The following is a 422,688-nucleotide window of genomic DNA, read 5'->3' on the forward strand; positions in this document are numbered from 1 at the left end:
TATTATTATTATTTTTTTACACAAGCATCTGTACTCCTCCTTAAGTACAGTGTGTGAGGACTCGCCACCTCTGCATATCATGCTATACTGTAAATCAAGAGCCTTAGACTCATTTTTGTTGTTGGCAACATCAGTTTGCTTGGAGGGCGGTTATTGACGGTGAACTCATATAAACCCATATGATCGCCTCATATTATTACATGACGAGTGACTAGTTTTGAAATTAGAAGCCAGTAAAAAATAGTTTCAACATTATTTTAAAAGTGCAGACAATTTGCAATGTCGGTATTTTAGGAAGAAACATCGCGATTTACTTTCGCGGGCCACATAAAGTGATTTGACGGGCCGGATATGGCCCCCGGGCCCGGAGTTTGACACACCGCCGTAACGTCATGACTTCATGACGTTCCGTCGTCGCGCGCTGACTGGGCGTGCCGGGTGGGGACACGCCCAGCTGGGCGGTGTCAAGGCCGGGGAGGGGCGGGGCGTCCGGTGCGCAGGCCCTGCAGTGTCAGACGGCGGGCAGCAGCTGCGGCGAGAGGAGCGCGCACCGTTACTCCCCGTTTCCCGAACACAGCGACGCATTTGTCGGCTTTAGACGCCAGCACGCTCAACATCCGACATGGTGGACCGCGAGCAACTGGTGCAGAAGGCCAGGCTGGCCGAGCAGGCTGAGCGATATGACGACATGGCAGCCGCCATGAAGTCGGTAAGTAATGACCTTTTCTCCTGTTTTGTAGCGAACGACCCCCCCCCCCCATCCTACATGTGCGCCCGAGTGACCGAACGCACGGCCTTTCCGCTGCAGGGCAGCAGCGCAAGGTGCCGTCACCGCGTACACGATGTTCCCGATCAGCTGAAATTCGTGCACGAAAGTTCAAGGATGGAAAGATCTCCATCGTAATGGGAAGAAGAAAAAAAAAATCCTTTTGGATTCCCACTCGGGCGACGTGATTGACACGTGAGCCGCACGCGCACGACATGTTCAGGGGGAACCTTTGGCTCGTTTGGGCTCCGATCGTCCATTTGGAGTATTAATAGTGCGGTGGTGAGAATGCGGAGCGCTTGCTCTTGGGGCGGTGCCCTTCGGCCGGGCTCCCTTTTTACGGTCCGTGCGCGTGCTCGTGTAGGCAGCAGGCCCCCCCACGCCCACGCGCGCGCGCCCACCCACACGCACTCCAACTCACACCATCCCCACCCACTAGGCACGATTGACCATGTCAACATCTCATAGGATGCTTCGCAATGGCTCCTCGTGGAATTCCGTCCAGGGTGCAAGTGGCAGTGTTCTATAGGCGACCTGTGCGGATGCTTCGGGTTTGCGCGGTGCTCAATTAGCGTCGATGCAATATGATGTTGCACTTTTTTTCCTGCACACACTCTTTGACGCATTGGGAAGAACAATATTGGCTCTCGGTTGATCGCGATCGATTTTGGCGCAGATGCTGCGCGCAAGATACGCCTATCTCCGTCTTTTTCCCTTGTTTCCCCCCCCCCCCCCCCCCCCCTTCCCCTTTCTTTGACGTGGGTGTTGGTGGACGCGCAGCTCTTAATTGTCATATTGCAGCAAAACGGAAGGCGCGGCTGCATGGATCGACGCCTTGTGCGGCATCCGTGCGGCCTCGGCCCGGCAGGTCCGCAGCATCTGCCGAAACGCCGCACAGCATTTTTGCTCGGCTGCTCCTTCCTTTAAATGCGCCAACCTTTTGACGTAAGGGGCCTCTGTCTTCTCGATAGGCGCGCTTCATCAATCGGGACTCGTCCATGAGCAGAATATCTAATTGTCATTGCACATGCCCTGAGAAATTGAAGAAATCCTCCTTCAAGCAACTACTGTATTATGATACATGTGCACATACAATGCCACGTTTGCATGTATTGCGTTCTTCTTCCAGAAGCCAGCATGTAAGTAAAGGTGTTAATCTGTTTGGTTGTGCACAATGTTACAGGGACATGGCTCCACCCTGTCCCATTTACGCAGAGTCAGGCAAAGCGGTGCGCCCCCCAGCCCCCACCCACCACCCCCCACTCTCCTCTGCAGCACCGGGCAGACGGGGTGCGTCTGCGGCCTCGCCCATCATTTGGAGCGGGGAATCCCTCGCCACCGCGCACGTGGCGACTGGCTGACTGAAAACAAGAGCAGACGTTCATCCATTCGAATACTTACGCTAAGTAAGGTCATACGTTGCCATGCGTTCCGACATGTACGCATTTGCGCCGTGCGAACAGAACTTCTGAAGCGAGATCGTTTTTTGACTGATCGTTTTCTCAGTCAGGACGTTACGAGGATTGGCTAAGAAGATTGGCCACAATCTGATTCGGAGCTGTCAGCTTTGCGCTTCAACTGGACGATTATCTTTTAGTCTAGTTTACATTCTTTGTCTTAGTCTATTCCTAATAGCTGGAAATGATAAATGACGATATTTTCATTCATATTGTCGCCATATTGTTCCGAGCAGCCAGGAAAGAGATCATTGCACCGCTTTTGTAGTTTTGCCACTGGGGTCGTTCAAAACGTGCTTTTGTGCAACTTGAGAGCAATCTTGTTGTGGCATGTCGGCCATCAGAAGAATTCAATATCTTTTTCCATTCAACAAAAAAAAAAACACGTGTCCAGATAAAAGGGCACAGACAATCGCGTAGATTTCGTACGCATCCATAATGGCATCTATTCTTTCGTAGACGTGCTCTACTTTGTGATTATGGCCGAACCTAAGGCGCATGTACCGCTCGCTTCCTGCTCAGTTCCACGCACGGTGATTGGTTCAGCGTTTGCTCATGAGCCAGGCGTGACCCCCAAGGAGGTCAATGAGCAAATATTCGGCTCACGCTGTATTCAATGGTAGAATTAGACGACCGATCATGTCGTAGTTGTCCGTGCTGACGATGAAATGACAGGAAACTGGATTTAGTGGCGCACGTTTGTCTTTGTGCAAAATGTTTCTTTGCGTTCAAGTTTAAATTGCACACAAAAAAAGTGCAAGCGTCGTAAGTGATCAACAGAAATACTGTGAAAGACGCAGACACATTTCTCATTTTAAAATGTGTTTTTCATGGGCGGATAGAAAAGGTTGCGAGTCATAGCATAAAACCAGTAATCCTTTTCGAGCAGCCCCTCATTAAAAACAAAATGCACTCACTCAACACTCAAAAGTCCAAAGCATTGGGTCCATTTTCATTTCTTAAGGTGACGAGTGTTCCTCGAAGAACATTTCAATGTGCGCGGCATGTGTTTCCTTTACGCTTTTCATATCCCAAACTGAAATCTTAGCTTGTGAGACACTTGAGGCTCGTAAAACAAAGAACAAGTATTTGATGCATTATTCTAATTCTCGTCCACGATCGACTTGACAACTGCTTTGGCGACAGCATTTCTAGTGTACGTTGTCAACTGTTGCTCTACATTAATACAATATACCCAAATAATAAGATGAGAGCAGATCAAATACCCCGCAATGTTTCGTTTTTTTGGGGTCTTAAGTCACTTAAACAGTTTTTTTGGGGGGAAAAGTGTAATGAAAAGGTTATGGAAAGTGTGAGTTACTCCTCTACTGACTGGCATTGAGGTTGCCCTTCGGAGCACTCCCGATTGGTCAATCTGCTCCTGAGCTCACAAACGTCCCCGAGCCAGACGATCGCAAGTTGGTTCAAGCAAACTGAATAAACAAACCAATGCAATCGTTATGCAACTTGGACCGGATTTCTAATGTGGAATAACTTCGAAAACAATAAGCTGTCCCAGGAAATTGGGTTGTTGCCCCAGAAATGCCGCTAATCTCTGTTACAATTTGCCAGTTGCTCGCGTTATCTCGTTTTGTTCAAGGGGACACAGGAAGCAAACTTTTTTTTTTGTTTTTTTTTTCCCAACAATATACACCAAGACCTAAGATGAATATGATAAAGGCCTCAAGCGAGTCTCAAAGAACAGTAAGATAAAGCAATTGGCCACCTCCACATCAGTTGACATCACTGTAAGAACATTTACAATTTCACCGAAACTGAACTGCACTGCACTGCACTTCCAAACTATTCTTCGCCCGTTATGCATACTCTCTTGTACTAACATGACACGGCACGACACGCACACAACAATTCAGTAGCGGATAGCAGAGAGGCAGGTGGGCAAGTAACAAAAAGACATGGGCCGCTTTCGGGCAGACAAGAGCTGCAGTCAGCACAAAAGATTGCTTGGACCGAGGAGGAGGCGCTAGGCTGACGAGACCATATCAAATCAGGAAATCAGAGGGTCACATTGAGACTGCGAGCACAACGCAGACACACAAAGGGATCATAAAGAAACAATCAATCCAGCGAGCCAAACCTCAAAACAAATTCGAAAGTCCACAAGGGATCGATAGCAGCATTCGTATCTTCAAGCTCTTTGTCCTCTTATTTGATTTCGCTTATTAAACACAAACACATCTTAACACAAACAAGAACCTCAACCCCGTAGTGGTTAGCGGGCCTGCCTCACAGTTGAGAGGTTCTGGGTTCAAATGTCAACTCGGGCCTTCCTGCGTGGAGTTTGCATGTGCGGGTTTTCTCTGACTTCCTCGCACAGCTTCCTCTTTCTTTGGACTGTAAGCAGTAAAAAGATACTGGCTTATTTCTTGGAAATGTGTGACTCCCATGACAGGAGATTTGTGTGATGCCAGTATCGTGAGTTCCCTTCCATTTTATTCTCGCAGACTTCCTTTCCGCCGCACGACACGCATCGCTTTTGAAAATGACGAAGCCGTCATATTTACGTTTTGTACACGGCAACAAAAGCGGCACTCGAAGCACCATCCGAACTACACAGTGCACGCTGCTCCTCCTCCCCCCCCCCTCTTATTGGCTCTTTGTGGCTAAAGCAACAATCCCTATTCACCCCACCGGTGACGTCAGGTAGTCCACTGCGCCTTTGTGCTCTGCTGCCCGAAAAGAGGGTCAGCGGGGGGCTTGTCACATCAGCTTAGGAGAGCCTTCAGACTTGGAGCAAAATGAGCAAGGGAGGCCAGAGAGCAAGCGTGGAGCGGGGAGGGAAAAAAGCGGGGAGCGGTGAGACTTTTATACGCCTTTGGTGTTTGCATCAAAACCTCAGTCAATGAAACGTGAGACAGTGGCTTGAACGCTAACTTCACACACACACACACTTCCATTTTTTTTTAGTTTCCTGTGTATGTTAATGAGCAAAGAGAGCTGTTCAAGTGGGAGTTATTGATTGTCCCCAGTTGTTTGGAGGTTCGGGCGGCGTGTGTAAGAATGAGTCACGAGCACGATGCACCATTGTCACACTGGCGCCACGGCTTGCGTCGGGGCTTTCTGCTCACCCGGCAGCCGAGGCCGCAGAGCGAGCCATGTCGGTTTTCTGACCCACGTGTCGCTGCTGTTCCGGTAACATTCTACGTCGGTCGGAATTGCAATTGAATGGAAATGATGCGTCGTCGAACCCCAGTCACGGATGTGCTTCGACAATGAGCTGCGGGGGTTGGGCGACTTTCCTCTGTGCTCGCAAGCGAGCTCATTATGCAACTGAGGTCGTTTGATTGTTTTCTTGCCTTTATACTCCTCCAGTACAGAGGTCATTTTATTTGTCAGCGCTGTAAATTGTAAATTGTATATTGTGTTGAAAGACGAGATAAGTGTCGAAGTTGTACTTTCAAAAACAGTGTTACGTTTCATTACAATAGGCTTTGCAAAAATATTCTACTAGCTTTATGTAACCGCCATGTCTAAGTGAACAATAGCTGACTTATTATTTATGCAGTTACTGGATGAAATTGCCTCTCAAGTAAATGTTTAACAAAAAAGGAAGTCAACCTGAATGGCTTTTTTGATATGCTAAACGTGTTTTGGTATTGTTGAGCTAGTCTGACGTCTTCCTTTTTGGCATTTTGGGTAAATATTGATAGGCCATTGGGCTAAAATGCAATCAAAATTCTATTTCGTAGGAGCATACAATAACGTCACATCAACGTATGATTTGATTCGATTTCGGTCGGTTGTTCATGACCATGTTTTTGCTTCGAGGTCTTTCGAAGGAGTTGCGTGTGAACGCCTAAAACGTGAATATGACAAGTCGCCAGTGCGTGAGTGGGCTGAAAGGTATGAGCTGGGAATGGGTTTATTTGCAAGGATTCCCACCCACACTGCTGCGGCTTTGTCCATGTCAGCATCCTTTCCACTGGAGATTAGAACTCTGATAAGGTTTTGCAGTTGCTATGGAAACAGGAGCTTGTACCATTGGGTTACCTTTCCTTCCAGCTTTTACTCTGTTGCAGGTTACCTCACTGTGAAGCACAGCTCCATCAGTTCGAAACAACCCCCTTCCACTTTTAGCGCAGATTTGATCCTTTTTTTCACTTCCATGCTGTGGTCAGAATGATGCAGCCGAATGCTGATGTTGACTGTGGTACGCGTTCTGCTTTCTGTCCAACAATGAGATGCTGAAACTCGTGTCGATCACGCTCGACTATTGCTACATTTTCACATGGACGGAAAGAACGAGAAAATCCCACTCGTCATCTCTGGAATCAAGTGCACTACGCGACTGTCAACCAGCAGAGGCGCTGTTGAGTCAGTCGCAACGGTTTTGCAGTTAACGTGACCTCCGCGACGGGAGGTCGTTCCCAGTACGACGCTGGCATCAGACCATGTGCTCAGAACATCCGCTCAGAGATTCTCACAGTTTTGATTTTTCCAAACAATGAATACAATTGAATTGTTAGGCCTGTCTATGAAATAAAATGAAGGCTTAAATGTGGGTACAGCCACTCGTGGTCTTCAGATGATGAAGCTTACCCACTAACCCGTATTCTCAGTGAAATGTGACATTGACTACGCAGTTAAAGATCCTCATGCTTCCCACCAGATGCGTGTTAACAACGAACTTGAAAACAGAGTCATTTCATTTTCCATAGACATACAATATCAGTAAAACCACTCATCTGTTTTGGGCGACAGATTGTAGCCTCTAGCACGACATAGTAAAGGGGGAATGTTCGCCACCCCCTCTGGTTTGCTCATGGAACAGAATTTGGTCCTGAAAAAAGAAAGTAACAACAGGCTTTACGCTCTGAAAAGGTCTGTAAAGACTCCTCTGTCGCGCAGTCCCAGTGGGGTATAAAGGATTAAATCCCTTAGACAGACACAGGCCTGTCAAAACAAGCTTTGAGCGATGACGACAGCCAATCGGCATTCACCGCCGAGGATGATGTCATTGTGCTGGAGGTGTGGCTCACGCTTTCCGGATGGCAAACCGTGTGCGTTCACGGGCTGAGCCGAAGTTGTTACAGTGTCAGTAGAATGCAACCAGTTTAAAAAAAAATACAAATCTGGAAATTGGATATGTATCCATATCAGTTTGAAGACTCATTTGGAAGTCAAATCATTCTTTAGAAGCTATAAGACATCCTAATTGTGGTCAATTGCGTTTCTCTCTCAGGTCACGGAGCTGAATGAGGCACTTTCCAATGAGGAGAGGAACCTGCTCTCTGTAGCCTACAAGAACGTGGTCGGCGCGAGGCGTTCATCCTGGCGCGTCATCTCCAGCATTGAGCAGAAGACGTCGGCCGACGGTAACGAAAAGAAGATTGAAATGGTTCGGGCTTACCGGGAAAAAATCGAGAAGGAGCTGGAGACAGTTTGCCAGGACGTGCTCAACCTCCTCGACAACTTCCTGATCAAGAACTGCAACGAAACGCAGCACGAGAGCAAGGTGTTCTACCTGAAGATGAAGGGCGACTATTACCGCTACCTGGCCGAGGTGGCCACCGGCGAGAAGCGCGCCGCCGTCGTCGAGTCCTCCGAGAAGTCCTACAGCGAGGCCCACGAGATCAGCAAGGAGCACATGCAGCCCACTCACCCCATCCGCCTGGGCTTGGCTCTCAACTACTCCGTCTTCTACTACGAGATCCAGAACGCCCCGGAGCAGGCGTGCCACCTGGCCAAGACCGCCTTCGACGACGCCATCGCCGAGCTGGACACCCTCAACGAGGACTCCTACAAAGACTCCACTCTCATCATGCAGCTGCTACGAGACAACTTGACGCTGTGGACGAGCGACCAGCAGGACGACGAGGGAGGCGAGGGCAACAACTAAGAAGAGTCCGCAACCTCATTCTGCCGAAACACCACGACGGTCGCGCTCACAAATGACAAAATCAAATCATACTGAAAAAGTTAGAAATTAAGATCAACAGCGGGTGGGAGGTAAGAGGAGCAGCCAATGGTACTAACACAGCTGCTGTCCTTTATTTTTCCACAAACTAAAAGTGAAATAAGTAGGAGAAAAGAAGACCTTAGCCTGAGGTATAAACTACAGTTATTCAACAAAAAAAAAGAAAAGAAAAGAAAAACATCCAAACCAAGAATGAATGGCCCTTGTTTGGTAGCCTCTGCAGCATTTGCTTGAATAGCACTTAGAAGCGAGAGGTGTGTCTTTGGCGCCAGCGTCGAGACGCATCTCACTGGCTGGTGGAGAACGGTGTCATTATGCAAATGAAGCGGAGGTGTCTTATTGCATCGACTGACGGGGGGAGCATCCGCAAATCCAGTTTGATGAGTGCGCAAGTGGGAAAATTGGAGCAAGCTTGAATGTCAAGGCCTTGCTTTTCACGAGAGGGCAAGCAGACAGATGACAAATGCGGCTTATAGGGGCGTCGACATACACGCGTATTGACGTGACATCTTTAGTTGCAGCACACTCGCTTTGGGTCGTTGGGTGAAAAGCAGCTTGTCTCTGTTATTGAGGAGAACGTGGAGAAGAGCGAGAGAGAGAAAAAAAAAGTCTTCTTTTGTTTTGCTTTGTGTCGGGTGTGTGTCCAGCTAAGTCACACAGTCATACTGTAACTAAATATAGAACTTCATGAAGTAAACTTAGTGAGTGCAGCTTGTCCTTATCATGTGCTGATGTGCTTTATTGAATAAATTAACTGTTTTTGGACACCTAATCCTAAGTGTCAGTATTGTCGTCACTATAATAACCTCCATTGGCTCCTGCTGTTTGGAGTGAAGGATTATATTCCCAAAAGTCACATAGCAAACTGAGCAAAGTGGCGTTTGGTAGTGGAGAATGATCACAAGGGCAAGAAATGGGTCCACCCTTCCTCTCAAATGGCTTCTGGAACCACAAGGCCGAAGCGTTCGCGCACGGCGGCCGGAGCCACAAGGCTCGATTTGCCCTTGCTTTTGCCGATGACGGTATTTGCTTTCTTCATTGTAAGATGAGAACTGCTGTAGTATTCTCCATATTGCAGTATTGTGCATGCCGGTGATGTATTTATAGTATAGAGTAGCTTCAATTTATTCACTTACGCTGTAGATGTTATGTATTCATAGGATATTGGAAAATACTAGACCTTATTTCAGATGATTTTCTATTTATTTCTTTTTATCGCAATTGTTCGCTAGACTTTATTTTCAAATGTGTTTTCTTTACTCCGTTTGCTGAAGTACGCTATACCAAAACAGTCATTGTTACCAATAAATTGATCTGTTACAGACATTACTATGGTGACATGCAATTCTTGGCTGGGACAATAAGGTGCTAGTTAGCGATCGTTTGTGAACCTTTGACCCGATGCCGGTCTCATGAAAGCAAACACCTGGAACTAATAAAACCCTACAAGCTTAGGGGCAAATAACATACTCCCAATATTGGCACAGTTGACTAGGTTTGCATGGTCAGCACCTGACCTCCCTGACTATTAATCTCCTCCATAATAAAACGGTATTTCGCATTGGTGGTTTGGCGATTACAGAACGATCGTATTGCAATTACAAAGCATAGTAGAAATATGAATCACGCCTGCTTCGGGTGGATACAGCGTGTCAGTCCCTACGTATGCTCAAAACGGGTTCTTTTTTTGCAACCATCTGTCATATAAAATCTCTTTGAAACCACAATTCGAGACCCAAATAGAAAAATGCAGTATTTTTGGGAAATGTTATTTTACTTTACAGATGCACTCGTATCATCAGCAGATTATGCAAAAACGTAATTTCATTGTATAGTTAATTACTGGGGGGAAGGAACATGCGGACTGCATACATACAGTATGTACTTATTTTTTTCTCTGTCTGACATGAAATCGGGCTAAACCTGTTTTATCCTTTCGCTAAATCGCAGAATTTTTATTTAAACACGTTTTCATTACTTTGTCAGAAGTCAGAGGTTTACATAGAGTAAGACTACGATGCCACATGATGATGGGATGTCTTTGGAAGCTTCTGAATTCTAAATTCCAGAGTCGCCTGTGAATGTACAGTATTTGAATGCACGCCTGAAACACACTGCTTCTTTATGTAACATCATGGGAAAGTCACAAGAAATCAGCCGAGATATCAGGAAGAGAATTGCGGACTTACTCCAGTCTGGTTCATCCTTGGGTGCAATTTCCAGATGCCTGGATCTTTTCTTGTGTTTAGCAAATAGAAATAATTTTGGTACTCCTAACTGACCTATAGCAGGAAAGGTTTGGTTTGATTTCATGTCAGACAGTGAGGGGGGGGAAAAAAACATCTTTTTATTTTGTGTATGTAAACTTCTGGTTTTAACTGTATCTCTTTTAAATGACGATAAGCAGTTAAAAAAAATGTAAATCTTATGCTCACCTATCGACTCAATCTGAAGTTATGAACCAAGTAATAGGTAACCGTAACCTTTATACTGGACCAAGAGCAGATGGAGGTAATAATCAACCACCAATGTGATCTTCTTTTCATATTTCTTCAGTTCTACACAGGTGAGTAATTTAAAAAAAGGCACCTTTGTCCATTAGGCTCCTGCTCTTGAATGAATCAAAAACAAACAAGGAAAACACTGTAAGTGTTTTCAGCTTCTTCCTGAAATTGATTTGCAATAGAGGAGTTTGAAACATAGCTGTTGAAAGCTAATTGGTCAGTAGCTAATCACCATTCGAGGCCTCTCGTTAGATGACCTCTGCCTCGCAGGTGCCCATATTCGCCTAGCCGCCTAATTTGTTGCGAGGCAAATTGAGACAGCCAATTCTAGACTTGAAGTCGATTGCTTTGTGGAATTCAAGCACAGAAGATGAGATGAAATATTGCGGCAGCTTGACCGGAGTTCCGTTGGAATGTTCCTGGATTTTTCAACTGAACTTTTTCCATTTCACAACATGCGCTTGATAGAGTCTCATGAATTGTCAACAATTCATCAATCGGACGAGATCAAATAGCAGTAAACGTTATTACTGGTGCTTAAAAAAAAGAATAATCATAACGATAGCTCGGATTGACATGATTTCTTCTGCGGCGACCTTTATTCAACATGCCTCATAAACAAAGACTGCACACCACTTTTACAAAATCAACAGCAGCTTTTAGCCTGGCTTCCTTCTCACTTGTCCTTACGACCTTTTGCACGTGGACATTTTTTATCATTATTATAACAACTTCAATTGGAGGAGGAAAGCTGATGATTTTCGAAAAGTGCGAATCATCACCACCGGGCGTCCCCACCATTGGCTTCCCTCTGGAGAAGTAGCAGTCCTGTGCGTAGCGCCCACGACTGAGCAACATTTATTGTATGTGTCAATACAGTCACAATAGGACATTCAGAGAACGTACAGCGAAGAAACGTGCTAAAGTCATTCTTCTTCATTGTGTCATGCGTGCAGAGAGGAAGGAATGCGGAGGTTTTAGAAGGACCTGGTCATTGCTTCTTCACTGGAGGCACTTCCCTGGTTTCAGGGCCTCAGAGCCACTGGTTGGATGGGAACTCGCGTGAATCATTTATGCCTGCATTTAAGTGGAAGGAAGGGGTGACTCAGAGGAAGAGAGCAAATGTTGAAATGCTAAGTGCTTTGGAGACAGCAGGCCATTTCACCACACGAGCGCTGGGTTGTTCTTCCTCAAAACAATTCCTTCTGACTCAAATGTTCTGGTGCTAAAATGGCGGACAGAGTTCAGAGTTCCATATCGACTGCACTCAAATACTGCTTACTCTCAAATATATATTGTTTTCATCCTGGGAATGACTTTTTGCAATTGGGCTCAACATTTCCATGATGCTCAGTAGCAAAACTTGCATTTGAATAGTTCCTTTTTTTGTTTCTGTCCAATACTTGCTGTTCCAGGCCTACTAGAAATGGACAGTAGTACACAGAGGCCTCCATTAAATTTGTTATTTTAGCAATGATGACTCAAAGGTCTCACACAGAAATGAAAGATTCTTTGCCCCCAAATCATTTTTTTGGTTTGTTTTTGTTTCAGTAAAAGTTTTTTTTTTTTGCTGAAATAGGGAACTTTTTTCAAGTGTGTTAGAGGTTTTTGTTGTGTTGGAATTTTTGGGTGTGTGCAGGGGTGCAGCCAGAAAAGTTGGGAGGGGGGGTGGCCACGGTGACACCTGGCCACCACGTAGCTACGCCCCTGGCAGAGAGACTATTTTGGTATATGTGAGAGTTTTGGGTTAAATATGAGGTTTTTTTGAGCCTGAGAGATTTTTGTTGCGTGTGTGAGTGGTAAGTGTTATTTTTGGCTTTTATGACATTTAATAAATAAACACTCATTGGACAGAAAATCTTGTTTAAAAACTGACAAAATAATAAGTCATATACCATTCCATATGGACTATACACTATGCACATCTCACTAAACAAAATACCAGGATAGTGTTAGCAGCCTTTCGCCTACTGTCCTATAAATCCAGAGCCTTAATAAAACTCAAATATAGTGGAGAAGCAGTGATTCATGTGTGTTATCTACCCTGTGTAACTATACAACATGCTGGAGGCTGAGTGCATAGCAGAGAGCTCTAAAAATAGCGCTGGCCTGCAGCTTCGGAGTCAAGAGCGGGGTTAGTATGTGCATTAGCGGGCTGGCACGCAACTTGAACGCAGTCAGAGAGGAGGAAGAGGAAGCGTGCACGGTGCGACTCCATCGCCAGTTGCGCCGGTGCATCTTTCATTGGATCCGGCTCTGACAGGTGATTCGTCTGCACTGGATGACCTTCAACTGTTCACAATGAGTCCTCCAAACGTGCTTCGCTTACGCGTTCTACTGCATGTACGCTAAGGTCTTTAGAAATGAGCACGTGCTCGCGCCGCACTTCACAGACGTTATGGAAGTGAAGTGGAAGTTCATCATTCATATTTTCCATCCATTGATTTTCTATAGCCCTTGTCCTGACTTTGGGCAACGCATTCAGACCTATGGACAGTTTCGGGAAGGGATGGGCAACTTGCACCCCGCACTCCCTCTCTGAGTGGCCCCTCAATTAATCACCCCATCCACCCAAATAAATAAATAAATAAATAAATTGGGGGCAAGGTAATTATAAATGTTTCCTCTACTATACCTAACGATTTTGACCACTAGATGGCAGACATCGCTTACTAGCGCTTCCACCGGGCCTTCTCCAGCAGGAATATCATCAAGAGTAGGAAGCAGTTTATATGTTCAACAAATTTAAAGGCAAGCCTATGTACCTAGTTTGCTTTGGGACATTGTCAGCCGTGATTGTTTCGTGGCTCTTTTACCTCAGGCAAGGAGGCTTTGTGCACACTAGCATTTCATAGATTGGTAAGACACCAGGCGCCCCTTCGCTCATCTTAGCTTGCATACGACTGAGCTGACCTTGAGGCTCCTTTGTCGCACACAACCCGCAGTCAGGGTTTCATGCCAATGCGAACAAAAAGCGCAACATACATGTTCATCGACACACATTCAACGAACAACAAATACATTATGCAATGTAGAACGCAACAAACCATTTCTATGTATTTATGTATTTGCATTTCATGCATGTTCTGTTATCAGTTTATTATTTGTGTCAAGAACACATGTGGATGTGGTTAATTCCAAAAGCATGACCTATGGTGCATTTGCTTAATAAATCATCGAAAATGAAAAATCAATTTGCATTAACACTCTATATATTGCGCACAGGCCGTGACCTTGAGAAGTGTGGGTAGAAAAAGAAAAAAAAACAATGTTCAAAACGACAAGCACGATCAATTGTGTGTGACTACTGATGTGGAGGTGCGCTTGGCGGACTTCAGTGCAGACAGTGTGGGTTCGCTTCCTGCTGAGAAATGCTGGAATGGGAGCGCGTGCCTGTTTCAAAAACAAACACATGATTGAGTCTTTTCTCATACGAATGCAATATATTTGTGATTATTAAAGTGGCACATTATTTGGCTACAAAGCCAAAATGTATGTTGCTGGAAAAAAAAAGGCTAGTTCTAGATGAGCATATAAACAACTCAAAAGTGTATGAATTGGAACTAATATCACTGAAAAAATCCGAGAATGGCCATGGAAGACATCTTCTTTTCTCCAGCAGCTTGCAAGCCTCCGGGTTGCCGTTGCAGTCAATCCACCATTTAAATGTATTTCGCGGTGGCCCGCAGGTCTGGCGACATCACAGCTCTGTTTCCATGGCGACCTGACACGTGAGCATGCGCGTACATCTGTGAGCTACATACAGTATGTGCGGAGAATGATTCGATGCCATTGAATGGGATTCATTTTGAAATCAACTCATCTTAAAACGCATATATTAACGGGAATTGTGAGCACACAATTTATCAGAGTATAGGCCATGTCTTTACCACAAGCACTTTCGATTATTATTTGTCATCAATAAAATACACTTATTATATTTATATCCTGTGCAACGCTGTTTAGTTTATTGAGCCAAAAATCTCGCGGCACACCAACAAACAACATGTATAAGGATTGTTGATCGTAAATATTGAACAGGTTGAATATTTACGAATGTCTGCGCCAAAGGTTTTTCTGAGAAGATAGAGGATGAAAATCTGCGAATAATCACTCAGGATGATCTTTTAGAGACAGCCAAGAAAAAGACTTGTGGGTGGGGGATGCTCAAAGTTGTGCCGATTATCGGTATGTGTGTACCCCGATTCACTTGAATGAATGCTTGCCAATGGTTTGTTGCTTTGTTTGATAGCAGGATTACACCGAAACTATCTAACCAATGTGCCGAGCAAGAAATCTCCTTTTGGCGGCGCGTGTGAAATATTGTCTTAATTAGGCAACTCGCAGTCGGTGAGCAAGCGGCTGGAGTGGCACCGCCACGGCCTTGCGTGTCACAAAGTTCCGATCAAAGATGTCAGAAGCAAATGCTTAACCTTCACGTCAAATTTGACCCATTGTGACATTTTAACAGCAATGAAAAAACAACAACAACCTGAAATGATGACGTTTCCTATAGCGACCCAAAATACACAAACATGACCATATTTACAAATGTCATTCTTTTAGACACTGCCTGTGTCACCACCACATTTGCACAGGTACCCTGCAAAAACACCTTTTGACCTTTGACGGGTCGTGGGGGAATCTCGAAACGCTGAAAGAGTAGAACTGCATAACAATGATGGGAAGTCATACAGCGCTAAGGCAAGACATGCAGAGATGTTCACCTGCAATGTAGCAAATGAAAATACACTTTAACATGAAGGATGAAGGATTTCATTCATTCCTAAAAGACAGGCTATTCACAATTTTTGAAAAGGTCTGCAGTTCATAATTTGACGTGGGCAACTGTTTTGAGGGTATTTAAGGTCGTGGTCAAACTGGACCCGGAAACATTCTTCTGGTGACGTGTGCATGGAAATGGAACAGTATCATAACAATAAAGTCGTACAACAGAGAGAGCCCTCGTATGCCATTTCATCTTTATTCTCCGTTGACATCTCGAGATCAACTGAGGATGAAAACAGTCGAGTTGCAGACTTCTAACAGGCGTTGTTCTGCTTTTTAGGGTGGCGGAGTGCACGCTGCTGGAGATTTTTTTTCCTCCAGTGTGATGTAACAGCCAGCGCCAAGGAAGATGTGCTCAGCAGACGTGAGGAAGAGAGAACAAAGAACGTGAGCTACCGCAGACTAAAAGCAGGAGAACAAATACAGCGGCCAAGAGAAGACACACACACACACACACACACACACGCCGCCTGGCTTAGCTCGGTACAGATGCAAAGGTCTCCGTGTCGCCTACGTCAGCTCTGAAAGCTTGTGGGAACGCGTGTTTGCGCGCGAGCCTCCTATTTCTTCGCCACACCGCTTTTGCCGTCCACAGCGACGGGTATTGCGGTGCCCGCGGCCTCGACGGCCGGCTTGGCGAGCGGGGCCTCCACCGTCAACACGCCGTCGGGAGACAGCGAGGACGTGACCGTTTCCACGTTGGCGCTGGAGGGGAGGCTGGAGGAAGCAGGGAAACATTATTCAAATGTGGTCCATTTGGAAAAAAAACTCTTAACCAGCATCACTGAAAAGAAATTTCAACTAATCCATGCTCAAAATGCAAAAACAGGCGCTTGTTGTGGAAACGATAGTTACCGAGGGGATTTTTCTTGTCCCTCCCTCTTACTCATCAAGTAGAACAGATCAAAAAGAGTTCAAATTAGCTCATTAGGGTAGGATTTTGTTTATTCTTCCTTATGTTTAAAACATTTTGGTTTCATCACAGACACATTTTATAGGCGTAATGATGCTCTGAAGTTGCCCTTCAAGCGACTTGCAGGGTGCAACCTGTTACAAAAAATCCTTTTAGACATCTAGAGGAAAACGGTTTATTAGCCTTCCTGTTGTTGTTGAGAAAACAACAAAAACATGTAAATGTTGAGTTTTTTTAAATCCTAGAACGATATGTCTATCGTCTGTTTAAGAACAGATCAGTTGTCAGTGTGGCCTCTGGGTGGCAGCAAAGCCAAAGCTAAAATGAGCGCTCGAGCAGACGTTGTGGACTGAGCAAGGGTTCGCAAACCTTTCACTCCAGGACCCCTTACACGAAAGACATTTTGATTATTATTATTTTTAAACATAACTACTAAAAATGTTGTCCACTTTTGGAAAAAAAAATTGTTGTAATGTTTTATATATATATATATATATAGTTTTTTTTTTGTACAGATTTTAAGAAGAATCATGGAAGGTGAATGCAAATGATTTTCTTTCGCCGGCCACATAAAATGATGTGGCGGGCCAGATGTTGCCCCCGGGCTGCGAGTTTGACATTGCTGGTTTCGAGGGAAGAAATACATTTTAAGACATTTTGAAGTGAATTAAAAACACACTATTCTCGTAATATTACAGCTTTTATTTGGGAAAAGACGCTTTTATTCTCTCAAAAAGAAAATAAGAGTACTGTATATTCTTGGGGGGGGGGGAGCACTTTATATGTTTTTTATCTGTTTTTATGTATGCTTTTATTTGTGTTCTTTATTCTCATATATTCCTTTTGTCACTGAAATTAGAAAGTTGCCTATTTTTGACAGAAAAATATAATAAGGAATTCTTTTTTTAAAATATTATATTATATTAATATTTTTTAATATTTAAAAAAAAAAAATAATGGTATGGTTCTAGGTCAGTATTGTAGCGTTCCATGGCGTTTGTAATGACAAGCTAGGTGATTTTCTTCCAAATAATTTGAGCAAGTTTATTATTTGAGAAGCGCCTATCAAACTGGTAGCCCGGCATTAAAGGTCCCATATTTTGGGTCTTTAGACCTCCCTAGAGTGACTCTCTAACATAGATTTAGTATAAAAGTATCCATTTCATTTAAAAAAAGAAAACTTAGTTTTGTCATAATAGTTTCCAGAAAAGGCTCCTCTGACATCTACTTCTGTTTGACCCAGTTTTGCATCTGCTTTGTCCTTATTTGGCTAAGATCCCCCTTTCCTCAGATTGGCTGCCTCCGTGTAGAAGACCCAACCCTCACACGTGTTTGTTACGTTGACAGCGATGGCTCGGGAGCGCAAAGGTTGGCGGAGATGTTCGCCAGTGATGTAGATAAGCTCGAGAACTTCGAATGACCTGATTTCAGGCCTCTCGGCAGAGAAGCGTCTGGAACTCAGGACTCCGTGGACGATTTAAATTCATATTTCACATGTTTACTTACCATAGAGACAATATTGCATCCCAAATACTAGAAAAAGCTGGTTTGGTCCGATAGGACTCCTTTAATCAACACCCCAGGAAGTAGCTGTGAGTTTCAAAATGGGTTGGATGCAAGAACTACTTACGTGTATTTCCTTGTGAAACATCTGGACACAAAACCATGTTCATCTTTACGCTCTTCGTGCTTTCCTATGAGCACAAAGAATAAAAATAGAATAAATACATACAGTATACATTCGGACGGGAAATGCTCAAACATTTCCTGCAAATTTGCATGAATGCTCTACTTTTGACATAATTACAATGAACAAATTGTTGAACAAATGAGCTCATGTACCACTTAAAACCTTTGCCTGAAAAATCAAAAATGGGTTCCTAATAAACAGAAGAGCATCTTTGTTATCGCCATGACGACCCCAGATGACCCATCCGTTGGACCAGCCAGGACACCTCTCGTGCTTTTACAAAGAACGTTAAGAACGTTGGGCAGCACGGTTGCACTGCAGTTGCTTGGCGACCAGTCTAGTGTGTACCCCTCCTTTCTCACAATGTCAGCGGCTGAGATCGGCCGGTTTCATGACCGGCGGATTTTGCAAGCGTGGGCCAGAGGCGTGTTAGATCAGCAGATCTGATCGCGCGGCGGGAGTGTTTAAAGCCGACTTCAGTCGCCGCCAGTCAAAGCGGCTCCTCTCATTCCCTTTAAATGGGACGCAATGACAGTCTCCACACAAATATCACTGTGCAGAAGAGGACGTTGTGTAATCACAGCGATCCCTGCGTGAGTGAAGCCTTGTCACGGCTCGGGTCGAGCAAGATCTACTGTGTCTACTGCCTGTGCCCTGAGCAAATTCACCAAAATCACGTTAGACCGGCGGTTTACCTCGGGCCAGGTGTTAGACGTGGTCTGAGCAGGCACCAAGCATAATAATAGTCTGTAAGCGTCTCATAGGGGCCCGGTTTAGTGCATTATGTTTGTTGTGGCAACAGGGAGGTTAAGGTTGCTTTGCTCTGTGGCGTGTTCAACAAGCGGTGGTCCGACATTGCTACTGGCAGCGCGTGCCCAGTGGGCACTTACCCTCACGTTTTAAGAAGGACCAACTGCTGGGTTGTCCAAGTGAGCTGTCGCATTTTGATATATATGCTGATGGTTAACACCGAAGCAGATCATCTTTGTTTGACCTCACATAAGAGAACAGGAGGCTGCAAATTCCACTGTGGCTTTGTTTATCTTTGGTGCCCTGACTATGTGCCGCGCGTCAGCTGGCGGCGGTAAAAGCCTGGACGAGATCCAACTGTCCTTTTAAAGCAAATCCAACACTGATGAGTCACAGCACACCCGAAGAGCATGATGCTTTGCGGATTACATTAAAACACGTGGAAACGCTTTCTCAGTGTTTAGCGATAGGGAAGTCATATTCTCCAACACGCTCAATTGTTTTTGTAGCAGCAGGCTTTAATCCAAAAAGCCCACACCCACTAGCACACTGGAAAACAGCGCTGCATTGTTCCAAGTTATTATGTAACTGCAAGTTTCCAGAACAGTTAAGCTGCTATTATACTATTACGTACACCTGTACAATCTAATAAGATCCAACACAGGGAACATTCTGTATTTACAAAGATAGTAGAACCGCCAAGAAGTATACATAGAGGTTCATCTCAGTAAATTCGAATATCGTTTATTTGTGTCAGTAGATCAATCATTCTTGAAGTAGACGACATCAAACCGTTCGTATAGTGCATGTACTTTGTTACTTCTCACCGCTGCATATTGTTAATCACAAGTAAGTGCTATGACATTTTACTTTTGCATCAGACCTCGTTATATACTGCAGGGGGGGGGTCAAACTCATTTTTGTTTGCGGGCCACATTGTAGTTATGGTTACTGTCAGACGGCTTTTATGAGTGTGTAACCATATAGACGTATAATCGCCTCATCATATCATTACATACACAGTGGAACCTCGGTTTTCGTATGATTCGGGTTTTTTTTTTTTTTTTGCCACATTTTTGTCCCAGTTTTCGTACATCCGCTTGGTTTTCATACAGTTGAAAATGCTCCAAACGCCAAATGCATCCGTCTGCCCGTGTCACGCCTAACTTTTCGATTTTAAAATGCTTGCCTTTTCTCTCAACGTTATTAACCGCGAAGACAAGTTGCAATTTTATTCCAGATCAACATGAAGTAGACGCACTTTGATTCACCTACGCGGGCCACACGAACCGATACGGTGGGCCAGATCTGGCCCCCGGGCCTCGAGTTTGATATTCCATTTAAAGCGAATGTTGTCAGCGAGGTCTCACCAGTGATTTCCACCACGCCGTCCTTGGTCTTGACCAGCAGCTCTTCCGGTGAGAAGTGGTTCACGTCCAGTGACACCTTCCAGTTGTCTAGGGTTTGTTTGATCTCCGACATTCCCGTGCTCATCTGGCGGGACAAGGCGCGAGCCTGCTGGGCCATCACGGCTCCCGGGTACATCACGGAGGGCATCTCGGGCCGCATGTAGCCGGGCCAGCGGGCGCAGGGGTACGCAGCGAAGTCATCCGACGGGGCGGGCATGCCGAAGGTCTGGTCGAAGATGCGGCTGGTGGGGTGCCAGTCGCGGAAGGGGTCCCAGCTCGGGGTGCGGAGCAGGGTGAAAGGAATATGTCTCTCTGCCATGATGAAGGAGAGCTGCTGCTACACTTTGGCCTCTGTGACAAAGTTCCCCCCAAATGCTGGCCACCTCGTATTTATACGACCACTGACACCGCCCCTCCTCTTTCCACTCGCTCCTGGAAGTTACGAGAACATCTATTTGTGGCAGACGTAGCACTGCAATGGAATCCAACAGGAAGGCCCTCCCAAAATGACAGCTGACCATTGCACTATTGAACCTCCCTCTCTCCCTCCCAAATACTGACATCCAGTCCTCCCCTCAGTGGACGGCTCAAAGAGACAGAACAATCCAGAAGTCAGACAGGCATTGGATTACGTTTCATAGCATCATTAAAGAGGTGCCATTATAAACACGTACCACTTAAAGGGGACATATTATGGAAATTTGACTTTTGAATGGCTTGTATAGTGTGAAAATGAAACAACCAAATAAATGTTTGGTTATCTGCCTGCTGTGAAGCACGGCTCATCCTTCGCATCTCCGCCATGTGGCAGAGGTTAAAGGCATCGTTTTAAAGTTTTGTTGTTGTTGTTTTTTTACAGTTTACTCAGGATTTAGTTACGCACCTTCAGCGTTAAACCACGTTAGACAACGACATGTCGGGCAGCGCTGAGCTGTACTGGATGCAGATGTAGTGCAATTAACAGTGAGGAAAAGATGCAGAGAAGGTCCCCTACTAAGCTATAGTAATGGTCGTCTCACAGAGCAGACACTACATGAATATTTGCAGCTGAGTCATGCTGGATGCGCTGTATGTGTTGCTGCCCTGTGTTAAAGTAGCGGTTGCTGGAAGGCACAGACACACACACACACACACACATTGAAAACTATATGCTTACAGGAAAAAATACCCAGACATAATTTGTTTTGCCCATTTGTCTCAATTTATTGTCAGGAATATTAACCTGTACACTACAAAGAAGGATCAATGGACCAAAGGGGCGGTGCTATATTTAGAATCAATTAAGGGCAGGCTTTACTATTCAGGTGTTGGACATGGAATGCAACAAAGTGCAAATTAAATAAGATGTGATAAAGCGGTAGGAAGACTTTCTGGTGGACTGTTTGTATCTGCAAATGAACACAGCTGAGGCAGGACAGATCCTGATATTGTCTCTGCTCAGCTCGGCCCCATTTTACGTTTTCTAGACAGAGGTATTGGGACACTTTGCCTCAACTGGAAGTGACATTTATAGAAAAAAAAAAAAAATATATATATATATATATATATATATATATATATAATGGAATAGCTGCTTCCACCCTTGATAGAGAGAAAAAAAAATAATTTCCAATGTGTTTGATAGGCTAGACGTCAGGGGATTTTGGACCTTGCCTTGCACAGTGGGGCACAAAAACTACCTTCCTCAAAGTTTGCCCCTGGCGTTGGAAGCATAGGATTGTCCAAAATGTCTTGGCAAGATGTGGCATTGAGATTCAGGAACTTTGTCAAAGTCCCATTTGATTAACTCCTTCTTTCATTAAGAGGTCTGTCTCAATGTTTTTTTTTTGTTTTTTTTTTTGCATACAGGGTGGAGTTGAATGACACCTTGTTACTCTTGTATTGAACCACTAAGACCCCATGAAATAATGAAAGTCGTGGGGATCCGTTCCATTGGTTATGAGCTAATCTCCAACATGATGCATGTCCAGCCAGAGCGCTTATCGGCAAGGCGTTCGACCAATCAACATGCGATGGTCACATGGGAATACATCTGTTGCAATGTTCTCTTCCCAACATGATTTGACCTCCTCTGAAGACCATGGCCTCGTGCTAAAAACAGGTTCAATAACTTCAAATCATAAATAGTTCAATAAATAAATCAATATGTAAATAAATAAATAAATACAATAAATAGTAGATTCACAAAAAACAATGTGCATGGAAAGTTTTGCAGTACGTTTTCCTGTATAGTGCGAGGGCAGCCTCAGTCATAATGACACGGAAAGCGGGGCACACGCATACTGATAGTAAGTCAGATTGTGATTATCCTGTGGTGTGGGGTGTCTTTGGAGTGATTGTTCACTCGACAGTTGGAAATGTTGAACCTCACCCTTACAGATAGTTCGGCCGAGCCACGGACTCCGTGATTGTCATATGGAATTTGCGTGCGCTGTTGCCGCACCAAAATAGTGGCGAAAAGAGGATAAAGAGGACAGACAACCTTTCCCCACGACACCCTATCTCTCATTTCTCACTTCAAAAATCGGATTCAAATGTGAAAAATCAGTATGCGTGTACCTCGCTTTACACACGCACCCATAAATACATGAAGGATAAGCAGAATCAGTATACGCATCAGAGTCAGTGAGCTAGGGCAGACGAAAAGTAATAAATAATACAGATTAATAGAAATTTGCTCGTGACTGTCTGGCATACCATGAGAGGAGCGTCCCCGAAGCTTATTTCGGGCCACTTTCTTTCCAATTCGCCATGCTATAATGGAATATACAGTGCATAGTTTACAAAGCCAGAAGATTAGAGATCTATACAGACGAACCTATACAATTTTAGGAATAAAAAAATGATTTTCTCCTCTTTTGTTCTTACTTCCATTGATCTTGCTGCTCTCGGGGAGTGAACATCTTTGGGGCGGCGAGGAAAAGAAATTCGGACTTTTCCCTATGATGTGTCATTTACTCTGCATCCATTTTTAATGTTTACATCCAACTTCGTGGAAGAAGTAAAAGAATATGCCAACAAAGGGCAAGACTTGTTCCAAGGGCTCGACCAAATCAATGTTTAACGTGTTTCTTTGGGAATGTATTTTTAGGAATTTGCCTTTAAACACCACAACAATGGATTTGAAATGGGAATAACTTTAGTGTAGACTTTCATCTTAAATTGAAACAAAATCATATTATTTCCTCAAAGTGATGATACAGTATATACACAAACACATATATATTGAAATGATAGTTTCTCATTTCTTGCTGAGGAATACTTTATAAGGGTTTAGGGTTGTTTGTATGAGTTTAAAATGAGTGAGAGAAGTAAAACTATCATGGTCTCTTAATGGCAGATTTTCATTATCACGAGTGCGTTGCAGACATTTACAAGTCAGCTGGTAATTCTGAAATAGCAAAAAAACGTGAACTGAACGCTGCCCTTCCGTTACCGACATGCCATTTGGTTTATTTCAAATCCATTGTGGTGTCGTGTAAAGGCAAATCCTAATGACTGTCACTGGCCAAATACCAATTGCAGAGTGCTGTTTTATCAAATGAAAAAAAAACAGACTCTGTAGTAGTGAGGTAATAGTCTAGAGGGTAAAAGGGATTTGGCCCCTGGACCGGAATCTATCGGTACCCCAATTGCAGTACCCTCCCTCGCGTTCTGGGTTGCTCTCAGAAGCCGGGGCTGTCGTAGCTGCTGTGGCTGGAGTAACCGCGGCGACTGTGAGAGCGACTCCTGCTGCGACTCCAGCTCTGACTGCGGCTCCAGCTGCGACTGCGACTTCGACTCCCGCTCCTGCTCCTGCTGCGGCTCCTGCTGCGACTGCGACTGCGACTGTAGCTGCTGTAGCTGCGACTGGAGCGTGAGGGGCTGCTGTCGTAGCTCGACGACGACGGGCTCGGGCGGTAGTACGGGATCGGACGTTTCCGAGCGCTGGGGAGGGGAACGATGAAGTGGACGTCAACATCATCTTTTTAAAGCGATTCATCTGATGATATTTGGTAGAACAAATCATTGTTAGCACGCAGATGGTTGTGATCATGACAGGAGCTATAAGTGGGTTAAAAAAAACAAAAACAGTCCAAGCTGTGCACACACGGTTGCATACACTTATATTAGAGAAAAGCAAGTTGTTAGCTTCATAGCCACTGTGGAAGTGCTTCCGATAAGTAATTAGCACCCAAAAGAACTTGACGTTGGAGGCAAACACCAGTAGACATCAACAGTCAACAACAGTGTGGTTAGTACAGCGGTGACCCGTCACGACCTAAACTCTAATATCAGTTCCGTCAAGTTGTAATCATTTAATCACCACAGCCTATTCTGCTCATTCTCCCTTGTTTCCCTTGCTCGATTCTTTTTGTCAAACTAATCCGCCCAGGGCCTTCATAGTCAGTAGTTGATTTTTATTTATTCATTTAACCTTTAATGAACCAAGTCGGTCAATTGAGAACCAGTTCTCATTTACAATGACGACTTAGTGCTGGCTGATGTAACTTCAACTATATTAGCAATGGGACTTCTTCTTTAGCAGGTCCGATTTTAAATTCGCCTCACAGTGCCCCAGTAGCTCGCCCACGATCGGTTTTCCTCTGATTTCTTGGTCAGGGGAAAACTATTACAGCCAATTTTGAAAAACACATATGGAGAGATCTGCACATATTAATACATATAATAATCTGCATCGCTGGTGTCATTTTAGTAGATAAATATTGATTCTGATCTGCTCCAGAGTATGTCCATGACACAGCTGTGTGCTGTTATATTGCGTTTTCGTACATTATTGATTAGGGATGGGCGAGTACCGATATCGGGCCAATACCAGCCTTATAGCAAGGTAGTGGGCTACCGTTACCAGCAACCGACAACTAAGGCAAAAAAAATACAAAATCGGACTCAAGTTAAGTCCTTCTCCAGTAGTTGGCGCTACACTGCGGCGGTTTGACACGTCGGCCAATCGTCATGTGCGTGAGAAAGAAAGAAAGGTCTTTGTTCACAATGACTGGATCTGTCATTTTGTAAATTGAAATTTGATGTATCCAAAGTACTAGTGGTATCGTTATTGGTGAGTACTCATACGGGTATCTGTCTGAAAAAAAGTGGCATCGAAAATCCCTATTATTAATGGTTTCCATAATTGTGATGTGGTCGTGTGGTGTTAAGAGGTGGATTAAGTTGGGTGTGTGCCCACTGAAAGCCCAGGTACCAAATACACAGCCCGCCACTGGGTTAGTAGAACGCTATCAAGGTATTGCTGCTATTACAAGTTGGAAAAAGGTGTGCGTTGATGCTCTCGGGCCAATCTGTCGTGGCAACGCACAGGCAAGTGTGAGTGGAAAAAGAACCTTGATTGCGTTTGTAATTGCGTTACATTAGTGAGCGGGCAGCTTTAGAGTTGCTGTGAATTTCACAAAGGATGTGGAGGAGGAGAGAGAGAAAAAAAAAACAGGAGAAAGCCACGTTTACTCTGGGGTTGTTTAACTGCTCAGTCAAGCTTCGGGAGTCAGACTGCACGGCAACAGTTACCACGGTAACTGGCCCTTGCAGCTCAGGCGCATCTTGTTGTCTTGGCATCGGAACCTTTAAGGGCTGGAGTGAAAGATGACAGCACAATTCACTTTTTTACATTCATTGATATCGGGCCACTTGCATCAAGGGGTGACACAGTGTTGACGTCACACTCAGCAAACTTATGGGTAAAGTGCATTTAACCCTGTACACACAGTATATATATATATATATATATATATATATAAAACCACGATTATTATGATTATTATTTTTAATTGATTTCATTTTGTATTGAATTTATTTAGGCTAAATAAAACAACAACATATATTTAGGTGATATAATATATTGATTTAAGTCATCCATTTTCTTCCGCTTATCCGAGGTCAGGTCGCGGGGGCAGCAGCTTTAGCAGGGAAGCCCAGACTTCCCTCTCCCCAGCCACTTCGTCCAGGTCTTCTGAGGGGATCCCGAGGCGTTCCCGGGCCGGCCGAGAGACGTAGTCTCTCCAGCGTGTCCTGGGTCGAGGCTCTACTCTGAGCTCCTCCCGGAAGACCGAGCTTCTCGCCCGTTCTCTAAGGGAGAGCCCGGACACCGTGCGGAGGAAACTCAGTTCGGCCGCTCGTATCCGGGCCACAGCTCGTGACCATAGGTGAGGGTAGGAACGTAGATCGACCGGTAAATCGAGAGCTTCGTCTTTCGGCTTAGGTCCTTCTTCCCCACATAAAGTCGATAAAGTTTATGAACAGAATCGGTGACAAAGGGCAACCTTGGCGCAGTTCTACCCTCACCGGATAACGAGTCCGACTTACTGCAAGTAATACGGACCAAACTCTGACACCGGTCGTACAGGGACCAAACAGCCCGTATCAGGGGGTTCGGCACCCCGTACTCCCGAAGCACCCCGCACAGGACTCCACCAGGGACACGGTCAAACGCCTTCTCCATGTCCACAAAACACAACTCCCATCCACCCTCAAGGAGCTGCTCCACTGTTCCAAGGCCAGGACGAAAACCACACTGCTCCTCCTGGATCTGAGATTCGACTTCCCGACGGACCCTCTTCTCCAGCAGCTCTGAATAGACCTTACCAGGAAGGCTGAGGAGTGTGATCCCCCTGTAGTTGGAACACACCCTCCGGTCCCCCCTTTTAAAAATGGGGACCACCACCCCAGTCTGCCAATCCCCGATGTCCACGCGATGTTGCAGAGGCGTGTCAACCAGGACAGCCCCACAACATCCAGAGCCTTTAGGAACTCCGGGCGAATCTCATCCACCCCTGGGGCCTTGCCACCGAGGAGCTTTTTAACCACCTTGGTGACCTCAACCCCAGAGATAGAAGATCCTGCCTCAGAGAACCCAGACTCTGCTTCATCGTGGGAAGGCGTGTCGGTGGAATTGCCCACGTGAGCATTGAAATCCCCCAGCAGAACGATGGAGTCCCCAGCGGGAGCGCTCTCCAGCACCCCCTCCGAGGACTCCAAAAAGGGTGGGTACTCTGAACTGCTGTTTGGTGCATAGGCACATTTTCACTCTTTGTTATATTGCAGCCATTTGCTAAAATCATTCAAATTGCTTTTTTTGCTCATTAATGTACACACAGCACCCCAAATTGACAGAAAAATGGAATTGTTTAAATCTTTGCAGATTTATTAACAAAGAAAAACTGAAATATCACACAACCGTAAGTATTCAGACCCTTTGCTGTGACGCTCATATATTTAACTCAGGTGCTGTCCATTTCTTCTGATCATCCTTGAGATGGTTCTACAACTTCATTGGAGTCCAGCTGTGCTTGATTATACTGATGAGACTCGATTAGGAAAGCCACACTCCTGTCTATAGACTACAGGGATATCATGGACGACAACCTTCTCCAGAGTGCTCAGGACCTCAGACTGGTTCACCTTCAAAAAAGACAATGACTCTAAGCACACGGCTAAAATACCGAAGGAGTGGCTTCAGAACAACTCCGTGACTGTTCTTGAATGGCCCAGCCAGAGCCCTGACTTAAACCCAATTGAGCATCTCTGGATAGACCTGAAAATTGTGTCCACCAACGTTCACCATCCAACCTGACAGAACTGGAGAGGATCTGCAAGGAGGAATGGCAGAGGATCCCCAAATCCAGGTGTGAAAAACTTGCATCATCATTCCCAAAAAGACTCATGGCTGTCTTAGCTCAAAAGGGTGCTTGTGCTAAATACTCAGCAAAGGGTCTGAATTCTTATGGCTGTGTGATAGGTCAATTTTTCTTTTATAATAAATCTGCAAAAATTTCAATAATTCTGTTTTTTTTCCTGTCAATATGGGGTGCTGTGTGTACATTACTGAGGGGAAAATGAACTTAAATGATTTTAACATATGGTTGCAATATAACAAAGAGTGACACATTTAAATGGGTCTGAATACTTTCCGTACCCACTGTATCAACACAATCAAATAGTTGTTTCTACAGATTCTATAAATTACTGCAATCTTTACTTGCAATCAATTTATTCTTTTTTTTTTGTTCATTATCATTATCGATTCAATTTCCACTAGTCAGTTGAGGAGAATTAGTTTATTATACCGCTTATCCTGTTGAGGCTCGCGGGGAGCTAGTGCCCATCCCAGCTGACTCTGGGCGAAAGGTGGACAACACCCTGGACTGCTTGTCAGTCGCAGTGCTCATATGGAGACAGTCGACCATCACGCTCAAATTCACATTGAGTGGGAACCGAACCCCCACTGCCTGCACCGAAGTTAGGAACATGGAAAACGACACCGTCAGGGACTGAACCGACCAAACTGTCAAATATTGACCCAGCGTTTCCAGAAGGCTTTTGTTACCTGGTAATCCTGCGAGCCTCCATGAAACTGGGTGAATCTCTTCTCCGCTTGCGAATGGGCGAGTAACTGCGGGAGCGGCGACGGGCCCGGCTGTCGGCATCGCTATCGCAGCGGCTGGGGCTGTCCCTCTCTCTGCATAACACACAGAACCCGGTCAGCCCGACAAGGGGCCCCAAACAGTGAATGAATTGTGAGCGTGCGCTCACCTGGATGTGTTCTGCCTGTTGTGAGGAGACTTGGCCTTGCTGAGGCCTCGGTCCCTGTGGGCACACGAGGACTGTTCGCTGCTCCACGAGCTGCTGCGACGCCTCAGGTTCTGCTTGCTCCGCGACACCTCTTTCTTTCTGCTCGACGTGTGCGAGTGTCGCCCCGGCGAGGCTGATGGGCTGCGGTTGTGTGCCTGACCTCGACTGGAGCGGTGGTGACGCTTGGAGGAATGGCTGCTTTTTGTCCTGAGGAAGGAAAGCAAAAACTATCACACGCAGCATGTTTGCATTCTCTGTGTATGTGAATGTATGTTTACGTTTTGAGACAGAAAGCCGAATCCAATGAAGTTGGGACATGGTTTAGAATGTCAATAAAAAGATTTTCAAATCCTTTTCGACCTATCTTCAACCGAATACACTACAAATACATTTATTGTTGAAACTGATAAAACGTATTGTTTTCTTGCAAATATTGACTCATTTTGAATGCAACACATTCCAAAAAAGCTGGGACGGGGGCCCGTTTAATCACCTTTCCTGTTAACATCACTCGATAAGCCTTTGGGAAGTGACGACATTAATTGTTGAAGCTTCGTAGGTGGAATTCTTCCTAATCCTTGCTTGATGTATGACTCCAGTTGCTCAACAGTCTGGCGTCTCCGTTGTCGTATTTTCTGCTTCATAACGCGCCACACATTTTCAATGGGAGACAAGTGTGGACTGCCATATCTATGTGCGCATGCGCAACAGGCTGGCCATCTTTGACAGCTAGCTACGGCAACACGAGTAGGACGAAGAGGACAAAATACAAAAGTGCTGACGCGATACCTTAGGCAAACAAAAAAACCCCCCAAAAAATTGGGGCAAGAGTTCGGATTAAAGTTAAAGTTTGGATAAGTGTGACGGTTGGGATTAGGGTTAGGGATAGGTACTACCTACATATTTTGCTCTAGTGTTGTTGTTGCGCACTGCAGATCATTCAGGCACTGCAAATAGTGTCTTCACAGACACAAAACGGGGGAATATAAATCCTGACTCTCAAGACAATGTCTTTGACAGACCAAAGGTAAATGTTTGTTGCTTTCACCTACGTAACTATCGATGTTCATCATTCGGTTGCTCACGTTTCGATATTTGAATGTTAGCTTCAGTAAGTCATACGCTTCCCAATATTTTGAAAATGTTTATTTGAAGACATCTCGCCTGTTCTTTAGACTGAAGGAGAGCTACAAGTCGCATTTGTGAATAGACAGCTGCTTATATTATGTGTATGTGAATGGACACAGAGAGATATTTGCATTCTGTGGGAAAGGAGCTGAAAGACGGATGCTGTTGTGTGCGTGTGAATGGGCCATACGGATATTAGAATTTGATGATATTGTGATTTTGATGCAGGGCGTAACCCGCTTCACGCACTTTCCAGCTTCCCTGTGACCTTGGAACAGGACAGGCAGTAAGGAAACTAGACGGATGCATGTGGTCCAACAGGATATGAAAGTCTTCCTTCTTACTTTCTCTGATGACGGCTGCTCCTCCCTCTGCGAGCGCGGTTGCGGCGGGAACGTGCCGAGTCGCTGCTGTGAGCGGGGGAATGGGAGCTCTTATTCCGTCCTCGCTGGCTCGCTCTCCTCCCTGCCGCGTTCACGCTGTCCGCACTTCCAGCTTCACTTGTGGTGCACATGTGCGCCGCCTGACTCCTGCTGGGGGCGCTATGGTGCTTCTGCTCTTTCAGCAGAGCAGACTGGATGCTTGCAGAGCCAGCGGCCAGTAGGCGCAGCTTCTGCAAAGAAATGATGACCAACAAAAAGAACAAAAAGAGGAAAAAAGGACAAAGGAGCATTAGAATGTTTTCATTTTCTCACTTTACTGAGTGCTACGGTGTACCAAAAGAAGGTAACATCAGAAAGAAAAAGATCTAAGTTTTCTCAACATGGCTCATAGATAGATAGTCCTCTATGGTGCAGCGCATGCAATACTTGGCATGCAAAACCATCATGAGTTGAAGAAATCATAACCGCAAAAACAAAAACAAAACTAGGAGAAGGAAGAGAGGGAGAAATATCAAAAGTGTACCAAATAATAGAGCAGAGGCAGAAAGTGAAGAGCTACAGATAGTGTAGAGAGAGAAAAAAGAGGACTTCTTTATATTTTAAAGTCATGATTTCAAAGAAATGAAACAACAGAAAGAGAAGACAACTCGACAGAACATCACAGAAATGGAGGGAACAAAATAAACATCACAATTATTCAGTCGAATCAGAAACAAAAATCGTTTGCTACTCAATTTTCTCTTTCTGGATTTTTTTCCCCCTGAAGACAAGTGCTGACATGTGAACAGCGACCCCTTTTCTTTGTGGTTTTTTTTAAAAATGGTTATTCTCGTTTAACTCCCTCTGGTTAACATCCACTTACCAATAAAGTGGCATTCCCTCCTTTAGTAGGTAAGGTATGAAGAAAAGGGAAAAGTGGGGCAACATAAGTGCATCATTAGATTCACAAAATGCAAGAGCAAAAGACACAAAACCCTTCCCTGTCAGTGACTCATGAGACAGTGCATGGAAATCAATGGAAAAGATGTGAAAGCAAAGCGGAAAACCATGATGTGCAAGGGATCCCTCACACATGGAGTACTTCCTCTCGGCCAGCCACCTCCAGGAACATCAGCCTTTACCTTCAGCCTTAGACGTTCACACGGACACAGCTTTTGAGTTTTGGAATTCTTCTTCTCTAATGGCCTTCTTTATAGAACTATTTGGAAGTGGAAACATTTGGTTTGAAGTGTCTCTCTCTCTGTGGGGAGCTCCTGTTATAGCAAACACTTCTGACTGAAATAGCCTAGACCAGGTTTTGTTATTACAAATACTATTTCATATCATTTTAGATATTTACTGTCTGAACACATGCTTTTTTTTTGGGATGATTGAAAATACAGCTACCTACTTAAGCAACAAATGGGATGAGATCAGGTTATAAGTGAAATGGTCAGATTACCTGCAGATGGATTACTTAAATTCTTTACGGTCTGCACTTTCCAGGACCATCTCTAACTTCGAGGCCAAAGAAAAATCTCAAGACCAAAGCAAACAATTGATCATAGAGTGTACGTAGACCCACTGGACACTTTATTAGGTACACCTGCACAGATGAGATCTAACACAAGAGCGCCATCCAACATACTGCTCATGCAAAGATGAACAAGAATCTGCCAGGGTGGCAAACTCCACAATGGGGTTGCTTGTCTATCGAATCAAATAATTTCAGAATATGTTCAGTCATAGAAGTCTCTATCAATATGACATATTTGTATTTGCCCCCGGTATGGATACGGGGTGCCAATTATTAGTAACATTTCATTTATCGCTACGACTGTGTAATAACCTCACTAAATGTACGGCATTGCAATTGCATAAATTAATATTCATGTTTCAAAGAATAAATCCATTACAAATATATATATATTTAGCCCTGACATTCCAACAATGCACACTTAGGCCTCGGCGATATGGGAAAAAATAATCCTATCACAATAATTCTTTTCACATTAGTCTCCAGCGATATACTGTATATCAAGATATAAGACAAATCCATTTTTTTTCCAATCTTAAATGTTGCCTCCTACTCTTCACCTTTTGATTTAAATGTTGATTTTCTGTCAAACGTTGAACATGATATGGAACATTATACAACTATGTAAGACTAAAGATGTATATATTCATAAACGTGTAATCTGACCATGCAAAATCTTTCAAGTTTTCCAATTCTAATTTAGTTGGTAACAGGGGTCTATCACTTTAATCAGCCACTTGAATGACACTGTTTCTTGTCAGATATTAGAAAAGCAAAATAAGGTCCACACTGCTGAACTTTTCAGGCCTTGCTTGTCAACGATGTCGTCCGTTGAGCCTTGGCCTGTGTCTCCCATCACCTCTTCCAAGGGAACACTCATGTGCTTTTCTTTGAAAGTTCCGTGCCACTGCTCAGGCACACGACTGCAGCAGCAGGCTACAAGCATTAGCGCCCGATGCGTCTCGCTGCTAAAGTGCTAACTTCGCGTTGTTCTACTGACGCCACATGATTGGTTCGGTGTGGAGCAAATTGCATTATTATCGGCTATTGCTATTGGATAAAACATGGACGAATGCAGTTTATTGACTATTGTCTATTGACTGCGTCAAAGGAAAAGTTATTTTGAGATATGTATCTTTATCCTTTGATTATTGTATTATATACAGAATACAATGATTACCTTTTCAAACTATAATATAAGATATTTAGTGTTCAAACTGATGAACTTTATTGCTTTTTGGGAAATATTCCTTCATTTGGAATTTGATGCCTGTAAACACGTTCCAAAAAAGCTAGAACATGAGCAAACAACAAAAGACTTGGAATGTTCAAGAATGCTAAAAAAAAAACTAAACAAAAAAAAAAAAACTGTTTGGAACATTCCACAAGTCAACAGGTAAATTGGAAAAAGGTGAGTGTCATGATGGAGTATAAAAGGAGCATTGCCAAAAGGGTCAGTTCCTCACAAGCAAGAAGGGGGTGAGGTTCACAACTGCGTGAGCAAATAGGTCAACAGTTGAAGAACAACGTTTCTCAACGTACAATTGCAAGGAATTTCGGGATTGCATCATCTACGGTTCATAATATTATCAAAAGATTCAGAGAATCTGGAGAAATCAATGCCCGTGACCTTCGATCCCTCAGGCGGCACTGAAAAACCGGCATCATTTTGGAAAGTACATCGTCACGTGGGCTCAGGAACACTTTAAGAAAGCCATTGTGAGTTAACACAGTTGGTCACTACATCTGCAAATTCAAGTTAAAACGCTACCATGCAAATTGAAAGCCATATATCAACAAAACCCAGAAACCCCGCAGGCTGGCTTCACTGGGCCTGAGCTCATCTGGAGATGGACTGACGCAAAGTGGAAAAGTGTGCCGTGGTGTCTTGAGTCCTCATTTCAAAATGTTATTCGAAATCATCGACGTCATGTCCGCCGGGTCAAAGAGGAAAAGAACCATCCGGACTGTTATGGACGCAAAGTTCAAAAGCCAGCATCTGTGATTGTATGGGAGTGTGTTCGTGCCAATGGCATGGCTAACTTATACATCTGTGAAGGCACCATTAATGCTGAAAGGTACATACCGGTACAGGTTTTAGAGCAACATGCATCATCCAAGCAACATCTTTTTCAGGGATGGCCTTGCTTATTTCAGGAAGACAATGCAACGCTACATTCTGTACGTGTTACAACTGCATGGCTTCATAAAATTCAAAATGAGTGAATATTTGCAAAAAGCAAAGTTGAACAGTTTTTAACCCACTTTCTGTGGGTCAGAAAGAAAGAGCTTTGTTCACAATTATCTGTCATTGTGTGAATTGAATTGTTATATATCAAAAGTACTAGTCGTATTGGTGAGTACTTTGGAGTGGGTCCCCGCGGCCCCCGCTGGCCGGCCGGTTGTCGGGCGCCTCGGTGGGGCCTGCGGACCGCCCACGGGTCCCCGGTGTGGGACGTGTCCCGTCCGCCGGGCTGCTCTCGGGCGGACCCCTGGGCCCGATCCCGCCCCTCGATTGATCGGGTGGGGTCCTCAGCCGGCCACAGCAATTACAGGACACTTCTTTGTGCATGTAAAACGCTATCAATTCACTTGCACGTGTCCGCAGGCACACAACCCTAGGACTCTTTCACTGGCTGTGGGGTCACGGACTTACTGCGACAAATAACTCATGAATATGCAAATCGCTTGTGTATCCCCTCACTTATACTCTCGTCCTGTACACTTTTATAATTTACATAATTAATGCCACCACACTTCAGTTGTACAGCCGGGTTCACGACCCTGGTCCTGCTTGCTTCTTCTCCTGTCCTTGTCCTGTTCTATCTTGTCCTGTCCTTCCCTCGTAGGGTGTAGCACTGCACAGCACTGTAGCATTGTTCGGGATCGAACAATGTGTCCAAAAATAGTTTCCATTTGTCACTTAAACTGCTGTTGACAAAGTCTGTAGTTTTCAGAATCGGTCGCTGTTGTTTACTGGCGCTGTGGCGCTATAGAGGCAGAGAATGCGACATACGTATTTCCGGGTCACAGATATACAATATGACTAGATCCAACGATAAGACGTGCTTCAAACTAGTGGGCTGAGCAACCCTTTCAGGAGTTTAGCAGCTTAATTGAAATATGGACCTCAATGGAACGCTTGTAGCCTATAGTTTGTTGTTGGCCAACAGGAAAATCGATGTACGTGTTGGCTTCTGAAACGTGGCCGGTTTAAAAGTGAAACGAAGAGAATGGACCGTACCTTTTCGATCGTATATTCACTGGAAGATTTAATCAATTTGGATAACATTTACAAAGAAAGCTGCGCGCTGTCAAAGTCATCCCTACTGCCGGTGAGGCTAATGGAGGAACTAGCTAGCATAGTCCTACTGCCGTAGCTGTTTGTAAGTAGATATTGTATCTCCCTATCCCGTCACCGATCACCCACTGCTTTACTTATTTGAACCCTGTCCTGTATTACCAATATCAGCTGCTAAACTTGTCACCGGGAATTAAAAAAAAAAAAAAAGAGTCCGCGGTCATGACATCACATATACCTAGTCATGTGGAAAGGGTTTGAAACTTTGTTATAAAGCTACTAAATCTAATTTTCCTCATGGGATGAATAATGTATCCATCCAACTATCCATCCACGACTTCCGCTAAAGAAAAAATGAGAAAATCTGCAAAACACACTCAGCATATCATATATATGTATATATATATATATATATATATATGTATATCATATCAATAAATGTCCTGGGAAGGAAGCAGAGAGTTTCACCATTTATATTATAGCATATCGTCAAATTATCTTTATCGTAAATTTGAAAAAAAAAAACATACGTGGCGACATTCCAACAAATTGACACGGTGGCCATGTTGAATGTGGCAAATTTCCAGGCATTGTATTGACATAGCGGCCATGGTGGCAGGAGTTCTATCTATTTTCTTTTTTTTTTTCTGCAAGAGATGTCTCTGCAGCCTGGAACATGCTATTTGTTGTACAGTAACTTTTTTTTTTTTTTGTCAAGTCGTTTGTTGAGGTCATCTAATCATTACTAATTGTTCGTGGCTCATGAAAGCAACCTGCCCGACTTGCCACAAGTCACTATGACAACAAGCACACCAGCATGGTAAGTTTGGATAAAATCTAAAACAGCTTTTTCATATTTATTTACAATAACTTTGTACTGTACTTGGCATTTTAGGGCACAAAAAAAATACAAATGAATGTGAATTAATTTCATAAAACTCTGAGTGTGACAACTTTGGAAACATTGATTTCTGGTCATGTTCTTTGTATGCTCAAGCAATTTGGTGACTTACCAGACATATGTAAATTAGGTGACTTTTTCTGTTAAGAAAAAGACCCCAACTGATCTTATGTGAGTCATGGCTGCCACGTTAAAATCACATAGCCAATAAAGCTAACTGTATCAGAGACTGACATGTTAAAAAAAAAAAATCTATGATGCAATAAATCCGCAATAAGTGAACCACAATATAGCGAGGGTTTACTGTATTGATGAATACATAGTTTATAATAAAAAAAAATCTGTGCATGGCTGAAAGCATTTATGGTTGTTTTTTTTTCTGAGCTCTTGTAAAATGTAATGGGTTCTTGCTTTGCGCATGTGCCAGCCTCCACAAAGGTGAATGGAAAGTGGTTGTGTAGTTTTTGACGTCGGACAGTACGGTGCTATTTTACTTTATCGAAACACAAAAAAATAATTAAAGAAATATACATTAAAAAATAAACCCATGAGTCAAGGTACCACTGTACTAACTAATTACCAAAAGGCAATCTAAACAGAACCTTACGCTTGGTGCTCTGTTTTGATTGACACTGTCACCCTCTCCCTGACAAGGTCAAGCCAAACCTGAGCAGTATTATTGTCTTGGTAAATTCATTTTATTTTTATACAGCCCTTGTATTGGATCTCATTGGATTGTGCAAGTGGAGATAATGTTGTGGCCGGTCAGTGCTCTGAACTGCCTCATAATCTGACATGATGCTTCTGTTAAAAAGATCCTCTGTTCTCCAGACAGAAGACAACAATGTCGTAGACTGTAATAAGTAAACTTGCGCCCACTGGTGCTTCCGACAACTGTTTAAAAGAATTGTGGAAATCCTAAGACGGATATACTAACTCACATACAAACAAGAAATTGATTCTGCAAAAACAAAAACAACAAAATGTTGAGAGATAATGGACCAGGAAGACCAGAAGAAAAGAAAAAAACGAGTGTGTGTAGTAAGTAATAAAATCTTCAAGGTTGAAATCATAATCGATGCCGCAAATTAAGTTTTTTTAAAGACCACTTTTTAAGAACAGAGGGAAAGAGAGAGAAACATTGACGTCACTCAGGCTAGGGTGCTTGTCACATTCTCATCTGCATAAAGATCACGTGCGTAGGCAAAGCGTTACCTACCTTCCATTTCAATCAGTGACACGTATGCAATATCAACAAAACAAGGAAAGAAAGAAAAAAAAGATAGGAAAAGGGAATTTTCTCCGCAGCGATATGGGAAAAAGACAATGACCTCTTTTAGTATCAAAGCTACATTTTTGTCCAGAGACTAACGATAAATAAACAAACCAAAAAGTCAAAAGAAAAGGAAGAGAAATAAAATCCAGATGGAAAATTAGGATGATTCTAGAAACTACATGATTTTTGCTTTGTCTTTTTCGCTTGTACAAATGCAGCCATATTTGTATCCAAACATGGAGGGGGGGTTGGGGGGTTAGTGGGAGGGGTGGGGGGCTTACGTGGATATACAGTAGTTTATGATCATATTAGTGGAAGGAAGAAGGGAGGTAAGGTAAGGTAAGGTAAGGTGTGCATGCAGAGCTGGCAAATGTGACAAATATGTGGGAAAGAAAAAAATGCAACAACAACAAGAGTCAGCTGTGAGTCACATGACACAAATGAGGAGCTCGGAGAAGAGAGGAAGAGTGTTACCGCTGAAATGAACTGGAGAGAGTGAGTACATTTGAAAGGGACCCCAGTCATATTTTGGCTTGGCTCTTCTTTACATCTAATATCTTCTACTGTGCCATTACTACTAATAATACCACTTCAACTATTACTACAACTACTAATACTACCACCACCACCGCTACTACCGTTTTGATGTCAGTTCCTCTTTGTTGCTTTTTTAAGCTTTTTGTTTTTACTGAAACAGTGAAAGGCACAATAAAGTTGGGTTTAGAATCATTCTCTATCCACTACTTCCCTGTAATAGTCACTTTGCCATTTTAGAGTGGTATTCGAATGTATGTATGTATGTATGTATGAATCCCACAGTACATTGAAAAGTAGCGATTGGACACTAGAAAAGCACTATAGTATATCTGAGAGAGAAAATAATAGCCACCAATGAAGAGCTGTGGTGTGAAAATATCTTGAATGAAAGTAGATCTTTTGGACATGAAAGCAATTTGCTTATGTATTTGTTGAATATTTATTATGGAAAGTCCACCAGCTGACATTGATCTAGTCCACTGTAATTATGCGACAGCAACGACGTCGTTAAAAGCATGCCCGACTAGTGTCCAAAAACTCTTTTTCATTTGAGTGATCAGTGAACCCTATATGGTCTACTACAGTATATAGAAATCCCTGTATAATAATTAGGGAGTAGGGAATGAGTGAATGATTCCGAACATTGTTTAAGTGTGTGACCCTATGGTTTCAACTGTCCTATGTGACAAAGAAACATGTTTAAAATGGCTTGGGTCCCTTTAAAATACTAAAGCAATGTTAATAGAAGTGGGAGTTGTCCCACATTATCAGCAGGGCCCGCGTTCTTGACTTTACATGTCTAGCCCAGTTTGACACTGTCTCTCATGCCCATCCTGGATGCTTCCCCCCTGGATGTGCGCTGCTTTTGTCCGAGCTGTGACCGTTAACCGTGACACCCACGAGCAAACAACATAGATTTGGCTGTCTTTCTTTTTGAAAAAAAAAAAAAAACTCAAACAAAACAAAAAACATCGCACTGACCAATTTATTATTTCAGCATTTATTCTTTTGCAGGATTGTAAACCAGAAGAGGGTATTTTCAATACCCTCTTCAGTTCCAATAAAAAGTTGAAATCATCAACTGTGTACAAGTCACCTTGGACATTTTTTAAATGTCATTTGAACAGGTTTGGTGTAGATAATTACAGTATATCAACTTTATGTTGGTCTGTGTGTCGATAGTGCCGCCACGTTGCCCAGCTGCCTGAATGGATTCATCACGTGCATGGTAAAAACGTGTGCCTGTCATGCCTCAGTGGTCATATTGATCGCGAGTATTTCTGGGTCAGCAAAAATAGGCCGGTTTATTAAAAAAAAAAGATTTTTGTACACATTACAACGTACGACAAAGACGATGACATTCAAACAATTTTTGCCCATTTTCCTCAGTTGTAAAGTTAAACAAATTAAAGGACAAAGTATCGTAAAACAGTCGAGTGTTCTGCCTGTAATTAATATCTTTATTTTTGTAAGTCTTAAGAGACCAAAAAATGAAGTTATTTAATTCATTATATATATTTTTTAATTATTTGTCCGATTAATCGGTTATGAGAATTTTATTCCGCCAAATATCGGAATCGGCATCAGCCTTAAAAAAAAAAATCCATCGGTCGCACCCTAAAAATGTGTTAGATTACACAATACATTTTGTACAGATAATGTCTTTGACCACCATTCCCGGCTGGAGGAAATATTTGTTTTACAATTTTTTTGCGTGGGAACTTCATTAATGAGTTGCCGCTGTGCATCAGATTAATTTCCCCATCACTGATTAAGCAGACACCGCACCCCTAACACCTTTGGGAAGCATCCTGGAATGTCTTTGGATGAGACAGACCCAAACGCAGGTCAGGGGTAAAAAAATCACAAACTGTAACTGTATATAGATTAAAATGAAAAACAAACAAAACAAAAACAGAGCATTTGCAAAACCACACAGCTGCAGCAATCAAATCAAAGTTCATTTCATTCAGGAACCTTCACACAATGTCCTCGCTGTTAACAACAGCTAACAATGGTAGTACGTAAGATGTTGTTTGAAATATTCAAAGGCGCTCAAAATATGTGGCTTCACTACGTCCGAAAGGTACATGGTCTAAAAAAGCTTTGCTTGCCATTCTCCACCCGTAAGATCAGCGTAGAGACAATAGTCAGACACAGAAGATACTGCCACCTAGAGGCAACATGCAAACTGACATGGAAAGAAGCCTAGTCAATGAACTCCTGCTGTTGTGCCCCTGAGGAGAGGAGAATCTATGACTGAGCAGAGCTTGTGTTTGACAGAAAGACAACTGGATTGATAAGAAGAAACGATTCCACATACCCAGTTTAACCTACTTGGTCCAGCTCCAAAGCATTTGAGTGCTTTTTATATAAACAAGAGAGACATTGGGGCATTTATTCATTGTTAAATACCATTTAAATTGATCAAGGGGTAAGAAAAGAAAGAAGAATGAATGGGAGAAGCAGACAAAGATCAGATGAGGCCTCAGAAGACACATGCAAGAATACAAAACAGAAGGCAGCAGTGTGACATCGCCTCTCCCGAGTGAGTCTTGAAGGACTCAGCAGAAGATTCACTTAAATATAGCAGCTGTCTTTCTTGTTTAGCTCAGGATGCATTTATCAAAAACGAGTTTCCTGTCTATTGGACAGTGTTATTAAAGACACGTGTTATTATAGCATCATGGTTACAATGAGGGCACATTATTATTATTATTTTTTTTTAACTAACACATAAATATGTCACTTTCCACTTATTTCCGTGTATTCAAATCCAAGAACAATATATCCAGATCAGGCTCTATACTGCATGCATATTATGACAAAACATGCTGTTTGTTAAAGGAAGGAATAATAGCAGAATTTGCCGGGATATTACTATTCGATGGATAATTGGATTATTCAGTGATTAGCATTTCAGATGGCTTTAAGTATCATGTGCCTCATCAGCGTCTGTATCATTGAAGAGTTGATCAAAAATGTTGCTTTGAACTTGAAATGTTCTGGAAGACGTGTTTTAGTTCATTACGCGGACCTTTTTTTATTTATTTGCAGCAGTCATATCTGCTAACAACTAGGTCAACCTTTTTATTATATTCATATGCCCCAGTGAGCAAACACATGAAGGGAAACACACCTTGTTTTGCTCATTGTTCTGGAATCAGAGATGGACGTGAAGAAAATATGCTAATTCTGTACTTAGATCTATCTGGAACACACACACGCACGTGTGCGCGCGCGCGCGCGCACACACACACAAAGAACCTACGTCTGTGTTGCCTCCACACAACAATAACAATGAACAAGATGGCAGAGGAGTCAAAAGAAAGCCAGAAACAAAGCAGCAGGTCTTCTACACATCACATTCATGTACAGTCATAGAGTATGTGCCTTGTAACCTATGAATTACTGATGAAAAGAATAAATAAAGTCATATGTTAGAGACTGTGGGCAGGTTGGGGAGGGAGAGATTTAAAGGAGTAGAAAAGAGGAGATGACATACATCTTGCACCTTATTGCCGTCAGTGTGGTTGAGTCTGCTGCCGGCTTTGTGGCAATTGTGACTGCGCTGGGTGTGGTCGCCATTGTGCCAAGCAGTGGGACTGTTCTGGCCCGGGGATAGTGAAGCGCAGCGAGCCTTCTTTCCATCCTTCTTGTGCTTGGAGTTCAGTCTGGAAGAACAGAGCCACGAAGTGATACGCTTTTTTTGATACACAGTCCAGTACATAGGAAATAAAACTGCTTGTGATGTTATAAAGAGTGGCAGTGACGCACCAGGAGAGGCAAAGAAGAAGCAAACATTTGTTAATGTATTAAGTCAGTATTAAATCAAACCTCTGATGGACCAGCAGTAGGTTAGCATTCAAAAGAAGAAACATACGTATGGTCATAATCTAATAAGAATGATTATTTTGGAGTTGGAATGTGTGATTTGACAGCATTGGTTGCTGCAAAGATCAACGAAAACCAAAATTCAACACACACAAAAGGACAACGTAAAATGTTACATGGGTTTCACACAAGAGATGAAGTTGTTTTTTTAAATTTTATTTATTTATTTCTTTTTTTAAAGAATAAAAGCCAAATAGGCAGCCGGTCAATGTGGCGTGCACATGCCAACCGGCTGAGCCCTGCCAAGAACAGTTCGGCTTTGCAGCCCGCTGGTTAAAAAAAAAAAAAAAAAAAGTCATTTCAAACATTTCCAAATTTGTCTTTAATATTTTGGATTAAAGGCTGCAATATACTGGTACACAGAATACATTTGAAGAACTGATGTCAAGTTGTTGCTGCATTGAGTAAGGTGGTGACTCAGTTCCCAAGAAAGCAGCGAGGTCATCCATTTTCATGACCAACATCCACTTTTTTTTTTTTGAAATGGTAAATGACTGCCCTTATATAGCGCGTGATCTACAATATCGCAGTGCCCTAAGCGCTTTACACCCATTCATGCACCATGCAAGGCGCTGCCAGGCCCACTGGGAGCAAATTAGGGTTCAGTGTCTTGCCCAAGGACACTTCCACATGCGGATAGTAGGAGCCAGCATTTCAACCAGTGACCATTTAAATTAAAACGGTTTGCTTTCTCCATGTAAAATACAACTCCCCAACAAAACATACACTGCACCCAAAACATGACAATCATAGATGCACTTCATTCACCGAGCTACCAATGCTAATGGCCAACAACTAAATGTTCAGCCCTTCAATGGTTTATCTTATGTACGGTACATGTGATGCGATAAACATCTTCAGCATTAAAGTGGGGAAACTATGCAAAAAAAAAAAAAAAAAAACAAGAATTTGAGAAGGGAGCCAATAGTTTTTCACGGCACTGTAAATGACAATATAGACTGCCCCTCACGCCTTCAAACAGTTACATGTATTATGATTTAGATTGAACACCAGGAAATAGCAACTGCGTGTGGCTGTTTTTGAAAATAGAACTGTCTAACAGTGTGACAAGCAATTAGTATCACAATATGAGAGCAGAATGAATCTCAACCATTTAACGGGGGTCATTAAAAGATTCGTCGAGGAGGCCCGTTTTTATCCTAATCCTCCCCTCAAGACGGAAAATAAATGAAGGATAAGTGCTAGTGACAAAGTAGAGTGATGCCGCTGTGTCAGAAAATCATGCACACGTGTGTGTGATTTGTGGAATCTACCTGCCGGGAGACTTGGAGGTGCTCCCAGTGGATGACAGCGAGGCGCTGCGGCTGCTGCAACAGCTGCCTTGACGCTGTACGCTCCTTCTGGGGGTCTCAGCGGGGGATCTAAATGGACGCCACAAAGGGACAAACACATTAGCGCCAATACGAAGGAATTTGTGCGTTTGTGTACACCACAGCGACACACATGCAGTAAGCGAACTCAGTCATCCATCTGATTGCGTGTAAAGCAGGGCAGGCACAGCTGAAAACTTTCCGATCGAGCCAAGGGGGGAGTGCAAAGCTGAAAAAAAAAAAATCAATTGGTGCTTCACACTCTTTCACATTCTGTGTCAAGCTGAATCTGACATAAAAGACTCCAAAATACCAATACAAATGTATGACTGACCCGCTACTCACAACGGAGTAATTCTGGAAAAGAAAAGTCATTCTGACAGTTTCACATGTAAACAATATAAGATTTTTTTCCTGGGGTCGATGTGTGTCTCACCTCTTTTTCTGTTTGTTCTTGTTTTTGTGTTTGTCCTTTGGGCTGCCCGACCTGAAACAGAAGTGAGAGACTGGTGAAGAAAGATTTTACATTTAACAGGTTATCATTCCCTTGACTATGCTATGGTTTGACTTTTAATCAGACCACAAAAGAAGATTTGCATTTTGGTGCTATGTTCAAAGCTAGACCACAGGTGTCAGACTCATGGCCCGGGCGGGGGCCAGATCCGGCCCGCCACGACACTTTATGTGGCTCGCAAAAGCTAATCATGTACGTCCACTTCAAAACTGCATTGAAATATTGTAAGCATTTCTTTGGAACCAATTCCACTTGGTTCGAAAATAAAATCGAATTATAGTTGAACTAACATTTTTTTTTACTGGCCTCTGATGTCAAAACTAGTTATCCATTAATTTGTTGTGTATATGAAATATGATTAGGCGATTATACATAGCTGGGATAGGCTCCAGCACGCCAGCGAGCCTAGTGAGGAGAAGCGGTAAAGGAAATGGCTGGATGGATGGATGGATGGATACTTTTGTTTTCAGACCGACACCAGTAAAAGTATTTATTCTTGAGTACTCATGATACCGATAGCACTAGTACTTTTGATACATACAATTTCAATTAACACAATGACAGACAATTGTGAAAAAAGACATTTCTTTCTTTCTGACGTACATGAGGATTTACCAATGTGTCAAATGTGTCGCGGCGCCAACTACTGGGGAGGAGGACTTACTCCATGTCACATTTTTTCGGTGGTCAGTGTCGGCAGCCTCCACGAGTACCCTAACCCTTGAAATAAGGCCGGTATCGGCCCGATAGCGATACCCGCTATCGGTATTCGCTCGTCCCAATTCAGTCGCTACGATGTGGCCCGTGACAAAAATGAGTTTGACACCCCTGACTATAACAACTTTGAGCATGAAATATGTTGTAGATACACTCACTGGACACTGGATAATTTGATCCAAAACAAGGGCTGCATTTGGGGCAAAATATTAGAAACATATTTTTTAGAGATTGGAGAGCATCATGGAATTTTCGTCCCCATCAAGCTTTTGAATTATAGGGGGGTTAGTACTCTGATTAAAGTTGACAAAGACATATTAAACATGTTCCACACATCGTATAACCATACAAATAATAGCATAATGAACTCTGTAAATAGGTACTGTATAGGAGACAGTAAGAATGAATGGTGATGCAGTATAATGCGCAATTAAATTGTGTACAGTTGGACATTGTGAAACCAATGTCTAAATATGGATTGGAAACAAGGCTATCACTATGATGCAAAAACGTCAGTTGCAAAATACAACGGTTTTAAAACGAAAGTGAACATTATTATCTTAAGGTCAATTTATTATTTTTTTTTTACATTCAGTTGGATCTCATTAAATTCGATTTTATATTTGTACACAATATAATCACCAATACTGTATGGGATCGCTTCTAATTGTCTTCTCTTTTTACCTGTACCTCCTCTTTTTGCTGGAGCCTGATGCCGACCTACAAAAGTAAACATGGTTATTATTAGACAGCTTCTGAAACTGAATTCTTCATATGTGCACTAGAAAACAGATATTTTTAACCAGAAAATGTCTTTTACATTATTCTGTGATGGTGACTGACCTTCAAAATAATGGGTGCAAAGACAGGAGAGTGTCACCTAACACCTGATGCGGTGTCAGAATTTTAGTTTGTTCAGTTTAGTGGGAACGCGTTGAACTTGTTAGCCAAACACTTGCATGTCTTTACATACGGGTATGTGCAAAGAAAGGGAACTCTTATTATTAAGATCCAACTTCCTGGTTTCTGCGGGATGTCCAATATATCACCCTTGTTTATTGACCCAGGCGTTCAATGACAGATCCCTGTAACACGCAGTCATCCGTCCATGTCACCTCATTGCGGTTTGCATGGGGATGAGTGAAAGTCGGTGGGAGATGTTGTTATTTTGCAGCGGTTCCCCTGTCGGTTCGCACACCAAGAGTGCGCGGCAGAGTGACATCGCTAGAAAGGTGAAAGTGGGGTAATAAAACTGTCACAGGTGTGATGTATAAATTATTGTAGCTACCCGCTTTTCCCCCCCCCCCCCCCCCCCATTGGAGGCAGCCCACTGGGAACGAGTGGATATGAGGTGTTGCTCTGGAGAATTCATTGTTCTGTTATTGAACAAAGGTGCACAACTAGCCTGCCACGACAGAGAAAGTACGTGCCCCCGTTACACAAATCCCAACTGTTTTTATAACATGCAAGAAGCTTTGTGAATTCCACGACATAATGATAACCAAGTACTGTGCTGCACCGTCCTCGTGCAACTTAAAAGGGCAAATTTCAATCTCTGGGGTGGAACCCTTTATGCTCTTCCCATGTGCCTCAAACCATACATTATTCAAGCATCAACAGCATGTGCACTGCAGAGCGGCTGTCGTGTGACACTCAGGTGATAGAAGAGGGGGACAAAGGGGACTCGGGCAGAAGGGGGTGGCTGAGAAATGGGGAACATGGGCGTTGTAGTGTTTGGTAAACTGAGAAGAGGCTCATTTTTCGTCGGAGGTCCTCTCCTCCTCCATATACGAAGGCTGTGTCGTTAGAGCCCTGCATTTGGCCCCACTTCTGAGAACTGGTGAATTTGAGGAACACAATTCTATAATTGATATATATCTGATAATTTACGGATATTAAGTGTGCATGAATGGACAGAGTTGTTGACATCATGTCCATGTTGCGAATGAAGAGACACGTATTTTATATATGCGTATGTCCCTGACAGGATAAACATTTGAATGAGTCCGAAAGGCCAAACGTTCTCTTATAAAAGTCGACATTTTAGTTAGGTAGTGAGTTAGTCTTAGTTCGCTCCACGTTTTAACTGTCAGCCTAACATGGTCAAAAAAACATGGTCCAGCTGTAGTGATAAGAAGGAACGATGACCACCTTACGTCGACTCGAGTAAAAACCATTTCGTTCTTCACATCCACAAAGCCTCCTTCCATCATATATTTCCCTGCTTACCTTCTATTATTTATTTCTCTCCTCTTTGCTTCTCTTCTTTTGTCTTACTTCCTCACCCTTCCTATCTTCCTGCACCTTACTGTCTTTCCTCTTTTTCATCTTCCCTTTTCTTCCTTTTCTTTCCTTCCTTCCTTCCTTAGCATCTTTCTCTTCTCTTGGTCTTTCTCTTCTCTGCCAAGGCAAATGGAAGCAACATATGATAAATGCATGCAAGGCCACTGTAGTAAATGAGACGGTTGGACTTTATCCCTGAACATTAGTAGCTTAAATGACGACTCTCACACACTTTATACATTGTTTATACATACACACACCTGTCACGTTTGTGTTTCTTGCTACTCTTTTTCTTCTTCTCTCTGCGAGAGGGTGATGAGCTGCCAAACCTATCATCGGAGAGAAGGAAACACATGTGACCAGCCTTGCAATGTTGAGAGACTCGGAATTTTGAATTTGAAATTGTGAATTTCTCACATTTTCCCGTCGACTTAAGCATTTGTATTCTTACGCATTAGAGGCTATAGCGAGTCAATTGCCCCGGGGACATCATATTGCACTTGAAGTTGGGATGCAGTTTAATATGAATTTACAATTTGAATTTATGAATGGCCCGCGACCCTTGTGAGGAGAAGCGGCTCAGAAAATGGCTGGTTGAATTTAGAAATGGTTTAATCGGTAGAAGGTCCAGATTTGGACTTAACCGATCATTCGCGGTAAAGCTCAGTGATGATGTCACGGTATCTGTCTCATGCACGTCTGGTCACGGAGCTCCCAGCCAGCGCCGAGCTGCTTCGAAGACCAGTGCGTCCACGTGCATCACGCTGCTCAGAAGGGAATATGGAAATGCTCACTTGTGGCTAGCTAGCGCCGAACACTGTCCTGAACATTTCTTAATGTATTGTTATCCCTGAAGGAGGACAAGACGTAATTAATGGAAGAACGAAGGACGCATCATCACCTCGTTTTCATGGCGACTTAGCACATTATGCAAGTTTGTTGCCAGCTAATGGCAAGCAAAGATATGCAATATGTTTTTTTTTTTTCTGTCAACACGGGGTGCTCTGTGTACATTACCGAGGAAAAAAATGAACTTAAATGATTTTTTTGCAAATGGCTGCAATATAAAAAAGAGTGAAAAATTTAGGGGTCTCTGAAAACTTTCCGTACGCACTTGTATGTACCTTATATATCAAGGTTATTGACTATTTTAATATATCACTACGTAATTCTTCGGTAATTTCATCAACCACTCCGAGCAGCATATTTCCACTCACCGACTTTTTCGGCGGCTAGATTTCTTCTTCTTTCTTTTCTTTGGACGAGGGGATGGAGAGCTGCTTGATTTCCTCTCTCCTCTGGAATATCCACAAAAAGACGAGTGAGTGGCTCTTACTGAAAACATCTAACAAGGGACACAGTGAGAATACAGTGGAACTTCTACAGTATTTTCTCGTGCCACTGAAATCGGGTAAATTCGGAATTCAACTGACATTTTCAGGAAAAATGGCAACTGCATGTGTTTAGTGGCTTTATATAGCGTATTCAGAAAGAACCAGCCACGACACATGATGAGGCATCTCAATACACATTAGCATTTTAAGATACTCAAATTTAAGGTAGGGTCTTGAAATGTTGAAATGTTTTTTTTTTTTTTCCATTTAACGATGGCGGGAGGCTTAGTTCAGTCAATCGCACAAATTGAAATACACACATTCACACTCATATTTGCACCCGTGTTATATCCATTGAAGTGAAGATAATACATAGATGATTGAATTAATCACGTGAGTATTAGCAGCGGGTCAACAAGTGAACATTATACAGTGCGTCAAGTGCGTGACTGACCTGTTATCACTGTGATAATCATCGGTGTAGTCGCCATCTTCATCGCCAACCAATTCAGCATCATCCTCAGGGTAGTAGTGCATGTGGTTGACCCTGAAAGAGGGCAGCGGATGGTTAGGAATTTGGAGAGTGGTTGTAGAAAGTAAACTAGTTCATACAAAAAGTGAAATCTGCTGTTAGACTTGAGGAGACTGTCAAGCACAGGACAGACAGTGAATGTTAAGGCTAATTGAATTAGAGCAATGCTGGTTGATCTGTTTTGCTTGCAAGAATCCTCCAATTGAGTGGACTGAGTAAAGAAAGGAAAAGGAAAAAGGGATTCATCTATGAAAGCAAACACACGTGGGACCCACTGTCAAGGCAATTTCATTTGTTCTTGGATTTCATTAAGTGCAAGAGCAGACCAATGATGAAAGGATATTATTGAGTATCAAGAAGAAGAGCTTATATATTATATATAATTGGTGTTGTCAGAATTTGGCCCTTAGCTGACAGTATTTTGTGTCGTTTTTCCAAATATATTTGTGCATTTTGAAACGCGAGCACTGCCAAACAAGAGCAATTAACAACAATTGAAACTCTTTATCATGCCAGATCATGATTGAAAAATCAACACATTTTCCATATTGTCTTCCAAAAATGTCAAAACCATCCATCCATGCCGTGTCGTGCAAATGAACACCGATGGTCCTTAGCTGAGCTCGCAGCCACGCTTTCGACACCTCGAAAACGTAGGTAAGTACACTGACATTTACACCCACACGATCATTTGAAATGTCGCAAGAAAGATTCTGGATTTACAAAGGTACTTCTAATAATGCACATTGTCAATTGATGCTACTAAACAAATTTCTTGACAAAAAAATGTTGTGTGTGTGTATATATGTACATACATCCAGAGAGACACATTTTGAGTGAGCTTTGACTTTTGAATTCTATTTTTCCAGCCAGTTTTGTTGTGTAAAACCCACGTCTTTAAACATGAGAAGCCTTCGCTCTTGTCTGTGTTCCCATCCCGCCTGCCAGAAATCTATTGTGCTTACCGGCAAACAAAATTACGTGCTGGCACGTCCATGTTTGCTGCGGGCTGTTTTTGTGTACGTGTATTAAGCTGCCACTGAGGGGCTTCGACTGTCAATAGATTGTGTGTAAATTATGGGAGTAGAATAAGACCTCCAACGGTAAGGAGATTGAAACACACGGAGGCGGGCAATAGAGCTGAGGCCATGATGGAGTCTCATCACAGTCGACAAATCGGCATAAATCTATCTGTAATTATAGGATTAAGTGTCTTGGTTGAAACTGGAATAAAAAGTGGAACAGACATCAATTAGGATTTGTAGGAAACAACCCCGGATGTATGATTGAGTTACTTTTATAAGGTTTATAAATAAGCATTTGTTGATTAAGGTGTGGATTGTACTGGGATATGTCTGTTCAAGTTTGCATGGCTGTAGGACAATGTTGGCCCGTATTGAATTTTTCATGTATTTTATTAATGCAGCGAACCAAGAAATATCTTGATGTTATCATGCGCTACCGAATGAGGTGGCGCAGAATTTGAGGGGGGGGGAAACTGAGCATGCTTTCTCGTGCCGCATGACGACATTATCTTACGCCGATGTGCAAACTAGTTCATTGCAAGCCATTCGTAACCTCGAAACCCTCGAAATGTCGGGACCGTTGCATCCAGGAACATTTCAAATGTGATATTCCGGGATTTCTTCGAGAACGAAAATTTCAATTTACACGAGTGGTTATAGTTTTCATTGAAAGTAATGAAACCAAGCCTCCCTAATGTCACATATTTAGACGCTTCCATTTGTCCGGGCAGAGGAACATCCATTACGTGGAGCTATAATGTGTTGTGCAGGCCTCAAGTGAGTGCTGAGGCTTGGAAAAGTGCAGGGGACAACAACCTTGTAAATTACAAACTTCTCAATTTTCCACATCGATGCTTTCATGGAGAAGTTGCACTCAATCAGGGCCTGAAATCCCCAAATGGACTCCGAAGGACCCAAATGGGAAAAGCTACAAAATGCTTCCTCATTCCTCCCAGCTCTGTCCTTTTTATCAATCCCCCTCTATGCGCATCTACTTGCTGCATAACTTCTCTGCAGCAAGCCTCCGCATTTCAGCGTGCTCTGCTTAAATGTCAGCAGATACCAGCTGAGGTGCAGAGGCGGGACAATCGTTCATCTAGTTTGTAAGAGGGAAGCAAGGCGCCATTAGCGGTCGTTACTTTACAGACTGTGAGGTCACGTCACCACCGCGATACCGCCATTCTCCATCAATAACTAACTCCATCAGTAGCACTAACAGTTTGAAGGACAGTCTCAGAAGGGCTATAACAGCCACTTTCTGCCGGCGTTTTCAAGTGGTAAAAGTAGAGTATAGTGAACCGAGTGGTTTGCATGTCTGCCGCACACCTTCGCGAGGTTCTGGGTTGAAATCCTGGCTCGAGCCTTCCTGTGTGGAGTTTGCGAGTGGGTTTTCTCACAGTATTCTGGCGTTGTTAATCGAAGACTACATAGTTTTCAATTTGAGTGCGTATGTTTGTTTTTCAATATGTGACCTGCGATTGATGGGCGATGGCCCAGGGTATCACCCGTGACCCGAATGAGGACAAATGCTATAGAAAATGGATGGAGCGATGGACAACGGCTCGCCACTGGGGTGTTACCCTCAACAATGCTGATCTTATACGCTTGACACTTTAGTGGAAAAGGGACAGAAGAAATTGGACAAGAGTACATTTGTGGACCACAATTTCTGACAGTGTAGGAAAAACCAGAAAGAAACCAATGTATCAAATGATTTTTTTTCCCCCCACAAATGATCTAAATTATGTGTATGCCTCAGTTAGATCATTACTGGTTTCAAACGCCATTCTCTTTTTAAAATAGCAAGAACGTGAGGGTGGAGGAGGAAACAAAACGACATGAACTTACACTGGTTGCGAGCCATCTCTGGTGATGACCCCCTCTTTGTCCATCAGCATTTGTCTGAACGTGCTCACTTTCTGTCGAATCTCCTCCTCTGTGTACCTGAGCAGGGACAAGAAGACAACAACAACAAGTCAGAAATGAGGGCTGCAGCTGTGCTGGCCTGTCTTAGCGAACAAGGGTGAAGACATCTGGAGAAGGCTGCATGCATGTCAATGAATTGGTGCGAATTCAAGCAGCAGCATGTCAGTTGTCATCAGTGCCACATTCTTCGCTTAACAATGTCAAAACAATTGACCAGCATTTTATATCCTCCAAACTTCACTTGAATGAGTTATGTCTTATACCTGACATGTTTCTTACTCAGGTCATAGCTGAATGCGCTTATATTAAACCAGAAAGTCCAACTTGATATGTCCAGAGGAGGAATCCATAGAGAGAAGGTGAATTTAATGTGACCCATCAATAATTGGCCTTTTTAGTTGCAAAACTGTCAGTAGATGGATAAAGACAAATAAATCAAACTCTCTTAAAATGCTCTTAAAACAAGAGAGGTATCTCTGCAAGGTGAACAATCACTCGTTCCGCCTCACTGAACAAGCGCGACTGCAGCAGTTGCATTACGTCCGTACAGATTGTCAAAAGATAGACGTGCAGGTCAGCGCACGTCAGAACAGGGCACTGCACACCGAACAGATATGCTGGTGGAGTCACACGCGTCAGATCTTCCTCCCCACATTCTACCCTTGTAGCTGCAGTAATGAGCTCTAATGAGCGAGAGGGAGAGAAAGCTGTAAAAATGTGGCCACAAGCCAGATATTACACAATTACTTGGGACTGGGGGGGGGGGGGGGGGGGGGGGGATGGCTGATCGCTATCGGCTTTATTAAGCGTGAACTCCTCTGTAGCGCCTTTTCATGTGATCAGCTCTCACGTGACACATGGGAGGGAATGTGGAGGCGGAATAAAGCTAAACTTTGGAAGTATTTGGAATAGAAAAACAAAGCAGGACAGTGGAGTTCTGTGAAAAGTGTCAAGCCACCATGTTAGTTATGTAGATTTGTAAAGTTCATTTGTTAAGCACACATCGGATTGCTTTCAATAACAGTTGTAATGGTAACGGTATTCAATCAGCATTTACATTATTTTGAATGTTGCTGGTTTTAGATTCCTAATCTGGATGCAGATTGTCTGCCGTCAAGGATGATCAGCAATGGGAATTCGGATTGAGTCTGTCTGGACGTCTTGCTTGGGGTTCCCCTTCTCTCAATCGGGTCACAATAAAGTCAGGCAAACAAGAATTGTATTTTTCTGGCTCACGTTGGCAGATGAATAAATTACCTGTCTTTTCCAAACTTTATCAAAGGACACACACGTATGTTATAATTAGGTAAAATGCTGGGAAAACATGATCTGACTTAGTGAAGACACTTAGTGAAGACAAGGAACATGAGCACCGACTGCTCGTCCTCGCGGGCAACACTTGATTTCAATTCCCTTCATCAGCGTATACTGTACGTGATTTGTTAATTAAGAGGGTCAGTAATGCCACGTTGCTATGCTATCAGATATATCAAAAACGCATGTAAATAGGCATTCGGAAATAACCTAAAATAAGCATTAAATAGGAATTGCGCACTGAGACCTGCCGTGCGACTCCAACAATCTAAGTGCAGCAGGACCAGCTTTGAGATGTCTTATGAATTAACCAGTGGTTCCTTTCAGGGTAGAAAAAGAATGTTTACTTTTTCAGGGATTTAAAAAGAAATGCTGCAGCCATCAGCAGATTGACAGTGTGGAGAATGCGATTAGTACGAGTGTGATGGAGAGTTGCAATAGCTGGACGATGGCCCGGCAGTTCTGACGGGACCATCGGGTCTCGCTGTTGGCCAATTTTTCAACCCAGCAGCTGACACCCCAGCACAATAGAAACCCTAGACCCGTAACTTTCTATTCATGGCTTCCACGCGCAACACACGAGACATTACCATGTGTTAGGTGCTTCTTGACATTTTACAACAGCCTTGGCACGCTTTCTGCTTAAAGCTGAGGTGATTGAAGAAGGGAGCGTTTTTGTGAAAGACTCAAAAAGGAGAACGGAGACAAAAGATGCATTTTCTCCAAGATGACAGCCTGCAGAGTTTTCTACTTGACATTGTCAGGATCACAGCGGCGTTAGCATCTCTTTTGCTTGTAGGAAGGGAAGGTTCCTCCTCATTTATTTGACCAATAAAAGGTAACAATTGTATTTATCTGTAATATTTGACATTTCCTGGATAAAGAAATGTAGTTATTGAGTGGGCTTTTGTGGGCATTTGACAAAAATGTCTTGACTTATTAAGGAAAATGAACCTTCTAACTGCTTGCATCCAAATAATGGAGTCTCTGGAGGGCCTGCCCACCCATCAAGTGCCATTTTAAATTAAACTACAGTGGTACCTTGAAGGACCTGCATTGAGTTTTCTTTTTGAATGTTCAAATTAGTGTTTGCGAACAGCGCTAGCTTCCGATAAGCGGCACATACCTGATTTTTCAGTGACGTTACCGACATGGTGGTGGGAGTGGGGGATATTTGTGTTTGGCAATGTGTTCGCTTCATGTGCCACAGCCGCGGATCCGTGCGCTAATCAACTACTTGGGGATGAAGTGTTGACGTCACGAGTCCTGTCATAATGAGGTCGACGTGGATGTCGCCTACAGCAGCTTCCCGTAGCTTCGTCATGTTCTCCTTCTGACGACAAACGAGTGGAGACTGAATCAGTAGTACCGCTGCTAAGTACTGCTTAACCATTTCCCCTCAATGATGTCATGTCAGTATTAATCAACAAGTCCACCCACAATCAACCACATTTTAAATGATTACTAAATGCATTCAACAATTATTATGCTCATTACTTTTTCATAGAAAGACTATTGGCAAAAACGCATCTTGTGAAGTTGGCTATGAAATGGAGTGAAATGTTTTCTTTTATGTTATTTTCTAAATCTGTGGCTCTAAAAAGAAACACTGTAGTTAGTGCTGGAGGCCTAATTTGATTATTAGCATTTTGTTGTTTTGGCATTGTTTCTTTGCTGAAAGCCATTAATATATTACGGTTTGACTTCAGAATTGAATTTTTGAAGCTGTTATGTGATGCCAACATAATATCATTGGAGGAGGTCAAACTAATTTAAGAAGACGAGAAACTAAAGCTCTTGTCGACATCAACAGCAAAACATCCTTCACCTCTTCCCACGGGTGTCTATCCTCTAATTTGGGCCAGCCTCCCACTGCATTACTGCATTTGGGGGTCTAGTGGAGCTTAAAGCATTCTCAAAAACAAATCAGACTTTCACCAACTAGTCTGAGAGTGCCTGCACTTTGACAAAAAAAGTCTGGAGTCAAGAATCTTCAATGGACTTTATAAGTTGGTGGCCAATGGTCAAGTTTACACCCAGATAGATCATCTTTGAGTCTGAAGACAAAATGACCGCCATCTTTGTAATGACCGCCAAATGTTCAAGCTAAAAGACAAAAAAATATCTGCTTAATTGATTTGTTTAAATGGCCACATACTGTCTTTTTCTCAGAAATGTATTTGTATATGTATGTAATACTTCTTGAAGCCGTGCGGGTAGCAGGGTACCTTTCAGCAAATAAGATAGTATAGAGGAGGATGGTTTGTACTTTTTTTAACATACGTCTAACTGATTGCGGCATGTTATTTTGCATGTGTATGTCTGTGCAAGTTCAGGGTTTAGGTTAGCAGGCAACATTAAAACATCCTCTTGGTGATTTGAGCGGGCAGCAAGACAAGAGACACTGATTAGAGTGTGGCGCTCGCTGTCAAGCTCGCCATAACAAATCCATCCATCCATTTTCTGAGCCGCTTATCCTCACAAGGGTCGCGGGAGCGCCGGAGCCTATCCCGCCTATCATCGGGCAGGAGGCGGGGTACACCCCGAATTAAAGAATGTGATTGCAGTAATTTGACATCACTAAGCAATAGTAGATTATCTCTGCGAACGCACAATCCTGTAAAATGAAGAGGAAATGCGGCCCTCAGACTGTGTTCACGCCATTAGCCTTCCATTAAGTATGTGTTCTCGTGCATGTGTTATCTGTGTGTTTGATGCCTGAAAATGCTGCTTCCACAAGTTGAGCCCAGGGACTGCTGCGCAGTGCATCCATTAAATAGCGTGGCCATCAATTCTGCCGCAGTATGTTTAGTGAGATTGAAAGACAGAAGGACAACGTGAACACCCCCACATTTCTATTTCAGGGTCCGGAATAAAACAAGCCACAGAACCATTAAACTACTGTTCAATGGTTGAATTCTCAAATGCAGAGTTTCCGGATGCTTTCATTTGAAAGAATTTTTTCTGCTTCTGTTTGAATTCAGCACTGAACACACATCCTATTTGCTGTTACGCACATACTGATATTAACACAAATATCACTGTTTGGTTCAGGCTCGTATCTGTTTCTATTAGCTTTACCACAAGGTGTGTTGGAAAAGTTCCTGGGCTGGAGTTACAAAAGATACAATTCAAATCCAAATTACAAACTATGAGTTTTTCCCTTCAATGTAGGTCAGATGATCAACCATCTCGCGGTGATTGCTTTGGTCTGTGCATGAGAAGTGGCAAGAGTTGGCTGCTTCACCATGACAACGTGTCTGCTCACAAAGAACATCGTCGTGCTGCCGCAACCTCACTACTCACCTGTGAAATGTTTTTCTTCTTTCCCAAGCGCAATCAAGGTCATCAAGGAGAACCATTTTAAATACAAAGACGAGATCAAGATGGTCGTGACGACGAAGCTGCAGAGGATCCCGGAAGAAAACCTCCAGGAGTTCATGAAGGCATGGCCGACAAGGCTGGGAAAGTGTGTTACACTCCAGGGGGATTACGTGAAGTTCGTAGTTTGGATTTGACTTTTTTTTTTTTTTTTTTGGTGACACCAGTCCTCAAACTTTTTTTTACACACCTTGCCTTGAAAGCAGAGGTCGGACCAAGTCATTGCTTTGAAAGTCAAAAATTCATGGCTCAAGCCCGACTCCAGTCTAAGTCATGTGACACGAGTCCACATAGATCTGATAGAAAGTATTTCTTCTCAGATCTAGTAAGTTTAAAATTTTCTATGGGGATTCATGGTAATGACGATATTTTTATTGTAACATACAGTATGCAAATATACTGTACATAAAAAAAGCAGACATGTACGCAAAGTAATGCAGGGGAACCTCGTTCCGGACAACTGACAAACAATTTGGGTTATGTACAAAATTTACTGCTAGAATGCGGTCTTGTGGCCGACTGGTTAGAGCGTCAGCCTCACAGTTCTGAGGACCCGGGTTCAATCCCTGGCCCTGCCTGTGTGGATTTTGCATGTTCTCCCCATACCTGCGTGGGTTTTTTTCCGGGCACTCCGGTTTCCTCCCACATCCCATAAACATGCATTAATTGGAGACTCTAAATTGCCCATAGTTGTGACTGTGAGTGCAAATGGTTGTTTGTTTGTATGTGCCCTGCGATTGGCTGGCAACCGGTTCAGGGTGTACCCCGCCTCCTGCCCGATGACAGCTGAGATAGGCCCCAGCACGGCCGCGACCCTAGTGAGGAGAAGCGGCTCAGAAAATGGATGGATGGATGGATGCGGTCTTGTTATGGACGAACGGATGGATCTGTGCTGTGCTTCTACTTGCACACAAAATCAAAATAGCTCTCGGCAGAGGTGTTCGCTCGATGGAAGTTCCGCCGATAAGCACTTGACACTGGACGCAAAGTGAACTTTCGCCTCTGGGGGGGGAGGGGGTCGGCGTAATAAAATAGTGCGCACCAAGCAGCTGTTCAATGTGGACGCGCCGGTATGTCAGATGCTGGATTTATATATTTTTTTTAAATATCCGGAACAATCCGTATTTTATTTTTAAAACTCATCAATGAGACAATTAAATGTAAAGGTTAAGATTTGTTTCAATGAATCTCTGAAAGCATGAGCGTATTAAGCAAGTTTTTAAAATCTCATATAAAAAAGGTAAGCCAACATTACAACATACATACAACATAAGCCACTGAGAGTGTGTGTTTTCAGAAAAAGCCAGATATTACAACGTGTGGCTTATTGCATTGAATATGTTTATACTGTAAATATACAAGCATAATGAATTGTACTGAAATGAATGCTTGTACGACAAAAAAATGCATTTCCATTATATGGTGAATAAAGAATATGCTTGGCTCGTAGAAAATGTGCTCGGCAAACGTTTTCTTTCTTTGGTTCTGTTTAATGTGGGCAAAAGGAGCTTTGTGAAAACATACAGTATGTAAGGTTCATGCGTCTCAAGTGCAAGGTGCTGTGAGTAGCGCTCATTAGCGAGCTGGATAACGACTTATTGCAGCTGCGGCCCAATGGTTAAGATCAACGCCTGCCACCGTGGGGGGACCGAGGTTCAAAACCCCGACCGGACCATCTGCCAACATCCCACGGACTCACGGCTGTGGTGTCCTTGAGCAAGACAGTGATACCCTTAACTGCTCCAGTGTGTTCCACTAACAAGTGTGTGTGTGTGTGTGTGTGTTCACTGTGATGGGTAAAATGAATACTGAATACCTTAATGTACATCCTCCCTTAATTGCTGAGGCTCTCTATAGGTTCCTTTCTTGTGACCACCATTCTTGACATCCCACCCCCAGCCTAATAGTCCATGGAGGCCTCAGTCAACACAATGACTCAGACATGCCAATCAGGCGCCAGCCATCCTCTTAATTGTGTCCCGAGCCTGGCATGTCTCCACTTGTCTATCCTAATCCTGTACTCGCACTCTTACAAGGGCACATTAGAATATCTTGGGAGGAGGTGGTCTGAGGACAGATTTCAATGTTTACAGCCAAACAAGATGGCCTGAGTTAGTCCAGAGCGTTAATGCTGAGGTGAGTGGTTGCTGTCCTTCAAAGTGACTGTTCGCCTGGGGCCGAATCTTCGCATTTTTCCTCTCTTCCGATCAAAGTCTGCAAAGGCCTGATTGTCAAATGTGATGGCCCAAGTATTGTGTGCTGTGTGGTGTGACAAGAGTGATATTTTTCAAAACGGTCAGGTCAGTCGTAAATAGTAGTTCCAATTGCAAATCTGTCTATGTGTAGAAACGGCGAGGCAATGTAGTTTCCGGAAAAACTAACCGTTAGCCTCGAATCTATTTTTTTCTACTGCTTTTACTTGGACTTATCGAACAGGCAGGCTTATTATTTAAGATTGTCGGCCCATCTGTTTACTAAGCAGATTGGGGAGGGAAAATCATGAACACATCCGACACCACTAGACTATCGCTCATAATAATCTAAGACATTTTTCTTGACTTTTATTGGGAGGGAAAATGCTCAAATTTGGTGCTAGCCATTTTTTTTCGCCCTTGTCATGTGTGGGGTTTCTTACATCTTAAAATTTTTTTTAAAAAACACTATTTGTCTCCCATGGCATTTGTACAAGACCGCTTTAAAAAAAAAAACTGAACTGGTGATGGCACACAATTATCTAACGACTGGTAAGCCAACCATACCGTATGTCTTCGCCATTCTGTTTCAAATGCCGCAAGCATAGAAATACGCAATCAGCCATTCATTTATTCAGTAAAGTGCAAACGTGTAGTGTGAAACGCTCAAACTTACCCTTGCTCTTCCATCATCTCTTGGAGCTCCATACATTTCAGTTCTACCCTCCTCTTCCTGTCGTGGTCCAATATCTCCCTTTGCGGCTTTTTCACTAAGACCGGCTCTGATTTCGACGCTCCCTCATCTCCACCTGGTTGTCCTTCCTCGGTTTTGGCTTGTAGGGCCGTCGTTGGTGTCAGGCCCCCTCCTCCCGTTGTTGCCCCCATCTCTGTTCCCGCCCTGGGGACTAGTGGCTTGGTCAGCCCGTTTGCAGCATCCTTGGGAGAAGGCACCCTTGCTGCATCGTACATGATGACTGTAGTCTGTGGGGACACAGAGGACGAGGACAAATTGTTAACTCAGCACTTGGCAGTCAAAATTCATTTGTGTGTTTTCTTATTATTTATGAGGATACGAGTTGAGTTCTGAGCGATTTACTCCCAAACAATTGCATGATAATAATAATGGAGAAAAACAGAGCAGCGCAGACATGTGCCAAGGCTAATACATTTAAAAGCATAATCAATGCCAGAATGGCTACAATCCAGAAGCTCCAAGAGGGTAAAGTTTCATAGAAATCCACAATCTCATCCGGATACAAGGGATCAAAATGTATTAAGAGCTTAGAAAAGAACAACAAATTACAACTCGATCTGCTAAGGTTTTACCGAGATAGAAGTTTATATAAGATAAGCAATATAAGATTCTGAGCATGTTAAACAGGATTTTGTGTGGAAAATCTTCATTGCAGATCCATATAGTATTGGTTATTTAATAAAGCCAAGTTAAAGTCTCTTCAACATATCCTTGGTCTTAATTTAGATTGGATTCAGTAATTCATTTATTTAGATTCAATATTCAAATTTAGGACAAACTTTCCAGTCTAATTCTATGAAGGTTTGGGAGCCTGAATTACACACAAACAAACCTACACATACACTGCAGCATAAGAAAATGGAACCTTGGCAGAGTCCCAGAGTCATACTGCATGAATGACACTTCAAATACCAATGAATTGAAAATGCAGCCTCAGGTGCACATCCGCAATGGTTTTAGCCCACCAGTGAGCCAGAAAAAAATGTAAATACCACACGACACACCAGAAGCGGATCCTCTTGTGATTTGATGTGAATATCTCACGACAAGCTGCGGGATTTCTGTCTGAACTGAGCAGCGCATCGGAATGATCTGTAGACACATCAAACACGTTGACATACATGACTCATAACAGCGCTGGCAGCGGACATGCTCTTTTAGGCAGCAGCCCACCAAACTACGCAATAACATACATTGATGTGCGTTGTGCAAAGTGTGTCTTTGCCTATAGAAGAATTCAGCCACATTTCTACCGCATGTCTGAAGGCAAACATGTTTGTTGGAATCATTTATTTCCTCTATTTGTCATTTAAGTTGTAATGGAAGCGGTCCTTCACCGCAGAATCATAAATGGTACATTCTTGTAATTTGACATGATGCGTTGTATAACATACATTAGGATTTTTAATATTGATGTTTTTTTTCCGGCTTGCTCTTTGTGTTGATTTCTCTAGTATAAATAGCCTGATTTTATGTTGCACCAGGAGTACTGTAACTGGCTGCTATCAGAACAGAGATCTGTGTGGCTTCACAATAAAGGCCATTCGTTGCCATCTAGTGCTTTGTTCTGATCAGACTGCACGATGCAGTTGCATAAATTGCTTCCCGCTACAACATGGTCAGAGAAATAAATAAATCAAAATACTTTTTTTCCCCACTTGTGTTATAGTTTAAGAGCTGCACTCTTCTGAGTTCTTTTCTAACTTTTGAAACTCATAGTTGCTTTGCTGATTAGAGTAAGAGGTTGTTATTTTTATTGTATTTGTTTTTACCAGGGATACAAATTCATCCGTTACAAGTGGCAGAGGGACATTCCGATCAAGATGAATTGTCCTATTAAGTCCAGCGTGGAAGATGCAGAAGAGGAGAAAAGTCTCCCTTCTCTCCCACTGCAAATCTAATGGCTTCATTTTTCGTTGAAGAGCCACCGATGAGAAGCTGAGTCACTTAATCATTGTCGCAGAGGGTTGAAGACACCAGGCAGGGAGGGTAAGACCAGGCGGCCACGTTATTATCTTAGCTCAAGTTTTGTGCGTGAGCAGTTTATGTTGTGTCTGCATGTGGAAGTCTGACTAGTTAAGAGCGATGCTGCTGTCTGCAAAGGCGCCTTTGGCTCTGGGTGGAGTGACTCAGGCTTCAGCTGACAGAACAGGTGGCAGGACAGCAGCATGTATTACACCATAAATTAGCACTTGCTATTGTGTGACAATGTTTTCTCATATGCACATGATCATCACAAACATTCTTCTGGTGAAATATCATTTGTGAATTCAGGATACAACTCATCAGAGCTTGAAGACTTTGGAAGGATGTATTATTACAATTTTATTTTATTCTCATTTTGTTTTAATTTGGCATATACTCCACAGTAGAAGAAGCAGCTCTTATAGTTGCTTGCCCAGGTGGTCAACGTTGGTGGACGCTTAGAGCCGGACTTCTTAAGTTGGCCTCTTTCAGTCAGAGGATAGGAGCGTGGTTAATCACATTTGTGCAAGACAACATGTGTGGTCGCCGAGTTACTCCATATAATTGGCACAAAACCAACCGTTATCAACACGTGCACACATGCTAACATGACAGAAAAGAAACCCCCCTCTGAACATGGTCAGATATGAAACCATAAAGCTAAAGTTAAATCACTAGAGGTGTCTCGTTATACCAATGGAACTGCTATGAGTCGTGGTGAGACAAATTGACAAAAATTGTCTCTTTTCTTGCATTGTGTAACAAATAAGATAAGAAAGGGAGCTGAGTGAGCTGATAGCAACGTACACACGTATATGAGTCCTCTACAGGGACTGAAGGTTATCTGCAGTGCTGCATTAATGGAGGCTTCAACATCTTTTCTGATAGCATTACAAGGACCTCTGCGACCAGTTCAGGGTGTACCCCGCCTCTCGCCCGAAGACAGCGAGGATAGGCTCCAGCACGCCCGCGACCCTAGTGTGGATAAGCGGAATGGAAGATGAATGAATGAATGAATGAATTACAAGGACCTGTAAAACTGTCACGTTTTAAAACATACTGTTTCCAATTAGTCACAATGAGGGTGACTTGTATGGGGAGACATTTGTTTGTATGGATGTTTTGTCGTTTGCTGTTAAGCGTGTTGTGTCCCGTCGGTCGGGCTGCTCTCGAGTGGACCCCCGGGCCCGATCCCGTCCCTCGATTGATCGGGCGGGGTCCTCAGCCGGCCGCAGCAATTACAGGACACTTCTGTCAGTCTTTGCGCATGTAAAACGCTATCAATTCACTTGCATGTATCCGCAGGCACACACCCCTTTCTGCAACAAATAACTCATGAATATGCAAATCGCGTGTGTATCCCCTCACTTATACTCTCGTCCTGTACACTTTTATAATTTACATAATGAATCCCACCACACTTCAGTTGTACAGCCGGGTTCACGACCCTGGTCCTGCACGCTTCTTCTCCTGTCCTTGTCCTGTTCTAGCTTGTCCTGTCCTTTCCTCACAGGGTGGAGCACGACAGCCCCATGCAATACTCATATTTAACGTTTCATTGTTGTAGATAATGTAATGATTTACTTCACTCATCCTGTTTACAATTAGTGCTTTGTCTTTTGTCTTTGTTTTTTTCTCCCTTCTAGAAACTTTGTTCCGTTCGACTGATCAAGTCTGATTCTCAATGAACCTCAATTAAAAACTCCACTGTGACACAGTAAAACTGTTTCAGCATAAAAGGGATACAAATTTTCCATTCTGCTTGACCTAACAGCCCAACAGGACAAAAACAAAACAAAAACAACAACAACAAAACATGATGACAGATGGCTCACTCCACAATACAGCTTTTTATATAAAATTGTGTTTCAATTCTCAATATGTGCATACTTCAAATCCATAGTAGTATAGTACTGTATACATTAAAGTATAGAATGTATCACTGTTGTGGCGACATAAATGAAGGAAGGTGAGAGAGTAAAGGTTAAACAGATGCCATGTAGCAACACATTTCACATAATATAGCAAATAATTGCCTGGTGTGTGCTTTTTTTGTTGTTGTTGTATTTTTTTGTATTTTTTCCAATTTGAATCATGCACAGGCTTCAGCTGACAGAACAGGTGGCAGGACAGCAGCATGTATTACACCATAAATTAGCACTTGCTATTGTGTGACAATGTTTTCTCATATGCACATGATCATCACAAACATTCTTCTGGTGAAATATCATTTGTGAATTCAGGATACAACTCATCAGAGCTTGAAGACTTTGGAAGGATGTATTATTACAATTTTATTTTATTCTCATTTTGTTTTAATTTGGCATATACTCCACAGTAGAAGAAGCAGCTCTTATAGTTGCTTGCCCAGGTGGTCAACGTTGGTGGACGCTTAGAGCCGGACTTCTTAAGTTGGCCTCTTTCAGTCAGAGGATAGGAGCGTGGTTAATCACATTTGTGCAAGACAACATGTGTGGTCGCCGAGTTACTCCATATAATTGGCACAAAACCAACCGTTATCAACACGTGCACACATGCTAACATGACAGAAAAGAAACCCCCCTCTGAACATGGTCAGATATGAAACCATAAAGCTAAAGTTAAATCACTAGAGGTGTCTCGTTATACCAATGGAACTGCTATGAGTCGTGGTGAGACAAATTGACAAAAATTGTCTCTTTTCTTGCATTGTGTAACAAATAAGATAAGAAAGGGAGCTGAGTGAGCTGATAGCAACGTACACACGTATATGAGTCCTCTACAGGGACTGAAGGTTATCTGCAGTGCTGCATTAATGGAGGCTTCAACATCTTTTCTGATAGCATTACAAGGACCTCTGCGACCAGTTCAGGGTGTACCCCGCCTCTCGCCCGAAGACAGCGAGGATAGGCTCCAGCACGCCCGCGACCCTAGTGTGGATAAGCGGAATGGAAGATGAATGAATGAATGAATGAATTACAAGGACCTGTAAAACTGTCACGTTTTAAAACATACTGTTTCCAATTAGTCACAATGAGGGTGACTTGTATGGGGAGACATTTGTTTGTATGGATGTTTTGTCGTTTGCTGTTAAGCGTGTTGTGTCCCGTCGGTCGGGCTGCTCTCGAGTGGACCCCCGGGCCCGATCCCGTCCCTCGATTGATCGGGCGGGGTCCTCAGCCGGCCGCAGCAATTACAGGACACTTCTGTCAGTCTTTGCGCATGTAAAACGCTATCAATTCACTTGCATGTATCCGCAGGCACACACCCCTTTCTGCAACAAATAACTCATGAATATGCAAATCGCGTGTGTATCCCCTCACTTATACTCTCGTCCTGTACACTTTTATAATTTACATAATGAATCCCACCACACTTCAGTTGTACAGCCGGGTTCACGACCCTGGTCCTGCACGCTTCTTCTCCTGTCCTTGTCCTGTTCTAGCTTGTCCTGTCCTTTCCTCACAGGGTGGAGCACGACAGCCCCATGCAATACTCATATTTAACGTTTCATTGTTGTAGATAATGTAATGATTTACTTCACTCATCCTGTTTACAATTAGTGCTTTGTCTTTTGTCTTTGTTTTTTTCTCCCTTCTAGAAACTTTGTTCCGTTCGACTGATCAAGTCTGATTCTCAATGAACCTCAATTAAAAACTCCACTGTGACACAGTAAAACTGTTTCAGCATAAAAGGGATACAAATTTTCCATTCTGCTTGACCTAACAGCCCAACAGGACAAAAACAAAACAAAAACAACAACAACAAAACATGATGACAGATGGCTCACTCCACAATACAGCTTTTTATATAAAATTGTGTTTCAATTCTCAATATGTGCATACTTCAAATCCATAGTAGTATAGTACTGTATACATTAAAGTATAGAATGTATCACTGTTGTGGCGACATAAATGAAGGAAGGTGAGAGAGTAAAGGTTAAACAGATGCCATGTAGCAACACATTTCACATAATATAGCAAATAATTGCCTGGTGTGTGCTTTTTTTGTTGTTGTTGTATTTTTTTGTATTTTTTCCAATTTGAATCATGCACAGTAGGGTACTGTCAGCACCGGGCATATGCATGGCCATCTGTCTACCAAGTCGAACGGATCTGTTGTTGCAACCATCGCAGACTATCTGAATGTTCCATTTCTAAAATATATCACTTGATTTCTATAAAACACAATACACTAATGTAATGTTAACGGGGCCCCATCTTATTCGTATCTAAGCAGTTCTTACACATTATGGTTGAAACAGACCAAAAGCCATCTTGTTATTGGCTTGTTTAAGTCCATCCCATTTTTTGACTGCTACTGCAAAAAGTAGAGATGACTTGAAGCCTTGGAGGCATTTTCTTCAATTAAGGCCAACTCTTAAAGCTCCAATCCCACTCTCCCCACCCCTCGTTCTCCTTTTGTCGTAGCATGCTTACTCACTCAGTGCCTCTGTGATTGAATTACAGCGTTTGAATGACATCCATTACTGCAGGGTGGAAGGAGCACTGTCTTGACCTTGACTGAGAATGACAAAAACAATATACTTTATTCGTATTGCTCCCTATTTGAGTTGCAAGCATTACAGTTCCCTTTTTGTATGCAGAATACATAACCAATAGGTTAATTAGGTTAAATCAAAGGGTCATTAATAGATTAATCTATATTACACCTTTGCTCCAAAATAATGTGTTCCTGACTAGAAGCATTTTATATCAGTTGTATCAGTCTTTACGCTCGATGTTTGATTGATGTGAGGAGCTAGAAAACAAACTCTTCAGCATTTTTTTCAACATTAGTTAGATGGAGAATGCAGAGAAAATGCAGCACAGTGGGAAAAAAATGAAAGAAACCATGCGCCCTCTCACCCTCTCTGTCTCTGGCAACACGACAGTGTTCTGTATGAATTCTGACATGACTAAGGCAGGTAGTGATAGTAAATCACGGCGATGTCTCCCATCATTTAACACAAGTTTAGTGACTCAGAAAGGGAGGTGCGCAGTCATAAATGCTTTTATTGGTTATCGGGTGTAAACTGTAATGCTATATAGCTTTAGATTTTTGAAAGAAATACCTCTGTTCTGCTGTTTGGTTGTTAAATGAGCCCGTTCATAGGAGCTGTAGACAGCACATGCTGAAATGTGTTTTGGAGGAAGTAAAGTAAGGCGTATATAAGAAGAACTACACTTTTTTTTGACACACTGTCAAAACAAAGAGCTACTGCTACTGTCACGCTACAAGGTGGAGCCAAATGCCAGAATACTTTCGGTGCGAGTGGGTTAACATTGTAGGCTATCCATACAAATGGTCACAATACCGATCCTGCTATAGTAATGATCTGACATTTGGAGCCTATTTCTGAGAGTTCTTTTGCAAGGTCGCGTTACAAAAACAGGTTTTCGACCCTTTGAGACCACCGTCACTCTCATTCATGCGCATTGATACGGGCGGAATTAATTCCAATTCTACCATATCACATTTGTTTGCCGCATAATGCATTTGTCTGTTCACTGAGAGACACACATCATTGAAACACCTGTCCGTCCATCGTCAAACGTCATAGAGTCAAATGTCTGTCTTCACTTCCATATACTTTATAGCTGAAATGAAACAGATCACAAATCTAGCCGTGAGGATAAATTCATTATGTGGCTTGTAAAGCATTTGGCGAATAAGAAGCACAAAAGAAACTCATTACATAAACTACTCTATTTAAGTGCCACAAGGGTAAGATTGTGTTAACACAACCTCAGAAAAATATTCATCTGAATTGGAGGTCAGCCAATACAGTCAAATTAAATGGGGCAGCAAAAACACCTTCTTTCTGCAGAGGATAAAAGAAGAGCAGCTTCCGCAACAGCATCCTCTTTCTCTCAAGTGAAAATATAAAGAATGAAATGAAAATCTTCTGAAACTGAAGGTGCTTTAAATGAATGAGGTCACATTGGTGTCGTACAGCACTTACTTGATATCATCTATTCTGTGGAAATGGACAGCTTGCAGAAATGGTCAATTCAGAAGGCAACATACTGGCATAATGCACGGGTTATTGTATTTATTCTAAAAGTCGCCAGATACATTTCCAGGTATTTACTCAACTGCAGCGAGTACCACCTACTTAGTTGAAGTAAGGCATCTATTTGAACTGATATATTTTGTACAATTGCTATTTAAATGGCTGGAGGTAGACATGCTGATGTTCGTTGATTGGGGAAAAAAATTCATAACTCGGTTTCTATCAATAATGCAGTGGAGTTGGAGGCAGAACCAATTGTGCTCTACTGAAGTGTCAACACTGTCACATATCATTGACGCACCCGCCTGAACAGTGTGGCTGAAGCAGACGAATGTGTTTATTTAGTGGTGTATTTCTTTTCCATTCTCGAGGGTTTGTTTGAATAAAGTCCCGCTTTGTATGGTACTTGGGAACACGAGAGTATGGGAGGAAAAAGACATTTCCCTTCTGAAAATGCCCATGGGCTATTACGGAGAGCCGTTTTAAAGATAGATGTGTTTTTTGACGCTATTCACAAAAAGAAAGGGATACTTTGCTTTCGGGTGAAAAATTACGATGAACCTAAAATGCAGTATAACATGTGACAGGTGAACTTATTTGACTTTCTCTAAATGTTTGAATGCACATGTCCAACTGTTCAATGTTCCAGCACTTGTTGCACAAATTTGTAGTCCTCCAAATAGCCTCCCCGAGCTGCTGTTTGAAGGTGAATTGCCTCCCACCCTCAAATCTTTTGCTGGAGGTTCTCAACAGGGTTGAGATCAGGGTAGGATGGGGGCCACACTGCGAGTTTCTCTCCTTTTACACCCATAGCCACCTATGATGCAGCGGTATTCCTTGCAGCATGAGATTGTTCACTGATGAGTTCCGTGCAACCTTGGACCAGGGGAGGCTCCTCTGACATCCTGCAAAGACATTTGAGCAGAAACTCTCCAAAACCTCCAAGTCCAATGGATGCAAGAATTGTGAAGATGCTAAGAGTTTGTATTTTAAAATGTAAGTTGTTTTTGATTGAAATGGCTTTTAATTTCACTAACTATGAGCTCTTAATGCTGCAAATTCAACTATTTTCAGTTCTTTAAAATCTATAAATTGCCTTGAAACACTGTTGTGCGCGATAACTTGGAACACTGCAATTTTGTTTTTATTTTTAAAAAGATATTGTTATCATTTGGAGGTTTGTTCAAAAACATTCAAACGGTACTCTAATGGTTGATGACTTCAAAAGATTATGCTGTCATTTGCATCGAAAATTTTGGAAGATCAGAATAATATCATTTGCACAATAATTTGGAACGCAGTGTAATTGAACTAGGAAACTGTGTAGAGTGCAACAAACTTTACCGCTTCACCAGCGGAAACGTAATGATCGGGATGGTATTTACAAGCTACATCTAGTGGCAGCAATTGTTATTATTTTACCCAAAGTCCAGCACACAACCTTAGTAAAACTGGAGATGTGGGCATATTTTTCCAGAAGGCTTCATAGTGCCGTTATTGAAACAGAAGAAGTGGAAATAGAATCTCATAAGGGTGGAATCTTTTTCTTATTCCTCTGCTTGCGGGCTCTATGTGATTGAACAGAGAGAGAAAGCGGGTCCAACGGAGTCGAGACCAACAGCAATAGGAGGCCAATCTCAGCTGACTCCAGCACTAAAAGCACGCTGTCCTCTTTTGACCCCCCCCCCCCCCGATGCACTTATGCTGGTGCAGCAATGTGGAGCGCAGCAAGATCATCTGCCTGATCTAAAGTGACGCCTGTCAGTTAACGGCAAAAGATCGTTCCCAGAGTGCGATCACCCGTAGCTTGCGCGAGAGCCGTCTGCTCCCATCTGACAGAACACCCAAAAAACAGCCATTTTGCTCAACCAACACCAGCACTAACACTTTCAATACTTTTTAACAATCCACTTCTTCAATACCTTGAATCAGGTGTGTCAAACTCATTTGTGTCACGGGCCACATCGCAGTTATGGTTCCACTCGGAGGGCCGTTATGGCTGCAAACCCATATGAATGTATGATTGCCTCATATTATTACATATAATTACTTTTGAAATCAAAAGCCAGTAAAAACTGTTTCTTCAACTACAGTATGAATCAATTTGATTTTAAAAGTGGGGTTGGAAACCCAAAAAAAATGCCTTCAATATCTCAATAAGTGAGGCCAATTTGGAATTTTGGTATTTTAGCAAGAAACACAAAGTCGATGCGCATTCTCGCGGGGCACATGATCTGGCCCCCGGGCCGCCAGTTTGACACCTGTGACTTAAATACTTCTGATCACTAGCAGCAAAACCAGTTGCTTTCAGACAGCTTTAGGCAAAACAAAAATGATTCATGAGCTCACGATGCACATTCATTACGGGGAGTCTCTCTGTCTCTTCTTCGCTCCAGGCAAATGAAACAAACTATGTCATTAGTTCTGCACAAGCAGAGTTAAATTATGCATGTTTCATATCATATAAAATATACCCTGTGTGGGTTTTTTGGACATACTTGGCAACATAAAGATGATTCTGATTCTGATTCTGACTCTGATACATCTTACAGACTGTATATGTCAGTGGAAAACTGGAAGCTTGGGAACATTTTTATTTTCATGTCTTCAGTTATTGTACATATGCTGCAGCTCCTTTTCTCTTGTCAAGGGTTAACATTGATATTTTTGGCAGTGCTATTATCATGAAGACACAATGAGGCAAAACAACAAGCTGATGTACAAACAAGGAGTTACTTCAATGAAGAGCAATAAATACAGTTATTGTCAAACTACCAGAATTGTCAAGGACAAACATCCATCCATCCATTTTTTTTTTTTAGTCATTAGGGTCATAGATGAGCTGGAGCCGATCACGGCTGGCTTTGGGGCGAAAAACAGGATACACACCGGACTGGTCGACAGCCAATTGCAGGGCACGTATCGACAAATAAACGTTCGTGCTCACATTCACACCTGTGGGCAATTTGGAGTCAAACTCTAAGAAGCGTGTTTGTGGAATGCGGCAGGCGGACGGACTACCTGGAGAAAACCCAGGCAGAACTAACACCTCTTGGTTTAAACACAATTTAATTAGGAGTACTGAACAATATAACGGGGAATCCGAAACGACAGACCAACAAAACGTGAATTAAAGGCACAGAGTTACTGCATTCAGATACTGTAAGCCGACTTATTGCTCTCCAGGGAACAACTGTATTATGTTGTGCTGTGTACAGAAGCAGTCGACACAATGGGTTTTGAAATGAACCAATAATCTGCAGAGCGGACGCCAACACACACGCTGCTGGTCCGCCTCCTCCAAAGCGACTGAACCGGATAAGGGCAAGACAAGCCAGTTAGAAGGCACCGCGTTCCACAGACCGAAGGACGCACAAGCGAGCCAAGATAAGACCGCAACATGGAGGATCTGTGGAAGCCTTGTACAGATTCTAGCTTTCTAACAAGCTGAACTTGCAATCCCAATTAATTAGAGAGAGCAGTGAGCTAGAAAAAGATAACAATAAGCTCATTAGAATTTGCGTGCTATGATTCATTTGGCAGACCGCTACCATCAGCACACGTGCGGCACAAATGGATTCATTTCTTCAAGAGGCATCTGTGTTGATTTTTAACCACAAACTGCATCACAGCTCAATTACAATATCATTGTGATCAATTCATGTTTTCACCAGCTTGGGTTTGTCCACGTGTCCTTTCATTTGTTTATGTGTTCCTTTTGGTCTACAGTTTTCATTTGTCAGCCTGCAGTTTTCATATCGGTATAAATACAAACAATTTCAGATAAAAAAAAAATGTTGAAAACTACCAAATCTAAATTGGCAAATTTTAGGCAGATGACAGGCTGTGATCTACGAGTTTCGTGAGTTAGTTTTTCATATACAGTTGAAGTTGGATAGGTCCATCCATTTTCAACACCATTTATCCCGGTTAGGGTCGCTGGCGGACTACGCCCGGAACCGGTCGCCAGTCAGTCGCAGGGCACATATAGACACGGACAACCATTCACGCCGTCTGTCACTGAGTGGGAACTGAACCCACGCTGCCCGCACCAAAGTCGGGCGAGTGCACCACCGCACCATCACTGACTAGATAAATGTTATATTTCATTTCATGAAATGCTTTCTGATGTTGTGCAGTTGAACGTCAGACTCCTGCCTCAGCATGTCTCCAGGGTAACCTAGACATTCAATTTCAAATTAAATTGAGCAAAGGTGCTCTTATAAATGGAGTATATAGCGGAGGTCTGAAGGGAAAAGAAGCACAAGCTAAAATGTCCGCCTATTAAATTCTGGTTCTGTCTTGATATCCAGCAAGTGTGGATGTTTGAAGATGACTTTCAAAATTCTCGTCTGTCTATACAGTATTGTATGAGTATTTTGAATCGAGTTTCAGCGTGTCTGTTCTCTGCTCAAATATTTGATTGCTTGGGTCGACAATATTGCATTTGGGTAACTTGATGTGTAACAATTTCCTAGTCACCCTAAAATTAACTGTGTCTAATCTGTATTTGCCCTCTCATCATGAGCCACAACAAATCCTGCCCTGTAGCAGCTTCCCTGTGCGCGTCATTAGTGTATTCAACCAGTATACATTGCGTATCGACGGCGTCGATGAAAGGCAGCTACTGGGGCAACACTGAGCTTGCTGACAGCTCCGACATGCCGCTGCTCCCAAGGAGGGTGATTATGGCAAGGTTAAGTCATTTTTTTCCTGATGTTTTTGCGCCTCGGTTGTCTGCGTTCTCCACTTCTCGTTCACTAACAGTTCCACTGCCTGTCAAGATTAGGAAGCAATCTCTTCAAAGCGAATAGACTCTCAGGTCTTATTTCTCAGTGAACTAATGCCAGAAAGATGACTCGAGATTGCCATGAAAAGGAACTACTTTTGGGGAAGAATTTCCAAGTGATGCCGATCACTGAAAAATGAAAAGGCCACTGGAAACTAGAGGTGCTAGCTTCCGGAAGCGAACGATACCCGATGAGAACAGAATTCAAGACATGGGAAATTGACTGCAAATCGAAACTAGATGATGTGGAGACAGGAAGACTGGCAGAGGGGGAGAAAGGAATGCCAATGAAAGTAATACCAATTGACTGATGGAGGGCTGTGTCAATAGTCCTCTCAAATGGTCCATGACCTTAACACATCCATACATCTTCATCAGTGTTGAGTGTAAGGGCTGGTACACACACAAGATTCTTAACAACTAACTTCGACATTTTTTTTTAACGGTAGAGACCCTAACCACGATGAGGAAAAAAATTGTGCGTGCTTAACGTGTGTGGTGTTAGTTGAGATCCGACGGACACGGCAATCTACACAAATGACACTGTGTCCACTGACAATCTCGATTCTCCTCCCCCAGACGGGATATCTGCCATAGTACCAAGACTGACCTGTGAAAGGCAGCATGTGCCACAGACCACCTCGACTGCCGGAAAACACAAATAAAAAAGAGTAGTTGGAGAAGAAATATTTGCAGTTACAAACTCTTCTTCTTGTCATTTTTATTGTGGTCATAACTTTCAGTGAAAGAGACACATTCCGCAAATACGCAACAGAAGCATTTGAAAGCTTCATGTCGCTCCCTAATTAGCTATTGTTCTGTTTGTCATAACAATCACAGTCTCAGCCAAACTTGGTGTCGCCCAAACACATAAGGATTTGTGATCATAAAAGGTGAACCGGTGTACATTTATGGTTTGTGGTCGAACCGTTTTCCAAGCAGATTGGGGCGGAAAACACACATCACAAGCTAAACAGTCAACATAATAATGATGACTGTTTTGGGGCACTGGGGAACAATTAAAAAAAACTTAATCTGTTGAGTTAGATTTTTCAAGCTGATTAAAACAAAAATTGGCATCCTGATTCCAAAATTGCAGTCCGTTTTTTTCTAGCACGTGAAGTTTTTTTCTCCACAGCTTACCCTCCAGATAAGCAAAATTCCACTGATTAGCTGTAGTAAGACCCGCCATCTGCTTACGATTGGACTCATCTACAGCTACGTGGAAACTTATTTGTGCAGTCACAATTGAGACTAGGTCAGTACTATTAATATCTGTAAACAGAAAGCTAGCATAGTAGGAATTAAGAGGATTTCTGCAGGCTTTTCTCTTAACCTTGTGACCACGGGCATACCGTTGTAAATTCTATTTCGTTTTATGCTGTTTATTTCATTTTCCAAGCTTGTAACTATTCCATCTTAGTGTTTTATTTCTGTAGGTATTTCCTTTGTTCTCACTTTGTTCAAAAACTTGACATGATAAAGAAAAAATGGAATACGTTTTGGATTCCGCACCCAAAAATTTGTTAAAAACAGCTGTCAGACCTAACTCAGCAAAAATGGTGTTCCACAGTGATAATCCGATAATTGGGCCTTTGCTGACTATGATCAGAAGGGCATTAATAGAAGGCGTTACTGATAAAAAGCCACATGTTACAATCTTCCTGGAAGGTGTAACTGACTGATTGATCCATTGGACAAGATACAGCAGTCATTACAGTTGAATGACTGATTAGTCATGATGTCTGGCAACGTGTGTACATGTTAATAAATACAGGCAGCAGCAAGGATTATCATCGTGCACACAAGTAACACATAATGTTATTTATTGTATTTATTTTGTTTGGTGTTAGGGACAAGGATTTAATAGAAAAAAATAAAGATTACAGAAGTATTCCAAAATACAAATTGTGGAAGAGTATATCAGGAGGACCAAATGTCAAAATTTGCCAAATTTTTAATGTCAAATTTTTAATGTTGTTTTTATCTGTGGCAGCCAAATAAATAATTGTTTAATTTTGCAAAACAGCAGAAAGGTTCATGAGAAAGTTGGCCAATTACATTTTGTATCCAGTTATCTGTTGTTTTGGCATTATTCTAGTTTCGTGGGTGAGCTGACTTTGGCCAAAAAATGTGGTAAACCCTGGACTGGTCGTCAGCCTATCGCAGGGCATTCACGCTAACATTCACAACTATGGAAAATTCCTATTCCTCAGTGAACCTCACATGCATGTTTTAGGAATGATTGATGGAGAAAGCCTGAGGGTTGACATACATAAGCAGCGGGATAACATCCAACGTACACAATGAAAGGCCAAAGCCCAAAACTCAGAACTGTGGGGAATATGTGCTAACCACTAGCTCACCGTGCTGCCTGGCCATCAGCATATTATAGTCACTGTAAATGTCATACTTCAGCATTTTGCATGTCGTCAAAGGTAACACAGTAATAATGTCATGTGTTACAATTTAGAGACAGTAGTGTTGTATTATAAATTCTACATACTTTTACATCGAAATAATGCCTCACTCCTGTGTCGGAGGCCATGAGTGAAGGATCTCCTGCCGCGTACAAACACCGATAATATGAGACAAAGCCCAAATCCACTGTGGACATCCCACCTCTCTTTGGCAGTTCAGATTTAACATCTCCTCCAGCCATCTGTCAAGGAAGGGCAACGTGCTTGTGGGCTCTGGAGCGGCCGCAATAACAACAGACACCGCTGCACTGTTTCCAGAGTTGATACAGGCATGAATATAAGAATGCGCTAATGCTTTTTGCCTCGTGAAGGCTGCATGTTTATTTTTAGGGGTTGGGATGTGGCGGACTAAAGCAATGTTTCAGAGCTAATCAGTGTTCAAATGTGTTTACATCCCAGGGGAGTGAGTCGATATAGAGCGAAATCTTCAAAAAGCAGAAGCTTCTCTAATCTGCAAACTAGGCGAAGGATTAAGACATCTTTCAGAGGAGGCATCCTGCTATAATCCTAGCCTCTGTGCAAATAAAGTTTGTTTCCATAAACATACTAAAGAAGTACTGATGGATCATATCAGAGAATAACAAGAGCAGATAACGTGACAGCGGTTCATGTTACAATGAGTAGGCCTAATCTACAATGGAATCTATGAATTGAAATGCACTCAATTCAAAATGATGGCCTTCCTACAATTTCGAAACAATTTCATAATGGAAGTAAATGGTACTGAGGTCGAACTGTCGACATTATAAAACCTAATAGTGATGAAAATATTTTAAAAGTAATATTTTGATAATCCCAACCAGTTCAGGGTGTACCCCGCCTCCTGCCCGATGACAGCTGGGATAGGCTCCAGCACGCCCGCGACCCTGGTGAGGAGAAGCGGCTCAGAAAATGGATGGATGGATGGATGGATTTTGATAATCCTACATGTCCTACTATTGCAAAATAATGGTAACGACTGCTAATATTTCCATGTAAAAGCTATATATTTTTCAAATCCGAACTTGAATGATGCAGCGTTGATCCCTTCATGCACGCTGAATCGAACTCTTAATGATCATTTTTTTCTTTAATTTTCGAAAACTCTCATTGGGGTTATTGTTGAACTGGAGCCTGTCCCAGCTGACTATGGGTGGTAGGTGTGGTAGACGTTGGACTGGACAGCCAGGCAATCGCAGGACACATATACCAGTAGACCAACAAAAAACCAAGCACACCCATGGACAATTTAGTCTTCACACAAAACTAACATGCATATTTTTAAAGTTAACTGAATAACCCAGAGAAAACCGATGCAAGCACAGGTGTGTGCAAGATTGGAACCCTGCATCTCTAGACAGTCAAAGTCCACTGTGCTGCCTCCTCACTTTTTCGATACATATCCAATGTTAACACCAGCAAGAGGTGCATTATTGTTACAGCGGATTTTCATTCCATTCATCCTGTTAGCGGCACGGTGGCCGACTGGTTAGAGCGTCAGCCTCACAGTTCTGAGGTGCTGGGTTCAATCCCCGGCCCCGCCTGTGTGGAGTTTGCATGTTCTCCCCGTGCCTGCGTGGGTTTTCTCCGGGCACTCCGGTTTCCTCCCACATCCCAAAAACATGCATTAATTGGAGACTCTAAATTGCCCGTAGGTGTGAATGGTTGTTGGTTCCTATGTGCCCTGCGATTGGCTGGCAACCAGTTCAGGGTGTACCCCGCCTCCTGCCCGATGGCGGCTGGGATGGGCTCCAGCACGCCCGCGACCCTAGTGAGGAGAAGCGGCTCAGAAAATGGATGGATGGATGGATTCATCCTGTTAGTGACTGGAGGTCACCTAAGCTGATTTGGTATTTCACTTGAATAACAAGAGCCCCATTCAATCATCTGGTGATGCCGAGAAAAGAATGTCAATGTTTTGATCCATTTTGATGATTAAAATTCCATCCCCTTTCTATACCGAGTATTCTGTTCAGAGTCGCGGAGAGCTCGAGCCAATCCCAGCTGCCTTCGGGCAAAAGTCGGACTACACGTTCAATTGGTCGCAAGACAACCATTCGCAATCATATTCACACCATCACTGAGTGGAAACTGAACACGTGCGGCATGAATGGAAGTCAGGCAAATTAACCACTACACCATCAGTGACACTAATTCAAATTCATTTCTTTTTTTTCAATTTTTTTGTTTTTTACTTTTTTGACAAAAGGAATTTTATCGTTGAAAACTGTTGTGACAGGGTATCACACATATCCCCCCCCCCCCCACACACACACGCATGCACACATACACATTCACATACACACACACACACGCACACACAGCTATCTGGAACATAGATCCACAGAGAGAAGTCAGACAGATGGTTTTATTGCATATAGGCCAGTTCTTTGCAATATTACCATCCGCGGTATGTGCCTCAAAGTCAACTAGCAATGTCAGCTTTCCCTGTATGCTGGTTAGAGTCAATAGATTGAGGCGAGCTGGTCCTCTGGGGAGCCGAGGAACCCAGCGCATCTGACTGGAGAGGCGGTGGCGGGCTGTATATTGGCTGAAAGCGGGCAGTGTGAAAGCACGAGTAAAGGTCAGGTGAGCTGAGGCTACTCCGGTGGGCTCACACTAGGCACCTCAAAGGTCACTCAAAGCCTTTGGCCAAGCCTGGTGCATATGAGAAGATAGAAAATGTCACCGAAGCAAATAAGCGCCAAATAAAGTCAATATTGAGACAGCAGCTATAGTGTACAACCACCTATATATTAGAAAGGATGATGGCAAGTGGACTGTCGTCTCCTTGTACAGTACTATGCAAATATCTTAATTACATGCTTAATACAATTACATTTGGTCTTTTAACATGCTATACTGAACGTGTATAACTAAAATGTCACTTGGTCAATCATAAACTTCCGCAAAGGCTGAATTGTTGTCCATCTGTTTATTAGTTAGCAAGCTACTTCCTGGTTAATGGAGGATGATAAACCGACGAGTGGGGCCATTATGATTCTGGGGGTGGACAGTTCCCTTTATGCCATAGTGAGTCAGAAATGAAATTAAAATGAGATCCTCTTTAAAATGTCATGGGCTTGGCCCATGCACCACCCCTAAGATGATGGGGATATTTTTTTGCATTATCTTGTCAATAGTATCCATCCATCCATTTTCGATGACGTTTGTCCTTATTTGGGTCGCAGATGAGCTGGAGTCTATCTCAACTGGCTAAAGGCCGGATACACCCTGGACTGGTCACCACCGTTCACACTAACTAAACATGCATGTTCTTGGAACATAATTCGAATTCTTCAACCTATATTTAATAGAATACACTACAAAGACAAGATATTTAATGTTCAAACTGATAAACTTTATTGTTTTTAGCAAATAACCATTAACTTAGAATTTTATGGCTGCAAGAGTGAGAAAGTTGAGGAATGTTCATCAAGCACCTGTTTGGAACATCCCACAGGTGAACAGGCTCATTGGGAACAGGTGGGTGCCATGATTGCTTCCCTGAATTGCTCAGTCATTCACCAGCAAAGATGGGGCGAGGTTCACCTCTTTGTGAACAAGTGCGTGAGAAAATAGACAAACAGTTTAAGGACAATGTTACTCAATGTACAATTGCAAGGAATTTAGGGAATTTCATCATCTACGGTCCATAATATCTTCAAAAGGTTCAGAGAATCTGGAGAAATCACTGCATCTAAGCGGCAAGGCCCAAAACCGACATCGAATGCCCGTGACCTTCGATCCCTCAGGCGGCACTGCAACAAAAACGGACATCAATGTGTAAAGGATATCACCACATGGGCTCAGGAACACTTCAGGAAACCAATGTCAGTAAATACAGTTCGGCGCGACATCTGTAAGTGAAACTTGAAACTCTACTATGCAAAGCAAAAGCCATTTATCAACAATACCCAGAAACGCCGCCGGCCTCTCTGGGCCGGAGCTCATCTAAGATGGACCGATGCAAAGTGGAAAAGTGTTCTGTGGTCCAACGAGTCCACATTTCAAATTGTTTTTGGAAATTGTGGACGTCGTGTCCTCCGGGCCAAAGAGGAAAAGAACCATCCGGACTGTTATGGACGCCAAGTTTAAAAGCCAGCATCTGTGATGGTTTGGGGCTGTGTTAGTGCCAATGGCACAGGTAACTTACACATCTGTGAAGGCACCATTAATGCTGAAAGGTACATACAGGTTTTGGAGAAAAATATGCTGCCATCCAAGCGACGTCTTTTTCACGGACGCCCCTTCTTATTTCAGCAAGACAATGCCAAACCACATTCTGCACGTGTTACAACAGCGTGGCTCCGTAGTAAAAGAGTGCGGGTACTAGACTGATCTGCCTGCAGTCCAGACCTGTCTCCCATTGAAAATGTGTGGCGCATTATGAAGCGTAAAATACAACAACGGAGACCCCGGACTGTTGAACAGCTGAAGCTGTACATCGAGCAAAAATGGGAAAGAATTCCACCTACAAAGCTTCAACAATTAGCGTCCTCAGTTCCCAAACGTTTATTGAATGTTGTGAAAAGAAAAGGTGATGTAACACAGTGGTAAACATGACCGTGTCCCATCTTTTTTGGAACGTGTTGCAGCCATCAAATTCTAAGTTCATGATTATTTGCTAAAAACAATCAAGTTTATCAGTTTGAACATGAAATATCTTGTCTTTGTAGTGTATTCAATGAAATATTGGTCGAACATGATTTGCAAATCATTGTATTCTGTTTTCATTTATGTTTAACACAACGTCCCAACTTCATTGGAATTGGGGTTGTATATATCAGTTTCATTATCTGTTGTCTTTTATTCTGTCACAAGCAAGCTTGACGAATAACTGTTGTGTTATTGGTGCTCTACTCTTCTCTCTATTATCGGATAAATTGACTGCCTTGACCTCGAAAAAGAAATCAAATTGTAACATTAGAAAATGAAAAAATGGATCACGACTAACATAATCACACCCCATCCCCCTAATCTACCACTACCACAGCCCTTCTTTGGCCTTCTCCAGCCGGCTTATTAATCCCCTGGGAAGTGTGTCCGTGCAGGCTGTGGCCAGGCAGAGCACCAAACTATGCACCACCCCTCCCTTACCCTTTCCCTCCCCCATCACCATCTGTTTCCTGCACGGCACTCTGGCTTAAGTCTCCACAGAGCCAGCCACTTCTGCTTTTATATACACCGTCTAGTTTATTCTCTACATTTCTGTCTTTCATCTCTATATTTCTGACTTGATCTATAATACTGTTTAACTATGACTGGTATATTAGCCCAAACAATCCAGCAGTTGGGGCGAATATACTGAATTTTAAATAACAATATCTACACAGGCGTCACCATTTGTGACTGGTACCGGTATACGCTAGACTCATACAGTAACAAACAAGGAGATAAATGGACCTTTTGCTACACCATATTCGATAGTTATCAGATATTTCTGCATATTTAACATTTTCCTTAATTTTCCTACAACACAGTTTTAATGGCAATTAAATATATTATAAGAACACAACAGCTGGGACAGTATCGTTTTTAGAATTTTTTCTATAGCTACTCGTTTAAAATATTTCACAGCTGGAAATATGGAGTTTTCATAACACTAGGAAATAGATGCTACATGATCAGAGAAAAGAGGCTATGGCATTTGTTTTTTTCCTAAAAGGCAAAGAAGAAAATCTGCAACTACAAGATTGCACTGCAGTGTGCCATACCAAAAAACTTCCTGTTGTGACTTGAGTGGCCCTTGGTTTACCAAAAAAAAAAAAAAAAAAAAAAAGAAAATACAACAGCCCTTTCAGCAGCCATAATTTTCACAATTTACTGCCTGCTTTCTCTTACAATTAGTTTTTTATTTTTCAGACATATTGACAGCCCAAAAGCCCACTTTTCAGACTGCTCTAATCCCATCACCCATCATTACAAACAGATGTCTTTATTTGTCACCTATTATTTAGTGCGGTGACATCAACATGAGGAGTACATCCCGAGAAGTCTTGTTGTCTTCATCGGTGAAGACCAAGATGTTTTTTACAAGTAATATTTGGTAATTCATTCTTCTGTAGTACAACTGTAACCCATACATACTGTATCACCAATATAAATATGCAACTAGAGCTGTGCTGTATAACAATATACATTGTAGTGCGATATAAAAATGTCTACTGTACAATATAACCCGATCATTTATATTGTCATTTTGATGTGCGGGGTATTGCGTTAGCTTTGTTGCTACACCAAATGTCTAAGATGGGACCACAACAACAGTCACCTTTCTATTGCATTATTCTTGTGCCTCACTCTTCAGGCATGACTAATTGATTTACGCTCAATCCAACTGTTACTCTAATGTCGCGGTTGGATTAAGCATAGGTTGATTGGTAATGCTTCAAGAGTGAAGGGGCGCAGGGTTGACATACTGAAGAAGCGACCGTTACGTTACCCCTGGTCATTTGTGAGTCTGTGTGGTGTGCATGCTCTGCAAGTATGAGTTCATGAGTACTTGTCGGACGAGAGTGACTTTTGATGCTCGACGCATCTAACGTTGATGTCTCCGTCCTGGCTGCTCAGAACAATATGGCTAAAGCGAAACAAGTCAGGTATGTACAGTATGCACTCAGAAAAGTCAGTCAGCTATGTTTGATTAGCAACATGATAAGTAGCTGCCATATCTGTGGAATTTTCTAAAGAAAAAAAACAAAAACATGGAACGAGCACTTCAAACGCCTCTAAAATCGTTCATGACGAATACATTTATGAAAAAAACTAAAGTCCATGACGTATTCTACTGGCCACGCAGTTCTTCTCATGAATAATGTGCCATTTGCATGATTTGAGTCAGGTTTTTAGGGCAAGCGATGCCGTTTGAAACAGCGGTCATTTTGACGTGTCGACTTGGAGAACCCCTCGGAATTTCGTTTTGTACAAGCTTATTGGTGGACATTATTAAATGTAACCTATCGGAGAAGGGCGACCTCGAGTAGAAGACGAAACCAAAAGGTCGAGGAAGTATTATTTTGACGGACTGCTAAATTGGGGAAATGTTGGCATGTCGCTAGTTTAAACAGGCGCAAACAGTAATGTCCATCCCTTGACAAAGAGTGAGAAGTTACAGTTTTATTTCATTTTCGATTTCATTTACGCTTTATCAACTTTGTTTTACACTTGCACGACCGTTAAGCATGTTACTAACAAGAACTTGTCTTTACAGTTATTAAAGGTTTGATGGTGGCTAAAGTTTGACATTGGAAAGGATGAATTGAATTTCAATGATTTATTGATGTATTTAGGGGATTCTAAAGAAATCAGTTGTTAACCTGCGTCCCAAATTGGATTGTGTTCGACCTCAGTGAGTCGACTATCCATCCTGGTCTACAGCTGCAGAACAAAAATGACTGAGAGGGCTATACAATGGCCGTACAACAATAGCCATTTTATTTATCGCTGAATAAATTGCTCACGTCCTTACAAACTCAATTCCTTTAACAACTACACAGCTGCCATTGCTCCAAGGTCAAGGACCATTGCCTTTTAACATTACATTCATTACTGAACAGAAGACAAAAAAGCAGTCGCTATCTGACTCCAGTGAGATGTATTGTATAACCTTGCACGTGAGCTTTCAAAGAGCCTGTAAGGTTCATGGTCCACAGTTTTTAGCCGTGCGCTCTCAAAGATGTAGATTCTTCCGTTTCTCCCTAATGGAAAAGGCACAGGGCATGAAATTTCCCTCGACGACGGAGTCCTTTAAAACTAGCGTAAGATCTGTGGGGGTTAATTGATGATGTTTGAGGACAGAGAGCAGAATACAGATGCGAAAGAGGCATGAGAGAGCTGAAGAGCAAAGCAACTCTGTCAATAAAAAGCTACAAATCTTTCGACACCCATGTGTGACACAGACCTGACGAACGTTAATGCTTGCTTGCTTCATGGTTAAAAATGTTTCTTTTATTTGCTTATTGTTTATTTTTCAGCCAAATCACACACACACATGCTGTTCCCGAGAGAGGGAAGCAAGTCAGATAGTTCCTATGGCACAAACTATGGAAGACTCCACTTGACTACTTGCATTGTGGCCTTTTGTGAGCTCTACTTTAAAACGAATGTCTTTAAAACATATGCAGTATGTACAGATAAGTAAGATATACAGTAAGATAGTGTACTGTAAAATAGAGACTTTTGCTTTAAAGAAGGAACTCATTTTTTGTGGCACATGCCCTCATTACAGTCACGGGTGAGCTCAAGCCTAACCCAGCTGACTTTGGGTGAAAGGCAGGTTACACCCTGGACTGGTTACCAGTCAATAGCGAAGCACATATAAACAAACACCAACAAAACAAGTGGCTAAGGTAACAGAGGTAACACAAATCATGTAATCCATCCATCCATTTTCTTTCCCGCTTCTCCTCACGAGGGTCGCGGGCATGCTGGAGCCTATCCCAGCTATCTTCGGGCGGGAGGCGGGGTACACCCTGAACCGGTCGCTAGCCAATCGCGGGCCACATAGAAACAATCAAACATTCGCGCTCACATTCGCACCTACGGGCAATTTTAGAGTCTTCAATCAACCGAGCACGCATGTTTTTGGGATGTGGGAGGAAAGCGGAGTGCCCGGAGAAAACCCACGCACGTGCAAACTCCACAGAGGCGATTGGCCAATATATATTTGGGACTTTAATCAACCTGATTAACATAAAGCGTTGATTGTTGTATAAATGATTCATTTCTGACTAAAGTGAAACATTTTGCTGACTGACTGTCAAACTTTAGATTGCTTTATAAATCAGACAGGGGGAGACTTTGCTTGTGGCACATAAAAAAAGAGAGAAGAAAAGCATAATAGAGTTGTTGGAGTGGAAGATTGCGCATGGGTGCGCAATAAAGGAGAGTGGTGACTCATAATTGAAACATGCGCGGAAGCATTCGCTCATGGTGACACCGTTTGAGGCGGACTCACCGTTAAAAAGCTCGCCCTGTATTCGTTTTTTTTTTTTTGTATTTTAAATTCCATTGATATTCTCAATGGCATGTCTTTGACATTCGTGATATGAGTCATTCATTTACTGTATGCTTATATTGAAATGTTTGAATGTCACTGAATTAACAAAATGTGTTATCAATGATAAAAGGTGGTAAAAGGTCAGAAAGAAAGAGAGGAAGAAATACAATGAGAATTCAGAAAAATCAGTGAAGCAAAGTTGAGTCTATCGAAATATACAGTTTTTATCTGAAATCCTCATGTTGGATGGTGGGGGGGGAAAAAACATGATTCATTCTTAAAAGCTATTGTCTACAAACTCTACATAATCATGAGAAGTGAACCTTCACTGCAAAATTCATTTTTTCAAGCTGTGTATTGCATTATATTTCCTTTCACGAGAACATTTTCCAAGAAAACAAATTGCAGACATCTTCTTGCCCGTTTTTTATGTATTAATTGTGTTATTGTTGACATTCATATATACTATGAGAAAGAGTTGATCAAAAACATGGCATCTTACATGTTCCCGCTATAATGAAGTACATACCAAGCAGACTCTTAAACTCAAAACTGTTTTACTGCTTCCTCCGAGAAGACAGAGAGGCTGCCGTGAGGGACGCCAGCTAATGTCCTCACGTCCCTCCCTTTCAGTGTCAGGCTGCGTCTGCCTGCCACACATTGCCTGATCAAAGCTTCTAAATAATTCACCAGCCACTATCCATGTCTACTACCTGCTAACTCTCTCTCCGAAGAGGAAGGTTACCATAGATACGCATAGGCCGCCCCGCAGTTTGAGGAGCGCTGCCATGCTCGAGTGCTTTTTTTTTCTTTCTTTCGTCTCTTTCTCTTTTATTTCTTGTTAACCAGAGGCATGCCTGAGTGGAAGCTGGTTGTAACGTCTGATTTAATAAAAGACACAGCTGACAAACCTAAATGAACATGTTTCTGAGTATAAGGTTTACATGAACGCAAATGTACGGTGGAAGACGACCACATTGTCCGTATTTACCAAGAAGGGAATAATACAAAAAAAAGTAATAAGTATTACCCACTACAAGTCTAAAGACAGCAGACACCATTTCAACAGCTTACAAATTGTAACAAAATACACTGAAAAAGATGGACAAGGGCAATTAAATACGCTAAGTGGTAGTTAGTATATGAGGTCATGGCAGATTTATGGACCGCCTCTCCGAGTACTGCGGCTTTCTCCCATATTTAAAAACCACACATTTTAGGTAAATGGTCAATAGATATGAATGTCATTTGTCTACATTTGGCCGATGACCAGTCTTGAGTGTACCCGGCCTCTCGCCCAAAGTCAGCTGGGATAGGCTCCTGTTCACCCCTGGCCTCAATGAGGACAATTCATTGCTCACCGGCCAATCACAGCAGTTGGTTATTTATGAACCAGCTCAATTTCATGTTGATCTGGAATTAAAGCAAAAAAACAAAATCACATTTACTTGCAGTGTGGCCAAATGGGGCAGGGCACCTGGCCAGCGTATGGATCAGGTGCAATTCAATAAAGTTTGCTTCGTGTGACATACGGTTTCCTGTGATGTGCATTACGACTATACGACTAGAGTGGAACAGTATCGCTCGGAACGTGAAATGACATGGATAGACTGAGGATTGTTTAGCCCGTACAGTTCTTTCTATACACTTGTGTTCAGCGTCCAGTGAGTGTAGCTTGTACTGCATGGACAATTGACAACATATCCATGAGCACACCAGCTCTAAACCAAGAACATGCTTATTTTGGGTCCTGATTGACCCCAATATTTGAGGGCAGAACAAAAACAGGCATCAAGCTGTCCAAAATCCTTTGTTTTGTTCTGCAAAGTAAAGGTCAAAGTTCTGCATCATATTTCTAGCAGTGTTTTTGCTTACAGCATCCCTTTTTTTTTTTTTTTGCCCATGCTTCTCTGTGTCCTATTTGCTGTCTTGTGGGTGAATAAATGGAATTGTACCCTTCAGTACGACTCAGCTCTGATGACATTTTGTCATCTGCTGCTGTCTGCTGGTTTCACTCGATGAGAAACTGTCACTCATTAAGCCGACAGCGCTGTTCGTCCGGAGCAATTACACTCTTGCTCGAGTTACGTGTTGCAGACAAATGTTACTGCTGTTCAGCATGGCTGAAGTGGATGGCGGGTTAATTAGGGATTTTGTCGTTTCATTGTTTTTCAACGAAAAACACAAAAATCTAAATGACTTCACTCCAAAAATGAGAGAATCCACCCTCCTTCATAGATCGATATTTATTAAACCTGGGAGTGAAATTAGATATTTATGACACTGGATAGACATATACCTATATGAATATATATTGAATAGAAACGAGGGAGCACAGAGACAAGTGGAAAGCCAACTGCCAGGAAAGACGCTGAGTCCACATGAATAATAATAATAATCATCATCATCATCATCATAAACCAAACATCCATCCATCCAGTGTAAGATAATTTTTAATATTGCAGAGGGAAGTGGTTTACAACATTCACGTGGCAAACAATAAGACTCCACACTTTGATTAATCTCACTGTCTATACTGTATGCTGCATGCAGAAACCAAGCGCCCTTCAGCTTGAAGTCAGAAACTGGTGGCCGAACGTTCATCCTTCAGGATTTTCTGGTAAAGAGCAGAACTCATGGACCCATCAATCGCAGCAAGTCATGCAGGTTCTGGCGAAAGCAAAGCAACCCGAGACCACCATCACGCTACCACCACCATGTTCTTTTTCTGAAATGCTGTGTTACATTTACGCCAGATGTAACAAGGCACACACCTTCCAAACAGTTCAACTTTTGTCTTGTCAGTCTATGGAATATTCTCCTTAAAGTCTGTGTGATGTTTTTGTTTGTTTGTTTGTTTGTTTGTTTTGTTTTGCAAAAGTAAGATGAGCCTTCATGTTCAGTGGTTTTCACCTTGGAACTCTGCCATGGATGCCATTTTTGCCCAGTCTCTTTTTTATTGTTGAGTCATGAACATTGGCGTTAACTGAGGCAAGGGAGGCCTGCAGTTCTTTCGATGTTTTCCTGGTTTCCATTGCGACCTCCTGGATGGGTCGTCGCTATGCTCTTGGGGTAATTTGTGCAGGCTGGCCAGTCCTGGAAAGGTTCACCACTGTTCCATGTTTTCTCCATTTGTGAATTATGGCTCTCACTGTAGTTTGCTGGAGTCCTAAAGCTTTAGAAATGGCTTTGCAACCCTTTCCAGACTGATACATATCAATTACTTTATTTCTCATCTGTTCTTGGATTTCTTTGGATCGTGGCATTTTGTTTGTTGCAGCTTTTTCAGATCTTTTGGCCAACTTCATTTTTTCAGACAGGTTCTATTTAAGTGATTTCTTGAATGAACAGGTCTTGAGAGAATCGGGCTTTGGGTGTGGTCAGTGAAAATGAACTCAGGTTTCCCAAAAAAGTGATTAGCCACAGTTGATTTAACAAGGGGGCAATTACTTTTTCACACGGGGCCAGTTAACTGAAGGTTTTTTCCCCCCTTAATGAGTAAAATCACTATTTAAAAGCGGCATTTCATGTTTACATGGTTATCTTTGTCTGATATTCACATTTGTTTGATGATCTTAAACATTAAACCATGCAAAAACAAAATTGGAATTTGGGAAGGGGGCAAATACTTTCTTATGGCACTGTACATATACTATTACATTTCTAATACATTGCGTGTTGGCATGCTATTGGAAAATCTAGGACATTGGCTTTCTATGCTCAGCTACAGAATGTCAGTGCGCGTAAATAATAACGAAGTTAAAGAAGTTGGCGCCAAGGAGAAAGCCATGACCAGAGCCTTTGCCCGCTCATTTCTGCACTGGAGGGAAAACGGGGAATTAGCCCTGAAGTTTACGTATCCCCAATGTCAGTCCTTGCTAGCAGACAGAGCTCACACACACGCACACACACACACACACACACACACACACACACGTGCACATGCATGAACATGGTCCAAAGATGGCCAACAAGCAGTCTAACAGTGGCCTTGGAATAGGTACTGTGTGGCGGCTTGAAAAGGGCACAGCTCTAATAGAATACATCCGTTTCTCGAGAGTGTATTGAGATCAGTAAACGTTCTTTTTTTGTTTTGCCCCAACTCAAACACACACATCATATCAGATGGCAGACAGTGTATGTTGTACAGCATGACAGGTTTAAATAGACTGTCGCACAAATACATGAAGGAACAATAGACCTGAAGCGCATATGAATAAAACATGATCCCTCCGAATAATTGGGACTACATGTGGGAAGGACAAAGTTCGCTATAAACACGCTCCTTCCAGCTCCTCAACTTGAGTTGAATTATTCAGTTCCAATCTTTGATCTGAATTTGAATCTGTTTTATTGGCCGTCTTCACGAGGAAGTGGAATGTAGGATGAAATTTCCCTTGATCATAAACGGGTTAGACGCTCTTGTGATCTTCCAAGTTGCTTAAAAGCTTCCCCACAGAGAAAAACGAAATTTACCAAGCAGATGGGCAGGAGACTGATGTCACGTCTTCATGAAACGACCGTTTTTGGTAGTACAGTTGTTATTATTTTGAAAGTTAAGGTCTCTTTTTTTACATTGGGCGTACGTTGGCTTTCTACAGTATATTGCTAAGGTATATTCTGAGATTGTCCGTTAGGGCTTGAAAATAACTACGTGTTGAATCTGGGAAAATTGATTGAAAATTCTGGGATTTGGGAGTTTCTAGGCAAGGGTCATGGTATAGTCTGGGCTACTCTAATTCACACTCCAAAATATAAAACAAGCTAATCTATTTATACGGGTGGGGATTGGGTACATTTGGTCTTTTCAATTGGACTACTGGAATTTGGCAAGAACCATAATAATAGAAAGAGAACAAATAATAGAGAAGAAAGGAAAACATATATTGTACACTGTTAACTTTGAAATACTGTTCTGTGTTTGAAGGTGATGCTGCTATTATGGGTTTACAAATAAATATGGTGGAAAGAAGTCTTGTCTAAAGATCAACCAATGTCAATCATAGGACACATAACATTATGCAATGTTTAGATTCTTGCAGCATGATAGCAAAAAAAATGAATTGAAAATCTTGTAGGCTATCACATGATTGTATACACACAGGCTCGTGAAATGACCCTGCAGTAAACGACAGCATCCAAGTCAACAAATAAAACCAAGTGCTTTAGGGGATTATTCAAATCATGCAAAGAGAAACCTAAAATAGCTATACAGTGGGTAAGACTTAAATAACTCCCCATGTGCCAGCCAACACACAGGCACACTGCACAGCAAAATGGCCTGAAATAAGATAAGGCATCTGACAGCACAGACAGTGTCTACCTGTACGTGCGTGCGACTTGAAATACGGGCGATTAAAAATGGAAACGCTTGAACGTGGGAAGACTGGCTTACTATTTTGTCAGCCCCGAGCACTGCCAGACAAGCCTGCTTTGAGGCCAGGATGGGGATTTGCTTACGCTGATAAGTCATCTCGATAACCTCAAAAAAGGAGAAGAGCGTGCTTGAGAGAGGCTTGGCAACAACTGGACGGAACAATGACAGCGCATATCTTGCATTTCTGCTCTTCTATGCGGGCTTTTAAAAGGCAATCAATCTACAGTAAATCAAATGTAGTCCAACTCCGGATGTGGGAATCGCGGGCTATGGAGTAGCGTGGCAACTGGCAAAACGGAAGCATTATTTTACACAGGGAAAAAAAAATACAAAAATCTAAATAAACACTTGACTCTGCCTAACGCATGCGCGCAAAGGTGTTATGGTCCAGTGAGACAAGGTTGAACTCTTTGGACATAATTCCAAAAGGTATGTTTGGCTCATCACTAAAAGAAGACCGTATCTACAGTGAGGCACGGTGGTAGAGGCGTGATGCTTCAGGGTTGTTTTCAAGGTTGCCCAGACAAAAAAAAATAAATTCACACTCACATCCACAACTGTGGCTACTTAAGAATCTTGAATGAACCCAACATGCACGTTTGGTGATGCGGGAGGTGGCCAACACACCCGAACAAAACCCACCTGCAAACGCTATGCCGGGAGTCAAACCCAGGACCTCGGAAACATGAGGCAGACGTGATGCTAATGGCCATATGAATTTAAGATTTTGTACATTTTGAGACATACGTGTACATGTTATCACTGTCACAGTGGAAAGAGATTTATGTGGGCTTTTATGCACTTTCATGCTTCACACTCCAGGACCGCCATAAGATTATTAAGAAATATACAACCGTTAAGCTTTCGTAAAATGGCACTGCAGAAATCCTACAGGACTAAAAATATTCTCCTCCATTCTGCCTCCCCCACACTGACTGACAAGCCTTTCAGACATAACGTGAAGACGTCGCCACCTGACGCGATAGCATAAAGCGTTGCACTTTCAAGGGGAAGCCGAGCTTAATTGTTCAGACTAATCTTCCCCACGGACCTGACTCTATTAGGCCTTGGACGAGCAGAGGGACCTCCCGCTGCTCCTCCGCTGCCACCGGCTCATCTGTTCACCGCGTCCTACCTTTACTGAGTGGCTTCTCCTTTCAGCATAGCTCAAGAGGAGGGAAGTAGGACAGGAGGAGGAGCAGTTTGAGGCCGCCAGAAGGATGCTTGCATGAGCACCACTGGAGGCAATGCAGGTGCGGATGTGGCGGGGGGGGGGGGGGGGGGGGGGGGGGGGGGTTGTACCTCTGCTAATCTCAGGTCAATGAGAACACGGAGCAGGGACCAAACAGATGTGAGAGGAGACGAGGCGGAAAGAGTTATTGACACAGCTCCAGCGGTGGCTAGAGAAGTCAAAATCTAGACTCAAGTAAGAGTGCTTTTACGGGGGTGAAAGGTCAAATAACGAGACAGAAAAGCAGAGAACCACCAAGAAAAACAATTCTGCTTTTGTGAGACAATATTAGCAGTACGGCTTTATTGGCACTGGCGATTCTCGCGCAGCAAACCCACTCTGCGTAATATGAGGCAACAGACTCACAAACGAGGCAATGGAGCTTTAAAAACTGTCCTTGTTTGTATTTCCGACATCTTTGTGAACAAGGACCATCTGCGATGACGGTGACCAAAACAGAATTACGTCCTAGACTGGACACAGAGTAGGTAACGCGCTTGGGTAGTCACTTTGTCCCGTGACCCCAAGATGGGACTTGGCTCGTCGAAGAGAATTCAATGCAGGGTTTCCACTAATTACGACAACTACATTCGGCATAATAAATACGTCAAATTTTGGGGAATTTCTTTCTATCCGTTTAGATGCTGGTCCGTCAAAATACATTTATCTGTGGCGTACAAAAAAAATAAAAAAAAATAAAAAAAGTTGGGCACTGCTGTTTTAGAGGCCCAGGTAAATATGAACAAAAATAGTAATAATACATTTTATTTACCCAAGAAAATAAGTAAACCATCGTCGGTACTGCTTCGCCTCACAAAGTTACGATAATTACGACGACCATGGAATTTGTGGCCAGTTTCTACGATGGCGATGAGTCGAGTGTGTGTGCGACTGTAACGTGACTGTAACGTGACTTTGCTCAGCGATTTACGCTAAGTGTGTGCGAGACGCACAGGCCACGTTTGAAGTCGAGTACTGTCGGTGAAAAAAACATCCTTACAAGTGGCAAAGTTTGTCCAAACATGTATTCGGTTCATATTTGGGTTTCCTATCAAAGTGTCGTCATTCTCATTTTAGCTTAGTTCGTCTGCTCTAAACTCTTAAACGTTTCAACTGAAATTGCGGTTCATTTATTTTTATTTGTGCCTGAAATTGCCTGCCTGAAAATATTTCAACAAAAGAAAATACAGTTTGAATTTAAAAGCAGTTGATGAGCTCAAAAAAGAAAAAGCTACTGGTCAACGACTTATTTTTTGCTCGTGCATTCATAATTGCTCTTTAACTAAGCAAAAAAAAAAAAAAAAAAAACATCTATCTGAATACCCGATTATTTGCTAGAACATTGGGTAGGATGCTCAAATATTAAAATGCTCGATAGTTGCAGCCTTAAATTGAACTTGCACTGTGAATAAGTTCGAATGTAATTCTGATTCATGTAGTTTATTTTCTTTAAAATTAATAACTAAACAGGCTATACATGATATAAAATGTCAATATTGTACAAATTGTAAAGGAAACTCCTTGCATTTACTCTCAAATGTTTGCAGCAAAGATAAGTGATTAGCATTAGCTTGTAAAAGCCAAAGCGTCAGCACTTGTTTATTTTTATTTACAGGTAAGAACAAGAGTTGAATATCGATGGCCAATCTATTTTTTTTTCTTTGTTTTTTTGGGGGTTTTTTTTAACCGATAATTATCTGTACATCCACTCCAGTACAGAGTCGCCGGCAACGATGTAGTGGGCTCGGGTTTACAACGCGTGGCGAGTCCACCAAGCGCACGGCGGCAACAAAAAAAAAGAAAGATGTGACATGTTGTCCCGCGGCTGGTGGGGGGGGGGCGGAGGGGAGGGGGGGGGGAGGCACAATGGAGCGGCAGCTGGCCGCGGGGAGGCTGCGAATCCCGGACGAGCGATCGAACGGCACCATCTGCACGGCGAGGGCAGGCTGTCGCGACAACATCGCTCTCCCTTTGTCGGCCGAAAACTCTCTTCGGACACAGACGCGCCGCCTCGCGCCGAATTGGCCGCCCCCCCCCCCCCCCCCCTTCGGCCACGCCACATACTAACCACTCGATCCTATTTCGGCAAACTCTTACCTTTCCCGCAGCCGCTACGGGTCTCGTCGGTCCTCTCGGTTCCTCCTTCGCAGCATTAGCGAGTCCCCCGCTGCCTGCGCTCGGCTCGTGGTGCTGAAGTGGACAGCTCACCCGGGGGCTGCGGGGGCGGAGGACAAAGGCGCGTTTTCCCCAGGTGGACTCCAGACAGCGACGTCTACCGAGGGGGAGGTTCAGAGTGCGGCGTCGGGCGCTCCGCGATGGCGCCATCTACTGGAGGGACGGAGACCTGCGCGCGTTTGCATTCTGCCCTTCGCGCTCGGGATAAATCGTTCGTCAGCTGACACCCGACACCTTTTCAAGTGCATCCGATCGACCCCGAATCAACTTCCGCTGCTCTAGTCGGCTTTTTCTCACACTTTTTTGCTTTCTAGCTGAAGCCAGAAGGTTTTGTGCAAACCACCTTGACGGAGGTCTGAGAAAATCCGCCTCAAAGCACACCACCGGTGCTTCACTCTCAGTATTGTGTTGTGTTCGCTAGGTGCTGAGTGAGCACTATTGTGTTGGCGCCAAGCTTACCTTTTGCAAATTTGTCCAAAAAGTTCAATCTTGTTTTTTTTTTTTTCATTTTACCAAATGCATTTGGTAGATTTCAAGTGGGTTTTTGCAAAAACGTAACCCGGTTGGATGTTTTTCTTTGCAAGATAAGCTCTTGCCACCCCACCCCATAGCCCAGACATTTGAAGAAGGTGGGAGATTGTTGTCACATGTTCTAAACAGCCAATACTTGCCAGAAATTCCTGCAGCACCTTCAATGTTGCCTTTGGCCTTTTGGCAGCCAGTTTTCCTCAACTTTGGAGGGACGTCCAGTTCTTAAGTCACTGTTGTGCAACATTTTATCCACTTGATGACGACGGTCTTCACTAGAGTCTGACCGATACGGGAATTTGGGGGCTGACGCCGATGTCGGTGGATTTAAAAAAAAAAAAAAGCCGACGTCCGATATAACATTGACATACGCAGAATACCGTCCATGAATACAAATTCTTATAATTGCCCATGTAAATACATTCTTATTGTTGCGAAATGATTCATCTTGGGCTCAATTTTTGGGTTTGCAAAAACCTGGCATGAGAACAAGGGTGTCCACATGATCGTTTCCACTGCATCTGTACTTTCCACTCGCTTTAAAAAAGGGTTGTTGCTTTTTTTCAACCTCCGCGGATGACGACGCAATGTAAAAAAGACGTGGCGAGGATGTCTTCTATTTTTAGAACAAAATTTGACACACATCGAGCAACACGTTTTGTTTGGGGTGAAATATCCAAAACAGAATACTGTAAATAAACCATGTAGTCGGTCAAGTCAGGAAACTTTCAACTTTTAATACTTAATTGGAGTAAAACGCAGAAGTCCAAGTGTCTCACACACAAACAACAGGAAACACTGTTTTCCATGTATTGCTTTCTGAGAAATAACAGACTGTAAGTTTGGAACACAAATTGTATCTTACACCCGGCTTAGAAACGAGAATAGATCAAGCTGAGTCCTTTTTTGGGCATACATTCTTGAAGCAGCCGGTGAGTTGGATTCAGAAGAAACGATGCGCGATTGTCATTTTTCAAACTGCCGAGTTGAGTGCTTTCTTTTTCAGTCACATGTTGAGTATATTGTCTTGAGCAGGGTGCTGTATGGAGTGGGCCAACGTAGCAGAGGGGTCCCCCTGGGTGACGGCGAAAGCGGCCTGCTCGGGCAGCAGTCTCGGCTCAGTCAGGATGGACGTAGTGGTGCTCAGGAGACGGAGTGAACTCAAGACCACTAAACAATTGAGAAAAAAAAAACGACAGGCAATCTTAATGAACAAGCGAAGACATAACAAGAGTACGAGGAAATGTGCGGAACGGACTCGGTCTTAGCGAAGGCAGTGAGCAGTGTTGGTCCAGCCAGCACAAAGTGGATTGGCACAGTTGTTCCACACTGGCAGTGGAGACCATTCCATTGTAGGACTCAAACAGTGGCTCGATGATGATGCTGAACTGACACCAAGTTAAGGAAATAAAAGCCGTCCCGAGAAAGTGATTTTGGTTTGTTAGCAAAATGCTAATGCTCTGTTTTGTTGTTTTCGTGCTCGATGTCTCCAATTTGACAGTGTGCTCAGTCACACAAGCTCGCTATTCATTGGACAGGCTAAAATATCAAAGCTCGTTGGAGTATGTTAGCGATGAGGCAGCATAGTGGACTAGTATGTCGAGGTCACACTTCTGAGGTTTGGGCCTTCCTGTGTGCAGTTCGTTTGTGGTTTTTGTGCTTTCGTGGGGTTTCTCTGGCTTCCTCTCACATTCCAAAATCATGACTGTTGGGCCTCGGAATCGCAAACCTCTTGACTGTAAAGCAAAACGTGCTAACCACGACTTCATCACGCTTCCAACAAATATTGTTGCCTTGTACTGTACGTTTTGTTTTATACATTCCCAGTTAAGGATACGATCCAGAACTTCCAGTTTTGCAGAGTCTGTGCCTGGACGTACTCTCGGAACTTTTGCCTCATGTGGTCAAATCGCTGCCGCGTGATGGGCACACCTGTGGCCGGTAGCTGCTGTTGGCACGCACTGCAAAAGACAGCACAGTATACGACGACTGTTAAACTACAACACATCATCTGAATCGCAGCGACTGTATTTAGTTCATCCAACGTAGTATTATTGTGCAGAAGATTCACAACGAAGCAGATTATCTGGACATAGTGCGTCATTGCGTTGTAGAGTTCCAACCAATATACTCTTTAAACTCGTGACTGCGGTGTGTAAGCTAAATGAGGTTAGCTTAATGGTATAAAAAAAATATTATAAAAATATATATTATTATAGTAGCTGTGCTTTGCAGTGGTGTAGAACTGCTGTGCGTCATATTAACGAGTTACTAAAATGTTGCCCCTCTCCGAGCTAAACAAGCTGGTGGCAAAATCAAATATCAAAAACATTTGCACAATCACACGCAACTCCACTCCTACACATGAGCACGCAGAGTCCAAGCGAGCGCAAGGACTCACTTGATGGCAGAGTTCAGGAGCTGGATCTCATCTCGGAGTCTCTGCGTCTCCTCGTGCAGCAGCGCTCTCTCCTGCTGCATCTTACTGATGTACTCGGCGGTCTTCTGCAACGTGGTGGCTTTGCTGATCTGAGCCGCCAAGCAGACAGGATGCTGCGTGTCAGCCGTACACCGTGATCATTTCTTTTGCTGAACGATTGCGTGTGTCCTTTCACCAAACCTTGATGCTCGGCTGAGAGCCGAGTGTTGTCACGAGGTTATGTAAAGTGTCAAATCCCAGTTTGATGTTAAAACGCCTCTTCTGTTCAGCTGAGATGTGAGTGATCCTCCTGGTCTCTGTTAGCTGCATAAGACGTGGCACTGTTCATCACAATGCGCGTACTTTATATCCTGGCATATCGCTACTAAATAGAATCCTCCGCATTGCTTTTACTGTTGAACAAAAGATAGACGTATTGCACATCCTTACCTTACTCGATTCTATCATTCCATAGCCGAGGAAACCTGAATGTGGAGATTCTGCATTGGAGGATTTCTCTAACAGGTTTGGGGGTGACGTTTGGCTGGGATACCCTGGAAAATCAAAGAGCAACCATGACTGAAAGTAGGGGCGTTACTTTCAATTTGAAACATTTAATATCATGCGCCACAAAATATCGCCGCTTGGTATTTTCTCTCTTTATTGACCTCATTAGGGTCACGGGCTTGCTGGAGCCAATTCTAGCTGACCTTGGGGCGAAAAGCAGTCAGTTGGAAGGAACATACGCTCACCTTCACACCATTGGGCAATTTAGAGTCTTCAACAAACCTCACAGACATGTTTTGACAGAAGGAGGAGGACCCAGAGAAAACCCACGGAAGGATTGGGAGAAAATGCAAACTCCACACAGGAAGGCCGGCGCTCAGACTTGAACCCAGAACCTGAGCACTGTGAGGCACATCTACTAACTAGTACCCCACCATGCTGCTCACATGAAATTAGATACAATTCTATTATGTAAAAAAAAAAAAAAGTTCAAATCTGTTTATTGGAGATATACTGGAGCAGTTTAGGAAGTTTGGATTGAAGGATAATTAAGGCTTTAATTTAGGAAGAAAAAAAAAAAGACGCTTGTGGATCTGCGGGCGCTTTAGGGATGCAGATTTCTGTATGACGAAAACCAATCATCAGTGACACAATTGCAGAAAATCCAGTTTGAATTTGCCAGCGCGGGTCTAAATAATCACACACACAATCACACATTTAATATGAGTCAACAGCTGCAAAAGGGGCAAAATAGCAGCATGGCGAAATAGTGGTTATCACGCCTGCCTTACAGTCAGGAGATCCGGGATCGAATCTCCATTGAAACGTTTGCATACTCTCCCCGTGCATGGGTTTTATTTTTCAGGTGTTCTGCCTTTCGAACACATTACAAAAACATGCTTTTTATGTTTATTAAAGACTCTAAAGATGCCTAGAGATATGAATTGTTCAACTGAATACCTGTTAAGCTGCTCCTGTCCGTGCCATAAAGCTGGACAGGTGACAGTTTCTCGGTCTTGGGGATGAGAAGGCCCGCCGCGCTTGTGTGCGCAGTGTCGTCGCTTAGCAGGGCAGACGCCGCTGAGCCCGTGGAGCTTTGCCGGTGACCCTGGGCTGAACTCTGATTGCGCAACACTGGTAACACTCCATGCCAGTTGGCTCCATGCTGCACTTGGGATGAAGCTCCTGCAACTTGCCCACTGGAGGAAACCTGCTGCAGAACATGTTTGTTTTGTTTTTGTTTTGTTTTTTTAGATACTAAGGAAGTACGTATCTGATCTGTGTAGTTTTGTAACAGTTGAAAACCACATCTTTATATATCGTTAAAACTTGTATTTGATACTTCTTATCATTTCTCATGAGCAAGATAAGGGGAGAATGGAATATTGTACTCCATGGTCACCAGTATTGAACATCCGTCCATTTTCTATGATGCTTTTCCCCATTAGGGTCACAGGTCACATCTATTATGCTCACATTGACACCTGTGGACAGTTTAGAGTCTTTCAATGAACCTAACATGAATGTTTTGTTGTTGTTGTTGTTGAGGAAACGCACAATAGGAAATGAAATAGGTGAATATTGGGTATCTGTTGCTGAACTATAACTTTTAGTGAAGATAACTGAAAATCAAAGACAAACGAAGCAAGGCGTGAGATGATAGTGATGTGTTTTTACTGCAACTTTGGTGGGTTCATTGATATGAAGATAAGTAGCACGAAGCACATTACTGCTGATGTTATGCTCACCGAAGAGCTGGGAGATGAGGACTTCTGACCTTTGCCTGTCACACGAGTCACTTCAAACCCCACCGAAGGCTTCCCTGCAAGCACAAACTAGCGCAAGTTAGCAACGTTTGTGCTTTTATCCAAGCTAAGTCAGGAAACAAATCAAATGAGTCAAGATCACAGGGCACCTGTGGAGAGCAGCTTAGCCAGGCAGCTGGCGGGGGCAGCGGATGTCGTGTAAGACAGACCCACAGCTGGACCAGATGTCCTCGCCCCTCCTCTCTTTCGCTTGTGCTTCCCTCTCACTTCCGTGCTAGACACCTGTTCGGGCACCGCAAAGCAGTGCGACGCGCCTCCAGGCGGCTGGGCCGTTTGAACCGGGACAGACATGATGGTAGGGTAGCTGAGGGAGCGGCATGGAGGTCGGGGGTATGTATCCCCGAGGTGAGGGTAGCTGGGAGCCTGTTGCGCACTCCCCGTGGTGGAGGCGGTGTGCGTGATGACGGTTGGGGTCACGCTGGCGGTCGTGGGTGTGTGGTAGCTGAACTTATGACACGGGACTGGGTAAAAAAAAGGGAAAGCTGCAGAGAACACCGGCTCAACGTTGGCCGCAAACGGTGTCGAAAGAACGGGATCGGCGTATGACTGGGGTCCATATGGCAAAGCGGTCGAGCGGTATTCGCCGCAATCCTGGTTTAGCCTGGCACCCTCTGTTTGACTATTCGATGAGGAGGCCTCAGGCAAATTTTCAGATGACAAACCCGCCTGCAGAAAAGGCAACTCACAGTTTCATTGGCCAGACCACAGTACAGTATTTCGACTGTAACTACTGTACCTGCGCAAGTACCTGAGAGAGCTGGGTGTCGATGAGCAGTTGAGGAGCTGTGTGGACAGGCGCATCAGGGGCAAGTGCAATGCTGGATGAACTTTCAAAATAGCCCGAGTCTGCAAAAGCTGTCTGTTCACATGGCTGCACCCCCGAGTTCAAAAAGATATCTGTAAAAAGCACCAAGTCCAACACACGCGGGCAAACTAAAGGTTAAGTTTTTGTTGTCCAGAAAATCATCTCCATGACGACTTGATTGCTTAGTCCATAATGTGGAGAAAACATGATTATTTTCAGCCTCACTAATCTGGAATTACACTGGAAAGTTGTTTTGATTCATCAACATTATTAGCATTGAAGTTGCAAATTGACCTCTGCGTTCAGTTTGTATTGGACGACAAGTCAATTTGGAGTCAAAGGGAGGTCACATCAATAGGCTAACTGCGCAGAGATGAATGAAAAGTAACATTTCCCAAGAGCAGCCACACTTGAACTGGCTGTATGACCTCCCCTATACTCATGCAGACGTATAGCATCGGCGTGTGCTCGATCATCTTTGTCAAACAGACAAAACTTTGCCCGTACATCCTTTTACATTGTCCTGTTTAAATATGTTCTCTTGCCCCGAGCCATGACCTTTTCTGTAACATCTGCGGAAGGGTCATTTTAGAGTAGATTCCCCCCCCCCCCATAATTAATTAAAAAAATATCTGTTTACTTTTTGTAAGAGCAAAAAGAAAACAGAGGGATGTGCGTAGCCATACCTGGTATATCCATGAAATCATCCAAGTTAGGCTGCAGAGGAGTTAGGCCAGGCTGAATCATATCAGCATTCGTCGTGTACGCTGAGGAGGAAAACAATATTACAGTACATAGGTCACAGAATACATTCACCTGCACTTCTCTGACATGATTTCAATTTGGCAGCAATAAACTCCCAGATCAATTAGACTCTTGTCCTTAGCAGAAAAAGAAACCTTAGTGAGTATCTTACCCGTTTAAAAGTAAAAGCCACAGACAAAGTTTTATGAAATCAATTCAAAAATAGTTTAGTTTAGGGTAGAATGTGCAGTGTTACTACTAGTGCATGTGCGTTTATGCAAATAAAATATTACCGGGGTACTCGGTTTACGACAGCGTTCCGTTCCTATGGCAGTGACGCAACACAAATTTGTATGCAAATCGGAACGCATGGTAGTCTATCACTTAATTATGCAACTGAATCACTGCTCTATATTAAGTATCACATACTGTACATATTCCAAAGATAAAAAAAGATCTGGTGGGGCACAAATACAGAGTTCCTAAGACATAATGTGTGTGTATATTACTACTTGCCGTTGTGCCGCTCACTGGCCCAGGGGCACGGCTTCTGTGTCATGGTGAACAGGGTGTCGGAGATGTCCGATAGAAGGTAGTCCAGGTCAAACATGTGGGCGTCCTCTGGTGTTGCCTCAGGCTCCGGATACATCTGACTGGACCATTTCTCCAGCTTCGCCTGGCAGATTTGACCCTTTCGGTACATCAGATAGGAGAAGAAAAAGATTGTCAATCCCTGCTCTGACCATTCAAGGGCTCTTTGAGATAACCGCAGAGGTTATGAAGTCAAGCGACACCATACTGGTATTTGATTGGCTCTTGTGTATTATCAAGTCCAGCATTTGGTGAGCCAAGAAAAGGTAAGCGTTAAAAACGCAGTTGTTACTGACAACACGACACACGCATCAACACGAGACAGTGGGAGCATCCCGTTAAAATACTCCCACCGACCACACGTTACACACAGTACATGCATAAACTGGTCAGCTGCTGCATTAACGAGTCTGCCTTACTGGTGTTGTTTGCCTTGCCTCTCGTCCAAAGCCAGATCTGAATCCACATAAAGGTCCGTACACAGCTTTTGCCTTGTGCCCAGGATGCGTTGCTTCATTCTGATCCTCCGCACCCGAGATCACATTTATAGGGAAGCCCGGACTGGACGACGGCCTGTTTTGACTACGTCTAAGCGCACGACTGTTCCTCCTATAATTTGTTTTTGCCTCTTGATTAGCTGTCATTGAAGGATAGTATGCATGTGCAAGTAGAAAAGAGCAAAGATTACCGTGTGTGTGGCGCATGATGAAAAATACGTAGTGGGCAGACTGTTCAAAAGCAAGAGCGCCTTCCAGGTAACCATTACACTGGGTTTGCTCATTTATTTTGACGCCTCACCATTTCAATAAGAAGGGCGGTCTTTTGTCCCTGACCTAATTCTAGTACAGTAGTCATCCTCACGTGCGGGATGAACAGGACTTGAGGCCCCCCATCAACACAAATGATAAACACACAAAAAACAAACGCAAATGCACGGCTTGCAATTTCCTACTTCCGGTGATTGGCTTTTTTTTTTTTGAAGGATTTCCTCTCTGTGCATTTCATTCATATTTGTATTATTGACGTTTGAGTGGGAGGGAAAGAAGTATGTAGATAAAATGAAGGAAGGTTCTTTAACAACAGTTTTCATGCTCACTGACTATAGTCCAGTCCCTATCACATGACTGAATAGAATGTTTTTGTCAAATAAACTGAATCTCTTTCTGAAATTCCTCTGGGGAGAAAACAATACATGAAAAATCAGTTGTATTCCTATAATTCATTCATTCATCTTCCATTCCGCTTCTCCTCACGAGGGTCGCGGGCGTGCTGGAGCCTATCCCAGCTATCTCTCGGCGAGAGGCGGGTTATAAGTATAAGTAGCTTCAAAATGCTGAAATAGTATTTTCCAAACATGTAGATACATTTACAATACCTAATTAGTTCAGTTGTGCATCATGCAGCATATACTGTGTGTGGAAGAGTGGTTAGCATGTCTGCCTCACAGTTGTGAGACTCAAGGTTTGAATCTCGGCACAACTTCCCTGATAGGCGATTGCATGTTTTCCCTGTGATTTTGCCTATATGAATGTATTTGCAAAACAATCAAAACATAATTCAACAGTCGTCTTCGTGTGTTAGTTTAATAGGTCTGACAAAAATATAGCATTTGCCATTCAGGGATTATAAGCCATTTATATATGGTGGCAGCGACATACAGTATAACCATCATCCAACTTCTGGAATCAAATTCTGGACAAGTGAAACAAGTCACCGTGTATCAGAATGATGGGAAGAGAAGCCTATGGCAAAGAAAATGTACAAGTCATGATCTAAAGCAGTGGTTTTCAAACTTTCTACATCAAGTACCACCTCAAAAGATACCAAGGACCACCATCACGACCGAAAAGCTGTATTTAATGTCACTCGTAGCCACTGTAGCATTATGCACAGTTTCACATCAACACTGCGCTATTTTATATATATATATATATATATATAAACCCTACAGTATTAGAAATGTCAGTCCCAGTGGAAAGAACAAGACAATATGAGATCTTAGTAAGACAGAGCACACGAGCCTGCATTAGTGATCCTTGACCTATCCAATGTAATCAATACAATCTGAGCAAGTTTACATTATGTTGAGCTTTGCATTCGGTGACACACAAGAGAGGGTGGCAGCGGCGAAAGGCAATAAATAGTCAAGTGGCTCAGTTGACCACTGGACTGTGTTTTGAGAAGGCACGTGCGTTCACGAGAATACTATTGTCAATGAGGTGCTTCCCTATGGTGTCCGTCCTCATTGCCTTTCTTCGGCCTCCATTTCCTTTCACCGTCTTTTGATTGTTTGTGAATGCGACGTCACTGTTCAACATTCAGCTTGTTTTTTGTTTTGTTTTGTTTTGTTTTTTTTAGCAGGCATTTCAGGAACTAGGTCAGATTTGATTAAATTCTATAGCCCCCCCCCCCCCCCCCCCCCCCCCCCCACACACACACAATAAAGACGAGGCCTCAAGAAGTGCTGGGGGTATTGTCACCGCTGGTGATGAACATGCGTCAATTGCCCACACATGTTGGACCATGACGCAAGTTCTGTTGTTCACATTTTTATCTCAGGCTACCATTTTTCTTTCTAATGAACTGCCTGAGGCTAACGCCATGGGGCATATATAGTTGTATGGATGATTATATAGTAATGTGGGGCTCAAACTGCATTCAGAAGTAAACAATACTTGAAGCCACAAAAAGGCTAATGTCAATATGTCAAATTCAGCCTTTAAGGGTCAAACTCCATGTTTGTGTTGCCGCGTATACTCACGAGTCCTAAATAGTCGATGCAATCAATTTACATTGACAATTTAGATTGACTATGATTTTTTTTTTTTAAATCCCCAATTATACAGTACCAGTTTCTATAATATGTTTTTGTTGAGCAAAACCACCATGATGACAGCAGCTTTTTTTTTTTTTTCAAAATTACTCAGAACACAGCATTCCAAATTATTATCTATGCTCGGCAGTTTAAAGAAATAAACAGGTTGTAAAGAATTCAGAAAAAAATGGTATCTTTTTATTTTTAAAAAACAGAGTTGTTTCAACCAAACATCTTTGTCAATGAAGTCAGATGTTAACATGGGAACCCATCTTTGATATACCATTAACAGATATCTCATCCATTGAACTTGTAAGTTGGATAGTTTCTGCGTTTAACTCATTGGAGGATTGCCCATCCCCGTAGAGCTTCCTTTTGAGGATGCTTCACATGTTCTCAATAGGGTTGAGGTCAGGGGATGATTTTTTTTAAACGCTTTTCTCTGTGTATACACATAGCAGCCACAGCATCAATTATATATTTATTTTTTTTGCAGCATGGGATGATTCGTTGTCTAATATGAGAATTATTTTACTGTGGAAGGCACATTTATTTTATACCAAGGGAGGAAATGTCCCGGTAGAAACTCCACATATTGTGCAGATCATTTTGACATCTTCAGGCCCCCCAAAAAGGGCCTCCTCATTATTGCAGCCCAAAATATCACCCCGCCACCTACTTGCTGGTGTCACAGCCTGGTTTGGACACGGTGGCCATCCACAAACCATCCACAAATCCATCCATCCAAACCAGGGGTGTCAAACAAATTTTTGTAGTTCCGGTTTCCCTCAGAGGGCCATTATCCCTGGGGAACCATATAAATGTTTTATCTCCTCATTGCATCACAAAATAATTGATGATGATTGATTGAACTAGATTTAGAATCAAAAGTCTAGGATAATAGTTTGTTCAATTGATCAAGTTACAGTAAAAGGGAGGTAATGTTTTTGCAATACAGCATCATTATTTATAACGTACGACAATTTGATATTTTGGTACAGACTTTATCAAGAATTCTGGAAGTTGATGCACATGATTCACGTTCGCAGGCCAAATAAAATGATGTGTCGGACCAGATCTGGCCCCGAGGACTTGAGTCTGACACTTGTGATCCAGACCATCCAACTAGCACTGTGATCATTGGTGAATAAAGCTAAAAATTCATCTTCATATATTTTTGAGCTGAGTACCAATGTTTCTCCTTATGAGACTGGTTAGGGCCTGAGACTGGCTGACAACGAGTTCAGGGCATAACAGCCTCTCGCCCAAAGTCAGCCGGGGTAGGCTCCAGCTCAGCCGTGACCCTACTGAGGGGATGTAGTCGAGAAAATGAATGGATGGAAGATTGGTTAGGGCTGGCCAAAAAGACAGCTTTGTGCAAGCCTTCGGAGCATCCAGTATTCAGAGGTTCTGGGGACTCTGGAGACACCAACAGCTTCAGATACTTGCTTGATGCTCATCAGTGGCTTTCTAACAGCTCCTCTCATCATACGATACATTTACTGGACAGAAAACATCCTTAATACGCCTTTATCTGAGCAAACCTGTTGGCGCGCTCAAATACCCAGTACACACATTTTTTAACAGTGCAGTGATTTTCTTGACATTTTCAATTTCTTGCATTTCATTTAGCAAGGCATTGGACTATTCTGTGCTATTGGTAATCACAAAGACGCCTCGTTTTCCTAAATATACAAACATCCATTCATCCATCCATCCATTTTCTATACTGCATATCTTCGTTAGGGATGCAGGTGAGCTGGAGTCTAGTCATCCTGTACCGCTTGCTCTAGAGTACAGTATTCTCGCGCTATATTGCAGTTCACCTATTGCAGATTCAGTGCACTGCAGATTTTTTTTCATATTAATATTGCGCATAATTTGCAATATCGCGGGATTTTCAGTGTATGCTGTCATTTCTTTTTTTTGTGGTAGAATAAAGACTTCTAGCCTAAAACATTAAACCTGTAAACAAAAACAGAAAAAATAATTAAAACGAAATCAATCAAATGAAATAAAGTACTACTGTGCATTACTGTATGTTTAAGAGTCTAAAAAGGGTTTATAAGAGTAGAGGTTAATAACCCTTCGCAAGCACATGCAGACGGCAAGTTCAGATAGGAGGACCCGAGCCGGATTCAAATCCTGAACTCCGCTAACCGCTATGGAGCCCTGATATACATTCGCCTCTTTTCTTTCCTTAAGGGATAACACTTCACTTTGACCGATCGCCACCACCACTTAACAGTCACTCGCCAAACTTGTGTCGCGTCCTGTCCACTTTATGTTTACATTTGACTAGCAGCCAGTTTACACAACTAATTGACAAAATAGACGAGCCTGAATTAATTCTGCTGGTTCCGCTAAACCTACTGTACATTTCGTCCTGACATAGCGACTACATAGCATGCCCTCGTTGAGAAAAACATCAGATGGATAAACTTCCAGATGACTCAAGAAAAATATTAACAATTAAAATAATAATATTAATAATTAAGTATTGCTTTCTAATGCCCATCACTTGCAACATGTTTTTTACTCTGCCATATCCCTGTCCTGGAAAACATGTCAGGCAGGCAGACCCAGGCAGGGTCACAAAGCCCCAGACAAGTTAGCTCCCAGGATCGTTGGGACACACAAACCCCTCCACCACAATAAGGTGACAGCTCAAAGAGTGGTTTTAGTCCAAATAAACTATTTGAATCTTTCTAAAAGGTGCAATTTCTACCACACTTCTTCTATTGAACGTAAATACATTGTAGATATGTTGTAATTGGCTTTTGAATTTGAAATAACAAAACAGTAGGAGTGGTCATACCTCTTGTAGCATTGATATAATTCCATCCTTCTTTTTCTGAAGCTGCAAAGGAACAATAAGATAGCAGGTGAAGATGGAATCAGAGAGAAAGTAAATGAATAAAAGACAGAGGAAAACAGGAAGGCTTACTCTCTTCTTGTAATATATCCTCCACTTGTGATACTCCTTAATGACCACCTCAATCCGCCGCTTCCAGTAGCTGCCCTCTAATATAATCGCCTGCTCAGATGAAACAACTTTTGTATGGAAAGCATTCTGGACATCAAAAGTAGTGCGCAAAAACAAAAACCACCAACTTCAGGCTTTCTGTGGGCATCTGCCTCAGATCCCTCCAACGGAGTGACAAAGCCGCACACAGGGTTTTTCCTCTTCTCCACATCTAAGCACAGTATTGAATATTTGACACTAAAAATCCTGAACGGGTGATATCATTTAGTGTGCAGGTGTTTAAACTGCGGTGGACTCACACTGGATGAACCATGCTCTCCAAATTGCATTGTTTAGACGGATCTTATCCCGCCACAGCAACCGTAGTCCCTTGAAAGTCTTCCACTTCGGGGAGACAATCTTGCCACTAAAAGGGTGGGGGGGAAACAAGAGAATTTTGTTGCCGCTTTCCTTTTAAAACATTACGGAACATGTAGTCAAAAGACTGAAGGGGGAGGGTATTTTTTTTTTTTAATTTTTTAATTATTATTATTTTTTTTTTTTTTAAATCACTTTTTGTCTTATATGTAAAAAAAACAAAAAACAAACAAAAAAAAAAAATCAGCCGTCTCTGGCTCCATCTTGTGCCTCCTAATTGAGTTGCAAGGAACCATCGCGACCTAGGAAAAACAACCAATAGCTGATAGAAGGTGTGACCGCGGAGGTGTGAATTTTTTAGCGTGAACTCCCGGGCACACTCATAGCGGGAACACCCCCGCGGCCGGGCGCTGCCCTGTTACCTTCAGCTTCAGGAGCTTTGCTGAAACTATGGCAGAATATCAACCTCCGTTTGCTTTGGACTCTGCGCTCCACTATTTGACCAGTCTGTCGATCTCTGAGCCCTACTGGGTTTATATTCCATTAGCATTTCATTCATGTATTCAGGACCTAAACCGTTTAGTAATTTATAGACCAGTAGCAGAACTTTAAAATCTGTTGTAAAGCTGACTGGGAGCCAGTGTAAAGACTTTAGAATTGGAGTAATATGCTCCGACCTCTTTGTTCTGGTCAGAACCTGAGCTGCAGCTTTTTAATGCTCTTTTTAGGGAGTCCAGTCAGAAGACCATTACAATAGTCAAGTCTACTTAAGATAAAAGAATGGATGAGCTTCTCCTGGTCTGCTTGACACATGCAAGCCTTCACTCTGGATATGTTCTTCAGATGGTAGAAGGCAGTTTTAGAAATTGATTTGATATGACTGTCAGGCCAGAATCTATCAGAACACCAAGGTTTCAGACTTGGTCTTTGGTTTTTAAAGAGAGTGACTCCAGGTATTTACTAACAGCAATCCTCCTCTCTTTATTGCCAAAAACAATTATCTCAGTTTTGCTGTGGTTTAATTGAAGACAATTTTTGGCTCATCCAGATATTTATCTGTTTTAGACAGTGAGACAACACCTCAATTGAACCATACAGTGCTAATGCCAGCTTAGTAGTGCTATAGCGCTATTATTTGAAGCTGGATATACGTACCCGGTAAATTTGAGACTCACGCTCATGCATGTTATTGAAGGGCGTGGCTTAGGTCGCACACACGCCATGGGGGGAGGGAATAGCAAAGTGACGCTACATTCAAATCTTGCGAGCAGTTTTAACACTGCAAAGTCCCCCTTTACAGTAAGCTGTCCTGACCTCGACTAACGGGTCTACCCGGGCTGGATCTTGCTAATTACAGTTTTCCAGTCTCTGCTTTTACAGGGCCGAGTGTCTCCTAATGTGAGACACTCACAGAGTTGCTAGGAAGCCAAGATGAAGAGCACATTTCAATATGCTTCTAATGAAGGGAGATCAGGGGTTCACACACTCTCACAAAACAGCGGAGGCAGCAATTTGCTGCAGGAGGAAAAACAGTTTACGCTAGTCTAGTTAATGAAACATAAATGCAGCAGAGCACATAATGGACCTAAAGGTACAATAGCACTTAAGCTGAAAACAATTATCCAAACAAAGTAACATTATGACTGTGGAGCAGGCCTTGCATCAAATCATACAAGACTGAGCAATATTTTTTCAAATACCGTATATTACATTTTCACATAGCAGAGAATTAAAACAAATTTGCTCCTATGACTCAGCCTACATGAGTAAATGCATATCCCAATAATAAGCCTCCATTAAAAAAAAAAGGTTAAGAGAAACATTTAACTGTGTCAAAATGCAACAGCAATTCTGCATTACCACAGTTACACTCAAATCTACTGCAGCCAAGTAGAATCAAAGTCCAGTTTATAGTTAAGTTTCCAAGCAGTTGCACAAGAGAACGGAGCAAGAAGTTATTCTCTTCCACACACACACACACACACACACACATTGTTCTTGAACAATATTGACGCTCTTTGTCCTCACCGGTAAGACACACACACTAGGAGAACGACTGTCTATTCTAATACTGTATGACATTTCTGCACATTAATATTACAACTTGGGCATACGAGTGGACAACTATGTCACTAGTGAGGCAAAACTGAGCACTAGGTAATTGACATCTGCATGCTACTACAACCCCAATTCCAATGACGTTGTGTTAAACAAATAAAAACACAATGCAATGATTTGCAAATCATGATCAACCTATATTTATTAGAATACACTACAAAGACAAGATATTTAATGTTCAAACTGATCAACTTGATTGTTTTTAGCAAATAATCATTAACTTAGAATTTGATGGCTGCAACACGTTCCAAAAAAGAAGTTGAGGAATATCCTTTACACATTGATGTCAGTTTTTTCATATCAAATCAATTACTAAAACTGCATTCTACCATCTGAAGAACATATTGCATGTGTCAAGCAGACCAGGAGAAGCTCATCCATGCTTTTATCTCAAGTACGCTTGACTATTGTAATGATCTTCTGACTGGACTCCCTAAAAAGAGCATTAAACAGCTGCAGCTCAGGTTCTGACCAGAACAATGCGGTCCAGTCAGCTTTAGAACTGATTTTAAAGTTCTGCTACTGGTCTATAAATCACTAAACGGTTTAGGTCCTGAATACATGAATGAAATGCTAATGGGATATATAAACCCAGTCGGGCTCTGAGATCGACAGACTCGGGTCAAATAGTGGAGCGCAGAGTTCAACGCAAACAATGGTGAAGGAGCATTTAGCTATCATGCGGCACACAAATGGAAGAAGTTGCCAACAGAAGTGACGTCAGCCCCAAGTGTGCATGTTTTCAAGTCCAGGTTCAAAACTTCTTTTGTTCTCATGCTTTTTAGAGCATTTCCACTTTTAAATGATATTCCTTGCACTGTACGCTGTTTTAATTGTATTTTTATTTGATTTATATATTTTTTCTCTTTGTTTCAAATGTTTATAAGCTAAAAAAAAAAATGCTTTTAATCATGTAAGGCACATTGAGTTACCTCGTGTATGAAATTCGCTATATAAATACATTGGCTTTGACACAAGTAGCTTCCCACCACCAGAATGTGACTGAAGTGTGAATGAATGATGCGTAAAATTGTAAAGCGATATTTAAGTGGAATGCATTATTATCATCATAAAAACAAATCCAAATTAAAGAGAATAACCTTTTTAGGGGGGGCTAAAAAAATAAAATAAAATTGGCCTAACCACAAACAACCAAACCATTTGGGGAGAGGGGCTTAACAACATTTGAGCTAAAACAGGCCTAGCGAGGATATGGACTAAATGTTCAAAGGGTTTTCCACAGGAATGTAAAAAGTGGGTCCAACGTCCGAATGAGGTTTATTGAACTGCCCCCGAATGACCCACCTGTAGGCCAGGGACATGCACTCGAACAGGCGGGTAAGCGTGGGGTCGATGCTCAGGCTGCCGGAGCTCAGCGGCCCGTAGCGGTACGTCTGGCACCAGGTCCGGTTGACCGTGTCGAAGTCGTAGCTCGGACGCCCTCCGCCTCTCAAGCCGCCCGGCGACGCGTCGCTGTGGGGTGACGACACCATGAAGTGCCCGCTGTGGATGACCTGCGTGTAGGTGAAAGGCGCGTAAGGCGGCCGGGGCAGCTCCGCCTCCGCCTCCGGTTCGGAGTCGCCGCCACTGCCGACCACTGGAGCGACTCTCGCTTTCGTCGCCATCGCCGCGTTTTCAGCTCGTGTGGGACTTTGGGGGACCTGCCCCTCCTGCCCTCCTGCCCCTCCTCACGCTGGGGGCCAGTTGAGGGCCTTCCTCCGACAGCTGCTGTCTCTCTTTTTCCTCTGAGTGAACGAACGATTGTGCAAAAGCATTCTATCCGCTTCGATGGTGTTAAAGTCCTTAAGGGAAGCCTGAGGTGGTAATTATTAATAGACCTTTTTTTTTGTTGTTTTTTTTAAGGCAACGACAACCACCACCACATCAGCATGAGGCAATTCGAGCAATATTCCACCAGATGGCGCCGTGGCAGGGAACTGTTGTCAATACGGGGTGTACTCGACATACGACACCGCCGTAAGGGAATAGGAGGTTATTTTTGCCATCTGCCGTTTAGTGCGCGAGCATTTCATTGTTACGCCTTTCACAAGAAGTTGCTGGCACAGCTAGATGAATATACAAACACTTAAAGCAGTGAATGTTGCAGCACAAGAGTGCACCGCCATACTCACTTTTTCCCAATTTTATTTATATTTACGGCCTTGTGGTTTTTTTTTTTTATACAAATGTTTACTCTATGACATTTGAGGTGAACAACTAGCACTGAAACAAGTTAGCGCAGGAGTAAATATGTTGCACGGCACAAAAAGGCACACTCATTCTTACTGGTTTTTGCTTTAAATGGCCCAAAAAAAATTATTATTTTTTTTTTAATAAAAGCATCTACTGCACTAATAATGACTTCACTAGTCAAACATTTTCTTCTACAGCTACTGTATGGTATTATAATTGCCTAACTTGACACCTTTCTTTTCTTCCTGAATTCACTAGAGCCTGATAGATTGTCACAAGCTCAATAGGTTGCTCACAAACAAGCGTGGCACTGAGGGCAAATTCTCAAAAGACATTTCCCGAGGTACACTTGCACATCTAATGGCCAAGAGCAGTGTTAGGTTCAACTATTTTAAAATCGCTCCAATCCCAAAACATCATTTTGAGTGTGCAGACACTCAACGTTGGTAAAGGTTGAAAAAGTAAAACAATATTTAATTCTCGGATGAAGTTCGCGAGGTCTTCTGAGATGTTAGTTTTAATTTGGATTGCAGAAAAATAAAATATTGAGAAAGAATATTTGGATCAAAAGAATTGGTTTAATGAGAGTTGAACACTCCCAATAATGGAATGGATACTAATGGAATGGATACTAAAGATTACAGGTAAGACATGATCTCCGGATCTTGCAAAACAGTTTAATTGCACTGTGACCTCGAAAAAAAACATACACGTCTAACCTCCGGAACACGTCTGTGGTCTCATAATCCAAGAACTGCTAACATGGCGCACCGAACTCACGAGTCTCGATCTTTTAAGCGCAACAAACATTTGGGCGAGTTGCAAATGGATGTGGACCGGACAAAATGGACAGATGGAGTCGATAAATAGATTAAGTACATTTCACAAAGGTTTTGAGTTCTTCCAGAAACTTGATGTACTGTTGATGCTCGATGGCAGTGCTGAGCTCTATCAGTTCATCTGCAAAGGTGTTGTCGACACCCCGGTCGGCCAGAAAGTCCATCATGTGGTCATAGAGGGACTGAAAAGAAGAAAACAGGGAAAAAAATAAAAATAAAAAACAATTGGCAATTGGGTTATTTGTTGTGCGAGTTTTCTTGAGTGTGTGATCTGTTGTTGGCTCGCAGGGAAAGATTTTCCACATCACTGAACATTCCATGTCAGCTAGCCAAGAAGCAGTTGTTTCAAAGAAGTCAGTCAAATCGTTGTGCGCTGCTGGCCTTTGTTCACTGTGTCGAAACTCACATCATTCAGAGAGTCCTTGGTGAGCGTGTAGCTGGTCTCTTTCCACTCCGGGTCCCCCTCTGGCTGAAAGCTAACCTCAAAGACACCGAAGATGTCGCTCTCCTCCCCTTCGCCGTGTGCCGTCTAAGAAAGAGCCAAACAAGATCACGCAATGTGACATAGGAGACGCACATCCGCTGCTAGTGTTGCGTCTACCTCTTCTTGAAGGAACTGGCAGTCGATCACCAACGTATGTTTCGCAGCCTGTTTTGTAACTTCAACAACAAAGTTCGGTGTTGACAAAATTTCGGCCTGCAACGACAAATAGGATGCTTCTAATTGAAAAGCTGGTCATTAAAGTACTACTGGCATTTCTTTTTCACATGGTTAAGTTAGTTTGTGTAAGAGGAAAGCATGGCTTTTGTCACCTCCTCTCCTGATTTTTGATCTCCTTGTTCTGCCTCATCCGCAAAGTTTGGAAGAATGCTGTTATTGACGTTGAACGTGACAGTGATTCTGAAAGGGGGGAGGGAAGACGATGAATACATTTCAGAGCTATGACAACAAAGTGCACTGAGAACACGCGCCTTACTTTTCTCCAGCGGCATGTTTTGTGAGAAGAGCCTCTGTGCCGTCCATCGACAGTTCCCAACCCCCAGATATCTTGGGTAAAGTTCCGCTTTTCTGAATCTTTTTCTCCTCTTTTATCTCATCAAATAGAAACTCCCCAAACGCTTTGTCACCTGTATTTGGGGGGGGGGGGGGGGGACATGTGATGCATATGTGAAATTCTGAAACTGGACTTTTCGGAATTAGCGCCGTTTGAGAAGAGTGACACTGAGGATTCCCAACCAAACACATTAGTATGTGGAAATTTTACAATTTCCCGAAATTGGTCCATAAACTTTTTTTTTTTTTTTTACTACTACAAGAAAATGTATCTTTGTACTGATGACCATGTTTTGTGCCATCAGATTGTTTTAATATAACATGTACCTTGGCTCAATAAAGGCTGGGAAACACTGTCCCGCTATATAAACCGCGACTTCTGCGCACTAGTGAGTGTCGGAAGAAATCAGCAACCGGTCGTAAACCGCATCACTTCAAGGTGAGTGCTGACAATTTGGCTACATTTGTGGTCACAAGCTCGAAAAAGCTGTCGCCCGGGATTCGTTCACGAGAAGACTCTTCGGCGTGACCATGCGGGTGATTCTTTTCGAATTAAGCATGTGCTCAAACGAGCGACTACGCCACTGTAACACTTTTGACATCGCTGTGACGCCGGTTGGCGACTCGTGAATTAAGTTAGCAACTCTCAAATATGACATTTACCCTCCGTGTGCATTGCACCGCATCCGCACGACGCCGAAGGATTCAACACTTTCGACGTGAGCAGCTTCGGCCTGGAGCCAGACGCTCCTTTGCCGTTCATCATCCAGAGGGACCGGGTGAAGGCTCTGGCGGCGGCGGCGGCCGCGTTCGGCGAGCACAGCGTCGGGCAACTAAGCGGCAGAGCCCTTGCCCTGGCCGTGGAGACGGCAGGAAGACGCAGAGCGGCGCCCGCAGCGCGGACCACTGACTTCAGCATGTTCGAATGTTCTTTCTATTCAACGTATTTGAGACACTACGAACCCGACTGACTCGCTCGCTCTTCACGTCGCTAGCGGAGGCGGATAACGCAGCACACGTGTGTGGAAGGACACATTGACCTGTCGTAAACTCGTAACTATGCCATTTGCACCGGAAGCAATGTCTGAAGCAAAGGAAATGTGAGAATTCAGAGATATCTCACGTTGTTATGAACAATACGTCGACGTTGTCGCCATATTGGATGTGGCATAGTCAAACGATAGGTAGAAATGGCCCATTTCTGCTTGCAAATGCCATCTGCTGGATCAATTGAGTTACTACTTTAAATGCAAAACAGCCACTGACTTTTTCAATTTGATTATACTAATTTCAATCGCGCAAAAAGTTCATCTTACACTCTACGGTATATTTCGTGTTGGAGAACCAGATAACAAACACGCAGGCATATGCAAGTAGAGCTGTGGTTGGACGGGGAGAGAGATATACAACGGAAATCAGGAAGCACACGAATATCTCTGCAGCAACTACCAACAGTTGCCATTTTCTTCCTTTTTTATGTTGGCTTGATGACAGACCGCGTGAGCATTAATGCTAATTGAATAAATGTAGTCAATGTCTTTGATATCTTTTCCTTGAGTTTGCTCTGTTGTCTGCAGTCAGGTCGGCACTGTCAATGAGAAACTGTTCTCAAATTGCCACACCTGTTAAAAGTTTATAATAATAAAAAACAGCAACAACAGTTACACTAGATGGCATCTTCGTTAATATTAGGGTTAAATGCTTGTTTTTATTCTTCCCATTGGACGGGTGGAGCCTGCTCAATAAGATACTTGCAAACTATAGACTGTGTTTTTATTGTCCATAAAATGGAAATATGTCCAGATTGTATTCCTTTTCCTGCTGTCACTTTTCCATGACTTATGATTTCAAAATCAGTTTGTTGTGAAATATATATACAGTGGTGTATAATAATGAAATGCAGGGGCAAATACGTTTGTATTTGAACATATGACTGATGACAATTTCTTGATCACTATACATCACAAACAGATAACAGCACATTTAATCATCTTAGTGTAATGTTTATGTTTTCATGTGGCCTAAGGTTTCGCTTTCGGGCATTATTTAAAAAATGCAACAACGAAAAAGACAAACACAAAAGATCACTTCAAATGCATGACTTTTTATAACAGGACATGCAGTTGTTCTTACATGGTCGCCATACTTTCAAAATATTGACGTTATTGTACAATCCTGAGTCGAAGTGTACAAAATCACAAAAGAAGTTTCCGTATCTCTCACAATCTGTGATTTACATTGTAGAAAGTGCGAAAGACCTGAGTGATCAGATCATTTCTTATAATCTCCGTGCACAGCACACATCTTCTGAGCTAAATGCAGACAATATCAAAAGGTAGAATCTGGAGATGCTTTCGTGCGTCTTCCCCTGATGGGCCCCTACTGGATTTGGAAAATGTGTCCAGACAGCATGCACAAGAGGGTGCAGATATTACAAAAAGGAGCTCGTGACGCTTTGACATTCCAGAACACTTTTGTCAAAATGTTGCCGTTTTCAAATACATTATTGACTGAATCAAATCTATCGCCATTGCATGTGTAAAACCTCTTCAAGACCACTTTGTACAAATTTAGTCACGTTAGTCAACATAAACAATATTTGGTTTACAAATATTTCTATTCTTAATAGTCTGATACTTGTCAAAGAATCCATGTACTTACAATATACTGTGATTTGTATTCGAGGTGAGTCTATGCTTTTAAAATGCAAGCAAATGAGGAGAAATTCTAATATCGCAGAAATTGAGATAATGTTGTTGAATTTTTGACATTTGGCAAAATGCAATTATCAAGCCAATCGATCAAACTGAGTTGATCGTGAGGCGTCAATGTGTGGATTCCTGCTACGGTGATACTGCGACTCAGGGGGGCAGTGTAATCCATCAGTAAAAATATTTCAAAGTATGCTTTCTTGAGCACTTTTATGACATGACACTGATAGTCCTACATCGAGGGGGGTCCTTGGTTTATGACGGTGTTCCGTCCCTATTACACTGATGGAACCCGATTTTATATGTTGGCTGGAGCGTATGTAGCCTCTATCACTCACTTGTGATAACGCTGCAGTCAAGTCATGATAACAGTTCGCATTTGTATGAAAAAAAACATGACTATAAAAATCATAAAATGCAAAACGGTATGAAAAAAGATCATTTTCACCTTCAGTCCTACGGCTGGCTTTCACACCGGAAGGGGCGCAAATTAACGGCACACTGTTCATGACTACAAAAACGCTGTAGGTCGAGACCGTCATATATGGAGGACCCCCTGTATCCCTGTATTAGCGAGTTGCGCTACACACAACCGGTTAGCTCTTGGTCGGGCGCAGTTTGCGACCGAAGTATTCCGGTGCTGCATCGAGCAGCCAATCGGCATCCACCAGACACAAGTCCCTCATGTAGCAGCGTGAGGTGTGCAGCAGCTCATTGAACACCACGTACGCCGGCTTGGCCTGGAAAAGGACCGACGAAGGGTGGATGGCCACCGACTGGCGGCTGTCCAGAGCTAAGTAGCTGCCGTCGGGTTGAAGCTCCGCAGCGTTGATGAACATCGCGTGGGCGAGGCATTGGCGAACCTTTCCCGTGTCCGCTCCACATGACTCCAGCTTTAAGTTCAGCTGAACAGAGCAGTCATAGTTCGTTAGGATAGTTTTCGAATGTCAACACCAAAAAATGGCTTATACTTGATGATTATTTACCCTGTTCACTGTTAAATAGTGTTCCCTGCATATACAGTATCACAATTCATTGTTTGCGACCTCACTATATCACAGATTTTTAAGCGATAAGTCCAAATTTGGAGTTGCGCACCTTCAGTGGACTACCACGGTGTGCTGCAACATGCCCAGCAGCACTGAGCGTAATTAAGAAGCAAGAAGAAGATCCAAGGAAGGCCCCCAACTCCCACATAGCAGAGACTATACGCTAGACGAGTAATGTTGCATGCGCTGTTTCTATGTGTTACTGCTCTCTGTGTGTTAAAGTAGCTTTTGTTTGTAGGTTTATTTGATTATTAAACATCTATGCTAATTGACATTAGCGCTTCTATGGAATTTCACATTATATGTTAGCATTAAGCTAGGAGACATTCGTTCCTTTTATTTATTGACTTTTCAGTCACATGTTCATCGTAACAACGTTGTTGCTTCCCCCCACATATTCCTTGCACCACACTCTGTCCAGCCTTGGCCAGACAACCTAGGCTGCGTAAAAATCTTACAATAATAATGAAGGTCACACTTCTAACACTGACACAATCCGCCGTGACTATATTCTGATTTTGACCGATGAATAAACACGAGTCAACGTCGACGTATTTATGGTATTGACACATTTGCGCAATGTAAGGACCCCGTGTCCCCCAAGTGGTGTGTTAGAATGGCGACCCCAAGTGGACTACAATTTCACTACAACTCACTGAACATACAACATACACTCTGGCGAAAGTTTGACCAAAAACAAACAAAAAAAGCCAGCGCATGACTTCCTGTCGACTAGAAGAGTGACTTTTGAAGTCCCCATGCCACAGACGCAATGTTCTTTTGTTTTTATGCGGGTGTTGACCCGGAAAGACATTGACGCACAGGAAAAAATGTGATGCCTCGCAATAAACATTGCGAGATAATGCCAACTTTGCATTATCTTGCAATATTTATTGGATAATAACGCAAAGTTATTGTGAGATAAGACAAAGTTTTTCCCCCCTTCCAAGTAATTCTCTCCCAATTTAGGATGATATTTATTTTTAAAAATACATTTATTTGTATATACTGTATATTTTTAATGGAGTTTTTACAGTGTACAAAATTAACAAATGATTCAAATAAATAAAATAATGCATTTTTAATTCAATTATGTATTACTGACTCAATTACAACAATTAACCAATTATTTAAGAAAATGAAAAAAAGTGAAATGTATATGTATTTTTTTCATTTTGCAATTTTCAACGTTATACAATCAAACAAACTTATTTACTGACATAAATGAATAAAACATTAACAACAACATATAAAGCTTGTCTCCTAGCCGAAATATATCTGTTAAGGTCAATTCCTATTTAGGCAGGGCTTTATAGCAATCTTGTGCCATCAAAGCATTTTTCAAAGAGCACAAAAACTGCCAATCGAGTAGAAGAGGTCCCCACAACGAATTCAAAAGAGCATACGTTGCAAAACAAAAAACAAAAAAAACGCAACTGGGTATATTTGTGGAGATGTACCTTAAGGCAGATTTCTCTGAGTTGACCTTGGACGTCTTTCACGAGACCCATGTTCCTGCTGTTAACAAAGTTCTCCCGACACCAATCCTTTACAAAAAAAACAAACAAAAAAAGGATAAAAATATATTTGTCAAGTGGCTCAGTGGATTCTGGTAACTTTCGGATGAACACGCAACACTTGCCTTATTGCCACTAACTTTCTTGAATGCTCTGTAGATGCTGAGGAGCGTCATGTGATCTCCTTCGCTGGACATGAACTTCTTGCGCACAGCGAGAACCTCTTCTCGCCGTGCTGGGGGATTGTACAGCACGGTGTCCACTGACAGAAGAGACACGATGCTTAAAATCTCCTCAGAGCAGGAGTAGTCGGGGGATAGCAGGATGGTCTGCAAAGCGTAAAAGTGTCAGAGTGATGTGTCTGATGCAGCGTACCTCCACAGTAGTCGGGAAGCAGACTCGCATCTCTCCAACAACTAGTTGAATGTTTCTACATTTTTTGTTCAAAGCACAATTGGAATAGTTTTTCCCCGGTTCCAAAGCCCAAGTCCTTACGAATGAACTAAATTTAAGTATTTCATTAACTGAACATGCATGTTTTTGGAATGCAGGAAAAAGCCCGTGTGCACTCACATTCACACTTAGATGCAATTTAGAGTCTTCAATCAACCTACCACGCATGTCATGTTTTTTGGGGATGTGGGAGGAAACCGGAGTGCCAGGAGAAAACCCACGCAGGCACGGGGGGAACATGCAAACTCCACATAGGCGAGGGCGGGATTTGAACTGTGAGGCAGATGTGCTAACCAGTTGTCCACCGTGCCGCCTTCATTAAATTATATTACATATATTTTTACTTTTTACATTTCTATTTTTGTTCAAGCAAGGCAGTTCATGCTAAATTATTAGGGGTGCTATACTCCGGATTGTCCATAACGAACAGCACGTTCAAGCATAAGCGTGTCCACACGTGCACTTGGCACCAGGACACCCTAGGCCGCAGTTCGAATGATCGACTTTGTGGTCGTGTCATCGGACCTGCGGCCGCATGTCTTGGACCCTCGGGTAGAACGAGGGGCGGAGCTGTCAACCGATCGCCACCCGCTGGTGTGTTGGCTCCGATGTTGCGGGAAGATGCCTGTCCGACCTGGCAGGCCCAAACGCATTGTGAGGGTTTTTTGTGGTCGAAATAATATTAAAAAACAAATCAACTTCTGATTGATCATTCCCCCATCATTTCTTCAAATGCCCATCCCTTGTATGTAGACTTTTCAAGCAGTACTACCTTGGCGTATCTCGGCTCCAAGGGGAAGCTCGCCATCTTCTTCCCCAAAGCAGTGAGGACGACCTGCCCATTGTTCCTCTCCACAGCCCCCAGCAGCTCCAAATGCTCCACAGCAAAGCAAATGGCCTCTGTGACGGTGCGGTGACAGTGCAGGTTACTGGATGGACGGCTAATACTCTACAGTTCATAATCTGTTGTAGCTTACCTGGAGAGGGCTTGGACATGAAATCAAAATTCATAACATCTTGAATCCCAAGAGCCATGAGCTGTAGCATCACACTGGCTAAGTTACACCTATAAAACAACGGACGACTCACTTAGTTTGATATATCTGAGTGGCTGCGAGTGTGTACTGGGCGAAAGTATCTGTTTAAATCCTTCAAAAACAAAGGTTACCGCTGAATCTCAGGCACAGTCATAGGGATGAGATGATCAAATTCCTGCTCCGTGTAGAGACGGTAGCAAATTCCTGAGTCTTCCCTGCCGGCCCGGCCAGCTCGCTGCCACGCCTGCGCTTTAGAAACCCGCTGCACTGCCAGGACCTCCAAACCACTGTCTGAGAGCCAATCAAGAGCCAACAATCAACAACCAACACAGACCGAAGAAGGCAAAGAAAATAAATTGCATTTTGCTGCTCAGAATTGCCGCCGGTGGTTAGCTTATGTTTTTAGATATGTTTTCACAAAGGGAAGTGGCCACACAGTGACATCAACAGGTTGCAACAGAGAGACTGGAAGAGTCACAGAAAGGCACAGAAGTGGAAGTCCTTGAAAATGTAACGGTTGATTCATACATCAAACGCCTGTTGTAAATTTTGCCATTCAGCTCCTTGTAAGAGAACAGCAAGTTGTGCTAAAAGTACTGAAACATCAAACAGTTGGATGTGTGTTCAAATGTTACGAGGAGGTCAAATGAAGTTTACCTGTGAAGGTTATAGTGCATCTTAGGTTCATCCTGAAAATCCACCCAAAAGCTGAACACTCCCAACCTTTTGTATGTAGTGTATGTCGATGTAATTGTGTAGAAAATCCTCAACAGCCTTTCGAAGTTGTGAGTTTGCTTAACTTGTACAACAATCACAGTTAAGGAGAGGACAGGGAGGCGGGGCATCGTCAGTGAATGACAATCACAAGAACCGCGAGTGTGTTATCTCACCAGGATTGAATCGTTTGGCTTTCACCATCCCTGTGTCTACGACATATTTGATGCCAGATATTGTAACGGATGTCTCTGCTATGTTGGTTGACAAGATAACCTTCCTGCAACCCTGGAACAAGGAAATATAAGCACATTTCATTCATTCAAATAAACTGAAACTTGGCCACACAGCACAAAATAGCTAACAGCGACATTTAACAATCATCGTCGTCGGTTACTACTCTGGACTCCTCTATGGCTCCTCTGCCAATTACTTGTGACTTTACCTTTGGAGCTGCCTGAAAGACCCTGAGCTGCTGCGTCGGCGGCAGTGACGCATACAGAGGGACGACCGCCATAGGTCCGCAGTTGTCGGGCAGATGCTTGGCAATGTCCCGGCATGTCCTTGCTAGCGCCTCGATCTCTTCCTGGCCCGTCATGAAGACCAATATATCATGCGACGGCGGTGCTTCCTGTGCATAAACAAGACTGTTGCAGTCTCGAGAAGACTCACCATATACACCGGCACCGGGGTTTACTGTATTTTTACATTTACAGGTGTGGTTTCCAGGCAAGTAATGAAGAAAATGATAAACACAGCGAGCTTAAAAACAATGTTGATGATTTGTTTTATTGTCTGATAATTTAGTTTGCATTATTAAGCTTGACAGACTTGATATGACTTAAGATAAGAAAAAGACGTGTCTAATGTAGTCTCATGGCGCGTAACAATTTGTGTATTGTTACAGTATATAGCATTTAATACATGTCAATTCACGTGTACCTCAATTGCCATTTTGCACCCCGTGTAAATGCCAACAATACACAAAATGCAGTATTACTATTAAATGCAATGCTGTGATATTCAAATGTTAGTGTTTTACCTTTGTTGTCGTCTTTTAAATTCGTAGTAGTAATTCTAATAATAATAATGATTATATTATTCATTGATTCTACTTCATCTAGCGTTCCGCTTCTCCTCACTAGGGTCACGGGCGTGCTGGAGCCAATCCCAGCAATCTTCGGGCGAGAGGCGGGCTACACCCTCGACTGGTCGCCAGCCAATCGCATATTATTATATGAATCATTGTAAATCATAAAAAAACAAATCAGACACTTCTTTTGTCATTTCTTATTTACTTATTGGAGACTACCTGGTGTATCTGGAACACAGTGACAAGAGCAGCTTGCAGGTAGTCGGACTGAGCCTGCTTGGTGTAGAAGATCTGAATGTGATGCTGTCTGCCCTCCAGGTATAAAACAGGGGACTTGTTGAAATATTCTGAGAACAGGTCCACATCCATTGTAGCTGACATCACTATGACCTGAGAAGTGCAAAAAGAAGACAAAAAAAAAAAAAACAACACAAAGACAAAAGGGTAATGTTTTACAAGAAATAAGCTTAAATAGGACAAGTAAATTTGTTGTTATGTGCTCATTTCTGAAACTATGTCTGTACGTAAGCCATTCTGCACTTCCTCATAATAGCGTAACCCCCGCCGACACACTGAGTTTCTCCGCCCATGACAGGCCCAGCTCGGCCGGGCGAAGGTCCAAAGCCACTTTCAAACAATGGGCAGAGTCCATCTGCCAGACACTACCAGTCACAAGCCCGTATTCTCAAAAGGTCCGACGCCCTTGCTATCATGTCCAAGTCAAAAGGTTAGCAGAGCTGAACTGAGTTTTGCTCCATAGATTAGCGTTAGCTTCTGATAGGCAGCACATACTTGATTGCTCAGTCAAGACACACATAGAGTGGGTACGGGAAGGGGGGGGGGGGGGGGGGGGAAATTATATTTTGATATATATATATATATATATATATATTATGTACAGTCGTTCGCGTGGATTAGATTAGACCCTGAAAATGTCAGTAAAACAGGAAAAATGGTTAGTAAGGTATACTATAAACCTTAATCCTTGGGGTATTTTGACAAAGGCATGTTATGACATGTTATCAAGACACCTGGGAACTGTTTGAAATTGTGAGTATAATGTCTCCTTTAAACCTTACATAGGTCATTCAATAAGGAGGTGAATGAATTTCCATTCGTTTAAATACCGACGTAATAATTCTTACCTTCAGAGGAATCTTGCCAAGTTCCTTGCGTCTACGCTGAGCTTTCTTCACAACTCCAAACAGCACATCTGTGTGCACCGTGCGCTCATGAGCTTCATCCAGGACGACCACGGTGTAGCGCAGCAGTAAGGGGTCGCCGATGGCCTCGCGTAGGAGCATGCCATCAGTCATAAACTTCAGCTTCGTCTCCGAGGACGTGACGTCCTCGAAACGCACGGTGTACCCCACCTGAAAATGGTTGGAGTAATGAGTTGTAGTAGTCATTATTTATAAAATGCATGCAAACATTGTTTACTTTGCTGCCGTTTAATATTTCTTTACTTCATTTGACCTCTCTACATAAAAAGTTAAATAAAACATACTAGCTTGCCAAGCTGCGTCCTCTTCTCCTCCGCCACCCTCCCAGCCAGTGAGATCGCAGCCACTCGGCGGGGCTGAGTGATGGCAACGAGGCCCTGCCGTCCAATCCCAGCTTCATAAAGATACTGCGGGATTTGGGTGGTCTTCCCTGAGCCGGTCTCGCCTGTCAACACAAAAAACATCACGCAAACACATTCCATGTTGATTTGTTTCGAAAGATGTCACGTTTAATGTGTGCTGGACGTCAACGGTATAAATAATAATGGTAATATTAACCTAAAAAGCAGATAGCTCAAAGTATGTCATGGCACCTGTGTGCAGTTCCAACAGCAAAGATGGCAAAAGTACTTGGATTCTGTATTCAAGTAGAAGTACACATTGGTGTGTTCAAAAAAGAAAAATTAAAAGGGCAGGCTCTGAAGTGCATTTTTATTGTGAATTATATAAAATAGCAGAACGAAAAAAAATTAATGTGCTGACAAAATAGTTTACCTTTTTATTAACTTACATAGTGCTCGGAAAATCACGTTGTTCAGAGCTTGCGACTTATCAAACAACTTTTTTTTGTGTTTGTTTTAACGTGAATTGAGTGACCCCTAAAAAAATCAAAATTTGCTCATAATAATAACATTGAAAAAACAATTACGTCTTTTTTTTCAGACGAGACGGAGAATTATTGAACGGCATAACGTGGTGGCTATTAGGGTGGCACAAGACCTAAGTACCGTAACGAAGAAACAAAGCGTATTTGTACTTAGTTACTGTCGAACTGCATTCTAAAACAATGTGTGCCAGGTGCCATTTTACCTATAAGAATAGCGTTGTGGAGCTGTCTCAGTAGGCTCAAAAGTTGGGCCCTCGCCTGGTAAATCGGAAGCTGCTTCCTTTGGACATCAAGCGGCGCGGTGGGTTTTGCCCTGCCAGGCAGCAGCATGCCAGCTTTCTGCTTGTCCAGGCGGAAGAAAACAGACCCCGGCTTGAATTTTTTAGCCGGAGGATGGTCGGGATCGTAGGGCATGATCTAGAAGACAAGATTTCCCGAGAGGACTCGCTGGTTCAACGTCAACAAGCGAGAAGGGAAATTGTTTTCATCCTCTTGAGGCAGTACATCCAGGCGCCATTGAGCATGTTTTGACAACACTGGTCGTCGCACGCCTTTGACGTCATCACATATGCCGTCACTTCACTTGTGTGAAATTAAACGCTCTCTTTTAGCAATTTTCCTACCTTTGTCGCGACTTTTTCTTCTTCTTCTTCAAAAAAGCAACTAGCTACAAATTTGAACTAGTGACGGCCAAATGAAGCCTAAAGAAGACTTTCCATTCAGTTGGTTGACAAAAAGGTTCATTCATCGAGGCTTCGTGAGTACACAACCCCCCCTGGTGGCCAAAACATAGATTGTCATTTAAGAATTACTGAAATTAAAACACAATTTGTGGGGTTCATTCATGTTTGTGATTAATTTGTGGTAGATGCTATGCTAAATAAATAAATCCAATAGTATGTTTATGTTGAAATTTCTGCAGAATTTATAAAAGATGCCACCTACATTGATTGTGTGCTTATATGCTTCATATATATATATATATATATATATACCTCCAAAATAGTAATAACTCGCTTTTGTGAAGAGCAAACATACAAGGCTTCTGTTAATGCATTCATTCCAAATTTTGAAAAGTAATCAAAATGCAATCAGACGAAATTATATTAATTTGAGGAAGTAATTGAAATACTTTAGTTACACAACTATGACATTTTTAAACAGGGTAACTTGTTAATTGTAACCAACTCCATTTCCAAAGTAATCTTCCCAGCACTAGACTGACGATTCGCGCTTCGATAAATTACTTTCTGTCATTTTCGACACATGCTTCGAAGCCTCCTCATAATTTGTCCCACTACTACTTTGAAAACCCGTTGTTGAACTTTACAGCTCTTTTTAATTTGTTTTATCATCTCCACCCTTGACACTTCCAATGGTCGACAATGAATACATGAAAACAAAAAGGATGTAAATTAATAACGACTTTTCTTGCTGAGGAGTTTCAAGTCTGCTGGTCTCCTTGAATGTTGACTGTCAGGTTCAACCATGCGCACGCACACTGAACTCTTGTTTTTACAAGTACAATAATGTTCAGTGTTTGCTTGATACTGTCATATAGGAGTATCATTTTGAATATTAAGCTCTTGTCATGTTGCCAAAGTGGAAGTTATTGCACAACTGCCTACTTTCCCATTGACATTCCATCCTATAACAATAATATTTGACTGAAGAAATGTTACAAATACTGCGGTTGTCTTTTTTTTTTCACTAACAAAATCAATTTCAACTGCAAAGTTAACATTGCTCATAATTCTGCAACTCAAGTGGATGCGTGCGGCTTTGTTTCATTCTCCTTCACTCTTATGAACCCGGCCAGAGAGCGAAAGCTTTGCAAATGTGTTACGTAGGTTATACTTGGAAACATGTGCTTTGATATCAAGTTGTTTTTCCACGAAATCGAAAGGATCTGAAGTTGTGATTTCAAGCCTCTCATGCTCAGCTTAATGTTGACGACGGAAGCAGCATTTGTATTTGGAGGCAGCCTCGGCTGGAATCGCTCAGTAAATAACCTTTGCTTGTTTTCAGTGGAAATACTTTCCTGTCTGGCTGTGACTCAATTGCATTCGTCTCCCCCTGACTGCGACGTTTCTGTCGTCTTTCCATAATCATTTGATGTTCAAACCATTAACTTGAGTAACAGCAACATTTTACTCGGTTTGGCCTCAGTATTATTCTTTCCTTTTTTTTTTTTTTTTTTTTTTTCCAACGGTAGGAATGATAGCCTGAGAATGTCTGATGCTGGACCACACAAATCGAAACTTAAACAACTACAGGGCGAATTTCCAGGATATTGTAAGCAAGCACATATGGTTCGGAATAGATTAGTCGTCATGTTCATTTTGGGGTGAGTTCCCCCCCAAAATTAACACGATGCAAATGTGAGACTGAGCCATGAGAAGAAATACAGCGGTGAATAAATGCGAAGATCAACAGGTTGGAGGGAGGGAGGGAGGGAGTGAGAAAGAGAGAGAGAGAGAGAGAAAGTCAAGACTTCTCACGAAGGACATCAGACATCGCTTGTGAGAGGAGAGGAGGCAGCAGAAGACCTTGGCCACCGACTTTGGGCGAGAGACAGAGACCCCCCCCCCCCCCCTTTCCCCTGTCCACCTGTCGGCTGGGTCAGCCACCTTAAAATGAAGAGCCGAATCTCCGAAGCCCTCTCCGACTTCTTCTTCGAGTATGAGACCCCGCGGCAGGTGCTGGTCAGGAACAGGAGAGTCGCGGTGGTGTGCCGCCTCATCCAGCTGGGGGTCTTGGCCTACATCATCGGGTAAGGCTTCGATACTCAAGTTGCAGCTCGTCGGCAAACGACGTGCTCGTACTCGCTTGTTCAGTGACGCGCCGACGCCCGCTCACCTTTTGACGACTCCACCGAATGTTGCCGAGGGAACGCGTTTGCTGAACATGCCGGGGCACAGGCGGGCACAGATAACGATCGACTGGGTTGGCCCGATTCCCTGCCAAACAGTGCAGAGAAGTGACGGGCTTCTTTTAGTGTGTGCGCGCGCGCGCGCGCGTGACGAGTGACATGACCAAACTTCATTCATACGTTGGCCAAAGTCCGAGTTCAAGTCCATTTGGATTGGACCATATTTCAGCTGCTGCTGTTGTGCTCGTAGTGATTGACGACTTATTTTCCAGATTTGTTTTTTTTTTACTCGTGTCCAAACTGGATCATCTCAAGGCATTTATCCAACGTCTAAACAAACAATGGACGAGAATGCTCGCCATACGTGTCCTCACTGTGGTCCGGAGACCAACTGTAGCCCGCCGTCCATTTTCTTTTTTTTTGGGCGGCCCAAAGCATTGACTAAAAATAACATTTGACGACTTCTACCGCTGCTAATTATTAGAATAAACTCTATTAGTAGAGATTTTCTAGATATGCAAAGAAACTATGTACGGTTGTGCGATGGCAGGCCTGACCGAATGTACCCCGTGTCCCGTACAGGTGGGTGTTCATCTACGAGAAAGGCTACCAGTCCACAGACACCGCCGTCAGCTCCGTCTTCACTAAAATGAAAGGAGTGGGCTACGCCGACGTGAACGGAGAGCAGAGAGTGTGGGATGTGGCCGACTACGTCTTCCCGCCGCAGGTTGGTCATCGGACCAAACAAAGACCGACCGCCGCCGTCAACGCAAATCAAATCGTGGCTATACATGGTTATTGTTTGAATCGCAGCCAATCTGGGTCGGCTTCTTAAGTCCTTAAGTTCTTATTCTCCTCGACTCCATAAATCCAAGCGTCAAGGGTTTATAAACATCAGGCCGAGTCGGTCTCAAAACATCAGAACCATTCGCTCCCGGAAGACGACCGCACGGCGAGCAGACGGTGACAGAGTTCAAGGTTTTACAGCACGATTTGATCACATCGCTGTTGGCTCGACCTCATGCCAGGTGGAATCAAGGTGGACACCGACAGATTCGGGTTCACGTCAAGGTGTCGTCGCGCTCTCTGCGTGCTTCCGACAAAGCCGAGAGCAAACAACGGTCAAATATATTTCTTTGTTTACCTAAAATGTTCCTGGGTCCTGGTAACTCTGAGAAAGAAATAAGTTATTGTTTTGGGTGTGGACGTTTTTGCAATTGGTCACCGGCTTATAGCAAACATCCAACCACCATGTGATAGAAATAAAGTCAACTTTTAATCTTTAGGATTTTTGCCTGCATTGATTTAAGTGCACCCTTTCAGATTTTATTGCAGCACTTTCACAAAAAACTATAGCACTTACGCTCGTATATACTGTAACAAATGTAGACATTTTATGTAGAATACCTACATTTTCAGGGGCTCAATCGTTTTTGGACAATAGATGAATTTATTGAATGATGGGAAACAGAAGAGCATGGTGGAGGAAAGGAACAGGTCACGATCCACAGCATTTATATTTTCATACTGCATGTTTGTTTGAAAACGGAAAGTGCATATTAACGGATGTGCAAAGCTTTGCCGTAAATGTAGTGCACAAAATTTCGCCCAATGCTTATTTCCATCTTTCGTCACATACAGGAAAACATTCAAAAAGAGTTCATACCATAATGTATCGTTCCAAAATATGGTGGCAGCCTTTTAGCGGGGATCCACTGGTGGATGCGAAGTGGCGACGTCACTCACATGATCTCAACCCAGAACATTAAGGCACTCCAAATGGCTCAATTCCTAAATGGGAAATGCCATATTTTTGGGAAACCAAGGCAAAATCGCAAAAACGACCTCCTGCGGAAATATTGACTATTAACTTACTTACTGTATATCATGTCACAAAAGTGTTTTTGAATGATGAAGGCAAAAATGATCTTGCAATTAATTGTATAAAAGGTGTATTATTACTGAAAACAAATTCTCAAAATGATTCCAAATTGACATTCAAATCCATTGAAACGGTTTTTCCGAAGGTATCGCAACAGTGAGGCCTGGTTCCCTGAAAACATTTGTATATGATATGAGACAAGAGATTAGCAGTTCAGATTGATACGCGTGTTGTCACTTTTGACGGGCAGAATTTGTCAAGCATAAGAAGTCCAATTGGCATATGCCAGTCCCATTCAGTGCCGTTTTCCTGGCAACTTGAAGCACAGGCAGATACTGCCACACAAAGCAGAGAAAGGACACGGAGCGTTAGCAGACACACACGAACAAATTACTCCGAAAACCTGCACAATAACCATTCCATGATGAGTTGACTTTTGCACATGAATTTTTAACAACTTTGGATACGTTCACGTGCGTTAAATGTCAAATCTATTAGGGGGAAAACAGAAATGAATAGAATAGGAAAAACATGCACAATCTGCTGGATCTGGCTAATATGCGACTATTAGCACATACTGTTCAAATGTCGTGTTTTTTTTAATCTTAACCGCAGGGAGATTCGTCATTTGTGGTGATGACCAACTACATTATAACGGAAGGTCAAAAGATGGGAATGTGTCCTGAGGTATGTAAGCCCCTCCCCCTTCCCCTTCATTTCTCCAATCAGACATGGTTACGTATGTTTCCATAAATGGTGAAATCAAACACAAACAGGGGATAATTCCAATTCTAATTGTTTCTTTAATTGTATAATTGTGCCCAATACTAAACGTTACATTCATTTCGGTCTTTAAATGATTGACTGTATATTTCAAATACATTTGAATTTCAGATGCTACAGTGGAAACACCAAAGTTGAATGTCCCAACCATGCTACAATATGGCGCTAAACCAAACCTTTTGAAACGATCCTCGTGCACGACGCGACGTGAGACAGGAGCCAATCTATTCGCGTCGTCTCCGAACCCATTCATTGTGCGTGTGTTGCGAGAGCGCAGGGACGGAATGGCGTGTTACGCCGCGGCTTCCAAGATGCCGCCCTCGAATTGAACATTTTTCCAATAACGTCACAGCAACAGACCAAGCGGCAGGAAAAGCCTCCCCGTTACTTCCTGGTTGACTGCTACGCAGGCACTTCCCAATACGGGCAAGCTTGCACCGCGGTGATGTCGTTCGTCCTTGCGCGCTGCCCCGCGGCGAACACCAAGAAAACCCAAGTGCAGTGTGAAAAGGCCTTAATGTGGAAGGTTTCAGTGAATAATGAATGAATTGAATTTGCCAAGGCTCACTGTTTTACACGATCAATTACGGCATATAAACAAATTCTTGACTAAACAAAAGGGGACGTGAATGGCATGCAGTCAAAAGCAGAATGGCCAAAGGCAACCATGTTAACGACAAGAGAAACTCGCCAAACGACCAACTTTGGAGGTTCCACTGTATTTTGGCTTCCTCATTCCGACTTCTCTATAAAAAAAAAAATTAAAAAAAATAAATAAATAAAAAACTGACCCCAGTTCATTATTTCCAACAGCTCCCAGGCAAGCACAACTGCAGCTCAGACGCCGACTGTGAAAGAGGGAGTTTCAAACGTACGGGACACGGTAAATCCTGACGGCCTGACAGTGTGTGACCGCGCCGGTCCTCGCTGAATAACCGTCTGCCTTTCTGCGGAGAAACCAAGATCACCGCAGGCTTTTCTTATCATACTTGAATTGGGCCTCAGACTTGGAGCCTTCCTCAAACTTCCCAAAGCCTTCTTAAGACATGATGATGCTTACAGGACATATGAGATAAAGAGCTCACCAGCGTTGTGTTTGCAAAATGGGCCGTGGCTCGTAGAACACATAACACAAGATGAACTTGTACAAAAATGACTCACCATTGGTAAACATTTGATCCTCCTTTTAATTCCTCCTTAGTTCTTGCCAACAGATATTGTGTACACTATACTTCTCAGTATATGCTCGTCATTCGAGCATGCCTTAAGCGAGTAAACGCATACAGTATGTCCATATACAATTCACATAAGCCCATAGTGTAAATGTCGGGGCTCCGTATGAGCTGACATTGAGACAGTGAAACGTACATCTACATTTTCATTCAGTTCAAAGACAATTCCGCACATTCACCGTCCTCCATCTTTCAATATTTCATCGTTCATGTCCTCTGCACGATCCTCCATCAAAAAGAAGACTTACACACTGCTTGATGTCAGTCAAGTTGACCTCGAGGTGGCCACCAGGAGCATTACCATGCCACTATAACTAGTACGATACGATCGGCTTGTGCTGAGTGACTGAAGGCCTTCTAGGAAACCGTCTGTGAGCTCATCCATGGTACCGGCTAGAGAAATCACATCGGAGCGAGATAAGGGAAAGCGCAAATTCCGCATCTTGCTTGCTGTTGTTTATGCTAGTTAAAGATAAGTAGATGTCTGGTTAGCGCTGTGGTGACGATGGATTCTATACCGTGTTTTTTCTTTCAAGGACATATGACTGGCATGTGTGATAATGCCACAAAGACCTGTGAGGTTGTGGCTTGGTGCCCTGTTGAGAATGACCACAACATACCAGAGTAAGTGCAAGCGCTGAATTCTTACTCTTCTTCACTTTTCTCCAGAAATTGAATTTGCACAATTCCTTGTTTACATGCAGCCCTCCCCTGTTGATGTCTGCAGAGAACTACACACTGTTCATCAAGAACTCTGTAACATTCCCCATATTTGACGTGACCAGGTATGAAATACGACCAAAATTTTGCAGGGCAATGCACTAGCACAATATTAAATTCAATAATATTACAGAATTATTACGGTTCCAGGAAACTGCCAAAACATATTGCATAACCAAACCACAATTGACATGCTATGCTACAAAGAATAATCAGTAATAAATAAATGATGATGGAAAAGCAACTCCCTATTTTCAAGTACTTGTAATTTTATTTCTGAACTAGAATTCATACAATGACGAAATGATATTTCAAATGACTGCAGTAAATTTTCCAATACATGAAAGGTTCTCCCCATAAAATAAGGAATACAATTTTCCATCACCCCGTATATAGTCATTTTATCATAGTTCTAACATTGAAATGCTATTGTTTAAAATAACAAGCGCTAACTTATCAATATTATATTGTAACCTTCATAACAAATCAGTTACCACACTCAGTTTGTACAATTTACAGAAAAGTAATTGTTGCAGTCTCATCAAAAAAAAGGTTGCTACATAAAATGATTAAAAAAAAAGTTGATTGTGTTTTGATGTATAAGGTTTCTATATCTAATGAAATCCAACACCAGAGCTACTGGAGGTCAATAATTATGCCTCATTATAATGCTTAGTTACGATTGATACGATCAGGTATTAATAAAAAAATAAGTGGCCAAGTTTACTTTGGCATTGGACAGCAGTACGCATCGTATCCATCCATCCATATTGTATTTGCGTAGCCTCATCTGGGTCACGGTCAAATGAAAGACTACCCTTGCTGTCTTCGGGGTACACTTTGTGTGCATAGAGTAATATTACTCCCATTGTATTGATTATGCTTCACATCAGATATTCGTATTGTTGTTGCATTTGCAGGAGTAACCTAGTGGAGGGCATTGACGCAACTTATATCAGCAAATGTCTTCACAATCCGAGGGATGCTCCACTGTGTCCCATATTCAGACTGGGAGACATAGTCAAGGAGTCTGGCTTTAATTTTGAAACCATTGCCAAAGTGGTAAGTTTGATTGGACATAAATGGCAAGCGATATTGTGATTGCTATTCATTCGTTGGTTTATTCGTTAACGCGAGGAAGGAAAAGTTGATTTATTTCCATAATTCCATTCAAAAAGTTAAACTTTCGTAGATTATACACAATTTAGGCTTCCAGCTCATAAAACCCACGAAATCAGGAATTCAAAAAATTTGAATACTGTGAAGAAAACGGCCCGAATTTTGCAGGCCATAAATGTTTTAAAGTGAGTGTCACACGCTAATCATCTACTAAACTCAAAGCACCTGCACACGTTTCCCCAGGTGTCATTAAATTGCTTCATTTGGTTCAATTGTCTCAGTAGGGTTCAATATGGGGAAGACTGCAGACTTGACAACTGGCCAAAGACCATCATTGATACCCTTCCGAGGATGGGTAAGCCACAAAAGTTCATAGCTACGGAGGCGGGCCGCTGTGTCCAAGCATATCAATGGAAGGACAAAATGTGGCAGGAGAAGATGCACCAGCAAAAGAGATGACCGTGGGCTTCAGCGGATTATCAAACTGAGAAGATTCATGAATCTAGCAGAGATCCAGAAAAAGAGTGGAATGAGGCGGGAGTCACGGCTTCAAAAACCACCACATTCAGACGCATCCGGGAGATGTCGGGTTCCTCGGGTCAAGCCGCTTCTGAGGCGACGTAGGAAGCGTCTCGACTGGGCCAAGTAGAAGAACGAGTGGATTGTTGGCCAGTGGTCCATGGTCCTCTTTTCCGATGAAAGTAAAGTGTACCTTTCATTCAAGAATCAAGATACGAAGGTTTGGAGGAAGACGAGTGAAGAACAGAACCCAAGCTGCTTGCGGTCCAGTGTGAAATATCCACAGTCTGTCATGATTTGGGGCACAATGTCCAGTGCAGTTGTTGGTAAACTCTGCTTTCTTAACTCCAAGGTCATCACAAAAGTCTAGCAGAATGTTTTAGAGGACTTCACGACTCCTTCTGCTGAGGATCTGTATGGAGATGCAGATTTCGTCTTCCAGCAGGACCTGGCCCCTGTCCGTAGCGCCAGAAGCACCAAAACCTGGTTTGGTGCCCATGCCATCACGATGCTTGACTGGGCAGCCAACTCGCCGGATCTAAACCCCATTGAGAATCTATGTGGTATTATCAAGAGGAGAATAAGGGGCACCAGACCCAAAAACCAAAAAGCAGAACTGACAGCGAGCATCATGGAAATCCGGGCTTCCGTAACTCCCAGGCAAGGCCACAGGCTGATTGCCTCAATGCCACGGCGCATCCAGGCAGTGATTCAAGCAAAGCGATTCCCAACCAAGTGTTGAAGATTAACATTTAATATTTCATGTTTTGAAAGTACCATATTTTGATCGATTCAATGTGAGCCTAAATTCTCTCTTTTTTTTAAATTTAATTTTATTTATTTTTTTTTACAAAAACTGAGAAGTAAATGTTGATTTCTTCACAGTATTCAAATTTTTTGAATTCCTGATTTTGTGGGTTTTATGAGCTGGAAGCCCAAATTATGTACAAATAAACGAATAAATACTTGAAATTGTTTATTTTTTTTGTCCTGCTCGGCTGTTAGGTCAAGCAGAATGGAAAATCTGTATCCCTTTTGTCACAGTGGAGTTTTTAAGCTTCCGCTGTGGTAACATAATTGAGGTTTATTGGGAATCAGACTTGATCAGTCGAACAGAACAAAGTTTCTAGACGGGAGAATGAAACAAAGACAAAGCACCAATTGTACACAGGATGAGAGAAGTAAATCATTACAAATTGTTTAAATTGTGGGCCCTGCATCTATAATCTATGAAAGTTAAAATTTTTTAAGGGAATTCTGGCAATAAATCAACTTTTCCATGATATTCAAATTGTTGGGAAAGGGTCTGTACAGCAAATGCATCGCAGCCCTGTCTTGTAACTTTTGTTCCCTGCTGTGATGGCGACGCTTTGTGTCGTTGATTATGTGCTGCATTGAAAGGGAGGGGCCATTGGCATCGTGCTGGACTGGACATGCAACTTTGATGTGGACGTAAAACACTGTAAACCGATATACAACTTCCATGGACTGTATGGAAACCCTGCAGAGACAGACAAGGCCAGAGCATCAGTCGGTTACAACTTCAGGTGTGAAAATACTATAACACACTTTTTATTGGGACGGCCATGTTATTGCTTTGCTTCATGGCTTTTCATCTAGTAGTGAATTAATTCTGTCTTTATCATTTAGTTTTACAGTGTTGACTTACTCTGTAAAAAAAAATATTGCTTTGCTGACTCTCAAAACAAAGATGGAGAACAGTGCAATAGAACCGAGAGAATAAATGCAGCTCTGCCAGTGTTACAGGAGATGTACTAAATAGACAGATAGATATAATGTTGTCATTTACGTGACTGTTTCAGGTATGCAAAACATTATATGGAGGACACTGTACAGAAAAGAACCCTGCTGAAGGTGTTTGGCATCAGGATAGATGTCATTGTGCAATCATTGGTAAGTCACACGCTAAATGTGGAAATACAAACACTGACAAATCCATGAGGTACACCCGCACCATTCATGAGATTCCGGAAAAAAGAAAAAAAAAAAAGCCCCATCGAAAATACTGCCATACCAATGACAATAATTAACTGTTTGCACGAGAGGCAGGAATGAAATCAAGTTTCCCCGAGAACGTCAGGGCGGGGCAGCAGTTTGAGAAAAAAATCAATATAATAAAATAAAATTTAAAAAATATATTATTTTCTTCTTCTTCTTCTTCTTATTATTATTATTATTATTATCTTTTTTTTAGTTGATGAGCGAGCTACGTTAAAGGGTGAAATGGATTGCAGTGACAGGACATACGTTCCACACCCACCTGCGATTGGTGAAAATCCATGAATTTGAAAGCCCATATAGTTATAAAAAAAAAAAAAAAGCTATTTAGAAAGTAGGGAAACTATCATAAAACATTACTTTGCGGAAACGAAAAGAAAACTCACTCGCCCACAGTTTTCCAAATAAGAGCAAAGCGTGCTAGCTTCAAGCTGTTTGACACTTCAGTAAAGCTGGCATATAAAACTAAAGACAGTTCATTATTGTTAATTTAGACACTAATACGTTCAACCAAAACCTATGCTGGAATTGCATCTAAAAAGTCAGCTAGCTTAATGCAAAACGCCATAGACAGGGTAACAGAAAATAGAGGTTCAGGTAATTATGAACCCTCAAACAGCTGTTTTTTTTTAAACACACACACACACAGACGCAGAGTAGTAACACACCAATGCCTGTTATTGCAGCTTATTAGGGGACCTTCTGTGCTGCTGCTTGTTCTTAATTAGGCTGCATCTATAGTGACAATTTGAGTGTTTCGAAAACGTGCATGTTAGTTTAAAAAGGCAGTACATTTTTTTTTATTTAGCGCTTGTGCGGGTGTACCTACCACTGTGGAATGTGTGCAGTACTTCCTTACATTTGAAACATTGTTACGCTGTCTTGACAGGCCAGAAAATTTGATATCATCCCAACATTAACAGCAATAGGCTCCGGCGTGGGCATTTTTGGAGTGGTATGTTGCTGTTGACTTTTTTTGTATTTTCTTTAAGGCTTTTAATTAAAAAATATATATATAATAATAATAATAATAATAATAATCTAAAACTGTTATATTTTTTCAGGCTACTGTGGTCTGTGACTTGGTGCTGCTGTATTTGCTGCCAAAAAGGAAATTTTACAAGAACATGAAATTCAAATACACAGACACGCATGGACAGGTAAGCCGCTTGTGCTGTAAACAATCAAATCAATCTTTTCTTGCCAATTTGGCTAGTTCGACCGCATGATGGCGGCAGAGATAAGAAAACATTCCATGTAAAAAGGACAGATCTGCTGGGGTGTGAATATTAATTTGACAGAGCAGCCATTGTATTTTACACATACAATACAGTACTTGCAACACAGCTGGCTGCAACCATCTCATTAATGCTTCCCCATAACAACCTTGACATAATTCACAAGCCTGAGAGAAGGAAGGAACCCCTCCCCGTATCGATCACCCAGACAGCTTGCTCTCCATCACTGAACCAGGCAGGACATTTTGTATTTACAGCATGACAGCGAGTCGCTCGGTTTAGTCACGAGCAGCGTCTATTACACCGATGAAGCGAAAGCAAGACCAGGCCAAGACACTGCTCGGTCAAATGTGAGTCTAGAGAGTAGACTGTACTGTAACATATCTGTCGTGTTTTCACGGGTTCTCACACATGCCTTTGAGTGGTCTTAACAGGTGATTTTCTGTGCTTCTGTGATGCAGGACCCTGATTCAGAGGCAGGTAGCACAGAGACAGAGATATCCAAAGTAAGGAATAGCTTCTTCATTTCTCCCCCCCCCCCCGCCCCCCACCATACAGGTCGTATTCGGCCATTTGGGGGCCCAAGGCAATCCCAATCATTGAGATCTCCACATCCATGTACTGGAAAGATATTTGAATATTAAAACTCATTCACTGCCAGCCTTCCCAGTTAAAATGGATATTTGACTTCTAAAGCCGTCAATGGCAGTGAATGTGTTAATGTTTAAGTGTGAATTTGAGAACATTCCTGAACTAGGTGAAGTCCTTAACATCCTTCTTGAGGATTAGTATCCAACAGGTGAATCATCAACACTTTTACTGTAATTGATTACCATTAATCAACATTTAATATAGTTAACCTTTTCAACCGCTTTAATACTCACATCTTTCGTGATGACAAGTGTCACTCTCGTGTCACGCTTCACTTCTTTACTGCATCCTCCTCGGCTGACACTGACAGCATTGCTACTGCAACTGGCAAGCGTGTCTAGCTCTTGGTGTTGTTGGTTATGCACATTTGGTGTCACCGTTAAAAAGGTTGAAACCCTTGTTAGTTTTGATAAAAAAAATTGTTTCCCTCTCACCTTCTCCTCCTTCTTGGGCCAATGGGATAACTCTGCTTCATTTTCCTCACAGCGCGCCAAGTTTGTATTGCTAGTGCGCCCCTTTTCCTGAATCAATACTGCAAATGCCCAGTAAGAAGATGGAATTGTCCATATTTAATTGACTACACTACAAAGACAAGATATTTAATGTTCAAACTGATCAACTTGATTGTTTTTAGCAAATTATCATTAACTTAAAATTTGATGGCTGCAACACATTCCAAAAAAGCTGGGACAGGGTCATGTGCACCAGTGTTACATCACCTTTTCTTTTCACAACATTCAATAAACGTTTGGGAACTGAGGACACTAATTGTTGAAGCTTTGTAGGTGGAATTCTTTCCCATTCTTGCTCGATGTACAGCTTCAGCTGTTCAACAGTCCGGGGTCTCCGTTGTTGTATTTTACGCTTCACAATGCGCCACACATTTTCAATGGGAGGCAGGTCTGGACTGCAGGCAGGCCAGTGTAGTACCCGCACTCTTTTACTACAAGGCCACGCTGTTGTAACGTGCAGAATATGGTTTGGCAGTCTTGCTGAAATAAGCAGGGGCGTCTATGAAAAAGAAGTTGCTTGGATGGCAGCATATGTTTCTCCAAAACCTGTATGTACCTTTCAGCATTAATGGTGCCTTCACAGATGTGTAAGTTACCCAATGCCATTGGCACTAACACAGCCCCACACCATCACAGATGCTGGCTTTTGAACTTTGCGTCCATAACAGTCCGGATGGTTCTTTTCCTCTTTTTATTTTTTATTTAAGACTTTTTATTCTTCTCAGTACAAACATTATGCAAGTTAATAAACGGGAAACTATTTTGCGTGAGATTTCAATTCATCAAAACTGATATTGTAATTTACAGTAAAAATTCATTTTTAATTTTGTACATTTGAGAATTTGTATTTTTTTTGTTTTCAATTACTTCTACTACATCTGTTCATATTCCTGCGCAGAAGTGACGACAAGCCGGGGGAGGAATTTCACAAAAGTGGCTGTGCTGTTTTTTGTGCTGCAGTGAAACCTTCAAAAGGACACCAGAAGTCAACACACCCTCTCAATGGACTGAAAAGGACAACGTCTCCTCATCAGCCCATGTAAAAACAAACAAAACTAAAAGAATTCTGGCTGCAAAGCTGTGAAGTCAGCTCACACGAGATCAAACACTAACTGTCATTTGCAGTGGTATTAACTGTAGACCATTTATAAGGTGCTTCTCATGAAGCTAAATGAGGTTGCATTAGAAGTGCTACTACAAACAACTCATGACTGAATAGCAATGAATGCTCAAATATACATCGCAGTTAGATTCCACACCCAGCTGCGATTGGTGAGAATCCATGAATTTGAAAGCCCATATAGTAAAAAAATAAATAAATAAAAATAAAAAAAGGCAAAAATAAAAAAATAATTGTTTTTTTAGAAAGTAGGGAAACTATCGTAAAACACTACTTTGCGGAAACGAAAAGAAAACTCACTCGCCCAGTGTTCCAAATAAGAGTAAAGCGTGCTTGCTTCAAGCTGTTTGACACTTCAGTTGAGGTTTACAGTAAAGCTGGCATATAAAACTAAAGACAGTTCATTATTGTTAATTTAGACACTAATACGTTCAACCAAAACCTATGCTGTAATTTCATCCAAAAGGTCTGCTAGCTTAATGCTAACATATATTGCAAAATGCCAGAGACAGGGTGACAGAAAATAGAGGTTCAGGTAATTATAAACCCTCAAACCGCTGCTTTTTTAACACACAAGCACACACAGAGTAGTAACACACCAATGCCTGTTATTGCAGCTTAGTAGGGGACCTTCTGTGCTGCTGCTTGTTCTTAATTAGGCTGCATCTATAGTGACAATTTGAGCGATCCAATTTGATCAGCGCTCCGTAGCATGTTACAGCACTGAAGGTGAAACTCCAAATTGGGACTTGCCTGTATACTGTAAAAACCCATCAGAAATGATTGCATAAAAACCCCCAATGGAGCAGAGGTGCAAAAGATGAACAGCGATATAGCCGGGGGCTCACTGTCATTTGTTCAGAGAGAAGTGACAGCATCTGGGCCAGTCGGAAACCTCCACATAGTAGGCTACAGAACAGCAGATGGCTCGTACTCAAATGATTCACATGCAATATTGAGAGAGGGAAAAGAAAGCACCCCTGGGGCCTGGGCTTGGTGGGCAGTGATATGAAAAATAAAAATGAAAGAAAGAATACAGAAATGTCCCTTTAAATTTCCAAAGGCCTTGGAATGACTTTTTAAATTGTTGTTCAAAGTGCAGTAGATTGAATATAGTCGTTATGGTTTGGTAAGAAAGGCTACAGCCATCTTACGTTCTTACTGTCCCTCACTTTTTTTTTAAAACCCCTGCATTAAATTGTACGTTTTTGTAATACTTCTCAGTGCCAAAGCTATCTCAGCATTATTATTTTTACAATTAGCTTTTTATACAGCTCCCCGAACATTAACATATTATTTATATAATTGATTACGGAGTTTGCAAGTTGCCTATGTAGTTATATTTGTATGCTGATTCCAAAATTGGAGTCCATTTTTCTCTCACACGTCAAGTTTACCAGCTGAGCAAAATTCCACCGATTGGCTGCAGTAAGACTTGCCAGTTGATTACGATTGGACTCATCTACAGCTACGTGGCATCTTGTTTGTGCAGTCACAAATGAGACGAGAAGTGTGTGCGGCCCCCAATAGGTCAGTACGATCAATATCTGCAAACAGGATTAAGAGGATTTGTGCTGGCTTTTCTCTTAACCTTGTAACCATGGGCGCACTGTTGTAAATTCTATTTTGTTTTATGCTGTATTTTTGGTTTTCAAAGCTTGTACCTATTCCATCTTAGTGTTTGATTTACATAGATACATTTTTCATATGTTTTAAGAAAACAGGGATTCTATACGTGATAAGAGGAAAAACTGATACCTACCTGATACTGATTTTTTTTTGGGTTCTCTGTCCCACTTCTCCAGTCAGCGGCGTGAGCGCTGACAAATTGCAAAACAAAAACAGTTAACCGCAAAATCTCAGTCAATAAAACACAAGATGAAAAGCCTCGCTTACGAACACAAATCACAACTTCTGGCACAAAGGATGACAGAAGATAACCGGAAACACGTGCCGATTTCCATCCACCGTGGCGTCAAAAACAAAACGATTCCTTTCGCAAAAAATAAATACAATACAGTATCGTACATGTAATTGTTAAATGAATACCTCTGTGGTGGTGTCAAACAAAACTGCACACTACTATCTTTGTCAAAGGCGAATTTTTCATAAAGTTACGGTATTGGAATTTAATTGTTCAGGCGTACCCCATAAAGCGAGTCCCTATGGGTGGCGGGAAGGAACAATCCCATATCAGTTGTCTTGTGCGCAGTGCAATCAATTACCTGTCGCTGTAATAGTCAAAGCAAGAATTACACCGCGTGTGAATGTCCTGCTGTCGCGGTGATGCAACCCTGTGTGAACCTTCTGAGCAAAATGGAATTCAATAAAACATTGAAAACACTTTGGATTCTGTCTCATTTTTATTGTCTGTCAAATCAAGAGGTACAAAAAGGCATGCAAAAATAGCTTAGTTTACATTGATATTTACAATGTGACCGTATGAGTGAGACATGCTTCTGTTTACGTCCGAGCAACATACGTACAGTGCCTAACAAACACAATTAGACCACCACCCAATCAAGCGTTTATGCCACAGCTAACAAAAACTGAAAACATTCAGGTTTGTGTAATGGTTAACAAACCAGCATGTAGAGGCTCTTTAAACAAAATGATATACTTCAATTTCAGGCCTTCATAAATTGTCAGATTAAGCTGTTTTAACATTTTTAAGCACATTTTATTTATTCTTGATCGAAGTGTAAAAATATTTCCTTGCATTCCTAAACAAAACATTTTAGTGGTTGACCATTTCCGACTTCTCAGAGAAGCCCAGTGAGCCAGATCTAATTTGGGTGTAAACAGTGAATTTGGATTCCATCCATCCATTTTCTACAGTGCACTGCAAAAAGTCTAAATCTTACCGAGAAGATCTTATTTCTCGTCAAAACTTATCTGATTACACTTAAAAGGACTCATCATTTAAAAGTAATTTTTTTTTTTTTTTTTTTTTTTTTAGACAATCTTCACTTTTTCAAGCTAATTTTTCGCTTGAAATAAGTAGAACCAAAACCTAACTGGCAATTCTTTCGTTACTTATTTAAAGTAAAAAAAAAAAAAAAGCAAAAAAAAAAAAAGCTTAAATTTTCAGTGATGAGTCTTATTTTAAGTGTAGTCAAATTAGTTTTCAGTACAAATATAAGATTTCAAGTTTTTGCAGTTTTGAATGCAGTTTGAAATTCATTATTCTTGTTTAAAACAGTAAAAAAAAAAAAAAAAAATCCATCCACATTAATGCAATTCATGATGCCGGATGGTCTCTTTTTCTTTTTTATACAGTGGTCTGAATAAATGTGTTAAGCACTATACATGGAGAAATATACAAAACAATGCAACATGGAAAAATAGACCAGCATGTATTAGGACAATAAAATACACATCAGCAAGCTCATATTACTCCTACAATTGGTTTACGCCAAATCAGTTCCAGCGCAACTACGGCACCCGTGTTTTTTATTTCTCTTTCGAAAGCACCGCTTTAGTCTCCGCAATCCAGGTCATTTGACATTTTCCAGGTAAGAATACATTAAAGTGTATGCATAAAATGCTGCTGGGTAAAATCTTGAATAACATGCATAAGAGTACCATCCACGCAAGTATTACAACTCCCATTAAGAATGTACAGAAAAGCAAACGTGCAAGTTACTTATTTATCTGGAGCTGGAGAATAAATAAAGTGATTACTCGTTGACCTTTTTCCGGGGCCTCTTCTAGTACATATTGAGTTAAGACACATGCTTCACATAAGAATGAAAAGTTTGCAGCTTATGCACATCAGGTACAGTAAGTGAAAGAAAGCGCATCTGTAGTTTATGACTGTACAAAGTACAGCTGCTTTTACAACTCAAAATGTTTAAATATTAGTTAAATGCAAATACATATCCAGGAGTAAAGCATCTATTGTCTTTTAAAGGGGATGCACACTATGACTATTAGTCTTGCACACGTATTGCGGAGTGTAGCAAGTCTGTCATATAAAAAAATCACGTATTTACAGTAAATGGAGTAATGTAAAGTGCAAGCAGTGGGTTACCTTTCAAGGTGGATGACCAAAGCACAGATCACGTGATGACCAGCCTCAGTGGTCGGACAAAAAGTTAGCTGCACAAACACACACGTAAAAAAAAAAAAAAAAACACCACCAGAGTTTACATTGAATGTTTTACAAAAAAAAAAAAAAGCCCTTCATTCAAAGTTCCCCTCCTCAGTACTTCAAGATACAGCAGCGAGAAACAATACACAACAGAATATTTCAACTGTGCAATGCCGACACATTTTTTGATAATTGGACATTAAGATATGACTAATAAATAGCTAATTTGCCAACACTTTCAAAACAGAAGTAACATTCTCCCTTGATATAATAGAGGCCAGGCTGTCAGCAGCATTCACGGTTCCGGGAATTCTGAATCGGCCTAATAAGCAGTATGCCAAATACCTTCCAATGCCCATTCTGCCAATTTGCCCTCATCATCTCGTACTGGAGGACCCGGAAGGTGAGACCAAATCGAGGGCATGCAAAAGTGCAGCAAGCGCCCCCCCCCCTTTCTAATCAGCCACATACTGCAGAAGGAGAACATCGCCGCGCTGTTGTCGGCAGACGAGGTCTCACCGTGACATTGAAACGCACCTCGTCGGTGCGGCTCAACGGATCTCTTTGGTAAGCAAGCAGCCAATGGAACAAAACAAAACCAAAAAAAACCTGCAATTAATTCAACATCAGAATACAACTGACAATCTTATATGTGATTTAGATGGGATGATTTACATCACTTCCAGCCATGTTATGCAGAGTAATTCAATTTTCGAGGGCTCAAACGTTCGGGTGAGGATGCTATCATTGTGCGGTGAAACAAACAAACCACGCTCGGGTACGTTCTTTAAAATTAAGCACTAATGAGCGCAACATTTAAAGGCCTGGAAGCCGACAGGAGACGAGTGAAGTGGAGAAGGTCGCCGTATCATTGTCACAATCTCCAACTCGGAGACACCGTCACGAATGCAAATGCAGCGTGTCTACAACAAAGACAGCCAAACTAAGACTTGGCCTGCAGAAGCAGATTTCGGGGGGAAATGAGAATGAAAGTAACAGCTCGTGAGCCAAAGCACACCGCATCACGTGTTACACATGCTGGAGGACGACAAATGGAAGGAGGTCACTGTGACTGCTGCCATGGGTACTAGAACAAGGTGGATTTTCAAGTATACAGTGTTCTCCCGGGCCAGAACACTGAAAATCCAGTCATTGAGAAGGTTTACAACTGCCTACGGATGCCTCAAGATGGTGGCAAAGCACTACATGAAGCTCTTCAACTCACTTTGACATAGTTCCTTAGTATCACGATGGCGCCAAAGCATTCAATGAATCTCTTTAACTTACTTCAACATAGTTCCTCAGCATCAAGATGGTACCAAAGCACTACATGAAGCTCAACTCACTTTAACATAGTTCCTTGACATCAAGATGGCCCCAGAGCACTACACGCAGCTCTTCAACTCACTTCAACATAGTTCCTAGGAACCAAGACGCCACAAGATGGGGGCAACACTCTCCATGAAGCTCTTCAACTCACAACATAGTTCTTTGGCACCAAGATGGCGGTAACACACTGCATGAAGCTCTTCGACTCACTTCAACCTTGTTCCTTAGCACAAATATGCCACAAAATGGCACCAAAGTAATACTTTTATATTAGACACAGGTTAGGCATCAGTACAAAAACAGCAAAAAGGTGAATCCAAGAGTAGTGAACCGCAAATATGCTCCAGATCTCAAGCGCTCATTGACTGGAAATGATTTTTGTTCAAGTATTAAAATGCAAATTGAGGGACTCTGCATAAATCTGTAATTCCTCAATGGCCAATGGAATATTTCTGTAGAAGTCTCCGGTTAACTTCATCTTGATTGTTTCATTTCAAATCAGTGATGCTGGTGTCCATCCATCCATTTTCTAGCGCTTATCCAAGGTCGGGTCGCGGGGGCGGTAGCTCTTCCGGGGGGGATCCCGAAGCGTCCCCGGCCCAGCCGAGAGACGGAGCGACGCTGGTGTATGATGCCAAAACTATGCATAACGTTTGTCATTGTCCACATGCTAAGTCTGAAGTATGTTACATCCAGTTTCTGAGCCGCTTCTCCTCACGCGGGTCGCGGGCGTGCCGGAGCCCATCCCAGCTATCTTCGGGCGGGAGGCGGGGTACACCCTGAACCGGTCGCCAGCCAATCGCAGGGCACATACAAACAAACAACCATTCGCACCTACGGGCAATTTAGACTTGTCAATTAACCTACCACGCATGTTTTGGGATGTGGGAGGAAACCGCATTGCCCGTAGAAAAGTCACGCAGGCACGGGGAGAACATGCAAACTCCACACAGGCGGGGCCGGGATTTGAACCCCGGTCCTCACACGTGTGAGGCAGATGCGCTAACCTGTCGGTCACCGTGCCGGCGAAAGGGCAGTGAAGGCAATATAGAAATGCCAAAAATATGATAGGAGGATAGTGGGAATAACCTCAATAAGACCTTCAGACATCTTTGCACAATAATAAAGTAACCCATCATAGGTCAGAAATTAAAAAGCCCTGTAGTCCTCTTTAAGACAATATACAGCTCTGGAAAAAATTAGAAGACAAACACAAAAAAGAACATATTTTGACCAGTTTGCATTTTCTGCAAATAAATGCTCTAAATGACAGTATTTGTTTTGACTAATTGGGGGTTATATCATCAGTAGTTTATAGACTAAAACAAAAATTTTAATTTTAAAAAATACATGGCAAAACCAGAGAAACTGATACATTTGCAGTGGTATTGTTTTTTTTTTTTTTCCTAGAGCTGTACACAGCACTTGATGCATTAAAAAAAAAAAAAAAAAAACTCCAGTCCAACATGGTGTTCAACTAGAAGTCCTGGTCCAGTCTTTGACTTTTCCCCAGAACAGACCAACATACAAAGAAGAAATGGGTGGAATAGTGTTACTCTGAGGCCAACGCGAAGTGCAAACAAAAGCGAGTCCGAGTATAAAAAGCAAAAATTGAATTCCCATGCCCGTTTGCTGTGTAGAACATGAAGTGACAAGCGCACAATGGTTGAAGCAGAAGAAGTGGAAAAGAAGTTGAACTAAAACAAGCATCATTAAGACTCAAGAGGAGGGTTCATCTTCACGCAGGTCCTCGAGCTCTCCTTCCCTGGGTCCGTCACCTGTGCTGCTCTTTCTGGAAGAACCAACACAGAGAAGGGACAAATAAGAATGACTACCAATACACAGGCATATGCAGCAAGTGAAAGACTTCCCTTCAAGGATGAGCGTTAAATACACAAAGACTACATTGAGCAGCATTAAATGACAGCAGCAGCAGGAAAATGACAAGAAAGTCAGAGGTGGGAAAGGAGCAGCTGAATCACCTCAAGAAGGCGGCAAGCAGAGGCTGCTGCGGTGGATGTCGGACAGACTACATTCCCCGGCCACGCCATTAGGTACACCTGCACGATCTCATGAGCTCAATACAAAAGCAACGTCAAAAATGTTGTTGCATTTTCAAATTTCACAAGGGCACCCAGAGAGGTAGGACCTCTGCCAAGGCTTAAATATAAATATTTATTCCCTGTGAAATCAAGGCGATGATATAGGATCATATGTTGAGGAATTTCATCGCGTTATGATATACAGTACACAATAATGTAGAAAAGTGCATTTATTTCAATTTGAATTTCAAATCAAACAGATTCATTAAATACTTGCAGAGGACCAATTCCTACCTAATTTTCTTTTTGTAATATTACAATTTCTTGAAATATGGGTTTTAGTTAGCTTTAAGCTATAATCATCAAAACAAGTAAATCATGAAATATTTCACTTTGTGCATCGTGAATCTATCTAAAATATATGGTTTAACTTTTTGAATTGAACTGAAATGATTTTGAGAGATGAGAGCGCTTTTCGTCATATTGCTGTGTCATGTGACGACTAAGTAGGTCAAAATGTTAGAAACCCGAGTGGGATGCAGATTGGTCGTACAGCACGGCAAACTGCAGCCACAATAATAAATACATTGTTGAACGTTTGCCGCTCTGCCATCTTCACTCACCACTGGGCATAATGCATTACCTCAGCCGAGGGCAATTTAGGCAAGGTCTCACCTAGCTTACAGTACGTTTTGATCGACGTTTTTTGGCTGCTTGGTTAGTTTATTTATTTATATATATATATATATATATATATATATATATATTGTTAGCAAAATTAATACAGAATCAAAATGGCAACATGCATTCATAACATCTTATAGGGCATCTTCCATGAACCAGAAAGTCGCCTTCTACTAATATACCGATGGACAAACAATGTGTTGTTTTTTTTTGTTAACAGTTAAGGATTTGTGGATGTTTGTGGACTGCTGCTATGCCAGTTGTCTTTCTAAAAGCAGAATAGACAATACAGCTCTTCTTCTGGATCTCTTCTGGATTTTTGCAGGTGTACCCGATAACGTGTCTGGTGAGTACTCGTACAATGGCACGCGTTACCTGAGTGATGGGTGCAGTTTTAAAGATGGCCGGCAAGGCCAAGAGTCCCTGCAGCAAAGTGGGGAAAAAAGACGGAAAAGCCATTTATGAAGAGAAAACCTCAGGAGCTGAAAAAAACGGTGGCTCGTGGAGGCGACCACTGACACCCTCTGTCACCATTGTCTGAATGCGGAGAACCATATTTGCCGAAGGGCGTCTTTGAATGCTCGCCACCATTTAATTCATTTCGTTCTTTCAGCTTGGAGACGTCACTTCTCAGGATTCCCAAGGAATTGCAACTACTGTACGCGGTTCATAATGACGCATTGAGAGTGCAGACACGGTGAATCGACCCAAGTTGCTTAGGTTTTATTTTGGGTTGTTTTCACGCGCTTCCATTGGCTAGAAAGCCATCTGAGAAAGTGGTCAGTCTATAAAGGCACTTTTAAAATCTGAAAAGCTTTTCATTGGTGTCACCTCCTGTGTTGAAAGCACAAAGCTGCATGTGAAGGCACCAAAGTCTGGCAACACAACATAAGCAAATACAGGTTTCTAATCCAATTACTAGTGAAGTTTTAAGAGTTACAGTATTTCATGCCCAATGGCCATTACTGCAAACACATTAGGAGCAAATAACCAGATTAGTACACCATTACTGTGACAGTGGGAGATACAAATCTACACCACAACAATAGCTAATCTAGAAAGCGTGTGGGTCATATAACAGATCTTAAGAGATGCAGAAGCCTTCAGAAGAGCCATAGGTGCCCCCCTGCTACAGCCATTTCTTGGCTGTGATGCAACATACTGTAATTCTGTCTCATGGTGTTATACTCCCAATCCTTGAGTCAATGATTTCTGACACCCGCACACAAAGAAGCCCTGATAAAAGCTGTAAAGCCCCACTGCATACAAATATAGGATGAATTATGGTGCTATGGTGACAAGACAAAGCAGCTAGAGCTGCAGCAGTGATGCTAGCTCGCCGAAGAGATAGGAGGAAAGTAGCAACAACAGCCTGAACCTCCAGCAACCTTAAATATTGGACAAACATTGGACTTTTGTGCTATTCATAAAGAAAATAGGTAAGTGTACTGGAGAGACCTGGACAAGTCTGAGGTCTGCACTTACATGAGCAGGCTGCTGGGTGCAGACATAGACCTCTCCTCCCTCCGACTCGGGCACTCAAATGGATTGCTGAAGGAGCGTTTCCTCAACATGGCTTTTACCAAGATCTAAAACAGGCACAACAAAAAAAACAAAAGTCAAACCTTTATAACAGCTTTTGGCTGGTTTTGCAATGACGTGTTGGCAGCAGGAACAGCATAGGACTAAAACAAGTGCATACCGTTGTTACCACACTTTTGGGTTAGATTTATTAAAAGTTGGCTTACTTGACTGCTCATGCAAACAGATGTGGAAGCTGATCCAGTGAAAGGCAAAATTGCCTCGTAGTTCATTTTGCGTGTTATGGGAGGACTAGATGAAAATTTATCACGTGCAACGTGATCGATCAAACCTGAAACGGATTGTTGCGGATGATTTTGCATCTTTAACTACTGTGTCTGAAAGGCCGGTGTACACTGGCACCGCTGTGGGGGGGGGGGGGGAAGGATCTTTTTCGCATGTGTAATCATTTTTGAAACGCTAGAAACAAAAATTACTGCAAGATATTGTCTATTCAGCAATGCACTTTGGGAGCTTTTGAAATAAGCTTTTTTAAGGGCCGACTTGAAGCCAGTCAGTCACCAATGACAAAACTCCTTTCAGCTCTGATTTTCTTTGCGTCTTGGTCATTTCAGCGGACAGTGGCAATTGCCGCAGTTTTTCCGGTGTTTTAATATAATATATAATAATATATCCCCTTTAAGTTGCAGGTGAAATACAGCATTTCACACCCACTATTAAAATTATTAGTATTAGTACAACAGAAATGTGCACAATCTCTCATACAGTACTGTAATTAGAAGACTTCAGAAAGAAAAACATCCATCCATCCATTTGCTGTACCATGTTATAGTAAATTTAGTCAGAATAAGCCCTGGTAACAATTACTGTGCACTGACTTAACATTCATTCACACGTAGGTTTCAGTTGATCTAGAAGATTTCCTACCACTACATTTATCAAGGATTACGAAGTTGCATCTGACAACAAAAGTCTTCGCCCACAAAGAAAAAAATGTATCGTAAATATTTGACTTGCCCATTTGTGAGTTAAATATGTGATGATGAAAATAGAGTGTTAATTACCACAGCAGAAAGGCTGGGAACAAACTTGACTGAGTTCTTGATGTCTTCTTCTGTCACCTCCACCACAGAGCAGTGCTCCTCCTCCAGAGGCAGGGGGTCAGTGCCCCCCTGAGTCACCCATTGGTCCACCTAAACACAGACATACACTATGCATTTCACGGCAGTAAGAGCAACCTATGCTGCAATCAGTCAGCAAAAAGGAAACTGATATCCAATTAGGTAATTACCCTGTAGTGCTTGGCAAGCACAAAGCAGACAATCCAAGGATATTCCCCCCCCCCAAAAAAAAAAAAAAAAAACCCCACATTTAATGAAACTGTGTGGAAGGAGGCATGTGCACCAAGCAAGAAACTGTTGAATTTAAGTGAGAAAAATGAAAAAAATAAAAATAATTAAATACATAAAAAATGAAGATAAATGATACATATTTTAGGGGCTTGTCCTTCAAGACCCCAGGATGTCGGTGCTGCGGGGGCCGGGTGGGGCGGCCCGACCTGCAGGAGCCATGCCTCTTCATCACTCACCTCGCACCGCTCACTGGAAATGTCACATCTGGGCACACACACATATCCAGGGGTTCCTGGGGGGCTGGTATGGGGTTGGGAGGGTGCGGGTGTGCGGCACGGTGGCCGACTGGTTAGAGCCTCAGCCTCACAGTTCTGAGGAGCGGGGTTCAATCCCCGGTCCCGCCTGTGTGGAGTTTGCATGTTCTCCCCGTGCCTGCGTGGGTTTTCTCCGGGCACTCCGGTTTCCTCCCACATCCCAAAAATTGGATGAATTGGAGACTCTAAATTGCCCGTAGGTGTGAATGTGAGTGCGAATGGTTGTTTATTTGTATGTGCTCTGCGATTGGCTGGCAACCAGTTCAGGGTGTACCCCGCCTCCTGCCCGATGATAGCTGGGATAGGCTCCAGCACGCCCGCGACCCGCGTGAGGAGAAGCGGCTCAGAAAATGGATGGATGGAGGGTGCGGGTGTCGGACCGGGTTTCAGTACGTCAGTGCTGTTTCTCGGTCCGGGCGCCCTGCCCCTCCGCCCCGAGGATTTGAATGCATAACACACACTCATCCCCATTTCCTTTAATGCAGCACATGCATCTCTGGGGGGAGGTGGGTCTTGGGTAGGGGAGGATTTGGCTGTTAGGGCGCAGTGCCTGGCAGACACCCCGCCACACTGGACTCTCCTTATTTTAATGCAGCACACCACTCGGGTGGGGGGCACTGATACACGGGATAAGGGCAATGACTGCCAGTCGGGGACCCAGCAGTCATAGTAACAGGGGGGAGGTGGGGTTTCACTAGCTTCAGGGTGCTGCTCCTGAGGCCGGGCCCCCTGGGCCGGATGACTGCTTGGCGTTGGGGCTCCCCCGCGGCTGCTCCCTGGGACTGGTTGCATCGTGGGCCCTGCGGGTTGGGGGGGGGGCATCTTGCTCTCCTGGGGGGTGGGGGAGTGGAGGTGAGGGTGGGATAGCGGGGCACGTGGGGCGGTGGGGTTGTCGGCTGGGGGGCTGGCAGTGGATCCCTGCGGCCTCCTCCGGGTGGCCGGTTGTCGTGGCGCCTCGGTGGGGCCGGCAGACCGCCCCGGGTCCTAAGGTGCGGGCCGTGTCCCGTCCACCGGGCTGCTGTCGGGTGGACTCCTGGGCCCGATCCCGCCTCTCGATTGATTGGGTGGGGTCCTCAGGGCCAGCAATTACAGGACACTTTTGTCAGTCATTGCGTATGCGAAACGGTGTCAATTCACTTTTGCGCTGGGTGTGGGGCCACTCACTTATTGCGACAAATAACTCATGAATATGCAAATTGCTCGGGTATCCCCTGACTCACACTCTCATTCTATAGACGTTTGTAATTTACATAGGCACTCCCACCACACTTCAGTCGTACAGCGGGGTTCACGACCCTTGACCTGCATACTTTCCCTCTTGTCCTGCATACTTTCCCTCTTGTCCTTGTTCTAGAAAAATAAGGATTTACTTTTCTCATCTAGTTTACAGTTAGTGCTTTGTCTTTTGTCTTCTTTTCTCACTCTCCTCTAGAAACTTGACTCTGATCCTCAATAAATATCCATTATAACACCAAGAACCACAGCAGCAGCTTCAAAAGTCCACTGTGACACAGTAGGCCTGTTCCGGCATAAAAGGGATACAGATCGTCCATTCTGCTGAACCTAACAGCCGAACAGGACAGAAAAATGAATAAATAAAAGACCCCAAGATGGATGGACGGATGAATACAAATATTGAACCTCAACCAATAGACACACAGTACGTGAACTACAACAACCGACAGAAGAGTGACATTTTTAACCAAGTTCAATTATAGGACTAAAAAGACATTTCCAACGTTTGTGACCCAAGAATGCTAATGTGAAAAACTGTAACAACAAAGCAATCCATTTTTAATCGGGGCCGATTTCAAGTCTGCTCAGGCATAATTTGCCATGGATGTCGGGAAAAAGGGCCAACAGGCAGCACCCACTGGTCACACAATAGTTGGACGAATTCCTGGTGCATCTGAAATGGACACTGATGATATAGTGGGGGAACCAGAGTTATGATTGGACTTCCCAGTCTCACAAGCCCTTTACCCCTCACTGTGCCTGTGCCAGAAAAGTGGGAACAATTGGCTAAAATCATGTTCAAATGGCGGTACGGTATAGTAGGTTATGGCTGTTTCTGTTTTTGAGTTTTTGGCATACACCGCTAAACATAAATGAGTACACTCTCTTTGAAAAGCAAAACTTTCTCAGCAAATACAGGAACAATTCTCAGAATTGTAATGCTAACTAGACTTATCTGAGGTTAAATTCCTGTGAATTATAATTTTTTTAATGCGTACTCATTTTGCAATATTAATTTGTCTGGAAAAAAATTACCATTTGGCCACTAACAATAACAACTTTTCCACAACTTCCCCCTCATCGTGCTCGAAAATCAGTGATCTACCGGTACAAGTATGGGGCAGATACAAAGTCAGTCAGAGAATATGGTCTGGATTCTGCAGTCTATGCACATATTCTAGATGGACCTTTAAAATGTAGTCCTGGTCTGGATCCTTGTTTAAAGACAGAGATAATTTGTCAGTCCGTGACTGTATATAAGAAGCTCCATAACAAATGTCACTAAGATGGATGAAGAATATTATATACTGTTTATGGTTTCACATTTCTGTGTTTGCTCCAGAATATATTCGTGCTGTTTAGACACACAGGAATTCTCTGCATCTTGTACTGGATTTATTGGGATTATAAATCATTCATCTAGTAGTGTTTACAAACTATTCAAATCAGTGAACATGGAAAAAGTTAAAACTGTAAAATCATAAACTGTAGGGTAATGTAAGGCTATTCCTAAATTTCACCTTAGCTAACATCTACCTGTACAGAGGCTTAAATTAAACCTAAAAAGCACTTTATAGAGGTTCAGATACATCAAGCTATAACTAGGACTGCATGTCCTTCACAACTGCAAACAACTAATCAAAATAAATGCATGCACCAACAATGTACAAAAAGGGAACGTATGCATCATGTCAGCCCAATGGTCTCTTGTTCCACAAACACAAGAAGAATCTCTCCCGGGACGATGACTCATTGACAAATGATTTAATTGTATCTGGGAGACATAAAGAGGAAAAGGAATGCCATCCTCTTGATACTGGCTCTCTCTGCCTCTCATACCCCGGTGCTTCGTTTGTGCCTAGTCCTCCACTGGGACTCACAGCTTCCATCATGCCCTGCAGCATGTTGAGCAAATCTGGACAGTTCCAGTGTGCCGCATGCCCATGGAGTCCATTTAACATTTGCCGTTTTCCCTCTGTGTTACCTTGATCGCAGAGATGGTGATTCGGGAGTCTGGGTTCTTGTCCAACATTCGCAAGATCAGAGTCCGCAACTCCTCATTCATTTTTGGTCTGAAAGGAAACAAGATAATGACACTAGAGGCAACTTTTGGAAAGACGGATTTGATCAGGACACAGTCCTCGCCCTCCAACTTAATCCACCGCGTTGTTTCACACTGTAATGGAACATGTACAACATTTCATGGTCATACACGGCCCCCAAGAAATAGATTGCACCTTGTCAGGCCTCGACCGTAAGACCGGTCTCGCTTGGGTGTCCGCCTTGCTGTTATAACTCTTACGGTCAACTGAGGCACGCAAAACCCACAACTACAATAATGAAGCAATCCCTCTGGGGGAAAACAAAAAAATATTAAGAAGAAAAATAAATAAAATATACTTCAAACCTTTAACAAACAACCTACTAGAAGATCTGAAATGTATTTGGGGTTCATCAGAGGCACTTTAAATAATGGCAGGTGTGTGCTGACTCCCATTAACACGAGTTTGAATGGGATTGGTAATTCTGAACAAAACCACATCCCAGGTATGAGAGGGCGTAACCACATTTTTTCAGTTTATTTTTACTTCCCCTCTAAAAAAGATAAGAAATAAATGTATTGAGTTGTGCAGGTTGTAGGACATATTAATGGTGGGAAAGGTTTTTACATGATTTATCCTGGTCTAGGTTTTTTTTATTTTTATTTTTTTTTTAATTCACCAAAACCTGGCATTGGGACAGGAGGATGTAGACTTTTTATGTACACTTTAAGTCACGCGAAGTTAAGTACAGAAGTGACAATTTATCGTCTCATTTTCAACATAAGCCTGTTGACCCAACAGGTCGGTGCGCGCTTGACTGACCATTGAATTAAATAAAAGGGAACAAATGGAAGGACATAATGAACCATGGATGGTGCAAACATTTACATTTTACAGCTAACTCCCAAAGATAAATGCTAGTGTCAAAAGTATGAAGAGTGAAAAGGAAGCACTGCAGCATTGCAAGTGTTTCAAGAAAGCGCAGCTCTGTAATCATCTTTGATTGCAATATTTTGTTATGTTTGTTTAAACAAGAAAATGAAGTACCCTACTTCTCTCTCTCTAATGACAATCAAACGCACATTATGCTTACGATTGTTTCACAAAACAGCAGAGGTGGGACCAAGTCATTGCTTTACAAGTCACAAGAAAGTCTCAAGTATTTCCCATGTCCCAACTCAAGTCCCGAGTGAAGTCGCAAGTCCTACACTTTGACTTTCGAGTCCTTACTGTTTTAGATAACAGTATTTCCCTTAAATTCACATTATGCATATAGCAGTTTACTGCATTTTCTTGCCTACAAACATTTCTAATGAGGCACTTTCAAACACAAATATAAATAGATTTCAGTTTAAACATGGCATTTCCTGTGAGTATCAAAAACATAAGGCATTCATTTTAAAAAGAGCAACACAAGTTGGACATCTTGTTATGAAGGTACAATTTTATCCAACTGTGGTATCTCAGTCGGAACATTAGTGGGCACTATGTAAAACTCTTATGTCAAAAAGAGGTGGAGAAAAGGACACGAAGAAGAATGTAGATTCATGTCGAATAGTTGCTGGCTGAGTGTTGATCGATTGGTACATAAAGTGAATAAAAAAAAAAAATGAAGTACGGTACAAGACTGACTCTTGAGAAGACTACACTGAGCAAACCAGACTGTAATGAACAGGAACCCCAGACAACGTACAGCCGACCAGCCTTGTAACTATTTGCGTGATCACTCACAAAACTAGCTGCTAATGCTAATGATACCCACAATCCAATGGGGATTATTATTTTTTTTTTGTGTGTGTCTGATAATTAACAGAATTTCTTCTCCAGCCTGTGCTAATCTTTCCCATGGTGAGATGCTGATTTGACAGCTTGAATGGATAATGTGGAACGAGGTATACTGTGAAGAATGTTGTTGTAAACAATTCAATCATTGGATTCTTAAAAGCTGAGCTGACTACGAGGGACCGCGAAGTCAGTAAAAGCTGTAGTAGACATTTTGTCCTTCTCAAATGTTCCAGTGATGAGCTCAATTAAGTGTTGTCAGTGTTCAGACATACTTGAAACCAGCACAGTGACAGAATTGTAATTCCTTATGAAAGGACATTTGCATGTTGCCATGCAATAGGCCGCCTCATTTGCCGTAGACCCGAGCGATAAGAAACCAATTCATTCTGGCAATGTGATGCCTCCATTAATCACCATGAGGTAGTGTGTTAACGTGTTTGGGAGAAGGTTTAATATGAAGTTACTTAATCAGTTTGCCCCGTCAACCTGTCTATAGCTCACTTCCATGTCCTGTCATATGTGTGTTCATTAAAAAGGCAAAAGGAAGAAAGGTTTGCGCATTCCCAATCCGCTGATGTCCCGGTTTGCCTTTTCAGTGGTTGTTTTGATCACATGCAGGTGACATTTAGTGCATGCTGGCAGTGCACTGATATGTTTGTGTCTGGGATGCAGACAAAATGAGTGGCAAATGGTGAACTGGAGGTGGCTGGGTCTGTCTCTTTTTAATGGAGTGGCGGTGTGGAGGCGCAACGCGGGGAACTTACATTTCTGGGAAATCCACAGGTTTCGTCCTTATCTTATTGTGCAGAGCCAATATGTACTCGTCTATGAATGGGCACTGTAGGCAGGGCACAGAAAACAATGGATAAACACAACAAAGGTATACTCAACTACTCTGTCGGGTACAAATATTTTTATTGAAGCAAGTCAAGAACAAAGATGTAAACTTGCCTTTCCAAAGATGAAACAGTAGAGAGTGACTCCCATGGCCCAAACATCCAGTGCCTTAAGAAAGTTAAATATAGATGTGTAAGAAAAACTGTCAAAAATGCACAAATTACCAATTAGTAGCGAGTTAAATTATGAAATTGATGCCTATATGGCCACAGTGAGCTCAAGTATCTTGAATCAGCTGTTATTCAGTTTTCAAAGGGTTCTTCATCTCCATCCATTTTCTGAGCCGCTTCTCCTCACTAGGGTCGCGGGCGCGCTGGAGCCCATCCCAGCTATCGTCGGGCAGGAGGCGGGGTACACCCTGAACTGGTCGCCAGCCAATCGCAGGGCACATACAAACAAACAACCGTTCGCACTCACATTCACACCTACGGGCAATTTAGAGTTGTCAATTAACCTACCATGCATGTTTTTGGGATGTGGGAGGAAAGCGGAGTGCCCGGAGAAAACCTACGCAGGCACGGGGAGAACATGCAAACTCCACACAGGCGGGGCCGGGGATTGTACCCCGGACCTCAGAACTGTGAGGCAGACGCTCTAACCAGTCGTCCACCGTGCCGCTCGATTCAGTTCAATTCATTGAAATTTATTAAATGTAGACTGTGCATTCAGACACATGAAAGTCGTAAGATCTGTGCATAATTGTGAGCTGTAGAGTGTTTGAACAAATATTTTGAAAAAATATTTTATTTAAATACATAGTTGCATACAGTATGTGAGGCCTTTTTTTTTTTTTCTTTTACCGAGACTAAAATAGGGTACAGAATGAGGGGACAATTTTGGAATATTGTGGTAAAACATTGAGATTATATGATATGATTAGATTGAGGGAACTATGTAGCTCAGCCTCTGATATGAAATGATAAAAAAAAAAAAAAAAAAAAGCTATCTGAGCCTGCACAAGTCATGTCCAATGCCACAGATGTTTATCCTTAGATGGTGCCATGTGACTGACTTGGTCTAATGGTCTTATGCATCAAAAGCACTGAAAAATAAAAAGTGAGCGATATGATGAGAGATTTCAATGTTGGACACAAAAAGCATACTAGTAAGATGCATACTTAAAGGGGAACTAAACCCAACATTTTTGGAATGCAAAAATTGTATGTCATTGTATGTGCCAGCACTAGTCAAAACATGGTACTCTTTTGAATTAGAACAGTTTATATGCAAATCTAAACAATTTTCTCAAGCAGCAAGCATTTTGAAACGGTCATGATCATCAAATGTTTATTATTGTGGTGGTAGTTTGCAGTAGTGTCGAACTGCACTGCTTCATACTGAGAGGCGTTTACAGAATATCAGAGGGGCTTTTTCTCAAATTGGATCAGAGTAGATAGTATTGTTGTACTGTGTGAGTAAATGAATTTGACGATGGCAGTTATTCTCTAACATCATCATCATCATCATGTTTGATCATTGCAACAGAAAAAGGAGAGATGATAAAGAACCTTTGATTTTATATCAGTGCAGCAGGCCAGCCAAGATCTAAACAAGGAATGAATCTCTGTTGAAACCTCTGTGTATGGAGTTTGCATGTCCGTTTGTGCGTGTGTGGTTTTTCTCCATGTACTATGGCTTCCTCCCACATTGTAAAAACATGTTAGGTTACTTGAAGACTGCCCCAATTTGATTGAATATGCATATTTCTGCGGGGAAATGACAAGAAAAGGGCAAAAGACTAGTGTTAGAAATATTAATTAAAAACCAATTTCATTGTTTTTAAAAATATTTTCATTATTTTAACAAAAACAATGTTTTCACCTTTCAATCTCCAGCATACTCTAGAGCAAGGGTGTCAATCTCTTTTATTTATTTGTTATTTTTTCATCATGGGCCACATACTGTAGTTATGGGTTCCCTCAGAGGGCCGTTATGACCACCTATAATCATTATTCAATTATAATCACCTAATCATATTACATATAGAGGCCTATACAACTGCCCCTGCGGCTCTTCCTTATTATATCTAATTTTAACAAACTGAATTTGAAATCAGAAATAATGGAAAATAGTGACAACCAAATATAAAGAGCATGGATCAATTCATGTTAGAAAGGGACATGGTGGACAAAAAAAAGTTTAGAATATCTGTAAAAAGTGAAGACAAATTTTAACTTTGGTACAGGTTTGGTGCCAAAATAATAATAAATCCTTTTAGCAAAATATGTAACTCAAAACTTGGACGTGTACTGTATGTATTATGTATGCAAGCATCCATCCATCATGAAGCCAACTCACTTTTCCACTGAAGCTCTTGCGTTTGTCTGACAAGGTCTCGGGCGCCATGAATGCAGGAGTACCAGCTGTGCCGGACAGCAAAGCGTCTTTGCCCTCAAACTGGTTGCTCACTCCAAAATCTGCAATCTTTACATGGCCGTCGTCCCCCAGTAACAAATTCGAAGGCTTGATGTCCCGGTGTACAATTTTCTGGTAGTGCACTGTGGAGATACAAGTTAATGGTCTAAATATCAAACAGCCAAAACTACTTTTGGCTTTAATAATCGTCTAATGCTCAGTAGCTGATTTACAAAATACAGTCAGATTATCTTCACGTTTAACAACATCATATACACAGACAATGTACCGATTACTGTGGTGTAAGAAAATGTGTAACGTGAATACATAAACCATTAAGTTCCATCTCGGCATACTAACACTTTCTTAAAGATTCTGACAGTAGCATAACATTTTTTATCATGGAGCTACAGGATTTTGATAATCCTCGAATACTTTTGGGGTGTAAAACGAGGTCGCATAAACATTCAGTTGGAGCTGGGTTAGGATTAATATAAACTTTGTTTATTAATTATCCATCCATCTATCCATTTTCTAGCACTTATCCGAGGTCGGGTCGCGGGGGCAGGAGCTTTAGCAGGGACGCCAAGACTTCCCTCTCCCCAGCCACTTCGTCCAGCTCTTCCGGGGGGATCCCGAGGCGTTCCTGGGCCAGGCGAAAGACGTAGTCTCTCCGGTCTTACTGTCGGATGTGCGGACCAAACTCTGACTCCGGTCGTACAGGGACCGAACAGCCCGTATCAGGGTGTTCGGTACTTCATACTCCCAAATCACCACCCACAGGACTCCCCAAGGGACACGGTCCAACGCCTTCTCCAAGTCCACAAAACACATGACCAGTTGTGCGAACTCCCATGCACCCTCGAGGACCCTGCCGAGGGTGTAGAGCTGGTCCACTGCTCCATGGCCAGGACGAAAACCCCACTGCTCCTCCTGGATCTGAGATTAGACTTCCCAACGGACCCTCCTCTCCAGCACCCCTGAATAGAATTTACCAGGGAGGCTGAGGAGGGTGATTCCCCTGTAGTTGGAACACACCCTCGGGTCCCCCTTCTTAACTTAAAAAATGTCTTTTTTAAATACCCAAGTACATTTTTCCTATGTGCAAAATTACCGTACTTTTTTGTGCTCCTCCCAGGTTGCAATATTCAGCGGTTGTATTGACAATGAATAAAGGTGTTGAGAAACAAAATGTACTGTATCTCATCACTACCATCTTGACAAGCTTCCGGTAGTTTTCTGTGGGTGCAATATGTTTTCAAGCACAAGGCTCAGACACTCCAAGTCAAGAGCTAGTGCTGACTTCCTGTGCAGGGATTTTCTTACAAATACCACTTACCCAAAAAGTCCTAGCCCACTTCACTTAATGGGTAAGTGGTACTTCCTTGTCTGATGAGGTCTCAAACAAAGCAATCGCCTTATTAAAGAAGCTACAGCAAATCACGCATCATAAGCACCATACATCCAGGCGTTTATGATCTGTACTGCTTATTATATATAGTTACATCCAAATTACAACATAAAAAGAAGCACTTCCTTCAACAAACAAGAGATTCTACGAAAGCATTCTGATTGCGATGGGCATTAGTAATCAGTATAGGTTCATTTGAAGATGTGTCCAAATGGAGACTTCAATACAATCTAAGATTTTGAAGGGATTAATTAATCATTGTCAACAAAATACAGCACTTAACGGGTTTTCAATCAGAGGAACCTGGCTCAGCTAGCTTGCTGAAGAACCCTTCAACATGAGATGTTATCTTTTTTTCCGAGGACTCTCTGCAGACTTCTCTGAAAGCTGCAATGGAGAGACAGTATTGATTGGCAATCATTAGGACTGAAGCCTTGTGAAACCAATCTACTGCAGCAAATGAGGGCATGTCTAAAGAAACATTTTTTGAGGCATACATTGTAGGTATTGATGAGGTTGAAAGCAGACAAACTGCCTGAGAAAAGGGTCCTAAACACTCTGGCCTTGTGGTACAGTACGTCCCTTTAGTTGGAAAATGAAATATACTTTGGAAAAAATGTCCTGTTAGGTAGCGAGAAGACAATGGTCTTAATAAAGCACAATCAAATGTAGGAATAGTTAATTAGTTAATTAGGTTTATATTGCACTAACTGGCCCCCTTACGAAGCCTCCATGTGAGGGATACTTACAGTACTCTATGCCAAGGATGACGTCTCGGAAGTATAACCTTGCCTGCTCCCCTGACAAAGGATTGTCTGTGGGGACTTCCATCACTGGCCTGCAAATGGAAAGCGCACACAATATTTCATAGACTTTGACATATCAGATGCACACTAACATGCTAATTAGAACTTGAAATTGATTGATGACGTCCAGAGAGTCCTCAGAAATCGAGTACCATAGTCAAAGTCAAACACCACGAATGTTGTATTTTTACTGCATGCCTTATTGCCCAATTTCAAATTAGTGTTTTTCGCCGAAGGTGATTTCCCACGAGTGTGTTGTTTGGGTAGACATGTTTAAAACGCCATTGATTGGCACACGGTGATAACATCCAGATCACAATTACAGGATATACTGTAGCTGATCTGTCTGTCCGTCTACAGTGCTTTTACATTTGGGATATTCTCTTCTTTGTTGATTTTTATACCTGTATGATCAAGGCCGAATATGGATCTGAGCAGGGCATCTCTGATTGTATGCAGTTTTTTGTTTTTTTTCGCTTACTCTGCTATCACATATATCCGTACTGGCCCACACGGGAGGAAAAATGTTTTGGTAGATGCCAGAGGGAGTCATTGATTTATTTTGATTGATTAAACTTTAGTGATCCCCATGATGACATTCATTTCACACTTTTAGGAGAGATGTTCAAGTGAGGGGGCTTCACGAAGTTGTCATGCCCGAGCCGTTGGCGTGGAGCGCCATGCCAAAGCTCGCTTTTATACCAAAATGTTATCACTAATGTATCAAAACAAGCACACATAAATACTGTACATAGGATGTCATTAAAATATAGAAGGTGTCATGAGCGGTGCCCTGCAGTCCTTTTTGGTGGAGCCTGGTGGCACTTTGCGCTCCTCTTGCCCTCTCTCTCTCTCTCTCTCTCTCTCTCTCTCTCCCTCCCTCTCTTCACAGTAATCAGCACCACCTCGGCCGCGAACCTGTCATCAATCAGCCCTCATCACCACCTGCATAAAAGCCTGCCTGATCCCGGAAACTCTCGCCAGAGTATTAACGCTCTCTTGCGGTACAACGGCTCTCAAGCGTCTCGTAAGCCACGCCACTTCTTGTGATTTTTCTGACCTCTGTGTTTCTCCTTCTCCTCAGTGCTCCCTTCGTGTCCCTCGCCGAGTTGACTCCTTCCACCACGCCGCCAAGCCAGCCGCCTGTCCTCGCCACTGCCTCCCACACGTTCCCTGCCTCAACAACCCGCCAGCATATCTCAAGGACCGTCTCCATTCCCCTTTGTTCAATAAACTTTTCATCACAACCTCTCAGCCTGCACCTGCTCTTGGGTTGCGTCTGAATAAACTTGTGACAAAAGGTGCACCTAATGTCTTCCACCGGTGACATTAGATGGTGATAACGCTCCTTTAAGCTAATTTAGCGCAGGGGCTTCAACAAGGAAGAGTGGCTTGTTCCAACTTGCTATCTGGTACAAGGCGAGGGGTAAAAGGGATACATATGCAGCTCTGCACATCTTGTTCGTGCGAGAACATTTCAATTTGTGCACCAAGGAGATCTGCCTTGATTTTGTGGATATGTTGGCATCAAAGGCAGAGACAAAATATTGCTGAATCACTGTTTTAACACAATATGTTTTCCCACTGTACTTGGCAGGTCATCACAGAATTATTGGGGAACACTGTCACAGTTTTTTTTTTTTTTTTAATGTGTTTTCCTTCCATTCATATGCTATAAAGTACTGACTTCTCTAAGGTGATGTAACAATTGATTACCTTGTCAGCCCAAACACACTGCCAATTAAATAGTCTGGCTACGTTAATCCAACTTTTAAAAAATCAAAAAACCGTTAGATTAAGGTGTTAAGGTAGCAACACCTGATGGGACACGCCGAAAGTCGCAACAACACACAACATGTATTTTAACGATCTTGAGCGCCAAGATCTAAAAGATCAAATAGCAAATCATATGTACTGTATGCATGCATGTCATTTATAACCACTTTCCCTTCCACTTATGTAACAACAACAATAGCTCATTTGATCACATTTTTAGCATTCTGGGGTTGCCAGCTCATGCATGCAGGATCTGACTTCTGCTGGTAATAAGCATGAACTTATTACAAATCCCTTTGAAGCCAGAAATGCCACAAAGACCTGCACAGTGTCGGCTCGGAGCCCTGGAGAAGAACACTAAAAAGGCTGAGGCTGGGGGCAGATGGATGGAGGGAATGAAGAAATGAGGAAGGGAAACCATGGGGATGAGCCTTCAAATACTAACAAAGGACACAATCTCCACTCACCCTTTACGCATCAGCTCGAATACTGTCAGAAAAAGAGAAGGGATAGCAAATATGAATGCCAAAAACAAAATAATTCATGCAAACATTACACTGAGTTTTGCTACTGATGCAGCCTCAGGGTAGCGAGCCAGCAGCAAATGTATTGCCTTGAATTACAGCATTGAATTATCTAAATGTGCCACATTAAGCATGTGAGGCGTTTGACGGTCCAACTGTGACCTGGCAGCGCTGACGAGGGCTTGTGTGCGCCCGGAGGGAAGCCACGGACAAACTGAATTAGTTACATGAACACTAGTTGCATGCATGGGATTAGTCTGGTAAAAAGCAGAGAAAGAAAGAAAATATGGTGTGCATACCCATGTGAAGGTTATCCTCTGAAGGATCATCCAGCACCTGTCACATGGACACGACAGTGAATAACAGCGTGAGACGAAACATAAATAGGTCGGTTTTTTTTAATCATTTACAAAGATTCTTTTTAGGGTCCATCTGTGCATAATGCATATGTGGACTCAGTCGTGACATAAAAATGAAGGATTCCTCCTGACAGCTGCAGAGTTGTTTTGACCCGCACTGTTTTAACTATTTGACCTTTTCCGCAGACGCTCATGAAAGCAGATTACAGTTCCGGAACAGACAGAAGAGGAGCTTTCATTTAAAAAATGTCATCCCCCGCAATGGGTCGCTTCACTCGAACTGATGGTCTGTTTAATAAACAGACGTCATCGCTGTACTGCGGTTCGTGTGAGGCAACTCGCCACAACATCCTGGTGGCAAAAGGAAAGATAAAGATCTGTCGACGCAATGCCTCGTTAAACACATCAGTCCATCTGTGAAGGCTTGCTGATAATCTAGTATCTTCAAGCAATAGTAAGCAACAATAATGGTGATGTGTACAATCTAATAATGCCTGTCATTGTGATTGATAATGCAAATTGACAAAATTGTGAAGTTGAGGTGGAACCGCCAAAGTCAATGCTCTTAATAACATTTTAAACTGTCGTAGACGTGTAAAATGATGTTGACTGCTAAAATACATTGAAATAAAACAAACAATATAGATTTGTTCATGGACATCATGATTTTTCTATTGGTAAAATTTCCATGCATTAGTGCTTTAAACAAATACTGTCAGTGATGTACGTTGTTTTGCTTCTTTTTAAAGAGCCAAAAGATACAAATAAGGTGAATAAGATATTTGCGAATGCAAAATGATTAAGATTTAGGGGTGGCAGAAGTAATTGATTCTTTAATGGATCGTGATGCAGCTGCAAATGATTCTGTAATACAGTTCAATGAATGATCATTAAAAAAAATAATCAATGCTAGCAGAAAAAGTGGGAAGCTAAAGTGGAACAGTTAATATAGCGCAAATAGTGTGAGATAATGACAAGACTTCACTGCAGCATATAATACTGTCCATGATAGCGGTTATTTATTCATAAGTAGTTATTTACATGATCGCAAAAGTCACTGTTGTTGTCACGCGCGTTCTTGCACAACTGTCAAGACGCAAACTCGTCTGCGAGCAGCGGAGCATGCGTATGGGCCGCAGTGACATAACATTTCTTTAATTGATGTGAGTGATGTGTCAAATGATTTTTGTGTGATTGAGACTAAGGCAAATATTTCCCACAATAAACGTCATTGCAAACACTGTTCTTTTATTTTTGAAAAATACACAATTGAAACACCAGTGTTTGCCGTTTGTAATGCTGAGAAACGTTGAGCCATTTTCTGAAAATGGTGACAGATTCCCAGCCATTGGTGGTTGTTGACTCATGTAGTGGATGACTAAGCTGCACTAAAAGGGTAACTAAAATTACAGGCATGTTAGAAAAAGTGAGATTTAAAAGAAAAAAAAGTTTTACTCTGTATGACTCAGCATGGATGATATTCCTTCTTCCATCTGCGACAAATGAACACATCACATTCATTGCTTTTAATCTGTTCTCCACTGTGTGCGTGGGCTCCAATATTCAAAACGAGAGAAGAGCAACTGGAACGCAATCGCATAGTCACTCAGAACTCAAGGAACAAATTGGATGAAATATGATTTGGCAAATGCATTCCCTTCCAAAAACATATTGGAAAAAGAGACAATTCCTTACATTTGCTGTACACCCAAAAAATTTAGGCTTCATCCAAAAAAATTAAAAAAAATAAATAAATAAATAAATAAATAAAAATGAGGCTGATTGGGAGAGCCTTCACTGTGAAGCAAGATAATGACCCAAAAGACTCAAACTCAAACGACAAAGGAATTCATCAGGGTAAAGAAGTGAATGGTTTTAGACTGTCCAAGTCAATCTCCAGAAAAATAGAATTAACATCTCCAGAGAACATAATTAACCTGTTAAAGAGAAGACTGAAGACGGGCGTACCCCCCTCCCCACCCCCCCCCAAAACAAACAACAATGGAAAAAGGCTGTGGTGCAAGCCTGAAAAGCATTACAAAAGTCAAACAAGTTTGGCGATGTCGATGGATTACAGGCCTTGATGCAGTTATTGCAAGCAAAGAATTTCCAACAAAATATTAAGCCTTACTTTAGTCTATTGAGCGAATCGATTCCATTACTTTTTCTCACCTAAAAATGCAGTCTTTTATTTTATAAGCTGTGTATCTGATGCAGATTTGAATCTAGCACACAAAAAGCTCAGATGTTTTACCTCATATTCACCTTTTTATACAAAACTATTATTTGTAGTGTTTATTCTAGTGTTTATTATTCCTAAACGTCTTCCTCCTTGGAAACTGTGGGTAAGAAAAGTTTGTTGAGAATAGAATCAACGTCTTTTAGCGATTAAAACTAAGTATGAATCCCCCATATACATTCATCATAAAAGTCCAGTCAAATATCGCATTACTCTTTGCTTTCAGGACAGTTTAGTCACCTATTTAGCTATTTACACTATCGGTACATAAAGCATTATATACAGTAGGTGACATAATAAAACAATAGAAGACAAACTGCAAACGATTATCTTGTCACATTCCAGTTTAGTTTTCTTTTTTGATTATCTCTTCTATTGAGCCCGAGCCAGCTCCCACTGTCCGCCAGTCAGCCTTATTATGTTCCTAGTTGGTTTGGTTTCATTGTCTTTCAGTTCCCTTGGTGATCATCGGTGGGCCGAGCCGGCTGAGGCGCACCTGCAAGCTATTGCAAATTGGAGAGTTGAAAATCCAGCAGCAGCAGAAAGGAGTTGCTATAGACCATTGCTTCTGCCATTGCCCTTTTTGTACTTCCTACGTCCTCGGTTCAGTGGTACATCCGTCCTGTGTTATTTTTACGCGACTCCAATTTTTTGCCGTTGTAGTTTGCTTATTTCCTTGTTTAGGATTTATTGTTTGTTAGACCATTCCCTTCCACCAGCGTGCCCTTGGTTTATTATTGCTAGGAGTAACTCGCCTCACGGCGTACCTTTTTCGTCATTGCTTTTGGTTGTACTTTTGTATCCATGTTTATCGTGTGTCTTTTGTTTATTAAAACACTACATTTATTCTTACTCCAGCTTGTTGCCTGCCTCTGGATCCCTTTCCATTTACACAAACACTCTTGGCAAGCTTCAATTCCACCCAACTGACCTCGTCTGTATGATGAGTGTATTTAGTTCTCCTGTTTTCCTATGCTGTCAAAATACCGCTGTTGATGTCCTCTCTAGTAGAAGGTTTTCCTTTGAGTGATTTCTTTCTTAGTGTGTGAAAAATGGTTGAAAACCATGCCCAATCAAGATAAAATGATCAATGTGATTCCCTCACTAATGTCCAACTAATCCACTGGTTGAAACCAGAATGCAAAATGTTTAGTTTTTATGTCGACCAGAAAAAACAGGTGATCAACTCACCTCCACTAGTTTAACAATGTTGACATGATCAAGTTTTTTGAGGATGGCAATCTCTTGGTAGACTCTTTCCAGTGGTCCCAAGAATTTGGACTGCTCTCCTTGGACTGCTTTGGGTCCTCTTGGGGGTGGACGACCTGCAGAATCCAAACGGGTATGCACGCACACACACACACACACACATTTCGAAATTAATCAAACCTGATCTAGCCACTATTTGGCACATTGGCTCTCTCTTCATGTAATAAAAATTATTGCAATGCCTTCATTAAAACACACACACACACACACAGTCCAGCATGGCCAAAACGGTCCAGTTCAAGTAGGCCCTTATCAAAAGCCAGTCTGTGGCAATTCGGTACCAATGTGCCCCAAAACAGATTTACAAAGAGGTTTTTTCTTTTCTTTCCCCCAGTTATTTGTACAAGAAATTATTGAAATGAAAGTGAAAGCAACAGTTATCTTGATGTTTTTGCAATATAAGTTAAAACTTGACCTATTGTGTGTTGTGGGGGGGGGGCATGTCACAAAAAGGGTTGAGTACCTCTGAGTTATACAGTACAACGTGTACTTCAGTACAAAATAGAATATTCCATGACTTACGTGGGAAACCACACTGCTTCATTAACTTCTTCTTGGATACCACTTTCATGGCCTGCAAAGCAGAAAGTCATTTTTGTCCAGTTATCTAAAAATTTAGAGCAGCTAAAACAAAACATCAATGAAGAATCTATTATTTATTGGGTAAAACAGAAATGTATTGGCAGCAATGTGTGTGTGTGTGCCAACTCACAGCATTAAAGTTACTAAAAGTAAGCGCATAACATTTTGATTGAATACTTTGACTATGCTACACCTAAAATAACCCATTACATTAACACCTCTAGCTATGATGTATGAAACAAAGCTACTGCTGACAGAAACATTAACTGGGAAAATTTATTTCAGAAGTGGCGAGACCACATTTGAAAGATTTTGACCTAGTGTTGAGAAAGTTTGCCTCACAGTTCCGGCTTTCAGGGTTCAAGTTTCAGCTCCGTGCTAGTGAATTTTTCTACAGGTACTCACTCCACCTTCCTCCCATTCCAAATACATGCATGCTAAGATAATTGAAAACTCTAAATTGCCCATCAGTGTAAATGTGAGTGTGAATAGTCGTTTGTCTCCATGTGCCCTGTGAATGGTTGGCAAGCAGTCCAGTGTTTCGCCTGATTTTTGCTCAAAGTCAGCGGGTATAGACTTGAATTCAACACTGATTTACAGAAAAATGGAAGGATGGCTAAACGGATTACATACTGGCCATGTATATTGTCTGTGGAGGCAAAACTCCAAAAAGGTGTATGTTCCAAAAATTTGTACAATAAGGAATCTCAACTATGCTGCAAATGTTCCACAAAATCTTGGAGGGTTAACAGTGAAAATGTTTGGCAACATGCATGTCGCATAAGAGCTAAGTGATCACAGAAAGGATCACATGAGATTTACAGTAACTCGGCATTGTTTTGTTTTTGTGTGTGCATGCGCGCGTGCTGTGATGACTATCTAGCCTGATATGGATCAGGTTTGCATGCGCCTGGCAGCTAAGACCAATATGAGCAGTACAATTAATCCAAATTATTAAATAATTGCATCCACAAATTAATTTGAACAAACAGATGCTAGCCAACTGGAAATTGCGTGAAGCCAAAAATGCTTTTATTGCCTTTAACTGGCACTCGCTTTTTTCTGCCGATGGAAAGGAAAGCCGGACTCGCTCTTGGCCGAGAAGTACTGGATATAGGGTGGAGTATAAAGTCGCTCATTTATTTGAGATAGGACCAGCTCTTTGACAAGAAGTAATATTCAACACCAAAACAAATTCCATTCAGGAATCCCAGTAAATACTATTCTTTGATTCTTAATCAAGAAATTAGTGTTTTTTTCAGTTTTTTGTAAAACAAATTGCAAAATATCTGAATAACAACAATTGCATAAGAACATTTTAGCATTGTACATATTTTACTTTCTACATACTGGCATATTAACAAAACAATCAAAGAAACAACATTTTCAGGGTAAAATAGGGCAGCTGTGGGATCAACCTGACATTGGGTGGCGGTGTAATACATTTGTTACACATTGTAAATCCCTCCTCAGCAGTTACTGATGAAATTAGTAGCAGCGATGTTACTGATACGCTTTCCATTTTGATCCACCAGAGCACATTGGTCTGCGCCCGTGCCATCGTGTATGCGTGTAAACATGATTAAATCAGTAAACGTGTGGCACAAGAAGCCGAGATAAAAGCTTCCATGAAACAAATCTCAAATGACCAGGAAACAGAATCAACAATCTACGCGTGTCATTACTCATCTGCGCCACTCTTGATTCCCGTCACTGTCATTTAGGATTATATTCAGATGTCACTGGAGACAAGCTGCAATAACCCCCAATTTTCCCAGGAGGCCACAATTTCTGTCACACTCAACAATCGGTGTCACCAGAGAATGCTTCGAAACGTAAGAATGTAGACGCATTCAAAACATGTACTCCTCCTTACGAATCTTAAGAATGAAACCGGATGCTTCTGCAAACATCTCTTAGGCGCGACAGCACTGGTGTCAAACTGGTGGCCCGGGGGGCCAGATCCGGCCCGCCACATCATTTTATGTGGCCCGCGAAAGCAATTCAAAATTGCTCGTGTTCTGGTGTAATATCGCTGAGATATTTGCAAGCGGCGGCACGGTGGACGACTGGTTAGAGCGTCAGCCTCACAGTTCTGAGGACCCGGGTTCAATCCCCGGCCCCGCCTGTGTGGACTTTGCATGTTCTCCCCGTGCCTGCGTGGGTTTTCTCCGGGCACTCCGGTTTCCTCCCACATCCCAAAAACATGCATGAATTGGAGACTCTAAATTGCCCGCAGGCATGACTGTGAGTGCGAATGGTTGTTTGTTTCTATGTGCCCTGTGATTGGCTGGCAACCAGTTCAGGGTGTACCCCGCCTCCTGCCCGATGACAGCTGGGATAGGCTCCAGCACGCCCGCGACCCGCGTGAGGAGAAGCGGCTCAGAAAATGGATGGATGGATGGATATTTGCAAACAATTTTTTGTTACCAATCCCATTTTGAAAAGAAGTGTAATAGTCGAAAAACGTGTTTTTATAGGCTTCTGATTTCAAAACTGGTCATTCATCAATCTGTTGTGTATACTGTATGTAATTACAATATATGAGGTAATCTTTCATTTATATGGGTTCATAATTGTAGCGGCCCTCAGAGGGAAGTCATAACTACGATGTGGCCCGTGACAAAAATGAGTTTGACACCCCTGCTCTACAGTATTACAGTACATCCTTGGATGATCTAATACTGCAACATTTGTACTGGAAACCATGTTCATGATGTTCTTCTGCATCTGGCCAGCTTAGACTCATGTAGGTAGCTTTGATGGTGGGCGTAAAAAGCACAAAACGGAGAGTGCGGTAGCCAATGTGTCTCACTTTTTTGACATGAAGGAAGGAAGGAAAACCTAGAAGAATATATTTTTAAACTATTGGAGAGGAAACATGCTAAACTTAATATATGGAATAACTGTAGTTGAGAAATAAAATCAGAAGGGGCTACAAAGTACTGCAATTCACATTCTCAACCACAGACAATTCAGCGCATGGGTCACAAACCTTTTTGCAAAACAGCTACTTAGTGGGTACTGATTAAGGCAAAAAAGCTACCAGTTTGATACACGGCACTTTTGGAGTGGCCTCGTCAAAGTCTGGACTTGAATTCGATTGAAATGCTGTTGCATGACCTTAAAATGATTCAATCTCGAAAACCCTCCAATCTTTGTGAATGAAAACAATTCTGCGAGGAAGAGTAGGCCAAAATATCTCCACAGAGATGTGAAAGATTCATTGCCAGAAAATGCTTGATTTCAGTTGTTGCTGCCGAGTGGTGCCGTTCATTTTTCCACACATGGCCAGGAAGATTCGAATAAAAAAATGTTCCCCCCTTAATAAATAATATCACCATTTAAAAACTGTTTACATGGGTTAATTTTGTCTGATATTTCTATTTTTTTGCCTTAACACTACGTCGATAATGAAAGCGTGGATGCATTGGAAGTGGCACTTGTTGTTTGCAACGGAACTAGAGAAAATCAAAGAGGCAGAAAGCTACTGAGGTGGAAGACGGGGGGGGGGGGGGGGGGGGGGAAATCAATGGCAAAGAGGACATTTATGGAGCGCTTCCTGTCTACACAACAGAGCCACAGGGGCTCGTGATTGTAGCTCGTCTTTGGTGGAAAAAAAGCGGTTCAATAATTTTGCGTACTTACATAATGTTTGTCGTCATCCTCATTGTATGCAAGTTTGACCACACCATAGGAACCCTGCAAAATAAAAGTAAAAAGGGTTCGAAGGTGGATGAGAATCTTACATTTTAAAACCCCAGTTTGTCGTTCATTAATAGCACAAACAAATTATCCATCTGAGACGACGGGTGCACTGAATCCATTCAAAAACATTTTGGGCCTGTACACCTTCCCACACACTCTGCTTCAGGATCTCTGCTTACCACTTCTGGTTGGGTAGTGTGCTTGGAGCATTTCTGGCACCTTGCTGCTTTTAAAGTAAACCAAGCATGTGGAAGACAGGTTGCACGGTTTGTGTGTAATATTATTTGTGCATTAGTCCTTCCAATTGTCCAAAGTGCATACCACAATCTAAAATCTCTAAACATCAAGCTGAGCATTCTCTACTATAGTCCATTTCTTTTCACATTCATGACAGAAAGATGTTCATCCTTTTATCAAATATCTAATCATAAGATTAAATGCGTACACCTGGATTTATAGGTCTTACCAAAGTTCTATCAACAAGACTGCCTTTGCAAAGATAGGAGTTTCTAATGCTTTGTTCCTCATAGCAAACACACCTAAAATTGTATAACCAAAAGTTACACCACAGTAGAAAAAAACATATTTTATTAGATATGTAGTTGATTATGCAGTTGTACGACCTGCGACTATTATTTCAAGCACGACAAGCCTAAATATTCAGATCTATTAAGACAAAATCTGCAATAAACATTCATACTTGCCTGTGCTTGCCCCACAAACAAAGGGCTCTGCGTTTTACTAGTACAGCACAAGTGTTTTTTGAGTAAACAGTCACACTAGTTGAATTACCCATCAGAGAATAAATCTAGCTTTTTCCCCATTGTATATAGTGCACATGTGCTGTGAAAACTACATAAATTCAGAGTAAAACAGAGGGAAGTGGCATAAACCAGCCGAAAAACTCACCTTTCCAATTTCACTCTTCAACTTATACTGGTTCAACTGGATACAATCCTGGGAAGGGTAGAAAAGAGGAGAGGAAAGTAGGAGAGAAGGAAACTGAATCATCAATCATTCTTGACACATTGGCCAAGAAAAAAAAAAAAAGTGTGTGTGTGTCCAAAGTTGATTTCTGATGGTGCAGTCAGTACTTTGTGTTTACTCTCTGCAAGTACATTAGAGTGCTACTGCTTAGAAAGGCTGCTTTGCAGTTCCATAGCAACCAACGCCACTACAAATCAGTGTCAGCCAGCCAGTAGAGGAGAGCAAACCACAGCACAGTCAGAGGCTTTGGATGGCGTAGGGACACACACGCACATGCGCGCACACACTAAAGTTGGTGAGTACTTAAATAGTAGGATCAAGAGATGGATTCATAGTGAAAATGGATGGAAAACATCTCTGATGAGAGTTGGTAGGTGATGTTGGCTTGAGCCAGAACAGTGCCTGAGGCTTGTGTTTCCAGGCTGAGAGTGGAGGAAGAATATTTTGTTGATGGTGCAAAACAGACGAGAATAGCATGACAAAAAAATACAGTAGCAGCTCATGTTGCAAGGCCACCAGGCCAAGTGTTTTAGAAAAAAATATATTATGCAGCAGGTTATATAATGTGCTGCTTGCTGGGCTAACAATAAAAAAATAAAAAAAATAAAAAAAAAATCATCACAGCTGGGACTAGGATTTTGTGTTGGAGGTTGCTGACTGGTGTGATGGTGTGAGGCAGTGTGGGCAGGGTTGAGAACAAGCGTCTGAAAGGAGATTCGTCTGGTCAAGTACATTCAACTTGGAACGGATTGCTTTAATTCAAAGGCAACTCCGCATTAGGGGCAGATGTTTTTTTTGTTGTTTTTTTTTAAATAACTGTATTTTCTAAAACAAATCACTGTTGTCATCATGGTGGTTTTGTTTAATGTCTTATTATAGAAGCCAATCAAATTGCTGATAAGGAATAAATCATTGACTGTAAATCACATAGACTAGGAAAATAAAAATGTCGAATTTCAAAGTTTAATTTGTGCTTGTCGAATGATAGATATTTCATTTGGAATACAAATTGAAATAATAAAAAAAATAAAAAATAAACAAGAGGGGAGATTAGTGTAATTCTCCCACGAATACCTCTACCTAAGTGCTTACCCCACAATTTTTAGACAGACAGCACTGCTTTGATTGGTTAGTGGAAGATAAACAGGAAAAAATAGGGCAGTGGCTAAAGGAGGCAGAGACAAAAACTCAAAAACAAAGGATAAGTAGGAGGGACTGTGTGGCACCCACTCGGCTCACATTTTGCTAATGTCCATGGGAGTGAGTGAATTTGACCATCAATCGTGGGATTGGGCAGGAGCGGGAGCAGGAACTCTGAAAACAAAGTCACCGGGAATAAACGGGAGTGGAAACCATGATGGCGGGAGTTGAAAACATGACGGAGTGAAACCATGATGCAGTGATCAAATTGATATTTGAGCATTTCGGCATTAGAGGCTGGAGAATGGGGTGAGCATGCTGTGACAACGCGAGGGATTGCGTGATTTCTGAAGACGAAAAACATGGCAGCGCCCGTGCATAGACTTGGAAAAGCAGCAAAATTTCTCTTTTTCCTTTTTCAGCAGCGGCTGGTTGCTTTGTTCTTTTCCCTTTTCCTTCGCCAGCTACCCTAGCAGCGATAACTCGGAAAGAGCTACATCAACGCCAACTCGTCTGTCATGGAGGACCTGAGCCCTCGCGTCAAGCTGCCGCTGAAGAGGAAAAAAAAGCTGATTCTTCAACTTCATTCGAGGATTTACTCGATTCGACAGACACACAGACTAGTGTCCTCCTCTCAATCGACAAGAAATTGTCAATTACAGTTGACTTGCGTCGTCAAGAGATCGCCAAACTCAGAAAGAGCTCGGAGTTCACGCAACAACAGGTCAGAGAACTAAGATTAGATAATACTCCGATCAAACATGATGTCAACGTCAGCGGAACTACAGATTTCACATGCTCTTTACACACTTGTTAAACTTGTCAGCCAATTCTACAATTATGATGGGAGGTGATTCTAACCTTACGCTAAATCCCATAATAGATCGCTCAAATCTCAAAAATAGCAATCATTTACAATGCCCCAATATACTAGAGCAGTATATGGACAACTTTGGTCTTGTTATATTTTTTTCTTTCAAACAATTCGGAAGCTCAAAGAATTACCTCCAAAATACATCCAATCATCAGCGACCATGGACCAATTTCTCTCAATCTAAAAAGTCAAGTTTGGGACCCCCACCAACATGGACGCTTCAACACGTCCCTATTGAAGGACCCGGAGTTTGATTCTTTCGTAAGGAAGGACTGGGACGAGTTTTTCCAACTCAACGACTCCCGAACCATATCCCCATCTCTGCTGTGGGAAACCGGCAAAGCTGTATTGAGAGGTCGAATCATATCATACTCAAGTACAATAATAAATCAGGAAAATTCCTTGCGAACCAACTTCAGCGCAATAAAGAAAAGTCATTAATTACAGCCATTAAAAATGTAAACAGCAAGTGTACACAGTCTCCGCTAGAAATAAATGAAATATTTTACAAGGTACTCCCGTTGATAATCTACTATGACCAGACAGGCTTCATTAAAGGTAGAAGTGCCACAAATAATGTCAGACATCTGTTAAATTTAATAAGCATGTAACAGCGTAAAAATCTAAATGCAATCATCAAAATCTAAATGCAATCATCATGTCACGCAGAGACAGCTTTCGATAAAGTTAACTGGGCTTTCCTGTTTGCAGTACTTCGCAAATTTGGCTTTGGAGATTCATTTATACATTGGATAGCAACATTATACAATTAGCCGAAAGCGACAGTCACCACAATTAGTTTTACTTCACAAAGTTTTACTTTACAAAGAGGAAGTAGACAAGGCTGTCCACTCTCACAATGCTATTTGCAATATTCAACGAACCTATTGCTGCCGCTATACGTCAGAATGCTAATATTAAAAAGGTATCTGCTTGGCGGTCTTCAATCTCAAAACATTTTCCCAAATATCAGATTACTCTATCAACTGGACAAAATCAACAATACTCCCAATAACAGCAAACTCATGGACTCCTGCAGATCAAATCCCAGATAGCCCTATTCCTATAGGAAACATTAAGTATTTGGGTATTAATATTTCACCAAAAATCACAGAGCTAGCCAATCTAAATTACACACCACTTCTGGAAAAAAATCTCTGCTGATTTAAAATGCTGGCATAACTTGCCTATATTACTACTGGGAAGAATAGTCAGAATAAAAATGAAAACTTTACCTCAATTTATTTATTCTCAATGATTCCATTTAACACCCCATTTAAATGGTTTCAAACATTAGATTCTGCTGTAATAAATTTTTATTTAAAAAAAAATAAGAAAAATAGATCCACTCTTCAGAAAGGTAAACAGGAGGGAGGCCGAAATGTTCCCAATTAACAACAATACCTCATCAAATGTTTGCACCACAATGAGGAGTATTATTCTTGGCTAGAATTGGAACAAATAGACTGGAACAACATAATCGCATCCACCTTAACGGCTCGGTGGCAAAATTTAGAATCTACAGGATCTCAATTAGCTCCCAGTATGTTCTCCCCAATCTGTCATAATCCAGATTTCGAAATTAAAAATATAGCCCTTCATTTTTGCACATGGGAACAACATGGAATTGACCACCTACAACAACCATTTAATGTTTTTAGGACACGTGATGAACTGTTCCAAGAATTCCAAATAACAGGCGCAAACTTTCTTCAATACAATCAATTAAAAGCAGCAATAAAAATTCCAATACTCCAGAAAACACTCAAACTGCCGGACTTTGTCAAGCAAATAGTGAAGCTTCTGCCGCAAAGTTTATGAATTAATTTCATGCACTTACCAATCACTAAATGGGAAGGAGACCTTTCCATGTCCGTAACTACTGGATACAGATAAGCAACAATACGTTTAGAATGACAAAAAACACAAATTTACAGTTTATACAATATAAAGTGCTCCATAGAACCCACTTTACTCAGCACACTATGTATAAAATGGGCTTCTCTCCAGCTAATATATCCGGGCTTGGGACCGGCCTACAGTTTGCACTGGCTTGTGCCCCCCATAGGGGCTGCATTTAAGAAAACAATTCTATTAAACTGGAAAAACAAACAAGCTATTAACATCAATCACTGGCTAAATCTCATCATAGAATATGAGAAAAACTATCACACTCCAATATTATAATAATCCTTGCTTACAAGCTTTAAAAACTGATGACGCAACAACGCCATGTACAGTATACAGCTTGAAAATCATCACAGAATGTGAACATTTAAGGCCTGATTTACCATGATCGCAAATAGTGGGCGCTAAATAGTGTATTCCCTCACAGATTGCACGCTTTTAGGAACAGGTGTAAAAGTGGTGGAGACAACCATATTTAAAAAGAGGGTTTTGCGTTTTTGCTAGCTATGATGGTTTTCACCATCAAAAATTAGAGCGAGCACTGCAAGCGCAAAATTAAGTTTGAAGTGATGGAATAGGAAGTGTTAGTCACAGACAGACAAACATACTGTAAGTGAGTTACAGAAAAGAAATCCATCACGCCGATAATTTTGGGGAAGCCAGAAACCACTGAAAAAGCCATGTATTGTTTGATTTACGTAACCTCGCCAGAGCGCCCAACCTGCATAACACTCTCGGGCAGCACACGCAGTGCTCGGAGGCCAGCACCAGACAGCTGACACACTGCGCTGAAATGACCCAGATGGAAGTCAATGCAGGGTTGAAAGGAGTTTTGTCATAGGTGACCAGCTCCAGTTCAGCCCTTCCATCATTCAGGACCTCCCAAATTACATTGCCGACTAGCGGTTGCTAGAATTTCCGATTTTTTTTGTGGCATTTAAAAAATGTTCACGAGTTAATAAGATCCGTTGTCCGCGTCGCCTCTCATCATCTGTTTGCATGAGCAATAATGTTTACGTTCATTTTTTTGCATGTGAAATCCTTTAGTAAATCAGGCGCTTAGTAACCGAATGACCTAGGAATTTTACACTGTGCAGTGTGGCTTGTTGACCGCAGAAAATGTGACCTTAGCTATCTTGGTCAAGCGATGACATGCCTATAGCCACGTGACATTTGACTAGCTATTTCGGCCAATTTTGGCCAGATATCCTTTAAAACTAATTTATTTGATGAAAATGTGTTTGGAAAGCATTCACATAAACATTTATTTCTTCTAGATATCATATAAGATATTGACATCCCCAAAATTGACAAAAAGACTCCAAGAAAACCTCCTTTCGTTGTAATCCTCACCTGAGAGTCTGATATGGACACACGTTTCGACTCCACCGTGGGCCTTCGAGCCACCCGAGGGGAGACGTGTGTGTAGCCCCCTCCGGAGGAGAGGTAAGTGCCTCTCTCCTGTAGAGAGAACTTCCTCCCAGACAACTGAGGACGTGATGGTTGAGTCCTTTTGGGCTGATCCCTGTCCACCTTTGCACGTCCATTCCTCACAGAACCACCCAGATCTTCTGTGGACATGGCGGCCAGGATGTCTGTGAGACTGGTGCTCTGTTCTTCAGAACTGGACTCCAGCCTCTCGATGCCAGGCTCACTGCTCATCGCCATGGCAGGAGGAAAGGTGGGCTTGGCACAGGCGGAGTTGGTGGGAAGAGTATAATTGAGCCTCCACCAGCATCGATATGAACTGGACCAGCTGGCGTTTGCAGTGTTCTGGGTGTTACAGGAACTGGAAACCCCCCCAGAAAAGAAAAATGCCCCATTAGCTACTAATTTTGCATTTCTTAAAAGACAGTATAGAGGGCATTGTATAATGAAAATAAAAAGGTGTACTACGACTACTTTATTCCAACGATATACTACTATAATATTTCAGGATAGGGGTTGAACGACTTCAGATTTTTTTTGTAGTCAACGGTAAGGTGATGATAGTCAAGTGCATTTCCAAACACAAGCTCGCTCGCTCGCTCGCTCACTCACTCACTCACTCTCCTTGCCATCCTCAGTTGCACAGGCCCCACCCCTTGCAACTCATTTATCCAATCACATTCAGATACCTTCAAGGTAGAGTCAGAATTTCAACAACTCTATCACCAAATCATGTAACATAACAACAGGGTAGGTACTTGTTACTAGGGTTGGGCAACGTTTGAATTTGAGCGATTCCGGTCCCGATTCTGGTTATTCATTTCAATTCTGGTTCCAAACGTTACTCGATTCAGATTCTTTTAGGGGGCTGGGTCAAAACGGTTTGCATGGTTAAAAAAAAATGGGTGTCCAAATTATGAACATCCGTTTTCTTAGCAGCCCGCGGCATAGACTTAAATGAACATTTTGACTCAGGGTTGCACTCAGGGATGCTTTTTCAGATCGGCGAAAACAAGTTACAAAACTACTTTGAACTGTACTGGTGTTTTTAGGTCACGGAAAAAAGTGTTTCAATTTAACAAACAATCTGATTTAATGGATGACCCCCCCACCCCTATTAGTCCATTAAATTGAGGTTCCACTGTATAACCTTTGAAAGTTAACTTAAGTTGACCTCTAAACTTCACAGTATAATTGTTCAACGTTTGACTGTTTTTGCACACTTTGCTATTCTACAACAAGGAGCTGACAGGAAAATCCAGATTTTTCACCCAAAACCCAAATATCCCTAACTTTTTGTGAGTTGATGCCAGTAACGTGTTACTTTGTAACGTTACTCAAATTGTGTGGTCCGGTGACATCATAAGTAATGTAACGCGTTACTTTTTATATATTAGAGTAGTCAGATTCCAGTTACTTTGATTTAGCTGCCAGAGTTTAATATACTTTTGAATGATAATGTGCTATTTATGCTCAGGCAACAGATATTTATCATTAACAAACAACAATGCTTGGGAACATGAGGCAAGTCAATAACCAAGACACTTGATTCAGTCACGGTCATAAGTGTAGAGCAATTTTCAGCCTTTGTTTTAGTAATGACTAATAAAACAGACGAAACACTATATTCTTAACTATCCATAACTAAAATGCACACGACGACTAACTACAATATCAAAAAAAGGCGAAATATTTATCAACGAAGCCTCTCGGGTGCAATGACGTCACGTGACGTATTGCACGTTTTCCGCACATAGTCAACTCACGTGTACCCAAGCAGCCAGTGGCGCAAACACAATGTGTGCGTGTGTGTGTGTCTGCCTGCGAGTGCTGGACAAATGCACTGAGGGGAAAAAGCCATTTAAAATCCAATCTCAAAAGCTACAAAGCTCATGTTTGAGTCCTTTGGGTGTCCCCAACATCCTTATCAAACACATGCAGATTGACTGGCACACCACAAAGTGTACGGATAAAAAGAGCAAAAGTCAGGTGTTCCTCTCTAATGACAAACTGCCCCCATGACAGATCATATCAAAGCTCGCTGTCGCTGGCATACTTGGCATAGTCACATTTTCTGCTGTATTGGTATCAGTGGGTATCATGTTGACCTTGTGTGGTTTAGAAAAATTCCAAAACGAATTGTTCAAGATGCAGCCATGCATCGTAAAAAAACAGGTTTGTTATAGGTATGTTCACAAAAGCAAACTCGCAAAGCGAAGCTGCTGTGCAAGCTAGGCGTGTTACAGTTGTACTTTGAGATACAAGTGTCTTGACTTACGGGTTTTCGGGATACCAGTCGATTTCTTGCCTTGTGATACGAGCAATCATTTGAGATATGACTGCACTTCAGACCCCCACCGCGAGATTGCGGCGGCAAAATTCACAACATACGGCCACCATCAATTCACACTGGTTTACTTGCAGTGGCAGGACAATATCAGTTGGTGGCAGTAATGTGCCATTAAGCTAGTTTGCCAACCGCCAACAGATCCCACAGAATAAGAACAAGGACAGGACAATACATCAGGTGCCGTCATGTTTTGTGCTCCCATTTTTCGTGTTTGCAGGTAATGTGGAAAGCAAATGTAATTTTTCATAAAGTAAAATGACTTGGAGTGTAAATTTCATATGAAAAAAACAAAGGAATTTTGGTGTTTTGGGGGGTTGGAATGGATTAATTGCATTTCATTCAATCCAATGGGGAAATATGATTTGAGATATGAATATGGTCACAGAACAACACAAACTTGTATCTCAAGGTACAGTATTATTATTATTATTATTATTATTTATTTTTATTTATTCTTCACCAGGAAACACTGTGCAGGAACATACTGCATTCATAACTAGTGAGCCATCAAATTGTGGGTCAAAAAAAATTATCAAATGCAGGGGCTTTTATGTAATTATATGAGGAAATTATACAGTGCTCAACCTGAATGACTCTACCCAACCAGTAGACATTGCTATAGACATTTGACGTCTGTTTACTCAATGCCTTGTCTGAATATGTTCAACGATAAGTGACAAATCCCACAACATTTTTGATTGTAAAATTAAATAATTATCTATTTTTGTTCAAAACACTATATATCCAGAAATGTATTTTTATGGTTTCCAAGAGAAGAGCATGCAGTCGATTTTCTGCAACATTAACAACTTATTGTGTTTGTAATGCATTTTTGGTATAGTCAAGTCAATTATTTATGTATCACAACAGAGCAATGGAAGTTACTGTATCTCAAGGCACTGTTCCTGAATGAGTATGTCTAGAAGCATGCTCCTCACACATATTTTCGCAAGAAAACCAAGTGACGCCCGCATGAGCCAGCACTATACAGGGCAGGAAGACAACAAAAACAGCATTTACTATTGAGTACACACTTTTGCTGCTTCTACACACTTGTAACCATGTTGTAATGCCTAGAAAATCTACACAATAGAAGGGGTAAATAAGAACAGAATGAACAATATTATAATAAACCACCTGAGCTCAGGTGCGGTATTTGGAGAAAATTAAAGTACTGACTTGACCCAATTCAACACGCACAAGATTGCTGGAATCCATCTGCTGCTATCTGAAAGACAAATTTTCTTTAATTTCCCACATTGATATTTCCCTTGATTCAACCTAGGTGCCGCCAGTTGAATAATATATATATATTTTAACAACAACTTAAGTGTTTTGATACTTTTTTCTTGCTCAAATGCCCATTCAACAAATAATAATTTACTGTAACTTCAAATTAGACCACAGTATGAGTAATTTTGGGCAGAAATGTATATGAAGGTGTTCAATTCGGTGCTGGTCTACTCTGCATTCTATGTAAGATGCATTGTTTAATTATAATTGTCTTACCCAGTACTATACAGCATGTATAGTCTTAAAATATTCTGCAAACACGATAATTAATGTTATTTATTCATATTGCAAATGCACAGATCCATAGTACTAATTAAGAGGGTGTACCTATTTGACCATTTTAGATTTGATATTACTATTATTCAATATTAGAGAATGGGAAAGGCTATTAACAGTGAAGGGAAATGCATTGTTTAACTCCTGACTCATCCTGAGGAAAAAAAAAAAATGTTTTAATTTTGCTCATTCATATCCCAAGATGTGACGATCAGTCTTTGAATGAGTTCCTCTCTACTGTGGCACTAATGGGAGCAATTGTGAATTTGTAAGCAATATCCGGCTGCGAGGCGGGTCGCAGCAGTGGTGTAGCGACCGTGACATTTCCCTGATAATCTACCACTATACTCTCATTTTTTTGTCCAGTATGTGCCGTTTGTATTTGGTCTGTTTTTTGGCCTTCTGCTATACTCATACATGGGACGTGAATATTGAAATAAATGAACAGTTAATAAATAAAACACCCACGAAAGAAACCTGGAGTTTACACAACAGTGCAGATTTTGTATTTATTTTTTAGTCATTTACAGCTAAGTGGTAACAGTGATTTCCAATCGAGGGTGTCAGCACAAGGAATTAATAATTGATAACTTAATGAAAAGATGCTAGTTCCATTTGAAATTGTCCATTTTAAAAATAAATTACTTTTGACTGCAACGTCGTAACGCAACAATTTGACCATAAGTGTCAATGTTCCTTTTATTGTCACTGCATATCAAGAAGTAGTTTAATTGCATGCTTTGTATCAAGATACAAGACTTCAATAAGAACATCCATTCATATGTCCCACTTCAAACAACTTTATAATGTCTTGCTGTAATTAAATCTGCAGAAATGGATCCATGAAAACCAATGACAGCCTTGAGAGCCACAGTTGAATATCAAGTGCTTTCAAGAGCGACCATCTCTGCTCAACTTTAGCCACCGAGACGCGATAACGGTAAAAGCACCAAAGTGGTTTGTTGGACAAATGACTCCATTAGTGAATCACTTTCACTCTTAGCTGGCTTCGATCAGTCTGTGCCATCATTCAGATGACAAACAATAAGACCCAAAGCGAGAGGATATCTTCAAGGAACATTTCTTCTACATACATATATTGGCTCTGACTTTGTTTTCTTTCTTGCTTTTTTTATGAGTCCTTGTCAGAGAGCAAAGAGCAAGCACTGGATTACCATTGTAAACATAGATGAATCCCCCAAGCTTTCTACTTCAAGCACTCGACCTTGCAAGCCTACATAGGTTTATTTATCTTTCTTCATTTTTATTCACTCTTTATCTTTATTTCACAGTGGGAAATGGTAAGGGGCAGAGGCCATGGGTGCATGCTGGAAATGTGCACTGACTGGACAGTCATGATGTACACCCACACAATATAGCGAAATCCAATAAAAGAGCTGCTCTAAAACACTGATTTACCAAAGAAAATTTGCAGTTCAAGATGTATTAACTCGACAAAATCTTTATTCATCGAAGTTGTAATTTCAACGGTCTCAAATGGTAATTCTTCATACTGACAAGTGTTTAAAATATTTATATCTAACATTTACATCCTGTGCAAGGTGCTGGGGATCTTCGCATATCCACATAGTTTAGCTTGTAGTCTGCTAGCTTAAGCATAATGCTAACATAGGGGATGATTAGCATCTATGTGGCTGTGTGAGAACCCTTTAAGCAACGAACATTTGAACAAACTTTGCAGCAACACATGTACACGGACAATATATCCTTTGCGAAGAATGACTATATGAATATCATTTGATTTCAAGGCAGGTCACGCCCCGCTTGCAATATGATACGTATGCTGCTGCATCCAGGCAGGAAAGTGTGAAGAATGAATTGGCCTTTATACTGCCACCAGGTGGCCAAGGATCACATACAAGAATGAGCAGCACAGCGTGCATTGAATGAGAAAGTGTCACAAAAACTGTATAATTATGTCACTAATGTATGTTTTAAATAAAGTACAATATTATAGTGCTACTTTTCTCACTTTAAAATATAGATTTTTTTTTTTTATTAATGTGATTCCCTCATCTGCGAGGCTGAATCACACCACAATTCCACTTTATGCTTTATGTTTCAAGTGAAATTAAATTAAGATCCAAAATGATCAACACTTTTACTCTTTACCACTATGCATATGCTCGATCGTGAGTGGGCTTCCGCAACTCCTCAACGCGCCGCCCCCCCCCCCCCCCCCCCCCCCACCCCCCCCACACACACACACACACACAAACACTTCGCCCACAGTGCATATTTGACTTGTAATTATGTATACAGTGTTGATATGGTATGGTAGCATTTATTGTCAGTCCTCATTGTATGTGGAACATACAGAGGGCCGAAATTACTTTTCCAGGCGGTCACTATCACACAAAAAACAAGACAAAACAAAACAAACAAAACTAACCATAAAACAAAGACATAACATGCATTGTCTTTGTTGTATGAAGCGGTTATACATGAAAAGAAGAGGTCTCCAGTCTCCTTTCTCCATTTGATCATCAATGTATGTATATTACGTGGAATGCAAAAACAATGTAGAACCATCAAAATGTTTTTATTTTTTTGATGTGGCCAAATATATCAGATAATATTACATCATTGCATAGTCACCATTCGCCAGTGTAATAAAGTAGTTTTAGTAATAAATACGGTAATTTGTGTATTATGCGCACCCATGTATAATACGCACCCCCAAAGTTGGCCTCAAAATTCTGGGAAACTCTTCTACCCAAGTATAATGCATTTTTACAATGCATGATTTTGCTTCTACCCATATAATCAAAACATGAAGTATTATCTGTATTTTGTTAGGTTTTTTTTCCTCAAAGAATTACTCTGAAGCACTTTATTTGAACACGTAATACTCATTTACTTGCTCTTATTTTGATTTAGTAAGTAAGAAAACACACACTTGTGTTCATATGTTTGATTATCCACGCAGAATGTGAAATTCTTAATTCTTTAAAGAAAACGAAAGGCCAGGCAAAACATTTAATTTTATTTTAATGGGATTCAAATTAAACTGTCAAGCATTTCAGAATAGCATTATCAGTCAACAAAACATAACCATAAACAAATTACTGATGGTTGTTGTTCAGTCATCAGTCGGACTTAAAATAATAATTTTCACAAATTCTGCCAGGCTTTGTAAACTTATGAGCACAACTGTACATATTATGCAGTCATATGTACCCCTTTCATATTGGAACGAAAGTGTAGGCTACACCTTTTTCATAACCTCTATGTGGCGGTGGCATATTAGAATTAAAATGCACACCTGTCTCATAACCTCTAGATGGCGTGATACATTTTTAAAATGTGAAAGCTTTTTTGTCCCCCCCCCATTTTCCCCTATACCCATGTATAATGCGCACTATTGCCTTTTTTAAATTTTGAAAGAAAGCACAAAAAAAATTTGCTTTCTTTCATGGTGTCTAGGCAATGTCCTCCATCCTTAGGGGTGATCAGGCCTCCACTTTCCTTCACCTGTCATATTTCATATGACTCAAACAGTGGCTGGGTCACATAAATCACTGAGCAAAAAGAAGAGGGAGTGGGAATGCCGCAAAGCACCGTGGAGACATCAACTGGCTTCGTCTGACGGATGATGGAACGGCTTGTGTGTGCACACAAACACACACACACACACTCAATCACACGCCTGCCCACTCCAACATAACCCCCCCCCCCCCCCCCCACACACACACACACACACACAGATACACCTGATTCTTTGTGTGTGTGTGAAAGGATTAATTGAGACATTTCATCCCACCACGCAAACACATGCAAATAGAAAAGCTTTTTTTCCCCTCCCACGTCCTCCCATGTTGTGCTAGCAAACAGTTGGGAGTGATTATGCTTAATCATCTTTTGACTGAGATTTTAATGTGACATTTTTTTGTGAGATTTTCTTCCTATGGAGCGCAGTGCACAACACCTCAAAGGCTTCTGGAGAGACTGAGTATGCATAAAAATCAGCTATCAACGCTAGTAAAGGGAAATTGATTAAAAACAATTGATTAAAAACAATTGGAGTTAGAAATTATTCATACAGGCAAGAACTGTGCGGGGTGATAGTATTTTAAACGACTCATCAGTGCACCACACTGGCAGAATTTAAGAGAAAATTTACATTGTCTACTGACGGGATTAAAAGCCAACCAACAGTGCATTATGGGACTAGAAATAGTCTTTGAAAGCATCACAGAATATTAACACACAGAAAGAAACATTTTGTTAATTGTCAGCCTTTCACAATAACAGCACAATAAAATACAAACAGTCGTTCTATTTAGCTGTTCATTGCGTTCAATTTTTCACAAGCACAAAAACTTAACACAAAGCATGTTGAGTTGTGCACAAACATACCAATATGACAAGTGAATAAAATAGTGTTTATTATGTACAATCAAAGATACCATGACTATTTGTTTCTGAAACCAGGGGGTGCTTTTCTTGCAAGGACCACAAAAGACATTTATTGTGAACTTCATTCCTCACCGTTTCCTAAATCAACAAAAGTGCTATCTGGTGAAAAGCATTTTCATCCTGATATTGCCGTTTTCTGTTTTCAGGGAGCAGAGCCTTAGTCTTGAGAGTAGATAAGAGCCCCGAGTATTGGTGGTGGGCGGGCTGTACGCGAGTACTCATGAAGACAAAATAATGAACTCCTTGAGGAAGGAATTGATTCACAATATTGTGTGTATGTGGCGCATGGACAATGCTCTCCCTCTGTGTGACAAACTGGCCAAGCAAGTGTGTGTCACTTATCAGAAGTTAATGCTGTTAGCTAATGCTAATCTATGCATACAGGTAAATCTCAATAAATTAGAATATTGTAAAAAAGTCAAAAGTCAGTTTATTTCAGTACTCATACATTATGTATAGATTCATTAAAACATGGGAAAATACTTTGAGGGAAAATTCCAGCCTAATTTCTACATTTAAAATCATTTTCTTTCTTGATTGTTTGTGATGTAATATTCTAGTTTCTAGAGATGGTGAACTTTGGGTTTTCATTTGCTGTAAGCGCTAATCATCAAAATTCTACAAATTTAAAAAAAATAGTAATTACAGTAATTTGACTGAGCGTGTGTAATACATCTCTATAATGAGTTTCATTTTTTTAATTAAACTGCCTAAGCTAAGCTAATTCATTGAGATGTACTTAGACCCGTCACGATAATTACTATATCGACTTATCGTTCGATAAATAAAATGGACATGATAGTTTTTCCGGACTTGATAAATTATTGGACGGCTGTGACTTAAGCCGCTAGTGGGCACGCGGAACGCCAGCGGACTGGTGTTGGCTTGGCTCCGTCCAATATACCAGTCTTGCTCCACTTAAGGGAAAGTTAACTATTTATTATATTCACTAGCCCGCGAACTAGCGAGTTAAGGTGCTAAACAGATAAACAGCTCGCTCCACCCTGGCAACGTCATTTAAAATGTCAGCGCCTCGCTCCCAGTTGTTGTGTGTGTTAGCCCCCAATTAACACACACACACGGGAAAGTTAAATGTTTATTATGTTCGCTATCCTACGAGCGAGCGAGCTTAGGAGCTAAACGGCTAGTTCTACAGCAGCAATGTTGTTTAAAATGTCACTGCCTCGCTCCAAGTTGTTGTGTGTGTTAGTCCCCAATGAATACAAACAAGGGAATGTTAACTGTTTATTAAGCATAACCTCAGCAGCACACATTCAGCCAGGAGTTGACTACAGCAAACATATATTTGATTGACAGGTGAAGGTCTCTTCTCCAGTGCCTTCAGCGGACCAACCACGCTGTCTTGCAGCTCGAGAGCAGGCCTTATTTTTCATGATTTCAGAATCATAAAAAAAACAACAACAACTGATATCATCAATTACTAGCACGAGGCATGATGGGTCGGAACGCCGGGCCGGGTGCTGGCTCATACACCCATCAGAGAGGGGAGGGCAGTGTCTGGCTGGGTAGGACACTTGGCCGGATGTTCCGGCACTCCAGCCTGCTTTCTGGCCCGGTATCCCCCCCGATTTTTAATCCATCATATACATTCGCACATCCTTCGGGGAGCTGGTGGGCCTGGGCGGGGGGCGGTTAGAGATCATCATTGCCCTGTGACCGTCTCTCCTCACCACCACCAGTCTCCCCAATTTGAATGCACGACACCCCACCACACAAGATCACGGTACGCGGATAATGGTTGCGAGTCGGTGACGTGGTAACCATAGTCATAGGATGGGTGGTGGGCCTTCACATTTCTCTTGCCTTGACTCCTTTTCTGTCCTCTCGTCCTATTGGTTAGTTGTTGCATGTCCTCACCGGGTGTCCACTCCCCCCATCCACAAATAAGAACACCACTTCACTGTTGTAATGTTACTTGTGGTCAGATATCTAGAATGTCTAACTATTCTGCTGTGGTTCGCACCCATGTTCCCCTTGTCCATCCTGTCCCTCTGTCTGTCCCCTAAAACTCTTACCTGTCCGGCTGAGTTTTCAATAAACCGCAGAATAATTGAAAAATAAAAAAATAAGCAGAGTGAGGAGTTCAAACTCCCCTTTTGCACAGCAAAACTGTTCCAGAATAAAAAGCCATTCTGCATGGCCATGCAGCTGAACAGGACTGGTTAAAGAACCGCAAAAAACAAAGGAATGTGGGAGGAAGCCGCAGTACCCAGAGGGGGGAAAAAAACCCACGCACATGGAGGGAGAACATGAAAACGCCACACACGAAGGCCAGAGCAGAGATTCAAACCCCAAACCTCACAACTGTGAGGCAGACGTGCTAACTACTATTCACTGTGCTGCCTGTAGGTATTTCTGAAGATGTATATATAGTTGGGTCTCAAGTTTGCCTCAGTCAGCAATCCTTATTTTTTTCACTTCATTTAGTGTTAAAACAAGAGTGGTTTAAAAACACTTTCGTTAGTATATTTTGCCATTTAAAATTTGTTGCATAATTATGATGAAAATATTCCAGCAATTTTCCCCTTAGTTAGGATCAAGAAACCTCAAATGCCCATCCCTACTACAAAGGAAGTCACATTAAACCTGCAGTGTTTTCACTTCACACTTTCTAATGTATTCATTTGACACAGACTAATCCCTGGAAGTCCTTGAATTAATCCACAGGATTACCAGGCAATTGTACCAGACACCACCCTGTAAACCTATTAAACACCTCAGCTAGACATGATGTCAAAAACACAAAATATACTGTGAATACAATGGGGTCCATAATTTAGGAATAAATCTGTTTTAGTAGAAATTTACTGAACCTTGGCTGCCATACCTGAGAATGTCAATGTCTCCAGGATTACACAGGATATTACACTCCAAAGTGACATGTTGGATGAGCTTATTATTTCTCCCCTACTCACACTGACTGAGAGTGCAGCTTCCAGAATGATTGACCCTCCTTGGAATCCTTGATATGGTGCTGCACTAACAAGAACAGACCCGAACCCTCCCCCCAGCTTCTCCTTCAGGCAAATGCATGAAAAGAGAGCTTCACGTCTTTGTTGAAATGTCTCATAATATACATATCTCTTCTTTCTTTTGTCCACTAGCTGGACCTACTGGTTGTTTGTTGTTGTTGGTTATTTTTAGAAGGTTGCTGCACTGGCTCTCAGGAGCTAAGGTAATCACACACAGCCATGGGGTTTGAGAGAGAAGCACTCAATATCACAACACTGGAAATCTGCAATGATGCTAACCCACGAGGGAATTATAATGTTACTGCAGAAAATGGCAAAGGACACTCCTTCAGCGCGTAATTCAGTGCCCCTTTAAATTCCTCAGAACATCCCACTGATCTCCAGCTCTTCTCCTCAATGTTCAAAACTTGTGACCAGGTGACTAAATCCCCACACTGTTTGACCTGCTTCTGGCAGGTCAAACAGTGTTTATTATCTGCTAAATGACCAACTCAATATGCAATGAGATGTGGCTGCAGTCAGAAGACAGGTCAAGCTATCATTCACCATTAAAGACTGCGCCCTACAAGCCAAACATGCGCGTGGTAGAATTATTCAGATTCTTAAGTAAAAGGATAGCAAAGGAAGATAAAACCCCAACAAAATCTACTGTAACAGCCATGAATTGCACTATTAATGAAATCGCAGGACCGTTTTTATTTGCTCATCTGTACTGTTACACATCCATAATGGAACATTTATATAATTCTTATTTTCAGCAGTAGGGTGCACAAGCAGAGCAGACACACAACATACAAGAGGCTAAATCCTGATCATCAAATTGATAAAACAACTCCTTGGTTTGAGTTTTTGGTCTTCGAGGATTCCTACTACTGTGAAAGAGTTGTATAGTTGAACATTGCCTGTAGCTGTTCCTCAGCTCAATGAGGAGGCAAGACATTTTCTGACCGGTGCTTCACTTCATTTGCAGCTTGGTTTTATTATAGACACCTTGTGCAGTCATCAAACACGATGGAAACAAAGCATAAATGAATACAATCAGTTCCAAAATTTAGGGCGAACTACAGTGAAGCATACAACTGTTTTTTTTTTAAACCAGAAGGAACAATTACCTCGCTAAGCTAAGATTCAAGACTTCAGCTCTATTTCTTCTTTATGTAGTTAACATTCAAATACTGGAATGTGTACAATGGAACCATGAACATAAATACATAGATGAACGCAAATTTTTTTTACAGTACCTTTGGTTTTTTAATGACATTATTTTGAGATTCAGGGCTTATGTTCCTGTGCTTTGTGAGCTTGAGATCTTTTATCCAAAGTTTCAAAGAGAACTAGTTTCTGCTTGAGACCTCTGAAGCCTAATCCACCTTGAAAGAGGTTTGCTTTTAAAACTTAGGGACATGGAAATGATTACCTAAGCTTACATATCATTTATATCACCTTTTTGGCTAAATATTTTAGTGAGTGCAATAATATTAGAATCTTAGCTTAGCATGCTAGTGGACACCATCACTGCTAATTTGCTGACTTTGTGTGATTGTAAGCGTGCTTATTTTGTTTAAAAAAAACATTCAGAGGCATATTAAATGTATGTTTAACACAGACATTTATTTAACTGCTTCTATGAAAATGCCTCTGTTAAAGTAGCTATTGCTATGGCAGCACATCCGCTGCAAAGCCAAGCCGATGTTCAAGACCGCTCCCTATCCACTATATAGTGCACAAATCATGATATAGTGATTTTGCCATTTTGTACTGCTGTTCGAATGTGAAGTGAGCATAAATTATCCATCCCCTAGTGCCCTTAACGTATCCCACAAGTGAAAAGTACTGAGCAACCTGGAAAAGCAGCATATCCAAGATGTACTATGACAAACTGACTTTTTGACTCTTTACTTTTTTGTGCACTTGTTGTTCTTTATTCCTAATGAAGGTTCCTTATTGAATGATTTTTACTACTACAATTTAGCTTCCGAGACCAAACTTCTTTTGCTAGCCCCAACCTGAGAGTATACCAGTGTTATATTTCTGTACCAACTGCACAATGCTAAATTCCATTCCACTGCAGTAAATGGATGCCAATATGAACTGTGAAGATGTTTCAACTCCAAGTACAAGCTCAAGGTTGGTCCTTCTAGTTGATATGTACACTGTGACAGCATACTGTGCAACATTTGATCATTAAGCCTAAAACATTGTCATCAGCATGTTACAATGTAGCTGCAGCAGGTGGAGCTCCTTCATAACCAATTCTAAAAACAGATATCTGAAAGCTCATCATATGATTCATCAGAGAGCAAATATAGGTGCTGAACCTGCTGAACCAACCTAATCTGTTGTCAAATATTGGATTTTCTTTCGCAAATGTTGGCTTTCAGGTGAGATAATAAGATTATTGTTTGAAAAAGACAATCTATTTCGATTAGTTCTACAGATGATACATGGTGAGTCTGGACATGTTACTTCCTGGAAGAGATCAGCGCAACAAATGGTCGACTGGTTTGGATTTAATGCATTTTTACAATGCATGATTTTGCTTCTACCCATATGATCAAAAGATGAATTATTAGCTGTATTTTGTTAGTTTTTTCAAATAATTATTCTGCAGTTAAGCACTTTATTTGAACATGTAATACTTTTTTTATTTACTTGCTCTTATTTTGGCGGCACGGTGGACGACTGGTTCGAGCGTCTGCCTCACAGTTCTGAGGTCTGGGGTTCAATCCCCTGCCCCGCCTGTGTGGAGTTTGCATGTTTTTTGGGGGGGATGCGCATTATACACGAGAAATTGCGGTACATACTCAAACACACAAAATTAAAAGGAAGAGTGACGCGTTAGACTGATTTAATCGTAAATGTAACACTTATTTTATGTTATGGATTGGGCATGGTTGGTCTCAGTTTGTTTGGGTCATATAGGCATGGCCGTAACCAGCAGAGGTCCATACCCTTTGTTTTTCCGTCTCACAACATTGATCAGAATCATCTTTATTTGCCAAGTATGTCCAAAAAACACACAAGGAATTTGTCTCCGGTAGTTGGAGCCGCTCTTGTACGACAACAGACAGTGCTGCTTATCCGGTAATGATTACATTACTATTACATTCCATTATGGACCTTGCTTTGTGCCCCGGGACAAATTACAAATTCCCCCACATTTGCAAGTGCAGCACTGTCCAACATATCTTGCCAAGATGAAAGATTAAGATTCAACTCAGGGGTCGAGCCAAGACTCTGACTGAGAATTCAAAACAACACCATCAGTCGTGTCATACTGCACTTGTTGGGTTTTGTATGTGCTAATCATTTCCTCTGTGTAAACTGAAGACAGATTGTGTCAGAGAGGAAGAACATGTTCCTTTCACTAAGCGTATAGTTCCCTATAAAATTGGACCAATGTCCACTTTTGGTATAGCAAACAAAATATTAAAGAATGAGAAATTATCAGCATTCATGTGGTGGATCTGAGTCACTTTGATGCTTAACCATTGTGGTCAGCGGCAAAGAGCTCAAAGAGCATCAAGGAGGACCTTAACGACTTTTCCTGCCTTGGGTTTTATCCTAAGGCTGCCAAGTTTTACCTTGCCTTATTGCATCTTTTAGGCCTTTGGCATGCTTTACGACGTGGAGGCAGTACCCAGTGGTGATATACATTACAATTGTATGATGATTTGCAGTCATAATTGAATGTCAGAAACAAATCTATTTGAACTACACTTTGTAAAGGAATACACACATGCACACAGATAATAATTACCCCATGAAATAGTGTTGAGGGCCTGTGGGTCCCTTAAAAGGTCCAAGTTATTATTATTCATTATTATTATCATTATTATTATTCCGTAAGGCTAACTCAAAAATGTGATTTTCTAATGCCATCTAAGTGTGCTGAATGAGACACAAAAGAGCGCAGGAAATGGATTGGTTAAAACACCGAGGGGAAAAGAGAAGCACTGAGTAAGGGCGAGACTGAAAAATGGACTCGAAAACAGTGAAATAATTAATCAGGAGAGCAAAGGCACGCATAAAGAGAATAAACTACAACGTAATGCTCACCATAAAATTTATTAATTTGACATATAGTAAATAATTGAATAAATCTGTTATTAATATTAATAACAAGTGGGTTTTTTTGCACAATTGTCAAAAAAAATTAAATAAATTGTACCGGCATTACCAGATTACTAGCAATCTTTTATTGCTCAGTGACTGTTTTTCTCAATGTCTTTATGTCTCAAAAGTATTTTCTGTCAATTGACTGTCTGTGGTCGTACTAGAGCAGCTCCAACTACCGGAGAAAAATTCCTTGTGTGTTTTTATTGGACATTCTTGGCAAAATAAAGATGATTCTTGTCTTCAGTTCACTCACCCCCCCCAATATTCTAGGCTCTGCTATTATAAGTAGAAAGCACTTTAGTTGCGAGGCACAGGCTGCGTCCCGGGTCATCATGGTTAAAGGAATGCCCAACTCCCCATTGATCCGGTAGTATCAGGGGCGGGGTATACAGTTGCTCAGTTCCATGAGACAGGGCCGCCTACTGAAAACGGGCCAATTTCAGCGATTGTGTGTAAAGTGTCTATAATATTTGATCCTTGTAGTATTTTTACAAAAGCATGTCACAGACATGTAATTAAAACACCAGATAACTCTGTTAAATTGTGAAAAATAAAACATAAGGCTCCTTCAAGTTGTGAATTTGTTATTGTTAAAATAGCTCTACCAGCTCAATATGCATTTGAGAACAGTGATGTTCCTATCATGCGCAGAGTAAATAATATTTTACACATTTTTATGAGAGAAAAGTGGAATGAGAAAACATTGTTTAAAAAAATCCCACACACACAAAAAAAGACGTACACAAACAAAATACCATCTGTTAATTCATATCTCACAATAGTTGCACATGTCGCAGTGCTACACACGTCGAACTGTTGCTACATGCGGGCTGCGTTGTAGAGACAAGTTGCCACTGTGTCTACATTCAATTGAAGGAGTTTGGGAAAGCGTAGTGCAAGGTGACAAGTGGGGGCAAAAACTCTACTTGGCATCAATCATTTTGGTGAGGTCTTTAAAACTAGAAAACTATGGCAAATGACAGTGTATAATGCCTGCAAAGTCTTTTTAGAGACTACTATGACATCACTGATCGGCTCCACAAAAGACGTTTACTCCACGTCGCCATCGTGTACAGTATATCCGAATCCAAAAGCTGGTTTACTTTTAGCCTCTTTCACGATCGCACTATGTCAGACTACTGCAATCAAATCTTGTATTCCGACACCACCGCATCCCATCTTTTGCGATCACTGGGCTTTATCTTGTCAACTCGACACGACCGGATACACTCGTTACCATGGCGACGACGACAACGATGGCTCGCGCCAATGTATTGTACTGTGTTGGGTTCTGTCGAATCACGCTCTAAATTTTCGGTGTGTGAAGTCATTTAATTACAATAAAGTCATTACAGTAAGTTAGCACCCATTATTTCTGTCATGTTGTAATGTTGGTTTGACCAGACTGATTAGAATACATGGCCTGAAATTCTCTATTCAGGTCCTGTATATGTATACTTTTGAAGATACTCAGTATACAAGTATATACTGTAAATGAGCACGTCATAGTGATCGGTTATCGTTTTTTTTAAATCCTGATCGGCAAAAGCCTAATACATATAAACACATGCGGCAGCCCTGCTTGCTTGCAGTCCCTGTAGACGTGCCTGTTAAGTGTTAATCATATGAATTTGCTTACAGTAAATGTACTTTTAAATCATGTAAAGAACATTGAGTTTCCTTGTGTATTAAACGCACTGTATAAATAAAGCTGCCAGTGCCTTGCCTTGAGCTAACCGCCGCGAGTAGACAATATAAAGAGGTTAGGGCTGGGGAGAGGTTTAACCACTTGAAACATGGTTGCTAATAATATTGATTTAACTATTTCGGCTGCTGCAGGAGGCAGCTGCATATGTCCACGAGAATGACGGAAACACCCACCCACTCCAGTGGTGGACGTGACAACTTTAGGGAAATATTTATTTGTTAAAGTTTTCATTTAACTTTGTAAGACATGGTGATGGGCCTGGGAGCTCCCTGCACTTTCTGTTAGAATTTTAAACCAAAGATGGATATTTTCGAAGATTAAAAAAAAAAAAGTTGCAAATTTGAAAAGCTGATTAACATGATTAAAGGCATTAAAATGAAGTCAAGTGTCAGAGTTTTTATTATTTCAAATTTTGAGACCAATATTTTCCTCTGTTTCCTCAGTCTCCTTGACTACTCATAATCACTACTGGCACTGAAATAAACATGGGCCTATCACTATTATGTGAAAATCATTACATTGAAGGAAAAAAAACAATTCATGATATATATACAGCTGCACTAAACAAATAATAAATTAATCATTTTTCATTGCCAACAACACAAGTTCAGAAATTCAGAATGTAAATGTTATTGCACATTAACAACACAAAGAAATGCACTTTGTCATAATATGTCCATACTATAGTTTGATCAAGCGCTGATGTTTTTTTCAGGTGCATTAAATACATTATTCACCAACAAGCAAAAAAAATAAATAAAACACAATTCAGAACCAGAAATGTTGTTTTCCCAGTCATCACTGTGCATTGCTGATGTAATTCAACCTTTTTAAATTGTTACATTCACTTACGCTTCTGAATGTACACAAAGACGAACACCCCGTGTAAGCCGCAAGAGCGGCAGTATTGATAACCGATGTCGGTGGATCAATTAGCGATATAAAATTTCAATCTCCATATTTTGTCACACTCACTATTTCGACAACTAATTCACCGATCTTGTGTGTGATATTCTTTTTAAGGCCAACATTGTTACCCTCACTGTTGAAAGAAACTAAAAGCCCCTTTAAAAATGAGATGACATTAAGTGGTCAAACATGATGGCCAGTCAAGCAAACCACTAATGATAAATATAAAAGGATGCAAGTTCCCAGTTGGGGTCTTCTTCCTGATGGTGTCTTTTATATAACAGCTAATGAGAACAGGGGGAGAAGTGCAAATGGGGTGAAGTGCAGACTCTCACTTAGTCGCGGTTAATGGGAAAGATCTGAGAACCCCCAGAGTCCTTGCTGGACATGCTTTGAATAATGAAGGCTAACATGCAGATGAGGCAAACTAATGAGGCTTATGAATGTCTTCATGTATTCGAGCAATACGACATTGTTGTCAACTAAGTAACAATAATTGTGTTGATTATGTTACATGTGGTTTCAAGGTTACAAACAGTACCGGTACATCATTGTTCAGTGTTTTAAGTGTTGCACTTTACCTTTACTTTCTAGAGTGAGAACTCAGACTGATATTTGAATTTAAGGACAGAATTGCTCACAAAAACTTGGGGAATAAACGGATAATTAATGAAGCACTGACAAAGATCCTGGAGGAGTCCTGCAGTAACCGATTGTGGTTTCCAAATAATCCTTTGGGATGTTACCGGTACATATGCATCCATTTTCTGTAATGCATCCATTTTTCAGTGTTGTCCTCACTGGGTCACAGGTGAGCAAGAGCTATCTGAGCTGACATTGGGGAAGAGCCTTTCAGAGGGTTACACTCTGGAGTGGTTGCCAACCAACCACCGGGCACATATACCGACCGGTAGGGCTGCACGATTATGGCCGAAATAATCCCGATTATTTTGATCAATATTGTAATCACGATTATTAATCACAATTATTCCTCATGCTAGGGAAAAATCTTTTTATTGCACTAGTTTTTAAACAACCAATATGTAAGTTTTCAGTTCAAAATGAATCTTTAAATAAGAATAAATGATACATAATTTTAAAAAATTTACCCCCCCCAAAAAAAGTCTACTTTAGCAAGGGCTAACTGAATAAATGTGCTATTACAAAGTGCAATCACGAATTGCTACTTAATCTAAGAAAATACAGTTAATGCATAGAAGGCAATAATATTAGGCTGCAAGCACCAACTTTTCATTTGAAAATCCCTGCCACCAATATAATTAATTGTCAAGGATGGTACGCCTCCGTTGTTCTGCTTGACCATTGGTCAGTCGTACACGGTCACAAACTGCAAAGAACCCAACATTTTCCGTCTCTATTTACTCCCGTTTTTTGAAAGTTGAAGTCAAGACAACCGCCAAAACGATTGTCAAGTGTCTTACTGTGACACCCCGCCTCTCCGCCAATGTGCTGAGAGGACCAACTTCAAAATAAAAGCATCATATATTACTAAATTGAACATCAATGCCATTTAGGCTTTTATTTTGAAGTTGGCACCGGAGCGCAGTGGCTGACTAGGTTGCAGTGCCCGCATTTTAAATATCTAAAAAAATCGCAGACGATCAGGCTCATTTAATCGTGACAGGAAAAAAAATCACGATCAGGATTAAAACTCAATTTATTGTGGAAGCCCCATATACACCGGTATTTAAGAAAAATAAAAAAATAAAACAACAACATTCACACCTATGAACAATTTAGACCAGATTCCTTGATAAAGCTAACATTTATGTTTTCAAGCATGAGGAAAAACCTCCAAACTCAACAAACTCCATCCATCCATTTTCCTCCGCTTATCAGAGGTCAGGTCACGGGGGCAGCAGTCTCACCAGGGAAGCTCAGACTTCCCTCTCCCCAGCCACTTCATCCAGCTCTTTCGAGGCGTTCCCGGGCCAGCCGAAAGGCGTAGTCTCTCCGGCGTGTCCTGGGTCGTCCACGGAACACCTCACCAGGGAGGCGTCCGGGAGGCATCCGAATCAGATGCCCCAGCCACCTCATCTGGCTCCTATCTATGTGGAGGAGCAGCGGCTCTACTCTGAGCTCCTCTCGGATGACCGAGCTTCTCACCCTCTCTCTTTGAGAGCCCGGACACCCTGCGGAGGAAACTCACTTGTATCCGGGATCTCGTTCTTTCAGTCACGACCCACAGCTCGTGACCATAGGTGAGGGTAGGAACGTAGATCGACCGGTAAATAGAGGGCTTCGCCTTTCGGCTTAGCTCCTTCCTCACCACAACGGACCGATACAAAGTACGCATCACTGCAGACGCTGCACCGATCCGCCTGTCGATCTCCCGTTCCATTCTTCCCTCACTCGTCAACAAGACCCCAAGATATTTGAACTCCTCCACTTGGGGCAGGATCTCATCCCCGACCTGGGGAGGGCACTCCGCCCTGTTCCGACTGACGACCATGGTCTCCGATTTGGAGGAGCTGATTCTCATCCCAACCGCTTGGGAGGGTGTAGAGCTGGTCCACTGTTCCACGACCAGGACGAAAACCACAGTGCTCCTCCTGAATCTCAGATTCGACTTCCCGACGGACACTCCTCTCCAGCACCCCTGAATAGAACTTACCAAGGAGGCTGAGGAATGTGATCCCCCTGTAGTTGGAACACACCCTCCGGTCTTTCGCTGTCAAACATACGCGCACACACGCACGCATGGACACAAACACACACACATTTCTGTCCCCTCGCCTTAATGAAGTGATTTCCCAGAGGAGCTGTGAGGCTATGAAATTTTGACATGGCCTCTTTTTCCAAATGCTGGGTTGCAATTCTCCATAATGGCCAAAGTGAAGGAGTGGTTACAGCACAGCGCTGTGAAAGCAGCATCACAGTGACATGTGAAATGGAGGTGAAACCACATTTGGTCATCTGAATAAAGTGAAAGCGTCCAATAGAAAATGTTCACAAATATGCAGGAAATTATTTGTTTTCTCTAGCATTGGAAATCAATAACAGAACCACCAATTTTGCCGCTAAAGTCAGTAGTCACACAAACGGAATATGGCAAGCAGGCCACAGCATCCCTGTGTTTCTCATTGTAGAAGCTCCAGTCTACATAAAGTGCATCACAGTCCATATTTACGTCCACAAACATAATGAACACTCGAGAGGGAAGTAGAGCTGCTCGGCAACGCTGCTACAAAACACACTCAGGCCTTATTCAGATACTGGAACATTCGTTTAATAATAATTATCATACACCAACTGGACAGGTTTACAAGTAAAAGTGGAGGTCCTTATTTCTCACACACGACAGGATATGTTTTTCCGACCACAACTAGTCTAGTTTAGGTCGGCCGTCTCCAGGAAATTCACAGTAAACCATCAGGGCAATATCTGGTGAATGAGGAATACACAAACTTACTACTGTGGCTGTGGCAAGCAGCACTTGAGGTAAACATGCATTGTGTTTATTACACAAGTGGCTTTCAGCAATGAAAATGTAAGTGAAGAGTACAAGGGGTAATTTTGTGTGTCTTTCTTTGGTGCTACATTTTAGTGAGTGCATTTTTTAAGACTATTTTGGATGGTTATAGCATAGATCGTTTTGCACTTGAAACTACGCGAGTCCCAGGATGCACATGTCTGGAAACAATGAGGCCCTGCAACATATCACGGAATACAGATACAGTAATGCTCCACTGTATCACTGTTCTTGCTTCGCTGTCCCACTTTATTGCAGATTTTTATTACAGTTGTTCCTCTACTTTTTGATACTGTTTGTACAATATTTTTGTGTTATCCATTGCTCTCTCTCTGAATATATTATGTTGAGTTTCTTAATTCAAATCTTTTAGGACAATATATTTTCCCAAAAACTATCACGACAAACGATTGTATTGATGTTTTGATTACGTCACTGATATAGTGATATTAGAGCACAATAATTCAAGTACCGTCATTTGTCTTGTATAATCCAAACCAATGTATAACATCCACCCCCAAACTTCCATCCATCCATCTTCTACCGCTTATCCGAGGTTGGGTCGCGGGGGCAGCAGCTTTAGCAGGGACGGCCAGACTTCCCTCTCCCCAGCCACTTCATCCAGCTCTTCCGGGGGGATCCCGAGGCGTTCCCAGGCCAGCCGAAGGATGTAGTCTCTCCAGTGTGTCCTGGGTCGTCCCTGTGGTCTCCTCCCGGTGGGACGTGCCCGGAACACCTCACCAGGGAGGCGTCCGGGAGGCATCTGAATCAGATGCCCCAGCCACCTTATCTGGCATCAAGCACCTCACCTATGGTCACGACCCACAGCTCGTGACCATAGGTGAGGGTAGGAACGTAGATCGACCGGTAAATACAGTTCGGCGCTACAGCCGTAAGTGTAACTTAAAACTCTACTATGCAAAGCAAAAGCCATTTATCAACAACACCCAGAAACGCCGCCGGCTTCTCTGTGCCCGAGCTCATCTAAGATGGACTGACGCAAAGTGGAAAAGTGTTCTGTGGTCCGACGAGTCCACATTTCAAATTGTTTTTGGAAATTGTGGACGTCGTGTTCTCCGGGCCAAAGAGGAAAAGAACCATCCGGACTGTTATGGACGCAAAGTTCATAAGCCAGCATCTGTGATGGTATGGGGCTGTGTTAGTGCCAATGGCTCGGGTAACTTACACATCTGTGAAGGCACCATTAATGCTGAAAGGTACATACCGGTTTTGGATAAACATATGCTGCCATCCCAGCGACGTCTTTTTCACGGACGCCCCTGCTTATTTCACCAAGACAATGCCAAACCACATTCTGCACGTGTTACAACAGCGTGGTTTCGTAGTGAAAGAATGCGGTTACTAGACTGGACTGCCTGCAGTCAAAACCTGTCTCCCATTGAAAATGTGTGGCGCGTTATGAAGCGTAAAATACGACAACGGAGACCCCGGACTGTTGAACGGCTGAAGCTGTACATCGAGCAAGAATGGGAAAGAATTCCACCTACAAAGCTTCAACAATTAGTGTTCTCAGTTCCCAAACGTTTATTGAATGTTGTGAAAAGAAAAGGTGATGTAACACAGTGGTAAACATGACCCCGTCCCAGCTTTTTGGGAATGTGTTGCAGCCATAAAATTCAAAGTTAATGATTATTTGCTAAAAACAATAAAGTTGATCAGTTTGAACATTAAATATCTGGTCTTTTTTGTGTATTCAATTAAATATAGGACGAACATGATTTGCAAATCATTGTATTTTGTTTTTATGTTTAACACAACGTCCCAACTTCATTGGAATTGGGGTTGTACGATACTTTATGCAACACTTTACTGTGCTATTTTTGTTCTTGGTGTTATTCGTTTCAATGGGGAATGTCGATTTGAGATACGAGCGACTAGAGTTACGCTCATCGTAACTCGTATGTCAGGGCCCGCCCTGGCTCAATCCAGGTTTTGAAACACGTGCCGCTGTCATGTACTCTCTCGATCCACTTCCCCATATTTTGGCCCGTCAGCGCCACCAAACACACTCACCGAACATGAAGGCGAAATCGAAAAGTTTCACTCACCCAAATAAGCGCCGAAGCTCCTCTTATCAACGGGGTGTCCCGGTCGGACGTGTCCGTCAGCGCGCACACGCCAAACGTTCGTCCGGTCTCGCCTGCCCGGCTACGCGTGAGCCAGGACCGCCGGCTGCTGACCTCAGACGTGTCCCATGTCTTCACGACCCGGAATCCACTGGCGAAGGTGGAGACGGTAGCGAGCACGCGAGCGAGCGAGCTCGCCCCCACGCGTGCTTTGTCTCACGCTGCCCGCTGCACACGGCAAACCCGAACTTTGGCGATTGGCCTTCGCTTGGATCCACGGGTCCTATAATCCGCCGGGTTCCTTGCAGCGTCACTTGCATGCGCCGCTGTGTCATTTTTACTGCAGCCCATCGATGCCCTCTCTCTGTATGTAATGTAGCACGTACCTACTGTATATACTTCCCATTGTATGTCGTTTTGGCTAATCTGTGCATTTATTTGTGTGGAACGGTGGAGAGATAGCGCCGCTTCTGGGTACATTTTTATCACTACAGGGTTTCCTAAATGGTATCGATTGAAACGGATTCGTTCAGGTCAACCATCAACGGACCACGAGAAGTGAATACACTTAGCATTTATTTCTCCTATCATTTATTTTTTGCTGTGTTTGTCACAGCCCTGTTACGGATCAGCCACCGGATTTTTTTTTCATAAAGCCTTGCTGGAAAAAAAAATCATTTCTGATTAAAGAAATGTAAATTTTTATTTGAATACCAGTTTAATGTCAGTGTTACTCTGATTACAGTTACATGGTTGCAAATCGATGCTAATGTTAGCATTTTTGCTCAGGAGTACAATATATGCTAGCTGTTAGCTGGTCAGGACAAATGTATCTGCAGTGTATAATATAATAAAAAAACAAAACTTGGATTTTAATTTGTCTTTTCCTGTTTTTTTGCTTGAGTGACACACAATTATGGCTGAAAATATGTTTTAAAAAATAGAATACATATGGTCAGCGCAATTAGCTTGATGATGTCGTTTCTACTGAGTCATGTGCTTCACTATGTTTTCTCTACCTCTAGATGGCTACAAAAAAAAAAAAATTTAAAGGTTGTGTGTATGTTGAGAGACAACAAAGGCATTCTATAACAGAGAATAAGTAGTAGTTGTAGTATTAAAATGCGACAAAATAAGATTTAAATGATGTTTTCTGTTATTTTGTATTTCCAAAATTGGTGATCAAGAATGAGAGAAGAGAAGGAAGTCACTGATCAAGAGCTACTTAGTATTTTAAATTCCCCAATTTTCTGGAATCAGCACAGGGGGTGCCTGGGTGCCTCACAGTTCTGGCGATCGGGTTCAAATCCGACCTCGCCTGTGTGCAGTTTGCACGTTCTCCCCGTGCCTGCGTGGCTTTTCTCCGGGTAATCCGGTTTCCTCCCACATCCCAAAAACATGCATGAGAGGTTAATTGAAGACTAAATTGCCCATAGGTGCGAATGGTTGTTTGTTTCTATGTGCCCTGCGATAGGATGGCGACCAGTTCAGGGTGTACCCCGCCTCTCGCCCGAAGAATCAAACCTTGAGGGGGTCCACAGCGGGTCCCAAGCACAGCGTTAGCGGGGCAGTGACCCCCCCCCCCCCCCCCCTCCCCCAAACCACCACTGCTCAGAGTGGACAGTTCAAACGGGCTCTTTTTGAGACACTCTTCTTTCTGCGAAGGTTTTCTACGTGTGGAAGATGTAGTGGTCCAGCCAGAAGAGTTGTGCCAACTCGTCAGAAAAAGTTCTAGTTGAGAAGCATCACTTCCTTATTTTGAGAATAAACATCTCAATTGGTGCTTCTCTGGTCTTCATTCCACAACAAACGATGGAAACAATAACACCGTCAAGACATGAGCACCTTGAAGGGTCATGAGATACTTAAGAGGTGGTAAAATACCGCCTCCTGTTGGTTTGAATGGTCCACTGCATGTTTGCATTTGAACATTTGGTCCAATAGCGTAAATGAGCAGTTCATAAAACAGTTACTATTTAATCCTCTGAACTCACCATTGTATCTGCAAATTTGAGCTCAATCACTGGAAGAAGTCAGAAAGTAATGAAGCGTAACATTCAACTGTGCAATTTTTTTTTCAATGTTCAAGAATGCAAGCAAATGGCTATCATTTGAGATCTCAGAGAATAATCTATTTTACCTTTTGTCCCAGATGTTTTTGTTCAACATTTTATTTGTAAATGCATGCATTTAAAGAGCTTCCTCATACCGGTATATTAATGTATAACCTTTATTAGTCCCACAACAGCAACATTTGCAAACTAACTAACAACTACAAACAACCAAGTTCATTTAGGGCTGCGGTGGCATACGCTTAGCACTGGTGGACAAATATATTTGTAAAGCACTGTATGTCTTCAACATTTGATGAAATGCTATCTTTTAGTTTAGTTTTGTTTTATTTAAACCTAGAACACCAACATCAGCTGATTTTCCCCCACACAATTCTTGTCATGTGATTTTTATTTTTTTTTCCCAAGAGGCATGCGTTCGAGTGACTTTCACCCGATGTTAGTGATAGAGAGTAACATATTTTACGGGTGGGATTTACCCGATGTTAGTGTTTGTGTGTTTAAATCAGGCGCTCTTGGCGCTTTTCCAGGGAGACAACATTCAGGCCGGCCATATTCTCTGCCCAATTACATCCACAGCTGTCATCCTGTCACAGGCTTCGTTCCTCTGGCATGCCAACAAATGAGTAGCATGTAGCTAATGTTAATTTATATCTGCAATCGTTAGCTACGCAGATTTATTTTTTTCTACTAGAGTACAAGAGTACTTGTACAAGTGCAGTTGTAGGACTCAGAGAGAGGGGAAAAAAAAAGAAATGTCCAGATAAATCAGTAAAATACCCGACTGTTTTTTTTCCTGAAAAAAAGGCATTGCCTCATTGGATATAACATTGCATTTCAATTTCTATTACACATAGAAGAAAACGTTTTGTGAGACTTGTTTGCGTATATCACACTTCATGGGGTGGGCAGGTACCTTTTATTTGTACAAACATCAATTCCAATAAAGTAGGGACATTGTGGAAAACATAACTACCATATATCAACAACACCCATAAACGCTGCCGGCTTTTCTGGGACCGAGCTCATCTGAGATGGACTGAGGCAAAATAAAAAAGTTTGCTGTGGTCCGATGAATCCACATTTTAAATAATTTATGGAAAACATGGACGTCACGTCATCTGTGCCAAAGAGGAAAAGGATCATCGGATTGTTATCAGTACAAAGTTCAAAAGTCAGCATCTGTGATGGTATGCGGGTGTGTTAGTGCCCATGGGATGCGTAACCTGCACATCTGTGAAGGCATATTAATGCTGAAAGGTACATACAGGTTTTGGAGCAACATATGCTGCCATCCAAGCAGTCTTTTTCACAGACGTCCCTGCTTATTTCAGCAAGTCAATGGCAAGCTATATTCTGTATGTGTTTCAACCGGGTGGCTTCGTAGTAAAAGAGTGCGAGTACTACACTGGCCTGCCAGCAGTCCAGACCTCTATCTCATTGGAAATATGTGCCACATTATATGACAACTAAGACATCAGACTTTTGCGCAACTTAAGTTGTACATAAAACACAAAATGGGAACAAATTCGATCTACAAAGCTTCAACAATTTATGTCCTCTTTTCCCAAACGGGGCAGCACGGTGAGCGACTGGTTAGAACATCCGCCTCACAGTTCTGACGACCCGGGTTCAAATCCGGCCTCCCCTGTGTGGAGTTTGCATGTTCTCCCCGTGCCTACGTGGGTTTTCTCCGGGCACTCCGGTTTCCTCCCACATCCCAAAAACAAGCATGGTAGGTTAATTGAAGACTCTAAATTGTCCTTAGGTATGAATACGAGTGCGAGTGGCTGTTTCTCTATATGTGCCCTGCGATCGGCTGGCGACCGGTTCAGGGTGTACCCCACCTCTCGCCCGAAGTTAGCTTGGATAGGCTCCAGCATGCCCGCGACCCTCGTGAGGACAAGAAGTATGGAAAATGGATGGATGGATGTTCCCAAACGCTTGAGTGTTGTTAAAAGGAAAGGTGATGTAACACAGTGGTAAACATGTCCCAGGCATCAAATTCAAAATGAGGGAAGATTTGCAAAAAACAAAGTTGAGCAGTTTGAACATTAAATGCCTTTGTAATGTATTCAATTGAATATAGGTTGAAAAACATTTGCAAATGATTTTATTCTGTTTTTATTTACATTTCATTGGAATTGGGGTTTGTATATAATTTCCCCTAATATGAACCCTGTGAAAGTACAAAAAAGAAAAAGCTCAGAATAAGTAAGATAAATAATCTTTATTTCCACGTCTTTGTTTTATATAAAATGTGTCCACATTCAATATTAACAAGGCAATACAGACTATCTTTTCCATTTTCAGAGGTAGAAGTCAGGCTCTAGAGACTTTATTTTTCTTAAAATTGTTAGGTGTTCTTGATATGAACATTATCATCCCACTACTGTTGGTAAACCAGGTTATCCGAGATGGCAGGAGTACCACGATGGCAGTCCTACCAGGGTGTCCAATTTTTAAGGCGCGTCAGGGGTCTCTAGAGCCTGCATCCACGTCAAGCCCTTCACTGTACAGTCATAAAACTTCATTACCCAGAATCCATTACTGCCACTTGCTCAGTGTTAACCACAATTCCGACACAAATCTTTTGACCATTCCCAGACCAACAAACTGAAATGATCAGTTAACCAGAGTAAGCAATGATTCTTGAGTTTGATGCCATATTCTTCCCCTACAGTCAAACACAAAAAAAACCACAAAAAAATGTAAACCCCTCCCCAAAAAGATAAATATCTGTCTAGTCTACAAAAACAGTAAGAAGTGCTGAAAGGGGAAAAAAGAAGTCATTCATTCATTGCTATCGCTCAAAACAATCTATATACTGTATAGGTTATTATTACAGTAACGTGACTCCATGCAATCATATATTCATCTTCTGTACAGAACTGAGGATTCAGTAGTAAATAAGCGTATACAGACCTCTACATTGCCTGGTGGCCAGAGGTTGCAGAGCCATGGAAAACCAGGACACGGGAGCAGGTGGTTCTGAGCACACTCTCTCCCTTGGTGTTCAAAACATTATTATGAAAGCTATTTTTACACATCTCGCGGAATTCATTGGGAACATTATCACCCTCTTACTTTTAAATCCAGCACTTTTTCTGTTTATGTGCGCAAGCAATGGGCAAGCGGACCAAAATAAAATAAAATAAAGCAAAAAAATCACTGGGACCTGGTCCACATAGCACCAGGACCTGGCACGAAACCAATAATTAAGAGATAAAACATACACTCTCAACCCTGCGTGTTCATTCAGTCAAATACATTTAATTATATAAAACATTACCAATTGAGTTGCTAAAAGACCGAGAACGTGGGAGGAGTGAAAGAGCAGCGCACAAAGCACACATACTCGAAGAAGAGGGGGGGGGGGAGAAAAAAAAAAAAAAAAAAAAAAAAAAAAAAAAAAAAATCAGGTTTTCCATAAACATCCTGAGGACCAACACCTCGCTTTTGGGCCAAGCATCTTTTGAGTGGTAGCAGTGAGTATTACGCAGACATTCATTTTCACCACTTGTTCAAAGTGGTGGTGCAGTGGGGCTGTATAAGGCATGGTGTGATTTCATCTTTTCTGGAGAGACAAGCAGCCTACTTGCCATTCTTTAACTTATATTGTACAATATGTTCGACTCAGAGGCTGAAATATTTATTAGCTTACAGTAATATATACAGTACTCACAAAAATTTAGGGATAGTCGGCTTTCGGGTGAATTTTCAGGATTAACCTAAGGTGCTCCGTAACCTTTACAGGAGAAATTAACGTGCTCTTCTCAAAACCTTTCAATCCGCATTTCCAACTGTTCGATGTTTCACTACTTTTTGCACATCTCGGCAAAAATTCACAATATGTTTTAATTCATCAAACTACCATACGTTTCCTGGTTCAATCAGTGGTATTTAAACCGTCCTCTATGATGAAGAGGACGGTTTAAATACCAATTCTGTTCACATTTTGATATCATGACATCAAGACAAAAGCTAAACAGTGGATCGATCGTACCTCGTCATTGCAGGCTTTCAAACAGGGTGTTCTCAGAGGAAAGTGGCCGCTAAGCTTAGAGAGGCACAGTGTCATCAGCAGATTGCAACAGAGCTACAGAGAGACGGAAAATGTAGCAGAAAGCCATAAAAGTGGACGTCCTGGGATAGCGCTTGTTTGCTGTTTAAGTCTTTGTTAGAGAACAGCAACTTGTGCGAAAAGTACTGAAACATTGAACAGTTGGACATCTGCGCTGAACAGTTGAGATGGCCCCAAATACCTGCACTTTGTACATGTAAAGGTTAAAGTACATTTTTCATTCTGAAATTTCACGCGAAAGTCGTGCGCACACGGAATAAATTAAAAAGGTCCGAATGACGACACCACTGATACGTTGGTTTCATTGCCGCTTGACGTTTGACTTTTTTTTTTATTTGACTTTTCATTTGTCGCCAAGTCTTTAAGGTGGGCCCCGCAAGTAAGGCATTGAAGAAAGCGGTCAAGCGGCGTAAAGCTATTCACACAGACAGTGCGAGTGCAGTCAGAACAAGACAGTTGAGCACTGCAACACCATTAGAGCTGAGGGGAAAGACGAAGCGTGACGACAAAGCTTTACTGGGACGACAACCGGATCACATTATCACACGACTGTGCTCCTAGAAAACTGATTTGCAGAAGCTTGGGCAGTACCACACATGCACACACAGGTTTGGTAACGCTCTAAAGTGACCTGACACACACACACACACACAATAGCTCAAGAGCCGCATTTAGCCACAAGCAACCAATCAGTAATCACCTTTCCATCTCTGTGATAATTTAGATTTGTCTTCCCTTTAACACCCCCCCCCCCCCCCCCCGGATTATTAATCCCCATTCCACTGCTCTCCTTTCTTGTCCAGCGAACGCACCGCTCAATTTGCACTACTGTACTGTAAGAACAACAACAACAAAATAACTGCAGACGTCTCAAACAGTTGCCCTCATTCACTCTCGCACTCAAGCCAAAGCGCGCAGCGGCTTTCTTTGTCGTGCACATGCGTTCTCACGCATGTCTCTTGACCGTGTAGTGGCGGTTCATCCAAAACGCAGGAGTAGGGAAGGATGAGTCAGGTGTTGCCGCTTGGAAAGGGAAGAAGGAAGGCTTGCGTCTAACTGTGTGAGCGTGTTTGAGGGAGACGACTTAATTCTGCTGCCATCTCTTTCTGTACTTGTTGTCATCATCACCTGCCAGAGCAAGAAAAAAACAACTTTAATTTAAAGCGGCAGGGTGTGAGCTGTCTACAGTAGTTCTATTACACAATCAAGAGGTACAAGGTTTGTACCTTTCCATAGAAGGGGAGAGAAATATTTAGGCTGCATTAGAAATGCAGAGGAGGGAAAAAAAGGATAGTCAGTCAAAGGATGAAATTCTACTTGATTTAAACATCAGAAAATTCATTGGCTTTCAGAAGGCCTATTCAGGAAAGGTTCCCTAGACCCTCACTAGATCAAATATTGTTTGATGATTGGAAAAGATTGGAATTACCTTCAAGATGATTCCTGGAAATATATTTTAGTGCCTCATCAAGGAGGATGACAGGGATTGAAATTTTCAGGACCACGGTCCATTGAGACCATCGCAGAGGGGTCACCTGGAAGATCAGCTGAATGATAGAGGCAATGCAAGAATTAGATACTTCTGTGAGAAAACAGAGCAGCTGATCGACAGCGTCACTACATTGAATGATTCACTTCATAAAAGTTGGCTTTGCTTATTTCTCTGAAGACGATGCAAAAGATTTCATATAGATTTCCCTCTCAAAATGTCTGAGGCCACCTTTAGGTTTGTTGTTTTGCAGGTGCAGTGCAGTAAGACCATACAGTAACTAGAATGTCACTCAGTTGAGGGCAGCCCTATGCGAACAAAAGTAGAGCGTCATTAAGTGCAGCGGCATTATGATTCTGCGGGTTGCAGGGTTCTAATCAGAGTGACATGAGCTTGGACCTTTATCCAGATGCTGACCAACACTCATTTGTGATTCCTTTTTGCTGACCAACATTTAATGGGTTCTTCCTTGGCTCATGTGCTACAGCTCAATGAAGCTTCATGGAAATACATCTGCATCATCCTTCCAACTACATCTGCCCTTCTATTGACTGTTTTACTGTGCCTTAATTTTTTATTTTTTTATTTTTTTTTACTTTATTCTTTTTTTACTTTACTTTCCAAAAAAAACCTCCCCTTTTCGCTGTTTTTGTGCTCAGGGCAATGCAACAAAAGTATTACTTCGGTACTATCTCGTGGCATCTTGGTTCCGAGGAACTATGTTAAAATGAACTGAGGAGCTTCATTTCGACAAAAGTAGTACTTTCCAAGCATTCTTTTGGCATGTTGGTGCAACCAGGTTGGCATCGCAAATGAGAATATGTTCTCAACTGCCTTCGGCCCAGATCATTCCCGATATGATTTGAGCTAGATAATCAGGTTGTTTTTGTCCCGATTTTGCCCCTCCCGACCAAGGACGCCCAATGCCAGACGATCTTACATCTTATAAGATTATCCTTTGGTCTGAGGTGTGTTAAGAGTGAATTTGTCCCGATAATAGGGTCCGAAATTTACCACCGAAAGTCTTCATGTGTATGGGGATAGGAGAGTCCTCCCAAGTCATGAGTCTGTGAATTGTGAAGTGAAACGGAATGCAGCCAATCAAGAAGCGACCTGACTGAGGAACAAGGAAGCGGCCGTAAGTAAAAACAAACATGTCCTACGCGATGTCGTATTTTGTATAACTGAGTTCACCAGACGGCAAGAAATATTTTCCAATTTTCTTTATTGAAACGACACGGTGGACGACTGGTTAGCACTGGTTATTTCCTCTCGTGTGTCCTCTTCGACATTGCGTCGCTAATTTCGTCTTCTTCGTTTTTGTTTGATTTCTGTCTTGGCGGACTAAATTCAAGATAGGTGGTCGAACAGAATCTTCGTGTGTGTTGGGTGTTCTGTGTTGAGATTATCGGAGGACACTACACACAGTTCGACCGAAACTGTTAAATTAGTGGGCCCTCATTTATTAAAGAGTGCGTAAAATAGATCCCAAGACCGAAATTTAGAATGTGTGTGCGTACCAAAAAAAAAAAAAATCTGTATTCATCAAATGTGCATGCAACTGTCGCACGCACACCAGTCAGCAATAAATGCCAAACAATCAAATGAAAAACAGTATGTATGGTGGCAACTGAGCATGCCTTCTTGCGCCGTGTAACAACTGTATGTCGATACGGTCGCAAACAGAGGACCCATTGTAGTGGCTTCCGACCGGAGGTGGTGCCTCCTCTTGTCTAACGATCTACGACAATAACCTTCTGGAACTGGATGGACGAGTATGACGGGTTTGTATTATTCAAATTAAATAAATAACCCACAGATCCCAGACAGAAACAACAACTGTCCAAAAGACAAGTGCGTGTACTTACTGGCATAGGCTCAACATAAAGGATTAAGAAGTGGAGGGAGAGCGAAAGGATGATGGCTCCCAGTAACCAAATATTGACCCAGGGAGGCATTCTAACAAGGGACTGGTTCTCAGACAAACTGTTGGGGGAGAAAGTGGAATCGATCAAAACATGCAGACAACTTGACAGTAGAGACGTACATGGAAGTTTTTGCACAATTAAATATAGTAATTTCTATCTAGTATATCTTCGTTGTCAGGCAGAAACCCCATATGTCCAAATATGGTCAAATTGATATATTTCTTTCCACAAATCGCTATTATTGGTCTCTCCCCATGTTGTCTGTTATTTTTACGCATAATCAGCCAATTTAAAGTGTTGATAATAGCTTGAGAACACATTTATTAACACTCTTGAATGCTCCACTGTCTGGGAACTGTTGTACAACTCTGCCTCTGTGGGACACGTGTTGCATAAATTCACTTCCAAATAGAAAGTCTGGATGTTCTATAGACAATGATTAGTGAAACTAGTTGGATTGATAACATTTGAGTAAGCCTGTTTTGTTAAAAATGGATAGTGTAACGTTTTGTTGCCAAATGGAATGGTAAGCCACCAAGTTAAGTTAGCTTATCGTTTTATATATAGCATCACTGGTGGCTGTAAGAGTTTGGAAATTTGATGTAACACAGGCTTTTTGCTTTTGTGAAGTATAAAAAGCTTTTTTTCCGCTCGGCAGGTTTGCCATGAGTGCAGACGACTGTGATGTGGAAGGTTGGGGCCCGGCCACGTATTCTGCCATGCCAATAAATTAGCATATTGAAGTACCAATTGAACATGATTTTGGGGTGATGGTGTGTTGATGCGCAGCGCTACACTATAGGATAGCAATATAAGGTATAATACTTGTTGCTAACTTGAACGCAGGAGTGTTTGATAACTCAAGCAAGATGGCATATTTTTTCGTTTTGTTTCTTTAGAAGTTGTCATTTGCGATGCAAGGACTCCGCCGACAGCGACGATATAATAATGAATATTAATTAGCGATTGCATGCCATTTAATTGCAATGCACACATCCCAGCAATAGGTGCCTCTCCAAACAGTGTCGTTCAAAGTATTTGCCCCTTTTCAAAACCTTATTTTTTGCAGTTTCCTCACTTTGTTTGTGATCATCAAAAAAAAAACTTAAATATCAGACAAAGATAACCCAAGTAAACATAAAATGCAGTTTTTAAAAAGGTGATTTTATTCATTAAGGGGGGGGGGGGGAATGATTCAAAGCTACCTAGACCTACCAGTATGTGAAAAGTGTGTGATAATTGCTCCCCATTGCAAAATCATGAATGAACTGTGGCCAGTCACATTTTTGGGAAAGCTGAGTTCGTTTTCACAGACCACACAAAAGCCTGATTACCACCAGACGTGTTCAATAAAGAAAATAGAACCTCTCTGACCAAATGGCACCATCCAAAGAAACTCAAGAACAAATTAGAAATAAAGTAATTGACATCTATAAGTCTGGAAAGGGTTATAAAAACCATTTCTAAAGCTTTAGGACTCCAGCGAACCACAGCGAGAGCCCTTATCCACAAATGAAGAAAACATGGAAGAGAGGTGAACCTTCCCAGGAGTGGTCGACGTATAAAAATGACCCCGAGAGCAAAGCGATGACTCATGCAGGAGGTTACAAAGGAACCCAGGACACCGTCTAAAGAACTGCAGGGCTCTCTTGCCTTACTTACGGTCAATCTTCATGAGTCAATAATCTGACTCAATAATAAGGATGAGACAGGTCAAAAATGGCCTTCATGGTGGAGTTCCAAGGCGAAAACCACTGCTGACCAAAAAGAACGAACATTTTGAAAAAAATACTTTCTAAAAACACCATTTTATGTTTGTCTGACATTTACATTTGTTTGAAGATCTTAAACAAAGTGGAGAAAAAAGGAATTTGAGAAGGGGGGCAAATACTTTTTCACAGCACTGTATATGGGTTCAAGTAATGATGTCAATGTTTTTTCCTGATTGTCTTGGCCTGGGACGGAATGCATGTTATTTGATTAGCTCTGTTAATTATTATTTTGACCTCCCTCTTCCAAGATTCTTTCCAAATAAGACAATACGGCTTGTTTCAATGGAGAGTGACACAAACAAAAGAACCTTCATACTCATTCTTTACCAACTTCCATAACTATTTGTCTTCCCAAAATCTAATCAAAGCACTATCAAGTTGTTTGTTCGTCAGTTCCTAATTTTTTATGGGTGTGTTTCTCTGGCACGGTACTCATGCGCTTATGCCTCCGGCGGATGTGTAATGCTTTCTCAAAGGAGTGGTGTCATGCCGGATGACAGCGTCTCTTCAATTACAGCCATGTGACAGCTGACATTTAAGTCTGACATTTAAAGATGATGATGACTGACCTGTTGAGCGCGTTGAACATTTCGATGGTGACAAGCACAGACAGGGCCATGGTGGTGGGGTAGCGGGATTCAAACACCCCACAATCTATTCCCTGAAACACTGGGTTCTCCTCGGTGCACTGCATGAAGTGTCTCTGTGGAGAGAGACACACAAACGGGATGCCACTGGTATCTGCTTGACCTTATAGGATGCAGCTCAAATCATATAACGAGGTGGCTACTCATTCATGGGGCACCACTAGATGGTACTGTTTATCTTTTCACTCTAGTATGTATTTTATCCATCACCACAAAGGCAATGTCCCCGATGTCCATGCAATGTTTGAGAGGCATGACAACCCCACAGCTTCCAAAACCTTTAGGAACTCCAAGCATATCTTATCCAGTGACCTCAAAACCCGACATAGGAGAGCCCAGCTCAGTGTCCCCGGACTCTGCTTTCTTCTAACGAGGCATGAAAGTGGAATAGAGGAGGTCTTCGAAGTACTCTCCCCACTGACTCACAACATCCCGAGGTCAGCAGCGCCCATGCCCACTATACACCGTGTGGATTGTGGCCCACTCGGAGTTAATGTCCCCCGCCCCTCCCAGGACATTGTCGAAGTTCCGCTGGAGGTGTCTCCCTTGCGGATATGGACCAGGCTATAAGTTGGTGGATAAGGAGCCTCAGCTGGGCAAAAGGGAACGCATGGACACTTAAATTAAGTCGGAACGTGCTCATTTCTCAACCGATTTTCATGAAGATTACCTTTTTGTCAGTAGCAAAGCGTATGCTAGCAATACACAACATTTGAAGAAAAAGCCATATCCTGTTGAACATTGAAAAAACGGTGGAGAAAATTCCGTTTGTGACTCACCAGCTGATAAAAAGACACGTGTGGCCCTTCTTCATCAAACAGGTACCACCACGTGGCTGCACTCACTGTCCCAAGACCCACATAGCCTAGGGGGGGAAAAAAACAAACAAACAAAAACAAAAAAATCGCTTATCAGAGGTAACATTTCTACTAGGCTACAACAACTGCTACATTTGAAAAAAAAAAAAAAAAAAAGTGTAATTCATTTTTCAATTAAACTTGAATTCATCTTTTGGTTTGGTTTTGTAAAAAAAACAAAACAAAAAAAAACAAAAAAAGTAAATATAAGGACAACATGGGTGTTGTGTTTAAAAAAAAAAAAAGAAATCAAGGTGGGAGTGCGTTTGTGTTTGGCGGTGTGTCTATGAGCCATTTACACACATAGTGTATGAACTGCTGCCTCAACAAGTTAAAATGTTTTCATTATTAAGCACACTTATTCCCCCCCCCCCCCCCCCCCCACACACACACACACTCTGGGTTGCGCTTCATTGTGTAAAAGCCAGAACAATTGGCCCAACCGTATACGGGTCGGCTCACTTGCACGAGAAAACCAGCCTCTGAAACACATTTTATATATATATATATATATATATATATATATATATATAATACAAACATCTGGGAACTGTTTTACATTGTGACAGAAGCAAAACATGTCTTGTTTAAGGCAAGCTCTGGATAAAAGGCCAGTGACACACAGTACCTCCAATGGCCAAGTAGCGGAAGAAAAGCCATCCTGAGATGAGAGGTTCTTTGGGATTACGCGGAGGTTTGTCCATGATGTCCAAGTCAGGGGGGTTAAAGCCCAGGGCGGTGGCAGGCAGACCATCAGTCACCAGATTAACCCACAACAACTGGACTGGTATCAAAGCTTCGGGGAGACCCAGAATGGCTGTCAGGAAGATGCTACAGAGGAACAGACAAACGTCAGAAAAATGAAGATGACTGTGGTATCGGAGTGTGACTTTCTTCCTCACCACACGACTTCGCCCACGTTGGAGGAGATGAGGTATCTGATGAACTGCTTCATGTTGTTGTAGATGGCTCTGCCCTCCTCCACAGCAGACACAATGGTGGAGAAGTTATCATCAGAAAGTACCATCTCAGAGGCCGATTTGGCCACTGCTGTACCCGAGCCCATGGCGATGCCAATCTCCGCTTTCTTCAAGGCGGGGGCATCATTCACTCCATCTCCAGTCTGTGACGAGAAAAAGCGCTGATTTTGCCATCACCGAAGTCGTTGTGGAGTTAGGAGTTGCCCTTCGCTCTATGCATCATACTGAGAGATGTTCCTTATATTTTGATCCTATGTTTATATTTATCTACTCAAAGACAAAATATGCTGTGATTGGCTGGCGCTTAGTACAGGGTGTACCGTGACTCCCACCCAGGTCAGTTGAGCCGGGCGCCAGCTCATCTGTGACCGAAATGAGTACAAGCGGTACACAAAATGGATGGATGGAGTCAAAATATATAGAAACAAAAAAACTGCTCACTGTACACCACAGCAACAACAATCCAAAATATTGTTCATCAACACTCAGCATTTCCAAAGGCAAACATTTGCATCCAGGTACAGACTATACTAGGGATTAATAATGTGAGCGCCTAGTTGATTCCTAGATTTCCCTCATAAATGTTTTTTTTTTTTTTAAACTGAGAAAAATGAACAGTTATGTTTCGACGAGTCTCGTTTCAATCCTGTCAGGATTGAGCAAAAACTGAGCAAAGTGAGACGTGTACTCCGAGTTGCGCTAAACGCTGGAGTGAGTCTGACAGCTAAATGGTCATATTGCCGTCTCCCTGACAACCTCCTCTACACCACCCATCCCATAGTCCCCTTCCAATCCGAATCAAACCTCTGGTTCTGTCTACAAAGAATTTCTGCCAGCATTTCGTGACCTTATTTTTTGCGACTTTTGTGTGTCTGTTTAATACAAGACCAAAACAAGTTTGGGCAGACTGAGTTCTGTTCTTATGGTGGCAAAATCCTTTGCTAATGCAGTAGTAAAGTCACAATTAAGCTAAATACTTTTTGGAAAAACCCTTCTCGCCCATAAATATAAAACAATGAATAAATATGACTACAAAACAGTGAGCATGCCATTCGTAACCTCGAATTGTTGTACGCTGGGACCATCGTACAACTTGGACCCCCTGTGTCTGCTTGCTGACATTTGTATTCGTGAAGCAAAAATGATCTTGGCCTTAAGGTACCTTACCATTGCGGTTGGTACCCGAGCTGCAGGCTGCCAAAAGTAGGACAAATCCATAACTTTTGCCACTGTAAAGAACTGAACTAAACATCACTGGGAGGAAATGATCCACAGTCATTTCCTTCCTTCTCCTCACCATGGCAGTGATCTCGTCGAAGGACTGCAGGAATCCAACAATCTTCGACTTGTGAGCTGGCTCCACGCGTGCGAAACATCGCGCGTGTTTCACTGCTTCTTTCTGGGCTTCGGGGGCCAGGTCATCGAACTCTCGGCCGGTGTACGCCTTTCCCGTCACGTCGTCCTCCTCGCCGAAGATGCCAATGCGCCTGCAGATGGCCACCGCTGTGCCCTTGTTGTCCCCCGTGATCATGATCACACGAATACCTGCCTCGTTGCAGAGTTTCACCGAGCCTATTACCTCCTTCCTAGGCGGGTCCAGCATGCCCACACAGCCAATGAATGTGAGGCTCAACTAAATGGAAACAGAAGGAAGATAATAATAATAATAATAATAATACATTATGGCCGCCAAGTACAACTGGCGAGGATAAACACCTGTGTTTATCACTGTTCTTTATCTTTTTTTTCTTGCTCTTAGAACAAAGACAAAAAACAACAACAAAAAGAAAGATCCTCTTCTCAAGTTAATATTTGTCCATTTCATAAATTCCACGACAATAGCTACGTTTCCCCTTGATTGGAGTTTTACACGTATTACAGAGCAGTGATTCAATGGCAAATACTGCTCATTCGGGGGAGTCTGACATGTGCCCGCGTCTGTCTTGGGGCACAGTTTCATCAGCACCTGCAGGTCGTTTGCCATTCGAACGGCCTCGTGGGTGTTCAAATGTTTTCATTGGCCTACGCGCAGTTATGATGGAGCCCGATGAACTCTGCCTAGCAGCAAGTGATGATTCAAGTTGCTTTTTGCTTAAAATTGTGAAGTTTGAGAAAGAATCATCAAATAATTACACTGTGCGATTGATTATTGCAACTCATTCAAATAATAAGCACATTAGCCAGTACTGTTATCTTGGTATCGAGCCTTGAGTTTAATTAGTGAGCCACAGATTGCTTTCATATGAAATCACTAATCTAAATCTAATCTCAACTCAAGAAAAGTTAGCCATGTTTTGTGTAGTTTCCACAACAACCTACCTCATAGTCTACAAACTTGTTGGAATTCTCCAAATCCATGTCCTCTTTGCGTGGCGGGTTGTCACGCGTGGCCAGAGCGAGGCAGCGCAGGGTGTCCCTGCCTGTGCCCCAGTCGCGGACCTTGCACATGAGCTGGTCACGCAGCGCGGGTGTCAGCGCCACCTTGCCAGTTCCCACACGCATGTACTGGCATCGCTCAAGCACACTCTCTGGAGCACCCTGTTGAAAAAGACTGCACTTGACTAGACGTGCAAAAAGGAGACATTCGAAAGACACAGCAAGGAAGAGCAAATTCAGGAATCGTATTATTCTTTCGTACCTTGATAAACATCTTGCTCTGAGAGCCAATCTTGACTGGCGTGCAGTAGACTGACATGGACTTGCGGTCACGAGAGAACTCCAACGTGAACTCCTTCTTCATCAGCTGCCTAATCACCTGATGGAGCAACAGCAATGACGGAAATAACACAATAACATGCCTTTTACTGCTGTCCATAAACTTATATCAACCTCAGACCCGTACAGGGATCAACAGATTATTTTCAACCAGGAAGCAAAGAAGGAATCGAACCCAAATCCATCTAACACTCACATTCAACCCTTTTAATCCCCAAATATCCAACAGAAACTCAAAATCTTGCAGAAAGTGGATGCTCCCTTTCAAGGAGACATCCGATCCGACGTGTCGCCCTCCATTGCCAGCACAAACTGAGTATAATGGCTAAGTTTCCAAATAGTTTGGTCTGCATTGTGCAGTTGCATTCATAGGCCAGATGGTGGCTGATGGAAATGCTTAGCGCAGGTGACAGTAGAACAAAGACAAGCATCGGCAAGGCAGCCGGATATCATACAGCTCAGAATCACTTATAGCGAATGCGAGACATGAACAACATTTTGGAGAAATGTAAAAATGGACTCACTGATTCCATTTATTTCACATCAGGTTTGGTTCTACCAGTAGATGTCCTTCGAGGTTACACTCTATAATGATTGTGATGACGAGGCACTATGAAACAGGTTTTATAGAAGGACACACCTTGGTCTGTATTAACAGCACAGCGTTATTATTATCATTATTATTTTTTTTTTTATCATCAGGGCAACACCCTCGTCTAAATTGCGAATGCCAGAAAAGGCGGGATAGCGGCGTGAAGTTTCCCACTCAAAGTCGCCTGCCCTAATTGCGCAATGTGGCAAGTATTTTCTGTTACACAAGATATTTGCGCTGACATCGCCATGAATCATCTCGCTATGTAAACGCGAACACAATTCGGCGCCATCCCATCTTTGCCAAAGCAAAGCTCTCTGCCAGGTGTTCTGTGACGCCTCCGAAGCGGCTGTTTTGTGGCAGAGAAGCTTTTTACCCATTTTGTCACACTGGAGACAACACGGGTGGAAAACATGATCTTCCTAAAGTAATACAAAAATAACACAGTTTTTACATTTCTCAAAATAAATACCACTACCAGCATATTTGTATACTGTATATACTGTAGAAGCTCTATGTATGTAATGATTTTTGTTAATACTAAAATATAACTATTGTTATTCATGCATTTTACCCAGCAAAAAAAAAAACAACTATGAAAAGCACATTATTATATAAATAATGGTTATTTACTAACAACAAATATTTGAAAAGCTGAATGTTATGCTTGATCAATTTGTGACTTCTCAGAGAAGCTCACTGAGTCAGATGAAGTTTGGGTATAAAAAGGTGATTTGAGTTTGCTATTTGTCTTTCTAATGAATATACAGCATCACATTGTAGCTCATGACTTTTGTATTTGCACTTCCTCGCGAGGCTCACCGAGTTGCAGGCCCCAGCACGCTCCACCTTGCCCAGTCCGGAAAGGTCCGTTTTGAAGACGTTCATCTTCTCCACCAAGGTGGTCAGGGCAGTCTCTGTGGCTTCACCCACTTTCTCGTACATCCCTCTGGCCTGGGAGAAAACAGACAACCACGGAGATGAGAAATGGATTGACTGGACAGTTAGCAAACTATTTGTACAGTGGCACGACTCGCATTGTCAGGTTGCTGCACACTTGCGAGAGCTCGTGCTGTTTGTTCGAAGTTTATGAGCAATTTGTAATGACGCCCATTAGTAGGAGAGAATGTGAATATGAGGCACTGAGCATCACGCTTCTTTGATTTGTAACACAGTCTAATTTACAGGACATCATTAGCTTGTGGAAAAGGACGGCATTGTATTGCAAAAGTGCGTCCTCGGTAATGGGATGCGAAGTAGCAGATTGAAGTCATCATATTGTTTTTCAAAATCACATTGCGATGTGTACTTCACAGGTGAAAATTGTTAATATTAATTAATATTGCAAGCAGTTTCAAAGGTTAACGATGGAAATTTGACTTTTTAATTCTTTGTATCCTAATAGTGGGATCTCTGTAGTTTCTGCCCACCACCCAAGTGTGGAATAAACAACAACAAGTGGTATATTATATTAAATTAGCCATTGGTGCTTTTGTGTAAGCACCATTCATCCGAAGTCTGTATGCAGAGGAGTAAACATCTCCTGCTCTGTAGGAAGTCAAGTCTCTAGAGAACTCCAATAATGCCACAGAATGTTGCAGAACTTTTTGTTTGTAGAAAATAGTTACCAAAAAAAATAAAATAAAATAAAATAAAAAAAGGGGTTAACAAAAGCCATACTTTGCATTTGCATGAGACAGAACCGCCGCCTAAAACCGTGTGATTTGAACCAGGGGTTGTTAAGTTTGCTGTAATTCCTGACAAAAAAATGTCAGACAGCTTTTACTGCGGGGGGAAAAAAAATGTAAAATATCTCCTTTATTTGTGTTACATCTTGTGATTTTAAATGAAGACTATTTGGACTGATTCATATAGTGCATAGTATGCTTGGCAACCCGAACGTTTTCCCCTTTTTCTGACAGTTCAAACTCGGCAGAAGTCAAGACGAATTCAACTAGTGTCGTTTCTGTGCTGTAAAGTAAGCCCATTTCATTTGAAGCACACCGACTAAAAACGCAGTCCAGTTCAATTACAGTCCGTCAAACAGTGCACCACTGCGTGCGTTCCAAAAGGATTGCTTTGCTCACAGTGACCTTCCTTCGGGCATCGCTCTCAATTACATTACGTCACATTACATTACTAAACGCAGGCTACTCAATAATTCAGCCATTGTCTTTGTTGTCAGAACATTGCCAAGGACAATATTCAAATGATATTCACCCCCGTGGTGAGTCATACCAGCGAAGTCTCTTTAACAGGTGCGGCAAAGTGGTGTAAGGGAGAGGAGGCACTAATGGGCCAATCAATTGTTTGCGTGACAGGACAAAAGCAATAAAACTCCTCGTCCCGCCCCCCTCAAGCACTCAGCTGCTCCCACTCAGGTGTTTCGTCACCTAAAAACATATTAAAGTGGTGGCATAAACATCCGTTCATGAGGAGAGGACCAGTTAGCTGGGGGAGGATGCATGCAATTTAAGGAGAGTGATCACTGGCTTCTTTCGTCAGTGTGGTTACCAAGATACCGCGGCAATGACAAAGAGGTGAGAAAAGCAATTCCAAGTATTCGGATAAAATTAGCGCTTCGACAAAAATGACACAAAGCAAGGCTACACAATGTTGTCTGTGCTGCTTTCACGAGTTGGATGGCAACAGAACTATATTTGGTATGCATGCGGCGTGTGCGTGTGTTTTTAATGACCTCATTGTAGTCCAATGAGGAGTCATTGCACATGGAACACACGGTGGCCAACTCCAAAAGTCCATCATAGTCTCCACACTGGACTGACCGGTCTCCTTTCAGTCTGGAGGAGAAAACAGACCAATATGACGCACGATTCGAAAACACGAGGGGAAACACTTCACGGTTCGCCACACATCAGGCACTCATTAATATTGATGACCGAGGAAGAATTTCAGCTGTTCAGCATTGCAGCGTTGAGATGCAAAACAATATGCGCGTAGTGGTAAACAGTGTTTTCGTGCATGTGTGAGATTGCGAGAGTGTGTGTGTGTGTGTGTGTGTGTTCTCAGGCAAGCAGCGCTGGCTGCGTGACGACCGTGTATCCTTTCCCAGTAGAAACGCAGCCGTTGCTAGCGAAGCTCCCACACAATAACCCACACTGTGCTGTTATGAAAGCCACAGGTTCATGTGGAATCACATTCGAAACAAACAACATGCAAAACACACTTCAACATCCTCTCATGCCTCATAAACGCCCCCTTTTTTTTTTTTTTTTTTAACAGTATGCAAGTACATCATTTTTTTCATTTTAAGCACATGAAAAAAATTTATAAAAGGCATTCATTTGACATGTTTTAAGGATTGTGGAACTCTATAGTGTCCAGGAAATTAAACAACACAAACAGAGAACTCTTGCATTCATTGATCTTTCCAGACTTTAGCACCGTTTTTGTGGTTCTGTATGTGGTGAGCAAAGATACACTTCATTCAACCTGGCTCAAACGCAACTCGAAGTTCATCGTGTCTAACTAACTCACATTTGCCCTTCAGGTGCATACGTGGATCCAGTTATGGAGAACTCATGCAGGGTGCAGCTTGAATCCTGCACTTTGTCTATCACAAACATCTGGAGAGGAGAGAGAGAAAAAAAAAAAAAAAAAGAGCAAAGTCATTCGCGGAGTTCACGCGTTTGTGTGAAAACGTGCTGCTTTTTTATTAGGCAAAATTAGTCACAAAGATGCATGAAACCGAGCTCATTCCTAACTGCAAAGGAAGCCCTGTCACTTGGAATATGACATGCACAGACGGTGTGCTAAATGACTTGAAATAGATTGATACTCTCTTGAACGCAAACCTCTGTCATTGTACAAACATGTCACAATTCATATTACGATGACGATGATCATATGATTCCGGTTATTCCCAAAAGAGGGAAAAGCCTCAGCGAGGGCTGTGAAGAGACGAAGAACCAGAAGACGCCAGTAGGAAAACTCCAGTGGCTTTTTTCCAAATATGTTTGTTCAGCATGACCATAGATGTCATTATTTTTTTTGGGGGTGGGGGGGGGGGGGGTTACATTGTACCAGTATAATGGTCACCCATGATTACAAACGTTGAAAAAAAATTTTAAAAAAAAGTGTGATGCATGAAGCAAAACTTCAAGGCAAATCCCATTTGTAATTCATAATAGGATTGTTTGTGTACAATTTGTGCTTGACTTGAGATTCCACATTTCATCTTTTAGTTCACACACAAATCACTCCTAACGTGTTTTACGGTTAACTGAACGCTGGCCATTGGGAATCCGAAAAAAATGGCCTTGCTTGTCGGTTTAAATTTCAAGAACGAGACCACATGAAAGTGCACTGCGTCGACAGAGTGACATCACCACTGTGGATGACTGATGACGGTTGGGGAAAGTCCGCAAATCCTTTACTCACATCTTTGATTTCCACCCGCTTACAATTTCCAAACATGCGTGGGGAGTCACACATCATGTAACGCCTCATCAATCACACACACACACACACACACACACACGCACGCACACACTTTTGTGCAACATAGATCACGTCAAGGAAAATAGAACACTTAGAGACTCGTGCATTAATTAGTTTTAGTTAGGTTTCTTACTTTCTTGAATCTTCAGCCTAAAACCCCTACAATAGGTTCGGTAGCTTGATTGGCAAGGCACTTGTAATCCGAATTTGGGAATTGGTGCACTGGCTGGTGAATTGAAAAACCAGAGCATGTAGTGGATGTGTAATGGTAATACGGTCATACCAGATTGTTTGCAATCACATTTTACTGGAAGAATAAAAAGGGGCTAAGCAGACGACATAAAGTTGCCATTTGTATACATTTATGCAAAGAGAACAAGTCAGGAAGCCACAGCAGGCATTATCATATGAAGGCATAAATATGTCTTCTTTGAAATGTTATCGCAATATTTCAAATGGGCCAGACGAGCTGGGTCGACCTGACACAGTTGAGACTTAATGTTAAGGGAAACTACTTCATTGCATCTTGGACAGCTGCTCGACTAAAAGCCAAAGACGTTGAAATATTTTCATCTTTTTGGACTTTTCTGAATGTTCCAAAAGATCACAAGGCCCAGTTCCGTAACTCTCTAACAAATCAACCACTGGCTACTCTGCACGCAAAGCAAGGACAGAAAATAGAATAAGGTTGTTCCTTCATCCACTTTTTCCTCACTATCTGATCTGCTGTGGTCGCCACGGTAACAAGGCACAGTGCGATCCATGTGACTCAGTGGTCGTGGCACAAGATTGGATTCATTTACTCGCTTTCTCTGCGCTTGCGCGGAGATGATGAGTGAGTAACCCTGATGTGCGTGTCCACGTTTACAAGGGAATAGGGAGTTGGGATACGGAGGCTAATCTGCGGAAATTCTGCTTTTGCGGTGTCCTCCAACAATACGTTCACACGGGTAAGCAGTCAAAAGAAAAAAAAAAAAATCAAACGAAACTACTCTTCACTCTTCTGCGCTGAAAACATGAGAAAAGGTAAGATAACTTTAAAAATGGTATTGACACACACACAACATTAGCGACACTTGCCTCATCTTATGAGAACCAATTAAAAGTTGAGAAAAATGTAGTGTAAAGTGAAACGGTCAACTCATCTAATAGTACAAAAGTTTCACCACACCCATCTGATGAACATATTTACACCAAAGCTAAAGTATCACAAACGGATAATACCCAACATAATATCTACTAGTATTATACACTGATCTTTGGTGCAATTTTGGAATTAGATTTCTATTTTATAAGACTATCAAAGTACTTTAATGAGCCTGAGGCGGCGCAAAGGCCGTCTTGGAATTGCTGTTCATTTTTCTTCTGATGAATAAATCACTTTTTTGGCGGGGACGGGTCAACGTTCCTAAAAATTCTCCCCCAAACAATCAAAATAAATAAATTGCAACCTTTTGTAGCTTGGTGAAAAGGTACAGTGTGTATTTTAAACTATAGCACACTAAGTCACATCCCTTGGAAACTTGTGTCACCGAATGACTCAAAATGTTGCAGAGTATAACAGGATGCGTGCCCCAAACGGAACAGGAAGTCGGCAGTTCTGGCTCGGAGCGGCCATTTTTGTGCACATACTTTGTTAAATGAGACCGACAGATGACGCTAAATTGCCAATGTGGCTACGATCTAACGTGGGCGGAGCATTTTGAGGATTTCCCCCTGATAAAGGATGCAGGGGGCATGGTCATCGCTGCTTGCAGCTTCAATTATTTGTATACTTAAGTCATTCAGTGCCAGCCCTCCCAGGTAACATGGATATTTGACTTGTAATAAACAGCTTTTGACGTTTTTATTGAAATTAGTTGGAAAATATCAACCCCTCCACAAAGTTTTTTGCAGAATCCTTCGCAGCGATGCCGGTAACGCGCTGCAAAAAGCGTTACTGCAAAATACCGGCATTTTGTGTCACGACAGTGACGCGTTGATCGCGTTACTTTTCCCCGTGAAAGTAATTAGACTACAGTTACTTCTTCAGACCATAAAGAGTTACATTTAAATCATCAATTTCTCTCACCAAGTACTCATTTGTAGCTGGCGATTCTAACAAAGAGCAGTCCAGCTGTGCAGAAGTATTTAACCGAGACCGATCTTTTTTTCAACAAAGAGAAGAAAGCGATTGGTAAGTTTATTACGCAATTCCATAAAAGTGCAAAGAAATGCACAATTTCACTGTCGCCACACTATTTTTGTTATTTTCCTCTGTCAAAAGTGGATTGGATTGTTGTTACTTTTTTGTTTACACATTAAGAAAACAGTTTTACTGGCGTGTTAAACGCGCAATACGTTGTGGGTTAATTATTCATACCGAAGTGCGCGGTCATAAATCGGTCACGGAGCATAAGGACTGACTCACTGAAGGATTTAAAATACTTAGCTTAAATAATATTTGCAACACCTGGAGTCCGGACCGTGAGCTGGTTGAGCGTGCTGCACAGCTGACGTCACGTAGTAAGGAAAAATGTTCTCTCGCTCTTCGCATCAAAATTGCGTGCGTGTTTGTGTGTGTGTCCAGTTGCCTTCATGGACCACAGTCGTCATCCGATATTTATCTATCAATGAGCTAAGAGTCTTTAGAGAAGTGTACTGAGAATGGTGTGCTTGTTTACATTTATTTCGGTTCATGTTGATGACATCATTCTGTAACTTGTGCGGCGCACATGACCAAGTAACGGGTACGGTTAAGTGAATGCTTTTTTTTGTACTGTGGATAAGTGATATTCCTGCCCCTTGGCAGCTGCTGAAAGTAACTCAAGTTACTTTTTTCTAACTTGGTTACTTTTGAAATCAAGGAATCAGTAAAGTAACTAAGTTACTTTTCAGCTCAAGAAATGATTAAAGTAGCTAACCAACTGACTTCCAGGTGAATACAAGACTTGCATTCATGCCTTGAGGGTGTAATCAACCTTTTAGTGACACTGCAATCATGGCAGTTCTATTTGTTGTCGAACTGACGTACATACTATTGAGCGAGAGTAGTTTCTCAAGACGAGAGCATCAACTTGTCAGGAAGAGTTCTCAGCTTGATACAGTTGTCGTGCTGGTTCAAATTGCAGCTCTGCCTAATGTTGCGGACAGACGGTATGAGTACGCGCCCTTGTTCCCCGTCACGGAGTCTCGGGAAGGCCTTTAGGTGGACGCACGTCAATATTTGCCAACGTCAGCTGGGTTAAGTCTTCCTGTGCCTGGGACGGTTTAAAGGTTTGCGGTGAAGTCACTCCTTCACATCCGCCCAGTTTGAGGGAACTCCCTGCAGCTACACGCACGCACACACGCGCACACACTGCATGTTATCATGCAAGTGGGGGTATGTGTGTGGTCAGGCGCGTACACAACATGAAAAACAGTTCTCTGCTGAGCTTGCAGGGTGTTTTACGCCCATAAAGAACATAAGCAAAGGAGAGGTTTCTGAATAAGCAAAACTGCTAATCACCCTCGTATAGCTTTTGCATTTTTGTGCTTAGTACTTTCTGGTACACATGGATGTGGTCGAAATCTCATTATTGCTAAACCCAAGACAACCAGCACGTACATTAACACAGTGGCAAATCTCCTGCCCTACTCACTCGGTTTTCCTTACTTTGAATGTACATTATTTTCTATTTAATGCAGCGTCATGATCCAAAATGAAATGTATGCATCTTCTCAAAATATTTACAACGTAGTTTCTGTAATTCCTTAGAGTGCATTTGTCAGACTTGCAAAAGTTTTTGAGAAACGAATGAATTTTGCCTAGCAACAAGTGGCTTGGCATGAGCCACTGCTGTACACAGAACAGAAGGATTGCAAATGACAGTAAATTGGGAGGAGTCGAGTCATGACAGCACTGTGCAGTGCATCTCCAACAATCCAAAAACTAATGTAAATCCTGCAAAACATGATGAACACTTTGCGTGTCTACCAGCGAAGAAATAAAGATAAAGTACGCAGGAAAACAAGAAATCTGAACTGTGGCCACTTGTATGAATAAGTTAGAATTCCCCACATGACCTCAGAGAAAACCTTTCCCCTCTATTTAATTGTATGACTGTGTCACATTTGGTACAGCGTAACATCCCAAATCAATCAACCGCATATTTTGGGTTACAATCGGCACTTACTCTGCAAACAGACATTTGGTTGGTGGTGAGGGTCCCCGTCTTGTCAGAGCAGATGACAGAGGTGCAACCGAGGGTCTCCACTGAGGGCAGACTGCGCACGATGGCGTTCTTCTTGGCCATGCGACGGGTCCCGAGGGCCAGGCAGGTGGTGATGACGGCAGGCAGGCCTTCGGGGATGGCGGCCACAGCCAAGGCCACCGCTATCTTAAAGTAATAGATGGCTCCCCGCACCCAGGAGCCGCCGTGGACGGGGTCTCCGAAGTGGCCGATATTGATCACCCACACGGCCACGCAGATGAGGGAGATGACCTTGGAGAGCTGCTCGCCAAACTCGTCCAACTTCTGCTGCAGCGGCGTCTTATCTTGTTCCGTCGACGCCATCTGATTGCGGATTTTGCCAATTTCGGTAGCAACGCCAGTCGCCACGACCACACCGATAGCCCGACCGGCCGCAATGTTGGTGCCCTACGGAAAACAACATGAGTGTTGATGGAAGGTTGACTTTTTCCCCTCCTTTTAATCAATCAATCGGTCAGGAAATTCGTTGACATGAATCGTAAGCATAAACGCTTTTTATGTAACAAGACACAACATGCTTATTTGTGGTATTTGACATCATTCTGGAGTCACTGACTTGAATATTGGTTTACTTCACTCAATTAATGTATAAATATGACTGAACGGTTGTCTGTCTCTATATGTGCCCAGTTAGTGACTGGTGACCGGTCCAGGGTGTGGTGGGCCATCCACCCAAACCAGCGATATAGAAAATTGATCGACGGATGCCATCATTCTACCCATTTACAAACATCTTTGAAGGGGGAAAAAAGCTACAATCATGACGGACAGTTTCTGTAAATACTGTATACACCGAAACCTACAACAACGAAAACTATAGAAAAAGCTATCCCTGGCGGGATAAGAGCGGAAAATGACCCGCTGAGCTACACATCGAAGCGTCAGATTCACCACCGACGTGCTGGAAATATCACTTTTCTTCAAGTCAAGGCTTGTTCAACACGTGTGTAATGAATAGCTCTGAGTGGATTTTGACGTACCGAGTCTTAATCCCACTTGAAGAGCAATTAGAACAAGTTGATGTTGACTGGGGGAGAACGAGAGCCACGACTGGAGACATAGCTGACAGGAGCTCCGTTTTGACAGATGCAGATGTCCTTTTTCAATCGGTCTTTTGAACGAGCCTTTCCAAATTTGAATCATTTCGACATTTTTGGACTGATAAGGCTCATATTACTTCATTACCGTCATCCTTTTCTACACCAACACACAGAAGTTGGGCTCGCAGCAGAAATTGTAATGTAAATAATTCAGGGGTTGCGCTCACAGAAAACAACATGTTCTTCTTGTCTTGATTGACAGCTCTGGGGTCAGGAACTGGGTCAGTGTGTTTGATGATGGACACGGACTCCCCTGAAGAAAAGATTGCACGGGAAGAAATGTTTAAATGAAAACAATCAATTAAATATGGAGGCAAAAGTAAATGCATTCAAGCAGAAGAAATATTTAAATCGTGCCACATGGGCAAAATCCATTTCCAATTTTGCATTCATAAACAACAAAGTACATGCACAGGAGGAGTCAAAATAGCCAAATCAACTAACGAAATGCGCTGCGTACAAACAATAACCGAGAAAATGTTACCTGTGAGGATGGATTGGTCCACTCTCAAGGTGGTGGACTTGATAGAGGTCACCCTGATGTCCGCTGGAACTTTGTCACCGACTGAAATGAAAACGTCCCTTATAAAATGGAGTATACGGAATAGTTTGCAAGTTTTAGGCCAACGCAATAAACCACCACCAGGAACTTTTTTTTTAGCTTACGATGTAGAGGTTTGGGTGATTTATTCGCATTTATGTATGACAGCAGACGGTAATTAAGTTCTAACAGGAAAAAGATGAATGACACTTCAAAAGTCAGTGCAATGCAATATACTTGTCTTCTTTATCCATCCATGCATTTTCCAGACGGCTTATCCTCACTAGCGTCGCGGGCCCAGCTCTCTTCGGGCGAGAGGCGGCGTACGCCCTGAACCGGTCGCCAGCCAATCGCGGGGCACATTTAAACAAACAACCATTCGCGCACACATTCACACCTACGGGCAACTTAGAGTCTTCAAATCAACCTACCACGCATGTTTTGGGGATGAGGGAGGACAACGGAGTACCCGGAGAAAACCCACGCTGGCACGGGGAGAACATGCAAACTCCACACAGGCGGGGCCCGGATTTGAACTCTCGTCCTCAGAACTGTGAGACAGATGAGCTCACCAGTCGTTCACCGTGCCACCTTTGTCTTATAGACATTATTTTTTTTTAGAAATCATCTCATTAATGAGCTGCCAGCGCTTCATAGCATTAATCACAACATTGACTTGATTGAGCCATCTTAAAACCCGTCTCGGAGGGGTAAACAAAAAACTGTGAGAAAGAATACAGAGCGACTGTTTCCGCCTCTCAGTGTGGCACCTATGGGAGATCGAGACAAAGCGAGAGAGGGCGGAGGGTGCAATGTGGGTTGTGTTTGTGTGGGAGACGGCCGCAGGCTTCAAGTTGGCCAAGGCCGGACTGGTCGAGGGCAGGAGAGCGAGAACGCCTACCCTCGTACCTCCTTCTGCTCTACCAGACTCTCTTTCTTTCTGCAAGGCACCTTTGTCATGCTGTAAAACGGACATTACTTTACAAACATAGCCTGAGAGTGGCTGTCAGAAAATCAGCCACATTTTCACAATCCAATTCTTTCCAATAGAATAGCCGCCTCTGAAATTCTTAAAATGCTAATGCTCAATAGATGGTGTCAAGTGGTAACAATGTAATTATATGGTCATCGCTATATAATGTCGTCGCTAGTATATCACGGTTCACTTTTTGCAGGTTCAGTGCATTGCATGTTTTTTTTTAATAATTATAATTATTATTTTATTTTTAATTCTAATCATATCGCAGATTATTCGTTAAAATACCGAATTACATTCAATTTCACAGATACTACAGTGTAGAAAATGAGGAGGGCAACCCCAAGCGGACAAAACTCATACTCGCTCCTCACATGCATATATTTTGGTATTGTATGAAGCTTTAAAATCTAGACGAATAATAAAAATCAATATTATGGTTGCTATGGAATATAACCCCTGCGATGAACAAGGGATTACTGTATTTTAATTCTATTTTTACTGTATTGAACTATGTAGTGAAATGACTTTTTCTAACTCGGGACACTCTTTCCACTACTATATGGCATTCCTTTCTGCGCACTAGTAGAACGACCAGAGGACACGAGTAGACGAACTACATTTTACCAGCGAGACAGAACTGTGCACTAGTTTACATCAGTACACTACTAGTACTAGTAGTAGAGGGCAAGACATTTTCTGGTACAATTTTAAAACGTCACTCGTAGTAATAGCAGAACACGACTGTCAACTAGTGCACAGTTTTGCCTCACTAGGAAAATGCAGTTGTTCTACTCGTGCATCTTAGCAATTCTACTAGTGTGCTGAATTGTCTTAGTAGTGAAGACAAAGAGCGTACTAGTACAGTACAATTCAGCACATTACTAGGATCTTGAATAAACGCGCAAATGGGTGACCATAGCCCTCCGCATCGCCACCGCACGTCTGATACAGATCTTGCAGTCTTTTAATGAGATCATTCAGGTGTACCCAATGAAGTGTCCAATGAAAGTGTCTGCAGAAAAGTAATTAGCAAATTCAGCTAGTTCAGCTTGCCCTCTGCATTTGACACAAGTGGACTGTCAGAATCGAACTCTTGCATAATAAATTGGCAGCGTAAATGTGACTTGTTAGAGGGAAAAGCCCAGTGCAGGTTTCCATCGCTTCAGATCTTCTGTAAACTCTCACACAGTCCTGACACCGAGACCTCTGCAAGTCACTCCATTCAAAACCTCAAGGAAAGTTCCAGCGGCGGCGCAAAGCGCAAGTGTGTCATAACGGCGGTCAGCATCGCCAGCGACGTACCTACGAGAGGGCAAGTACCCTGCAGGGGTGGAAACTTATGTAAATATATTTATTGTACTGCATTTTCGCTCCTCTGAGGCCTTTGTGGTAAAATAGTGTCCTTTTCCAACACCTCCATACACTTTATTTTACCCTCCTCACTTCAAGTTCCAGTGGAACCACCTCCGGGTAATCTGAGGTCACGGAAAAGCCTGGAAGTTCAATGACGTCAAGGAGGATACGGATTTATTTTCTTTGTCAACGTACCGATTTATGCGAGAGGGGCTTCACACGGGGCCTTCGGGCAGAAGTGCGCAGATATCTTCTTACTGAATGCATCACACTTTTTAAACTCAATTTAGTGCACAAGATATTACACACATTCTGCACTTCTGTTCAAATCTTAAATCACAACACCGCTACACAGGTTCGAAAAATGCGGACAAATGGTCGTTAAAAGAAAATTCTCCTCTAAATTTTAAGGCTCGAAAGCTTGTAAAAGTTGGAAGACATAAAACACTCATACTCGAACACCCTAGAGAAACCCATTAGACCATTGTTGAAAGCATACATTTCTTTTATTATTATTACATTTTCACGTAAATATTTTCCTTTTTTTTTTTTTTTTTTTTTTTCTCCATCGGACAACATTGAATAAATGACAGTGCGCTTCAATGTAAAATACCGTTAGTCCGTGTACAACTTTTATAATAGTGGACATTTATTGTCCCCTCAAAATAATTTGACATCAATGTCCAAACTGCTGAGTACACCCCAAGTGTAAATGTCCAAATGGGTTATTTGCACATACCGCCGTTTATCAATATGCTATATTATATTTTTCCCCAACTTATATGTATATTGACTTACTGTATACCTTCATATATGTGGATGTAAGAAGAGGAAGACACCGAAAAGACCGCAAATTTGCTGCTCGGGACATTGGAGGATTTACGACGACGATAGAGGTTTGTGATGGTTAGTTTGGGCAAGTTCTGTACAACACCATGTGGAGAATAATGCACATTTTCTGCAATGCAAGAGATTACGTGCAATGAGCCCATTGGGGCTAAATAGTCCAAAAAAAAAAAAAAAAAAAAAAAAAACTTCCTAGCTCCACCACCACTGCTGCTTTCGTGACTCGTTGGCGTTCCAAGGTCTCGCGTATGAATGGGGCGCAGGTGTGTTCAATTTTGTTATCGTCACTCCCAGACGCTCTCATAACGGTCACTGGAAGTTCACCTCTTGGCAAATTACTCTCTAAGGATCTGGTACAAAAGATATTGTTGACACTTTGGGCCCAATTTGGACATTTTCACTTATTGTTAGGCTCACTTTTGTTGTCAGCTGTTTAGACTGGCTGTGCGTTGAGTTATTTTGACAGGGCAGTTATACCAAGCTGTACACTGACTACTTTACAATGTAGCAAAGTGTCATTTGTTCGGTGTTGTCCCTCGAACAGATTTCGTAAAACACAGTGGAACCTTGATTTAAACGGACACCAATTTAACGGACTTCAGATTTAACAGATAACACAGAGGAAATAGTGTCCAACTGGAACTCAAAATCACCCCTTTTCTACACCAGTGAGATAAGTTTGGATAAACTTGAAATCTTTTAAAACTTTATACAATGTATAAAACATAATATAACGTTGTATAAAACTATATATTTATTCACAACCGTTTTGTGATGTACTGGGTGTTTTTAGCCCACGAAAAATGTCCAAAATAATTTTGCACTGTACCGTACTGATAGCTTTAGGCCACAAAAAAAGTGCTTCAATTTAACAGACAATCTGATTTAATGGACGGCCCCTCCCCCTTATTAGTCACTTACAACAAGGTTCCACTGAATTTACACAAATGGGAGGGATACTGACTTTTATGAGCTATTGTATTCTGGGAGGGTCCTTGGCTTTTTTATTTTTATTTTTTTTAAACTTACAAGACCTCAGTTCAGCAAGCATCAGGATTAATTCTGCTCTGCTTTTCATTTGGCATATTGCAAGATGTCAAAAGAAGAATGCGAGAAGTGACGAAGAAAATACATCAGCAGTTATGTCAACCAGATTTAGGATTAAAGCAATAATACTCCAACGTGAACATGCTCATTATCGTATGTTCTAAAGGTTAAGGTAGAGCCTTTAAAACTGGTTAACTGGTCTTTGTAGACTTGTCGGACAATTAAGAATGTTTACATCCTTGACCCAGTGCGTCAAGGCCATTGTGATTACACTTCAAACTGTAGACTTCACATTTTATAAATGGAAGCTGATTTATGTTTATACACAACAAATTTAAAAAAAAGCTGATGGTAACAATTTCACCGTAGAATGGACTATTTCGCATTTTCTCTGCATGGGAAACGTTGCTTCCAATTAGCATCCCAGGATGGATTATGTTGGACCCGACACATTCCACATACAGGAAGAAATAACCATCTTACACTCCGACTTGATTCATTGATCTTAAATATTTAAACAATCATAAATGAATTATACTTTTTTATCCATCAATCCATCTTCTGTACAGCTTGTCCTCATTTGGGTTGGTCAGGAGAGTGAGCTGGAGTCTATAGCAGCTGACTTTGTGTGAGGGGGCGGGGGTCGACCCTGGGGAGGTCACCAGCCAATCCCAAGACACAAAAACAACCATCCACACCTATTGACAAAGTTTTCAATAAACCAAACATGCATGTTTTTTGGGAATCTGGGAGGAAGCCAGAGTACACGATTTACGATAAAAGACAAAATACATTTAATTTCTCGACCCAGAAACCTGACTTCTCCCTTTTCTGTTGAGATACAATACTAGAAGTCTCGTCTCGCATTTAGGCTAATGAGGGAGGCAAAAAGATGAGACACAACTCTCAACAAAATTAAACACCCCTAAAAGGATCCCTCTGACTGTCCATTGAAAGTGAGCATTTTTTGTGCAGGATTTTATTTATACAGCTCCTTTTCTGATTATTATTAAACAACCCCAATTCCAATGAAGTTGGGACACGGTGTTAAACATAAATAAAAACTGAATACAATGATTTGCAAATCATGTTCGACCTATATTTAATTGAATACACTACAGAGACAAGATATTTAATGTTCAAACTGATAAACTTGATTGTTTTTAGCAAATAATCATCAACTTTGAATTTTATGGCTGCAACACGTTCCAAAAAAGCTGGGACAAGGTGGCAAAAAAGTCTCAGAAAGTTGAGGAATGCTCATCAATTGGGAACAGGTGGGTGCCATGATTGGGTAGAAAAGGAGCTTCCCTGAATTGCTCAGTCATTCACAAGCAAAGATGGGGCGAGGTTCACCTCTTTGTGAACAAGTGCGTGAGAAAATAGTCCAGCAGTTTAAGGACAATGTTACTCAACGTACAATTGCAAGGAATTAGGGATTTCATCATCTACGGTCCGTAATATCATCAAAAGGTTCAGAAAAGCTGAAGAAATCACTGCATGGAAGCGGCAAGGCCGAAATCCAACATTGAATGGCCGTGACCCTCGATCCCTTGGGCGGCACTTCATCAAAAACCGACATCAATGTGTAAAGGATATCACCACATGGGCTCAGGAACACTTCAGAAAACCAATGTCAGTAAATACAGTTCGGCGCTACATCCGTAAGTGCAACTTGAAACTCTACTATGCAAAGCAAAAGCCATTTATCAACAACACCCAGAAACGCCGCCGGCTTCTCTGGGCCCGAGCTCATCTAAGATGGACCGATGCAAAGTGGAAAAGTGTTCTGTGGTCCGCCGAGTCCCCATTTCAAATTGTTTTTGGAAATTTTGGACGTAGTGTCCTCCGGGCCAAAGAGAAAAAGAACCATCCGGACTGTTGTGGAGGCAAAGTTCAAAGGTTCAAAATCTGTGATGGTATGGGGCTGTGTTAGTGCCAATGGCATTGGGTAACTTACACATCTGTGAAGGCACCATTAATGCTGAAAGCTACATACAGGTTTTGGAGAAACATATGCTGCCATCCAAGCGACGTCTTTTTCACGGACGCCCCTGCTTATTTCAGCAAGACAATGCCAAACTGCATTCTGCACATGTTACAACAGCGTGGCTTCGTAGTAAAAGAGTCCGGGAACGAGACTGGCCTGCCTGCAGTCCAGACCTGTCTCCCATTGAAAATGTGTGGCACATTATGAAGCGTAAAATACGACAACGGAGAGCCCGGACTGTTGAACGGCTGAAGCTGTACATCGAGCAAGAATGGGAAAGAATTCCACCTACAAAGCTTCAACAATTTGTGTCCTCAGTTCCCAAACGTTTATTGAATGTTGTTCAAAGAAAAGGTGATGTAACACAGTGGTACACATGACTTTTTTGGAAGGTGTAAAAAAAAAAAATTATAAGTTCATTATTATTTTCTAAAAACAATCAAGTTTATCAGTTTGAACATTACATAGCTTCTCTTTGTAGTGCATTGAATTAAATATAGGTTGAACATGATTTGCAAATCATTGTATTCGGTTTTCATTTTTGTTTAACACAACATCCCAACTTCATTGGAGTTGCGGTTATACATGCAAATGTACCTGGACCTAATACAGTGTCCAGAGAGCGCATAAAAACAACGATATAACTAACGAGGTATAACTCGCAAGCACTGCTATTGTGGCATGACTTGTGCAAACAGCATATATATTTGTCCAAGGACCACAGCAGCATCCAGGTTGCAAAACACCACAACTCCTCATGAACTCCAGTGTCACAGATGTGAGCAAAAAGAGAGCATGGGTCGTTGTCATGGCGATGGTGTGGTGTTGACAGTGACTAAGAAGGTAGCGGTGGTGGTAGATGGGGACTGAGCCGGGTAGTTTGGATGCTTCACGACGTGCGTGAGCTTGTCTGTGGGCTCTTGTTGTGTACGCACGCATGTGCGAAGGGACACACCGGCCGCAACAAGCCCAAATTCCAAAGTATTATCGCTCACAGCGTCACAAACACTCAAAAGGGAAGTGTGCCATTTATCCACAAAGGTTATGTAAACAAGATGAATCTATGAATTGTGACAAAGTAATTAAGTGAAGAAGTTTTAAATGTCTACAATTTCACATGCGAATGCAGTCGACTGACATTTATTTTTTATTTTTTTTTAAACTTTAATTTTCCATGCACATTGTATGCCAATTTTGACGGAGGCCAATAATATCATCATAATAATTGTCTATCAAATAGTAACAGATTTTTTTCAAAATGTATTAAGACTTTCTTACATGAAAAACATGGATGATTAATCCTTAATCAATGTTTCAGAGAAAAGGGAAAATATTTTTTTTTTTCTGGTGCCGATCTCACACAAGTGCTGTGTCAAGACGCCCCCTTGCCTGACTTCTGTTTCTTATATTTAGTCTGTATGTTTATTTCTACGCCGTTTTTTTCTTTCACCGTTTTGAAATTCCCCCAAAGACCCTTGAAAGCCCAACGGGTGTATGTTTGGATAGGAACTTGTGCAAATGTGGGAGGGGGCGCAGACAGTTCTCGCGACTGTTTCAAGCTCCCTCTTGAACATTGTTGCCACTAACCCATAAAAAAATACACACACTGTGGAATGTACAGTTTCACATTTTTAAAATTAGCACCATGACCACCATTTTCCTCTATTTAAAACACTTTGCTAAATCTACAATCCCTTTTAGTACACATAGGTAAATTTTTTGTTTATTCATTTGTTCAATTGTCATATTTGTGTATTTTGGGTCACTTTAAGATAAGTCATCTATCACATTTCAGCATGAAAGATAGACATTTAGGGTATCTGTATTGCTGTCAATGTCAAAACGGATCACATTTGACCTACACAGTATGTAAGGATTAAACCTGAAATCGAGCGATCACTTTTTTTTGGTCTTGCCCTGGAATCGCTCCTCGAGGTCTTTCCCACAAATTCGTCCAAACTATCAGACGAATAGCAAGCTGTGCCATGCCAAAAGCAGAAACGCTGAGGGTGAAGCCCTTGCGTTAATGGTAGGAGACCACACGCTTGCACTTTAAGTCGCTGAAACCAGAATGACAGCGGGACTATTTTTAGACTGGGCTGCCCACACACGGGCGAGTTTATAGCGAGGGATGAGTACGTGTTCGCTGTGTAGTACGCGTGAAGACCTGACAAAACATCCAGGTGGTGAGACTGAGAGTATGGAAAGCAAAGGGAAGTGGAAAGTTAAACTGGGCCTTAAACACAACCACTTACACAGAAACACACATAAATGCACAATTGGACCGTAGTCCTGGCACCTGCAAATCCAGGGAAAAGACCGTTATGTAATCTAGTTGTGTGATATTCCGACCATATTTCCAGACTCATAAATGGGTATCAAAAGGGTGTGGGACTACATGTTTCTGTGCAAGCTCCTAGGAGCAAAGGCACACCTGCACCCCAGAAAGAGCCCCACAGAAGGACAAATGAGCCGACCCAAGCGTTTGGTTGCGTACTCACCTGCCACCTCGACTATGTCTCCTGGAACGATGTCCCTGGCTTTGATTCTCTGCACGGCTTTCCGGTTCATGCGGTACACCTTTCCCATCTCGGGTTCATACTCTTTAAGTGCCTCGATGGCATTCTCGGCATTTCGCTCCTGGTTCAAAAAAGATGAGTCAAGTGATAGAAGCAGTTAAGTCAGTGCCGATGCTCCAAGTGATGGATTTGACTCAACTCACTTCAATCATGTCATGAAAGTGTATTTACGAAACTTTTTCAAGACCCAATTAAGAAAATGGCTTCCTCCAAATACAGTTTATATTATGTATTGCCGTAACGTTGGCCTATAGATAAAAACGAAAGAGAAAGACCACAACAGACATGAATTTATAACAACAAACATGAATCCAAAAACCCAACAAACGGTTTGGTTGCTTGATGACAAATAAAAGAACAGTATTATGCCCATTTCTACCTTCATAACGTCTGAAACATTTCTTTTTATTTCCAGTGGGTGGGCCTGATACTTGGCCTAAGGTTGCTTTCAGTGGCAACAGCCAAATTGCTTTCCAATGTGCTTGTTATAATACTTCTTTCTACATGTGGTGCCAACATGACTGGAACACGTGAAATAAATAAAGAGAAGACTGCATCAGTACCCACCGCTCCACTATCGTTACCTTTAGAGAGGAGAGAAGCAAGCGTATCTCACCTGCCAGACACCAATAACGGCGTTCGCGATGAGAATGAGGAGGATGACGACAGGCTCGACAAAGGCGGTGGCGGTCTCCTCCCCCTCCTCAAACAGAGCCAACACCTAGACGAACATACAGGACACAGAATCGGAACGTTCTCATCGTACAGCTGATACTTAAGTAGTTGTGTTGTTGTTGTTTCTGAGGAAAAATGTCCTCACGGAGGATAGAGTTGACGCGGCGATGGAAATGTCATTTGTGTAGAACAGCTGTGGCTCGAGCGAGATGTAGTCATACAGTGGGGACGGAAAGTTCTCAGACCCTCCTAAATTGTTCACTCGTTCTTATATTAGTTATTTTTTCCCCCTAAATGTACACACAGCACCTCCATATTGACAGAAACAAAACGGAATTGTTGACATTTTTGCAGATTTATTAAAAAAGAAAAACTGAAAATCATCACACAGCCATAAGTATTCAGACCCTTTGCTGTGACACTCGTATATTGAACTCGGGTGCTGTCCGTTTCTTCTGATCATCCTTGAGATGGTTCTACACCGTCATTGGAGTCCAGCTGTATTTGATTATACTGATTGGACTTGATTAGGAAAGCCACACCCCTGTCTATCTATACAAGACCTGACAGCTCACAGTGCATGTCAGAGCAAATGAGAATCAGGAGGTCAAAGGAACTGCCTGAAGAGCTCAGCGACAGAATTGTGGCAAGGCACAGATCTGGCCATTTTTAGCAAACCCGTGTTGGGTTTGCGAAAAAAAAAAAAAAAAAAAAAAAAAAAAACACCTGAAGGACTCCAAGATGGTGAGAAATAAAATTCTCTGGTCTGATGAGACCAAGATAGAACTTTTTGGCCTTAATTCTAAGTGGCACGTGAGGAGAAAACCAGGCACTGCTTATCACCTGTCCAATAAAGTCCCAACAGTGAAGCATCGTGCTGTGGGGGTGTTTTTTTTTTTTCAGCTGCAGGGACAGGACGACTGGTTGCAATCGAAGAAAAGATGAATGCGGCCAAGTACAGGGATATCCTGGACGAATAACCTTCTCCAGAGCGCTCAGGACCTCAGACTGGGCCGAAGGTTCATCTTCCAACAAGACAACGACCTTAAGCACACAGCTAAAATACCGAAGGAGTGGCTTCTGAACAACAACAACTTTGTGTACCCACTTTAACATTTAACCTTGCAACTTTCCAACCACTTGATTAGGAGTACATTACATTTCAATCATATTATATAAATGAATGCATATGAATTGATTTGTATAAAATGGGACATGGACTACTGTATGAAAGAGCAAAAGCACTTTTAAACAACTTTTAGCCTTCCCCTGACGTATTTACTAGATTTAACCAATTGTATGCATTAGCCTTTGCCTTTTGGCTGTGCAGTATTACAATTATTTAACTCACTTAACAGGAACATGTCGAGCAGCAGTTGACGGTAGACTTGTTAAATTTAGTGAGTTGAATTATCTTAAATATCTTCTGAACAAGCAATATTCAGAAAACAACACATTAAAATTTCCAATAAAAATAAATAAGATACACATGCAAAAAGTATTTTCTTTCGACTTGGTAATTTATCATCAGGAAGTAGAACAACATCTGTAAGTGGCTACAGCAAACTAGTTTCTTTCCATACGTATTTGTTGGTTTATTATTTGATGTCCCGGTCATCGCTCATATGAGCATACATCTAGGTAGAATTGTAATCCAAGCAACGGTAACTTTTTTCCCCTTTTATGTTCTAGCTAAATAAAATGACTAAAGAATCAAGTATTATTGTAATGTGATAGTATTTACACGCACTTGCTACCTTGGAAACACTAAAAAAACGCAAAGCTGCCATTATTTTGTCATCAAATCCTAATTTCAAATTCATATTTAGCGCAGCCATTTGTAAGTTTTTCCACATGCCCCACGGAAAATAAGGATGCGTGTTACGTGATATCTTTAGCTGAGAGCAGCCAATAAAGTCAAATTCAGAAGAACTCCACTAAGCCAGCATTTGAATGGAAGGAAAAAGACCACATGCTTGTTTTTCTACAGTAAATAAAGTTAATGAATGCAAACAATTCAGACGGCAACACAGTGAGTAAAGAACATCGACTATTTCTGAAATCCATCTGGAAATGCCAGTCTTTTATTTCGCACTGTGTGCATGGCAACGCAATCTCAACAATGCAGCACTAATTTAGCGAAAACCTACGTTTCTCTACTTCGCAATTAGTTGTTATGCAGTCAAGTTTCGTCAGAGTGAAGTTTGTTGCAGGGTTTTGGTCCAATGCTGCATCAAATTAAATCACGTAGAAGTAGCATTGTGTCTTGTGACAAAAAAAAGAATTCACCATCCATACAGAAAGATTCATAGTCTCTATTCATAACGTGTTGCTATTTTCTTTATATGGATGAAACAGAATGTGATAATGAAAGTGATAATATACTGTACCAGTATTGACCAGCAGCATAATACCTAGACTCCTCCTCTTTTATGGTAATACCTTAGCATCCAGACCCAAGTAAAGCCTAACTTTGTTCTGACTTTGCTCTCATCACACTCAAAAACATTTTATGTTGCGAGTCGCCAGACGTGTGACAAATGGAAAAGAGCTCATGGCATCCTGGATGCCATGAGCTCGTGCGCTGGCAGCTGCAGGAATCAAGTTGATTTCAAAGTCATCGGAATGCCTCGTTGACAAACAATTACAAGCGGAGAGCAAATCTGTCATTTGTTAGTGAAATTGTCCAGCCATTTATAACTCGAAAAGTTCCCGGCAAAAAAAGAATGACCTTGACATTTTAGGCCCCATTACACTATAATTACTGCAGCACTTTACACAGCTGATTGACTCAAACTCCCATCTGCCCTTCATCATTGTCCAAAAGTGTTTCTGAAGTCTTTGGGCCTGATTCGGTCCAATCCCAAATAGTGGGCGATAAATTACGCCTTCGCTCAGATTGCTCAGTTTACTAATATTGTGACCTAAAACTCGCTGTGAAAGAGTTGTTACATTGTTGTGTGCATTGCATTGCTGCAAAACTAAACCATGGATGAATAGTTGAAATGATCCAAGCAAACTACATCAGCTCAACGATGTTTTTCCTCCTCCTTCCGTGGTGCATTCAAGTAGCGCTTCAGACAACGCAGTAAGTTCTCTTGGGATGACCGAGTTATTTGTATCCCTGAGGCCACTTTATTAGGGAATTGGACACCGACTTGTGATTTTGCTCACGAAACATCCCCGCAGCTTGCACCCCTTCTTTAAAAGAGGGCCTTGCACCTTAGGTAGCGCTGATGATTATCATTAAGTTTGGGCACTGCTGTTTATTCTGGCATAAAGCAGCAACAGTCACAGGAGACGTAGCTTTGACTAGTGTGACAGTGTTTGCCTTTTAAAAAGGATCATTGCAAACTGTTTTTGCTCGTCTTGCTACCTTAATGAAGATTTCCCAATAGGATATATATATATATATATATATATATATATATATATATCAGCCTTTTTATATCTTGTTTGTGCAAAGCCTGGGGGACAAAAAAAAAAAAACAGAAAAGAACACAATCCTGAGACTGTTTAGGGCAAAGTTCCCTTGTGTCTCTGATGTTGGGTTGTAACCACAAAAGTGTGAAAAGGTAACAGAGATGATATTTATTCAATGTTGATTTGGTTTCATATTTCTGCTTCCATTTTTTTTGTGTGTGTGTGTGAATAGGAGGTAAAGGAAGTGTTATTCAATGGGCGCTGCAAGTGAGGAGAGATGAAATACAGCCTCTTTTCATTGGATGACAGAGTAGCAAATAGCAAAGAGTGTGTCACGACACCCCGAGCCCAGTCGATAGCAAATCATTCTGCTTCATTTAGGGGCTCATGACAGAGATTGGACGGCGACAATGGGAGCGCTCTCGGTAAGAACCTTTTACAAAAACACATTACACAGTCTGCACACAATTCAGACAACCATTGGAATAGCCAGCCCCAACTCTCAAGATAAACCCAGTTGATAACTCAGCAGAACATTTGATTTGTCTGTCACTTGACCTTATAGGAGACACATGGAAAACTGACTTTTTGAATTGCTTGTGTACAAATAGTTGCGTCTCTGGAATGGAGCGCCTCAGCTTCCAGTGTCAAAGTAGACAGCCAAGTACATTTTGTCTGTGAGCGTCCCCATTTCCGCAAAGCAAGCCATTCAGATTTGGGCGATTGTGACGTTGCAAAGTAATGTGTCTGCACCACATGCATGGATCGGCACACAAATTCAACATTATAGTGACATCTTATAACGGTAGCTTTGTGATGGAGTGCGGCCTCCACGAGTGAAAATACAATCAACGCTTTAATCATCTTCATGGAAACTGGGGTGCGTTTTTTTCCCCTTAGGAAGTAAAATTCACATTCAGTGCACAGACCAGCTCTCAGCTTGGTCACCCCGGGAAGGGACCCCACCGCCGAGGAGGCGTGGGGTTCATTTGCATAAGACAGAACTGACCCCAAAAGCAGTTGATTTCTACATGAATGTTAAAATTGAGGCTACACAAGCCGTAATTAGGAATTGTTGGAGTATTTTGGCCAGAGAAAGAAAAGAAGACAAAGCTAATTAGTGTCACATGTCATCTATTGATAAATGTAAAGTAGTCTCGGGTGTGTAATAAGTTACAGCTCGTCCACTTTAACCAGCGTATTTACAGAGAAAACGTCACCTAAGAGCACATATGAGGAAAAGTGAGCTTTTCCAACCCGCACTTGGAGCTGTTCGAGGGCATATTGTGTCATATGCATTTTTAGAGCCATTTTCCCCGTTTCAGAAATAGCAAAAGCAATTCCATTCCAAAACACCAGAGACATGCTGTAATAGATGGAAAAGAAAAAAAAATAATAATAAAAAAATGAATACGTATTCAGGCTTCCCCGCTCCACACCGATTCTACCTTCACTGCAAGCGGGGGTCACAATTTCAGGCGCTGCAGTGGAGGGAGTTTTGATGCATAGTTGTGTTCCCAAGTGGGCTCTCCCCGTCCCCCTCACTAAAACGGTAGCAACACTGCATGGAAAAAGCTTTCATGCACAATTTTCCGCAGCAACTGTGTAAGTGACTGCTGCTCTCTAATGAGAAGAAAGCTGATGTTCGGTGTGCATTTCAAGCCCGACCTCCAGTTGGAGTATCATTATTTCCAAAAGGGAGGTGAAAGACGCTCGCTGAGCCGAGTGCTACTTACAAAGGAGACACAGGCAGCGAGGAGCAGGATCCTGACGAGAAGGTTTTCAAACTGCTCCAGCACCAGTTCCCACAGGGACTTTCCTGTAAGATGCCCAAACACACACACGCACTTTTCTGTGACGAGTCAAAGTTTAAAAGACTTTAGGGTGGAAATAATGTGTAACATCTACTTTCCTAACACCTACAAGCAGCAGAATGAATAATGATCTGTATTTAGCAGCGTGTCCATCTGTATGTGTTGGACAGCTTAGTTTCTCCCTTGGTCTCCAGAAAAGAAATCGCTCCAGACATTTAATAAGGAAAAAGAGGAGAATAACAGCCTCATTGGGGGGAAAAAAAAAAAAAAAAAAAAAATCAATATTTACCTTCTTCAGCGGGGAGCTCTGCAGATGCCACATCAAGACGGTTGTAGAGGAATTGAATAGGTGGAGGCGGAGGAGGGGAGGGATTGTTAGGGGAACAAAGAAAACAAGAAAGTGTTCATATTTGATTAATGCAGTTTGAGCTGACTGATGTTTACCACATTGCTTCAATAAATATAACATTGTCTTCAGTTATTCTCACTCCTCGTAGGGGCTCTTTCGCCCTCCAATATTTTAACTTGTGCTCATACAACCATTGCGTTGGCTTGACAATGTCAAAAATGCATTTATTGAGTAATAGGTGCTATTGCGTTCGGTGCTGTAGCACGACACTTCCTCATACAGAGCAGTACGATGCGTCACATTGAGCTTTTGTGTTGGATGCCATTCAATGTACGCTTGTACCTATGCAGGTGTTTGGGCTTTAACTTCAGAATTAAAGTCAGGTTAATTGCCAATAATAATCACATAATGAATTTGACCAGGTATGATATGAAAGAAGAGGACTCAAAACTAAAATGTTAATACAAAATGCAACAATTAAATCAAAGAATTGAAAATCAGATGGAAGACAGTTCACAGAGACCTTTCCTATTGCACTGGAGTTATTGTCTCAAGTAAAATTGAATTTAACAAAAGGGGCGAATAGAGGACATTAACACTCAACGACAAGGACAGTTGTTTGTTTTTCCCATTTTTTTTATTCAGTGGAAAAGCTTCACATTCTACTTCTTTTACTTGTAGGATATTTGTGCAAAAACTCCCATGAAAACTCAGTGCCTGACACTGTATTCTAATACAATATAATTTAAAAATCGACATTTTTCTTGGGATTGATTAACAGACCAAAAAAAAAAAAGAAAAAAAAAAAAAAAAAAAACCTTATTGAAGAGTCCCGTTTATTATTGTTACCACGCTTATGAAACAAGCCATCCCAAAATTCCCAAATCATTGAGACTCCTGATGAATGTAGAAAAACACTTTAAATGTGATATAGTGGGAAAAGAAGCAACATGCAGAATGTGGTGACCCTTAAATGGAAATAAGTAAGCACCGTGTTTCCCCAGAATGTTTGGAGAGACTTTGCTACACGATTATGAAACGTGACCATGTGGGGAAAGGAGTTTGAAAGCGGGAGGATCCTCACGCTAGGCCGCAGCCGCCTTCCAAAACCAAAATACGCGCAGCCGCTCAGATCGCCCTTGACACACGCGGAAAGCGAAAGAACTTAACATGAAGTATCCTGATAGCGTTCCAAAGCTGTGTTCTAAGGTCAGCCCAAATACGGTGGACTTTTTCCCCCCCAGACTTATCAATATGAAAATTAACTGCTAGCAGCCTTACTGAGTTGAAAAGAATTTGGCTCCCACTTGAAAATAGGGCATCAGTGACACTGAATAGGACTTTTTGTCATCCCTCCTTCCATGTTCAGGGTCACAAGCTGAGCAGAATCCTATGCCCGCTGACTGCGGGAGGTGGTCTACAGCCTGGACTGATGGCCAGTCAGTCACAGGGTACTGGATAGACAACCATTCATACTCATACCAAAAGGGAATCTGTAGTCTTTAATTTACTGAACATGCGTGTTTTTAGGGATATGAAACCAGACTATGTGGGGAAAGTCTTGCAAGTATGGGGAGAAAATGCAATCAGGACAAAAACACTTAATTGAGATTTGTACCCAGAACCTTTGACTGGGAGGTGGACGTGCTAACAGCATGGACCAACCAACATTCTGCCCAGGATCTGTGTTCATGTGGTATAAAAGAAGACATGCTGCTTAAAAGGTCAGAGGACAAAGATTTGAAAATTTTTCTTGATAACTCCAGAAACCCTTTACAAACCACCTCTGCCATTTCAAAGTGATTATATAGCAGTTAAATCCATAAATATGATGCAGAATGCGCCTTCTGCTTTTTGCATTCCGCGCCTTCCGATCTTCGTCTCTTTCCGGCGCTGTGACGTCACACGAGCCAAACATCCTGTTCGTTCGGCGTTGTGTGCTATTGTTCCGTGCTTTTGGTCCCGTCCTTGTATATTTGTCGTTGTATGATTTAACGATGTCACCATGGTTTATTGTGTGACATTTGGTTGTACAAATGGTTCAGGCAGAGGCAAGAGTTTTTTTTTGGGCTTTCCAAGTGAAAAAAGGAATATGTGACCAGTGGATAGGCAAAGTCACTCGACAGGGGAAGAAACGTGCTCAGCTATGGGTGCCTAGCGAGCATTCCAAACTCTGTGCCGATCACTTCGAACCGGCCTGTTTTGAGTAAGACTTAGCAGAAAGCATTGGATACAGAGGCAGAGGCTGAAACCAGCTGCGGTGCCAACTAGTTTCCTACGGCCATCGGGACCTCCGCCGCCAGCAAGAGAACTAAATCTCGCAGCCGCCACGGCAAAGCGGCGCAGACAAGAGGTGCGCATTTCCTTGTATATACCTACGACTCTATTATGGTTACTATGCACTGGGCAATAGGGAAAAAAAAGACCCACGCAGTACTTTTCAGTCCTGTCGTCTGTTATTTTGCCTATATGATAAGCCAACAGACACACGGCAAAGACTTTGTGTGCTACTCGAGCGAGGGGCGCACAATATCTAGGAATACTGCATCCTATGTAAAAGCTTGTGCCGTGTCACTAAAACATATGTGAATATATAATACGTATAGTCGTGCGCAAAAATATTGTACAGCTGCTACTTGGCGGCTCGTCGAAGTCACTGTGCGATCGGCTCAAACATGTACGCTTTGACGATGCCAAGTTCAGTTGGGTGCTCCTGTATGTCGAAATCCTCCTCCTCCACATATTCCAGCACGTTGCTCGCCATTGCGTATAGAGTGTAGCGTGCTGTGTTTGGCAATAGCAACGTCACTTCTGGTAGCCCTTGCGGCGGATAGAGTAACCGCACCCCGGTGTCTTGAGCTTCGGGTATGTTTGGGAAGGGCTCAATATGCGTCATAAAAACCTCATTGCTGGAAGTTACTTGCAAGTATTACAAAACAAACAATGCAAATATTAATTTGAACTGACCCCATAACATCTTTGTCATCTAACCTTTGGCAGAGTGCCATGCTAACAGAAGAGATTTTCAGTAAGCAACATGTTCCCTGTAGCTACATCACTATTGTGCCGTTTGGTGTCTTACCTGAATTGCTCACTTATCAGATGGATGTTGGAACTTTTATGCACTTTAACCCCACAGCGCAACAATGTTCTCAGAATATATTTGAAACCATATGATCTCAAACTACTTAATTTGTTGTGCACCTTAGCTCTATACCTTTAAACACCTGACTAAACAAAACAAACTTGAGTTTGACTCAAACAGACGAGTGTGAATGCACCCTATTATGGGTGTCTAATAAACACCTTCCGGGTGATGTGTTCTAGGCATGTCCAGTCACGAGAAGACCTTGTTGGTAGGACTACGTCATTAGGATGACCTTGAATTGCCTCAGTGCAGATGAATTGGTTGCTGCATCTGGCCATATTTGCTTGGACCGTTTATCACTGCAAACCAGATAAGCACGACATATGCATAATAATGCCGAGTCACTGTGGAGATCTTCAGCTTGCCGTCTTTGGGGTTTTTAAGTGTTGAGGTTTGACGGGTGAAATCACAAGGGAATTCGGCAGCAGCAGCAATATGGAGAAGTGGGTTCTGCCATTTTCCACGCTTCACCGGTCTGACATAAGCCCCATTACCGTGTTTCCCTGGGTGTATAATGTTTTTATGGCAGACAGGCTGGCTGAGGCTCAAGTGCGGGAGACAAAAGACAGACTGACTGAAAGGACAAGACAGAGGGAGGAATGTGTAGAACGGGTTTCCCCAACTTCCCTCTGCCAAGGATTCCCTTACAGTCAGTCTGGGCTGCGTCAACCCAGAGGCTTGCCCGGGCAAATTCCTGAATACTGACTTCACCTCAAGCCGTGTCCCCACAACAACCCCCCCCATCCCCCCCCCCCCCCCCCCCACCTCCTCCCTCTGGGCCCAGACAATGAATAAAAAAGAGCCTGTTTACACACACCAGAAAAGTGGTCAATGCCAAGCAAAAGGGGAAACACTTCCTGGAGACAGTCGCCAGCAACAGCAGGGAGCTTGTTTCGGTGTCGAGTGTTGGAAGGAAAAGCGGGAAACCTGACGCATTTCTTTCAGCACCTCGCATTGTTTCAACGCTTTCGCAGTTTGAATCTCTTTGCACATCCATCAACAGTCTGACTAAGTCATCTGGAGAGTATCAGAAACCAAATGAACAGCACAAGAGTAGAGTTGAACAGTATTACTTTTTTTTTATTTTTGCGTACATTTCCACTGTGACTGTAAAGGGTAAATACCAGCGTGGCCGAAGCAAACTCTAAATCAGAGTCTACATGCCTGAAATTCACACATTATTTTCTGAGAAAATAAAAATTACATCAAAATCTCGATGTCATGAAGTGTGCTGGAAAAAAATCCTAGGTCGCTGCCAAAAACATTTTTGGGTGCATAATTTAACAGATTAGACAAAAGTGTGTTCCTGACATTTAATAATACATGTCACTCTGCAAAAGTAAACTGCAACCAAAGCATAATTTAATTCGTTGATATAATCTGACACATGCTTTTGTTGACACTTATCTCAGGCTACAAATACTTTGTTTGCGTGAACAATAAACAGCAATTAAGTCGGCTCATAGTCTGCGCATGGACATAGCTTCTTCAATAAACATCTGCAGAGTTTAGCCAATCATTCGTGAGAATGTAAAACAGGTCTTCCAATACCATGACGGTAACCTCCTAATAGCTACTGCACACTAATATATGATGCTTCCTTCATCCACTTCCTCTCGTAATGTATGATCCCACTGGAAAAAGCTCTGTAATGCATTAACAATACAAGTGAATTTATAACGTTGCCAATTTTCCTACCTACTCTACTCTGGAATCTTATTAAAAACTGCTGCATCCGTATTGCGGCATAAACGTTCAGTTTTGGAAAAAAACACAGGGTACATGTGCACAATATCTGGATTGAAGCGGGATTTTCGCTAAAACCCAATGTTTATTTCAGAATTGTACAATATATCCAATAAACTGATCATGAATGATGCTAGCTCACTTGGGTAAACCCATCCCGGCAAAGGAGGGGATCCCAACAGGTGGGGATGGGCATTTGCCTACATTTACATCCATCATTTTTGTTTTGTGTACCAGTGTCAGTGACTCAATGTAGAATTGCCATGAAGCCAACATGGTGACCAACAGATGCATAAGTGGGAGGGATGAAGGCAAGTGACAAGCTATAACAGTATGACACACTGGACTCATTAGAGCCAGGAAGAGACTCAAAACCCAGTGGACTTAAATTACTTTTCTACAAGTTAGCTCTCGCTTCTCAGCCCACATAACTCCAACGACACAATGCAGTTAGCTCCCTACTGGAAAATGTTCAGACAATAAAAGTGGAAGGCAAACAAACGCCTGATTGAGGACAGCACTCAAGAGTGTGTTGGCGTGGAGGAGAAGGAGACAGTTGAACATCTCTCACATTGAGTGAGACACTCTGCCTTTAAAGTCGTGTTGCAGCACAGGAAGATAACTCAAACTGAGACAGAGACCCCAAAAGACAAAGTTGTAATAATTATAGAAAACATAGTAAGCAAAGTGCAGTAGCATTACATACAGTGGGTACGGAAAGTATTCAGACCCCCTTAAATCTTTCACTCTTTGTTATATTGCAGCCATTTGCTCAAATAATTTAAGTTCATTTCCCCCCCCACCCATTAAATGAACACACAGCACCCCATATTGGCAGAAACAAAACATTAATTGTTGAAATTTTTGCAGATTTATTAAAAAAGAAAAAGTGAAATATCACACTCTTTTACGACGAAGCCACGATGTTGTAACACATGCAGATTATGGTTTGGGATTATTTTACTACATAAGCAGGGATGTCCCTGAAAAAACATTGCTTGGATGGCAGCATATGTTGCGCTAAAACCTTTAGGCATTAATGATGCATACACAGATGTGCAAAGTAACCATGCCATGAGTACTAACCCACCCCCATACCATCACAGATGCTGGCTTTTGAGTTTTGCGCTGATAACAATCCGCCTGAGGCACACCTGTGCAATAATTAGGTGGCTGGATTATCACGGCAAAGGAGAAGTGCTCCCTAACACAGATTTAGACTTATTTGTGAACAGTATTTGAGGGCTATAGGCCTAAATCTTCTAACTTTGAGTTCAGCTCTTCAAAATTGGGAGCAAAAGGAAAAGTGTTGTGCTTATATTTTACAAAGGTCCACCATCTTAACACATAATGTGAAATGTCATTGGCAGGCTAGGGGGAACTTAGCATAGATGTTGGATGGTAGTTTTAAACCTTCAAACAAACACAGAACAGCCATATCTATTGAGGTAAATGACTTTGGAGACACGTTATACAAACAACTCACAAGCAGCTGCTCCTTTGTTATTATTATTATTATTATTATTATTCAGTCGCTTCCTAATGAGCCATGGTTCCGTTTCATGTCCCAATCACGTAGACCGTGGCTTGGCTGAACTCAGTGTTGACCACACAGAACGACTTGCGATCGTAATGGTTGAGCGCAATCAAGGAGGAAGAAAAATCGCTCTTAACAAAACTGAGACCACAGGATAATTGCTCAGGACTATAATCTTTTCGGCATGATATTTGGGCCTTTGCTGACTTTTATTAAACAGGGCGGGGTGTAACTCAATCTCCCATATTTGATGTCATATAGACAACTGTCAAGTAGAGCACATCGTTTTGAATCAATTCTTGACAACAATGGAGGAAAGACATACTGTGGAAAGCACAGCATATAGTAAATTGTCAGTGTCTCCATTCTCTGAAGAAAAACAAAAACAAAATAAAAAGCTTTCTTCGGTACCTACTAAAAATAAGAGTCCTTTGCAATGTGGACTGTGAATGTGCACGACAGAAATCACAGAGCATTACAGACTGTTGCAGCACAAACATTCTTTTTGTGCCCACACACAGGCAACGTGTGAATGTGTGCGATAAAGTGACTTATTGCAGGCACGCTCGTGCGTCTCTGCAGTAAATTAGTAAGATTCCTGCAGTGGACGAAGTGTGTTAGAAGCGTTTGAAGTCAAAAATAAAAGGAGTTGTTAATGGGCCATATATGGAAGGTGTGTGTGAAGAAGGGGTCAGTCGTCTCGGGTCTGCAGCTCAGCGGGAGACGGAGTGAGAGAGGAAAAAAAATAATAATAAATCAGGGGACCTCAGGGGCAGGCAATTAATTTTCCAAAAGGGGCCTCGTGAGAAACTGGGATGGTTGTCGAGGGCCATACCGTGCTAAGCTCAATTGTGTGTTACGTCAAAATAAAAAGTACAGCTTTCAAATGTTTGTATTCGATGTGGCCCATGGGCTGTGCATTGCACAGGTCTGGTAGGGCAAAGCCTATTTTCCTCCATCACAGTGCATGGATTAAAAGCGCAGATGATGGTAAAGTTTTACTGGATTTACAATATTGCAACGTCCCACTAAAATCGGATGTGCTTTCTTATCATTTCAGGCATCATTGAATGAGCAAGGTCAAACCGATAAGAAAAACCCGCTTCCTCTTTTGCGATGCATGCTAATTAAACAGAGTGGGACAACTGAAGGTTGCCATTTATGACTTTATTCTGTGTACTGCATAGAAAAGCATACATCCTGTATTTGTTGTTTACTTAAATGTGCTATAAAAAAGCTGTATGATCATTTCGGAGTCCAAAACAAGATGGAACTTCTGGGTTGTGGAAGGCTCTGTAGGGTTTCAGTAACATACTGTATTATGAATATAACATTCTTTATACAACTCATGTCATCAACAAATCAATCAAGTCAATACTTTAATTGTTCGTATCAAGAGTCAATAGAGATGGGAATTAAATGTAAAAGTCCTCAATTGACTTTGGAGAAAATAACCTCCAAAGTGGGGTTTCCATGCCAGTGTCGTATAGAGCAGAATAACGCTGCACAGTGGGATGGCTTCCAAGAATGTAGCTGCAACTTCACCATGAATGATGTCACCTTCTTCTTCAGACCACAAACTAGTTGAAACTGAATCAACAGCACCTCTGGTGATCGCTGAAGTATTGCCCTCCATTTTGTCCGAGCTACATCATGCGGATTAAACAAAGAATAGCTACCTATTTTGGTGTACAGTTTTGTACAAAAGAAGAGCCACCGGTATGTTTGTTTTTCACAGCAGTCAAATGAACACAGCAAAACTGTAAGTAGCAACGTTCCACAAAAGGACGATTCCACCAAAAATACAAAAGTGACATCCACAAAACGTATAGAAGTGCCAAGGAACAATCCATTACATTTTTGGGAGAGGACTTGAGCAGCTCATCGTTGATTCCTTTTTTGTTTGCCCTCTCACGTCCACACCAAGACAAACACTCCGGTGTTTTTGTGTCACCATCACGTGTCATCATTCAAATGCGATTCTTGTAACTTTGCCTCATCTTTGTGCGTGCGTGTTTGCTACAGTCGGCTGACACGCTTGCACCACTGCGAAGTTTTTACAACGACAGAGAAGTAAAAACCTTGCAGTCAAAGTGTGCACTTTCCCAGAAGAGGGGAAGGAGAAGCAGCTGTGCATCAGTCTCCACTAACGTGGTAAAGTAGTCAACACAATCAAGTGAACGCAAGACCGGTGTCCCTAGTTTGCCTTTGTCGTAGAGGAGAAACTAGAGTGGACACAATAATAAAGTTACATCCAAAAAGGGAAACGGGTATCCCCTTGCCCCAGCTATTATCTATAAAGACATATGCACACACGCACAGGAAGTTCACAGCTAAAAGCGAAGAGAGATGTTATCTGTGGCGAGACGTTGCTTTTTCCATGAAGTCATCACAGGCCCCTGTGTAAAGCGGCTGCGCGGCAAACAAGAGGCCAACTGTTAGACTTGCACAATATGGCGCTATACAGTCCTCGGCAGCTTGGCCGCACATGCAAATGACAGGCCAGGAGGGGAAAAGGTGGGGCTGCAAACACATTAAGTCCATGCTACACAACAAGCCTGCGGCTCGAGAAATAGAAGAAGGCCGATACGCAAACATGCACGCATGAATGTACAGTAGCATGCAAAGTTTGCAGACATCTCAGGCACCATTTAATGTGTTGTTTTAGAAATGTTATAATGACCAACTATAACTAAAATGTCAGTCAGTAGCACGCAGACCTTCGCCAAGGCTGAACTGTTAACAAAAGTATTGTGCATTGTGGTTAGCGAGAAGACGATATCCTGACGACAGCTATGACGATTCAGATAGATTGACTGTTGCGAAGAAAATACAGAACTGTTTTTGAAATTTAGTGGCTTGCTCCTCGGCCCATTCACCACCCTTCGACAATGTCTCATGGAAATGATTTTTGGATTGGTAATCTTACTAACTGTATCTCTCTTATGCTTCACAGCTGAACCTCAGTTCGCAAACTTGATTCATTTCAAGACTCAGTTCATGAACAAGAGCAGTGTTTCTCATTGAAATAAATGGAATTACAATTCATCTGTTCCAGCCACAGAACAAAGTTGTTTGACTTATTTTTATGGTCATTCAAAAGCTATGCAGTACAATATACAACCCCAATTCCAATGAAGTTGGGACGTTGTGTTAAAGAGAATACAATGATTTTCAAATCATGTTCAACCTATATTTAATTGAATACTCTACAAAAGACAACATAGTTAATGTTCAAACTGATAAACGTTATTGTTTTTCGCAAATAATCATTAACTTGGAATTTTTGTGTCTGCAACACGTTCCAAAAAAGCTGGCACGGGTGGCAAAAAGACTGAGAAAGTTGAGGAATGCTCATCAAACAGCTGTTTGGAACATCCCACAGGTGAACAGGCGAATTGGGAACAGGTGGCTGCCATGATTGCTTCCCTGAATTGCTCAGTCATTCACAAGCAAAGATGGGGCGAGGTTCACCTCTTTGCGAACAAGTGCGTGAGAAAATAGTCGAACAGTTTAAGGACAATGTTCCTCAATGTACAATTGCAAGGAATTTAGGGATTCCATCATCTACAGTCCAGAACGTCATCAAAAGGGTCAGAGAATCTGGAGAAATCACTGCATGTAAGCGGCAAGGCCGAAATCCAACATTGAATGGCCGTGACCGTCGCTCTCTCAGGCGGCACTGCATCAAAAACCGACATCAATGTGTAAAGGATATCACCACATGGGCTCAGGAACACTTCAGAAAACCAATGTCAGTAAATACAGTTCGGCGCTACATCCGTAAGTGCAACTTATAACTCTACTATGCAAAGCAAAAGCCATTTATCAACAACACCCAGAAACGCCGCCGGCTTCTCTGGGCCCGAGCTCATCTAAGATGGACCGATGCAAAGTGGAAAAGTGTTCTGTGGTCCGACGAGTCCACATTTCAAATTGTTTTTGGAAATTGTGGACGTCGTGTTCTCCGGGCCAAAGAGGAAAAGAACCATCCGGACTGTTATGGACGCAAAGTTCAAAAGCCAGCATCTGTGATGCTATGGGGCTGTGTTAGTGCCAATGGCACGGGTAACTTACACATCTGTGAAGGCACCATTAATGCTGAAAGGTACATACAGGTTTTGGAGAAACATATGCTGCCATCCAAGCAACATCTTTTTCACGGACGCCCCTGCTTATTTCACCAAGACAATGCCAAACCATATTCTGCACGTGTTACAACAGTGTGGCTTCGTAGTAAAAGAGTGCGGTTACTAGACTGGCCTGCCTGCAGTCCAAACCTGTCTCCCATTGAAAATGTGTGGCACGTTATGAAGCGTAAAATACGACAACGGAGAACCCGGACTGTTGAACGGCTGAAGCTGTACATTGAACAAGAATGGGAAAGAATTCCACCTATAAAGCTTCAACAATTTGTGTCCTCAGTTCCCAAACGTTTATTGAATGTTGTGAAAAGAAAAGGTGCTGTAACACTGTGGTAAACATGACCGTGTCCCAGCATTTCTGGAACGTGTTGCAGCCATAAAATTGTAAGTTCATGATTATTTGCTAAAAACATTAAAGTTGATCAGTTTGAACATTAAATATCTTGTCTTTGTAGTGTATTCAATTAAATATAGGTCGAACATGATTTGCAAATCATTGTATTCTGTTTTTATTTATGTTTAACACAACGTGCCAACTTCATTGGAATTCGGGTTTTAGAAATAAGTGAAAACACATTATTATGAAGAAATAACACGGTCTGTTTGCTACCAAATAACTGAGCAACATCTTAAAGCTGCTCACGCTAATCGCAATGTTACACTATCACTAGCGAGCTATTTTTACATTTATCCACACGAACATCAATGATACTACCTTTTCTACAAGTTGAGGTCTTAGTTTGATGAAAACAGTCACTTCTACCTCATCGGCTGCCCCTTTGCTCTAAACGTTAGCGTTCGAGTTGGTTGCAACGTAAGCTTGGAGTTGACGTCATTGATCTGCAACTGTCGTTGTGTTGTCGCGCCTCGCTCTCCACGCATGACGAGCCTACTTACGCTGGATCCAACTGCACACAGAGATCACAAAACTCCATCCATCCATCCATCCATCCATCCATCCATCTTATGAGCCGCTTCTCCTCACGCGGGTCGCGGGCGTGCTGGGGGCCCATCCCAGCCATCATCGGGCAGGAGGCGGTGCACACCCTGAACAGGTTGCCAGCCAATCCCAGCTCACAAAACTCAACATCATTCCTATGTTTAGCCATTATTCCCTTCTTTTTTTTTTTTTTTTTTTCCCCCAACGGTAATGACTTTAGGCTTCCTAACACTACTATAGTAGCAATTTTCACTCTTTGGAGCCTTACTGAGAGCTAATTTAGAGCGAAACAAAAAGGTACCTGCACTGCATGACACATGGAGCCAACGACATTTATTCGGCATGAGGAAAAGAACAAGTGAGCCTTCCGTGTCCATGACAAGACTGTTCAGAAACTGAAAATAGTGCTTGATCAAAAATTGTAAGACAAATTGTTTGTCAAGCCGGGTTCCACTCGACTGCGTTGCTATTACTGCTGTGAAAAAAAGCTTTTTAAAACAACGCAGCTGCCCCGCGATTGACTGGCGACCAGTCCCGGGTGACTTTTGCACATTGCCAGTCCGACCTGACACAAATTGTCGTTTTTTATTGTGCCGATCTGTAATTGGCTCAAACCTGCTCGTAGCGTGCACTCGACATCACACACCAGTTCACTTTACAGCGACAACAGATTTCCTCATTTTAGAGTTCGGCGGATTTTAACCAGCGTTTTGCTTGAACGATTATCCGTCATTGAAACGCAAGTATTGATTTTTGGGACCATTTGCATTTTCCCTGCTGCGATGTTGCGGCTGTTGTGGCTTGATCTCATCTTGTGACTTGAGCAGGAAAGTATCAGCCCTTTTTTGGAAAACCACTGTTTAAAGTGAAAACAGGTCGATCAAGCTTTTTGGTTTCATCAGCGTAACCACCTGATCTCCCATTCCAGTAGTTGAACTGTGTGGTGTGTGTGTGTGTGTGTGTGTGTACTTCCTGGTGGCCTGAATGACAAGCGGGGATGTGTACGGTGTGTACACAGAGCAACACTGCTGGTTTGTTTCTCTTACTTTGAAACCAGACCTGACATAAAGTGACTCCAAGGGACCAGCAGAGCAGATTAAAGGACAACTGCGGTGTTTAACTTTCCGGGTAACTGCCTTGTCATTTGAGTGAGGTACTGCCTTAACAGTTACAACAGCAAAAGAGCAAACCTGCCTGCACTTGTGGTGCACCAAAAGGGTCAAATTGTTACCTTGCAGTCCAATAATGAGACATTGGGTAATTGAGCGTATTTTGGATTTTGCATTTACATTGAGGGACTCCTACTGGACCTCTATTTGTGACAATGTCCCATCTGTGCCAATTAAAACCGGGTCCTGTGTTGGATGATCCTCACATTGATGCACATAAATAAATGTGGTATTTAACGTAACATTGCACTGAAATTGCACGCGAGGAAATGAGACAGATCTGGCCATATATTTTGGCAGGTTCTAATTGAATCAACGTCAAGATGGGGGGGAAGAAAAAAAAGCCAAATTAGGGGTAAGTGAAAGTACTCACCGTTCGGCCCATATTTGTCCAGTTGCACTTTGACTTGCTCCTGAGTCAGTCCTGTGTTTTCATTCACGCCGAACAAGTCTAAAACTTCACTCGCCGGTTTAGTGTGCGCATTTTCCATCTCGGCGGGCGAAATTTGGGGCTTCAGCTGAGGAGATGAGAACGCATGGACTTGAACATCTACTCGGTCGCTCGTGTGCTGGAGACCGGGGAGGGAGTGGAAGGATTTCCGCCGACGGACGCTGAGGCGGCTGGGTGCGTGGGCGCGTGGGTGCGTCTCCTCGGTGCGAGATCACCTGGACCCGCCTGATGAAGAAGAAGCAATCCCCCGGCCCGGAACCAGACGCACGCTGCTGTGCTTCAAGTGGGCTCTCGACCTCATCTGCACGCGAAGGTGTGCTGCGTGTGCGAGCCGGCGTGCGCCGCCTCTCATGCGTTTGGACACGCCCTCGTGCGCTCCTATTGGCTGCGCATACCTGTATGAGAGCGCGCTCCGGCGGCTGCGGGAACTTCATCCGAACAAGCGTAAATGACGAACACTCCAACTCAAACAATCCATGCAAAAAATCCAGAAAGATGCACTTGTTGGGGAAATTAAAGGTGTGCTGAGACCAAATGGACCTGTAGCTGTTTCTTGTCCCTGATTACTCTTGATCAACTTTTTGTTTTGGTATGATTTTGTTGATATGTCTTCCCTGTAAATGTATCACATTTGAAATACTCGTGCATGTAATGATGTTCTGAAGCTGTCTCTCAGCAACCCTGTTCCGATAGAACCGTTTCAGCTATGTACACTGGAAAAAAAAAATTCTTAATTTTCGGTTGCACATAAGTAAAATGTGGTAAAGTGGCATAACGTCCCCCTCTTTTTCTTGAAAATGATCAAATAATATTTGTTAGTTGAACGCATTTGAATCATGTGCCACTGATGTGCAAGTTCGAGGACTTTTTTTTCAGTGTAGAGGAAGAGGAAAAAAAGTGTGCTACCTGACTCAGGGGAAATGACATCTTCAAGTCTGAGTAAGTGCTCTCTTCTATTTTTCATATTTTGTCAATGTTTTCGGTCGTAATGGAGCGCATCCCTCAAATTAACGCAACCCTGTGACTCATACAAAATTAGAATTTTTATCTGAATATAATTGAGCAATGAATATTTTTATGATTATTATTTTTAATATGAATGTTTTTCTTTTTTATGATACACTGAAAAAGTCCTTTGAATTTACTTATTTTGAAAATGTACATTGGTTGCACATGATTAAAACATGTTCAACCATCATAACTGTATATCATTTGTGTCACGTATGGAGAAGAGCTGGACCAAAGAGCAGGCGGAGGCAGATAGATAGTGATGAACAGTTTATTGAGGAAGGTAATGGAGGTGGTCCTGGATGTGTTGGCAGGCAGTGGCGTGGACAGGCGGCAGGAATGACGAGGATCAGGAACACGGGGGAAACACTCGGAACGAGGAGAGACACGGGAGTCCAAAAGTGAAACAAGGAACAGTGTGGCTTACATGAGGTAAGTGGGCCGTGGTACCGCTGGAATAAGCTGCAGTACTTTGCCGTGGATTTCCGGAAACAGGCAGGCTTATACGTAGGTGGTGACGAGGGCTGATTGGAGACAGGTGCGCAGATTGAGGAAGGTGCTGAAAGAGAGAAGGGAGGGGAGAGAGAGAGGGCGAGAGGGCGCAAAGCACCCTCCAGGCTCCAATAATGGTACTGCAGAGCAGTTCATGACAGTACCCCCATCTCAACAGACGCCTCCCGGCCGGAGGTTTCAGGGCGCAGGTGGGGACAGGCTTAAGCAAAGAGACGTGGAATGTGGGGTGAATTTTTAAGGACTGCGGAAGTTCCAATTGGACGGAAGTGGGATTGATGATTTTGGTAATGGGGAAAGGACCAATGAAGTGGAAGGTCGTGGGAAGAAATGCAGACAGATTGGCCCACCTTGTATTCGAACGTCGAGGTGCGATGACGGTCCGCAAGCTCTTTATTGCGTGCGGCGGACTGGATCAACGCCACCCGGACATCCTTCCACACCGCCTGGACTCGCTGGAGGTGATCTTGAATGGCGGGGACTGCCACTGCCTGCTCCTGTTCTTTGAATAATGGGGGTTAGTAACCGTAGCAAGCCATGAACGGCGACATACCGGTAGCGGAGCTGGTGAGGGAGTTGTGAGCGTCTTCGATCCACGGGAGGAATGTACTCCACGAGGAGGGGTTGCATGCGGAAGGAAAGACTGAAATTGAACCTGCTCAGGAATAGTGCCCAGCAAGCTTGTCGGGGGTTGAGACGTTTCGCAGAACGGAGGTAAGCGAGGTTTTTGTGGTCGGTCCAAATGAGAAATGGCTGTTCAGTCCCCTCCAGCCAGTGCCTCCATTCCTCCAGGGCCCATATCATGGCCAGCAGCTCTCGGTTGCCGATGTCATATTTCCTCTCCGCAGGGGATAGGCGACGGGGGAAAAAGCACAGGGGTGTAGTTTCTCGGTCGGGGGGCCCCGCTGCGAGAGGACAGCTCCAGCTCCAGAGTCCGAGGCGTCAACCTCCACCACGAACTGGAGGGAGGCGCACAATGAGAGCATTGTTGAACAGGGATTTGAGTTTACTGAATGCTTGAGAGACTGCTGGGGTCCACTGAAAGGGGGAGCTGGTCGATGTGAGGCTGGTGAGGGGGATTGCGACCTTGCTGTAGTTGCGGATAAATTGACGGTAGAAGTTGGAAAATCCGAGGAAGCGTTGCAGTTATTTCCGGGTAATGGGGATGGGCCAGTCGGTGATGGCTTGGATCTTGGTGGGGTCCGATTGTAGTTGTCGCAACGTCCTCTCGGATACGGATGAGATGGTAGGCGTTTCGGAGGTCCAATTTGGTGAAAATCTGAGCTTCGCAGAGGGGTTCAAAGGACGGGTCAATCGGGGGTAGCGGTGACTTGTTTTTTATGGTTATGTCGTTGAGTCCACGGTAGTCTATGCATGGGCGGAGAGTGGTGTCTTTTTTTTTCCACGAAGAAGAACCCGGCCCCGACCGGAGACGAGGAACTAGTGGGATACTTGTTGCGTGAGGGAGTGTAGGGATTCCATTATTTCTTGGAGAGTCTTTTCTTGTCTTCCTATGTGGGCACCTTGGATGGTGAGTGCGTTCTTAAGCGCCTCCGGGGTTGCTGGGTCCATAATGGCCGAAGTATTCTGTCACGTATGGAGAGGAGCTGGACCCAAGAGCAGGCGGAGGCAGACAGATTATAATGAACAGTTCATTTAGGAAAGGTAATGGAGGTGGTCCTAGGTGGGTTGGCAGGCAGTGGCGCGGAAAGTTGGCAGGCAGTGGTGGGGACATTGGGGGCAGGAATGACGTGGATCAGGAACACGGGGGAAACACTCGGAACAAGGAGAGACACGCGAGTCAAAAAGGGAAACAAGGAACAGTGTGGTTTACAGTGGTACTGCTGAACAAGGCAGGTTTATACGCAGGTGGTGACGAGGGCGGACTGGAGACAGGTGCGCGGATTCAGGAAGGTGCTGAAAGAGAGAGAGAGGGAGGGGAGAGAGAGAGAGAGGGCGAGAGGGTGCAAAGTGCCATCGCGGCTCCAAAAACGGTACTGCAGGGCAGTTCATGACAATTGGCTGATTTGAAAGTAAAGAAGTGGAGAATTACATCAGTTTACCACATTTTAATCACGTGCAACCGAAAACGAACTTTTTTTTTTTTTTAGTGTAGAGCTCAGAGCTAAGTTTATTCTTGACCAGTTATTATAGCAGCTAGCATGCACTCCTGCGCAAAAAGAATTAGTAGTGCTTGCCAAATGTAATGTAAACTTTATTAGCAGGGGGACTGTTTTTTTTATTTTTATGACCAATTAAATTTCAAATTTCCGCACATCTCCTGTTATTTAGCGGCAGACATTGTGTGAAGGAGACTTGAAAAGAACAAAAAGTGTGTAGCCTCAGGATCAAGGTTGAACATTATCAACATTATCATTATCAACAGAAACTAAGGCACATTTGTTTGCATATTAGTCTCACTTTGTTTTATTATTATTATTCCAGGTTTCCACCTTCAGTTGTGTATAGGGAAATGGACTTTTAAGACATTACGTTAATGCAATACAAACTTAGCGGAGGAAACTTGCATTTATTTGGTGCTGTCCAAACAATCACTACTCTAAATACTTACAAAGATTTACTTTTCATAACGCCTTGAAACCAAAATATGCTGTATTCTGTGGTTTTCTTGCTTGTGATATGATCTGAGGTCACCATGGCGACGATGTAGGTACTATTGTCTTTATTACCAGTGTAATACAGCAATACACCCCACTGTATCATCGAAATGATTTAGAAATGTTATTTGACGCCAGAAGTCTTACTGTTGATTCACATAAAGATGAAGAAAGACTCATGGGAACCAGTCTAACAACTTTATGCACTTGGTTTCTATAAATATTGATTTTATAACAGCTCCCGTGTGCTCTTCGTAACAATTGTTAAAAGCAGACCTCCAACGCCACAGAGACCATCAAAACGTCATTGCACGCTTCAATTGTGGGGTTAGTGACTACTTCTTCTGGTGGCAATATGTGCACAGTAACCCCAGTGTACACTCTTATCTTACTTTGCATATCTCTTTCGCTTCGAGACTTGTGAGTTGACTTCCTGGAAAATTGCACGAGTGAAGTCATTTGACTTGTGCTGACAAACTCCAACCAATGAAAGCATCCCACATGAGGAGACAATCTTGCCTGAGCTCTCGTGGATTCCGGCTGTCGCACGTTCACTAAGGTAATTGCAGTTAGATGTACAGTTCACAAAGCTTTGTAGAGTTTTTGGTAGTTTTCTTTTTTTTTTTTTTTTTTTTTTTTTAATCACAAGGAAAATGTACTGTGTGCATTTTGGCAGGAGTGAAGTGAATTTGCCCATTCATCCACGGACTGGGAGCCAGCTCTCGGGAAAGTGATGTTACAAATTTCCTTTCCATCATTTTATCCTAAGCGTGAGGTTATTACAGGACAGTCGATGCGCACTCTTTAGAAAAGGGCCTTCTATCGGACCTCACAAAAAACAAATGTGAATTTTATATTTGTGGCTGATGCGGTTTCTACAATTGCAGAGGTGCTCTATGTACAGTATGTGCCAGGTGTTCTACAAATATGGAACTGTGCACGTCTCTGTACCAGTTCCATATTTTCAACGTATCTCCGCCAGACCCTCAATGGCATTTGCTTTCCCTTTTTCTTTCAGCCTTCTTTTGCATCAGGGAAAACGTGTCGGAGCCTCTGCAGAATGAAAATAAAAAAAAAACACAACAGCTTTTCCTGCACCGTGCACATGGCGCATCCCAAAAACAGCGGCGGGCCGTGTATTTGGTACCTGGGTCTTAAGTGTGGACCTGACCTCATCTACCTCTTAACCGCTTTCACGTCGCAATTATAGAAACCATCAACGCTATACAAAAATGCAACATAACAGCACGCACCTGCGCCACGTACATCAGCTCGAGCAGTTCAGAATCAATATTTATCGAATGACATGGCAAAATTATAAAAAAAGAATGAAAAAAAAATCAGTCGTACTCACCAGAGAGGCTGATTATTAAATGTGTGCTGGCCCTCTGAGGCGAATTTGAAATCTCATTAGTTTGAGAAGCAGTGCCCTTGCTATTAAAGTTTGGCCAGCGCTACTGATTCCGAAGGGAAGATTAGAATGACATGGCAACGCAGAGGCTGAAATCTCATTGGTCAAAAAGAACAACAACAAAAAATACAACATATGAAGTGTGTCAGTAAGATTCCAAGATTGGTGTCACCCAAGATATATTTCAAATCCAAAGTGCAAAGCATCAATTAGTAACCACGTAGGGCAAGCATAGGCTATGTAAACATACTATTTCATCAACAACAAAAAAGACCCTTTCAAAATTGGCTTGATAGTCTGCGACACACGAACACGTACACTCCCCCACCACCACATCCAGGGGAAATGCTTGCAACTCAAAATGTGCGTACTGCAGAGCACGGGCCTGCAATGGCAAATGCTCATTCTGATTCCATTACAGAGAGGCTGACTGACAGTACGACCCCATCATTGCGATGACTCATCTGGTCCAAAAGAAGCTATTTCAGTTCGGTGGAGCCTCTTCAAAAGAAAAACGACATTTTCAAGCTTTGCAACTGTATTGTTGCAGTGAAAGGTAAAACTTCATTTTAAAGTCTTTGGATCATCTTGCTATAGCAATGTCTTGGACAAATGCAGCACTCTTATTATCAACGGGAGAGAACAGGGTGTAAGCCTACGAAACAAATCATGCTTTATAGTTGCACATGTGGCCATTGTTCCGCTCGATTAAATTGAGCTTTTTCCGTTCGTCAAAATATGTTTTTAAATTGACAACAGCAATTTGGAGAGGAACGTAAACTGCACGAACAATATTTCTGAGTAATACAACCCAAAGTTAGATTTTTCAGCTTCGTCTGTTTTTGTCACGATTTAAGAGTTCGGAGTGGCGGTTTTTACAGGCATCAGGTCGACCCGAGCGCAGGAATGACAGGAGGGAAGGATATAAAATACAAATAAAATAAAAAACACAAAAATCAAAAATAGGTTTTGTAGATACCAAAAAGACAAACACTTGCGACGTGACATGTAACAAGGACAATGAACTAACGTTGACTGAAAGAAAAATACAAACATTATGGCGCGACAACGAGGCACACTTGACACGAGTGGCTGCAGGGAGCTTATCGCGGGGGAACGGGGCTGTCAAGAATGAGTGGAGAGAGGGAAGGCACAAACAGTACACGGGGAGCCCAAAGTCCGAAGAAAACCAAATCAGATCAAAAACACAAAGCAAAGCAAAAACAAACAATGTCTTCTCATTCTTCCCTGTGTTAGCTGTTGTTTGTTGGCTGACTTCTTTCTTGACTTGTCTCTCGCACTCGCTATTAATAGCAGTCATCAACCTCCCGGCATCCTTCTTTCTCCTCTTCAACCCCTCTGCCTCATTTGGCACATTTTCTTCACTAATTCACTCCCGCATAAAGCGCTGTCAACACGTCCGCGTGTCTCAGAACTTTGGCCTCAGAAGCGACGGTGCAACTGCTAAAGTGAACGTCCGGACGGAGCAGAGATGAACTGCGTCTTAAATTGGAGATTTGAGATCTTTTTAATTAGTTTAATCATGTCTATAATTTTCTATAATTCATTAATTAATTCATTAATAATATATATAATAATCTATAATTCCCCCCCCCCCCCTCAATAAAAACGTTAAAAAAAAAATTATCAAGGAAACCAAGATGGCTTTAGCTGTCTGTATTTGAAAAGATCTAAAAGAAACAGTTTGTTTCCGACTTGGATGGTGACTGGGAGAATGAATGTCTTTTCATTTACGTGTCCAAAAAGACTTCAACTTTTCATTGAGCAAGTTTAAAACCTGTTATTTGCTATCCTTTTTTTTTTTTTTTAAATGTTTGGCCACAAGTGTCTTAATTATATGTTTGACCACATTAAATACAGTTGAACCATTTTTGTATTATTATGCTATTATGGTTTTTTTTTATTCATCCTCCTTTTCCCCCCCTCATCTGATCAGGAAGATCTATTATTAAAAGCATAATTTGAACTTGCAGCACGAGTGTCTTCTTGTGTGTGTGGGAATGTGTTTCTGCAAGCTACATCAGCTCCCTTTGAAAGACTGAACTCTTTTATTTGAGTCAAAATCGGATTTCTCCTGAAAATACAGCGGAACACCTAATGATTGACTCGGATCGGTTCCAGGGTCCCGGTCGGTTGGATTTCACAACAGGCACGTGCTGCTGAGGATCTTTCCCGATCCAGGACAAAAGGGCTGGTGCTTGAGCACCATTTGGGGGTGTATCTGTGCAAGTGCCTGTTTCGCAACTTTTTTTCCCCCCCCTAGAAAATCTCGGAAATTGAATTAATCCGTTATACGGTCAAACTGTCAGCATCCGTCAATCAAATACACTGCTTGTGTCGTGGTACATGCTGCCGCCTCTCGTACAGACAAAATGGGCGGGTTGCTTGAGGAAGGGCATCGGGCGTGAAAACCGCGCCCCAAACAAATCCCGCAAGTGCATCTGTGTGGCAAAGCCCAAAGTCACCACAGCATATTGTTGACATATTGTTCTTTGCCAGCCACTTGTTGCAATAACTTCCATTTCTCTTTCTCGCTTGCCATCACTGCTATTCTTCCATTAATTAATATAAGTGAGTTATATGATCGCTGACCTCACGCCGCAAACAAAATGTCACAAATAATAATGCATAGACCAGCAAGTTATTCTTTTTTTAAGCATATGTGTCCCAAAGTATTAGTTGTGAAAAAGAAAAGTGTTTTACATTGACACGTTGAGGTTGTACTGTAACAGTTTTGGCAAGAATGTGACCGTCTCAAATGGTCACAGATTGAGACCATGAATGCAAAATATGAATATGACCATGAAGATGAGACATTTTCTTCATACAAAAGATATTCATCGCACGTGGTCACTTATCCAAAGTCAGTTCTTGTTCCTCGTCTCTTCCAATCATATTCTCCATCTTGATCATCACCTCCAAGGACAGAATGGATTTTTTTTAAATGGACCCTTTTCACTCCCGTAATGCCCTTTATGCAAATGACCAATGTGCACACTTTTCCACGAGCGCAACAAAGGCAGCGGCCGCCTGCGGTCAGACAGTTCCAATTACTAATCAGTGACCTGGGAAATAGACTTGGTGGTGGTAGCGGTGCAGGGAGGTGGGTGATCGCCGGGAGACGAGGGGAGGGGGGGCACAGGAGCAGGTGGCGCACAAAACTAGGCTGTCAGATTCGAATGTAGCAGAACTGCTACATCTCGTTGCAATTGACATTCTTGAAAGGATCGTGACTGGAAGCTTCAAAAACAACAACACACGAACCAATGTGCTTTACAAAGTACAGATGAAACAGAAGCTGTATTTGACATGAACTCCATTTAACAAGGAAATACACTTGCTTTACTCAAAGTTAACACAACACAAAGAGAACCTTGGTCTGCGCCTTCCTAGGGGAGATCTGTCTCTCCCAGTGTGCTTTTGTGTGCGTCCGAATTGAGTATTGCTCTGTCTCCCCTTCCCTGCAAATATTTGTAATGGGCGACCGATGCCAACTAGCACTCATCAACTCTTCATCACAAAACAAAACGTAAGGACATTACACGCTGACACACTCTAGATTGAAGTTAGGTTGACCACCTGCACAGCGAACCTAGCCTCAACTTTAGTTGAGGGGCCACGTAAAGCCTCATTTGATGTCAAAGGGGCAGGAGCACTGGAATATTACCATACCTGATATAAGAAATATGTTTGAATGCAAAACAAATGAAATACATTCAGAAAATCTTTATACTTAATGACTTTTTGAAATCGTTTTACAAAACAACGTAAGCTTTTGTGAGAATATTTTTGCTGCAGTTTGCCAGAAGGGACAAAACTTGAAGTCACAGGCATTTGGAAATGAAAAATATAGTATTGCACTTTCAAATGGAATCAACTTATGGCGACCTATGAATTATTGCAATTCCATTTTTTTTTACAGGAGCATAATAATTCTCAACCAGCACCACAATGTGTTTTGTAATTTTCCGGATTGTAGCCCCTAGTGGGCCGGTTTTGGGCCCGTGGGCCGTTGTTTCACACCGTTGCGTTAAGGTATAGACTCAGACTTTCTATTGACAAGCGAAACCTGAGGAATTCATGTCATTGATTTCTTCCAGGGGCGTACCGTCGCCATTGTAAAACCCTTAATTGCATTTGAACATGCTTAACTGTAACTGCTTTGTTTTGCTCGGGCTTATTCATCCTTCATCATTTGCGGACTTGGGATTGATACTGTTTTTCTCTTTTCGTTTCTCTTTTAAGAAAAGAAAATCACACTGGAAGATAAATGAGCCAAGGTTCACTGAGGATGTTCACCTCGAAATAAATATTATCTTTTGACACTGCAAGAAACCAAATGAAAGTATTGTCATGTTTTGGTGCAATTTTGTATTTTTAAAACAATTTTTTTTTATTGATACAAGCTATAAAGCAAGAGAAAAAGCAGTTTGCCTTTATCGCGCACACAGATGAAGTACAAATGAACCCTGGACAAACAAATACAAATCAGACGTTAAACAAGTTAGATGTGCGCGGTCTGTCTCCAAGCATTTGTCCTGCAAAGTGAGACGCACCAAACCTCCTTTCCTCATTTCCTCCTTTCCCTTACCTTCAAAAAAACAGCATTTTACTTGAATGGCAACTCCACTTGCGCTCAGGTGCTTTTATCTTTCACCTTGGGGTTTTCTTGTCCGTCATGGAGCTGCTGCCTCCTAAGCACCATCGAACAATGCACACCAAATGCACACGTTAGAAGTGTTGGAAGGACTTTATGGCACCTGGGTGTCACGGACAGCAGCATTAGCGAGCAGAACGGCAGCAGGTGTATCGCTGCAGATGGGACGCGTGACTCACCAGTGGCCCTGACAGTGCTCACGTCCTCCCACATGTTCAAGAATGTTGGAAATGACAAATGAATTTGTCACCCAAACAAGAGTTATGCCCTCCAGGGCCACGACAAATCGGGAGACCTTGACGTTGGCTCTCAATGGATGAGTGAGCGTATGCAAAATCTATCACTCTCTCTTGAGGGCAAGCTATCTCTAAAGGGACATATTTAAGGAAAATGTACTTTTTAATTGCTTGCATACAAATAGTTGTGTCTCTGGAGTGCCTGTGCACCCCTCTAATGTGAAACAACCAAGTAAAACCTTTTGTTATCGGTCTGTGAGCGAAATATTGGTGTTGCATATCAGTGGGGCTCATTTCCTGTCTGCCAAATTGGCAAACACGTGCAGCGAGCCTTGCGCTCTGCACGAAAATCTCGATCAGTTTTTGCGCTCCGCTGCAGATGCGCCGTCTATGAAAATAGAGCCCCATGCGCTAAAATGCTTTGATTGTCGCGCTGACTTTTTTTTTTTTTTCCCGCAAACGGAAGCAAGCAGCCTTGCTGGAGGGATGACGATAGCCGGCCCGCGACGAAAGCATGTCGCAGACATGTTATGAAAACACCTGGGAACTGTTTTCCATTGTGAGAAAACGCATAATGTCTCCTTTATATATTTGGGTGATGCAGCCTTGCAGCCCATTGCCCTCAAACTGTGAAATGCATTTGCTTCAGAGCTAAGAACTGCCGCTTCACTGGTCATTTTTCCTTGTTTTGATTTTTGCCTTGAATTGCTTGATTCTTTTCATGTATTAACTGTAAAATGTTGCAACGCTGTATTTTATATTTTTTGTATGTCCTCTCAGTAAAAGTTGCAATCTACTGTAAATGATTTTTACTTATTTACTTGAATTCATCTATTTTAACATTTCCAAGAATGTTGCACTGAAAACATTACATACTATAGCTCAACTGACTGATTTATTTTTTGCTTGTCTGTGTAAAGCAATTTTTAAGCAAGTTATTATTATTATTATTATTATTATTATTATTGTCAAAGAGGCAACCACTCCAAAAATGATGTTGGTCTTTAAAAAATGCATCTATGGTATAGTTGATAGAATTCATGTGCTATGTTGTTCTTTTCACTTCCAGAGCTAAAATAAGAAATAAGGTGACGAACAGACGCAAAGACTCCTCGTAGATAATTTACCAACCCGTTATGTTCTCGCAGCCATGTTGACAAACACACATGCCACTGTGCAAATGGCACACGCCGCCCACGCTTACAGTGCTGACGATTCATAGGCGGCATGCACACAAATGCTTGTTACAATTACGTTTACAACACACAAAGACAAGCTTCGTTCTTCAAACGCTGTCGCCTTCATCCGCTATTGTTTAAAGTTGGGGGTAGTAAAGCCGAGGTGTTCAGAGTTTTGGTTTCGCAGGTCTGCTCACGTCCACGAGGGCTGCGCAGTGATGCGGCAAAGCCCTCGAGAAAAGCTGCTGCCCACGTTAGAGACTTGAAATAAACCACTGCCCTGATTATACAGCTCTCTTCCCAGCATTCGCGCACATGCGAGCTGAAGGCAGCCGGCCCGCGCGGCCTAGATGTAAAGCCCAGCCGAGCGTAGCGCAACGCTGCGCTCCCTAAAGGGACCTGAAAATATATCTTAGTGACTGAAAAAGGAGCATTAGTGTGCCCCAATGATGTGGACATTACCACAAGCTGCCTGCCACCATCTTGGCAAGCAGTACACAGCACACGGCCATGCTGGTCTTGATCCTGTAGGGATGATGATCGTGACGATTATGGATTATGTTGGACAGGTCATGACAATGCATGGTGCTGCCTGAAGACAAAAAAAAAAAAAAAGGACATTGCTTCGTTTCAAGCTCAGGAGAACGGAAACGCCGACACTCGTGTTAACTACGACACGAAATGAGATAGCTAAGCTCAGGGAGAAATCAAACAGATCCGAAAACTAGCAACAGTCACATCTAAGTGCACGACACCACCTCCAGATAGAAAATACAGTCAAGGTGTCATTCTTAGAAAATCAAAGAAAGTCAATGTATACAATTTCAAGTGTGTGCCTTCAACTCCCTTGGAAAACATAATTAGCTTGAGGCTTGATCGTTACTTCTGCTTCCTCAGTTTCCGCCGCATATCTCGGTCAAATTGTTGTTTGCTAACCATGCAGTCTCGCTTTCTCTGTGAAATGATATTGCACCTTTTTTTTTTTTTTAAATGTATATTAGAACAACACACTGAATGGTCTCGGTCGTATGTGTGCATGGAAATTAGTCGGGTTACAGTGTTTTTAATTGAGCATTTTGAGTTGTTGTTGTTTTTCACTAGGAATCAACTCCTTAAAACATTGTCACTTACAAGCCTAATGAAAGGAAGTGTGAAGAATCGGTTTCTTGTTTCGGCTTGTGTGACAGCCGCCGTCTACGCTGGTCCACCTGACTTACGCGCGACATTTGACTAACAAACGACAGCCAGCAGGGATGCAAACAAGGTAAAGCAACGTGTGTGCGCACTATAGTCGCACTGATCTTGAAAATGTACAATGATAATTGAGCTGCGTGGCTGCATGAGCACGTTTTTGTATCATGGAGCATTTTGAAGGGTTGTAAGCTGTATGTGCTCTCCCACAGGTGGCTGAGACATTCGTTCAACACTCTTGACATAGCAGCTGACTTTGACAGGTCGCCAGAAAGCTATGTGCGCGAGTCACAAACACACACGCAAAGTGACTGTTTGGAAAAAAGGAAACCCCAAATAAACCGTGATCCAAGGCTATAATTCCTTATATTCTTTAATGACTTACTTTCCAGTGTGGTCCGTGCTGACTCAGATTCACTTTAAATTTCCATCTATTACACTTAAAATCTTTTGAAAACTTTCCCTTCAGCCGTCGTGTGACTAAAAAGTGTACCCTCTTTACAATAACAAACTTCTTCTGGAGGAACCCAAGCGAAGAACGGCGCTCGACCCGTCCTGTATAAGCCTTGTGCCTCTTCTCCGTTAAACAATAATAGCGGTGGTCATTAACTATTAACAGGCTTTTATTCATTTGAGCTGAAGCCTCTTTGTGTGTCAAGGTCAGTGGCTGAGAGGGAGGCCAAGTGCGGCGCTATCCAAATGAGGGAATGAAAATATCCTCTTTCACAGTGAGGCACCGTAAGAACGCCGCATTGTGTGGCAGGGTTACATGTAGAACAGCCCGGAGCTGCGCATTAGCGTGTGACCTGATTCGAAGGCAATTGAATATGGAACAAGTCAAGCGCTTGCGTGCTTGCAAAGGAAGCGCATCTCGTCATTGACAATAGGGTATGAAGGCTTCGGCTCGCACGCAGGCGCACAAGTCTCACCTTGAAACTGAGTTCAAGGGCGCCTGAGCGAGAAGATCTCGATGTGGCGTGCGAGGAACTTGGAAACTTGTCACTGAAGAGAATGTGTAACTGGGCTACCGTTTCTACCAAATGAAGAAAATGCCCGGCGTGCTCTAGTCTAGGTCAAGTTGGCGAGTGTAAAGAGCAACAGATTACATTCATTATGATGAACATTTTGGAAAGTTTTCTTCAAGTCGATGCAGATGAACGTGAACTCGAGAAATGAACCCATTTGAGAGGGCTGCTCTGTCTCATTTAGGTGAGCAAGTCGTCAGTCTGCCACACACTGCACAGAATTTGAGAACCGCGACAATCGGGATTGAACTCCGAATTTGAACGGTGGCCACAACGTGCCAAGCCAGAGGAATGGCTTAAACTAGGTACATGACAAAAGACTTGCTTGGTTATTTAATTGAAACTTAAAAAGTTTCTAATAAGCCCCCTTTAATTGTACAATTCAGCTCGCCTCATCGTGCTACATTTTGAAGTTGAAAAATTCAGATCTCGTTTCTGTAGACAGGTTCGACTACAAGGTCATTTTCAACCAACTAAGCTCGCTCATCACAATTATGCCACCACTCATCAAAGTCATTGTGAACATATGAATGAAATTCTAGTGACGCGATCGCCGACCAACGAACGGTGATGAAAACAGTTCCTCCAGCCTTGAAGCTTTCATTCTTGGCAGAAGTAAAAAATAAAAAAATAATAATAATAATAGCAAAGAAGAGAGAGGCCACAGATCGACTGCTGCCGGTTGCTTTGTTCGCTCACACGCGCGCACCAAACGGGAACGCAGATTTGACGGTTCCGTCAAACTTCTTTCAAGCCGGCTTTTACATGTCGCGAACGTTCGAAGGAAGACCTCACAGCGGTGTACCACACAAATGAAAACCTTGGTGCTGGAATAACACGAACAAGTCACTGAGAGCCCGCTTGAGCTAAGTTTACGTCTAAGTTGGACAAAGAGTCAAAAGACTTTCATCTTTTTGACGGTGAGGTCGCTGTAAAGTCAAAATATATTCTATATGTCTTCTAAACTTGACACACCGCAGAAGAGAGCGTGACAGGACGCCAGGTGGTCTTTTGCCGACACATCTCTACATATACCGGCTAGCTAGCGTGCTTTAGGGGCTCCTCTCGGCCGGCGGACGGGCGGCGGGCTCGTCCGAGGCGTCGCCTCCTCGCTCAGGAATTGAGAAAACAACATCGAGCTCTGTTGTGCCAATCATGGCAGATGCATTTTTGGGGTGTGGGCATAGCTAGCTAGCTAGCTAGCTAACCGCACGCTGTAGTGGGAGAGATGGGCCTCGTAATAATAACTAACTCGCAATTGTGCCAGATAAACACGCAAGGTCCTGGAGTTTTTATATATTTGGCGAGGGGCGATTCGAGAATGGATTATTGTTCTTCTTTCAATTGTTTTCTATTGAAATTTGTTTGGAAATCTAAACAAGAAGAAGTCGAAAAGCATCCGTCCCGATTGTGTTCAAGGTTAGCTGAGTTCAACTGTATATGAAAAAAGGATGTCAAATGTCGTGCGATCTGTTTCATCAGCAGTCTTTTAGGTTTGCTGTGGAAAACATCGCAACTCATGTACGGTACATCGAGTACATAGAGAATGTTTTAGCTCATTTTCGCTGTTGTTGACCATTGCAATTGGGGTCAGAAATAACCACGCGAGCTTCCATTAGACACCAGCCTGTGCCAGGGGTGGTGCATCTCCTTTCACCTCCATCCCATTAGAGGCAGTAGCTTTTTTTATGATTATTATTACACCACAGCCCTTTTTTTAAGCATCCAAATTAGTAAACGGGTTTAGCACCGAGGCCATCGCGTTTCCCCAGCTATCCATTGTATCCGTGTCACAGGTGCTCCTCCCAATAACGGCTTGCTCCTAACCCAGATCGCTCTGGCCCAAAATGAGATCAACACCAGCCAGTTTGTCTCTCCAGGTGCAGGGACACGATCATCCGCAGTGCTGCTAAATATGAGCGGAGGGCTTCAGTGCCTCTTAATCTCAGTGGATTATCTCAACAACCCAATTATCCCCGAGTCCCATGTGAGCTGACCCACACTGGCCTTCTGTCCCAAGTGGGTGAGAGGAACTGGGTCTCATTATAGCAAGGTGACGATGCGGTAGCCTTTACATCTACGTGCACAAAAAGGATCAGGGGTACAGAAAAAAAATAAATAAGAAAATAGATGAAAAAAGTTTCAAAAGAATTTCCCCAAATGAGTCAAAGCCGCCATGAACATGAACGATCACAGTCATAGTGTGAAACAGCAACACAATCTTTCCAGCACTCACAAAGTAATACAAATGTGTACAGAAAAGTTTTATCACTAAACTATGCTAGCAGCAAAAGTCATAATTGTAGTAGATACTGCCATAAATATAATAGTTGAAGGGGGGAAAAAAAAGTACAACCACCGATTCCAATGAAGCTGGGATGTGTAAACCGTAAATAAAAACAGAATAGAATGATTTGCAAATCCTTTACAACCTATATTCAATTGTTTATCGCGGGGGTTAGCTCCCCCCCCCCCCACCCCTGCAATAGTTGAAATTTGCAATGTAGCGACCCCATTTTTAAAAATTACTTAAACATCATTTAAAGCTGTAGGAACCTCCGCAGACTCCTATTAATCTTCCCCACACTCCTATGAACCTCTACCATACTCTTAGAAAACATTTCTATACTCTGAAACGCCTTTTCAACTCTATGGTTTTTCCTTTTGTTTTTGTATTTTTACAGTTTTATTGTTCTAGCCTAGGAAGTGTTTATTTTACCACCAAAAAAATTAGATCATACCCTCACAATCCCGTGATATGGTGAATTATGCACAATAAGAATATGAAAAATATCTGCAATGTACTGAATCCGGAATAAGTGAACCGCGATAAGCAAGGGAACACTGTACACTACAAAGACAAGATACAGTATTTAATGTATATTAGTGCAGTCCATTTACCATTTACCAATGTTCATACTGTTTTTACTGATGAGCAACATATGCTGCCATCCAAGTATTGTCTTTTTCAAGGACATATATTGACATTATAATTTGTTATTAAATGGAAAGGTGATGTAAGACAGTGGTAAACATGTGCCTGTCCAGGAACGTGTTGCAGGTATCAAATTCAAAAGGAGTGAATATTTGCAAAAAAATAAAAAATTAAAAAATGTATCCGTTTAAACAAATATCTTTCTACCCTCTTTGTAGGGTATTCAATTGACTATAAGATGAAAAGGATTTGCGAAACATTGTAATCCGTTTGTTTACATTTTACACAATGTCCCAAATGGATTGGAATTGGGGTTTGTAATAAAATGCACATTTCTAAACATTTATCTTGTTTTTTTAAAAATGAATTTTAAACTGCTATTCTATTACCATAACCAATGAAAAACATAAAACTAAAGACTGATTATTTCATTGTAAGTGAGCAAACGTACAGTGAAAAAGTGTTTGCCCCCATTCTGATTTTTTATTTTTTTTTGCATGTTTGTCACAGTTAAATGTTTCCCATCATCAAACAGATTTAAATATTCGTCAAATACAAAACACAGTTTTTAAATGTTTTTTTTTATTATTAAGGGAGAAAAGAAATCCAAACCTACATGGCCCTGTGTGAAAAAGTGATTGCCCCCTAAACCTAATAACTGGTTGGGCCACCCTCAGCAGCAGCAACAACTACAATCAAGAGTTTTCGATCACTTGCAATGAGTCTCTTACTGCGCAGTGGAGGAATTTTGGCCCACTCAGCTTTGCACAATTGTTGTAATTCAGCCACACTGGAGGGTTTTCGAGCATTAAGCGCCTTTTTAAGCATCTCAATAGGATTCAGGCTACGACTTGGACTAGGCCACTCCAAAGTCTTTATTTTGTTTTTCTTCAGCCATTCAGAGGTGGACTTGCTGGGGTGTGTTGGATCATTGTCCTGCTGCAGAACCCAAGTTCGTTTCAGCTTGAAGTCACGTACAGAGGGCCGGACCTCTCCTTCAGGATTTTTTGGTAGACAGCATAATTGCTAATTATATTTATCACAGCAAGTCTTGCAGGTCCTGAAGTAGCAAAACAGCCCCAGACCATCACACGACCACCACCATATTTTACTGCTGGTATGATCTTTTCCTGAAATGGGGCGTTACCTTTACGCCAGATGTAATGGGACACACACCTTCCAAAAAGTTCAACTTTTGTCTCATCAGACCATAGAGTCATTTCCCCAAAGTCTTGAGGATCATCAAGATGTCTTCTGGCAAAATTGAGACAAGCCTTTATGTTCTTTTTGCTCAGCATTGGTTTTGTCCTGTAACTCTGCCATGCAGGCCATTATTTTTCTTCTGGTGGAGTCGTGAACACTGACCTTAACTGAGGCAAGTGAGGCCTGCAGTTCTTTGGATGTTATTGTGAGGTCTTGTGTGACCTCTTGGATGAGTCGTCATTCCGCTCTTGGAGTAATTTTGGTCGGCTGGCCACTCCCGGGAAGGTTCACCACTGTTCTGTGTTTTCACCGTTTGTGGATAATGGCTCTCACTGTGGTTCGCTGGAGTCCCAACGCTTTAGAAATGGCTTTATAGCCTTTTCCACACTGACAGATCTCAATTACTTTCTCTCATTTTTAACAGGGGGAAATCCCTTTTTCACACAGGGCCATGTCGGTGTGGAATTTTTCTCAATAATAAAAACCTTTTAAAAAGCGAATTTTGTCTTTACTTGTGTTAGACTAATATTTCAATTTGGGTGATGATGGGAAACATTAAGTGTGACAAACGTGCAACAAACAAAACAAAAAAATCAGAAACGGGGCAAACATTTTTTCATATATATTCAGCAGGGGATTAAATAATTACTTCCGGTCTGGTAATTGTGTGAATAAATCCAATTGATATCTCCGTCTCAAGCAACCACAGCACGCAAAAAAACAAACAAACACAAACAGATTTTCTCTACCTGCCCATCATTCTTTAAAATGATACCACAAGAGCAAATAATTAGAAGAGGCAGAGCAGCAGCAGGAGAAGGAGGGAGAGCTGACTCATGCCAGTGAGGGAGCTTCAGGAGGGCATAGAGAAGAACCGGAACATCTGGACTCTTATTGAGTATTTCCTCCATTTGATATCATTATCGCGCCAGTGATAATTACCTTCGAGGCTCCTGATTACAGGAACTGTATGAGGAGTCAGACCAGGTTGTGTAAAAAAGCCGTGTCAAGAGAAAGCAGGCATATCAATGGACTACGTGGTCTTGTTACTTGTTTTAGCTTTACTTTTCTTTTAGGCACCAAGAAAAAAGAACTGTGATGTGCTGACAGTGTGTGGGCTCTAATCACTTCCAGATAGTGAGTGATCAATACATTTGTTTCTGCAAGAAATACTTCCAAAAAAAACAAAAACAAAAAAAGACTGCAGGTTGCATTGGGTGCATTGATGTCATTTCTTTTTTTTTTTTTTTTTTTTAATTAGAAATGGATCACCAAGCAGTATTGTTTTTGCCTTCAATGTGGCATGCATACAAAATCAGACTCAAAGTGTCCATCTGTTCGTGCCCAATAAGTGATGATATTTATAAGGGGTCGCTATCATTCTCCTCCTGTGCATTTAATATTCACAAGATACAGTATGTACATTCAAACGACTAGACTCCAGCATTCGCAAGGAAAACAAAAGCAATAATAAAAGTAAAAATGTACAAAAACTTCAAATGACAAGAATGACATTTCCTCTTTTAAATCAACTGAATAAACCCCACTCGTTAAATAATGATTGTTAACCTTAGGCACGTTGTAGATTGGTGAGGCATTCTAGAAGCCAAGAGGAGGCTAATTACTTCTTCCTCTCATTTATCTCAAGCTGATGTTGGTGTAAACAAAACCACTACACTTTCCTACTTTTCCTGTAGGACTGTCATCCAGATAATTAAAAACAAAACAAAAATTAAGAAAGATATCTACGAAGGTTTCTCTGCTCTGACGGCTGTGGGTTTCTTTGGCATAAAGGAACGTGATTTTCTACAACAACAAAAATCTCCAGCTGAAACAAATATTTCAATGGCAGGAAAAAAAAAAAAAACCCATCATCAACTTGCCCAAAAATGACATAAAACTGCATCGGACTGTCTGTATTTGGCTAACAAACTCTCCTCTAGCCGCTAGGGGCATGTAATTGAACATCACCTCCCGAAGAAGCGCCACACTGAATATCTTCATCATTTGAGGTATTAAATAATCCAACTTCCTCAGTTTTCACTTCCATTTATGTTCATCTGTGGACATTTATACCAACACTGAGTTCTGTTTCATCGGGCTGAAGACTGTCCATCTTTTTAATGGTAAGACTGTTTTACTTTGCTGGACACAAAGTCACGTGAATGGTTATTGATGGCCCCGCTTCGTCTGACATCCAAACTTCATCAGGGCTATCAAACCTTTAGGTAAACATCGTAAAACAACCCAAAAATAAATCGAGTCTCTGGCTAAAACTAAAGGCCTTGAAGATAATCAAGGGACTTTTTCGGGGTTAATTATTCACATGAGATGACATTATAGTTGGTTTAAATGAATTTACTGGTGAGCTCTGTGAGGGTACTGTACATGAATAAAGTGAGGAGAGAAACGCACAAACAGAATGCTCTCAGTCTTCCCTCAAGGCGAATCCTAATCCCCATTCTATGCCAAGACAAGGCATCGCAGGTACCATCGGAGAGGTACCTGCTTTCGAGATACTGACTAAACCTTGGAACAAGAGTCCCAAAATACTAGTTCCTCCTTGTGTACGTCGTCTGGAAAGGAAATCAAATATTGCAAAGATTCAAGGGAAGAGTTCAGCGTTTTTCCCCTGCGACGGCAAATGAGACTCCTGCACAGTATTTTTAGGATGCTCTGCATGTCCGCTGAGACAAGCGAGGCGTCAGTGTGACCCGTTTCTACAACGTTCAACCACTACTTGCTTTTTGGGTTTTTTTTTTTGTTTTTTTTTTCTAAAGGCATGTTTTCTTGAAAGTTGGGAATTTGGCAAACTCCATGCCCCTCAGCACAGCCTCATCCAGTAAAAAATATAGAATTAAAAAAAGAAAAAGGACCCCACAGTATTTACATGTGAATACACATGCAGACATATGGGCTTCATCTAAGGCAAAGGGGATTGTGAGTGAGTGTAAAAAGTGCTTGTTGAGTCTGCCTCAGGCAGCTCGGGTTCAGAGTTCTGCAAAGAGCCACCAGTGCGTTGCCTGTCAGAGGAAAAAGGGCACTGGCTGCTCAGGGAGCTTTTTCTCCCTCTCCCTTCATGATCAAGATGTGCGTCCCCTCCCTTAGGCTGCTCCTCTCATACGTCTCCCTCAGGATCTCTCACTGGGACACATTCAGCAGCTTGGTGGATTTATTGGGGTAATTGATTGCCAGGCTGATGGCGGCGATGTTCTTGAGAGCCTACATGAGAAAATGAAGAGTGTGTGAGTCAAATACATGGGAGAACATCAACGCAAGAACGCAAGTTTAAATTCTGGCAACATTTGTGTGGAATAAAATTTACAATATGTTCCCCCTTTTTTTTTTTTTTTTTCTTCTCCTCTTTCTTATTGGGCTTCAACATGAGAACACATTTAGACCTTATCATCTTAGAACACCTAAAAAAATTCCGATAATCGTAGTCATTTTATTGTATTACATCAACCCATGCCGATTGTAATAAGGACCGAGCCCTAACACAAATAGCGAAAATCTGTGAGTAATTGATAGCCCCATAAAGACTTTTCAACTCATTTTAACATGGGCTTTGACAACAAAATGCCACAAGATGATGGCACAGCTCTATTTTTGTCGAAATCAAACTCCTCAACTCACTTTATAGAAGATGGCACAAAAGGAATCATTATTTAGATTTGCCCTAAGGACAAAAACCCCGATAGCGGATAGATTAAAATAAAAAATCTGGTACTAGGTGAATTTGTGAGTATGCATGGGTTCACTGTATTATATGATGATTATTATTATTTTCTAACACTGTCTACTAACCCTGAGTGTGAGGAACTGTTATTTACACCACATTTATATGCATTTGAATTAACCAGTTAGTATATAATGCACACCTCACAACTGATACAAGTTCCAGAATGCACCGGCTGGACCGGGAACGCCTCGGGATCCCCCCAGAAGAGCTAGATGAAGTGGCTGGGGAGAGAGAAGTCTGGGCGTCCCTGCTAAAGCTACTGCCCCCGCGACCCGACTTCGGCTAAGCGGTAGAAAATGGATGGATGGATGCAACAAGTTTTTCACACCTGGATTTGGGGATCATCTCCCATTCCTCCTTGCAGATCTTCTTCAGTTCTGTCAGGTTGGATGGTGACCGTTGGTGGGCAGCCATTTTCAGGTCTTTCCAGAGATGCTCAATTGGGTTTAAGTCACGGCTCTGGCTGCGCCATTCAAAAACAGTCACGGAGTTGTTCGGAAGCCACTCCTTCGGTATTTTAGCTGTGTGCTTAGGGTCATTGTCTTTTTTGAAGGTGAACCTTCGGCCCAGTTTGAGGTTCTGAGTACTCTGGAGGTTGTTGTCCAGGATATCCCTGTACTTGTACGATTGCAACCAGTTGTCATGACACTGCAGCTGAAAAACACCCCCACAGCATGATGCTTCACTGTTGGGACTGTTTTGGACAGGTGATGAGCAGTGCCTGGTTTTCTCCACACGCACCGCTTAGAATTAAGGCCAACAATTTCTATCTTGGTCTCATCAGACCAGAGAATCTTATTTCTCACCATCTTGGAGTCCCTCAGGTGTTTTTTAGCAAACCCCATGCAGGCTTTCATGTGTTTTGCACTGAGGAGAGGCTTCCGTCGGGCCAGTCTGCCATAAAGCCCCGACTGGTGGAGGGCTGCAGTGATGGTTGACTTTTTAGAACTTTTGCCCATCTCCTGACCTCATCTCTGGTGCTCAGCCACAGTGATCTTTGGGTTCTTCTTGACCTCTCTCACCAAGGCTCTTCTCCCCCGATTGCTCAGTTTGGCCGGACGGCCAGCTCTACGAAGCGTTCTGGTGGTCCCAAACGTCTTCCATTTCAGGATTATGGAGGCCACCGTGCTCTTAGGAACCTTAAGTGCAGCAGAATCTTTTTTGTAACCTTAGCCAGATCTGTGCCTTGCCAAAATTCTGTCTGAGTTCTTCAGGCAGTTCCTTTGACCTCATGATTCTCATTTGCTCTGACATGCACTGTGAGCTGTCAGGTCTTCTATAGACAGGGGTGTGGCTTTCCTAATCGAGTCCAATCAGTATACTCAAACACAGCTGGACTCCAATGAAGGTGTAGAACCATCTCAAGGATGATCAGAAGAAATAGACAACACCCGAGGTCAAATTTATGAGCGTCACAGCAAAGGGTCTGAATACTTGAGTGGATGTGTGATATTTCAGTTTTTTTTTTTTAAATAAATCTGCAAAAATTTCAACAATTCCGTTTTTTTCTGTCAATATGGGTGGGGTGCTGTGTGTACATTAATGAGGGAAAAAATGAACTGAAATGATTTGAGCAAAAGGCTGCAATATAACAAAGAGTGAACAATTTAAGGGGGTCTGAATACTTTCCGTACCCACTGTATTATTATTTGTGCAATATATTACTTATTTATTAATATGAACTCTTAATATAGTTCCCCTCTGTGTAAGCACATCACCCAAGCAGAATTCAGGCTTTCAAGCGACAAAATAATTTTACACAAAGTGCTCCAATGTTGAACTTAACTACAGTGATTTTTCCTTTTTTTTTTTCATTATTAGCACCACATCAGTCATTGTTTTGTTTCCATCCTAAAAGACATTCGGTAAACATACATAAAGAACCACCTCAATTGTTTTTTCACCCCTTCGCACCACCTCTGCACCTTTGGTCCCCCTTTAGGGTCTATTTAAGGGTAAGTATAGAGAACGCAGAGGCGTGCGCTGACACAAATGATAATGGGCTGTAATCACCAAATACATTAGTCCTCCGAGTGCTGCCCACACATTCAAAACAAGGTAAAGGGCGGGGGGGGGGGGGGGGGGGGGGGGCAAAAGCTCTGCTCGACATCAACAGCTTGATGAGTCACTACATAAAAAGACCCTGGACTTCAACTCGTGAATATTACCTATGCATAAATTGAATGGCGCTGGGTGAATGGATTACTTGAATGTAGTCAACATATTCATAAATAAAACCTTACCAGTGCTGTATTATTTAGGAGGTGTTCATCGGTGGTCATCGCTAACAAGTACTCCTGAAGGATGCCCTGTGTCTGTAAAATGCATAAAAAAAAGTCACAAAATAGATCGATAAATAGAGAGATACTTCATTAACACCATGATAAAATGACATGATCACGTCAGCAATATTCACACGTTAACACTTTCATGTATGTATATGTTGTGAGTTAAAAGACTCAAAGGACTCTCGAAAAAAATACAAAATATAAATTAAAAAATAACAAAAAGTAAAAATAAGAGCTTTGAGGAGTGATTAGAAATTACAATCTAATCTAAAAAGAAAAAAAACCATGACAATGTTACATGTTGGCATGTGTATACTGACTAATTACGCTACATTAATATTAGCACAATGAGTGAAAAGACGGACGTATATTGACATTTATATGTCGTACTGTAATGATGAATTACAATATACCCAAATGCAGTCTGTAGTGTATGAAATAATATGTACAGTATGCATTATAGTTCTACTGCACATTGAAACTGTGCGAGGAATTAAAAGACATTCGAACGATTTAAGATAACCCAACCAGAAGTGTAAATGTGCTAATGTGCTAAGTGTTATAACTTCTTTGGCCAAAATAGGACTTTCATTTGGAAAGTTCTTTGTAATATTGTGCCTACTGCTGACATCCTTTACAAAGAGCACCAACCACCAACTGTCCCTGTTTTAAATATCATTTATCTGTCAACCTTCGATTCATGCTAGATGACGTTAAATAAGAATCTCAGAAAACTCTTAAAAATGGATTTCTGTGCCTCTTCAATGAAAAATTACCCAGGAAAAGTTGTGCTACTGCCCTTTAGTGGGTGTTCACAAGCACTTCACCACTTTTGAATTCTGAACTTTCAGAGGTAACGAATATGAATGGATGTCAGCTGGTATCCTTTAAGTTATTATTTTCATACTGTCAGATCCGCAGCCCCAAACCTTGTGAGGTAGCCTTAAGGGAAAAGAGTCCATATTGTTTGCTTTGGTTGCACCTGGGGATGGGAAACTCCTTGCTAACGGCACGTTTCTAATCCATGAGACTACTATTATTAATAATTCAATGCAAGATGGATGACCAGTGCAACACTGTGCTGCCTGGCAGATGGCAGGGCTGGGCTTTGGCCTCGAGCCCGGCCGGCCGAGAGCGGGTGAGCTGAGGAAAAACAAGGCTTGTGTCACAGAGACAGATATGAACAGAGGTAAATAATACAATTGTGCGTAGATTTCCTTCTCCTTATTACATTTCAAACCTGCAATCACCATTTTATCAGCATAAAAATAGGTAAAGTAGGAGAGGTAGTTTGAAACCAAGCTGACAATTTTATTTTGAACCGAATGAGGAAACTGGTAAAGCCTGTCATAATGTACCCCACCAGGCGAACGCTATGTATGTGGAAGAACATTTTATTTTATTTTTTTAAATGAAAATGAGAAAGTCAACATGAACACTTTCAACACATTTGGTTTCTTCTTGCATTTACACATATAGGCCAAAACATTTTGAACATAATCTACTGGAATTGGTATCCAAAATTCTCACTGCACTTCATCATACCGAGAGCTGATTCCATGACTTTACCTCTCTTATGATAAATGAGAGCTAATCTCGGCTACATTTTAAAACCAATTTTATGTCATCCAGGGTAGGCCTTCAAATGAAATCTGAAGACTTTTTTCCCTCCAAACTACTTAGATTGGCTTTATTTCCGCTGATAAACAAGCTCTGAAACTTTTTTTTTATTTTTTATTTTTTTTTTTAGCAAGCTCCCCTAGCATTCACTTGCATCAACTTCCACAGAAGTATATATTTTTGGGATCATGTCACTATAACTGCTTCCGCTTGAAAAAAATAAAATAAATAATAATAATAATAATAAATAAATAAATAAATAAATAAATAAATAAATAATTGTTTTGGCTAAAACTTTGGCACATTTTTGCAGTTTTAAGACCTAATTATTCAACTTTATATTGTTTTTTTTAAAACCATTTTTGTTTCAGGTACATCTCTTCAGTTACATAAGTATTTGCCAGACACTTTGTTTATTTGATTTAATACTCTTTTTTGTACATTTTTCATATTTATTAATTAAGTTATTTTTAAACTGTATATCTGATATTTTTTGCACATTGCTATTGCTGTTTTTGGAAACCCAAAAAATAAAGCAGATGACAATTTTACAGTAAATATATGACATACATTACACAGATTTCATTTTGTTACTTTCATCAGGTCGAGACAATATTCAGTATCCCACTTGGAATGTTGTGTAAATGAACCCGAGTCTGCTCTGGAAGCTGAACGTGCTATCTTTTGAGATCAAGATTCAATATTACCGGCAGAAATACAAACAGAAGCAGGCTCCAAAATAAAATGTTTGCTTCGGGGCCCCGTGGAGTCCTGAGTTGGGATCTGATTTAAGATCAGAAAACGAGACGTCACACTGCGTGGCTGGGCTGGTTCACTCCATATGTCCGTTGTCGAAGAGTAACACTGCGCCTCCTGCACCTACCAAATACCTCGCGACGTTTACAACACCGACAGCGCTGTGTTGTTAGTGTAAGCGGAGGACTGCAGCGGGAAAACCCCTTTGAACTATGTAACCCGCTACGTAAAAGAATCGATTTAAAAAAAATTGTCCTGACTCATAATCTCTAATTAAATGTCATTAGATCATCCAAATGAAAGAAAGAGAAACCTATGTACTCCTTCAGTGTACCAATACAACTCTGACCTGTGTTCTGTGCACAAAAAAATAAATCAGTAACAAATCCAATGTATTTCCAAGGCACGAAAAGCGGGATTCAATAATATAACACTTTCCATTTGTTTCCTAAAACAGCAAACTCTAGTCTACGCAATACCAGATGTGGCCTGTTTTTCAGCATGTGCGGGTATAGTTTACTCACGATGGCTCGAGCCTCTGCAATGAAGAAGAGCTCAGTGAGAGCTCTGTGAAGAGGTAGCAGCACAGTGATACTGGTTGGATCCTGGCTTAAGTTGTTTTCCATGGACACAAAGAGCTGCCACAGAGGTCGAAGCAGTGTCAGCTCATAGACTCTGAAGTGGAAACAAATCCATATTTAGTCAGACCCAAAGATGTACACAGGCAAAAGAACGAGCAAAAGCTGCGGCTCAAACAGATACAGTAGTTCATGTGAGTAAAGACAGTTAGCACAGACTCAGACTCTCATGAACCTATCATAAATAGTAGATTAGTTGTCCTATGATAAATAAAATGTTAAAAAATATATCTCGATACTCGAAGCGACCACATCTGTCTTGTCTCACAAAACAATAGAGTGCTGCTCTGTCAGTTAAAGGACATCCTAACCTTAAGAAAACATTATGAGTGTATGTCGTTGCCATTGTGACCAGATGTAGTCTGCACACGCAGTAGGCAAATCCCTAAACACATCCTGTACCACATGATTGTGGTGGAGAACATGAAGGCATTTATGAAGGCTTTTATGCAAAGCCTGTTCAGACAAATGCAAAGGTTTGATAACATGTCATACCCAGACGGATGGCACTCAGACATGCCAGTCAGTCTCATAGGCCTTATAATGACATTTCTTTAAAATATATTTTTCTCAAAATTTGAAAACAAAAAAAATCACGCAATATTAATGTTTGGTTATAAACATGCATTACAAAATATAAAGAAATATTGTATTTTAAAAAAGGGTTATAATAACTATTACAATCAACTAAACGCTAATGGGATTTTTCTTTTCTTAACTCTCATTGTCAGTGACGTTCACAAACTCTTACGTCTGGGATTGACACTGCAGAAGGCGGAGCAACAAGTGAATGGCTTTGAGTCTCTGGTTCCCAGTCTGGCGACAGGCCACGCCCACTTGCCACTCCCATATGTCAGTCAATGGCAGTTGATTGAGCACTTGTTCATCAGCCAACATTTGCTTCAGGATCTCAAAACCTGATTCAAAGGAGAAGCAAAAGCACACAGAGGGTAAGAACAGCGTTAAGAAGACAGCTCATTATGACGTTATCCGAAGAGTGGCGTGTTTATCTGTACCTGTCTGGAAGCGACCCCTGTGACCTCCTGTAACTGTAAACTTGTAGCCCCACTCTGTGTTGCTCATGTCGGACATAAACTTGTAGTACAAGGTGTCACCTGAGAAAAGACACGTCTCTCAACAAGATCTTGACACTCAGACGACAAGGAGTAGCGAAAATGACCCTGACCTGGAATTTCAAAATCAGTCCATTTCTGAGGAGAGCCACTGAAGATGTGGACATCTTGAAGGAAATCAATGCTGCTGGACATGATGAATTCATCACAACCTTCCTCCGTGTGGCAGCGGGAGTCAAACTTTACAGACAAGTAAATGGCCCCTGGGATGTGCACCTTATCCTGAGGAGAGAAAAAGATGCAAAATTGTGATTTAAAACTCAAAATAATGTCAATGTGGAATCAGTGTTATTATTTCCCAATGTTCTTTTTTTCATCCCCATCAAGGGCTCTATCTTGCTACCCATGATTAGATTTATTTTACAAATCCCAATGAAGTTATAACACTGCATAAAAACAGACAACAATGATTTCTCCGTGAATTCTGACACAGAACGGAATGTAGCCAATCAAAGAGCCCTGGCTGAGGAACAATGGAGTGACCGTAAATAAAAACAAACATGACTACCCAATGTAGTTTTTTAGTATAAAGTGGGATCCCCAGAGGTCAAGAAGTATTTGACGACAACGCGACACTCCTCCGGTCTCTTCGGAAACACTCAGGAAACATCTGCGCGACATATCCGGAACTGAAAGTGTTTGTTCTCCTTTGTTTTTTTTAGATCACGTGACCACGCAAGATTCCTGCCTTGGAGGACTTGTTTTGAGATAGACGGCAGAACAGAATCTTTGTGTCTGTGGTGTTCTGTGTAGAGATTATCAGAGAACACCACACACAGTCCGACCAAAACTGTTAAATACCTGATTTTTTTTGGATCTTCATGTGTGAGGTCTGTGAGAAGATAATCCTTTAAGATTTGAAAAATCCTTCTGTGTAAACCAGGCCTAAGGCATATCAGAGTAAATGCAAAGAAAATCGTCCTAACATTCATATACCCTAGCTACACAACTCGAGCACAAAATTTCCATTGGCGACGTAAGCAAACAATGATCATTAAAAGCTGTTGGCTATGTCTTTTGACAAAAAAGGAAAGAAAATATGGGAAAATAAATATGTACCTCAAAGTTGGTGTTGTTGTCATATGGGTGCTTGGATTCTCTGACCTGCACTGCCATACCTGGCTCTTCCATAAACTGACAAGCAGTGAGGGAAAGGCTGCACAACATAGTCTGGCTGCAACCTTTCAATACCCTTTGGAGAATCTGAACAATGGGAGCATATTTTAGACTCAGTGGACTCAAAGGGACAATAATACAGTAACTCCTGATGCTCCTCCCACTTGTCACCTTCTCCCACAGGAGCCGCTCCTCCAGCTGCATTAACATGTCCAGGATGTAGGCCATGTGAGAAGCGCCGTTCAGTTCCAGGGCCTCCTCGCTCAACGCCGCCTCGGCAGGCCAGTCGGCCAGCATGGAGGCGAGCACGTGGCGGGCGTACAGCGTGGAGATGGCGTGGTTAACCTTCACGAGGTACTGACGAACTGCCCTATTGCTGCGAACATCCAGTTCTTTGTGCAACAACGCTGAGCTTTTCGTGCGCCGTTGCTTGGCGTAACTGATCTGCAAGTCGCTCTCTGAGTTGGTGATGAGTCTCTGCGTGGCCACGTTTAACTCCTCTGTGGCCTTTGCACATTGACTGGGCTTTGACTGTAAAAAGAAAACATTCACACACTCACCGAACATTTTCTGGACTTATTTTTCCTGTCACTAAAAGTAATGCTCTTTGACGTTGCACCAGCTGAATAAAAAGCAATAGGGAAGTGTTAACATTTCAATTCAAAAGCAATTTTCTTGGCTAATTACTCACAATGCAGGATGCCACAATCATATCCGTGTCGACAGCCTTGGTGCTTCTGTCCTCTGAGCGAGGCCGTCTGGTTGGTTGCCATTTCTGAGCTAAAGTGCGGATTGTATCATCAGTTTTGATCTCTTCTCCATCAAATCTGGAATTGAAAGGGCACATTACAAAAGCCGCCAAAGGTAATGTGAAGAACCTCTTTATGCTGACCTCTTCTGCACCTCCAGGAAGAATGAGTCGGTTTTTTTCATCTGTAACTCATACATGGCTCGTAGAATGGGCATAGGGGCATTTAAGGCATCGTGGGTGATCTGTACAGAAGAGAATAGTCTACCTTACTCATATGTAACACTATTTTTTATTTTTTTTCCCCCAGTAAAGAGAAGTAGTCTCACTCATCACCTGGAAGCAAATCTTAGTTTCCTCATCTAGACCATCCAGTGGATCGGGCTTGTTGACATCTGCGTCGTCAGCTACGCTACTTGAGTGGTCGGAGTCATGCTCCTTGTCTTGCTCTCTTTGATCCCGCTCAGGGTCTTGAGCCATGGAATGTATTTCCCGCTTGGAGGAGTACAGCATGATGGAGAGAATCTCTAGATCTCGTAACAACCACAACTTGCTGAAACCAGTCCCCTTGCTGCACTTGTTCACAAGCAGCTGCGTCAATCCCGACTTTTGGATGGGCTCCTGGGCTTGCTCCACTCCATGCTTCTACACATAATAACAAGGAGTTAAGAAGACAAGAACTTCCAAGTAGGGGTGTTCTTTATTCACATGATTATATGAGGTTAAGATTGTATTCAATTCTTGCAGATTTCAAGGTCATGACAAGTACCTTCAGCGTGTTGTAGAGTCCTTTTAGGGCCAAAGAGAGAACCCAGGAAGCCTCCACAGCATCAGGAGAGCCATTTTCCTGGCTGGTCTGCAGCAGGTGGCAGATGATGGAGATGAAGCTGTTCAGGTAGCGGCTGAGCAGTGTCTTTGGGCTACAATGGCCCTCAGTTTGCCCTGCGAGGCATTCTGTAGAATCCTGAGACTGGATGAGTTGGTAGTCCTTGACTATAAAAGAAAGTAAAGCACACAGTGTTCATTGTGGGTGTTTTTCCTCATGCTAAAAATGCTGTTGGTGCACTACTAGAATACTGACCGGTTTTTCTCTTCCGTGTCTTTATATCCACCACTGCTGCCTGGTTTGTTTCTGTGAAATGTTTGAGTAAGATCATGGTGTGGTGTTCATTGGCGTTGTCAATAAATACTGTCTGCGTGCCAACGCACAGCACCTGAGAGGCACAAGAGTGCTCATTATTTGTGCAAGAGAGTCAAAATAAAATGAGCAAGTCCAAAGTCCAATGCAGTGGTACGCTTTGCACTTCTTCCTACCTCAGGAAAGCCCACCAACACCAGCAGGGTGAAGAGGTTTGTGCGTTTCAGATTATGTGGCAGCTGCTGAATACAATGGTCAGTGAAGGCAGCAATGACAGTGCTCCAACCAGGACAAGTATTCAGATCATGTAAAATATCTGCTACTGTGCATCCCCAATCCAGACCAATACGACTGAAAAACACAAGAGCGAGGGAGGAGGTAATCATGGCAATAATTGCACAAAAACCTAACCTGTTGGATGGATATGAAAAGCGTAGGCATGCCTTACAGAAAAGAACTGTTTTTTTTTTTTAATGTGTAGACTAATCATAATGGACTACTGGAAGTACACGTTCAAGGTCATGACTACATACGCAAATTTATGATTTATTAAACCTACCCTGCTGGACACAATAAGGGTAGGAAAGCATAGCAGAAAGGGACCATTTTTTGTGAAGGTTAAGATTAATCATAATTGATTATCGGAAGTCGACATTCAATGTCATGTCTAGATATGCAAATTTATGATTGTTGCATCGATAAAAGGAATAGAGTACTGTAATAGCAAGCTTGACTTCTGTAGTGCAAGTAGTGTGAATCTTTAGCTTCAAGAGTACAATACCTGTCTAAACAGACGGCTCCCAGGCTGAAGAGCAACTGGGTGGTCTTCCAGCCATGAGTGTCACAAATAGCTGCTTCGCCACGTGTCAGCAACTCATACTTGTTTGTGAGGGCCTCTGTGACAGCACAATCGGCGTCAATAGGAGGGATTCGCATCAGTAGCTGTCCCAGTAGCCCCAGGGTAAGGTGGTACGTCTCGTTAAGAGACCCAGCATTGGAAATGACTGCCCTAAAAAGTTGGTGCAGGATGGAGCTGACGCTGGGCAGACTCAGAGCGCTTCCCTTACAAGAGGAAAAACAATTTAGGATTTACCAAAAAAAAGTTCTTTCATAAAACCACAAACAACTGAGGACACAATACAATACTTAAGCAAGCTACAATATCATTTTTAAGGAAAAAGGTTCATTCATTTAGCATAAACCTGACGAAAGCTCCTACTTTGTCATCAGTTTATATGTTTAAATTAAGGCGGTTTAGGCTAAACCTGCTACTGGCCCAGATGATATCCAAATCAACTTTATTGGCCAATTATGTCACCAGACACACAAGGAATTTGTCTCGTTTGATATCGAAAGATGAGAAATTTTAAAGACTTTTGTATCTCTGTTTGAAGGATAATAAAAACTACAGATAAATCTGCTGCAAACCTACTTAAAATAACGACTTACTTGTTTGACTGACGGTAGCATGGCTGCTAGAAGTCCCAGGATCCTCTCTCTGGAGCACTCTGCGAAGACATGCTCTTGGAGGGGGACCTTGGGAAGCCGGTCATCAGTCTCCTTGACATGGTCTGATGCTGGAGAGTTGACTGCTGGACAAGACTCTGAAGCTGTTCAAATATAACAGAATCAGGAAGCTGTGAAAGTCTTAACCCTGATAGACTGATAAAATCAAGTTTATAACAGAACTTACGTCGTATCACAAGGGAAAGGGGGTCCTCGCTGGACAAAGAGGGTGTCTTGCTGAGGCTGATTGACTCCAAGGTGTCTTGGACAACAAGTTTTCTTTTCTCCACCTCCGTGTTAGGTGGTAAAAACATTTCTGCTGGAGCAGTGGGAGGTGAGTTCACCTCCTTTGACTTTTGGTCTTCTGATGGTTTACTCTAGAGGTGAAAGAAGAAGTAGATAGGGTGAACAGAAGAAGCTTTCAAACATAAGAGAATAGTGTTGTAGACTAATAAATGCACATCCGCGGGAAAGTGCCAGGCATCCAGTATGCTATAAATACCTGTGCTGTACCTCACCTTGTCTTTGGGTGATGAAGGGGAGCAGACTGCTGCAGTACTCCCAGGCACAGATGAGGTGTCAGTGGCAGTACTAACCTCCTGAGAGGACTCGGGGGAAACTGGACACAACTCAGTGTCAGAGGCTGAGTCATTGGAATACAGCAGATTGAGCAAAGCCGAAGCTCGTAGACCTATGGGAAGTACGCAGCGTGTGAGATACATTTGAAGATCCATCCATCCATCCATCCATCCATCCATTTTCTGAGCCGCTTCTCCTCACTAGGGTCGCAGGCGTGCTGGAGCCTATCCCAGCTATCATCGGGCAGGAGGCGGGGTACACCCTGAACCGGTTGCCAGCCAATCGCAGGGCACACATAAACAAACAACCATTCGCACTCACACCTCGGGGCAATTTAGAGACGTCAACTAACCTAGCATGCATGTTTTTGGGATGTGGGAGGAAACCGGAGTGCCCGGAGAAAAGCCACGCAGGCACGGGGAGAACATGCAAACTCCACACATGCGGGGCCGGGGATTGAACCCTGGTCCTCAGAACTGTGAGGCAGACGCTCTAACCAGTCTTTCACCGTGCCGACTTTGATGATACAGTAACCATGTATTTTGTACTGTTGCACACTAGTTCAAAGGAGCTCGAACAGTCATTTGATTTTGAATTTTCAAAAAAAAATCTGCATTGATACCTTTGCTGGTCTGCCCCTTGAGCAAGCAATCAGTGATAAGCTTGGAGCAGCATGTCTGTAGGGATGAGGCTTGGCTCATTGTGGAACTGTCCAAAGATTCACCCTCTACCTGCTTCTCACTAATCACTTCTGAAGTGTAGAGTGCCAAAGCAGCAAACAGAAGCCAGGAGTAGTTGTGGATGTATGGTTGAATCAAGCGATGGCGGTCGCTTATTCTTATGGTCACCATCGGGTAAACTGTGATCCGATGGGTGGGCAGGTGGCTAAAGGTTAGTTGAATCGTAACAGTGTTAACAGATTAGTAAACTGAGATTCAAAAAGAAATCATTAGTTGAACCTGAATGTGTCACCTGTCAGGATATTTCTTTGCATTATAACATCCAAAGCACAGGTCAAAGTCTTCACACACGTTGCAGTTGATCCTGCTGCTTACAATGAGGCCCTGGCAATGGTCACAGGCGTACTCCATGTTTACCATCTCATGGTCATCCTCATGGCCTTCAGGCTTGGCACCACCTATTTAACACATACACACTTTGGTTTAGTCAAATTGCTTTTATCCTGTTAGACGTAATGATTCTTACTCTTTAACTAGCTGAGTATGGGCTTACTCAGGAAGCAGGTCTTGCAGAGGTCCATATCCATGCACTGCAGACATCGGTAGCGGTGCCAAGGTGCCATCCTTTCACAGCCATCACAGGAAATCACCACATTGAGCAGGTCACAATAACGTGCAATGAACATGTGCATCTGTGAAAATGACAAACTATAATTAAATTTCTTTTCAAAACTGCTAAACCTAAATCCCATTCTCTTGGACTTCTATTTTAATGTACCTTTCGCATGTCCTCCACAGAGTCCTGTTGATCAATTTTGTCATAAAACTTCTCAAACATTCCATCCATGCACTCATCCATCCACTCCTGGTTCTTCTTGTAGTCTGCAATTTCCTCCTCCTCTGTCCAACGACTACAAATTTACAAAGACCACAGAACGATTCAACATTTAAGTAAAACCTCTAGTATACATTTCACACTGATAATTAGATAAATTAAATGTCATCAGATTCTTTTTTTTTTTTTTTTTTGATAATCTTGACTGTCCCATTTTGGTTTGAAAATGCCCAGAAAGTCCCTTTTCAAGCAATTCGAGTTGGTCTTTTTACACCTGGCAGTTGAGACGCCTGGATTTCTCACTAATATGAAACATGTAAATAAGCTTCACTCTCATTGCACATTGGCGAATGGCGATATCTCGGGGGCTGGGTCAAGTATTCATAGCGACCCTGCTTTCATTTCATTCGACACGGGGGGGCTCTTACACTATCATCGTGAAGCAGAATTCACTGAGCGTTGGACTGTTCACCGCAACTTACAAATCACAACACCACAGAGGAGGGGACGTCTCACACGGGTGAAGTAAAAGTGAGGTCGTCATTTTGAAAGCGGGTCCCGCTCAATTGCTATAACGAAACTGGCTCACGGCGTTCATCTCGCACGCATATTTTAGCGACAGTGACCGCAGTTACATTGAACATTAGAAATATAGTATCTATATATAATTTGTAACGAAAACATGCTCTCGCCCGATGGCACTGTGACCCCAAACTCCGGACCAAGCGGTATCACTATCGCTGCTCCCCCACGAGGCAGACGACCACGGAGATGCGAGATTCAACTTCGCACACACCGTCGGCGATTTCCAATCCTGTCGTTTGCAAGCGGTTTTAGTGTTTAAAGGCTATTCAATTCAACTGACAAACGACATAGATGTCCAACTTAAATCAGGTCACAGACTCCTTTTGATCCATGTTATGCATAAAACTGCATGGAAAAAATTGGGTACAGATGGCATGGGGCCTTTAAAAAAATGGTAGCATACAGTTGCCTACTCTGCTTCTAGCGTGGTTCAAATGTTACCTGATAGCAATGTCATGAACACTAATGTTCTCCTGGGACATGCTGAGTAAGAGTTCTGGAAGCTTGATTTTCAGGAAGAGGGGAATGTCGTGCACATCCCAATTCAAGTCTAGAAGGTGCAACAAGCAGGTTTGCACACAAGACAGGGCTGGTAGAAGAGCTCTGAGGAGGAGTGACGAGGGTAAGGTTACACTGCTCACTACACAAACTTGTGTGCTCCAATCACTTTGTAGTTGCAGTGGGAATGGACAAATATGCTTACTTATCATTAAGACATGTGAATCCTTGCACTGCTTCGACCAGAATCAGCACCAACTGATGGTAGGAACGTCGCACTTGAGCCCCTAGCTCTCGCCCGCTGTCTGACAACTGTGAAAAATAACTGAAAAAGAACATTTGCATTAAACACCACTTCACGATGACTCAATTACAAAACGCAGCTTCAAGAAATCAGCAATCGAGATTATTATAGTTTTGCCTATTATAATGTCATTCCCATTACCTTATCTATTAGCCACTGCAATACAAATGTGTACTGCTATTGCAATTTTTTTTTCCAAATGTGTACCTGGTAAAGTCCTTCTGACATGTCAAAAGTTCTTGTAGGAACAGGATGCATGGGGCTTGAAAGAGGTGTGGCTTTCCCAGGGAATGCAAACACTCTTGAATGATCTCCACGACTTTGCAAACACTAACAGCCTGAGCTTTGTTCAGCGACAATGTCTGCAGGATACTATAGGAGGAAAAAAAACAGCAGGTTTAAAAGCTGTATGGCATCATTAATAAAAATGATATAATGACAAACTGCCACACACTTCGCTGTCGTGAGAGCGTTGTCCTTTATGAAGTTGAGTATGTGCTTGAGAACTGGGTAGCGATCTTTGATAGAGGGGGTTGTGCGGGGTTCTTCCATCGAGCGGCACGACAGGAGGCGTAGCCGTGCCCGACTGAATGGGGCTTTATGGGTTAGAGCAGAGGGAGAGGCTGGATTGCCAACTCCCCAGGATGAGAGACTCTCGGTGGAGCCTTTGTTGTCTAACTTGCAGTGCGTACAGGAGGCCTTCAGGACATTGGAAGATTGGCTGTGGACTGGCTTGGCCGCAATCGCCTCCTCTGTAGATGCTGTCGTCGGGGGCTCAAGTGAGGAGCTAGCCTGAAAATCGTCTTCTGAGACTGAACTTGGACAGTGACGAGGGGCACTGCCGCCCTCTGCAGCTTTAAATGAATCACCATCGGGGCACGGTGTACCACAAGGAGAAAATCTGAACAGCAGTAGGCACTTCTCAATGCACATCTCGGCTGCAGAGAAAGAAGCAATCTCACATTAGACCAATAATACATTCAAGAAAGACAAGAATAAGCAGGAATCCTCACCTAAGGTCTCTATTGTAATCTCATCAGTACCTCCTTCTTTCTCATCGGGAAAATTCATTTTGCCAACAATATATCTCTGCTTCATTTCCAACTAACAGAAAATATGAATCACAGCTTAAGACCATGGACGTGATCACATAAATGGTAAATTCAATATACATTTTTCAACAGAGCTGTGAAACTTGTAATACTCACCATCCAAGTTCTGATGCTGTCTGCCAGTGAATACACCTGCACAAAGTCCTCATTTAGACAGGACTTGCATTCTTGATTGACTATTCAGAAAACAATCAAACAGAAATTTAAAAGAGAGACAGATACTTCAGTATATTGATCAACTCGTTGTACTTAACAAAAATAAGAAGGGAATAGAGCTGATATTTAGGAAGCATTACCATAGACCTTGAGGGCATGTATAAGGACTGGTGTGTGGTAGACCATGACAGCCCAAATGGCATTCACAGCATGGTCTGCCGTTGACCCAGTGGCTATTTCATTCCTCGTTGCCTGTTTTTTACAGGACTGCGCAAGGTTTCTCATCAGCTCTGTTCTGTTGTCTGTGGGTTCCTGGGAAGGGTTCCATTGGGCAAAGTCCTCCAGGAGCCTCATTACATCTTCAAGATTATACTTGCTAATCTAACATACACAAAATAAACCAATGTAAAAGTACGACCTTGCGGTTGAGGTCAAGCTGAGATGTGCTCAGAACGTGACAATTGAACTGAACGTGACTGAATTCAGAATAATTTAGCATACCTGGACTTTTTTTGTCTGTTCTGTGTTCCTTAACTCACACAACCCATGTCGGAGAATGGGTTTCCACAGAGGTGAAGACTGAACATGGGACACTTTCCAGGGTGGAAGCTCTTTCACAGAGCGTATCTCTGAAGAAACAGAGCAATTATAAACATCATCAAGAATCCGAAAACTACCCGATATATACAGCACCAATACCAGTGAATATAGAGAATAAACTTGGTGACTGGACAGACTGTACAGGACAAGGATGGCTACCTCTCAGCAAAAATGTGTTTCTTTAATGTATACAGTGCTTAAGAAATGTATTAGACGACCTGTAATAAAAACAACACCAAGACACCATTCAGCATCAACATTCAGTTCTTTAAGGCGGACTCTTTCATTTTTAATAAGCTCAGTTTTACCATTTTGAGTGGGAATAAGACCTTTCTAATTCACCTTTTTTATACCCACATTTGAGCATAATGTCCTTTACTGTGTGTTCTGTTGCTTAAGAAAAGAGTACATTTGAAAATGCATGAAATGAACGCACAGCAGTGGAACAATCTAGAAATACTGTATGACTACAAGTAACGTCACAAAGGACTCACGTTATTATTTGTGGATGGGGGGACAGGACACCTTGTGAGTACACGCAACTACTATCAGTGCTACTGATGTGTGGTGTGTACTTATATAGTATTTTAACACCTATAAGAAACAGGGAGTTGACGTTTTACATTTTTACAACCTGTGTCATATTTTGTAGTCCCAGGACAAGCAATTAAATCCTAGTGTATGTCTGGAAACTCATTAGTGGATAAACACCATCCGAGATGGATTTGAGGTATCTGGTGTACGGAGTGTCACTGATGGTGTAGCGGTGCACTCGCCTGACTTTGGTGCGGACAGCGCGGGTTCAGTTCCCACTCAGTGACGGTGTGAATGTGAGTGCGGATGGTTGTCCGTGTCTATATGTGCCCTGCGACTGACTGGCGACCAGTTCAGGGTGTTGTCCGCCTTTTGCCCGAAGTCAGCTGGGATAGGCTTCGGCGCCCCTAACCGGGATAAGCGGTGTTCAAAATGGATGGATGGATGGTGTACGGAGTTGCTGTGTCGGCACAATTTTAGCATTCAAAATATAGAAAGGGAATTTAACAATTATCAGGGCTATTAATTTATGGCAGCACTAGTGGCATAAGTGTATTAACTGGGTGGTGGTCTAATAAAGGTATTAAGCACTGCATATATTTTTATGCCATAGGTTCAAAATTGGCAATTCACAATGATGAGCCATCAAACATTGAAAGACAAGACAGTCAAGACAAGAAGTAAATGAGAAACACAGTAGTTGTGAAAAACAGTGTCACCGTGAGGCGATTTGAGTGCCAGGGTTCTGTAGGCGAGACGCCCCATTAGGCGGGCCACAAGCAGCTCCAGGTCAGATATCCATGAAATGGTGATGTCTGGCAGACCCATGGCTGTTACAGTGAACTTGAAACCCCACTCGTTATTGCTGCTATCAGAGTGGAAGAGGAACTGAAGCTGGGGGCCTGTGTCAAATGTTACCTTCTAGAGAGAGAAAGAAGCAACACGTGTTAAAGGTATTCACCATAAGAAGGCATTTTGTGGTAAAATGGCTTCATTCATACCTTTGGCCACTTCTCACTTCCAACCTTCATGTCATAGCGAACCTTTCCACCTCTGGAGTCGGTGAATTCCAGGTAGTCATACCTATGAAAATCCAAAGAATATAGATACGGGTTCCTCTTTAGGGCCAAAACATGGACAATCTGTGTGTGTGTGTGTGTAAAATGTACTGAAATTCAATTTAATCACATCCCACTCTCATTAATGGTGTTTTAATGAAAATGGGATAGATTGATAGAAAGCAAAAAAGAAAATTGCTCTGTTGTATTTGTGACCTCTTTTCTGTCTCACAGCGTTCATCAAACTCCACTTCAAACGATGTAGCACCAGGGCAGGCAAATATGTTGGTCTCGTGGCGGCTATCTTCATAGTTATGAGAAGACTCCATCGCCCAAGTCCTCAGCACCACTGGCTTCTGGGGTTGGTGCCAGCTCTCCTGGTCTACCTGACAATGTCCACGTAAGTGATTCATATTATAGTCATTTTGACGTTTTGTTTTTGTTCAACAATATATACCTCTCGCACACAATGTATGCTTCAAAAACAAATAGGCATGTATAAAAAGCTATGGTGTAATAGTACTGACATTTTGCTGGTAGACAACCTTACACTGTTACAGAAAAAAACAAAAAATCACAATGACAGAAAGTCATGTATTTATTTGTTTTAAATGTTCTCATACAAGATTTTATTGGGAGTATTTTAAAATGTTACTTTGTGTCAGATTTTTTTTTTTATTGCGTGATGCTCCCTTTAACCACGTTAAAGAGTGATTGAAAAAAAGTTTAATATTTAAGTCATTTGCACTGAAAAGTAAGCAACAGAGTTCACTAACCTTGGAAAAATTGTCTCCTGTGCCACTGGAAAGACCTTTGAGGAGTTCAATCAGAGAGGAGAAGCTCTTTAGCAGCAAACAGTGAGGAATGTCCAAAGAGCAAAGTTCCAGGAGGAAAATGATCTGCCAGAGCAAATGTTGTATTCAATTCAGCACTGTCAACTCAAACAACTGTCCGATTCAAAATCATGAGCTAATTGGGAATTACCAGTTGTCTGAAAACAGTGGCAACGATGGATTTGCCTAGTTTGTTCATAATCTCAGCACCAGTGTACTTATCCAGCAGGGAACCAAGTACACTTTTGATGCTTCCCAAGAACTGATCCACATCTGTTGAAAGAGCAGAAATCAACATTATACACTTTGGGGGGGCGGGGGGGAAAGGGACATGAGCAACACATTCAAGATGAATCTTACTCTTAAGTGTATTGCATCACACTATGTAGCCTTCAAATAAACACATAACTAGAACAGAATATTAATAAATAATTGACAGGTTTTACTGAAGTTGTGTCTCACATTTTAATAGGATAACTCTGGCCAGTTCCATGGTAACAGCAGTGGAGGTGCTTCCTTTGAGCTGGAGGTAGCACCAAGAGAGAAGGCTACCTTGAAGGGCCCAGAACAAGGACAGCAATACTGCCTGCTGACTGGCTCCACCACTGCCCTCCGCCATCATAACTTCACACTTGAGATAAAAGCAACACGCATCAGCTGAAATAATCATGCAATGAAAGATGACTCGAAAAAAAGCAATGTATGCTAATTGTCGACTACAATAGCTACTGTATTGAACCGTATCTGCTTGTCCTTTTATCACCGTAATTAAAGAGCTGTATAATCATGTGCCAGTGATCTCACCTCTTGTGTTGCCACGAGCAGAGCGTCTCCATCACTGCTAAAATTGGGCTGATGTCAAAGTCAGAGGGAGCTCCTTTTGGTGGGAGCAGGAGAAGGCCACTTGGATCCAGATCACTGCAAGGAGTGCAATGTGTGGAATGTGTATGTGCGTGACAATATGACATGCTAACATATGTACAGTATACCTACCTGAAGTAATTACACAGCGACTCAAATGTCATTTTTACGGAGAGCAGCTGATCCTCTTCTGTGATGTTTTTCTGCCAAAAGAAAAGAAAAGAAAACAAATAAACAAATAAAGAGGAAAATGAACAATTAAATGAACATGTATGTATACACACCATCATGTGGAACAGTTTGTCCCGCCGGATGTGTTTATCAGGGTAGAAAACCGCTGCCCCATTGAGAATGGCCTTCACAGCCTCCTTGTGCAAGGCTTTTTCCAGAAACGTCACCCCCTCAGGCTCATTTACAACTGAAACAAGGGATGACAATATCATCAGGAATCTCAAACCGTTCAGAGATCATGGGTAAGTACATGTTTGTAGTTCATACTGTGGCAGAGGTGAGAGTAAAGCTCCTGGACAGCGCCGACAGAATCAGGCTCTCCATTGCTGGATGTGGATGGTCCATCTGCTGCTGGGGCTCTGTCAACCACAGTGCTGCTCATCTTCGGGAGCATTGGATTGGGTAGCATGGAGAAACAGTTCTGTAGCAACTGGAGGAGACGAATTCTGCTTTTCAACACCTCTTCTCCCTCACTGAGACAAAGCCATAAGCACAGTTCCAAGTGAGATTGTGACTGCAGGATTTTGGTCGTATCAAGGGGAAAAGAGTGGCTGCTACTACGCACATCATCATCAGCTTAGTGTAGAAACTCCAGAAGAGGTCCAGGTTAAGGCCAGTGAAGTCCAGAAGACATTTTCGCTTGAGGTGAGAGGAATCCTGCAGGAATAAAAAGATCTGAAAATTGAACACCAAAACAAGGCCAAATGTTTTCCCACTGAACATTAAAAAGAATGCATTGTTACAGGGTATGAATTAACATTTAGTGATGGCCATATTGTTTTTGTAACAAAATGCTGAATTTTGTAGTTCTACAGGGCAGACCTCTGCAGATGTTGTTCAAAGGTGACATGATAAATAATGCAATGTAGTGTCTTAAATCACTTCATGCATCGTCTCGCACTTGTCGTGTCAAGGGTCATGGGTGAGCTGGAGCCTATACCTCGGCTGGTCACCAGTGAAACAACTCACTTCAAATATAGTGTTACAGACAGGATTTCGGAAGGGCGGCACGGTGCACGAGTGGTCGTACATCTGCCTCACAGTCCTGAGGTTGTGGGTTTGCATCGGGACTCCAGCAGTTTGCATGTCTGACCGTGCTTGTGTGGGTTTTTTTCCCCAGGTACTCCGACTTCCTCCCACATTCAAAAACATGTTCCTTAGGTTAAGTGACAATCACAAAGATGGTACCCACAGGCAACAGGTTTCCCCAAAGGACCACATGAGTATTCTGTGGACCTGTTTTAAAATGAGCTCAGCAGTGATGGAACATTGTGATTTTCATCCACATCCACAATCTAAGTGAGGATAAACGGCATAGAAAATGGCTGGATGGATATTTCGGACGACACCACATCTATCACATCCATCCAGCCTCTGAACCGCTCATGTTCACGAGGGTCGTGGGTGTGCTGAAGCCTATCCCAGCGGACCTTGGGCGAGAAGCGGGATACAGCCTGAACTGGTCGCCACCCTGTCACAGGGCCAAATATAAACAAACAACAATTCACACTCACAGTTACAGTAGTTACAGTTAAGAGTCTTCAATAAACCTACATATATTAATAACCTACTCTTTTCTCTTCCTTTTTAAATGCTTTTAAGCTGTCTTTTAGTTTTCTCTTTATTAATAAATGCTAATGTAAAGCACATTGTGTTACCTTGCGTATGACATGCACTATATTTGTAAGTAAATCTGCTTTGCTTTGCTTTACCATGCATGTTTTTGGAATGTGGGAGAAACCATAGTACTCAGAGAAAACCCACGCAGGCCCGGGGAGGACATGCAAATTCCACACAGGAAGGCTGGATTTTAACCCGGGACCTCAGAACTGTGAGGTAGATGAGCTAACCAGAAATCCACCGTGCCACCCTTTCAACAGTTGTATTACACATTAATGTATATTCACCCGCGAGGAGTGGGGAAACGGGGACGTAAGCACAGCCCAAGTCATATCAAAACGACAGTTGTTGTTGTAATACTGAATTTCAGCCTGGGGTGCGACAGAATGATTGTGATGATTATAGCTTTAAAATAACCATTAAACATGTAATGAGAAGGTTCCGTATGTTTCGTGTTTAATTTGGCGATTTCCTCATTGATAAACACACATTGCAGTGTTGTCATTAATTACCATATTTTGTGTGAGCTGTTGAATGAAGAACAAAGTCTTGTTCAGAAGACAAAGGCCGGTGACAGTATCGTTTTTGGAGGGGTCGTCCACACCGCTAAGGTCATCGAGATCTCCGAGCTTCTCAGTTTCAGCAGACGAGTATCCGCAGAAGCTAAGGGACTGCACCCCTAGGCGCTCAGCGGTGTCCTGCCTGGTGCACAGGAACTTTAACATCAGAAACTGAGAAGACAGGGACAAGAATGAAAGATTGGAGAAAGCAATTTGTCGTAAGTCTCTGTTTCCACTAAGGAGTTCAGTTCAGTTAATCATGTCATGCAAATCATACCTTATCCAGTGTTGGCACTGGATCATAAAACCTTTTACCCACTGTGGCTAAACAGTAGTGGTGTAATGATTCATTCCTTATATCAATCTATCCATTTATATTCCTACGATCCAACTGGATCGATCTGTGCTCGGCAAGTTAGCCTTCCGGACGTAAATATATCCATTTCAATTGTTTTACAAGGTAATCAATGGATTGTATCGATATTAGGAAATAACGCACTGGATTTTAAGCACGGCAGGCTTTATGTGGAGGTGTGCATCTCCAAGAAAAACGCTTGTAATTCCCATTACTTCGATTGATATTCCAGTTAGCACACGGCAGTTATCACTGTCAAGGCTACTTTATTCTTATTACTCTTTTCTTCTTCGCCTTCTTTTTTACGGCCCATATCGAGTCACTCGTGGAAAAGGATGACACGCCGTGGCGACCCCAAACGGGATGAGCCGAAAGGAAAAGAAGACGACCCTCGAAGGGGAAACTCAGGCAGACAAGAGGAGAACCAGCGACAATGTCAACTACTGGATGCTGTTTCACACCCACTTTTTATTTATTTATTTATTTACCTCTCTATGTATTATTAAGTACTATGGCCCAATAATAAAATCATAACTGAAATTATACAAATAAAAGCAAGCTGCTGCTTTCACTTTTGTTTTATTGCAAATCATTACAATCAACCAACTTTTATTAAGGAGACTATAGCCCATTAAAAAAAGTACAGTACACAATAAGACACATAAAAAGCAAAATCACATAAAATACTCTAATTGTGATTTTTATTTTATTTTTTTAAACAAATATTTCGATTGCGATTTAGCATGTGACTTTTGGGGGCAAGTTTGTTATCTTCGGCATTATTCACTCAATGCAGGAAATACAGTGTTGTGAAAAAACATGGGTCCCCCTTCTCAAATTCTTTTTTTTTTTTCATAGTTTCCCCACTTTAATGTCATGTATATATATATATAAATATATATATATATTTACATATATATATACACACACACACACACACACACACACATATATATATATATATATATATATAAAACCACTATACCACTGGTACAGTTCAGACATGGCAGAATGAGGGCGCTCACTTTTACCAGGGAGCTTTTGACGCGGGCAATTTTGACTCGCCAGCGTGGCTAACGTAGACAGTATTCACTTCGCCACAACCTATTTCAAATAGCCATTGGCGAGGGGGCGAATGGGCAGCACCAACACTGCTTACCTGAAATGTAATTTCCCTTTTTTGTATAGTGAGTTCTTCAAATTCATTGGTGGGTGTTGTGTTGTGTTTGTTATGATGTCACAGTTGTGACACATGACACCTACACAGCCGGTGTGAACTAGCCAAACCGCACAGTATCACGATTAACTGCACTCCACCACTTAGGGGAAATATATTTTAAGTAAAATGGTGTTATAGAATCATTGTTTACGGATGAAATGTGTGAGGGGGTTATGGACGTGTCAAGATAACAAGGTAGTTAAGTTAGCCAGTTTGATCTTTTGACAGAATTTACCTTTGCAACACGACACTGCTGCAGCTTGATCTCCACATCTTTCCAGTCGTCCGCCACCTCAAACCAGCCAATCGGCTCATCCTCAGACAGTGCTGGAATCCTCACACTGCAGGTCAAGCGACAACATGATGCGTCAGCGTTTAACTGAAACTACCCAGTCAGAGCCCCAAACTGCTCTGGGGTATCTACAATACAGACACAAACACTGACTTGCGAACAAAACATTTTTGTTCCACATACTTTCAATGCACTCATTAGACTAGAATTCAATTGAAATGTAGGCCAAGTTTGTGATTGGTGAAAACTTTTAATATTGGACTTTTTCTACAAGCTCAAAAGGCGAGATTATAAAACAGACAAACAATGATATGACAAAATGCCATGACATCACTTCCAAAGACTGAAGCATCCAATCAGATCAGCCATATACACCTTCGAGAACTTCGATTATATGTGGTGTGGTCATATGTGGCGGAGTTTAGTATTTAAATTTGCCAGTTCAGCTTGGTAAACACATCTCTCAGCATTAAATCAGTCCTGAGGAAAATGAAGATTGACTGATAATATGTTAACAACACACATGCCCCAAGAGTAGTACTGAGAAAGAAAAGGGTTACCACTGGTTCTCAAACTTTTTACACCAAGTATCACCGAAAAAGAAATACAAGGTGCTCGTATTTTAAGTACCGTATTTTCACGACCATAAGGCGCACTTAAAAGTCTTAAATTTTCTCCAAAATGGATGGGGCGCCTTATAATGTGGCGCGCCTTATGTGTGCACAGACTTCCAACATCTATAAATGTTGTTGTGTGATGAGGTTTTTTTAAAATTTTTTTTTTTACTATTTTTGACCGCTTGACTGACTGGGAGCATTTCCTGCCGACACGCTGCTTATACAGAGGAAAAGCGGACGTGGCTGAGGACAGCATGCGGACGTAAAGGGGGAAGGGTGCGTGAAGGAGGACGCTAAAGTCACGCCCCCAGTAGGTATATAGCGCCGGAGCGTGCATTGTGCAAAACAATATCGGTTTGGCTAAGGACCCTCGAAAATGGCACCTAGAAGAGACACGCTTACGAAGCACAGTTTAAACTGCAAGCTATCAGTTACGCGGAGGAACATGGGAATCGAGCAGCCGCGAGAGAATTCAAAATCAACGAATCCACGGTTCACAAGTGGAGGTAGCAGGAAAACGAGCTTCGCCAAGTCAAGAAGACGAAGCTGAGTTTGCGCGGAAACAAGGCGAGGTGGCCCGAGTTGGAAGACCAACTCGAGCAATGGATTAATGAGCAAAGAACAGCCGAGAGAAGCGTCTCAAGTCACAATTCGACAGAGTGCAATAACTCTGCCATGTGCAGCAAGTGAGGAAGCTTGCCATCATTCCGGGAGGCTTGACGAACCGCTGGACATCCGTGTAAACAGGGCGTTCAAAGTGAAGTTGCGAGCGGCGTGGGAGCCACGGATGACAGATGGCGAACACAGCTTTACTCAGACGCGCCTTTTAATGCGGTGCGCCCTATGGTCGTGAAAATACGGTACTACCAATATGACCAGCAATAAAACACAGTAGCGTGGTTCAACAAAAAAGAGAGAGATTATTCAGTTTGAACATTAACATTATGCTTAAATTTATGAAAATAAAAACAACTGTACTAACATAATGATTCGATTCAAATGTATTGCAAAAGGTTAACTATACTGTAACTGAACTGTGGGCAGTGATTATTTCACGTACCACTAGTGCAGCGATTCCCAACCAGTGTGCCCCCGGGGCACATTAGTGTGCAAGTGTGCCGCAGAAAATTTGCGAATTTTACTTATTTGCTCAAGAAATTATTTATTTCCAAGAAATAATGTATCTTTATTAATCTATTTATGCCAGTGAGGCATAGTAACAGACAGATTTTAGGTGTTGTTTTGGCTTTCCATGTCTTTTTGCACCTCCCTTTCTTCATGTGTTCAATACTTTTTCCCAAGTGTCATTTCACAGTTTTACACACAATTTCTGATTTTATTTGTTCTACTTTCTTTGTATGTATGGATTACTTGGGTTGTTCCCAACATCTGGTGAAATTTTCAGGTCAATAGCACCTTTGGAAGCATATTTAGTGAGAAAAACGAAGACGTGTTAAATACTTATTTCAGCTGCTGTACGTAAAAAAAAAAAAAAAAAAAGCGCTTACTTGTCTTGTACGAACTCCTTGTAGTCTTTGTAGTCCCACGCGTCATACTTTCTGAACCTCTTGAAATGTTTTGTGGCATCAAATGGTTCTTCATCTCTGTAGGCAAACACCAAGCCACATTTCGCCCCAATGGCCCCTTTTCGCACCTTTTCGCATGAAACCAGAGGGACAAGGTTATGCATTTATTCCGGATTATTGTGAAGATCATCAAAATGACCAGAGATCATCCTAAGGACACTCACGTTGATCTTCATCTGAGTGACCTGAAAGTTGCTCTGGTCCTCAGTTGACAGGATAACACTGGCTTTCTTTTTGCCACTTTCAGTGAGAAAACCTTTCGAGAAACAATTGTGTGCTTGTACTTTAGTGTGACAGTCACACCAAGATTAGAGAAAGTGTGCTTATTTTCTCACTAAATTATTACCATCTCCAGTGGAAGATTGTGTAAGCATATTCTCTGGTCCTGATTTCTCCTCTTTGCTCTTCGTATCACATGCCTGTAAGTGCAGCTGGAGGGGCTTCCCTGTGACGTTTTAAGATGACATTTGGTATCAAAACACAGATGCTAATTCAACATTAAGATATATGCAGGTAGTATTTAGTAATTAGTTTACAAATCAATGCTAAAATAAATTTTAAAAATGTCAGCCTTAGTGGGACCCGTGTTTTACTGTCATGCTACAGTTTCAACAGTTCCTAGAGTGACTGGCAAAGACCAGACACGTTACCATTTCGATAGAGTAGTTGTAGCCGAACGGCGGCCATTGACGTGATGAGGGAGGAAGCCTTGTATTCTGTCTTTAAGTGGTCGCTGATGCAGGAAAGGGCTTGGAGCACTTTTGCCACACTGCCTCTGGCCAGAGCGAAGGCGAGGAAGGTCAGCTCTGCATCTGGACTCACACAGCAACTTCCCAGGTACAAAATGACAAATACATTTTGTTAGATTTCAAGCATAGTAAGAGTTAAAACAACAGTAATCTAGGTGAATGCAAGAATGTTAAACGCTAATGAGACGAATATAATGGTACCTTTACGAAGTTGCACAATTCAAAATTGACCAACATTCTCCACTATATTCACACAAAACTTGGACCCACGGTCATGTATGAGGTCAAATCAACAAATTGCACAAGACCTCAGCCAGCATCGCAGGAAAGATTCTGGGTATTTTTTTTGCTTATCAAAGTTAGCGTTTTTTTTTTAAACTTCGTTTCTTTTTACACCTGTATGATGCATAAACCTTTTAAAAAGTGATGCGCGTGACACTCAAGTGTTATATTGTTAATGTATGTTATTAACATTAACATTTTATGTTGAACAGTAAAGACTGTTAGAAGCACTGCCATGTGTTCAATGGAATTTTTATTCTGATTATTATTTGAATACCAAGAAACCGGTGGTCGACCACCACGATCATTGATTTTAGTGAAGCTCAGTGAGTCTGTGAAGATTCCCAGTCATCCGGGTCATGGTAATTCCCAAAGGTTGAATTGAGGCAACTGGACTTGTTCTTGTTTGTTGAAGACGCTTTATTTTTAATCCAAAAGGTTTCTCGGTGTCTGTCACTATTTATGCCTCAGTGGATGTGTCCCCTAGGGTTGGTCAACAACAGGTTGTTGTTGCCCGGTGTGGTTTGTGAAACCTCACAGGTTTTACTGTAAGGGAAATGATTATTACGCATCCAATGTGGATCATGTGATGAAACTGTATGTTAAAGACGATATCCGAATATTAATGTTTTATAAGATTGTTTTTGTCTGGATGAAGCTGCTGATAAAGGCCCTGAGCACTTCTGGGGGTTGATACAATGTGTTCAATTGATAAAGTGAGTCATCAGCGCTCCAAGGCACAGTATTGATTTGAGCTTGTCTCTCCCCTGATGCTGGCAGCTTTATCCGCTCGATGAGGCAGTGTTGAGTGAGTATGATGCTGGGCCTTACTCTGCTATCCGGAGGAGAAATGCATCCACCTCTTCTAAGATGTTCAAAGAGAAGAACTTGGGGAATTCGGTGGATGATGGCGTAAGGGACAATGGTGGCATGTGTTGTAATGCTTTTCTGGAAAAAAAAAAACAACACACACAATTGAACAGTATCAGAATACAGATGAAGAAAACTGGCTCTTAGTGCTTTCTCTACATTTGATATAGCCAAATCCCTATAAGGAAGAAACCACAGTGTCTTACTGAGTGCTCTGAAGTACAGTCTGTGCCAGTGCAGGGTTGGTCTCCATTGAGGCAGTGACCAAAGAGGTGAGGAGAGACAGGTACCAGATGGCTGAAGCATCTGAGACAGACACCTCTTTATTCTTCGTAATCTGATAACCCAGTGTCTTCAAACCATGAATGCGTGTGTCACAGCCATCGCTCAGGCACCGCTTGATGTTAATTTGAATGTCTGGGGTTTGAGACAGACACAACTGTGAGCACACTGATGGAACATGCAGTGCAGAAATGCTGCGGTGAATTGCTTAAAATTCAAAGTGGGGTGGAAAAGGAAGATTTACAAATGAAACAACAATTTCAAATGAGGAATATCTAAAGTCGGGTGAAAGATCTTTGAATTAATAGTGAGCGAATAATTCGCAGACAAATAAAAGGTCATGATATCTGCATTGTGAATGCAGACCGCAGTTAAGTGTCAAACACTGTTCAAAATACAGTGCTAATAATCACGTCATGGCTCTTGCATTCAACCACTTGATTGAGTTCTGCCTTTATCCTGTCTTCAATGAACTTGCGCTTACTAAACGCGTGATTGTGTGGCCAGTTGGCAAATAGAATAACCTTAAGCACAGAGGTTTTATTCTGACTTGATCCACGGACACTCAAGAGAAAGATTCTCTAAAAGGGAAGTAAACGACTTTGAAATAAAACCAAATGACAGGTGGTGACTCACATGGGTGTGTGATGTTGGCATTCTCCAAGAGTGCAACGTAGCCCGTCACATTGCTAGGGATACGGATGTCTCTGATCTTGTCCAAGGAATCGCGATTTTTGCCCACCATTACTGAGATGAGCTGAGGCATGTAACTGTGGTCATTGGCAGCCACAGCAACAGCCAGACGTCTCAAAACCACGTCTTGTTTCAGTTTCAATCTGGGAAGGTTCAACATCAAAACAGGCCAAGTGAAATCATCAGGAAAATCTTGAATCATCACATATTTCAAAGCGAATGCCCTATAACATACACATATCAAAGGGTTCCTGGGGGACCGGTATGGGATCGGGAGGGTGTGGGTGTCGGATCGGGTTTCAGCACGTCTGTGCTGTTTCCCGGTCCGTGCGCCCTGCCTGCCCCCCCGGATTTTAAATGCATCACACACACTCCCCATGTTTTAATGCACCACATACACCTATCTCTGGGGGGCGGTGGGTCGTGGGCGGGGACTGGCTACATTGCGGGCCCTGCTGTTTGGGGGGGGGGGTTGCTGGGTGGGTGGCATAGGGTCCATGCGCCCCCCATAATTTACATAATGCCACCACACTTCAGTTGGACAGTCGGGTTCACGACCCTGGTCCTGCACGCTTCTTCTCCTGTCCTTGTCCTGTTCTATCTTGTCCCGTCCTTCCCTCACAGGGTGTAGCACGACAGCCCCATGCAACACTGGATGTTTGATGTTTCATCGCTGTAGATAATGTAATGATCTACTTTTCTCATCCTGTTTACAATTAGTGCTTTGTCTTTTGTCTTTGGTTTTCTCTCCCTTCTTGAAACTTCGTTCTGTTCGACTGATCAAGTCTGATTCTCAATAAACCTCAATTATAATAGTAAGAAACCACAGCGGAAGCTTAAAAACTCCACTCTGACCCAGTAAAACTGTTCCGGCATAAAAGGGATACAGATTTTCCCATCCTGCTTGACCTAACAGCCGAACAGGATAAAAACATAAAATAAATGAATCAAAGCGAATGCCCTTGCCTTATCCAGTGTGAGCGTGCACTACCGTCAGACTGCCAGAAAGATGACGTTTCTCCGTTTGTCATCTTGTAAACATCAGCAACGTTGGATGAAGCTTCTATCGTGCTGTAGCATTGTGTGACCACCTTCACCTTGTCCACATCTGGGTCACGGTCCAGCTCCGCTCTGTATTGGATATCTAGATCTGAATAGGAAAACAACAGCAGTTTTAGGCGTAATAAATAATATATAATAAATATATATATATATATATATATATATATATAAAATAAATAATATAATAATAATAAATATATAATAAATATATATAATAATAAAATAAATAAATAATGTATCTTTGTTCATCTATTTATGGAAGTGAGGCCTAGTGACAGACAGAACAAATGAATGGTGTTCTAATAGATGGCAGGAAGTACATACAGTAATTAATGTATCCACTTTTTGTGACATTATTGTTTGTTAGTGTGTCGTGAGATTTTTTCAATTGTAAAATATGTTCCTTGGCTCCAAAAAGGGTGGAAATCACTGCTTTAGTCAGATCGTGTATTCTAATCAGTCAGGTCAAACCAACATGACAACATGACAGAACTAATGGGTGCTAACTTACTGTAATTAAAATACTTTATTGTAATTAAATTACTTCACGCACACCAAAGCTTTAGAGCGTGGTTTGACAGAACGCCTGCATGTTCGCTGACACCTGTTAGTGCTAGCACTAGCTTGCTAGGCTACATAACGCCTCGTTGCCTGCTCGCGAGCCGTATCGTATTAAAAGTACGTGAACATACCTCAAGCAAGCCTTAAGCGAACGCCCTCTCCTGAGCACCGGTGACCACCAGCACACGTTTCCCCCCCATTTTGTTCTTATAAACACACGGCGTGATCCATTAGCGGTGTCGTCACCATGGCAACAAGTGTATCCGGAACATGAGTTGACACGATGAAGCCCATTGATCGTAAAAAACGGGATGCGGTGGTATCGGAATACAAGATTTTATTGCAGTAGTCTGACATAGTGCAATCGTGAAAGACCAAATTCGTCTTGTAGTCTGATCCGGCCGGGCATTACGTGTTGTCTGTCTCACAGCGCTGACATGTTTTTTTAAATAACTTTATTGCTGGTCAGATATTTACAGTACTACATCAAAAGACACGTGACATGGCTAAAAATAAACTAGCTTTTGGATTCAAATATACTGTACACGACGGCGACGGGGAGTAAATGTCTTTTGCGGAGCCGATCAATGATCGGCGAATGATGACATTAAAGCCGATCAGCATAAAATGCTAATTATTGGCCGATATCGATCAGACCGATCAGATCGGTGTAAAGTCTACTTCTAATAATGAGTGTCCTTTAAAGAGTTGAACAAATAGTTTCAACAATATGAATCTTAATTCTAACGCTCAGAAACCCACTATTATCAACAAAGCGGCTCTTCACCTTTTTCCCTTTGCAAGAGGAACTCTAAGAAGTCTTGGACCACACTCGACCTCATGGCGCAGATGCTGTTGTAGCCGTCTAAAATGGGGAAAGGGATAGCACTGCTGGGAATATGATTCCTGTGCAAAAACTTCAGGATCTTGAAGGCATGTGCCCCTAAACGGTCTTTGGTCTTGGAGAATATGTCCACAAAACCTGTAGAGTGAGCAATACAAAAGCCTCGTATTAAAATTTGAGTGGTCTAAAATATGTTTTCAAATGCAACTGACTGCGTTGAATTGAGTGAGCCCATCACATACCTGGCGTTAGGGAGCACACCTGTAGCTGCCTTATCACATGACTCAGCTCTCCCCGTAGATTAGCTCCATTGGAGTTCTTAAGCGTAATCAGCATGCTCTCGACGTCCACCACCCCATCCCCCTCGGCATCGAACTGTCCAAAGGCCTAAGACAAAGATAGAGCACTTGATGACAAGCAGACAGTGTGTAATTCATAATAATAATAATAATAACAATAAATAAATAATTATCTACATTAGCTTATAACCAAATAATATATGCTTCATGTTGATTCAACAAGTGACAATATAGACTGACGTAGATAGTAGTTTGATATCGAACAGCCATTCAGGGCTCATGAGCCCGCTTTGCGGCAACAGTGGCATTCCATCTGCAGTCCATGCAAACAAAGCTACATTTAGACCAAAGAGAACATTCACCAGCAGAAGCATTCATTCACATCCTTTGGTTCAACAAAAGTGGTCAAAGTTCAGACAGCACCGGCAATAAAGCTGATTAGCAAAGGTGACAATGACAGTCCAATGGTATTCTTGCATTCCACCCATCCATTTTCCATATCGCTTGTCCTCGTTAGGATGAACTGAAGCCTTTCCCAACTTTGTTTGTGTGATAGAATTGTGGCGAAAAGCAACTCATTGTAAAAGGGAAGTCAAAATGCACGACTGTAATTGGGCACATCTCCACAACATCACGGCTCAATACACAACTGTGTCAACACAAGTTTACAAAGCAATCCTCTGTTTGGGTTGCCATTGTCAGGAGGTATTTATGCAAGTGTGTTTTCGGTGATGTAGATATGCACTATATCAAAATTGAGAGGTGGTTCTAGTCCAGTTTTTGGGTTGACAGTCTGACAGTCGTGCAGTGAAGTTGTCCACCGCAGCGAGCTAGCACACTGCTCAACGAATACCTCAATCATCTCGTGAATCTTGATATCGATCTCACTAAACTGTGCAAGGGGGTACGTGCTCAAACATGCTAGCTTATACCTCTTCGCATTCATCTCTGGGCACATCTCTGCTCTCCAGCATCTCACAAAACTGTTCGACATTGACGAACTCTTCGCCTCGATTTAACCGCTCCTCCAGCCACCGGACCAGGACTCCCTCGTTCCCTGCCAGGACAGACTCCCGGATGGCGACTCCCGAGTCACTAATACGAGCTGCCGCTTCTCTTAGTTTGACTTGTTCGAAGAAGACGGCGGGGCTCGGCGGCCCGCCGGTGGGCACGCAAGCATTCTTCGGTAACCGTCTTCCGCCTCTCCCGGGAGCGGTGCCGGTGCCTCCGACGCCAGTGGGCGCAGAGGCCGGACTGTCTTCCGCCAAACCTGGGCTCTCCGTTCCTACGTCTTCGTCGTCGCCTCCGCCTCCGCCGCCGCTCTCTGCGTTCCCCATGACTGTTTCGAGAACACGTCACCGATTCAACCTTATGGCCCGTTTTCGAACGCTTGTACAGGACTGTACACAAATCTTTCGACTAAGCTACACTACTACCGCATTGACGTACTGTACGTCGTGGACTTGCTTGCCTTAGCCGTATGCGCATGCGCATACGCATGCGCGGTTTCTTCTTCTCTTACGGAAGCACCTGCGAGGGCGCTATTGGGTTGCAATGAAAATGTGGGATCGCAAAGAACGATAACTTCCACAAACGACATGTTCTGCTACGTATTGGTGGCAGTGCTGTCGGCGTCCTTTGCAATGCTTTTCTTTCCTCGCCAGTCGTCGTTATATTCAAGAAGTAAATCAACGCAGGGGCCACCGACGCGACTCCTGAGCAGCCAAGAATTGTCGTTGTACGACGGCGAAGAAGGCAGCAAGGGCATTTACCTGGCAATATTAGGCCAGGTGTATGACGTACACAACGGCCTCAAGCATTATGGGCCTGGTGGGGCATATCACTCTGTGGCAGGTGATTCCCCCTTTTCCTTGTTAGCCTTTGACACATGCTGTATCTTTGACGTCATCATATAGAATATTCAATGTTGACTATTAATCTGTATTTTTGCAAGACTTCTACACGACGTTATCCCACTGCCGTACTGCTACATTTAAGACTAGCAGACTTAGTTTGCAAAAAAAAAAAAAAAAAAAGTAGGTGGTGCTCGAGAGCTATTATTTCAAATATTTAAGAATCACTTTTACTACAGCTACAGTTATATTTGGTCTCATTTACAACGTTTCAGTATTATGTGCATGGATTCTTAGAAATGTCATGGTGTGTGTGTGTGGGGCGTGAAAGCCATTCTGTTATGTAATGGATAACATCACATGAAACCCAAACTGAAAAGAAGTCCTAAGTGTGTTGAAACAGTTTGTTGTTTGTTTGTTGCCCCCCCCCCCAGGAAAAGATGCATCACTGGCCTTCATCACGGGAGATTTTACAGAAAGTGGCTTGACAGATGATGTGTCCGCTTTGTCCCCATTGCAGGCGGTAGCCCTGTTTGACTGGCTACTCTTTTATCAGAGGACCTATCAACCTGTAGGTGTGTATTGTTTTGACAATCTTGTGCAGTTTTAGGCCATAATGTAAATGGATATTTGAGAGTTGGACATGCAGTCTATAGAAGCACTTTATAATAAAGGGAACAGCAAACTTAAACTACACATAAATACTGTAATAATGTTTAACAAGTTACATGAAGTATTTATTTGGTTTTATTATTACCTACAATAATAGCAGTTATTAATATATAAACAAACAAGGATTTCTCTTCTTTCCAGCTCTAGAAGGGCTTTTGCACAGGACACTTGAGATGAAACCACTCTCATTCTTCTGTACTTGGTCTCGTACTCCCTCTACTTATCAAAGTGGAATGCTCCAGATGGAGCTTGGCATTAGGGTGGTTAGTGAGGCATCAGAAAGGTTTAAGACAGTGAGCTAGTTTTCATCCAAGGCAAGATTAGTGGTCACAGAAATAGTCAATCACTCGAGTTAGCCAGCCCGCTTTCATAGCTTATAATCATAATTGTCACTTTTGTGAACTGTTAGTTTGAAAAACAGTTTTGTCTCGACAACCAACGAGACATCTGTGCAGAATTTTGTATTGTGAATGCTTCCACTGACATCTGCAATCCACTTGAATCAAATGTGAACTTTTCTTTTCAGGTTTGGTCATAGGACGGTTCTATTCTGAAAGCGGAAAGCCCACAGAGTTTCTATTGCAGATGGAGTCACTGCTTGCAAAGGGCCAGCAACTCAAAGCCAAGACACAGGCGGAGATGCTTCACTTTCCTGCCTGCAACTCTGAGTGGAGCTCTGCAAGGGGAGGGAGGGTCTGGTGCTCCACCAACAGGTAAACAGTTTGAGCATGTACAAATATAACTGAGATGCAATGTTGTGATGGACTTTTTACACCCTTCTTATCAGTGGTGGAGTTGAAAGAATCTGGACGGGTGTCCCCCGAAAATTATTCTCTCTACGTGCTAGTGGGTCCCGTTGCGTGTGTGTGGAAGATCCATCTGCAGCAAAGGAAAACCCCAACCTGCAAGAATATGATGGCTGCTCGACGCAAGCGGTCACTTGCTCTTTAGAAGAATAATAGTTTAAAAAAACAAAAAAAACAAGGACAATCTCATTGACAGTGCAAGATAACTGGGAAACACTGGCGCTTCCTGCCAAGGGGCTTATGTCACAAATAAATACAATGAGGGTGGGTGGGAGGATATTGTTTGTTTTAAATGACCTTTATGCAAAGTTGTTCTTCCTTTCTCTAAAAGGATACACTCAGAAGAGATGGGCTAGATATCTGAGCATACAGATATACAATGTGCATAAAAGATTTTACAATGTGCATAAAAGATTAACAGAGGCAAGATTTAAGTCTGTCACAATGACAATCACAAACTGCATTAAGTACAAAAATGCTAGCAGTGGTCAAAAATATCACACTTATCTGTACACTTTAACAATACTTAAAGAGGCAACACTAATCGGCCATCCCCATCATTCTCATTCCCCCAAACCATCGGCCATGTCACATGATCTTTGTAAAGTGCACCTGTTAGGCTTATAAAAAAAAAAATTAAAAAAAAGTGGTAAATGTGTCAGGTCAAGACAACTTGAGGCATCATCGTGGGGACGGTCATCACAACTGACAAGGACCACATGGCCAAGTCAAAACTGGAATGTACTCATATTCTGACTGATTATTAAAAAAAAAAAAACATGGTCCTGAAATGCTACAAATTATATAACATGCAGAGGCATACAAGGTTGCTTGTCATACTAATAATGTATCAATAATGGTTCAAACATCCCTTTCACCAATGATTTCATATTTCTGGCCACTTGTGCCATTTTTTTCACCACACAAGTGAAACTGAAATGTTCATGTTATGCTTCAGTCTAACAATGTGTATTTGATTTAATAATGAATGTATCCAGGGAATACAATACACAGTCACAAAAGAAAGAGTTCAATTCATCTCGTGATTCTGATTTTGTTTGATAAGGGGACACTGGTTTTGATGGCGTGAGTGTATAAATGTTGCATCAAACATTTGTCTCTGGGCAGGTGATGTAGCATAAGCTCCACAGCATTTGGCTAATTAAGATGTTTATCATTGAAATGCAACGGCCGTAAGAAGCAACTATGTTTTTGAAAATTAGCTAATCATTGAGCTTAAGAAGTTACCTCAGTCCAGCAGTCGCTAAACTGCTTTTTATTCATTTATATTTATTTGACACTTTGCACGACAAAATGAATAAATGTCCCGCTAAAACATGAATGCTTTTTCACAAGGCTGGAGTAGTACAAAGACAGTGGTCCAGAATTGACCCAACTACTCTTGTTAGTATGTCCTGCTACTGATGTCCCTTGTGATGGACCCATTAACTGCTAAGTTGGGCCCCGCGGGGCCTGGCCAGCATGAGCAGGTGGGGAATATCCAGGCTGCTGCATTATGACACTCCACCTAGAGTTAGTACGTCAAAGCAGATGTCACACACCCTCACTGGCTTGTTCAAGTCAAACTTGATGATGGGTATCTCCTTTATAGAGCACTTGTGGCACAAGAGGCGTCCACAGTGACGGCTGTAGAGAAAGGATTCATAAGGAAGTATGGCGCACACTGACAACAAAACAATTAATCAAAAAATATTATTATAGAAAGGTCATGGTACTAACCAGTGATGTTTCCTTGTTGTAACTCCAAACTTGGCAACGCATTCATAGCAATTGGACCCATCACACCAAGGCGGCTCTTTGGACAGCATATCTAAAAAAAAAATAAAAATAAATAATAATAATAAGCAATGTACCAGGGTGTTTCTATACCGTACAGAGACAGCATGAACAATCTGATGGTGCACTTCCAAAAGTTTAAAGACAATTATATGGCAACTCAACATTAGCGACGCAATAATCTGTTGTCACACGGCTCGCCATTTTTCCATTTGATTGTTGTATTTTTATGGCCCACAAGTATTTTTCACGCAAATATTTTCTGAAATTACTGCATTAGCGTAGCTCTAGACCAGGCATACACTGGACAGTCTTTAAGTGACAGTTTGTATGCCTCAAAGAATAAAAGGCTCTTTTGTTTGTTTTACCAGCACCTTCTGTTACATGTGCTGCTTCGGAACACTACAGAATGGGAGGAAGTAAATGTACTTAACTTAAAAAGAAAATAAGTTAGGTTTTTTAGCCTTTACTTATCCAGGTAAGGCTGACCTGGCTATAGGCAGCAGAGTAAAACAAGGCAAAATTAAAGCAAATACAAATAAAGACTTCTACAACAAACTGTACAATGTGATGTACACAAAACACAAAGTAATAATAATACAATCATAAATAACCAGACAAAATCTTTCAAAATACACAATAGCTCCCTTCACTCAACCCTCTTCAACTGTACGTAGATGATAGATGACTCCTTTGACCTGTATGATGATGCTACGATCATAGATGTCGCGATCAAAGCGGGCATGATGTCACTCACTAAAAGCGAAGTTTGAAAGTAAACAAGCAACTGCAGTCCTCCAACAGTACGTCCGTTGGCGAGCAACAGTGGCGAGACCAGCCCTACTTGGGTACTTTCGCTCTAAAATTTATTTGCAAAAAGACAAATGTAGTTTTGGGGGTTTTTTTCCCCAAGAGAAAATGGTATGTGGTGATAGCACACGCTTTGGCATTGACAAAAAAAAAGTAAACCTCGTGCAAATCACTTGAGAAATGTTATGACTTCTTTTCAGTGTCCATGCAGTCTTTAAAGGGAACAACGACCTTCCCAACATGGCCACCATGTAGGCAGTCGGTTAGCCGGACTGCAACGGCACGCTGGTGTATCGTCTTCATATCTACGGTCAGAAGCGCTACACACATTTCCAGATGTGTTAACGCTCATGACTAGGTCATTCTTGATTTAGAACCCTGACACAATCTATGAAATGACACAGCGATGCTTCAATGCCTCCTCTTGAATTGCTATAAGTTATGTTTCGGCAGAGGCTTGTAATTGTGTGTACTGCGAAATAGGGTTTTCTATTTTAAGTAAGGTGTTTATTTAAGTGAACAACATACTGGGCAATAAATTAACAATATTTGAAGTTAGACAGAATATGGGCCACAAAAGATATTCACTTACCAAGAAGGCGGAAAAGCAACTGTTTAGTTGCTACTTGGTAGTTGAAAATGTTGATGCCCTGATTATTATTTATTCCCAGGCGAGCACCAGCCCTCACAATGGCACGGCACAGGTTAGCGTTTCCTTTCATATAGGCCAGGAGCAAAACTGCAAATAAAAACATATCGCTGTCAGTCATCCGATCACAAGTGTGCAGTTGATATACAATGAAAGAGAAATAATCTCCCGTTTATGTACCTGTATTCCCTTCATTATCTGGCTTGTCCAAAGGGTATTCGGGCATACACTCCAGGAACAACTCAAAAATGGCAGCAGCGTTTTCTTTACCGTAGTGGCCTAAAACGTGCATTGGTGACTGACCCCTAAATTATACATGGAAACCAATAAACAAATGTATTCAATGCAGAGAGTCATATCTTTATCGTACATTTTTTTTTAAAATTACTGGTTAATGGTAAATGTACCTGAGATTAAAGGCCTCAGCATCGATGTTGGACTCCGTGAGAAGGGATCTGATATTGTTAAGGCGGCCATGCATCACTGCCAGATGAAGAGCTGGGGATGCCACAGGAACACAAAGAATTACAAGTTTTCAGAACTGAAGCAAAAATAATTGCCATTTAATAACTAGAACGCAAAACAGATACCATTTCCAGAGAGAGGGTGTGCGGTAAACACCAATTAACTCTAACCATATTAAACTTGTGTGCGTTGAGCTACATTCTCTCCTGAAATGTATATTATCAATTGATAAAAATAGTAATAGTTTGAGTGTAATAAAAAGGAGCATTGAAGAAGACCGACTTAATTTCCCTCACTGGATACATACATTTTCGGTGAAAACGAATGTTATCGGGACACAACCTCCATAGAGCTGCAAGATGAACTGATTTTCCAAAATTGTATTTACCGTTATTGCCATTCTCATCCTCAGCAGCAAAGTCAATGCCATTCTCCAAGAGCACAGAGCAAATGGTGGCCAAGTCTTGTTGAGCAGCCAAATGCAGGGCGGTCTGCCGGTGTTTGGTCAGCTCATTTACTTTGGCCCCAGCAAGCAGCTGGAGAGCCACAGATGAAAAATGCTCCATTAAAAACAGGATTCCATTTTGCAATATCACGAAAATATTAAGAGGCAAAATGAGTGAAAATAAAATGTAGGCTATACCAGGTTTCGGACAATGATCTCAGACCCAGCTTGCACAGCCAAGTGGAGAGGGGTGAGTTTGGCAGCGTCCTGAACCCTGGAGTTCACATTAGCTTGTACACTAATGAGGAACAGAACACTTTCGATATCTGAATTTTGCACCGCCACATGGAGGAAATTACGCCCTTTATTGTCAACCTGGACAGAAGCAAAAGTTGGAGGTCATGAGAGGCAAAAGAAAGTTGGGGTTTGTTCTGCCACAATGACCTTGGAGAGCGAATCCCTGTGGCGCTTTATTCCCATTCCTACCTGTTCAGCAGCACCTGACTCCCTTTTGAGGATCGCTTCTGCTGCCTTGTTGTTCTTGTGCGTCATGGCGCAGGCAAAGGGTGTCATCCCTTGGCGGTCACGTATGTTAAGACGGATGTCTGGGTGGGAAATCAGGAGCTGTATAATTATGTTGTGCTGGCTGCTAATGGCAGCATGGATAGGAGTTCTACCCTCTGCATCCTGGAAAAAAGGGGAGAGACCCATATGTTAGGATGCACTCATTTGTGATATATTTATTTAAAAAAAAATAAAAATAAATAAATAAATAAATCTAGAAATTGCCTCAGGCCAAAGTTGATGCAGCAGGGTGATGAGACTGACCTGCGTATTCACATTAGCTCCAAACTCTAGAAGGCACTGCACTACCTCCTCCAGTCCCCAGCTGCTTGCAAGGTGGAGAGGCATTTGGCCATCTCGGGCTTCTTCTTCTCCTTCGCCATTTGGGCCTGGCCGCCTCGGGCTGTTCACATCGCAACCACTGCACAGACATAAGATACACTAGCTATGATCCATATTGGGGAGTAAAACAATTAATTGGGTACACCTGCACATTCTATCCATCAATCCATTTTCGACATAAGGTTCGCGGGTGGGCAGTAGTCTATTCCAGGAAGACTTTGGGCAGGAGGCAACGTGCAGCCTCCACTGGTTGCCAGTCCATGGAAGTTACATTGACTTGCAAACAAATTAACAATCGCATTCATTTTTATGTGCAATTTAGAGTCTTCAATTACCTACCAGGCATTGGGAGGAAAGATAAAAAAAAACTCCACTCAGGAAGGCCGGAGCAGAGAGTCGATCCCATAACCTCAGAACTGTGAAGCAAACGTGCTAACCACTAGTGCACGGCGTTGCCTCCCGCACAATCTAATGAGATCTAAAAGCCTTTCAACACCGCAAACTGCATCCACAATAATAAACAGAAAATATACATCAATAAATCTGTGTCCTAATTATATTGTATTGTATTTGCAAAGGCAGAATTTGTTACATTGCTTGGGTATCGGATCTCATTAGTCTGTGGCACTTTATATCGAATCATTGTGGTTGGCAGAAAAGGTATAGTATGAATGACCTCTTTATTGACATGCAGCATGATTCCGCCCTGGAGATTGTAATTCATAAATCGGTCTGTGATAGAACATATGAAGATTTTGAGGAAACCAGAGGACAACATGCCAATTTGAAATTGGTAACAATAATACATTTATTTCAAGCCTATATTTAAAATATGATATAAAAATGTCCTCATTTGATTTGGTAAACAGAAATAATCCTTCAAAATGTATTAACAACATAGTTAGTTATAAAAAATATTCTTAAGTTTCCCAAACATTGAAGGGAACGTGGTTTCAGACCTGCGGATGAGAAAGCAAGCCGAGACCTCATTGTTCTCATCAACGGCTCTGTGCAGGAGGGTCTGTTGGCAGCCAGAAGGGCCTTTGCTCCAACATGTCGCATCACAGCCATGGCGAACCTGGGAGGGAGAGAAAAGGCAAATATTACATTTCAAACTTGTTGTTTTTGAAACCTTATTCAAATGCAAGCTCACCTGCATACAATCTCACTCTACATTCTCTTTTCAGGTCCTAGCTGGAATAAAATTCTAGTATCGGATTGTGTTTAAACCCATGTGGACAAGAAATGTTTTCTAGTGCAGCGTATACTTGGTTTATGACAGAATTCCGTTCAGTCAGAACACGTCGTAGTCTATCACCAACTTACACGAACGCAGTCGTCAAATCATAATAATGAAAAACATTTCAAATTAAAACAATCAAATATAAGCGCGGTAAACACGGCGGTAAATGAGTATGCCTGCGGGTGTCGTGTGATGACATATGACATTGATCTCACCAGCGTGGACGCAATATCCTCCAGGCCATTCTCCAGAGCGAGCCATAATGGAGGGTCCCCTTTGTCATCCATGACGGACATATCAGCTCCTCTTGTGCAAATAGCATCCACTACTAGTGGCAGCTGGTTACTGATGGCCAACTGCAGTGCTGTTTGCCCCTCCTGGGTCCTAACAGTAACAAGAAAAAAAAAAAAAAATATATATATATATATATATATATAATTATTTTTTTAGTATTTTTATTTATTTATTTATTTTTTTAAATCTGCCAGTTCATATCTATCAACAAAATAAATAACTTCACTCCAGCATTTATCTATTATAGGGATCTAATAAAAAGCCAAAGTGTCGAAAAGTAGAATGAAAACAAGTGCACTCATCAAGCCAAATGTATCACAAATGTTTTATGATGGAGTTACCTAACATTGATGTCTGCCTGGTGCTCAAGAAGGAAAAGGGCACTCTTGCTGTCTTGTCTTTGGATGGCCATGTGAAGTAAGGTTTGTCCATTGGACATGGTGTCATTGATAGAAGCTCCTGAGCCCAGTAGCTGAGCAGCAATGGTGTGCATACCTGACAGGGCAGACTGGCCAATTTAAGACATCCCCATGCAGATGCAGGTGTGAAATAAAAATACAGAGGGTCCTCGGTTTACACCACAGTAAATATTTGTATAAAAACACTTCTAGGCCTTAAATATAAAACAATCAAATGAGAAACATTAAGTGAGAGTGCCTTCGTGTGCCACGTGCTGCATGAACTAGTTTGTTGTAAATCATCCGTAACCTCGAAACGTCATATGATTGTAAAATCATAAACTGAGGACCCCCTATACTGTACTTTTTCAAGAAACAGCCACATTTGAGCATTCAGTCTTAATTGCACTGCCAAGTACCTGTCCATAGGGCCAAGCCCAATACTGTTTGGTCCAAAGAGTCTTTGAGACTGAAGTCTGGAATGATTTGGAAATTATTGGAGGCATGAAGTGCATTTGCTGCAACACAGACGAAGAAAATATAGGAATAAGCGCCGACATGCTCATCTATCTTCATCTGATAAAACTAGGGTAGAGCAGTATTTAAATGTAAAAAAAAAAATAAAAAAATAAAAAATTAATACAAATAAAAAATGCAGACCTTTTTGCTCAAGGATGACAGAGACCACATCTGGATGGTTGTGAGCAATGGCCATGTGGAGGGGGGTCTGTGTAGCCACACCAAGGGTGTCATCAGGCAGAGCCTTGAGGGTTTGCAGGTTGGGGTTGGCCCCCTGCTGGAGGAGCTCTGCTGTAAGGTTCGCAAGGCCAAAGCGGCATGCTGTATGAAGAGGGCTTTCTCCCTGAAATTGGATACAATCCATCATATTAAAACAACCAAGCATGTGGATAACAAGTGGATATTAGGTGTGCTGAAATTCCTTGTCCTTTTTGTATTCTCACAAAAGCATGTCAGAAACCTTTTATCAAGACAATGTCTCCTTGAAAACAGACTGGTTTAGGGAGCTAGTGCCTTGAAAGGGATCAACATCTGTTTCGATTTAGGACAAGAGACGTTAAACAAGAAGTCATATGTAAATAGTGCAACAGAGATATGTCTGCCCCACAAATAAAAACTAATTTGGTTAACCATCTGAAAAAGTGATTGCCCCACCCCCCCTTCTAAAACATAACTGTGGTTTCTCATACTCAAATTCAATTCCTCGAGCCACGCCCAGGCCTGATACTGCCCCACCTGTTCTCAATCAATCAATCACTGTCGCGCAGTTATTTCTCCAAATCACAACTTCTGTGTTCTTTGCAGTTTGCCACCACAGCTGACCTACGGGCAAGCAGAACCATGGAGCCATACCCGTCCTTGAAAATTTTTATTGATGGGGATTTTCAAATGAAAAGTCGGTGCTTGAAGCCTAATGTTGTGGTTTATTCAGTTGATGTATAAACTGTATTTGCTTCAATTGACTTGTACTTTGTGATTGCACTGTGTAATGGCATAATTAGTCAGCCCTTGGTAAATTTGAAATTCTTGGATACATTGCATTTTTCATTATCCTTAATTCTTAGTTTCATTTTTCACCAAAAAAAGTAGAAGACAAATACAGATGTTTTCCCTTACACGAGGAATAATCGTGATTAATAACCATGATTACAAAATTGCTCAATATAATAGGTGTATAATAGGTGATTATCATTTTGACCATAATTGTGCAGCCCTAATATGTAAATTATCTTAATTACTGGCTTGAATGTTAATAGATGTGATAGAGAGGTCCTCTTGTTAAACTCTCTCTCGTTCATTCTGGAACAACTCAAATTCTGAGTCTATTATTAGGACAAACAACTGATGATAAATTATTGTGATTATGGGAATTCCATTTATAGTCATGATCGCATGTAGCAGTGTCATACGCACCCATTTGTTAATATGGTTGACTTTTGCCCCATGAGTGGCTAGGAAAAGAGCGGCTGCCTCATTGGCAGCTCGAGCTGCTCTTTGCATTAGGCAGTTTCCTGTAGAAGTAAAAATAAAAAAGGCAGATAAAAATGCGTGTACGACACTCGCATTCAGAAAAAGAATCCACACCTGTAGATGCGTCAGGCGCGTCTGCATTGCTCCCTCTCAGGATTAATTGTGCCGCAAAGCTGTTCTCATCAAATGAAGTGCCGTTCACAACTGGAGCATCATCATCGAATGGATTTACGGAGGTGTCTGAAGACATGGTGATATACTGCAAAGCCAACCACAAAGCTGTGCTGCCCTCATGGTCTTTCAGCTCCAGGTCAAGCCTAACGGGATGTCATTAAATTATGTTTTGGTAACACTAAGTAGAGTAGTAAGAGAGTTTATCATCAAAAGCCAATATCAAACTACATATTCAAGGTAGAAGCAGAAAGTAACTTACTGTCTGCACTGTAGTAGTTGAGTGAACACTGGCTCATTCCCAGAAGCCACAGCTTCATGTAAGGGAGTTCTAACAAAGCGGAAAACAGATCAAAGCTGAAACCCCTTCACGGTCTCGTTGAAAGTCTTTTTCCAACGCAACGAGGTTAGGGTTGGGCATCGAAAATCGAGAAACAAACGGTTCTCTCGGAATCGCTCAAATTAAAATATTTTGTTTACCAGTTTCGATCCATACGGTCCGCCGACCCGGAAGAAGAAAGTGGCGGAACTGACGAAGAAGAACGCGCACGAAGACGTGCTATTGCCCAATGGCGGCGGCGAACCAAAGCGTTTCTTAACTTTGTTAAAATAAATGACTAGTCGCCTCAGTCCAAGACTTGGAATAAGATTATACTGCGCAATGTCAGCTTTCGTGATGTGTAAAAGTCTTACGTGCTCCCACCCACTCCGAGCCTCCGCCTACACTGTGCGGAACTTCAGTGAAGTCAATTGGGGGAGTGTGAAACAACAAAATCCGTCTATGCCAACATTGCGGCAGCTAACAAGTTAAACGGTGGGTTACACTCTTGCACTGATGGTTTGTAACATTGATTTTAGTCTTCAAACCAACGTAAGAGCCGATGACAGACACAAAAATAAAATATAATTTTTTTTACCATACTGGAACAGTTGCATTACAATCTTAACATTGAGCTAAAACTTCAAAGGTCAATCTAGCAACTTTACATCTCAATGAATTGGGACACAATTCACAAACGTTGTCTCACAGTATCACAAACACTAACTTTGTACCTCATCGGTGGGAAGGTACAGGAATTAATGTTTTACAGGGCATTTGGTTCCCTGTATTACTTTTTCATGCCGTCTCGTTTTACTTTCTTTTTCACCGGTGTTGTGTGAAGTTACCTCTCGTGCCAAAATGGCGAGTTCCTGTGCGCATCCTTTAACATAAAAGGCGACATGCCTCAAACAAGTAAAAACTTGCACATATAAACCATTTGACGTGATAAAACAGTCGCAAATTACTATTTTAACAATGCTATATTTGACTTTTAGTGTAAACAATTAATGAATAGAAAGTCAATTGGGTTAGTTACACACACTGCCTTTTAGTTTGTAGGTTTGATTTTGATACTGGTTATAATGAACCCAGAGTCAAATGTTCATTTTAGTCTATGCTGCGGGCCACTAAGAAAATGTATGTTCATAATTTGGACACCCCTTTTTTAAACCATGCAAACCTTTTTGACCCAGCCCCCTAAAAGAATCGGAATCGAGAATCGTTTGGAACCAGAATCGAAATGAGGACTCGGGACCCGAATCGCTCAAATTACGATGCTAAACCCTAAACAAGGTTTAGAAAGCATGGGACCGACCTGCCCTTGCTGTTCTGCATGTTGGGGTTGGCTCCTGCCTTGAGCAGAGCTTCTGCAATCCGTGCCATGCCACTCATCACTTCTGTCGAGTGTTTCTTGGGGCTGAAAGAACAAACGAGGTGAAGAGGGGTTTCCACCGCTCCCACAGTGGCGGCGTTGACCTGAGCTGAGTGACGAATAAGGAAGATGGAGGCAAATTCATCACCTGAAAGAAGAGGAAGACTCAAATGAAGGAAGACAGCTTACATGACTGCTATAATGTACAATTGTATGGCTCTGTATTTTGGGGGGCAATGCGGCAGCGATGACTGCAGAACCTCAACTGTTCATTAAAATAGACAGTTAAAAAAGATTGAATAAAATAAAGCTTCAAAGTATTACATAGTAACTTCACACCTCTTTGGATTGCCTTATGCAGAAGACTCCATCCACTCTGGTCCACCATATCCACATCTGCTTTGTTGTTAACCAAAGTGGTGGCTATACTTTCCAATTTCCGGGACAGTGCCAAGTCTAGAGCTAGATCTCCGTTGTTGTCCAGTTCATTCAGCTTGCCCGGCAACTAACAACAACAAATACAACTGTTCACTCAATAAGAAATGTTTATTCTCCCGGGCTAGTGACAGCGTAGGGTAACAAAGTCAGGAGTTATTAAGAGCTTAGGAAAGGGTAGGAGATGGCAACAGACCTGAGAGTCCATTTCAATGAGATAGAGGAAAACCACATCTTCTCGCTCAACTTTGATGGCTTTGTGGAGAGGGTAGTCCGTTTTAGACTTTATCATCTTGTACAAAAGTTGGGCGCTCATGGTGCTGAAATCTTCTTTCCTCAGATCATCCTAGAAAAAGACAACAACAAAAAAACAAGCAGAAGCCACAATTCATGTGAACTGCTGCAACAACAAAAAAAAAAAAAAACATGTTTTAAAGATAGGCGCTCAAAAATACACTGAAATGTCACCACTCCGTGTTTAGTGGATCAATAGATAAATGTTTACACCTCCCTTTTGAAATGAGAGTTTTTGTGGGATAAAAAAAAAAATATATTTTTAAAGCATTTCAAAACTTTTTCCACCATCAATATAAGCCATCCCAGTGCACATATCCAACTCCTGAGTCATAAGGCGGGAGTGGTTTGAGTTTCAGTTATTTAAAGAAGAAAAAAAAAATAGTATTATTGCCATGTTTATTTTAATTTTCACAAATGAAACTGCCTAAATAAAAGTTTATCAATCACCTCAGCTTTCTATTTTACCTGCAGTGTGACTCGTCACGGAATTCCTTTTCTTTGCCCTCTGTTTCAGAGGGAAGTAGTCAATTTGTTCTTAAATTCCTAAAAGGGACTGCTGCTACCATAAATAGTCAATAGGAGGCGTTTCTCAATGCAAATGACGCCAAACGGGCACAATCGTGGCAGTTTAGAAGTGATGGGATTTATCAACACACATTGTTTACTGGTCTGCGTACAAGATGTGTTTGATACATACAGATTTGTATGTGCTTACACACATTCTGCATTTCAGTCCTACGAACAAACTTCGAACCTATTCTACGCACTCTTTGTTAAATGACGCCCGTGTTGTTTTGGTGTGCTTGCATTTTGTATATTTGGTCAGTAGCTACTTAATGCTCTCCAGACAGTAGTTTTCTGTTTGTACTTATACTGTGTTCTACTTTTCTTTTATGTTCTTTCATGTATACTTGTATATATAATGTGTTCTTTTACGTATACGTTGTATTGTCGTGACATAAATTGTGCTGCGCCTTTGTGGTCAGGTCACCCTGGAAAAAGAGACCTCAGTCTGAATAGGTTCTCATTTTCTGGTTAAAGGTTTTGAAAATAATTTCCAATATACTATGGACGGTACACAGTGAAGACAAGTCATCTTTTAAGTGGAGAAAATATGGCACAACAGTGACATTATCAAGAACTGGACATCCCTCCAAAATTGATGAAAAGACGAGAACTGGTCAGGGACGTTGCCAAAGCTTTATCAAGACTGAGGACTGACAGATGTTGACTACGAACACATTCCTGAGGCCAGAGCAATATCATTTGGCCAAAGGTGTAAAAATAAATAAATATATATATATATATATATATATATTATGTACATTAATGAGGAAACTCACCCAGTGACTGGCTATGATCTCTCCACAGTAATTCATCAGAGTCGTGGCATTTAGCTCCTCGGCTGTTTGATAGAAGCGAATGCAGTTCCTGACGTTCACTGAGGACATGACACCTTTTTCACACCTGTCCCCATGCAAAGCAAACCATCGTAGAGTCAGGTAGGTAAGTCACGTTTGTTCACTGGACACTACATATCCTGTACACTTTAAATGAGAGCTAATAAAAAAAAAAAAACTCAGATGTCGTAAACCGAGGACCCTCTGTATTTGTGAGAGGCTGACCTTTCTCTGAGCAGCTGGAGCTGAAATCGGTTGGCCAACTTCATCAAGTCAATGAGAAAGGCGTCATCTTCACTCAGCTCCAACTCATCGGTGTATGCCCAGCGCAACATTGCCATAGCAACCTCAGGTTTGCAATCTGCCGACACATTATGAAGTGAGGGACAGACAGACGCCATTAGAATTCTCAGAGCAGCATTGCGACTTCCACTGGACTCAACAAATTACTGCGAAAACAGCCTTACTGGAATACGAGTTTGACGAGTCGTATTTCTGCATTTCAAAATAAATGTTATTTACCTCCATTTACATTTAAGCATGTTGCCCGGTCAAGGAGATGGTAGATTAAACAGTCACTCACCAGATAGGTCCAGTTCCGAGGTGGTGGCCATATTAGTGAGACTCCAGACATCACTCCGAGCAGCTAGTACAAACTTATGAGCACTGAGATTATTCCCTGCAATTTTCACTTTCAAATCACTGGAAGTAAAGCACAGAATACTTAAATACAAAAAAATGGAATGGTAAGCAACAATCACAAATGAAGTCATAAAACGACAGGACAAGCTGGATAAGCAAAAAAATAAAAGCATTCTCTTCCACAAATCAAGGTGACCACCTGTATTGTTCCTGCTGATACAGGTCTGACACAATGTCCAGAAGACGGCTAATAAATGTGTCTCCGGATGCTGGGCTGGTGGGGCCTTGGACAGACACTTGAGCAGCAAGGACAGTGCAGCGTCTCTCGGTGTCGGCCAGTTTCTGCTGCATCTTCACGTACTCCTGCCTCAGCAGGGCCAGATGCTTCTGCAGCTTGGCCACCTCCTCTGCGCCACGTTGACGTCATGCAGGCAGAGGACAAACAAATATGCATGAATATAAAAGCTTGTTTTGTTAATTCTAGTGATTAGAACATGTACTGTAATTCCAAAGGGCAAAATGGGTTAATATACACTTGTATTATACACTCATTACACAATGTCAGAATCATCTTTATTTGCCAAGTATGTCCAAAAAACACACAAGGAATTTGTCTCCGGTAGTTGGAGCCGCTCAAGTACGACAACAGCCATTCAATTGACAGAGAACACTTTTGAGTCATAAAGACATTGAGAAAAACAGTCACTGAACAATAAAGTGTTGCTCGTTATCTGGTAATGCCGGTATTTTTTTTTTTTTGAGATCATGTGAGATCCAAAACAGGAGCTGAATAATAAAAAAAAAAAAAAATCCTGCCCCGATTTAATAATACACCCTTTTGTTTTGACGGAGACAACATTAGCTGATAATTTAACAGTTTGCGTGTCAACCTCACGTTTTATAGCTGATGCAAAAATGTTGATAAAGCCCGAGCACGAAATTGTGCAAGTGCACTCAATGTTGTGGCCAATGAGTGTACTCTGAGGATATGTGTTGTAGTTGTTACAGAAAGTCATGATTTTGCTCTCGGAGTGACTTTCTCTATAGCTCTTGATGTTGAAACTCTAAATCACGACTCAGTCAAGTCCACTGAGTTCCACTGGGCCCATTTCCTTCCTTTAAAACACCAACGTATTCGTAAAGGGGAAAAGTGCTGAGGAGGCTACTTACTTTGTCCTGCCTTGTAAACTGTTTAGTGGCAATGCTGCAGGTCATGTGATAGATACCAAGAGAATTTCTAAAAACCACCTGATGAGCTCCACACAAAGAAGGGTGGTATACTGGAACAGCCGCATACCACGAACTAACCACTATACAGCCGTGGTAATATACGGAACATAGTATTGCAGTCTACGTTAATCTTGAAGCCTTTAGTCGGCAAATAGTTGGATACAATATAGAAAGAATGAGGTCATTGACAACTGTGCATGTACATTCTTAAAACATGTACAGTAGCGACCGCACACAAAAAAAAAACAAAAAATGCTAATCAAAATTTTCAAATCCAAAATTACAATGTAAAACTAAATGTAATTTCTGTCAAACTAAAACAGAAGAATTAGTTGTAAAGAGCAAGTTATCAGTGCAAAAGATATACATCAGTATATACGGGCTGTCATGTAAATGAATATATCCAGGACAGAAACACGCAGTTGACGCGGCAGAAGGTACCCCAGGAGTATTTGCACTCTTGGTGTAACTTGTGCTTGTTTTTCTAAACTTGAAGACAGGAGCAGCCTTTCCCTTCTGTTGGTGGTCGTGGTCGTGGTCATGACATACAGGACTTGATAGGGAGGGCGTGACACCTCGTACCAGAAGATTTCACTACCACTCTTTCGTCGACAGGAACAGATGTAGATTTAGGCAAACAAAAATGTGTCACTATGCTCCATTAGGCAGCATCTTTTCATCATTTTCCGACACATAAATAGGATCGGGTTTGATGCGAGCGCTATAATTTGTCGTAACAAATTGTACATGTTTTGCACAAGCACACTAAGCATATTTTGCACTAGTAGGCGACTGTCGATCTTGAGTAAAATAAAAGCGGCGAAACAAAAAAAATAATAATCTACGAACAACATCAACCGGAGCTACTGATAAAGCTTGCTCACTTACAAGATGAACATGGCAATAGTAATGTCGTGGGGTTTCGAAAAGACATACAAATGGTTCTATTCTATACTAAAACAGTACGACCGAGGTGGTAGAGCCGTGCATTATAACAAAAGTGCGCAAATAAAAGGTAGTGGACCGACACACACAAAAAAAACAAAACAAAAAAATTCAATCTCATACCTTCCGCCATGTTGCGCTGCGTTAGCTTCGTGACCGGGCGGCGTTCTCGCGAGAAGACGCGATAACACGACCCAGAGGGGCGTAAATGCTGCGTTCACAGCCCAAGCGTCAATTGGAGCGTTAACATGTGAACACAAGCTTGCGGAAAATGTATTTGAATGTGGCGTAAATGTGTCAATAAAAGAATTCACTTTTGTATGGCACTAAAGTCAGTGCAATAGATTAATTTACCCGCCTCTCTATTTGTGGGAGAAAAGATGAATTTCTTTAATAATGGTTTTCAAACAGTTTCCGAGCCTACGCAAGGGCGGTGCTTGCAGAGACGCAAGTAATAATTTAATATACAGCACCTGTAGTATTGTTGTGGAACTGAAGTCAAGAGTTAATTTGTTTGTCATTAAAAGCAACCTAATTATATATATGTCAGTTTTTTACCTACATGTATTTTTTTTAATTAGTCTTCCCGTTAGTTCACGCACTGTCAGGACATAAATTACGCAATCCAATGAAAAACAGTAAGTACAGCGGTAACTGAGGGCGCCTTCCTGTGCCACGTGACGTAAATTTACGGCACATCGCTGGAGGTGGGTGGAAACCTCTCCAAAACCATAACTTTTTCAGCATGATGTTGAGGGTTTCACATCTCTTGATCAAGGGGAACAAGCCATTTTCAACACTTTATTTTGGTCAGTAATTTCTAAAAATGACAGACCCGCGTCTACGTGGTAAGACAAATTGGACACAGCAACCCAGCCATGTCCAAATTATTTTCTATTTTTCATCCACAACCCCCTGCCTCACCAATCGTCGAGAAACATTTTGGGGGAGAGGGAGGCCCTTCATGAGGCATACGGGGTCCAGATTCTGTGATAACACACCTGCACGTGGGAACTGATCAATATTATCGATTTGTGAACAATGGTGAAATTGCCCAAATTTGGACATATAATGGTGGGAAAGTGTTTGTCCCCTTACTCATTTTTTTTTTTTTTTTTTGCATGTTTGTCACACTTAAATGTTTCCCATTATCAAATAAATGTAAATATTAGTCAAAGTCAGGACAAAATGCAGTTTGTAAATGTTTTATTATTATTATTAAGCGAGAAAAAAAATCCAAACCTACAAGGCCATATGTAAAAAATATTGCCCCCCACCACTAAAACATAACTGTGGTTCATCATACCTGAGTTCAATTTCTTTAGCCACGCCCAGGCCTGATACTGCCAGACCTGTTCTCAATCAAGCAATCATTTAAATAGGACAGGCCTGACAAAGCAGATCAAAAAAAAAACCTCAAAAGCTAGACTTCATGCCTAGATCTACAGAAATGTAGGAACCAATTAGAAATAAAGTAAGAGAGATCTATCAGTGTGGAAAAGGTTATAAAGCCATTTTAAAAGCTTTGGGACTCCAGGGAACCACAGTGAGAGCCATTCTCCACAAATGGCAAAACAAAGAACAGTGGTGAACCTTCCCAGGAGGGGCTGACTGACCAAAATTAGCCCAAGAGCGCAGCGACGACTCATCCAAGTGGTCACTAAAGACCCCACAACAACATCCAAAGAACTGCAGGCCTCACTTGCCGCAGTTAAGATCAGTGTTCATGACTCCACCATAAGAAAGAGACTGGGCAAACATGGCCTGCATGGCAGAGTTCCAAGATGAAAACCACTGCTGAAAGGCATACAGATCCACTATTCTGCAAGGCCATGCAGCTGAACAGGACAGGTTTGTTTAAATAAAAAATACACCGCTGAGCAAAAAGAACATGCATAAAGGCTCATCTCAATTTTGCCAGAAGACATCTTGATGATCCTCAAGACCTTTGGGAAAATACTCTGTGGTCTGACAAGACAAAAGTTGGAACTTTTTGGAAGGTGTGTCCCATTACATCTGGCGTAAAAGTAACACCGCATTTCAGAAACAGAACATCAAACCAACAGTGAGAAATGGTGGTGGTAGTGTAATGGTCTTGGGCTGCTGTTTTGCTTCCGGACCTGAAAGACTTGCTTTAATAATTCGAACCGTGAATTCTGCTGTGTACCGGGTTCTGCAGCAGGACAATGATACAAAACACACCAGCAAGTCCACCTTTGAATGGCTGAAGAAAACAAAATGGACTTCGGAGTGGCCTCATCAAAGTCCTGACCTGAATCCTATTGAGATGCTGTGGCATGAACTTAAAAAGGCGGTTCATGCTCAAAAACCCTCTCATTACAATAATTCTGCAAAGGTGAGTGGGCCAAAATTCCGCCACAGCGCCGTAAGAGACTCATTGCAAGTTATCGGAAACGCTCGATTGCAGTTGTTCCTGCCAAGTGTGACAAACATGCAAAAAAAAAACCAAATTATTAGGAAAGGGGCAAACACTTTCATACCACTGTAGGTTTCCACCTGACGCCAGCTACAGTACTTCATTTCACGCATCAAAACCTCATCGTAAACCGAAGACCCTCAGCATTGCATTTGGTGAATTTTTAATAGTTATAGAAGACTGAGTTGAGCACTTGTAATACTGTACTGGGGGAAAAAAACACTTGGATCCAGGAAATGGTTTCTCATGGGTGATTTGCATTTTGTGCAGGGCCTATAACACAAAAGAATGAATTCAACACACGCAAATATTGAAAAAAAAACAACAACAATATAAAGAAGAGCTCACTACAGGTGACGGGTTTCATAACCTGGATAATATACATCAGTATTTTGTCTTTGTACATTAGCCAAAACCGATCAGTGAGCAGAATAAACAGATGGTGGGATGTGATGAAAGACCAGCGCAGCAGAATGGGCACATACACTATATGGACAAACATTCACATTAAAATGGCACACATTCTAAAGTAAAAAAAAAAAAGAAACATTTAAACGGAACAGAAAAAAATTATAAGCATGCATGCATAATTTCTACTGAGGAAAACACTGACTCAAAAAAACAACAACAAACAAACAGCTACTAAAATAGCAGATTTTTGGAGGACCTTAAATTGTACTGTGTAAAAGAGTACACATCATAGGAGATTTATTGCTACATTAAATTGGGAGCAATAGCATTATTATACTCCATGTGTCCTGGCTATCAGACCAATTGAATACACTGCTTATACAGTATTTCATTTACTCCTTGATCAATGTCAGTTGACGTGGCTGAACATTTTTATCTGGAGGCACTTTTGCAATAAGACGGAAGGAACTTGCGCATGCACAAAATGAGTATGTTGCGTTGTTTGTTAATCAAAGAATGTGATAGTAAGACTTTCAATAGCTAAATAAAACCCAACATTACTATGGAACACATTTGAAAGCAGGTTTGTCAGTGTTTGATGACAAATGCCAAATATGGCTAGAGTCTAGAAATGATAAGTGTTGTCATTCATATAATGCTTGAATCAAACAAGCTTTTCACAACATTGCAATGCTTAATTTAAGACCTCCTGCTGAAAAATAAACCCATAGAGCACATGTTGGAGAGGGGAGAAAAAAACAAATGAGAGCCAGCGCAATTCATTTGGACTAAGTGCATGATGTATGGAGAGGGATCTTATATATTATCCGGCTTAGTCTGTGCTATATACATGTCTTTACAATATCTTCCTGAATATTGAAGCAGTTCATTGACTTGCAAAGTGTAATTTTTTTTTTTTTTCTTATGTTCAGTTGGCACTTGCTTGGTGGTCTGTCAGCCGTGGTAGTCACTGTAATGTTCTATTGCAGCTTAGAGGAGCCAGTCAGTCTTCCTGCCAAAATAAGAGGACGACGAGCCTGGCAAAATGGTGGAAGAGTGCAGGAAACAGTGCCATGTTGAGTTTCAATTGGAGACCTATGGAAAAGCACACAACACAGGAATTATCACGACAGACGTCCACAGTGGTTGTTCAGACAAAAGGAGAAATTGAACATGACAGAAATGTGTTCTCCAGCAGGCTATAACAGATGTCAAGACAGCTTCAATATCTGTGTTGCACACTACTACTTGTCACTGCGCCTAAAACTTCTGCCAAATGCAAAAGTGAGCTGTGGTATAAAGAGTCCATGTTTTAATGCTGACCAACAGTCTTGTATAAAACACCTGAAAGCAATGCTTGGGCAAAGTAACGCAAAAGGAAATAATTTGGGTTGAAGTTAATTTTGTGCAATTTGACAGTTTTGAATGGTTTAGAAACCACCTTGCCCGAGGAAGAACAACCTATCAGAGACAGAGGACATGACCGACGAGCTGTCAATTCATTTGCCGTGCGCACATGTAGCGGTCACCTGCACACCCCGCAGCCTCGCTCTAACCTGTTACCTAAGGCTTCAGGAGCTCTGCGGAAACTATTTCGAAATATCCACCTCTCGAAAAAAAAAAAAGACAAAGCACGGCTAAAAGACTCCTATGATGAAAAATATGAATGGATTGAGGTTTCCCTTGCCCCGACGCGGGTCACCAGGGCCCCCCTCTGGAGCCAGGCTTGGAGGTGGGCCTCGAAGGAGAGCGCCCGGTGCCCCATGGGTGCAGTCCCGGCCGGGCACAGCCCGAAAGGGTAACGTGGGTCCCCCTTCCCGTGGGCTCACCACCTCTGGGAGGGGCCATAGGGGTCAGGTGCGGTGTGAGCTGGGTGGAACGTGATTGGGAGGAACGGCCCCCCCGATCAGAACCCGAGCGGTGTTCTGTTATTGGACTTCTGTGCTCATCACGGATTGTCCATAACGAACACCATGTTCAAGCATAAGGGTGTCCACACGTGCGCTTGGCACCAAGACACCCTAGGTCGCAGTTCAATGATCGACTTTGTGGTCGTGTCATCCGACTTGCGGCCACACGTCTTGGACACTCGGGTGAAGAGAGGGGCGGAGCTGTTAACTGATCACCACCTGGTGGCGACTTGGCTCCGATGGTGGGGGAAGATGCCGGTCCGACGTGGCAGGTCCAAACGTATTGTGAGGGTCTGCTGGGTACGTCCGGCAGAATCCCCTGTCAGAAGGAGTATCAAATCATATTATGATGATTATAGTATTATTAGTCATTTCAAACTGCTCGAAATTGCCAGGGGACTCTGCATCATTTGCACAATTGTAAAAACTAAAAATAAAAAAATAAATGTATCGGCATTACTGGTATTAACCTTTTGGAGAGGCACTGCATGGTCCACACTGCATGGTCTACAAACTCATACACAAGATGTGATGTAGATGCAGTCAATGGACCATTAGAATACATTCCACAATTTCTCTCCATTTCTTGAAGACGCCAACTGAAGCCAAGCTATCAGCAAGAAGCCCCCGCAAAGAACAATGGTTCAAAAACAAATACACACTGAAGTAGTTCCAACTTGCCAAAGAACATAGCGCTTAGCCTCAGCAGGAATGGCGCAACATCACACAGACTGTTAAAAGCAAGATTGTTCTTCTTGGATTTAAGGGCTACGGACAGATGACACCCAAACACTGAATTCAAGACACGGTTCACTGTGAACAAAGTGAAGCATGTTGACACAATCACCATGATGCGTGGCCTATTTATGCCATTACGGACATCATGGATTAGTTTGAATACATCAGAATGCTTAAACAGTTCATGCTGCTATATTCCAAAAAGGAAATGCGCTTGAAACAAGACAATGAAACCAAACGCACCAGTAAGCAAGAAGCATCTTGGTTCCAGACCAAGCAGTTTTGAGGCCCCTTCTCAAGAGCAATTTTGATTTAATGACAAAAATCGATTTTAATAACAACTACAGACCTATATCTAAACCCAATAGAAGACGTCGTGTGAGGTCATGTGACTCTCTTGTGTCGTTTGATTGGTGAACTAGACTTAAACGTCACTTGTGCTTAAATTGGATTGGAGCAAACAGCACCCAATGCAGAAGTCCAAGTCGTAGTCTCGCGCATGAAATAGTTGAGAAATAAGCAATATTTAATAAATAAAAGTAGCGAGCGACATTTAGATCATTGTAATGGAGTAAAATTACCGTTACTTCTTAACAGCAGGCGCGGCGGAAGTGTTTTTTCTGGTCTCGTCAACTCCTGTGCAATTCCAGAGCACACAGCCGAAACCTCAGGGCGATGCGCTCGCATATTAGTCCGCCGCGTAGTAATACTGAGAAATTACATCTGTGTGTGGATGTGTGGAATGGATCTAGCTGCCAGCGTTCGAGGAGTACGAAACAGCCTATGACGTCAGCGACGGCGGCTGCGACGGCAGACATAATGTACATATAACATGATGTATGAGTGAACTGAATGGTAGTTAGCGTTTCTTTTACCTGAAATGGTAATCGCTAGTGCGCTAATGCTAATTGTGAATGCTAACCGTTTTACTGGACTCCTGCCTCACACTTCTGAGGACCCGGGATTCAAATCCGGCCTCGTGTTCTCCCCGTGCCTGCGTGGGTTTCCTCCCACATCCCCAAAACATGCATGGTAGGTTAATTGAGTGCGAATGGTTGTTTGTTTATATGTGCCTTGCCATTGGCTGGCGACCAGTTCAGGGTGTAAACTGCCTCTCGCCCGAAGATAGCTGGGATAGGCTCCAGCACGCCCGCGACCCTAGTGAGGATAAGCGGTACGGAAAATGGATGGACATTTTCACACATTATCACAAGTGTCATGGTAAGAAAGTGTCAGAATCCACCATACTTGCCCTGAAAACATGAATGTAGATCCTTGTTAAATATCACTCAAATGCAGTCTCTTGGCTTTTCCGTACACAGCGTGCGACTTTTCTTTTAAACGCTCCATGCCTGTCCTCCCGCCACTCTTTCTACAGAGAAAAAAAAGACAAAAAAATCTGTTAAGTTTAAAAGTCGTTTTTCCCATTCACCACTTCTTCTGCTTTTAACCAGCATACTTACTGCTGCATCGACGTTGGCTGGCGAGTCACCATTTGGGTCTGCCAGCATGGAGATAACACTAATCATGATAGTTTCAACAGTATGGATGGGAAGCCAGCGTTCTTCCGGTTTTTCATAGCCATACTTGTCCTCCCCAGGTTCGTGTAAAATAGAAATACATACATCTCCATTCTTGTCAACTACAACAAAAAACGGGGAATACAATTAATTAAATGACAACACGCTAATCTTCAAAATAAATTAAAACTAGTTCATGTCTGCTTTGACAACTTCTTTCTTATGCAGTATACAGCCACATAACAAATAGGTTTAATTTCTATTCTGAAATAGCATATACCAGTACAATAATAATAAAACAAAAGTTAATTGCATATAGTATAATAAATAAAGGTGCATCTCAATAAATTTGAATATTGTACAAAAGTTAATTTATTTCACTAGTTCAATTCAAAATGTGAAACTCATAATACAGATTAATTAAACACATACGAAATAGTTTTCAAAAGGCTAATTCCCACGTACCTAATTTCTACACTAAAAATCATTTTGATTGTTTCTTATCTAATATTCACATTTCTGCTGAATGGCGGAATTTGGGGTTTCGTTAGTGTAAGCTTTAATCATCAAATATATACTACATATATATGTTAGGGGTGGAACGGTTTATGAAAACCGACCTAACTGGAAGTCGTCATCAACGCTGCTAGTGACATAAAGCTGAAGAGGTGTGGACTCGAGTCGTGAATTTGATGACTTAAGTCCCGACTTGAGAAAATGTCAGAAGACTTGCAACGCGACTTAGAGTTGAACAGAAATGACTCCTGACTTCACTCTGTCTCGAGCCCATTGACTTGAAAAGACTTGCCAAAATATTGAGAAACTAACCATCTGCAGCTCTCTCTCGATAGCTGCACATGCCAATGTTTATTTTATTACAGGAATTGCAGAATGATGTAACCAATGGTGTTCTCAATGGATATCACTCAGGGGGAAGTGTGCCACCATACTAAATCTCAACTCTTTTCACAGTTATGTATTCTGTATACAATTAATATCGACTGGTAAATTAACTAACAACCCGGTCAGCATGGTCCTTATTTGAAGCTGAATTCTCGAAGACAGGTAATTTACTGAAAAGTGGAGTTTTAACCTAAAAATGTTCATCAAGAAGCTGCCTACTCATCTAGGCCTGCCACGATAACATTTTTTTAGGACGGTACTGTATATTTTCCCAGAAGCGATCACATTCAACGATAGAATTGTTGATGTTTTTTTTAAGCCGCTGATATAATGATATTAGAGCATAATGATTAAATTACCGGTACATCCTTTTTAAAGCAATTACCTTAGTTCTCAAGAATTAAAATGTAGAACAATAAATACATGTAGAACAATAAATAAAATATTTTAGATAAATTAAAATTATCAAGAAAACAGACTCAAGCTCTGTTCATAAAAATTGCACTTAAATATTAAACATTTAGGACAGAGTATAAAGAGTCAATAATCTCTTTGGCAATATGCTGCCGATCAAGTTTCCAGTCGGTTAAGAAAAACAATAACAGCACAAGTAGATCAAAGCAACCTGTTTTGTATCAAGATTCGTACTGCCTATAAAAGTCTGCAGCATTTCTTGAAATGACGTTGAATGGCTACATCTGTTTTGCTATAAATCAGGTCACGCTACACTGCATACGTGAGCGTGCGCGATATACGCCGGCTCATTAATATTTGTATCGTTGGGCAAAGGCTTCTTTAATTGCAAGCTGACGGGAAACGGAAAATGTCCAACTGTGTTTTATGTTCCCAGTTGAAGAAATTGGAGTGGGACGGTTGTGTCTTACTTGCATTTTGTCAGTTTTTGTTGCAACTTCATAGAAATTCGACATACCAAGTCATTGGTGTTAGAGAGAAGGCTATGTGCATCTGCCTTGAATCGAAAATGTTCCCACATCGTTGCTGTGGCATTAAAGGCTTTGGAACTAATTCAATTAATTCCTTTAATTGCACAGGTACATGTTAGCCGTCTAACTTAGCTTTGACTACGCATGCAGCTCTCGCTGTCTGACTGCAGCACCCACATTTCAAAAATACACACACACACAACCACAGGCAATCGCCGCCCCCCCCCCCAGCCCCCCTTATCTCCAATTGGTTTAGACCACAAGGGTTTAATGCGTGTCTGCTTTCAAGGTCGCGGTGGTGTTTTTATTTTGTTACCAAAAATACTCAAATGGCTGCGAGCACCTGTGCAACCTCCTATTTTTTTTTTTTAGGTGCACCTTTGAGAAATTAGTGCGTATGAACAGAAATAGTGGATTTTGTCCCGTTCCACCCCTAATACATATATATCATTAAATATAATGTAAATATAATATAGTAAGTATAGTATTAAATATAGTGTATTGAATCTATATATATATATATATATATACACACACACAAGTTTCACTTTTTGAAATAAACTACTAAAATAATTGATGTTTTCTACAATATTCTAATTTACTGGGACACACCTACAGTGGATAGAGAAAGTGAACACACGTCTGTTGTAATACTCTTTCTGATTTTAAAAAAAAGTCTATAAAAATGTCTAAAATTGAACAGCTTTACAATTCCACTGAAAAGGAAACTAATCAATTAAGAGGAGACAAATCAACTAAAAGCTCAAAACAATCTCTGTCACCATCAAGCCACCATCTCACCATTTGTGCTTGACTGAGAGAAGCAAAGTAAAGTTGATTGCATCAATATTCACACCCAAAAACTAAAACAGAGTTGTGCTACAACTACAGCATTAAATATTTTGGGTATGAGTCCATCAGCATGGTGCTTCTTGACTTTGCCCACACTTCCTCATGAAGGGGGCCCACAGTCCCGAAATATGACACTGAGGTTACGAAAAGTGCGCATCATAAGAATATGTCATCACACGGCATGAAGAGGCATGCTCAGTTACTACCATACATACTATTTTTCATTTGACTTTATTTAAAGCCTACAAGTGTTTTTCATCCATTTATTTAAAAGAGATTTTCAAACAACTTTACTGCCTTAGCGTAGGTTAGTAATAGACTCCAGCACGTTCCGGATTCCAATTCGGGTTACGTCGCCGCCGTAGGAACGTAACTCAGTCGTAAACCGACGACCCCCTGAACATAGCCTCCAAATGGGTCAGACTGTGATGGCATCTCTTGTACACAGTTCTCTTCAGATCACGCCACAAATGTTTTTGTTAGATTTAGGTGGGGGCTCTGGCTGTGCCACTGAAATTGCTCTTGAAAGTGTTCATTATTCTCCTGCTCTAGCCAAAGAAAAACAACACCAAAGCATGATGCTGCCACCACAGCGCTCCATTCACATTATGTTGGTCGAGTGATGTGCAAGGATTTTTTTTTTTTTTTTTTGTGAGCTGAACATAGCTCGGCCAAAAAAAGGTCAACCTTAGAACATTTCCCTCGTAACGTACTATGGGGAAACTGGATGTTGTTTTTTTTAATGTCTGACAATAAAAAATTGCAAATATTGTTAATTCAATTTAAAGGTCAGGTGATTAAAAAAGGTATATTTTATGATGTTTATCTTATTGTAAATGTTTTTAAATTGTAAACATTATTGGTAATCATTTGAAATTATAGTCTAATTCTTTTATATATTGATCAAGGGTATGTTCACTTTCTACGTCCACCGTAAGAGTTCCTGTGTTGTACATGAATATTTCTTCATCGAAATCCTGCATATTTCCATGGTTAACCACTAAGAGAGCCTTGTTAATCAACAATTTTAAACTTAATTTCAGGTATTTTTGCAAACACACTGTTCATCTCCTGGCTGTACCTACCATTAGGGTGCCAAATATCTGTGATAAATTTCATTTTAGGTGGCCTTAGAGGGTAGTCTTTGGGAAATGTCAGATGAGCTTTAAACACACCACCTTCACTGTGAACATTAAAAAAGGCCAAATAGAAGAATTACTTGAACAATGTCAATCCGATAACATTTCAAAACATTCATACCTGAAAGGGTGACAACAGTAGCTAAGACAAAAGGTGAGTACTTACTAAAGTGTGTCTGGTGGCCCGATGATAAGAACTTCCCATCTGTAAAGATCATTATCCTCAATCAGGCCAGCTGAGAAACCTTCTACTGGGTTTTTATTGAGCTCTAGAGACAAACAGAAATGGCAAGTAAGCCCAGTACACATGTAAGGATTTTTCAAATCGGAAAAGCTTATTATCTGTGACAGACCCCACACGGAGAAAAAAAAATCTGACATTGAACAGTTTTGGTCATATTGTGTGTGGTGTGCTCCCATATTCTCAACACAGTTATGTTCTGCCGCCAATCTCAAAATCTCACGTGATCACACATGATCTCACAAAAATTAATACAAGCAGACACTTCCGGGTATGCACCAATGTTACCCGAGTGTTTGCAAAAGGGCCGGAGGCGGGACCGTTTTGAAATGGCAAAGTCGTCAAAAATAACTTACTTTGGAAAATACTTCTCGCCGTCTGGGGAACCCACTTTTATACAAAATACGTCATCGGGTAGGACATCTGGGTTTTCAGATTTTTTTGGATTGGCAACATTCTGTTTCACTTCACAGTTCACGGAGTCAATAGTCAGCGTTCCCCACATACATGAAGATTTTTGATCATAAATGTTGAACACACGACCCATTTCGGACCCTATTATCGAGATCAATCCACTCTTAACACACTTCAGACATAAGGAAAATTTAATGGGATAATATTGGACGGATAGTTAACTAGGTGTACTTTTCACTCCCTTGGCCTTAACAACGCAATCCAGCGTCTAAGGAATTAGACACAATTAGATCAGGGTTGCATTAAGATCAGCATATTGCAGTAAGCACACACCAAGTAATTATCTGAGGTCTACTAACTGTATTATGCTGCAATAGCAGGGCTGCATAGCAATAAACTGCAACACTAGTAAATCTAAAAGCTCATCAAAGCTTTATGAAAGTGTTTAGGAAAAACTATCTTGGCTCTGATTACACATGAACAAACAATAAATGAAGCAACTTAAAAGAGGGAAATAAATCTTGATGAAAGCGTCGTTCAAACAGAGATCCTGCAAAATAGCAAGATTGGAGACATAACAGGATATCTGGCATTTGCCATTAACACGGGCCCGACTCTGTTACGACTCATAGTGCAAACAAACGTGGAATATCACTAAAATGACTTAGTCCCGCCAAATTAGAGTGCTGCTCTTATTGTTCTTTGGATTCAAGTTGGGAGGTGCATATTAAGAATTTGACTGATCGTTAACAATTTATTAGTGAAGTCTTTGAAGCAACTAAGGCAAAATGAAGTACAATACTGCAACCAGCAAGGGAGGTGGAAATCTAAATTAGTAGGCGATCTAAAGAACGGTGTGAACTTGATGTCAGCTATGGGTTAGTTGGGTTCCAACTATGCAGACCTCCGCTATGGCACAATTGCTCCAAACAGCCTTATTCTGCTCAGTACAACACTGGGTTTGAAACAAGAGTTCAGAACATTCAGAGAGGGTTAAACATTACAAATAATATTGCTAAAAATAATAAATTCATCATTGACCATCCATCCATCCATTTTCTGTACCGCTTATGGTCACTAGGGTCGTGGGCGTGCTGGAGCCTATCCCAGCTATCTTTAGGCGAGAGGCGGGGTACACCCTGAACTGGTCGCCAGTCAATCGCAGGGCACAGAAACAAACAACCATTCGCGCTCACATTCACTGATCATTTTTCCGATAAACTATCGAGGACACTGAGTCAAATGCTCATCCCTCGTTTAATGTGATACAATATCCTGTTGAAATGAAGTTTTGATAGCAACATTATATTTCTTTTTAATGAAAAAAAAAAAACGTAAAATTGACATTGAATGCTGTATTGCTGAACAACTGAAAATAAAATGTGGATATAAGTGCTCTTTACTGGACTTCGATATTTAATACAGGGGGTCCTCAGTTACGAATTTAAAAAATTCAGATTCAGACAACTTTATTGATCCCGGTACAGGCAATTCGTATTCAGCTTCTAAAGAATAAACAACATCCTAGAGGACACAGCAAATCGTTTGAGACCAGTTGCGAGAAGTGCATAAAAAGGAATAGAATAAAAAAATTAATAAATACAAAACAATAAAACCACATCGTAAAAGATTAAAAGAAAAGTGATTGATTTCAAATTACAGGTAGTGGTTCTAGTGTTGACCGGCCTAAAACCAGAGAGAATGAAGGACTTTGAATACCAGTTTGCCCTCATAAGGGGGCACACAGTAATGCCGGCCAGAGGGCATTTATGCATTCAGGTTATTAATTGTCAGACTTAGGTTACCATGCATTGCTTACCATGCAATTAAAAAAAAACCTTGGTTGGCACAGCCAGTTTGCAATAAGATTTTTTTTTAATTTACAGTATGAACAGTGCTGTTCCGATTCTTGGACGTGTGCGGCAATACTGAAGTCATAGATCAAATACACTTGACCCACAATAAATGCACTGAAAGGTTGAAGCGATTGAAAACACACGACCTACAGCTCACCAGTGAGTTTCAAAAGCTGAGATTTCTGAACAGTAAAATTACAACCTACATTTCTGTTATGGTGTACTTGATTAAACACAAGTCATGTTCTCTCATAGACACCTCTTTGTGAGCGAATACTTGGTATCAATTTTGTTCTGAGGTCCTAAATTAGTGATTGTTAAAATGTAGTGTCAAACTTCTCCTTGAGACCATACATCATCACTCCCTCAGCAACCAAGAACTACTAAAAGGAATGGGCCCAAAAGGTGTCTTGGTTTCAAACATTTTACAATTTGTTGCACAAATTTAACTTAAGTTTTTCAAATTAAACCCCACATTTCCTTTTGTGTTTAGTTGGATTGAAGACTGGTCCAACATAGAGGGTATCTCTGGGTTAAAAGTAGGGTTGACAATAGTGCGATCAAATCAACATTTGTTAACTTGGCAGGCGGAAGTAGAACAGAAGTGACATTAGCCTACTGATTTATCGTTACACGCTCCTTTGAAGAGAAAATTGGTCAAATACAGTAGAGTGACGGGGTGTTTATAATCAGACAATACAGACGGAGAACCGATAACATCCCTTGCCAACACCACATCTAAAGGCACATGTCAGATAAAGTATATGTGCACAACAAAATGTTAATGACGATTACAACAAGCCCCACCCTATTTTTTATTTAACCTTTATTCATCCAGGAAAACATCATTTCGTTTTAAAATCTCTTTTACAAGAGTTTCCTGCTCAGGACAGGTATCGAACACATACAACGGGTTTGACAGTACAAGCTAACAACATTCAGATCGTCTCACAATACAACAATCAGCAGCTTTCCTTTACAACTTTCACAGTACAAAGTCTTTGGGACTTCTGACTACGAGTGACATAAATAATACAGGATTTCCTTTTACACACACACACACACACTAGTAAAACGCTCTTACATACACTACTGAAAGGCTCTCACGCACTACAGAAATCCTTGTCGACAACATTGTGAAATACACATAAAGCGGCCTGCACCCCAATTGACACTGTTCCACATCATCGCACTATTAGTCACTTTAAATTGCTCACATTTCTTGAAGTCTCTGCACCATTTGTACAATGGTCACTGAACCACATCTAATGATTCATTTCAAACTGTTCTAAATTGCGAGAGGACTCTGCATCATTTGCACAATTGTCCCCCAAAAATTGTACCTGCATTTACCGGTAAGCTTTCATTGCTCAGTGACTCTCCGTACTGTGTTCTTATGTCTCCAACGTATTTGCTGTCAAATGGCTGTCTGTTGTCGTACTCGAGCGGCTCCAACTCCCGGAGACAAATTCCTTGTGTCTTTTTTGACCTACTTGGCAAATAAAAGACGATTCTGATTTCAGTAGTGTATGAGAACATTGCAGAGCGTTTCGGTAGTGTGAGAGTGTTTCAGTAGTATGTGTGAGCGTTTTAAATCCTGTGTGCAGTAGGCTCGTTTCACTCGTGTCTATAAGGGTGCTTCACTATTGTGTGTAAGAGATAATCCCGAATGAGTCCCTGACGGCCCCTCAAATCTGACAGCGAGCCTACAATTGATGTGTATACATCATGACGACAGCATACTCTCTCCGTACACAATGCTATCGCGTAAAGACAATATTGTGTCTGTCAACAATTGCCTCGGTGATCTTCCCGCAGTTTATTCTATTCGTAATGGGACCTTCGCGTTAATGCGGAACAGTTTGCGCCCGTACCATCGTTCGAGTCCCTGCTATATGTTCATTAGCAAGGCAGGCAGTATCCGCTAACGCCAAATATGTCATTACCTGCGAGCTGTCTCCTTAGTAACAGCGCTGATTGAGGCTCTGTCATAGTTTAGCCAATGTGATGCAGCTATTGTGAACAGTAATATGTCGCGCTAACAGCTTTATATTCTCGTTCACTACACAGTCCGCCGTCTCCTCTATTTTCCGTTTAGCATTCGCGACATCTCGTCGTCTTCTTCGCCGGGTATTGCTGCAGTCCTCTCTCTGCTGAGACCTGTTACTTCTTCTTCGTTTGTTTGGTAGCAGCTGGTGTCCTCATAAATACGTTGCTGCCATCTTCTGACAATTACTTACATTTCAAAATAGTGTACAGTAATGGGCAAACGTCTAAATGCAGCTTGCTTCACCTCGTTTGGATGTGTGTGAACTTTTACTGTTGAGATATGAAAATTGGACGTAAACCATCATTTATTAAGCAACGAGAAGACTGTTTGAAATAAAACAACAACTGGGTAATGTAAATGTAATATTCACTGTAAACGCTAGATGGCAACAACTGACGTGAGGCACACGTCCCACTAAAATGTGATTATTATTTTTTTAAATCAGTACATGAACATCTACCATATATATATATATATATATATATATATATATATATATATATATATATATATATATATATATATATATATATATATTTATTTATGTATTTATTTTTTACTAAATCGAGTTTTATTTATTATTTGTTTTCCTCTTAACATGAACGTATAATTAATATACTTTTATATTTATGATAAAAATTTGACTTTTGGTCAAAGTATTGTGTTGTGGCGAAAATCAGTACAGCCTACGAAAAACCCTACAATGTACCTGAATATTCCCTTTATGTCATATAGTCAGGGTTTTCATCTTGAGGAGCCACTGAACAGCTAACCACGTAACCTTGCTGATGGGTTAGCAACTCTTGGATCAATGGCCACTTTGTCAAAATGAAAGCCAACAAACCTTGTTTTATGTTACAATAAAACATTTTGTATGTCCCAGTGTTTACACCATGGAAGGCAAAAGTACAGATAGAAAAAAAAAAGACTGGTAAGTAGAAGTATTGGTTCAAATCATCAAAATGATAAATAAATTACCGAAAACTTTTTTAAATATTGGGCTACCGGTACCTGTTTTGATTTTTATTTATTTAATATTTATTTATTCAGATAAGACAACTCAGACAGATTCTCATTTGTAATGCTGACCTTCAAAGCAGAGTAAAACAAAGTAAATACAATAAAACAAATACAGTACATACAGTATACAAGAAATTGTACAATGTGATATAGTTATATGCATGCATCCATCCATCCATCCATGCATCCATTTTCCGTACCGCCTATCCTCACAAGGGTCGTGGTCGTGCTGGAGCCTATCCCAGCTGACTTTGGGCAAAAGACGGGGTAGACCCTGAACTGGTCGCCAGCCAATCGCAAACTGCTAAACTGAAGGTTTTGCTTTTTGTTGTTTCAATGGGAGACGGGTCTGGACTCCCGGCAGGCCGGTCTAGTACTCTTTTACTACCAAAACCACTCTGCTGTAAGACGTTTAGAATGTGGCTTGGCATTATCTTGCTGAAATAAGCAGGGATGTCCCTGAAAAGGACGTTGCTTGGATGGCAGCACATTTTGCTCCAAAACCTGTGTGTAGCTTTCTGCATTAATGGTGCCTTCACAGATGCGCAAGTTAGCCATGCCACACATCCCCATACCATCACAGATGCTGGCTTTCAAACTGCTTTTGAAGAATGTTACTTGTCGCATGTTGGTGTTTAAAAGCTAGCTAGCGTTGGCTTAACTTGTTCCCATAGCTTTGGTAACCTTGTGAAGGGATGAACAGAAAATGCTAACTCAGCTAATGATAGTAATTGAAAAGATACATCTTACTTGGATGTGTTGTTTTTCAAATTAGACAGAGAATTTTTAAAAGCCAGAAGCTGGTTTTTACACCACAAATTTCCCGCAAATCATTCTTGTAGCCGACAACATCAAACAATTTTCTTAAATAAGACCAGTGATGGGGGAATATCTTGCTCCGACTCTGGAGTTAACGCTCCCTGGATTATAAGACTCCAATCAATCGATCAATCAATCAATCACTCAATCAAGCACTGAATGACGCAATCAAGCAATCTATTTGTCTTTTTTACACGATGTTGTCATCTGACGAAGTTGAAAAAAGTAACACGCCTATTTTGACAAAGTAAGAAATAAAATCAAAGTAAAAAGTCAAGAACAGATACCTGAAAAAGCGACTTAAGTCCAGTAGCAAAATAGTTGTACTTCCCACCACTGTTTAAAAGCCATCTACAAGACATTTGTGAGCTCCTAGCTTGTAGAGATGATGTGTCTATGAATAAGTGAGCTATTTGTTTTTGATTCTCTTAAACTGCTATGACCTAAAATAAATAAATAAAGAGAAAAAAGGTTAGTGGGAGTGAGTATTACTTGAGGATCAGAGTAAAATATATACATTTCAAAACCTCATTTAAGCATCCGTTCTGGCCTCTTAAATTTGAAAAACATACTGCCTAATCCAATTCCTTTTGATCAGAAGTTATGTCACCCTGACATAAAAAGTGCACATTATTGGGAAGAGCTGCAGCAATGAAGCACACTTGGGTTTGAAGTAACATGCATGTTCAACAGATGCGCTGCTTTCGTCTCAATTTAGCTTGTGATTCATTTCGATTGTATCGCAACAAATCGTCAACTGACAGCCACATGTTATAGGAGTTGTGTTTGCTTAAAGCTCGCAGCCACGGTAGCCTGCATAATTGATTGTTTTCCATTGATCTTTCAGTTTTGACTTCCAAAGCCTGAAAACATTTATCGTGTATGTGAAATGTTCTGAGGCTGGTTTGTTGATGTTACAGAGACTGAAAAGCAAAAGCAAAAGTTTTTTGCAAATAAACAACCCCAAAGACAAAGCAACATAAGGTAATGGTTTATCATTTTAAGTCCTTTCTTTTATTATTTCTCAAGAAAGAAGTGGGAGGAAAAGAAAGTGATAGATGTATTGTTTACAGCATTGCGAGACAGTGAAGAACTGTGTGAAAGTATTTCGCCACCCCCAAAATGGGCTGTCCCTCACTTTCTAACTCAATATAAGAGCTTGGGCTTCGTTTGGGCTTCCGCATGCCTCACAGACGCGCAGGGAGATCGAGATCCACTGTCATCTGAATACTGCCACCATGGAATGAACAAACGTATCAACAAGTATGTCAGATTACTTTCAATTGTTAGCCAGGCTCAACACGTGACTTGAGGTTGAATGGCGGTGAGGAGGTCAACTTGCCACGATATGAGGGCCAAATGCAAATTCTTTGAGGGAGTCAAAATAGCGGTGCCAGTATGGTGATCAAAGTATGCTATTAGATGTCAATTATTAGTGAGCAGAAATTCCCATGAATAGAACAGAATTGTGCTTTATTTATGTTGTAATATGTTGGACTTTTTTTCAAAACCCTCTTCTCCTTTCTCCATCATGTGTAATTGCCTTTTGTCCGAAGGATATGCGGGTTTAAAAGGAGCCTGTCATTAAATGCTGAATACTTTTTCTGAGTAAAAATTTGACAAATAGTGTTCTCCGTTTGATGTCAGTAAGTTCTACAGGAAGCAAGAGAAGCAAAATTCGACAAATAGTGTTCCGTGTAACTCCTATGAGAAGTGAAAGTAGCCACAATTTAAATATTTGTAATACAGTATTGCAATGTGTTAAAACCTAGTCAATCTTATGTAAAAATGTTTAACACTTAAACAAGTTCAGCATGTTTGGTGAGAGAGGTGTTGGATTCTTGAAATGAAATCAGGTAAGAGAGACCTGCTCACGATGGAGCTGAAAGGATCCGTCACGTTCCCGCAAGATGGGCCACTGCCCCGACGCAGCCGGGGTTCCAGCTCTGGTCTGCACTATGGCTCATTTGTGAACAGTCTTTCTTCACTTACACCCAAACTGGACGACAGACCTGCCATATCACGTCGGCGAGCCCACGTCGCAGTGGCTGTGCTCTGCTATGTCAACTTACTCAACTACATGGAACGATACACAATTGCAGGTTTCTGCACACCTCAAGCTCTCAGCACTAATCGCTGTTGTCAATGAGCGGAATTGCAAATAACCACCTTTTCTTGTGCATAGGCATACTCCTAAATTTACAGACGTTCTTTGATATAAATGACAGTACAGCTGGACTTCTTCAGACAGGTAAGATGATGATCTCTTCGAATGTCCCAGACCAGTTGCATGTTTTGAAAGTCCCTCACTCCACCCTCCATTGCTTCACGAGGAAGTGCTGAAATTCAGTTGCAGAACATACAGTTTGTGATTGCACCAATTTGGGCGAGCAGTGACAGTGTCACAGCATTAGAGATATCCATTTAGAGAGGTTTGCGGGGGGTGTTGATGCTAGGTTTTGAATAAGACTGTCAGGAAGGCCACGCTTTAACAACGTATTTCCCATCATAATGTTGTAGTTGTGGTGTACAACTGCACACTGCCTCATACAGACTCAAGACTCAGTATTTATTTTTTTTAATTTTAGAGGCGGGTTACACCTTGGACTTGTCAGCAGCCAATCGCAGGGCACATATACTAACAAGCATTCACAGTCACATTCACACCTAAGGGCGGTTTAGAGTTTTCAATTAACCTTATGCGCATGTTTTTGGAATAAGGGAAGAATCCGGAGTACCCAAGCCACACAAGCCCGGTGAGTGCATGCAACCGCCGCCCGGAAAGGCCAGAGCTGATATTCAAACCCAGCACATCAGAACTGGGAGGCAGACATGTTAACCGCTGGCTGCCCCAAATGCAAACTGCAACAATAATAGACTGTAGGTTACAAAACACAAAAGACATTTACATTATTACAGTGGTTGAAAGGCATTTTGAGATTATGTGATTATTAAAAGCGCCCCCATTTATATATATATATATATATATATATATTTGACAGATCTGATGTGAATTCTCATGTGTCTTATCTAGTGGGAACAGCCTCGGAAGAATAACTGCTAAAAATCTCTAGCCAGGAAGATATGCACAAACTGGCAAACCCTCGCTGCTTAATACATAACAAGAAGTATACAGTACTGTCTTATTATGATGTTTTTGTTTTATCTTTTGCGGTACCGTTAGTACTGTTTCCAAACTTCGCCTTTTTCCAGACCAAAAGGCAGACTCCACTCCGGACCGGTCGGTCACTAGTCGCACACATGTCAAGACAGACAAGCTTTCACGCTCACATGCACACGTGCAGCGACTGAGTGGGAATTGATCCCACATTGGCTGCGGTCACCCTGTTTTAAGACTCTAAATCGGAAATGATTCACAATATCCTCATTTGTTACATATTCATATGTTAAGTGATACAACTTTTCAACCGCCGCACAGAAACCATCTCAAGGCAATACCAATACTGTTCTGAAAAAATAAATGAATAAATAAATACAAATTAAAATGTAAAAACTGTTCTACAATGGAAATTTAACTTTAGGTCTGTTTAATTTTTGCCGGGGATATGTTCGACTGTTCTTCTCTTGTTTTGTATTGAAATGCAATTAAATGCATTTTTCCAGAGTCAACGATAGTCCTGTTTGTGTCAATTATTTGATACGGTGGTGCACTAAAATCCATTTAAATAAAAAAATAAATAAAAAAAAAAGTTGCTTTTTTGGAATGATGAATCGAGAATAATTAATTACAAAAGCTCTAATTAATTATATTTTTTTAAATGGAGTCCCACCCCTAAAAGGAATACAAAGAAAGAAACATGTTACACTGATGAATGTATTCTAAAAATAAATCTAATGATAATGAGGCAACATGTGGTGGTCTGCCTTTGGGGTATTCCAAGTCACGATACGTCACCGGCAAAGATGGATTAACGATCATTTTCAGACCCAAAGTGGATAATTGACAATCGATGGATGGATGGATGGATGGATGGATGGATGGACAATGATAATGACTGCAGAAATGTCAAATTCTCATAGTATAACTATAATAATAGATTTTTTTTGGGGGGGGGGGGCATTGAAGTGCTATCTTCACATAAAGAAGACTCCATTCTTAGCATTCTATACTAAAATACTCACAGTTTTTATCTGCAGCTTCCTCGTGATGGCCCCTCTCTTCGGTTACCTTGGCGACCGCTACAACCGAGTACACATCATGGCGGCGGGTTTGATTATGTGGCTGGTGACCGCCACTGGCAGCTCTTTTGTTACCAAGTCGGTATGTGCAAAATAGACTCCATGAAACTTCACTCCTTGACTTCATCATGTGATTGTTATTTTTTGGAAAACATGGATACTCGGAATGACGTCATAGCACGCCTGACTAAATGCTGATCATGGGCTTCGATGTTGATTTTATCTCTGAAGTACTTTTGGCTTTTGGTGCTGTTACGAGGCCTGGTCGGGGTAGGGGAGGCGAGCTACTCCACTATCGCTCCCACCATTATCGGGGACCTTTTCACTGGGGGACAACGGACCGTCATGATTGCTGCTTTCTACATCTTTATCCCTGTTGGGAGGTCAGACATTTTGTGTCCGTGATGAATAATTTCATTGTTCAATGTCAGCGTAATCCTCTTCGAATGACCTTCTGTGTGTCCTTAGTGGTCTTGGCTATATAACAGGGTCATCAATAGCCAGCCTGACTGGTAACTGGAACTGGTCTCTCAGGGTGAGAATGCCCTTCAAAAGCTCAAAACTGAAAATATGAAAATAGCACTGACAATGATCCATAACCTGCCTTGAATTGTTACTGTGTTGACAGATAACTCCCATTTTCGGTCTTGTTGGGTTGATTTTAGTGGTGCTCTTATGCCCAAACCCACCCAGAGGTGCTGCAGAAAACAACCAACATGGTGTTAACGAGCAGAGCTCTTACTTGGAGGACATCAAGTATCTTCTGCAAAAGTAGGACCTGGAAACATTTCTGGGGTGGAATATTTGAGATTGCAGGTGACACTGAAAATCCTGAAGGTTTTTTTTAATATCGCATTTTCTCTCTCTCAAGTAAAAGTTACATATGGTCAAGTCTGGGTGTGACGGCAATGGCCTTCCTTACTGGAGCCTTGGCTTTCTGGATGCCTACTTTTCTGTTCAGAGCTCAGGTGTCTCAGGGCCTTCAACCACCATGCACTCAAGGGTCCTGCAACTACAGAGACAGGTGCAGTGTGTGTGCTTATTAGCTTTCCATTCCTAACACCTGCAGCTTTTTAACATCTCTGTATTTCTCCGCTCCCAGTACAGTTTTATTTTTGGCGCCATCACAGTGGTCTCTGGCGTTCTCGGAGTGTGTCTCGGCACTGGTTTGGCCAGACGGTTGCGGGACAAAATACCCAATGCAGATCCACTCATCTGCGCTGGAGGCATGCTGGGATCCGTCCCGTGCCTCTGCATCAGCATCTTCGTGGCAACGGCAAGCATTCCGGCCACTTATGTAAGCCTACATTCTTTTTATACTGTACCCATTTCCTCTAGTATGTAAAGTAGTCTTGCAATGTACCGTACCTGAAAAACCTTACAAACCACAAGCCTTACAAGGATCGTTAGATGAGTTCGGTGTCGAAGAAATTCGACCGGCCAGCACCTCTTGAATGAACTACAACAGATATTGTGAGGGGGTTTTCATTAAAAAAAATGAAAGCGATGGGTTAAAGTACTTGTAAAGATTTGGCTAATGTCTATTTGATCCTATTCGTCTCATTTAAGGTCTTCGTTTTCATAGCTGAGTTCCTATTATCGCTCAACTGGTCCCTTCTGGCTGATATGCTACTGGTGAGTGTGACAGTAGGAACAAAACACAATGAAATAACACTTACGGTGAAGTCATATTGTGTTTTTCTCTTTTCCATAGTATGTCGTTGTGCCCACCAGAAGGGCCACAGCCGAGGCTCTCCAGATCACAGTCTGCCACCTTCTCGGGGATGCCGGGAGTCCGTATCTAATAGGAGCGGTGAGAAGTACTAAGAAGGAGTCAACTGTGTTTCTTTTCCAATGGAGTTTCATCGGTGCTGCTCGCGGCAGCTTCAATAACCGCCAACTGCAAATGGTTGTCTTCAATCTTCATTCTAGATATCTGACGCAATACAGAAATCCAAGCCTCCATCAACAGACTGGAGCTTCCCTAGTCTTCAGTACAGCTTCCTGATCTGCCCTTTTGTTGGCATCCTGGGAGGGATTTTCTTCCTCATGACTGCGCTTTACATCAATGATGACAGAATGGCAGCTCAGCAGCTGGTGGAAGGTATGTATTGTACTGGTCGGTCCAGAAGCATTTGGTCAAGTTTCCATGATTTACTGACACGACTACTAGTACCGCTTCTACTACTACTACTGCTGCTATTGCTATGGAAAGCTGTTTGAGCAACGCACGAGTAGTATGACTGCAGGTATGTCTTACTAGTCCTATTTTCCCCACTTGTGTCTGTCTGTCTCCCACTACTGTATGACATTACCGCACACTACTGTGGGAGAACAACAAAGCCACTGCGGTAGAACGACGACACTACATGCGTGTTTCGAGTGAGGCAAAACCGTGCACTAGTTGATCTCTGCGCACTACTAGTACGGCTAGTGAAACTGCAGATGCTCATCCATCCATCCGTGAACCATCCAGCCAATAACAGGGCATACTTAATTTATCAGACAAACAAGCAAGCTTTAACAATGTGGGTGCAAGAAGATGACTAGGAGATTTTGATACTGTTTAGCCACATTGGCTAAGAGGTTTCAGTGCTCAGTGCCAACGTTGATACAGTAGTGGAAAAGCCATTGAGACAGGTTCTACTAGTGCACCGTCATCGTTCTATCGTTCTAAAAATGGAGGTATTCTGCATACAGTAAAAGGATTCTAAATGCCATATTTTTGTGCCACATCATTCATTAAGATGGATGTCCACACTGCAATGCTTTTATTTCAAATTAACTGTGATGGTCTAGGTTAAAGTCATGAATCCTCTGGATCTAGGGTACTTCGCTTTATTTTCAGTTCTTTGTGCTTGTTAAAATCTCACTCTAGTATATTTTCAGTGCTGCTCCCGAGGGCAATTGTGGTTGAACAGTAGCTTTTTATTCAATTGACATTATGGCACTCCTAGTGGCAAATACAATTTCCTCATTGACCCAACAATTGGCAGTCCAGTTCTATGACATGTCCAAGTCAGAAATGGGTTTAACCAGATGAATGGATCATTGTCAACCCAGATTGGACCTGCATTGACAACATTCCAATCAATTCCATTGTTTGTTGTGTGCGAGGGAGATTTCCCATCAGGGCTGCTTCGTTAACACCAGAACACAATTTGTTTGTATGTTTCTTTGTGTATTACCACTAGATCCTCCCCTGCAAGGTCCTACACCCGAGTCCGCTGTGGAGATGAACAATGCGCAGATCATATAATGCTGGACAACTGCAGCGATGCATTTAATGCTCTTGTTCATTTGATCAAAACTAAAAGTGTGGCGATGGATGTTGGAATTAACAAAAAGAGTTTTTTTTTTTTTTTTTTTAATTACAGTGGTGTAGAAACATAAACTGTCTTCAAGAAGCATTTCACCATGTTAACATTCTGTACCACGTTACTCAAGAGGGAAGACAGGACAGACGGATATACAGTAGTTGAGAACAGAATATATGTTGACACATTGTTTTGCATTTTGAATAAATTGAACAAAAAATGTTTGAGTACCTTTTTAATATTATTTTATCTTAAAACAAATTCATTGTGCAAAAAACAAAAAACAACAACACCTTTTTACATGCTAATATCAGGATAATCTCCTTTTGCTCCACAAACCCTGTGACAATATTAATATGCACCTCATTTGAGAATTTGCGAAAGATGAAACAAATTAAGCCAATTAAACCTGACTACTCTGCACAGGTAATCAGGCCACCTCTTGAAATGATAAAACTGACACTGCAGTCTCCTAATAGCCCATTTATTTCGACGCAGTCATCACATCTTGTCTTTCTTATCTAAATGAGACCCTTACATTTCTGCTGACACTCGTCACATTTTGAAAATCCCTTCCCTTGGTAAATCCAGTTCAAAGAAGAAAATGCCGAGTGTTCAGGAAAAGAACCTCCGCCTGCGTCAAGCCAAGAACACACAGCAGTGAGCCCCGAAAATCCAAAAAGGTCCAAATTTCACGATTGGATGAGAAACGTCTACAGTCTGTGATTTTAAGAAAGTCCACTAGATGATGCTGCGGTCTTATTGTTAAGAGCACAATGCTCCACTTGGGTTTTTTTGTCAGTTGAGCATCATGATCTAAGCTTGTCTATGTTCTTCTGCATGTATGCGGAATGGCCCATGTGTGTTTTGAGCAGCTCCATTCAATAGAATTATCTCGACGCACCTGTAATAAGCAGATGATTGCGAGACATTTATTCTCAGCCTGGCATTGTAATTACTGTTGCACGCACGCCAGTTCTGAAAAATGGTTCTACTTGGGGCTTCGGCCCTGTTTGAGGACACCTTGCCTCCGTGTGCTCTGGCTTCTTCCCACATTTCGAAAACATGCTTCCCAGGTTGAATGAAGTCTCCAAATTGTCCTCGCGTGTGAGTGCCAATCGTTGTTTGTCTATATGTGCCCTGCGATTGGCTGGCGACCAGTCCGGGGTGTACCACGCCTCTCGCCCAAAGTCAGCTAGGAGGGTCTCCAGCTCAACGTCGAGCCTATTAATGCAAACGGGCGGATGGAAGTGTGGAAATGTGTTCAAGGGCACCCCGGCAGTTCTGATCGGTACGTCTCCAATCCGGCAAGCGGTTTATCCAAGGGTCGGGTCACGGGTCCCAATTCCAAATTGGCAACGATGCACTGTCGACTCAAAACAGAAATTAATACAGCATATATGCCTCGTCCGTCCTTGCTTCTTTTGATACATAGGATCAAGAAACATAAAGGAGAGAGTACATTCTTGTTTACGTCAAAGCAAGGACAGGCAATCATTGGCTTACATCATCACTGTCATCTGCCGATGACTATTCCCTATTAGGAAATCTCATCAAAAATCAAGAACTCTTCCCTGGCCATGATAGATAAGATTGATCCACCATAATATCATGTCAAATTCATGTTAAAGGCAAGGCAGAAATTCAGAGTGTCGATATTCTGCGAGTCAACAACTTGGGCTGAGCAAAACAGCAAAAGTGGGAAAACATGCCATAAAGGAGAAAGAAACCAAGACAAAAGTGAGCTTGAGCTGCTGCAATCGTGACACCTCCTTTTTTCATGATTTGCCATGTTGTACGTACACCAAATGAAGCGACCAGTCAGTGTATACAGTATGTAAGCGCAAACAATATTGGCTGTTACATATACCGGATCAGAGCAAATTGTATGATGCCTGGTGACATTAATTTTCAGGTTCTCTTTGGAAAGGCAGACCTGTACATCACCAAAACGCCCTTTCACGTGGAACTATTAGTGGCTTTTAAGACTTTTTCGGGTTTGCTGGGATTTTAAAATCAGCATATCGCCAAGTGACTCTCCGTAGTGTGTTTTTATGTTTTTATGTCTCTGTTAAAAGTATTTTTTTGGGGCTGTCTGTTGTCGTACTCGAGCGGCTCCAACTACCGGAGACAAATTCCTTGTGTGTTTTTCACATACTTGGCAAATAAATTGCATTCTGATTCTAGTACGACAACAGACAAGCATTTGACAGAAAATACTTTGGAGACAGCATTAATTAATCCCATGATTATGATTTTTGATCGTTTAAGCGCTTCATGGGAATATCAATCCATCCATTCTTGGAAGCGCTTATATGTTTCGCATAAAGCGAATTTACTCTAATACACCAAAGTCACTTTGTTTTTGAAGAGGAGACATCACATAGATTTAAAGATCAAAGTCCTGGGAGGAAACTCTTTAAAAGTTGAGCTTCACGAAGCAACGGAGACGTTTCAGTACCGCCTGTCAAGACAAACCGAAGCGAAGCTCCACAAAAAAAGAACAAAGCTCAAGTCTTGAATTTCAAGGTAATTTTCTTTTCATTTTTATATGGATGAATGGATTCTTACATTTTTTTATGGTTGTCGTTTGCAGTGTTGTCTTGACTGCACACAATCGTACCGAGTACCGTATTAAAAGGCGCAGTCTCGGTTAACGGCGTCTACTTCTGTAATTAACGCATACATAAGGCGCACCACCGCATTATTGGGCGCAGGCGTATGAAAACATACGGTAGCATGCATGCACGCTAAAACAAGGTTTTTACTGGGGGCGTGGCTTTAGCGTCCTACTTCACGCACACTTCCCCTGTCCTCAGCCACGTCCGCTTTTCCTCTGCGTAAGCAGCGTGTTGGCAGGAAATGCTTAAAAAAAAATAATAATAATTACATATAAAAACAATCCAAGCGGAGCGCTCATCATTTATAGATGTTGGAACTATGTTGCACACATAAGACGCGCCGCATCATAAGGCGCCCCCGTCCATTTTGGAGAAAATGTAAGACTTTTAAGTGCGCCTTATGGTCGTGAAAATACAATACCTGTTTCTGATTTTATCTCGTTTATCCACACGAGTGGAGAAAATGCCAGAAACCACGTTGCGTATGATGTTGTCCAGTTCTACACCAAGGAAAAGTGCAACAATGATGAACATAGTGTGAGCCTGTGAGACTGACTGACTGTGAGGTGTACCGCTGACGTGGCTCGTGAAGTGTTGAGTAAAAATTCAAAACGGCAGTTTTTACTCTTGAGTAGAGCTTGTAGGTGCCAAGCAATTGTTAAAAGTACAATTGCTTAGTCATGGAATATGCTGTTTTCCCTTTTGCTAACAGTTTAGCCTTGAACTTGCAATTTCTGAGACATTACGTGATTATTCAGTACTCTGCTGAGGAAACAGACTGGACAGACACGTATGTGCAAAAACAAGCAAATACACACGCACACGAAAAGGTATGTGGAAAACATTGGAGAGGTAACAGTCTGACCTGCAATTAAAACACAATGGGCATTGTGCACCATGTTTCTGAGCACTTTATCTGCATACCTCTCAGTTTCCCCCCCCGTCGACCGTGGCAGCGCAGGAAACTGTCACAATGGCTAATAAATTGTCCGGGTCGATCAATGAGGGAGGACGGATATGGTCGGTGTTTACTCAAGGACGGGGGGGGGAGCATTTTCGACATGAAAACAGCTTGGAATGCTGTCCCATCAAGTAGTGTGTTCATCCACAGTAACACAAGACAATAAGTTATCTATTCCATGTCCATGTTTTTCCTTGCCTGTCTTTGAATGGAGTGGATGACCACGATAAGAGAAGGCAAACATTTGTGGATATGAAGTTGCAGTCTTTTGCTTATCACCAGGACACTGGTGCAGTGACATGACATTTAGCAGAAGAGGCCGGCGACACCCACGGTGTGGCCTCTCACACTTTTGGGACCATTACATCACATTCATCATCATCCATGTCAAGACAGTTCATTTGATCAATCTCTCTCCAAATAGTTCATTTGAATTATGATATATTTATTTTCTCATTCGTTTTTTTCCCCCTCGTTAATTTCCCAACTTGATCTTGTAATATTTTTTGTCCCTAAAAAATTCGCCTATTCTCAAAACAGTCTTTCAATCATTCATTCATAGACAGGACGCTGCATCTTTTTGCACAATTGCCCCCCCCCCCAAAAAAAGTACCGGAATTACCAGATAACAAGCGACCCTTTATTGCTCAGTGACTGTTTTTTTTTTTTTTTTTTTGGTCAATGTCTTCATGTCTCCAAAGTGTTCTGTCAATTGACGTACTCGAGCGGCTCCAATTACCGGAGACAAATTCCTTGTGTGTCGTTTTTTTGACATACTTGGCAAGTAAAGATGAATCTGATTCTGATTCGGATTCTGATCTTCCGTACCGCTTCTCCTCACGCGGGTCGCGGGCGTGCTGGAGCCGACCCCAGCTGACTCCGGGCGAGAGGCGGGGTACACCCGGAACCGGTCGCTAGCCAATCGCAGGGCACATATAGACAATCATTCGCACTCACATTAACACCTACGGGCAATTTAGTCTTCAATTAACCTACCACGCATGTCTTTGGGATGCGGGAGGAAACCGGAGTGCCTGGAGAAAAGCCACGCACGTAGGCACGGGGAGAACGTGCAAACTCCACACAGGCGGGGGGGGATCGAAACCCCGTCCTCAGAACTGTGGGCCAGATGTGCTAACTAGTCATCCGCTGTGCCGGCATTCTCAAAACTGTACAGCTTTATTCTTGCAGTATTTTATTTACAATGATTTGCAAATCCTTTTCAACCTATATACAATAGAATGCACTACAAATATTCAAACTGATGAACATTATTATTATTATCCATCCATCTATTTACTGAGCCGCTTATCGTCACAAGGGTCGCCAGTCGGCCACCGTGCCGCCTATTATTATTAGTAGTATTATTATCATTCTTTTTTTTTTGTTGCAATTGTTCCAAAAAAGCTCCGACGGGGGACAAAAGACTGAGAAAGTTGAGGAATGCTCAGAAAATACCTGTTAGGCACATTCCACAGGGGAACAGGTTAAAAAAAGGAGCGTCCCCGCAAGGATGGGGCGAGGTTCAACACTTTGTGAACACAACAGTCCGAGGACAACATTTCTCAACACACAATGGCAAAGAATTTAGGGATTACGTCAACGACGATCTATAATATCAAAAAATTCAGAGAATCTGGAGAAATCTCTGCACGCAAAGCGGCAAGGCAGAAAAACCAACATTGAATGCCCGAGACCTTCAAAACCGACACCAATTGTGTCAAGAATATTGCCACATGGTCTCAATCGCACTTTAGAAAACCGTTGTCAGTTCTCACAGTTTGTCACTACATCTACAAATGCCAGTTAAAAAGTCTAGCACGCAAAGAAAGGCATCAACGACACCCACAATCGCCGCCCGCGGCTTCTCCGGTCACAATTGTGACCCGTGGAATCATACGCTATGCTCTCACTTTAAAGCTTTGAAAGTGCCTTTTGTACAACAAAGGCGATAGATAAAGATCACAATGTGTCAACATTGTTTTTTACTTGACGATAACGTGCAACTACTTGCTTATTTTGTCCAGTATTTCTGTGACATGGGGTTTTGATCCCCTCCCTTTGTAGAGTGATGGATATTCTATTGGAAATGCAGTTGGACAGAACAGAGAGAGGACAGAAAGAAAAGCGAGTCATAAAAAAGATCAATGTCTTATTTCCTTTTTTCCCTTTTTCTGTGACAGCAATACTCAGCATTCTCACATTTCACTTTTTTTTTTTTTTTTACCAATGTTTATCAAATACCTTGAGATCATCCAAGTGTCACCCAAATGACTCGCAGTCACAGTGTGGACTGCAACTGACTGCCAACTGCGGTCTGCGCTACAATGGCGCATGCCGTCTGCTCCTATGTATTTAGCATTCCTCTTCCAGAGGCCTGCTGGCCACTGGACTGGAGGGAGCTGATTCACAGACGGAACCAGAGGCAATGTGGTAATTACCAAGACCCATGAAGACTATAAATAAGAGCTGCGCCACCACACAGATCTGGCCTCGGTGCATGTTCAATTCTGTTGTGTAGCACCCTTAAATTGCTAAATGTCCGCATTTTTCTCACTTCAGCTCGAGAATTGAAGTAAAGGGTAATATTCCGCTTGAGGAGATGGAAAAAAAGGTTTTTTTTTATCAGAGAAGATACAGCAGCTGAGAGTGATGACCCAGGGACTAAGGAGGCCAACATAGATAGAACTGTTGAGTAAATAATTCAAATGGCCAATAAAGTTGGCTGTCTCTGCCCCCGGACACAAAATTGAGTTGCCGCTGTCTCGCTGCCGCTTTATTGGAGTAAAAACAGCACAAGATCAGGAGACATCAGGATGCTCTCAAACGCAATACTGCAGAGAGTGCAGTGTTAATGTATTTTGTACTTTGCAACTTTGCACTCTTCAGTACTTAGTAGACACAGCTCTTCAGCGCTTCACATGTGCACAATGCATCTCTTAATCAAACGATCAATAAATCAGGGAGTTTGTAAGACCCCTTCGTTCCTTCTGACCCTTAATCATAATGTCTGACCCTTAAGTAATTATTTTCTTAGTAAAGGGGAAGGCCCTTTCTGTTCCAGTTTTCACAAAACAAGGCCTGCTTGGATGAGTTTAGTTTGGAAGAGCTTGAGAGACCTGATCTCAACCCCAGCAAACATTTTGGGGATTAATGGATGAAGGAAAACACAATTTTGAAACATGGAGCAGGCTCAGTTATGCTTTCTAGGGCTGCTTTGTTTTTTGTTTTCTTTCTAGAGGCATCGTAACTCCCTTCAGGGTGGAATGAAGTCTGTGTATTCTGGAGTGAAATGTGCTGCATAGTGTCAGAAAGCTCAGTTTCAGCCACAAGTCATGTGTCCGCCATCAGGACAATGACCCAAGACACAAAGCTAAACCCCCCCGCCCCCCAGAGAACGGCTGAAAACAACTGTATTCTGAAGCGATCTAAATCCTTTTGAACATCTGTGGAGGGCGCTGAGCTCACGAGAAGAGCGGGCCAAATACTTGACACGTCCGCACGTGTAAAGGTCTCACGGAGAGTTACACAAATCATTTTGATTGCACCAATTTCCTCAAAAGGCGATGCAACAAAATATTATGGAAACGGCAACCTACCGTCTTTTTTTTTTCAGGCTAGTTACTGGATATATGTTGGACTACATCAAAAAACCTTTTCAAATCTTGTCGGTGAATGGCCAGGCCCTTTTAGTGTGTATTTGTATAGCACATGTACCATGTGCTTAAGGTGCGGCAGTGTTGCAATTGTACAGGTTGTAAACCTTTCATGCTCACTCGCCTGTCCAGTTAAGATGCTTCAGCACCTGACCATTGAGGAAACCGGTTCTACTTACATGATTCTGTAAATCCTCTTGAGTTTGGGGTGTGACTATTATTGAATCATCAGTGTGCAAAAAAGTCTGCACATTTTCTTCTCCCGGATCTTCAGTGTACATCGTGTACTCGAACGTTTGCTCCCATGAATGCAGGAAGGGGAAATGTGTGCATTAAACGGGCTGTAAACGACTCATTCAAGCAGCAAAAGGAAGAATCCTGTTGTGTTACTATTGCAGGATTTAGAAGAACTATTCTTTGGTAGGCTATAATAAATTTGGCGATGCAGGATTTTAAGTCGAAGTCACCTTAAATAAAACAACATTGTTTGTTGTTGTCTTAGTTTCATTTGAATTCAATCAAGTATTCGCTATAGCTGATGATGTACTATTCTTCTAACTTGTTTTCACTTTTGTTCTTCACTGCTAGGTGTAACACAAATTATATAATTTCATGAATTTCAAGTGGCCCAACTTGCATAGTTTAATAATGACAATGTTACTTCTCATAGAAAATCTTTTTCAGATGCCAATTGCCTAAAATGAATCCTGTTCTAAATCATTTTTTTTCCTCCCCCCCCCCTAAAAAAAATAAATATAAATCCTCAAATGACACATCACTCTGCAAACGAAAGGCAGAAAGGAAATGAAACCGTCAGCAGAAAGACACGTGTCAGTGCGTTTTTGAAACATGCATTTTTATTTAAGATGCAGCAAGACTTGGCCTTATCGCCCTGCAGCCGCTCAGCCCGCCGATTAGTTAAGTTATCTCCCATCCTGCACCGGAGGCTCGGCCCTGAGCAGCGACAGGAAGGAAAGCTTCAGAGAGTCAGCGGTGACTCTGTGGCTCCGGGCCACGGAGCAGAAAAACTGCCCGAGATAGGTCCCGGTCCACCCACCTATTCTGTATGAAGGGGGGAAACACAAAGGACCCGGCGGACATGTACATACAGCATGTCAAACATCTCCGAGAAAGAAAAAAGGGGGCGCCGAGAGAGCGACGGGGAACAACTGCGCTCTCGGGGCTCCCTCCTTGGATCTCCACATGAGCCCACTGTCTGCTTGCTTTGGGTCTTGCTTCTCATTGCCTGAATTTTGCCCGAGCCTTTCTGCTGAGCGAGTTCATATTTAAATAGTCAATATGCATTGTTTTTCGTCCAGTTGAGAATCGTACCAAACTCGCGGATGATCGCTTTACAGTTAGCTGTGCAAAAAACAAATGCGTTCAGAGCTCAAATCAATTCTGAGGCCCTTGCGATGCCAAACGCCTGCAGAGCAGAACCGGGCAAACGCCCAAACACTCCTTGACGCCAAGATGCAGTTCCCGTCTTTTTGAACATATCTGCCTCCACTTCAGATGTAAAATTCTGCCTTGTCAAAGATATTTCGAAAATCATGGCTTCACCGGACATCATACAATTCTTTATGATCCGGTGTATGGAACAACAGATGTTGTCGGCAACAGTTTAGTTTCCGCGTACGTAGTGCATACGGACCCGTTGCCAAAAAAATGGGAACATCATTTTTCAAGTTTTATTTCCACAATTTCATTGAAAACTTTGAACTTCCATAGATTATATATACAATTGAAACAATTTCAAGTATTTACTTGTTCTTTGGGCGTCCAGCTCATGAAACCCACAAAATCGAGGAATTCCAAAAATGTGAATACCGTGACAAAATCACCATTTACTTCCCAGTTTTTGTCGAAAAAAAAACAAGAGCGCAAATAGGGTCACTTTGAATCAATCAAAATATGATCATTTCAGAACGATATGATGATACCAAATTGGTGGGGCGGGAATGAGGGCAACAGTCTCTGGATTACGATGGTCTCCACAGCACAGTCTTTCTTTTAGTACCCGGTGACGCCAACAGGTTTTCTGACAGCCTTTCATTCGTCCGCTTTGTTGACATTACATTATTCTGATGATGATATATGTAGCATTTTGTACAGATCCATTCCATGCCAAATGTTGTTTCCCATCGCGATTGACAGTTCGCTAGCGCTTAGCATGGCAGAGATGTCCACGATGCAACGCATCCTGATGACACAGATGAGCGCTATTAGGTAATAAGGAAGCTTCTAAACATTGGACAATCATACAAGACGACAAACGAGGATATCTTGCGTCGCAGACTTAACATTTGTGGAGTGTAAAAAGTTAACCATTAGCACTGCCGCTAACTTTGCTCACCTGGGGATTTACTGCTTTACATTGTTAACACCGATTGTTTAGGTTGGTCAAAGTTGCTGCTTTGATTGGTGATATACCACGACGGTCCACCAAAATTTGAACACCTACGTTAACCAAATATTTGGATCCCATTTTCATCTTCAGAGGTTGCACTGTAACCCTTACAACTAGATTGACCAACCTTAACGCCAACTTCTTTATTTCTTGCCCTCAGAGAAAGCAACCAACTGTTGTGAACACTACTACTCTTGTCAACTTTCAACATCGCAGCTCGGGGTGCCCACATTCAAGGAAAGTGGTGGTGTTTGGACTCATTTAGGGCTGTTACGGGTGCAATAAAACGAGATCTAGCCGGCCACAGGCCAAACCAATGCAGTGTACAGTGTTCCCTCGCTGTATTGTTGTTCACATATTGCGGATCCAGTGCATTACAGATTTTTTTCATATACATTTTGTGCATATAATTCATATTGCGGGATTTTGAGCCTTTTGCTGAATTTTTTTTTGTGGTAAAATAATCGCTTCCTAGCCTAAAACATTAAGAATGTCATAAAAAAAAAGGAAAAATCGATTAGAACACATATTACAAGGAATAGAATGTCCATAGTGTACAGTACTACTGTGTAATATTGTATGTTTAAGAGTATAGAAGGTGTTTCTAAGAGTGTGGTAGTGTTTAATAGGAGTGGGTGGAAGACCGAGAAGTGTCGGAATGGTACATGTAGCTTTATATTATGTATAAATAATCAAAACAAATATGTGGCCGCTACTTGGCGGATTTCCCCTATTGCGGGATCACGCAACATTTATTTACAGTTATCCCCCCCCCCATCATTGAACAGTTGAAAGAAGCTCAAAGCTGCAAAGCTGAAATTTACCCCAAAAGCTTTTTGGAGTAGTGCACAGTAAATAATAATAATATATATATTTTTAAAAAACAACAAGAGGAACTTTGTCCAGAGGACCTGTCATCCCTTTTTTTTGTTTTTTTTTTCTTGTATGAACTTCCATCATTGCACGCGGGTTTCACCTTGCACGGTTATCTTATCCAGCCCCCCCGCACACCCGGGTTTGCGGCGCAATCAGGTGCGCGTCCCTCATTGGCTGCCGGCCGCGCAGGGGCGGGGTTTACAGTTCCTGGCCGCACCCCTTGCGCTCGCCTGCTTGACAAGGGGGGGCGGTGGGTGGGGGGACAACAACCCAGGAGCGCAGCGGCCCTCGGTCACTCCGCACTGGTGGAAAAATATGGTGCCGAGAAGAGCTCATCCTGCGCTCCACTTCCACAGCGACTAAATCCACAGCGAGCGCTCACACTCGGTGTTGTTTTCTTGTGCCCTGCTGTCACTTTGCACCAGAATGTGCGTGGAAGGCGACGGATGCGAGCTGGAAGGCTGCGGCCGTTCGGATGAAGTGCGCACGCTGTCGGGCGGCGTGAGCACCGCGCTCAAATCCAACCCGGACCTGCGCGCCTGCAAACCCGGGCACAAATTTCGAGCCGCGCTGCTCCGATGCCGCTCGCCGGCCGTCGCTGCCGGGATCCTCAGTTTCGGGAACGTGCTCAACTACATGGACCGATGCACAGTAGCCGGTAAGAGGGATTTTTTTTATTATTTTTTGTATTTTTTTTGGGGGTGGGGGGCGTGAAAGGTTCTAATGATCATTTTGCTGCACGAATCGGCCGGCAGCTTCTTCGGTCTCGATCATCTCACCTCAGCCCAGACGGGCGGAACAATGGGAGCGCCTCGGCGCAGCGGACGCACACTTGCTGCTGTGTTATTTGCGCTCTCGGAGACTCGCGCGTGCTGATTTCATCTCGGGTTATCTCTCACGGAAATGCTCCACAGTGGGTTAGTGATGACTGATCATGCCGCAGATCGATCCGCAACCGCGCGTGTGACATCGACGGCGGTTGATAAACGTTCAAGATGTGATCCGGGGGGGGGGGGCTGAACAAATGAGCTACGAGTTCCTGCGCTGCGGCTTGCTGCTGCTGTGAGGTGCTGAGACGAAGCCTCGCATTGTTCATCTTTTTGCGCTTTGTGAAACCGAAACTGACATTTGGGCACGCAAATGAATTGGAATGTTTCGAATGTTAATTGCGATGATGTTCAACCTTGGCGACTTGCAAAATGGAGTCAAAAGGCCACCGTTTTCACAAGTAATTCATTCCCGGATCGGACATCGTAGCCTTGGCAGTGAATGAGTTAAAAATATTGCTGCAGCACAAAAGAATGGAGGGAAGTGTAATTGTAGGTTGCGCTGGATGAAAGGAGTCAAATACATGTTTTCAATTGACGCTCATTTGCTTTGATGAAATGAAATTGCAGCGGATGCTTTGTTTGTCTAAAAACAAATCTCGCATTGTTACGTTGAGATGTATCGTCGTCGCTCCTTATTCCGACTGAAAAAGGAATGCCAACTTGCATGCACAGAACAATGTGTGCTTTTAAGGTTTCTGGCCACGTCACGTGCCTGCGGCTCAGCATCCCGACGGCTTCAGCTCGGAAGAAGCTCGAGAGTGTCGATGATGGACTGCGGTCCAGACCACTCGAACCCCGACCGCGCTGAGATTTCAGTCTCACCGTCTCGGGCCTGCTGGACGGCTCGAAAGGTCTCGAAGGTGAAACATGTGTGAAGTCCCAAACTCTCTGCAAGATGAGGGGGGGGGGGGGGGGGTGCTTTCCCGTCCCTGCCACCTGAACTCCACACGGCCGTCAGGCACGATGTACGCGCACAATGTGCACGGACGGGACCCTCAGGAAGAAAAGAGTGCGGAGGAAACCTTCAGCTTGAGCTTATCCGCCTGCTCCATCTCTCTCCTCCCCTGCTGGGTGAGCGACATTGCAGTCGTAATGACATGGTGGAAGTTTAGCAACACAGCGGTACACTTGGTGTATTTTCTCCCGTGTTCTACAGCTCTTAGTAGGCAGCTAGCTGATTTCGGGGCAAAAAAAAGCAGATTACAGCCCCGGGCGAGTTGGCAGCCATCGGATACCCTGAGTGGGAATCGATCAGCGATGTGAAAGCACCTTTTCTGGTCCTCCTCCTCTGCTTCCTGCAGTCATTTCCTCACCCTGACCCCACTCACGAGCAGGTACCTAATCCCAAATCGTAGATCCTAATGTCAATTAAGCAGGCACGAGTGCGAACACACAGGATAAATGGTCCCCCCTACACCCGACCACCATTCCCGGGATGAATGAGAGAGGAAGAAAGTAGTAGTAGAATGCACACAGCATTAAGCTGAAATGATGCCGCGCCCACTCCTCCTCCTCCTCCTCCTCCTACTGAACGTCAAAAGGTCTTTGTAGCAATAGCCACGACTGTAGCGAGCGTTGTGTGCGCTTGGATCACTAAAGCATTGTCAGCGAGACGGAGGGTGACCATTCCAGGCACCGGAGCTATTCTGCCCCACAACAACAACGTGAGAAATTGCACCCAGCGATGCACAGCCTTGTCAAAGACTTGAAGCTTGCTTGCTCACGCTGTGTGTCAAAAGATGAAACCCCAAAACACATACGCGCGGAAAAGCAGCACATCCCAGTACAAACTGCGCCCAAAATGATGAGAGAGAAGTTCCACAGAAACTACCAAGTCACCGTTTGGAACTCTCCTCTCCTTTCTCTTATGTCAAGCAACCTCGTGCACATTCAAGCAAGAATTAAACCGCAATGTGTGTTCAATGAGTTCACAGCAAGAAAGCAAAACCACATGTCACGTTTGATTGAAGCGAGGTTTGCAAAAGCATTGGGGATGGGGCGAATAATTCGGAACTGCGGCCGAGCGGCGCTGTCGATTGGGACTCAACTCGGCAACGAACTGCGATGTCAGCTGTGGAAAAGCGTCGCCATGTGCATGCATGCACGCAGACGTCTGCTGGGGCGCAAGTCCTCCTGGCAGCTTTTTTTTGCCCCGCTCAATGCAACATTGGCACGGAAGCAGGAGTTCAGAACATTCAGAAACAGGATCCCTATAAAGAATACCATTTCATTGATCAAGTCATTTTCCCGAAAGTCGATTTTGCGAAATGCCCGACCGTCAAGAATGTCAAGTAGGCCACCGGTCGGAATTAGAATGGCGTCTTTTAGCATGCGCTCCTTTTTACGACCGAGACTGCGGCGCGGACAAGGCTGCAGTGTCCCGTGCGCTGCGACATACGAGGGTGTTTTCTCGAGGAAGGGGGAAGGAATTTGGGTCTGCGCTAAATTGCAATTTGATCTGACAAATATTGACAAGGAGCGAAAAGCCAGCGTGCCCGTGTCGCTGCCCTGGCCACGCAATCGGAGGAACGTCCCTTGACTAAATCCTGAACCCGTTCGGATGCGCCCACTTTTATTCCATTTGCTTTAACGTTTTGTGGAAGAAAGATTGGATTTGATTTAATTGGAGTTGGCTTTGAAACCTTCGAACCTCAAATTGGTCTCACAGCAGACACCCCGAGAGCTTATCATAAAGAGCGGATTAAGTGCTTTTCGGAGAATATGGAGGCTACGTGAGGCAGACGCTCGGCACTCAAAGAAATTTGCTCGATCAGTAAGACAACCTCGAGCCGCCCCCTCGTAGCCGGCAAAGTGGTAAATTGAGGGCTGCGAGATAATCGCATACTGGGGGGGGGGCTGCAGATTAATACTTGCGTCGTGCATGTCAAGCTGTCGCTCCAGGAATGCCCCCCGAAACAAAGATGCATCCTCTTGGACAAGTGCTTGCGTACTTTTGGCCTCTTGCATCTTAGACATAGATGAGCGCGTGGTGATAATCCTCTTAAGGCAAAGCTCTTTGTCGCGCAGTAGCAAAGATGTAGCCAGTCTGACGTGTATTCCTTGTACCACCTCGGTCCGTTTTCCCTTCAGCGTCCGCAATTCGCACCGGCTCGCGCTTGTCTCACCCGCAGCATTTTACAGTCAGCGTGGTTACGGGGGTAAACGTGGCATGCGTTTTCCTCGCCGCTACGTCATTTCCTTTCTGATGTCACTGGGCGCAACAAGTCTTCTGCGGAAGTGCTCCCAGACGTTTCGGGTCCACAATGGCTGGAAAAGGAGGGAAGTGAGGATTTAAGTCAAAGATGTCAACATGTGAGGCGGCACGGTGCTCGACTGGTTAGCACATCAGCCTCACAGTTCTGAGGACACTCCGGTTTCCCCCCACATCCCCAAAACATGCGTGCTAGGTTGATTGAAGACTCTTAAATTGCCCGTAGGTGTGAATGTGAATGCGATTGGTTGTTTTGTTTCTACGTGCCCTGCGATTGGCTGGCGACCAGTTGAGGGTGTAACCCCGCCTCTCGCCCGCAGTCAGCCAGGATGGGCTCCCAGCGTGGGGATAAAGCGGAACGGAAGGTGAACGAATGAATGTCACGCGTGATCCCGGACGATGGCATGTTGGACTTTTGTAGTGATTTCCCACAGACTTCTCGGTAATCTCTTCATTTCTATATCCTCGCGCGCTCCACAGTGAGAAAACAGTCTGTGTGTTCTTAAGGCTCCAATTTAGCTGATGTCTGTAATAGTAACCAGTGGAATGGGGACAGCGCTCCTTCCACCAGATTCTTGCAGATTCTTTCATGTGGCCACCCCAGATTTTTACCAGCAAGTGTACACACTCCCTTGCATCAGCTTTCACTGCGTTACCCCCGGATATGAACTCTGCATGTAATAGAATCATGGGAAGTCGCTTTTTAGGGACTTGGGCCAAATAGAAAACCTGGCCCAGAGTTAGTCCTTCCATCTATTATCTTTTGAGTATCAGAGAAGCAAATGACCGATGCCATCCATTTTTTATATTGTACGTTTACCATTACGGTCGCGGGTGAGTTTGGATGAACGGCGGGGGACTCGGCCACCCCGGATCGGTCGCCGGCCGTTCGCAGGGCGCGGGAGGGCACGAGCCAAAATTCAAAGCCGAGACCGCTCAGCTGTGAAGCAGATGTTCGAACCTCTTACTCCCACCGTGCTTCCCTGATGCAAATGCAGAAAAACAGCGAGAGTTGTGGGTGAAAAAATAGTCACCACAACTAAATACAACGGCAACACAAATGACAAGGATCTGGCAAAGATTAAACAGAAGCCTAATGTCAAAAGTCGAGATGACGAGGCCTTTTCCCAAGGACCTGCAAAACGGTGCACTCGACACTCATTCTACAAGCGCATTGAATTGTGTTAGCGTACTTCAACTGGATATCAAAGATAGCGAATAAATGCTCAAAGTGGCGCGTCTTCTTCACAGCCTCTCGGGGGATGTTTCAACGAACAAGGCCTTATCACTGGAATTCTCAGCTGGTTCTTATCTTTTGAGCGTCCAGTAGCTGGCCAAGTCAACAGCTGGCTCAAGCTGCCTGTTGATCTTTGACATGCGAAGACGGCGAGCAGCAACCCGATAATCGCCGACCTCCCCTGTCATCACGGGAGGACGTGTGGAAATGACAGCAGAGCGGCGGCGGCGTCGTTTGTTCGCCGTTGCATCCTCCGCCAATGGCGTGTGCTTGGGGGATCGCAGCGATGAGCTCAATAAGGAAGTGCCCAGTCCGTGTTGGAGCGAAGTAGACGGATTAGCCCAGCTTTCAACCAAACGGCTATCCTTCATTCTCTCCCACATCAAAAGTGCAATGTCCCTTCCCGCTTCATTATCTCTGAAGATTGCGATATTTATCTTCCGGCAGACAGAAAGATCACAGGAAGCAACTAGAGAGCGAGGCAATGCGTTCGGCGCTTTGCTGTGTAAGACACACTGTCAAGTAATAGCTCAACCCTGCTTAAAATAAGGACTCCCTGCATTCCATTGCTTCAGTGTACACCAGCACCACCACAGTGTTTAGAATAAATAAATAACAGAGATAAGGGACTACGTGTGATTTTACATTCGCGTTGCCAAAACCACGAAGACTCATTTTCGCTTAAGTCAGGCAGCTGACCTTTTCACTGAGAAAGATACATTTGTTCGAGCAACACCACGCTCGCAATTGGTGCACACATAAGGCACGCCGCATTATAAGGCGACCCACCCCGCCCATTTTGGAAAAAATGTAAGTTAAGTGCGCCTTATGGTTGTGAAAATACGGTACACACAATTCATTGTCAATTTGTGTCATAAAGCAATTGAGCATATCTATAAATAATACATTATGTACATTTGATTTGTTTATTTTTTGCATGTTTGGATTTGGGGGAAGGGCTCATTTGTAATTCTGTTCAAAACGAACACAGTATTAGACCAGTGGCTTGTGTCAGCACAGCTCCAGTCCGTCATAACAGTCATCACAGTGCTGTGTATTTATGCTTCTTCAAGTGCTCAAAGCTGCCATAATCTCACGTGTACCGTTCGTTTACAGCGGCACTGTATTTGAAGAGGCCAGCTTCAGAAATCAAAGATCATCTTTCCCTGCATTTACATGTGATAGTGTCAACAGCCCAGCAGAGGGATTACGTAATAGCAGCCAGAAGCTTTGTATGTGTTTGCGCTCCTCTAGTTTCATCAGCGTCCTTTTTTTTTTTCTTCGAACATTTGATTTGTTGAGATCTAAGTGTCGTGATGTCAGAGGTAGATGAGACCAGACCGCAGCAGCATTTTCATTACAGTGCTTGGGGGTTGGGGGCCCTCAGTCCAGGGCTCAGATCTTTCTGGTAATCCTTGGTCCTAATTGGACATAATACACTCCATGCACTCAGTGTGCATTTCTTTCCCTTCTGCTGTGCAAGATTTACACTCGTTATTGTACTTATGACATGCTTACACGTAGGGTCCGAGCCACATACAGTACTACGTAGGGAAGTACTGTTTGTGGCTCGGATTGCAGTTCCAAGGTTCATTTTGCAGTGTTTAATGAGTGAACCATAAGCGTGCAAGGCCCGCCCGCCCGAGCCCGTGTATGTATTGTGCAGTAGGTGTTGGGCTGCTTTAACGAATCCAAAAGTGACGCCTTGACTAGTATTCCCACATTTTGAACAATGTAGATGCATCTCACTTACTTTTGACCTTATTGCGAAGACATTTGATTCAGAAATGGGTCACATTATTTTTTTAATATCAGATGCTTAAAGGAAAGGCTGATTTCAATGCGAGTTCATATTTGTTTGATGAAATAGTGGAGAGAGTAATGCGGTGCATGTCTTAATTTACGAGACAATGAAAGAAGAACCCCGCTGCCATAGCTTAACTCTTCTTCTTCTTCTTCGTCGACTGGACTGAAATTGAGTTTGGAGTTACTAGTCCTGAAAAGGTAGATGTGCCGTGAGAGTGAGCAGATAAGTTTAATGTCTTCATGGGTCCCCTTGACAGCATCTCAGTCAGTCTAAATGTGTTTATGTGTGATTTCAATGAAAAGCCAAACGAAAGTATGGTCACGGTAATAACACGTTCCACTCTCATATCTATCCCAGAATTTCGAGAATAAAAATAAATGTCTACGCTTCGTTAAATTACACAAGACGGGGCATGACAGATATGTTATTATTTATGGCCAAAATGTGGTAGTTATGGCTGCCCATAGGGAATCCTTTTTGATCTCCTGGAGCGGAAGTGGTGTTCTGATTTTGCAGACGTCGCACAGAGGAGACGTGGTGACATTCCCAGCGTACAGAGTCCAAAAACCAAAGCCACGTTTTGTGTTTGATGGTCTGTATCTATTCAAAATGCTATACGATATGTTTTGTCTTTTTCCAGACCACCCAAAAAAAAAAAAAAAAAAACATATCTTCCAAAACAATGGATTTGTTAAAAAGGCAATGTTTCCCACAATCTGCCGGTTTCGTCGCAATATTACACCTGTATGAAAACCATATTTTGGTTTAGAGATCTTCCGAAGTCCAAAGCGACTCCCATTACCCCCTTCGTATCACGTGTCAACACAGCATCGAGACCCAGAGAACCTGTGGACATCATAATAACGGCCGAAGAAAAACCCATGCCACATCTTTTTGGAGATAACATCAGATGGAGATTATTTTCCCAGCAAAATGATACACACAGCTTAATCCGTGGATAATTCAAGCTGTCTTGTGTTAATGAAAACCATTAAGCATGGAAATCTAACAAAGCTTATCTTGGCTGTACATAATTACGCAATACTAATTACACAGTACCACCCATAGCTGATTCATATGCTCAAATTGCAGAGGGTTCGTGGTGGCTGTGACCCTGATGATGACACACTAGAGAAAATGAATGCATAAATGTTACCTGATGTGGAACAGAGACAGAGTTTATATCATACTGTATCATCTTGTTGTTGTTTTTTTTTAAGGACATATCAACACGCTGTCATAGTGCTGGGTTAGCAAGGCCCCGTTTCAAATTGCACCTCACCTGGCAAGGAGAGTTCAAACTACTGTCTTCACGGAATACCGAAGGCTCGAAGAACTCGACCTTGTCTCGACAGACCACCTCGCATCTCCCCTCAAAATACTTTTGCCTCGCTTCACTGCCCCTCTTTCTATTTCATCTAAAGCACGAGCTCCTGAACAAGTCGGCGAGCCGCGAAATGTATTATTGATGAGCTATAGGTTCCGTCTGCTCCGGTGGCGCTTGGCCGTGTATTCTCGCTACAGCCATCAAATATTTAGCACGTACTGGCTGGGCCTAATGCTCTGCGGCACCGGAGCTGAATTAAAGCTTTTGATTAGTCAAAAGAAAATTGTGTTAAAAAAAGAGCATATTAATCCAAGTGGTAAAGCTGGCAAAACTACAAGCCATTAACGGGATTTTGCCCCAGTTTTGCCCACTGATGGCGAGTATTAGAGCGAAGACCGCCTCAGACATCATCGAGCTTTGATCTTTGAAACGATGTCAAGATTCCTCACGAAGATTGCCAGTCATTACTTTTGTTTTTAATGGATATATTGATTCTAATTTAACGGCAAAACCTTCTGTAGCTAAATCTTAGTTCATGCTTTTCACGATATTTCCTTGAAAGCACCTGATTTTGTGGGCGTGGCCCTGTCTCCTGCAAATAAGCCACTGCTCACTAATTATGATGACATGCAGCATGTACCGCGATTTCTGAGGCACATTTGATGAAAATATTAAAGCACAAAATTGTAAAGCCTTAGTGGGATGCCACTTCCGCTGTAGTTCGTAGTTCAGTTATACCAATTAGCCTGTATTTAAAACGCGGCATTTTCTGTCCATTTATTCCGTCTTCGGTATTCAAGAATAACTCCTTTCAGCGTAATAGCATATTTTTTGTGACATATACAGTAAATGTGTATTTTGCCATAGCTGTAGTGTACTGGAGAAGTGCTTGAAATTGAGGGGGAGGCTCTTGTAAAATGTAAAACAAGAGGGCATATTAAACTTCCAGTCAACAATGAAGACTTTCTACCTCATGTTATTTTTGTGTGGGGGAACCCACCTCAACATGCTCTCAAGCCCGACCGCGCAGGCAGCTCTATGCTGTTTCTCAGACATCTGTAGTACATTTCCTTTCTGTGTGACGGGGGAAAGAATTGAAATGAAAAAAAAAAAGAAATTGGCTTCCTCACCCACTGTGGCCACACGGCGAGGGAGGAGAACAGTCGGTCAGGAGCCCACCGGCCACAGTCGGACATATTTGCGGTCGGCTTCTCTTCACTTCAGTCTGAAGCGCTCTCCGTCGCGGCCCGTTTCCACACGTTTGTTTGTCCCTCGGCGCGTCTATCTCATGCTCGCATCCAAAAACCGATCAAACCCATAACAAACCCAAACATTCACTTTCTCCTCAGTTATTATATTCCCTGCTTTGGTCTCTCACTGACTATTTATACTGACGGCGTGATCGCCCCCTTTGCCGGAATGGAAGTGGGGAAGGATCGAGCCACATCAGCACGGCGGTTTACCGCTGCACGCCAGAACCTGGCCAGAATGAATGACTTCCATCCACTGGCTCCCTTTCACTTATACACGCACACTATATAGACAGAAACAAGGAAAAAAAGAATGCCGTACTCAGCGGTCACCCTGACTGACGTTTTAAGGCCGTCACCTATTTCTCTATGCGGCTCACTGCTCTGAAATTGGACTGCTATTCTCTGCTATTCCTTTTAGCCTACTTTCTCTGAAAGTCACAGAAATAGAACCTGGACAGTCACCAGTCTCTGCTAGGGTTTTAATATAAAAGCTGTTCTCTACTAAGAATTGCTTTGCCTGTTAATGTGACTTTTCAATCAAACCAAAAGAGGACATGTTAAAAGATATTCATGTTAAAGCCTAACCCACTCGGCCCTGTAAATGCAGCATTTGGGGTCCTGTTGACCAATTTGCGTGTGTTTCAAAACGGGGTCACAAAGACAGACTTGATGAGAGGGCGGAAGAAGTGTCAGCCATTGCATTGCACCGACTGTTGTACGACCGATGCGTTTAGAGCAGAGACGTGCGATGCGCGGACCAGCAGCACAATACGATCACAAAGATGTCGGTCAAAGTTAACGGGCCGCCTCGGCCAAATAGTTAATGATGACTAGAATGGTCACATTTGTTTTTTTTTTTGGGCTGCTATTTCTTGTTGTTAAGAGAGGGAGGGCTCCAAGTATTGCATAAGACTTGCTCATGGAAGCTGTCTGGTTCGTGTACATTGCTGTGTTAAATAAAGATGGAAGTTGCTGATATAGCTGTGTTCAGTCAGGTGGATCCGCATTCCTGCAATGGCTCTCGCTGTGCGTCATGCTCGCACGCACTGCAAACCCTCAGGTGGTCTGACAAAAGAAGTCACTTTTGTTTTAATGACATTTGACCACTGGGTTTATATTTGTGGTGAGTTGATACCGTTTGTGAAGGAGTCAAAAAGCAGTCCCAATTTTTTAATGTTTTTTTTTTTTTTTTTTTTTTAACATTCAAACAACCTTTCTAACAGGAAGCAGTTGATGCACAGAAAGCCTAATATTCAACAGAAAGGAGGCAAGTATTGAAAAGAGAGAGTTCAATTCCTCTGTGGTGACTTGACCTTTTTCTTTTTGGAGTACCAAGCATTGCCATGGCAACTGAACTGGCTGTGCTGCCAGCTTGGGAGAGGGTTCGTCTTTGTATTACCTCGTCATCAGACACATTTTAGAATTCATCCTTTTGAGACCGTTGTTGCATTTGTTCCGATAGTCAGAGCTACCTGTCCGAGAAAATGAGAAAATGATCAAATAATTAGTGAGCAAGTTGAACAAAGGGAAAGAAAAAGCAAAAGCACAGTTGTTTGTTTTTAAGGGCTTTACGCGACCTCACGGAGAGTAGAGATGGATAGAGATGATGGGCTGCTGATGAAACACAGAGCTACTTGCTCTCTTTAATCCATTACAGATTAGCACAGTTCATGACATAGCTTGCTGCACTTGAATCTAGTGGGGGGGAAAAAAACACTCAAATTGATGCACGGTTAGCCACTGGATTGCTAAATGTTTCTCTTTTTGAACGGGTTTCAATAGACGTTAATGCTGCACATTAATACTCAAGTGTAAATGATCCCTTTTGGTCCCATCCATCGCTTGTTTTCTTACAATTAACCAGTTCAACCTGTATGTATTGTCTGCTAATGCTAAGTGTGTGTTGTGTGTGGTGCACACACAAGTAGACTGCGTCCAAGAAAGACGCTCCACCATCTGGCGTAGGAATCCCCCCCCTACGCAGGAGGCTGCTCGTATGCCCTAGCGAGTTCGCGAGTGCATGTACTTCTTCTTCTGGCCTAATTACTGAAGAGTACGGAAGGGTACTGATAAACACCCATGTGACTGGTTGTCTTGTTCCAGACACACTGTCCCGTTCTACATTTATGAACGACAACATGATGTCATCATCATGTGCGTGAATGCTGTTGAGTATCGGTTTTTCTTGCTTGAAGTCCTTTTGGGCATCAGTCCGTACTAATAGATCAAAGGTTTATAAAAGGAATGTTAACATATGGAATCTGATCTTATCCCTGATTCTCCCCATCTGGAGATGGTTATTTTTGGGAAATGTAAACTTGCTGCATAACATTTTTTGTATGCGTTCACTGTTGTGCGAACTTCTCACACGGATGCTGTTTCATGGAAATGAATGATTAATTAATCAATCAGAAGCTGTACAAGACCATGAATCTTATTAATTCATTTTAGATTTTTTTTTTCTACGGTTCCAATTTTGAGGGAACAGTTTGGGAAAGGCTATGTTCTGCTCCAGCCAACCAGGACCCTGAAGGCATGCTTGAAAAAGGTTTGGTGCAGAAGAACAATCAAAATACCTTTAGGATAAACTGGATAAACGAGAAAAGAGACAACAACCGTTCGAAGTGTTGTTGTATGAGACTCCACGAGGTGCGCAAATGTGAGCGGGGGTTTAAATCGGGTCACTCTGGCACAGTCAAAGCTACACACAGTGCACCTGCACATGCATAATGCATTCTTGGAAACGGGATGTCTTTTGCCCAGCCGACGAAGCAAAGCCATGCCTATGCAAAGTATAGCATGGACAACAGCATCATCGTGAGGGAACCTTAGGACTCGCTCGGTGGTGATCTTCGTTGTTATCCTAAACTCCCGCCCGGTGGATGACGATTTGCCTGCTGCTGCTAAAAGTAATATATTGCAGAGACTCCAGCGCAGGAGTCTCGAGGTCAGGTTATATGAGGTCATGTTGGAAAGGTCACAGGCTGCCAGCTTTTTAAAAATGTTAGTCATGCCTCTGTTTCATTTTCGTGCAATCATCCGCAGCCATGTTTCATCGGAAGGCAGGAGTACTATCAAGCCCACAACATTGCGAAGATTGAATTGTAATGATTTTTTTATTTTATTTATTTATTTATTTTTTTTTACTTTTGGTTGGAAAGCCAGTGGTTCCTAGAGAAGCAAATCTTTTTAATGATTAATTTTTGACTCTTGTATCCGGAAACAATATTACATTTTCTATTCCGCTTATCCTGTTATCCTGACCCCAGGCCAAAGGCAAACTAAACCCTGGATTGGTGGCCGATTAGTCATTGGGCCCATATCGAGACGACCGTTGAATGGCAATTGAGTCCACACTGCCTACACAGAAGTCAGGCGAATGAACCACTAGCCTGGAACATCAGAGACTATATGGGAAATATAATCGTTAAAATATAAATAGAATATGGTAGCCATGAAGGGCTATCCGATCTATCTACCGATTTTTTTCAATTTTTTTTCTTGAACAGGTTACTACAACATAAGACAAATACGATGACATTCAAACAAAAAAAAAAAAAAAAACCTGTCAAAAAAATGCGGATTCTTACCGATTTTTGTCGCTGTTGTAAAGTTAAACAAATACTCAAGGACAAAGTATTGTAAACAAAAAATGTCAAATATTCTGCCAGTAATTCATATCTTTATTGATGTAAGAATTAATTAATTAATTAATTAATTAAAGTTGTTTTATTCCTTTTTAAAAATTAATTAGCTAATTAATTGGTTATCAGAATTTTATCCTGCCAAATATCGGTATCGCCATCGGCCTAAACAATCCGTATCGGTCGGGCCCTAGATACAAGTGTGATTAGGGAACCGCACGTATTGTCAGGAGATGTTCTATGCATACTATGGGAATTTCTTCATTTCTGCAAAAGTGTGCTTAGGTTACAGAAACAGGCTTAAGATGCCTTCAAAGACCTCGCGGGTTCTCACGCTTACATGGCTCTTACGATGCTGCTGTTGATCTTTGGGCTTTATAGGAGCCGTCGGCTATATTTAAATCTCACGCAGATGTCTGCAGTGCCGTCTCATTGTGTGAAGTGACATTAAAATGCAAATTGCCCAATTATAACAGGCCACTGCTAATGTGTCAATTAAGGAAGCACTTCATTACTGAAGTGGTTTTTCTGCTCATTGATCCATTCAGTGATTAGTGCTGGCTATCCATCATACTGTATTATTAATCCAAATGTATTTGTTGAGTGGCTTTTCCAAATGAATGATGAGTGTCTTGTAAGCGCATTGAAATTTTCCTTTCCTGTTTGCAGGCGTCGCGCTTGACATCCAGAAGCATTACGAGGTGTCGGACAGCGTCGTTGCCTTGTTGCAAACAGGTATGTGTCCTATAATCCTTTAACAGCAGGAGCCTAAATGCATTGCCCGCACTGTGCCCACTACAAAAGGCTAAAAAAAACAATGAAAAACATACTGTGTTTGGCTTTTGCAGTGGCAACAGCAACCTCCACTGCACGGGTGTCAAACTCATTTTTGTAGTTGCGGTTTCCCTCAGAGGGCCGTTATGACTGTGAAACCATAAAAATCTTTATAATCGCCTCATCATATTTACACACGAAATTTATGACCTAGTTTTGGAATCAGAAATCAAGGGTAATGGGGTTTTCAACGATTATTAATATTTGGTAACACAAACATGCTTACAATATCTCAACATTATCATTTATGCTATATGACGATTTGAAATTTTGGTACAAGAATCATGGAAGTTGACGCAGATGATTTTGCCTTTGCGGGCCACATAAAAGCATGCGGCGGGCCGGATCTGGCCCCCGGGCCTTGAGTTTGACACCTGTGCTCTACTGCCTCAAGCGCTAATTAGAAAAAGAGTCCGGTTCAGAATATGCTGTCGAAAACTAAACATGTTTTATGATGTGTCAATGCTATGTTTGAGGCCTGAATGTGGTTTGTGTTGCTGAAGCATGTGCAGCGGAGCATCGATATTGTGTGCATTTTATCAAGGTAAATAGTTAAGATTTTGTTGCTTTAATGGGGTGTTTTGGGAGTAGCATTGCCTCACTTTAGCAGCAGCAGCAGCAGGGCAAGAAAGGAAAACAGGCAGGCTGCTTCCTGAATACTAACCAGCGTGTGCACCCTTAATGTGTGTGCACCTTTGGTTTAGGGCAGGGTTTCCTCCAATCCTGACCCTAATGAATCCACCTTTTTTGGGGAGATATCTTGCAAAGCCCTCTTTTTGGAGGACAGGAGCCAGTCTTGTCTCAGTGTGGCCTCAGAGTCATTTCCAAACCATCAGTTTGGTACACAAAGCTTCATTGAGGCCAAGCGGGCCAGCTTGCGTTTGTAAAAGAATACGGTCCAGTGTTTCCTCTCTTGCTTGATGTTCCAAGGCTAACTTAGAGGTGACCTGAATGGTGTCTTAAAGACAAAAATACCCTCCGGGAAAAAAAACCAAAAAAACACTTCCAGCCATGTCTGTTATTTTTTCCAGTAAAAAAAAAACAAAACAAAAAACAACCATTTCATCACCTCGAAATCCAATTTTCACCCAATTCCATTTTAGCGTCCCGATTTTCCTCCTTTTTTTTTTAATCCCCTTTCTACTCGAAAACTGACATTTTTTGACAGCATATTGTCCAAATTGAGTAATGTAAGTGTGAAAACCTCAACAACATCAACACTCTTGCTTCACCAGCACGTCGTACCAGATTTGTATGAAATCGTGACAAGAAACGGAAAACACGGGCAGGTTTTGACTCTTAATTCAGTTTGGATTGGACCGTAATTGAGGTTATTGGCACATCCACACTGGTGCCCACTCACACACACACACACACACATTCTCCATGAGTGAAGGGATGCCTGATTCGCCCTCCACGGTGGCTGAATTTTCACGTCTGTGCAAGGCACCCAGTCAGCAGGTCACTCTCACACTTTTAATAACCTGCTGAACTCCAGAATGCCTTCCTGGACTTTTTATTTTTATTTTTACATTTTGTGGCAGAAAGAAAGAAAACATCATCAGCTTTCATTTGCGAAATGGGACCCTCCAGCATGAAACCGATCGGAAGTCGCATGGCCGTCTTTTGAGCTACAGCCCATAAAACATTGACTACGTGAAAAAGAAAAAGAAATAAAGAGCACTTTGATCCAGTTTTAGTTGATGTGAATTTATTACCTTAATGCCTAAAAAAATGAATTGAAAAATGAAACATTTTTATTGAGTGGGTACAGCAAAATCTCCATGAAAAAAGTCCCAACAACAATGAGAAATGAACGACTGCTGCCGCGTGCAAAAGCAACTAAAACCACATCATGTCTTCGGGGTTCTCTGCATCCACCGATTGAATTAAAATATACGTCATTACTCTTATGAACCGACAAGAGGCCGGAATACAGTCCCTCCTGGTGTAAACCAAACATTCTTGTTGCTAGGGCAATGTCGAAACGCTGCTCCCGATTCCAGTTGTGCAGTTTGTATTTGGAATCTCGGCCCGGCGAGTGTTTTTCCAAAACATGTGCTTCTTAGGTTCATTAAAGATTCTTCATTGTCCATGAGCGTGAATGGTTGGTTGTTGTGTACCCTGCCTTTCGTTCCAGCTTACTTGCGCCCCGAATGCGGATAAGCAGTATATTAAATGGATGGTTGTCAGCCCTTCACAGGGTTTCGATGACATTTTTCTGGTTAGAATTGTTTGGTATTTCTTCAGGGCTCTGACATGACATCATTATGCACCTTTAATTAATGTGGCGCTCTACTGTAAATCGTTTCTTGTGTTTAATATGATGCTGCTCTGTTGTATAAATCCAAATGTGTCTTCAGCACTCGTGAGGGGAAAATGCTGTAGTTGTTGGCTTTGACGCAGAGACTTGAAATTGAGACTCGCTGCACGATGGAGAGACCACAGCTTCCTTCCGAAACATTGCCAAAGTGCCCTTGAGCAAGAGACTGAATCCCCAGCTGTAATGAGTGCGACGAAGCCGTGCGTTCCCCCTACGCTGTTAGATCTCTCCTCTCGAGCGAACAAGAGAATTCTCCCCTTGGGGATCTCTAACAAGTATACAGATTTGAAAAGGCCGCCGATAGCTGTCTGCAACAATGCGCTGAGATGATCCCCTTGGGTAGTCGAGTCTTTGCAGCTCCATTATTTGTTAGGCGCTTCAGAAAGAGCTTAGACAACACTTATTGACAAGAGGCGTAAACATGTGAGTCGTCATTACCTGAGGGGGGTAACGAGAGGACGAGGTGTGCGTAGCTGTCAGTTAAAAACTTGATGTTTAAGCCTGCCGCTCTCAGGCCCATCCATCACAACGGCGAGATGCTCTTCCCTTCGCCCGACGGACTTGTCAGACAACAGCACGACCTCTTAGCTGTCCCTCTTAGCTGTCCCGCTGGAAATGGCAGGTCTGCTCTAATGACCTCCGGCTGTCTGAGGTGAGTGACGCGCTCGCACAGCTGTGAACCGGACCGGTCCCGAGGGTGCGGCGGGGAGGAAAGGTTAATGGAAGCGGTGGTTCACCTGGATGATATTACTTGGGTTGAAGGCAATTTCCAGCCCCACCGGACAAAGACATTCTAGTTTGCTACACGACCCCCGAGGTATTGCTTCGGTATTGCCCGGGCAAATCGGAAAGAAAGTCTTAATAGGATTAATCGCCTGACATAATGTAAGCTGGCGATGTAATTATCCCCGGCTGGTGTGGCATGGAAGCGATATCTGGGTCGGGTGGCCGTGGTGGATGAGAAGGGGCCTGATGAGGAGCCGCTGCTCGCATACCGTCTGGGCCCCGTTCTGCGTGCGGCTGCCCACCTTGCCTGTAATGTGAAACCCAGAAATGTGCGCTCTTTTACACACACAGCGACTGACATGACAGCGCTCGGCTCGTAACGTGGTGTCAATCTGTCATTGGGCTGCTATGTGAGCTTAAGGAATGAAGCCACAGGTGCTGCGGCGGGAAACTTATCAAGACTTTTGGGGGCCATTTAGACAGTTTCTTTTTTTTGAATGAAAATGGACTGATTGTGTATTTCAAATTTAACAGCTGCAACAATGGTGTGCAAGTGCACTGCAAAAAGTCAATCTTACCAAGTATATTTGTCTTGCTCCTAGTCAAAAGTAATCTGATAGCACTTAATCACCTAAAAAGTAACTTGTTTTTAAACCATTTTCACTTGTTTCAAGCAATTTTTGACTTGGAATAAGTAGAAAAAAACAATTGTCAGTGGAATAATTTGTTGTTTTCCTGACTCCACTGACGTATGTTGAATTGTCTAAAAACAAGTGACTTGATGAGTCTTACTCGAAACGCATTAAGAAATAAGACGATCATTCTTGGTAAGATTGAGTTTTTGCAGCGTGTTTCTTTTCAAAAAGAACTATTGGCGTGGAATGCGAAGAAAGGGAATCTTCCGCAAGGGCAGCAAAGCGGAGCAGTGGTTGGCACGCCCGCCTCACAATCCAATCGAAATATTGTTCTCGCCGTGCTTGCGTGGGTGTTCTCCAGGAACTTTTCTCCCACATTCTGAAAAACATGCACGCAAGGTTCATTGAAGACTAAATTGTGAATGTCCAGGGTGTACCCCGCCACTCGCGCGACGTCAGCCGGGATCAGACTTAACGCTTGCCCCTAATGAGGACAAGTGGTATAGAAAATAATTGTATGGATGGAGTCTCCCAAAAAAAAAAAGCTTTTACTTTACTAAGTCTTTGCATACACAACCTCAGGTGTTACTCGCTCTGTATGTGGTGTTGACTAGAAGCATCTCCGGTGTCTTTCTTCTCTACAGTGGGAAGACAATCTGTCGATGCTTGATCAGCTGTTTTGACCACTCACAGCTGCTTCTATTTTGTATCTTGCCCTTGGTACTGCTCTCCCTCGCTCTCTATCAGCAGTTTGGCAGCTGTTCTTGCCTTGTCGTCACTCCACTGGCACCTTACAAAAGTTTGAGAGACGCAGGGATGGAGGCAAATGGAGCGTGGAAGAATAATGCACCTGCGGCCGGTTCATACACAGCGGCAAGATTTTTTTTATTTATTCCCCAAAGCCCAATAATTGCGTTGCGACGGCTTTCGTTGTGTGGCCCTCCGTTGCGGAGACGGACGGGAATAGAGCGATGACACGACGATTCACCGACATCACCCCGCGCGCATGTGTGTCTCTATATTCGGAATATTTTTATAGGCCGAGTCTCGCAGGAGGGCAGCTGCTGGCCGTGATCGCAACATTGTTTCCTTTCGCTCTGGTGTGTCGACAAACCAAAAACACTGCTGATGATTGAGCATCTAATTGGGATTGCAAAGTCAATTTATAAGCATGCTATCAGCTTATTCATCTTTCATTGAAAGACACAACAAGAAAAGGCACATTCATGGTTTGGGGTATTTTAATTGTTATTTCATTGTAATCTTGATGATAAAATTTGAGTGTGTACTGTACAGCAGAAGGAGTTAGTTTTTATTTCATTTTGACATTTTCAAATTGAGTTAGTTTTAACACATTTATAGAGCAGGTTTGTTAGTTTTTATTAGATTGCTTTTCTTTATTATTATAAATGCTTCATTTTAATTTTGTTATTAGCTTCAGTAATAGTTTTACTTTTTTATTCAGAGTATTTGTCAAGTGTGAGATTAAAAAAAAAAAAAAGATCACGAAGTATTCTGTAATAAAAACTCCATCCATCCATCCATCCATTTTCTGAGCCGCTTCTCCTCACTAGGGTCGCGGGCGTGCTGGAGCCTATCCCAGCTGTCATCGGGCAGGAGGCGGGGTACATCCTGAACTGGTTGCCAGCCAATCGCAGGGCACATAGGAACAAACAACCATTCGCACTCACAGTCATGCCTACGGGCAATTTAGCATCTCCAATTCATGCATGTTTTTGGGATGTGGGAGGAAACCGGAGTGCCCGGAGGAAACCCACGCAGGCACGGGGAGAACATGCAAACTCCACACAGGCGGGTCCGGGGATTGAACCCAGGTCCTCAGAACTGTGAGGCTGACGCTCTAACCAGTCGGCCACCGTGCCGCCTAATAAAAACTCTACAACAAAAAAATATAATTGAAAACAAAATGTATTAACTTACCAACAGATGAACAAGAATCCACAAATCAAATCCAGGAACTGTATAAGAGTCCACAGAATTTGAACTGCATTAAGTGCAATGCGTCATTACTGCCTCCAATGTTAAATGAGATGCATCACAACATACAGTAAAACCATTCATGAGACACATGCTGCAGTATGGCCGTTTTAAAAATGTGTTTATGACAGAAAAAAAAACAGATCACTGGATAGAAAGTAAGCTTGGTTTTACCTGCTGTACCTTTTTTTTGGTGAATCCATGGTTATTGTGACCAATAATTATAGTTTTTTTGGTCTGGGTGGGGGCTCTTTCAATTAATCTTTCATCATCCCATGGTTTATTTCATCCATCCATTTTCTATAGCGTATTGACGTCGTTAAGGCTTGCGCTTGAGTTGGAGCGTCTTGACCGAAAGACGAGTCACCGGCCAATTGCAGGCCACATATAGACGATCAACCATTCCCACTCACACGCACACATATAGGCAATTTAGTCTTTAATTAATTAATGTTTTGGCAATGCGGGAGTACCCAGAGAAAATTTACACAAGGACGGGGGGGGGAACGTGCAAACATCACATTGGAAGTCCACAGCCGAGATTCGAACGCTGAACCTCAGAACTGTGAGGCTTTCTTAAGGCAATTTTCAGTTGTTTCTAGCAAAATTTCAATTGAAATAAGTTGAGAAATTTGTTACTGTGTTAAGAAAAAAATGTTTTTGATCCTTATTTCAAGTAAAAATACGCTTGAAACAAATGAAAGCTGTCTAAAACCAAGTTTACTTTTTCAAAGTCTTATTTGGAGTGCAATCAAATGAGTTGTGACTGGAAATAAAACAAATATTCCTGGTAAGGTTTTGACTTTTTGCACTGTGCCCCATGCAACTTTTTTTTCTTCTTTTGAAAAGAGAACAGATTGCTTCCCTCCTGCTACTGGGACCTCAATTAGAAACACACACACACTCACAAACACTCCTGTCACTCATAGACTTGACTTTTATAGTGCACATGCAACCAGTGAAGGTCAAAGGTAGGATTGCTGCTCATCAATTTTGTGTGGAAAATGTGAGTGCGTCGGCACTATTTTTCCCATCCTATTAGCGTAACAACAAGGATTGCACCAATTCAGACAAGCGGGGTCGGCTGTTGTTGTCATTACGCTGGCTGCTCCGGTGTAGAATACTCCAGGGGGTAAAGGTGGTGGTGGGCGTTTGGGGGGTGGGTGGGGGTCGACAAACTCCTTTGCTCTGCGCTTAAGTGCTCTTTGTAATCTCTGTGCCACGCAACCCTGCGAAAAATAATGTTTTTTATTATCCCAGCAGGTTTGAATAGGATTCTGGACCTGAAGTGAATCTCACATCCTGCTTCTTTTTATTTGTAGCATGAGTGTGTGCCGCTAATAAGCCAAAGATGATGTTGCGGCACACTCTTGCCAGACGGTTTTCCTTTTGTAGCAAGGTGTAATTCTCCCCGGCTCCAGATCAACAAGCAGGTAGTCGGGATGGACTGCAGCTGTGACATGCACCGGCTATGGGCTCACAGAAGCGGGAAGTTTGGATACAATAAAAAAGGGTTTAAGTGGGAGTTTGGGGGCATTTGACTGCAGCTTCTGTAGGAATTAACTGTTCAGATCCAGGCGAGAGGGAGCTGCAAAGGTATTTCCCAGGGTGTATGTGGACTTCCAACAGATTGGTAATCCAACACCGGTCAAGACTGAGCAGAGGGGGGATTGAGGGGTAAATTTGTGGTAGTCAGAAATGTGAGGAATGCAGGAATACATGGGGCGCCACACGAAGGGGAATCCCCGAGGCAGAAGCCTGATACGTGCGAATGTCCAAATGGAAGTGTCACAGGCTTCACGGGCAATCCCATTAATCATTCGAGGAAGAAACTGACTCTCAGCTGTACGCTTGACACAACACACTGCGGCCTCTGTGCACAAAACACCTTCGGCTAAGCCGATATATCACGGTGCTCGCGTGTCAAGTCGACGGACAGACGAAAATCGAACACGACGCAAAAAAACATTTGGATTCGCTTTCTGCTAATTTGACTCTGACAGGGCAGAGAGAAGCACCACAGTTGCTTTTATGAGGCCCCAGACCCAAAATAAACAGCGTTGCATTTCCACACCCTTCAGTCAAGCTAAACTACCTTTCATAACCACAGTAGCACGGAACCTACTTTGCCATTTTGATTGCAAGTTGCCCCCATGTGCCTTATTTATGCTGACATCTGGAACTATCCACAAACAAACAAACTATTCACACGCACATACACACCATGAACAATTAGTTTTTTTGCAATGTGGGAGGAAGCCTTAACCCCTGGACAGAACACAGGGAGAACACGCATACTACACAGGAGGGCCCGAGCCGAGATTCGAACGCAGAACCGCCACAACGCTCTGCTGCAGCTTCAAAAATATCTGACTCCTAAAGTAGGAATGATCTTGGCTCTCAGATCACACGTCAAAGATAAAACAACCGTAATCAATGTAATGAGGTGTATAAAGAACACCTTTAATTAGGTGCATGACATCATTTATCGAATGTGTATAACTATAATGTGTATAAATTGTTGGAATTGTTTTGCTTGTGCTTACTGTTCAGGTTGAGTTTCTTAAATTGAACAATAAAAGTGTCCGCAGTATGCAGGCTTCCTTTGTCTGCACAGTATTGATGGGGTGATAATAAGAGTGCTTTTCATGCCCGGTGTAAAAGTTAACAGCTTTATATAGTGTTGCCATGGTTACAAACAGATGTCACCCAGAATAGCACAAGTGCTATCTTGCTTGTTTCATTGACCATGCACAAGTGAGCATGAATGGCATTTTTTTTTTTTTGACACTTGACAAAATCAATAGAAGCGTGAGGATCTCATTATACAGACATATATAGCAAGCTACTAACTTTGTAATAATGACTGAAAGAGTGGAAGGCTGCTGTATTCAGGGAAGACTTTGGGATGGGAGAAGTAAGCACACTGACACAGAAACAGGCTGTGAACAGGACAATGCGACTACAAACTGATTGACAGCGTCGAGGCTGCAGACATGCACAGACCTGCGTATTATTGCATGTGTCTCTCTCGACTCCTCGCATTGTGTCTTGTCTCTGGTGCAAACGGTCAAATTCCTTCAGCTGTCGGTTTGACTGTCGGGTTCCACGGTGCTTTCAATTGCCGTGGGAGATGCGTCTCCCTTTTCTTTTGAAATCCACACGTCACAGCTAAGATTATTTGAATGACCCTTTTTCACAGCGGTCATTTAGACAATAAAACGGCGTCGGCGATGACATCGATTACGATTCAATGAAGGTTGACGGGAATCATGTTCACACAGGACAAGTAATTGGCACTTAGAATCTCTTTGTTGGTGGTGGTTTGTGTCTTAGTTACTTAGCATGATTTAAAAACCGCTCCACTGATTTCCACAAAACTCTCAATGCGGGTGTTCGCCCGTGGCCAGAAGTTGGTACAATTCCGTACAAGGGTGTTGCCCCCATGGGTCACAAACGGCACAGTTGGCAGCGCCTCACATTGGTTTCAGGTATTTTCCATTGGTGCTATTAATATATTAGCGTTGACTGTGAATAGTATTTTTTTCATATTTAATAAACCCCCTCGAGACTTGGCAGGGAGTTAAATATGTTTTAATCAACGCACTTTTCTCACGTATCAATGTAAAAAAAGAAGACGACGAAATGTTTGTGCTCATACGCAGATCACAATCTTTCGACCCTGGCGGAGGTTCGGGCCTTTGTAATTACACGCTGTAATTGTTAGAATTCTTCTTTGGTTCAGCCCAGCTGTGATGGTATTCTCTCCAATGTGCGTCTGAAATAGTTTTCACCAGCTGTAATAGAAACACCAAGTAAAAGCCGCTAACAGAGACACAGCTCAAAACAAATCTTGACGACTTCAAAAGTCTGTTTGGGCCTGGGAAAGGAGAACGATGCTGTCCCTTTGTGGCTGCTGTGTTTCAGCACCTATTGCCACTTTCTTCCAACGCAATTACTGCCTTTTAGGGGCTCCTCTTGTTCAAAGCAGACGAGTTACGAAACTGTGTCTCCCCCAACCAAATGTTTAGCGTCACAGGTGCTGTCTTCAGGTGAGTGTCATGATTCACAGGAAAATGTGTTTGCGCACATTGGCTCGGTGAATAAACAGCACATGCTTTGAGCTGAATTGTGTGTGTGTGTATTTCCTCCTGTTGCTTTCTCGTCACTGTGGCTTGTATTCATAGGGGTGAGTCATCTCATGAGGTTTTGTTGAACCGCTGGCCAATCAAAGCAAGAGCTGGATGTCCCATGTTTTTCTGTGTTTTTACCTGAGTTGATTTGAAAGTATGAGGTCCAATTTAAAAGTAAAGTGAATCCAAAAAAGTGTTTTAAAATTATTTAAATGACTGTAACCAAGCATTTGGGGTGCCCCCTGTTGGCCTGGAAGAGTCGCAATACCTCACATGCTCCGCAGAAACCAGAAAATTGTTATAATGATTAGAAAAGGCTTTTGGCTTATTAAAAAAAATATCGTGACAGACCTAAATGGACCATGAGTTTTTTTTTTTTTTTTAAGAGTTACTTAGATGGACTTCATGTTGATTGGACTTGCGCAGTGAGGGTCTTGCTCTGTCAAATGTTTCAGCTTTCAAGTGTCACATCTACTCACTTTCTTAGTCGGCCTACACTAATAAACTTGGAGGAGAAAAGGAGAATAGTTTTTTTTCCTCTTAAGATTAACACATTCACTGCCATTGACGGCTTCAGAAGTCAAATATCCATCTTAACTGGGAGGGCTGGTAGTTAGGTTAAGTAATGCAGAGTTCCCATTATATTCATGACATCGTGTTCTCTAACGTAGCCATTTTGTCAGTCATGTAATTTTCTACATTGGTTGTAATTGATGCATTTTACCGGCTCGTGTCCATGACAAGCATGCACGTTATTTGGAACGTGAGTTGTATTATCAGAACAGGTTTGGTGCTCCTCGTTGTTTGCCCCGCTTGATTCACCACAGCATGTCAGTCACTGAGAACAGGGAACTTTTTTTTAACTTTGCTACACAAAGGGAATGAGGCTTCAAACTTCCATTTTATCCAACACGAGACTCACAAAATAGTTTTCCTCCCTTCAGGGCTGCAGCATAAACATCCACAAAACTGTTTGGGTTGTCCGACCACATTGGCAGTACACTTTTACCATTTTTACAACAAATTTGCTGATCTTTTGGGACTTATCTCTGAAAGCTTTGTTAAGATCACGCAAACATGTGCATGTGTCCCGTTATATTGCGTAAACAGGAACGTGAAGGTGGACAAACGTGGAATGTGGCGTGTGCAGTCAGGCAGCATTTTATGCATGTTGCATGCTTAAGGGTTTATTGTACATTATACAGCACATTTTTTTACGAGAGAACCTGGCCTGGTCTTGAAATGTACTTAAGTCTATTATGAAAACATCTAAACATCTTGGCAAACGTCTAAACATTTCAATCAATTCATCACATATGCACTGGTTAAGTGTTCTCTCTCTGACCGTAATGGACCGTATGCATTTTTTATGAAAATGCCATGAATCAATTTTGATTATTACGTCAACTTTTTCAAAACATTAATATTCTGGTGTTAAAAGAATTTATTGGCTCGGTCTGAAAATGTTCAACAATAAGATAATATTCTGTACACGATAACTGGCGTCGCAAGATCAAGCTTTTTTAAATTTCTCTTTCATCTTGTTTTGGAAAAGAGCTCTTCGCATCGGCCATGGTTCATCGCGGGGATGATTATTTAAAAACATACTTTCTAGAGCTAATCTGGGCATACGGTAGCTAGCCTATGAATAACCCAGCGCGAAAATGAGCACGTTGGATTCAGGTACACTTAGACTGAAAACCAATCAAAATCAGGTTTGTAGCAGGGCAGTGTTGTTCGTGCTTCCTCTTACAAACACACCTACACACTCGAGGTTTTGTGCTGTGCTTTGAAATCGGCGCACACAACAACAAACAAGGTTAACAGTGCATAATTGTGAACACGATATCAAGGGGCCCGAGTTTGTTCCGACGTGTGGACATTGCAACGAGGCGATAATGAGCCGTTGAGAATGGCTCCTCTAATCATCTCATCAACAAATCGCAAAGTCACGGAAAATGAAGACGCATAGGGAGATGGTGATGTGAGACCTTGCTAATGATTTCAAATCAGCCCATTAATGATAAGAAGTGTGTTTTTCACAAGCGGCTAAGCGGTGACTAATGGTCTCTGGCCCCTGTCTCTTAAAACCCCACATGGAACAGCTGGTGTGCGCGTGTCAATTGGTAAAGCTGGTTGGAATCATTTCGCGTTACACAATCGCCCTGCACCACTTATCCACATGCAGCACATTCTCATGATGGAGACTGACGACCGGGAGGAGAAGCAGGAAATTAGAGGCGAGAACAGGGCGGCGGAATATTGGGGATGCCTGACAGTCACACTTTTAATATCCAAAGGTCTTTTATTTACGAGTGCCCCGACTTATGACTTATGAGTATCCGACTGAGGCGAGGCCCTCATTCGCATGCCCCGGGCCACCGCCCCATCGCACCCCCCTTTACGCGGCACTGCATGGAGAAGATGCGCAAACTGCGCTGGCTTCAGAGAGTAACTACAGCTTAAGGTTATAAAAGGACGTCTTATTTATTTTGATGCCATATCACACGTGGACATAATCGGATTCCTGTCCCTCATCCTGTGGAATCTCGGTGAGGCTGGGATGCGTGTATCTTATATAACGTGCTCCCCCGTCCTCTCTTGTCTGGCCCCATCCGCCAGTCCTCCTCTACATCTTTATGCTGACAATGTGTCAAAACAGCAGCCCGCCTCCAAGAGAAACATCTCTGCCCTATCTACCCTAAGAACACTCGAAAGTCAGCGGGAGAAGATTAAAAATGCAAAATCTGCAAGATCTATTTACGTGGGTCCTGTCCTGCCCATAAATAAATATTGACTAAAATCCCGGAGAATCAGGCCTCACTCACTGCAGTGGGCCAATTAGTAAACACATTTTAAAGCACTTATGTTACTTTCACTGGGATGCACACAATGTGCAGTTTTAAGAAGTTGGAGGAATTATTCATGGCGAGTGGGAACTAAGTCACAATTGTTCTGTTAGGGCATAAACACTCATCTGTGTGTCATTGTCGTTTCTATCTCCTTTTACAGTGTTCATCTGCAGCTTCATGGTGGCAGCTCCCATCTTCGGTTACCTGGGCGACCGCTTCAACAGGAAGGCCATCCTGAGCTGCGGCATTTTCTTTTGGTCCACCGTCACGCTGTTGAGCTCCTTCATCAGCAAAGAGGTCCGTTAGAGCGAGACGGCGGAACAATGGCAGCACGTGTTCGTCTGTAACTCAGACAAGCTCATTATTGCGGATGTGCTTATGTTGAAACGACGGAAATGAAATGATGCGCCCGTTAAGCGAGACTCCCGCTTTAGCGTTTCTTTTTTTTTGTTTTGTTTTGTTTTGGCTTTGCCCTCCATCCAATTAACAATGAAAGCTGACGCTTAGTCTCGGTTACAACCCTTTAGAAGATAAGACTGCAGTTTTGCCACCCCTTGACAGTTTTGTTTCGATATCCCAAAGAGCCTCTGGGTGCATTCGACAATAACGTTTCTCTCAGGGGCAATTACATGGTGAGATTAACTGCCACAGAAAAAGGCTTTGTGCGCACACAGAAACTACTGCATAGTCTTTAATAAGAGAGCTTGAGAAAGTGCAGACCTCCACCGCGGCTTAAACATTTGTCATATGTGAAACCAATAAGGGATCAATGACCCATTTAGAATTGGAGCCACGGAACCATTTTGAGTCGTCAATGCAAATTGACAGCACATGCCTCGCTATGAAAATCAATTGATGTAGAACCGAGTGAGATCTTTTATTAGGCAAGCAGAAAAAAAGGAAATGAAAAGGATATTTTTTGTTCTGTTTGGAAATGTATATTTGTTTTGGGTAATAAAATCTGCTATATCTTAAGGTATGAAATTAGATTTTCCGAAGTTGAGGCCTTAATTTAAAAAAAAAAAAAGAGAATGATTTTTGTTTTAATATGGAACCGACTCAACTCAAAAGTCTCACTAAATCGTTTAATCAATGTGTGGACTCTTCATCAAACTGTAGACAGAAGGTCACCCAAGAAATCGACCTCAGCGTCCAAGATACCGAAAAGGCTAACATGCTGCCATTCTAACAACGGGGCCTGACTGGCAGCCACACGCGGCTTGAAAAGCTTGCAGCGTCACTGGGTTGTCCGCTTCCTCGTCTCCTGCGAGTGGGCCGCTTCCCTGCGGAGTCTCTTGGGCCGGAGCTGCAGAAGGAATGACAGCACGTGCATATAAATGCGTGTGTGCGTATGCGCGGATAGTCTCGGGAGGGTGTCCGGAGACAAGATGGCAGTCATTTATTTGCCCGGCTTCGAAATGCAGTCAGGAAATGAAGTGGTCCTTCCCTGTAGTTGCGTTGAGGAAGCAGTCCTCAAGTCTCCTAAGTCTCCATCTCTTAAGCACAGTTTTGAGAAGAGGAACTGAAAATACATGATGTCATAAAAAATCAATTATAATCATTCTGATGTATGAGCTGTGTAATTATGTACTGTGCTTCAGTTGAACGCCACTGCAAAACAAAATGAAATCTTAAAAAGAAGCCATTTGTGCCATCCCCAGCGTGCGCTCTGGCCAGAACAAGGCAGAAAATAACAAAACAATAACGCAAATTACAGATGATGTATATGATGAACGGACACGACCACTTTTGAACCTGGGTGGGAGAAAACCTTCAAAAAAAAAGAAAAATGGCGAAAAGAATTAAATCCTCTTTTTTGCATTTTCACCCATGTTGCTCAGAATACTCTTTGAAATGTATTATGGTGCATTTTTTTAATTTTCTTTGCTTAATGCGACTAACAAACAAGTAATGGCTGTGTTAAAATGTTCCACTCTCACAATGTAATTCAATGTTTGTGACATTTGAGCACGAGCGGAAAACACATCTCTTTGTCACGTCGCAGACACAGGAGTACTGTATCTCGCCAAAGAGTGGGTTGCCACGGAAACAGCTGTCCACACAGGTGCCCGCCGTGCCAGTGTGACCACCCCTTAAGCCTTTTAATTAAACCCTTATCAGTTTATCCATGTCTGAAAAGACAGTATAGCCTGGCAATCAAATGTCTGAAAGCTAAAGATGATAAGATGATTAAATAGGCATCATACTGTACGCTCCTCCGTCAAAAGTCCTATCCTAATCTCTTCCAACTCTTTGCAGCGTGATGGAAAATGTGAACATTCAGTTCTCTCTCTGTCTCTGCAGTACTACTGGCTGTTCGTCCTCTCCCGGGGGCTGGTGGGCATTGGAGAGTCCAGCTACTCGTCCATCTCCCCCACCATCATAGGAGACTTGTTCACCAATAACAGGCGCACCATGATGCTCTCTTTCTTCTACTTGGCCATCCCTTTGGGAAGGTAAGCGACAGAAAGTCATAGCGCTTACGCTCTCGTGCTGATTGTAATCGAGCGTGATCGAATTGTCAACAAAGCCCATGGCACTCTTGTCTTCACGCAATCGTAATAAGGGTAAAGATGTGCAATAGTTCTGACACGTTCACAAATTCTGACAAATAACACCATTTATTTTGCTGTCTGCTATTATGGGAATGCAAAATGGCTGCTCACGGATCCCTCCGGTGGTCTATTGCAACAGCATGATGAGTGGCATTAACGGTGAAGACAGTGAGTGACAAAGACGGACCATTCGTAAAAGACAATAGGACGCATTTGTGTTAGTTTTCATGGAAAGTGCATAGTATGCAGTAGGAGAAAAATGGTATATCTTCACAAATGTAATTAGCTTTTTCAGACACAAACAATTATGACAGTTTGAATGATAACAATAGTTCAAATACTCAATGTCATTAAAATGTGTTGATTTTCAGTTGATCTTTACTGTTATTGATCCAATTGTATGGAAAATGCCCGAGACACAAAGAAGGTCAGGCTCATTCTTCCAGCTGCGTTTCACCTGGATACAGCTGCGCTAACATCGCCCACACAAGAACGCAGAACTTTAAAGATGTGGTCTAGGGGTGTGGGAATTGGAAGCATTTTGAGCTTCGCTTTATTCAATAAGGACCACAGGGACAAAGTAAACAAAGTTGAGGGATAAAAGATGAATGGATCGGTGAATGGAGCAGAGAAAAACTCCTTTGCGGTTTAACATTCTGCACGGCACGGTGTATACCAGCATGCAGCGCTCATGCGTGAAGAAGCAAGAAAATGAGAAATGGACGCTGTGAGATGACGTTAAAATAACGTAAATCAAAACAAGAGTTAAATCATTGCCTAATCCAATAATGGCAAAACAGGTTGTGGGAGCTTCATGATGTGATCGTTCATGATGTTTTTGGCTTGTAAATAAACAACTAAGGGAAGGAAAAACCAAAGTGATCCCTGAACAATGTGTTATGAGTTGCCAAAGTGTTTGGGTCCTGGTAAAGTGCCCGGCAACACGCACAATAGAAGGTGAAAGAGTTTGCCTCACTAAAGTGCAGTCAAACATCCCATCCAGTCTCGACTGAGATTGTTGTGACCGTTTCAAGGAAATGACCCAATTCGCAGGAAATTGATTTTTTTTAATTCCAGCTTTTTGAACTGGACCTTCTCATACTGGGCGCAGTTTATCGGACGCCAATGTGCAGATTTGTGTGTTTTTTTTTTGACATTTTTGTACATTCCAACATGAATTTGCAGGTTATTCTTTTCCATTAAAAGCTGTTGCTCGTTCACCCCAATTGGCTTACTGCAGCGACTTTTACGGACAAAGCACAACCTAAACCGGTTAAATACACAGCAGCCAAACACGCAACTGTTTTCACAAATAGACCAATTAGCCAATCAGCTCTGTTGCTGCTACTACTACTGTATGGTCATCTTCAGCTTATCAACATCAAGTGCGCAGACAGTCAACTGTGTAATCAGGCTGCAAACGGGATATGTTTAGTGGTAAATTGAAAGGATGGAAAACAAACAGCGAGCAAACTCGGTACTATGAGTCATATGATTTATATAGAAATGACATCCATGTGTCAATGCTGTGGAGCTAATCAGCAGTGTTGTTTTCTTGCAGCGGATTGGGTTACATCCTGGGCACCAGTGCCAAGGTAGCTGCAGGAGACTGGCACTGGGCACTGAGGGTAAGTGCATCAACAGCTACATTATACACACAGAAACACATCCACCCACACAAAGACGGATTTAGACCCCCTCCTGCAGGGCTGTGGTCGGGTTCAGAGGGGTCAGGAGCACGGGGGGACACGCAGGGCTGGACGTTGCAGGGAAGTGACAGTGCAAATACGGCTTCGGGCTAAACGAGTCACACAGAAGCTCAGCCGCCGGCGTCCTTCAGAAAACTTTGCAGAAATGACGTCGCTGAAAGCAGCATCGGTTACATCCATGTAATTTAAAAGGGCACGCATGTAGCAAGTTCACAAAGGGGGATCTTGACGATAGTATGTTGTTCAGGGGAAGGGGGGGGGGGGGGGGGGGGGGAGTCTTTCAAATCATTTTATTCATGTTCTTATACATAATGTTCATAGCATGCACAAAATGCTCATTTAACTCAGGTCAAGAATGAACAAAACTCATATGAGACACACTTGAAAATGAGTTGATCGGTCAGATTGAGGTTTTGGATAATCTTCATTTCTCACCTTACTTGAACATTTTAGACAATGACAGGGAACAGGGAAGGACCTGTTCTCTGAAGAGTCCTGAACGACATGCTTAAGATAGTTTGGTGTGAACTTGGACTTGAACGCATCAACCTCATCAAACCACCTTTCGGATGAAGGAGGACAGTAATAAAGTTAGAATTGAAGTAGATACTTGTCTGACAAAAACATGTAGGTCGTAAATATCGAAGAATCCAATGAAAAACTGAGCTCGTCGTCTTGTGCTGTGTGAGGATGTACTTTTTGTTGCCCACCGTTGATGACCTCAAAATGTTGACATATCGAAAGCACATTTTCCTACCGATACTTTGATCCGCATATTTTAGCCGTGTAGTGTATAGTGAACACCCCCCCCCCCCCCCCCCCCGGGTTTATCGCGGAAGATACATTCCAGAACCTAAAATTGTATATTTAAACACCCAAATCTTCACCCAAACCATATCATTTTGTCTGACAAAAAAGTCCAGTAGCTTAACGCTAACATAATATTCAAAGCACTGTAGAGGGGCTAACGGAAAATAGCATAGATGTTACGGTAATTATAAACCTTCAATAACGCATACAGGCAGACCATACAACAATGCTAAATGCTCTCAGCTCTTTGGGAGCAACAGCTGTTACTGGAGATCAGTTGAAGACCTTCTCCGGATCTCTCCCTGCAGACCTCAGTGCCGCCCGGTCGGTATGCAGCGGCACAACGTGCTTCGACACTGAAGGTGCGAAACCCGAGACTAAACATGGGCAATATAGTAGAGGGACAAACAATGAAAGATTGTATGACTATATTTTTGTGAATTTTGTGTAATGTGTTGAGATGTTTGGCTTCGGAAGGTCACTCACTGCAATTCCAGTGAATGCAAGACAAAACGCTGCAGACACGAGTTGCACAACAACCATAACGGAAGCAAACTCTTGAAATGCCTAAAGGAACTCCCCAATTGTGGCTGTCTTTGGAGGTCATCTTCTAAAAAGCCCGGACAATGTGAGACCCTGACTCCTCCTATGAAGCAACTGACATTTAAAAGCAGAAAATAAACATTCCTTCAGCGGGTCACAGAGGATTCCTTTGAATTCCTGGACATGACAGGTTGTTCTCTCGGTTCGAGGAAACAGGAAGTCAAATTCCTACAGGTCTCGGCGGAACATGAAGTAACATAACAATGAGCAGGGCAGTTTGTTCCACTGTGGCCACGGTGACATTCCAAGCGAACAATCCAAAAGCCAATTAGTCAGTGGTGCGGCATGTGGGAGGAAAACAAATATGAAGGCATGAAATGTGTTTTCACCAGCGGTATCCTGCTGTCAGTAAAAATGACTGGAGTGAGCTTCCGCTCGTGTTCGGCCGGCTGTGTTCCTGCTACCTTCCTTGTTTTGGCCAAAAGGTGTTGAGCAAAAAGGAGATCCATAGAAATGAGGCGCAGGGGGAGGCCAGTTGCTCATATGTGGGATTGATTGATACAGGAAGTGTCTAAATGGGCCCGGTGGGAGGCAGGGGTTCAAAGTTCTGGTTTTGCCATACCTTGCGGAATAAAAAGTCAATATATTATGTAGCAGCATGTTGAAAATAAAGTAGATTTCAAGCACATGATAAGATTCAGCTGTTGATCATATGACAGACATGACATGTTATAGAAAAAGGAAACGATCGATGTGTCATCTGCACACCTTCCGGACCACAGCTACGTGCAAAATCAACCGCATTTTCACACCGCACTGTTTGTGCCTATGAAGCTGTTTTAGAAGCTACTAATGTGATCAATGGAATTTGCTCTGGAAGGTGAAACACGCTCACAACCAAACACACTGTAAATATGCTTCCACATAAGAAAGATAACTGCAGACTATGCTGTATTATACATGGATCTCATTCAAATACGCATACGCAAGTACAGTACTGTGATGTAAATCAAATAGTCAGGTAAACAAACGTCATTTTAAGTGTACAGTAATATGAAAATACTCAGTAGATTTCTCAAAAAAATATATAAAAATGTATTAGAAATATGTGCAGATTTCCCTCTTGACAGCAATGTGATCTATTTCGAAATTGATATGCAAAAGGAAAACACAAATGCTGATGTAAGTATCGTAATTTCTTTGAATTATTATTATTGTTTGGGGGGGTTGGTACAAGTTCACCTGTAGCGCATAATGCATATAACTTGTGGGAAGAGCTCAAAAAGCCAACTCCCACACACGCGCACGAGAGAGGAGCGGGTGATAAAAGTTAAGATGTCAAGCGTCTCAGCAAACACAGCGGCCGTCCATTCGGCTTTCGTTCATTGTCCTGCAGCTGATGTGTACTCGTCCAAGCACTGTCCCGCCTTCAATATGATTCCAGTCTCATGCGAGGCCTTGTACAACTGTTGCATTAGGTGTCTCCGGTTTTGGGGATGACCGCAGCCACCCTGATCATGCTCTTTGTGCCTGAGCCAAAGCGAGGAAGCGCCGACCAGATGGGAGGACGCATCAAGACCCGCACGTCGTGGCTGTGTGACATGAAGGCGCTCGCTAAAAAGTAAGATGTCTGATTGAAGAACTATATCCATAGTTCCATCCAAATCATTCTCACCTTTTCCCCGCTCAGGAGGAAAAAATCAGGTCCGCTTGCACGATGGACCTGAAGAGACAAGAGAGATCAGATCTCTTGGATGTGTGGTTTTCGATGAAAATATCCATTCTCGCATGGCTAACCAACAGAAGCCATTAGTCATGGATGTGTCAACAGCAGACACAGTTGAGTCTTTGTCAATCACTTGCCGCCACTCTGTAACACTGCTCGACTGTGAGTGGAGGCAGCCTTGCGCGTGTTGACAGTGTGCACTTTTGTCATGATATGACCTTTGCCGGGCACATTTCTTAAAATAGCGTTTCAACGACATAAAAGTTCACGTCACGATGGGGGTTTATTGCGGAGTATATTGTAGGTGAGGTGCCATATTCTTGATCTGAGCAACAGTGTTGAGTGTTGGGCCACACAATCTTCTACATTCAGTACCTCTGGAAGCTGGTTTTTTATAGCGTGTTATTTTTGTCTCTGACATAAAACTGTCAAGTCAAGCTGCATTCCACTTTACTTACCACTTAGCGTTGGAGCTGCTTTCAAGGTTTGTTTGCATGACAACAATCTAGAACAAACAATTTTAATAAAAACAATCGAAAGGTTGTCATGTGTACCCCAGGCCATTAGTTGGCGATGCTAACTTTGTAATGAAGATTCACGCGACTTATCAAACTCCCAAAACAGTTGTTGTTCAGATCGTGTGTTAATGGAATCTTTGATTTGTCAAGAAAATGTGCGCAAAGTAGTGCTTAGCATGTCTGCCTCAAGAGGCAACAAGTTCTGTGTTTGAATCTTGGCTCGGGCCGTTCTCACCGTGCTCTCGTGGGTTTTCAACTCCCAGCACTACGGCTACGTCCCTTCCCGGTCTCTGCTCGTTTGGACTCGGCTCGACCTTCCCCGTGACGCTAAACTTGATATTTTGTGTTTTGTGTGTGTTTTTTTTTTTCTTCTTTACATCCAGTCGGAGTTACGTGTTCTCGTCCCTGGCGTCGGCTGCCGTGTCTTTTGCTACGGGTGCGTTTGGGATGTGGATTCCCATCTACCTTGCCAGAGCTCAGGTGGTCCAGAAGACCGCAGAACCGTGCGACACCAAAGAAATCTGCAGCAGCACAGAAAGGTGAAACAAAAATGCTCAAATGTTCAATTCAAACTTCATAACCGCAATCCTCCATGTGCAAAAAATAGTCATATTTTCTCCTTTTGCCTCAGTCTTGTCTTCGGGGCAATCACTTGTGTCACGGGCCTGTTGGGCGTGCTCATCGGGGCCGTCACCACGCGCATGTGCCGGAAGAAGACGGAGCGAGCGGATCCCCTCGTGTGCGCCGTCAGCATGCTGGGCTCGGCCATCTTCATCTGCCTTATTTTTGTCGTGGCAAAGAAGAGCATCACAGGAGCTTATGTAAGAGTCACGTGACGTGGAGGGGAAATGTGTGCTTGTATTTCCAGCCTCTAATAATTATCAGGTACCTGAAGAAAAGTGAAGTAAATATTAACATTTTAATTAGGGACTAGCCTTGTTTTAACCACTGGAGCAGAAGGCTCATCAGGGTGGGGCTAATGGAGCTGGCCTTTAAGTGGGCGAGATACCGACACTTCACTAAAGTTACGTCTAAAGGTCGAGGTACAGAATTTGTGCGTCTTAAGTTGGAAAGGGTGCATCGTAACATTCACTGCCATGAAGCAATGATCGGGCACAAAGGAACATGAAATGACTTTTATCAAGTTGGCTGCCAATAATGCTAGAATGTGGAAAAGATGGATGATATTTTGTGCAAAAGAACAATTAACGCAAGTCTTCCATAGCCTGATTCCTGAATATATGACCTTGGCTCACGTCAGCATTGCCTCAGTTTCCTGGCAGGTATGACAACAGTGTCAGGACTCGAGGAAAAACACCATATTGCTCCAGTTTAGAAAATACAATTTTACATCATTATAACTTGGACAAAAGAATGAAAATATGAATTGCTAACCATATTAAGGGCTGAACGTGATACACATAGAGTCCAATAGTACTTCCGGTATATATTTACAGATTTGGATTTATCTAGGCAACACTGTGAAAGTGGTTAGGGTGGCTGCCTCGCAGTCAAGAGATCTCTGTTGGAACATGTCTATGTGGAGTTTGCATGTTCCCCTGCATGGGTTTCCTCTCAGTGCTCGCTCCAGTTTCCTCCCAAATTCTTAAAACACACCAAATTGCGCATAGGTCGAATTATCTGTGTGAATGGTTGTTTTGTCTATTTGTGCCCTGTGATTGACTGACTGACGACCGGTTGAGGTCTCGCCCAGTCAGCCGGGATAGACTCCAGCTCACCCACGACCCTAATGAGGTAACGTGCTATAGACACTGGATGGATGGATGAATGGAGCATTTGCCTAATCAAGATTCAAACTAATTTGCGATTAAAGGGACAAATGGGCTCCAAAGTACATCAGTACAGATCTGTACATCTCAGTTGTTTTTAAAGTTGTGGCGGGAGTACCGAAGAAAGCCCGGGCAAGCACAGGGGGAACATACAAACTCCACACAGGAAAGACTGAAGCCCACATGAGATTCAATTCCCAAACCTGAGAACTGTGACAGAGACGTGCTAAACCACTATTTGACTGCGATGCTGTCCTTAGTAAACTGAGGTCGTCCAATTCAGAGAAAAGTGCCTGATTTACAAAGATCTCAAATAGAGAACGCTTAATTGCGTGTTCACTTACAGATGGCGCGTTCTGTTGGTACACGTGTTACGCGTTTTCACTCTCTCACAGATTCCGTGTGGTGGTGGCAACAGGCGAAAAAGGGGTGAACGCCATATTTAAAGGAGTCTTTTATGATTTAAGTAGCTCTGATGGTTTTTACCATGGACAATTTGGGAGAGCACCGCAAGCGCAAAGTTTGAATTGATGGAACTGGAAGTATGGGTAGAAGAGGAAAACAAACATATTACTGAAAATATATAAAATATATATTGATTGCTTTGATTATTTTGGGGGAGCTAGAAACTGCATAAAATCCACGTTTTGTTTGATTGAAACTGCATAAAATCCACGTTTTATTTGATTTTGTTTGATTTTACTGATCAAAGTCAATCCTTCCCATCTTACATAGCAGTGCATTGAAAACTTGGAACATTCTGCTCCAAAAAAAACTGCTCAGAGAGGCCAGCACCAATTGTCATAGTGCGCTGAAATGACCATAAGCACAGAAATGAAGAGTTAAAAGGAGTTTTATCATAGGTGACATGGCATGACTCCTTCTTGTGACTGGCTCCATGTCAGCCCTTAGATCACAGGTGTCAAACTCAAGGCCCCGGCCAGATCATATTATGAGGCCTGCGAAAGCAAATCATGTGCTTGAACTGGCATGATTATTCTGAAAATAATTGTCATATGGAATTATTTCCAACCATGATTTTGTTACCTTGGTAACTTATACAATAGTTACAAAGTATTACCCTTGAATTTCGATTTCCAAACTATTCATCTATCAATTTTTTCTCTCTGTAATAATATAAGGAGGTGAGTCGATATTTATTATTTTCAAAATCTTAAGCCCTCTGAGAGAATCCCTCACTGCAATGTGGCCCACGACACAAATGAGTTTGACACCCCTGCCTTAGATCATTCAGATTGGATAATTTTGTTTGTTTGTTTGTTTGTGGGTTAGCTGGAAAGGTCTTCCCCGCAGCCTCTTTTGTCGCGCGTTATTCAGAAATGATATTTAAAGGTCCCATATTTTGGCTACCTAGATGGCCATTGAGTGACTGACTGCGTAACATGGACTTGTTTTATAAAAATGTCAATTTTATTTTTAAAAAAAACAACAACCTTGGTTGTGGCATACAAGTGTCCAGAAAAGGCAGCTACTTCTGTTTGACCCAGTTTTGTATCCACTTTATTCATATTTGGCTAAGACCGCCCCCTTTCCTCTGATTGGCTGCCTCCATGTAGAAGACCTAGTTGTGAGAGCCCACGTGTTTGTTATGTTGACAGCGCTGGCTCGGGAGCGAAGAGGCAGGTGGAGATCTTCGGTAGCGACGTAGATAAGCTTGAGAAATTCGAATGACCTGATTTCAGGTCGAGAGGACGATTTTAATTCATATCTCATGTTTACTGAGGCGCCGTAGAGCCTCCCAAATCCGGGAAAAAGTTGTTTTGGGGAAATATGGGACATTTTAAGGATGCAAAATAAGCCATCACCATTGCAATTTACTCCTCCCAGAATGCGCAGAATGCAAATTTGATCATTTTGCAATCCTGAGTGCGACCAGTTAGTACATTGGCTCCCGCATCCATTTGTGTACCAAATTAAGTTTGTACACGCATACCTTTTGTAAATCAGGGTCCAAGTGGTTTGGCTGAACCTCTGATGAGTAGTTCTAGACTAAGTTTGTGGAGTGTTTTTTTTAAAAACTGAAAATGTGCAAAGTAAAACTCCATGCAGGTGAGTCCTCTCATTCCGTGTTCGCAGACCTCTCACTTGTTCAAATCTCATCTGACAGTGCAGCCCCACTTGTAACTGATCACCTCAGGTTTCGCGGCACGGCGCTGACAGATGTTGTCACATTATGGCGTGTGACTCGGTGATTGACCCCTCGCAGTTGTCGTCTCATCTCAACAACAACAAAACTAATCGGATAAAAGGCCTTTCTTCCTCGCTCTTGAGCGGCGACTTGTCGGTCACAGCGTTTGGGCTCGCGACTTTCACAACGGCCTTGCCGCCATCTCCGGCGTCAGGCCACCAGAGGTGCGGTGCGGCGCACGAGAAGAGGGGTATTTCCTCGGCAGGAAACACACATCAACAGGCCCTGTTTAAATGTGCCACACAAAAAGCAGCCCATAAAGGTCTGTTGCAAACAAATCCCATTGGGTTTGTTTTTAAGAAAATCGTCAAATAGAAATAGCAGCTGCTACCACACCTTTCATGTACTGTACATACAACCACAACAAGCTATTCAAAGTTTACTCCTCCACCCAAAAGAACAAAGTAGGGCTAGCATCTTGAAGCTGGTGCCAAACTATGGATATATATAAATGTGAGGCATATAATCTTTATCATCCATGCACTGTTTCGGCTCGTCTCATCAGATGAAGATCTGCGGCGCTCGCGTACAATTGAGCCAAATCCTAATAACATGTTTTTCAGCCACAGCAACCAAAGCAGTTGTATTCAGCAGTACATGCCCACACACAGTCGAAATGATGTACAAGTCCACTTGTGGCTTTGTGTCTCGTAACCACACAGTGGAAACTGGTCGCTCCTAATCGTCGCTGCTATATAATGCGAAATGTTGTCGTCTTTATTTAGGTCTGCATCTTCATAGGAGAGACGCTGCTCTTCCTGAACTGGGCCATAACAGCTGACATTTTAATGGTAAGTACTGAAAACCCATACTTATCCTTGGCGTCTCTGGGAATTCTGTTATTTTACCAATTTAATGACAAATACCCATGCTGTATTTTGGAGTTGTGAAGGCTGATGAGACGTCCGCACGAACGCGGGTTTTCTTTTTCAAATGTATTTTTCTCTGCGCCTTGGCCTTTCATCCTCTCTCAAACTCTCCTCCCGCCCCCGGCGCCTGCCTTCGGATTTTCCCAAATTGTTTATAGACACTTAGCCTGTCGACGAGAAATGGTTGTTTCTTTTGGTTTTTCTCTTTTTGATGACATTACAGTGTGCGCCTTTTTTGTATTTTTTTTTTTAACAAGAGGAACAAAATCAATTCTGCAACTCTTATATTTGTTCAGATTTCAAAGAAAGAAACCCAGGAAATAAAAGAAAATCAAACTGTTTCACGGTCAAACTGATTTGCTTAAATGGCCCTTGTCAACAAATATACCTTGGGCGTGGAGCTTGGGCGTGGACAGACATTTTCTATTTAAAAATACTTGTGTAAGTGAGTCAAGATAGCAAGTGAGTGACACTTACGTGTGTATGGGTGTGCCAAGTCATCAGTTTATTATTGACTGATAACAGAGATTGGTGTTAATGTGTTATCTCCTCATCACCTGACTTAATCCTAAAGTTTGCTCATTTTGACTCCTCTGTGCAGTTTGTGGTCATTCCCACACGGAGAGCAACAGCGGTGGCATTCCAGAGCTTCACCTCTCACCTACTGGGCGATGCAGGAAGTCCATACCTAATTGGTCTGGTAAGACGCTCCCAAAGCGAAATAGTTGAGCTTCACCGCAGGTTGTGAACGTGAGCTGGAACGTGTAAAATGAGTCACATGAATTTTGCTCCTCTCAGCTCTGAGACGTCATTGTTCCATGGAGTTTTGATGCTCTAAGGAAATTTCATAAGTCCGGTGGAGCAGACCGTCACGCCCAGCAACACCCCACTTCGCTTACACGCACACACAACAGCGTCCAGGCGACACCAATGAAACTTGTGCTTTGTGCTCAGTGGTGTGTAACGGGACCCAACGACCTAATTTGGGCAACACGCATTTTTCTCATTCCAAATAAAAGGTGACCAAAACTAAAGTTGATACAAGTCCACCAAGGTACACAGGAAGAACAGCGAGCCGTTTGTATCGACAAAACAGAAAAACATATGAGTCACCACAAACTCTGCAGTGACATCAAGGATATCAAAGTCCACTTTGTTATCACAGGACTAACTTCCTGACGGGTGTACGTTGCATATTGTGAATTAATTGTATGTAACGCTCGCAGGGGGCTCGGTCAGGAAGTCTTTGATTAGAGAATCAGACTTGATTCTCAGCCGCAGCTGTCGAGCCATTCTGCAATTGTCCCTTCTTTTTCTTTTCTTTCAAATCAAAATAGATGTTCATATTCAATAACCAAAACCTATAGAAAGCATGTTTTGGGACTGGGGGGACAACATCCGAACGACACCAGAGCCAGGATTCAAACTCAGAATTTTCTTGATGGTCATCGGCAGCTCTCACCACTTTTCCAATGTATCACTTGAATGCGACGACCCTAAATGTTAGGGTCATTCTAACCCTTTACTGCATACTCAAAATATGAAATCTCTAGAAGATATATATTTTAAAATACTTAACATATACATTTTCTGATTACATATTCAATTGTACTTATCACAACATGTAATTATATTCCATCAAACATTTTTTATTCATTATAAGGCGTATTTTTCTTCACTGGAGTTTATAAAGTCGGGGGTTGTGGTCCAAGTGGGCCAATCTGAAAATGAATTTTGAATTGAATTAAAGTGACATCCCATTCTTAATCCATAGGGTTTAACGTGACATCTGTCCACCCTCTGCAGTTATAACAGCTTCAACTCTTCTGGAAAGGCTTTCCACGAGGTTTAGGGGCGTGTTTAAGGGAATTTATGACCATTGAGGTTACAAGAAGGCCTGGCTCTCAGTCGCCGCTCTAATTCATCCAAAAGTGTTCTATAGGGTTGAAGTCAGGATTGTGCAGGCCAGTCAACTTTATCCACATCAAACTCTCCCCCCCATGCCTTTAGGAACCTTGATTTATGCACTGATGCACAGTCCCGTTGGAACAGGAAGGGGCCAAAAAAGTTGGAAATGTCCAAAATATTAGCCCTTGAGCTTCAGTTAAAGGCAAGCATACCAAGAGATTTTGGACAGTTTGTGAATTACCCCTTCCTGTTCCAACAATTCTGCGCACCAGTGCACAAAACAAGGTCCACAAAGACATGGATGAGAGAATTTGGTATGGAGGAACTTCACTGGCGTGCCCCGCGCAAAAATTCCCATCAACTCAATTCTAAACCTTGTTGAAAGCCTTCCCACAAGAGTTGAAGCTGTTAGAGCTGCAAATGGTAAACCGACAAACCATGTGGATGTCGAACAGGATAGGCTATCACTTCAAATCATAGGCGAGTCAAGGCAGGTGAGCAAATACTTTTGGCAATATATAGTGTATGATTTATTGCGCAACAAAGGGTCGAAATAGTGAATGGTTTAAAGTCTCATATCCTAAATGCAAGTCTAAAAAGGAGTCAAAAGAGTACATTGGATGGCTGGATGGAACTAACATAATAATACTTGTAATTATTTCATGATAATAGTCCATTGATGATTTTAATATAACACCCTCCTGTGCGGAGATTAGTATGTTCTGCATGTGAGGTTCATTAAAAATTCGAAATTGTCCATAGATGTGAATGGATGGATGATTTGAATTTCCTCATGAGAGAAATAAAGTATCTATGACTGAGGAAAAGAAAACGTTATTTTCTGCCACATTGTGAGTGGTTCATTTTTAACTTACACTGACAACTTCGGTTACCAAATACAATTTCCCTGACCCCTTGTAGTTTGTGATTTCATTTTTTATCAGCCTAACTGGGTGTGTAGATGATTAATGAGTATAAAACTGGATATATATCAGCATTCTTAACTAAATCCCCCAATGTTTTCCATCTGCCAGCAGCAGTGAAAGTCCCAGGGTTTCACACCGCTGACCGACAAGAGCCAATATGCTCCAAGTGCGTCATTGCCCAGCGCCTCTCAGTTCCTAAACTGAGGTTTAGCATGCAAGTGCAATGGAGTCATCATGACGTTCACTGAGGACAGGCAGATAGAGTTTACAGTCACCCTTGCAGCCTGTCACTGATCCCGTGGTTGAGTAACACGGGAGAAAGCTGCGACTCAGCTGTTTTGGGGATTTTAACATGTGCAGACGATGTTCTCAACAGACGTGGTATTTCTTGTACACCGTAATATCCTTTAATGGGTCGGACGCCTTCATAAAATTCTGCCAATACACCAATGTGTGCATGTACGCAGTTGTCCCATCAGAATCCCAAGAGACGCGCATAATAGACTCTTAGGAGTGAGACGCGGCCGTCGGCGGAGTGGGTGGGAGGCGCCGGGAACGATCTCAGCAGTCACCTACGACAAAAGTATCATAATTAGACAAGCAGCTGTTTTGTGTATTTTTAGCAAAGCTGAATTGGCTAAGGGCAGTCGTCATTTAACAAAATCTGCACGAGACGCACAAGGAACACTCCACACGCATCACATGAGCACACATCCTCCTGGCAGGACTTCCACCAGTTCCCTCCTGAGAGGATCCCATTTTGCTGAGGTGAACATTTCATCGAGGTGCTTTAGCCACGGTAACCTTTGACCCCTCAGACTCTCGCCCGCAGACAAGAAGCTCTTGTCCTTGTTTTGCATGCCTCTGAATAATTACGAGTCTATTTAAAGCCACGAGCCTCGCCATCACATTTGTCACTGCGTTGAGACCCGAAGCGAGGTACACTCAGGCCTGTTCGCCTCCTGGTGTTATTCTTTGGTACAATGTATTCCCATGGCATTGCCCTGTTTGGACACACATAATCTAGCACTCATGGGGGTGGACAAGACCACTAATTTCCCCCAGAATTCTACTTTTTCATCTTACGGGGACATTTTGGACAATTCTATACTCTGTGGGAAAGGCCATTTTCTGTTCCAGACTCTCCCCAGAAGTAAATAAGCGTGATGTGACCCAACTGTCCATTGTAGCGTCTGCGCTGTCAGCTGTGTAATTGTGCCTTCCATCATGCTGAATGTTGATTGGATGTATTCCCAGGAGGAACCATGCAGGTCCTGTCGTATGACCCAAGAGAACGCCATTGTGCACACAGAATGTTAAAGGTGCTCCCATGCAAGTCGCTGACATGAAACGTCCTTTTTCCTCCGGTGCAGATCTCTGACAGCCTTCGTGAGAGCTACGCGACGTCGGCGCTGTGGCGCTTCCTCAGTCTGGGCTACGCCCTCATGCTCTGTCCCTTCATCATCGTCCTGGGCGGCATGTTCTTCCTGGCCACCGCACTCTTCTTTCTGGATGACCGAGAGAAGGCTCAGAATCAGTAAGTGGCTCTTGGCAATGTCGGAATACATTTGAGTACCTTCATTCTTTATGGGTTGAATCCTGCTTTGAATATTTTATACGCGCATTTGATGGCATCATCTCAACCATCAAGCTGAATGGCAAGCTTTTGGTACATTGTATTTAGTAGTAGAATAACACACACACACACACACACACCTCCGGCCCGCTTGACCAATACAGTTTAGATAAGAAATATTCCTTGTAATGTGTATTCTAAAAATGGCCATGCCTGAAGAACAGAAGAAATCGGGGACCAAAAATGACCACAGAATTCAGTCAAGTGCAAGATTTAAGTGGTGCCGGTGCTTTTCTAGCCGTCTATGACTTGATTTTTTGTATCTATTTTCTCTACCGCTTGCCACCCGTTATTCTGAGCGCTCTTTTTCTAACACCCCGTTGTGAACACAATAGCTGCTCACGGCCTTAAAAGGCTTAAAGCAATGGGGTGAGCTACGACTTTTTGTTTTCTTTCTTTCTGCTTATTTCTCACGTTGACATACTCCTCTGCTGCCCGCGCTTTCGGAAATGACTTCCTTCCTGTTCCAAGATGGGAGACGTTTTTAGACAGGATGGCAGTCTTGATGCCTGCCGTCTTGTCTCCAGTCAGTCAGCCTCTTTGTCTTCTTCGCCGAACACGAGTTGTTCCCACGCTGAAACCCCTCATGGAGCGAAACGAGACATTTGCTATCGCTTAAGCAGAAAAAAATCTATTAGCAATTGTAAGAGCTTGAAAAGTAATGCCATTGGGAAATATTTGGAAAGGGTTTGTGGAAAGAGAGTTATGTACAGTACTTTGAGGCTACCATCCAAGCTGTTAATATGTCCTCTGTGAATTGTTAAATGTATAATTTGACTTGAGGCCTGAGAGTGGTGTAGGGTCATGGCAGCCATAAGTAAGCTATGATGTGGTTTCCGTGGTCCCTGCTTCTGGAAAAAGGCAACAAATGTGCAACAATGACCCCAACCCCATTTACAAAAAAACAAATCTGTGACTAAAAAGCACTATTCTGCAAAGTGTAGCAGTATATCTAGTAACTAAGTTGCTATATATGCAACAAAATACCTCAAAGTGAAAACAATGCATGTTTTATTAAATATTAAACACAAATGTTTAATTTGACTTAGGATAAGGAAAGGCAGAAATTACAAAGAGTGAATTACTGTGTGGGTTTCATCTGAGTAATTAATTAATTTACTTGAAGTTATATATACTCCATCCATCCATCCATTTTCTAGCGTTTATCCGAGGTCGGGTCGCAGGGGCAGTCGCTTTAGCTGGGACGCCCAGACTTCCCACTCCCCAGCCACTTCATCCAGCTCTTCCGGCGTGTCCCGGGTCGTCCCCGGGGTCTCCTCCCGGTGGGACGTGCCCGGAACACCTCACCGGGGAGGCGTCCGGGAGGCATCCCGAATCAGATGCCCCAGCCACCTCATCTGGCTCCTCTCGCAGCGGCTCGACTCTGAGATCCTCCCGGATGACCGAGCTTCTCACCCGTTCTCTAAGGGAGAGCCCGGACACCCTGCGGAGGAAACTCATTTCGGCCGCTTGTATCCGGGATCTCGTTCTTTCGGTCACGACCCACAGCTCGTGACCATAGGTAAGGGTAGAAACGTAGATCGACCGGTAAATCGAGAGCTTCGCCTTTCGGCTTCGCTCCTCCTTTACCACAACAGACCGATACAAAGTCCGCATCACTGCAGACGCCGCACCGATCCGCCTGTCGATCTCCCGTTCCATTCTTCCCTCAATCGTGAACAAGACCCCAAGATACTTGAACTCCTCCACTTGGGGCAGGATCTCATCCCTGACCTGGGGAGGGCACGCCACCCTTTTTCCACTAAGGACCACAATCTCAGATTTGAAGGTGCTGATTCTCATCCGAGCCGCTTCACACTCTGCTGCGAACCGCTCCAGTGAGAGTTGGAGATCACGGCCTGATGAAGCCAACAGACCCACATCATCTGCAAAAAGCAGAGATGCAATACTGAGGTCACCAAACCGGTCCCCCTATCAGGTACCAGAGCCCAAGCTGTGTGTGGAGGCGAGTCCGACTATAACTAGTCGAAACTTCTCGACCTCTCACACCAGCTCGGGCTCCTTCCTGCCAGAGTGGTGGCATTCCACATCCCTAGAGCCAGCTTCTGTAGCCGGAGATCGGATCGGCAAAAATGGATGGACGTACAGTATGCCAAACCCACAGACAAGTTATTTTTAAACTCGCTCAAGGTATATATTGTATGCTCAGTAAACATACCTCAAGTCTAATATGTCGTAATTCCCTTCACAACTTTTTAGATCTGAATGAAGAAAAACTTCAAGAGCAGCAGTTCTTATGTAACGTTGTCGCCTCAGGAACCAAGAACAGTTGACAACGTGTACGACTTTGTACGACGGGGGTTATTCCATGGCTGATATTTCTAGATTACATAAATTCCTACTGACTTTACAGAGCACCGTTTTCCCCTTCTTTGACTATGTCGTCAGATACTTACCTATTTATAAAGCATCGGAGCCGAACTTGTGTACTCTCTGGATGGAGCGTGTCTATTTCCAGCTTGAAGGAGCACTTATTTATTTCTGGGCTGCTGTCTTTTTTTGGCTACACTGTTACCATGAATAGCTCAGGCTCGTCGCGCGCCCCCCCCAAATACACGCATTCGCCCGATCTCCATTTACACTTCCTGATGTGTGAGCAGATCAGTCTCAGTCTTCGTCTGCCACGCCAGTGCTGACATCCATTTAGGGGTGCAGGGGATCTTGCAGCAGTATTCGGACCGAAAGCAGCAGCGTGTCCTTGATCTCAGATTATATCTTAATTTGATGGTAATGTAGTTTGTAACAAGGAGAGTTGCATCGTTGGGATTGCCATGGTGAACCAACGTCACCTAATTTTGTGGTCAACTGTGACGTTATTATGTAAAAAGGGCGGGGCTTGAGCAATGTTTACTATTCTACACGCGGGGGGGGTCCTATGTTATGTTCCTATGGTGGCAATTTACTGACCTAGGCTAATAAGGAAAGTCATAAATACAGCAAATATTTGGCATTTCGAACTGCAGTAGTCTATTGTGCATATGATGTGCGATTCACTTCTTGTGCTGGGTCTTCAATGGTGGCCTATAGATCGGTGGGCCTGCCCAGGGCACCGTGTTTGTGCTTACTTCAGCATCTCTCAGAGAGATGAGCTGAGATGAGAACTACAGTACAGTGGCCCAAAAGGGTCTAAAACACTCTGTAGACACGTGCAGGCACGGATGCTTGCAATGCTGGTTTGGTTTGCAAGGTTCAAACAAATAACACTTGGCAACCATCAATACCCCAAACTGTCCAAACTGTTATCTGGCATCCAAAGTCTCACATTTCTTCTTTCCCTCCTCAGGTTGAGCCAGCTCTCTCGGCCCTCCACTTCGGTCAAGGTGTGATGAGGTAATTTTGTTTTTAAAATGTCAACACCAAAGTGAGTCACTGATGATAATCTGGTTGACTTGGCATGCAGGCAGCTTGGGTTCACTCGCCACTCAGGGACGGTGTGAGTGTGTGAGTATCAATGCCTGTCTGCCTCTATGTGGCCTGTGTTTGACTGGCGGTCAGTCCAGGGTGTTCTCGGCTCAGATCTGCTCCAGCTCACCGGGACCCTGCAAAAGAAAAAGCAGCATAGGAAATGGATGGATGAACACCAAAGCGCATCTGTGATTAAGCAGCATAGCAACTCACATCATTCAGCCCTCGATGTGAGGTTATCCAGACTTAAAACACACACTTCTGATTGCTTACAGTAGCTATGTGCTCAAAGACACATTCTCGGTGTGGTTATTTGACCCACTACCTGGCATCTTATCAAGCGCCATGCTAGCATCCTTCCCCACTTCCTGGCCCCTTTTTTATCTGATGTATACACATGTAGCCCAAGCTCTCTAATTATTAACCAAGGGGGGGAAAAAAAGACAATAAAGGGCAGCGCGGCAGCCAAGTCTGTACGGTAGAACAATGAGGAGTAAATGTAGTCGCCGGTACAGAATAACAAGCCTGAAACTCTTGACTCATTTGGACTTGGATTTTGAAAGGTTATCATGTTCAGCCAAAAGATCCAAAATGTTATTATTTGTCCTCTTAACACCATGTGAAACACTGGAGGTACGCGGTGTAGGCAAATAGTCAAGCAGTTGTTCGTGTTAGTTTAGGTGACGACATCAGTTTTACACATTCGATAGCTGTTAAAACTAAAGCATCACTCACACAATCTGTGCTTAGTGACACTTGATAGCTAAAGGTTGTTAACTAGTGTCCACCAAGGCTGAACATTAAACCTTAAACCTGTCTTTCTGACTTGTTTGAGAGAAACACCGTGGCGTGCAAGGAAAATTTGCTGGATCTGGTTGGTCATCGCGTCGCTTGTCCCCAATGCGAGTGGACCGCAACAGCAAAAAGTACAAAGGCGAGGCCTAGTCAATGCGCCATCATGCTGAACAAATCAACCAACAAGAGGAGGGAGGCCCTTCATCTGATAAATGAGGATGAAGTGAAGCAGTAATCTCCTAATCTTTTCAACTGTGATTGACTATCCCAGACTAATACTAAGATACGCGGAGATCCGATTAATAATGTTGGCGGGGGGGGACTCAGCCTGGCTGTCAAGCGGGTCAGCGTGAGATGTGACAGCAGAACTTCACACTTCCATTTCTTCAGGAACCACACCGCTCGTGGAGGGAATCGCATCTTGAGGTCCAACTCTCATTCGGTCGCCGTTGTCCAAATTGCTCAAAGTGTTTGTACAGCTGCAGGTTTTCACAAATTCATTGAGTAGAAGCTGTTGGCCGCAGAGTGGAAGACGCCACGCCGCACGTCACACAACTCTGCAAGCCATGAAATATTTGACCTCTTTACCAGACACTTCCACTCACGCCCAAGTGTGAAGCCGGGAACTGCTTTAATCAGGAGCTGCATCCTGTCAGCACCAAACCACTCAATCAACTTGATTGGACTTTATTCCCTCGCCACCTTCCGTGAGCCCAGGAACAGTAAAGCTGCGAGGGGGGCAGGGGGCAGGCCAAGCTTGCATACAATGAAAGAATCATTAGCGTTATTTATAGCCACAGTGGCATTTTAACTATTTGATGACATCCCCCACACACACACAATTTTAAAACAGTTCCTACAGTAGTTGTCTCATCTGTGACATGCGCTCATCAAAATACCCCAAGGATCAAGAATCACATCCTATTTCTTGTCTTGCTGGAATTCTCATTCAAGTGAGCAACTAGACGCCATGCTCCATATACTGCTGGGCGAATGGCAAGTGTGGATTTTGTTACCGTGGCAATCAGGGCAGGGCTAGGGGTTGACAAGGCAAGGGGTTTCTACTTGTGGAAGTGTGTGTGTGTGTGGGTTGGGGGGGAGTAGGAGCCTATAAAGAAATTGGAAGCATTTTCAACTGTGGAGGCAGCACTTCCATCACCAAGCAGCTGAATTGCACGTCAAATAGCCGTCGTGTAGTGTGGTACGAGAACTGCTATTGGCACCATGAAAGGATCACTGAATTTAATGTTCAAACTGCACATAATGTTAGTCTTAAACTTTAAAAAAAAAAAATAATCCAGAATAGTACATTTGTAAGTAGTTCAGTTGTATTTAACTTTTAAGTACAATACATTTGCATTGAATCTTTTAAACCTCAGCGTTTGTTGACAAAAATGTATTGGAAGTACAATTTGACTTATGTGCAATACATTTGAATTGAATCATCATTTAGTCGTTTTTATTGTATTTAAGCATAGCGTTAATGTTCAGACTGTGCTGCGAAATGGGCAGATGGCAAGAGATTGACACGGTTGTTTGATTTTATTTCGCACACAATTAGAGGTACAATGAAGAAAGTACTGTGTAAACCTCTTTCGACCATTTCTTATTTCTTTCATATACTAGGACACATGCCGGTAACAGGATTACACACAAAATAATCCGGTGTTTTTTGACAAATCACAATTTCCACAACTAACACAGATCCAGCAATTTGGAGAAACAAAGCTCTCCACAAGATTACCAATTTACGGGTTTTCTACTTCCCCCCCCGAATGTAATAGTTAAGTTTGTTGTCATTTATGATGTTGTTCACCGCACTCACCTCACCGAACCATACCAAATAATCCTGAATGGACCTTGCTGTCATGGTAGAGTCACTAACCCAACCTGTAGTCCATTAATAAATTCCCAATTCTCGGGCCAGTATTTTATGTGCCAGAATGGAGCCCTGCCAAGCTCCCGCTCACTAATCCCATTGTAGCAGCAGTTGTACTTTGTGTACGGGCGCACGCGGGCGTCCAATGACAGCCCCATGTTCCTATCTCAACTTTACCCACGCTTTACTTGTGTTTGCGTATTCAGCAGAGGGAAGAGATTTTCAAGAATGGGAATTTGACGCCAGTGATGTTGTATTATTGTCGCTTGTTGGGCGGGCCGGCGGGGGGCATCGAAACGTGTTGGTATGGATGCAGGCTAAATATTTAGGTCACGGGCCGGTGCTACTGGCATCAGGAAGGTCCGAACAGATGGCCTAAGAGCTTTGGACCTCAACATGAATTACATTCCCACGGTGAGGTCCGCACTAAGCACACAATCCGCCTCCTCTCGTCCTTTCAGGTGACAACCGAGTGAAGAAGCAACAAAGAGGAGCTCAAATTCCGGGGCAGCTGTTTTCCAAACCACACCCGTGCGCCTCCCCGCTGCCGCTCCTCTAAACGCATCCGCGGAAATGCTTCTTAACTGGACTCGAGGGAGCGTCTTGCCCCTCCTCGGAGTCGCCTCTTGAAATCGCGAGCTGGTGAGAAGGTGCCCGGCGGCGTGCCGAAGCCTGCCAACCTGACAGCTGGTGTCTGTGAGGATCCACTGAACTTTCACTCGAGAGGGAGGAGGTGACCTGATGCCATACTACTGAATGCTGACCATGAACCTGCCCTGTCTGTCTGTCTGCCTGCCTGCTTGTCCGTCAGTTGGCTGTCAATCTGCACCAAGTGCCATTGTGTCATTACATTCCTTCAGACTTTGCACTGACCACCCTCATGACATCACCGCCGACGATGTTTACATGCACCGTTCAGCCTTTCATACGGAAAGATAACACTTATTATGCCCCCGCCCTGCGGCCCAGCTAAAGCCTGGAAACAGACCAAAAACTGCAAACGTAATGCAGGGCAACTTAAGTAAAACCTGCAAGTGCTCATCTCGAGATAAAGCAAAGTTGTTACCTGCCACCATGGCGTTACAAGCAAGGCTGCGCCGTGCGTGCAAACATAGTCTGCGCCCGAGAGCCAAAACGTGTGATTGTGCGTGGGTCAGTGAATCAGCCTTAAAGCGCTCCTGTCCGCACAGCAAGCCAGCTGTTCCCGACGAGCCTCGTATGCAAATCCTTTTTGAGCTTTGAGCACTTAAATCAGTGTGTGCCAGAGAACGTGACCGGGACGGGAGAAAGTTCACAAAATGATGTGTTGCAATGATTTTGTCGATGTGAGGTCTGTGTTCAAAGGAGGTTACTGCCTGGGATTGATACAATCTGGGTGCTTTAAAACAAAACAAAAAAGGACACTGGATTATATATTTTATAATTTATTGTATGTATATATGTTCCCCCCCCCCCCCCCCCAAAATGAATGGAATTTATTATTGTGACTTGGGGATGTATAAAGGGGTGTTTTGATGTACATGGGAAGCAATACTTGTGTTTTGTGGAAGCTTTTTAGCCACACTGCCTTATCAGTGAGCTGGCTTTCTCACTCTCTGATGCTTGGTTTAGAATTTCTGGACAAAAGACCTTTTTTAGAGAGAGCAGTCCAGCCCACACCGGATAGAATAACATCTACCCCTCTGTCTATATTTTAGCTATCATGCCTTGACTAGAAAAGAACCTTTGACGTGAGCTGCAGGCGCAGCCATTAGTTTATTGCTTAAGGAAATCTAAATCCCAGACAGGAAAAGGAAATGTTCCAACAGATAAGCGAGCATCGCTAACCCCCAACCCCCCATCCCCCGGAAAATTATTTAAAAACATGCAGCAGTTACACACCGCACTGAACGCATGAAGCTGCTGCTGTAGCCGGACTGCAAATTGTTCATGATAATGCAAAAATTTTGACAGTACCTGTTAGATGCAATTTGAAACAAGTTTGAAAACGGGTGCGTGCAAGCACTTTTCAGGCTTGCACGATCGGGAAGAGATGACCTTGGAGGAGGAAATAGAGAGACGTTGCGGGAGGCCTTGTCGCGCTGATGTGTGAGCGGGACGAACGGGACCCGTGTGTGGGCTGTGTCCTTGCTCTCGGATGATTAGCTTTAGCGTCGCTGAGTGCGGTGGTGTCCGACCGACGCGTTTGTACACGTGCAACAACTACAGCTAACTTCTTACCCTGGGTTCATTTTTTTTATCATTACCAAACGTGTAGCAATCGTAATATATTGTAAAGTGATGGCTTGGATGCAATGTATTTATGAATAATCTTGTAAAGGGAATTGTTAGGTTTGTATAAATTACACTTTGTCATTGTCATTGGGTTTTGAGACAACTGCTTGTTCTTCTTTTTGTATCTAAATAAAAACAATCACATTTTGTTTTTTTAAGAACAACATGTTGAACCATTTTGCACATTTAATGTTCAGGGATTTTATTTCAATCCATGTCGCCGCCTCTACCCTACTGGTCATTTCATGCGCACATCCAAGCGTTTGTCACCAAGTGGGTCATGAATTGATTTGCCAAATTTCGTTGATCTAGCACCAGTCCTTCAGTATCTGTTGTATCTAGGAAAGCTACGTTAATCATCATTCGAGCGATGTATCGAGAATGCACTATTTCTTGTCATACAAGAATCTGTATATAAAGAAACCTGTTCTATTTCTGGTGTTTGTGCAGAAAACGAGGTTATTTTTATTTTTAGGCAGGTTGACCCGAGAGAAGCGTGAACTGATATTATTGATATTATCTAGAAATGAACTGTGATGCTCCCGTCAGGGGTTGATTCAAAATGTACACATCTGTAATTCAAATAAACAAAGTATTTAATCACCTTACGTTTTGTCTGTGTGTGCGTGTGTACTGTATGCAGCATGTGGACAAATCACACATCTTCCATGCAGGGGAACAAAAACTTATTAAATAACAAAAGCTAGATGCTGAAATGAAATAACCAGTGCAACTACATGGAAACAGTTTCAATAGGGCTAAAATAAGATGACCAAGTAGGAAAATCAAGGGAAATAAGGAAGGCAGGAAAATCTTCAACATGAACATGGAACAGTCTGGCTATTTAAATGACACTCAACAAGGGAGGGAGGAAGGAAAGAAGGAATATATATATATATATATATATATATATATGGGTGTTTATTTGACTATGGGCCTTTTTGTGTCCTTGATGTAAAATCTAAAGAAAAAATTGAAATAGATTTTTGTAAGTGTTGTCTAAAATGTCATGTTAATATTAGTATATTGTAACATTTTTTGAGCAGTTTCATGGCGTTATTTTACAGTTTTCACCCTGTCCCTAGCACAAGGTTTGGATATATGAAGCTCCATCTTTCTATTAAAACATGCTAAAATGGTATAACCTTGACCGTAAATTCCTTAAAAAAATATTAGAATGAATGATTTCTCATCATATATACAAAACATTTCAACTTCTGTCTTTTCTTTTTACAAAAATATGTCTCTCCCTTGAAGTTGCTGTCATTAGCGCCACATTGAACCATTTTCCGACGAATCGGGTTTCGTCCAAATCGGATTCTCAAATTCCCTGCGTCATTTTGTCCTGTCACTCAAGAACATTGCTCGGGCGCAGAGAAGCCAGCCACACATTTGGAGAACTGGAAGAGTTAAGTTTTGTCCTCATTTGTACCCTTAAGTCACATCATATTTTTATTGCATGTCAGTACCAAACAACTTGCAGTGTTCATATGTTTATAAAGCTTTTTCCTGTAAAAACTTGACAATCATATAAAAATGTTGTACAGGACGAGCTAGCTAAAAGCAAAATTTAAGCTAACTCCACCAGCATAGCACAGTTAGCGAAAAACTTTGGAACGTCTTTACCATCACATGTCATCACATAGTCCAGTGTCGTGGTGACGATAGAAATGAGAATCAAAAGTGCCCCAAAACAAATAAACACCTATAACATATTTTTTCCATATAAAATGTCTCCTTCTCTCCGTATCTTTGTAGACTCACAAAGTCTTGATTTTAATTGCAGCGCCACACTGCTTGACTTCGTCGTGGAATGAACTGTTATATTGTTCAGGTGCAGTCAGGCAGGGCTCAGTGAGGCCCGCTTTGGAAAATCATCTCGAGTGTCCCGAGTGGGGTGCAGATGCACTGACACATCACAGGTACGCCACACAGGTGCAGTGTAAAAAAAAAAAAAAAAAAAAAAAGAGCTGCATTTACCTTTGCGGGACATGAGAACGTGCAACGTAACTGAAGGCACTCTTTGTGTTGCTGCTGTTCATTACAGAGGACAGAGTAAATTAACATGCACGCAAATCTCACTAACGGACGCGTCCATGACAGGGCTGCGCAAACACTGAGTATGCTGCATTAGTGACAAAAGAAGACAGGCGTTATGGTTTCCAAGTCTTTAATCAGGCAGCCCTGCGTTTGAAAAAAGGGGGGGGAGATGACATAGCAGCCACAGGAAGCTCCAAGTGGAGAATTGGTGGATGACCCACAGAAACCCACCACAGAAACCCACACCCTTTCCCAAAGTCAGGCGCTCGGATCGCAAATGCGGGCAGGAAACGCTGGGGCGTAGACAGGAAAAGGGGAGCCATTCTCGGGAGCGGTGGAATTTCCATTTACACATCACACGGGACAATTTAGTGAAACGCGCCGGGCAAAGTCAGGCAGTAACGTTCTTGCCCGGCAATGTGAAGCCTCTTGCTTGTTTTGCGTTCAAAGGCAGCAACCCTTTTAAAAACCGTCATTACCTTTCACACTCAAGAGCCTGTTGTTTGGACACTTGAAGAGCTCACGAAAACCCACGTCAGCTTTTCATTTGGGGTACTTTAAGACTTCAATGGGAGCTGTTAAATTCTGAATATTATCTGGGCTTCAAAGAGTTCTTAATCCTTGGAAATATGATATGCAAATCCTTAAAAACGGTTTCATAAGCAGCATAGGGGATAGTGGATGAATGAATGAGCAAATGTCAATATTTTTGTTTTATTTTAGGGTGGTGCACTGAGGCTAGTGGTTAGCATATTTGCCACACAGTTGATTTACTGGTTGTTGGGGGTTTTTTTTCTACCTAAGTCCATTAAAATAAACAACCTACAGGTTACAATATTCCTTTAAATATTAAAAAAAAAAAAAAAAAAACACCAAAAGCGATTATAAACATGTAATTTATTAATTTCTCTAATTGCAATCTGCACAATATCTTGCATCATGTTGCCAAAGATATCTTGCCAAAGATTTAGGAAGTGAAAAGTTTGGGCTTGAAAAAGTATTTGTTTACCAATTCTAGAAGTCAGCACATTTTGTTGTTGGATTGATTGACCACCAAGTGTTTGCAATTATCTTTGAGCTTCGGTAAAATCTCGTGTGTGAAGGGTCAGCGGCCTTGAGGAGCCAAGCGACCTTCGGATGTCAGAGTGTGCGTCGACGCAAGGCTCCGCATACGTTACGTTCCGGAGGAAACGGGCGACGTCTTCCTCCTCGTTGCTGTCAGCTCATGTGGAAGAAGAGATGTGCTTCACGGTGGCTTGAGCAATGTCGTCGAGGGCACAGAGGCAATAATAGGAGCATGGGAGATATATGGCACAGTGGGTTGATACCAAGCACAAAGTATAGAATACTTCCATTCGTGTCAGATCCAATGTGAGAAGTAATTTGACTGTGGAACGTTAACCATGTGTGTGTTAGGAAATCAGACTTCATATCTGAGTCCAAAGGAGAATGAAGTGTCATTTTAAATTACAGACGGGTTTAAAATAACACAAAATGCAAGTGTGAACTGGGTGCGAAGGAGTTCCCAGGCTCACTTAACCTTCTCGCTGCAACTTCACAGAAATGTAAGCACTAGTTAGAATCCCGCACTAACCGCACGACATCGGTTGGACATAATTCAATTTACAGCGGAGCTCCGAATTATTCGCACACTTGCCACAATCTCAGCTCGAGTGAATTCTGGCTGGAAATGATGATAGGCTGTAAAGTCTTGTGTCACTACTAATGAAAAGTATTCATTCATGCTTTTGTTTTTGTTTCACATTTGAAAAACTATTCATGATCCCGAAAGTACGATTTTGAGGAGTCTTTTTTCACCATTCTAAACTCTCCTGGTAACTTTCATGATCAAGCATAATTTAGAGCCTTTTATTCAACTGTAGATTTATATTTATATTGAATATGCCTAAATTGAGAAAGCGTACAAATCATTTCGGACATTCGCATTTTGAACAAATGTAAATAACATAATATTTTTTTGCTGTGTGTATATTGCAGTGGATTGACATGCCCTTTTGATATTTCAAGATGAAACATACAAATTCCTTTTAATTTTGGCTGTAACTGGTTACATGACCACAAACAATTCATGTAAACATGCACAAAGACTCAAAGTTACCATTTGGATGACTTTTTTTTGTACAGTATTCCACACTGTTAGAAATTTCATAGGGTTTTTACAGTAATTTAGTGGCAATTGTGTTGCCAGTAAGTTACTGTGTTTATTTCATTTTTTTTTTTTTTAAATAAATACAAAAAGTGAGAGGTGAGTAGTCTGAATTGGATTCTGGAGTCCATTGTACTCATACACCAGCTGCGACTCATTCCAAGTATGGAGCAGTAATTGTTCAATACTAGTTGATTGGCTTACCTAAACCAGGTGACACTCTTGACCTCTGCAATGAGCTTCTACATGCTGCTACTACCAAACCACCTACATGTATATAACAGAAGCATATAAAACAACACTTTTCTGCAACGGTGCGACATTGTTAGCGTTCGGTATATAAACCACAACAAAACTGAGATCATTGTTTTTGGCAGTAAAGAAAAGAGATTTGCTGTTAGTAAATACCTGGAGTCATTGTCTTTAAAAACCAACGTCCGAAACCGGTGTACTGATAGATTCCGACCTGACTTTTAACAGTCATATCAAACAATTACTAAAACTGCCTTCTACCAGCTGAAGAACATATCCAGAGTAAAGGCTTGCATGTTCCAAGCAGACCAGGAGACGTTCATCCATGCTTTTATCTCTAGATTTGACTATTGTAATGGTCTTCTGACTGGACTCCCCAAAAGAGCATTAAACAGCTGCAACTCATTCCGAATGCTGCAGCTCGGGTTCTGACCAGAACAAAGAGGTCAGAGCATATTACTCCAATTCTAAAGTCTCTACACTGGCTCCCTGTCATCTTCAGAATAGATTTTAAAGTTCTGTTACTGGTCTATAAATCACTAAATGGTTTAGGTCCTCAATACTTGAAAGAAGTGCTAATGGGATATAAATCCAGTCGCTCTGAAATCGACAGACTCGGGTCAAATAGCGGAGCGCCGAGTCCAAAGCAAACGTGGTGAAGCAGCATTGAGCTATTATGCCGCACACAAATGGAAGAAGTTGCCAACAGAAGTGATGTCAGCCCCACGTGTGAATGTTTTCAAGTCCAGGTTACAAACGCTTCTTTTCAAAGTCATTCTTTTAACGGTGGCTGCCTTTGTTGCACTGGCATCGTACACCCCCTGGACACTTCATCAGGTACGCCACCGCAATCTAATGATGTCAGTAACACTCAGTTTTGATTGACACTTCATCGTGCATTGTGAGTGGTGCACCTCCTATGCAAGTATTCTATAGTTTTTTTTTAAAAGGGGGAATTTTGGGAATGTGGAAAAACAGTTCCAAATATGTCTTGGATGAGCTCAAGATTATTTTTGTTGACTGTCTCAGCTTTTGGGGGGGTGGAAAATGTGGAATTCTGGGAAAAGTGAAAAACTACTAAATGCTCTTCAGTATTCTAATGAACAGTGTTCATTTAGAACTTTTTTTTTTTTTTTTTTTTAAACAAGTACATTATTGGAACAGCAACTGGTTAAAAGGCTCATACCGGGAAATCTGCTGGACGTTCTCTTACTGCTCGTTATAAATTCCTTTTTTCTTCTTCCTTCCAACGGCATTGCTATAATTAGCACAGACAACTATGGTTGGAAAATTTGAGGTAAAACTCCAGACATGTTCTGGAAACTTGTTGGTGGTTTAACCAATGCTGGGATGTTGACAATATTCAAAGTTGGACACATTCTATCAAAATTCCTAAAGATTATCCATCGATCCATTTTCTATGGCGCTTGTCCTCATTCGTGTTGCAGATAGACGAACATTTATATTTTACAGAGCCCCAGACATGAGATCAAAAAAGAAAAAACAGTGTGTGTGCACAAAATACTAATTTTTCTGGAGTTATCAAGAAAAAATGTAAAATCTTTGTTCTCTGACCTTTAACGTCCATAAAATCCAAAATATTGGGATGATCATTCTAATATTTTCAGAGGTGGAAGGGGGTATAAGTAGATTGGTTGCATCTCCACCAGTAAAGCAACCTGACTCTGTCTATTTCAATGTCTCTCGCTAATAATGAATTCTTGCAATGCCAAACTTTCCAGAATGTCTACAGTATGTTGCTCATCGTCAGTCTGAAATCAAATCCGTCACGCCGTCGCTGTCCGTTGTGTAGCTTTTGCCTCACTTATACCTTCAAATTTGACTTAATGGGCACGAATCACTACTTAGTGCGCGCAAATTGCCACTTTGAAAGTAGTTGCAGTGTGCACACAATATATATTTTTTTCCCCCATGTCATGTCTGGGTCTCCATAATATGTATATATTTCTCTTCATTAAATACAAAATGCATATTTGAAAAAAAGGAAGACAAAAAGAACAGGCCCATCTGATGCACAGTTACTGCTAAAACAGATTCATTGTACTTCCTCGTAATGCATTATTGATAGCGCGCTCATACTAGATGTCATTACGGGTGCTATCTAATATTGTGGATGGTGAGGGCATCTGCCCCAAACGGGGTTTTAGTACGGCTCGTGTACTTCTGTACAGTATTTACATTTGTGTATTGTTCTGACTCGGTCTGCCGTGACACAGGGCTGGATGGGGTAGATGTCTCCCTGCACAGATGGGAGGTTTGGGGATGTGCATAATGTTGGTGAGACCAGCCTGCGGTGCAGAAAAGGTCCCCTGAATCTGTTCAGCAGGCAAAATGCCACCATGTGTTAGCATGCTGTGCATGCCTTGTAGCCTGTGGACACTGACACAAAGAGCCGGTCCCAAACTGAGGAAACGTGCTTCCAGTTTAAAGGACGACAGTGACGTTATCGGGGAGGGGGTTGGGGGGGGTGGGAGATATCTCCATTATGCAAGTCAACTACAGTATATTGATGCATTCATTTATGTTCGATGGTCCCGACGGTTTTGCAAGCACATCGGTCGGGGAGGTGCCGCCCATGAGTGCTGTGAATGCAGTAACAAGTACCACACACGTGCACACACCGTTTGTCTTATTATGTATACACAAGTGAATTCTCTTCCTTCATTAGACCAAACAGTCATTCCATCAACTGGCCTAGTGCTGCAGGCTGCAGCCAATAGCAGGCTCGTGGGACCCAGTGGGATTTATGGGACATGAGCCGCACAAATGTCTCCCACCAAGGACT

The 422,688-nt window shown here is 42.3% G+C and overlaps 15 protein-coding genes and 1 long non-coding RNA gene across 38 annotated transcripts; 6 read left to right on the forward strand and 10 right to left on the reverse strand.

Moving 5' to 3' along the window:
* The first annotated feature begins 490 nt into the window (after positions 1-490).
* Positions 491-9,490, forward strand: ywhag1 (3-monooxygenase/tryptophan 5-monooxygenase activation protein, gamma polypeptide 1). Its single transcript, XM_061751524.1, has 2 exons — positions 491-709; positions 7,427-9,490. The coding sequence occupies exons 1-2, from the start codon at positions 623-625 to the stop codon at positions 8,081-8,083; spliced, it is 744 nt and encodes a 247-aa protein (XP_061607508.1). The 5' UTR covers positions 491-622; the 3' UTR covers positions 8,084-9,490.
* A 6,140-nt stretch (positions 9,491-15,630) lies between these two features.
* Positions 15,631-20,589, reverse strand: hspb1 (heat shock protein, alpha-crystallin-related, 1). Its single transcript, XM_061751526.1, has 3 exons — positions 20,177-20,589; positions 17,997-18,060; positions 15,631-16,170 (listed from the first exon to the last, which is right to left on the reverse strand). The coding sequence occupies exons 1-3, from the start codon at positions 20,532-20,534 to the stop codon at positions 16,014-16,016; spliced, it is 579 nt and encodes a 192-aa protein (XP_061607510.1). The 5' UTR covers positions 20,535-20,589; the 3' UTR covers positions 15,631-16,013.
* Positions 20,590-21,393: 804 nt separating this feature from the next.
* Positions 21,394-92,104, reverse strand: srrm3 (serine/arginine repetitive matrix 3). Of its 2 annotated transcripts, none has more exons than XM_061751933.1 (14): positions 91,949-92,104; positions 58,957-59,261; positions 51,316-51,411; positions 48,365-48,457; positions 47,794-47,874; positions 46,837-46,905; positions 44,978-45,013; positions 43,499-43,549; positions 43,006-43,113; positions 41,352-41,511; positions 30,268-30,536; positions 28,757-29,002; positions 28,551-28,682; positions 21,394-24,142 (listed from the first exon to the last, which is right to left on the reverse strand). In XM_061751933.1, the coding sequence occupies exons 2-14, from the start codon at positions 59,247-59,249 to the stop codon at positions 23,881-23,883; spliced, it is 1,896 nt and encodes a 631-aa protein (XP_061607917.1). In that variant the 5' UTR covers positions 59,250-59,261; positions 91,949-92,104; the 3' UTR covers positions 21,394-23,880. The 2 variants fall into 2 exon arrangements, with proteins under 2 accessions (XP_061607917.1, XP_061607916.1); XM_061751932.1 differs by having other exon boundaries at positions 41,343-41,511.
* A 1,167-nt stretch (positions 92,105-93,271) lies between these two features.
* On the reverse strand, positions 93,272-109,536 carry LOC133467359 (carbohydrate-responsive element-binding protein). 4 transcript variants are annotated; one of them, XM_061752129.1, is made up of 17 exons: positions 109,028-109,536; positions 105,547-105,653; positions 105,376-105,458; positions 105,209-105,298; positions 105,080-105,121; positions 99,372-99,546; positions 98,798-98,878; positions 98,043-98,203; positions 97,396-97,972; positions 97,229-97,302; positions 96,441-96,690; positions 95,424-95,527; positions 95,175-95,297; positions 94,956-95,083; positions 94,392-94,515; positions 93,813-93,942; positions 93,272-93,724 (listed from the first exon to the last, which is right to left on the reverse strand). In XM_061752129.1, the coding sequence occupies exons 1-17, from the start codon at positions 109,345-109,347 to the stop codon at positions 93,561-93,563; spliced, it is 2,733 nt and encodes a 910-aa protein (XP_061608113.1). In that variant the 5' UTR covers positions 109,348-109,536; the 3' UTR covers positions 93,272-93,560. The 4 variants fall into 4 exon arrangements, with proteins under 4 accessions (XP_061608113.1, XP_061608112.1, XP_061608116.1 ...); XM_061752128.1 differs by having other exon boundaries at positions 96,441-96,693; positions 109,028-109,535; XM_061752132.1 differs by having other exon boundaries at positions 98,055-98,203; positions 109,028-109,534.
* Positions 109,537-110,578: 1,042 nt separating this feature from the next.
* c1qbp (complement component 1, q subcomponent binding protein) lies at positions 110,579-112,966 on the reverse strand. The gene is made up of 6 exons (XM_061752146.1): positions 112,472-112,966; positions 111,732-111,882; positions 111,568-111,655; positions 111,356-111,451; positions 111,161-111,283; positions 110,579-110,936 (listed from the first exon to the last, which is right to left on the reverse strand). Exons 1-6 carry the CDS (start codon positions 112,725-112,727, stop codon positions 110,787-110,789), a joined length of 864 nt encoding a protein of 287 aa, XP_061608130.1. The 5' UTR covers positions 112,728-112,966; the 3' UTR covers positions 110,579-110,786.
* Positions 112,967-113,892: 926 nt separating this feature from the next.
* dhx33 (DEAH (Asp-Glu-Ala-His) box polypeptide 33) lies at positions 113,893-125,250 on the reverse strand. 3 transcript variants are annotated; one of them, XM_061752135.1, is made up of 13 exons: positions 125,122-125,250; positions 122,695-122,830; positions 121,890-122,050; positions 121,528-121,755; positions 120,602-120,772; positions 119,735-119,920; positions 119,466-119,577; positions 118,707-118,866; positions 118,516-118,604; positions 118,311-118,438; positions 117,211-117,414; positions 117,029-117,115; positions 113,893-115,424 (listed from the first exon to the last, which is right to left on the reverse strand). In XM_061752135.1, exons 2-13 carry the CDS (start codon positions 122,819-122,821, stop codon positions 115,116-115,118), a joined length of 1,962 nt encoding a protein of 653 aa, XP_061608119.1. In that variant the 5' UTR covers positions 122,822-122,830; positions 125,122-125,250; the 3' UTR covers positions 113,893-115,115. The 3 variants fall into 3 exon arrangements, with proteins under 3 accessions (XP_061608119.1, XP_061608118.1, XP_061608117.1); XM_061752134.1 differs by lacking the exon at positions 125,122-125,250 and adding an exon at positions 122,164-122,242 and having other exon boundaries at positions 122,695-122,826; XM_061752133.1 differs by lacking the exon at positions 125,122-125,250 and having other exon boundaries at positions 122,695-123,396.
* Positions 125,128-139,501, forward strand: p2rx1 (purinergic receptor P2X, ligand-gated ion channel, 1). 6 transcript variants are annotated; one of them, XM_061752139.1, is made up of 14 exons: positions 125,128-125,264; positions 125,946-126,090; positions 127,861-127,932; positions 128,842-128,911; positions 129,797-129,884; positions 129,965-130,045; positions 130,901-131,042; positions 133,020-133,165; positions 133,442-133,532; positions 134,527-134,592; positions 134,702-134,797; positions 135,133-135,225; positions 135,337-135,381; positions 136,937-139,501. In XM_061752139.1, the coding sequence occupies exons 1-14, from the start codon at positions 125,128-125,130 to the stop codon at positions 136,940-136,942; spliced, it is 1,278 nt and encodes a 425-aa protein (XP_061608123.1). In that variant the 3' UTR covers positions 136,943-139,501. The 6 variants fall into 6 exon arrangements, with proteins under 6 accessions (XP_061608123.1, XP_061608124.1, XP_061608125.1 ...); XM_061752140.1 differs by having other exon boundaries at positions 136,999-139,501; XM_061752141.1 differs by having other exon boundaries at positions 128,842-128,899.
* Position 139,502: 1 nt separating this feature from the next.
* camkk1a (calcium/calmodulin-dependent protein kinase kinase 1, alpha a) lies at positions 139,503-199,979 on the reverse strand. Of its 3 annotated transcripts, XM_061752136.1 has the most exons (17): positions 199,491-199,979; positions 175,766-176,201; positions 170,413-170,460; positions 169,444-169,497; positions 165,736-165,787; positions 165,136-165,269; positions 161,646-161,682; positions 161,290-161,311; positions 158,990-159,078; positions 156,773-156,972; positions 154,529-154,582; positions 154,342-154,415; positions 151,735-151,822; positions 147,913-148,041; positions 146,792-146,895; positions 145,682-145,729; positions 139,503-144,372 (listed from the first exon to the last, which is right to left on the reverse strand). In XM_061752136.1, the coding sequence occupies exons 2-17, from the start codon at positions 176,078-176,080 to the stop codon at positions 144,300-144,302; spliced, it is 1,521 nt and encodes a 506-aa protein (XP_061608120.1). In that variant the 5' UTR covers positions 176,081-176,201; positions 199,491-199,979; the 3' UTR covers positions 139,503-144,299. The 3 variants fall into 3 exon arrangements, with proteins under 3 accessions (XP_061608120.1, XP_061608122.1, XP_061608121.1); XM_061752138.1 differs by lacking the exon at positions 145,682-145,729 and having other exon boundaries at positions 139,503-141,259; positions 199,491-199,973; XM_061752137.1 differs by lacking the exon at positions 145,682-145,729 and having other exon boundaries at positions 199,491-199,954.
* A 3,816-nt stretch (positions 199,980-203,795) lies between these two features.
* Positions 203,796-255,479, reverse strand: atp2a3 (ATPase sarcoplasmic/endoplasmic reticulum Ca2+ transporting 3). Of its 3 annotated transcripts, XM_061752549.1 has the most exons (22): positions 255,092-255,479; positions 241,974-241,991; positions 241,607-241,689; positions 236,389-236,493; positions 235,695-235,833; positions 226,922-227,002; positions 226,605-226,690; positions 225,260-225,724; positions 220,143-220,231; positions 219,343-219,445; positions 217,467-217,598; positions 215,976-216,092; positions 215,657-215,875; positions 214,635-214,970; positions 213,260-213,480; positions 212,986-213,188; positions 212,280-212,365; positions 211,423-211,556; positions 209,022-209,139; positions 207,094-207,211; positions 206,891-206,921; positions 203,796-206,792 (listed from the first exon to the last, which is right to left on the reverse strand). In XM_061752549.1, exons 1-21 carry the CDS (start codon positions 255,207-255,209, stop codon positions 206,917-206,919), a joined length of 2,976 nt encoding a protein of 991 aa, XP_061608533.1. In that variant the 5' UTR covers positions 255,210-255,479; the 3' UTR covers positions 203,796-206,792; positions 206,891-206,916. The 3 variants fall into 3 exon arrangements, with proteins under 3 accessions (XP_061608533.1, XP_061608532.1, XP_061608534.1); XM_061752548.1 differs by lacking the exon at positions 206,891-206,921 and having other exon boundaries at positions 255,092-255,478; XM_061752550.1 differs by lacking the exons at positions 206,891-206,921; positions 241,607-241,689; positions 241,974-241,991 and having other exon boundaries at positions 255,092-255,478.
* Positions 255,480-255,499: 20 nt separating this feature from the next.
* On the forward strand, positions 255,500-268,422 carry LOC133467581 (uncharacterized). Of its 2 annotated transcripts, XR_009785253.1 has the most exons (5): positions 255,500-256,108; positions 256,492-259,864; positions 259,982-261,272; positions 267,910-268,072; positions 268,212-268,422. It is a non-coding gene; the product is annotated as an uncharacterized LOC133467581 (long non-coding RNA). The 2 variants fall into 2 exon arrangements; XR_009785252.1 differs by lacking the exons at positions 267,910-268,072; positions 268,212-268,422 and adding an exon at positions 264,983-266,371 and having other exon boundaries at positions 261,138-261,272.
* A 5,781-nt stretch (positions 268,423-274,203) lies between these two features.
* zzef1 (zinc finger, ZZ-type with EF hand domain 1) lies at positions 274,204-310,101 on the reverse strand. The gene is given in 55 exon segments (XM_061752520.1): positions 274,204-276,384; positions 279,148-279,219; positions 282,093-282,243; positions 282,958-283,123; positions 283,223-283,321; positions 283,393-283,561; positions 284,399-284,542; positions 284,627-284,986; positions 285,147-285,282; positions 285,348-285,448; positions 285,540-285,848; positions 285,973-286,196; positions 286,285-286,417; positions 286,518-286,692; positions 287,123-287,403; positions 287,791-287,951; positions 288,035-288,224; positions 288,366-288,538; positions 289,049-289,311; positions 289,399-289,564; positions 289,660-289,798; positions 289,885-290,017; positions 290,968-291,129; positions 291,230-291,349; positions 291,536-291,700; positions 291,783-292,266; positions 292,342-292,432; positions 292,537-292,616; positions 292,737-292,977; positions 293,098-293,225; positions 294,450-294,651; positions 294,732-294,813; positions 295,005-295,174; positions 295,565-295,687; positions 295,773-295,894; positions 296,084-296,252; positions 296,426-296,448; positions 296,451-296,539; positions 296,615-296,685; positions 296,767-296,900; positions 296,981-297,186; positions 297,279-297,370; positions 298,846-299,064; positions 300,703-300,808; positions 302,885-303,030; positions 303,127-303,218; positions 303,309-303,407; positions 303,613-303,791; positions 304,825-304,941; positions 305,070-305,280; positions 305,782-305,981; positions 306,805-306,988; positions 308,249-308,443; positions 308,548-308,692; positions 309,537-310,101. Coding segments are annotated over 55 exon segments (9,078 nt in total). The 5' UTR covers positions 309,942-310,101; the 3' UTR covers positions 274,204-276,303.
* Positions 310,100-313,277, forward strand: LOC133467574 (neuferricin). Its single transcript, XM_061752601.1, has 4 exons — positions 310,100-310,458; positions 310,892-311,032; positions 311,656-311,842; positions 311,917-313,277. Exons 1-4 carry the CDS (start codon positions 310,203-310,205, stop codon positions 312,086-312,088), a joined length of 756 nt encoding a protein of 251 aa, XP_061608585.1. The 5' UTR covers positions 310,100-310,202; the 3' UTR covers positions 312,089-313,277.
* Positions 312,215-328,005, reverse strand: ankfy1 (ankyrin repeat and FYVE domain containing 1). Of its 2 annotated transcripts, none has more exons than XM_061752533.1 (25): positions 327,869-328,005; positions 325,770-325,977; positions 325,512-325,630; positions 325,154-325,289; positions 324,872-324,995; positions 323,428-323,577; positions 323,136-323,301; positions 322,740-322,944; positions 321,365-321,433; positions 321,046-321,248; positions 320,875-320,972; positions 319,603-319,804; positions 319,362-319,460; positions 318,886-319,039; positions 318,466-318,634; positions 317,967-318,085; positions 316,930-317,086; positions 316,588-316,788; positions 316,300-316,476; positions 316,045-316,192; positions 315,599-315,689; positions 315,372-315,496; positions 315,135-315,281; positions 313,676-313,766; positions 312,215-313,582 (listed from the first exon to the last, which is right to left on the reverse strand). In XM_061752533.1, exons 1-25 carry the CDS (start codon positions 327,876-327,878, stop codon positions 313,450-313,452), a joined length of 3,501 nt encoding a protein of 1,166 aa, XP_061608517.1. In that variant the 5' UTR covers positions 327,879-328,005; the 3' UTR covers positions 312,215-313,449. The 2 variants fall into 2 exon arrangements, with proteins under 2 accessions (XP_061608517.1, XP_061608518.1); XM_061752534.1 differs by lacking the exon at positions 327,869-328,005 and adding an exon at positions 326,741-327,841.
* Positions 328,006-328,936: 931 nt separating this feature from the next.
* On the reverse strand, positions 328,937-343,274 carry ube2g1a (ubiquitin-conjugating enzyme E2G 1a (UBC7 homolog, yeast)). Of its 2 annotated transcripts, none has more exons than XM_061752604.1 (6): positions 343,057-343,274; positions 338,766-338,868; positions 338,546-338,643; positions 334,705-334,883; positions 334,494-334,613; positions 328,937-331,688 (listed from the first exon to the last, which is right to left on the reverse strand). In XM_061752604.1, exons 1-5 carry the CDS (start codon positions 343,100-343,102, stop codon positions 334,527-334,529), a joined length of 513 nt encoding a protein of 170 aa, XP_061608588.1. In that variant the 5' UTR covers positions 343,103-343,274; the 3' UTR covers positions 328,937-331,688; positions 334,494-334,526. The 2 variants fall into 2 exon arrangements, with proteins under 2 accessions (XP_061608588.1, XP_061608589.1); XM_061752605.1 differs by having other exon boundaries at positions 334,490-334,613.
* A 2,833-nt stretch (positions 343,275-346,107) lies between these two features.
* spns3 (SPNS lysolipid transporter 3, sphingosine-1-phosphate (putative)) lies at positions 346,108-352,738 on the forward strand. Of its 3 annotated transcripts, XM_061752309.1 has the most exons (13): positions 346,108-346,262; positions 346,856-347,101; positions 347,185-347,250; positions 349,145-349,281; positions 349,431-349,582; positions 349,668-349,734; positions 349,828-349,970; positions 350,071-350,223; positions 350,307-350,496; positions 350,769-350,834; positions 350,914-351,012; positions 351,132-351,303; positions 352,394-352,738. In XM_061752309.1, exons 2-13 carry the CDS (start codon positions 346,876-346,878, stop codon positions 352,456-352,458), a joined length of 1,536 nt encoding a protein of 511 aa, XP_061608293.1. In that variant the 5' UTR covers positions 346,108-346,262; positions 346,856-346,875; the 3' UTR covers positions 352,459-352,738. The 3 variants fall into 3 exon arrangements, with proteins under 3 accessions (XP_061608293.1, XP_061608292.1, XP_061608294.1); XM_061752308.1 differs by having other exon boundaries at positions 346,172-347,101; XM_061752310.1 differs by lacking the exon at positions 346,108-346,262 and having other exon boundaries at positions 347,028-347,101; positions 349,158-349,281.
* Positions 352,739-354,931: 2,193 nt separating this feature from the next.
* Positions 354,932-416,031, forward strand: spns2 (SPNS lysolipid transporter 2, sphingosine-1-phosphate). 3 transcript variants are annotated; one of them, XM_061751214.1, is made up of 14 exons: positions 354,932-355,045; positions 363,466-363,698; positions 377,019-377,084; positions 390,011-390,147; positions 392,155-392,306; positions 393,967-394,033; positions 396,946-397,088; positions 398,095-398,250; positions 398,343-398,532; positions 402,436-402,501; positions 403,181-403,279; positions 406,787-406,950; positions 410,354-410,400; positions 413,611-416,031. In XM_061751214.1, exons 2-13 carry the CDS (start codon positions 363,467-363,469, stop codon positions 410,394-410,396), a joined length of 1,515 nt encoding a protein of 504 aa, XP_061607198.1. In that variant the 5' UTR covers positions 354,932-355,045; position 363,466; the 3' UTR covers positions 410,397-410,400; positions 413,611-416,031. The 3 variants fall into 3 exon arrangements, with proteins under 3 accessions (XP_061607198.1, XP_061607199.1, XP_061607197.1); XM_061751215.1 differs by lacking the exon at positions 363,466-363,698 and having other exon boundaries at positions 354,986-355,045; XM_061751213.1 differs by lacking the exon at positions 354,932-355,045 and having other exon boundaries at positions 363,167-363,698.
* Positions 416,032-422,688: the final 6,657 nt, after the last annotated feature.

This window comes from Phyllopteryx taeniolatus, chromosome 17 (genome assembly GCF_024500385.1).
Source record: "Phyllopteryx taeniolatus isolate TA_2022b chromosome 17, UOR_Ptae_1.2, whole genome shotgun sequence".
Classification (NCBI taxonomy): Eukaryota; Metazoa; Chordata; class Actinopteri; order Syngnathiformes; family Syngnathidae; genus Phyllopteryx; species Phyllopteryx taeniolatus.

What these genes read in the sequence shown, in the direction of transcription:
- c1qbp (XM_061752146.1), bottom strand. Translation starts at nt 112,727, where the DNA reads ATGCTGAAGTCAGTGGTCCGCGCTGCGGGCGCCGCTCTGCGTCTTCCT. An exon ending in CGGTGCAATGCACACGGAGG is followed by an intron (nt 111,883 to 112,471) that starts GTAAATGTCATA and finishes CCCCAAATACAG; the next exon opens with GTGACAAAGCGTTTGGGGAG. An exon ending in GCCAGTTCCTTCAAGAAGAG is followed by an intron (nt 111,284 to 111,355) that starts GTAGACGCAACA and finishes GCTCTTTCTTAG; the next exon opens with ACGGCACACGGCGAAGGGGA.
- ywhag1 (XM_061751524.1), top strand. Translation starts at nt 623, where the DNA reads ATGGTGGACCGCGAGCAACTGGTGCAGAAGGCCAGGCTGGCCGAGCAG. An exon ending in TGGCAGCCGCCATGAAGTCG is followed by an intron (nt 710 to 7,426) that starts GTAAGTAATGAC and finishes TTTCTCTCTCAG; the next exon opens with GTCACGGAGCTGAATGAGGC.
- LOC133467359 (XM_061752128.1), bottom strand. Translation starts at nt 109,347, where the DNA reads ATGGCGACGAAAGCGAGAGTCGCTCCAGTGGTCGGCAGTGGCGGCGAC. An exon ending in ATGCCCACAGAAAGCCTGAA is followed by an intron (nt 105,299 to 105,375) that starts GTTGGTGGTTTT and finishes TCATCTGAGCAG; the next exon opens with GCGATTATATTAGAGGGCAG. An exon ending in GGCCAGTGAGCGGCACAACG is followed by an intron (nt 98,879 to 99,371) that starts GCAAGTAGTAAT and finishes TTTCCTCCTCAG; the next exon opens with CGTACACGACGAATGCTGAT.
- camkk1a (XM_061752136.1), bottom strand. Translation starts at nt 176,080, where the DNA reads ATGGCGATGAGCAGTGAGCCTGGCATCGAGAGGCTGGAGTCCAGTTCT. An exon ending in CATCCTTGGCATAGAGTACT is followed by an intron (nt 156,973 to 158,989) that starts GTAAGTATCCCT and finishes GTATCTCCACAG; the next exon opens with TGCACTACCAGAAAATTGTA. An exon ending in AAACTGCACCCATCACTCAG is followed by an intron (nt 144,373 to 145,681) that starts GTAACGCGTGCC and finishes TGGTTCTTCCAG; the next exon opens with AAAGAGCAGCACAGGTGACG.
- srrm3 (XM_061751932.1), bottom strand. Translation starts at nt 59,249, where the DNA reads ATGTACGATGCAGCAAGGGTGCCTTCTCCCAAGGATGCTGCAAACGGG. An exon ending in TCTAGCCGCCGAAAAAGTCG is followed by an intron (nt 46,906 to 47,793) that starts GTGAGTGGAAAT and finishes CTCCGATGATAG; the next exon opens with GTTTGGCAGCTCATCACCCT. An exon ending in AAGAACAAACAGAAAAAGAG is followed by an intron (nt 43,114 to 43,498) that starts GTGAGACACACA and finishes GCGTCCATTTAG; the next exon opens with ATCCCCCGCTGAGACCCCCA.
- ube2g1a (XM_061752604.1), bottom strand. Translation starts at nt 343,102, where the DNA reads ATGACAGAGCCTCAATCAGCGCTGTTACTAAGGAGACAGCTCGCAG. An exon ending in ACTAAGGAGACAGCTCGCAG is followed by an intron (nt 338,869 to 343,056) that starts GTAATGACATAT and finishes GTTTGTCTCTAG; the next exon opens with AGCTCAATAAAAACCCAGTA. An exon ending in AGATATTTGGCACCCTAATG is followed by an intron (nt 334,884 to 338,545) that starts GTAGGTACAGCC and finishes TTTTTGTTGTAG; the next exon opens with TTGACAAGAATGGAGATGTA.
- p2rx1 (XM_061752139.1), top strand. Translation starts at nt 125,128, where the DNA reads ATGAAGAGCCGAATCTCCGAAGCCCTCTCCGACTTCTTCTTCGAGTAT. An exon ending in CCCATATTTGACGTGACCAG is followed by an intron (nt 130,046 to 130,900) that starts GTATGAAATACG and finishes TTGCATTTGCAG; the next exon opens with GAGTAACCTAGTGGAGGGCA. An exon ending in GCGTGGGCATTTTTGGAGTG is followed by an intron (nt 134,593 to 134,701) that starts GTATGTTGCTGT and finishes ATATTTTTTCAG; the next exon opens with GCTACTGTGGTCTGTGACTT.
- atp2a3 (XM_061752548.1), bottom strand. Translation starts at nt 255,209, where the DNA reads ATGGAAAATGCGCACACTAAACCGGCGAGTGAAGTTTTAGACTTGTTC. An exon ending in CCGCTACTTGGCCATTGGAG is followed by an intron (nt 212,366 to 212,985) that starts GTACTGTGTGTC and finishes TTCCCCCCCTAG; the next exon opens with GCTATGTGGGTCTTGGGACA. An exon ending in ACGTGTCTTTTTATCAGCTG is followed by an intron (nt 211,557 to 212,279) that starts GTGAGTCACAAA and finishes CTCTCTCCACAG; the next exon opens with AGACACTTCATGCAGTGCAC.
- hspb1 (XM_061751526.1), bottom strand. Translation starts at nt 20,534, where the DNA reads ATGGCAGAGAGACATATTCCTTTCACCCTGCTCCGCACCCCGAGCTGG. An exon ending in CGGCGTGGTGGAAATCACTG is followed by an intron (nt 18,061 to 20,176) that starts GTGAGACCTCGC and finishes TTGTGCTCATAG; the next exon opens with GAAAGCACGAAGAGCGTAAA. An exon ending in TGTTTCACAAGGAAATACAC is followed by an intron (nt 16,171 to 17,996) that starts GTAAGTAGTTCT and finishes TGCTTCCTCCAG; the next exon opens with CCTCCCCTCCAGCGCCAACG.
- spns2 (XM_061751214.1), top strand. Translation starts at nt 363,467, where the DNA reads ATGTGCGTGGAAGGCGACGGATGCGAGCTGGAAGGCTGCGGCCGTTCG. An exon ending in ATGAAGGCGCTCGCTAAAAA is followed by an intron (nt 397,089 to 398,094) that starts GTAAGATGTCTG and finishes CTTTACATCCAG; the next exon opens with TCGGAGTTACGTGTTCTCGT. An exon ending in AGAGCATCACAGGAGCTTAT is followed by an intron (nt 398,533 to 402,435) that starts GTAAGAGTCACG and finishes GTCTTTATTTAG; the next exon opens with GTCTGCATCTTCATAGGAGA.
- dhx33 (XM_061752133.1), bottom strand. Translation starts at nt 122,905, where the DNA reads ATGCCCTACGATCCCGACCATCCTCCGGCTAAAAAATTCAAGCCGGGG. An exon ending in ACTGTGCCTGAGATTCAGCG is followed by an intron (nt 118,605 to 118,706) that starts GTAACCTTTGTT and finishes GTTGTTTTATAG; the next exon opens with GTGTAACTTAGCCAGTGTGA. An exon ending in AGAAAGTTAGTGGCAATAAG is followed by an intron (nt 117,116 to 117,210) that starts GCAAGTGTTGCG and finishes TTTTTTGTAAAG; the next exon opens with GATTGGTGTCGGGAGAACTT.
- LOC133467574 (XM_061752601.1), top strand. Translation starts at nt 310,203, where the DNA reads ATGTTCTGCTACGTATTGGTGGCAGTGCTGTCGGCGTCCTTTGCAATG. An exon ending in GAGGACCTATCAACCTGTAG is followed by an intron (nt 311,033 to 311,655) that starts GTGTGTATTGTT and finishes TTTTCTTTTCAG; the next exon opens with GTTTGGTCATAGGACGGTTC. An exon ending in GTCTGGTGCTCCACCAACAG is followed by an intron (nt 311,843 to 311,916) that starts GTAAACAGTTTG and finishes CCTTCTTATCAG; the next exon opens with TGGTGGAGTTGAAAGAATCT.
- ankfy1 (XM_061752533.1), bottom strand. An exon ending in TATCAGCAGGAACAATACAG is followed by an intron (nt 325,631 to 325,769) that starts GTGGTCACCTTG and finishes CTTTACTTCCAG; the next exon opens with TGATTTGAAAGTGAAAATTG. An exon ending in GAGCTAATGTGAATACGCAG is followed by an intron (nt 316,789 to 316,929) that starts GTCAGTCTCATC and finishes CCTTTTTTCCAG; the next exon opens with GATGCAGAGGGTAGAACTCC.
- spns3 (XM_061752308.1), top strand. Translation starts at nt 346,846, where the DNA reads ATGAAATCAGGTAAGAGAGACCTGCTCACGATGGAGCTGAAAGGATCC. An exon ending in ATCTTTATCCCTGTTGGGAG is followed by an intron (nt 349,583 to 349,667) that starts GTCAGACATTTT and finishes GTGTGTCCTTAG; the next exon opens with TGGTCTTGGCTATATAACAG. An exon ending in CAAGCATTCCGGCCACTTAT is followed by an intron (nt 350,497 to 350,768) that starts GTAAGCCTACAT and finishes GTCTCATTTAAG; the next exon opens with GTCTTCGTTTTCATAGCTGA.